Source organism: Scyliorhinus canicula, chromosome 15, assembly GCF_902713615.1.
Source record: "Scyliorhinus canicula chromosome 15, sScyCan1.1, whole genome shotgun sequence".
NCBI lineage: Eukaryota > Metazoa > Chordata > Chondrichthyes > Carcharhiniformes > Scyliorhinidae > Scyliorhinus > Scyliorhinus canicula.
In genome coordinates this window covers 65,671,162-66,113,536 of record NC_052160.1, presented here as the reverse complement: position 1 = coordinate 66,113,536, position 442,375 = coordinate 65,671,162, and the positions used below count along the sequence as shown (strand labels likewise).

General features: G+C 47.4%; 4 protein-coding genes across 13 annotated transcripts; 2 read left to right on the top strand and 2 right to left on the bottom strand.

Annotated features, from left to right (window-relative positions):
• Positions 1 to 3,103: 3,103 nt before the first annotated feature.
• si:dkey-26i13.8 (kinesin-like protein KIF19) lies at positions 3,104 to 246,339 on the bottom strand. 4 transcript variants are annotated; one of them, XM_038820811.1, is made up of 20 exons: positions 245,939 to 246,339; positions 214,458 to 214,538; positions 177,676 to 177,786; positions 171,562 to 171,649; positions 170,142 to 170,278; positions 163,007 to 163,132; positions 142,600 to 142,794; positions 140,719 to 140,871; positions 139,895 to 140,017; positions 137,316 to 137,472; positions 119,010 to 119,184; positions 104,133 to 104,334; positions 92,246 to 92,516; positions 61,447 to 61,568; positions 45,854 to 46,020; positions 39,166 to 39,271; positions 23,598 to 24,125; positions 19,487 to 19,688; positions 17,793 to 17,900; positions 3,104 to 3,697 (listed from the first exon to the last, which is right to left on the bottom strand). In XM_038820811.1, the coding sequence occupies exons 1-20, from the start codon at positions 246,014 to 246,016 to the stop codon at positions 3,558 to 3,560; spliced, it is 3,270 nt and encodes a 1,089-aa protein (XP_038676739.1). In that variant the 5' UTR covers positions 246,017 to 246,339; the 3' UTR covers positions 3,104 to 3,557. The 4 variants fall into 4 exon arrangements, with proteins under 4 accessions (XP_038676739.1, XP_038676740.1, XP_038676742.1 ...); XM_038820812.1 differs by lacking the exon at positions 245,939 to 246,339 and adding an exon at positions 228,918 to 228,979; XM_038820814.1 differs by lacking the exon at positions 245,939 to 246,339 and adding an exon at positions 228,901 to 228,955.
• A 7,406-nt stretch (positions 246,340 to 253,745) lies between these two features.
• Positions 253,746 to 298,344, bottom strand: eif3ba (eukaryotic translation initiation factor 3, subunit Ba). The gene is made up of 19 exons (XM_038819781.1): positions 298,115 to 298,344; positions 288,668 to 288,860; positions 287,404 to 287,523; positions 287,046 to 287,103; positions 285,094 to 285,222; positions 282,303 to 282,460; positions 279,949 to 280,080; positions 278,669 to 278,735; positions 277,717 to 277,763; positions 277,097 to 277,307; positions 275,833 to 275,905; positions 272,437 to 272,559; positions 269,313 to 269,391; positions 268,154 to 268,292; positions 267,282 to 267,407; positions 261,018 to 261,095; positions 257,160 to 257,268; positions 255,703 to 255,821; positions 253,746 to 254,221 (listed from the first exon to the last, which is right to left on the bottom strand). Exons 1-18 carry the CDS (start codon positions 298,230 to 298,232, stop codon positions 255,718 to 255,720), a joined length of 2,064 nt encoding a protein of 687 aa, XP_038675709.1. The 5' UTR covers positions 298,233 to 298,344; the 3' UTR covers positions 253,746 to 254,221; positions 255,703 to 255,717.
• A 192-nt stretch (positions 298,345 to 298,536) lies between these two features.
• Positions 298,537 to 345,780, top strand: brat1 (BRCA1-associated ATM activator 1). 7 transcript variants are annotated; one of them, XM_038819750.1, is made up of 15 exons: positions 298,673 to 298,723; positions 299,570 to 299,626; positions 301,347 to 301,496; positions 303,502 to 303,656; positions 305,222 to 305,369; positions 306,876 to 307,287; positions 310,141 to 310,260; positions 314,249 to 314,343; positions 327,040 to 327,158; positions 327,487 to 327,673; positions 328,667 to 328,740; positions 329,428 to 329,533; positions 334,768 to 334,866; positions 335,328 to 335,503; positions 344,890 to 345,780. In XM_038819750.1, exons 3-15 carry the CDS (start codon positions 301,370 to 301,372, stop codon positions 345,574 to 345,576), a joined length of 2,505 nt encoding a protein of 834 aa, XP_038675678.1. In that variant the 5' UTR covers positions 298,673 to 298,723; positions 299,570 to 299,626; positions 301,347 to 301,369; the 3' UTR covers positions 345,577 to 345,780. The 7 variants fall into 7 exon arrangements, with proteins under 7 accessions (XP_038675677.1, XP_038675678.1, XP_038675679.1 ...); XM_038819751.1 differs by having other exon boundaries at positions 335,325 to 335,503; positions 344,929 to 345,780; XM_038819746.1 differs by having other exon boundaries at positions 335,325 to 335,503.
• A 16,439-nt stretch (positions 345,781 to 362,219) lies between these two features.
• Positions 362,220 to 437,879, top strand: LOC119978265 (probable cytosolic oligopeptidase A). The gene is made up of 8 exons (XM_038819753.1): positions 362,220 to 362,742; positions 368,885 to 369,060; positions 384,416 to 384,552; positions 391,949 to 392,017; positions 399,983 to 400,143; positions 419,379 to 419,504; positions 436,099 to 436,244; positions 437,797 to 437,879. Exons 1-7 carry the CDS (start codon positions 362,660 to 362,662, stop codon positions 436,223 to 436,225), a joined length of 879 nt encoding a protein of 292 aa, XP_038675681.1. The 5' UTR covers positions 362,220 to 362,659; the 3' UTR covers positions 436,226 to 436,244; positions 437,797 to 437,879.
• Positions 437,880 to 442,375: the final 4,496 nt, after the last annotated feature.

The window sequence follows — 442,375 nt, the reverse complement described above, 5'->3', positions numbered from 1 at the left end:
GCTGTGACTGCTAGCTTCCATACACAGAAGCCTTGCTTCATTCATCTTCCTTCAGGGATAAGTGACTCTGAAATGCTCTAACCACAATGTTTATAAACATCAACCATTTCAAAGAGATGATTAACCGCTGTCAATTTCCAGCTTACCACTTCAAAATCACACCAGCGTGAAGGTGGGCGAGTGCCCCACATAAACTGTATGTGTGTGTTTAGTAATTCATACGCCGTAATTGGCTGAGAGTAGAGTAGTCCTGTTTGTGTGTATTTGTCTTTACTTCAATAAATAGCCTTTAATAATTGTTAGCTTAAGATGAGATGTTTATTCTCACTGGGGTTTCACTTATCTTCTCACACCAAAACAAAACTATTGGTGAACCTCCATGAACCGGTTTTCCAAGTTGAGATACTCGCAGGTAACATCAGTGACAAAAGTATTAAAGAGAGGGTTCTGGTGACCCTATATTTGGCCTCAATCCCTGAAGCAGGGAGGAGCAAAGTCAGCCTTGGCTTCCATTTTTGATGGTTATCTGCTGTTGGAAAAGTCACATGTATAGACATTGGGTGAAGGTTTGACAAAGCAGCGCAAAGATATCTTTAGAAACTAAAGGGAGAAAATCTGACAGCCAACAAAGTGAACATTCAGGAAAGCAAAATACCCCAGATGCTGGTAATTTGAAAAATAGCAAAAAACGCGAGAAACATTCAGCAGGTAAGATGGTCTCTGTGCAAAAAGGAAACATCAGTCAGGTTAACATTACAGTCATATAGAAACATAGAAAATAGGGGGAGCAGCCCATTCGGCCCATCAAGCCTGCTTCAACATTCAATCTGATCAAGGGTGATCCTCTATCTCTCACTCTCCCACTACCTCCTATACCGTTTGACGCCTTTAGTACCTAGAAAACAAATATATTCAGCGACTTGTAATCCACAGCGCTCTGTGATAGAGAAACCCACAAATTCATCATCCTCTGAATGAAGAAACTTCTTCTCAACTGAGTCCTTTTTTTATAAATGATTTTCATTGGGGTTTTGAACAAAGTACTTTACTGTTATGTACACAGAATATAGAAGAGAAGGGCACACACAAACATACCAAACAAAAAGTAATCATAAAAAATAAAAATAAAATAAAGTAACTGGTAATATATTATGCACAACTGAGTCCTAAATGGTATACCCCAATAAGGTGAAGCAGGAAAAGGCGGGGTATGACAGATGTGAGGTTAATAATAAAAGTGAGGGGGTACAGGTGGCCAGGAGTTGGGGGACTGTCCATAAGCTTAATTTTACCAGGCTGGTGGAGCAGATGGAAGAGGAATTTAAAAGGTGGGACATGGTGCCGCTATCGTTGGCGGGTAGAGTGCAGTCCGTCAAAATGACGGTTCTCCCGAGGTTCTTGTTCATTTTTCAGTGTTTGCCCATCTTTATCCCTAGGGCCTTTTTTAGAAGGGTTACGAGCAGCATCATGAGCTTTGTTTGGGCACATGGGACCCCGAGGGTGAAGAGGGTCTTCTTGGAGCGGGGTAGAGATGGGGGGGGGCTGGCGTTACCCAATCTCTTGGGGTATTATTGGGCGGCCAATGTGTCGATGGTGCGCAAGTGGGTAATGGAGGGGGAGGGGGGCAGCATGGAAACGGATGGAGAGGGCGTCCTGTGGAGATACAAGCCTGGGGGCCCTGGTAACGGCGCCGTGGCCGCTCCCTCCTACGAGGTATACCACGAGTCCGGTGGTGGTGGCTACCCTCAAGATTTGCGGGCAGTGGAGGCGACATAGGGGAGAAGTGGGGGGCTCGATGGAGGCTCCGTTAAGGGGGAACCATAGGTTCGTCCCCGGGAACATTGATGGGGGATTTCAGGGTTGGTACAGAGCGGGCATCAGACAGCTGAGGGACCTGTTTATTGATGGGAGGTTTGCGAGCCTGGGGGAGTTGGAGGAGAAATTTGGGCTCCCCCCGGGGAACATGTTCAGGTATCTGCAGGTAAAGGCATTTGCTAGGCGGCAGGTGGAGGGATTCCCTTCGCTTCCCGCGAGGGGGGTGAGCGACAGGGTGCTTTTGGGGGTCTGGGTCAGAGAGGGGAAGATATCTGATATCTACAAGGTTATGCAGGAGGCAGAGGAGGCGTCAGTAGAGGAGCTGAAAGCTAAGTGGGAGGGGGAACTGGGGGAACAGATCGAAGACGGGACATGGGCTGATGCCCTGGAGAGGGTTAATTCTTCCTCCTCGTGTGCGCGGCTTAGCCTCATCCAATTCAAGGTGCTGCACCGGGCCCACATGACCGGGACAAGGATGAGTAGGTTCTTTGGGGGTGAAGACAGGTGTGTCAGGTGCTCGGGGAGTCCAGCGAACCATGCCCATATGTTCTGGGCATGCCCGGCGCTGGAGGAGTTCTGGAAGGGGGTGGCGAGGACAGTGTCGAGGGTGGTGGGATCCAGGGTCAAGCCAGGATGGGGACTCGCGATTTTTGGGGTTGGGGTGGAGCCGGGAGTGCAGGAGGCGAAAGAGGCCGGTGTGCTGACCTTTGCATCCCTAGTAGCCCGGCGAAGGATCTTGCTACAATGGAAGGATGCGAGGCCCCCAAGCGTGGAGACCTGGATCAATGACATGGCGGGTTTCATTAAGCTAGAGAAGGTCAAATTCGCCCTGAGAGGGTCGGTACAAGGGTTCTTTAGGCGGTGGCAACCTTTTCTTTCTGGCTCAACGATAGGGTACGGGGACAGTAGCAGCAGCAACCCGGGGGGGGGGGGGAGGGGGGAAATGCTGGCTGTGTTAGTTTTCCAGCCCTGGCATACACTGGCAGCCTTTCTGCATGGCACCACTCCGCAAAATTTCTACACAGCCGTCAGTTATCCTGCCTATCAGGTGATGGAAATGACACTGTAGCGCAATTCACATGTTGATTCTTCAGTCACAAATAAGAGTTTACAGCTCTAGAGAATTGATCTGAGTATTTCCAGCAATTATGGTGAAATATAACATTAATGGCTCTCCGTTTACCACCTGGCACAATGCCGATAAGAAATGCCAAAATTTAAAAGATATAACAGAAATGCTGACAGTTGTTTTATACAGATATTTAATTATGTAATTATTACATTTATGATAAAGAAATTTACAAAATATTCTGTAGGTAGTCATATGATACAATAATGCAGATTCTGAAAGCTGTCAGTGGCGTTTCTTACTCAATGGGCTATAAACTTATTCCAGTTCTTTTATCAAAGTTCCACAGTTCCCAAAGAAATTGCACCTTTATTGGCGTAGAGACAACATTCGCTCCTTGTACAATCCACACTTGTATACGTGTGCATTGGTTGCATTCTTTTTACCTAGCAAGCTACTTGGCAGCCATTATATGACCTGAATTTATTTGCACCATGCATGGTATAGTACAATAACCATTTTATTCATGTACCTCTGCATTTTGGTAATCATTAGAGAAGATCATGAGGATAATGTTCTTTTGAAAAAGGTAATGTTCTTCTCAGGTTTATTCACAATCCTTTTGTCTTATCTCACAGATCAGCCATACTGTCCAAATGCTTCCTACTTGTGGTCATTTCTTGTATTTGCCATCTGCTCGGATGTGTGGATTCGCGCCAGTCATTCTCTGGGTCCTCAAAGCCAAATTATTTCCCTTTTTGAAGTTGCCAACATGTGCTCGGAGCTGCTGCGTGTTGGAGCCGTCGCTCGGACCTGTGTCAGTGATAAGGGAAGAAGGAACTCATTCATATGCATGCTTTTATCCACAGAAGCACTTGTAAAAGGGCTGGTTTAGATCAGTGGGCCAGATAGCTAGTTTGTAATGCAGAACAAGGCCAGCAGCACGGGGGTTCAATTCCTGTACCAGCTTACCCAAACAGGCGCCGGAATGTGGCAACTAGGGGCTTTTCACAGTAACTTCATATTTGTGACAATAAAAGATTCTTAGTATTATAAAAGCTGGAATACCTCAGGGGTAGTCCTTAAAAATGTGTTTGTTTTTGAGTGTGTGAGACATAAAGAAGAAAATACCACAGATAGAATTTTTTATCTGGCCTTTGATGGCCTACTAATCAGGCTTTTAAAAATTTGTTCATGGGATGCGGGTGTTGCTGACCGGTATTTATTGCACATCTTTAATTGCCCTTGAACTGAGTGGCTTGTTCGGCCACTTCAGAGGGCATTTTTAAGAGTCAGCCATATTGCTATGGATCTGGAGTCACATGTAGGCCAAACCAGGTAAGGACAGCAGATTCCCTTCACTAAAGGGCAGGGCTTTCCAAGTACCTTCATTGCAGTGTTAATGTAAGCTTACTTGTCACACTAATAAAGATCATTATTAGTGAACCAGGTGGACTTTTACAACAATCGACAATGGTTGCATGGTCATCATTTAATTCCAGATTTCTATTGAATTAAAATTTCATTATTTGCCCTGTTTGGACTCCAACCCTGAGCAAAGCCCTGGGTGTCTGGATTATTAGTTCAGTAACAATACCACTAAGCCACCACTTCCATCAGGCTGCCATTATTTCCACATTTCTGAGGAGAGGTCATGACACTTTGTTTAAAAAAAATATTAATTCAAGGTACATGGGCTTCGCTGGCTAAGCCAGCATTTGTTGCCCATCTCTAATTGCCCTTGAGAAGGTGGTGCTGAGTGGCCTTCGTGTTAGTGAAGCCTCAGCATCACCCAATACGTTGTTCACTGAAAACCAATGGGCAGTAGGAGGCTTCCTATCAGACGAGGCAACCGCTTCTGTGCTCTACAATCCAGAACCCAGCCTTTACATGATGAGTTGCGAAAAGACTTCACACATGAAACGTGAGGGCTAAAATGAGAGGTCATAATCTTGGAATAAGATGTAGCAAATTTAAAACAGATTTGAGGAAAAACTACTTCTCCCAAAGGGTTCACTACCCCAGAGTGTGGTGGATGCAGGGATAGTGAGTAAATTTAAGAAGGAGTTAGACAGATTTGTAATTGGTAATGGGTTGGAGGGTTATGGAGAATGGGCAGGATGAGGGAGTTGAGGCCAGCATGGGATCAGCCATGATCACATTGAGTGTGTTAGGCTTGGGAGGCTAAATTGCCTACTCGAGCTACTAGGTCATGTGTTCTAGGGAGACGATGATCTGGCTGATTTTGCAATTCAGCTCTTGGTCTGTAACACTGTAGGTAGCAGATGAGGAACATATCAGCCATGATAGAATGGCGGAGTAGACTCGATGGGCTGAATGGTCTATTTCTGCTCCTATATCTTATGAACTTATGAAATTGGTGGCATTGCACAATGGGCAGTATTGTATCAAGCACCTATTATTGAAGTCAATGGAACTGAATATGATGCTACGCCACCCATTTTACTGTTCATGATGAATTTCAGCCTTTATATATTCTTAAAATTTAAACATTGAATGATTTATCAAATATTCGATAATCAGGCCATTTTTATGGAATCTCCCTTCAATATGTTTTTAATCTTTCCAATTCCTTTTTTCCAATTAAGGGGCAATTTAGCATGGCCAATTCACCTACCCTGCCTATCTCTTTGGGTTGTTAGGGTGAAATCCATGCAGACACGGGGAGAATGTGTAAACTCCACACGGATAGCGACCCGGGGCCAGGATCGAACCTGGGTCCTCAGCACCGTGACGCAGCAGTGCTAACCACTGCGCCACCGTTAATCTTTCCAATTGTGAACATGCATTGAATACAAGAGGGTAAATAACAGGATCACGGTAACTTACAGCTGGTGTATTTTTATTAATTCTGTGTTGCCCTTTGCCAATAGCCCTTTTTCACCAAGCTTTATAAATTTAATATTTTCCAGTTTTCCCAGACTGTAGAAGGCTGAGAAATCCTCTGCATTTCAAAACTCCTTGCCACCTTCAATTACTATTCATAAAGTGATACATTAAGCCTCAAGAAAGAGGGCAGACAGGCGACCTGTGCCAATGCCACCCCATATTTGGGTGCTTGTATGAACAGGACTGTTGCTTTCGTTCCAGGAAATGGGCCAATTTCGCTCAGTTAGCTGGATGGCTGGTTTGAGATGCAGAGCAAGGTCAGCACTGTGGGCCCAATTCCTGTACTAGCTGAGGTTATTCATGAAGGCCCTATCTTCTCAACCTGCCCCTTGCCTGAGGTCTGGTGATCCTCAGGTTAAATCACCTCCAGTCAGCCCCCTCCCTCAAAGGGGAAAGCAGCCTATGGTCATCTGGGACTAAGGTGACTTTATTTATTGCCTCGACTCAACCCCTAACCTAGCAGGGGACTCACTCTCAAAGAAATACCTCCAGCCCCACATTTTAGTGCAATGTTAGGCTCTGGAGGTTGCACTAGAAGTCCAGGCCGAGTAGTAAGGCAGGGCAGAGGTTGAGGAGGACGTAGAGGTGGACGCGGGTAAACTCCATGCCCTGGATAGTGAGAGTGGCTATGCAGTACCCCCAGATTGCCATGGAGTGCACTGCACTGTCACCTACTCTACAGACTGGGTTCTCAAAGTGGGAGCTGGGAACTCAATGCCCGGATGAATTCCGAGTCGGGACTCCTGAGCCTCAATTATGTTGCTCAAGCAATGCTATTTTTAAATACTAATACCCCAATCTAACAGAAGGCAAGCTCCCTCGGAGGTGGGAGCTACGTGTCTGACACCAGCAGCAAAGGCAGGCCATAATCGTGTTGGTACCTGCCACTGCATTGCCAAAGAAAGCAGGCAGCTTCTCAAAAGGTAAGCAGAACATAGGGATGAAATAGATGGTGACTGGGTAAAACTGAGCTACTGCACACTCTCTGGAGCAAGATACCCAAGGATCTGATAATTTTAGGCCTTAAAAAATGAATTTTTCCTTTGGCCTGTAGCAAACCAGACAGCTCTACACTATTGTGCACCAGACTGCATGGGCTTATCAATAACAGTCCCGACCTCCCCAGCTTGTTAACACGCACCTAAAGGAGCTCAATGAATTGTTACCTGGAAGCAAGCTGGCTCCCTAATCCCTTGCCAATGGCTCTATGGTAGTCACCACTATTAGGTGATTTGTGGTAAGGCCCTGTACTACAGGTATAAGTAGGCGGAGTATAAATATGCGTGCTCCCTATACAGCAGCCATTTCGCCAGCTGCTGTAGGAGGCCACACATCTTAGTGTATTAAAGCCTCGATTGCATTCAACTCTCATCTTTGTGTAATTGATCGTGCATCAATTTAATACCCTAAAGTTTTCAGAAGATGGACCTCCGCATCAAGCCGGATCGCCTGCAGCTGGATCCGCAATCAGACAACACCAAAAAGGACTTTCAACATTGGCTAGCCAGTTTCGAAGCTTACATCAGGTCTGCACCAGACCCTATTCCGGAAGCTCAGAAGATTCAGATCCTCTACACGTGGTTGAGCTCCAACATCTTTCCGCTTATCCAGGACACGTCGACCTACGACAATGCCATGGCGCTACTGAAAGAAAACTACGCTCAGCGGACTAACACGCTTTACGCCAGACACATCCTCTCCACTCGTAGTCAATTCCCTGGTGAGTCAGTAGAAGATTTCTGGCGTGCTCTAATTCCCCTAGTCAGAGACTGTGACTGTCATGCCATCATGGCCACGGAACACTCGAACTTGCTTATGAGAGACACTTTTGTTACGGGGATAGGGTCAGAGTACATCCGCCAGCGCCTTTTAGAAGGGGCCATACTCGACCTCGCGGCAACCAAAAAGGTAGCACTCTCGCTTATGGTTGCCTCGCACAACATCCAGGTCTACACCCCCGGCCGCGCGGCCCACCCCTCCTACACATCGTGGACTCCGCAGACGGCTGCCCCATCGGGGACCCCACTCAGCCGCGTCTCTCCTCGGTCACGATTGACCAGTCTCGCCCACACAACCTAGCCACCGCCTCGACAAACGTGAAAATCGACGGGCACGAGATCTCCTGTCTGCTGGACTCCGGGAGCACCGAGAGCCTCAATCATCCCGATATGGTAAGGCGTTGCTCCCTCGCGGTACATCCCGCCAATCAGAGAATCTTCCTGGCCTCCGGGTCTCACTCCGTGGCGATCCGGGAAAACTGCACAGCCAATCTCACTGTCCAGGGCGTGGAGTTTACCGGCTTCCGCCTCTACGACCTCCCCAACCTCTGCGCTGCCTTACTACTCGGCCTGGACTTCCAGTGCAACCTCTAGAGCCTAATATTGAAGTTCGGCAGGCTCCTACCACCCCTCACTGTGTGCGGCCTCGCGACCCTAAAGGTTGACCCACCTTCCCTATTTGCAAACTTAACCCCAGATTGCAAACCCGTCGCCACCAGGAGCAGACGGTACAGCGCCCAGGACAGGACCTTCATCAGGTCCGAAGTCCAGCGACTGCTCCGGGAAGGCATCATCGAGGCCAGCAGCAGCCCCTGGAGAGCCCAAGTGGTTGTGGTGAAAACTGGTGAGAAACACAGAATGGTCGTGGACTATGGAGTCTTGATGAGTTACTGCAGTGCATCATGTAGATGGTACATACGGCTGCCACTGCCTGTCGGTAGTGGAGGGATTGAATGCGGAAGGGGTAGTTGTTGGAACCAACAATTCTACGGACACGTGCTTGTAGGATTAGAATAGCGGTTTTAATATACTCACAACAGACGCAGCCGGTTAGCCATTGAACTTACAGTGAACTGGCCGGCTGACTATGTGGCAGTGACATTTATACAGCAGCTTGCGGGGGAGGAGTCCTGGGCAGAGCCAAGGGATAAGCCCCCATAGAACTCGAGCATTCCCAGAGCTACTCCCCCTGGAGGACAGGTAGTGTAACTGCACTTACAATACAGACATGTATGTATAGATCACAATCCGGTGTGAATCACATTCACCACAGTAGCAATCAAGCGGGGCTGCTTTGTCCTGGATGGTGTCAAGCTTCTTGAGTGTTGTTGGAGCTGCACTCATCCAGGTCCATCACACTCCTTTATTGTTTAAAAATTTGGAGTACCCAATTCATTTTTCCAATTGAGGTGCAATTTAGTGTGGCCAGTCAACTTATCCTGCACATCTTTGGGTTGGGGGGCGAAACCCACGCAAACACGGGGAGAATGTGCAAACTCCTCACGGACAGTGACCCAGAGCCGGGATCGAATATGGGACCTCGGCGTAATGAGGCAGCAGTGCTACCCACTGCGCCACCGTGCTGCCCTTTACCATCATGCTCCTGACATGTGCCTTGTAGATAGTAAACCCAAAAGATAAGCCTGAAAGGGCTTGTGAGACTTCTAATCCCTCTATGCTGCACATGCCCCCTCCGCGCTTCCCCCACACACCCCATCCACCACTCCCCCTCCTTCCCCACCCCCCAAATTAGGCTAAATTCCATTTTTAGGTGGAATGCAGATAGGAGCTGGGCAGTACACATCTCCGCACGGATGCCTCTTCTTTGAACCGACAACGTGGGTTTCAGCTCTCGAAACTGATCCTGATCATTCTCTCTCAGCCAAAGATAAAGCACTGTGCTGTTACATAGAGCCACCCCCACAGCCCTGTCTGGGAACAGCAGAAACACACTCATTTGTGGCAGGTTTCATATTCTGCCTGGGCAGCCAATGTTCCATCACAGCAGCTGCTGTGTCACCTCGGCTAAGCAATTGCAAAATACAATTGTTCAAGTGTTCCCGTGACGGAGCAGGCAAGCCGCGGTTAAAATAAACAAATCGAGTCAGGACGTACGGAGCCACAACAATCAAGTTGTGAATTTTGCTTTTATTTCGGAAGTTGTGGCACTTAACAGTCACCGAGCCTGAATAATTTATTTCCATTTAACCTCCAGTTACCCTCTGCTACATTGATCCAAAGTCTACTAGCAGTCAGGTAATAAAAATGAGAACAGTAACCAGGGCTCATCAATAAAACTCCAGCCATTTTGCGGTCTTTCATTTTCTGCACCAGTTCCTCTGCTTCATATTTAATCTGATCAATATTTCAGCTTTAAATCTGTTGCAACCTCAACATTAATCTAACTTTTTGAAGTCAGAAAAGATTCATGGCTGTCAGTTGGCATTTAGCTGCTACACAAATTATTCCGTACCTGTGTCCCTTGAAAATCTCATGAACTATCGGAAGGAAATTGCAATACTCCATTCTTTTTTTAATGAGGTGGCTTGAATGCATATAGGCTAGCAAAATGTTTCTGAGCAAATCCTGACTACATTCTATACATGTGGCACATAAAAGGCTAAACTGAAACTCTCAATGCAGGCTATTTGTGAGTCAGCAACCAGAACTGTCTTAGATTAAGGAATACCTCCTTGGTACATCAGCTAAATATCTAACAAATCTTTGTTTTATCATAATTTCAGAGTACCCAATTCTTTTTTCCTAATTAAGGGGCTATTTAGCGTGGCCAATTCACCTACTCTGCACAAATCTTTGGGCTGTTGGGGGTGAGACCCATGCAGACACGGGGAGAATGGGCACAGTGTTGTTGGAGCTGCACTCATCCAGGTCCATCACACTCCTTTATTGTTTAAAAATTTGGAGTACCCAATTCATTTTTCCAATTGAGGTGCAATTTAGTGTGGCCAGTCAACTTATCCTGCACATCTTTGGGTTGGGGGGGCGAAACCCACGCAAACACGGGGAGAATGTGCAAACTCCTCACGGACAGTGACCCAGAGCTGGGATCGAATATGGGACCTCGGCGTAATGAGGCAGCAGTGCTACCCACTGCGCCACCGTGCTGCCCTTTACCATCATGCTCCTGACGTGTGCCTTGTAGATAGTAAACCCAAAAGATAAGCCTGAAAGGGCTTGTGAGACTTCTAATCCCTCTATGCTGCACATGCCCCCTCCGCGCTTCCCCCACACACCCCATCCACCACTCCCCCTCCTTCCCCACCCCCCAAACACAGACACTGACCCAGAGCCGGCATCGAACCCAGGTCCTCGGCGCCGTGAGGCAGCAGTGCTAACCACTGTCCCACTATGCTGCCCGCAAAGGTCTAATAAATCAGATGTTTACTCCACATATTTAACCAAGTGATATTACCAAAATTCAGCTATCCAGTCCACAATACGTCAAGAGGGTTAAGAGGGTCAAGGGGATCACATTTCCATATTAACTTGTGCCCATTCCGTGGAATGCAGGTAGGTCGGTAGGTGTTATTGCTCCCTACTCATTAGAATGATGAGAAGAGAATTTACACCCCAATTAGGTAGCGGGTCTCACAAAAATTAACGTTAATAAAATAACAGAAGTGACAAGAATAATGACGCTAGGACCAGATGGCTTCCATCCTAGGGTTTTAAAGGAAGTAGGTGGGAACATTGCTGATGCCCTAAATATAATCTTCTAAAGTTCTCGCAATTCGGGAACCATCCTTTCTGGGCAGGGATTCTCCATTGCTGTTCGCAAGGACAGAGAATTTTGGTGTGCCGTTCACTGGCGATGGGATTTTCTACTCCTGTCATTTGTCAATGGGATTTCCCAATGAAGCCATCCCATGCCGCTGTCAGTGGGACCAGAGAATCTCAACGCCATTGAGAGGTTGAGTAGACTGGGACTGTATTCGTTGGAATTTAGAAGGATGAGGGGGGATCTTATTGAAACATTTAAAATTATGAAGGGAATAGATAGGATAGATGCGGGCAGGTTGTTTCCACTGGCGGGTGAAAGCAGAACTAAGGGGCATAGCCTCAAAATAAGGGGAAGTAGATTTAGGACTGAGTTTAGGAGGAACTTCTTCACCCAAAGGGTTGTGAATCTATGGAATTCCTTGCCCAGTGAAGCAGTTGAGGCTCCTTCATTAAATGTTTTTAAGGTAAAGATAGATAGTTTTTTGAAGAAAAAAGGGATTAAGGGTTATGGTGTTCAGGCCGGAAAGTGGAGCTGAGTCCACAAAAGATCAGTCATGATCTCATTGAATGGCGGAGCAGGCTCGAGGGGCCAGATGGCCTACTCCTGCTCCTAGTTCTTATGTTCTTATGTTCTAATTCCGCCCCTGGTTTTAAAAATTACACATGTCACTCCACTAAACAGACATAAGAGAGGAATTACAGGTCAGTTAGCCTAACATATGTTGTGGAAAATTACTAGAGTTTATAAATAAGAACCGGGTTACTGAACACTTCGAATTTTTTCTAATCAGAGAGAGCCAAGCTGGAATTGTAAATATGTAATGACTTAGATGCCTGATCGATTTTTCATTTTTGAATTGCATTTTACTTGTTCATGGGACGTGGACATCACTGTCTGAGCTGGAATTTATTGCCCATCCCTAATTACCCTTGAACTGTGTATCTAGGCCATTTCAGAGGGCATTTGAGAGTCAACCCATTGCTGTGGATCTGGAGTCACATGTAGGCCAGGCCAGGTAAGGATGGCAAATTTCAATGGCCATCATTAGACTCTTAATCCCTGATTTTTACCAAATTAAAATTTCACCATCTGCAATAGTGAGATGTTAACCTGAGTCCTCACAGCATTATCCTGGGCCTCTAGATTTCTAGTTCAGTGACACAAACACTAAGTACCTGCTGCTCCGGTGAAGAGGTGACTGAAGGAATGGACAAATTTACACTATGACAAGGTATTGGGGGATACGGGGCAAAGGCAAGTAAATATCAGCCATGATCTCACTGAATGTTGGAACAGATTCAAAGGCGGAGGGGGAGTTTCCACATCTTTTTCTTCCAAGGATTTCTTGTACAATGCTTTTACTCTCTATAATTATAATTAATCAACAAATTGAGGAAGAAATCAGTTTAATGGGATTGGGGCTGGGTTGAATGAGGACACTGCCCTTTCATTTCTACAAAATGCAGTTAGAATTCTCACTCTATCAGCTCCTCAAAGAGAGGAGGACACTTGCCACAGAGCATAGCCTGTGGCAAGAGTTCTTGCATGAAGAGCTTATTGCACGCTACTGCAAGGTTCCGGCTGGCCAAGAGACTCTCTGCTTCTTACCTCCTACAGTCAAGCATATTGGAAGGATTTACAGGCTGATAATCAACCTTTTGGCCGCATTACAAATGTACCTTCCACAGACAGCAAACCCTGGCGGGACTTGAACCCAGAACCTCTAGTTCAAAGGCAGAGACTCTACCCACTCTGCCACAGGACCTCCCTCACGGCTGAAATTCATTGCACACCGATGTCATGAGTGTCAATCCAAAGCCTGGCCTAAGAGATGTACCCAAAATGATTTGGGCAATCTTAAACCAATTCCTAGTAACATGGGCCTGGGAAACTTCAATTCATTTAACGCTAACTGGTAGTAAACTGGAGGATTCGGTAAGGTCATGGGAAAACAAATGACACACTGTGTTGCAGTTGCTGCTGCTCAGAATTTACCACTGAAGCATTTTGTTACGGCAGAGTATGGAGTGCTTCATTGAGCAGCTGGATATGATCCAACTAACTAGGGAATGCTGACTTGGGTTAGGGAAAGGATTCCATTTCTGGCAGATACCCCCTGGATGAGCCGAAAAACTCACCAATGTTCATTAAAACAAAATATTTGTTATGGGATGCGAGCTTCATTGTCAAGTACAACATTTATTGCCCATCCCGAATTTCCCTTGAGAAGGTGGTGGTAAGCTGCCTCCTCAAACTGGAGCAGTCCACGTGTGGGAACACCCACTGTGCTGTTAGGGAGGGAGTTCCAGGATTTTCACCCAGTGAGAGTGAAGGAATGCAATAAGACCATAGACATAGGAGCAGAATTAGGCCACTGGGCCCATCGAGTCTGGTCCACCATTCAATCATGGCTGATATTTTCTCATCCCCATTCTCCTGCCTTCTCCCCATAACCCCTGATCCTCTTATTAATCAAGAATCTATCTATCTCTGTCTTAAAGACAATCAGTGAATTGGCCTCCACAGCCTTCTGTGGCAAAGAGTTCCACAGATTCACCACCCTCTGGCTGAAGAAATTCCTCCTAATCTCTGTTTTAAAGGATTATCCCTTTAGTCTGAGATGGTTTCCTCTGGTTCTAATTTTTTCCTACAAGTGGAAACATCCTCTCCACTCCACTCTACCCAGGCCTCGCAGTATCCTATAAGTTTCAATAAGATCCCCCCCTCATCCTTCTAAACTCCAATGAGTACAGACCCAGAGTCCTCAACCGCTCCTCACACGACAAGTTCTTCATTCCAGGGATCATTCTTGTGAACCTCCTCTGGACCCTTTCCAAGGCCAGCACATTCTTCCTTAGATACGGAGGCCAAAACTGCTCACAATACTCCAAATGGGGTCTGACCAGAGCCTTATACAGACTCAGAAGTACATCCCTGGTCTTGTATTCTGGCCCTCAAGTCAGGACATTGAGTGGCTTGGAGGGGAACTTGGAGGTGGTGTTTTTCCCATGTATTTGCTGCTCTTGTCCTTCTAAGTGGTAGTGGTCACAGGTTTGGAATGTGCTGTTGAAGGAGCCTTTGGTGAGTTGCTGCAGTGCATCTTGTAGACGGTGCACACTGCTGCTACTGTGCATAGGTGGTGGAGGGAGTGAATGTTTATTGTGGTGAATGGGAAGCCAATCAAGTAGGTTTCTTTGTATTGGATGACATTGAGCGTCTTGAAGGTTTTAGATCAATCATGGCTGATATGAGTCATCCAGGCAAGTGAAGAGTATTCCATCACACTCCTGACTTGTGCCTTGGAGAAAGTGGACAGGATTTAGGGAGTCAGGAGATGGAGTTACTACTTGCAGAATTCCCTGCCTCTGATCTGCTCTTGTTGCCACAGTATTCATATGGTTGGTCCAGTAGAGTTTCAGGATTATTATTGTGTAGCAGGGACCGGTGTACAGCCATTATATGGAAGGTTGGGTTTTGACTTGTGTGCCAGAATATAACGGTTACATATTGTGACACTACAAACACAACCAGAGGAGAGATAATTGAGTAATTGCCCCAGTAAATACACCTAGAGACCAAACTGCTATAAGTGACTGGGATTGATTTTATGTACATAATTTGTAATAGGTAATTATCCTCTACAGCTTATTATACAAGAAAGATAATCCTGTTTTTAAACGGGGTTCTTCTGTAGTTTTTGACCATTATTTCTGTTTGCTGCAGTTTGTGGCGATTCTGTTGTAGTGTCTCAGTTCGCTGACACACTTTCTGTTTGCTGCCGTCCTCCTGCACACCACCAGCTTCTTGTCTGATTCAGCAGTCTCAATACCCACTCCATACCATACATTGCTGCATAGAAACAGAGAACGTTATAGCACAGAATTAGGCCATTCAGCCCATCATGTCTGTGCAGGGTGAAAAGAGTGCTTGTGTTTAATCCCTCTTTACACATCTCGGACCATAACCTTGTAGGTTACAGAATTTCAAGTGTGAACCTAAGAGGTTTTTAAATGCAATGTGGGTTTCCACCTCTACAACCTTTTTCCAGCTCCAGACTCCCACTACCGTCTGGGTCAAAGAACATTGCAGCACAGGAACAGGCCCTTTGGCCCACACACCAAGCATGTGCCGATCCAGATTCCTTATTTAGATCTGTAGCCCTGTATTCCCCGCCTGTTCAGATGTTTAAGACACAACTTAAACGTTGCTGTCGTGCCTGCCTCCACCACCTCTACTGACAATGCGTTCCAGGCACAAACCACTCTCTGCGTGAAAAACTTTCTCCACCCATCTCCCCGAAACTTTCCTCCTTTCACCGTGAACCTGTGCCTCCTTGCAATTCAGTCTTCCAACCTGGGAAAAAGCTTCTGACTATTCACCTGTCTATACCTCTCATAATCTTGTAGACCTCAATCAGGTCTCCTGTCAATCTCTGTCTTTGCAACAAAAACAATCCGAGTTTATTCAACCTCTCCTCATAGCTATCGCCCTGCAGACCAGGCACCATCCTGGTAAACCTTCTTTGCACTCTCTCCAAAGCATCCACGTCCTTTTAGTAGTGTGACGACCAGAACTGCACGTAATATTCCAAATGTGTCTAAACAATTCTTCTCACCTCCCCGCTAACCCACCTAACAATTACTTCAGCTTCAAATCCATTTTCCTGCCTGCTCTCCATACCCCTTAATGTTTGGCCTCACAGGGAGCTCAGGGATATCGGGTGTGGGTGGGAAGATGGAATTAAAGCCCAAGATTAATCATGATTGTGCTGAACGGCAACAGATCAGGCATGACGAGCCGTGTGGTGTACTCCTGCTCCTATTTTTTATATTCTAACTTTAAATCTAAGTCCCCAGGTTATTGACCTCTCTGCTAAAGGGAAATTAATTCTTCCTATCCATTCTATCCAAGTCCCTCATGATTTTATATACCTTAGTTAAATCTCCCCTCAGCATCCCCTGTTCTAGAAAACAACCCAAACCTATCCACTCTTTCCTAATAGCTAAAATTCTCTATTCCTAGCAACAGCCTTGTAAACCTCCTCTGTCCCCTCTCAACCAGAACTACATGAGGTACTCCAGCTATAACCTAACTAGTGTTCAGTACATAACCCCACTGCTCTTATATTACAAACTTTGGCTAATAAAGCAAAATATTCCATATGCCATCTTAATCACCTTTCCTTCCTGACCTGTTCGCCTCAGGGGTCTTGGACATGTACTCCCAGAGTTCCTCTGTTCCTCCACACTTCTCAGTTTCTGTTTATCTTGTATTGCTTTGCAACCCAATTAACTCACACCTCTTCAGACTGAACTCAATTTATCACTTTTCTGCCCACCTAACCAATCCATTGATATCTTCCTGCAGTCTACAGATTTCTTCTTCACTATCAAACTGACAACCATCTTTTGCATCATCTGCAAACTTCTTAATCACCATGTTACAAAGTCTAAATTGTTGATATTCACCATGAGAAGCAAGGGAACTAGCAATGATCTTTGCAGAAGCCCACTGGAAACAGCCTTCCAGTCACAAAAACATCAGTTCACCATTACGTTTTCCTCCCAGCCCCTGATCCATTTCTGGATCCAACCTGCCACGTCTCCTTGCATCCATTTCTGACCAGATTGCCATATCCGACCCAGTCCAAAGGCCTTGCAGAAATCCATGTGGAATACATCAAATGGACTACCTTCATCAACTCTCCTTGCTATGTTCTCAAAACATTCAATCAAATTAGTCAGATACAGCCTATCCTGAATGAGCCCATGCCGACTCACATTGATTAATCTGTACCTTTCTAAATGGTGATTTCTACTATTTGCCAGAATTTCTTCCAATAAGTTTCCCACTACAGAGGTTAGGTTGACAGGCCTTTATTTATTCCGTTTATCCCTTCCTCCCTGTTTAAACAATGCTGCACTCGGCAGTCCGAAAGTCATCCAGAGAGGATTTGAAAGCGATGGTCAGAGCCTCCATTATTTCCTCTCTCGCTTCTTTTAGCAGGCTGGGATACACATCACCCAGGCCTGGTGATTTATCCACTTGCAAGGATCCTAAACAGCTTAATATTTGAGTGGTACAGAACTTGAGCATTGCTGAAAAAAGACCTTTTCATCTTGTATTCATCAGGAAAGACACCTTTGCCAAACCACTTTTGCCTTTCCCCAATTTAAATCTTTTACACGTGATCAACCTTTGTTCCTTTCCATAATGAGGCTAAGATCTAAATGAAATCGGATTGCTACCACCAAAATGTTCCCTAATGATATCTCTTCCACCGGCCCAGCTTCATCTCCTAAAACTAAATGGAGATCTGCCCCTTCTCCTGTTGGGCTTGCTACGTACTAGAATGCAATGGATAGAGAGTATTTAAAAACGGATCATAGGATCATAAACCCACAGATCAATGGGAGAAAGTTGCTCTGTGCTTTGGAAATTCTCCACCTGCCATTGTGTTGATACATTAATATCTGACCTCGAACTCGTTTATGTAAGATCAGCCCCTTGCTCCCGTCTGCGTTTCTCTGGTGAATGGTACTTGGTGTCGTGTTGCCCACTTCTATCTTCTGTAACTGGCTCTCACCTGTGAAGTAGCAAAAATCAGTGGTAGTTTGACTGCAACTTTATAGATGAGAAATGTATCCATATTAACATTTGTATTTTTTTTATCCAATCCATTGTGGAGACAGTCCCTTTTTTAATAAGGACAGAGGGAGTCCACACCGAGTAAGATAAAGAACATAGATTTATTTACAATATGATATATACACTGCCTGGGTTCCTGTTCTGGTCGTACTGGCTGACCTTTTACACAATGGTTAATAGAGTTCCCCCGGCCCTAGCGGTGGAGTTCATACTCTGCATAGATCATGAGGAAGACAATCATTCCCACTCCCAAAGTCCCATGTGGGAGATTGCACCTTTGTTTTAGATTCCTTTAGGCTTCCTACAGGGAATATACCTGCACCGCAGACGGCAAAGTCAGGCTCTCACTTATTGTTGGTAGGACATGCCTTTCATTTTCACAAATGTTCCGCTGTCATGGTCAAGAATGAAGACCATGAAACAGTCGGAAGAGAAAGCCCAAATGTCCATCAAGGTTGGACTTCCAGTGGAGTTTTTAAAATTCATTCATGGAATGTGGGCCAGCATTTACTCCCCATTTCAAGGCCATTTCAGAGGGCACTTCAAAGATAGCCATATTGCTGTAGGTCTGGAATCACGTGTATGCCGAAAGGACATTGAATTAGGGCATTGAATTTCACCATCTGCTGTGGTGGGATTTAAATCTGGCCGTCAGAGCATTTCCCTCGGTCTCCGGATTATTAGGTTCAGTGACAATGTTACAAGGTCACCAATTCCTCCTCATAATGGAGGGGCTGGGAAATGAGCAACAATAGCAAAGCTGGAGCACAGGGAAGGACAATTTTCACAAACAATTTGAAATATTTCTCTCCCTGACTCCATAGGTACCATCCTGCACCTCATTCAAGCCTAGCCTGTGACTAGCTGTAGCCAGATCATCTGTATATCCCTGCTGAGTTGGATTCTGTCCTTAGTGATCATAACCACATGCACATTGCTGGCAGGAATGTCCAGAGAGGCATCAGGAGCAGCAACTGTAGTCACCTTAACCTAAGGATGCTAAGGTTCAGTTCAGCTAAATTAGCCTATATTTAAAAAAAAAAAATTTAGAGTACCCAGTTAGTTTTTTCCAATTAAGGGGCAATTTAGCGTGGCCAATCCATCTACGCTGCACATCTTTGGGTTGTGGGGGCAAAACCCACGCAAACACGGTGAGAATGTGCAAACTCCACATGGACAGTGTCCCAAAGCCGGGATTGAACCTGGGACCTTGGCGCCGTGAGGCAGCTGTGCTAACCACTGGGTCACCGTGCTGCCCTTAAATTAGCCTATATTAAAGATTAAATCTGGGCCAGGTTACCTCACCGTGAACCCAACTTGTCGGCATATTTGAACACTTAAGTATTTTTAAAACAGTCTTTCGTACGATAATCAGAACATTTGGATATTTTTTTAAATCCATGTTTTATAATTGTGAGTCCATTGGCTTCCGGAACTGTTAAGCTGAGTTCAATTTTATAAAGAAATGGAGAACTGTATTATTCATCTTCAACTGGAGGCGGAATGAATCAGAATAATGGTCACCTGAATGATAGCTGAGTGGGAATTTGATCTTCGACGCAGGAGGCACATTAGCACTTGGCAGATTGGCAATCGATGCTGGCATGACCTTTGGCTGCAGATTGAGGTTGGAATTTTGGAAGAGGCGTGGAGCAACAGAGAACCTGTGGTCAGAAATGCTCTTGAGATTATGAGGCCGTGACGGGTTTGGTCTGAGTTTCGGAAGCTGTGGGGGGAAAGAGAGATTTGAATCAAATGATAAAGCAACCAGAAGGATATGAATTAAGAACATAGGAGAAGGCCATTCAGCCCCTCAATTCTTCTCATTGCTGATCTTCTACTTCTATGCCATTTCCCCTCTACTGTTTTACCATATCTTTTGATATCTCTAATATCTATAATTAAAGAAAAACACCGGAGCAATGGCAATGAGGACCTTGGGGTGAAATTAGACATGGCCAGAAATGTAAAACAAGTAATATTGCACTGATTGCAGGAGGCACTGCATTTATTGTCTGATGCATGTACTGCACCAAGTATTCAGTTCTACATACTTGACTGGAAGGAAGTACCAGGTGTTGTTAATGTCTTGTCAAATTATATTGTTGAGGTTTGTTAATGACATTGTTCAGGTTAACAGAAATAGATTATTGGTATTTCAGCACATATAAATAGGGGACAGCTGGGACACTGGGTTGTGAGGGCCGAATGGCCTCCTTCTGCACTGTCTGGGTTCTATGGTAAGCTGAGAGACTGAACAAGTCAATAAATTCTCTCAATAAAGGGGAGCTCTGTGTCTTGGTTTTGGCTTCACCAACTGGCTTGGGTCCTATTAACAGATGTATCCTAGAATGGAGCAACAGACTATACACCCACGTCCAATTTCACTCCCAAGTCCACCAGCAAACTAGAGGTCAATTTTGGGCACGTAGATCTCCTAAATCAAATAATTAATTTGTTTTTATACAATAAGTACAGTGTTTAAAACTGGCAACATTGGGACATTGTCAGTGCTGGATTTTGGATCTTGCCAGTTTTCAGGCCAGGCAGTTCAGTTTGACTAATTCAGGGGGAATCAGGTGCGATCAGTGGTCGCTCGAACCACTCGTGATGTGGGAAAACACATGCGCACAAAACCAATAACCTGTCGATATGCCACCGCATCAATGCAGTACCTAGCTTGACAAAGCAGTAATTTATTTCACTCCCCCAATAACGAGAAAAATTCATGTCTCACAGCTTAAGAAAATATCCAGATTTTGAAAGTCGCTGGTTTTGGGATTTTTTTTTATATAAGGGGCAATTTAGCATGGCCAATCCACCTAACCTGCACGACTTTGGACTGTGGGAGGAAATCTGAGCACCCGGAGAAAACGAACGCAGACACGGGGAGAACGTGCAAACTCCACACAGATGGTTTTTGGATTTGACACACTGTACCTGTCGTCTATAATGTGCTAATTCAAAAAAATTAATTCAAGGGAAATCATAATTTCACCGGACTTGGGAAAAGGGTTTCTCGAGTTGGTATTCATTGTAATTAGAGCTGGCCTAATGCATTTGCATCAGTCGGTTACACTCTTTTAAAGTAGTAAGTATTTTAGAGTATCCAATTATTTGTTTCCAATTAAGTGACAATTTAGCATGGTCAATCCACCTAGCCTGCACGTCTTTGTGTTGTGGGGGTGAGACCCATGCAAACGTGGGGAGGATGTTCAAACTCCGCACGGACAGTGACCTGGGGCAGGGATCGAACCCCGGTCCTCGCCGCCGTGAAGCAGCAGTGCTAACCACTGCGCCACCGTGCCGCCCAGTCGGTTATACTCTTGCCTCATAGTCAACAGCTTCCAGGTTTCAAGCCTCACCCATAGACACAGCACTAAAGGAACGGTGGTGTGATGTCCTCCGAAAGAGATTTGAATGAAGGTGCCAACTGACTTTTTTGCTGGACGTTAAATAGCGCATGATAGTATTTAAGAGAGAGCAGAGGGTTACTAACACAAACAGATTCAAGATTGAATGGCGGTAGGGGAGTTGGGGAGCGGGAGGCGGGATGTTAGATATTTATTTGTTTGGATTATTTACATTCTTGTATGCTTGCTTTTTTATGGTTGTGTTTAATGTATGTAGAAAAATGCCTCAATAAAATATTTTTCAAATAAAAAAGACAAATTATTCAGCATCGTTTGAAAGGCTGCAGGCAATCTATCCTCACAGTACCCTTCAGTAATCTGATGTAGAGAACAAAGATTTTCTGTGAAAAGAGCTATTTCTTAACATCTAACTCACTCCTTATCTATGTGTTTTAAATGTACGCCTCCTCGTTCTCCCATCCGTATCCACCCCAATTGGCTCCTCCAACTGACAAAAAGCAATTCCAACAAAGTGTTCACAGCTGAGTATTTTCAGCATTTTCCACCCTTCTTTCACATCTCCAGGATTTGAAGATTTTTCTTTGAACAGAATTTAATTATTTCCTCACGTTAAAAAACTCAATCGGTCCTCCTTTCGGCCTTCCTTTCACGAATGAAAATGTTTCCAACTCATTTCATCTATCCTTAAAATTAAGAGCCTCAAGATTGGGTGTCATTTTAATCATCTTCCTCTGTACTTTCTGCAGACCCCCTACACTCTACCATGCATGAGGATCAAAGCAGGACATATTACCTCATTGCAACGGTCAAAGCCTTGTATTGTATGAAATTAGTAGCTTTCTAGTCCACTGTTGTAACACTAACACTCTATTTGCTTTCCAAATAGCCTCATCAATCTGCACAAATAGATTATGACCCCAAGTTCCTGCTGTAATTTGGCCTGTTATTTCCCTGACACAACACGTGCATGCATAGAAGGCATCTGCCATGCACAACCCACTCCCCTAAAATATCAACGTCAGCCTATTTAACTGTTCCAAATTCCAAACCCCATGGCATATTTACCTCCAATCTGTAAAATTATGATTTTTTTCACATCTGCTCTCATCCAAATTATTACTGATGATCCACCGTCCCAGGGGTCTGGGAGCATCTACTTGTGACATGAAATGAAAATTGCTTATTGTCACAAGTAGGCTTCAAATGAAGTTACTGTGAAAAGCCCCTAGTCGCCACATTCCGGCGCCTGGTACGGGAATTGAACTGTGCTGCTGGCCTGCCTTGGTCTGCTTTCAAAGCCAGCGATTTAGCCCTGTGCTAAACCAGAAGGAACCTACTCCCATTTATTATGATCCGGGGTCTACAGAGTTACAACCAATTTCCTACTTTCCATAACATATATCCAGCAATCCCACAAGGAAATCTTTCCTAATAGTCATCTGGACAGCACCTTGCTGAAGGTTTTCTGGGGGGGTGCACTGCCTTCATCCACGAACTTGGTCAATCCATTCAAATAAATCAATCCAGCTAGTGAGGTACGAAGCCATTCTGGGATTTTCTCATACATACCAGCCTCTCCACGTGATCATAAATCATATCCCTTCCAGCATCTGTCCTGCTGTCCCTCTATATGATGTCCTCATCAACCAAGGGTTGTTAATATTGACGTATGCCATGTTATCTATGCGGCAAGGCAAAGAGATACTGGTCCCAAGAAGTGCCTCAGGCAGTATTGGTATTGACCCCCCCTCCATTGTTGGCATTATTCTGCACCATACTCTGGCAATCGAAAGTAACAAGCCCCTCTCTATCTGTCCTACATGACACAACAAACCTAGAGACCTTTAATTGTTGGGGTCTGATTTAGTCCCCATAAATATTGAGACCACAAGTCTTTCCTCAAGTTTATTAAATACATAAGCCAACAATATTTATTTTTTTAGTCCTCTTTCCAAGCAAACATTCCCTCCTCAACCAGTACCACCTGAAAGAAAATAATGACTGGTCCATTCATCTCTTGCTGTTTATGGCACAATAGTAGATTAGCTTCTGCACTGTATTACGTAGTAAAAATGCCTGGCTAAATTGTGATTTATTGTATGATGAGCATGAATGTGTTTCAATAAAATGTTCAGTCCTATTATATTTGCATATCTATGGGAGATTTAAATTCACCAGAGATTTGCTGTATAGTAATCATCAAGTTCAAGACAACGATGCCAAAACTTTTATTAAATATTTCTGATGTCTAGCAGCCTTACCCCCTGGGAGTTTACTTCAAATGATCTAGATGGTTTCTTCCTTGCGTTTCTTTCAGTGGAATCTTCCCTTTGTTCTGCCTTTTTCAATCCTTTCATTTTGGTGTAGGACTCACGTGGGGACAGGGGAGGGGAACTGTTAAACTCTTGCTTGTTCCGAAAGGCATTCACTCCCAAATCAGCTGCGAGGTTATCTAAGTTCACTGCAGATTTCATCTCAATGTTTAATGTGTTTTTCTTTGCGTCTGCTTGACCCTGACTCCCCTCATTTTCCTCAACCGAATGAGTGGATGGAATATTCCTTTCCTTTTCCCTCATGGATGCCAATGCCGAGTCTGCCACGTTGGCTCGGGACCGACGCTTTGCCGCGATGACGGAGATGCTCTTTGTGCCCGTGACAATCTCTTGAAGCTTGCCTGGGCTCTGCTGCCGGTTCACAGTGTAGAATTCCGATTTGCTGCTACCGGCTTCAGATGGCGTGTTCGACTGCCGACTACGACTCCGTTCCTTCAGGTTGATCAGACTCTGTTTCTGTCAAGGACAAACAAAACACAGAAGATAAAATTCACTCAGAAGTGACATTTTTACTCACGTTAGACTGGAGGAAATGTTGCTCAATAAGCTGTGAAAGAGGCTCCTAAAACCCCAGGCACTCTTCTGCTTACAGACAAGGAAACATGATTTATATTGATACGTGAAGACGCCCCATCATCAATTATGTGAGCATCTTGTATTAGTGATAGCACCAGATTAAGGATGACACTGCTAATTGCAAACAAAACCAGAATTTATTCAACAAGATTTTAGTAGGAGACTTACCTAAAGCTTATACAATAGAATCTGAGGGGCAGGATCTAGACAGAGAGATTTGTCTGCAACACAAAATATGTTGCCTACCTGATAAAATAATAATGTTCTGGGAAGCCGCTCACAATAAAAACGTACTTTTCGTATAAATTGCTATGAAGGAGGGCGGCACAGTGGTTAGCACTGCTACCTCACCACGTGAAGGACCCTGGTTCGATCCCGCCCAGGGTAACTGTCCGTGTGGAGTTTGCACATTCTCCTCGTGTCTGCGTGGATCTCACCCCCACAACCCAGAAATATGTTCAGGGTAGGTGAATTGGCCACATTAAATTGCCTCTTAATTGGAAAAAAAAGAATTGGGTATTCTAAATTAAAAGAAAATAAATTGCCATGAAGGTGTGCTTAGTGCCAAACAATGATTTTTATTCCATCAGCTTGAAATCTGAATTGAATTTTTACAAACAGACTTTTTTTCAAAACACAGAGACTAAACTGATCTGAATTCAGAGTTGAAGATGACAAACCTCAATCTGCATTACTGTATGTTCCATATTCCAATTCATTGCAGTGGAGTCTGTTTGCAAAACCCATCAAAGACAATGACTTGGGTGGGGTGTGAAGGTCTAATATCTCTGTCTCATTAGCAAGGCATCTACAGCAATCATCTGAGGTATTCAACTGTCGGAGATGGACCTTTAAGATTTATCGCTGAGACAATATAATCCTGGCTAGGTTAGCTTCCAGTAATTCCCCCGCCAGTTGGAGAAGGAAGGTTACATGACAAACCAACCCATTGCATGTTTGAAGCGCATGTTTTTGCAACAGAACCAAGGACAGGCAGCTTAGGGGGGAAACCTCTTTTTTATCCAGCAGAGCTGCTTTGATGACGTTAACCTTAAGGTCAGGAAAATCAAGCAAAGAGTGGCCAGACCTCCCACCATATCAGGGATGTGTCCTGATATTGTGTGAGGAGAAAATCTGGGCTTGGCTTTTCCTGTGTACCATTAATAACTGTTCTGCGATCATTTTTGCTTCTGACAGAAGTTTTCCTGTGCCTGGCCAGAAAACCAACCTTGTGGTCCCTCCAGACTGGATGCCGGATGACCCTGGGATTCAACCCTGGGATTATCTGGTTTTGAAGCAATCATTCTCTGCATTACATGAGTGAATTGATAGGAGGGCAAGATCATTCTTTCCTCTGACAGTCACAAGGTCACATCAGTCTGCTGACTGTGATCATCCAGGGACGCCTGGCTGCAGACTGAGATTTCTTAAAAGAATCCAATTCTCCTGAAGAACAACAAACTTAGTCATCTACACCGTTGAATCGGAAGCATCGAGACCATTGGAGTTAGCCTGAAGCCAACCCTGTCACCAAACTACAGACTGTATATTCTTTTACTTTTCCTAATTAATTCTAATATGACCAATCTGTCCTTCCCCACTCTGAAATCTATATTATTATATGACTAAACTTCGAGCGTGTTGATGACTGAAAGTATGTGAGCGACTAAGAGTATGTGTGTGTGTTACTGAGAGTATGCGCGTGTTGTGTGTGAATGAGTGTGTGCGTGTGTGTGAATGTGTGTGTGTGAGTGAGGATATGTGTGTGTGAATATGTGCCTGTTGTGTGTGAATGAGTGGGTGTGTGAGAATATAAGTATGTGTTAGTGTGTATATATGTATGAGTGAGAGTATTTGTACATGTGCCAGAATGTTTGCGAATGAGTGCGTGTGTGATAGTGTGTCCATGTGTGAGTGGGTTTGTATGAGTGTGAGTGTGTGTGTGAGTGAAAGTGTGTGTGTGGGAGCCATGGGCGGGATTCTCCCCTACCCTGCGGGGCGGCGGGTCCCGGCGGGCTGGAGCGCTGTGAACCACTCCGGTGTCGGGCCGCCCCAAAGTTGCGGACGTTTCCGCATCTTTAGGGGCCAAGCCCTAACCTTGAGGGGCTAGGCCCGCGCCGGAGTGGTTGGTGACCCGCCAGCCGGCGAGAACGGCCTTTGGCGCCACGCCAGCCGGGGCCGAAGGGACTTCGCCGGCCGGCGGAAGTCCGTGCAGGCGCCGGAGCGCCAGCGGCTGCTGACGTCATCCCCGCGCATGCTCAGGAGAGGGGGTCACTGATGCACGATCAATTGCACGAAAGACTCAGATTCATACAACTGTGGCTTTATTAGTCAGATACGTGGCCTCCTACTGCAGCTGGCAAAATGGCTGATCAGGAGGAGGTCACGCATATTTATACGGCTCGTTGTGGGCGGAGCTAGCCGGCAGGGGCTACCGGTGAACCTGTTGTGCAGGTCCTACCGTACATCCCCTAATACAGGTGCACAGTGGTTCACTGAGGAGGCTACAAAGGATATAGATGAATTGAATGGGCAAAGGGGGTGGCACGGTGGCACAGTGGTTAGCACTGCTGCTTCACGGTGCTGAGGACCTGGATTCGATCCCGGCCCTGGGTTACTGTCTGCGTGGAGTTTTCACATTTTCCCCGTGTCTGTGTAGGTCTCACCCCCACAGCCCAAAAAAGTGCAGGGTAGGTGGATTGGCCACGCTAATTTGAAATAATTCCCTTAATTGGAAATTAAGGGAATAATTGGCTAAATCGCTGGCTTTTAAAGCAGACCAAGCAGGCCAGCAGCACGGTTCGATTCCCGTACCAGCCTCCCCGGACAGGCGCCGGAATGTGGCGACTAGGGGCTTTTCACAGTAACTTCATTGAAGCCTACTCGTGACAATAAGCGATTTTCATTTCATTTCAAATAAAAGAATTGGGTACCCTAAATTTATTTTTTAAAAAGTGAGTGGGCAAAGATCTGGCAAATAGAGTATAATGTGGGAAAATGTGAAATGGTCCATTTCAGTAAGAAGGATAAAAGAGAAATATATTATCTAACAGATAAGAGATTGCAGAGACCTGAGATGCAGAGGGACCCAGGTGTCTAAGAGCATGACTCACATAAGGCCAGTATGCTGGTACAGTAAGTAATTAAGAATGCTAATGAAATAAGCAGGGTCGCCATTGTCCCAGATGACCATAGGTTGTTTTCCCCTTTGAGGGGGAGAGTTGACTGGTGGTGATTTAGCCCGAGGATCGCCACACCTCGGGCGAGGAACAAGGTAGAAAAGTAGGGTCTTCATGAATAACCTCAATATTCCCAGTACAGGAATTGAACCCATGCTGCTGGCCGTGCTCTGCATCATGAACCAGCTGTCCAGCCAATTGAGCTAAAGCTAACAGAATATTGTCACTTATTGTGAGGGGAATTAATTACAAAAGTAGTTTTGTAAAACAGTTAAACAGAGCACTAGTGAGACCACATCTAGAGAATTGTGTACAGTATTGATCTCCTTACTTAAGGATGTAAATGCATTGGAAGCAGTTCAGAGAAGGTTTATCAGACTAACACCTGGAATAAGTATGTTATCTTATGAAGAAATGTATTGGACAGACTAGACTTGTGTCTGCTGGAGTTTGGAAGCGTTGAATTGATTAAAACATACGAGATCCTGAGGGGTATTGACAGGTGGATGTGGCGAGGATGTTTCCTCTTGTGGGAGAATCTAGAACTCGGGGTCACTGTCTAAAAATAAGGCGTTGCACATTTAAGAAAGGTGAGAAGAAATATTTTATCTCAGAGGGTTGTGAATCATCAGAACTCTCTTCCACAAAAGGCAGAGCTGGATAAATTCTTGATTAACAAATGGGTGAAAGGTTATGGGGATAGGCTGGAATGTGGAATTGAGATTACAATCAGGAAAGTTATCTCTTATCGAATGGCAGAGCAGGCCAAAGGGCTCCTGGTTCGTAAGCCTATTACTATGTGTTCGACTTCTGAGCTGCTGGTTAACTTGTTTCGATTTTGTTAAAAAACGTTAAACAATCCAGACCATTGCAATCAAATGAGCTGGGATAGGTTGTATCAATTATGTTCCCTTTAAACTTTGCTTTATCCATTCCCCGCTCTGCCTCCCCTTGACCGACACCAAGTCCTACCATTTCTCCATGTCCCGTCCTTGCTCCACCTCTCCCATAACCTATTAATTCTCCAACTTCCCAATGCCCTAGTTTGCCTCGAACCTATCTTTTCCCACCTCCTTCGTGCCCCACCTCCACCTCCCTAATGTCCTGTGTTCCTTCTGCCTCTCCAATATCCTGTGCTGTCTTCGCATCCCCCAAAGCCCAGTGTTGTCCCTCTGTGTCGCCTCTACTTACCTCGTTTATTTTAGGAAGTAAGTGTGATGATCAACAGTCTAATCATTAGACTCTAATGGACCAGCAAAAGGGAAAATTGGAGAGAAAAGCAGAAATAGTAAAAGAGACTAAACCTTTTGTGGTGAATGTATTCACCATAATGCAGGCATGATACCGTAACCTGTGACCTATGATCTGGAAGTGGTGATATGAACTGCATCCAGCGGTGGCGCAATGGGTTAGCCCTGTTGCCTCACAGCGCCGAGGTCCCAGGTTCAATCCCGGTTCTGGGTCACTGTCTGTGTGGGGTTTCCACATTCTCCCCGTGTCTGTGTGGGTTTCACTCCCACAACCCAAAGATGTGCAGGGTAGGCGGATTGGCCATGCTAAATTTTCCATTAATTGGAAAAAAAATGAATTGGGTACTCTAAATTTATTTTTTTTTAAATAAAAAAAAATCTTTTACTACTGACTTTGGCTAGGCATGTTCATGACTAATAAAGCCTACTGTTCACTCGCTCTCTCTGCCTCACTGTGAATTGAAGGTATATCAATTTATTAGTCATAGACAGCACTATGGAAGCCGCTCTAAAGCCAGACAGGCTCCAACTCAACGCCCGCATGTCCGAAGCCAAGGAAATATTCGGACATTGGCTGTGAAGCTTCGAGGCCTACCAAAACTCCTCCACAACGCCTCCCTCAGAGACTCTCAAGCTGTGACTCCTCCACGCTCGGGTGAGCCATTGAATTTCAGTAATGATCAAGAAAGCGGCCATGTACGAGCCGGCGGTCGCAACTCTCAAGGCACACTATGTTAAGCCCGTAAATGAGGTGTTCGCTGGTTAGCATTGCTGCCTACGGCGCTGAGGACCCGGGTTCGAATCCCGGCCCTGGGTCACTGTCCGTGAGGAGTTTGCACATTCTCCCCGTGTCTGCGTGGGTTTCAACCCCACAACCCAAAGATGTGCAGGGTAGGTGGATTGGCTACGCTAAATTGCCCCTTAATTGTAAAAAAATAATTGGGTACACTAAATTTATTTTTTTTTAAATGAAAAAAAATGAGGTGTTCGCCAGACACCTCCTCACTACTCGCCGTCAACGCGCTGGAGAATTTGCTGGACGAGTATCTTGAAACCCTGACTCTACACGCGAGGAACTGCAGCTATTGAGAAGTGACGGCGGCAGAACGCATGAACTCACAGTCCGGGACACCAACGTGGCGGGTGTCCACTCAAATTATATCAGGCAACGCCTGCTGGTAAACGGGACCTCCGTCCTGCGGGACACGGTAAAGCTAGCGACCTCGCTAGACGTTGCCTACCGGAACCTCTGCACGTTCCCCGCGGGTCTGGCGAACCCCTCGTGGACACCCTCATTGTGGCCCCCATTGGACCCGACTAGGTCGCAGGCCTGTGCCGCGCGTCTACCAGCCCAGCCCGGGGAACCGCAGTGCTACTTCTGCGGCCAGTGTCAACACCCCCGGCAGCGCTGCCCAGCCCGCACAGCAATGTGTAGCGATTGCGGGAAAAAGGGGCACTTCGCTAGAGTCTGTCTGTGCCGGCCTAAGGCCCAGAAATCGGAAACGCACCAGGCCCGACCCATGGACTCGCAGCCCCACAGATCCCGCAATGCGGCTGCGTGCCTGCCCGGAACGCTGCCATCAGATGTGTCATCGGCATCGTGCGACCCGTGGAGACTGCCATCTTGGCCGCCGGCCCCGGCACCGACCAACACATGCGACCCATAGGGGCAGCCATCTTGGTCGCCATCTTCGCCCCAGCCCGACACGTGCGACTCATGGGGGCCGCCATCTTGTGACTCCACCAACCACACAGACTACCCGCAGCTGGGCGCAGTCACCCTCGACCTGTCGCAGCCAAAACAGCTGAAGAACTCCATGATGGTCGTCAGGGTCAACAGGCACGAGACCCCTGCCTTTTCGACTCCGGGAGCACAGAGAGTTTTGTCCACCCTGACGCGGTAAGGCGCTGCTCCCTCCACACCTACCCAGCCTCCCAAACAATCTCCCTTGCCTCCGGGTCCCATTCGGTTCAGATCGGGAGGTACTGTATCACCAATCTCACGATGCAGGGTGCAGAGTACGCTCGTTTTAAGCTCTATGGTCCTCCCCCACCTCTGCGCCCTCCTACTGCTCGGATTGGACTTTCAATGTAACCACCGATGTAAGCCTGACCCTACAGTTCAGCGGACCCTTGCCCCAGCTCACGGTGTGCAGCTCACGACCCTCAAGGTCTCCCACCCTTCACTCTTTGAGAATCTCACCCCTGATTGTAAGCCCATCACCACCAGGAGCAGGCGGTACAGTTCACTTGACATGACGTTTATCAAGTCGGAGGTCCAGCGACTGTTGAGTGAAGGGATCATCGAGGCCAGCAACAGCCCTTGGAGAGCGCAAGTGGTGGTCGTCCGGACTGGGGAAAAGAATCGGATGGTTGTGGACGACAGCCAGAAAACTAACCGATTCTCGCAACTCGATGCGTACCCCCTCCCCCGCATAGCGGAGATGGTCAACCAGATCGCGCAGTACCGTGTGTTCTCAACGATCGATCTGAAGTCGGCCTACCACCAGCTCCCAATCCGCCCGGAAGAGCGCCACTACACTGCTTTCGAGGCAGCCGGCCGGCTCTTCCACTTCCTCAGAGTCCCCCTTCGGCATCACTAACGGAGTCTTGGTCCTTCAGAGAACGATGGACCGAATGGTGGACCAGTATGGTTTGCGGGCTACATACCCGTACTTGGACAATGTGACCATCTGCGGCCATGCCCAGAAGGACCATGACGCCAACCTCCAGAGGTTCCTCCAGGCCGCCCAATCCCTCAACCTCACATACAACAAAGAAAAATACCTCTTCCGTTCTACCCGACTAGCCATCCTCGGCTATGTCGTAGAGAACGGAGTCCGAGGGCCCAACCCCGACCGTATCAATGATCAAGTCATTGAATGGATTTATGGCAGAAATAGATAGATTTTAAGACTCTAAAGGTGTCAATGGGTACGGAGAGCACATGGGAATATGGGGTGCGATTCTCCGCAAATGCGGCGAGTCGTAAAGGCTGCCGTGAAACTGGCCGTGTTTCACGGCAGCCTCCGCGCCCCCTCCCGGCACCCGATTCTCCCCCGCGGGCGGGGCTAGCAGCGCGGCCCCGTGAAGCACGGCATCGCGGGCTTAGCGACGGTCGCTAAGCCCGCGCGCCAAGCGTCACGGCGGCTGATGTGCACGATGACGTCAGCCGCGCATGCGCAGGTTGGACGGCTCCAACCCGCGCATGCGCGGATGACGTCATCACACATATGCGTCAAACCCGCGCATGCGTGGGCCGTCATACCCCTCAGCCGCCCCGCGGACTGATCCTGCGGGGCGGCGGAGGAACAAATAGTGCGCGGGTATCGGACCCGCTGCCCGCGATCGGTGCCCACCGATCGCAGGCCCATGCCACCCTTGGCACGGCCGTGCCAATCGGTGCCATGGTTGTCCGGGACGGCACTTTGCGGCCGTTTTCACTAACGGTGAGAGCAGGTGTGTTTGCGTTCGTGAAAACAGCCGTAAAGGCCTGGGAACTCGGCCCATCGGTCTGGGGAGAATCGCTGTTCGCCGTAAAAAACGGCGAGCAGCGATTCGTGTCGTGGGGGGGGGGGGGGGGGGGGGGGGGGGGGGGGGGGGAGAATAGCGGGAGGTCGGGAAAAATGTCGGGAAGGCCCTCCCGCTATTCTCCGACCCGTCGTGGGCAGCGGAGAATCACGCCCATGCTGTTGAAACAGAGGAACAACCATGATCATATTAAACGGGGAGCAGGCTCGAAGGGCCTACTCCTGCTCCTATTATGTCTAAAGCATCATGGTGTTTCAATACCATTTCTGGTTAATAATGCCTGAATTACTTGAGTTGTTTATTAGTTTCACTGCCGAGAAGGTTTATTGGAAAATAAAAGCAGGCTCTTTCTTGCCAAAACTGAACTAACAAACTTCAGTTATGAGGGTAGATTGGAAGATTCGGAACTGTTCTCTTTGGAGAGAAGGCCATGAGGAGATGGTTTAGCACACTGGGCTAAATCGCTGGCTTTTAAAGCAGACCAAGGCAGGCCAGCAGCACGTTCAATTCCCGAACAGGCGCCGGAATGTAGTGACTAGGGGCTTTTCACAGTAACTTCATTGAAGCCTACTTGTGACAATAAGCGATTTTCATTTTCATTTCATTTGATAGAAATGTTCAAAATTATGAGGGAGCGGGACAGAGCGGATAGGGAGAGACTGTTCCTACCCATAAAAGGATCGAGGACAAAAGGGCACAGATGTAAAATGTTTGGCAAAAGAAGCAAATGTGAAGTGCGAAAACACTGTTTTACACAGTGAGTGGTTTGGGTCTGGAATGCACTGCCTGGAAGTGTGGTGGCCGCAGTTTCAATCAAGACCTTCAATGGGGAATTAGATTAGATGACTATTTGAATAGAAACACTGTAAGGTCAAGGATACGGGGAAAAGGCACGGGAATGGCAGTAAGTCACAATGCTCGGGTGGCACGGTGGTGCAGTGGTTAGCACTGCTGCCTCACGCCGCTGAGCACCCAGGTCCGATCCTGGCCCCCGGTCACTGTCCATGTGGAGTTTGCACATAGAACATAGAACAGTACAGCACAGAACAGGCCCTTCGGCCCTCAATGTTGCGCCGAGCCATGATCACCCTACTCAAACCCACGTATCCACCCTATACCCGTAACCCAACAACCCCCCCTTAACCTTACTTTTATTAGGACACTACGGGCAATTTAGCATGGCCAATCCACCTAACCCGCACATCTTTGGACTGTGGGAGGAAACCGGAGCACCCGGAGGAAACCCACGCACACAGGGGGAGAATGTGCAGACTCCACACAGACAGTGACCCAGCCGGTAATCGAACCTGGGACCCTGGAGCTGTGAAGCATTTATGCTAACCACCATGCTACCCTGCTGCCCCATTCTCCACATGTCTGCATGCATCTCACCCCCACAACTCAAAAATGTGCAGGTTAGGTGAATTGGGCCAGGCTAAATTGCCCCTTAATTGGAAAAAAGAATTGGGTACTCTAAATTTACCAAAATGTCACAATGCTCATTTGGTGAGCCAGTGGAGACACGCTGGACCAAAAGGTTCCCCTTTTGTGCTGTAACAATTCTGTGATTACCTCAGTTAGTCTTTGTTGTGTTAAGCTGCTACTGGATGTAGTCTTTACGAAAGGATGCTCCAGACTATGAAATGAGTTCAACGTGTTTATTGAACTATTAACACAGTTCTTAAATGAGTTTGACACTCTGCTAATCTAACTGTAGTAACTCAGTCTAACTATACCAGCTTGCTCTATGCCATGTGCTAGGGTGTGATGCTGCTGCTGATCAACACTGCATTACTCTCTAGGCGTCTGTCTGTGGAAGAGGCAGGGTGTGTGTGTCTTGTCCCTTTTATAGTGTTAATGTCATGCCTTCTTGTGGTGATGCCACCTCTGGGTGTCTTGATTACCCATTGGTTGTGTCCTATTCTGAATTACCATTGGTTGCATGTTTGCATATCATGACAGTCTTCAGCTAATGAGAAGGGGTCATGTGCTAACAACATTGTACACCGATAACATCTACTCGCACATAAGGATGATCTGAAGAAAATCCTTGAATGGGAGTGAAATATTGTGGTATATTTTCTGACCAGCACTGTTCTCAGGCCAACACATGAGGAAAAGATGTCCGCCTCTACACTTCCAAACAATCCTGAACAGATAAACTCATATGGTTTACAATAAATTGGCTTTGGGAATTTATGAGCAAGTTAAATATTTGCATGAGAACAGTGCTTGTTGGAAAACACACCCCTTGATAAATGTTCCTGTTCCTGTACCTGACATATATTTGATTGTCTGTGTGTGCAGTGGGTAAGGATCCTGCAAGGACGCCCAGCTCTATTTATTGTGCATTCATTCAAATGGCTGGAAACGTAGAGGGAAACCTCTGTCATGGGCATGAGATATGCCCCAGCTGATTTCCTTCTATTCACTGTTCCCAGGAGATCCAATAGGTTCGGAAAATCTGCTTCCCCATATCATAAAAAGAAGAAGAACAAGACCAAGACCCAGCATGCACGGTGAGGAACGGAGTGCAGCTTGGAAAGTTAATGGCTCTGTGCCCGCAATTTTCCATGATCATAGAATTTACAGAGCAGAAGGAGGCCATTCGGCCAATCGAGTCTGCACCGGCTTCTGGAAAGAGCACCCTACCCAAGGTTAACACCTCCACCCTATCCCCATAACCCAGTAACCCCAAACAACACTAAGGGCAATTTTGGACACTAAGGGCAATTTATCATGTCCAATCAACCTAACTTGCACATCTTTGGACTGTGGGAGGAAACCGGAGCACCCGGAGGAAACCCACGCACACACGGGGAGGATGTGCAGACTCCGCACAGACAGTGACCCAAGCCGGAATCGAACCTGGGACCCTGGAGCTGTGAAGCGATTGTGCTATCCACAATGCTACTGTGCTGCCCTAATGATGTGTACCTTGTGGATGCCACTCCTGCTCGGTATGTGAGATTGTGGAATGACCCATATAAAAGGATAGAATATTTTCAAGGCTTTAGTCTAATCTTGGTGGATTGTGCAATGAACATTTAAGGGCTTAGAAATTAGGTTAAGAAATTAGGAAACGTTGAAAGATCATTTTTACTAACAGTGCAAATGAACCAGCTGCCGATTGCAAGCCGAATACGCTTTAGCACACCGGGCCATCTGTCTCTTGTTCTTAAGGTTGCTACATCTCGTTGCAATCTCTCCTGGCTACAGTTTAACATTCAACACATTTCTTCCTCTCTTTAACTCTGATGAAGAGTCAAATGAACTCGAAACGCTAACTCTGTTTTCTCTCCCTACAGATGCTGCCAGACCTACTGACCTTCTCCAGCACCGTTTGTTTCTGCCTTATCTCTGTTGTCTGATCTCAGCTGCAGGGAGTTGCAGAGCATTACTATTGGCCTGTGTCACTAGGCCAAAGAGTGGGGAAAATCAAAACAGCTCCTGAACACAATCCAGGGATCCCTGCATGTGCACATCAGTAGAGAAGAGAATCAGATTTGCTTTTGCAATTGTTTGAAAAGCTGCCGATATCTTGTAGAATCATAGAAGCTACAATGCAGAAGGAGGCCATTCAGCCCATCAAGTCTGCATTGGCCCACTAGAAAAAGCACCCTACATAAGCTCACACTTTCACCCTATTCTGGGAACCCAGTAAATCCACCCAACCCTTTTGGACACAATGGGCAATTTAGCATGGGCAATCCACCTCACCTGTACATCTTTGGACCGTGGGAGGAAACCGGAGCACCCGGAGGAAACCCATGCAGACACAGGAAAAAAAGTGCAGGCTCCGCACAGACAGTGACCCAAGCCGGGAATCGAACCTGGGACCCTGGAGCTGTGAAGCAACAGTGCTAACCACTGTGCTACCGTGTCGCCCCTGGTTCTTATATTAGGAAGGTTCCGGAGAGGAAGCTTGTGACAGTGGAACGACAAAGCAGGCAACATTTCACAGATAATTAGGTGCAAAAATGCCAGGGAGGTAATGTTCCCTTAAATCTGTGCTGGTGTGTGGCTGCACAACAACGTGGAGTGTACCACACAGGGAACAAACAGGCTGGACTTAACCAACATTCTCTTTAAGATGCATACATTCACAAATGGGCAGCAATCTTGAAGGAACCTGGAAGTTGAGGGAGATAGAGAACCTCGTGGAGTGGTGCAGCGACACCAATTTCTCCCTCAATGCCAGCAAAACTAAAGAGCTGGTCACTGACTTCAGGAAGCAAAGTACTGTACACACCCCTGTCAGCATCAACGGGGCCGAGGTGGAGATGGTTAGCAGTTTCAAATTCCTAGGGCTGTACATCTCCAAAAATCTGTCCTGGTTCACCCAGCATCGACGCTACGACCAAGAAAGCACAACAACTCCTATACTTCCTCAGGAAACAAAGGAAATTCGGCATGTCCACATTAAACCTTTACAACTTTTACAGATGCACCATAGAAAGCATCCTATCTGGCTGCATCACAGCCTGGTACGGCAACTGCTCGGCCCAGGACCGCAAGAAACTTCATAGAGTCGTGAACACAGCTCAGTCCATCACATGAACCTGCCTCCCATCCATTGACTCCATCTACACCTCCCGCTGCCTGGGGAAAGCGGACAGCATAATCAAAGACCCCTCCCACCTGGCTTACTCACTCTTCCAACTTCTTCCATCGGGCAGGAGACACAGAAGTCTGAGAACACGCAAGAACAGCTTCTTCCCCACTGCCACCAGATTCCTAAATGATCTTCTTATGGACTGACCTCATTAACACTACACCCTGTATGCTTCATCCGTTGCCGGTGCTTATGTAGTTACATTGTATACCTTGTGTTGCCCTATTATGTATTTTCTTTTATTCCCTTTTTTTCCCATGTCCTTAATGATCTGTTGAGCTGCTCGCAGAAAAATATTTTTCACTGTACCTCGGTACACGTGACAATAAACAAATCCAATCCAATCCACAGAAAAAATATACTTGAAGGAGCATTTTTCTGAGATGGCCAAGATAGGCTGTTGGATTCTCTGTTCCTGAGACTACTTGTTGACGGATTTGTGGACTTCCACAACAGCAAAACTGGCGCCGCACCTGGACTGATTCAGCGACTGTTAAGGGACTAGCACCAGCGCCACGTGGAACACAATCAATTCCAATGAAAAACGGTGCGGGATTCGCCGGATCAGTGATTGACATTCGGGCGGCTGACAAGCAACAGCCACATATACACATTACACTCACTGCGCACATTCATCCCAGATAACAAGATGGCACTAGTTGCGCTGGAGTGCACCCATCCCATGATGGGTCGGCTGGGACCAGAGGGCACCTGGTGGGATGCCCCGGGGGGGACACCTATACAACTTGTGGCCCTAAGTTCACAGTGGGCAGAGGACAGTCTGAGGGAGCAGATGATGGTCAGTGGGAAAGTTTGATGGTGGTTAGTTGGGGCAGTGGGGGTGGGTGCTTGGTTCAGATGGTGGTGCTGTCTCAGGAACTTAACACACATTTGAAAACGGTCACAGCCACCAGGCCACCATTGTGAAGGGGGATGCCCCTCAACAGGGCAGCCAGTGGTCACGGGTGTGGCCAGGAAGGTTTTGGGAAGGGGATGGGCAGGTTTAAAGTTAGTCTGGAGTACCAGTGCCGGGGGGCAGCCTCCAGGCCGCTACAATACTGCAGGGGCCACAGAAATGAAATGAAAATCGCTTATTGTCACAAGTAGGCTTCAAATGAAGTCATTGTGAAAAGCCCCTAGTCGCCACATTCCGGTGCCTATTCGGGGAGGCTGGTACGGGAATTGAACCGTGCTGCTGGCCTGCCTTGGTCTGCTTTCAAAGCCAGCGGTATAGCTAAACCAGTCCCTTACAGTCATGTAGACTTAGAGTTTTACAGTACAGAAAAAGGCCCTTCGGCCCCATCGTGTCTGCGCCGGTCATCAAGCACCTATCTATCCTAATCCCATTTTCCAGCACTTGGTCTGTAGCCTAGTATGCTATGGTGTTTCAAGTGCTGATCTAAATGTTTCTTAAATGTTGTGAGGGTTCCTGCCTCAACCACCCTTTCAGGCAGTGAGTTCCCAAATCCCACACCATCTGGATGAAAGGACTTTTCCTCAAATTTTCTCTAAAACTCCTGCCCCTTACCTTATATCCATGCCCTCTGGTTCTTGACCCCTTTACAAAGAGGAAAAGTTCCTTCCTATTTATCCTATCTATGTCCCTCATAATTTTGCACACCTCAATCTGGTGCCCCGGGGGGGGGGTACATTTACGAGCGGTAAAGGAGGGTTGTGGGTAGTTAGGGGATTGTGAATGTCGTCAAGGGGTGGGGTGTAGTCTGGGGATGGTCCAACGTTGGCATTGGGGTTGAAGGGGAGTCAGTAGATTAGTTATCTGAGAGATAAAACTTGTTTTAATCCTACTAGCTTTTCCTGGATAACTATTCTGCTAAGTAAGTTGGAAACATCCAAAGTCTCTGACTTGAAATCAGAGTTTCAGAGGGTTCCAGGCCCGGTGTAATGCCCAACAGAAGTTGAAACGTCCTGAGTAACCCGTGTAGACAGTGCATGGGGACATCCGCAGAGTCTCCCAGCACATCTTTCTTGGGTACCTCTGGGGTATGAGCACCCACAGACTGGAAGATTTGGGACACTATCACGGGTCTTCTGTGGGATCTTGTTGTGCACAAATTGCCTGCACGTTTCCAACATTGCAACAGTGACTGCACTTCAAAAGTATGTCATCGGCTGCAATAATGGTTTGAGATATCCTGTCATGGTAGAAAGCACCAGATAAATGCAAATCCTTCTCATTCAGCACATCCATTTCCAAATTCCCCCAGTTAACATGGTTTCTCTCTCCAAAGCTGCTGCCTGTTAGTCTTTCCAGCATTCTCTGTTTTTATTTCAGGTTTCTAAATTGACAGTATTTTGTTTTTTCCTTCAGGTGGTCTCCTACTAACCTGCAATAACAGTGGTCCAGCGAGACGGATTGGGGGAGGTGTTAGAGTTGGCAGCGGCTTCATGTACCGTGACTGCGCGGTGGCTTTAAACACCTTATTGGTATCACTGTTAAAAAAAAACAAGCATCTAACATGTTCCAATTTTCATCCTAAAACTGAAAATATATACATCGGCACAGCGTAAACTAGATGCATTCTGTCTTTTTACTATTCAATTCAATTCAATTAAGCTTCTTTCATCCAGCCCTGGCTTCACTCATACCCCATTTCATTGAAGAATTGATACGAATGAAAGGAAAAGACATGGGGTGGGATTTTCTACCTCCCAGCTGCATGTTTCCCAGCGGCAGGAGGGACGGCTGCTCGCTGGCGGTGGGATTCTCTGCTCCCTCCGCTGTCAACGGAAATTCCCATCGCTGGGAAACCCACAGGTAGGAATGTGCTGCCGGCAGGATCAGGGAATGCCACCACCAGCGAATGGCCTTAGAATTCTGGCCCTGGTCCAGCTTCCTCGCACCAGAAACTCTCCTGTTCACACAGCAAGGAGGATAATGCAGTGAAGACAAGAGATGTGGTTGCAAACACTTCAAACTTCATAAGAACATAAGAACTAGGAACAGGAGTAGGTCATCTGGCCCCTCGAGCCTGCTCCGCCATTCAATTAGATCATGGCTGATCTTTTGTGGACTCAGCTCCACTTTCCGGCCCGAACACCATAACCCTTAATCCCTTTATTCTTCAAAAAACTATCTATCTTTACCTTAAAAACATGTAATGAAGGAGCCTCAACTGCTTCACTGGGCAAGGAATTCCATAGATTCACAACCCTTTGGGTGAAGAAGTTCCTCCTAAACTCAGTCCTAAATCTACTTCCCCTTATTTTGAGGCTATGTCCCCTAGTTCTGCTGTCACCCGCCAGTGGAAACAACCTGCCCGCATCTATCCTATCTATTCCCTTCATAATTTTAAATGTTTCTATAAGATCCCCTCTCATCCTTCTAAATTACAACGAGTACAGTCCCAGTCTACTCAACCTCTCCTCATAATCCAACCCCTTCAGCTCTGGGATTAACCTAGTGAATCTCCTCTGCAAACCCTCCAGCGCCAGTACGTCCTTTCTCAAGTAAGGAGACCAAAACTGAACACAATACTCCAGGTGTGGCCGCACTAACACCTTATACAATTGCAACATAACCTCCCTAGTCTTAAACTCCATCCCTCTAGCAATGAAGGACAAAATTCCATTTGCCTTCTTAATCACCTGTTGCACTTGTAAACCAACCTTCTGTGACTCATGCACTAGCACACCCAAGTCTCTCTGAACAGCGGCATGCTTTAATATTTTATCGTTTAAATAATAATCCCGTTTGCTGTTATTCCTACCAAAATGGATAACCTCACATTTGTCAACATTGTATTCCATCTGCCAGACCCTAGCCCATTCACTTAACCTATCCAAATCCCTCTGCAGACTTCCAGTATCCTCTGCACTTTTCGCTTTACCACTCATCTTAGTGTCATCCGCAAACTTGGACACATTGCCCTTGGTCCCCAACTCCAAATCATCTGTGTAAATTGTGAACAATTGTGGGCCCAACACGGATCCCTGAGGGACACCACTAGCTACTGATTGCCAACCAGAGAAACACCCATTTATCCCAACTCTTTGCTTTCTATTAATTAACCAATCCTCTATCCATGCTACTACTTTACCCTTAATGCCATGCATCTTTATCTTATGCAGCAACCTTTTGTGTGGCACCTTGTCAAAGGCTTTCTGGAAATCCAGATATACCACATCCATCGGCTCCCCGTTATCTACTGCACTGGTAATGTCCTCAAAAAATTCCACTAAATTAGTTAGGCATGACCTGCCCTTTATGAACCCATGCTGCGTCTGCCCAATGGGACAATTTCTATCCAGATGCCTCGCAATTTCTGACTTTGAGAATAGAGTCATAGAGTCAAACAGTATAGAGGAGGTCCATTGGCCCATTGAATCTGCCCCGACAAAACAACAATAATCTACGCTAGTCCCACTTTCCAATGCTTGGCCTACAGCCTTGAATGTTATCACATTTCAAATGTTCATCCAGGTACATTTTAAAGGTAGTGGGATTTCCTGCCTCTACTACCCTCCCAGGCAGCGTATTCCAGACTCTCACTACCCTCTGGGTGAAAAAGATTTTACTCAAATCCCCTCTAAACCCCCTGCCCTCACCTTAAAATTGTGCCCCTTTGTTATTGGCCCTTCAAATAAGGGGAACAGCTGCTTTCTGTCCACGTTCCCCATACCTCTCAATCATATACACATCAATCAGGGCCCCCTCCGCCCTTCTTTGCTCTAAAGAAAACAACCTGAGTCTATCCAACCTTGCTTTATTGCTCAAATGCTCCACCCCAGAGATCCTGGTGAATCTCCTCTGTATCCGCTCCAGTGCAATCACATCTTTCCAATAGTGAGGCAAACAGAACTGCGCACTATGCTCCAGCTGTGGTCTAACCAAAGTTTTGTATAGGTCCAACGTGACCTTGCTGCTCTTATATTCTACAGCAAGACTGATAAAGGCAAGTATCCCGTCTGCCTTTTTAACTACCCTATTAACCTGTCCTGCCGCCTTCAGGTATCTGAAGGTACCTAAAGATCCCTCTGTTCCTCTGAGCTTCCTAGTGGCCTGCCATTCATTGAGTACTCCCTTGTCTTGTTACTCCTTCCAAAGTGCATCACCTTGCACTTTTCAGGGTTAAATTTCATCTGCCATTAATCTGCCCATCTGACCAACCTCTCTATATCATCCTTCGCAAGGGTATTGGTCTCATTCAGATGCAGACCGTCCCACTTATACATGTCCCACCCGCCCAAGAAACGGTCTTAGTGATCCAGGAATCTAAAACACACCCTCCTCCACAAAGTCTATTCTCTGCTTCCTGTACTCGCTAGCATGTGGCACGTGGGGTAATCCAGGGAATACAACCATTGGGGTCCTGTTTTTTAATCTGCTGCCTATCTCCCTGAGTTCATGATGCAAGACCTCAGGCTGTATTCTTCGCTTCGTGACATCAGAAGCGGCAATCGTGATTGGGTAGAGAATCGTGCAAAATGAATAAAATGCGTTTGCGCCCTGCGCGGATTCTGATGCCAAGCTCCAGCCCCTCGCTGGCGGTTAAATCGGTGTTTGTGCCCGCTGCGTCATATCCACCTAGAACGGCCATTTGCATGGATTTTAATATCATGAACGGTTTGGACACTTCATGCTCTACCCCTCCATGATGCTCCTCCCCTCTTGGTGAAGTCTCACAGGCGCGAGTAGAACTTAGAACATACAGTGTAGAAGGAGGCCATTCAGCCCATCAAATCTGCACCGACCCACTTAAGCCCTCGCTTCCATCTTATCCCTGAAACCCAATAGCCCCTCCGAACCGTTTTGGTCACTAAGGACAATTTATCATGGCCAATCCACCTAACCTGCACGTCTTTGGACTGTGGGAGGAAACCAGAGCGCCAAAGGAAACCCACGCAGACATGGGGAGAACGTGCAGACTCCGGACAGACAGTGACCCAGCGGGGAATCGAACCTGAGTCCCTGGCGCTGTGAAGCCATGGTGCTATCCACTTGTGCTACAGTGTTGCCCAAATAACTGCAAGTATTTTCAAACAAGGCCTGGAAGCCATGGCTGCGGATAGGGAGTGGGAGGCTAAAGAAACTCTGAAAATCATCAAACATTGGCTGGCTGGCTGGCTGGGTGGGAGGGGGGGGGGGGCGCTTCCCGGGCCAAGGACAGTAGTGGGGAACAATTTGGTGCCAGGTCTGTGGACTCGAGGTCTCTCGAGATCGGGGTGGCCTGGCTTAGACCACCATTGCAGCAGTCTGTGGTTTAAACACACCCCTTTGGTGTTACTTCCAGGCCTCTGGGTATTCACTCTGCTGCCTGTGTCCTTTGAATGCTCAGAAGGCATCTGGTCATCTGGGAGCCTGCCCAGGCCGCCCCCCTGGACACCCTCATACCCCAGCTGTACCATCAAGGGGATGGGCGTGGCCAGAATCACCAGGTGTTGGCATTCCTCAGAAGTGCTGCCCCACTGCAGAGGAAGCAGGATAATCAGCAGAGCTTACCCCAACCAGAGGGCACCTGTGCAGTGACCTTAGGAGCCCTCCCAGGGTCTCTGCCCCCGGGACTTCACCAGTGACCCCCATCCCTCAGGATCACAGCTGTCTCCTCCTGGTGAGACATACGCCTGACTCTGCCACCACCTCCCAGTAGGGCAGACTTATGTCTATGTTGCACCCTGGGGAAGAGGGTGCTACTCCTCTCCTCACTGACATGGAGCTGTGGGTCCACCTCGGATTCCTGATCCTGATGGGCAGGTCTGCTGTCAGCCATCTTGGTGGCTGCGGTGAATGTATGGTAAGTGGAGCGCTTAAAACAGCTCCAGCTGTCAGGCTCTTAACGTGCTAGCCACGTAACTCTCAGCTCATGGATACGCCACAGTGTCTGCAGCTGCCAATCGAGCCCTGAAATCCAGAGCTCAAGTTCCTGCAGTTGGGAGCACTTCCTGCACATGTGGTCGTCTAGGCTGCCGGTATGGTCTGTGGCTTCCCACATCTGACAGGTCACACATTACATTCAGCTGACCTGACCTGCCTTGTCTTAAATTTAAACGTTCTTCGTCTTACTTGCTAATTTTTCAAATTACTTAGTCTTAAAAGATACTCCTCTTACCTTAACTTAACTAATTCTCCTTCGACCTACTTGTCCTTCTATTACTTATTATAATTACTTGTCTAATTCTACTTCGACCTACTTATCCTTGTATTATTTTACTTTATTATACCGGCTCTTACTTTTACCTATCCCTAGTGCTTCTCATTTGATTTTATTCAATTAGAACTGACTGCAGAATACTGTTCCCAGGCTGCTTCACTGCGCTACTAACTGAAGGACACTGTTCCCAGAGTGCTTCACTGTGATACTGACTGCAGAATACTGTTCCCAGGCTGCTTCACTGCGCTACTAACTGAAGGACACTGTTCCCAGGCTGCTTCACTGCGCTACTAACTGAAGGACACTGTTCCCAGAGTGCTTCACTGTGATACTGACTGCAGAATACTGTTCCCAGGCTGCTTCACTGCGCTACTAACTGAAGGACACTGTTCCCAGGCTGCTTCACTGCGCTACTGACTGAAGGACACTGTTCCCAGGCTGCTTCACTATGATACTGACTGCGATGACACCCTCCACAGACTGCTTCACTCTGATACTGACTGCGATGACACCCTCCACAGACTGCTTCACTCTGATACTGACTGCAGCACACTATTTTCAATATTTGTTTTATTTTAAAGTGCACAATTATTTTTTTTTCTAATTAAGGGGCAATTTAGCATGGTCAATCCACCTACCCTGCACACCTTTGGGTTGTGGGGGTGAGACCCACACAGACAGGGGGAGGATGTACATGGACAGTGACCCGGAGCCGGGATCAAACACAGGTCTTCGGCGCCGTGAGGCAGCAGTGCTAACCACTGCGCCGCCGTGCCATCCCTCTGTTCCCAATGTTGTGGAAGGTTCCATAAATTCCAGCCTGCCAATGTAAAGACTGCTTTGTTGACCGGTACAGGTGAACAGAGCTTTTTTAAATCTCTCACAACATGGTGCCTGACCTGAATGTTGTAAGGTGCCCTGTCATCTCCTTTTGCTGTCAGCTGATATTCAGCAGTCTAGATGCCTCTAGAACCCCAACTAAGATGACTTTGGTGTCTCTGCCTCACTGTAACATTGCAATTGTTCACTAGGTCCAACGTCCATCGGGGATAATCCTGTAAAGTAAGTGCAACAGGAGTTGTCTGCTATCCTTAACCTGGGAGAATAGAATAACCCTTCAGGATTGGCCTGGCATCTCCAGGAATTGGAATCAATCTCCAGGACACTGCTATGTGCAACCCTGGAGAAAAATCACTGGGGGCATTAAAAAATGTTTTTTTTTTCCTTTGTCTTATTCTTTGAACATTTCTCTTTACAGGAAATAAAAATGAGGAAAAGGCTCTTTGACTGATGGTCAAGTATCATCCAATTGGATAATGAGTCTTTCCACTTGGCGTATGAAGGTCGTGGGTCACAAAAATGGGTGTGTCAGCGAACCAATGGCTGGAAGGTAGAGAAAATCATGTGATGAAACCTCCAGGAATACATTTAATCACAGTTGGCAACCCTAAACAGGAGTAATTGGTTTTGCGCAGCCGTTTTGCTCACTCATTTGGAAATATATGCAGATAAATTATGCAGGAGGCAATCGTGTGTGATCTGGGCTACACCATCTGCAAGCTGGGGGAAGCACACTTCACAGCTTAAATTATTCAGAATGAAATATAAACAGAACAAAGTAGAATGTGGCTTGTGATTTTTAAATCTTAGCAATATTCAGTTCAAAATTCAACAACAATATAAACCGGAATGAAAATGCACTAACCATCCAACAAAGAAAAAAACAATCTGGATGTGCTGAAGGGCCCCTAGTATGGCTCAATTATCTTTTCAAAGATCACAATCAAGTTTCTATTCAAATGAACACAACAGTGAAACTAGTTCCCACCGCCCCATTGTGTGCTGCCTCGCTGTCTGGTTTCTGGTCCTGTCAGTTTGAATGGAGAATATGACAATTATCTTCGAAGAATTCCTGCAATGTTACCTGTCATGATCAGGGAGTATTGGCGGCAGTGAGTCCTTGACCCGGGCATGAAGCAGTTTTCTATTCTCATGAACTGTCCTTGGCCTCATATCTTCCTTGTTCCCTTCCAGCGCCAGCACATAATCTTCGAGGTTCAGCTGACGGGCAACATTCAGAAGATTGCGATCCTGTGGGGATGCACAATAATAGTGTAGAACGTAACTGAGAAAAATGTGCCTGCAATTTTGTAAAACTCCATGTCATTTAGTGCAAGAAGAACATAAATGAGAAAAGCCAGGAAACAATCAGGATCAAACTCTGTGCTAGTGAGTGGGGGTGGGGTTATAGATTCAGGTCAGCCATTCTGTAAACAGAACATGTGGTGAGAGACCTGGGGGGCATAATGAAACTGTTTGCGATCGGGACAAGATCGCCAAGCTTTTCATATGCGTTGCTCCGATCTGTTTGAAAACAAAGGAGACAGAGCTCGGTTTCAAGGCACTGGGTGGCTTTATTCCGCAGTATGGTGAAGGTTGACAGCCTTGATTGGAATCACTCAGCTCCATTGGTACAACAACAACATGGACCAGTGTGGCACCCGTAATGTGAAATAAAATTTCCAAGGTGCTTTACTTCAGTGCAATCTGACAGAAGTCCACACCAAGCAAAAGGAAGAGATATTAAGAGGGCAGCTAAAAGCTTGATCCAACAGTTGTATTTCAGGCGGTGAAGAGGCACGGGAAGGAATTTCCACAGGCTGCGGCCTGCACAGCTGAAGACATGGCTGCGAAGGATGGAGTGAAAGGATTTGGAATGAACAGAGTTGGAAGAATGAAGAGTTCCTAGTTTGCTGTAGGTCTGGAGGAAGATACAGAATTAGGGAGGGTCAAGAAGGGATTTGAACACAGAGTGGCAGGTTTGAGGTACTCGGTAAGTGGGACTTGGTGCGGAATCGGGGACAGGCAGCAGAGTCTTTGATCAGCTAAAATTTATTGAGGATGGAGGAATGGAGACCAGTGAGGGGAGGAATTGAGACCAGTGAGGAGAGAATTGGAATAGTCTAGAGAATGGGAAAGACATGGGTGGAGGCCGCATAGGTTTAAAAGATAGGAATTACAACAGAGGGGATTCAGATTTGCATTTTTAAAATTAATGCATGATGTGGACACCACTGGCAAGGCCAGCATTTATTGCCCATCCCGAATTGTCACTAAGAAGGCGAACCACTACAATCCTTGTTGTGTCGGTACACCCACAGTGATTCTTATTTCACATTTCAATACTAACCAGACACAGCTGAGTGGCTTGTTCGGCTTTTTACTTATTCTTCCATAGGATGCAGGTCAGCATGCAGGCCCATCCCTAATTGTCCTTGAACTGAGTGGCTTGCTCGGCCATTTCAGAGGGGCAGCTAAGAGTTCACCGCACTGATGTGGATCTGGAGTGGCATGTAGGCCGGACTAGATAACAACAGCAGATTTCTTTCCCAAAAGGACATTAGCGAACCAGGTGGGTTTTTACAACAATCAACAGTGGTTTTCTGGTCACCATTCCTGAGACTAGCTTTTCAGTTCCAGATTTTATTCATTTGAATTAAAATTCCACCAGGTGCCAGGGTGGGATTTGAACCCTTGTCCCCAGAGCATTAAACTGGGCGTCTGGATTTCTAGTACAGTGACCTCAACACCACTACCACCTCCCCACTGCTACTTCAGATTGTAGTTCAGAGTCAACCACATTGATATGTAAGTATGGATCTGTGAATCAGATTGTTTTTTGCTTGACAACAGTAACAATAATAATAATAATAATCCAAGCTCAATAGTTTCCAATCCAATAGTTTCATAGCCACTTCCTGAAACTGGCGCTTTATTCAAGATTATGCAAATGGATTAAAATTTCCTTAACCATCAGAATGGGATTTTAAATATACATGTTAATTTTTGCGTGTTTTTTTTCTAATAATTTGTAATTTGTTGGATATAAAATATGAAAACTCAATAAAAAAACATTTCCAAAAAAAAAATGGGATTTTAACTCATGCCTCCAGGTCATATTCAACGTCTCAGAATTACTGGCCTAGTAGCGTTACCAAATGCTACCATAAGACACAGGAGCAGAATTAAACCATTCAGCCTATTGAGTCTGCTCTGCCACTCAATCATGGCTGATATGTTTCTCATGCCATATAACCCCTGATACTCTTCTTAATCAAGAACCAATTTATTTCTATCTTAAAGACATTCAGTGATTTGGCCTCCACAGCCTTATACCGCAATGAGTTCCACAAATTCACCTTCCTCTGGCTGAAGAAATTCCTCCTAATCTCTGTTTTAAAGAATCGTCCCTTCAGTGTGAGGCTGTGTCCTCTGGTTCTAATCTCTTCTACAAGTGGAAACATACTCTCCACAACCACTCTATTCATTCCTCGCAGTATCCTGTAAGTTTCAATAAGATCTCCCCTCACCCTTCTAAACTCCATTGAGTACAGACCCGGACTCAATGTTCCTCGTACGACAAGTTCTTCATTCCGGGGATCATTCTTGTGAACTCGTCTGGACCCTTTCCAAGGCCAGAACATCCTTCCTCTGATACGGGACCCAAAATTGTTCACAATATTCCAAATGGGGTCTGACCAGAGCCTTATACAGTCTCAGCAGTATATCGCTGCTCTTGAATTCTAGCCCTCTCCACATGAATGTTAACATTATATTTGCTTTCCTAACTGCCAACTGAACCTGGATGTTAACCTTAAGAGAAACCACTCCCACAAGATAGACTAGAGAAGAATGTTCTCCTCGGGGAAGAAAAAGTTATGAGGAGATTTTATGAAGGTATCCCAAATCTAGAGGGATTTGGACAGAGCAGACAGAGAAGAAACTGTTCCCATGGGTGGAAGGGTTGAGAATCAAAGGAACTGCTTGAGAGTGAGGTGGAGGCAGATTAAATTGTGGCATTGGGGATAGAATTAGGTAATTATTTGAAGGGACAAATATCGCAGGGGTTCGAGGAAAAGTCAGGGGAGTGGGACTGGCTGAGTTACTCTTGCAGAGTCTTGGCACCAGGCACAGTGAGCTGAATGGCCTCCTGCTGTGCTCTAACTTTGATTTGACTCTATGCTTAGTAACTTGAGGAAACTACCGGTGGTGGAACATGGATTTACCAAATTATGTACAATAGTCTGCCCATGGCAGTAACTCTCTCCCAATCCAGTCCTTGTTGGGACAACCAACAGCTCCGAAGGCCCTGCTTGGTCTGGCTTTTATGTGTGGTCTTTAACGAGCTCCAGCTGGTGGCTCCCACCCCCTACCTGGGAAGTTCATCCTCCACGAGTCCCAGCGGGAGATGGACAATGGTTTCCCCGTGGCCATCTTTTTGGGGGGGGGGGGAGGATTATGACACTGTGATTAAACAGAATAACTGAACTGCATCTTGCATCATCCTACACCTGTCCCATGCAACAGCTCAGGGCAGAGCATCAACTCCCTGCAGTCTCCTTCTTTTCAACCATCTTGTGAGGACCTTGCTGTTTGACTGTCCTTCCTCATGCCTGTGTTCTGCATTAAAAATATCTCTCGCTGGTTAAAAATACTGACCCATCTTTATCCTTCTCTCACAGTCTGCCAGAAATCCGAGCTTTCCAAAACAATGATGTCTTTCCGAATACTCAGACAAGCTAATAAACCACTTATTGTTTAAACTCTGACGAAAATAACTTCCACTTAGCATATTAGTGACTATTCGTCCCGACGTGTATTTTTCAAAATTGTTAAAATATGTATTGTTACTGTAAGGCCAGCACTGCAAGTAGCTTCTTCTAAATCCATTCTGGAATTAAATGGTCAAAATGATCCCGAGACGTTGATGATTCCAATTCCATCTATGTTTTAGGGCACTGTTTCGGTTTATCATCATGTGTATAATCAAAGTAACCTCCCAATTTGGCTCACAAAGTTTTTGTTCCTTTACTGTTCCATTTACTTAAATAAATGGCCTGGGAGGAATGAAGGGGGTGGGGGGAGAGTATTTCTTATCCTCTTATCCTGGAACATTGTTTATCCTCTGTGAAGATTCTCTTTATTCACAATTACTGGGGAAATTATAAACATGCTCGAGAAACAACAGGAAGGAAACCACCTCAAACCTTTGTTGCTCAAAGAATGAGATGGTAAGCATTTCTTTTATTTTGAAATCACTCCAACGGTGCTCATTACTTTTTTAAAAAAAAATATTTTCTCAGCCAATGTGCAGAGTGGACAGGGCAAGCCCTTAATCCATCTCCTTGCTTGGTCCAAAAACCAATTCAAATTGAATCCAATTCACGGTCCCCACAAGAGAGACATACTAGATCCAAGCAGGCAAGAACAGGCTTTGCACCTGATCTCGGGTTTGATCTAACCCTTTGACCTTAGCCAAAAGGCTGGGCTAATTACATAAAATTACATAGACGTTACAGCACAGAAACAAGTCATTTGGTCAGTAATTAGGCTCCCCAAGGCCTTCCTACCAATCTACTTCGTACTAACCTCATCAGGATATCACAAAACATTACAAAGTATTCACAACACAGAAAAAGTTGTTCCATCCAGTAAGTCTTTGTTGACGTATAATCTCCACACATGAACTTCCTTCCGCTCTTCTTTTTTTTTAAATAATTTTTATTCAAATTTTTGCATAATATTAACAACAAAAAGACAGATTTTTTTTTAACAAAGAACAGAAAGAACAGCCCCCCCCCCGCGCGCATACACAGCGGAAGAGATAACACCCATAATTCCCCCAAAACATCTGCCCGTCCCTTCAATAGACAGGACAGAACCCCCCCCCCCCCCCCACCCCCCGCGTATACACAGAAGAGGAAATGAATTAATGCCCGACATTGGCACAGAACAATTATGCCCTTCCCTTTAGTACAAAACAAAAATACATCCCCCCCTCCCTCCCGGGTTGCTGCTGCTGCTGGTCCAGGAAGTCCAGGAATGGCTGCCACCTCCTGAAAAACCCCTGCACTGATCCCCTTAGGGCAAATTTCACCTTCTCTAGCTTGAGAAACCCTGCCATACCCCGTAATGCTCCTGTTAACCTGTCTGAAAAAGGCCTTCGGGATAAGGATGGGGAGGCACTGAAACAGGAACAGAAATCTCGGAAGCACCGTCATCTTGACTGACTGCACTCTACCTGCCAGAGACAGCGGCAACATGTTCCACCTCTTAAACTCCTCCTCCATTTGCTCCACCAGCCTTGTAAGGTTAAGCTTATGCAGGGCCCCCCAGCTCCTGGCCACCTGCACCCCCAAGTATCTGAAGCTCCTCTCCGCCCTTTTCAATGGGAGCCTACCAATCCCCCCTCCTGGTCCCCCTGGTGTACCACAAACAGCTCGCTCTTCCCAAAGTTGACCTTGTACCCCGAAAAGTCCCCAAATTCCCAGAGAATCCTCATCACCTCCAGCATTCCCCCCACCGGGTCCACCACATACAACAATAGGTCATCCGCATAGAGCGACACTAGGTGCTCCTCCCCACCCCGCACCAGCCCCCTCCAGTTCCTCGACTCCCTCAGCGCCATAGCCAGGGGTTCAATTGCCAGCGCAAAAAGTAGGGGGGACAAGGGACACCCCTGCCTCGTCCCTCGGTGTGACCAAAAATACTCCGACCTCCTCCTATTCGTGGCCACGCTCGCCATCGGGGCCTCATATAACAGCCTCACCCAACTGACAAACCCCTCCCCAAACCCGAACCTTTCCAGCACCTCCCACAAGTACCCCCACTCAACCCTATCAAAGGCCTTCTCCGCGTCCAGTGCCACCACTATCTCCGCCTCCCCTTCTACCACCGGCATCATTATAACATTCAAGAGCCTCCCCCTCACAAACCCCGTTTGATCCTCGTGGATAACCTGCGGCACACAGTCCTCTATCCTCATGGCTAAGATCTTTGCCAACAGCTTGGCGTCCACATTCAAGATTGAGATCGGCCTGTACGACCCACACTGCTGGGGATCCTTGTCCCGCTTAAGAATCAGGGGGCAAAGCCTCCCCCTCCCTTGCCTTGTTAAAGGTCTGTGGTGGTATGAATGTGAGCACTGCCATTGGTACAGAGCATGGGTTTCCCATTGGCTCTGGCTGGTCATGTGCCTCTCGTCCGATTGGCTGGGACTAGTCATGTGACTGCTCACCAATTGGTCGAGAGGCAAGTAGACCCCGCCTCCGTGGCGGGGTATAAGTACTCAGAGTTCCCGGCGGTCGGCCTTTCTCTGTAGTCGACCACCGGGCTAACAACTAGCTGATTAAAGCCACAGTTTGGATCTTCATCGTGTCTCGAGTCCAATTGATGGTACATCAATTTAATCAGCTAGAATTTTGGAATGGATCTACGCATCAAGCCTGACTGCCTCCGCACCAGCCCGCATGCTTCAAATGCGCCTGCAATCTTTAAACACTGGCAGGCGTGTTTTAATAGTTACCTGACGACTGCAGCCGGCAAGCCCACCAAGCAGCAGAAACTCCACACCTCCACTCATGCGTGGGCACGGTGCTATATTCAATGATTGAGGACGAAAGTGATTATGATGCGGCCATGGAGATTCTCAAAGGACACTTTCTCCGGCCGGTCAACGAAGTATACGCACGGCATCTCCTGACGACTAGGCAATAGTACCCTGGTGAGTCACTCTACGAGTTTTACAGGCCTTCACAGCTCTAGGGAGAACGTGCGCCTGTCTCCAAGTTTCGGCGACTGAGGACATGGAACTTTTAATTAGACATGCTTACGTTGCTGGCATGCAATCCTCCTCTATCCGCCAACGATTGCTGGAGAAGAACACCCTCAGCCTAGCTGAGGCACGGACTCTTGCAACATCCCTGGAGGTTGCTGACCTAAACGCCTGCGCATAAGCCCCCGGCCGCGCAGCCCCCCTGGACTTCATGGCACGCGCCACTCCCGTCCTCCGTGGACCCCGACCCCCTGCCCAGGCCTGCGCTGCGCTGCAGGTCGCTCCGAAAAACTAACGGGGCCCCGTTGCTATTTCTGTGGCCTCTCAAAGCACCCCTGTCCGCGCTGCCCGGCCCGCTCCACTCTGTGTAAGAGCTGTGGGAAGAAGGGCCACTACGCGGTGGTCTGCCAGACCAAGTCGGTCGCTGCTGTTCTGCGCAGCGACCGTGGATCACCCCCCCCCCCCCCCCCCCGGGCCCCCCTAGGGCCCAGCGCCGCGCACCAACCTCTTCTGCCCGCCTCCCAGCCCCTGCAACCGCCCCACGGTCCTCCCGACCCTCGCTCCCAGCTGCCCCAATCGGCCCGCAGACGCCGCTGACACTGCCCCCAACCGCCACGAGGTTCCCACGGGCGCCGCCATCTTGGGGCCCCGGCTCCACGTGCGGGTCCTGGGCACCGCCATCTTGGGCCAACACGGAAGGCGCTGCCAGCGATTACTCTGCCACCGAGGATGACCTGGAACTCTCACCACGACTTGCTTCCATCACACTCGACCAGTCGCGACCACGCTCTCTCGCCAAGACTACGACAACGATCCAGCTCAACGGACACAAAACGAGATGCCTGCTGGACTCCGAGAGCACGATAAGACGCTGCGCGCTCCCCATCCATCCAGTTAAGCATAAGATTGAATTGGCCTCGGGTTCGCACTCCGTCCAAATCACCAGGTGCTGCATAGCGGACCTCACGGTCCAGGGGAGGGTTTTCAAAAACTTCAAACTCCTCAGCCTCCCCCATCTATGTGCTCCGGCACTCTTGGGACTGGATTTCCAGTGCAACCTGCAGAGCTTGACCTTCCAATTCGGCGGCCCTATTCCACCCCTTACTGTCTGCAGCTTCGCGTCCCTCAAAGTGGACCCCCCTTCCTTGTTTGCTAATCTCACCCCAGATTGTAAACCTGTCGCCACTCGGAGCAGACGATACAGTGCCCAGGACCGAACCTTCATCGGGTCCGAGGTCCAGAGGCTCCTTAAGGAAGGAGTTATCGAGGCCAGCAACAGTCCCTGGAGAGCCCAAGTGCTGGTAGTTCGGACTGGGGAGAAAAACCGGATGGTCATCGATTACAGTCAGATCATCAACAGGTTTACGCAGCTGGACGCGTATCCTCTCCCCCGTATTTCCGACCTGGTTAACAGGATCGCGAAATACAAAGTCTTCTCCACGGTGGACCTTAAGTCCGCCTACCACTAGCTCCCCATCCGCGTGAGTGACTGAAAGTACACTGCGTTTGAGGCAGATGGGCGCCTCTACCACTTCCTCAGGGTTCCATTCGGTGTCACAAATGGAGTCTTGGTCTTCCAACGGGAGATGGACCGAATGGTCGACAAGCACGGTTTACGGGCCACCTTCCCGTATCTCGATAATGTCACCACCTGCGGCCACGACCAGCAGGACCACGACATCAACCTCCAAAAATTCCTCCGAATCGCAAAACTCCTTAAGTTAACTTACAATAAGGATAAGTGCGTGTTTAGCACCGACCGTCTAGCCATCCTTGGCTACGTAGGGGGTAACGGAGTGATAGGCCCCGATCCCGAACGCATGCGCCCCCTGAAGGAACTCCCTCTCCCCAACTCCCTCAAATCCCTCAAACGCTGCCTGGGTTTCTTCTACAATTACGCCCAGTGGGTCCCCAATTACGCCGACAAAGCCCGCCCCCTCATCCATTCCACCTCGTTTCCCCTGTCAATGGAGGCCCGCCAGGCCTTCAGCCGCATCAAAGCGGATATCGCAAAGGCCACGATGCGCGCTATCGACAAGTCCCTCCCATTCCAGGTCGAGAGCGACGCGTCTGACGTAGCTCTGGCGGCCACCCTGAACCAAGCGGGCAGACCTGTGGCCTTCTTCTCACGAACCCTCCACGCTTCCGAAATCCGCCACTCCTCGGTGGAAAAGGAGGCACAGGCCATAGTCGAAGCTGTGCGATATTGGAGGCACTATCTGGCCGGCAGGAGGTTTACCCTCCTCACAGACTAACGATCAGTAGCTTTCATGTTCAATAATGCACAGAGGGGCAAGATCAAGAACGACAAGATCTTGTGGTGGCGGATCGAGTTGTCCACGTACAACTACGATATCTTGTATCGTCCTGAGAAGCTCAACGAGCCTCCCGATGCCCTATCCCACGGTACCTGCGCCAGCGCGCAGATTGACCGCCTCCGCTCCCTCCACACAGACCTCTGCCATCCAGGGGTCACCCGGTTTTAACCATTTTATTAAGACCCGCAACCTGCCCTACTCCGTTGAGGAGATCAGGACCGTCACCAGGGACTGCCACGTCTGCGCCGAGTGCAAACCGCACTTCTACCGCCCCGAACGAGCGCATCTGATCAAGGCATCCCGCTCCTTTGAACGTCTCAGTATAGACTTCAAGGGTCCCCTCCCCTCCAACAACCTTGAGTGTTATCAACGAACACTCTCGCTTCCCTTTCGCCATTCCCTGTCCCGACATGACCACAACAACCGTCATAAAGGCCCTCCTATCCATCTTCACCCTGTTCGGTTACCCCGCGTACATCCACAGCGACCGGGGGTCCTCCTTTATGAGTGACGAACTGTGTCAATTCCTGCTCAGGAGGGGCATAGCCTCTAGCAGGACGACCAGTTATAACCCGCGGGGTAACGGTCAGGTCGAGTGGGAGAATGGCACCATTTGGAAGACCATCCTGCTGGCCCTACGGTCCAGAGATCTCCCTGTTCCCCTGTTGGCAAGAGGTCATCCCCGACGCCCTTCATTCAATCCGGTCTCTCCTCTGTACCACCACTAATCAAACACCTCATGAACGTCTTCTTGTTTTCCCCCGGAAGTCATCCTCAGGATTCCCTCTCCCGACCTGGCTGGCCACCCCTGGGCCCATCTTGCTCCAGAAGCATGTGCGGGTGCACAAGTCCGACCCGTTGGTTGAGCTCCACGCCAACCCGCAGTATGCATACGTGGAGTATCCCGCCGGTCGGCAGGATACGGTCTCGCTCCGGGACCTGGCACCCGCCGGCGTGCGGCCTTCCCCCCTACATCAACACCTCACCCCCAACCCCAATTCCCCCCAGCGCCCCGCGCGCCCCCACGACCCAGCGCACATGCTCCCTCTCCCCCGATTACAGCGTCTCCACCACCGGCCCGGGGTACGGAGACACATCTACAACCGACGCTCCCGGAAGCAAGGACGACCATCGGCCCGACGTCACCGGCTCCAATGCGACGGTCCACCAGAACATCACTAGCACCCGACAGGCTGATCGTGTCCATCTGATGCGACCATGGGACTTTTTTTTGGACTTTGTTGTTATTCTGTTGCACCTTAAGTTAGTAGTAGTAGTATTGTTTTTTTTTGCCACGAGCCAGTGGGCAGCCCACCTTTCTCGATTTTCGCTGCTCATACCACCAGTCCTTGGACCCCCCTCCCCCCTCTCTCTTCCACTTACACACATCCCCCCCCCCCACCTTCTTTCTCCACAAGGGGTGAATGTGGTGGTATGAATGTGAGCACTGCCATTGGTGCAGAGCATAGGTTTCCCATTGGCTCTGGCTGGTCATGTGCCTCTCGTCCGATTGTCTGGGACTAGTCATGTGACTGCGCACCAATTGGTCGAGAGGCAAGTAGACCCCGCCTCCGAGGCGGGGTATACGTACCCAGAGTTCCCGGCGGTCGGCCTTTCTCTGTAGTCGACCACCAGGCTAACAACTAGCTGATTAAAGCCACAGTTTGGATCTTCATCGTGTCTCGAGTCCAATTGATGGTACATCAAGGTCCTAACCAACAGGGGGCCCAACAGGTCTGCATACATCTTATAAAATTCAACCGGGAACCCATCCGGCCCCGGCGCCTTCCCCGACTGCATGTTCCCTATCCCTTTAACCAGCTCCTCAGCTCAACTGGCGCCCCCAGCCCCTCCACTTGTCCCTCCTCCACCCTCGGGAATCTCAGCCGATCCAAAAAGCGCCCCATCCCCCCCTACTCCACCGGGGATTCGGACCGATACAGTTTCTCGTAGAAATCCCTGAAGACACCATTGATGTCTACCCCCCTTCGCACCACATTTCCTCCCCGATCCTTAACTCCACCAATCTCCCTAGCCACATCCCGTTTACGGAGCTGATGTGCCAGCATCCTGCTCGCCTTCTCCCCATATTCATACACCGCACCCTGTGCCTTCCTCCACTGAGCTTCCGCCTTTCTGGTGGTCAACAAGTTAAACTCAGCCTGAAGGCTGCGCCGCTCCCGCAACAATCCCTCCTCCGGGGCCTCCGCATATCTCCTGTCCACCCTCACCATCTCCCCACCAATCTCTCCCTCGCTCTCCGCTCCCTTTTCTCCCGGTACGCTCGAATGGAGATCAACTCCCCCCAAACCACCGCCTTCAGCGCCTCCCAGACCGTCCCCACTCGGACCTCCCCATTGTCATTGGCCTCCAGATACCTCTCGATACATCCTCGGACCCGACCGCCCACCTCCTCGTCCGCCAGCAACCCTAACTCTAAACGCCAAAGCGGGCGCTGGTCCCTCTCCTCCCCCAGCTCGAGGTCCACCCAGTGCGTGGCGTGGTCAGAAATGGCAATCGCCGGATATTCAGCATCTTCCACCCTCGCAATCAGCGCCCTACTCAGAACCAAAAAAATCAATCCGGGCGTAAGCCTTATGCACATGGGAGAAGTATGAAAATTCCCTGGCCTTCGGCCTCGCAAACCTCCATGGGTCCACCCCTCCCATCTGGTCCATAAACCCCCTCAACACCTTAGCCGCCGCAGGCCTCCTACCTCTGAACTGGATCGATCCAGTGGCGGATCCAGCACCATGTTGAAATCCCCCCCCATTATCAGGCCCCCCGCCTCCATATCTGGAATCCGGCCCAACATGCGCCGCATGAAACCTGCATCGTCCCAATTCGGGGCGCATACATTAACCAGCACCACCCTGCTCCCCTTGCAGCTTGCCACTCACCATCACGTACCTCCCGCCACTGTCTGCCACCACATTCAACGCCTCGAAGACACCCTCTTCCCCACCAGGATCGCCACCCCCCGATTTTTTGCATCCAGCCCTGAATGAAACACCTGGCCTACCCATCCCTTCCTCAATCGAACCTGATCCGCAACCTTCAGGTGCGTCTCCTGAAGCATAGCCACATCCGCCTTCAGCCCCTTCAGGTGCGCGAACGCACGGGCCCATTCAACCGGCCCATTTAGTCCCCTCACATTCCAGGTGATCAGCCGGATCAGGGGACCACCTACCCCCCTTCCCTGTTGACTAGCCATCACCCTTCCGTAACCCGCCACGTGCCCGCGCCCCCCGCTCAGCCCGTTCCCCACAGCGGCAAACCCCCATCCCGACCCCCTCTACCTGCTCCAGCTACTTCGCCACTTCAGCAGCAACCCGGTACCCCCCCCCCCCCCCCCCCCCCCCAAACCCCCCCCCCCCCCGCCAAGCTAGGGCCCCCCCCCCCTAGCTGCGTAACCCCTTCTATTGTACTTCCGTAAGCCAGCCAATTCCTGCTGACCCCGGCTGCTCCTGCCACCCCAAGGACACTCCCCATTGCAACACAACCACCCCCCCCCCCCCAGTGATGGTCCCGCCCACCACTCCTCTAGCGCGGGAAAAAAAAGCCCGCGCTTCCCTCCAAACCCCCCCCCCCCCGACCCAAAACGCGGGAAAAGGCAGGCACATGACCCAACAGGACCGCGAACCCCACCCAACCTCCCAACCGGTGAAGGAAAATAAAAATCCAAACACAACAAATGCCCAAGTAAACAGATAACAGTCCCAAAAAGCAAAAAAAAAGCAGAACGGCAAAAAACCAACATCATCCAACAGAACCGATAAAACGAAAGGATACCAAGGAGGACAAAACCTCCGGGCTGTGTACAACGTTCCCCAGCCCCCAGTCTTCAGTTCAAGTCCAGCTTCTCTGCCTGGATAAAAGACCAGGCCTCCTCCGGGGAGTCGAAATATAGCTGGCGGTCTTTATAAGTGACCCACAGGCATGCCGGCTGTAACAGGCCAAACTTGACCACTTTCTTGTGGAGCACTGCCTTCGCCCGGTTAAAACCAGCCCTTCTCTTCGCCACCTCCGCACTCCAGTCCTGGTAGATCCTGATCACCGTATTCTCCCACTTGCTACTCCTCTCCTTCTTCGCCCATCTCAGCACACACTTACGGTCGACGAAGCGGTGAAAACGGACCAGCACCGCCCGAGGCAGCTTATTTGGCCTGGGTTTCCTCAGCAGCACCCGATGGGCACCCTCCAGCTCCAAAGGCCCCTGGAACGACCTCGCACCCACTAGCGTGTTCAGCATCATAGCCACATAGGCCCCCAAATCCGAACCTTCCAGCCCCCCTGGGAGGCCCAGAATCCGCAGGTTCTTCCGACGGGCCCGGTTCTCCATCTCCTCCAGCCTCGCTGACCATTTCTTATAGAGCGCCCCTTGCGACTCCACCTTCACTGCCAGGCCCAGAAGTTCATCCTCCTCTCCGAGGCCTTTTGTTGAAGCTCTTGGATCTCCGCACCCTGAGCCGTCTGGGTCGCCATGAGCTTGTCCAGGGAGGCCTTAAATGGCTCCAGAATCTCTGCCTTCAGCTCCTTAAAGGAGCGCTGAAGCAGCTCCTGCTGCTCCCGTGCCCAGTGCTGCTGCTTCCCCGCCCGCTGCCATCTTGCCTTTCCTGCCTCGCACCTTTTTCTGCTCCAAAGCCGATTTTCTGACCGCTCCACTCCTAGTCCAGGCCATCCACCGGTGGAGAATCTGAGAAGGAGTGTTCCCACATGGGGACAAGTCCAAACAGCACCACTACAGCCCCTTAAAAGAGCCCCAAAGTCCGAAAATAGCAGTAGCCACCAAACGTGCGGCTTAGCTCCGCATCACCGCAACCGGAAGTCCGTCCTCGCTTCTTCAATGGCCTTGGTGAGATCTTTTCACAGTTCTTCCCTCTGCTGCTAGAATTCAGCTTTCATAAAGGCCCTCAAGTCAGCTTGAGGCCTCTAAGCTCACCCTTCCCCCGCCTGCATGCTTGCAGAGGCTTTTGTCTGCTGCTGCTTCAGTCAAATCGTGCACTGTTTCTGAGGGTCTGATAACCAAGAAACATACCATTCCTGGGGGAAAGTACTCCTCTAACATTCACCTACGTCTTCATCGAAATTCCAACCCGTGTTGCTTAAAAAAGGGCTCTTTTATGTAACCTTGGGCAGGAGCTGCCTCTGTGTGACCACTCACTCCATGGTGCACACCGGAAGTCCCCTTCCACTCTTCTTGTTGGACACTCCAGCCACTAACCCAAACATTCACTCCCTCCACCACCGGTACACAGTGTGTACCCTATACAAAATGCACTGGAGTAACTCTCCAAGATTCCTTCAACAGCAACTTCCAAATCTGTGAGTGATCTCTACCACCTCGAAGGTCGGGACCAGCAGATACATGGGAAAACCACCACCTGCAAGTTCCCTTCCAAGCCACACGCCATCCTGACTTAGAAACACATCTCCGTTCCTTCACAGTCGCTGATACAAAATTCTGGAACTCCCTCCCTAACAGCACTGTGGGTGTACCTACAACACACGGACCAAAATGGTTCCAGAAGCTAGCTCGCCATCATGTTCCCAGGGTAAATAGGGATGGGCAATAAATGTTGCCCTAGCCTGGATGAATAATAACAAATCAAATTTCATTAGTTTGTCTTGTTATTCCTTTCTCCCTCATGTATTTTTTGTCTGGGGTTATAGGTTTCATACCCCACCACAACAGTTGGAAGTGAAACCTAGTCTCAGCAATAGTGCCCGTATAACTATCATTGGTTCGTAGAAAACCCCAGCGGGTTCATTATTGTCCTCTCAAGAAGGAAAGCTGCCATCCTTACCTGGTCCAGTAGTGACTCCCAATCCGCAGCAATGTGGCTGACTCTCCCCTGTTCTCTAAAATTACTTAACAAGCCACTGGGTTCAGGACAATTAGGGATAAACAATAAATGCTGGCCTTGTCCGTGATGTCCACATCCCATGAAAGAATAAAAAGCTTTTAGTCATTTCTCCTGATAGCTCCTCATGTGGCGCAGTGTCATATTTTAAAGGCAGTATAGAAATGCAAGTGGGTGTTGAAAATCTATCCAATAGACTCTTAGTTGTTCACCTAGTGTATAATCACCAACATACTATAACTTCGTACAATTAGAATCATAGAATTCCGACAGTGCAGAATCTACACTGACACTCTGAAAGAGAACCCTACCTAGGTCCACTCCTCCGCCCCATCCCCGTTACCTCATAACCCCAGCTGACCCGCACATCTTTGGACAATAAAAGGCAATTTAGCATGGCCAATATACTTAACCTGTACATCTTTGGACTACGGGAGGAAACAGGAGCACCCAGAGGAATCCAATGTAGTCACGGGGAGAAAGTGCAGACTCCACACAGTCGACCAAGGCCGGAATTTAACACAGGTCTTTGGTGCTGTGAGACAGGGTGCTAACCACTGTGCTACCGTGCTGCCCACATGTGCCTCCAATTGATTGTGGAAACATTAAATATTCAGTGGCATTTTTTTTAGGATTTTGGAAACTTTTATTTAATCATTAGGCCCTAAATGGTCAAAGAGAGAATTTGCTGTTGTTACTAACAGAACAGCAGTTATATTACCCTCAGTGTGCTGGAGGTGATGGTATGAAGGGTGATCAGGCTGTCTAGTGTCCCCTCCTCCATCTCTTGCCAATACATGGTGTAAAGACTGTGCAGCTGCTGTGGAATCTGGATGTTGTGATCTGGGAAAAAAACACAGGTGGCATCAGCAGCCATATACAGATAGCAAGCCCGCAAATATAACATCAAGCCTCACCGCAGAATCCACCTCCCCAGAGTGGAAGCAAGTCATCCTCAACGATGAGGGACTGCCCAAGAACAAGAGAAGGTAAATGCAAGATATTCTTTATTTTTATAAAATTGTCTCATCTTCTGTCTCAAACATTTTAATTGACCCGACATCCACAACCTTTTGCTGGGGGTGGGGGTTAGATCAGTTAGATCTTCGCTCAACCCTAACCCTCGAAGGAATACAAACCATGGGCAAATTCTCCCCTACCCGGTGGGGCGGGGGGTCCCGGCGTAGCGGAGTGGCACCAACCTCTCCGGCGTCGGGCCTCCCCAAAGGTGCGGAATTCTCTGCACCTTTACGGGCCAAGCCCTCACATAGGGGCTAGGCCTGCGCCGGAGTGGTTCCCGCTCTGCCGACTGGCGCCAAAACCGGCGCCGGGTCTGGCCGAAAGGCCTTCGCCGGCCAGCGTGAGTCCGCGCATGCACCGGAGCGTCAGCAGCCGCTGACATCACCACCAGCGCATGCGCGGTGGAGGGGGTCTCTTCCGCCTCCGCCATGGTGGAGGCCGTGGCGGCGGTGGAAGAAAAAGAGTGCCCCCACGGCACTGGCCCGTCTGCCGATCAGTGGGCCCCGATCGCGGGCCAGGCCACCATTGGGGCACCCCCGGGGTCCGATCGCCCCACCCCCCCCCCAGGACCCCGGGAGCCCGCTCGCACCGCCAATCCTGCCGCAACCAGAGGTGGTTGAAATCACGTCGGCGGGAGTGGCCTCTCAGCGGTGGGACTTCGGCCTATTGCGGGCTGGGGAATCGCCGCGGGGGGGCTGCCGACCAGCGGGGCGTGATTCCCGACCCCGCCGATTCCCGGGTGGCAGAGAATTCCGACCACGCGGATGCGGGATTTACGCCGACCCCAGGCAATTCCCCGACCCTGCGGGGGGTCGGAGAATTCCGCCCCATGTTTATGTAAACTGTCCTCATAATTCACTTCACATTCCCTTTCTGACATTCATCATCTGTTGTACCTATTCAAACTCAATGACTGACTGGATTTCTTTACATTGCTATCTATTACTGGTTCCAGTTACTGCTGTAACATGTCTCTGATAACGGCCAATAATCAACTCCCGATGTTTTTAAAATAACTGGGCTAATGTATCACACAAAGGAATTTTATATGTGTGTGTAAAGTGATGAACTGACTCTCCCCATGTCTGCATCGGTCTCACCCCCACAACCCAAAGATGTTCAGGGGAGGTGAATTGGCCACACTAAATTGCCCCTCAATTGGGGAAAAAATAATTGGTTACTTTAAATTTATGGGGGGAAAAAAATGTGATGAACTGACAGCCTGACTTCATGGCATGTGTATCAGGTGTCATTGGCTTAAAGCCTCTATTTTAAAGCTTTATTGTATTGTAGCAACCTTTTGCCATTAATACCATTTTCAAAATTGAACAAATATATGAATGTTCATTACTTCATCTTACTGTAATTCTGTGATATTTATGGGAGATTAAAATAGCAAGATTCTCTGTTTCTCCATTAATCTTGTACAAACATTTGGATCAGGAGGCACCAGGCCCATGTGGAATCTAATGCCCCACACCATTGGTGGCTTGGTCACACAGCCAGTGCCATGTGGCAGCAGCTCCAGAATGGTGAAATAGGAAGGTTGTACTTCAGTTATACAGGCATTGGAGAGACCACATGTGGAGTACTGTGCACAGTATTGGTCTCCTTATTGGAAGCAGTTCAGAGAAGGTTTACTGGACTAATACCTGGAATGGGCGGGTTGCCTATTGAGGAAAGGTTGGATAGGCATGGCTTGTATTTGATGGAGTTGAGGAGAGTAAGAAGCAACTTAATTGATAGACAGAAAGTCCCTGAGGAGTCTTGTGGTGAATTATATACCTCGTAATTCACTCTGTATTGCCTTACATGTATTGTGTCCTTGTGGGCTCTGTATACGAGCCGTTGCGCGGCTCTGCCCATAGGGGGAGATGAGGGGTTTGTACTGGGCTCCACTCTTGGCTCCGCCCATGGCCCCTCCCACTAACCGGAAGTATAAAGCTCTGCAGTCGTAAGCCTGCGCTCAGTTCCTCTCGTCGCAGGCAGGCTCAGTTGTAAGACTATTAAAACCACTGTTTACTTCCAATCATGTGTCTTGTGAATTGATGGTCTCATCAAGTCTTGAGAAGGTGTTTTCTTTGGTGGGAGAATCCAAGATTAGGGAGTCACTGTTCAAAAATAAGAGGCGGGATTCTCCAATAATGGGGCTATGTCCCCACGCCGGCTTGAAAAGCGGTACCAACCACTCCGGCGTCAACGGTCCCCGATAATGGGGAATGCTCCCCTTCCTAGGGGGCTAGATTTGCACCGGAGTGGTCCCTACAGCTCCAGCCGGCATGGAACAGCCGGTGCGAGTTGGCATATACGCGGGACGGCCGGCGTGATTCCACGCATGCGCAGGGCTTCCCTTCTCCGCGCTGGCCTCCGGGCAATATGGCGGAGACCTACAGGGGCTCGGCGCAGAGGAACATAGGCCCCTACAGAACCAGCCCGCCCGCCGATCGGTAGGCCCCGATCGCGGGCCAGACCACTGTGGGGGTCCCCCCCGGGGTTAGATCCCTCTTCCCCCCCCCCCCCTCCAGGACAGCCCCCGCAGACACAGCTTCCAGGTCCCGCCGTGTGAAACCTGAGTAACCCATGCCAGCGTGACGCGGCCGAACTCAGTGGCCACTCGGCCTGTTGGAGCCCTGAGAATTGCCGGGGGGGGGGGGGGCGCTTTCAACGGCCCCTGACCGGCACGGCGGGAATCCCTCGGGTGCCCGAGAATCGGGAAATCGGCATCGGGGTGGGATTCCCGCATCCCCCCGGGATTCTCTGACCCAGCGCGGGATCGGAGAATCCCAGCCAAGGGGTCATTCATTTAGGGCAGAGGTTAGGAACATTTTCTCTCGGATGGTGGTGAGTCTGTGGAACTCTCTTCCTCAAATGGGTGGGGAAGCAGAGCTTTTGAAGATTTCTAAGGCAGGGCATGATAGATTCTTGATAAGTCAGGGGTGGAAGGTTATTGGGAGTAGTTTGGAATATGAAATTGAGGTTACAATCAGATCAGCTAGGATCTTATTGAATGGTGGAGCAGGCTCGAGGGGCCTGAGTATGCATAATATTGCATTCCGCGTTCCCAATCCCCAGTCCAACTAGTCCACATCTCCTGTACACATTGACTGCATTTCACTCCTGTCCCTCTTCATCAACATCCTGTTTCAACCTCTAACGTCAGCCAGCTCTGCCATCAACAGTGTCTCAGTTGGTGCCCTTGCCTCTGAATTCAAATCCTACTCCAAGGCCAAAGTGCAAAAATTAAGGCTATTGATCCGGTGCAGTACTGACGCAATACCGCAGACTCGGAGGTGCTGCCTTATGCCCCGTCCACCTGTTTAGATGGATGCAAAACACTCCATGGCACCACTTTGAAGAAGAGCAGGGGAGTTAATCTAGTTTACTGACTAATATTTATCCCTCATCCAACATCACAAAAACAGATTATTTGCTCGTTACCACATTGTGGGTTGTAGGGACTTACTGTGTTCAGATTGGCTGCTGCGTTTCCTGCACAACAACAGTGACTATGGGTGAGATTCTCCAGCCACATTACACTCTCACTCGAGCGAAACAAGGCCGGTGAGTAGTGGGAGAGACCGAAAACGAGAACCGCGCCAGGCGCCAAACAGTTTGCGATGTAACGGGCCTATTCGCGGAGGCGAAATCGGGATCTTGCCGTAGCAAGAAACCAATTATCAGCATTTAAGCCCCATTTCCATACAATTAATGAGAGCAGCCCATCATCCAATGGCCTCCCATCTTTCCTCTGCCTCCCCAGCAAGTGGTCACGTTGGCACCGATTAGTATTCCTTTTTAAAAATGTGAATCTGTGGGGAGCCGAGGAGGTGAGTAGCCATCTTTGCTCACAGGCAAAGAGCCCGGGGGCACTGGGCTTGCCACCCCAGTGCTCGGCGGGGCTGGGGGACCATCGGCTTGGGGTAGAATAGAATAGAATAGAACAGTACAGCACAGAACAGGCCCTTCGGCCCTCGATGTTGTGCCGAGCCATGATCACCCTACTCAAACCCACGTATCCACCCTATACCCGTAACCCAACAACCCCCCCTTAACCTTACTTTATTAGGACACTACGGGCAATTTAGCATGGCGAATCCACCTAACCCGCACATCTTTGGACTGTGGGAGGAAACCGGAGCACCCGGAGGAAACCCACGCACACACGGGGAGGACGTGCAGACTCCACACAGACAGTGACCCAGCCGGGAATCGAACCTGGGACCCTGGAGCTGTGAAGCATTTATGCTAACCACCATGCTACCCTGCTGCCCGTAGGGGACCCTCAGTCGGATTCCCCATCATTGGAGGGTAGAAGGGAGCCACTGGGGGAAAAGCGAGGGGGCAACCGCTCGCGGCACCACCATGCCAACCCCTGGATTGTGTGTCTGCCCCACCGACCACCCATAACCCCCACCGACTGCCAAGGCCTCTGGTTGTGCGCCTGAGACTATTGCTAATAGCGAATTGGTAATCATGGTTTAGTGACCACTTCACACAACCCAAGTGGATTCCCATGTGTGTGTGTGTGTGTGTGTGTGTGTGTGGGTGTGTGTGTGTGTGTGTGTGGGGGGGGGGGGGGGGGCATGTAGCATGTGGGAGTCTTTGCCTAGCATCCAAATCAAACCGCGATGCCTGGACAGTCTGCCTGAACAATGCGGGAAACAACACCACACAAGCAGCAGCCAACATCCGAACACCCAGGGGATGGGACACAGCTCTGGGGACATGTCCACAGCTGGAGGGTGGGTGAGTACCACAGGGAGGGGACCACAGCTCCAGAGTGCCAGGTTCAGTTCCCAGCTTGGGTCACTGCCTGTGTGGAGTCTGTACGTTCTCCCTTTTCTGTGTGGGTTTCCTCCGGGTGCTCTGGTTTCCTCCCACAAGTCCCGAAAGACGTAATCTGGACATTCTGAATTCTCCCTCAGTGTACCCGAACTGGCGCCGAAATGTGGCGACTAGGGGCTTTTCACAGTAACTTCATTGCAGTGTTACTTGTGACAATAAAGATTATTATAGGGCAGCACGGTGGCGCAGTGGGTTAGCCCTGCTGCCTCACGGCGCCGAGATCCCAGGTTTGATCCCGGCTCTGGGTCACTGTCTGTGTGGAGTTTGCACAATCTCCCCGTGTTTGCGTGAGTTTCGCCCCCACAATCCAAAGATATGCAGGCTAGGTGGATTAGTCACACTAAATTGACTAATTGGAAAAAATGAATTGGGCACTCTAAATTTATAAAAAATAAATAAAGATTATTATAAGGTGTGCGTGGGCAGGGCGTTCCGGCTTGGGGGGCGGGGGGGGGGGGGGGGGGGGGCGGCTCAATGGGGTAATTGAGGGTCTTGGGGTGGGAACCACCACTATCTGCCAGTCTAATACCCTCTCCCAATGCCTTACAAATATTGACCTCTAGGGCATGGAGCTTGGACCCAGAACTGGCCCTAGTGGTGCTGCTGGTAGGTCGGGTGGCCAGATGCCGGACATGGCGGCAGCAACAGCAGCGTCTGCAGATGCTCGAGGCGGCGAACCATGTGCCAGACCCGGCCTGACACCCTGAGGACCTGGCTGGCCTCAGATCAGAGGGGGAGCCTCAGGGGGAATCCCGCGACGGCCCAATGTGTACAAAGGTCGTTTGAGGAGATGACGGACAGAGCGTGCTTCAGGAGGCTCTGCCTCAACAAGGAGATGGTGCGACATCTGTGCCTTGACCTCGCGGACTTGACACCACATGAAGGAGGAGTACACCCGCCCCTGGTGGCCATCAAGGTCACTGCAGATCTGAACGTTTGCGCACTGGGATCATTCCAGGGCTCAAGCAGGAATCTATGTGGTATCTCAGAGGCCAAAGCCCACAGGTGAATCCGACAGGTCACAGATGCCCTGCTTGCCTGGGCGGAAAACTACATCAACTTTGACATGGACCAAGCCCAGCAAGATGCCCGGGCAGCGGTTTCTGCGCTATCGTTGGGATGTCCCAGTCCCAGGGGGTAATAGATGCCTTGCATGGCTGTGCATGTGCCGCAAACTGAGCCAGGCCCCCCGACCCCAGAGAATGCCCACCAGGGGCATCGAAAGCCACGGGACATGGTAAGCAGCTGGCTGCCTCACCTCTGCTGTGCATCCTCGCGACACACCTAGACATTGCAGTTGACCTAGGAAGGCAAAGCACATTGAGGATCACTGACGGCACCGGGGAAGGGGGTAGGGGGAGATGCCTGGAGAGATGGGCCAAGGGTTCGGAGGTCGGCCTGCATTGTGGAAGAAAGTGACAGACGCATCATACTGGTTGAGCACAAGGGTGTTTATTGTGTGTAACAATTCCCCACTCTCCCCATGGCCACCCCCCCTCCCCACCCCTACCTCTTCCACCACCCCACCCCCTGCACCCTCATCCTCCCTCACCCCCAGTCACCTCAGGATGCACATCTGAGATGGAGGCATCCAGCTGTTTACCACATCCTGTGGCCTTCGATGTCCCTGGCAGGCGTCCTCTGGGGGCTCTGCCGCCGGAGAGCCCCAGCTCACTTGTAGGCGGCACATGCACAGCCGGGCCGCCCTGCCCTCTGGGCTGGCTGTGAGACGTGGCCTCACCAGAGGGGTACAACTCGGGGGAGCCACTCCATGGGACGGGCCCATTGACTCCTCCTCCTGGCCGATGCCCATAGCCACACCTTGGGGTGGAGGGGCAGCTGGTTCGATCCCCGGCTGCCCCTGCATCATCTGGCTCCACCAGCCCTGGTGGTTCCCCATGGTCTGCACGATCATGTCGACGCACTTGGCGATGCTCCTCTGACTGAGATATGCTCAGCAGGGCCTCGGCAATGACCACCTGCGACTGGGACAAGCTCCGCAGCGCCTCTGCCATTCCCATCTGAAAGTGGGACATGTCCCACAGAACCTCATCAAGGTTAGCCTGGTACTGGATGACATCCCCTCGCGAGGCAAACATTCTGCCTAGATCCTCAGCCATGGCCGTCACCAACTGTGCGATGTCTTGGACACCTTCACTCATGGTGCTGTCGTCGTGCACCAGGCTCTCCACTGCTCTCGCCACCCTAGCAATGCTGACCTTAGTATCACGCATTGCCCGTGACATTCCTGTGCCCGTAGTCTCTGGGACTCCTCCAATCGGCTAAGAATCTACTGGAGAGTCGCTGACATCTCCCTCTGAATGTCCCAGACGCTCCCTAATGTCTCCATCAGCTCTGGGAAAGTGTCTTCCAGAGGCTCAGGCTGGCACCGAGCTGGGTCCTGAAATCCAGCAGATCTCTGCAGGTCCGCCAGCCTCTGCGTTGGTGATCACTTTGTCCTCGGCCATCCCAGTCACTTCCAGGGCTCGCTCCTCAAAGGTGGCGAGAATTCTTATGCCTGGCACTCCCACCACCAGTCTGGGCCGTCTCCATGCAATTGTGGGAGAGCTTTTCCTGAGGAGACACAGAGAGGGCACTATTAGTCTTGGTTTATAGTGGTGGGAGGGGAGATGTGAAGGGAGAGTTGGAAAGGGGGGAGGGGGTTGAAGGGTGAGGGGGTGGGGGGAGGGTCGGGGTCGCATGGAGAGTTGGGGGGGTGGATGCTCGCATGGGGGCAGAAAGGTCTCGGGGTGGGGGGGTTGGCCTTGGTGTTCACTCACTCATGCTGCCTGGTGTAGGTCGTTGACCTTTTTCCGGCACTGAAGGCGAGTCCTCCTGGTCACACTCCCGGCGCTCACAGCCGCCTCCACCTTATTCCAGACAGCACTGGTTGCCCTGTGGCTGACCCTCAAGAACCTCGGGGGAACAGGACATCCCTCCTGGCCTATACTGCGTCTAGGAGCTGGCCAGATCTGCATCCCCGAATCTTGGAGCGGGCCTCCTGGGTGCTGCTGTGGCGAGCTGGCTGGGGTTGGCTGAGCAAGAGCTGTTTAAGTGCTGCTCTACCTTGTTAGTGGGGCGCTGGCGAGCGCAATGGCTGGTTAGGGGCTGGTTTAGCACAGTGGGCTAAATTGCTGGCTTGTAATGCAGAACAAGGCCAGCAGCATGGTTTCAATTCCCGTACCAGCCTCCCCAAACAGGCGGCGGAATGTGGCGACTAGGGGCTTTTCACAGTAACTTAATTGAAGCCTACTTGTGACAATGAGCGATTATTATTATTCTATTATTACTTTGCAGGCAAATCGGCTGGTGAGCCTTCATTGGCAGTGACAAGCCGGTGAAGCCTTGTTAAGTGGACCAATTAATGTTGAATAGCGTTGCTGGCCTCGCTGTGCCCAGCGTCGGGAAGCTTGCGGCAATTCACGCTCGCTACCACACTTAGAAATCCTTCTGGAGAATCGCGCCTATAACTCACTGGCTGTAAAATTCTTTGACACATTCTCGGGTGTGAGAAAAATGCAAGACTTTCCTTTATTTTATTGCCAACCAGTTGAAAATAAAATTTGAGCAATGGCTAATTCATGCAGATTACATGTACGGTCTACAAACTAATGTGTAGATATATATAGGAATATAAATGCAAGTGCAACTGAACATGAAGAGGCACAGCAGTATCAATGTGAAAATGGAGCATCTCCAGGAGTCAATAAATAAGCCTGAATTAATATGGAACATCTCAACAGAAACTGGATAACGTACTCTGCTCCCAGCAGCTCATATGATCCGTGTAGAGATTCTTCCTGTCTCTGTGCTTATCAGGTCAAGGACATCAGGCATGAATCCTGCCAATGCAGTTCTTATTACCATTGATCTAGCTTCCAAACCTAACATTCCTGCAGGGTCACACATGTAAACACTGCATGAGTAGAATAAACACTGATCATCCTTGTCTTTGAGGAGGATGCAGACTGACCACACCGGACTACATGCTTGAAGGAGAATCATAAGGCAACTCCTTTGAGCATTCCTCCTGATCTTTACAGATGCTGACACAATTCTATGTGTAGTTCTGACTATTAAAACAAAGCATCAAAATTCTGTTTCCAATTCCAAATGATAGTACCCTTGAATTACTTAAAGCTGTATTATCGTGTACTAATCTTGGGATCGATTCTTGAGAAACCGGCGGGGCGGGCAACTTTGGCGCGAAGGAGTGTCGTGAACCACTCCAGCATCGAGCCGCCCCCAAGGTGCAGAAACCTCCGCACCTTCAGGGGCTAGGCCGGTGCCGGAGTGGTCTGTGCCGGCCGGCGCGGAAGGGGCTTGGCGCCAGGCCAACCAGCGGCAATGGGCCTCCGCCGGCCGGCGCAAGTTGGCGCATGCGCGGGAGCGCCAGCGTGGGCTGGGTTCATCCCAGCGCATGCGCGCGGGGGGAGGGGTTCATCTCCCCGCCGGCCATCGCGGACCGGTACACCAGCCGACGCGGAGGAATAGAGTGGCCCCACGGCACAGGTCCGCCCGTGGATTGGTGGGCCCCGATCGTGGGCCAGGCCACCATGGGTGTGCCCCCCGGGGCCAGACCCCCCCCCCCCCTCCCTCCGAGGACCCCGGAGGCTGCCTGCAGAGCCAGGTCCCGCCGGTAATTACCAGCTCTAATTTACACCAGCGGGACCAGCCTAAAACAGGCGGCCGCTCGGCCCATCGCAGACCAGGGAATTCAGGCAGACCCGGGCCCATAGCGTCGCGCCGGTCCTCGTCATTCTCCGAGGCGGGTGGCGCGATTCACGTCAGCGGGATTTTTGGGGGGCCAGAGAATTTGGCAGCCGGCGGGGGCAGGAAACCCTAGCAATTCTCCGACCTGGCGGGGGGTCGGAGAATCCTGCCCCTTGTATCTGAGTCAGAAGTTGTTGTAATTTGAATTTACTGTGCCTCAATACTACTCATACACAGTTAATTTATTTTAAGCATATTTCTAAGGAACAATCCTCTCAGTGGCAGTTGGAATTACTGGGTTTGATTTTAACATGGTCAACTCAACGTGAACAAGGTGCTAAATGGCTTCAAAATGGTGTTGATAATCCTAACACCTGATTTACACATTGTAGCCACAATGATTTTTAAGGGCTTACTGTTTGTCTGTTGCAGGCAGTTGGTCCTTTTAATATGGAAATTAGGGCCCTGATAAAATCTAAACTGTTATCTTATTTTGATAGGCAACTGGTTAAACAGCTTCACTAGTCATGATGTGGAGATGCCAGTGTTGGACTGGGGTGGGCACAATAAGAAGTCTTACAACACCAGGTTAAAGTCCAACAGGTTTATTTGGAATCTTTAGCTTTCAGAGTGCAGCTCCTTCATCAGATCAGCTTCATTGTGTGCATGGTTCGACCAACTTTACAGTCGGTATAGACACAGGGGAACAAAAACTGGTGAGATTTCATTTCCATTTTTTTTATACATTCAGAGTACCCGATTCATTTTTACCAGTTAAGGGGCAATTTAGCGTGGCCAGTCCACCTTTCCTGTACATCTTTGGGTTGTGGGGGTGAACGCAAACACAGGGAGAACGGGCGGCACGGTAGCACAGTGGTTAGCAGAGTTGCTTCACAGCTCTAGGGCCCCAGGTTCGATTCCCGGCCTGGGTCACTGTCTGCGTGGGTTTCCTCCGGGTGCTCCGGTTTCCTCCCACAGTCCAAAGATGTGCAGGTTAGGTGAATTGATCATGCTAAATTGCCCTTAGTGTCCAAAAAGGTTGTGTGTGGTTGCGGGGATAGGTTGGAGGTGTAGACTTGGGTAGGTTGCTCTTTCCAGGGGTGGTGTAGACTCGATGGGCTGAATGGCCTCCTTCTGCACTGTAAATTCTATGATTCTATGAATGTGTAAACTCCACACGGACAGTTACCCAGGGCTGGGATTGAACCTGGGACCGTGGCGCCATGAGGCAGCAGTGTTAACCACTGCACCACCATGCAGCCCGAGATTTAGTTTCTTGTTGTGGCTTCCAGATTGTTTCATGTCTGAGATCATCTGTACTTCTTCAGTGCATTCTGGGTGAGAGGCTTTATTGAACTGCTTAATATGTCTGCCTTCAGTGAGGCAGTCTCATGGCACAGTTACATCATAGAATTTACAGTGAAGAAGGAGACCATTCAGCCCATCGAGTCTGCACTAGTCCTTAGACAGGACACTCTACTTAATCCCAAGCCTCCACCATATCCCAGTAACCCAGTAACCCCAGCTACTTGGACACTAAGAGACAATTTAGCATGGCCAATCCACCTAACCTGCACATCTTTGGACTGAGGGAGGAAACTGGAGCACCCGGAGGAAACCCACACAGATATGAGGAGAAAGTGCAAACTCTACATAGACAGTCATCCGAGGCCAGAATTGAACCGGGTCTCTGGAGCTGTGAGGCAACAGTGCTAACCACTGTGTCACCGTGCTGCACCAACTGAAAGACATGACTACAGAGACTTAAATGTGACATGTCGACTGATTACTCTTCAAAACCCAAATACAGCTAGGCTAAGAGGAACAGCGGCTGGCCACAGATCAGCAATGATCACATTAAATGGCGGGACAGGTTTGAGGGCTGTTCCTATGTTCTCAAGGCCCCACAATAAATCTGGGCCTCTTACCGACCCAGAATGTCTCCTTGCATTACGTGTTCAGGGAGGACAGCTCATGTATCCTACTTAACGAGGCCTGCTAGCTTCTATTCATCCAATTCATCCATTTGGGCGGGGGGTTGGGAAGGAGAACTCCACTGGTCTGCATCTGAAAGTTCAAATCTAACCGCCCGTGTCTTCAGCAGAAAATGGCTGTGACAGCAAAAAAAGACCCATTCAAAAGTATTATCCCAGGTGCAAGGTGTTGAAGATCCAGATTGCTAAAGCAATGTATTTCTCAATCTCATCCAAGAGAAAACAGTTCTCTTGAACTTCATGATTCAGATATAAGATGAACACTTTACACACCCTTGTCTTGTTTAGCATTGGGATGGAGTTTGTCTCTTCATTTTGTCATCTCCTCATCAAGCTGTTGAGTTCAGAAACTAAATAGAACATAGAACATAGAACAGTACAGCACAGAACAGGCCCTTCGGCCCTCGATGTTGTGTCGAGCCATGATCACCCTACTCAAACCCACGTATCCACCCTATACCTGTAACCCAACAACCCCCCACCCCTTAACCTTACTTTTTAGGACACTACGGGCAATTTAGCATGGCCAATCCACCTAACCCGCACATCTTTGGACTGTGGGAGGAAACCGGAGCACCCGGAGGAAACCCACGCACACACGGGGAGGACGTGCAGACTCCGCACAGACAGTGACCCAGCTGGGAATCGAACCTGGGGCCCTGGAGCTGTGAAGCATTTATGCTAACCACCATGCTACCGTGCTGCCCATATAGGTTCTGGTTTTCCCTCAGTGACAGATTCAGCAGCAGGAGGGTCTGGTGGAGGAGTGGTAATGTCAACAGAGAATAATGCAGAAGCCCATTGGCCCATACTGGGCCCACCATGGCAGCTAACTGGGATTTAAATTCTGTTGATAAATATGGAATTAAAAAGCTAGTCTCAGTCACAGTGTCGTAAGAACCTATCTGATTCACAATTTAGGGAAGGAAATCTGCCAACCTTACTTGTTCTTTTTAAAAAATTTAGAGTACCCAATTTTTTTTCCAATTAAGGGGCAATTTAGCGTGGCCAATCTGTAGCCATTTAAGATGACCACCTGCAAAGGACCATGGGAATTATGGTCAACCGAGGACTCAGACAGATACACAGCCTATGTGTATTTAAAACACAGGTAACCAGACCTGACCGAATCCCCGCTCATTTACATTTTATTGGCCCATTTTCCCAGGACAATAGAGCTCCAATCAAGCAACTGGTACAGCCACAGACTGATCGGCGCCACTCCCTTGCTCAGAAAGCACAACTTGTAAGGTCAATGACCGCTAAGGACCCGCCCAGCCACCAAGGCACCCACCCCTTTATTGCCCGAAATCGAAGAGAGTGATCAGAGCCCTGTCGAACTATGGGGTCTGTAGCCACCTGGGGTGGCCACGTCCCGATTACAAAATGAACACTTGCAGAGAAGGAAGGGAAAAATGGACAATGCTGAGAAAGCAAGCAGGTGCAAGGTTTGTCTGTGGATTGGAGTTTGCAGCTCCCAGACAAGACCTATACTGCAAAACCATTAGCATACTTCGGGGACAAAAGAGAAACATTTAGATAAACGATACCAAAGCAGACACCCCGGCGCCAGAGGAGACTAGAACAAAGCAGGCCATTGGCCACCTAGGGCCCGCCCAGCAATCAGGGCAGCCACCCCTTTATTGGAGGAAATCAATACCAATGATCAGGATATGGTCCAATTAATTGGGACCAAGTTCAAGGACCGACCAAAAGCGCACAAAGCCCCCAAGAGAGAATCGCTCTTCTTGGCCTTGGCTCTCAGCGACGAGACGCCTGCCAGGCAGCTGCACCAGACAAGTAAGTCCAAAGTCAACGCACGCTACGAGATAGACGTTCCTAGCTACTATTCCATACAAGTGCGATCCCAGCCTCAGAACCGGACAACGGCCATTGTTCCTCTGACTGAGTGGGCGCCTGAAGCTAAGTATAGGCTTTTAATTGTAGTGATAGTTTAGTTGGTAGAGTTTGTGCATGAGTATAATTAACTGTGTGTGCACATAAATGAGTATTGATTTTGAACTTACTAACTGGTGTATCGAATCTTTGGTCAGTATTCGGTTTTGAACCTTGTGGCGGTATCGAAAAGATACCTGGCGACTCTTGAGCAAACGTAATTAGAATTAAGGACAGCGACCATATTAACTGCCATAAACAGAGCCAATTAAGGAGAAAGCATAACGAGCAACAGGTCCAAGGTTAAGAACCGCACCAAAGAGCGCGAAATCCCAGGGGGATAAAAGATAGCACAGCCATGTGTTCTGTCTCTTTTGGATCCAGCCTGTGCCAGCCCAATTGCAGCAGGAACAGCCAGCTAAGTTCAAGACCAACGATCGCTACCTGACGGATGAGCCCAGCAGAGACAAAGCCACTTTCTTCGAAACAGTCAAGTGAAATCCAGATAAAGGCCTTTAGCCATTTGCAGTGTGCCGGTCGCCCTGAAGTTAAGTATAGGTTATTGTAGCTGATAGGTGTAGTTTAACTCGCAGTAGATATTGTGTTTGCATGTAGAGATAACTCTTGCGTTTAGCTCAGTTGGTTGGACAGCTGGTTCGTGATGCAGAGCAAGGCCAACAGCGTGGGTTCAATTCCCGCACTGGCTGAGGTTATCCATGAAGGCCCAGCCTTCTCGATCTTGCCCCTCGCCTGAGGAGTGGTGATCCTCAGGTTATATCTGTTGAACACCACTTGGAGGAAGCACTGAAGGTGGCAAGGTCCCAGAATTTATTCTGGGTGGGGGATTTCAATGTCCATCCCCAAGAGTGGTTCGGTAGCACTAATGCCGACCGGGCTGGCCGAGTCCTAAAGGACATAACTGCTGGACTGGATCTCCAAAGGTGATGAGGGAACCAACAAGAAAGCAAAACATACTTGACCTTATCCTCACCAACCTGCCTGCCGCAAATGCATCTGTCCATGACAGTATTGATAGGAGTGACTACTGCACAGTCCTTGTGGAGATACAGTCCCATCTTCACATTGAGGATACCCTCCATTATGTTGTATGGCACTACCATTGTGCTAAATGGCATAGACTTCAACTATTTACCAATTCAAGGACTGGGCATCTATGAGGTGCTGTGGGCCATCAGGAACAGGTAAATTTCGGGCAGCACGGTGGCGCAGTGGTAGCACTGCAGTCTCACGGTGCCGAGGTCCCAGGTTCGATCCCGGCTCTGGGTCACTGTCCGTGTGGAGTTTGCACATTCTCCCCATGTTTGCATGGGTTTCACCCCCACAACTCAAAGATGTGCAGGGTAGGTGGATTGAACACGCTAATTTGCTGCTTAATTGGAAAAAATGAATTGGGTACTCTAAATTTATATTTAAAAAGGTTTCAGGTACCTAGGAGTCCAGGTGGCTGGGAGCTGGGGGGCCCTGCACAAGCTCAACCTCACAAGGTTGGTGGAGCAGATGGAGGAGGAGTTCAAAAGGTGGGATATGTTACCGCTGTCACTGGCGGGGAGGGTGCAGTCCGCTAAGATGACGGTGCTCCCGAGGTTTTTGTTCCTGTTCCAGTGCCTCCCCATCCTTATCCTGAAGGCCTTTTTTAGGAGGGTCAACAGGAGTATTACGGGATTTGTGTGGGCGCATGGGACTCCGAGGGTGAGAAGAGTGTTCTTGGAACGGGGCAGGGATAGGGAGGGCTGGCGCTGCCCAACCTATGTGGGTACTATTGGGCTGCCAACGCAGCGATGGTGCGTAAGTGGGTAATGGACGGGGAAGGGGCAGCATGGAAGAGGATGGAGGTAGCATCCTGTGTGGGCACGAGCCTGGAGGTGCTGGTAACGGCGCCGTTGCCACTCCCCCCAACGAGGTATACCACGAGCCCGGTGGTGGCGGCTACCCTCAAATTTGGGGGCAATGGAGACCCCGATATGGGGGAATCATCAGTTTGTTCCAGGGAGCATTGATGGCGGGTTTCTGGGCTGGCACAGGGTAGGGGTTAGGAGGTTGAGGAACCTGTTTGTGGAGGGGCGGTTCGCGAGCTTGGGGGAGTTAGAGGGGAAGTTTGGGCTCCCCCCGGGGAACATGTTTCGGTACATGCAGGTTAGGGTGTTTGCCAGGCGGCAGGTGGAGGGGTATTCCTTGTTGCTCCCACGTGGGACAGGGTGCTCTCGGGGGTGTGGGTTGGAGGAGGGAGGATTTCGGACATATACCGGGTAATGCAGGAGGTAGACGAGGCCTCGGTGGAGGAACTAAAGGGTAAATGGGAAGAGGAGCTGGGTGAGGAGATTGAGGAGGGGACGTGGGCGGATGCCCTGGAGAGAGTGAATTCCTCCTCTTCCTGTGCAAGGCTTAGCCTCATACAGTTTAAGGTGCTGCATAGGGCCCACATGACTGGGACGAGGATGAGTAGGTTTTTCGGGTGAGAAGACAGGTGTGCTAGGTGCTCGGGGAGCCCAGCGAACCACGCCCATATGTTTTGGGCATGCCCAGCGCTGGGGGAGTTTTGGAAGGGCGTAGCAAGAACGGTGTCGAGGGTGGTGGGATCCAGGGTCAAGCCAGGCTGGAGACTCGCAATTTTTGGGGTTGCAGTGGTGCCGGGAGTGCAGGAGGCGAAAGAGGCCGGTGTCCTGGCTTTTGCGTCCCTAGTAGCCCGGCGGAGGATTCTTCTTCAGTGGAAGGATGCGAGGCCCCCAAGCGCGGAAGCCTGGATCAATGATATGGCGGGGTTCATCAAACTGGAGAAGGTGAAATTTGCCCTGAGGGGATCAGTACAAGGGTTCTTTAGGCGGTGGCAGCCTTTCCTGGACTTCCTGGTGGAACGGTAGGAAAATAGGCCGGCAGCAGCAGCAACCCCGGGGGGGGGGGGGGGGGGGGGGGGGGGGTGAGATATCAAGCTGGTGAAGCTACAACACAGGACAACTTCTGTGCCAAACAGCAAAAGCAGCAAGTGATAGACAGAGCTAAACTATCCCATAACCAAGGAATCAGATCTAAGCTCTGCAATCCAGTCATAAATGGCAGTGGACAATTAAACAACTCGATGGAGGAGGAGGCTCCACAAATATTCCCATCCTCAATGATGGAGGAGCCCAGCACATCAGCGCAAACAACAAGGCTGAGGCATTCGCAATAATCTTCAACCAGAAGTGCTGAGTGGATGATCCATCTTGGCCTCCTCCAGAGTCCCCCAGCATCACAGATTACCAGTATTCAGCCAATTTAATTCACCCTGTGTGATATCAAGAGAAGGCTGAAGGCACTGGATACTGCAGTGGCTATGGGCCCTGACAATATCCCGTCAATAGTACTGAAGACTTGTGCTGCAGAACTTGCCCTGCTCCTAGATAAGTTGTTCCAGAACAGCTGCAACACTGGTATCTACCCAGCAATGTGGAAAATTGTCCCAGTATGTCCTGTAGCCAAAACACAGGACAAATCAAATCCAGCCAATTACTGCATCGTCAGTCTGCTCAGTCATCAGTAAAATGGTGCAAGAGTTGTCAACAGTGCTATAAAGCAGCATTTACTCATAAAGTATCTACTCACAGACACTCAGTTAGGGTTCCACCAGGATCACTCAGCTGCTGACCTCATTGCAGCCTTAGTCCAAACAGGGACTAAAGAGCTGAACTCAAGGGATGAGGTGAGAGTGACTGCCCTTGACATCAAGGCAGCATTTGTCTGCGTGTGGCATCAAGGAGCCCAAGTAAAACTGGAGTCAATCGGAATGAATGGGAGATTCCTCCACTGTTTGGTGTTATACCTAGCACAAAGGAAGGTGGTTGTAGTTGCTGGAAGTCAACCATCTCAGACACAGGACATAATTGGAGGAGTTCCGCAGGGTAGTGTATTAGACCCAACAATCTTCAGCTGCTTCATTAATGACCTTCCTTCTAACATAAGGTCAAAAGTGGTGATGTTTGCAAATGACTGCACAATGTTCAACACTATTCATGACTCCTCAGATCCTGAAGCATTCATGTCCATATGCAGCAAGCCCTGGAAGTAACCCAGTCTTGGGCTGATAAGTGGCAAGTAACATTAGCGTTACACAAGTGCTAACCAATGGCCATCTCCAACAAGAGAGGATCTAATGATCTCCTCTTGACACTCAATAGCATTACCATCACAGAATTCCCCACTATCAACATCCAGAAACTTAACTGACCTAGCCATATAAATACTGTAGCTGCAAGAGCAGGTCAGAGGCTAGGAATCCTGCAGAGAGTAACTTACTTCCTGACTCCCCAAAGCCTGTCCACAATCTACAAGGTACAAGTCTGTGATGGAACACTCTCCACTTGCCTGGATGTCTGCAGCTCCAACAACCCTCAAGAATCTCTATACCATCCAGGATGTAGCAGCCCGCACAATTGGCATGCCTTCCACCACCTTCAAATTCGCTCCCTCTACCACTAACAGTGTCATCAATGTGTACCATCTACAAGATGCACTGCAGTAACTCGCCAATGCTTCTCCTCCATCATCTTCTGAACCTGTGACCACTAACGTCTGGAAGGACAAGGCAGGAGATTCAGTAAACAGCTCCACTTGCACGTTTCCCTCCAAGCCACTCACCATCCTGACTTGGAAATATATCGCCGTTCCTTCACTGTCACTGGGTCAAAATCCTGGAACTCCTTCCCTCACAGCATTGCGGGTGTACCTACACCAGATGGACTTCAGCGGTTCAAGAAAGCGGCTCACCACCACCTTCTCAAGGGCAATTAGGGATGTGCAATGGTTTAGTCAGCGAGGCCTACGTTCCGTAAAATAGTTTTTATAAAGTCCCTTACCTTGCAATAAATTGCATTTATATAGCGCCTTCAACATAGTGATACATTCACAGCTGCTTCGGGGAAGCGATAGTAAACAAAATTTGACACCGAGCAACATGGAAACATGAGGGCATGTAACCAAATACATGGTGTAAAAGGTAAGATATAACAGAATGTCTTCCAGGACAAAGAGAGGTTTAGGGAGAGTATTCCAGGCCTTCTTTTTAACACTAGCTTTTATTTTTAAATTTAGAGTACCCAATTCCTTTTTTCCAATTAAGGGGCAAGATAGCGTGGCCAAACCACCTACCCTGCACATCTTTGGGTTTGTGGAGGCAACACCCGCGCAGACATGGGGAGAATGTGAAAACTCCACACAGACAGTGACCCGGGGCCGGGATCGAAGCCTGGTCCTCGGTACTGTGAGGCAGCAGTGCTAACAACTGCACCACCGTGTCGTCCAGAGTATGCCAGATCTTTGGGCCTAGACAGCTGAAGGCATGCCTGCCAATGGTGGGGCGATTAGAATCGGTAATGTGTAAGAGAGACCAGAATTGGAGGATAGACCCCTCCCAATTTTTCTGCTGCTGGGTTCAAAATCAAAGTCAATCATTATTACAGACCCTGTCACTTAAGAGGAGGTGTTGGTGTGTACAGAATGCACAGTGCCCAATATATCTGAAAGTCCACCGGCCATATCATCCTTAGGGGAGCTGCTGAATCAGGAAACGGAGCAGATGGGAAATGAAAAGAAATGATCTTACGCAGTGAGTTATAATGTTTAGGAATGCGTAACGATCCCAGTTGATGTTATAACTGGATTGGAAGACCCCAGAATGGAACCCTGTCTCAAAAAGACTCACTTACTTTTTTTTATATAAAACGTGGAGGAACAGAGTCATGTTTTAACACAAAAAAAATTATTAAACATGAAAAAATTGGATTATGATCCAATACCCCTTTACTCCCCCCGCTCCCTTCCAAGCTTAATAATTACACACAGGTTTTAATATTAACACTGGTTACAAAGTACAGGCACGATCTAACGGCCGCACTGCACCCGACTCAGGGCGCGATGCGGCCAGTAAATCTCGTGAGAGGCCTCTTGAGATTTACCCGACTCGCCAAATCTCGTGAGATTTAACGGGATCTCACGAGACATCGTGACCTGGAACTCGCCCACAATTTGGCAGTTTTGCATATTAAAGTGAAAAGCTGGCCTCACTTTAGTATGCACTCACTGGATCTACTCAAGGCATTGGGATCCCTTCGCTTCGGAGACCCGAGGTGAGCACTGGTTTCCACAAATGGGGACAAGGTGGAACGGCGCTTGGGGAAAATCCCAGGGGATCGGGGGTCCCTGGGTGGCTCGGCTCTGAGTCGGGTGATACCCTGGCACTGTTAGGGTGCCAGGCTGGCAGTACCAAGGTGCCCAAGTGGCATTTTGTCCAGGTCAGGGATCGGACCTGGGGGGCGCCTGAGGGTGACCTTATTATGTGGGGTATGGGAAGCTTGATTACCGCCTTTTAAATGAGTTGGGGCATGGGTCGGTCTGAGGGTCACGTTGGGTGGGGGAGGAGGGGTCTCGCATTCAGGGCGCAATTTAAAAATGTAATCTGCTCTGGCTCCCAGGTTCCACTGTTCCATTACGTCTAGGTTCGTTGGAAACTAGGGCAGCACGGTGGTGCAGTGGTTAGCACTGCAGTCTCACGGCGCCGAGGTCCCAAGTTTGATTTCGGCTCTGGGTCACTGTCCGTGTGGAGCTTGCATATTCTCTCAGTGTTTGCGTGGGTTTCGCTCCCACAACACAAAGATGTGCAGGGTAACTGGGTTGGACACGCTAAATTGCCCCTTAATTGGAAAAATTGGATACTCTAAATTTATAAAAACAAAAGAGAAAAAAAAGGCTTGTTCGAAACTTCTCTTCATTTAATTTGCTGGACTTCGGCAGCGGGATTCTCCGACCCCCCGCCGGATCCAAGAATACCTGGGGGCGGCGCGAATCCCGTCCTACCGCCGGCTGCCATATTTTCCGGCGCCGGTTTTCGGGCGGGGATCGCGCCACGCCAGTCGCGCGCGGTCCATTGGCAGCGGCACCCCCGGCAATTCTCCGGGCCGAGCGGCCGTCCATGTTTGGCCAACCCGCCGGCATGGGTTACGCATGGTCCCACATGGTGGGACTTGGCAAGTAAGTCGGCTGGGGCGGTCCGGGGGGGGGGGGGGGGGGGGGGGGGGATCCGAACCTAGGAGGGGGGCCCTCCACGGTGGCCTGGCCTGCGATCGGGGCCTGTACGATCTGCGGGCGGGCCTGTACTGTGGGGGCACTCCTTCCTCTGCACCGGCCCCTGAAGGGCTCTGCTAGGTGGACGGCGGAGGGGTTCGTGCCGCTCCAACCGGTGAGTTCGCGCATGCGCTGAAGGGCCGGCGTGATCTCGTGCATGCGTGGAACCGCCGGCGGCCCCTGTAGGGCTCTGCTATGGCCGGCGCGGAGATGACAATTCCCTACGCATGCAGTTGGAGCGGCGTGAACCCCTCCGATGTCCACCTAGCACCCAGAAAGGCAGAGAATTCCGCACTTTCAGGGGCTGTTGGCACCGGTTCTTCCACCAGCATGGGGTCCTAGCCCCCAAAAGGAGAATCCCGCCCCGGGTTTCTGGCATCTGTTTTCTTAACCAGTTCTCCACAGTATGGGTTTTCTTCTAGCAAGGCTGAGAGAGATGTTCTTTCTCTAGCCTTCTAAAACCAACTGCATCCAGCAGACCTTGGAGGGTTGCCTTTTCTCTCATTATGCATCTCCAACTGCCAATTAATTCAGCTAAAACGAAAACAAAGGAAATCCCTTCACTCTGGAAAGTGACTCCCTGTTGCTAAACAACGACTTGCTCACCTCTAGACTCTTATTTACTCTTCACACTATCTCTAAGCACAATACAATCACGGTTGGAACTTAATAAACCCTCACACATACCTAGATCCAGCAGAATCTGAGTATAGGTTTTACCCTTCCTTCCACAAAAACATTAAGCTAAACACTCCTGAAACTATCCCTTATTTCTAATGTTTACCAGCACAAATATAAATCCCTTAAAACAACCTTTGTTTTAACAAATGCAATACATGAAACAGATTCAATCAGAACTTTTAAAGGACAATTGGATAAACACTTGCAGGGCCATGGGGATAGAGTAGGGGAGTGAGGCCAATTGGGTAGATTTTGTTCAAGGAGCCAGAACAGGCACAGTGAACAGAATGGCCTTCTTCTTGGGTCGGTGAGGGGAGGATCTCGGCAATCTACCAAGTGATGCAGGAGGGGGAGGAGGCCTTGGTGGAAGAGCTGAAAGAGAAGTGGGAGGAGGAGCTGGGAGAGGACGTAGATGAGGGGACGTGGGCGGATGCTTTGGGGAGGGTGAATTCCTCCTCCTCTTGCGCGCAGCTTAGTTTAATCCAACTAAAGGTGCTGCATAGGGCGCATATGACTGGGACGAGGCTGAGCTGGTTCTTTGGGGGAGAGGACAGGTGTGGCAGGTGTTCGGGGAGCCCAGTAAACCACACCCACATGTTCTGGGCGTGTCCTGCGTTGGGGGGCTTTTGGAGGGGGTCGCGGGGATCTTGTCAAGGGTGGTTGGCTCCAGGGTGGAGCCGGGCTGGGGGCTCGCAATTTTCGGGGTAGCATCAGAGCCGGGAGTGCAGCATGCGAAAGAGGCCGGGATTCTGGCCTTTGCGTCCCTGGTAGCCAGGCGCAGGATTCTTTTACAGTGGAGGGATGTGAAGCCCCCAAGCGCGGAATGCTGGATCAACGACATGGCTGGGTTCATCAAACTGGAGAGGGTCAAGTTTGCCCTAAGGGGGTTGGTGCAGGGGTTCTTCCGGCGGTGGCAGCCATTTCTAGACTTCCTGGCGGAGCATTAGGGGGTGGTCAACTTCAGCATCAACCCGGGGTGGGGGGTTACTTGTTCGTTATGGGGGATGGGTGTGTGGTTTCATGGTTTCATGCTTATTATTTTTGTTAATTTATTGCTTTTGTAAGGGTTTTATGCAGCAATTGTCCAAAAACTTTAACTGCCGCTGGACAATTGCGTTGCACTGTGAAGCATCTGACAATGCGATTTAGATCACTAACTTTGGATGGTTCTGCCAGTTTTACATTAATCCCATCACTTACATTTTCCCTGGCTTGTTATGTTCAATAGGACCTTTAAACTCACGCTTTGCGGCAGCTAGTGCTGTAAAAAAAGGTTGTGTGTTTCCCATGACTCCATTTTATTAAAACACTTCACCGCTGGACCCAGGGATCCATTGAGATGCCTGAGTCTTACCCAGCATGAGTCAGGAAATCCAGGCAATGCACTTAAGAATTTTAAGTAAGAATTTTAGGGAAGTGGATATGGAGTGGCAATCCGACGCTGATAGCAAATCTGTGGAAAGTGTGACATGGTTTGGTCCGGACAGCATAAATATTAGCTACAGGAGGGCAGAATGGTGGCACAGTGGTTAGCACTGCCGTCACTGTCCATGTGGAGTTTGCACATTCTCTCCGTGTTTGCGTGAGTTTCACCCCGCAACCCAAAGATGTGCAGGCTAGGTGGATTGGCCACGCTAAAATTGCCCCTTAATTGGAAAAAATTAATTGGGTACTCTAAATATTTTTCTAAAAATTAGCTACAGAATCCCAGCTATATCAAGTCTGTTGTTTGTTAATATTCTTGCAGTCTTGCATTTGGGGGAGTTTTAATTGCTCAGGTAACGAAGAATATCACTGGTAAAATATTTACGAGTGCCTGCTTTCATTACTACAGTTGTCACCTTAATTTCACGCAAGGGAGGTTTAAACATTGTTACAAATCACATCAAGATTTTCAGAACTGCAACAATGGGAAGCATTTTTACAAATAATGACTTAAAAAGTGTAAAATTAAAGGTAATTAGGATCTAGCAAATCAGCACATTCAGAACACCAAAGGGCCAGGCATCAGCAACACTGCAAGGAGCAAAGAGCAAGTACAAGTGTTTATTATATCGCACCTTTCCAAACCCCAGGATATCCAAAAGCAATTTATAGCCAATTTTACTTCTAATAGATACTCAGTGTAGTAATGTAGGAAACACAGCAACTAATGAGCAGTGCAACAAGACCCAACAGACAGCACTGAGATAAAGACCAGAATGCCTGTTTTAGACTGGTTGAGTGAGGAATTTTGGTCAGGTCTTAGAGTTCTCTGCTTTTCTTTGAAATAGTGTCGTTAAATTTTTCACACCCGATTGTGTGGGCAGGCAAGGCCTCAATTTAATGTTTTGTTTGAAAGGCAGCCCCACCCGACAGTGCAGCCCTCCTTCAATGCTGCACGGGAGTATCAGCTACTGTTACTGTTATGTGCAGACATACACAGAATGATATGCAGACAAGCAGCTAATGGACACAGAGAACAGGACATGACCAATAAGCAGGCAGGACACTCAGGGGTGGGATCTGACTATAAAAGACACGAGGCACTCACACGCCGCTTCTTTCCACTGATGAACATCTAGAGAGTCAGTCAAGGGTGTTGTTGCAATCTCACACCTCCACCACATGGCTAAGAGCTAGTCTGGTTCAGTCAGAGTAACCACACTTAAGTTAGCAGAGTCGAACTCACAGAGAACTGTGCTATTAGTTCAATAAACCTGATTGAACTAACTTCAAGGTCTGGAGTATCTTTTTGATCTATGCTGCAGCCAGTTGCAGCCAGCGTACCTAACACGACAGATATGTGCTGAGGTCTCTGGAGTGGGATTTGGCTTAGAGAAAAGAGTGTGACCCACAAGCCACGCTGGTACCTAACAATTGCCCAGTCTGAGGGCCTAAAAAGAAAGGTTTTAAGGAAGTTTTGAAAGAGGCAATTTAAACAAGTAATGATTACTTAAAAAGGCAGCTTCAGGCTTTTGTTAAATTTCAACTTATATTTTACTCTTTTTAACACTAGCACAAAATAATACCCTGCAATATTTCCAGTTTGGAAACTAGGGACGTGATTCTCCGGCCACGTTGCGCTCAAGCGAGAGAACAACCAAACATGACAGGCTGTTGTCAACGGAATTTCCTGGTAACAGTACCCCTCATTGCTGGGAAACCCAGGCGCAGGTGTGAGACTGGAATTTTCCGCTGGCATGAACATGGAGAGTCAACATCCGTTAAATCCCACTCGACAACTACAATTTTGCGGGTAGGGCAGAGAATGGGTGTGTTCGAAGCGACACAGCAGGGAACTAATCATTCACCAAGTCGAAAAAGCAAAACTAGGTGTGTTGGCTTGCGGGCTTCTGTTGTCAAGTACTCAGTGCCTCACTGAGGGGCCTGGCATCATGAAGTGGGAAGGAGCGTCCTACTGACAGCCTTACTGCCGACACCTCTCACCCCACAACCCTCCCCTCCAGCCATCGCTCACCAGTGCAAGAGTCCTTTGACAATCAAAGGCCTGAGATAGGTGTTATACCGGCAGCAGCCACCACCTCCCCAGTGGCCCTGCCAAGCTGCTGAAGGACGGAAATAACCTGTCTCCCAGGTCCATGGTCCCTGGGAAGGCTCAATTAAATGCCTGTTGCCCACTTAATTTGGTGGGCCTTCCTGCAAAGAGCCAATGCGGGGTTCTCTCCGGCTATCCAGCCACTTGACTGCTTGAATTGTACTTTGGGAGCAGAAATATGGAAGACACAGTTATTGATAAGTCAAACAATTTTAATTATGACTGCATAATGTTCTATCACTGCTTTATGTTTCAGGTAAATATTTATATCTACAGTGTTTTCTTTATTGTTAGGCATTCTAACATCATTTTATAATCCAGAACATTCCAAACACCAGAAATGATCCAAGCTTTCCAGCCTGGAGAGGTTACAGGGTATCAAAAAGCTGAAGACTACCAACTCCTCTTTCCATGACTCAAGTAGTTATGGTAACAATAAGCTTGACCAAAGAGATAAGGAGGGTCACAAACCCAAGACCCAGCCCTTGGTCTCTGCTGAGATCTCAGTTAGGGCTGTGATAACACCCTAAGTCAGCCTCAGCATCCCTGAAGAAGTGACTCCACCGCCACCATCGAGGTCTTCCATGCCTGGTGGACATCCCTGTGGACTGGGGTGCCTTATCGATTCTCTTAATCGTGTTTTGATGCCATGTTTTAAGTTTAATTTGTGATTTGCTTTTTGGTTCAGGCAATATAATCCCTTTCATTTGTTTTTCAATGTATTCGATTTATGTATTTTTAAAAATAAATTTACAATACCCAATTTCTTTTTTTTTCCGATTTAGGGGCAATGTAGCATTGTCAGTCCACTTACCCTGCACATCTTTTTTGGGTTGTGGAGGTGAGACCCACGCAGACACGGGGGGAATGTGCAAACTCCACATGGACAGTGACCCGGGGCAGGATCAAACTCGGGTCCTCGGGCTGTGAGGCAGCAGTGCCAACCACAGTGCCACCATGATGCCCTCATTAGATTTATTTTAATGGGTTATTTGATTTGCTCTAAAATAATCCTGAGGAAGTTAGAAAACAATGACCATGCATTGTGGTGTGAATGTACCCACGATGATAATATATATCTACAGCCATACTTGCGCCATGATGTGAACTTAACACAGCAGGAAACAGCCATGCTAGTGAACAAACATAAATTATTACACCATGGGGTGCAATAACATTTATTTGTCCTATTTGGCCAAGTTTTATTGTTGCAAATAGTTTTAACAGGAAGCAGTGTAAGTAATTTTTTCCAGCTCTGTTGTATAGGCAGACTTATTAGTGTTTTATTTCCAAACTGAGATATTCTGAATAGGTAATTATGATTTACAATTGTAACATTTTCACGGAGAAAATGTAGTCATTTATAGACTTTAAGTTCCATGAGCCACACTATTTTCAACATGAGTACACAACGAGAGCCGCTCCCAGGGGGCAAAGGAGTGCTACACATGATAGAAAATTCTAGCAACTCAGTATATCATTGTATTCTGAAGCGTTCCGGACCGCAAATTTCCTGTTTGCCTGCATATAAAATATGTACAAAGGGAGTCAAGGTGTTGGATTAAAAGTGAATGTTTGGTCAAATATATAAGACTTTACACATCTATCTACTAGTCTAACTACTTGTCTGACAGCCCAAGTGGATAGTTTTCATGCGCGAGTCTTTATAATGTGTCTCCTCAGTATATTAGTTCCGTTGCATTCACACCTGATAAGACCCCTCAACCCCTTCCCCCACCCCTCAGGATGCAGTTCCAAAAGAAGTTGCCAGTTGGGATGCCAATTCTGGGTGGATGCATTCCTGGCAGTTTCATTGCATGGCCCCTTGCCTCCACGTGCCCCACCCAGTTGGTCAGCCTTTCTTCTCTTCCCTTAATATTTTCATAACTACTAATTATGTGCCCCGGTGACTTTTTTTTCCATATTTGCAGCGGTTCCCTGGACTTTAGCCTTGAATTGTTGGAGATGCCAGGCCAACCCTGGAGGGTTGGCAACCCTAGTTGCTGGTCAGCAATCAGGGTCAGAGACCTTGTCCAAGTGTTTCCTTCCCAACCCGGATGCTGAGATCACTTGTGATTCCCCAGCCGAGTTAGGCTAACTGAGCACAGGCCAGTGTTAAAGCTGGAACATTACTGCGCTGTATCATTCAGGTAATCACAATGAATTGTCCGAAACACTGGTAATCCAGCAGGCCTGAGGCAAGTTGGCAAAGATAGTCAGGCGCCAGTCAGGCCTAAATTCTTAAATTAGAAAACCAATTTCCGCATGAGTGGCTTGATGGGGGCTCCTCTCTGCAAACCCCCGAGCTATGAATTTGGGTTGCCACCCTGATTTAGATAGGAGCTTATGAGAATGGAGCATTGGCCTCCTGGGTACCAGCGACTTGGAAAGAACAGCCCGTATGCCCACACTTGCTGGGGCTGCCAATCAAACTGAGTTTGCTGGCTCGCTCGTAATTCAGAAACATGCGTCCCGTGTGAGGATGATGGCCACGGTGACAACAGAAGTCACCTGAGAAGTCCCATAACTCCAGAGAGACTAACTGGGGGAGGGAGGGAAGGAGCAACACAAACTAGGGAGGGAGAGGGCAAAAAACAGAAATTCAAGGAGGAATAGAGAGAGAAATTCAATATGAGAGAGAGGGAAACACAACTAGAGGAGGGAGAAAAGCACACACACAAATACCCAAATTTATGTGGAGTCATGGAGATTTCAAAGATCTTTAGAGGACTCAGACATGGAAGTCCTGCCCCTGTTTTGGATAGTCTCATTTTCACTGGCAGTACTGAGTTCAAACAAATCCCATTTTCTCTGTATCAAGGGTCTTAATCCACAATTTGGGAGTCACAGTTTTTTACAGGAAGCGTAAATACTCTTGAAGGATAGATACGGTCTGCAGAACTGTCATGATGTGAACTTATTTAAAATCCCCAGCCCTTTAAAAATGAAAAACAAAACAGACAGTTCATGTCAGTGGGAGCTGCAAACACTCTGTTGTAGCAATTACAATAGCTGTTTGTTGATATTTCCCCAAGAATATAATGACATCTCATGAGGGGCTTCCCATTATAACTGGGATGACGTTGCACAGTACTGAGATGGGCCTTTTAAACAGCCCACCTTGATACATAGCAGCCCCTGAGACTGCCTTTGAACACTTTCCTGGGTCAGCAGCCCCGACTCCAGCCTGCACCCATGCCCCACAATGAAATTCCCGTCTGTCCTGGCACTTTCTCCCAAGGGGTGCGAGTTGAGCTGGGAAATTTCCCAACTCCCACTACCAACCTTGAGGATGAAAATCCAGTCCAAATTCCCTGTTGATTCAGTGGAATTTATTGGGTGATTTTTATTTCCATTGAAATTGAAAAAAACATCAGAGAAGTAGTTTTCTTTTGGACATTACCTATCCTTAAATCGTTCCGTTTATTTGTGGATTTAGAAATTGGGTTATTCAGCTCCCAATATAATAATAAGTCAATTATTGTTTCAGATTTGGTGTTATTGAGGTAGTGAACTCAGATAAATTTGCAAACCATAGCTAAACAAAATAAGTGATAGCCATTCGCTGGTTCATTACTCAGGGCAAAGCCTTGAACAATCAGAGTCGAGCTGTCTGGTTTGAATTTTCAAACAATTAATGAAATGAAAACCGCTTATTGTCACAAGTAGGCTTCAAATGCAGTTACTGTGAAAAGCCCCTAGTCTCCACATTCCGGCACCTGTTCGGGGAGGTTGGTACGGGAATTGAACCCGCACTGCTTGCCTTGTTCTGCTTTACAAGCCAGCTGTTTAGCTCACGGTGCTAAACCAGCCCCTAAATTAACTGACAGTCACCAATAACTGGTGCATTTTCTATGGCAACACCTCTACCAATCAGAGTCCACTTGTCAACCACTCTCTTCCCATACAGTATAACGTTGTTTCGCCTAATACTGGTATTCTTCCGATTATCCAGACGAGTGCAACATGAAAAACATCAACAAAATATTTTTGTCAGCAATGATTAAAAGAATTGGTACGGGTAGAAAAAGAGAGAACCAATTGCTTCCAGTGTGGGAATCCAAAACATCTAGTGATTTCATGAAGTACTTTTTTACACTAAAGGTAGTGGAAATCTGAACTCTGACCCCATCGCACGCACCCCCTCATCACCACCATCAAATATGGCTATTGCGGCCGGCAGGTCCATTTAAATGTCAAAATTGAGATTGATTGATTCTGTTAGGCAAGGGGGTGTTAAGAGATGTGGAACCAAGTGAGGCAAATGGAGATAGGAGTGGAGGGACAGTTTAGCCATGAGCGGTGGAACAGGTTTGAATGGCCCATGTTTCAGAGATTGGAAAGCAATGGGAGGCCCAGCCAACTCCACTTACCTTCTTGTGGCCGAGTGCAAGCACAGCACAAGCTGAGCTTGAGTAAACCCGGCGAACACGGAATCTAATGCTTATGAGATGTTTGTGGGAGTGTCACTAAATGAAACATTGTCCCCCACTTCTGGCTTTGCTTTCTGGATTGTCAAAGTCACCTCAACCCTGTGAGAAGTCACTGCCCGAGAGCACATTCTGCGGTATGCTACTCCTTGTATGCGCAACAAGCTCAAGGATTCTGTACAATTTTCTCCTTTTCTTTTCAGGCTGAGGTCGCTGACAGAGACCCCTCAATTCCTTTCTCAAACCGAAAGGTATTTATCAAACTGGGTGATACAGGGCAGGAGAGTTGTTTTAACTTTTTCTTTTCAACCAAGTATTTTTGAGTAATATATCATTGCCCTCTCCCACCCCACACCCGCAGTAATTTGAGTTTTTCCCTGTGTCTGTCTGTCTTGGTATTTTATAGGCAAAAAGATAGGAGGCAGAGTCTGTTCCCATGCCAGCACTAACGCCCAAACTAGATGGCGGAATATGGCGACTCAGGGCTTGTCACAGTAACTTCATTGCAGTGTTGATGTAAGCCTACTTGTGATAATGAAGATTCTTATTAATATTATATATGGCAGAGACCATCCTGGGCACAATGCTGGAGGGAATGGTGTGTCATGGTCCTAGGAGCAGTTAATGTCACATAAGGGCAGTGATAGCAAGCCGGAGATATAAGGGTCATGTGACTCAAGACTGGACGCCGAGCAGGTCGGGATTTGAACCTATGCCCATCCACCCCAGTGGGCGGCACGTTGGTTAGCACTGCTGCCTCACAGCATCAGGTACAATTCTGGTCTTCGGTGACTGCGGGGAGTTTGCCCATTCTCCCTGTGACTGTGTGGATATCCTCCAGGTGCTCCGGTTTCCTCCCACAGTCCAAATGTGCAGGTTAGGTGGCTGGGCCATGATAAATTGCCCCTTAGCATCTAGAAGCAGTGGTTAGCACTGCTGCCTCAGCGCCAGGGGCCTGGGGTTGATTCCGGTGGGATTGTGGGGATAGGATGGAGGATTGGGCCAGTGTAGGGTAGCGGGCTTTCAGAGGGCCAGATTAAATAGGCCGAATGGCCTCCTTCTGCACTGTAGAGATTGTGTAGGTCAGATTATGGGATTACAGAGATAGGGATGGATGGATATGGGAATGGACATGGGTATAGTGCTCTTTCGAAGGTTCTGTGCAGACTTGATGGGCCGAATGGCCTTGTTCTGCACTGTGCTGATTCTATGATTCACTAAGCTGGATATAAAGATTGCTGTGCATTATAACATTCTGGTTGCCTGACTGATCAGCTGTGTTTACTGTACCATCGATCAGCTGCCGCTGCTGCAGTATAATCTCATCACAGAGGGCTCGGTGTTGCTCGTAATGCTGGATGACAAAGTCTTTCTGCTGCAGGATGTTCTCTTTGTGCAGCAGAGTGGACTGGATCTCTGTATTCTCCACCTCCAACTCGTGAACCTTACAGAGCAAACTCATGATCTCTTGCTGATCCTTGTTATTGAGCCACTTTGGGAGCAGGTCCTCCATCTTTGAGACTTTGGCCTTGGTGTCTCCCAACTTCTGTTCCAACTCGCACTACGGAACAAGAAGAAAAATGAAAACTTTTATTGTCTTGGCTCTGAAATGCCGATGACATCCTCAGTGAATGAGAAAGTGTATACCCTCCTAAAAACACAGGCACATTTCTGGATGGTCCACCACTATTTTTACATGGGATCCTTGGAATAGCTGTGCAGAGCGATATCTCAGAGGACGGGAGAGATGAATTATCACCTTCACTGCCTGGTTGGCAGCCTGACAGAGTGAGTCACCTCTCATGTGGTGAAAACCACTGAGCCAAGGCATCGGGAGGTTCTGATTCAAGTCCCACTCTATTCGGCACTCACAGTGTGTGCCATGCTTCAGGTAAAAAGTTAAACCTGTTCTCCCAGTGGGACTTCAAACATCCCACATTCCATTTGATGATGAGCAGGGGCCTTCCGCTGCCCTGGCCAACAGCTCGCCCTCGAAACACCTCAAACAGGTTTGAAAAACAGAAACACTCAACAGCTCAAGGCAACATACTCTGTGCAGAAAGTGCTGATAACAGAAGCTACCGTTTTTCAGTGTGTTTCCATATCAGAAGAATCCTATCATTCAGAAAACCTGGGTTGATTTAAGCAACAGCAGAAATGGCAATAATAGGATTCTAGCTTTTATATTCGGTTCTAAATTGTTGCTATAGTTAGCAAAAGAATATAACCCTCAGATTCTTTGTGGTGTTGAAAGCAAGATTGTTTTATGAGATTCTGAGTACTGGCTATTCGCTCACATCTGGTGCTGCGGGTAGAATCTGCAATAGCTATTCAGGACAATTTTCCAGCGCTTACACCTGTTCAACTACCAACTTTCCTCACTCACACTGCCAGCTCTCCGCTGTGTCTGCCCCAGGGCTGCATGCAGCCTACGCCTCATGGAAACGTGCACACCTTTCATCCCCTGGGAGAGCTTCTTAATGAGCAGCTGAGTTGCTATTCTCTGCTGTTGCACTCTTTAATGACTGCTGTGCTGTCAGTTCCAGATATAACCTCTACACTGCGTGTCGTGGCTTCATTTCCGGAGACGATTCTGCATCGGAGTGAGTAGGCGGGACTTTTGGGAGTACTGGGATCTGCTGCTGTTGCCCAAACTCCTTATCCTAGGAGTGAGTCGAGTGAATCTTCTCTGAATTGCTTCAAACGCGATATTTTTTGTCCTTATTTGAGAAAGGAAACAAGTAACTGCATTCAAAGCAGTTTAGAAAAGGTTCACTCAACTCATTTCTAGGATGAGGTTGAACAGGTTGGGCCTGCACCCACTGGAGTTTAGACAAATGAGAGGTGATCTTATTGAAAAATCCCCTGAGGGGATCCGATAGGGTGGATACCGGGAGAATGTTTTTTCTTTTGGAAGAGACTATAACCAGGGGTCACAGTTTAAGAATAAGAGGTTTACCGTTTAAAATGGAGATGAGGCGTTTTTTGTTTAAACCCAAAGGGTTGTTGGTCTGTGGAATTCCCTTCCCCCCGGGCGGTGGAAGCTGAGGGTCATTAAATACATTTAAGGCTGAATTGGACAGAGTTCTGACCAACAAGGGAGTCAAGGGTTACCGGGGGGCAGAAAGGAAAGTGGAGTTGAGGCCACAGTCGGATCAGTATGATCCTATTGAATGGTAGAGCAGGCTCAAAAGGCTGAATGGCCTACTTCTGCTCCGAAATCCTATGCTCCTATGACTGTCTCCCCGTATCTGCATGGGTTTCCTTTGGGTGTTCCGGTTTCATAGGATCATAGAATTTACAGTGCAGAAGGATTGGCCATGCTAAATTGTCATTAGTGTGAAAAAGGTGGGGTGGGGTTACTGGGTTACGGGGATTAGGTGGAGGTGTAGGCTTGGGTAGGGTGCTCTTTCTAAGGGCGGTGCTCTTTCCAAGGGCCGGTGCAGACTAGATGGGCCGAATGGCTTCCCTGCACTGTAAATTCTATGAAATATGAAATTGGCCACGCTGAATTGCCTCTCCAAAGAGTCCAAAGATTAAAGTGGAGTTACGGAGTCATGGGGATACGACGGGAGAGTGGGCCTAGCTAGAGTGCTCTATCAGACGGCCAGTGCAGACCTGATGGGCTGAATGGCCTCCTTCTAAACTGTACGGATTCTATGATCTCTGGTACTGTGACCACCATTTCCCATGAGTTGGTAAAGCAGCTGCATACTGACTATGTGGTGGCACATTTCTCTGTAGAGGTGCACTGAGCACCTGATTTGTCACTGTGTTCTTGTCTTGTGGTTTTCACAGAGTCTGGGACCCCTGTGGATCATGCGTTAGACTGAAAAAGAACCAGTCTCAGTATCGCTCTACTCATACCAAGTTAATTACCACCCCATCTCCTGAAGGGTTGAGTCTGAGTGGACTGGAGTGAAACCCAGAGGTCGCTGGGATGGAGGTGACCTCCCAATGTGTTGTCAGTTCCACCAGCTCTCCCACCCACTCCCACACCCACGCACTCTTCCATGTTAAAACTGCTCTCATAAAATTGAACAGCACGGAACGAGACCATTCAGCCCCTGACAACTATGCTGACTCATTGAAAGAAGAAGCCAATTAGTCCCATATTAGTCCCAGTATTTTTTCCATAGCCCTGTAAATGAGCCCTCTTTGTGTGCAACTGACATGTGAACATTGCTACAGAAATAGCTTTCAACGGGTGGCGCAGTGGCTAGCAATGCTGCCTCACGGCGCTGAGGACCCGGGTTCGATCCCGATCCTGAGTCACTATCCGTCTGGGGTTTGCACATCCTCCCCGTGTCTGTGGGGGTCTCACCCCCACAACCCAAAGAAGTGCAGGGTAGGTGAATTGTCCACGCTAAATTGGGTACTTTAAATTTTAGAAAAGAAAAAAAATCGCTTTCGTCACCTTTTTGGGTCCTGTGTCTCAGATCTTAACAACACTCTGCATAAAACATCTTTCCTTATTTCCTCTCTAACCCTTTTCCTTTTCCCAATGTATTAAATAGTTTTTATTTTGCTTTTATTAAATCTGTTCCCGCTACATTGAAACTGTGGTAGTCACCACTGTTGTATTATATACTGCATACGAGGGTATTACGGTAAGGCCCCTGTACTACAGGTATGGGGGTAGATCCCTGCCTGCTGGCTCCGCCCAGTAGGCGGAGTATAAATGTGTGGGCTCACTGAGCTGCAGCCATTTCGGCAGCAGCTGTAGGAGGCCACACATCTCTGTGTAATAAAGCCTCGATTTTATTCTACTCTCGTCTCGTCGTAATTGATAATGCATCAATTTATTACACACAGATTTTAAAATGATGGATCTCCGCATCAAGCCTGATTGCCTGCAGCTGCACCCTCAAGCAAACAACACCAAGTCGGCCTTTGCACATTGGCTAGCTTGCTTCGAGGCATACATAGGATCTGCGACTGACCCTCAGAGGCACAGAAGCTCCAGATCCTCTACATGTGCCTGAGCTCGGAGATCTTCCCCCTCATCCGGGGCACGCCGACATACGCTGAGGCCATGGCACTACTGAAGGAGAACTACACGCAGCAGACAACAGGATCTACGCCAGGCACCTCCTCTCCACGCGGCATCAACTTCCCGGTGAGTCTGTGGAAGATTTCTGGCGTGCCCTCCAAGAGAGACTGCGTCTTGGCCTCTGAACATTCGGACTTGCTACTTAGAGACGCATTTGTTACAGGCATAGAATCGGCCTACATCCGCCTGGGACTCCTCGAAGGGGCTACCCTCGACCTCGCGGCGACCAAGAAACTAGCGCTCTCGCTCACAGTCGCCTCATGCAATATACAGGCGTATGCCCCCGATCGCGCGGCCTACCCCTCCTGGACATTGTGGACCCCGCCAGCGAACACCCTACCATGCACCCTGTCAGCGACCGCCCCCAGCCAACCCCAGGCCTGCAACCACACAACCCTGGGGGACCTAAGTGCTACTTCTGCGGACAGTCAAAGCACCTCCGACAACGCTGCTCGGCATGGAGCGTGCTCTGCAAGGCCATTGCCCCGGCGCCTCCCATGTGCGAACCCCGGGCGTCGCCATCTTTCTCCCCACAGACCACGTGTCGCCCGTGGGCGCCGCCATCTTGCTCCCCTCACAACCGCTGCAGCCCGTGGGCACCGCTATCTTCCTCGCCACCTTGCTCGCCTCACACTTGCGGCCCGTGGGCGCCGCCATCTTGCCAACCCCAGAACACATGCGGCCTGTGGGCGCCGCAATCTTCCCCGCCTCAGAATCCCTGCTCGTCGGATACCCCATCGGGCCGCTCATCGCCTGCAACCGCCGCCGACCAACCACACCTGGCCTCCGTTACGATCGACCAGACACGACTGCACAACCTAGCGACCGCATCGACGCCAGTGAAGATCGACGGGCACAAGGTTTCCTGCCTTCTGGACTCTGGGAACACTGAGAGCTTTATCCACCCCGATACGGCAAGGCGCTACTCCCTCACGGTCCACCCCACTAACCAAAGAATCTCCCTGGTCTCCGGCTCCCACTCCGTGGCGATCCGGGGATACTGCACTGCAACCCTCACCATCCAGGGCGTAGATTTCAGAGGCTTCTATCTCTACATCGTCCCCAACCTCTGCGATGCCCTGCTACTCGGCCTGGACTTCCAGTGCAACCTCCAGAGCCTAACCTTGAAATTTGGCGGGCCCCTACCACCCCTCACTGTATGCGGCCTCACGACCTTGAAGGTCGACCCACCTTCCCTGTTTGCAAACCTCACCCCGGATTGCAAACTCATTGCCACCAGGAGCAGACGGTACAGTGCCCAGGACAGGACCTTCATCAGGTCTGAGGTCCAGTGACTGCTACGGGAAGGTATTATCGAGGCCAGCAACAGCCCCTGGAGAGCCCAAGTGGTAGTGGTAAAAACTGGGGAGAAAAACAGGATGGTCGTTGACTACAGGCAGACCATCAATCGGTACACGCAGCTCGACGCGTGCCCCCTCCCACGCATATCTGATATAGTCAATCAGATTGCACAGTACCGGGTCTTCTCGACAGTAGACCTGAAATCTGCCTACCAGCAGCTCCCCATTCGCAAGGCGGACTGCCAGTACACTGCATTTGAAGCGGACGGCCGCCTTTACCATTTCCTTAGGGTTCCCTTTGGCGTCACTAACAGGGTCTCGGTCTTCAAACGGGAGATGGACCGAATGGTTGACCAGTACGGACTGCGGGCCACTTTCCCTACCTGGACAACGTCACTATCTGTGGCCACGACCAGCAGGATCACAACGCTAACCTTTCCAAATTCCTCCACACCGCCAAACTCCTTAACCTAACCTACAACAAGGGGAAGTGTGTGTTCAGCACGGACCAATTAGCCATCCTCGGCTATGTGGTCCAGAACGGAGTTCGAGGGCCCAACCCCGATCGCATGCGCCCCCTCATGGAACTCCCCTTCCCCCACTGCCCCAAGGCCCCCAAACGATGCCTGGGGTTCTTTTCGTACTGCGCCCAATGGGTCCCAAACTATGTGGACAAGGCCCGCCCACTCATTCAATCCACCGCTTTCCCCCTGACGACCGAGGCTCACCAGGCCTTCAACCGTATCAAGGCTGACATCGCCAAGGCCGTGATGCACGCGGTCAACAAGACGCTCCCCTTTCAAGTCGAGAGCGATGCATCAGACGTCGCTCTGGCCGCCACTCTCAACCAGGCAGGCAGACCCGTGTCATTCTTTTCCCGCACCCTCCATGCCTCCGAAATTCGGCACTCCTCCGTCGAAAAGGAGGCTCGGGCCATCGTAGAAGCTGTGCGACATTGGAGGCATTACCTGGCTGGCAGGAGATTCACTCTCATCACTGACCAACGGTCGGTTGCCTTCATGTTTAACAACACACGGCAGGGAAGATCAAAAACGATAAGATCTTGAGGTGGAGGATCAAGCTCGCCACCTACAATTACGAGATTTTGAATCGCTCCGGTAAGCTCAACGAACCCCCCGATGCCCTATCCCGAGGTACATGTGCCAGCGCACAAGTAGACCGACTCCGCACCCTGCACGACGATCTCTGTCACCCAGGGGTAACCCGCTTTTATCACTTCATAAAGGCCCGCAATTTGCCCCACTCCATCGAGGAAGTCAGGGCTATCACCAGAGACTGCCAGGTCTGTGCGGAGTGCAAACCGCACTTCTACCGGCCAGACTGTGCGCACCTGGTGAAGGCCTCCCACCCCTTTGAGTGCCTCAGCGTGGACTTCAAAGGGCCCCTCCCCTCCACCGACCGCAACACGTACTTCCTCAATGTGGTTGACGAGTACTCGAGATTCCCCTTCGCCATCCCATGCTCCGACATGACGTCTGCCACCGTTATCAAAGCCCTCAACACAACACCATCTTCGCTCTGTTCGGCTTCCCCGCCTACGCCCATAGCGACCGGGGATCCTCATTCATGAGCGATGAGCTGCGCCAGTACTTGCTCAACAGGGGCATTGCCTCTAGCAGGACGACGAGGTACAACCCCCGGGGAAATGGGCAGGTGGAGCTGGAGAATGGGATGGTCTGGAAGGCCGTTCAGCTGGCCCTACTGTCCAGAAATCTCCCGGCCTCCCGCTGGCAGGAGGTCCTCCCCGACGCTCTTCACTCCATTCGGTCGCTCCTGTGTACTGCGACTAACGAAACCCCCCCATGAACATCTCTTTGCCTTCCCTAGGAAGTCCACCCCCGGGGTTTTGCTCCCAACATGACTGGCAGCTCTAGGACCCGGTCTCCTCCGTAAGCAAACGCGGCTACACAAGGCGGACCCGTTGGTTGAGAGGGTACAGCTACTCCACGCGAACCCGCAGTACGCCTACGTAGCGTACCCCAACGGCCGCCAAGACACATTCTCCCTCAGGGACCTGGCGCCAGCTGGGTCCCCACACCCCTCCCCTCTGCCCCAGCACCACCCTCCCTTCCCCCGGCGCATCCCGCCACAGCCCCTGCTCCAGGACGATCCATCCTCCCCTTGGTCCCACCTGGGGATGAAGAGGATGGCGACACGCTCCCGGAGTGACCGCGATCGAGCCGACGCCTGACTCGCCACCAACACTGCGGCGCTCTCAACGATGGATCAAGGAGCCCGATCGTCTAAATTTGTAACCTCCTCTGAAATTTTAATGACAACCTGTATATAAATAGTTGTCCACCACCCCCGCTGGACTCATTTTTAACAGGGGGTGAATGTGGTAGTCCCCACTGTTGTATTGTATTGTATATACTGCACTGCATACGGGTATAACGGTAAGGCCCGTGTACTACAGGTATGGGGGTAGATCCCTGCCTGCTGGCTCTGCCCGGTAGGCGGAGTATAAATGTGTGTGCTCTCCGGACTGAGCTATTTTTGGCAGCACCTGGAGGAGACCACACATCTCTGTGTAATAAAGCCTCGATTACTCTCTACTCTTGTCTCGTCGTAATTGATAGTGCATCAGAAACATAAAAAATAAGAACAGGAGGAGGCCATTTGATCCTTTGAACCTGCACCATTCATTTTGATCATGGCTGATCATCCAGCTCAGTAAACTGTTCCTGCTTCCCCATATCCTTTGATCCATTTCTTCCCAAGTGTTATATGTAACTCCTTCTTGAAAACATATGATGCTTTAGCCCCAAATGCTTTCTGTGGTAGAGAATTCTACAGGCTCACCACTCTCTGGGTGATGAAACTTCTACTTATCTCTGTCCTAAGTGGCCTACCCCATGTCCTCAGACTGTGACCCCTGATTCTTGGCTCCCCCACCATTGGGAACATCCTTCATGCATCTTCCCTGTCAAGTACTGTTAGAATTTTAAAGGTTTCTGTGACAGCCCGCTCATTTTTCTCAACTCCAGTGAATATTATCTGAAACGACTCAATCGCTCCTCATAGATCAGTCCCACCATCCCAGGAATCAGTCTGGTAAACCTTTGCTGCACTCCCTCAATAGCAAGAGAATCCTTCCTCAGATAAGTACACCAAAACTGCACACAATACTCCAGGTGTGGCCTCACCAAGGCCCTGTATAATTGCAGCAAGACAATCCATCATAATTGCAAAACTCTTTATTATGGGCAGTTTTACAGCAGGCAGGAGCGGGAAATGTGGCAAGACATTCAACTTCAGTGGGACAGCAAAATCCTGCCTTGGGAGGGGCTGTAAAATTTCACCCTGTATCTTCCTTGAACCTTGCAGGCATGAAAGAATAATATAAAAACAGAAAAAAAAATTTTTTCATAGAATTTACAGTGCAGAAGGAGGCCAATCAGCCCATCGAGTCTGCACCGGCTCTTGGAAAGAGCACCCTACCCAAGGTCAACACCGCACCCAACACTAAGGGCAATTTTGGACACTAAGGGCAATTTATCATGGCCAATCCACCTAACCTGCACATCTTTGGACTGTGGGAGGAAACCGGAGCACCCGGAGGAAACCCACGCACACACGGGGAGGATGTGCAGACTCCGCACAGACAGTGACCCAAGCCGGAATCGAACCTGTGAAGCCATTGTGCTATCCACAATGCTACCGTGCTGCATAAATGCTGCATAAACTCAGCAGGTCTGGCGGCATATGTGGAGAGAGAAACAGAGCTAATGTTTTGAGTCCAATGTGACTCTTCTTCAAAACAATCCCAGCTTCTCAAAAATCTCCAGAGAACTGAAGTGCCTCATCATTAACATAATGTTGGAAAATTCCCTCCGAGCCCTGTCTGAGGCCTTGGCATCCTTTCTCAACCATAGTGCCCATGAATTGTACATAAGCTGAGGCCTAACCACATGGTTTTAAAGATTTAGCATGACCTCTTTGCTTTGTATTCAATGCTCCTGTTTACAAAGCCAAGTATTTTCTAGACTGTCTCAACTGTCATATCACCTTGTCACCTTCAAATATTTGTCAATATGCGTTCCGGATCCTTCTGCTTTTACATACCCTTGAACTTAGCATCATTTTGGTGATACTGCCTCCCCATGCTATTTCTCCCATCATTTCACACTTATCCACATTTAATTGTGCCTGCCATTTCACCAATCTGTGTACATCCTCCCGAAGCCTACCATACTGTTCACTATTTATTATCTTGCAAACTTTCCTATCATCTGCAAACTTCAAAATTGTACTCTCTATACCCAAGCCCAGATCATTTGGGCTGAACACGAAACAACTCTCTCCAATTAGAAAATGTTCTCTGAACATCATTTTTCACCGTCTACCCTTTCAACAACTGCACATGCCCCAGATATTGCCTTCCCTTTAATGACCATATCATAGAATCTTTACATTGCAGAAGGAGGCCATTTGGCCCATCGAGTCTGCACCCATCTCTGAAAGAGCACCTTACCTCAGCCCACGCCCCCGCCCTATCCCTGTAACTCCATCTAACGTTTTGGACACTAAGGGGCAATTTATCATGGCCAATCCACCTAACTTGCACAACTTTGGACTGTGGGAGATAACCGGAGCATCTGGAGGAAACCCACGCAGACACAGGGAGAACGTGTAAACTCCACACAGATAGTCACCCAAGGCTGGAATCGAACCCGGGTCCATGGCACATTAAGGCAGCAGTGCTAACCATGTGCCACTGTGCACCTGCGTCTCTCTTTTATCCATCTGTTACTTGTTAGTGTTAAGTTCCAGGGTTTAGAGAACCCCAAAGTTTATCATGGAGTTCATCTGACCCTTAACTTTGAATTTATTGTGGTTACGGGGAGCACATGGGCCTGCCTTTCAGGTGTCATTCAACAGAGTGTTACAGCACTTTTAAATTAAAACAATGTTTATTCTTGAAACCAGTTAACACTTTATAAACCCACAGTAAACATCTTAACAACTATCAACACCAATAAATTCCCAAAGAATACAGTACTCCACAGATAACCCTTGATAAATTCCCAAACGACATCCAGAAGACAAAGACCCTTATAACACAGAGATCAGGTTTAAATTCTCTAATGAGAGCAATTATCCCTTTGAAATCATCCAAATGAATACTCTTTAGCTTGTAGAGCGATCCATGCACATCTACTGGCTTTCACTGCAGCTCTTCTCTCTGAAAATGAAACTTAAATACTCACTCTGTAGCAGCCTGCTCAAAAACGAAAGTAAGGGGCAGCACGGTGGCACAGTGGTTAGCATTGCTGCCTACAGCGCTGAGGACCCGGGTTCGAATCCCGGCCCTGGGTCACTGTCCGTGTGGAGTTTGCACATTCTCCCAGTGTCTGCGTGGGTTTCACCCCCACAACCCAAAGATGTGCAGGGTAGGTAGATTGGCCACTCTAAATTGCCCCTCAATTGGAAAAAGTAATTGGGTACTCTAAATTTATTTTTTAAAAAACGAAAGTAAAGTGGACAGACAGCCCAGCTCCACCCACACTGTGACATCACTGATAAAGACCCATTCTTAAAGATCCGTTTCTTAAAGGTACTCTCACATGACATTAGCCACGAGGGGTGCATCCAGGTAAAACCTGGGTTTGGATCAGAAATGGGCAGAGAGATAGAAAACTGAAGCTACTTCCACAAGTAATTTTGGATTAGGAAAAGGACCAAGTAACGTGCTCCAGGGCTGGGTCATTGCAAGGATCATTGCATCTTCTGCTTAACATGAAAAGTGTCCAGTTCAGAGATTTGTACAGCAGAACAGCCACTGTACTTCGGAAGTGTTTCATTGACTGTAAAGGGCTTTGGAGCATCCTGAGGTCAGGAAAGGCACCGAATCAGTGCAAATATTTATTTTCTCTCAATGCCAATTGGTCAAATTGTTAGATGATTTCAAAGCAGGTCAGGGCAGTGGCATTGAAGGAGGAAGCTCAGGAGTGGCTGAATGAAGGCAGCACGGTGGCGCAGTGGTGTGACATGACTGCTGGCAGGATTAGGCTAATTTCCATTCACTGTCCCATACCAGTATCCATTCAAGATCTAAACTAAATAAATATTTTAGCATCTTGCTGACTACTTTTCAAGGTTCAAAAAGCTTAAAGACTAGCGCAGTGTTTCAAATCCCAAACCCTCAAAACAATTGTTGACATATCTATGGCATTAAGTGAACCATTTTCTACATACAATTTCGCAGAACGTGGGTGTAGTAATCCACGGGAGGCAGGAGTTCCGTCACTACACCAATATTTATTTACAATAACGATATCACAGGAGCAGCTACAAACAGTGCTGCTAGCAGTCCAGTCAACTAAAGACTGGCTCACAAAGCCTACACAGGTGATTATATGGACCCCCTCAATGAGCTATAATTGAGGGAGCTCATACTCCAATTGGCCAACCAATAAAGCCAATTGGAGTTCATTACAGTGGGCATTACTATCTAAGCCAGCATTTGTTGCCCACCCCTAATTGTCCTTCATAAGTTGGTGGTGAGCTGCCTTCTTGAACCGCTGCAGTCCACACTTCTTGCGTGACTGGAATAAATAATATGCCTCCTCTGTTAACGATATAAGTAACAGGGGGACCAAATAAACACAGAGGCCGGAGTTTTCCATCCCCGGCCAGACATTGAAATCTCCGTTCACAACGGCGTGGTTGGAAGACCCCGCCTGTGTGTGGAGCTGAAAAATTCCAGGCTGGAATATCTTAGAACACGTGTAAAGTTAAAGCTCGCTTTTCTCATGATTTCAACTTGACCACCTTTGCATGAAGGCTCTCAGTACTTTACCTTGAGAGCTGCAGTTTTCCTCTGCTCGGTTAGAAGCATGCCAAGTTCCTCCCGTGCCACAGAAACCTCCAGTGGTTCCGACATATCCAACTCGTCCGTCATTCCAGATTCCCTCTCTTCGTCATCTTGCTCTTTATCAGTTTTCTCACTCCATTTCTCTTCCCACCATTTCCGGTCACGTTTTGCTTTCTCTCTTTCCCAACTGAAGAGAAAACACAACATTTTCAGCAAAAAGAAAATGATCGGCTTCAAATATCAACAGAAGAAAGGTACATCTGAATGTATGGACATACAAAATTAGGAGGTCACACGGCCCCTCACACCTGCTTCGCCTTCAATATGATCCTGGCTGATTGGACTATAACCTCTCGCCTACCTAGATAACTTGTCACCTCTTTGTTTATCGAGAATCTATTTGGCTCTGCCTTAAAAACAATCAGAGGCTGGGATTCTCCGAAATCCCGGCCAAGTGTTGACGCCGGCGTAAAAACCAGCGCGAGCGACGCCGGCATCAATGGGCCTCCAGGTCGAGGCATTCACCCCTTCCTCGGGGGCTAGAATGGCGCTAGAGTCCTGTGCGCGCCACGGCCGGCGCGGGTCCGCGCATGTGCACCACGGCCGTCTCCACGCCAGCCCGGCCCGGGCAATATGGCAGAGCCCTGCAGGGGTCCGGCACAGAGGAACATTGCCCCCCCCCCGGAATGAGCCCGCCCGCCAATCGGTTGCCCCTGATCACGGGCCTGGCACCGTGGAAGCGCCCCCCCCCCCCCCCCCCCCCCGAATCGGCACCCCCCCCCCCACCAGGACGGCCCCCGCAGCCAGAACCTCGAGGTCCCGCCGGGTAGGACCATACGCAAACGACGGCAGCCGGACTCGGCTGGCACTCGGCCCGTCGATCGCGGGGGGGGCACTTTCAATGCCCCCCAACCGGCGCTGCAGCGACCACGCCGGCGCAATTGACCTGAATTCTCCAGTTGCCAGAGAATCGGCGGCCTGCTGTCGGAGCGTGGCGTGGCGGGATTCACGCCCCCCCCCCCCCCCCCCCCCCCCCCCCCGCCGATTCTCCGACCCGGCATGGGATCGGAGAATCCCGGCCAGAGACTCTGCTACCATTGCCTTTTGAGAAAGAGAGCTCAAAAGACTCATTATCCCCATATAAAGAATCCCTACCATGCAGAAGGAGGCCATTCAGGCCATTGAGTCTGCACAGACTCTCTGAAAGAGCACTCCACCTGGACACCGCCCCTGCCCCCACAACCCCAACTAACCTGTACATCTTTGGACACTAAGGGGCAATTTAGCATTGCCAATTCGCCAAGTTCGATATTCTCCCACAAGAGGAAATATCCCCTTCGGATCCACAGGTACCTCAGAAACAGATCACATTGAAGAGGCAATACGCCACTCACTAAACAGTGCAGCCTGGATGAAAAACAACACCAGCCGAGTACATTTAAAATGAATTCTGGTCCTCTCTGGTGAAAAATGCGACAGAACTCAGCTACTGTCATTTAACTCAAGGTTGTCGCACTTGATGAATATTCAACAGTTTTTGAAACTGTATTCGATCAATCGCTGTCAGCGACCCTTGCCCCATGGGTCTTGTGTCAATGTACATTATGGGAGAGTGGGATGAGTTTTGTGGTGCCTTTGGCCATCTTATTTCTGTTGCTATTTTTGCTGCAATATAATGTAAAATATATACAACTGTTTTGGGAATAAGGTGAGAAAACAGCTCTTTTCTGAGTTCGCCAAAGTCTTTGGGTAGAGAGTCAAAGTTACAGTTTATATTTGCATTAAAACAGTCTTCACAGAAGGTAGGGCAGAATAATTTATCGAGTAATATGATTCTGTCAATGTTGTACATAATGTCTATAATATATTTGTGGTCTCCTGCTATTACCTCCACTGTCGTGCAGTGATTTCATATTCTAGAGGATCTAAAAGATTGCAGTGAGGAATATATTACATATCAGCCAATCTGATGACAATTCAGGCAGCAGGAGTAATTAATAAAGCTGTAACAGGCCTTACGGTCAGATCCAGATTTATGTACTCGGTAAGACCTGAGTGACTCCAAGCCTGTGGCATTTCTCCGAATATCCATCGCACCGTGTTTATATATTAATTATGAAGTGATTCCACAATCTGCTGCTGGTGCTCTGAATTCCCCCGATACATCGCTGGACAGATTTTGAGCACCAGCAACTCCACTGAGTACACAATAAGCAGTGCCTATGCAAGATCACAGAGGAGTAGGCCATTCAGCCTTTTTTTTTTTTTTAATAATTTTTATTGAAATTTTTCGATACAAACATTTACCCCTATTACATTTTAAATTATAACACCACAAGTCCCCCCTGGAAAAACCTCCCCACGCCCTCCCCCGCGCGCACCCCCCCACCCTCCCTCCCCCCCCCCCCCCCCCCCCCCCGCGCTATCAGTCTAGCAACCAAACCGTTTTTCCCTTTCTGCCGATGGCCTCGGGCAGTCATTGCCCGCGGCCCCCCGCTGACGTGCTCCCTTCGTTGCTATCCCCCCCCCCTCCCTTCCCCCCCCCCCCCTTTTCTCCCCGGGTTGCTGCTGTTCCGGCCTCCGGTTCCTATCTCTGATCCAGAAAGTCAAGGAAGGGCTGCCACCGCCGGAAGAACCCCTGTACCGACCCTCTCAGGGCGAATTTGATTCTTTCCAATTGGATGAAGCTTGCCATGTCGTTTAACCAGGTGTTAACGCTTGGTGGCCTTGTGTCCCTCCACTGAATCAAGATCCTTCTCCGAGCTACCAAGGACGCAAAGGCCAATATTCCGGCCTCCCTTGCCTCCTGTACTCCTGGCTCCACCCCAACCCCAAAAATCGCTAGCCCCCACCCTGGTTTGACCCTGGTTCCCACCACTCTCGATACCGTCCCCGCCACCCCCTCCCAGAACTCTTCCAGTGCCGGAGGCCATTCAGCCTTTTGAGCCTGAAATGCCATTCAATTCGATGAGGGCTGCTCCATATCTTTCCCTCCATTTAGCTGCTTGGGTTCCATATCTTCCAATAAATACCCTTGCCCAACAAAAATCTGCCAATCTCAGTTTTCAAACTTTTCAATTGATCTAGCCTCAACAGATTTTCTGGGGAGCTTTTGTGTGAAGAATGCTTCCTGACAACACCTCTGAATATCCTAGCTCTGATCACGTTCCAGTCTTGTTCAAAAGTCAGTTGTGCTTCTGAAGGAACCGTAGACAAAGCGCAACCTCTCCAGATGAAGGTCTGACCATGCCCACAATGGAAAAACACCTTTAAGAAATGGGTGTTTATCAAATAGTTGCATAGATGTCAGTGTGTGGGTGGAGCTGAGCTGTCTGTCTTTCACTTTTGTTTTTGAGTTGGCAGCTGCAGTGTGTTTAGTTTTGTTTTCAGAGGTGGAAAGCTGCACTAAGAGCAAACAGCTGTATAATGATCACTCTCTTTACAAGCTAAGGAATGTCTCCAGATCATTGACGATTCAAAGTAATACCTGTTTCCTGTTTCTGTAGAGCAGGCATTGTCAAACCCGGGGGCGCGACCCACGGGTGGGTCGCTGGCGGGTGTCGGGAGGGTCGCGGAGCCGTCCGTCACGGCGCTCCTGATCGTGCAAACCTGCGTGCAACAGCCGGCTGTTAATAACGCCGGTTGCAAGCAGCCTTACAAATGGCCGCGAACATGTAAAAGAAATTCGACTGCACTGCACATGCGTGTTGAAGTTCCCCTCCAAGTCACGCATGCGCAGTGCGGCCGCATTTTTTAAAAAACGGTCGCAGCATTTTGTTTTACAAGTTCGGGGGGGTTTATTTGATAAAATCTTACAGGAAAAAAATGCAGAACTTTGGACAGATGGAGACTCTATACTTTCCGACACCAGAAGGCATCACCTTCATCTAACAGGTTCCATTGGAGGAGCGGGTACGAGGGCCAAAGGGACCCAAAACCATTTCCTCCATTTTTGTCAGCAGCAAACAAGGTGAGAGAAAATGGTGGGTCGCGCAGGTCGGCCAGTGTGGGTCGCGAAGGTCGGCCGGCGTGGGTCGCGAAGGTCGGCCGGGTTGAGTCCCGAAGGTTGGCCGGTTGGTAAAAATGGGTCCTCGAAAAAAAAGTTTGAAAAACACTGTTGTAAAGCATTTAAACCTGCTGTCTTTATTTTAAAAAGGATTTAACTGATGGATGTTGTTTGGGAAGTTATTAAGGGTTAGCCATAGAATATTGTATTTTGGAAAGTATCAGTGTTTGTAGTTGATAAGATATTTACAGTGTGTTTATAAAATGTTAACCAGATTCATAGAATAAACATTGTTTTGTTTTAAACATACTTTAGCACTCAGTTGCACCACACCTGCAAAGTGGGCCCTTGTGCTCCCCAAAATCAAAATCTATTAAAAGTTGTGGATCAGGTGAACTCCATGATATACTTTGGTGTTCTCTAAACCCTGGCCCATAATACTCTGTCAACTGAAACGTAACCCTTTACAGTGAATCATCTGATACCAGAAACACGGAAATGTTCATTCAGAGGAGGTTCCCACAGAGTCACTGCCATTTGCGAAAATTGCCAAAATTACTAAGTGACGCGCATGTGCAAGGTTCATACGCAGGTGAATGTTTCAAAAGCATATTGATGACATCATTAAAGAAAAATCCAATTAAGGGGCAATTTAGTGTGGCCAATCCACCTACCCTGTACATCTTTGGGTTGTGGGAGTGAGACCCACGCAAACTTGGGGAGAATGTGCAAACTCCACATGGAAAGTGACCTTGGGCCGGGATCGAATCTGGGTCCTCGGTAGAGTGAAGCGATGATTTCAGCACAACTAGATACAGTAGTCCCCCGTTATACCGCGCTCCGCAATACCGCGGTTCGCGATATACCGCGGGGGGGCTTATGGACCCCAACTGTCAGTTGTGTCAATTTCAGCGGCCGGCTCACTTTGATCCGGAGAGGGAAGCTGCTCTCTCACTGAAGCAATCAGCGGCCGCTGAAATTGACACTGCCCACTGCTCTCTCCCTCCAATCCAACTTTTAAGTTTTAATGTTTCTGATTGGAGGGAGAGAGCAGCGGGCAGTGTCAATTTCAGCGGCCGGCTGATTGCTTCAGAGAGCAGCTTCCCTCTCCGCATCAAAGTGAGCCGGCCGCTGAAATTGACACTACCGGCTGCTCTCTCCCTCCAATCAGAAACATTAAAACTTAAAAGTTGGATTGGAGGGAGAGAGCAGCGGGCAGTGTCAATTTCAGCGGCCGGCTGATTGTTTCAGTGAGAGCAGCTTCCCTCTCCGGATCAAAGTGAGCCGGCCGCTGAAATTGACACTGTTTTAATTGGATCCAAGATGGGGGTTTTAAATTTATTTAAAAATCTATGCTAGCGCTTCCCATTGTGAGTCTACGGGGGTCTGACCTCTCCCCCCGCCCCCCGTAGACTCACAATGGGAAGCGCTAGCATAGATTTTTAAATAAATTTAAAACCCCCATCATGGATATCCGCGGCTCGGATACAACGCGGGTGGCTGTCTTGGACCCCAACACCCGCGTTATAAAGGGGGACTACTGTACTAGATATGCTCAAATCATACACATGTGCAGTTGACCATAGCATTAATGGACAGGTTTAGCTGAAAGGAACAAGGTTATATTAATTTTTATTGTGTGGTCATTTAACCTCCACATCCCCAAAAATTGGTGCTTTCGATTGATAGGAAGTTAAAAGGTTAAAGATTTCAATCCCAACTTTTGTGAGGGCCACGAAGAATCCAGCACGAGTTGAAGGATAGAAAGAAATAACATTTATTTACAATAACATACATATATATACAACAGTAGCAGCAGCAGCAACTCCCTTGCTGCTCTCTCTCCTCTAGCCGGTTCCAAACTGGCCAGCTTTATTTATGCGGGGAATCTGCCAATGATTTCTCCTCCCCCCTCATTGGGGAAGCTCATACTCCCAAAGGATTGTGGGATTGTCGTTAGTCCCCAGCCAATGGTAAGCAGGCAGGCTATAACACCAACCCAACCTGTGATTTCTCTCGGAGCACCCAACACCCATCAGTGAAATTCACACCCTCTCACACACTTCCCCACTCACAATCCCTCTCTCATCCTCTACACAGGGCTATCCACCTGACACCTAGCCTGCCAGCCTCTCAAACTGACTTGTGAGACTGGGAAACAGTGCTCAAAAATGGTGATCAGGTCCTGCCATTAAGATTCGGTAAGACCTGAGGGAAATCCATAGAATTATTCGAATGGTACAGCATAGGAGGAGGCCATTCAGCCCATCAAGTTTGCACCTGCTTTATCAAGGAGCTATCCAGTTATTCCCAATCCCCCCATCCCCCCAAATTCCGATAACCTTTTCTCCTCAAATATGTATCCAATTCCCCCCTTTTTTTAAATTTAGAGTACCCAATTATTTGTTTTCCGATTAAGGGGCAATTTAGCGTGGCCAGTCCACCGAACCCGCACATCTTTGGGTTGTGGGGGTGCAAACATGGGGAGAATGTGCAAACTCCACACGGACAGTGACCCAGGGTCGGCATTCAAACCCGGGTCCTCAGTGCCGCAGTCCTATTGCTAACCACTGCGCCACATGCCGCCACCCATTTCCCCTTTTAAAGACAATTGAATCCCAGACCAGACCCGAAGAGTTGCTAGGATACCGGACAGCAACTTCAATATTTTATTTAATTGGTAAGACTGTGAGGAATGGAAACTTTTCTCCAGTAGTAACTCCACAAACAAATAGGAATATGGTAAATTAAAACAAACTATATTATCAACACAGTATTAACTAACTTTAACATAATACAAGAAACAGCTTACAATTACCAGTTAAACAATGCTTAACAATAAAACAAAACACTTTAACTGCTATATTTTCATCTCCAATCAACCAACCAACCGTGGGGCAGCACGGTAGCATAGTGGTTAGCACTATGGCTTCACAGCACCAGGGTCCCAGGTTCGATTCCCGCTTGAGTCACTGTCTGCGCGGAGTCTGCAGGGGTTTCCTCCGGGTGCTCCAGTTTCCTCCCACAGTCCAAAGATGTGCAGGTTAGGTGGATTGGCCATGATAAATTATCCTTAGGTTAGCAGGAGTTATGGGGATAGGGTGGAGGTGTGGGCTTGGGTAGGGTGCTCTTTCCAGGAGCCGGTGCAGAATCTTTTGGATTCCTTTTGTGTTAGCCACTGATCTATTCTCTTACTTCTCTTTATTTCCTTTTCTATGTGTCCAATATACTTTTTCAATTCAGCCTGGTTTTCCTGTGTGATCAAACTGGCAATTATCGTACACCTCCTGTGTATCGCTTCATCCCGCTCTACAACCTGTGTCATCCTGGGAATTCTGGCTTTGGTTGCCCTTCCTTTCCCATTTCTTGGAAACTACCTCGACTTTACCCAAACCATCTCCTCACAGGATTGTTATGGTGCAGGAGGAGGCCATTTGGCCCATCTGGTCTGCACTGCCTCTCCGAATGAGCAACTCATCTAGTTCTATTCTCTCGCCATGAGCCTGCACATTCTTCCTTTTCAGATAACAGTCTAAATCCCCTTTGGAATACTTCAATTGATCCTGCCTACACCAATATCTCAAGCAGTGTATTCCAAACCTGAATCACTTGCTGTATGAAAAGGTTTCTCCTCATATCACTTGCTTCCTTTAATAATCATTTTAAATCAAGGCTCTCTCATTCTCAATCCTTTCACGAGTGGGAACAGTTTCTCCCTGTATGCACTGTTCAGACCCCTCACGATGTTGAACACCTCTATCAAATCTCCTCTCAGCCTTCTTTTCTCCACGAAAAACATGCCTAACCTCTCCAATCCAGAACATTCCCGTGAATCTTTCCTCTCTCCAGTGCCTTCACATCCTTCCTAAAGTGCCCAGAATTGGACGTAATACTCCAGCTGAGGTTGACTTCCACAAATTCAACATAACCTTCTTGCTCTTGTATCTTTCTCTTGTATCCTGTGCCACTATTGATGAAGACCATGTTTCTCAACTGTGCTCCGTTTGCTGGCAATGGGATTCTATCTTCCCGCCATTTGTCAATGGGATTTCCTATTGTAAATCCCCCCTCCCCCCCCACGCCGCCAGGAAACCCGCTGGTGGGGCTACGCTGCCAGTGGGAAAATTTTATTGCAATGACGGGATCATTGAGGCCCAGGATACTCTATACTTTATTAACTCTCTCAATCTGTCCTGCCACCTTCAATTTGCACATATACACCCAGGTCCCTTGGCTCCTCTACCCCTTGAGAATCATACCCCTTTTTTTATATAGGCCAAGTCACTGAGTATCTTTAAGACTGAGAAGGTAGGTTTTTGATTAATAAGGTGATCAGGGGTTACGGGGAGAAGGCAAGAAATTGGGAATGAGAAACATATCAGCCATGATCAAATGGCGGAGCAGACCCGATGGGCCAAATGGCCTAATGCTGCTCCTATATCTTATGGTCTCATGCAAAGGACACCAATTGTTCCATTACTTGTGTTCCCTGACTGCTGAACATTCCCCCACCTCCCCCAGAAATGTTGTCTGACTTGCTCAGTGCTTCCATCATTTCCTAGATTTTATTTATTTTATTGCTTCTGTTTTAAGTTCTATCAAGTAATTGTTTCCAGTTCCAGTACTTTGGATAATGCCATTGGGTTTGTTGAGAAGTCAGAGAGAAGCTAACGGGGCTCTGACTACAATTTTTTATTTTTCCTTAGACATGCACATTGTGACTTCACAAATACTGAAGCAGTCTGTGATCTTTTGCAGCAAGACCTGGTCAACATTTAACCTTGCGCTGAAGTGGCAACTAATCCATAAACCACTCAAGTGTTGGGCAATGACCACCTTGAACAACCGAGAATCTAACCATCTCCCTTTGCCATTCAATTGCATTACCATCGCTAAATTGCCCCACCATCAATATTGTGGGGGTTACTGATTACCAAAAGCTGAACTCGAATAGCCATATAAATACTGTGGCTACAAGAGCAGTTCAGAGGTTAGGAATTCTGCAGAGTGTAACCCACCTCCTGACTCCCCAAAGCCTGCTCGCCATCTAACGAGGTATAAGACAGGAGTGTGATGGAATACTCTCCACTTGCCTTGATGAGTGCAGCTCCAACAACACTCAAGAAACTCAAAATCATCTAGGACAAAGTAGTCCGCATGTTTGGCACCCCTTCCACCATCTTCAACATTCATTCCCTCCTCCACCGATGCACAATGGCAGCCGAGTGTACCATCTACAAGTTGCACTCCAGCAACACATCAAGCCTTCTTCGACAGCATGGTCCAAACCCGTGGCCTCGGCCATTTTGAAGGACAAGGGAAGCAGATACGTGGGAACACCATCACCTGCAAGTTCCCCTCCAAGTCACTCACCATCCTGATTTGGAAATAGATTGCCGTTCCTTCAATGTCGCTGGGTCAAAATCCTGGAACTCTCTCCCTCACAGCACGGTGGGTGGACCTACACCACTTGGACTTCAGCGGTTCAAGGAGGCAGCTCTCCACCACCTTCTCACGGGCAATGAGGGATGGACCACAAATGATAAACTAGCCAGCAATGCCTACATCCCACAAAAGAATAAATTAAAGCCAAGGGGCGTCAAAGTAACATTCCTTTTCATGAAGGAAAAGAAAGTTAAATTGGATAACTGTGAATTAACATCAGTTATGATCAAACTTAATATTAGTGAGAATTTAGAGATGCATAGTTTAAGGATTTATCTAAGGATAGCCAACATGGATTTATTATAAAGAAGTTGGTTTTGACAAATGCAATTGAGTTTTTAGAAAAAAATGACTGATGAGAAAAATAAAGAGAAGACAGTACTGTATATATATCTGGTGATCTTCACAGGGCGGGCAGGAAGACCCACAATGATATGAATGAACAGGGACACCAAGGATTTAAATATAATGTAAGAGAAATTGTGCCAATTGTGAAAGAGCACAGTTCACTCACAGGGCATGTTCCAATGCTCCTTAGATATTGATCCTCTGAACACATGTCAATGTTGCCAGCCACGTGTGAAAGGTCCGTTGGTGAAGATGAGCTGAAGCTTGAACTGGCATTGACTGTCAAGATAGTTAGATTCTGTCTTGTTAGTGATGGTCATTGCCAGGTGCTTGGGTTGTTGGGGTCAGTATGGAGAGGCTGAGCTGGGATGGGGTGAGGGATTGAGGATCGGGTTCTGGGTTAGGGTTTGAGAAGGGGAGTGGATCAGGGATTGGGTTCAGTGCGGGGAATCGGGGCCATTGAGGGGGGGGGGGGGGTGGGAGCAGGAACATGGATTGCAAGGCGTACACCGAAAGATTAACGCCAGATCCAGGTGTAGGTAGAAGACCTCTCTTTCTTGCTTCCTGCCCAATATGGCAGGCGGTGCCACAGGGAAGGGATAATGGTACCGTCGAAGAATTGGAAGAAAACAGAGGTTAAGGACTACGGAGAGAGCAAACTTAGCAAAGAACCAGCACATCTATTGTGAACCTCAAAGCTTACTAAACTGTGAGCTTCTATGATTCTATCAGTGAAGGATTAGTCATCCCCTACCACCCCTGTTTGCAAGCTAAACAAAGTGCTCCTGATATCAGCAGCCCCCACTCTCCAATCTTGAACTCATTTTCACAGATACTTTGTACAACAACCAGAACATTCTAAAACAAGAATTTATGGTTTGTTTCACTGTAATTCATTTTTCCAAGGTCAATTTCAAACAATGTATGTTATCTTACACATATGTATCAGCTCAGCTTGTTACAAAATACAATGGTCGACAATGAAAATACTGAAATCTGCGTATAATACCAATCAAAGCACAGTGTTCTTTGTTAAGTACCGTTGCTGGTTGATTTGAATCTCAGTGTTGAATCAAATCATGGGCAACCTGCTGTATGTTACTTATCTTTTGGAAAAAATGGTTTTCTACTTGGACCTCTGTGGTGATATAACCACTGTAGTGATGTGTACTTGCAGTAGGGGGATGTATGGCTGTACCTGTAATACAGGTTCCTCCGGTAAGCCCCTGCCGGCTAGCTCCGCCCACAGGGAGCTTGTGTATAAATATGCGTGTGAGTCACTCTGACCTTAGTCTACAATTGTAGATGGAGGAGTAGCATCGCACAGCAATAAAGCCTCGATTGTACATGTCTCTCGTTTTTGAGTATAATTGTTAGCGCTACAACCTCAATAACTCACCAACATCCTGTATTTAAACAGTGTCGTGAAGGTTCACTACAACCTCCCCAACTACTGTAGGCATATTGAACTTTTAAAGAAAGACCTGCGTTTTTTTAAGGAAATAAATAAGGACGTTGACCAAAATATGGCTGAGATTGCTGTCCCGAAGCACATTGATGTTATCTGCGAGGGTATCCCAACTTAAAACACCGGTTTGTGGGGGTGTATAATTATGTTTTATTTTGATATGAAGGGACAAGTATAACCCGAGTGAGAATAAACAGCCCAGATGTCGTGTAACAATTATTAAAGACTATTTATTAAGGACTTCCGGCGGCGGCTATGGAGTGGTCGCACACAAGGCAGCTCCGGCTTGAAGGCGTTGGTTTGGGCACTTTATACCCGTTAGTGGGGTAGCTCCGACTGGAAAGTGGTGCAGAAGGTGTAGAGGGAGAGGTTCTTCCCAGGATTGGTATGCCTACTGGCTAACAGACCTGGCAAAAAACAGTTAAAGACCTGGCTGAGGAATTGGAGAGGGCCTATGGCGCAGGAACAATTGGGAAAATGTCAGAGGGGCAATGGTCAGCGCCAGTGGGAAAGTCCCAGGTGGAACAGTTGATGGCCTTCATCAAAGATTAATTTTGACAGCAAACGAAAGAGATGCATAGGGACTGGTCGAAGGTCATCAGGGAGAGTAGCACCTCTGGGAGGGTCAATGGACCCAGTGGAGAAGTGCCTTGAGGCACAAGGGGCGAAGATACAAGGCGGAGATGGTGGTGTCTGACTAGAGCGACCGGATCGTGACCTTGGAGGCGGAGGTGGAGTCCCGGGAGACTCATGTAGTAAGTCACTGAGGGTGAAGATGGAGGAGGAGGAAAACAGGTCCAAGCGGCAGAACCTACAGATTGTGGGGCTGTCAGGGGCATGGAAGGAACGAGCGCTACAAAATATGTGTCAAGGATGTTATCTGGGCTGGTGGAGCAGGGAGTGTTGGACAAGGCCCCAGAGGTGGACATGGCCCCAAAGTTGGACAGGGCCTCAGAGGTGAACAGGGCCCCAGAGGTGGACAGGGCCCCAGAGGTGGACAGGGCCCCAGAGGTGAACAGGGCCCCAGAGGTGAACAGGGCCCCAGAGGTCTTTAAGGTAGAGGCCGAGAGCAGGGGAGCCGGATCCCGCCCATCGGCTGAGGAGGCAGGCTGCATCCAGGGAAATTCTAACGGTGAGAACGGAGAGGGGAGAGGTAGTATCAGAGCCGGGTGAAATAAATGAGGTGTTCCGGGTTACTATGAGAAGTTATATAGAGCAGAGCCAGGTGGAGAGGAAGGGGACATGGGACGGTTTCTGGGCAGATTGGAGTTTCCAAGTTTGGAGGAAGAGAGGAGGCAGGCATTGGAGGAGCCGCTGGGTCTAAGGGAGGTAGGTATTAGGGGAATGAGGTTGGGGAAGGCTTTGAGGCCAAATGGCTTTCCAGCGGAGTTCTATAAGGCGTTTGCAACGGAGGTTGCGCTGCACTTGCTGTGGATGTTTAGTGAGGCACTGGAGAATGGGGAGCTGCCAGAGACAGTGACGCGGGCATCAATTACGCAAATCCCGAAGGGAAGGATCTGCTGGAGTGTGGGTCATATAGACCCATTTTGTTGTTGAATACTGATGTGAAGGTGCTGACTAAGTTGGTGGCGGGAAGGACGGAGGGATGTGTGCCAGGGGTGGTGGCGGACGACCAAACAGGTTTTGTAAAGGGCAGGCAGCTCTCCAGTAATATCAGGAGGCTCTTGAATGTAGTAATGACGGCATCGGTGGGGCGGGTGCCAGCCTTCATGGATGCAGAGAAGGCTTTTGATCGGGTGGAGTGGAGGTACCTATTTGAGATCTTGGGTAGGTTTGGGGTTGGACCGAAGGTTGTGGCGTGGGTGCGAATCACAGAGTTTTGGGCTGCACAGAGGTACAAGAAAGGGGTGTCCACTGTCGCCGTTGTTGTTTGAAAATGAAAAATGAAAATCGCTTATTGTCACGAGTAGGCTTCAATGAAGTTACTGTGAAAAGCCCCTAGTCGCCACATTCCGGCGCCTGTCCGGGGAGGCTGGTACAGCTATTTCGGCTAAAAAAAAAAATAATCAGCCAAGCAACAGCAAGAGTAGCTGAAGAAAGGTAGCAACTCTGCTCTTGAAAAGGACTGTGCATCATGATCAGCATGCACTGTAAAATGAGGAGTTTCGCCGCTGCTGTGGCTTTAACTACCTTCCTGCCAAATAGTTTTCCCATACAGCTCAATGAATGGTTTGACTGCAGTGGATATAATGTACTTTTAATTTACTTTCTGCATTGACAGCCAGAAAGAATTTCCCTTGGGTTTCAAACACAACCAAGCTTTTGGCTGATACTTAAGTTACAGTTATAAATCGTTCACAAAGCCCTAATGTCACTCAGTCGCAAAAAAATAAACTTAAAAGGAAATACACATCATTGTAGACCTGGTGCGAAGCTGGGCGGCATAACTGGAATATTAAAGGCCTTAATAATGATACCCAGGAGAGCAAGACACCAAGAAGCTGCAACAATGGACAATATAAAGGATGCCAACTCCATGCTAGTGGTTTCATCCAGCACCGAACATCGCGTGTGCCCCAAAAGGTGGTATTAGCAGCCTTGGAATCAATACAAGGACCTTTCTTGTCACTGTTCCTCCTTCATCAAAAGATTAAAAAGGCAATGAAGGAAATGAAGGAAACCAGTAAACCCTGTTCAAATCGGACTTATATACCTTCCAAAGATGTGCAGGTTAGGTGGATTGGCCATGCTAAATTGCCCTTAGTGTCCAAAATTGCCCTTAGTGTTGGGTGGGGTTACTGAGTTATGGGGATAAGGTGGAGGTGTTGACCTTGGGTAGGGTGCTCTTTCCAAGAGCCGGTGCAGACTCGATGGGCCGAATGGCCTCCTTCTGCACTGTAAATTCTATGTAATGGAACTCCAGTATTACTGGCACCGGTATTACTGTTTTATATTGGGATGTGAAAATTCAAGGGGCTCTCTCCAAGGTTATGGGGTAACCAGCATGATATATTTCTGATGCAATATGCACATATAAAATGTGCTGAATCATATGAGACAAGCAAGTATATTGTTCACTAATGTCCTGCAAAGTTCAGTGCATTTGCTTTTAATCAACCTTTACAGTCTGTGGTGATATGCATCACTGTAAATACACAAAGGGTTAATGTAAGTACACTACGACTAAGTAAACACTAGAGGGAGCACCAGAGACATCATGGCATGCAGACATACAGATAATGAACACACAGAATAGGGCACGACCAATGGGCAGTCAAGACACCCAGAGGTGACACTATCACAAGGGGGCATTACACAACCCATATAAAAGGACAGGGCACACATGCTCTTGCTCTTTCCACAGGCGACACTCAGAGAGAAGGACAGGGGCAGATCAGAAGCATCACACCCACCGCATGGCTTAGAGCAGACTGGTTATTTAGATTGAGTTACTATAGCAAGATTAGCAGGAGAGTCGAACTCAAGTAGCAGAATTTTTAACTGTTCAATAAACCTATCTCCATGTCTGAACCTTCCTTTATCAGAGCATACATCAAGGAAGCAGCTTATGCTACATGAAGAAGCATAACACAACACAGTCCTTGTGGTATTATTAAGATGCTTTGGAACTCACTCAGCTATGGTTAATAAATGTCTGGAGGTGTCAATGTGAAGTTCCATGTTGGTGTTTTCAAGCTCCACGAGGCTGCGATGGATCTCCATTTGTTGCCGAAAAGCAATCATCAGTTGGTCTTTCAGCCGGTCCATCTCCCCTCGGTTGTACTGCACCGAATGCTGTTGGACCTCAGCTGAAAGTACATTACAAAATGATGACTTGTGAATTGAGTTACCATTTACGAGAAACCTAACTGGACCAGCCACATAAATACTGTGGCTGTAAGTACTGGTCAGAGGCTGGGAATGCTGTGGTGATTAAACCACCTTCTGACTTCTTAAAGCCTGTCCACCGTCTATAGGACACAAGTTAGAACTGATTTGGAATATTCTCCACTTGCCTGGATGATGATAGCTCCAACAACAACTCAAGAAGGCTTGGAATAAAGAAATCTGCTTGATTGGCACCTTAAATATTCACCCCCTCTATCTCTGACACGCCGACAGTATTTACACCATCTACAAAATGCACTGCAGAAACTCACCAGGGTTCCTTTAACGTGCACCTCCCAACCCTCATAGAGCCAGAGAAGAATTATAGCACAGAAGGAGGCAATTCGACCCATCTTGATCATGCCATCCCGAGGACACCCAGGTGCCCTTTCTAATCCCACCTTCCTGCACCCGGTCCATAGCCCTGTAGCTTACAGCAGTTAAGGTGCCGATCCAGATACTTTTAAAAAGAGTTTAGAGTTTCTGACTTCACCACCAACTCGGGCAGTGAATTCCAGACTCCCACTACGCTCTGTGTAAAAAGGTTCTCCCTCATATTCCCACTGCACCTTCTGTCACTTATCTTGAACACCCCGAGAAGGACAAGGGCAGGATGTGCATCAGAACACCACCACCTTCAAGTGGACTTTTTATTTCTGAAATCACTCCAGGGTGACAATTACACAGAATTGCTCTGATCTTACAGCAGAAAATGAGGTTATTTGGTCAGCATTTAGTCTCCTCATGACCTTCCTCCCAACCTATTTCAAGTGACCTTATCAGGATATCACAAAACATTACAAAATATTCACAACAGGGAAACAGGTTGGTCTGCCCAGTAAGTCTTTGTCGGCATTTATTCGCCACATGATTGAGTTTAAGATCGCAAGGTTTTGCTGCAGCTTTATAAAATCCTGGTCAGACCACACTTGGGGTATTGTGACCAGTTCTGGTTGCCTCATTATAGGAAGGATGTGAATGCTTTGGAGAGGAGATTTACCAGGATGCTGCCTGGACTGGAGGGCATGTCTTATGAAGAAAGGTTGAGGGAGCTAGGGCTTTTCTCGCTAGAGCGAAGGAAGGGAGATGACTTGATAGAGGTGTACAAGGTGATGAGAGGCATGGATAGAGTGGATAGCCAGAGACTTTTCCCCAAGGCGGAAATGGCTGTTACAAGGGGGACATAATTTTAAGGTGCTTGTGTGGTGGTATGAATGTGAGCACTGCCATTGGTGCAGAGCATTGGTTTCCCATTGGCTCTGGCTGGTCATGTGCCTCTCGTCCGATTGGCTGGGACTAGTCATGTGACTGCTCACCAATTGGTCGAGAGGCAAGTAGACCCCGCCTCCGAGGCGGGGTATAAGTACCCAGAGTTCCCGGCGGTCAGCCTTTCTCTGTAGTCGACCACCGGGCTAACAACTAGCTGATTAAAGCCACAGTTTGGATCTTCATCGTGTCTCGAGTCCAATTGATGGTACATCAGCTTGGAGGAATGTATAGATTCTTTACACAGAGTGGTGGGTGCGTGGAATGCACTGCCAGCGGAGGTGGTGGAGTCAGAGTCATTAGGGACATTTAAGCGACTCTTAGACAAGCGCATGGACAGCAGTAAATTGAAGGGGTGTTGGTTAGATTGATCTTAGATTAGGATAAATGATCGGCACAACATCGTGGGTCAAAGGGCCTGTACTGTGCTGTACTGTTTATGTCCTATGAACTTCCTCCCACTCCTCTTGATTGGCACCCCATCCGCCAACCTAAACATTCACTCCCTTTACCACCCACGCACAATGTGTACCACCTACAGGATGCACTGCAGCAACTCACCAAGGCCCTTTGACAGCACCTTCCATACGCCTGACCTCTGACACCTCATGGACAAGGCCAGGAGTCGCATGGGAACACCACCATTTTAAAGTTCCCCTCCCAGCTACACACCATCCTGACTTGGAAATATATCGCTGTTCCTTCACTGTCGCTGGGTCAAAATCCTGGAACTCTCTCCCTAAGAGCACTGTGGGTGTACCTACACCACATAGTCTGCAGTGGTTCAAGAAAGCGGCTCACCACCACCTTCTCAAGGGCAATTAGGAATGGGCAATAATCGTTGGCATAGCCAGTGGTGCCAATGCCCCGTGAACGAAAGGGATTTTTAAAAATCAGCTCCCACTTTTTCCAATGAGTTCCTGTTCTGATCTCTACTGAGGTTTCAGCATCAGATAATGAAGCAATTTTCCACATTGCTTGTTGGGCATTTGACACACATTCTCAAGCCAGATATTTAATGGGGCCGGATGCAGAATAACACTCTATTCATTCTATCCCAACAGCATGTCACAATATGTCTATTTTCCACATGGGGCACTAGCAATTCAATGTTAACTTGTGCCCAATAAGTATCAGACTTTACAGGAAATTAATTCTGAATACATGAATTCATGAGTTCTGCCAGTCCAGCTGAGATTTTCCTGTCTCATTGGACTTAAACCCGAGACTCAGGGGTAACAATTAACTGCAAGACACAGGGAAGGAAATGGATTAAAGTGTTGGTCGTAAAATCTTTATTCCTTATGCTTATATGATTTGTCATAACAAAAATCTACTTGTACAACTTCATTAGTGCAATATGCATATAATTTTTAAAAAAAATATCATGCTGCTATTGATGCTTGCCAAACGATTTAGATTGGAAAATCATTGCAGCCTGAATCTAATTTAATTTTAGTCCAATGCTTCTCTGAGCAGCTAACATCTTTGGAACAGGGGAAGGAACATGAGAACATAGGAGCAGGAGTAGGCCATTCAGCCCTTCTGAGCCTGCTCTGTTATTCAATGTGATCATGTCTGATTATACATTTCAATGTCTTTTACCCACACCATCCCCATATCACTTTATGTCATTGGTATTTCAAAATCTGTCAATTTCTACTTTGAGCTTACCCTTTTTTTTAAAATAATTTTTATTGGAATTTTTTACAGAAAATATAACAAAAAGTATAGCAAAAAGCAATAATATGCAACTAACAGCCCCATAACACCCACAATTCCCCCCATACCGTAACATCACATGTATCACATTCCCCCACCCCCCCCCCCCCAAACAAGAGAACTTAACCATAAATTAAAATTAGATAAATCAAATTTAAATAAAATAAGCTAACATAATCAACGTCCCCCCCCCCCCGGATTGCTGCTGCTACTGTCCCAGTACCCTATCGTTGAGCCAGAAAGTTGAGGAAAGGTTGCCACCGCCTAAAGAACCCTTGCACCGATCCTCTCAGGGCAAATTTGACCTTCTCTAGCTTAATGAAGCCCGCCATGTCATTGACCCAGGTCTCCACGCTTGGGGGCCTCGCGTCCTTCCACTGTAGCAAAATCCTTCGCCGGGCTACTAGGGACGCAAAGGCCAGCACACCGGCCTCTTTCGCCTCCTGCACTCCCGGCTCTACCCCAACCCCAAAGATCGCGAGTCCCCATCCTGGCTTGACCCTGGATCCCACCACCCTTGACACCGTCCTCGCCACCCCCTTCCAGAACTCCTCCAATGCCGGGCATGCCCAGAACATATGGGCATGGTTCGCTGGACTCCCCGAGCACCTGGCACACCTATCTTCACCCCCAAAGAACCTACTCATCCTCGTCCCAGTCATGTGGGCCCTATGCAGCACCTTGAATTGGATTACTTTGAGCATACTCAATGACTGAGCTTCCAAAGCCCTCTGGGATAGAGAATTCCAAAGATTCACACTGCTCTGCGTAAAGAAATTCTCCAGCTCTCGGTTCTAGAGTCCCCATCCAGGGCATAACGTACCTACCCTGCCTGTTCCCTTAAGTATTTTGTAGGTTCCCATGAAATTGTCTCTCATTCTTCAAAACTCCAGAGAATACAGTCCCACCATCCCAGGAACAAGTCTGGTGAACCTTTGTTTCCATAGAATAAAGCATAGAATCTCTACAGTGCAGAAGGAGGCCATTCGGCCCATCAAGTCTGCATCCACCCTCCAAAAGCACACCCTACCTAGATCCACTCCTCCTGCCCCATCCCCATAACCCCACCCTGTTTCCGCAACTAAGGGGTAATTTAGCATGACAAATCCCCCCAACCCGCGCATCTTTGGACTGTGGGAGGCAACCAGAGCAACTGGAGAAAACCCACGCAGACACAGGGAGAAGGTGCAAATTCCATACAGGTAGACACCCAAGGCTGAAATCGAACCTGAGATCCTGGTGCTATGAGGTAGCAATGCTAACCACTGTACCACTGTGCTGCCCCAATTCATTCCCTCAATGGGAATTATATCCTTCCTCAGGTAAGAGGACCAAATCTGCAAATAGTACTCCAGGTACAGTCTAACCAAGGTTCAATGCATTAGAAAGACTTCACTACGCCTGGACTCAAATCCAGTCGTGATAAAGGCTAACATTCCATTAGCTTTCCTAATAACTTACTGCACCTGTACGTTAGCCTTCAGTGACTTATTGATAAGAACATTCAGGTCCCTTTGTATATCTTCACTTTCTAATCTCTTACCATTTAAGAAATACCCTGCATATCTATTCCTCCTTCAAAGGGAATAACATTTTTCCACATTATATTCCATTTGCCATGTTCTTACCCACTCACTGGGTGGGATTCTCTGACCCTCGCCGGGTCAGAGAATCGCCGGGGGTCGGCGTGAATCCCACCCACGCCGTCCTCCGAATTCTCCGGCCCTCCAAAAGTCGGCGCGGCGTGAATCGCGCCGCCCGCCTCGGAGAATGGCGGGGACCGGCGCGGCTCAATGGGCCCCGGGGCTGCCCGAATTCTCCGGCCCGCGATGGGCCAAAGTCCCGCTGGTTTTTTGCCGGTCCCGCCGGCGTGGATCAGACTAGGTCCCTTACCAGCAGGACCTGGCGGCGTGGGCAGGCTCCAGGGTCCGGGGGGGGGGGGGGGGGGCGCGGAGCGATCTGGCCCCGGGGCGTGCCCCCACGGTGGCCTGGCCTGTGATCGGGGCCCACCGATCCGCAGGCGGGCCTGTGCCGTGGGGGCACTCTTTTCCTACGCGTCGGCCGTGTCAGCCTCCGCGATGACCGACGCGTAGATGAACCCCCCGCGCATGCGTGGGGATGATGTCAGCAGCTGCTGACACTCCCACGAATGCATGAACTCTCGGCGGCCGGCGGAGTCCCTTCAGCCCCGGCTGGCGTGGCGCCAAGGGCCTTCCACGCCAGCCGGCGGGGCGCAAACCACTCCGGCGCCGGCCTAGCCCCTGAAGGTGCGGAGGATTCTGCACCTTTGGGACGGGCCGACGCCAGAGTGGTTCACGCCACTCCGTCCCGCCGGGACCTCCCGCCCCGCCGGGTATGGGAGAATCCCGCCCACTAAGTCTGTACAAACCCTCCTGTAGACACTTTGCATCTTCTCACAATTCATATTTGTGTCTAGCTTTGTATCATCTGCAAGCTAGGAAATATTACATTTGATCCCCACATCCACATACTGATCCCTGTGGTACCCCATTAGTTAAAGCCTGCCAACATGAGAATGGCCCATTTATTCCTACTCTTTGTGTTTTCTGCCTGTTAACCAATCCTTAATCTATGTCAGTATATTGCCTCCTATCACATGTGTTTTAATTGTGCTTATCAAAGCCTTTTGAAAATCCATGTACCCTGTGTCCACACTCCCGTTTATCAATTCTGTTAGTAACATCCTCGAAAATCTCCAGCAGGTTTGTCAAACATGATTTCCCATTCATAAATCCATGTTGACTATGCCCAATCAGATCCTTATTATCCAAGTGTCCATTTACCACATCCTTTATAACAGATTCTCCACTGCTGATATAAGTTCAATCAGGTTGCTCCTTGTTTTCTCTCTCCCTCCCTTCTTAAATAGTGGGGTGACATTTCAATCTGCAGGAGCCATTCCAGAATCTATAGAATTTTCGAAGACGATCACCAATGCATCCACTATCTCTATAGCTACCTCTTTGAACATTCTGGGATGTAGAATATAAGAACCCGGGGGCTTATAAGAACATAAGAACTGATGGGCTTCTCGTGGTGGCCATGGTGGGATCGGTAACACACGAGGCGGCTCCTGCCTGGAAGTGTTGCTTTTGGACCTTTTTGGCGTTCAATGGGTGATTTTGATGGATAAAGTGTGAGGAGAGTGGAGGATGATCGGAATGGAGTGGAGGGGCTGGTTTAGCACAGTGGGCAAGGCAGAACAAGGCTAGCAGCGCAGGTTCAATTCCCGTACCAGCCTCCCTGAACAGGGACCGGAATGTGGCAACTAGGGGCTTTTCACAGCAACTTAATTGAAGCCTACTTGTGACAATAGGCAATTATTATTATGACGACGGGGAGAAACCTGGTTAAAGCTCTAGCTCAGGAGTTGGAGGATACTTGTGGCAAAGCACCAGTGGGAAAGATGGTGGAGGGGGAAGGGCCACCGGCGACTGCCAGGCTGCTGGTGGAGCAGCTGCTGAGCTTTATTAAAGAAGAATTTCAGCAGCAACGAAAGGAGAGACTGATCGAGCGCGATTCAGGGAGCAGTCACACCTCTTCACGGGACCTTTGATAGGGTGAAGAAGCGCATGGAGACGCAAGGAGCGACAATCCAGAGCTGAGTGACTGACCTGTGCCATTGGAGGCGGAGATGGCGCTCCTGGATGAGGCCTGTAAGGTGCTGTGTATGAGGGTGGATAATCAAGAGATTCAGTCTCAGCGGCAACATTTTCATATCATGGGCCTGGCGGAGGAAGTGGAGGGTACGCGTGCTATGGGAAACGGTGCAAAGATATTGGTGGAGGAGAGGGTTTTCGACAAAGCCCTGGAGGTGGACTGTGCCTAAAGGTCCTTGAGGCAGAAACCAAGGGCTGGGCAGATGCTACAGGGGGTGATTGTGCATATGCACAGGTTTCAGGACACAGAAAAGATTTGAGCTGGGCCAAGGCTAGTCAGGACTGCAGCTGGGAAGGAAATTGGGAAGGAAGATCTACCTGGACATTGGTGGCAACCTGGTCAAGAGGTGGATGGGGTTTCATAAGGCTAAGGCAGCACTCTTTCAGAGCAAGGTTAAGTTTGGGTGCTGTACCCGGCCAAACTTTGGGTAACTTTCAAGGGCCGGGGACATTATTTCTTGACGTCAGACAAGGTGAATGACTTTGTTCAGGAGCATGGCTTGGGGGAAGGCTGAGTAGGTTACTTTTGTATCATCTGTCTCTTTTGAGATATTAGTACCTTGTGACCTTTTGAACATTATTGTGCCTTTTGTATTCTGACTGGTTATATTTCTGTTTATGCTGGTGTTTGAGGGTAACTGATAATTTTGTTCATGGGGCTTCTTTGGTGCTTGTTTTACTGTTATTGGCATTTCTGCACGATGTGCTATAGGTATGGGAATGGAGGGAGGGGGAATGGGGTGGGCCAAAGAGGGGATCGTAGAATCCCTACAGTACAGAATGAAGCCATTTGGCTCACGGAGTCCGCATGGACCCTCTGAAAGAGTACTTCACCCAAGCTCACTCCCATCCTATCCCATTAACCCCTCAGTCTAACCTACACATCTTTCTGGATACCAAGGGGAAATTTAACATGGCCAATCCACCTGACCTGCACATCTTTGGATGGTGGGAGGAAACCGGAATACCTGGAGAAAATCCACCCACACACAGGGAGAAAGTGCAAACTCCACACAGACAGTCACCCAAGGCAGGAATTGAACCCGCGTCCCTGGCGCTGTGCGGCAGCAGTGCTAACCATTGTGCCACCGTGCCTGCCACCTGGAATGTGGCAGCGCAAGCGGAATGCGGGGATGGGTAGGTTGGAAGTCTCAGGTAGGGTCCTTTGCCTGGGCATCCAGGTGGAAGTACTGGAGCCCAGGATGAATAGATCGAGTCCTACATCAATGGCTAGGTCGGCGATGGCGAGGATGTCGGGTGCATCCATGGACCAGATTGGGGGGGGGGGGGGGGGGGGGGGGGGGGGGGGGGGCATGAAGGTTTAGGCACCAGGGAAGAAGGAATATTCCTTCTTCTTGCATGTCCACCTGGTGTACTCATGTATCGATTTTTTTGTTGTGAGTAAGGTGGTTTTGATGGGGTTTGTGGGGCGGAATATGCGGGAATAGTAATTTTGGACCATGCGCCACGCTACTTGGATGTTAGGTTTAGATTGGGGTGGGCACAGAGACTGGGGTGGAGGTTGGATTCAGCACTTTTTGTGGATAAAAAATTCTGTGATGGTGGCATTTGCGATTAAAATCTACATTAAGCTCAATCAAAATGGTGAGGACTGGGGAAATGATTTCTTTTTTTTATATAAATTTAGAGTATCCAATTGTAATTTTCGAATTAAGATGCAATTTAGGATGGCCAATCCACCTAACCTGCACATCCTTGGGTTGTGGGGGCGAGATCCACATAGACACGGGGAGAATGTGTAAATTCCACACAGGCAGTGACCCAGGGCCGGGATCAAAAACCGGGTCCTCAGCGCCATAGGCAGCAGTGCTAACCACTGCACCATCGTGCCGCCCAACTATGGCCTTTAGCAATCTTTAATCCCATTAATTTCTCCAATGCAATCTTCTTACTAATACTAATTTTCTTCAATTCTATATTCTCCCTTGCCCCTTGGATCTCTAAGTCTGGGAGATTTATCTTACCTTCCTCAGTGATGACAGACACAAAATAATCATTTAACTTCTCTGCTATTTCTCTATTGCCCATTATAAATTCTTTTGACTCTGCCTGCAATGGACCCACATTTGTCTTCGCCAAATCTTTCCTTTTTGCATACTTATAGAAACTTTTGCAGTTGTTAAAAATATTTTTTGCTTGTTTACATTCATATTCTATTTTCCCTTTCTTCATCAGTTTCTTAATCCTCCTTTGCTGTATTCTAAAATCCTCCCAATCCTGAGGTTTCTGGAAACTCTATAGGCCTTTTCTTTTCATCTTATGCAATCCTTAAGTTCCCTTGTTAGCAACAGTTGACAGACTTTTCTTTTTGGTTTTTTGCGCCTTGAAGGAGTGTATAATTGCTGTAAACCATGTAATAATTCTTGTACGTTCTACGTACTGCATTTTCCCAATCCACCTCAGCCAATTGCCCCATACACTGTCATAGTTTCCTCTGTTCACATGTAACAACCCTGGCTTCAGAGTGAATGACCTCACTTTGCAACAGAATGAAACATTCCGTCGTATTACAGTCACTCATCCTTAAATCCTTTACAACACGATTATTAATTAGCCCTTTTGTGTTACATAATACTTGATCTAAAATAGCATGTTCTCTCATCAGTTTCTCAACCCACTGCTCTAGAAAACCATCCCTAACACACACCAGAAACTCATCCTCCACAGAATTGACGCTCAATTTACCCAGTGTTAGAATCCTGGATGAGTCCCAAATTTCTGTTTGGATCTCAACAATTTGTTCGGAGATCCAACAATTTGTAATTTGTAAAACTGTGTGGAAAGGATACTTCACGCAGGAGTGATAACACTGACAAATAAGTACGTTTTATGTTAAAACAAACTTTAATTTAAACACAGAATCAATCACATTAGTAACTAATTAACAGCTTTACAGTTAACTGTTCCAACAGTTCTTAAACAAAAGAGAAAAAAACTTTTGCTACCTACATCTGCCATTATATTTTTCAATTAAGCCAACCAAACAGGTTTCAAAGACACTAATAAATAAAGTTAGCAATCAGGTTTACTTAATTTCTCTATGAAGAATCCTCAGAGAGAAAGGTATATATTTGTTGAGGTATATAAGAACATTTTTATAATAATATTAACAATGACATCAACATGGTATAATAAACATTCCCCCCCCCCCATCCCAATCTTCACACACCCCAACTATAAAACAACAATCCGCACCTCCCCCCCTTGGAATACTGCATCTGCTGACATTTTTTATTTTCTCCGAGAAAGTCGACAAATGGCTGCCACCTACGGGTGAACCCTACCATTGACCCTCTTAAGGCGAACTTTATCTTCTCGAGAGTGAGAAACCCAGCCATGTCACTAACCCAGATCTCTCCACTCGGTGGCATTGAGTCCCTCCACATTAACAAGATTCGTCTCTGGGCTTCCAGGTAGGAAAAGGACAAGATGTCAGCCTCTTTCGCCCCCTGAACTCCCGGCTCTTCCGACACTCCAAAGATCGCTACCTCCGGACTTGGCACCAACCGTGTTTTTAGTACCGTGGACATTACCTTAGCGAAACCCTGCCAAAACCCTCCAAGCTTCGGGCATGCCCAAAACATGTGGATAAGATTTGCTGGGCTTCCCGCGCACCTATCCTCTAACCCGAAAAACTTACTCATCCTAGCCGCTGTCATGTGCGCATGGTGGACTACCTTAAATTGTATCAGGCATATGATAAGGAGGTATTAACCCTGCTTAGCGCATCTGCCCATAGACCAGCCTCTATCTCTCCTCCGAGCTCGTCCTCCCACTTGCCCTTAGGCTCCTCCACCGGAGTTTCCTCCACCTCCGAAAACTCCTGATAAATATCTGAAACCTTCCTCTCTCCCACCCAGGTACTGGAGACTACTCTATCCTGTATCCCCGGTGGCGGCAACGGCGGAAAAGCCGGCACTTGTTTCCTCAGGAAGTCTCGCACCTGCAAATACCTAAACCCGTTTCTGCTGGCAATTCAAATTTATCCTCCAAAGCTTTCAAGTTGGGAAAGCTGCCATCTATAAATAGATCCCCCATCCTCCTAATTCCTGCCCTCTGCCATCTCTGGCACCCACCATCTAACCTTCCCGGTACAAACCGATGATTATTATAAATCGGGGTCCAAACCAATGCTCCCTCCATTCTCTTATATCTCCTCCATTGCCCCCAGATTCTCAGAGCCGCCACCACCACCGGATTTGTATCGGGCCGGCGAGAACAGAAGAGGTGCCGTTATCAGTGCTCCCAAACTGGTGTCTTTGAATGACGCCGCCTCCATCCGCTCCCACACAGACCCCTCCCCACTACCCACTTCCTAACCATGGCAATATTAGCCACCGAGTAGTAATTGCAGAAGTTCGGCAGCGCCAACCCACCCTCCCCCCAACTGCGCTCCAGCAACACTTCCTTTGTTTTAATAAACAATATTAATGAGGTATTTTTGGCATTAAAAACAACAACAGTATAAAAACAATGTACAAAGAACAATAGACATAGTGCAATCACCGACTCCCATCCCTAATTGACCCCCTATTCTATGCTACCCTAAACCCCCCAGCCCAGCGCCCCCCCCCACTGACGATTAATTCTCCGCGATGAATGGTTGCCACCTCCGGGCGAACCCTAACAGTGACCCTCTCAAGGCGAACTTAATCTCCTCTCGGCTGAGAAAGCTCACCATGTCAGGTCTCCAATTTCGGGGGCTTTGAGTCTCTCCAAACTAGCAGTATCTGTCCGTCTCCGGACTACCAGGGAAGCAAAGGCCAGAATATCTGCCTCTTTCTCCTCCTGGATTCCCGGGTCTTCCGACACCCCGAAAATCGCCACCTCTGGACTCATTGCTACCCTTGTTTTCAATACTCTGGACATGACGTCCGCAAACTCCTGCCAATATCCTCTAAGTTTTGGACACACCCAGAATATGTGACCATAATTCGCTGGTCCTCCCGCACATTTTACACACCTGTCCTCCACCCCAAAGAATCTACTCACAGCAACACTTCCTTCACTCGTGGGGTTTTACCCGCCCACAAAGCCCGAAATAACCTTATTCACCCGCTTGAAAAAGGCCTTTGGGATGAAGATGGGGAGTCACTCAAAGGCATTTTCACGGTCTGTACCCTCCCCGCCAGTGATAGCGGGAGCATGTCCCATCTCTTAAAGTCCCCTTCCATTTGTTCTACCAACCGGGATAGGTTTAACTTGCGCAGTGCCTCCCACTCCTGGGCCACCTGGATTCCCAAATACCGAAAGCTCTTCCCTACCATTCTAAGCGGCATCTCTCCCAGTCTCGTCTCCTGACCTCTTGCCTGGATCGCAAACATCTTGCTTGTCCCCGTGTTCAATTTATACCCCGAAAAATTGCCGAATTCCCCCAGGATTCACATTACTTCCCCCATCCCCTCCAACGGGTCTGAAATATACAAGAGCAGGTCATCTGCTTAAAGCGAGACCCGGTGCTCCAACCCCCCCCCCCCCCCCCCCCCCCGAACCAGCCCTTTTCAGTTCCTAGAGGCTCTTAACGCCACGGCCAATGGCTCTATGGCCAGAGCAAACAGTACCGGGGAGAGGGGGCACCCCTTGCCTCGTCCCTCGGTGTAGTTTAAAATACCCCGACCTCAGCCAGTTGGTACGCACACTCACTACTGGTGCCTGATAGAGCAACTGCACCCAGTCAATAAATCTCTCACTAAACCCAAGACTTCCCAGCACCTCCCACAGTAATTCCACTCCACCCGATCAAAAGCCTTCTCTGCATCCATCGCTACCACCACCTCCACCTCCACTCCTTCTGAGGGCATCATAATAACATTCAAAAGCCTTTGAACATTGGCCTTGAGTTGCCTGCCCTTTACAAATCCCATCTGGTCTACTATCACCCCCGGGACACAATCCTCTATCCTTGTGGCCAGTATCTTAGCCAGCAGTTTAGCGTCCACTTTCAGTCGAGAAATCGGCCTGTATGACCCATATTGCTCCGGATCCTTCTCCCGTTTCAGGATCAATGAAATCGAGGCCTGCGACATTGTTGGGGGGAGGACTCCCTTCTCTCTTGCTTCATTAAATGTCCTCACAAGCAGTGGGCTCAATATCTCTGAAAACTTCTTGTAGAATTCCACCGGGTAGCTGTCAGGCCCCACCGGCTGCATGCCATCCAGCCCCATGATTATTTCCTCAATCTCAATTGGAGCTCCCAGCCCTTCCACCAGATTCTCATCTACCCTCGGAAACCACAACTGATCCAAAAACTGCCTCATCCCCTCCACCCTAGCTGGGGGTTCCAACTCATATAATTTACTGTAAAAGTCCTTAAACACCTCGTTCACCCACGTTGGGTCCAGGACAGTATTCCCGCCTCTACTCTTTACTTTACCTATCTCCCTGGCCGCTTCCCTTTTCCTGAGCTGGTGCGCCAACATTCTGCTTCCCTTTTCCCCGCACTCATAAATCGCCCCCCTTGCCTTCCTCAACTGTTCCACCGCTTTTCCTGTGGTCAACAACCCAAACTCCGTCCTGTAACCTCCGCTGCTCCCTCAGTAGCCCCGAGTCCGGGGCCTCCGAGTATCTCCTGTCCACCTGGAGTATCTCCTCCACTAACTTGTCCCTCTTAGCTCGTTCCGACTTTTCTCTGTGGGCCCATATCGAGATTAAGTCCCCTCTTACCACTGCCTTCAAAGCTTCCCAAACCGTCGCTGCAGAGACCTCCCCCCATATCATTTGTTTCCAGGTAGTTCTGGATGGACTTGTTAACCCGCCCACATATCGCTTTGTCTGCTAGCATCTGCACATCCAATCTCCACAGCGGGCGTTGCCCTCTCTCCACACTAACCCGTAGATCCACCCAATGTGGGGTATAAACCGACACTGCGATTGCCAAGTACTCAGTATCCACCACCTCCGGTATTAGCGTCCTGCCCAGAACAAAAAAGTCGATGCGGGAGTATACCTTGTGGACATGTGAGAAAAAGGAAAACTCCTTCGCCCTTGGCCGTGCAGACCTCCGTGGGACTACTCCCCCCATCTGTTCCATAAACCCCTTCAATTCCTTTGCCACAGCCGGCCTCCTCCCTGTCCTGGATTTTGAACGGTCCAATTCCGGATCAATGACTGTGTTAAAGTCCCCTCCCATGATCAGGTTATGTGACTCTAAGTCTGGGATCTTACCTAAACCCGCCTCATAAATTCCACATCGTCCCAATTCGGAGCATATATGTTCACGAGTGCCACTCGCACCCCCTCCAGCTTCCCACTCACCATTATGTACCTACCCCCCTTGTCTGACACGATTCTACCTGCCTTGAATGCCACTTGTTTGTTGATCAAGATCGCTACCTCCCTGGTCTTTGAATCTAGCCCTGAGTGGAATACTTGGCTAACCCACCCCTTTCTCAATCTCGTCTGGTCTGTAACCTTTAGGTGTGTCTCTTACCCCATCTGCCTTTTGGCCCCTCAAATGCGCAAGCACATGAGCCCTCTTGACCGGCCCATTCAGCCCTCTGACATTCCATGCAATCAGCCTGGTCAGGGGGCATACCATCCCCCTGCCGATTAGCCATCACCATTTTTAGGCCAGCCTCAAGTTCGCGCCCTCTGCCTGTTGAGCCCCCCCTTGGGCATTCGCTGTTCCCGACCTCCCATTTGCCCCCTAGTAACAGTTCCTCCCCTGTCAGCAAAGCAGCTCCCCCTCTCCCTCCCCCCCTAGCAACAGCACTAGAAACCCAACCCCCCAAGTCAAGCTCCAGCTTAACATCTTCTTGCCCCCCACTGCGCTTCCGAGAGTCAGCTGACCCATGCTGACTTGATAGCGCCTGCGCCTGGCACCAAGCAGTCTGTCTCCCCATTGTTCTCTACCCCTCCCCCCCAACTTGGACAAACATATTAAAAGCTTCACATTCCGCAGTGAACAAACATCAGAAAAAAACCCAGTGAAGAAACAGCCACTTTAGAAAAAAAACACTCAAAAATAGAACCAGCCCCAAAGACCATTCCACCCCCCCCCCCCCCCCCCCCCCCCGAACCAGCTCCCTGCAAGACAAAGTTACCTTCAGCATCCACACAGCCCCTTATTACACATAGCACTACTTATACTTATACAGCCCAGCACAACAAATCGCCAGCACTGTACTCTCCAAGGCTTCAGTGTCTTTTAATTCGCCTCCAGCCTCTTTTCTTTAATAAAAATCAATACTTCGTCTGGCATTTCAAAGTAGAAGTCCTGTTCCTCATGTGTGACCCACAGGCGGGCTGGGTACAGCATCCCAAACTTCACCCCCTTCTTAAAGAGGGCCGTTTTTGCCCGATTAAACCCAGCTCACCTCTTACCCAAATCTGCGCCCAGGTCCTGATAAATGCGCAGCTCACAATTCTCCCACTTGCTGCTCCATCCTTTCTTGGCCCACCGCAGAACGTGTTCTTTGTCCAGGAATCAGTGTAAATGTACCACCATCGCCCTCAGCGGCTGGTTCGCTCGGGGCTTCTTCCCGAGGGCTCTGTGCGCTCTATCCACTTCCAGGGACCGAGGGAGCACCTCAGCCCCCATCAACTTCTCCAACATATCCGCCACATAAGTCCTCACATCCGATCCCCACTGCCTTCAGGGAGGCCGACAATTCTAAGGTTCTGCCTCCTGGATCTATTCTCCAGGTCCTCCAGCTTCTCCTGCATTCTTTCTTGGCGGTCTTTCATCATCTCTACCTTTGTCTCCAGCACGGTTATGTATTCCTCGTGCTTGGACACCTTTTTCTCCACCTCCTGGATCGCTCTCCCGTGGGAATCTTATTCTGCACAACTTGATCAATCGAAGCCTTAATTGGGTCCAGCGTGTCCTTCTTCAGCTTGGCGAAGCAATCTTTAAAAAACTCCACCAGCTGCCCCATCGACCACTGTGCTATCTCCCCGCGGCCCTGCTTCTCCGCCATGCTTTCCCACGTTGCCGGCTCTGCTAAAATCTTCCTTATAGGCCACACGGCCACTTCTGGTCCAATTCTCCATACACTGGAGGGGGATTTCTCCTCACTGTCTCACTCGTCACTGATTTATCTCATAAAATCCAGGAAAAAACAGGGAAGGTCCAAAAGTCCATCACAGGCGGCCTACTCCTCCATGGCCACCACCGGAAGTCGATGGTCACCCTCATTGTTCATATTGGAAATTTCTACTTTATAAGCAATGAATCCTTGGCACAACCTGGGGATTGCAAAAGCAACATACTGCTGATGCTGAAAATATGAAATAAAAACAGAAAATGCTGCAACTGCACAACAAATGGGACAGCATCTGTGGAGAAAGAAACCAAGTTAACATTTCAGGTCAATGATGACCCATCACCAGTTCTGACAAAGGGCCATCGATCCATAATGTACTGTTTCTCTCCACACATGCTGCACAAGTGACTGAAATGCTGCCACAACAGAATAATAATTCATCTTTCGTGGCAATATCATTGAGATTGAGTGAACACACTCGACGGGTGATCCAATAATCTGACTTCTGAGTCGAGCAGCTTTCCTTTACAACTCTGGAGTCTTGCTGATAATTGATCAGCCAGTCTGACTCACTGACGTGTAAGAAATTGCAGTACATTAACCAAATAAAATCTTAAGCAATATATTGAATATTATCATCAAAATCTTACAAAGAATGCTTCCATAGCAACATAGTGGCTGCAAAACACAGACAGGTTTGTTATCTCTACCCAAAGACAGGCCGCTAGCGCAGGCATTACTGCTCAGCTTGGATCTCATAATCCTACACCACCCATCTCAGAAAATGCTAGGAATAGGTTCTCGAGAGGGCAAAATATCACTCCCGTCCTTCATCAGGACCCATAGTTTCGCCATAGTTTCGCCGGGTAGAGCGCCCCAAACCTGATCTGCCGTCGATACAGCACCGCCTTGACCCTGTCGAACCCCGCACACCGTTTTGGCAGTTCAGCTCCAATGTCCTGGCATATTCGGACCTTGTTCCCCTCCCATTCGCAATTCTGCTTCTCCCTGGCCCACTGGAAGATCTTCTCTTTCTCCACAAACTTCTGGAGCTTCACAATCACCGCCTGCAGTGCTCCCCCCCCCCTCCCCCCCCCCCCCCCCCCCCCCCCCAGCTCTTGGCTTCTGCCTCAGAGACCTGTGCGCTCTGTCCACCTCAGAGACCTTGTCTAGCACCCACTCCGCCACCAGCCCCGCCAGCATCCTCGAAACGTACCTCATGGCACTCGGACCTTCCAGTCCTTCAGGCAGGCCAACTGTTCACAGATTCTGCCTCCTCAACCTGTTTTCCTGCTCCTCCACCGTTGCTCTCAATGTCTTGCTAAGGTCTCCTAAGGGCTCTACCTCTGCCTCCAGTGCCAACACTTGATCGCTGCGTTCAGAGATCACCTTCTCAATCTCTCAGATCTGTGACCCCTGAGCCTCCAGACATTTTTCCACCCTCTCCATCGAGCCCTTCAGGGGTGCCACTGCCCCTTCAATGGCGTTCGATCGATCCTCCTGCATCTTCTTCCTCTGCGAGCGGAACTCTTCCTTGTTGAAATTGTTCCATCTGCGGGCCTTCCAGCTTGCACTGACCCTTCTCCCTCCGCCATCTTTCCACTAGCTGCTGCGCCACAGATCTCTTCCAACTCCTTGGCTAGATCTTTCACCTTCTTCTGCCGGGTTTGGTAACTAGCAGACATGCCACTCTCCAGGGGATCTTCTCCGTTTCTTCACTGTCACTGGGTCAAATTCCTGGAAGTCCCTCCCTAACAGCATGGTGGGTGTACCTGCACCACATGAACTGCAGGGGTTCAAGAAGGCAGCTCACCACCACTTTCGCAGGACAATTAGGGATAGGTAATAAATGCTGGCGACACACATATCCAAGTGTTCAATCTTTTCGTTTTCATCAGTCTTAAGCTCTGTGGAGCTTAACAGGGTAAATATAATGCTCAAATACATATTCCCATGAACCTGTGTAGTTTGATTTTACTTTTTCTTAAATATAAATTTAGAAAACCCAATTTTTTTCCCAATTTAGGGGCAATTTAGCATTGCCAATCCACCTACCCTGCACATCTTTTGGGTTGTGAGGGTGAGACCCACGCAGACATGGGGAGAATGTGCATATTCCACACGGACAGTGACCCGGGGCCGGGACTGAACCCGGTTCATCAGCACCGTGAGGCAGTAGTTCTAACCACTGTGCCTCGCTGATTTTGCGGATGTTAACCACATGAACAGCCCTTTTCAAGTCTCTAAATTTGCAACAAACCATAAATAGTTGCCTTCTCTTCGTGGACTGGCTGACTGCATTTTGGGGCCACAATTGGCACAAAGACGACTGCTCCCGCTCAAAGAAAGTGTCTTAACTTCTCACACTTCCCAGCCTACCTTGGATGTCCCTTATGTTGGCCTTTTCAGATTTTCTCCGTTCGGGTCCTTGTTCATCAATCTTCAACTTCAGCCGCTCAATCTCTTTCCTCAGATCGGCTATGATGTTGGTGTACTGCGTAATGTGGTACGAGATATTGAGCAGATTCCGTTTTACCTTGAAAGTGTAATAAATCTCCCATCAGAAACGTGTGAGACATAAATGAACTACAGGTGAGAACAGTGTGGAACAGCATCGCAGGTCGGTCAACATCTGCTAGAGAAGTTGCATTAGCTGGAACACACTGTGCAGCATAAACTGCGTCATTGGGCAGAACAACGTGTCCTAGTTAACATGATAGAAGTGGATAAACATGTAATTTGCTGAATTATATACTGGCTGCCAGCAGTTAACAAATGTTATGTCGCCTCAACATTACCTAATCTTTCCTTTCCAAGATTCTTTTAGCTTGGCTGTGAATGCCAACATTTTGATTTTCTGTTCCGACATCAGATTTCTTTTACCACCAATAAAATGGCAAAGAGGCCTCACTCTGTCTGGGCTAAAGTAAACTGGGTGGTAATCTGTGCTCAATTTCCATTCCTGAAACATGAACACGGAATCTAGCCGTACCCTTTAATCCAGTTCTGAGCGAAAGTTGCGATGCCGTCTTTCTTTGAGTGATAAGATTGTGGGCCTGTCGGCCTACCCAATCAGGTAAATGTTAAAGATCCAATGACACTGTTAGCACTGGGACTGCAGCGCTGAGGACCTGGGTTCGAATCCTGGCCCTGGATCACTGTCCGTGTGGAGTTTGCACATTCTCCCCGTGTCTGCGTGGGTTTCACCCCCACAACCCAAAGATGTGCTGGTTAGGTGGATTGGCCATGCTAAATTACCCCTTAATTGGAAAAGAAAAATAATTGGCTACTCTAAATTTATTTTTTTTAAATATCCCTTGACACTGCAGGTCAGTTCTCCCCAGTGCCAGTAGAACAGTAATCTGGTTCTGATCTCACTGCTGTTTGTGGGGCCTTGCTGTGTGCAAATCAGCTACGGTATTGTCTGCATCCTGTAGCCACCTGGAGTGGCCACGTCCCGATTTCAAAATGGATACTCGCAAAGAGTGCAGGCAAAAATGGACAGCACTAGAAAAACAAGCTGGTGCAAGGTTCCTGTGGATTGGAACTTGCAGAACCCAGACAGAACTGAAACTACAAGCCATTAGCATATTAATGAGCTATCTCCGGGGACAAAAAGAAACATTGAAACAACCGGTACCAGGACAGACTTCCCGGCGCCAGTGGAAGCTAAAACAAAGGCAGGCCAACGGTTACATAGAGTCCGCCCAACGATCAGGGAACGGCCCCGTTATTGGAGAGAATCGATACAAACGATTGGGACATGGTCCAATTAATTGGGACCAAATCCAGGGTCCGCCCAGAAGGGCGCGAAACCCTGGGGGCTATAAAACAGAGTCCCAAGGTCAGTTCGCTCTCTTAGAAGCTCTTGGAAGAACTCTTAGCTTCTCCATCTTCACCTTGGCATTTGGCTCTCAGCGACGAGAGGCCCGCCAAGCACCAGCCAGGTAAGTCTAAGGTCAATGCACGCTACGGGATAGACGCTCCTAGCTACTATTCTATATCAGTTCGAAGCCCGCAGTATCAGAACCGGACAACGGCCATTGTTGCTCTGACTGAGTGGGCCACTCGAAGCTAAGTATAGGCTTTTAGTAGTAGTTGTAGTTTAGCGAGTAGAGTTTATGCATGAGTAATAATTGACTGTGTGTGTAAATAAATGTGTATTGATTTAAAACTTACTAACTGGTGTATCGAGTCATTGATCAGTATTCGGTTTGAACCTTGTGGTGGTATCAGAGATACCTGACGACTCTTGAGCAAAGGTAATTAAAACAGAGCAAATTAAGGGAAAGCATAATGAACAACAGTGTGGAGTTAGTATGTTCTCCCCATGTCTGCGTGGGTTTCTTCCGGGTGCTCCGGTTTCCTCAGGTAAGGTGGATTGGCCATGCTAAATTGCCCCTTAGTGTCTAAAGGTTAGGTGGGGTTCCTGGGATGGGGAGTGTGCTTGGGTGGGTTGCTCTTTCAGAAGGTTGGTGCAGGCTCGGTGGGCCGAATGGTCTCCTTCTGCACTGCGTGGATTCTATGATCTATGATCTTGAGCTGCTTCATCAATGACCGTCCTTCCATTGTAAGGTCAGAAGTAGGGATGTTCGTTGATGATTGCACCAATGTTCAGCACCATTCACAATTCCTCATATACTGATGCAGTCCATGTCCAGGCTTGGGCTGACAATATACAGGCTTGGGCAGACAAGTGGCATGTAACATTTGCGCTGCACAAGTGTCAGGTAATGACCCATCTCCAAAAAGTGGAGGCATTGTTCCTCCAACACAATGCATGCACTAACATCCCACTTCAATAATATTTGAGAATGCTTTATGGTTCAGTTATGTTTCAATATGGACTCCCATCCATGCACCTTCTACTTCCTGCCCTATTCTCTCTCTTCAGGAAAGGGAAGGAAAAGGGACTGCATTTAAATCTCATTCAAATCAAAACACCAACTCATCCATACCCTAGTTTTAATGTTCTTCGCACGGTCAGCATACATCAGCGTGTTCCTTGACTCCTCAAAAGATGCACTGGCGGGGCTGATGTGAGCGATCATAACCGTCCTGCTGTTTCCACCCAATGAATCCTGCAACAAATCAGAGAAAATTAAATGTTCGCTTAAATATCTAGAGTTTAGATCTGAGGCTTGCTGAGGAACCAATTTGAGGATCTGAGGATAAATTTGGAAATGGCATTCCTGGATTGATGGGTTGACAGCAAGGCAGATCAAGCAATCAGACACAGAGGCACGTGTCCTTGTCCACGCTCATCCTGGTTTGCCAGCTGATTAAACTGAAGAGCCATAGTTTGCAAGGCTCTATTTTTGTGGAGGCCAGATTAGCTCAGTTGTCTGAACAGCTGGTTTGTGCTGCAGAGCAAGGCCAACGGCACGGGTTCAATTCCTGTACCGGCTGAGGTTAATCATGAAGGCCCCAACCTTGCCCCTCGCCTGAGGTGTGGTGAACCTCAAGTTAAATTACCACCAATCAGCTCTCCCCCTCAAAGGGGAAAGCAGCCTATGGTCACCTGGGACTATGGTGATTTTACCTTAGACCTTATTTCTATACCAGCAGCTGCATTATGTTACGATGAGAATGAGTGAGGGGAGGGGGTTCCTCTGCCACCAGGAGGCAACATGATACCGCAGAGTATTCTGGAAGGTTTCTCTGGTTGAATTTTCATGGAAGTTTCCGGATCGACTTAGCAACAACACAAAGTATCCCGAGAGAGGTATCTTTTAAATGTTTAAAAACAGCTTGTGGAGCTCAGGTGGAAGCAGAAGCATACCTTTAGCAGCCGGGTCAGTTTGCTGTCTCTGTAGTTGACGTACTGGGATCGATTTGCTCCCTTCTCACTCAGCGCATTGATACAGTTCCCCAGCGCCAACAGTGACCGGTTAATGTGGGCTCCTTCCTTCATCCTTTTGCCTGTGTTCTGAGTCTGTTGGCAGAAAATCAATAACAAGATCTCTCCATATCTTCCCTTTCCATCTCTGTATTTGCATGGGATCCACATGCCCATCCGCCTAGGTGAGTTGGAGACACCATTGTGTTTCTCCATTTTTATCTAATTGTTATGCTCCCCGCAATATGATGTTGCATATCGCTTCTTTTGGGTTGTGAGGGTGAGACCCACGCAGACACGGGGAGAATATCCCCCCCCCCCACCCCCCCAACCCAAATTGTCTCAATGCATAGGATCTCCCTTGGTGCTAATTCCCGTGAACTTGCTCTCAGCCACTTTTCCCAGCATTGAGCCTGTTTAGGTCTCTTGTGACTCTTTCCAGCTTAGATCTTGCCAGATGGTAAGGTAGCACAGTGCTTAGCACTGTTGCTTCACAGCTCCAGGGTTCTAGGTGTCTTGGTGGAGTTTGTACATTCTCCCGTGTCTGCGTGGGTTTCCTCCGGGTGCTCCGGTTTCCTCCCACAATCCAAAGATGTGCAGGTTAGGTGGATTGGCCATGATAAATTGCCCTTGGTGTCCAAAAAGGTTAGGTGGGGTTACTGGGATAGGGTGGAGGTGTGAGCTTAAGCAGGGTGCTCTTCCCAAGGGCCGGTGCAGACTCGATGGGCTGAAAGGCCTCCTTCTGCATTGTAAATTGCAGCACCTCCTGCCTTAGCATGATCCTTAAACATTATTGTTCATTAACTTCGCCCTGCCTAGTGTTGAGTGCTGTAATGCTATACTTAAGGTCCAACTTGATATTACTCAAAATCCCTACACTGCTGTTTTCCCTGCGGTGTTGACTATCTTTTACTCTTTCTCTATTTGTATTTTTTCTTAGTTTATCTCTCCTTGGACGGAGTTGCTTTTTCAGTGCAATTCCCAAATTCCATTCATGAAAAAGATTGGGAAAAAGAGTACCCACAATGGTTTTAATCCAGAGGAATAAGCGAAGCGGAATGTGATGAACGAATCAGTAACATGATAACTTCATCCATTTTATGCGTTGCTCATTCCCTCAAGGTCCTCGTGTGGCTGGTTTTACGGCTCCCCAGCCTCCACCAATATCAGCTCAAGTCCGCCACGAGGCTAGGCGAACAGCAGCCAGGGGTAATTTATCTCTCTCCCCCAAATTTAGTGCAGCAGATATCGGTAAACTGCCTCAGGAGATCAAAACTCTTCCTTCTCGACTCTCCTGCTGCCAACCCCACCACCAATCCCATTTTCGCTGTTAAGTTCGAGAAGGAAAATTTGAAATACTGGGAAGCAGCTAAATAGACAAATGCTAGGGAGACGGTGCATCTTGAATTTGAACAGCAAAGCATTTTTCCAAATTACAGCAAATTCTTTAATGCAAAAATCCTTCCCCTCCAGGGACCATGTCTGAACAGGGCATTAACCACCAAGGACTTTCATTGGATTTGACCCTGCTGATGCTTGGCAAAGTCTTGCGGTGGTTTATGATTGCATTCTGCTGTATGGCTGACCTGGAAACTCTCCCATTCTCACCTTCAGGCATATTGAAAGGATTTATATCCTGATATTCAACCTGTTTGGCCACATGGTGAACACACCTCCCATGGTCCTGGAGTGGGACTCGAACCGGAAACTTCTGTCCCAGAGAGAGGGAAGCACCACAAGACCTCCACTTCTCGAACGTTATTTATAAAAGGACAAACTGAAGTACCCAAAGAAGTTGTGGTCACTGGCGGGATCCACAATTACCTGAGATGCTCTCTCCGATCCAGCAAGGTCAATCAAAAAGAGGCGCCCAACACGTATCTCCTCTGTAATATTTTTCAGTCGACTCTTTTGTTTCACGGTGACCTGCAGCACTGCGTGGGAACGGGATGAGGTCTTGTTGGCAGCTGTTGGCTCTTGCGTTCGTTGTCTGTTTCCTTTAGTCAGCAACTGCACGATCTGAGGATGACATAAGCAGCGATTAACTGCAATCGGGTCAAAACCTTGAGGTAAATATTTTGTCACCTCCTGGGCAGTAATCGGGCAGCGAGCATCTCCTGCCCTTTGATTCCAGCAGGGCGAAAATTGGGGTATATGGATGACTGATGCATTTTGCCAGTTAATACCCAGGCAGAGAAGGTGAAAACGACCCCCACTGTTGCTCAGGGGCAAAATATTTGGCTTGTCAGGATTCACGGCCTAATATCTGGCTGGATTGTGGCCAGCAGAAACAGGGCTTTATACATTAACCAAACCATTGTCCACAGTTAAATTTGGACTCAGAGAAGTAAAAATAATTACAGACAGTTACAATGAAACAACTGGTTAAAGAACAATGCCAGGGTTGTAATTATATAGCACCTATCACATAAAAAGTCCTTCGCAGCAGCATTACTGAATAAATGGCTGGCATAATCAGTCATTTGTACAAGGATAAAATAAATAACTTAGAAAGACTATTGTTCATTTTCTCTATGGATGCTGGTAGATTTGACAAGGTTGCATTTGTTCCTCATTTTTAAATGCCCAGATATGGTTTTAAAATTTATATTTTTATTAAAACTTTCAACATTTTTGCAACAAATAAACATAACCCCAACACAAATCCAGCCCTTCCCCTAACTACCCTCCCCCCCCACCACGACAGCAACCAGGTCCCCAAGGTAAACAAATCCCATCTCTGGTGGAACCCCTCATCTGCCCCTCTCAGAGCAAGTTTCACCTTCTCCAAGTAGAGGAGCTCCATTATATCCCCCAGCCAAGCCGAGGCACTGGGGGGGAAAGAAGCTGACCTCCACCCCAACAGGACCCCCCTGCAAGCCATCAAAAAGGCGAAGGCTAAGACACCACAAACTACTTCACATCCTACATTTCCTCCGGCAGCTCCGACTTATACGAGTCCCTATAAAAGTCTTCAAACGTGTTGTTCACCTGCTCCGGTGCCATTACCAACCCGCCCATCCCATCTCTAATCCACACAATCTCCCTCGCTGCTGCTTGCCGACGGAGCTGGCCCACCAGCAATCAACTGGCCCTCTCTCCACAGACGAGCCCCTTGCTCGCCTCAGCTGCCGAACCGCCCCCCCCGTGGATAGAAGGTCAAACTTTGCCCTCAACCCCTTCCTCCTCACCAAACTTCCCGGTTCTGGGTCCTCTGCATATCTCCCATCTACCTCCAAAATCTCCTCCCCCAACCACTGCTGCTCCTCCCGCGCCTCCCTAACCACCTCTGCTTTGAATGAAATGACCTCACCCCTCACTACCGCCTTCAATGCCTCCCAGGCCACCGATGGCAAAACCTCCCCATTCTGGTTAAACCCCACGCACTCCTCAATCACCGTCCCCATTTTTGTGCAAAAATTCAGATCTGCCATCAAACCTACATCGAGCCTCCAAGCCGGTCTCTGGGGCAGACCCCTTCTCCAAAGCCAAATCCACCCAGTGCGGAGCATGGTCCGATATCACGATCGCCGAATACTCTGCCTTCCTCACCCCAGCTAGCAGTGTCTTCCCCACAACAAAAAAGTCAATCCCTGAGTACACCTTATGCACTGGCGAAAAAAAGAGTATGTAACAACCTCCACGGGTCAACCCTTCCCCTCCCATCTCCTTCAATAACCCAGCCAGCACTTTCGCCGCCCCCCCGCCCCTGATATGCCATCAATGAACACACGACTAGTGGTGAACGTAACTGAGGCTTTAATAGACTAAACAGAAAGCCTCCTGGCCTCTGATCCCCAACTGGATCAGAGGCGGAGACCAGCCGCCTTTATACATGAGCCCGAGGGGAGGAGCCACAGGCGGAGCCAGCAGGGACAATCCCAGGCATGTAACAATACACAGTACAATACAATGCAATACAGTGGTTTACCACATTCACCCCCTGTTAAAAAAAAGAGTCCGGCGGGGGGTGAAGTGGACGGGTTGAGTTATATATCGAGTCTGTCTGGGGCTCTGACTTTCCGCTGCGACTGCCTCAGTCCGACTGTGGTGTGGACACTGGTGTTGGATGAGGTGTCGAGGCCTGCGTGTCCGGGAACGCGGCGTCTTCTGTGTCTCGTAGTAGCTGAGTAGCGGTGGAGGGAGACGGTGTAGGGTCGGGGGTAGTGGTAATGGTCACTGGGGAACCTGCCAAATCCTGAAGGGAGACTCTGTCCTCCCGCCTGTCATGGTGTGCCACGTAGGCATATTGGGGGCTAGCATGGAGGAGAAGGACCTTTTCGACCAGGGAATCAGGCTTATGGCTCCTCGCATGCTTCCGAGGAGATGGGCCCTGGGGAGTCAGCCAGGACGGGAGCGAGACCCCTGAGGTGGACTTCCTGGGGAAAACAAACATCCTCTCATGAGGGGTCACATTGGTGGCGGTGCACAGGAGGGACCGGATGGAGTGGAACGCATCGGGAAGGACCTCCTGCCAGCAGGAGACTGGGAGACTTCTAGACCGTAGGGCCAGGAGGACGGCCTTCCAGACCGTCGCGTTCTCCCTCTCCACCTGCCTGTTCCCACGGGGGTTGTAGCTGGTGGTCCTGCTGGAGGCGATGCCCTTGCTGAGCAGGAACTGATGCAACTCGTCATTCATGAAGGAGTAACCCCGATCGCTATGGATGTAGGTGGGGAACCAGAACAGGGTGAAAAGACTGTGCAGGGCCTTGATGACGGTGGCGGAGCTCATGTCAGAGCATGGGATGGCAAAAGAGAATCTGGAGTATTCGTCAACAATGTTGAGGAAGTGCACGTTACGGTCAGTGGAGGGGAGGGACCCTTTGAAATCGATGCTGAGACGCTCAAAGGGGCGAGAGGCCTTTACTTGGTGCGCCCTGTCTGGCCGATAGAAGTTCAGTTTGCACTCCGCGCAGACCTGGCAGTTCCTGGTCACGGTCCTGACCTCCTCGATGGAGTGAGGCAGGTTGCAGGCCTTGATAAAGTGAAAAAAAGGAGTAACCCCCAGGTGACAGAGGTCATTGTGGAGGGCCCGAAGCCGGTCTACTTGTGCGCTGGCACATGCACCGCGGGATAGGGCAACTGGAGGCTCATTGAGCTTCCCAGGTCGATACAAGATATCGTAATTATAGGTGGAGAGCTCGATCCTCCACCTCAGAATCTGTCGCTCTTGATTTTGCCCCGCTGTGTATTGTTAAACATGAAGGCAACCGACCACTGGTCAGTGAGGAGAGTGAATCGCCTGCCGGCCAGGTAATGCCTCCAATGTCGCACAGCTTCTACAATGGCTTGGGCTTCCTTTTCAACAGAGGTGTGTCGAATTTCGGAGACATGGAGGATACTGGAGAAGAAAGCCATGGGCCTGCCCATCTGGTTGAGGGTAGCGGCCAGCGCAAAGTCCGACGCATCGCTCTCCACCTGGAATGGAATGAACTCATCCACAGAGTGAATTGCGGCTTTGGCAATATCTGCCTTGATGCGGTTGAAGGTCAGTCGGGCCTCAGCCGTCAGGGGATAAATGGCGGATTTAATAAGTGGACGGGCCTTGCCCGCATAATTGGGGACCCACTGGTCATAGTAAGAGAAGAACCCCAGGCATCTCTTCAGGGCCTTGGGGCAGTGGGGGAGGGGGAGTTCCAGGAGGGGGCGCATGCGGTCGCGGTCGGGCCCAAGGACTTTGTTTTCCACAATATAGCCAAGCAGGTTGTGCGGAAAATGCATTTTTCCTTATTGTAGGTGAAGTTCAGGAATTTAGCGGTGTGGAGAAAGTGCCGGAGGTTTTCGTCATGGTCCTGCTGGTCATGGCCGCAGATGGTGACATTATCTAAGTACGGGAACGTGGCCCGCAGCCCGTACTGGTCAACCATTCGGTCCATTTCCTGTTGGATGACCGAGACCCCATTGGTGACTCCGAAGGGGACCCTGAGGAAGTGGTAGAGGTGGCCATCTTGGCGGTCCTTCGGGCGGATAGGGAGCTGGTGGTACGCGGACTTCAAGTCAACTGTGGAGAAGACTCGATACTGCGCAATCTGATTGACCATGTCAGATATGCGGGGAAGGGGATGCGCATCGAGCTGCGTGTACCGGTTGATGGTCTGACTGTAGTTGATGACCATCCGGTGCTTCTCCCCAATCTTGACGACCACTACTTGGGCTCTCCAGGAGCTGTTACTAGCCTCAATGATCCCCTCTCATAGGAGTCGCTGGACCTCCAACCTGATAGAAGTCCTATCCCGAGCACTATATCGTCTGCTCCTCGTAGAAACGGGCTTACAGTCCGGGGTGAGGTTAGCGAAGAACGAGGGTGGGGTGACCTTAAGGGTCGCGAGGCTACAGACGGTGAGGGGGCAGGGGTCTGCCAAACTTTAAATTAAGGCTCTGGAGGTGGCACTGGAAGTCGAGCCCCAGTAATAGGGCAACGCAGAGATGGGGAAGGATGTAGATTTTGAAGTTAGTGTACTCTATGCCTTGTACAGTAAGGGTTGCGACACAGTACCCCCAGATTTCTACTGCATGTGATCCGGAAGCTAGGGCGATTTTCTGGGTCGCGGGTAAGATTGTGAGGGAGCAGCACCTTACCGTATCTGGATGTATGAAGCTGTCTGTGCTCCCGGAGTTGAAAAGGCAGGCCGTCTCGTGCCCGTTGATCCGGACGGTCATCGTAGATTTAGTGAGGTGATGAGGCCGGGGACTGGTCGAGCGTGATGGAGGCCAGCTTCGGAAGGTGATGGGTAGGCCGGTTGGAGGTAGCGGTGGCCAATGTACGATCGGGTGAGCAGGGCTCCCGGGATGCTGCGGAGTGGTCCCAAGATGGCGGCACTTAGGTCACGCGTGGCAGGTGAAGCACAAAATGGCGTTAAATATGGCGGCCCCCATGGGTTGCACGTGGTGGCCGAAATCGAAGATGGTGGCAAAGATGCACCCATTACTATCACTATCACGTACCTGTTCCATTGGTCTGCCACCACCTTCTCCATCTGGAACCTCACTCGTTTGCCCACCAGCATTGCCATCCCCCCCGGGTCATGTCAAAGCCCGGATGAAACTACTGGCTCACCCAGCTCTTCCTCGGCCCCAGCTGGTCCTTTACCCTCTGGGTCTCCTGTAACAGCACCACATCCGCTTTCGAGGCCCTTCAAGTGCGAGAAAACCCACGCTCGCTTCACCAGTCCCCCCAACTCTCGCACATTCCACGTTACCACTCCAACCGCGGGTCTCTCACCCCCCGCCCCCCCCCACCCCTCCTGCCCTTCTATCGTCTTGATCACCCCCCCAGGCCCCGCTTGACTAGCAAGACTCAACCCCAGCCCTAGTCACGTCAGCCCCTACTCCTCCCCTTCCCAGAATCCCCCACCACTTTCTCTTGAAAACACCTCATCCAATATTGTCCCCATACCCCCCACCATTGACACCGCCCAGGCCCATCGAAAGCTGCCCATACAGGTTCCAATGAGGCCCCTCCCCCACCTCGCTCCCGTTCAATAGCCAACATTGCATTTGTTAGCGCAGCTGCCCCCGCCAGAGCACCCTCCCCCACATTGAAAGAACACACCAACTCCAAAGCCCCCACAACCTAAACCCTCCAAACTCCCAACACCCTGCAACACAACAAGCCATCAAACCCAACAAACCACAAATCCCAACCGTCCTCCCCAAACTGACCCAGCCCAAAACCTCTTACATAAAACAGTTAACGATAAACAGCCATAAAGGGAAAGAACAACATGAAGGAAAACCCGACCATAAACGGTCACAGTCCAAACTCAGTGCAGTCCCAGGCTTTCTGCCTTTACAATAGCCTCCGCCTCCATCTCAAAGTAGTAGCCCCTGCCGTTATGTGTAACCCTCAGCTTTGGTGGACCATACCAAACCGTACGTTGCGTTGATACAATGCCACCTTAGCCCGACTGAAGGCCGTCTGACTCCTTGATAACTCCGTCATAAGATCCTTGTATGTACTTACACCGGTTTATGGTCGGGTTTTCCTTTATGTTGTTCTTTCCCTTTATGGCTGTTTATCGTTAACTGTTTTATGTAAGAGGTTTTCGGCTGGGTCAGTTTGGGGAGGACGGTTGGGATTTGTGGTTTGTTCTGAAAATTGTGAAAGCAGATGATCACAGCTCTCAGCGGTTCATTAGTTTTTGGTTTCGGCTGAAGTGCCTGGTGGACCCTGTCCAATTCGTAGTGGGAGGGGTCCTCCCCCTCCCCCATCAACTTTGCAAGCATCTCTACAAAGTACTCTGTAGGCCTCTGGCCCTCTAGCCCCTCAGGCACAGGCATGATCCTCAAGGAGTGACTCTGTGACCTGTTCTCCAGGTATTCTACATTGGCTCTCAGCCCTCTGTTGCTCTCAATACCCAGATAAGAATCTGATGAACTGTATTACAAATGATTGGATTATTAGGACTAGAGTCACATATAAGTCAGACCTTTGCCAGTATTGGAGTAGCAGGTTCCTCCCTGAAAGGCATTCAGGTACCATTTAATTTGACAATCCAACCATTTACATGATCATTGTTTCTGATGAGCATCCAAAAATTAATACATTTATTGAATTCCATTTAACATCTTATCAAAAAGGCTTGTAATATTAGTCCAGGTCATAACCATGGCATGACCCATATCTGCATCATAGAAATACCTCCTCTCCATTCAACATCCTCGGTTGGTCACAACAAAGGTTTCCATTTATTTTTCATGAGGATATGCTTTTTCCAAATCAGAATGTATTTAACTATTTAAGGTCAGCAATAAGAAACCAACCACACAAGGTTTTCTTGAATCACAAAAAGAGTAAATTGAGGGGCAGCATGGTGGCGTAGTGGTTAGCACTGCTGCCTCATGGCGCTGGGGTCCCGGGTTCGATCCCATCTCTGGGTCACTGTCCGTGTGGAGTTTGCACATTCTCCCCGTGTTTGCGTGGGTTTTGCCCCCACAACCCAAAGATGTGCAGGGTAGGTGGATTGGCCTCAATAAATTGCCCCTTAATTGGAAAAAATGAATTGGGTACTCTAAATTTATTTTAAAATTTAATCACCGGTAAACGCAAGAAAAGTAATAAAAACTGAACGTTAAGCATGCAGCCCAAGAGACACAAACACACACACACAGGTGTCGGAAAAAATTGACTTAGACACTGTGGTGAATGTATTATACCAATAGTCCACCAGTGTATTTGTATCTGTGCTGTTGCCCTTGCGGGCTTCTCCTATGGGCCATTGTATGGCATTATCCATAGGGGAACATGTTGGGGCCCCTTGAAGGGAAGTATAAAGAGCAGTCGACCTGTAGGCGGTTCTCAGTATTGGTTCAGCCGTAGCCAGGCACTGCTCTAAGTTGATTAAAGCCACGGTTTACTTCTACTCATGTCTTGAGTGGATTGATGGTCGCATCAGACACTATGAGACCTTCTCTGCTCTTCAGATAGTACTATGAAATCCACCCTGAGCAGACCCTCGATTTAATGTTCAACCCAAAAGACCCTGGTTGAATCATTCCCTCTCACTGATTATAGCAACCCTACTGGGACACCCATTATAGTACATCAGCAAGGATCAGCTAGTTCACCGTCAACCGGGGGGCCTTGACATTGATTTCCGGATCTGTGGTTTGGTCACACTGTGGTGGCATGAAGTGATATGTTAGAGGGTAAAGTGTTTTAACCCTTGTTTTGTTGAATGGTTCGACCAAAAAATGTTGAAGTTCCACCAATATCTGAGCAATCTCCACAACTCAGTGCAGCTCTATGCCTGATGAGCCACGTATTGGTAAGATTACCCAGCTACCCATAGGCTAAATGTTGCTGCTTATTGGTGTAGCAATAGATGATTTTCTAATTCATCAACTTTGACAATGCAAGAAGTTTATTCAGCAGAAAATAACAACCACCAAGCCATTATTCTAAAGCACTACGTCATATTCAATGTGGATTTCCTGTGCACAGAGGCATTTCCACTTTGAGAGAGAAAGAGAGGAGGAAAGAGTTAGAAAGAAAAGAACCTGTATCCTAAACTACCTTGAACTGTTGTGAAGGGAGGTTTATATTTGCAGTAGCATTAAATGTTTGTCCCATGAAACACAGAAGCATAACCCAGCATCTGCTGGTTGCAATAATCATCATCTTTACCAATGCTAAAACCAGCTACAATACCCAACAGTGCTTATCACAAGCAACAGAAACAGAGTTGAAATTAAACAGTGGAATATTAGTGCATGAACAGTTAACGTATTTGTCTGAAAGTCCTCTAGGTATCATTATAGAGTAATTCCAAAATAGCAGATGGTGTAATATCCCATAAACACAGAGGCCTTGGCATTTACTTGGATGGGGGTGTGCAGGATTCAAGACAGGCTGAGCTGCAGCCAGCCAAGGCCATCATAAATCTCAGCCTCACTTAATTATTGTGCCACGGCGCCCTGCCAGAAAGCAGGGATTACTGAGCTCTGAGTTGCTGGGCAGGAGACTGGCTTGGGTGTTCGGAGGCCCTGTGGACCCAAAGGAACAGACCTCAGCACAGCCTCAGTGACGGGCAAGGGGCATTGGCAGCCCAAGAAGAAAGGCCAGAGCTGCCGAAGTCCTTGCATTCCCAATGGGATTCTCAGGAAGGCATTCCTGTTCCTTCTGGGTCAGCAGGGATTCTCACAAAAGTATTTTTTTTCCCGAAGTTACCGTGGCCTCTTCTGGCCAATCAGCACCTTTCGCAACAGTTCGCCTGTCAGGTTCCGCTCAGCGCGAGACTCCTTGACACATTGTTAAAATCACTTCCCATTACGTTCCAGAACTCTTCTATAGCCTATAGCCAAGTTTCAGCAGAGAGTCAAGAAGGCAATCTTTGTATTGGAATATCTGTAGGGCGTCACGGTAGCACAGCGGTTAGCACTGTTGCTTCACAGTTCCAGGGTCCCAGGTTTCATTCCCGGCTTGGGTCACTGTCGGTGCGGAGTCTGCACGTTCTCCCCGTGTCTGCGTGAGTTTAATCTGGGTGCTCCAGTTCCTCCCACAGTCCAAAGATGTGCAGGTTAGGTGGATTGGCCGTGCTAAATTGCCCTTCGTGTCCAAAAGGTTAGGTGGGTTGCTTTGATCCGGGGATAGGGTGGAGGCGTGGGCTTGATTAGGGCTTGAGTAGGGGCCGGTGCACACTCGATGGACCAAATGGCCTCCTTCTGCACTGTAAATTCTATGAGTGGCTATAGGGTGTAGGTTTCAATAAGATGCTAATTGCATCTATACATGGGTCATACAATCCTTGCAAAAGATGCACATTATATGTCAGAAACCATACTCTGAGATTTCTTATCCAACTCAAGAGTTTAAACTTGGGTTTCCCAAACTATTTTCCAACGTGACCCCATTTTAACACCTGAATATTAACATTACTCGGCCAACAAAAATCAATCTGCAATAAAACACATTAGTAATATTCAGTATATAATTATTAAAGATTTTATATTATAGATTAACATATATTCATATATTATAGAAATATGAAAATCTGTGCTTTAAAATTCTTCGTAGAAATATGATTATTTAAAGAACTCATGTAGGCATGCCAACGCATGCTTGCTCACTCACGTATAGACACACATTGACTCGCACATAGTCACATGCACGCGCACATTGTGGTAGTCACCACTGTTGTATATATCACATATGACATGTAATACGGTAAGGTTCCTGTACTACAGGTATGGGGGTAGATCCCTGCCTGCTGGCTCCGCCCAGTAGGCAGAGTATAAATGTGTGTGCTCACCGAGCTGCAGCCATTTCGGCAGCAGCTGCAGGAAGCTACACATCTCTGTTTAATAAAGCCTGGATTACACTCTACTCTTGTCTCGTCGTAATTGATAGTACATCACACACACACACATCAGTCCCTCTTCCCAACCCGCTTTCCCTCTACTCACTCACTCAGCAGTCCTCTTTCCAAACCCTGCACCCCCACTCGCTCACCAGCCCTTTTTCCTTTCCTGTCTTTTGGCCTAGTTTCCAATTCCTGAGATGCAAGTTGCTGTCCTTGGGTAAAGATACAACAGGAACAGGGATACAGTAAAGTTTGAAGCCACCACTCACCTTCCCAGCCTGGTCAGCAGTACCACTTCCTTTTTTCCCCCCTGTGCTCTCAGAGTCAGTCTTTTCTGGCCTCTTAACTGTGCCAAACATCTCGGGCCCACTAAAACTCACGACTAGAAGTGTTCTCTGAAGTTAAATGGCACTTTGGGCTTACCGTCCATACCATGCTGTCTTCTGGAAGTGATGCAGTGCGTCCGTCCAGAGTCGTCTTACCTGACCCTCCGTCTGAGCCTCTACTCTCTACAGTCGCCATTATTGCTCGAAGGAAGGGCAGCCTTGCGGCCACAGGTGTGACCTGAGCGACCCCATAGGGGGCTGCGATGCACAGTTTGGGACGCCGTGCTTAAAGCTGATCAACTTGGGACTACTGTACAACAGAATATACCTCAACTGAGAAACATACTCGTTCTGTTTGAGCTGAATTCGCCAGAATCAGTCAGGAATGAGGCACTAACCATCATAAAAAGAGAAAATCAAGTACATTTGGAATCTCCTGAGGCACAATTTGTATTTCTACAATGATATATATTGGGGGATAACTTTATCCATATCAGTAGGCTCCAAACTGCAGCAATTGCACAAAGGCTCTGTCTCTTAGCATTAACAATTTTTTCCCTGGAAAGAATTATTCCATACAAGCAGTCATTCCAGATTTGCCTTCTCTACTCCAAAGGCCATTTGAATGTTACTCCAAATCCACACAGATGGGGATTGACCTTATCCTCTTCCCATCTTTATTTCAGTACACTTCTCACCTCTTCACTACGGGCGCGATCCTCCCGAAAATGACTCGGTGTCATTTTGGGCGGGATTCACGGGGTGATTTGCGCGGGGTATAGGGCTGCTCAAGATCGCTATTCACCCACTCTTAGTGTACAAAACGAGGCCCACGATAAACTCGCCATGCCTGAGTCCCCAGGCGGCTGATTCCCCTGGGCTCAGCTAACAAGGTCGGGGGGGGGGGGGGGGGGGGGGGGGGGAGGGGGTCTACATTTAAACAGTCCCTCAGCACTGACTCCCAGTCAAACCAGGAGAATGGCAGAGCAGAGAGCTGCTCCTCGATTTGTGGATGCCAAACTAGCCAGGCTTCTGGACACGAAGGCTCGGAGACGGGGCACCCTGTACCCCTGATGTTGGAGGGGACGTGGCAGCAGGGTGAGCAATGCCCCCTGGGAGGCAGTGGCAGCTGCAGTGAGTACCGGCAGGATTCCAGGAGGACCGCTGTCCAACGTAGGAAGAAGATGAACGACTCCCTACGAGCTACAAGGGTAAGTTACCACCCCTCTCCTCCTGGCATCAGTCTCACCTGCTACCCCTCAATTCCCAACTGCCTTCACCCGCCTGCCTTCCTCTCCCCTCCCCTCTCCAATCCACTGGCTGACACATCGCACCCTCCCAAATCCTGCCTCCAAGCTTGTTCCTCAGAACCCCCTGGCACTCATCATCACAACCTCTTCATGTCTCAGCAAGGTGCCCACACATGCCATCTGCTATAGACCCCCCCCCCCCCCGACCCATCAAGCATGCAGCTCACAATTCCCTCACTTTGTCCCCAAAGGAGAAGATAGCCCATAATAAGCGGGAAAAGGCCAAGGCAGGGGGTGGAGTCTGAGAGATCCGAGTCCTTACCCTCTATGAGGAACGGGCCCTGGAGATTGCGGGGTTGCCCGAGGAGAAAGCAGTGACCGACAGCAAATTCAGCCTGTGCCACAGGTGAGGATCCATTGCTCCTCCATCCAGAGGACCTGTCTCAAAAGTGAGCAGTTCACATCAGACAAAATGATCCTTCCCGCTCACAGACCACATGCCAACTGTCTCGCAGGATTACCACCTGATGAGGCCGGGTCACCGGAGTCACTGTCCCCTCCAGACGCTCAATATGCCACCTTGGAGGAGAGTGCCGAGGAGAACACTGACAATGCGTCATAGCTATCACCCGCACTTCCACCATCGCAGAGGCACTCACCTCGGTGGGCGACATTCTTGGACAGGTTTCTTGGTCAATATCTGGTGAGAACCACACAGCTGCTGTTTCACATCAGGTGGAGGCAGGAACATCAGGTGGAGGCAGGAACATCAGGTGGAGGCAGGAACATCAGGTGGAGGCAGGAACATCAGGTGGAGGCAGGAACAACAGGTGGATGCAGGAACATCAGGTGGAGGCAGGAACATCAGGTGGAGGCAGGAACATCAGGTGGAGGCAGGAACATCAGGTGGAGGCAGGAACATCAGGTGGAGGCAGGAACATCAGGTGGAGGCAGGAACATCAGGTGGAGGCAGGCACCCAAAGAAGACAACATCGGAGGTCTTCTGGATTCCAGGACCCAGCTGGCCCCAGCCACATGCCGAGCCTCCGGACAAAGTTCTCCCTGCACTGCTGGAGATAATAAGCCAGAGCCGTGAGATTCAGGAAGGGGTGTCAACGACATTCCTGCGACTGCAAGGCCAATTGGAGGAGTCCCAAAGACTGCAGGCACAGGTTTGGTGCCAACAATGCGTGACACCGAGGCCTACCCTGCTAGGGTTGCGATGGTAGTGGAAAACCTGGAGCACGATATCTGAGCCATGAGTGGTTGTGTCCAAGGCATGGTTCAGTCTGTGACAACAACTGCTAAGGGCCTCGACATCATCTTCCATTCACTGAGGGACAGGTCCCAGATACAGGTGTACATTGCCGAGGCACTCCAGGGCATGGCCCAGTCACTGAGGACCATCACTGAGGGCTTCTGCACCACGATGCAGACAATGGGGAGCCTTCAGGGCTGGCAGTGCCAGATGACTCAGAGGCTTCTGGAACTCACTTCAGCTGCCCTTCCATCCCATGTAGTCCCCCAGAGCCCTAGGGCACCATCAGGGAGGAGGACGTGCAGGTGCTCATCCCAGGACCTTCAAGCAAGGAGGCTCAGGCAGCCTCCAATCCTTCTGCATCCCCCCTCCCGACAACGACGCATCTCAAGGGCAGTGGGCCGAACAGGGTGAAATTGTGACACTGGTAAGCTGGTCGGGGCCATCCAGCCTCAGGCCCGCCAAGGGCACGTAAGGCCATAGGGGCGGGAGGCAGCAGGCTGTCTCCACCTCTGATGTGCATCCTGGAGCCACACCTAGACGTAGCACTAAACCACGGAGGATCAAGACGTTTTCGGAGCACTGTTTGGGCACTGATGAGGTCAGTATTCGTAGTTAGGGGGAATGGATAACCATCACATTAAAATGTTCACCAGTAAAACATGTCACACCTGTAACGTGTAATGCTTCTGTCATTTTCATCTCCATAACAGGGTGGGTTGCTCTTCCCATCACCCCCCCCCCCCTCCAAGAAACAGCACTGGTGTGAGCGTGGGAAACTCACAGTGACAGACATCGTGGAATGCAAATCCCATCACTCACTGCACACAGATGCCCACCACAGTAGTCCAAAATAAGTAGCCCCTGATGCAGACCCCCATCATGGCGATGGGGTGTGAGCGCGCTCTCAGCAGAAAGATTGGAGTCAAACTTAATCAGAACCTAAGGAGCACCACAGCTTTCCTCATAGAAAAATGGTCATCGCCTTCCTGCCTTGAAAAGTAGCCCGCTGACATTGCCAACACAGGCCCATCACTCTGGCACCATGTGGAGTGGGGGGGAAACAGGTTGAAATGGGAGCGGGGAGCTGGGAGATGGGGGAAAGGGCAGTGTGATGCGGTGGGGGGGGGGGGGCAGGTAGAGCTGACGGACACAGCCTTATCTCATGAAAATCTGGAGACTACGAGGGCCTCCCTGCTCCTCTGGGCCAGTCAGATCCTTGCCAGTCTTCCATCCTCCAGATCTTCCTCAGGCTAGTCCTCCAGCCGCTCCTGTTTCTCCTCCTTGTCCAGCATGTCATCCCACTGCTGTGCAAGGTTTTGGCAGGCACAACAGACCACCAACGGGAGACCCTCTGGGGAGTATACTGTAAGGCCCCGCTGGAGGAGTCAAGGCATCGGAACAGCATTTTGAGCAGTGTAGCAATCTAAGATGGTCACCTGCAAAGGACCATGGGAATTGTGGCCAACCCAGGACTCAGACAGATACACAGCCTATGTGTATCTAAAACACAGGTAACCAGACCTGATCGAAACCCTCACTAATTTGCATTTTAATGGCCCATTTTCCCAGGACAATAGAACTCCAATCAAGCAACCGGTACAGCCACAGACTGATCGGCGCCACTCCCTTATTCAAAAGCACAACTGCCAAGGTGACCGCTAAGGACCCGCCCAGCCACCAAGGCACCTGCCCCTTTATTGGCCGAAATCGAAGACAGTGATCAGAGCCCCGTCGAACTATTGGGTCCAAGGTTCAGGATCGCCCCAAAGAGCGGGAAATCCCAGAGGGATAAAAGAGGACACAGCCATGTGTTCTGTCTCTTTTGGATCTGGCCTGTGCCAGCCCAATTGCAGCAGGAACAGCCAGCTAAGTTCAAGACCAACGATTGCTACCTGATGGATGAGCCCAGCAGAGACAGAGCCACTTTCTTCGAACCAGCCAAGTGAAATCCAGATAAAGGCCTTATCCATTTGCACAGTGCCGGTCGCCCTGAAGTGAGGTATAGGATATTGTAGCTGATAGGTGTAGTTTAACTCATAGTAGATATTGTGTTTGCATGTTGAGATAACTTTTGTGTATGTAAATAAAACATCTTTTGAACTAACTAATTGGTTGTGTGGTCATTCGATCGATATAAGGGAAGGCTTGTGGTTCACTAAGATAAATAGAAATAGCCACAGTATTGGCGACGTTGTTGGAACTGAAACAGAGCAGCAGCAGCCCGATGCACGGCTCAATGACAGTACGGCCGGCAGCATGGGTTTCATTATAACAGGTCTCCGCCTCGGGTCTCAGCGCTCTGCACTGAAGTCATCAACCATGACCTCAGCGGGTATCCCTTGTCTCACACGAGCCAACCCTCCATCCTGGGATAGTCCTCAAAGACACTCGGGATTTCCGGGTGCCCCAGGACGTGCTGTCATCAACACTCCCAGGGTAGCGGGGACACACGTGCATGGTTCTGAGGCGGTGGTTGCACACGATCTGAACATTCCGGGATGGAATCTCTTCCTGTTACTATAGGGCAATCCCTGATGCTCCGGTGCTCGCAGGGTGACATGTGAACCATCGATCACCCCCTGGACCTGGGGCATCCCAGCAATGGCAGCAAATCCCGAAACCCGGACATCTTGGTGGGCCAGGCCCAGCTGGAAGGTGATATAGTCTGATGCCCGGGCACACAGAACATTCATCAACTCCAGGATGGACCTGTGGGCGGAAGATTGTGCAATGCCACACAGATGCCCACTCGAGCCCTGGAATGACCCAGTGGCATAAAAGTTCAGGATTGCAGTGAGCTTCATGGCCACCGGGGGCAGGTGAGGACATGGCACAGATGCCACACTGTCTCCCCGTTGAGACGCAGCCTTTAGCGGCACATGGTATCTGCCAGCTCATTGACTGACCAACGACGCCTGTACACCTTGGGCCGTTGCTGGCCTCCTCTTCTGGGTCCCCCCTCAGCCTGGTGGGCGGATGAGTGAGCCTGTGTGGCAGCCCCTGCAGGTGTGATGCAGGCTCTAGCCTGTGTTAGCATTGATAGAGTCGGCGATGTCTGCAGGCCTTGGCTGCGGCAACCAGAGTTGATTCCCCCTCCATGGGATCAACTCCAACATTCTTCTTTGCATCTAGAAGAATTTGGAGGAGAGAGACCGACAATCATTTAGGAATTCCATCTCAGGACCCTCAAATCCCCACAACCCTCTCCCACCCTTACTATGACTGTCCCACCTTTTCTCAAATTGCCATCCAGTGAGCCAATTGTGTTGGCAACCTTCAGTCTGCACACTCACTCCCGTCCAGATCAGGAACGCCTGGACCGCAGTCCTCTGCCAGCAACATTAGGGAGGTTGTGCTCAGCTGTCATCGTCTCCTCCAGACACTTGCCCTTTGGCCGCGAGTGGACCCTCAGTGGTGAACCCCTGCTCTTTAGTGTTTGATTGTTGGCAGATGCCTCTATGGTTCGGACACACCTAGAGCACAGGCACGCTCTTCAGGCATCAAAAGTTGCGGGGCATCCTGTCCAGAAATCATCCTCATAGTGCCTCATCTTTCGAGGAAGCAGTTCAGAGTTCAGGGACCGTGAAGTGTTATCACAACTATTAAGGCTAATCCCTCCTTTGAGATAGCCTTCAGTCATTAAGCTAAAGGATGGTCACAGTCAAAGGGGTGTGAAATGGAATGTAAACATCCAAGTACAAAGGTAGAAACATAGGCAAACTGCAGCATTGAAACGACAGAGCCTATCAGAACCTCACGAGGTGAAATGGACTTTCAGAAGGCAAACTGCAGCAGGGCTCTGTCCTGTGAGAGTTTGGGAGGTCAGACAGGCTGCAGTTCTGGTTGCCCCTGTTATGGGTTTCCACAATATTTAAAGTTAGCTTGAAGGCCACACATAGGCAAATCCCCTTCACCCCCCCCCCTCCCCCGGCCTAGGGTCGACCTCTGACTTCTGCCCCCTCCTGCCCCCCCCCCCCCCCCCCCCCCAACAACCCCAGCCACCTTGAAGGGCCCCATCCCTCCACAGCACTAGGGCATCAGCTATGATGTCCTTGAGCTGCAAGCCGGTAAATGGACAGGGCCATTCACCTCCTCACTCCCCCCTCAGTGTCCATGGTGTCTGGTCCACGCTTTTGCAGAGGAGTACTAAATGACACCCGCATGACTTCTCGCTGGGGAGTGGGGGCGAGTGACTCCTGGGAGGCCACTGCATTCGGCTTTAACCTCGCTAATGAGATTAAAATGAATGTAAATGAGATTTGATCAGCTTCGCGCCCTTTCTGGGTGAGGTTCTGATCATGAAATTAGCAAACGTGACACCACTGTTTAAAAATGGAAGTAGGCAGAAGGTGGGTAATTATAGGCCAGTTAGCTTAACTCCGGTACTGTAGTAGGGAAGATGCTGGAATCTATCATCAGGGAAGAAATAGCGAGGCATCTGGATGGAAATTGTCCCATTGGGCAGACGCAGCATGGGTTCATAAAGGGCAGGTCATGCCTAACCAATTTAGTGGAATTTTTTGAGGACATTACCAGTGTGGTAGATAACGGGGAGCCAATGGATGTGGTATATCTGGATTTCCAGAAAGCTTTTGACAAGGTGCCACACAAAAAGTTGCATAAGATAAAGATGCATGGCATTAAGGGTAAAGTAGTAGCATGGATAGAGGATTGGTTAATTAATAGAAAGCGAAGAGTTGGGATTAATGGGTGTTTCTCTGGTTGGCAATCCGTAGCTAGTGTCCCTCAAGGATCAGTGTTGGGCCCACAATTGTTCACAATTTACATAGATGATTTGGAGTTGGAGACCAAGTTTGCAGACGACACTAAGATGAGTGGTAAAGCAAAAAGTGTAGAGGATACTGGAAGTTTGCAGAGGGATTTGGATAGATTAAGTGAATGGGCTAGGGTCTGGCAGATGGAATACAATGTTGACAAATGTGAGATTATCCATTTTGGCAGAAATAACAGCAAACGGGATTATTATTTAATGGACAAAATATTAAAACATGCTGCTGCTGTGCAGAGAGATCTGGGTGTGCGAGTGCATGAGTCGCAAAAAGCTGGTTTACAGGTGCAACAGGTGATTAAGAAGGCAAATGGAGTTTTGTCCTTCATTGCTGGAGGGATGGAGTTTACGATCAGGATTGGATTGAATTTGTTTATTGTCACGTGTACTGAGGTACAGTGAAAATTATTTTTCTGCGAGCAGCTCAACAGATCATTAAGTACATGGGAGCAAAAGGGAATAAAAGAAAATACATAATAGGCAACACAAGGTATACAAGGTAACATCATAAGCACCGGCATCGGATGAAGCATACAGGGGTGTAGTGTTAATGAGGTCAGTCCATAAGAGGGTCATTTAGGAGTCTGGTGACAGTGGGGAAGAAGCTGTTTTTGAGTCTGCTCATGCGTGTTTTCAGACTTCTGTATCTCCTGCCCGATGGAAGAAGTTGGACGAGTGAGTAAGCCGGGTGGGAGGGATCCTTGATTATGCTGCCCGCTTTCCCCAGGCAGCGGGAGGTGTAGATGGAGTCAATGAATGGGAGGCAGGTTCGTGTGATGGACTGGGCGGTGTTCACGACTCTCTGAGGTTTCTTGCGGTCCTGGGCCGAGTAGTTGCAATACCAGGCTGTGATGCAGCCCGATAGGATGCTTTCTTTGGTGCATCTGTAAAAGTTGGTAAGGGTTAATGTGGACATGCCGAATTTCCTTAGTTTCCTGAGGAAGCATAGGCGCTGTTGTGCTTTCTTGGTGGTAGCGTTGACGTGGGTGGACCAGGACAGTTTTGTGGAGATGTGCACCCCTAGGAATTTGAAACCGCTAACCATCTCCACCTCGGCCCCGTTGATGCTGATAGGGGTGTGTACAGTACTTTGCTTCCTGAAGTCAATGACCAGCTCTTTAGTTTTGCTGGCATTGAGGGAGAAATTGTTGTCGCTACACCACTCCACTAGTCCACTAGGACTAGGGAGGTTATGCTGCAATTGTATAGGGTGTTAGTGAGGCCACACCTGGAGTATTGTGTTCAGTTTTGGTCTCCTTACCTGAGAAAGGACGTACTGGCGCTGGAGGGTGTGCAGAGGAGATTCACTAGGTTAATCCCAGAGCCGAAGGGGTTGGATTACGAGGAGAGATTGAGTAGACTGGGACTGTACTCATTGGAATTTAAAAGGATTGCGGGGGGATCTTACAGAAACATATAAAATTGTGAAGGGAATAGATAGGATAAATACTAAACTGGTTGTTTCCACTGGCGGGTGAAAGCAGAACTAGGGGGCATAGCCTCAAAATAAGGGGAAGTAGATTTAGGACTGAGTTTAGGAGGAACTTCTTCACCCAAAGGGTTGTGAATCTATGGAATTCCTTGCTCAATGAAGCAGTTGAGGCTCCTTCATTGAATGTTTTTAAGATAAAGATAGATAGTTTTTTGAAGAATACAGGGATCAAGGGTTATGGTGTTCGGGCCGGCTGAGTCTACAAACGATCAGCCATAATCTCATTGAATGGTGGAGCAGGCTTGAGGGACCAGCTGGCCTACTCCTGCTCCTAGTTCTTATGTTCTTATGTTCTAATGCTGAGGAATTGACAATTTGTTTGGCGCCTGGTGTGAACCCCGTTTTTGGGTTCTCCCACTATTCGCCGGACTTAACGGGATCGGTGCCGGGTGCAATGTGGTTGGAGAATTGCACCCTACATCTGTTAAGTTGTCAGACTGTTCATCCAATATCCAGTCACCAGCTGAGCAGAAATTTAGGAAGAAATATTTTTATTATAAATACCAAACTCTTTGGCCCCTAGAACACGCTCAGGCCCTGAGCCACTGGCTCCATCCCGATCCCTGGCCACTCTCTCAAGCTGAACCAGACAGCTCAGAGTTTTATTTGACCCCAAGATGACCTTCTGGCCACACTCGTTATGCCATCAACAAAAGCGCCTACCTTCAACCTCTAGCATTGGCCGAATCTTGTCCCATCTCAGCTTATCTGCTTTTGAAAACCTCCTATTACTTCTAGACTTGACTATTTCGACACACTCCTGATTGGACTCCCATTTTCCACCCTGCCGCCCTCACTCCCCACACCACCCCATATACTGAGCTCGTTCAAATCTCTGCTGCCTGTATCCTAACTCACAGTACCTTCAACCCTTCATCCCTCTGCCCGCCCAATTGCAATGGCTCTCAGTCCAGCTTCATCTCCAGTTTAAAATTCTCCTCACTGTTTTCAAATCCCTCCATGGTCTCACTCTTCCCTATGTCTGCAACCTCCGCCAGCCCCATTAACCCAATTCTAGCCTCCTGCGCATCTTGATTTGAATTGCTTGCAGCTATGGCCGCCATGTTTTCAGAGGCCAATGCCCAGGCGCTGTGATTCCTTCCGGAAATCCCACTGCCTCTCCACCCTCCTTCAAAATGCTCCTTCAAACCTGCTTCATTGACCTCATTTATGCTCGATCTGCCTTAATATCACTTTTGTGGTTGAGTGTCAAATGTTGTTTGACAATGCTCATGTGAAGCACTTTGGGCCATTTTTCTTCATTAAAGGCCCTATTAATATGCAAGTTGGTGTTGTTAATTTAGGTCCATACCTCCATAGCATTACAGGTGGAGAATTCCGTGATTCCAGGTATCTGGATCCCACCCTTGGAGTCTTCTCGCAAATCTAGAAATCCTGAGGAAGGGTTCAAGAGATCTCGGATCATCTCATTGTAAATCTGAAATGGAGAAAAATGAGGAAAATGTATTATTTATTCCCAATGTTTCTTCACTTTTTACTAACGAAGCATTCTTAACATCGTATCATTTTTCTCTATCGACATCCCCACAGTATTTTGGGGTAAGAGAATGGATTAAACTTTAAATTTAATTCTCGAGCTCCTCAGATCCCTCAGGACTGAGCCATTGAAAGTCAGAGCTTCTCAGGCTTTGAGCCCCACTCTGTGCTAAGTTAGGTTACAGCTGAAGGTCTGCAGGTTGGCCTCAGTATCACTGGTCTGAGGAACGTGAAATCAGCCTGCTGGTGTGTTATCCAGCAAATGCTTAAAATGGTATGTGTGCAGACATCGAGTAAGGACCAGACCTTTCTCCCCACGCCCCCATATTCTTGCTTAAATAACTTCCCAACGCTCACTGCCTAATTAAAATGTAAAAATAAAAAAGTAAATCATTTAAAATACACTTACAAGGTTTGAAATTAAACATATGTTTGTGAGATTACTGTAATCAGCGAGGCACTAAAAATATACAGAACTGAAAACATTGAACCAAAATGTTCCACTCATGTTTAAAAATGTAACGTTTTTTTTTGGCTTTTATGTCTTGATGATATTTGATTTCTGCTTGTAATGTTATTAACATTCTTCATCAGTTCAACATTTAGACCAAGGGGTTTTGTTTTGGTCAATCCATGACTGGGGCACAATTTGTGCTCAAAAAATGCAATATTATTAAGGAATGTTTCCTTTTGCTAATGTTCCCATTGAACTCCATTTGTACAGCACTATAAATAAAAATCTTCCCTTAACCGGTGACATTAGGTAGCATTTTCTGAACCTAATGAGTACTTTTATTTTTATATAAATTTAGATTACCCAATTATTTTTTCCAATTAAGGGGCAATTTAGCGTGGCCAATCCACCTACTCTGCATATCTTTGGGTTGTGGGGGCGAAACCCACGCAGACACGGGGAGAATGTGCAAACTCCACACGGACAGTGACCCAGAGCCGGGATCGAACCTGGGACCTCAGCGCCGTGAGGCAGCAGTGCTAACCACTGTGCCACCGTGCTGCCCTACTCAATGAGCACTTAACCCACGTTCAGCCATAAATGGGCAGTGTGGTGTTTAGAGAGTGCTCAAATGCTGGAAGTGCTGCTTTTCCAATAAGGGGCGGATTTTTCCGGCCACCAGCCGCATGTTCCTCGTCGGCACACCGTTCACTGGCAGTTGGATTCTCTACTCCCGCCGCTTGTCAACGGGATTTCTCATTGAAGACATTCCATGCAGCCGGGAAACCTGCAGGCAAGGCTGCGCTGCCGGAGAGAGCAGAGAATCCCAATGGCCGGAGAATTCCGGCCAGGATTTTAAACTCGGGCCTGTTCAAGGGAATATAAAAGACCCCATCCATCTGAGAAAGGCAAGGAATTGTTTCATTCACCTTCAACCAACAGCATCAAAATGGTCCTGAGCTTGCTGTGTGCAATGGACAGGTTTACACAGTGGTGACTCCTTCCAGGCCATTTCATTGATGGTGAGGTGCTTGAAGCCCAAGCGGTGATCAAGGCACTATACAACGGCTAGTTCTTTTGTCTTTTGTTTCTGATTAGTGTGTTAATGTTTGGAAGAATAAAGCTATCGGATACCAGACAGGTGCTGATATCATCTGGACATTTAAGACCATAAGCCACTTTCCTCTCCTTCCTCTCATTTCCAATCTACTTTCTAAATGTCTCTCCTGCTTTTCTGAAAGCATTGGCTGATGTTGCGAGTACTGTTCAATGATGCCGTTGTCTCAGCCACTTTGCCAGTATTCTTCATGTGTCATCTCAAACAGTGTGTTATGTCTGGGGGCATTTTCACCCCAAAATATATGTTAATCTTAAAATATAAAAAATTACGTTACGAAAACTGCAATAAAAATCAACTTGTCTCCTTACTCAATGTTCCACTCAATACAAATCTAATGCACACTCCTTGTCAGGCAGAAAGTTGAAGGATTCCACATGGTGCAGAATCCTCCCTTCCTGGGACTAAGTCATGTGGCTGGGGTGAGAACTTGGCCTGTTTCCTGCTGTGTAGGTGATGCACGATCAATAACTCTCAAAGCGAGATTGGAGTACAATTGAAGGCTTTATTGGACTAGATGTTCTTACAGTGGTTCTTATGGTCTTACAGCCTCAACCTGGGTACCGTAATACCCCTAATACCGACTACCACATTCACCTCCTGTTAAATAAAAGAGTCCGGTGGGGGTGGTGGTCTTGCGTTATACAGTGGTAGAGGTTGAGATTATGGTGGTACCCGTCGGTGGTACAGTGTTTTGCCTTGTTACATGTCACAACTATTTACAGTATTTATTTACATGTACATATCAAAATGAAGCAAATAGTCGATCGGGGGCCCTGGTCATCCTCTGTGATCGTCGCAGTTTCGGCGGTGATGCAGGCGTTTCTTCAGTAGCTTCATCACCCCTAGATGGGACCAGTGGGAGAATTGATCCACCTGGGAAGGGGGCGGCCGTGGGGTGCGCCGGTGGGAGGGAGGGTGGGGTAGGTGGGGATCTAGCGGGCGCCAGGTCCCGTAGGGAGATCATATCCTGCCGGCCATCGGGGTACGCCACGTAGGTGTACTGAGGGTTAGCGTGAAGGAGGTAGACCCTCTCGACCAATGGGTCCAACTTTTGCGCCTGCACGTGTTTGCGGAGCAGAATGGGTCCAGGAGCTGCCAGCCAGGTTGGGAGCGAGGACCCGGAGGAGGACTTCCTAGGGAAGACAAGGAGACATTCATGAGGTGTTTCATTTGTCGTGGTACACAGCAATGATCGGATGGAGTGGAGTGCATCGGGGAGGACCTCCTGCCAACGGGAGACTGGGAGCTTTCTGGACCGCAGGGCCAGTAGAACGGTCTTCCAGATCGTTCCGTTCTCCCTCTCTACCTGCCCGTTTCCCCAGCGATTATAACTGGTCGTCCTACTCGAGGCTATGCCATTGCGGAGCAGAAATTGACGCAGTTCGTCGCTCATGAAGAAGGACCCCCTATCGCTGTGTATGTAGGTGGGAAAACCGAACAGTATAAAGATACTGTGGATGGCTTTTATGACTGTGGCTGCGGTCATGTTGGGGCAGGGGATGGCGAATGGGAACCCGGAGTACTCGTCAATCACGTTCAGGAAGTACGTGTTGCGGTCGGTGGATGGGAGGGGCCCTTTGAAGTCCATACTGAGGCGTTCAAAGGGATGGGAAGCCTTTACCAGGTGTGCTTTCTCTGGCCTGTAGAAGTGCAGCTTGCACTCCGCGCAGGTTTGGCAGTTCCTGGTGGCGGTCCTGATATCCTCGATGGAGTAGGGCAGGTTGCAGGTCTTGATAAAATGGAAGAATCGAGTGACCCCCGGGTGGCAGAGGTCCTCATGGAGGGCCCGGAGTCGGTCTACAGGTGCCGCGGGATAGGGCATCAGGAGGCTTGTTTAGCTTCCCAGGACGATCTCATAGTTGTAGGTGGAGAACTCGATCCTCCACCGTAAGATCTTATCGTTCTTTATCTTGCCCCGCTGTGCATTATCGAACATGAAAGCAACCGACCGTTGGTCAGTGAGGAGCGTGAATTTCCTGCCGGCCAGTTAATGCCTCCAGTGCCGCACAGCTTCTACTACGGCCTGGGCCTCCATTTGAACGGAGGAATGATGGATTTCTGAAGCATGAAGGGTGCGTGAAAAGAAGGCCACAGGCCTGCTGGCTTGGTTGAGGGTGGCCACCAGAACTACGTCGGACGCGTCGCTCTCGACTTGGAATGGAAGGGATTCGCCAATTGCGTGCATTGTGGCCTTTGCGATGTCCGCTTTTATGCGGCTGAAGGCCTGGTGGGCCTCTGCCAACAGGGGAAAAACCGTGGATCGGATTAGTGGGCGGGCCTTGTCCGCATAATTGGGGACCCACTGGGCGTTAATATGAAAAAAATCCTAGGCAGCGTTTTAGGGTCTTGGAACAGTGGGGGAGGCTAAACTCCATGAGGGGACGCATGCCTTCGGGATCTGGGCCTATAACTCCATCATGCACCATGTAGCCGAGGATGGCTAGGCGATCGGTGCTGAACACACATTTGTCCTTGTTGTAGGTAAGATTAAGGATTTTTGCGGTATGGAGGAATTTTCGGAGGTTGGTGTCATGATCCTGCTGGTCATGGCCGCAGATGGTGACGTTGTCGAGGTACGGAAGCGTGGCCCGCAAACCGTACCGGTCAACCATTCGGTCCATCTCCCGTTGGAAGACCGAGATTCCATTTGTGACACCGAAGGGAACCCTAAAGAAGTGGTAGAGCCGTCCACCTGCTTTGAATGCTGTGTATTAGCATCGCGAGGGCGGATGGGGAGCTGGTGGTCGGCGGATTTGAGGTTCACCGTGGAAAAGACCTTGTATGGTGAAATCTGATTGACCAAATCGGATATGCGGGGGAGGGGGTACGCGTCAAGCTGCGTGTACCTGTTGATGGTCTGACTATAATCCATGACCATCCTGTGCTTCTCCCCGGTCTTTACAACCACTACTTGGGCTCTCCAGGGGCTGTTGCTAGCCTCGATAATGCCTTCCTTCAGTAACCGCTGGACTTCCGACCTAATGAATGTCCGGTCCTGGGCACTGTACCGTCTGCTCCTGGTGGTGACGGGTTCGCAATCCGGGGTGAGGTTCGCAAAAAGGGAAGGCGGGTCGACCATGAGGGTCGCGAGGCTGCAGACAGTGAGGGGAGTATAGGGCCGCCGAATTTAAAGGTTAAACTTTGGAGGTTATATTGGAAGTCTAACCCAAGGAGCGTGGCAGCGCAGAGGTGAGGAAGGACATAGAGTTGGAAATTTTTTAATTCCCTCCCCTTGACCGTGAGGTTAGCTACGCAGAACCCATTGATCTCTACAGAGTAAGACCCGGAGGCCAGGGAGATTCTTCGGTTAACTGGGTGTATGGGAAGAGAACAGCGCCTTACCGTGTTGGGGTGTATGAAGCTATCTGTGCTCCCGGAGTCGATCAGGCAAGATATTTTGTGTCCATTGATCAGCACGGTTGTTGTCACAGTCGAGAGCGTTCGGGGCCGAGACTGGTCCAGGGTCACCGAGGCGAGTCGTGGTAACAGTTGAAGATCTTCCTCGGGCGGTGTGTGGTCATCCAAATCGGGGTCCTGAGACTCCAGCCAAGATGGCGGCACCCATGGGTTGCACATGGCTGGGGGTGTGCAAGATGGCGGCGCCCACGTGGTCCCTGGGGAACAAGATGGCGGCGCCCGGGGCCCGCATGTGGCTCGGGAAAACGAAGAAAACGCCCGCTGTCTGCACGTGGCCCGTGAAGAGAGTTGTGGTGGCGGCCCCGGTTCGCCCCCAGGGACGACAGCGACCGCCCGGGCCTGGCATACCGCCACGAAATGGCCCTTTTTGCCGCACCCTTTGCAGGTGGAGGAGCGGGCCGGGCAGCATGCCGGGGGTGCTTGAGGCCTAGTGTCTCTCTCTCTAGTAGCCGCTGATGGATTTGGGAGGACAGCATACCTGCAACGAATGTGTCCCGGATTAAAAGTTCTGTGTGGTCGCTGGCTGAAACTTGCGGACAGTCACAATTCCTACCTAGTACCAGAAGTGTGCGGTAGAATTCGTCGGGATTACCCCGGGATTTGTCGCCTTGTCGCTAGCAGATGTCGGGTGTAAACCTGATTTACTGGGCGAATGTAGTGTCCTTTCAACAGGGCCATCGCGGCCTCAAAATCGTCCGCATCCTCGATGAGCGTGTAGATCTCTGGGCTCACCCTCGAGTGGAGAACTTGCAGTTTCTGGTCCTCCGTGGGTGTAGCCGTGGCTGTCCGGAGTTACCCGTTGAAGCACGCCAGCCAGTGTTTGATGCTTGCTGCTGAGTTTGCCGTGTGGGGGCTAAGTTGCAGACATTCCGGCTTGATGCGGAGCTCCATTCTTCAAAATCTAGTCCAATAAATTGATGCACGATCAATAACTCTCGAAGCGAGATTGGAGTACAATTGAAGGCTTTATTGGTTGAGAAGTTTCCCCCAGCAGCACAGGTACAGAATGCAGCAGCTGGGGAGACACAGACTCTTATACTCCGCCTTACTGGGCGGAACCAGCAGGCAGGCTTTACCAATGATCTTGCTGTCTTAGGTACCTTCCACACCAATGGTCTTGCAGCCTCGACCTGGGTACCGTAATACCCCTAATACCGACTACCACAGTAGGCTGTGGGGAAACACACCAAATCTTCTGCCCCAACTTCATTAAGTAATCAACCAGGGGTTCTGTGCCATATTGCATGGCAGGGCAGGCATGATGGACCGTAGTCCACCTAAAAATGAAGGTGCATCTCCAGGAACATGCTGCCCCCCTCCCTCCCCCCAATCCATTGCTGTGGTGTTCTGGGGTCCGGTTTCTAGCAGCCTCCGCCCTGATCTCTGGAGGCAGACCCAGACGTTGGTCGGGTAGGTCCTGGCATCGGCACACCACGTTGTTCCGGGTGCGTTTAAACAAAGGTGCGTTTTCGTGCTGGCGTAGCGGGGAACTGGACATGGGTAGTCAGGCCTTCATCTGCATCCCATTTGTTGGATACAAATTGGTTTCATGACGGCCACCAACGGGTTTCCTCACCCATGGTGGGCACCCGCAGATGATCCCACGGGAATGTCATGCCAACGTAAAACTGAATTCTCTCCCTCCCACCTCCTGCCTGCCACTGAACCCGTTGGCAGGGCCCATGGAAAAGTTTCAGCAATAGTTTCAAGCCCCTCTATGTACCATGGCTGAAAGGAACTGAACAGCAACATTTTCCTATCTTACCTTTGCTGTGACTGCCCTATGCTTTATTGCATCCCTCAGAATGCAGTCCTGGACCTTGGAATGTGGCAGCTTGTGTTATACCCGAGGTGGGTAACCTACTGAGGTAACTGGTTTCTGACTTGGTGACATATAGACATTTAATAACAGCATCAGCAGAGTCCATCATGTTTCTGGATAAATAAATTAGGATTTACCTCCAAGTAAGACATGGAGACGTTATAATCCATGTTTTCACTCGTTGCATCGATTGCCTTGAAGAGATCATTAAGAGTTTGGACATAAATTCCAGGCTTACAGTCCATCCCCAGCATTGTGTAAGTCTTGCCAGCTCCTGTAGGAAATGAAATGCTTGTGGTAAATCTCCATTTCTCAATGGTAATGTATTTGCCTGTGGACCATGCTGGTGGTAAGTTGTTTCCTCAATTAGATTAATACTTGTATCAATTACAGTTTTGAAGGGAATGGCTACAGTAAGTGGAAATATATTCACACTGAACGGAGAGCCACAAAGAGATGGAGTTCCACATATACTGTCCGCCAGGGCTAAACATGTTTTTCTGTATATGGACTTTGCTTCAAGAAAATGGAACGCTGTTCAAGGTGGCAAAATTCTAAAAATGCATTAGTTCCCAATTATATTTACCACTTTTATTGGAGTGCATTTACCAAAGCAACAAATTATTTGGGGGGGGAAGGTATTCACCTCCGTGACTTTGTTACCAAATGCCAACCAAACAATTTGGCTCATGGGTTTGAATAGTAAAGGGGATGAGGCACACACTGAAACTGCACAGGCAAAACATCCTCAAAATAAAGGATTGGCTGATGCGACTGGGATCATCTGAGGCTGACTAGAAGGATTCTGGCGTCAGAATTCAGTCATTGGGTACTTTACCAGCCAGTGACAAGGCCAGATTCCTGGTAAAACAAGTCCACAAACCTGTAGCCAACAGATGATACGAGTTCCCCACAGACCTTTTCGCAGCCCTAGCCAGGGTGCCGTTTAGCACTGGTTTGCACGGTGCCTTGCCAACTGGAAGGGGGGGATGAGGGAGGGTTCTAGGGGCCTCAGGATAGTTTGGGTATGAAGGGGGGAGGGGGTCAATTCAGTATCCTGAAATAGGTGGGGGAATGGCGCCTCTATCCGTGAGGAGCCGTTCCTGCTGGTGGGGTGTGGCGTCGGAGGGGAGAAACTCCCCGAGGTCAATAAAAATGGCAAAGTGCCATTGAATAGCGAGGTGATTCTTGGCGCTGAATCTGCCGATAAACACCCCGCCAAACACGCCCAAAAGTGGGCTTTAACCTTTGTCCGCTGAATCATGCCCATAACCTGCAAGTGCAGTAAACCCTATGGACTGGTTACCTATCAGTCAGTGTAGATGCCTGTTGTGGTGCCCCTACTCTCCTAGTTTAATTTCCTCCACATCCTTTTCTTTATATCACAGGAATAAGGAACTCCATTCTTTAGCCCCACACCCCCAAAATAATACCTTCTATTTATACTGACATTAAATTCTGGAACTATGAGGAGGTTAAATGCTTAGGATGTAAAAACTCCAAAAATCTGTCTCATGCACAGATTGTCTACGTATTTCAATAAGTTGTTCACGCTACCTGTAGGTCCATATGCAAACACTGTAGCATTATATCCAGAAATGACACCGTTAATCAGGTCTTTAGTGGTGGTCATGTACACATCCTCCTAAAAGAACAATAAACTCAATCAAGTAAAGAGTTTTAATGTATATCTGCAGTAATATGAAGATCAGTCTTTTCTGCCCATACGATCTCAATGTTCCTGGGACTTTTTGAGCATGTTTTGACATTGTTCACATACTCATTCGTATTACAGTTAGAATATACCAGCAATAGAGGGGCCCCCTAGAGTCATGGAGTTTTACAGCACAGAGTTTTACAGCTTTCGGCCCATCGTATCTGCACCGGCCATCAAGCACCTCTCTATTCTCATCTCATTTTCCAGCCCTTGGTCCATAGCCTTGTAAGCTATGGTGTTTCACGTGTTTATCTAAATGTTTCTTCAATGTTATGCGATGAATGTAGGAATTTCAGATATATATTATAGATATTTGGTGCAGTATAGCTTAGTAGTGCTTTTAAAGAATCCTGGGTTGAAAGAGTTTGGGAGCCAGGGATGCAATTAAAGCATTGTAAAAAGCGTGGACTAATGGAATGTTGTTTGTAATTGTAAAAAGAAAAAATTGGGTATTCTAAAAAGATGGTGAAATAACCTCCAGTAACAGCACCAATTGGACAATCTAGTTTTTGACCGACAGTTAATAGAGGGTGAAACGCCCTGAAGAAACTCATCACAGGGAGCACAAAGAATTAATTTTTAAATTTTTACTTGTTTTTAAATAAATTTAGAGTACCCAATTCATTTTTTCCATTAAGGGCTAATTTAGCGTGGCCAAGCCACCTACCCTGCACATGTTTGGGTTGTGGGGGCGAAACCCACACAAACACGGGGGGGAATGTGCAAACTCCACACACTAGACAGTGACCCAGAGCCGGGGTCGAACCTGGGACCTCGGCGCCGTGAGGCAGCAGTGCTAACCACTGTGCCACCGTGCTGCCCGGGCACAAAGGATTTCGAGGGTCATGCCCCAAGAGCAGTAACAAATGTCCTTTTAGGCTCCTGACGGTGCAAGATTGTTTGAAGTGAATGGAGGAGTCCGTAATGGTGAAATTTGAATTCAATAAAAATTTGGAATGACACGTCTAAGTCAAAACATTGTCAATTGCTTTCAGAAACCTCTGGTTCACTTTTAAGGAAGGAAATCTGTCGTCCTTACCTACATGTGACTCCAGATCCACAGCAATGTTCTTGACTCTTAAATGGCCCAGAAAACAACTCAGTTCAAAGGGAATAAGGGATGGGTGGGCAATAAATACTGGCCCTGTCAGTGATGCCCACGTCCCCTGAATGAACAAAACAAAGGTGGCAATAGAATGGCAAAAATATAAACAGAGCTTTTATTGGGGTTAGTGAATTCAAGTGTTGTCCTATGGTTAGACTTAGTGTCCCTGTTGACTACATCTGCGGGAAGTGCACCCAACACCAGCTCCTCGAGAACCGCGTTAGGGACCTGGAGATGGAGCTGGATGAACTTCGGATCATTCGGGAGGCGGAGGGGGTTATTGAGAGGAGTTATAGGGAGGTAGTCACACCTCAGGTAAAAGAAGAAGGTAGATGGGTTGCCGTCAGGGGAACGAGAGGGAACCGGCAGGCAGTGCAGGGATCCCCTGTGGTCGTTCCCCTCAATAACAAGTATACCGTTTTGGATACTGTTGGGGGGGAGGGGGGGGGGGAGAGACGGGGGGGGGGGGGAGACTTACCAGGGGTAAGCAATGGGGCACAGGTCTCTCGCACAGAGTCTGTCCCTGTTGCTCGGAAGGGAAGGGAGAAGAGGAACAGAGCACTTGTCATTGGGGACTCCATAGTTAGAGGAACAGACAGGAGGTTCTGTGGGAACGAAAGAGACTCACGGTTGGTGTGTTGCCTCCCAGGTGCCAGGGTTTGTGATGTCTCTGATCGTGTTTTTGGGATCCTTAAGGGGGAGGGGGAGCAGCCCCAAGTCGTGGTCCACATAGGTACCAACGACATAGGTAGGAAGAGAGATGGGGATTTGAGACAGAAATTCAGGGAGCTAGGGTGGAAGCTGAGAGCTAGAACAAACAGAGTTGTTATCTCTGGGTTGTTACCCGTGCCACGTGCTAGCGAAGTGAGAAATAAGGAGAGGAGTTGAACACGTGGCTACAGGGATGGTGCAGGAGGGAGGGTTTTGGTTTCCTGGATAATTGGGGCTCATTCTGGGGTAGGTGGGACCTCTACAAACAGGATGGTCTTCACCTGAACCAGAGGGGTACCAATATCCTGGGGGGGAGATTTACTAGTGCTCTTCGAGGGGGGTTTAAACTAATTCAGCAGGGGGATGGGAACCTAAATTGTAGTCCCAGTGTACAGGATGTTGAGAGTAGTGAGGTCAGGGATAGGGTTAAAAGTTCGAAAGAGGGCACCGGCAAGCAAGACGCTGGTTTGAAGTGTGTCTACTTCAAAGCCAGGAGCATCCGGAATAAGGTGGGTGAGCTTGCAGCATGGGTTGGTACCTGGGATCTCGATGTTGTGGCGATTTCGGAGACATGGGTAGAGCAGGGACAGGAATGGTTGTTGCAGGTTCCAGGATTTAGGTGTTTCTGTAAGAACAGAGAAGATGGTAAAAGAGGGGGGGGGGGGGGGGGCGGGGGGGTGTAGCATTGTTAATCAGGGAAAGTATTACGGCGTCAGAAAGGACGTTTGAGGACTCGTCTACTGAGGTAGTATGGGCCGAGGTTAGGAACAGGAGAGCAGAGGTCACCCTGTTGGGAGTTGTCTATAGACCTCCGAATAGTTCCAGAGATGTAGAGGAAAGGATAGCAAAGATGATTCTCGACAGGAGCGAGAGTAACAGGGTAGTTGTTATGGGAGACTTTAACTTTCCAAATATTGACTGGAAATACTATAGTTCGAGTACTATAGATGGGTCAGTTTTTGTGCAGTGTGTGCAGGAGGGTTTTCTGACACAGTATGTAGATAGGCCAACAAGGGGCGATGCCACATTGGATTTGGTACTGGGTAATGAACCCGGCCAGGTGTTAGATGTAGATGTAGATGAGCACTTTGGTGATAGTGATCACAATTCGGTTATGTTTACTTTAGCGATGAGCAGGGATAGGTATATACCGCAAGGCAAGAATTATAGCTGGGGGAAAGGCAATTATGATGCTATTCGGCAAGATTTAGGATGTATAGGATGGGGAAGGAAACTGCAAGGGATGGGTACAATCGAAATGTGGAGCTTTTTCAAGGAACAGCTACTACGTGTCCTTGATAAGTATGTGCCTGTCAGGCAGGGAGGAAGTTGTCGAGCAAGGGAACCGTGGTTTACTAAGGAAGTTGAAGCACTTGTCAAGAGGAAGAAGAAGGCTTATGTTAGGATGAGACATGAAGGCTCAGTTAGGGCACTTGAGAGTTACAAGTTAGCCAGGAAGGACCTAAAGGGAGAGTTAAGAAGAGCGAGGAGAGGACACGAAAAGTCGTTGGCGAATAGGATCAAGGAAAACCCTAAGGCTTTCTATAGGTATATCAGGAACAAAGGTATGACGAGAGTAAGATTAGGGCCAATCAAGGATAGTAGTGGAAAGTTGTGTGTGGAATCAGAGGAGATAGGGGAAGCGTTAAATGGATATTTTTCGTCAGTGTTTACACTGGAGAAAGACAATGTTGTCGAGGAGAATACTCAGGTACAGTCGACCAGGCTAGATGGGATTGAGGTTCACAAGGAGGAGGTGTTAGCAATTTTGGAAAGTGTAAAAATAGATGAGTCCCCTGGGCAGGATGGGATTTATCCTAGGATTCTCTGGGAAGCCAGGGAGGAGATTGCAGAGCCTTTGTCCTTGATCTTTATGTCGTCTTTTTGCCGGAAGACTGGAGGATAGCAAATGTTGTCCCCTTGTTCAAGAAGGGGAGTAGAGACAACCCTGGTAATTATAGACCTGTGAGCCTTACTTCGGTTGTGGGTAAAATGTTGGAAAAGGTTATAAGAGATAGGGTTTATAATCATCTTGAAAAGAACAAGTTGATTAGCGATACTCAACACGGTTTTGTGAAGGGTAGGTCATGCCTCACAAACCTTATTGAGTTTTTTGAGAAGGTGACCAGACAGGTGGATGAGGGTAAAGCGGTTGATGTGGTGTATATGGATTTCAGTAAGGCGTTTGATAAGGTTCCCCACGGTAGGCTATTGCAGAAAATACGGAAGTATGGGATTGAAGGTGATTTAGTGGTTTGAATCAGTAATTGGCTAGCTGAAAGAAGACAAAGGGTGGTGGTTGATGGCAAATGTTCATCCTGGAGTTCAGTTACTAGTGGTGTACCGCAAGGATCTGTTTTGGGGCCACTGCTGTTTGTCATTTTTATAAATGACCTGGAAGAGGGTGTAGAAGGATGGGTTAGTAAATTTGCAGATGACACGAAGGTCAGTGGAGTTGTGGATAGTGCTGAAGGATGTTATAGGTTACAGAGGGACATAGATAAGCTGCAGAGCTGGGCTGAGAGGTGGCAGATGTAGTTTAATGCGGAAAAGTGTGAGGTGGTTCACTTTGGAAGGAGTAACAGGAATGCAGAGTACTGGGCTAATGGCAAGATTCTTGGTAGTGTAGATGAACAGAGAGATCTTGGCATCCAGGTACATAAATCCCTGAAAGTTGCCAGCCAGGTTAATAGGGCGGTTAAGAAGGCATATGGTGTGCTAGCCTTTATCAGTAGGGGGATTGAGTTTCGGAGCCACGAGGTCATGCTGCAGCTGTACAAAACTCTGGTGCGGCCGCACCTGGAGTACTGCGTGCAGTTCTGGTCACCACATTATAGGAAGGATGTGGAAGCTTTGGAAAGGGTTCAGAGGAGATTTACTAGGATGTTGCCTGGTATGGAGGGAAGGTCTTGCGAGGAAAGGCTCAGGGACTTGAGGTTGTTTATGTTAGAGAGGAGAAGGCTGAGAGGTGACTTAATAGAGACATATAAGGTAGTCAGAGGGTTAGATAGGGTGGACAGTGAGAGTCTTTTTCCTTGGATGTTGATGACCAACACGAGGGGACATAGCTTTAAATTGAGGGGTGGTAGATATAGGACAGATGTCAGAGGCAGTCTCTTTACTCAGAGAGTAGTAGGGGTGTGGAACGCCCTGCCTGCAACAGTGGTAGACTCGCTAAATTTAAGGGCATTTAAATGGTCACTGGATAGACATATGGATGAAAATGGAATAGTGTAGGTCAGATAGGCTTCAGATGGTTTCACGGGTCGGCTCAACATCGAGAGCCGAAGGGCCCGTACTGCGCTGTTATGTTCTATGTTCTAGATTGATCAAGTCTTCTGCCTCTGATATATGTCGGGGTCCACAGAGAAAGACTTTTAAAAGGCGAAAGATTTATATGATCTGAGGAGAAACCAGAGTGTACTCACAGAAAGACTTTTGAGCATTAACCCAGTTCCAATAGCCATCAGACTGCAGCATCAGACTAGCAATGCCAAAACTAATTGGCAGTCATACCATTGAGAGGTCTGAAAGGTGTGAACATTCGAAATATTGCACCAGGGCAGCAGGAGTGTGGATGCGTTGTTGCAGTGTTAAAGAACGTTTACAACATATTGAAATGATGCTACACCTGATAAAGGGTGCAAACTGTCGAACATATCAACATTCTGTGGCACGGATATCCCTTTGGTGTACACAAATTGATTTCAGCACCAAATTACAATCACCTTTACTATGCTCACAAACCTAAGAATAGTAAATGTATAAAAAGTTAATGCAACAAAGGGTAATCTTTTGCAACGGATTTGTGATGTAACAGGGAAAGCTCTATTGCATCAAATCCTTGCTTTTAGAACCATGTCACTTTTTAAAAATAAATTTGGAGTAGCCAATTCTTTTTTTTCCAATTAAGGGGCAATTTAGCGTGGCCAATCCACCTAGCCTGCACACCTTGGGATTGTGGGGGTGAAACCCACGCAGGCACGGGGAGAATGTGCCAACTCCACACGGACAGTGACCCGGGGTTGGGATCGAACCCGGGTCCTCGGCGCCATGATGCAGCAGTGCTAACCACTGTGCCACTCAGAATCACGTCACTTTGTCAACACAAATTGTTTTCTACTAAGTGAGTCTCTACCTGGGTGGAAGTGGGATCAAACACCACATCAAACATAAATGTTCGCTCACGGGACCGATTAGCTCGCAAGATGTCATCTGGATCTTCCGTTGGATCCATCAAAACGACCATCTATGTTACAAAACAAATCCGAAAAAAAGAATAATAAACAGGTAGTCAAGAAGGTCATCAGGTGAACGGAGCTTCAGAAATGCAGCGAAAGATGCAGTGGATTGGGATGAAGAAGAGTTAGATGTAAACAGAAATGTCAAATTGATATGTTAGAAAGGACGGATTGAGGAGCTAGTTTCAATGCACATTTGATGGGCTGAATGGCCTCCTCCTATGGTGGAATTTCTGTGATTCGGTAAAGGGTTGATTTTTTTTTGTGATCATGTGGAGCCTTCCCCAATATCCACTGAGAGGTACAATCATAAGCAGACAATGCATAATTCTACATGTCTATGAAGCAGGGTTGCTGCCAACAAGATTACTTGCTCGGCATCAACCATAGGACGAGTGCAACATTCACAAGGCACAGAATATCAAGGGATGATAAGATTACTAAAGAATTACTAAAAATGCTATGAAAGCTACTACATTCCAAGTGCATTCCTTCAACAATCTGCCGACGTGTGAGACAGGTTTCTGAATTTGTGGTCAATTCTGTGTTAAACATCGCCTGGTGTACCACAGGAGCCCCACTCTGCTTTGGTAATCTCTCCATATTTGGTGCAGGTGAAGGTTGTGAGCTAAGAAGTTTCAGGAATCGCTGGCCTCTTTGTCTCTCAAATGTATCCTTTTAAATTATTTTACTTCAGAAGTGAACCGTTGTACTGAAAAGTACTTTTTTTTTTAAAGATACGGACATTGATTTGGAGGTAGTCAGTTTACTCATGTTCATTTGTTTGAAGCAATGGTTCATGCCCATTTTATTTGAATTTAAGAAAGGCTAGTTTACATATATGAACCCCAATTTTAACTCGAGGCAGGGATCCGGCCTGTGGCAGGAGCCAGAAGGAGCATTCCTGCTCCATTTGACACATAATGAGCCTTTAAAGGTTAAAAGAGTTGGACTTGCCTGTGCTTTCTGTGGGCCAAGACCTTACCTGCATCTAATTTTTGCCGTGGGTTTGAAACCATGTAGCCAGTAGTCAGATCCCACATTAAAATATCTCCTCTGATATTCTGCGATTTTAGAAGAATATAAATATGTTGACCTTCCCACAAGATGATTTAGCATAATCCTGATTTAACTGAAATATTCTTGTCGCCAACACTTACAGTTGGCCCATCAATAAAACACAATTGTACATTAAAAGCTTGATGACACCTTTTAATTTAGCTGTTTGAATCAGTGTTCTGACAGATGTTAAATAGGATTTGATATGCAGTGCTTCTTTTATAATGCATTATCTTCGGTGTCTGAAAGGGTGAAATTTAACATTAACATTTAATCCTTAAGCATTCACTCCCTCAACCAGCAACACACAGTGGCAGGAGTGTCTTGTTGTTGCTTTTTCTCTTCTTGTACCAAGTGTTGTCTATTCCCATAGTGAGCTTTTTCCTGGAACAGCTCACTGGCTCATCACCAGAGCTTATAGCTTGAGGGGCCCCATGCATCGTGGACCAGGAGTCTCTCCCGTTCTTACCGCCTGCCATTGAAAGGATTTCGCAGGTTGCTACTCAACCTGTTTGGCCGCGTTATGAATGCACCTTCCTTGGACATTAAGTCCTGGGGCGTGACTCAAACCCGGAGCTTCTGGCTCAGAGGCAGGGATGTTCCCGTCTGCACCACAAGACCTCCACAAAGCGTGTGCCATGTGCAAAATGCACTGCAGCAACTCACCAAGATTCCTTCAACAGCACCTAGCAAACCCATGACCTCTACCATATAGTAGGACAAGGGCGGCAGATACCTGGTGAACACCACAACCTGCACGTTCTCCTCCAAGCCACACACCATCTTGACTTGGAAATATATTGGCCGTTCCTTAACTGCCATTGTGCCAAAATCCTGGAACTTCCTTTCTAATAGGACTGTGGGTGTACCTACACCAGATGAACTATAGCGGTTCAAGAAGTTCACTCACCACCACCTTCTCAATGGCAAGTGGATATGGGCAACAAATGCAGGCCTAGCCAGTGATGCTCAGATCCTATGAAATAATGAATTAGATTGGTCATGGAGAGAGGCAAAATGCATTAACTGACCGTTATATGACATGCTCAATATTTAATTCTGGAGTTTACAGAACTGAATGTGGGGCGGAATACATTACAGGTGACTGATATGTGCCCTAACTCCTGACCAATTTCTCCACCCAAATCTCTGCAGCCGAGATTACAACCGATCTGGTTGATCAGACTTTTAGTTGTCCCATCTATAATATCCCCTTTTTGGCTTGGTGTTGGTTTCAATCCAGTTGTTATGAGCCCATGGGAACAAACAAACCAAAATTACCAAAGAACAATGAGAAAACCAATGAACATAATTTCACTTTTATAGCTTCTATTTTTACAGTCAAGCCAAAATCAACATGAATAAATCATGTGTTAACAAGCAAAGGGCAGTCACTCTAAACGATAAATTTCACATTTAAGTGGCAGATACAACAAAGTCAGATCTCATGCATTTACTTGGCAGTGCATTCAGTGTACACGGCACAAAGTCCTTCAAAGCTCCGAACATTCTCTGGTAGAATTCTAACACCTTTTCCCCAAGGATTTATCCCCAGCCGACAGCAGCATCCAACCAACCCGACTTCCGTGAACACTGTCTTCACCAAAATGGCACACATCTGCAGAATCTCCTTAACCCTGCTTGTGAGGGTCTTGATGGTGTGGATCCACCAATGCTACCTTCAAGTATCAGAAACAGTTGCAGACACACAGTGGCTGGATTCGCTGCCTCATAGCACCAAGGATCCAGGTTCGATTCTGGTGCCAACGTGGAATTTGCACTTTCTGCTCGTGTCTGCATGGGTTTCTTCTGGGTGTTCCCGTTTCATCCCACAGTCCAAAGATATTCAGGTTAAGTGGATTGGCCATGCTAAATTGCCCCTGAGCGTCCAAGGATGTGCAGGTTAGATGGAGTTACAGAGTTGAGGGATAAGGTGGGAGAGTGGGCTTAAGTGAGGTGCTCTTTTGGAGGGTTGGTGCAGACTCAATGGGTTGAATAGACTCTATCTATACTGTAGGGATTCTATGAAGCTGTGTATTTGCCTATTTCCAGATCCTGGATGCCACCTCCATCGCCTTCTGCCAGCCTGTACTGCACCACTGGGGCCTGAGCTCAAAAGGCTTTGTTTCTTTCACATGGTTTCAACTAGCATCAATTTCCCCAGAAACATGAGGGGCGGAATTCTCTGAAAATGATGCTAGGTCCCCATGCCCGTGAGAAAACAGGCGCGAATCACTCTGGACTTTCCTGCTCTGGCTGCCGATACGGGGTCCTGCATTTCCGGCCACGGGGCCGCACCCGAGGCGGCAGCCCCGCGCAACATGTGGGACCCACACTGCGGACTGACCTCAACAATATAGGCCCCCTCCCCCACAGATCGCAGGCACCCGCTGATCGGTGGCCCCTGATCGCGAGCCTGGCCGTCCTGGAGGCTCCCCTGATAATGGGTCCACCCGTCCCCACCAGAGTGGGCGCGGACTGGGCCTGCAGCCGCTACTCCGAGCTCCCGCCGGGTGGAACCATGAGTGAACCACGCTGGCGGGAACCTGGCCAGCTGCCGGCTGAGAATCGCTGCGGGGGCCTCTTTCTTTTTTTTAATAAATGTTTTTATTCTCCATTTTCACATTTTCCTTCAAAATTTACACCCCACCCACAAACAGTAAACGGTAACAAACACAAAACAATCCCCCCAACAATTATCCCATCCTCCCACCACCCCAAACAACGGCCCACCTGTCAATACATGCATCCAATAATACAAACCCTCCCACGGTGGAAACAAAAGCAAAGGAGAAAAAGAAAAAAGGAGTCCGGGACCGCCCATGGTCACCATAGAGTCCACTCCCCCCCCCCCCCCCCCGCTCCTCTCCCCCCCCCCCCCCCCCCACACACACACTCAACGCCGTCCAACCTCTGAAAGAGTGCCGTAGATGATATCCAAGAGTTGGAACCCTCCCCCCACTCCTCCCCAACTCCTCCCGTCCACTGCCTCTTGTAAAACTCCTTCCCCCAACCTCGGTTCCTTCCCCTCCAACTTTCCACCCCGGCTAGACCACTCAGACCCTGTTCTGCCAGGCTCCGATGGCCGCAGCCCCTCCCCCCACCTCACTCCCATTCACTGGCCGGCTTAGACCGGCCAGCGCGGAGGCCCCCGCCCGGGACCCTTTCCCCCTTGCCCGACCCTAGGAAAGCCCAAAAATCCCCTTTTAGCACACAAACCCCGCATATCCACCTACACCCAAAGGGCCCTCAATTCGAGTGAAAGTCCCATCACTTCCCTTGTCCAAATATATACATCGGCTCCTGTAGCCCATACACCCGCACACAGTGAAACCAACAAAAAAAAAAAGAAAATACAGTCCTGAGGTTACATCAGCACATGGCCATTTCTCAATTCTGCCACATTCCTTCTGTCTTCGCAAACTCCTCCGCTGCCTCCGCCGTTCCAAAATCAACGTCGTTGAGCACGTAAGTCACCCTCAGCTTCACTGGATATACAATACCGCACTGCACCTTGCTAATATACAGTGCCCTCTTCACCCGGTTGAAAGCAGCCGTCTCCCTGCCAGCTGTACCTAAAGTCCTGGTATACACATATACCAGCTCCAGCCCGCTGCACCACCCGCTTCTGCTTGGCCCAGCACAGAACCTTCTCCTTCACACTGTACCTACGGAAGCACAGAGTCCTTGGCGGCTCACTCGCCTTTGGTACAGGCCTCCACGACCGATGAGCCCGATCCAGTTCATATCGGGAGGGATCCTCCCCCTCCCCTAATAGTTCCGCCAGCATCGCAGCAAAATACTCAGTCGGTCTCGGCCCTTCAACTCCTTCGGGCAGCCCCACAATCCTCAAATTCTGTCGACTGGACCTGTTTTCCAGGTCTTCCATTTTTCCTCGCAGATCCTTGTTCAGCTCCAGCACCTTCCGCATCTCCTTCCCCATCGACGTAAGTTGATCACCATGCTGCAATAATGTCTCCTCCACTTCCTTCAGCGCCTCCCCTTGCTCCCGCACCTCCGCCACTGCACTCGCCACCGCCGTCGTCACCGGGGAAATCGCCTCCTCCACCAGAACACTCAAAACCTCCCTCATCTCCTTCCTCATTGTCTCCATGTATTTTGTAAACTGCCTTTTGAATTCCGCAGCCGTTACCTTAGTTATTTCTTCAGCCGTAAGCAATGCGGCCTCCCCTGATGTTCCAGCCTCCATTTTCCTTGGTGACCCCGCGGTGACCTTTCTACTCCCCGACGAACTTTCAGCTGTTTTCACAGCCGTTTTCTTACTGGACCTCAACATATCCCTTCCCTGTACTTTCTCCTGGCCCTCACCGCCTGCGCTGCCCCTAGGACCGGGCGTCAATCCCCGACAATGCCATTCCCGAACGGGAGCCCTCCAACGCGCGGCTGCCTCCCGTCCACTGTCACCGGAAGTGCGGGGGCCTCTTTCAATGGCCCCTGACAGGCGCCGCGCTGACCGCGCGTGCTCACGACTGGCGGCGACTCTCTTGTCCGTGGAAAATCGTGGGAAGGCGTCGGACCCGATCGCAGGTCTGACCCCCCCATTCTCCGCACCCACGCCGAGCTGATTTCGGCGCGGATGCTGGGAGAATCCCGCACGAGGTTTTTGTTTCCATTTATGTTTCATTTTTGTTTTCCTGGACACCTAAATGTTCAGTTTCCCTTTAAGTTAAATGACATTTCCATTCTGTTGTAGTTAGGGTGTGCCTGAAAAAAATGCAAGCTTGAAACTACAATGCCTTGACATAGTAAAGTGCCTAGGTGTATTTTGTATTGTTAAAGATGCTATATAAATGCACATTGTTGTTGTGGAGCATTTGTACCAGTAAATACTAATCACTCTTATCAATAATAAATCTAATTCACAGGATACTGACACATTTTAAAAGAGATGTTGTTGGCCAACCTGAGATTCTTCAGAGTTACATTGAGGTTTGAGACACCTCAAACACAGAAAAGAGGGAGGAACCAATTTTGAAAAGTAATGAAACACATCGCAATGGGATAGATTTGATGCAATCTCGGCACATACATCATTTCTAAACATGATGGGCTGGATTCTCTGAGGAGCACACCACATGTCGTAGGGACATCCTCAGGATTTTACCTGAAGGTCCTCCCCCGATGCTTCGTCCCCGATGGGCCAAGTTGACTTGTGGTCTCAGCGGTCGGGAATCTGGCGTGGCGGCTGTGGAGTGTGTCCAGCGCCGCCAACAGTCGGGTGGAAGCCATGCTGTTGATTGGGAGGGCCTTCGGCGAGGGCTTGAGGGACTGGTGAGGACTGGTCCGGGGGTGGCGAGGGGTTGCCTAGGGGGCACTATCTGGCAGGTCGGGTCCGTGCACGGCCGGCGCCATGGTGTACGCCGTGACCGCTGCAGGTCGTTGCCCTGCACATGCGCGGTCACGGACGCGGCAATTCTTCAGGCATTTCTATCGGGAAAGCTGTGCGTTTTACGCAGCGCAGCCCCTCACCAGTCGGAGGATCGGTGCTGGGGCCGCGCTGATTTTTCCCACGTAAAGCGCCATGGGTTCCTCGGACATAGCCCCAAAATTGGTGAATCAAGCCCCATTATTTTGAATGAAATGTATTGGTTTCCTTTGATACAACATTTAGATGAGGGAATTCCTAAATCATTTGATTTGATTGATGTGTGAAATATTCAAGATTTTCTCTTGACTTGAAAATTATTAAATTGAGGCCTTTAAAAGCCAGAATAAACGTGTCACCACTTTGCTTGAAAAGGTTTGAATTATTCTGTCTTAATGCTGTTGAACAAGAGGTTACTAGAATGCATATGCAAATTAGTTGGTGAAGTACATCATGTTGCGACAGTGACCATCAGTAGTCATGTGCTAGAGACAACGAGGAGGAGATGGAATAGTCTGTACTCATGAAGGACATATCTATTGTGTAACTTATCTTGTATATAATGTTAATAAAACAGTTTGAAGTAACCCTCCTGAGTCAGACTAGAGTGACTCAAGATGGGATAGGCCACATAAACAGTATACGAGACATGGTGGCAGCGGTGGGCTCCAATCTAATGGAAGGATAGGTGCCATCAGCAGAACACTCACGACACAACCTGGAAGCAAAAATGCTGGTCTGAATCTAGAAACTGTAAGAAGGAAACAAAGTGGAAAGCGGTAACTATATCAGTACCAAGCGACAGTTACTGTTGCTGACATAAAATAAGATAGATCATGCAAACAACACACGGAAGAAAACATGCTACTACAATATTAAGGTAACAACGAATATAAACAAAAATTACTGAAAATATATTGGTGAAGTAGCGAATTCCCATTCTCAGCAGATAGTCACCCCCTTTCTCAAGCTGTTGTGATAGCTTCTCATTGCCTTTCTCCCTCAGTTACTTCATTTGACTAAACTCAAAACCAAATGGGAAAGGCGGGGAGAGTGACAAGCCTCAGGAAAAATGGCATTAGGAAAAAAATATTTAAACTATTGTGTTACCTCCACAGTTGATTAATCTCAGGGCAGCATTTATTACAGGATACTTTTTCTGGCTTGTGGTGGTATCCTTGACCAGATGATACAGATTGTAGTTACAATAACCTAGGTATCTTATTAATATTCAATACTTTTATAGCATATTTGGTATTAATATATTAAACATTTTTTGTATTGCTTCCTGCACTGTAATGTATAAATAAATAATCTAATATTTTATTGTCACAAGCAGGCTTACATTAACACTGCATTGAAGTTACTGTGAAAAGCTCCCAGTCGCCACATTCTGGTGCCTGTTCGGGTACACAGAGGGAGAATTCAGAATTCTCAGCTGGTACAGGAATTGAACCCGTGCTGCTGGCTATGATCTGCATCACAAACCCGCTGTCTAGCCCACTGAGCTAAACCAGCTCTTAGTACAGCAGTTATTTGAACTTGTTCTCTGTTTATACTTTTCATTGCCAAGACTGGCTACCTTTCTCTTTGAGGGTTGGACCACAGGGTTGCCAACTATGATGAATGTATTTCTGAAGGTTTCATCACGTGCCTTGCCCCCCATTCCAGCCATTATTCAGCCAACACGTCCATCCTTGTGACGCACGGCCTTCCTACGCCAATTGCCCCCTCCCCCCAACCACCATTTTCAATATTTTTAGAACTTGTAAAGAGAAGTGTTCAAAGAAAACAACCAAACAAAAAATCTTTATAAACAAAGAACAATACAGCACAAGAACAGACCCTTCGGCCCTCCAAGCCTGTACCGGTCATGATACCACCCTTGGCCAAAATCCTCAGCACTTCCTAGTGCCATATCCCTCTATAGCCATCCTATCCATGTATTTGTCAAAACATGCCAATAATTTTTCTCCAGCAGGGTCCTGGAGGCTGCTCTTCAATCTGTGAAGATTCCAGGCCAATCCTGGAGGGTAGGCAACCCTGGAAGCTGCTGTGGCGTGGCAGTTTTTGAAACAGCACCCTAAGGCCTTCTGCAGATTCACGACAGCAGGAGAATATGTTGTCTGTCTGCCCTCTAGCAGAGAAATTATGCATTGAGCCAGGGGTGCCTCACAAGAGAAGACAATACCTTGTAATGAGAAGCTCAACCTCATAATTTAACTCCAGTGGTTCTATAAAACCTTATTATGTGTGGGGCACCAAACAACCACTTAGAGCATTACGTAATAAAAAGTCAAACAAGATGTTGATTAGTCACTGAGGACAGGTTGAACAGTACAATAAAAGTGGAGGCTTTTGTATTTGTACAAAGGTATAACTGCTTCATAAATTACCTTGAAGAAACCTCCCATTTATAATTCATTTCTGTGGAAGATTACTTTCAGCAGTAAATAGTAAATGGAGGGCAAGTTTAAACATGTTTAAAACAGTGTAATTGAATACCCACTAACCAATGATCACAATCACTGACATTCAGTAAAATGCTTTTAATTAGAAGCCAAAGTGCCTCTTGGTTGCATTAAAAGTTATGAGGGACAATGGGTGAATGGAATTGTAATGCATTGACATCTAAAAAGAAACACAAGGCATTCATTAATTTTAACAAATGTGTTTTATTTTTGGCTATAATCACGGACCCCATTGAAATTTAGACTGATTCCAAATCACAAACATTCAAATACGTTTTAAATGACTGAAATCTATTATTCCGATTCGTCAAAACGTGCTTCCAGCATGGAAAGCATGACTTAAACAAATAGTCAAGAACAAAATATTTTCGTATCCAAGGAGATTAGATAAGAGGCTAAAAGCCATAGTACAAATATGTGTGCAGGTCACTGTGACTTAAACTGAATGAAGCTTCATGAAAGAGTGATTGGAGGTACACTTTGAACTATCCATCTAATCGCAAGATACTCTCATAGAACGTTAGAGCACAAAGGGAGACAGTTTCATCTGTCCCAGCTCTCGGAATCACTGATCTCACTTAATTCCATTTTCCTGCTCTTTCCCCTCTATTATTCAAATTCTACTTTTTCAGATTCTTCTTCCCCTGCCTCCTACAAACCATGGTAGATTCCATTTTCACCATTGCTTTTGCTAGGGCACTGACATGCTGAACAGCCCTCATTCAATCCTCTGCGGCCCATATCCTCACTCATACCAAATCCAGTGCTCACTGGCTTATATCAATTTTAAAATGCTCGACCCCCCCCCCTTCCCCCCCCCCCCGCTTCCCCCCCTCCCCCCCGCTTCCCCCCCCTCCCCCCCCCCGCTTCCCCCCCCTTCCCCACCCCCCCCACCCCCCCATCTATTGAGCTCCACCCTTTGACTGCGTTTCTCAATTTTAGACTCCAGCACAACACCAATTTTCATCATGCCTCCATTTTCATGTCTTCAACCCTCTAAACTCTGGAATTCCCTTCCTAAATTCCTCACTCCTCTCTCCCTTAAAACACTCCTTAGGGCAGCACGGTGGTGCAGTGGTTAGCACTGCAGTCTCATGGCGCCGAGGTCCCAGGTTCGACCCCGGCTCTGGGTCACTGTGTAGAGTGTGCACATTCTCCCCGTGTTTGCGTGGGTTTCGCCCCCTCAACCCAAAATGTGCAAGGTAGGTGGATTGAACATGCTAAATTGCCCCTTAATTGGAAAAAATGAATTGGGTACTCTAAAGTAAAAAAAAAAAACTCCTTAAAAAAACCTATCTCTGGGGTAGCATGTGGCGCAGTGGTTAGCACTGGGTCGGCAGTGCTGAGGCCCCGAGTTCAAATCCCGGCCCTGGGTCACTGTCCGTGTGGAGATTGCACATTCTCCCCGTGCCTGTGTGGGTTTCACCCCCACAACCCAAAGATGTGCAGGTTAGGTGGATTAGCCACGCTAAATTGCCCCTTAATTGGGGAAAAAAAAAATTGGGTCCTCAAAATGTATTTTTTTAAAACTACCTCTCTACCTCTTAATGCAATTATGGTGTCAATCTTATGGTCCCAAAGCCTGGGACATTTTATCAGGTTAACGACCATAATACCACAAGATCTGGGCAACATGGTGGCACAGTAGTCAGCACTGCTGCCTCACAGGGATCCAGGTTCAATTCCTGCCTTGGGTGCCTGTGTGGACTTTGCACGTTCTGCCCATCTCTGCATGGGTTTTCCTCAGGTGCTCTGGTTTCCTCCAAAAGATGTAAAATTTAGGTGGATTGGCCATGATAAATTACCCCTTACTGTCCAGGGATGTGCAGGTTAGGTAGGTTACAGAGATAAGATGGCGGAGTGGGCCGAGGTAGGGTGCCCTTTCAAAGGGTTGGTGCAATCTGCACTATAGAGATTCTATACAGGAGCAGAGTTATGCCATTGGGCCCATCGAGTCTACCCCGCCAATTGATCATGGCCGATATACTCCTCATTCACATTCTCCTGCCTCCTCCCCATAACCCCTGATACTTGAGATGCTGTTACCTGCAGGGCTACAAGAGCTGGATGGTGGAATTAGACAGAATTGTTCTTAGAAAAAAAGAACTAGGAGCAGGAAGCAATTTAGCCTCTTGAACCTGCTCCACCATTCAGTACGATCATAGTTGATCCCCTCAACTCCACCGTCCTGCGCGTTCTCTGTAACCCTTCAACGCATTACTAATTAAAAACCTAACTCCTCCTTAAATTTACTCACTGTCCCAGCATCCATGACCCTTTGAAAGTAGTAGTTTCCCCTCAACTCTGTTTTAAATTTGCTACCTCTTATCCTGAGACTATGACCTCTCGTTCTAGAATGCCCCACAAGAGGAAGCATCCGTTCCACGTCTCCTTTATCCATACCTTTTATCATCTTATATACCTTAAGTTTATCTCCCCTCATTCTTCTAAACTCTAGGGAGTATAGGCCTAAACTGCTCAATCTCTTCAAGGTGCAATGGGAGGTCTTGTGGCAGAGTAGATAGGTCCCGACCTCTGGGCCTGGAAACTCCAGGTTCAAGTCCCACCCCAGGACTTGTTGGGCCAAGGAAGCTATGTTGGTTAACTTAAGATGGTTGTTCAATGTACTGACTCCATGATTCAACCCATTGGTCAAATGGGTCTAGTTTCCCAATGGTAGGCATTTCCACTCATGGTTTAAATGATTCCGACTCTTGCAGGAACTTCTGTTTTCTTAATTGCTCCTTCCGTCCCCCTTAGATTCATTTTTTTTTCAATATAAATTCAGAGTACCAAATTATTTTTTTCCAATTAAGGGGCAACTTAGCGTCACAAACTCCACACAGATAGTGATGCAGGGCCGGGTTCGAACCCGGGTCCTCAGCGCCATAGGCAGCAGTGCTGGCCACTGCACCACTAAGCCTCCCTTCCCCTTTAGATTCATGATGACTGTTGGTTGTGATCAAAATTTCTACCTTGTTGCCAATGCCATGGCTCGAGGCATATGCTGGAGGCTCCCGGTAGTCAACAAAAGGGGTTTAATTGATCAAAAGCAAAGGCAGATTGATAACGGGCACAGAACACTATACACAGGTCTGTACCCTACAGCTCCCTGGTCCACACTGCTCAGAGTCCTGCTCATTGGCTGGGGTTTGTGTGCTCCCGCATGATTGGCCTCGAACTAGTCATGTGGTCTGTGGAGCCCCCCCCCTCCCCTTAAAGGGGCCATGCTAGTGGAAGGCATTAACAGTGAGAGATTCCTGATCAGCCATGCAATGGAAAGAAAATTGGAGCCTCGACCATCATTATCCATAGCTCTAGAATACAACATGCATGTAAAAATGTATGTTGCCATAGCAACTCAGATTTTCTGAGTGAACTGTAACACACCACCACCAAATTATTTTGTGCAAATGCTTTACAATACAAATTGCCTATATGCTCTGCCTTTTTTAAGCAGGGTCTATAATCAACAATACTGCGTGGCTGGCAGGCAATCCAAATAACCCAAAGGTGACCTCTATACTAAGTGTGCCGAGAAGTGCTGTGCAGCAGATAAATACTTGCAATTATATTGTGTCTTATCACATCGCTCCAGAAATGCCCTAAAGCATTTCGCACACAATAAATGACTTTGCATTGTAACGTTAATGTACTCTGGACAAGATAACACCATCAAGCCCTTATGTACTCAGTCTATCCTTCAGCCCTTTCCAATCCATACTGCCTTTCCCTATCTCCTGCAGATGGCAAAAAAACCCAGATGTCTATAGACATTTACGAGTTGTCTGTGAAAAATAGTTTGAGTTTGGTTCAGTAAAAGCACTCTCATCGCTAGCTAAGAATGTTGTAGGTATGGGGTCCTATGAGGACAGGGCAGCACGGTAACACAGTGGTTAGCACGGTTGCTTCACAGCGCCAGGGTCCCAGGTTAAATTCCCACCTTGGGTCACTATCTGTGCGGAGTCTGCACGTTCTCCCCATGTCTGTTTGGGTTTCCTCCGGGTGCTCCGGTTTCCTCCCACAGTCCAAATATGTGCAGGTTAGGTGGATTGGCTATGCTAAATTGCCCTTAGTGTCTAAAAAGATAGGTGGGGTTACTCGGTTACGCCGATAGGGTGGAGGTGTGGGGCTCTTTCCAAAGGCCAGTGCAGACCCGATGGGCCAAATGGCCTCCTTCTGTATGTCTACAAATTGCAGCTTCACGTGGCTCTTTGACATACCGTTTACGGTTCCCAAACTTTCCCAGTTGGATCACGTTGACATGAGAAATCGCTTATATAAAAAAATTAAGTCAAGTAAAGAGCCATGTTTTTTATTGTGGAGATAAAAAGCAAATCATTATGCTGCATTTTAAAGTTTCAAATGATTACTTCAACATACTCTTTAAATGAAACACGCTCAGTAAAAATTAACCTCTTCCAATGGAATAGTTACCATGGTTACAGATGCCTTTGTTTGGTTTACCAGTTTTATGGTTGTTGCTATTATTGTTTCTAACAGCTGAAATGATAAATGATTCTGAATGTGCTATTCGAAGCTTCCTTTTATCAGGAAAATTCATAGGCAAAAAAATTCATGCATTTTATATATGCAAGTTATACAAGTTAGCCTTGGGTTATGGGGACAGTCAGGTCAGCCATATTATATTGAATGGGGGTGCAGGTTCGATGGGCTGAATGGCCTATTTTTGCTCCAATCTCTTCTGATCTTCTGCATTCTACCAGAGACACCTGGCAATTTGTTCAGAATTTGGTTTAAAAATGTCGAATTTTCGTCTTGTTGTTCACAAGATGTTTTAATTTTTTTAATAAAAAGGGTTTTTTGGGTAAATAATTTGCCGACCCGGCTCAACGTACTAGGATAACATTTCAGTATCGTATTGAGGGACTGCTCCAATGTGAGATGTACCATTTTTTTGAATAGATGATTTCCCTCAAAATGGACTTTAAGATGCTTTTGAATATCCTGAGGTCATAAAAGAGGTTCCCCATCCACAAAGGGCAAGAAGCTAATTCCAATGACTTTGAATACATTTCAATGTAATTATTCAGCCACTCCATCATATGATCCCCCTCACTGAACATTCAAACCTCTCCGAGATTACAGCTATTTGAAGATGTGATTCAGCCGTAAAAGGTAAGTAGAGCCCCCGCGGGGAGAGGGACATGCTCGGGGCACTGCCCCTTGGGACTGCCAGATTGGGGCATTGTCAACTTGTGCCAAGGGTCAGTGCCATGGTGGGCCCGTCTGACAAGCCACATTGGGGGGAGGGGGGGTTGCTTCCCACGATGTGTGGTGGTGGAGGGGATGCCAAGGCCATTGACCGGGGAACTTGCAGGCATGGGGGGTGGGCAGTAAGGGGGGAAGTGGGGAATGCCTATGATACTTCCACGGTGGGCGGGGATAGTCCCTGATGATTGTGATGAAGGTTGTGGGGGGGGGGGGGGGGGGGGGGGAGGAGAGTAATGTTGATCATCCATTCTGATCGGGTGCCCATTAAAGATGACGTCCCGATCTATGTGGAACCTGCCTTGTCGCTCGATCAGGCCCCACCCCGCCAGAGTGAAGGCGTAAATTTTCCTACTTGTTTTTTTATAACCCAGAGGCCCAAGATCTGGGGCTGGATTCTCCCACGCCGGCGTAAAAACGCTGGCGTTGCACTCCCCAGTTTCCTGAGAAAAATTAAGTTGATTCACTTATCTGCAGGGGGCCAGCGGGGACCCGGGGAGCTTCACGCAGATTTGTGCATGCGCCCGGCGGCGGCCTCCAGCGGTCACCCCGAGCGCCATGGCGGGCTCGCACAATAGAGGCAGCTCAGTAATATAGCCCCCCCACCCCCCCCACCCCATCGGTCGTGCGGCCCTGCATCGGACAGGCCTGATCGGTGCCCCAGCAGCCTATAAGGACCCCCCCCTCCCGGTACCTGATCCCCCCGCCCCCACCAGGGCGGCCGCAGATTGAGTCCGCAGCTGCCACACGCGAATTCCGACCGGCCAGACCATGTTAGTTCCACGCCGGCGGGAACTCGGCCGGTCGGGAGCGGAGAATTGCTGGGTGGGCTTGTGGCAATGGCCCCCAGCCACGCGGCGTAATTCGCGGACTCACGGATATTCGGGGCCCGGAGAATCGCCGGAGCGGCACCGGGCCCGATTCCGTTGGGAAAGTTGATTCTCCGCCCCCGCGCCACACCCTATTTCGGGAGGGGGCTGTGGAGAATCCAGCCCCTGGTCTTTGCAGCTGGAGAGCAACACGTGGGTTTTCAGTCTCAGCCTGACACTTTGAAAATATATGGTAAGATCAAGGGCTATCAGGAAGTCTTCCTTCTTCACCTCCAAGTGCAATCAAGGTCTTTTTTACAATTATCAAAGGCACCCCGACAGGTCATCAAATGATCCCAAACAAATGGACCAGTGGAGGATTAAGGGGGTGTGCCGGTCAATGAGAACAATTAACCTGCAGGATCTGCTGTATGTAATAGGGCTGTGCCTGTTGACAATGCCACGTGTGCGCAGTTTGAGTGTTTTACTCCGTTTTTTAATTGCGAGTGATAGAGTAGGCACTGCCAGGAGCAATAGTGGTGCTGCTCATATCATCACAGTTGTGTTTTTGGCAGCATCCTTCAATTCCTAAGTGAAGATTGGTCTGTACTCACAAAAAAGGGAGTCAGTTTTCCGGGCTGGTGCCCCAGTCGGACACAGGCAGTAAGTATGGTCGGAGTGGGAATCAGGCTTACAGAGGAGGGAGGAGGGGTTGTGGGGGAGGAGCAGTAGCCTGGGTGTGAGCCGGAGGAGAGAGATGGTGTGAGGAGGAGGATGGTGCAGGGGGTACTGGCAGGCTGGGCACAGTAACATCATTGGATTTTTGCACGTGTGCAGTGCGCATGTGGAAATTGGAAGCCATCTTACACAGCCATCTTGCATGGACAAGAGACACAGCAATGTAATATTAAACTGTCATTTGCAGTGGGAAAAGTCACCGGCTGGCATGAAAAGCGGCGCCAACCACTCCGGCGTCAATGGTACCCGATAATGAGGAATGCTCCACTTCCTAGGTGGCTAGGTCGGCGCTGGAGTGATCCCCGCAGCTCCAGCCGCTGTGGAAGGGCCGGCGCGAGTTCGCGCATGCGCGCTATGGCCAGTGTGATTCCGCGCATGCGCACTGCGGCCGGCGTGATTCCGCGCATGCGTGCTGCATGATTCTGCGCATGCGCCAAGTGGCTGCCATGATTCCGCACATGTGCCTGGGTCCCCGTCTCCGGCCCCTACAGGGGCCTGGCGCGGAGAAACATAGGCCCCCACGGAACCAGCCCGCCCGCGGATTAGTAGGCCCTGATCGCAGGCAAGGCCACCGTGGAGGCCCCCCCCCCCCGAGGTCGGATCCCCCCCGCCGCCCCCTCCAGGATGGCCCCCGCAGACACATCTTCTAGGTCCCGCCGTGTAGGACCTGAGTAACCCACGCCGGCGGGACTCAGCTGAATTCCAGCTTTTAATGGCTCCCGACCGGTGCGACGGCAATCCTATGGGCACCTGAGAATTGGCAACGGAGAATAGGTAAGCCGCCGTCAGGTGGCGGGGCGCGATTCCCTCGTCCTGCCGGGGATTCTCCGACCCGGCACGGGGTCGGAGAATCCCGGCCACCATCTTCAAATGACCATTTCTCTTGTGGGAGGAGGTCTTGGCTGGAGAACTCTTCCATCTTTTCTAAGGAGTGTTGTGGGACTCTCAAACAAAATAGGCACGGAAGGCTCGAGAGTGGTTACCCCATGGTACTTGAGGAATATGAACTCCCCCAAGGAGAGGTGGGGGGTGGGGTGGGCAGGCAATCATTAGCAGCACAGCTGTAATAGAGCTGACCGGTGTGATACCGGCTAGAGAGGGAGCCAGTAGTCCTGTGTACATATGTACACAGCATATGTACACAGTGGTCCTGTGTACATATGCTTGGAAATAAAGTTGCTTTCTGCTTGACTCAACAAACACGTGCTGGATTCTTCGTGACCCTCACTAAACTAAGCATGGCACTGATTTTGAGATCTGCCTCACAACAGGATGCACAAGTTGGTCAATCTTGCACCTGCACCAGGTGAATTTCCCCCTATTCTTTCAATAGATAGAAAACAGGCTTTCCCGAGTTATTCTCTGGGAGCAGTGATTTGTACCAAGGACAGCCAATTTGATTTGTACCAAGGATAATCCCTCATCTGCTTCAGTAGGACTGACCTCTGCAATGAAATGGGCCACACGGGCTCTGTAAGGCTTGCTAGTCCCCTTTAATATAATCAGGTATCAAGAGAGTTCTTACACTTGAGTTGCTGCCAAAATATTTCATCATTTAGGCACTTACGCTGTTTATAATTAAAAAAGGATTAATAATACAACATTTTGCAAAAGGGTCACGGAAATGTTTGTAAAATGTTAGTGAACCTGTTGTCATGTAAGAGTAGCTTTAGAAAATGGGTGTTTTGACTTCCGGTTGCTGCTATGCCTGGGTAGGTCGCACGGTCGGCAGCTCCCGCCGATAACGGACTTTTGGGACCTTTAAAGGAGCCCCAGCAGCATTTGTTTGACGATTCTTAGGGTGGGAAGGTAGCAGTGAGGGTCTCCCAGCACTGTATGGAGTGGACCAGGAGCCGAGCGGTCAAAAAAGTGGCTTTAGAGCAGAGAGGAGAACGGGCGCGAACAAGCAAGATGGCGGCGGGCAGGGACCAGGCAGCGTGGGCCCAGTAGTCTCGGGAGCAGGAGTTCTTAAAAAACTGCTTTGCTGACTTGGAGGCGGAGATGCTAGCCCCTATGAAGGCATCGATTGAAAGATTGGTGGAGACCCAGAAGATGCAGGGGACGGCGATTAAGGCGGTGCAGCAGAAGGTCTCTGACAACGAGGACGAGGTTCTAGGCCTGGCGGTTAAAGTAGAAGCGCACGAGGCGCTTCACAAAAAATGGCAGGAGAAGCTGGAGGACCTGGAGAACAGGTCGAGGAGGCAGAACCTGCAGATTCTGGGTCTCCCTGAAGGTGCGGAGGTGTCGGATGCTGGGGTGTATGTGACCACTGTTTTCATGTTATTTGTTCGGGACAGATGCCCCTTTTTGTTTTGCTTTGTTTGTTAAATTCTTAGCTGGATAGAGGGTTAAGTGTTTTTTTTGTTGATATATTGCTTTGTTCTTTTAGCATTATTCTCTTTTTTGTAGTGTTTTGTAAAAATTATTGAAAAATTTGGAATAAAAACATTTTTTAAAAAAGAGTAGAGTAGGAGGGATAAATAGGCGGGTAATGTTGGTGGGTGAGGAGCTCGCATGTGCATTCTAGTCTGGTTGAAATTTTGTTTTTTCGTTGATGTATGCATATTTCTGTAATCTGTAACTGTTTACAATGCCAAAAAATACCTCTCTAAAATTGTTTGTTAAAAAAAAGAAATGGGTGTTTAAGAAATGTACCTTTAAGAAATGGGTGTTTATCAGTGATGTCAGAGTGTGGGTGGAGCTGGGCTGTCTGTCAGCTTTTTACTTTTGTTTTAGGCTGTTTGCTGCAGGGTGTGTTTTAGTTTCGTTTTCAGTGTTGGAGATGAAGCCAGACAAAGCAGGTGTACTGTTGATCTCTCTGCCATGAAATGACTATCTTTAGATCATTTGGTGAATTCAGAATTATAATTGTTCTCAGTAGTGAATGTAAACCTAATGTGCTTCTGTTAAAAGGTGTTTCTTTTGTCTTCTGGATGTTGTTTGGGAAGTTACTTAGTGTTGTATTCTTTGGGGGTTGTATTTGAATTGATGGTTGCCAAGATGTTCACTGTATGTTTTAAAAAGGTTAACTTGAGTTCATAGAATAAACATTGCTTTGCTTTAAAGAATACTTTTCCATTTCTGCTGTACCACACCTGTAGAGTGGGCCGTGTGCTCCCCAAACCACAATCTATTAAAAGTTGTGGGTCAGGTGAACTCCATGATGCACTTTGGGGCTCTCTAAACTCTGGCCCATAACACTGTGAATAATGTACAGCATGGCTGCAAGTCCCAATTAGTTATTTACAGACACTGAGTCATTTTTTATGCTTTCTTTAGGGGAGATGAATAGAAACAGGAGTTAAAAAAATACGGGATTCACGGTCACAATATCAGATTCAATGGCCACTTTGTCTAAGTATAAACTCTCAGCCCTCCATTTAGATGGAAGTTCACAATTGACCCCTAATATCCACAATTCTGGCCAGGTTTCAGAACTGAACAAAAAAAAACCCAACCATAGTTTGGAATGAGAAGGCCGGAATTGAACCCAGGTCCCTGGTGCTGTGAGGCAGCAGTGCTAACCACTGTACCACACTCTCCAGGTTAGGGAGGGGGAACCTTTGGTTGATTTCACAATGCTGTTCAGGCCCAAAGTGATAGTGTTAGATGGGGAAAGAATTGGCCAATCTGAATAACCTAGACTGGGGCTTTCCAGTCCAGTCATGGTAGGTTCCACCGTGGGAGATTCGACAGGCCAACCAAAACGGGGTTGATTTAGCTCAGTTGACTGGACAGTTGGTTCATGATGCAGAGTGAGGTCCATAGCACAGGTTCAATTCCCGTACCAGCTGAGGTTATTCATGATGAAGACCTCACCTTCTCAACCTTGCCCCTTGCCTGAGGTGTGGTGATCCTTGGGTTAAATCACCACCTGTCACCTTTAAGGGGGCGAGTCTATGGCAACTTTATTTTTATGGTAAAAATAAAGACAGGTTTAAACCCAGCCCTCAATGTCCTTTGATATGTTTATATCCTCTGGTAAAGATTGAACTCTCTTGTTCTCATGCTGTCTTGCAGTAGTGCTGTTAAAAGCCTTATATCTCTCCCACGGGCTGCTACTGACTGAAGGAAATATTTCCAAGACTCATGTTGCTAGGACACACTGCAAAGAGGGCTTTTTAGACCTTACTCGAGCGAGGAGCAATTTATTCCTCAAGCATGCGTTCATGGTTGGTGGCATCTGTTTCTTAGCAACAAAACTTGAATTAATAGGTACATCATTCCCTCGAAAAGAATCATATAATCATACAGCATAGAAGAGGCCCTTCGGCCCATCAAACCTGCACCGACAAAAAAAACCTACTCTATTCTACAATAATCCCACTTCCCAGCACTTGGCCCATAGCCTTCAATGTTGAAGTTCACATCCAAGTATTTTTTAAAGGTTGTGAGGTTTCCTGCCTCGACTACCCACCCAGTGAATACATTCCAGACTCCCACCGCCCTCTGGGTGAAAAGTCTTTTCCTCAAATCCCCGCTAAACTTTCTGCCTTTCAAAGTGGGGTAGTGAAAGTCCCCCCCTGCATCCCACATAGACCAACGCGGACATCGAACACAGTGCCGCGCCCCCCTTGCTTCAGGTACCGCCCCCACCATTTCTCGGGAAAAAGCCACGGTCACTGCCTGGGCTGACCGCGCCCCCATGGCGCAGTTCCTTTTAACTGCGACCTCACCCCAGTCCTCAAGGGCCTCCGGCTACGGGCCCACCCATTCCCAAGAAAACGCGAGGAAAAAAAAGAAATAAACCCCACTCATAGAACATAGAACAGTACAGCACAGAACAGGCCCTTCGGCCCTCGATGTTGTGCCGAGCAATGATCACCCTACTCAAACCCACGTATCCACCCTATACCCGTAACCCAACAACCCCCTCTTAACCTTACTTTTATTAGGACACTACGGGCAATTTAGCATGGCCAATCCACCTAACCCGCACATCTTTGGACTGTGGGAGGAAACCGGAGCACCCGGAGGGAACCCACGCACACAGGGGGAGGACGTGCAGACTCCACACAGACAGTGACCCAGCCGGGAATCGAACCTGGGACCCTGGAGCTGTGAAGCATTTATGCTAACCACCATGCTACCCTGCTGCCCCTACTCCCTCACCAACATCCCACATAACATACTGCAAACCATTAATTCAAGTCCAGCTTCTCGTTTTTGATAAAAGTTCACGCCTCATCTGGCATATCAAAATTGTGGTGTCGGTACTAGGATGTGACCCACAGTCTCGCCGGCTGTAAAAGCCCGAACTTCACCCTCTTCCCATGGAGGACCGCCTTAGCCTAGTTGAATCCTGCCTGCTTCTTGGCCAGCTCTGCACTCCAGTCCTGGTAGATACAGATCTCGGTATTCTCCCACCTGCTGCTCCGCTCCTTCTTCGCCCATCACAGGACACACCACCTATCGGTGAAACGGTGAAACCTCACCACCATCGTCCTCGGCAGTTCGTTCGCCCTCGACCTCCTTGCCAGGACTCTTTGCGCTCCGTCCAGCTCCAGGGGCCTCGGGAAGGCCCCCACACCCATCAGCGTGCTCAGCATCGTGGTCACATACGCCCTGGCATCCGACCCCTCCACACCTTTAGGGAGACCCAGAATCCGCAGGTTCTGCCTCCTCGACCTGTTCACGAGGTCCTCCAGCTTCTCCTGCCATTTTTTGTGAAGCGCCTCATGCGTTTCTACTTTAACCGCCAGGCCTAGAATCTCGTCCTCGTTGTCAGAGACCTTCTGCTGCACCTCCTTAATCGCCGTCCCCTGCATCTTCTGGGTCTCCACCAACCTTTCAATCGACGCCTTCATAGGGGCCAGCAGCTCCGCCTCCAAGTCAGCAAAGCAGTTTTTTAAGAACTCCTGCTGCTCCCGAGACCACTGCGCCCACGCTGCCTGGTCCCCGCCTGCTGCCATCTTGTTTTCTCGCGCCCGTTCTCCTCTCTGCTCTAAAGCCACTTTTTTGACAGCTCGGCTCCTGGTCCACTCTATACAGTGCTGGGGGACCCTCACTGCTACCTTCCCACACCGGGAATCGTCGAGCAAATGCCACTGAGGCTCCTTAATAGGGTCCAAAAGTCCGTTATCGGCGGGAGCTGCTGACCTACCCAGGCATAGCCACAAGCGGATGTCCCGATTTCAATCTTGCGGCCCACTGTGATGAAAGAGGGTCACTCATGCAGCCCACACACTAGCCGAGGTTGCCCATACCCTTACTGCATAACTCCTTCCATTCGAACATAGCTAATTCTAATTAACTGACCATCCAAATGAAGGAAGAAAATCACCTTCATGCAACATTTATATGCTATTTCTTTTTCATGTGTAACGTTAGACAAACCAAAATATGGAATTTTAAATGGGTTCCAGTTAGCTACATTCTTAAATCATTCATTTACTTTTCAGAGGAGAGCAAGTGCACAGAAATACTATAAAAAGACAGCTGCCAGTTTCAAAGGAGATTGGCAAACTTTCGTTGCTGGGACTGTCCGTTCATCAGCTATCAGATCAAGTTTGTTTAGTTGATATCTTAGGATCTTTAAATCATTTATATCAGATTTCAATTCTGGAAAAAACAAATTAGAGAACTGATTTTCTAGCCCACTTGCCAAGATTTGACGTGACGGTTAGTCGACAAGCGGCACTGTGGCACAGTGGTTGACATTGCTGCCTCACAGCTCCAGGGACCCAAAGTTCTAATCTGGCCTTGGGTGACTGTCTGTGTGGAGTTTGCACATTCTCCCCGTGCCTGTGTGGGTTTCCTCATGCTGCTCCAGTTTCCTCCCACAGTCCAAAGATGTGCAGGTTAGGTGGATTGATTACGGTAAATTGCCCTTTAGTGTCCAAAAGGTTAGTTGGGGTTATGAAATGAAATTAAATGAAAATCGCTTATTGTCACAAGTAGGCTTCAAATGAAGTTACTGTGAAAAGCCCCTAGTCGCCACATTCCGGCGCCTGTGGGAGGCTGGTACGGGGATGGGGAGTAGGCCTGGGTGGGGTGCTCTTTCGGAGGGTCGGTGCAGACTCGATGGGCCAAATGGCCTCCTTCTGCACTGTAGAGATTCTATATTCTATTAATGAAGAATTGAATCATTCTTCATGGAGAAAATCCAGATGTTTGAGGTCTTCTCTAATCGACCAATTGATTAAGATCATCATTTGCGTGCGAGATGGAAAATGAACTACTTTGACTTGAGACGTCTTAAGATTTAAAGCAAAATTCTGCGGATGCTGGAAATCAGAAATGAAAGCAGAAAATGCTGGAAAAGCTCAACAGGTCTGGCAGCAGCTGTGGAGAAAGAAACAGAGTTAACAACTCTGATTGTTTCAGGACTGAACGTTTTGAAGATGCTGGCAGAGTATTTCCAGAACATCTTTCTTTTTATAAATTTAGAGTACCCAATTCATTTTTCCAATAAGGGGCAATTTAGCGTGGCCAAATCACCTAACCTGCACATCTTTGGGTTGTGGGGGTGAGACCCACGCAAACTCCCCACAGACAGTGACCTACGGCCGGGATCGAACCTGGGATCTCGGCGCCGTGAAGCAGCAATGTGGACGGTAGTATGGTGGTGAGCACAACTGCTTCACAGCCAGGGTCCCAGGTTTGATTCCCGCCTTGGGTCACTGTCTGTGCGGAGTCTGCACAGGTTTCCGTGGGTTTCCTCCGGGTGCTCCGGTTTCCTCCCGCAGTCCAAAGATGTGCAGGTTAGGCGGATTGGCCATGCTAAATTGCCCTTCGTGTCCAAAATTGCCCTTAGTGTTGGGTGGGGTTACTGGGTTACGGAGATAGGGTGGAGGTGTGGGCTTGGATAGGGTGCTCTTTCAAAGAGCCGGTACAGAAGACTCGATAGGCCGAATGGCCTCCTTCTGCACCGTAAATTCTAATTGGTAAAATTGGTAACCGTGCTGCCTCACATTCTTTTTTTTTAATGTCTAATACGTATTTGATCAGTACCCACTGGTTTTCCATGTGCACTGGCTTTGTTTCGCTGTTCGCCGATCAGTTTCCATATTGCGGGAATGGGATGGGCGAATCTCAAGTGTCCACATTATGCTTGTCAAAGACCGTGTTTACAATACCACGAGAAAAAAAGAGATTATGGGGATGATGCACGATCAATCACTACTGAAGCCAGATTGTAGTCCAATTGAAGGCTTTAGTGAACAAGTAGTTACCCCAGCAGCTCCGGTACAGAATGACTGCTGTGGGTGAAACACAGACTCTTATGCTCCACCTGCTGGGTGGAACCAGCAGGCAGGTTCTACAACTCATACTACAGTATAAGGTCCCGGGATACCCCTAATATAACCTACCACATTCACCCCCTGTTTAAAAAAAGAGTCCGGCGGGGGTAGTGGTCTTGCTTGTACAGTGGTAGAGGTTATAGCGGTACCCTTCGGTGCCTTTATATGCAATACACATATTTACAGACAATTATTTACAAGTTCATTTTACAATGAAACTCAGCTGGTCGGGGGCCCTGGTCGTCCTCTGCGATCGTCGCAGTCCCAGCGGTGATGCAGGCGTCGGCTCGTGCATCAATGGCTCGAGGAGCATCTCGTCTTCAGCTTCATCGCATCCGGATGGGGCCAGTGGGAGGATGGGTCCTCCTGGGAAGGGGGCTGCGGTGGTCTGCGCCGGTGAAAAAATGGTTGGGGTTTGTGGGGGTGAGGGTGGGGATCCAGCGGGGGCCAGAAACCGGAGGGAGACCGTGTCTTGTCAGCCACCGGGGTGCGGCACATAGGCGTACTGGGGGTTAGCATGGAGGAGATGTACCCTCTCGACCAGTGGGTCCGACTTGTGGGCCCGCACGTGTTTGCGGAGTAGGACGGGTCCAGCGGCTGCCAGCCATGTTGGGAGCAAGGTCCCCGAGGAGGACTTCCTAGCGAAGGCAAGGAGACGTTCATGAGGTGCTTCGTTGGTAGTAGTGCACAGTAGTGATCGGATGGAGTGAAGTGCATCGGGGAGGACCTCCTGCCAGTGGGAGACTGGGAGATTCTTGTACCATAGGGCCAGTAGCACGGCCTTCCAGACTGTCCTGTTCTCCCTCTCTACCTGTCCGTTATCCCGGGGGTTGTAACTGGACGTCCTGCTTGAGGCAATGCCCTTGTTGAACAGGAATTGACGCAGCTCGTCACTCATGAAGGAGGACCCCCTGTCGCTATGGATGTAGGCGGGGAAACCGAACAGGGTAAAGATGCTGTGGAGGGTTTAATGACGGTGGCAGCTGTCATGTCGGGACAGGGGATGGCAAAAGGGAACCGGGAGTACTCATCAATCACGTTTAAGAAATACGTGTTGCGGTCGGTGGAGGGAAGGGGCCCTTTGAAATCCACGCTGAGGCGTTCAAAGGGAAGCCTTCACCAGGTGCGCTTTCTCTGGCCTGTAGAAATGCGGCTTGCACTCCGTGCAAATTTGGCAGTTTCCGGTTACGGCCTTGACCTCCTCGACGGAGTAGGGCAGTTTGTGGGTTTAAACAAAGTGGAAGAACCGGGTGACCACCGGGTGGCAGAGGTTGTCGTGGAGGGTCTGGAGTCGGTCTATTTGTACACTGGCACAAGTGCCGCGGAACAGGGCATCAGGAGGCTCGTTGAGCTTCCCAGGACGATACAAGATCTCATAATTATAGGTGGAGAGCTCGATCCTCCACCATAAGATCTTATCATTCTTAATTTTGCCCCGCTGTGCATTGTCAAACATGAAGGCTACCAACCGTTGGTCAGTGAGGAGAGTGAATCTCCTGCCGGACAGGTAATGCCTCCAATGCCGCACAGCTTCGACGATGGCTTGGGCCTCCTTCTTGACGGAGGAATGGCGGATTTCTGAGCCGTGGAGGGTGCGTGAAAAGAAGGCCACGGGTCTACCCGCCTGATTGAGGGTGGCAGCCAGAGCTACGTCTGATGCGTCGCTCTCGACCTGAAAGGGGAGGGACTCATCGATTGCGTGCATCGTTGCCCTGGCGATGTCTTCTTTGATGCGACTGAAAGCCTGGTGGGCCTCTGCCGATAGGTGAAAAACCGTGGACTGGATTAGTGGGCGGGCCTTGTTCGCATAATTGGGGACCCATTGAGCGTAATAAGAAAAGAAGCCCAGGCAATGTTTCAGGGCCTTGGGGCAGTGGGGGAGGGTGAACTCCATGAGGGGGCGCATGCGTTCGGGATCCGGGCCTATGACTCCATCATGCACCACGTAGCCGAGGATGGCTAGGCGATCGGTGCTAAACACGCATTTGTTCTTGTTATAGGTTACGTTGGGGCAGCACGGTGGCCTAGTGGTTAGCACAACCGCCTCACGGCGCTGAGGTCCCAGGTTCGATCCCGGCTCTGGGTCACTGTCCGTGTGGAGTTTGCACGTTCTCCCCGTGTCTGCGTGGTTTTCGCCCCCACAACCCAAAAATGTGCAGAGTAGGTGGATTGGCCACGCTAAATTGCCCCTTAATTGGAAAAAATAATTGGCTAATCTAAATTTATTTTTTAAAAAAAGTTATAGGTTAAGTTAAGGATTTTTGAAGTGTGGAGGAATTTGTGGTTGGTGTCGTGGTCCTGCTGGTCGTGGCCGCAGATGCTAACATTGTCGAGGTACGGGAACGTATTGGTCAACCATTCAGTCCATCTCCCATTGGAAGACTGAGACCCCATTTGTGACACCAAATGGAACCCTTAGAAAGTGGTAGAGCCGCCCATCTGCTTCGAATGCAGTGTACTTGCGGTCGTCCGGGCGAATGGGGAGCTGGTGGTTGGCTGATTTAAGGTCTACTGTGGAGAAAACCTTGTATTGCGCTATCTGGTTGACCATTTCAGATATCCGGGGGAGAGTGTACGTGTCGAGCTGCGTGTACCTGTTGATGGTCTGACTATAATCGATGACCATCCTATGCTTCTCCCCGGTCTTTACAACCACCACTTGAGCTCTCCAGGGGCTGTTGCTGGCCTCGATAATGCCTTCCTTTAGTAACTGTTGGACTTCCGACCGAATGAAGGTCCGGTCCTGGGCACTGCACCGTCTGCTCCTGGTGGCGCCGTGTTTGCAATCGGGGGGGAAGGTTTGCAAACAGGGAAGGCGGGTCGACATTGAGGGTTGCAAGGCCGCAGACAGTGAGGGCGGGGGGGGGGGGGGAGAATGGGGCCGCCAAATTTGAACATGAAACTTTGCAGGTTACACTGGAAACCAGTCCCAGGAGTGTGGCAGCGCAGAGATGGGGGAGGACATAGAGTCGGAAGTTATTGAACTCTGGACCGTGAGGTTGGCTATGCAGTACCCCCGGATCTCCACAGAGTGGGACCCAAAGGCCAGGGAGATCTTTTGTTTACTCGGGTGTACAGCGAGGGAGCAGTGTCTTACCATATTGGGATGGATGAAGCTCTCCGTGCTCCCAGAGTCGATCAAGCAGGATGTCTTGTGCCCGTTGAAGAGTACCGACATCGTAGCGGTTGACAGCGTTCGGGGCCGAGACTGATGCAAGTTGTGGCAGAAGCTGAAAGATCTCGCCGGGCGACACACGGCCACCCGAGTCCGGGTCCTGAGACGTCATCCAAGATGACTGCCCCCATGAATCGCACATGGCCGACTGGGAGATCTCATCAGGCGATACATGGCCAGCCGAGTCGGGGTCCTGAGATGTCATCCAAGATGGCTGCCCCATGAATCGCACATGGCCGGCTGGGAGATCTCATCAGGCGATACATGGCCAGCCGAGTCGGGGTCCTGAGATGTCATCCAAGATGGCTGCCCCCATGAATCACACATGGCCTGTGAGGAGAGGAATGGCAGCGGGCCCAGTTTGCCTGTGGAGACAGTGGTGGCCGGCCGGGCCTGGCATACTGCCATGAGGTGCCCCTTCTTCCCGCAGCCCTTGCAGATTGCGGATCAGGACGGGCAGCGTTGCCGGGGGTGTTTGTTTTGCCCGCAAAAATAGCATCGCCCCCCTCCCCGGGGTTTCCTGGATGCCGCACTGCACAAGCTTGAGGGGAATTTAGGGGTGCTTTGGAATCGGCCGCGGGTGGGATCCACCCTATCCATGTGGGTACCACGTGGTCGGGAACGTAGGCCTGGGCGTTGCGGGAGGCTACATCTAGGGAGTGCGCAAGTTTCCATGCCTCTTTAAGCCCTAGCATGTCGTTTTCCAGCAGTCGCTGGCAGATTTTAGAGGACAGCATGCCCACAACAAAAGCATCACGTATTAAGAGTTTGGTGTGGTCAATGGCTGAGACTTGTGGACAGTTACAGTTTCTACCTAACAATTCGCGGTAAAAATTGTTCGGTGATTCCCCTGGGATCTGCCGTCTGGAGCTAAAAGATGTCGAGCGTATACCTGATTCACAGTGCGGACGTAGTGCTCTTTTAACAAAGTCATTGCATCCTCGAAACCGTCCGCGTCTTCGATAAGCGTGTAGATTTCTGGGCTCACCCTTGAGTGGAGGACTTGCATTTTCTGTTCCTCCGTGGGGGTAGTCGGGGCCGTCCTGATGTACCCGTTGAAACATGCCAGCCAATGTTTAAAAGTTGCTGCTGCATTTGCCGTGTGGGTGTTGATTTGTAGACACTCTGGCTTGATGCGGAGAGCAGCCATTCTTCAATTCATTAAATTGATGCACGATCAATCACTACTGAAGCAAGATTGTAGTCCAATTGAAGGCTTTAATGAACAAGCAGCTCCGGTACAGAATGACTGCTGTGGGTGAAACACAGACTCTTATGCTCCGCCTGCTGGGCGGAACCAGCAGGCAGGTTCTACCACTCATACTACAGTATAAGGTACATCCCACCTTGGTACCGCGATATCCCTAATATAGCCTACCACAAGGGAGAAATTTTACCTGGATGAACGTGAGGTACAGTTCAGTGGGAGTTTAGAACCGACAAAATTGTGAGTCTGTCAGGAATTTGGCTCCAATCTGGCGAATTCCCACATCCCATTTCAGTGCTTTAGGTTGCCTCGCACAGCCCCTTGGAGCGAGGCGAGGTGTCAGACTACACGTTAGTCACTCAATTCGAGCAATTCTATTGAAAAGTAACCTAGGTAGATTTGGTACAACTGAATGACAGGTGATTTTGGGATTCTCCTAATTCTCTAACACTAAAGCATTTCCACTCACTAAGTGGTCTCCCATGACATTGTTTGCAGACAGATTAAATCATCTTTCTCTCCCTTCAGCTTATCATAGAATTTACAGTGCCGAAGGAGGCCATTCAGCCCATCGAGTCTGCACCGGCTCTTGGAAAGAGCACCCTACCCAAGGTCAACAACTCCACCCTATCCCCATAACCCAGTAACCCCACCCAACACTAAGGGCAATTTTGGACACTAAGGGCAATTTATCATGGCCAATCCACCTAACCTGCACATCTTTGGACCGTGGGAGGAAACCGGAGCACCCGGAGGAAACCCACGCAAACACGGGGAGGATGTGCAGACTCCGCACAGACAGTGACCCAAGCCGGAATCGAACCTGGGACCCTGGAGCTGTGAAGCGATTGTGCTATCCACAATGCTACCGTGCTGCCACTCACTCTCTAATTCACCCTGTTCATCTTCCTCTCACATTTTCTCGATATCTGTTTGCGACTTTTACTGAATCACTGAGCACGATCCAATCGCCACGCTGTGGCAGAAAAGCAGCTTGCCGCAGCGCACGTGGCCAATAAAAGCCTGGAGAGACTCCGCTCCCAGGATCTACCCGGCTCACAGCGTCTCGCAGGATCCACGTCGATCTCACGAGATATTGCGATGTAAATCCTGCCCATTGTGGGCGGGGTCACTTTTTGGCAAATCTGCATATTAGAGATTGCATGTTGGAATTCATCTCCTTCGCCTTGGGGAACTCGGGCGAGCGCTGTTCAACACTGGTCACCACAAACAGGGACCAGATGGAACGGCATTCATGGGGATCTTCCAGGAGACCCTCAGGGGAATGCCCTCTGGGCTGGGAGGTGCCCTGGCACTGCTGGTGTCACATAGGCACCCTGGCAATGCCACCCTGGCATCCTGGCACTGCCTTATGGATGATAGCCTGGAAATGCCAAGGTGCCAAGCTGGCATTTTTCGCACGGCCGATCGGGCTAGAGAGCCCTGCCTGAATGGAGAGGGGGGGGGGGGGCGCTTTGGGGGCCTCTCGTTACACTGGGGAGTACTGGCGAGCAGAGTTCCCCAGTGTACAAAACGGGACTATGTGCGGCCCAAACACAGGAAGGAACGAGATGCTGGAGGTACCTGTGTGGGTCAATCAGTAAGGAGCAGGGAATAAATATTGGGCAACATCCCATGGACAACTCTCTTTTTGTTCCTTGAATTAGATCTTTTACATCTGTCTGAATGGATAGATGTGATTATAATATAATAATAATCATCTTTATTATTGTCACAAGTAGGCTTACATTAACACTGCAATGAAGTTACTGTGAAAAGCCCCTAGTCACCACATTCCGGCATCTGTTCTGGTACACGGAGGTAGAATTCAGAATGTCCAATTCACCAAAGCACGTCTTTCGGAACTTGTGGGAGTAAATCGGACTATTTGGAGGAAACCCACACAGACACAGGGAGAACGTGCAGGCTCCGCACAGACTGTGACATAAACTGGGAATCGAACTTGGGGCCCTGGAGCTGTGAAGCAACAGAGCTAACCACTGTGCTACCAGATATTTGGCTAAGGAGCTGAGGCTAATGCCACAACGAGGGCAATGGGTTGGTACCCAGTAATCAAATGTCAAGTAATTCTTCATGTCAACCATAAACCTGACCTCAGTTTTCTTAAAAGGTGACTATTCTAGTGAAAAATCAGCAAATAGGCAGCCCAACATTCAGCCGGGAAGGCAAGAGTGGCCAGTTTGCAGGCGGTTCTATATCATTCATCACGATTACTTTAATGATTATTCAACCGTAAAAGTGATTCGAGTGGAATAGAGTGAACAGCATCCGTCTTTTTTCTTGTCCCAAGTGGGAAGGCCAACATGAGATACTAACATTGCCAAACAGGGGACACAGTGGTTATCTACGTGCAGATACTCATTTTTTTGCATTCAAATTACATAAGTGCTGAGAAGTTAAGAGCTCAATCAACAAGGAAAGCAGCCGTCTATGCCGCACAGACACTGAGGAGAAACGTTGTGTTATTCATTAAAACGTCATTCTGCACTTTGCAAACAGGCAGAATATGACCCAACCAAAATAGTTTACATCTTGCTTTATAAATTCTTACATGTCACGTAATTCAAATTTACCCTAATTTTCCATCTGTTGATTGTGACAAATGTAGTTTTGGATGTACTACAGTTATATATTTCATTTTTTTTTCCTCTGGGAATTTGGATGAATAAACCAGGTGAACTCAGTTGTGAACAAATATGTGCTATTTTGGGGTCAAAAATAAAACACACATGTTGAAATTGTGCTGATCATATTAGAATAAACACGGAAAATAGCTAATATGTTAACTCATTTATATCGCACAGTGTGATTTTAACACGAAACGTTAATTTAACAGGCTTAATTATAGGCAGTTAACCAAATATAAACACAACCGTGTATAATGCAAGAGCAATGAATCAAAAACCAGGAATGCTTTCTTTGCAAAGGGATGGAACCTGCAGCCTGCAATGTGGTAAAGAGAATGGCACCATCTCTCAGCATTGTTTGGCATGAAGCCATGTTTGACTCTTTATTGGGTTTAACATGAATCATGGATTTTATACTCCAGGGGGTTGTACATCAGCTTTCATTGAGTCGGGCCCAACCATTAGGAGGCCTAATTAAAATACGATTTATCTAGGCCCAATGGACAGGTTCCAACAATTTACTTGGTGCCAGCCGTATCCGGGAAGTCTCACCACCAGAAACAGTTCCAGAGTGTTCACATGGACTTTTAATCTAGTAAAGCTGTGCTAATGTGGGGTTTGAAGCAAATGTAAGATGGGTGCTCTCTAAATAAGAGGAACTCGTATTTATAGTTTCATATCACAGCCTCAGGATGACTCAACGTGTTTAATTAACAATTCATGATGTTTTGAATTCACTGCAGGGCAGTAGATTTTCATGAATAAGAGTAAAAGAATGAACAACCACGCAATCTGGTTTTGGCTTCTTTCATGGATTGTGAGCATCAATGGAGAGGCCTATCCCGAGGTATCTTTGAGAAGGTAGTGGCGTGCTGCCTTCTTGAACCGCTGCAGTCCAAATGTGCAGACCTCTTCTTCAAATAGTGTCAAAGGCTATTTTTTGTTTACGTCCTCCTGAATGGTTTAATGATCCCATCTGAAGGTGAGCACCTCTGACAATGTAGGAGTCTGAGGACTTGAACCCACAACCTTTTGATTCAAAGTTGAGCCAAGCTGACAGGTGAAACGCATTAAATAAATCTACAGATGTAATGGCAAAGGTTTGGAATTTTTCAGGTTTACTTACATGGCTTGTAATTCAAAAGTAGAATGTAAGGAACAATTACTCCTTCATTTGAGGGGCACCAAACTACTGCGGACACTTGTGCTGAGCTTATTAAAATATATAAAATCCACAACTTTCCCAATTACATAATTAACAAGGATTGAGTGCTTTGTTGGAGGAAGTCACATGGAGTAGAAAGTCCATAGAATCCCTGTAGTGCAGCAGGAAGCCATTTGGCCCATCGTGTCTGCACCTACCCTCTGAAAGAGCACCCCACTAGGCCCACTCCCCTGTCCTATCCCCCATAATCCCACCTAACCTGCGTATCTTTGGACACAAAGGGGCAATTTTAGCATAACCAATCCACCCCAACCTGCACATCTTTGGATTGTGGGAGGAAACCAGAGCACCGAGGGGAAACCTACGCAGACATGGGGAGAGAGTGAAAACTCCACACAAACAGTCATCCAAGGTCGGAATTGAACCCAGGTCTTTGGACTGTGGGAGGAAACCAGAGCACCGAGGGGAAACCGACGCAGACATGGGGAGAGAGTGAACACTCCACACAGTCATCCAAGGTCGGAATTGAACCCGGGTCCTGGCGCTGCGAGGCAGTAGTGCTAACCTCTGTGCCACCCAGGTTGCATTACTAGTTTGTGGTGGGACAATTGATTTGAGTTAGACTATCAGTTACAGGCGACAACTTTTACTGCTGATTTTACACAGGCAAAGATCAACCCAGCAAGTACACTTGCAGAAGGAAATCTCCATTTCGGTTTGTTCAAAGTTAATACAGAGGATTTAGACTAGATTTTAATATTGGGATGCACTGGAAGTGGGACAAGTATGGGAGATTGGGGGGGGGGGGGGGGGGAGGCAGGAAGGGGGGCTGGTCAAGTAGCACATCTGATGGATCCAGTTCACCTATTGAGGGACAGGCACAAGGGTGCATAAGGATGGGATTGAGCGTCAATAGATTTTTTTTTTGAACATGGGAAGTGGACAACACTGTCCATCCCGAATTGCCTTTGAGAAAGTGGTTGGTGAGCTGCCTCCTTGAATGGCTGCAGTACATGTTTGATAGGAAGACCCAAAGTGCTATCAGGGAAGGAGTTCCAGGATTTTGCATTCTTTCAGACTTTGTAGCAGTTTAATATGTTGAGTGGCCTACCAGGCAAGTTCAGAGGGCATTTATGGTTCAACCTCATTGCTTCAACCACAACGGTGGGTAGACAAATAGAGATGTGAGGAGGTGCGCAGAGAGGGTTGGGTGCAACCTATAAGGTAAATTGGTGTGAGGGGTGATGTACTGAAATCAGCCTGAGAAGTCAGAGTAACAAAGTTGGTGTGATGCGCTCATTAAATGTCGGTGAATGCCATTTTCCGCACCTTTCCAAATTTTAGTTATTTACGATAATGTATCCAAAAGGGCGGCACCACCCTCCTGATCCTCTCTGCTCCATCCAACTGCATCTTCTTAATTAAGGGCATCACGGTAGCATTGTGGATAGCACAATTGCTTCACAGCTCCAGGGTCCCAGGTTCGATTCCGACTTGGGTCACTGTCTGTGCGGAGTCTGCACATCCTCCCCGTGTGTGCGTGGGCTTCCTCCGGGTGCTTCGGTTTCCTCCCACAGTCCAAAGATGTGCAGGTTAGGTGGATTGGCCATGCTAAATTGCCCTTAGTGTCCAAAATTGGCCTTAGTGTTGGGTGGGGTTACTGAGTTATGGGAATAGGGTGGAGATGTTGACCTTGGGTAGGGTGCTCTTTCCAAGAGCCGGTGCAGACTCGATGGGCTAAATGGCCTCCTTCTGCACTGTAAATTCTATGAAATTCTATAATTAGCTTCTTCCTCCCATCACTATGGAACATTACACCCTTCTGTGCGCTCACACCATCCTCAAGAAGGACATCCAGGGAGATGTCACTGCCTTTGGCCATTTTCACTCCATTTTCCCACCCAACACAAAATGCCATCAAATTGCATATTAGGGATTTCCCTTGAAATGCTGGAGTTGAAATCACACCTTGTGGGTCATCATAATGCCTGCTTGAGAAAGTCAGAAATAATATGCTAATACGGTATCCGAGTTAAAAAGCCACTGACACCCAAAGTGTTGTCAGGAAGAGAGTTCGAGGATTTTGCATTCGCTTTAGGCTTTGCGACAGTTTGATACATTGAGTGGCTTGCTCGGCCATTGAAGATTCAACCTCATTGCTTCAGCTACAATGGGTGGTTGGGTACTGCACTGAAGTCTGGATTTTCCACACGCCCACTGGACCCCCAGCCGCGATAGCTTCCACCGCCTCCCAAACTTAAACACCAGCTCACTGTCATTCCCCATCCTCCTTCTGCACTAAGCAACCTTCCAGATCTGGAAAAAGGGAGGGGAGCAGAGAGGCAAAGGCAACCAGCTGTCTCTGTACAGCATTGACAGAGTGTCATCCAGGTTCGAAACGTTAGCTCCCTTCTCTCTCCACAGATGCTGTCAGACCTACTGAGATTGTCCAGTATTTTCTGAATGTGTCTCTGTACAGACTTTATCTCATAAAATAGTCATTAATATTGAGACCAGTGTCTCAATGAAAGCTGTAGGAAAATTCAGGACATGGGAAAAAAAAATCAGCCTCTTCAATGAGTTAATGGACAGCGTTGGGCCGCTGAATATGTTTTTAAAAGCTAGAACTCATACACACCATTTATCCTCAGCTTCACCACAGTATCACCTTTGTTAGCAGTTTATTAAGAAATAGCTCAGCCGTATAGGTGCAATGATATACTTATTATACTTCTCGGTATTTGTGATAGAACGGTACTTTTTGCATCTTAACTTTCAATAAAGGTAGCTATATTTGCATAGTGATTAAATGATCTGTGGAAAAAGTTGATAATTTTTACTTAACTTTATTACAATTAATTGCCTAATCTTGAACCATATAGGTCATTTAAATGCAATCACATTTGTTCCAACCATTAGGTCCTGTCCAAGTTACTGTTGAATGAGAAATGCAAGTTCAAAAGTGTGGAGCATTTAGTACTTTAATAATTTTATGTGGAACGCACCAGCCAGTTGGACATTGTCTGCCTTGCATGGAAAGGCTTATACAGTACACCTTTGACCACAAGTCCAGCCGGCAGCTGTGCACACACCGAATACTCGAGGCTCTGTGGGAAAAGTTGGTGGATCCTGTTGCATGGTACAAAGAACAATACAGCACAGAAACAGGCCCTTCGGCCCTCCAAGACTGTACCCGTCATGTTACCACCCTTGGCCAAAACCCTCAGCACTTCCTAGTGCCGTATCCCTCTATACCTATCCTATCCATGTGTTTGTTGAGATGCCTTTTGAACGCCGTTAATGTATCTGCTTCCATATTAACGGCATTCAAAAGGCATCTCGACAACCCCACTCGGAGGATGGGGTTTCCGATCATGTCCGCCCCAAGGTCGGAAATTTCCACCCAAGGTCAATGGACCTTTAAATGGTCTGTCATATTTTCCGTCCTGCCCACGACGATTCCCGCAGCGAGCGGTATCGGAAGATTTACCCGAGGCTCACCCTCTCCACATGCTGCAATTGTGGTGTCTGCGATGGAAAAGAGACCATCACCTACCTCCTCCTTCATAAACGTGTCTTTCCAAAGTAGGTCGGGACAGAGGTACAGTGGCCCATCCCGAGCAGCTCTGTAAAGCAGCTCTGTAAAGTCTTCCCGAAACCTGTTGGCCTTTGAGGGCAATGAGCTGTTGACAGCCAAGAGTTGCAGGCTAGCACTTTCCCAGGTCCAGCACAAAAGCTTGAGGCAGCTGCTGCAAAGACTCAATGAGGAAAGGTCACCGTCCAAGGCTCTCCAACTATAACATACCGAGGGACTGGAAACCACAAAAAGCCCCTTGGGCAGTATGTACCAGAGAATGTTTGACATGATACATGAATGGACATTGTAAATATCACCTGTAATGGAAAGTGTAATGAGGCATCTCATACGGTATTGAAAGAAATTGAGCTGTGTGGCACTTTCTGTAATATCAAATTTGAACGGTTATGTAATATATCTTTCCAAATTGTATGAATGAAATATATTTCTGGAAAAACAATGTAATCTGCTCTCTGCTGGCTTTATTCAACCAACAAACATCTTGATTTTCTTTCTTCCCCTGGATGTAAAACAAAGTTCAAAACCTTTGGGCTGGATTCTCCAGTCCCCCAGCCGCGAGTTCCTCAGCGGTGCACCGTACACTGGTGGCGGCATTCTCTCTTCCTGACGTTTGTTGAAGAGATTTCCCATTGAAGACATCCCACGCCGTCGGGAAACCCATGGGTAGGGGTGCGCTGCTGGTGGGAAAAGACAATCTCAATGGCCGGAGAATTCCGGCCTTTGTGTCTTCAGTTGGGAAAAGGCTCATCCTTTCAAGTTCTCAGTTATTCCACTGGGAGCGTTATACCGAGAGAGAGAATGGGGGTGGGTGGGTTTAACACGTTCAACATTCTAAAGCTTTCTGAAAACTCACAAGTAATGTTGGAATGAGCAGCGTATTGATAATACAAATCGGCTTTATCAAACAGGGTGAGATTCCATGCTCTCAGTAACAGGGAAGCAAATTACCTGATCATCCACTTTGTGCGCAATGATGGAGGCTCCTTCATCAAGTTCCAACTCATTGATGGGGCGGATTCGCAGAGCCACCTGCAAACATTCAAGTAGACCGTACTGTTCACAAATTCATATTGTAGTGAGAACTCTATATAGTGTCCAACTGCAATTCTATATAGTTGCAGGCGAGGTGATTGCCAGGTTCTAGAGATTAGCTCCAGTAACAAATACACAAATCTGGTTTCACTGGGAACAGATATGTGCTGTAATTTTCCAAGTTCTTTGGAGAGGGCTGGGAGGTAGGAAGTCTGAAAAAATGGCACGAGGATGGTGTGCCCAATTCCTTCTTGCTGCCATGCCATTTTGCCAATGGTGGGAAAGCTGCCCAAAGCACAACTATGCCACTGAGGGGGCCAATTAAGGACCACTTCCAGATTGTGCAGTCATTCTATGCATATTGGGAGGGCCAGTGATCCGAGAGGGAGGTCTCCTTTCTGGGCACTCTTTGGCCCACTCAGGAGCCCCCCGGTGGCACTGGTGGCTCTCAAGGCAACAGTGCCCCCTTTCCCCCCCCAATTCCTGCTGCTAAACCCCCAACTCAAAGTGCCAGAACCTTACTGAGTGGCCCCACCATGCCCAGACTATGGCTCATCTGCCTTCAGGCTGCACAGCAATTTATGCACCCTCATCCGCCCAGTGCAAGCCCAGTAATGGCCACCGCTAAGTGGTGGCCCAGCCGAGGCTATTCAGCTCAAGATTGGCTGGCAGCACTTGGGGAAGGCTGCTCTCCTCAATCGACAGCAGTCAATCTATTGGCTGCTGCCACCGCCTCTCCCCCCCACTCTCACCCCCGGTCCCAGCAGTGGGACTCTGCCACTCATGGTTTTCATACTGTAGACTGTGACGAATACAATTATCTAAAAATTAAACAGCTTGGTGTTTTGTGGGACTATATAATGACACCTCTCAAATCTCCTGGACATTGCAATTATAAATCTTACTGAACAATTACGAAATCAAACCAAATATTAAATAAGAGCAAAAAAGTTAGCAAGCACCAACTGGTTGCTGATTATATTCATTTATCAGCACGCTGTTCCTTTTATATCTAATTAACAAAGTGTGGACATATTTACTTTCACAACATTAAGACTAAAACAGTAATAAGAAGGTTATTTGAGGACGCCTTACTCGGGGTTGCGAGTTTCAGTTGTGGGACTTCATGTGACTGAACAGGTTGATTCTCAACCCGCAATTCTTTCAGAACATCTTTGATCCAGAGGGCAGGAATTCCTTCCCTCCTCTGCTGCCGCTTTGCTTCATCAATTAGATATCGGGACTCAAATCGTGATCCAAGTTACATAGAACGGTGCTATGTCTTTTCGTCCGACGTCATTTCGTCCAACGACACTTCGTCCACGTCTTTTTGTCCAACGTCTTTTTGTCCGCCCGTCTTTTGGTCCAACGTCACTTCGTCCAATTATCCAATTACAAATAGTTTAATTTAGTTTTTCAATGTTACTGCTCAAGGATCCTCTCCACCTTTTTCGCCTCTTGAAGTTGAGTTCTGCATTTGTGCTGCTTGATCTCCAGACATTATTAAGATAAGCTGCAGGATATTCACCCATGTATGCTCCAGCGTGATGAGAGCCATTGTATCTGATGGAATATTTGATCATTTCAGACCTGTAATGTCAGAAGCCACTGCCAACCCTAATCACTCGACGAAAATCGAGTTTAAATCTGCTTCTTTCAGAACTGCACTCATTGTCTAAATCCAAATAGACTCCCACTTATATCTGTGTCTGTCGGAATTGTAGAATATCAAATCATCTTGTCCTCTCCCCATGATTCTCTCTCGGGTACAGTTCTGGAAATGTAACTTTTAGGGTATTTCGGGAATTTACCATTTACATCAATTTTAAGTAATTTCGGGAATTTTAAGTAATTAGTAAACTTTTAGATTTTTTAACTGCATTTTTAGATTTTTTAACTTTTTAACTGCATTTTTCAACTTGCATTTTACTTGCATTTTATCAATTACTTGCATTTTAGCAAGTAAATTAACGGAGTTAATTTGTAATTGGATAATTGGACGAAGTGACGTTGGACCAAAAGACGGGCGGACAAAAAGACGTTGGACCAAAAGACGTGGACGAAGTGTCGTTGGACGAAGTGACGTCGGACGAAAAGACGCGACACGACATAGAACATACAGTGCGGAAGGAGGCCATTCAGCCCATCGAGTCTGCACCGACCCACCTAAGCCCTCACTTCCACCCTATCCCCGTAACTCAATAACCCCTTGTATCCTTTTTGGACATAAGGGCAATTTAGCATGGCCAATCCACCTAACCTGCACATCTTTGGACTGTGGGAGGAAACCGGAGCACCCGGAGGGAACCCACGCAGACACGGGGAGAACGTGCAAACTCCGCACAGTGATCCAGTGGGGAATCGAACCTGGGATCCTGGCACTGTGAAGCCACAGTGCTATCCACTTGTGCTCCCGTGCTTCCCACATAAATTTAGGGTCCCCAATTCATTGGGTTTTTTTAAGGAGCAATTTAGCACGGTCAATCCACCTACCCTGCACATCTTTGGGTTGCGGGGGTGAAACCCACGCAAACACGGGGAGAATGTGCAAACTCCACACGGACAGTGACCCAGAGCCGGGATTGAACCTGGGACCTCGGCGCCGTGAGGCAGCAAAGCTAACCACTGCGCCACCGTGCTGCCCAAGTTGATGGACAAGTTGTTGCCATTCTGAATGATTGATAGCTAGCTCCTCCCAATCATTTAAGCAATGCTGCTGTACTTCAGTGTGTTTTTGAAGCGTTTGCTTACTCCTCTCCAGAATGTTGGCTATCGTTGAACGTTGAGGAAACAAGGTCTGGTGGGGGAGGGATAGTCTTTGCTACATTATCCAGTCCATCCAAGTTAAATTTGCTGGAGCTTTACCTGAATATTAATGGAGTTGGTTTCAAGAAAGACATCAGAATTTGTTGAGTGGTCCTCCCCACTGAATCCGGAGAATATGATAAAGACATAGAAACATAGAAAATAGGAGCAGGAGGAAGCCATTTTGTCCTTTGAGCCTGTTATGCCATTCATTATGATTATGGCTGATCATCCAACTCAATAGTGAGATCCCGCCTCCCCATTACCCCTCCCATTGGGAGTCAATGTACATCACATCTACAGCATTGCCCTTATCACCCTCTCTATTACCCCTTCAAAAAACTCCAGCAATGTTAGCTGAACACAATTTTCCCTCCAGAAATCCATGCTGGTTTTCCTTAATTGTCTTGCATTGGTCCATTTTCACAGTAACTTAATTGAAGCCTACTTGTGACAATGAAGTTATTTTCATTTTTCATTTTCATTAGACTACTGATTCATGTCTCAAATTATTGTTTCTAGAAGTTTCACCACCACTGATGTTAAGCTGACTGGCCTATGGTTTCTGGGCTTATCATTACACCCTTTTTTTGAACAAGGTGTAATGCAATTCTCCTGTCCTCTGGCACCATCTCTGAGTGTAAGGAAAATGGAAGAATTATGGTCAGTCCCCCCGCAATTTACAATCTTACTTCCCAAGGTATCCTTAGATGTATCTCGTCTGGTTCTAGTGCCTTATCAACTTTAAGTACAGATACAGACATTGCTGATGGAATTTCTCTAGCATTGTCATGTGTCGCTGATACAGAGTCTTGGCCACATGGCAGTACAGAAATGTGGTGACAATGTCTGCTCCGTATGCTGGGACTTCCGCTGATGCGCCAAGATCTTTCTTTGCCAAACACTATCCTCCGAACAGATCACAATGGTTTCAAGTTTTCCTTTCAGTCTGCCAATTCTGTGGCCATCTTGCTATTGTCCCTTTTATTCCGTGAGCTATAACTTTGTTGGTTGTCAAATACTCACTAATGTATGTAGTTTGTAGAAGACTGAGTTGGTGCAGCCGATCCAGTGTTTAATCTCCTTGTCAATGATGGTCTGTTGGGAGAGGTGCCAAGGAATGGGAAGTGTTCAACATATTCCAGAGTTTCCCCTTCAACATATCTGGGAAATGGAATATCTGGCTGAGCAGGTGCAGGTTGCTACTTGAGATGAGTGTGAAAAAGAGATTGGCAACTAGCAAAACAGGGAATCCCAAAGTCTTCTCTCGGCGTATAAATGGTAAAATGGTGGGAAAAGGAGTAGGGTTGATGGGCGGAAGGGCCTCTTCTGTACTGTATGATTCTAGGGCTGATTAGGAACCAAAAGGGGGATTCACACATGGAGACAGGGGGCGGAGCTGAGGTATTAAGTGAATATTTTGCATCTGCCTTTCCAGAGGCCATGGTGAAAGATGAGGTAATTCAGACACTAGATAAATTAACAATTGAAAAGGAGACGACATTGAATAAGCCAGTTTTGAAAATGGGTTCGCGACCCTGGAGTGGGTTGCAGAATGTTGAAAATGGGTCGCCAAAAATGATCCCCAGCATGTCACTGTTTAGATCCCCCCCTATTCCGGCCCTGGGTCAATGTCCGTGTGGAGTTTCCATTCTCCCGTGTCTGCATGGGTTTCGCCCCCACAACACAAAAGATGTGCAGGGTAGGTGGATTGGCCACACTAAATTGCCCCTTAATTGGAAAAAAGTAATTGGGTACCCTAAATTTATATTTTAAAAAATCCTCCCCTCTCCCTGAGGAGTCTGTATCTGTCAATCTTCGCCTGTCCCTGAGGAGTCTGTACCTGTCAGCCCTCCCCTCCCCCGGGAGAGTCAGTATTTGTCAATCCTCCCCTCCCCCTGAGGAGCTGGATGAACTTCGGATCATTCGGGAGGCAGAGGTGGTCATAGATAGAAGCTTCAGTGAGGTAGTTACGCCAAAGAATAAAGATAGATGGGTGACGGTGAGAGGGGCTGGGGGGAAGCAGTCAGTACAGGGATCCCCTGTGGTAGTTCCCCTTAGTAACAGGTATACCGCTTTGGATACTGTTGGGGGGGGGACTTACCAGGGGTCAGCCATGGGGTACAGGTCTCTCGCACAGAGTCTGTCCCTGTTGCTCAGAAGGGAAGGGGGAGAGGAGAAGAACATTAGTCATTGGAGACTCCATAGTTAGGGGGACAGATAGGAGATTCTGTGGGAACGAGAGACTCGCGGTTGGTGTGTTGCCTCCCAGGTGCCAGGGTCCGCGATGTCTCGGATCGTGTTTTCGGGATCCTTAAGGGGGAGGGGGAGCAGCCCCAAGTCGTGGTCCACATAGGTACCAACGACATAGGTAGGAAAAGGGATAGGGACGTAAGGCAGGAATTCAGGGAGCTAGGGTAGAAACTTAGATCCAGGACAAACAGAGTTATTATTTCTGGGTTGTTACCCGTGCCACGTGCTAGCGAGTCGAGGAATAGGGAGAGAGAGCAGTTGAACACGTGGCTGCAGGGATGGTGCTGGAGGGAGGTTTCAGATTCCTGGACAATTGGGGCTCATTCTGGGGTAGGTGGGACCTCTACAAACGGGATGGTGTACACATGGACCAGAGGGGTACTAATATCCTGGGGAGGAGGTTTGCTAATGCTCTTCGGGAGGGTTTAAACTAGTTCAGCAGGGGATTGGGAAGCTGAATTGTAGCTCCAGTACACAAGAAGTTGAGAGTAGTGAGGTCATGAGTAAGGTTTCAAAGTTGCAGGAGTGTACCGGCAGGAAGGAAGGTGGTTTAAAGTGCATCTACTTCAATGCCAGGAGCATCCGGAATAAGGTGGGTGAGCTTGCGGCATGGGTTGGTACCTGGGACTTCTATGTTGTGGTCATTTCAGAGACATGGATAGAGCAGGGCGAGGAATGGTTGTTGCAGGTGCCGGGGTGTAGATATTTCAGTAAGCTCAGGGAAGGTGGCAAGAGAGGGGGAGGGGTGGTATTGTTAGTCAAGGACAGTATTACGGTGGCTGAGAGGACATTTGATGAGGACTCGAATACTGAGGTAGTATGGGCTGAGTTAAGAAAAAGGAAAGGAGAGGTCACCCTGTTAGGGGTTTTCTATAGGCCTCCGAAAAGTTCCAGAGATGTAGAGGAAAGGATTGCAAAGATGATTCTGGATAGGAGCGAAAGAAACAGGGTAGTTGTTATGGGGGACTTTAACTTTCCAAATATTGACTGGAAACACTATAGTTCGAGTGCTTTAGATGGGTCCGTTTTTGTCCAATGTGTGCAGGAGAGTTTCCTGACGCAGTATGTAGATAGGCCAACGAGAGGCGAGGCCGTATTGGATTTGGTACTGGGTAATGAACCAGGACCGGTGTCAGATTTGGAGGTAGGTGAGCACTTTGGTGATAGTGACCACAATTCAATTACGTTTACTTTAGTGATGGAAAGGGATAGGTATATACCGCAAGGCAAGAGTCATATCTGGGGAAAAGGCAATTATGCGATGAGGCAAGACTTAGGATGCATCGGCTGAAGAGGAAAACTGCAGGGGATGGGCACAATGGAAATGTGGAGCATGTTCAAGGAACAGCTACTGCGTGTCCTTGATAAGTATGTACCTGTTAGGCAGGGAGGAAGTGGTCGAGCGAGGGAACCATGGTTTACTAAAGCAGTTGAAACACTTGTCAAGAGGAAGAAGGAGGCTTATGTAAAGCTGAGACGTGATGGTTCAGTTAGGGCGCTTGAGAGTTGCAAGTTAGCAAGGAAGGCTCTAAAGAGAGAGCTAAGAAGAGCCAGGAGAGGACATGAGAAGTCTTTGGCAGGTAGGATCAAGGATAATCCTAAAGCTTTCTATAGATATGCCAGGAATAAAAGAATGACTGGGGTAAGAGTAGGGCCAGTCAAGGACAGTAGTGGGAAGTTGTGCGTGGAGTCCGAGGAGATAGGAGAGGTGCTAAATGAGTATTTTTCGTCTGTATTCACACAGGAAAAAGACAATGTTGTCTAGGAGAATACTGAGATACAGACTACTAGGCTAGAAGGGCTTGAGGTGCAGAAGGAGGAGGTGTTAGCAATTCTGGAAAGTGTGAAAATAGATAAGTCCCCTGGGCTGGATGGGATTTATCCTAGGATTCTCTGGGAAACTAGGGAGGAGATTGCTGAGCCTTTGGCTTTGATCTTTAAGTCATCTTTGTCTACAGGAATAGTGCCAGAAGACTGGAGGATAGCAAATGTTGTCCCCTTGTTCAAGAAGGGGAGTAGAGATAACCCCGGTAACTATAGACCAGTGAGCCGTACTTCTGTTGTGGGAAAAGTCTTGGAAAGGTTTATAAGAGATAGGATGTATAATCATCTGGAAAGGAATAATTTGATTAGAGATTGTCAACATGGTTTTGTGAAGGGTAGGTCGTGCCTCACAAACCTTATTGAGTTCTTCGAGAAGGTAACCAAACAGGTGGATGAGGGTAAAGCAGTTGATGTGGTGTATATGGATTTCAGTAAAGCGTTTGATAAGGTTACCCACGGTAGGCTATTGCAGAAAATACAGAGGCATGGGATTCAGGGTGATTTAGCAGTTTGGATCAGAAATGGGCTCGCTGATAGAAGACAAAGGGTGGTGGTTGATGGGAAATGTTCAGACTGGTGTCAAGTTACTAGTGGTGTACCACAAGGATCTGTTTTGGGGCCGCTACTGTTTGTCATTTTTATAAATGACCTGGAGGAAGGCGTAGAAGGATAGTGCAGAAGGATGTTACAAGTTACAGAGGGACATAGGTAAGCTGCAGAGCTGGGCTGACAGGTGGAAAATGGGGTTTAATGCAGAAAAGTGTGAGGTGATTCATTTTGGAAGGAATAACAGGAAGACAGAGTACTGGGCTAATGGTAAGATTCTTGGTAGTGTGGACGAGCAGAGAGATCTCGTTGTCCATGTCCATCGATCCCTGAAAGTTGCCACCCAGGTTGAGAGGGTTGTTAAGAAGGCTTACAGTGTGTTAGCTTTTATTGGTAAAGGAATTGAGTTTCGGAGCCATGAGGTCATGTTGCAGTTGTACAAAACTCTGGTGCGGCCACATTTGGAGTACTGAGTGCAGTTCTGGTCGCCGCATTGTAGGAAGGATGTGGAAGCATTGGAAAGGGTACAGAGGAGTTTTACAAGGATGTTGCCTGGTATGGAGGGAAGATCTTACGAGGAAAGGCTAAAGGACTTGAGGCTGTTTTCGTTAGAGAGAAGAAGGTTAAGAGGTGACTTAATTGAGGCATACAAGATGATCAGAGGATTAGATAGGGTGGACATTGAGAGCCTTTATCCTCAGATGGTGATGTCCAGCACGAGGGGACATAGGTTTAAATTGAGGGGAGATAGATATAGGACAGATGTCAGAGGTAGGTTCTTTACTCAGAAAGTAGTAAGGGCGTGGAATGCCCTGCCTGCAACAGTAGTGGACTCGCCAACACTAAACTCATTCATATGGTCATTCGATAGGCATATGGACGATAAGGGAATAGTGTAGATGGGCTTTAGAGGGGTTTCACAGGTCGGCGCAACATCGAGGGCCGAAGGGCCTGTACTGCGCTGTAATGTTCTATGAGTCTATGAGTCTACCCTACACACGCAGTTGAGGTTGCAATGCATGCTTCCCCACTCCCCAGGCCCTAACTGATGAAATACTGCATTGAACAAATTTTTCCTGAGTGTTGTTGCCATTGGCATTACTGCTCCAATTGAAGACATTCTGCCCAACGTTCTGCCTTCCTCATACTCTGTTGTGAAAGCAAAAAGCAGCTAATTGATGAAGGGCAGTAGGCTCAGAGTGTCTCCTCTGTTCTCTTGCTTGTCCCCACCCCATTAAAACACGCAGGGACTAAATCTTCGGAACTTAAACTCACCCAGGATGACTCCGCATTTTGTTGACAATTTTCTCTCTTGCTCTTCAAAATTGTGAGTAGACAAACCAAATGGAATCATGAACTTGGGCTAGCTTGTTGCTCCTCTTCGTATGAGAAAAGATTGGGTTGAATGGGCCTGCATTTGGTGCAATTTAGAAGAATGAGAGCGGATCTAATTGCAACATAAAATTCTGACAAGGCTGGACAGATTGGTGGCAGGGATGTTGTTTCCATTGGCTGAAGGGTCTAGAACAAGTCGTCACAGTCTCAGGATACAGGGTAGGCCTTTTAAGTTTGAGAGGAGAAACCTCTTCACTCAGAGGGTGGTGAACTTGTGGAATTCTCGGCCACAGACGGCTATGGAGGCCAAGTTACTGAATATATTTATGAAGGAAATAGATAGTCTTCTAAAGGTGTCAAGGGATATAGGGTAAGCACAGGAGCACAGTATTGAGATAGAGAATCATCCATGATGATAATGAATGGTTGAGCAGGCTCATTTTCACTCATAGAATTATAGAATTTATAGTGCAGAAGGAGGCCTTTCGGCCCACCGAGTCTGCACCAGCCCTTGGAAAGAGTACTTAATCCCACACCTCCACCCTAGCCCCATAACCCAGTAACACTACCTAACCTTTTGGATGCTAAGGGGTAATTTAGCATGGCCAATCCACCTAATGTGCTCATCTTTGGACTGCGGGAGGGGGCGCACCCGGAGGAAAGCCACACAGACTCAGGGAGAAAGTGCAAACTCCACACAAACAGTCACCCAAAGCTGGAATTGAATCCTGGTCCCTGGAGCTGTGAGGCAGCAGTGCTAACCGATGTGCCACCGTGCCACTCCTATTTGTGACAGGGGTAAATGGCCTACTCCTGTTCCTATTTTCTATGTAAACAGTTGGCAGAGAGAAGAGGTACATCAGTACTGAGTGGATCCCAACCCACTTCCCTAATCCATTCCATTATCCAGTGGAAAGTGTGCAAAACATTTTAATAATGCACAAATCAACAGCCGTTATTATAAATACAATGGCAGTGAATCTTCACCACGGATATGCCAACGTGGGCCTTGTGAACATTTTCCACACTATGAGTCCCTGACCTTGCCCCACCGCTCTGCAGGGAACTGCAAAGCACAGAAAACAAGGCTAAAAGGAAATTTAAAGGGACAGCCATCTCTTGGATGTCTGCTGACAGATTGAGACGAACAAAGAGGCAGGGGTTGCATTTCTGACCAGTTTCCATGGTCATCATGCAGGATATGAGGGGAGCCAAGAGAACAGGGGGGAAAATAGATTGGAAAGAGGAACTCATGCCCTCCATAAAATATGTATGTGTAGAATCCCAGCTAACAAAAAAGTATTGACATGCACCGAGGTATTAGAATGAGAGACTGCTACTATACTCTTCTGTCATGGAATATTTTGGGAGGGGGCAGTTTTAGACATGAGGCCCACAGGACTGCAGTGTTGACTGTCCTGGATGTGTACTTCAACTGAGGTGATTTAGTAACCTAAAATGTGTGATTGAAAGCTGCAGAAAAATTGATTTAATACTACATTGATATTGTAGCCCTCGGCACACAAGCACACCAAGAGTTTAAATCTAGCAAACAAGCCAAATTTTACAGCAACCACTTGCATTATTATAATGTAGCAATATGCTGCAAGAGCATAATTTGACAAAAATTGACACTGAACCAATAAGGCAGACATTTGGACAGCGAATCATTGGTCAAAGTAGGAGGTTTTAAGCTGCTTTTTTGAGGAGAGAGGTGGAGGGACAAAGAGCAAAGAGGGCTCTAGACAAATGAAGGCACACTTTCTAATGGCAGATGAAGGAAATGTGGGAGGAACACAGAATTCTTGGAGGGTTGGAGGAAGTTCCAGGGATAGGGAGAGGTGAGGTGAGGGAGAACTCGGCTGAGTTCACGACGGTCTCGGAGGCCGCTCCTCGCACCCTAATCATCCCCCCCCCCCCCCCCCAGGGGGCTAGGAGCGGCGCTCCGTAACTCTCGGCCGCCGGCGTCAAGGCAGCACGCTGAGAATGATGCGACAGCGGTGCCTAAGTGATGTCAGCCGCGCATGCGCAGGTTGGCCGGCTCCAACCCGCGCATGCACAGCTGACGTCACGATGGCTGACGGCTCCAACCTGCGCATGTGCGGTTGCCGTCTTCCCCTACGCTGCCCCGCAAGACGTGGCAGCTTGATCATGTGGGGCGGTGGAGGGGAATGAGTGCGTCGCTTGGAGACGCCGGCCCGACGATCGGTGGGCACCGATCGCGGGGCAGTCCCCTCCCGAGCACTGCCGTGGTGCTCACTCCCCTCTCAGCTCCCCACAAACCACAAACGAGCATTTGGCGCCCATGTTCACGACGGCAGCGACCAGGGGCGCGATTCTCTGCTCCCAACGCCGGGTGGGAGAATCGCGGGGGGGGCTGGGCGACTCGCGACACGCTCCCCTGGCACCTCCCGCGAGTCTCCCACCCCCCCGCTTGGATGAATCACCGCTCGTCGTTTTTCACGGCGACCGGCGATTCTCCGGCCCGAATGGGCCGAGCGGCCTGACGCTCCCGACCGGTTCACGACGGTGGCAACCACACCTGGTCGCTACCGTCGTGAACATGGGCGCCAAATGCTCGTTTGTGGCTTGTGGGGGGCGGAGAGGGGAGTGAACATCACGGCGTGCTCGGGAGGGGACTGGTCCACGATCGGTGCCGACCGATCGTCGGGCCAGCGTCTCCAAGCGACGCACTCTTTCCCCTCCGCCGCCCCGCAAGATCAAACCGCCACGTCTTGCGGGACAGCGGACGGGAAGACGGCAACCGCGCATGCGCGGGTTGGACCCGGCCAACCTGCGCATGCGCGGCTAACGTCACTTAGGCGCCGCCGTCGTGTCATTCTCGGTGCGCTGCCTTGACGCAAGCGTCAAGGCCCGGCGGCCGAGAGTTACGGAGCGCCGCTCCTAGCCCCCTGGGGGTGGGGTGAATAGGGTGCGAGGAGCGGCCTCCGAAGCCGTCGCGAAACTCGGCCGAGTTAACGACGGCATTCCCGATTCCGCATGGGAGCGGAGAATTCCGCCCCAGGTGTGGTTGCCGCCGTCGTGAACCGGTCGGGAACGTCAGGCCGTTCGGCCCATCCGGGCCGGCGAACCACCGGTCGCCGTGAAAAACGGCGAGTGGCGATTCATCCGAGCGGGGGGTGGGAGAATCGCGAGGGATGCCAGGGGGGCGTGTCGTGAGTCGCCCCATCCCCCCACGATTCTCCTACCCGGCGTGGGGAGCAGAGAATCACGCCCTAGGTATTTTCTAAAACACCTGAGCACCTTGGATGAGCTCAATAAACTGCAGTCAACAGGCTTGTAATATTTAAACACAAGTAACCTTTTATTATATACAGCATTATAATTAAACTGACAAAAATGTAACTATCTAATATCTGATTCCCAACTACCGCCCCCGCCATCTCTCTACACACACCCTCAGACAAACTACACAAACAGAAATGGGTGGTTGAGAAGTAAAATAAATATTAATAAAATAAAAGCACAAAAGATAACTTATGATAACGGGCACGAGTCTCCCAAAAGAATGACTAAGTGTCATTTTGGGCAGCTTTAGCGGGGTGTTTCCCACTGGCTTTTTGGGTGAGATACAGACTTGTATTCACCCACACTTAGGCATTTTGCTCCGCCTCGGGGAGTTTCTCCTAGTCCAGCCCAAAGTTAGAACTTTTTTCTGCAGTGGGGAACTTGCCGGCAAGACCGCTTCCTCAGAGATCGGGGCGCTATTTGAAAGGATGCCCCGAGGGTCCCCCCCCTCACCCGTGGACAATGCGAACTCCCACAGACATGGCCATCACCCTCCCCCCACCCACAAGTGAGCACACCCCGTAATGGGGTCACTTTAGGACCCCCCTTTCAGTGCTCCCTTCAACTCGCCAATCTTTAAGACACCCCCTCATTCCCCTTCACGCCCCCCTTTCATAGGCATTCCCTCCCCCCTTGGGAAGTGCCAGCTTGGCACACAGGCACTGCGAGCCTGGTACACAGGCAGTGCACCTGACACCCTGGCAGTGCCAGGCTTCCTAGTTGGCTTCCTAGAAACATATTTTAGATGACTAGGGCAGCACGGTAGCATGGTGGCTAGCATAAAAGCTTCACAGCTCCAGGGTCCCAGGTTTGATTCCCGGCTGGGTCACTGTCTGTGTGGAGTCTGCACGTCCTCCCCGTGTGTGCGTGGGTTTCCTCCGGGTGCTCCGGTTTCCTCCCACAGTCCAAAGATGTGCGGGTTAGGTGGATTGGCCATGCTAAATTGCCCGTAGTGTCCTAAAAAGTAAGGTTAGAGGGGAGGGGGGGGGGGGGGGGTTGTTGGGTTAAGGGTATAGGGTGGATACGTGGGTTTGAGTGGGGTGATCATTGCTCGGCACAACATCGAGGGCTGAAGGGCCTGTTCTGTGCTGTACTGTTCTATGTTATGACTGGGAATGTTCCTGAGATATACATATGTTATATACATATGTTAATGTATAGTCAAGAAAGTTGATAGGGGCAGACAGCCAATACACATAGGCATAATCAAAGAACAACAAAGGTATAATTATCCAGACCCTGAGAAGGAAAGGAGATAGTTACCATCTAGTAGTCTCAGAAAGTGGACAGGCCAGTTTCCAGCCACCAACCCTAAAGGCCAGGTTTATGGGAAACAAGTTTCTATGTCTCAGAGCCAAGGCAGTGCAGAAAACCTTTATCGCAGCAGTTTAAAAATATCTTCGCTGGTCCAAGAAAAGATGGTTCCCAAATTGGAGTATCATCCCTACATTGTGTGGTAACTATAGTTGGTTATTCAATTTGGATGTTGTTTGGGGAACAGGGGAAGTCTTACAAAGTTCAGGTATCATAGATATATTTTGTGACAAGGTGTATGTTCTATATAAACCATCTGTCTTTAGTAATTTATACATCTTAATTGCGTGAGTGTAAATCATCCTGTTTGTGTGGATTTTTCTTTTCTTTACTCTAACAAATATTCTTTAACAATTGTTACCTGATGACTGGGCTATTTATCCTCACTGGGGTTTCACTTTTCTCCTCACACCAAAACAAAACTATACACCCCCACGAACCAGTGTTTCAAGTTGGGAAACCCTCGCATGAGCGTGCTTCGTGGCACTTGGAAACTCAATTCTGAGTTAAACAGAAGGTTGAGCATTCAGAATGGGGACAAAACAGTACAAGGCAACCTAATAAACAGTTTGGAGTACTTCCTTCCCCTACATTATAGGTATTCAACAATACTGCTGTCAATATTCTCTCACACATTTCAGTACACCATCTGAAGGTTGCTATTTTAAACCAAAACACCTTATCTGACATAAACCATGATTAACCTTTCCCCAAAAGGTACTATCCATACACCAAATAGCACAGGGCTAAATCGCTGGCTTTTAAAGCAGGCCAAGGCAGGCCAGCAGCATGGTTCAATTCCCTTACCAGCCTCCCCGAACAGGCGCCGGAATGTGGCGACTAGGGGCTTTTCACAGTAACTTCATTTAAAGCCTATTTGTGACAATAAGCAATTTTCATTTCAATTTCATTTCAAATAGTTAATTTTGTGTATAATTAAGAACACAAATTGGACTGACTGAACTAGTTTTACCTTCAGCAAAATCCTACCTTTATTTTGTCAGATAGATCCATGTTTGGGTTCTATACTTCTTGCATACTTAAATAATTTTAAAAATAGAATTGGAACTTCAGCACACTGCTTCTAACACTGTGACCCAATCTTGATTATGACATCACGTGATACGTTCAATTTTCTTTCCTTGGGGTGTATAATTTTCAGAGGGGTTGGGTCCATGTGGCTCCCCAACTGAGAAGGTGTACAGAAAGCCTGATGCTAAGACCACCAGCTATGGCACTCTTGTCCTAACTCTAACAAGTGAATAACCCAGTGACACAAGATGACCTAACCTCCATCTTCATTCTTTCCCTGCAGAAAAATAATTGAGACCAGGAACGGAACAGGGTGGGAGTCATGGGAGGGGGAACCAAACATGCCAAATCCCCCATTTTTCTACCATTGGCACAAGATATCAGCTTTGTTCTAAAGCACGGCGCCAACACCCTGGCATTACCAACATCAATTCTAAGCTTTAACCAACCAACTCAGCGCAACACACTTTCACTCCTACATGAACAGTGAGGAGCTGATGATTCAGTTTGACATTTAGTTGCAACACAATACACTTACTTTCTACCTGTTGTGACATTGTTCTTTTTGCTTCATTTAATTTTAAACATCATCTCGCTGATCAGTTTACATAACACATGCATCTGCAACAATTCTACAACGCAACAGCCTAAATATGGAAAGTATTATAGAATTGGGGCCGTGAGGAGTTTGAACTTTGGGAGACTTGTACTTATAGACCATCTTGCACTGCCTCAGGACACCCCAGAGTCCGTCACAGTCTATAAAGGATATTTGCTGTCATATTATATAAACTATAATTGTTTAATTGTGTGTGCATAAGGGTCCACAAACAGCAGTGGCATAATTAAAGTACAGTAAGAAGGCTTACAACACCAAGTTAAAGTCCAACATGTTTGTTTCAAACACTAGCTTTCGGAGCACTGCTCCTTCCTCAGGTGAGGAAGGAGCAGTGCTCCGAAAGCTAGTGTTTGAAACAAACATGTTGGACTTTAACATGGTGTTGTAAGACTTCTTACTATGCTCACCCCAATCATCTCCACATCATAATTAAAGTACATTTTGTTTCTCTTAGTGAGTTCAGGGATAAATATTGTCCAGGGCAAAAGGGGAGAACTCTCCTCCCCCTTTTTTGAAATATTGCCATGGGACCATTACATCCCCCTGAGGGCAGACAGAGTCTCAACATTATGTCTCTTCCAAAATCTCAACGCCCCCAAAAGACTAGAACATCAGCCTGGATTATATACTCAAGTCTCTGGAACAGGACTAAAGCTCACAACGTCAAAGCGCAACAGTGCACCTTACTGATCCATAACTAACACTTCTCACCACGTTTCACTGGGCTACGATCAGTCTCAACAATGTGTCACTAGAAATGCTGCATGTTGGATCACAGTCAAACACAAAAGTGCTAAAGCAGCGCTTACGTAACAGAATTCATTCGCTCCATGTTCAAAATTATCATTTAAGTTTGAATGTTTTAAATTATTGTCAATGATTCAAATTCACCCGTGGAAATCATTTGACATTGATGCTTAACTAAAGGAACTGTGACAAACAAAGCTCCAAAAATGCAATGGAGCTTTTCACTTTGTCCATTGCCAGAAGGAAAACAACAAGTCCTTTCAATTAATGCAACTGTTATAATGGAAAATAAAACTTCTCAAAAAGCCATTGGCCTCCAACTTTGGTCAATAAACCAGTTATCAAATTATAGCCTAAATGTGAGATTTCAAAATTTAACTGCAAAACGAAGCTTAAAATCGAACCCAATGCAGTTGCTGTGAACACAATGCCCCGTAACGGGAACATGGCCTCATAAACTGTTCAGTAAACATCTTTCCTGACACCAGAGGAGCTATGTCATTTCTTTTAAAATGAGTGATTTAATGTTCTGGCTGCAGATGTTTAATATACATTAACATAGACTGCTTTGCCCTTTGAGGTGGAGAGCTGACTGATGGTGATTTAACCTGAGGGTTACCATACTTCAGGCGGGGGCAAGGTTGAGAAGGATGAATAATCTCAGCCGGTACAGGAATTGAACCCACGTTGCTGGCCTCACTCTGCATCAGAAACCAGCTGTCCAACCAACTGAGCTGAACCGACACCCTATGAAACAACTATTAAATAGTGAAAAGCTCAGAACACTGGAGGTCCAAAGAGATTTCAGGGTCCACATCGTTGACGTGTCATAGAACATACAGTACAGAAGGAGGCCATTCGGCCATCGAGTTTGCACCGACCCACTTAAGCCCTGACTTCCACCCTATTCCCCTTACCCAATAACCCCTCCTAACCTTTTTGGACACGAAGGGCAATTTAGCATGGCCAATCCACCTAACCTGCACATCTTTGGACTGTGGGAGGAAACTGGAGCACCCGGAGGAAACCAACGCAGACACGGGGAGAACGTGCAGACTCCACACAGACAGTGACCCAGCGGGGAATCGAACCTGGGACCCTGGCGCTGTGAAGCCACAGTGCTAACCACTATGCTACCGAGCTGCTCAACTCTGCACATTGGGAAGGATATAGTGGCCCTGGAAAGAGTGTGATGCAGATTCACCAGAATGTTACCAGGGCTCCAAAAGTTAGGTTATCAGGTATTTCCTGGAATGATGAGAACGCATGACTTGCAGCTCTCAGGATTTTGAAAGATCTTGATATACTAGATGGAAGGACAGAGTTTGGCATGGTGAAGGAAGTGATCACACCCGCACCCCACGCCGGATGGGAGGATCGCGGGAGGGCCGGGTGAATCACACCACGCCACCCTGGCACCCCCCGCGATTCTCCCACCCCCTGTTGCATTTTGCGACAGGCCGCTCGGAGAATCGCCGCTCGCCGTTTCTCACGGCGCCCGCCGATTCTCTGGCCCGGATGGGCCGAGCGGCCTGCCGAACCCGACCGGTTCACGCCGGTGCCAACCACACCTGGTCGCTGCCGGCATGAACAGCGCGCGAACGCTGTGTGTGGGGCCTGTGGGGGGCGGAGGGAGGATCGAGCACCACACTCAGGAGATGTCTGGCCCGCGATCGGTGCCCACCGATCGTCGGGCCGGCATCTCTAAAAGACGCACTCTTTTCCCTCCGCCGCCCCGCAAGATCAAGCCGCCATGTCTTGTGGGGCAGCGGAGGGGAAGACGGCAACCGCGCATGCGCGGGTTGGAGCCGGCCAACCTGCGCATGCGCGGCTGACGTCACTTAGGCACTGCCGGCCGCGTCATTCCCGGCACGCCGCTTTGACGCAAGTGTCAAGGCTCGGCGCGCGAGATTCATGCGCCGCTGGTCCTAGACGCCCCGGAGGGGGGGGGGGGGGGGGGGGGAGGAAGAGAATGGGGGAGAGAATAGGGGGCGAGGAGCGGCCTCCGACGCCGGAGTGAAACACTCCAAGTTTCACTCCGGCGTCGGCTGTTTGTCTCCCTTTGGGAGAATTGCGCCCCTTATTTCTGGGGGAGTCGAGGACAAGGGGACACGACCTTTACACCAGAGACAGGCAACCTTTACAAAGAGATAGGAACACTTCTTCATGTTAAGAGTGGCAGATGCATGGTACACCCACAAAAAGCAGGCGATGCTAGCTCAGTCGATCATTTTGAACTTGAGATTGACAGTGAGTAAAAGGATATGAAACCAAAGCAGGAAGATGGGGTTACGAAGAAGCCATTGAATGGTGGAACAGGTTTCGGGGGTGAAAAGGCCGATTTGTTTTTTTCTAACTCTCCATTTTATCAGATGAAGGAAATGTCAGTTTTTGTCAGCGATGAAACTTGAATTCTAAAAACATGAGACGTTCGCTTTCTCTAGCTAAAGCAAGACACAGGTTTTGATATTAATTCAGAAGTGGGAAAATTGTGGAGTGGGACGAGGCCTCAAAGCTCAGCAAGACATTTTCCCCACAAGGTCTACTAAATTGAACAGAATGTGATTAGCATTGTTTGTCTCTTTCCCAGCCACAGCTAGCCAGCTATATAGCAGCACGGTAGCATTGTGGATAGCACAATCGCTTCACAGCTCCAGGGTCCCAGGTTCGATTCCGGCTTTGGTCACTGACTGTGCGGAGTTTGCACATCCCCCCCGTGTGTGCGTGGGTTTCCTCCGGGTATTCCGGTTTCCTCACACAGTCCAAAGATGTGCAGGTTAGGTGGATTGGCCATGATAAATTGCCCTTGGTGTCCAAAATTGCCCTTAGTGTTGGGTGGGGTTACTGGGATAGGGTGGAGGTGTTAACCTTGGGTAGGGTGCTCTTTCCAGGAGCCGGTGCAGACTCGATGGGCCAAATGGCCTCCTTCTGCACTGTAAAATCTATATCTAGAGGCAGGCTGGCACAAGTGGTGTTCCATGGGATGGGTAAAATGGCAACTGCCAGAAACCTTTACTCATCGAAGTGCATGGTGTTAGGATTGTGCACCTGAATGAGTGATTTTGATAGCTGTAAGAGAGCCAGTTACTTTAAGAAACAAAAAAGAATGATTAAAACTTCAGTCAGCAATTTCGTACAGGACATTAACTGCTGGGTGAATCAGAATGGCTTTGAGTATTCCAGTACCAGCTCCAAGAGATGAAGGGAAAGTTGAGAATGAGTTGGAAATTCGTCAAGTCTCAATGGCAGAACTATGAAATTTCCACAGTTAAACAAAAAACCTGAATAAGACAAGCAACTCTGGTATCAGTGCTGGGAAGAGTGTGACAAGCTGCTGTATTGCTTCCTATACTTCAGAGGAGCAGAAACGCCAGTCTGGTGAAATGTTTGAGGCTTTGACGATCCACTTTGAACTCTCTACTAATGTAATTTATGAACGCTGTGTCTCCAACACCAAAGGAAGACAGGTAGAATATCGATCAATATTTGACTGCACTAAGACATCTAGCTGAATCCTGAGAGCTTGGACAAGTGAAGAATGATCTGATGAGAGAAAGGATTGTCTTAGGAACTAAAGATCCTCCTGCGAGAGCACATCTGCTCCAAGAAAACTATTGATATGTGCAAGAAACTCTGAGGCGGTTAAATCATCAACCAAGTGATGGGCGAACTGACGAGACTTTGAACGATGCTGAGAGACAGCTCAGACCTTCTAGACACAGACAATGGAGAAAAGGAGGGACCAATTAAGGAAAGGCCAGCAGAAAGATCAAGATGTAAATAATGCGGAGAACAGTACAAAAAGGAAAAAAAAAGACATTTTTACACTGCTTGTGGAAAGGCCAGGTAGAGGGGAGAGGAATCGATACGACCAAGGTGGAGCATGGAGAACTCAGAGACCCACAGCAAGACTGGAGGCCAGACCTCGGGGAAGCGCTGAAACCAGAGGTGAGCTCAGAAACTGGGGGTCAGGGGAGATCGTAGCAGATAAGGCACGACGGAGACAGAGAGGTTGGAAAGGTTAAAGGTTGGCACGGGAGGGGGTGGGTCTGTGTGCCCTATTGCAAAGGTTTGTTGAAACAGGTATACCTGATCCAGCACCTAGTTTCCAGAGGCCTGAGAAACTTAGCCAGCAAGGTTTGAATTTCAAATGGTATTTAAATACAAGGCAATGCAGCCTCATTATAAATTTAAATTGCCAGTTTGCCTCTTTGGTCAGATTGGTTGCCCATCTCTGTTAAAATCAGAAGCGAGCAGATTGGGGCGGATTCAAGATTTTAAACATCCCACCAGACACAAATCTACCAATTTGTGGGGATTAAAATATGCCCCATGATTTTGATGGGAGTCGGTTAGCTCAATTGGCTGGTGCGTGATGCGGAGCGACCCCAATAGCACGGGTACAATTCCTGCACCGTCTGAGGTTATCCATGAAGGCCCCACCTTCTTAACCTTGCCGCTGCCTGAGCTATGATGACCGTCAGGTTAAATCACCACCAGTCAGCTCTCTCTCAAAAGGGTACCGCAGCACGGTGGCAGAGTGATTAGCACTGCCACCTCACGGTGCCCAAGACCTGGGGCTGATCCCAGTCTCGGGTCACTGTCCATGTGGAGTTTGCGCATTCCCCACACATCTGTGGGAGGCTCACCCCCACAACTCAAAGATGTGCACAGTAGGTGAATTGGCCATGCTAAATTGCTCCTTAATTGGAAAAAAAAAGGGAGAGCAGGTAATGATCCTTGGGGGCAATGGCGACTTTATTTTCTTTTTATAGAATCCCCAGAGTGCAGAAGGAGACCATTCAGCCCACTGAGTCTGCACCGACCCATTTCATGGTTTCTATTTCAACTTCTAATCCTGGAAATAATTCCTCAGCACTACAACTCTGTATGACAATGTTTCCCATATTCACTACAAGAACTTACATTTATGTGAACCTTTAACATAATAAAACATCCCAAGGTGCTTTATAGGAGCATTATAAAGTAAAGTAGGATACTGAGACACGAAGACTATATTAGGTAAGTGACCGTAAAACTGGTCAAAGAAGTATTCCTGAGCTTTGGTCCTGAGCAACTGGAGCACAGCCACCAATGGTAGAGCAATTATGATTGGGAGTGCACAAGGTTGCAAAATTATGATCTAAATCTCTTGCATTTAATCACATATCTGTTTACTTTTGTTCTAGATTCCAATACTGTGGTGAATGTAGGGATTTCAGATATGTATTTTATTATGTGTATCTGGTGCAGTATTGGTTAACGGTCTGGGTTAGTGTGTGTATTTATCTACTGCAGTAAGGGTTTTAAAAATCCTGATGTTAAAGATAGCCAGATATTGTGGCTACAGAATGGGCAATTAACGTATCGTAAAAGTCAGATCATTATTCATTCCAACCAAGTATATTGTTCACCTACATAAGACTAATAGAATTTTGTTGATAGAAATAAAGTTCCCTGGGGTTTAGATAATTGATGAGTTGTGGTTAGCCTCAGTAAGATGGTCATAGCCCAATTAGTGGGATAGGGATGATGTAATAAGTGGGAGGAGCTGGGGCTGAAGCAGTCAGATTTTGTGTTTGTTTAGATTTTGCTGTGAATAGAACGGATATAATTCCTGCACCATCTGAGGTTATCCATGGCTTATGCAAAATGCTGGCAAGTTAAACAGTAGTTTGACACAGGCAAGAATCTGCAGGCTGTTTCCTGAAGGATCTCTCTCTCTCTTTCTCTCAAAGCCATTTCTCTAAGTATTCCTGAGTTTGCTAACTGTATTTAAAAGTGGATTTTGTCCTCAGATGGGTTTTGCTTGATTGAGGTAAAAAGATAGCAGTTAGGAGTTGAAGTATTTAATTTTACTGTTAAGCATTGTTTAACAAGTAATTTTAAGCTATTACTTGTATGATGTTAGTTCAACACTCTTGTTAATATAAAAACTAGGTTTAATACACCAGGGCCGAGATTCTCCCAATACCTGGCGGGGCAGGGGGGTCCTGGCGGGATGGAGTGGCGTGAACCACTCCGGCATCGGGCCTCCCCAAAGGTGTGGTTCTCACTCCGCCGGCCGGTGCGAACGGCCTTTGGCTCCCCGCCAGCCGGGGTCGAAAGGCCTTCGCCGGCCGGCGGAAGTCCGCGCATGCGCCGGTGCATCAGCGGCTGCTGACATCATACCAGCGCATGCGCTGGGGAGGGGGGTCTCTTCCGCCCCCGCCACGGTGAAGGTCATGGTTTGGCGGAAGAAAAAGAGTGCCCCCACGGCACAGGCCCACCTGCCGATCGGTGGGCCCCGATCGCGGGCCAGGCCACCATGGGGGCACCAGATCGCCCCGCGCTCCCCCCCCCCAGGACCCCTGAACCCGCCCGCGCCGCCAATCCCTCCAGTACCAGAGGTGGTTTAAACCACGCCGGCGGGAAAGGTCTGTCAGCGGGACTTCGGCCCATCGCGGGCCGGAGAATCGCCGCGGGGGGCACGCCGACTGGAGCGGCGCAATTCCCGCCCCCGCCGAATCTCGGGGGCGGAGAATTCGGGACACGGCGGGGGTGGGATTGACGCCTCAGATCTCTATTTGTGTGTGAAATCACTCTTGGAGTGAACTATCTTTTCCTCCCAGTCGAGGTTTTTGTCAGGTATCCTAGCAACTGTTGGGGTTTGGTCTGGGATCATAATAACTAGAACCAGTCTATATCCCGTAATACTTTTAAACACTACTATATCACTCCATATCTGTTGCATGCTAATTTAAAAAGCTCAACTCATTCAAATTTTTTAGGTTTGTATTTTTTTTAATCAGTCTAATAATTCTGCTTTATTCTCACTAAAATCTCAACATCTTTACCATAATGTCAAGCGCAATACTGCACACAGTTCTCTAACTCAGGATTTCTGAGTCTTTTAGTTTCTAAGGTTCTCACCTTCCCAGTTTATTAAAACCTCCACAACCCTCTGCAATACAAAAAAAGACCATTACTGTAAAAAAAGTAAGGTATACAATTAAACATATTTTTTTTTACTATAAGCAAAATATTGCAGATGCTGGAATCTGAGACAAGAACAAAGGATGCTAGAAAAACTCAGCTGGTCTCCCAGCATCTGTTAGGAGAGAAACAGTGAACATTTTGAGTCCTTTGACTCTTCATCAGAACTGAAGGGAGGGAGAATGTGTCAGAGCTGTAAAGACTGGAACAAAAAGTAGCAACTTTAAGAACAAAAGGGGGGGGAGGGAAGGAGAGGCCCACGCAGACGTGGGGAGAATGTGCAAACTCTACACGTGACCCAGGGCTGGGAGCGAACCCGGGTCCTCGGCGCCGTGAGGCAGCAATGCTAGCCACGGTGCCACCCGCCTGAACAAATTCTTGCTCATCTGGGCAATGTCTTTCTCTTTAGCAATAATCAGTCAAATGGATGCCGATGCAAGATGAGGTTGGGGTGAGAAAAAGCTTTGGCAAAGAATTATATTTTTAAGGAGGATTGAAAAGAGGAACGGGGATGAAGTGGTCCAGAGGTTTAGGGAGCGAATACCAGTATGTTGCCATGGTAGACACCAATGGTGAAGCGAATGGAGCAGAATTCACATTGGGTCAGCCAGAATACAGAAAAGTTTTGACAAGAAAAGTGTGACTAGGCTGAAGGAAGTTACAGACATAGGGAGACAGGAGGTCATGCAAGGGTTTAAACAGCAGGGTGAAGAATTTATACCTGTGTTGAAATGAAAGCCCAAAGACAGCAGTAATGAGTAAACAGGACTTGGTGCAAAATAGAGCAGACAGCAGAAAGTTTGATAACCCCAAGTTAGGTAATCAGCATTTTAAACATAATTAAGCATTTTTTTTATTTGACTGGGCTGTGGACTGGAGATACATCACTGTGCCCTAAAAACACCAGTATCAATACAGACAGTTTAAAAATGAAACGGGGCATTGTCCATGGGGTAGCAGTTCCAGTCTGGCAATGCAAAATAGATGTCCCGGAATCAAAGTACCACAGTTAACATAGGTACGGGGAAAATGTCTTAGAATTGTATGAATAGGACATTTTAATTTCTTAAAAATGTATTTGTTGTTGGCATAGAACTAGATTGGCTGGATTTAGGTCTCTCAGAGAGTTGTGAACTTGTGGAATTCTCTACCACAGAAAGCTGTTGGGGCCAGTTTGTTAGATATATCCAAGGTGGAGCCCTTGAGGCTAAAGGGATCAAGGGGGCTTGGGGAGAAAGCGGGAGTGGGATATTGAATTTGCATGGTCAGCCATGATCATGTTGAATGGTGGTGCAGGCTCGAAGGACCGAATGGCCTACTTCTGCACCTATTTTCTATGTTTCTATGACTGAGGCAGTTTTCAGAGCAGTGGAAAAGTGTGTGGTGGTTTTCTGTTAAGGACACAGTCATTATGTTAGTGGTGACATATTCAGCGCCAGTTAAGCAGTGGCTGTGGTTAAGACACGTGCTTGCAAGAGCAACAAACCTACAACGGAGAGCCTAACTGATGGTTTTTGGCCACTAGTCCTCGCTGGTGCCAAGACTAATTTGTACTTGTGGCAGTAGAAGCCAAACCCCTGTTGCCAAGGCTAAACCGAGCCATCTGCTGGGACGTTCCGAGGACATCCTGGGACAAAGCTCTCTTCAATTTTCAATACCCACTCTGGAGAGGCACCTTGTCTCTTATTGGCATCTCCCTGGAGCATTGCAACTGGGTACGACTATAATCTGTGGCTTGACCACTGTGCCTTTTAACGGCAAAACAGCGCAAGTCTGAAATAAACAATGAATCAAACAAACAAAAGCCATGCGTGTGTAAAACAATGAAAACAATACTGCAGTCAGTTCAAGATTGCAATCTAAATTCTGACTTCAGGCCTCTTACTCAAAACTTAAGAGAAACACCATGTTTAGAACTGCAACCTCAAAATGCAGTTAATGAGATCTTTAAACCCAATGGAACTTGATGCTGATAAAGCAAACCATATTTATTAAATCAGTGAGGAAGTATAAGTCTTGGGACTATTGCGTGTTTCAACTACAACACTCAGTTATAAATGAAATTTAATGCCAACCTGGCAACCATTAGCCAAGTATGCATTCTAGAGTTAAAGGAGGTGCGGTACCTTTGCACATTTAGTATTTTCCAAGCTCGATTTACATGAGGCAAAGTTTTACAAAGCTATATTGCTGCATCCTTCAAAACTGAAACATGCTGTATGGTTTGTGAAAGAATGCACAGAAGCAAGTTTGCATTTATGAAATATATAATTTAAAAATCCACTGGAGGGCTGACAATTAGATGTAAATTTATTGTAATGGAGATCCTGACATTGAATGCCAGGATTCCCGTTATGTCACTGATGAGAATTATGCCACAAATTTATGTCAGTGGGAAACACACATGGGCCTCGCGCAGGATTTTCCGCTCCCATTGCTGATCATGCCCGATGAAAACTGGAGCAGAACCCCCCCCCCCCCCCCCACCACTTCATGTTTTAGGTTGACGAAGAAAGACGCTGCCTGGCTTGCTGAGTATTTCCAGCATTTTCGGTTTTTATTATGTCATATATAAATGCAAATTGGAGGTCTTGTGGCGCAATGGGTAGCAACCCTGCCTCTGAGCCAGAACCTCCGGATGCAAGTCCCACACCAGGACTTCATGGCCAAGGAAGCACCTTCATAACGCACCGTTCATAACGCGGCCAAACCGGTTGAATGTCAACTTGTAAATCCTTCCAACACTCACCAATGGTGAGTGGTAAGAGCAGGATAGATTTCTGGTCAGTTGTGCGACAGAAAGAAAATTGAAGCCTCTACCATCACTATCCATAGCTCCAGACTACAACATGTAAAAGCATACATTGCCACAAAATCTTGGGACCCCTTGGGGGTGGGGGTGGGGAGTTGGTAGTTTGGATCAGATTGGGACCAGCGGCATGGGGTTCGATCCCCATTTCAGCTGGGGTGTATTCAGGACCTATCTCCGTGCTCTACCCATGATGGAGGCTGCGGAGAGGTGACCTGCCTTCAGGCAATGAACCCAAGAAGAAGGAATGCAAATTGTTCCTGCTGTGCACAATCTCACAATAAACCAGACAGTATTTTTCGTTTTTTAAGGATACCTTTATACAATGCATTTTCTGCCTTTATATCTAATCTCTAGCATCTGCAGTATTCTGCACTGGAATTTGTAATTATGTTTGTATCGCCTTTAACATGTAACATTTTCTAATATACCTCATAATAACATAATAAGACGACCAAAGTTGGAGCAATTAAATTCAGTGATGTACAAGAGCCCATAACTGGAGGAGCACAGATATCTTGGAGGGTTGGAGATATGTGGGGAGATTACAGGGATAGTGATAGGTGAGGCCCACAAATGGATTTGAAACCAAGGGCGAGAATTTTAAAACCGACTCGGATCCAATGTAGGTCAGCAAGCATGGAGTGTTGGATAAGCAGGCCTCGGTGCAAATTAGGATATAGAGTTTTGCGTGACCTGAAGTGTCTGTGGAGGGTGGAAGGTGGAAGGCTGGCCAGGAGCACTGTGGAGCAGTCAAGTCTAGAATTGACAAGGGGTGGATCAGGTTTCAGTCGTAGATGGGTGGAGGCAGGGGTGATGTGGAAGTAAGCAGTCTTGATGATTAAGTGATTGCGTTGGCACAAATTTACCTCAGTGCAAAGCAAAACACCCAGGATTGGGAACAGTCTGGTTCAGACTTAACCGTTGCCTGGGAGAGAATGTTGGAGTCATTGGTTATGGAACCTTGTGGTGGGACTGAAGACAATGGCTTCATTCTACCAAATATTTAGTTGCAGGAAATCTTTGTGCATTCAGGATTGGACGTTGAATAAGCAGTGCGACAAATCAGAGGGGGTGTCTTTAAACACGAAAGGCGATGCCTTCTAAATGTGCAGTCTGGGATGTTACTCTGTGGCTACCTGGGCTTTACATTTACAGCTTTAATACACCAGAACTCTTATGGACGTTATAACAGATTAATTATGGTCACATTTCCAAGTTATCCAGGGTCACTGCCTAATTGTGGATGAGTACATCACTACAAACATGTAGTCCCATCGGAAGCACCCGCTGGGGATGGAACCCCCCCCCCCCCCACCAAAGGCGCCCCCCGACCATTCGCCCAGAGTTCCCCCGGCGGCAGCGAAAAGGGGTGAATGGCGCCGACGGGACTCTGTCATATCTGTACAGCTGCTCGGCCCATCCGGACCGGAGAATCGGCGGCCTTGCTGAGTCCAGCGGCCAGCACCGTGCCAAACGCGCCGGCGCAAATGGGGCATCATGGCGCGGTTGCGGTGATTCTCTGGCCCGGCGCAGGGCTCGGAAAATCGCCTCCATTGAATCAGAGCATATCATATTTTATATCATTTTAATAACGATTATTGTTCATTTATTGATCAATAAAGCAAGTCAGGGAAAGCGCACAGACAGCAAGTATAATGCTGACAGAAAAATTGTTCTACACACAAGATTTTTCAATGTATTTTTACGATACTTTCACTGCTAGCAATCGGGGGGAGGGGATGGGACGGCGCAGAACCATGCTTAACTGGAACATGTTTCAATTAAAAACAAGTTGGTTGTGTCTATGAAATGAAAAAAATGAAAATCGCTTATTGTCACGAGTAGGCTTCAATGAAGTTACTGTGAAAAGCCCCTAGTCGCCACATTCCGGCGTCTGTCCGGGGAGGCTGGTACGGGAATCGAACCGCGCTGCTGGCCTGCTTTAAAAGCCAGCTATTTAGCCAAGTGAGCTAAACCATCCCCATGTGAGCTATACCAGCCCCTAGTGAGCCAAACCAGCCATTCATTTCAATGGCACTAAGTTCATCTTTAGGAACATAGGAATTAGGAGGATAGTCGGCCCTTCGAGCCTGTTCTGCCATTCAATGTGGTCATGATTGATCAGATTGTAATCTCTATCCCACATTACCTCCGACTCCCCCACCCCCCATAACCTTTCACCTTTAGGAGTAAACAAGCCAATTTAAATAAAAGATGTTTCAGAAATGTTGTCAATTTTAACCCTTCCGTTCTTCTAATGTTTGAGAATTGAGAGGCAAATATTCGTAGAATTAACCCTTTGAAAAATGTTTGCGATGTGTTGAATTTTTAAAAGCACATAAGACGCAGTAAGTTGACAGGCACTATGTGGCTTTAAAGCACAGCAAAGATACTGAATGAAATGAAAGTTTAAAAAAAAATTTAGTGTACCCAATTAATTTTTTCCAATTAAGGGGCAATTTAGCATCGCCAATCCACCTACCCTGCACATCTTGGGTTGTGGGGGTGAAACCCACACAAACTATTCAGAAATGAATTTGTAAAATACAGTATCAAAGGATCCCATTACATACTATATAATTATAAAGTATCCACAGACTAGTTTTAAACTAAGTCATGTTTTCAACCTGATTGTGGGTTAGTAGAAGCTATCTCGGAGAAACACATCAGCTATAATTACAGCTAATGGCTCCACTGGTGACTTTACTTAAATGCAAATGGAGCAACAATATTGTCTAAAAGTTGCGATTAGGAGTGAAAAGACAAATGCCTGGTCAAAATAAAAACAAGCAATGCTTCCAAAAATGGAGTTAGGCACTGAATTACATTGTGCCAATTGACAGATATAGAAAATCTTATCTTATTTTAAAAAATTCATTGTTTGCATTATGTGGAATGCACTGGCTCGGCCAGAATTTTCTGCCCATCCCTAATTGTCCTTGAGAAGGTGGTGGTGAGCTGCTTTCTTGAACTGCTGCAATCCATGTGGTGTAGGTACACTGACAGTGCTATTATGGAGGGAGTTCCAGAATTTTGACTCAGCAAGTGAAGGAACAGCGAAATATTTCCGAGTCAGGGTGTTGAGTGACTTGGAGGGGAATCTCCAGGTGTTGGTGGGTTCACATGTATCTGCTTCCCTTATCCTTCTAGATGGTAGTGGTCGTAGGTTTGGAAGGTGCGGCCTAAGGAGCCTTGGTGAGTTCTTGCAGTGCATCATGTAGATGGTACGCACTGCTGCTAATGTGCTTCGGTGTTGGGGAGTGAATGCCTGTGGAAAGGGTACCAATCAAGCAGGCTGCTTTGTCCTCGATGGTGTCAAGCTTCTCGAGTGTTGTAGGAGCTGCACTCATCCAGGAAAGTGGGGAGTATTCCATCACACTCCTAACTTGTGCCTTGTAGATGGTGGACAGGCTTTGGGGAGTCAGGTGGTGAGTTACTCACCGCAGGATTCCTAGCCTCTGGCCTGCTCTTGTTGCCACAGTATTTATATGGCTAGTCCAGTTCAGTTTGTGGTCAATGGTAACCCCCAGGATGTTGATAGCAGGGGATTCAGTGATGGTAATGTCATTGAATGTCAAGGGGCAATTGCTTTACTCTCTTAATGGAGATGGCCATTGCCTGGCACTTGTATGGTGCAAATGTTACTTATCTTCTGATCTGACCCAATCAAGATGACCTCCACCAGGGCAGCTGCAGGCACGGAACAACTGATTTTAAGTGTCTCAGTGGCTTTATTCATACGCCTGTTTGGTAATGTACCCTGTTGGTTGCTGAGAGCACAAACAATTGTTGATATACAAAGGTACAAATCAGATTTCCCACAGCTTATTGTATGCTTGAGTAACTCTTGAGAGCTCACAAGAGCATGAACAAGAAAGTATGAGAGTGAAAGCTATTCAGGCGATCAAGACGATTCTTTCCAGGCACAATCCATTCTTTCGCTTCTGTTTTCTTCGACAATTCTCTCTCCTCCTAAAATACAGGCGCAACAATCTCTCTTCGCTACATTGCCTAAACAACCCTTCTTCGTACAAGACCCTGGGGAAGTGTCAACTGGCTATTTGATGAGGGTCCATCATAGCCGAGTCTCACTCTTGCAAAGTTCACATGTGCACTCCCAGCAGAGGTCATTGGATAGTAGCAGCAGGAATGCTGACTTAAAAACAGTTTGTCTAGCCCAGTGGTGCTCAAAGTGTGGTCTGTAGACCACTGTGGAGCTACATGCTTTACGAGGAGAGGACAGTTTAAAATAAGTTATCTCTCATTTAAGAGATGAAGAATTTCTTTCTGAATCTTTGGAACTCTATTCCCCAGAAAGCGGTGGAAACAGAGTCACTGAACATGTTTTAAGGCAGAGGTAAATAGATTCTTCACTAACAAAGGAGTTATCGGGGGTAAGCGGAGTGGAGTGGAGTCGAGGCCACAATCAGATCAGCCATGATCTTAATGAATGGCTGAGCAGACTCAAGGGGCTGAATGGCCTCCTCCTGCTTCCAATTTGCTTGTTCAGGTGCGAGGGTCCTTCAGGTGGTCTGCAAGCTGGTCCAAAATACAAATCACAGACACGCAACACCACATCTGAGGCCATGAGAGAGAACAGGCCAGAATCTCGTCCCCATCACTGCGCCATGTCACACAACCAGACCAACTTCCACATGTGTTGCACAAGTTATCAAAGGTACAAGCGAGTAACAATATTGCTTTATAAGCAAGATTTATGTTACTGATCATTTTGTTTGATTAATTTCGATATAAAGAGGTAAATAGATTCTTCACTAACAAAGGAGTTATCGGGGGTAAGCGGAGTGGAGTGGAGTCGAGGCCACAATCAGATCAGCCATGATCTTAATGAATGGCTGAGCAGACTCAAGGGGCTGAATGGCCTCCTCCTGCTTCCAATTTGCTTGTTCAGGTGCGAGGGTCCTCCAGGTGGTCTGCAAGCTGGTCCAAAATACAAATCTCAGATCATTCTGACGATTTTATAACATATCAGAATGTTTCAAATAGACATCCTCTTGTAGCATTAAAATTTACAATATGAAAATGTCGATGCCTTTGTTTCTGGCATGAATGAATAATTTGCTGGTATTTAAAACATAATGCCCATATACTTATTTCATTTAATAGTGAAAATGCCATATTTTTCACTAGTATAGACGTCATCACAGTCAAACTGGCGAGATATTCTGCCAGGATGAGAGAATTTGAGAACCGCTGTCCCAGCCTCACCCACAGATGCTGTGGCAAAACTACAAGTTCTCTAACGTATTCCAGTTGGGATCAGCTACCTCAGTAGTTGGAGGGCCTCTGAACCTGTGACCTTCATGGTCGACTTACATCCCATCCACTTGATTGTGGAGGCTGGCAAAACCAGTTAAATGTCATGAGAAAAAAAGTGTATGGCAAAGCAAAGATTAAGCAGAGTTACAGGGCACCATTACATCCTAGATTATTTATGTCATTCTTTGTTGGCATGTCATTGCCATGGTCCCAGCAGTTTTGAGAATCATGTTTCTCCTAGCACTCTCTGATCTCTACCTGTACTTAACTCTGCCAACCTCCCATTCCCTTCCTGTCGTGAAGATCATGTTAACCTTGACTCCGAATCCCAAGTTTTGCTTCAGGCTTGTTTAGTTTGGCAAGAATATGTCAACAAGTTGGACCCTGTTAACCTCATGAAGTCTCAGGCTCAGCCTCCAACTTTAAATTGCAGCAGTTTGTCTTGAAGATATGGCGAAGAAATGCTTTAGTGACAAGACTCGACGTGTCACTTTATTCAACCACCCCCCCCCCCCCCCAAAAATCCCCAAGATATTATTCACCCACCGTGAGCTGGTGACAAATCCTCGACTCTCCTGCCAATTCCTTCATGACTGCGAAGATTGCCCCCCCAACAATTTCCATCTGAGATCTCCCATTCCTTGCGCCCAGGGTTTTTTAACTCGCCCTTGTCACCGCTGTAAATGTTCCGGTGAATGCGGAAACGTTTTGCCAAAGTTACATATCAATTGATTGATGTTCAGCGGCAGGATTCCGATTACCAGAAATCCTTTAAGCGACGCTCATTCGTCCCGGACGGCGGCGTCAGCCCCATAAACCGAGCAGCAACTCTTAAAACGCCCATGCAAAACATGTTTCTTTTCAAAGTAAGACCAGAGGCGGCTTCAACCGATCCGAAGCGACATTAAAACTAGGCAAGTCAGGAGCAGTCGAGCCATAGCAATAAAAACCCGGGAAACGGTCAATGAACCACCAATGTTTATAATGAAGGCGGAGCAACGATTTATAGAGTAACTAAGTTGCAGAATACAGAGTGGTAAGATGATGCAGAGCAAAAGGAACTACCAATGAGGTGGCAATTTATGGGGATGTTGAAGGGTAGGGTAGAAATTAGGAGGGCAAAGTTTAGGGCGAAAATCCAAAGGGCAGAAAACAGGAAATATTTCTCTTTCTGTGAAGCCCATAACCTGGGATCACCAATGTAAGATTTTCACTAATAAGTCGAATAGTGGTTCCAGCAACCTATTACCCAGAGTGGTCAGGATTTGGACCTTGCAACTTACTGCATGAAGGAATTGAGGTGAGTGGCATAGAGATGCATTTAAGAAGCTAAGGAAAAGGTCTGTTGACAATTTAAGGCAGGGTGGAAGTTCCTGTGGTACATATAGTATAGACCAGTTGGGCTGAATGGTGTGCTGTAAATGCTACATAATACTATTGGAACGGGGTAGCGCAGTGATTAGCAATGCTGCCTCATAGCGCTGAGGACCCTGGTTCGATCCCGGCTCCGGGTCACTGTCCGTGTTGAATTTGTACATTCTCCCAGCGTCTGCGTGGGTTTCACCCCCACAACCCAAAAAAAGATGTGCAGGGTGGGTGAATTGGCCATGCTAAATTGTCCTTTAATTAGGAAAAAAAGAATTGGGTACTCTAAATTTATTTATAATCTTTTTAAAAATGTTTATTACAGACATGTATCAAAACAGGTTACAACCCATAAACACCCCCGGAAACATACTTCCGAGCAATCAACCAATCTGTCAAAATGTTTCCCCTTTTCACCTCCCCCCCCCCCCCCCCCCCCTCCCCACGACAAACAGCTCCTCAAACATCCCCCACCTTTTCTCGAACCCCTCTGCGGAGCCCCTTAACTCATACTTTATGACTTCATGCAGTTGGAGAAGATACAAGTCACGCAACCAAGCTACTACCCCGGTGACGATGCAGACCACCACCCTAGTAGAATTTGCCACTGTGCAATCAGAGGCGAAAGCCACAACATCAGCTTCCTCCTCTCCTCGAGCTCTGGCTTCTCTGCAACCCCCAAATATCACCACCAAAGGGTCCGGAGCCACCTCCACTACCCTGGCTAAGACCGCGAACACTCCCACCCAGAATCTTCCAAATTTTTCACAACCCCAAAACATCTGCACGTGATTCACTGGCCCCCACCCACACATCTGCTAACGCCGAAAAACCCCCCCACTAATTTTCACCCAAGTCATATGCACCGTGTACCACCTTAAATCAATCACTTGTATCAGGCTCATCCTTGCACAGGAGGTCCCGTTTACACTACAGAGTGCCTCACTCCATACTCCCCAATTGATTTCCCCTCTCCATTTCTCCTTGATCTTCACCACCCTGCCCTCCCCCACCACTTGTACATATCCCCAATTCTTCCCTCCCCTTCCACATCTGGAAGCAGCAATCACTCCAGCAGGGTATGCCACCAACATAGGGAACCCCCTCCAGACCTTTCGCGCAAAGTCCCTAACCTGCAAATACCTGAACTCACTCCCCCTCGGCAGCTCTTTCTTTACGATCTCTAATAGTCCACCATTATAGGATATACAGAATTACGAGGTTGGAGAAGATTATTTAGGCCTTGGAGAGATTGTAGAATCAAGACCCACAAAATTTTGAAAGACAATTTACTTGGCAAAAGCAGAACTAATTGCTCTGTGGCAACATTTGTTACCAAATTATTTCTTGCAGAAACTCAACTTAAATGGTTAACCAAGACTTGCCTTCCACCAATTAACCATAACAATCATATCTCAAGGGCAATTAGGGTGGGGCAATAAATGCTGGTTGAGCCAGCGATGCCCTTGAATGTTTTAAAAATTAGATGCTGCTAAAATGCCTTACAATCCAAAACAGAATTAGCTTCACTGACACATACTCTTCTGAGCCACTGCAGTGACTACTTTAAAAAATTTTTTTAGAGTACATTTTTTTCTAATTAAGAGGCAATTAGCCTGTTCAATCCACCTATCCTGCACATCTTTGGGTTGTGGAAGCGAAACCCACGCAAACTCCACACTAAGTGACCCAGAGCCGGGATCGAACCTGGGACCTCAGCGCCATGAGGCAGCAGGGCTAACCCACTGCGCCACCGTGCTGGCCTTCGTATGTGTAGTTTCCTTCATATCCAATTTCTATGTTTTCCACACCCAGACCAATTAATTAAAGATTAAAACTCGCCTATCTTAACTTGTTCTTTTTTACAAAATCCCTGTGGATGTAACCAAATAGTGATAGTTGAACAAACATGTATCCATGTACCTCTGCGTTCACTATATAACAGCTTGCTCCTCCAGCAAGGACATGAAGGTCTATTCTTGCATCCATTTTTTCACTTTCAACTGACAAGTTTAGTTATTGATTTTTGTTGAGTATTAATCCAGGTAGCATGCAAACAAGGTGAGGAACAAATATAGATGCTACCAGAGGTCACTGTAGCAAGAGGAAAAATCGCTGTAATCATATTGGGACAGCTGAGTGCAGCTACTGGACTGACCGTGGGTAAGACTGAAAAAAATGCCAGAGGCTACAGATAACTAGAGCAGAAGACATATCAGATCAAACCATTATGCAACTGTGAAAACAAATACATAGAACTGTACAGCACAGTACAGGCCCTTCGACCCACGATGTTGCACCCAACTAGTCTGAAACTAAGATCAAATCATTCTAGTGCACTCCATATGCCTATCCAATAACCGCTTGAAAGTTCCTAAAGTGTCCGACTCCACTACCATAGCTGGGGGTGCGTTCCACGCCCCAACCACTCTCTGAGTAAAGAACCTACCTCTGACATCCCTCCTATATCTTCCACCACGAACCTTATAGTTATGCCCCCTTGTAACAGCTACATCCGCCCGAGGAAAAAGTCACTGAACGTCCACTCTATCTATCCCTCTCATCATCTTATACACCTCAATTTTAAGTCACCTCTCATCCTCCTTCGCTCCAATGAGAAAAGCCCTAGCTCTCTCAACCTTCCCTCATAAGACCTACCCTCCAATCCAGGCAAAATCCTGATAAATCCCCTTTGCACCCTTCCACATCCTTCCTATAATGAGGTGACCAGAACTGCACACAATACTCCAAATGTGGTCGAACCAAGGTCTTGTACAGTTGCAGCATCTCACGGTTCTTAAACTCAATCCCCCCCGTTAATAAATGCAAACACACTATAGGCTTTCTTCACGGCTCTATCCACTTGGGTGGCAACTTTCAGAGATCTGTGGACATGAACTCCAAGATCTCTCTGCTCCTTCACATTCTTCAGAACCCTGTAATCCACATTCAAATTTGTCCTACCAAAATGAATCACCTCACACTTATCAGGGTTAAACTCCATTTGCCACTTTTCAGCCCAGCTCTGCATCCTGCCAATGTCTCTTTGCAGCCTACAACAGCCCCCCACATTATCCACTACTCCACCAATCTTGGCGTCATCAGCAAATTTACTAACCCAATCTTCAACTCCATCATCCAAGTCATTGATAAAAATCACAAATAGCAGAGGACCCAGCACTGATCCCTGTGGTACACCGCTGATTTAAAATCTAAAAAAGCAGCAAAACTAATTTACCCTATGTACATGATTCTACAATTGTGGTTATTGTAGTTGAATATATTTGCCAATACTGTATTATTTCAATGACATGTACAAGCCAACACTACCAATTTATTCTGGATATGCTAATGATAATGGTCTCTTCATGGATCACTCCAGGTTAGATTCTCACAAAAATCTTGTGCATTCTTGCTCTATAGAGAACAGGTCATTGTAGCTCAAACATGCTGAGTGTTCCAAAACATCAATCTAATCAAACATACAGCTCAAATTAATATGGTATTACAGGTATTTAACACAGACCTTTTCAGATGCCACACACGGAGTCAGACAGGAAAGTAAGGCCACAATCAGATCAGCCATGATCTTGACTGGGGGAAGCAGGCTCGAGGAGTCAAAATGGTCTCTTCCCCCCCCCCCCCCCCAGCTTCTTCTGCTCTACAAATACTGTAACACACACAATAGCATAGCCAGAAAGTCCACAGCTTCTTCACAATGTTGGGGTTCTGTTCTGTAGCTTAACTAAGTATTCAAGGATGTAAAAGTCTTAAAAAAGGGGGCCTGTGCTAATATCGATGGACTCCCCTGTCCTAACTCAGAAAGCTGCCAGCTCAGCAAAATAAAAAGTGCTATTATAGCAGAAAATGTTTTTATTGGTAAACACACATACCAGCACATTATTCCTGTTACCATGTAAGTCAACAATACAGAAAATGTAAATACAGTATTGGAGACACTGTGTTTGGAGCTCCATAGGCAAAAAAATCTAATACTACAAGTGGATAAATCTGATTTGCACACTTCCCATACTCAAAATATAGAATTTCCTATGAGGGAATGATTTACACCTAACATATTTGGGAATATGCACATACAAGGTTCAAGTAAATAATTTTAATGCACCATGTGCAAGAATGATGTAGGACAAGGGACATTTACTATATTAACAGTAAAATTTGATTGGAAGGCTAGTAAACAAGATGTTCTTCTTCAAAGAGCTTAGCTTCAGCACTGTAGTGGCTCTAAATTTCCTATTTTGGGGGTGTTTCCCTTGCATCAACCCACCACTGAAATGTAATTCACAGAAAATCTAACCAGTCTCCCCCGCTTTGTGCACATCTAGGTGATGTATGCCAGCACTCAGATTTTCCCGTTTTCTATGCAGTGTTACCAAGTCAGAGCAGTCAGGACACTGCTCGCAGTTGAACAATTGGAGATTGCTTTTCCTCAATAATGATCATTAACCCCATGAAATCGGAGAGGTGCACCCACTGCCAGTTTCTCTGCACTCGATTATGGGCAATGTATGCATGTATGTCGACCAAAGCCTTTCAAATACTGGGTTGACACTCCCAAATTCATTTTATTCCATCACCCTTACTAACACTGTAGAAGAGAGACTATCACCCAACTGTCCAGGCTGGATTCATATTCAAGTAAAATAAAATCAGTGTGCCATCATTGCTTCTCACTTTAAACAATCCCACTGCACTATTCAAAAAGCATGGAAGTTCTCGGTTATCCCGCCCAATTTGTAATCCCGCAACCCTCACCTAAAAGCAGATTATCTGGTCATCGTCACATTGCTTTCCACAAATTGGCTGATATATTTCCTACATTACAAGAACAAACTTCATTAGTTTAAAGTACTTTGAAACAAAGAGGTTGTGGAAAGTTCTTTGTGTATTTTGTTCCTTACACTTCTATTCTCAGGTTTTGGGTAAACCAGACTATATTTGAACACAAACGACCTCAAAGAACACAGTTCATATAATTTCAATTACAATCTTTACAAGCTTTTTAAAATTAAAAAATATTTAGCTTTAATCCAAAATACAAATAGTTAGCTGTTTCTCACCATTATGAAACATATGCTACAAATTAACAATAAGATGCTAAACATAATGAAACTTGCCCGGCCAACTAAATACCCTGCTGTCATAGGGTACTGAAGAAAAATACTAAGAGCCAAGTTGGTGCCCTTTTGAAACAACGGAGTAGAATGAAACCTTTTTGAAAGGCACTTACACTTTCTGGAAAATGCACGGGATCAACAGCATAACTGATGATTTATGCTACATGCAACTTATTAGGGATTTTTGCTTTCAATTTGTGTGTTTATAATTCTCAGGTTTTGCATTAGGCTGGATGAGTTCAGATTTAAAACTATCATTTTTAAACAAAATCTCCAAACAAGAAACGCATTCATGTCTGCAGTTCACTGACACCAGGCTGATTCCTGGGACAGCAGGACTGTCATATGAGGAGACACCAAATCGATTAGGATTATATTCATTGGAGTTTAGAAGAGTGAGAGGGGATCTTATAGACACTTCTAAATATCTAACAGGATTACAGGGTAAATTCAGAAAGAATGCTCCCGATGGTGGGGGAGTCCAGAACTAGGGGTCATAGTTTGAGAATAAGAGGTAAACCTTATAGGACTGAGGCGAGGAGAAATTTCTTCAGAGTGGAATTCACTATTACTCAAGGTAGTTGAGGCCAAAACAATGTATGATTTCAAGAAGGAATTAAATATAGCTCTTGGGTCTAAAGGGATGGGGGGGGGGGGGGGGGGGGGGGAAGGGGGCTGTGATCAGGGTATTGAATTTGATGATCAGTCATGATCATAACGAATGGCAGAGCAGGTTCAAAGAGCCAAATGGCCTCCTCCTGCCTCTAAGTTCTATGTATGTTTCTATTTTCCTTTCTCACATCTCATGAGAATTGGATCTCCACAACCTTTTCATTTGCACCTGGCACTGTCTAATGTGGGCTCCTGTCGTTTCCATCATCTCCAGTATACCAATGAAATTGTCAAATTATCCTTCCAAAACGAGACTTTCAACCAAAATAAAAAACCTCAAAGCTCCTGTTCATTTTCAACGGAGGAGAAAAGGTTGAAATTGATGTATTAAAGATTGGAGAAAAATTCAGAACATCCTAGAAGTATCTGTTGCTTCAGAACTATGAATAAATGTGTCCCCTTCCTTCTGCAAACTGTATGAACGCCTGTGCACATAGTTTAGGGTCTGGATTGCTAAGAAGAGAGCATAGGTACAGGGTATGCATTATTCAGAATACATTCTATTTGTACATCAGAAACATGGAAGGTGATCACTCCGATTAGATTTGTGCAAGAGTGGTATCAGGTTATTACACAAAAACAACAAGCAAAATAGATTGCGTTAATATACCATACTGTGTGAAGTTTAAGATTTGGTTAATTAAATTAACTGAAAATAACTCATGTAGCAGGCTACGTTTTAAATTCAAGTCATCTGAAGTCTACAGTACTCACTTGTTATACAAAGTTTAATAGCTCCAAAAGGATTAGCCATTTGAGAGTCAGTCTGAAGGGAAATCAATAATTGGATTTGAGTTACCCAGCCAAGACTACACTGCCTTAGTGAGGTTTTACTGTTCAACTATGACACCCATAATATTGGTCACCGCACAGTAGCAGTTTCCTAGCATCAGTATTATGAATGCAGCATTTTAGGATATTCTGCCGACTGTTTAAATGGATGGGTTTCAACAAAATAGTCAAGATTTTGTGTAATGCAAAGAAAATATTGTGAATGATGCGGTACAGCAGGCTTGTGGAATGCAAAACTACTCTGCCAACAGTCACAGCTCCTGCTCCAATGGTCTTGTCACACCACCATACCAAACCAGAGATGGTGCTCGAAAAATGCACGAAAGTAAACGTTTCCTTTGGGTTAATGAAATATTTAAAACAATAATTAATACACAGGCACAACATCAATGTTACTAATCTTTATTTTATCCCATTAGAAGTCAAATATAACCTGAATGGAGGAGGATACAGTCCACTGTAGTGCTGTAATTGCACACTAAAATATGTATTAACCCTTATTGTATTCTCAATGTTCCTCCATACAAAATGCTGTGTTAATTTACCATGGATGTAAAAATAGCCCATGGCTACAGGAAACTTTGAGTGCCTCATTAATAATATACTTACACAAACCACAGGCAGCATCCACAGTGATTAGTGACAGTAACACAAAATAAACTGCAGAGCTGCTGCTAATTAGGGAAACGTATTCACAATTATTAAAAGTGAAGGCAGTGTCTGTATCACCACTGCAGAACTTATATAGTAAAAGGCACTGTGATGATTTTTGCAAGAGTGGAGCGCATTCAACTTCCAAAATGTAGAGGTCAAGTTCCAAGTGACGAAAGGGAAATCAGCTTCAATTGAAGATATGGTGGCACTGGGGAAAGAAATAGAACAAATGTTTATATATGCACAATTAAAATTTGATTTAAAAATCAATCTACTTGCTAACTGTAGTAATCTGCACATCTATTCTAAATATCAAAATTTAACTCCAAATCCAGGAGTTCAATTTTTTTTAAAGAGGATCTAACACTTGCAGCCAACCTTCAGCCCTACAGAAACAGCATGCATGTAGGCTACAGGTCAATTCTTCTTCCTTCCAATATTACGGTCCAATTCCAACTATGTGGTTTCAAAACTGGGGTGGAGGAATTAAAGCTTGATAATCACTCAAGTTACATTATAGTATTACAATACGTCAAAAATGGCGGAGAGAAAAAGAGAACGGTATGATTGTTAAAGTTCACCAGTCAAGAAACTACTTAAATATGTACTGTTTTGGGGCAGCACGGCAGCGCAGTGGGTTAGCACTGCGGCCTCACGGCGCTGAGGTCCCAGGTTCGATCCTGGCTCTGGGTCACTGTCCGTGTGGAGTTTGCACGTTCTCGCCGTGTTTGCGTGGGTTTCGCCCCCACAACCCAAAAACGTGCAAGCTAGGTGGATTGGCCACTCTAAATTGCCCCTTAATTGGAAAAATGATTGGGTACACTAAATTTATATTTTAAAAAAATGTACTGTTTCTAGAACAGAACATGGACAAACAGAAGTTGCACCAGCTCAGAAATGTGACTTGTATCCATACATAGACGCGCTTTTAGTGGCAGTGCCAATATATTCCACCAAGAATAAATTCCCAACCTTAATGAGCCATTGAACAACGGTAGTCTTGCCTGACACCAGAGACTTCAGCATAAAATCCAGGCTGACACTCCTCTGCAGCTTCGAGGGAGGGCGGCACTGTCGGAGGTACTGCCTTTTGGACAACACATTAAAAAGGTTCCATTTGCCCTCTCAGGGGGACATAAAAGGCCCGTGGTATTATTTTGAAGAAAAAACAAGTGAAGTCTCTGTTTTCCTGCCCAATAATTATTCTTAACCAGCAACTGTAAAAAAACGATCTGCTCATTCTTGCTGTTTCTGGGATCTTGCAAATCAGTTGCTGCGTTTCCGATGTTACAACAATAATTACATTTCAAATAGTACTTCTTCGATTGTAAAACACTTCAGAACATTCAAAATTGTGAAAGGCAGTATATAAATTCAGGTCTTTCTTCTGAAAAATTCATCATTTATATTAACAAAAGAACAACTCTTATTGTAATTTATGCTGGAAATATGTTAGGAAGTAAAATTGTTTTCAATAAGTTATTGAAATGCGCAGGATTAAATTGTGCAATTATTAAGCTTTATTTGAATACTAGTACACAAGTGTTCAAAGACATCATTCAGGCTTTGAAGTGTATTTTGGTCCCAGACAAAATAAAATTATTCTTCAAATTCTGTGCTTAATAAGATCTAATTGGTTCTGGCAATGTGTCTTTTTTGCAGGTAATGTCTGCTGTGGTAATGCCTCACCTGTATGTTATATGACTACTCCTGATCTCCAACAGGGATAATTTCTTCTGTGACAAAAAATTCAACGGTCTCTTCCTCCCAGTCTTCAACGTTACTGTCCAGCTCATCCGTGTCCACACCTGTGAGGTGATGAGCAGGAATTTTCAATGACAAGGTCATGCACTCTCAAAGGATTATGCAATCGAGTTTAGAGGATACTAGATATATTTCTGCATTCCTCCAGAGGTTATTGCTGAGAAATGAACACTTCTGCATTTAGAAACACAGCATGAAGCATTAACCATTCCCAAGTCAAAAATAGTACAGGCGCTTGCCACAAAGTTTCTTCTACTTCGTTCAACCCGTACACATGTCTGACAACCTCATTTTCTAATGAACCAATTTTGCATGTCTGTTCAACCCCAAATTAGACAACAGAATGGAGACAACTGTGGGCTATGGGGAACTAAGTGAAAAGCTGCTCACGCTTAGTCAGAGCAAAGTCATCTTAATCTCATCAATAAAACATTTGGTGGGACTCTGGTCCAAGAGATACAAGTGCTCCATGGCTAAAGCAAGTGCTCCATGGCTAAAGCATGTCCTAATGATTCACTCATGCTCACCCATCTCCAATCTATGACCTTATTTCCACTAAGAGATGCCATTTCACAATATAAAGTAAAGAAAAAAACGAGAATTTGCATCCCAGTAATCTTGCTAGATCAACATAATGAATTGGCATAATCAACATCTTTCTACATAGGGAAGGAACACATTTCTAAGATGTGCACAATTTATTTTACTCTTTAAAAGGATACATGTTTTTCAAGACGGTCATTTTCAAAAAGGACACTACTCCCCTTTTAAGATAGAACACGAAATGGAAAACTAAATTACACAGAGATCACACAACCCCATTGTCACTAAATAGTGTACACAGTAGGAAAGAGAATACTAAGGTCTGTACAGGTAGTTTGACCGTGGGATTCCAAGTATTTCAATGGAGAGTAGGTCGAATTGGTGCATGAGGCGGCCTTATTTTTTCAGTGCCAAAATGCATGTTTAGGTCTATACCTGGGATACAAGTCAATACCCAGCCCCCATCCTACCTTTCAGCTAATAAATACATTTATAGGGCTTTACTCATTTGGAATTGGCCTCAAATTTTCAGCTCAGTGATATATGTTATCGCTGTACTCGCCATATAAATCAGCGCATGGGATCAACTAGGCTGTGTTGGTAGAAAATGTGTGCGGGTTTAAGACACGCCCTCACAGCAGACGGCGCATGACAACTGACTGAACAAAAATGCGTTCTCCTGCACCACCAATGGCAGTTCACATTTTATACTATGCATATAATTAAACTCATGTTTTTGGAAGGATTTGGCAAGCTTCAACGGTCGCTGTGATCTACGGTAGTTCTTGTTCCTTCATGGTTACATTAAGAACAATTAAAATTAAACAATCATTTATCACCTCCTCGGAGTTCTAGACGTTGGGGTTTCTGCTCTGCGTACATCTGACTGGTCTTCTCACGATATTTATGGAATTCTTCCATCATCTTGCGTCGCTTATCTACCAATTCCTTAAAAGATTAATGAAGTCTATTACACACTGTTTAAAAAAAACATTAATTAATACACAAGAAAACAAAATTGTATCGCAATCTTAATGTGAGACCTTCAATTTGTAAACTGTGGCCCCTCGTTCTAGACTCCCACACAAGTGAAACATCCTCTCAGCGTTGACCCTGGCAAGCCCCCTAATGAACTTATATTTTTACTAAGATCACACCTCACTCTTCTAAACTCCAATCGGTATAGGCCCAATCTGTTCAACCCTTTTCTCATAACCTATTCTCCCTTCATCCTTGGAAGCAGTAGAGTGAACCTTCTCTGAAGATTCTATAAGAGCAGAGAGGGTATGATGGAGCTGCATCAAATGCTTGTTAGGTTGCAGCTGGAGTACCGAGTGTGGTCCTCGTCGCCACACTATAGGAAGGGTGTGGAGGAGTTTGCCTGCATTCTTCTCCTTAGAGCAGAGAAGTCGGAGAGGACATGATTGAGATGGACAAAATTATGCCGAACACAGATAAGGTAGATAGGAAGGAAACTTTGCCCTTAGTAGTGTGAGTTAATAAACAGGGGAGAAAGATTTACGGTAAGGGGCAGGAGATTCAGAGGGGATTTAAGGGTAACCTTTTCACCCAGAGGGTAGGGGGAATCTGGAACTCACTGCTTGAAAAGGTGGCAGAGGCGGGAACCCTCAACATTTAAAAAGCATTTAGATGAGCACTTAGAACATACAGTGCAGAAGGAGGCCATTCGGCCCATCAAGTCTGCACCGACCCACTTAAGCGCTTCACTTCCACCCTATCCTCGTAACCCAATAACCCCTCCTAACCTTTTTGAACACCAAGTCCAATTTAGCATGGCCAATCCACCTAACCTGCACGTCTTTGGACTGTGGGAGGAAACTGGGGCACCTGGAGGAAACCCACACAGACACGGGGAGAACGTGCAGACTCTGCACGGACAGTGACCCAGCGGGAATCGAACCTGTGACCTTGACGCTGTGAAGCCACAGTGCTGTCTACTTGCGCTACCGTGCTATCTACTTGTGCTACCGTGCTGCCTAATGACTTAGAACATAGAACAGTACAGCACAGAACAGGCCCTTCGGCCCTCAATGTTGTGCCGAGCCATGATCACCCTACTCAAACCCACGTATCCACCCTATACCCGTAACCCAACAACCCCCCCTTAACCTTACTTTATTAGGACACTACGGGCAATTTAGCATGGCCAATCCACCTAACCTGCACATCTTTGGACTGTGGGAGGAAACCGGAGCACCCGGAGGAAACCCACGCAAACAGGGGGAGGACGTGCAGACTCCACACAGACAGTGACCCAGCCGGGAATCGAACCTGGGACTCTGGAGCTGTGAAGCATTTATGCTAACCACCATGCTACCCTGCTGCCCCTGACTTGAAATGTCATTAGGAAATCCAGTACACATCTAAAGGTTCCCCATTATCCATTTTGCTTGTTACTTCCTCAAAGGGCTCTAATAAATTAGTCAAACATGATTTTGCTTTCATAAGACCATAAGACATAGGAGCAGAATTAGGCCACTTGGCCCATCGAGTCTGCTCCGCCATTCAATCATGGCTGATGTTTTTCTCACCCCCATTCTTCTGTCTTCTCCCCATAACCCCATATTAATCGTAAAACAACATTGACTCTGCCGGAGTGTACTGATTTTCTAATGTCCTGCTATTACCTCCTTAAAATTGATCTAGAGATGAATCAAAGGAGGCATTCATCAAAAGACAATACAAATGCGAATTAATATAAATTTCAAATTTTCCAGTCAAGATGGTGAGGAATTCGCACTTGAACAAAATACCCAGAGCTGAGTTTACAGGAATAGAAGGGGTGCTCATGGTTAAGGTGCTCATTATACATCTTCAAGAAGAATTTGTAGATATTTAATGGCTGGATGAATTGATAGAACCGGTCATACAGTCACTCAAAACCAATATTAGCCATCATTTGCTGAAAGACAATTGACCATTTTTACTCATTCCTAAACAGAGGACAGATTCTTAAAAATCCAATATATTTAGAGAGGGTAATAGATTACACAATTCTTTTTATCAGAAAATATTTTATTGAGGCACTTATAATTTTAACAATTTTCAACATCAAATGTCAACAAAAAAAACAATATAACCAACAAACTCCCCGAGCTCAAACTCCAGCCAACACGGCTTACACAAACAGTGGCACCATCCTCAGCCACCCAATCATTGGTTCTCCTGTCCTTATGCGTTTCTCCGATCCCTCCACGTCCCCCCCTCCTGACAGCTTAATTTTTCTCAAAGAAGTTGCTGAATGGCTGCCACCTCCGAGCAAATCCCTGCAACAAGCCCCTCAAGGCGAATTTCATTTTTTCCAAGTCTGAGAAACCCTGCTATGACGCTAACCCATACCCCCAACTTCGGGGTCTCCAAGTCCCTCCATCCTAGTAGGATCTATCTCTGGGCCACCAGGGAGGCGAAGGCCAGGACGTCAGCCTCTTTCACCCCTGGGCTCCCAGGTCTTCCGACACACCAAAGATCGCCACCTCTGGACTCGGCACCACCCTCGCTTGCAGGACCTCTGACATGACGTCAGCAAACCCCTGCCAGAATCCCCCCGCAGCCTTTCCCAAAACATATGGACATGGTTCGCAAGACCCCTGCATAGCGCCCACACCTAACCTCTATCTCCTCAAAGAACCTGCTCATCCAGCCACAGTCATGTGTGCCCTGTGGACCACTTTAAACTGTATCAGGTTGAGCCTGGCACACGACGAGGATGCATTAACTCTCCTCAGGGCCTCCTTGCATAACCCGGCCTCCAACTCCCCACCCAGCTCTTCTTCCCACTTTCTCGTCACCTCCCCTATCGGGGCTCCCTCCCACTCCATCAGCTCCTTATAGATGTCTGAGACCTTCCCTTCTCCCGTTCTCGACACCACCTTGCAGTACCTGGTGCGGCAAGGTAGAAACCTGCCTCCGCACAAAATCACTCACCTGCAAAGACCGATTCCCCCCAGGTAACTCAAACTCCTCCTCCAGCTCTTCCAAGCTCGGGAAACCCTCATCAATAAAGAGATTCCCAAATCTCTCGATACCTGCCCGCTGCCACCTCCAAACCCCCCCGGTCTGAACCGGTGGTCAGCACATATCGGTGAGATTACACAATTCTTTCTTTTAAAAAATAAATTTAGAGTGCCCAATTCATTTGTCCAATTAAGGGGCAATTTAGCGTGGCCAATCCACCTAACCTGCACATCTTTGGGTTGTGGGGGCGAAACCCACCCAAATACAGGGAGAATGTGCAAACTCCACACAGACAGTGACTCAGAGTCGGGATCGAACCTGGGACCCCGGCGGCGTGAGGCTGTAGTGCGACCCACTGCACCACCGTGCTGCCCAAGATTACACAATTCTTAACCAAATTACTTAATTCCCTTTTGGGTAGAAAGTTGTCGAGAACAGTCAGTGACAATTCTGACAGTTAGAGCTACCTGTTCCTAAAGCATTAATGAGCTCAATATTATAAATGTTGCAACGCCACATTGTAGCTCATGGCATACAATACTCATACAGAATGAAAATCATGAAGCTGGCCAAAGGAAGAGGATGGGGTTAAATAATTATTAGGACACCGGTGACATGAATTTAATTTATTTTCGTGGAAATTATGTCCTGCCAGTACACTATTCCATTTTCACTTTTGGATTTGTGACGTTTGTTTTTAATACAAAAACCTAACCACTTACCTTGGAGGCCTTGGACTGGCTCAAACGATCTTTCTGTTCAAATATTTTTGAGTATTTCTTATAATCTTTTTTGATTTGCTGGGGGAAATTAAAATGTACATGTTAACCAAGGGAGAAGAACATTATGCAAATGTAAATTTTAATTGGCGAGTTTGCTAACAGCTATTCACAAAATTCTCTCTGCCGCCGAAACATTCACTATACAAAAATGATACGTAAAAGTAATAAAACACCTGGAATTTTTATTACGAATATATTTTATCACAATTGGCAAAGAGTGACTATTGAACAGCCACATTTAGATGGGTACAAACTCAATTCCTACCCTATGCTAAATTAATGAGATCACAGTTAGACTGTCTCAATGTTATGGGCTAAAGCACCTACAGCTGATCTCTAACTGAGACAATGTAACAAAAATTGCTGATGGACACCAGTGGGGACGGGATCAAGCTCTGTTATGATGTCCTATTTAACCTGCCAGCACCGATTAGGTGCATGGATGAACAATGAACACTTGGGTCACAATTCCAGAAGGTGACATAGGTCGAATCCCATCCAGGAAAGAATGGGTCTCTTCAGAAAAGGAGTGGGAGAGAATGTTGGCAAATTAATCACCGTACAAAATTACTCCAAACAGCAAACTAAGTGGCACAGAAAGAGTGATCATCTGGTTTTAATTAAAATCTGCAGGCATGTGAAATATAGCCCGATAAGTCTTCAAACTGTGTGTCACAGTAGATAGATTATACCAAATTCAACCTCGATAAAAAGGCAACATGCATGCAAGATTATTTATTTTATGGTATCAACATTCATCAGAGGAGTTTCAAAATATTATTCTTGGGCCTTAATTAAATATGATTTTCAAGCTAGCCATATAAATGTACCATGCAGTAACATAAGGTACACGGAGTGAGCTAATCTATGGATGAATCATCGCTAACCATGATTACATAGGGAAACTTCTAATTATTTTCCCTTCCTCTGATCTGCCAACATTCACTGTCGGTTGTTATTTTATCACTTTTTTCCCATATACGTAACAATAAACATTTAAAAATTGCCCCGGTGATGGCTGGAGTGTGGAAAAAACGTTGAAAACGTTGCTAGGATACTATGAGAGCAAGAAATACATGCATGTCGCAAACCAAGCTCAATTAATTACATTTAAATATGTACTCAAGACAGTGCCTCAACTGATACATGAATAATTACTGGACTTATGGATATTTGGGGCGATTGTTATTGTCAGAATTTACTGCGGTATGCAGGTTTCTGGACCCAACTCGTACAGTGCTATATTATTAAGTAGCTTTGTAGATTTTCTTGGCAAAGATAACTTTCCAGCTCCAAACCAATTAATCTTTCAGGGTCCCCCCCCTGTCCAACCCCAACATTGATACCACTGAAACAGGTCTACTTCAAAAAGCACATCAGCTTGCTAAATAAGCTGGAGCAGGGGGAAATATTTAGATACATGCAGGTTTGAGACTTTGCCAAGAAGGAGATACAGAGCTTCCTGGTGGAGCCGACCTCCACAACAGAGGGACTGGAGAAGGGGGTAGTGTCGGTGGTTTACCGGGCGATTTTGGAGGGGAGGAGGAGAAGGCACCGCTGGAAGGGATCAAAGCAAAGTGGGAGGAAGACTTGAGTGAAGGTATGGAGGAGGTGCTCTGGAGAGTGCATGCCTCCACCTCGTGTGAGGGGTTGGGGTTGATACAGCTAAGGTGGTGTATAAAGCACACCTCACAAAGGCGAGGATGAGTCAAGGGGGTAGAAGAGTGTGTGAACGTTGCGGGGGTGGGAGGCGCAAACCATGTTCATATGTTTTGGTCCTGTCCAAAGCTAGATGTTTACTGGAGGGAGGTTTTTAGGGTAATCTCGAAGGTGGTGCACGTGAATCTTGGCTAGGCCCTCAGAAGGCCATATTCGGTATGTCGGATCAGCAGGGATTGGAACCGGGCGAGGAGGCAGATGTTGCAACCCGACGCCTTGTTGATCGCCAGAAGGTTAGGGACCTGGAGCTTGAGCTGGATGAACTTCGGATCATTCGGGAGGCAGAGGGGGTCATAGATAGGAGCTTCAGGGACGTAGTTACACCAAAGACTGGAGATAGATGGGTAACTGTAAGAGGGACTGGGAAGAAGCAGTCAGTGCAGGGACCCCCTGCGGTCGTTCCCCTGAGTAACAAGTATACCGTTTTGGATACTTGTGCGGGGGACGACTTACCAGGGGTAAGCCATGGGGTATGGGCCTCTGGCACGGAGTCTGTCCCTGTTGCTCAGAAGGGAAGGGGGGGGGGGGAGAGGAGTAGAACATTAGTAATTGGGGACTCAATAGTCAGGGGCACAGATAGGAGATTTTGTGGGAGCGAGAGAGACTCACGTTTGGTATGTTGCCTCCCAGGTGCAAGGGTACGTGATGTCTCAGATCGTGTTTTCCGGGTCCTTAAGGGGGAGGGGGAGCAGCCCCAAGTCGTAGTCCACATTGGCACTAACGACATAGGTAGGAAACGGGACAAGGATGTCAGGCAGGCCTTTAGGGAGCTAGGATGGAAGCTCAGAGCGAGAACAAACAAGAGTTGTTATCTCTGGGTTGTTGCCCGTGCCACGTGATAGTGAGACGAGGAATAGGGAGAGAGAGCAATTAAACACGTGGCTACAGGGATGGTGCAGGCGGGAGGGATTCAGATTTCTGGATAACTGGGGCTTTTTCTGGGGAAGGTGGGACCTCTATAGACAGGATGGTCTACATCTGAACCTGAGGGGCACCAATATCCTGGGGGGGAGATTTGTTAGTGCTCTTTGGGGGGGTTTAAACTAATTCAGCAGGGGCTTGGGAACCTGGATTGTAGTTTTGGGGTACGGGAGATTGAGAGTATAGAGGTCAAGAGCACAGATTTGACTTCGCAGGAGGGTGCCAGTGTTCAGGTAGGTGGTTTGAAGTGTGTCTACTTCAATGCCAGGAGTATACGAAATAAGGTAGGGGAACTGGCAGCATGGGTTGGTACCTGGGACTTCGACGTTGTGGCCATTTCAGAGACATGGATAGAGCAGGGACAGGAATGGTTGTTGCAGGTTCCGGGGTTTAGGTGTTTTAGTAAGCTCAGAGAAGGGGGCAAAAGAGGGGGAGGTGCGGCGCTGCTAGTCAAGGACAGTATTACGGTGGCGGAAAGGATGCTAGATGGGGACTCTTCTTCCGAGGTAGTATGAGCTGAGGTTAGAAACAGGAAAGGAGAGGTCACCCTGTTGGGAGTTTTCTATAGGCCACCTAATAGTTCTAGGGATGTAGAGGAAAGGATGGCGAAGATGATTCTGGAAAAGAGCGAAAGTAACAGGGTAGTTGTTATGGGAGACTTTAACTTTCCAAATATTGACTGGAAAAGATATAGTTCGAGTACATTAGATGGGTCGTTCTTTGTACAATGTGTGCAGGAGGGTTTCCTGACACAATATGTTGACAGGCCAACAAGAGGCGAGGCCACATTGGATTTGGTTTTGGGTAATGAACCAGGCCAGGTGTTAGATCTGGAAGTAGGTGAGCATTTTGGAAACAGTGACCACAATTCGGTGACCTTTACGTTAGTGATGGAAAGGGATAAGTATACCCCGCAGGGCAAGAGTTATAGCTGGGGGAAGGGCAATTATGATGCCATTAGACATGACTTAGGATGTGTAGGTTGGAGAAGTAGGCTGCAAGGGTTGGGCACACTGGATATGTGGAGCTTGTTCAAGGAACAGCTATTGCGTGTTCTTGATAAGTACGTACCAGTCAGGCAGGGAGGAAGGGGTAGAGCGAGGGAACCGTGGTTTACCAAAGAAGTGGAATCTCTTGTTAAGAGGAAGAAGGAGGCCTATGTGAAGATGAGGCGTGAAGTTTCAGTTGGGGCGCTTGATAGTTACAAGGAAGCGAGGAAGGATCTAAAGAGAGAGCTAAGACGAGCAAGGAGGGGACATGAGAAGTCTTTGACAGGTAGGATCAAGGAAAACCCAGAAGCTTTCTATAGGTATGTCAGGAATAAAAGAATGACTAGGGTAAGAGTAGGGCCAGTCAAGGACAGTGGTGGGAAGTTGTGTGTGGAGGCTGAGGAGATAAGCGAGATACTAAATGAATACTTTTCGTCAGTATTCACTCAGGAAAAAGATAATGTTGTGGAGGAGAATGCTGAGACCCAGGCTATTAGAATAGATGGCATTGAGGTGCGTAGGGAAGAAGTGTTGGCAATTCTGGACAAGGTGAAAATAGATAAGTCCCCGGGGCCTGATGGGATTTATCCTAGGATTCTCTGGGAAGCCAGGGAAGAGATTGCTGAGCCTTTGGCTTTGATTTTTATGTCATCATTGGCTACAGGAATAGTGCCAGAGGACTGGAGGGTAGCAAATGTGGTCCCTTTGTTCAAGAAGGGGAGTAATGACAACCCCGGTAACTATAGGCCGGTGAGCCTCACGTCTGTTGTGGGTAAAGTCTTGGAGAGGATTATAAGAGATACGATTTATAATCATCTAGATAGGAATAATATGATTAGGGATAGTCAGCATGATTTTGTGAAGGGTAGGTCATGCCTCACAAACCTTATCGAGTTCTTTGAGAAGGTGATTGAACAGGTAGACGAGGGTAGAGCAGTTGATGTGGTGTATATGGATTTCAGTAAAGCGTTTGATAAGGTTCCCCACCGTTGGCTATTGCAGAAAATACGGAGGCTGGGGATTGAGGGTGATTTAGAGATGTGGATCAGAAATTGGCTAGTTGAAAGAAGACAGAGGGTGGTGGTGGATGGCAAATGTTCAGAATGGAGTTCAGTTACGAGTGGCGTACCACAAGGATCTGTTCTGGGGCCGTTGCTGTTTGTCATTTTTATAAATGACCTAGAGGAGGGCACAGAAGGTTGGGTGAGTAAATTTGCAGATGGCACTAAAGTCGGTGGAGTTGTAGACAGTGTGGAAGGATGTTGCAGGTTACAGAGGGACATAGATAAGCTGCAGAGCTGGGCTGAGAGGTGGCAAATGGAGTTTAATGTAGAGAAGTGTGAGGTGATTCACTTTGGAAAGAATAACAGGAATGCGGAATATTTGGCTAATGGTAAAATTCTTGGCAGTGTGGATGAGCAGAGGGATCTCGGTGTCCATGTACATAGATCCCTGAAAGTTGCCACCCAGGTTGATAGGGTTGTGAAGAAGGCCTATGGTGTGTTGGCCTTTATTGGTAGAGGGATTGAGTTCCGGAGCCATGAGGTCATGTTGCAGCTGTACAAAACTCTGGTACGGCCGCATTTGAAGTATTGCGTACAGTTCTGGTCGCCTCATTATAGGAAGGACGTGGAAGCTTTGGAATGGGTGCAGAGGAGATTTACCAGGATGTTGCCTGGTATGGAGGGAAAATCTTATGAGGAAAGGCTGATGGACTTGAGGTTGTTTTCGTTAGAGAGAAGAAGGTTAAGAGGTGACTTAATAGAGGAATACAAAATGATCAGAGGGTTAGATAGGGTGGACAGTGAGAGCCTTCTCCCGCGGATGGAGGTGGCTAGCACGAGGGGACATAGCTTTAAATTGAGGGGTAATAGATATAGGACAGAGGTCAGAGGTAGGTTTTTTTACACAAAGAGTGGTGAGGCCGTGGAATGCCCTACCTGCAACAGTAGTGAACTCGCCAACATTGAGGGCATTTAAAAGTTTATTGGATAAGCACATGGATGATAATGGCATAGTGTAGGTTAGATGGCCGTTAGTTTTTGACTTCCCATGTCGGTGCAACAGCGTGGGCCGAAGGGCCTGTACTGCGCTGTATTGTTCTATGTTCTAAGGTGGATCCTGTTGGGGTGGAGGTCAACCTCTCCACCTTGTACCCTGGCGTGGGGTCTTGCTGGAATTCTTAATTCGAGAAGGTGAAGTTTGAGCCGAGGGGAAGGATGGAGGGGTTTCTACAATTCATGGGTGCTATTCATGATGCAGTGTCAAGAATGGAGGTCATCGAACATTGGGGGTGGGGGGGGGACAACAACTGTGTATGTTGATGGTGGCTATGGGTGATTCCGGATTCTTTTTTTATTCAATGTTTGTGTTGATGTGTGGATTGTTGTTTGGGGGTTGGTGGGAGGATGGAATTGTTGTTATTGTTAAGGTGATTGACATTGTTTTCGTTACTGTTGGGTGTGAATTGCAAAGAAAATGTGAAAACGGAGAATAAAAACTTTTTTTTAAAAAGCCTGCTAAGAAATATGTCAACTATAGTCAGATTTTGCTCAAATGAGCACTGTTTGCACACCTTAAGCTGATCCTGCGAGAGCAGGGAAACTGTTCTGGGTCTCCACAGCAGTTGGCAGAAACGATCCTTGGTGTTCTTCTGTAAGAGACGCCCCTGGAATGTCCACATCCAGTATGCATTATCCACCTAAGATACATGTCCAAAACATTACAAAAGCATACAGAAACACGTTTGCCCTAGGTCCTGCAGAATATGCATTCTTCACAGTAGCAACTATTTCAGATATATTTTTTAGTCTTCCTGTGAGGACAAGGGAATAAATTACTCCCTTACCTAAGCTGATGCAACTTTCAAGCTGTACACTTTAAGAAATCACACAAGATTCAAGGGGGATCAGCTTGAAAGGCAGCACAGTGGCGCAGTGGATAGCACTGGGACTTCGACGCTGAGGACCTGTGTTTGAATTCCGGCCCTGGTCATTGTGCAAACTCCACACGGACATTCTCCCCGTTTCTGTGTGGGTTTCACCCCCACAACCCAAAGATGTGCAGGATAGGTGGATTGGGCACACTAAATTGCCCCTTAATTGGAAAAAAAATAATAATTGGGTACTCTAAATTTATAAAAGAAAAGGGGGAGGGTGGAAATCAGCTTCTCGTCCCAACCCACAGGGAAGCATTTCTACTTCCACACTGCAGCACTCTTGGGATCTCAATTCCAATGAGCCTATGAGGCGAATGCAGCGAGACGCCACTGCCTGTTTTGCATCACTCCCCAGAAACCAGGATGCACTGTAGAAAAGCCCAGACCTCAATCCTGCAATAAACATAATCCAAAATTTATGACTAGGAATGACTCCGTTCTCTTCATCCCACAGTTTACAAGGGAGATTTGAAATCTTGATATTTATGACACTAGTACATTAACATTACCTTGTGACTCCACCACGATACTGAAGTTACTACATATCGTCCTGTTGGGTCCCATTCAACATCAGAAGCCATATAATGTTCAGCTACATTCATCAGCGTGCAATCTGACGTGTCGTAAAATGCCAAAGCACCGTTCATGCTACAAATTCAGAATATTTTATATTAAAACAAGATTCTGAGCAATATTACAGAATTTGTAAGCTTTCCCCATTCATCCTCACACATTTAAACTATGGATAGAGTGCACTCCTACATTACAAGTGACCACTTTGATAAATATTCCATTGACTGTAAAACACTGATGCCCAGAGGTTGTGAAAGGTGCCATGTAATTGAAATTTCTTATATTTTAAAGAAAATAACATGCCAATTTGGACGCACCATTACTCATTAACATGAGCTTTTAAACATTTGTCATTGTGAACCTCATCAGGCTTTGTAAGCGAACAGTAGACACCAGAATAGAGCATGCTGCTGGCATACACAACTAGTGAATTGCCTTTGGGATTAGGACAACTTCTTCAAACAACTTTCTTCACTGACTGCACCATTCTGTGAGCATAGCTACTACACAATACCAGGTACTTTTCTCGTAGGCAGAAGATCCTTTCGGTTAGAAACTATTCTGAATTACTGTCGTCTTAAATTTTTATTTATTCCACTTGTCAGATCAGCCTCATTAAATCAGTATTTTTACCCTCATGGGTGATTCAGGACAAGTACATTTGCATCACTTCTGACAAAATGTTAAAATGTTTAAAATGTTGATCATTTGCTGTGGTCATCTCATCCAATTACTCCCCTGGAGATATTGTCAATAGAACAGAATCCCTACAGTGCAGGAAGTGGCCATTTGGCCCATTGAGATTGCACCTGTTCACTGAAGGAAGCACTCGGAGTAGGCCCATTCCACCCCCCCCCCCCCCCCCCCCCCATCCCTATAACCCCACCTAACCTGCACATCTTTGGACTGTGGGAGGAATCCGGAGCAAACCCATGCAGACATGGGAGAACTTACAAAATCCACACAGTTACCCAAGGCTGAAATTGAGCCAGGGTCCCTGACACGGTGAGATAGCAGTGCCACCCCACCAGGAACTGCATGCTTGACCGATTGGAAGGCCTCAAACCCCACATTAATCAATCCACCAACACTCACCTCCTTAGACCAGCCAATGCCACAAATTGTCCTTGCGGACTCCAAAAGATGCTATTAGCTTGCTGCTTATCGAACACTTCTGCGCGAAGAAGAAATTACAACGTTAATTTTGGCCACCTCAGACTGAAGAAACAATTAGTTTACTATCTGAACAAGTCTTCCATCCAGTCTTTACCAACAAATACCTGCGGCGATTTAAAAAATACCTACCTGCAATCAGAAACAAAACTGTTGCACAATGCTGCCAGTTAAGAACAAATACCAACAATGCTATTACACTAACACCATAGAAGGTTAGCAGAACCACAGTAGTGTACAGATTTTCAGCAATTGAAACAGCAACCAATCATTGACAGCTTGTATATGTTGATAAATGGCAAACATACACGTTCCTATATGGTTTAAAAAAAAAATTTCTTTTAAAATTTAGAGTACCCATTTATTTTTTTCCAATTAGGGGTAATTTAGCGTGGCCAATCCACCTATCCTGCACATCTTTCGGTTGTGGGGGTCTCGAATGGCAGCCTGTGACTAGTGGTGTGCCTGAGGGGTCAGTGCTGGGACTATAACTGAAGGCACTGTTGCTAAGTTTGCAGATGATATTTTCAGTGTAACTTCATTGCAGTGTTAATGTAAGCCTACTTGTGATAAAGATTATTATATGGGAACTGTAATATAGTGTGGCCTAACCAAGTTTCCATGACATAGAAGCTGAATTAGACCACTAGGCCCATCGAGTCTGCTCCGGCATTCAATCATGGCTGATATTTTCTCATCCCCATTGTCCTGCCTTCTCCCGTAGAGGGCCAGGTAGTATTGATGAAGCAAGGGGGCTGCAGAAGGACTTGGACAAGCTAGGAGAGTGGGCAATGAAGTCGCAAATGAAATACAATGTGGAAAAGTGTGAGGTTATGCACTTTGGAAGGAGGAATTTAGGCATGGACTATTTTCTAAATGGGAAATGCTTCGGAAATCAGAAGCGCAAAGGAACTTGGGAATCCTTGTTCACGATTCTCTTAAGGTTAATGTGCAGGTTCAGTTGGCAGTTAAGAAGGCAAATGCAATGGTAGCATGCTTGTCAAGAGGGCTAGAATACAAGACCAGGGATATACTTCTGAGGCTGTATAAGGCTCTGTTCACGACTCCATTTGGAGTATTGTGAGCAGTTTTGGGCCCCGTATCCAAGGAAGGATGTGCTGGCCTTGGAAAGAGTCCCGAGGAGGTTCACAAGAATGATCCCTGGAATGAAGAGCTTGTCGTATGAGGAACGTTTGAGGACTCTGGGTCTGTACTCGTTGAAGTTTAGAAGGATAAGAGGAATCTTATTGAAACTTAAAAGATACTGCGGGGTCTGGATAGAGTGAACGTGGAGAGGATGTTTCCACTTGTCGGAAAAACTAGAACCAGAGGACACCATCTCAGACTAAAGGGATGATCCCTTAAAACAGAGATGAGGAGGAATTTCTTCAGCTAGAGAGTGGTGAATCTGTGGAACACTTTGCCGCAGAAGGGTGTGGAGGCCAAATCACTGAGTGTCTTTAAGACAGAGATAGATAGGTTCATGAATAATAAAGGGATCAGGGGTTATGGGGAGAAGGCAGGACAATGGGGATGAGAAAATATCAGCCATGATTGAATTCCGGAGCAGACTCGATGGGCCTAATTCTGCTATGTCTTATGGAAACTTGGTTAGGCCACACTACATTACAGTTCCCATATAATAATCTTTATCACAAGTAGGCTTACATTAACACTGCAATGAAGTTACACAGAAAAGCCCCTTGTCGTCACATTCTGGTGCCTGTTCGGATACACAGAGGGAGAATTCAGAATGTCCAAATGTCCAACAGCGTGTCGTTCGGGACTTGTGGGAGGAAATCGGAGCACCCGGAGGAAATCCACGCAGACACGGGGAAAAAGTGCAGACGCCGCACAGACAGCCACTTAAGCCGGGAAGCGAATCTGGGAACCTGGCGCTGTGAAGTCACAGTGCTACCGTGCCACCCTTTATATAAAATGATAGAGGCACTGGAGAAACCACAAAAACACTCACTTGAATTAGAGAAATGGATAATGCTGAATAGGTTTGGTTTTTCTGTTTTGGAAGACAGATAAGATTGAGGAGCTTTCACTGAGATTAGTTTAACATCTTTATGGATTTCAGATGTTTCGTTATCGGCCACTAGTACTTATTAGTGTCGCTATGAATACAAAATTGTCATACTTTATAGTTTGTATTTTTGCAGTAATATCAAAACTTAGGTTAGACTGCTTACTGCTATTAGATGACAGTATGTTTGCGAGAGCTATGATTAAAACAGAGGCCTTCAGTAATTTTTGTTGGGGGAAGTGTTTTGCTAATAGATATTAAAAGCCATTTTACCTGTTATCAGATAGAGAGCTAATGTCATGAAACATTTGAGGCTGACTAAACAAATCAAGGCAAATCTTGTAACAAGTGGCAAAAGAATGCTGTGTGCTTTGAGTGCAACTAATGGGAGAAATGGGTTGCGTCCAGGGGTCTCAGCTGAGCAGAAGGTTTTCAGCTTGGTCCTAAAAAAAGTTTCTCCCTCAGAGGACTCTGTACCAAAAACCTGGTTGCCAACTTTATACACAAGTGGCATTTGAAAATATATGGGTTGCTTAATTGGAATGTAGAAGCAGGTTTCAGAAAGCAAGTTTAAGGTATTGTACCTGTTAACTGGAAAGCTATTCCTGTGTTGCTAATGTGCTTAATTCTGTGTTTCAAATTAAAGTTGGTTTTAATATAAAAACTGTCTACTGGTCAGTGTTATCACTTCTGTGGTACAGTAACATATCTTCACAGTTTTACCTAAAGTTGTGTTCTAACCCGGAATCTTAACCAAAATTGGGGCACTGGTCCGGACCCATAACCGTCACCACATTACAAATCACATTCAGGTTTTATAGCCTTGTGACACTGACGAGCCAGTGACAGAGTTTTATTCTCGAGAAGACCGAGGGGTGACCTGCAAGAGATCTTTTAACATGATGGTAAGTTTGAGAGCGTAGATGCAGAGATGAAGCTTCTTGTTGGGGAGAACAAAACAAGGTGCCACAAACAAAAGATAGTCACCCATAAATCCAATGGGAAATTACTTACTAATGAGTTCAATCTTGCCATTATTCTTCACATGGTAGAAGGATACTGATATTCTGGGTGTCTCTCCATGTAGCACAGCAAATTTACTTCCATTCGGCTCCCAAGCAAAAGCAATAATACCCTCTGACGTACACAAGAAAAATACACATTGGTTAAAAAAATAAAAATCTGCTGACGATTGTTTAATTCTTCAAAACTTAACCAAGAATGCAATTTATTTTTATCTACTTCTAAAAGCTAAGAGCCTTACCCAAAGAATTTGAAAGAAGATTTTGGTCAATGTTCATATTATAGTCTATTTCTGTTAATTCATAAGCATCTCTGCTCTCTCGTTTCAGCCAAATTCAAAATGATCCAAAAACTTGTGCGTGGCGGATCAAACTGATCTTTTTGATTAAGTAACAGAGACGGATGAAGGAAATGCAATAAATTCTGTCTGTATGAATTCTGACAAAACAATTGATTGTTGGGAATTATGTTCTCCGGGGTGTTGTAACCGCTTTTGATACACGTAGGCCATAAAATACATTTTTTTTTAAAAATGAATTCTGACAAAGTACTACATGAAATGGTGGTTAAGAAAATTGTGACTTTTGGAATAGGAGTCATTGTTAGCTTGGATAAATAAAAGATAAAATAAAAATTGTGGACCGAAAACAGCAAGCCATTGTCAATTGTCGTTTTTCAGATGGGGGGGGGGGGGGGGTGGGGGGGGATGATACAGTTGTGTTCTTCAAGGGTCAGTGCTGGAATCACTTCTCAAAATTTTCCTTTATACCAAACGCAGCTGACCGTGAGGAGATTAACAGTCTTTTGCAACAGGACAGACAGACTCGCAGAATGGGCTGACAAGTGGTATATGGAATTAAATAAAGAAGTGTGAAGTGGTGTATTTTGGCAAGGGGATCAGAAGGGGCAATATAGACAATGGCATTTTTTGCAAAGAGCTCAAAGAGACACTGAGGAGGTCCCTATGCACAGATCTTTGCCAGTAGTTAGCAAATTTTATAGGAACTTGTGCTTCATAAATAGAGGTCTTCAGCACAAAAGCAAGGAAGTAATGCGGAGTCCTATAAAGCACTGGTTCAGTCACAAAGAAGAGTATTGTATTCAGTTCTGGTCACCACAAGTTCCTAGAGGTTGAGATGAGCAGATTTACCAGAATGGTTCCAGGGAGGAGGGAGTTTATATACAATGTTGATTTGGAGAAGCTGGGGTTGTTCTCCTTGGAGCAAGGAAGATCGAGGTGAGATTCGATACAATTGAACATGATTATTGCAGGTTTAGGTTGAGACAGTCAATAAAATGTTGTTCTCATTAGCTAATGCCACGAGGATTAGGAGGTACAGGTTTCGGCAGGAGATGCCGGAGGCGAGGTGATGTGAGGAAGAACGTTCTTTTTACACAGGGTGAGATAAAGGCCAATGGCACCATAGAAGCGGAGACAATGACTTCAAAGAGAAACTGGATGGACACTTGAGGGAAATAAACCTACAGGACTATAGGGATGGAGCTGGAGAATGGAACTGATTAGATTGCACTACAGAGAGCCAGCAAGGACTCAATAGGCTGAATGGTTCCTTCTGTGTCAAAATGATTAAGAGTATGCTACATTCACATTTTCAAGATGCTTGAGTTATAGGTTTTAAAAGTTCAATCTCAAATTGTAGACATTACTTTTAACTGTCCTCGTTAACCTTATCAATAAAACAATTAAAGTTTAAGTTTTGTGCAGATGGTTATTCCAATTACACAACTGTACCCGAAAATGATGGTCCTTCTGACTGCCTCATGGAGAATGCAAGTATAGATGAAGTTGTATGCAAAGGCAGAGGTCATCAACATTTACATCTTGCATATCAAAATGGCAAAGACTTACAGCACTTAACTTGGCTATCCTGGAACTAAGGTTCAAGAAATTAAACAGGGCAAAACTCTAATCCACTACTTCTTGCAAATCCCTGATTAATTCAACGATAACAGAAGAATTTTACAATATTTGCAGCCTCGGAAGCAGTGTCATATATTAAGCATTCTGGAGACTAGTGTACTTAGTTAAGACAACGGTTTAAAAATGAGGGGGTTAAACCTGCCACTTACAAGCGACTCAGTCACATGTCGGTGGTAGGGAAACGTTTAGAGACAATAATCTATGAAGAATGAACTGACTCGCTTGGAAAAGTATAAATGTGTTAACAAATGAAAGCCAGCATAGGGTTTTTTGAAGGCAAAACGTGCATTACAAACTTGACTTGAGAAACAAAATGTATTATAAGCTTTCAAAAGACATTTGATGCAGTACCATATTAGACTAATTTATAAAATTAAGAATCACAAAGTGAACTCGTTGTGTGGATGTGCAACTGGCTCAGGAAAGCAAAGCAGGCATGGTGAGCAGTTTTTCAGACTAGACTAAGTATGAGGTGGTAGAGTTGGGACACTGCTCTTTTGATATATTGATATAGTGACTGAGACCTGGGTATTTAAAGCAATAATTTCAACATTTGCATACATGCAACTCAGAGGCACAACAAAGTGGCAAATAGTAACAACCTCCGGGAGGATACAGACTCAAACTGGACAGACACACGCAAGATAACATTTAACAAGAGAGCAGTGTGAAGTGGTGAATTCTGGTAAAATTTTAGAGAGTGTACAGGATCAGAATGATCTGGGGGTTTATTATGTACGTACAGATGTCTCTGGAGATGGCAGAGCAATTTGAGACGGCTATTAAAAAGATACAGGGGTCCCTGGCTTTATAAATCGATGCAAAGAATACAGAAGAAAGTTACACTAAACCTCCATACAACATTGATTAGGTCCCAACTGGAGTATTGTTGCTAAGTCTGGACAGCACACTTTAGGAAGGATGTTGTGGCCTTAATGAAGGTGCAGTGAACATTAAGTAGAATGGCAAAAGCTGTGAAAGACGTCCGTTTTGCTGGGAGGTTGGAGAAGCTTGGGCTGTTTTCCATAGAAAAAATTTGGTAGATAGTTTCTCCTTATGTACTCAGTTTCCAGTTGCATTAGGCAACACAAGAACCTTTTCTTTCATGCACTGGCCTAAAAGATAGTGGAAGCCTCCTTAATAACTTTCAAATACAAACTGGACAAGTACTTTGAAGGATGAAAATTTGTAGGGTTCTGTGAAAAGAGCAGGATAGTTCGATGGATTAAGATTAAGAGACAGCTGAGTCACCTCCTGGGCTGTGTCATTCAACTCATTTTCAAAAAGTGGATTATTGAAACACAAAAATCTCAAATTCCCCTGGAAACTATCCCAAATTGAAACTTTCTACATCACATGAAATTCTACAGAAACGTCTTAACTCGGCTTTTGTTCCAGCTTTAAGAACTTAAGTAAGGCCAATAAATCAATTTGAGACAACCCACCTTTCATTTCCACAACATCCACAGGAACCTGCTTTTCCCTCATTCTGAAGATTTCAAAGTTAGTCACAAGACCCTGTAGAGGAAGAGCTTACTAAACATTACAGAAGCAATTAACTTCAGGTCAGAATGTTCACAAGAACAATTTCTGATAATGTCTGGAGTCGAAGAATTGAAATCATTTAAAAAAAAATAAAAAAATTTTGAGTGCCCAATTCATCCTTTTCAATCAAGGGACAATTTAGTGTGGCCAATCCCTATGGAGGCAAAACACACGCAGAATGTGCAAACTCAACATGGCAGCGACTCAGAGCAGGGATCGAACCTGGGACCTCAGCGCACGAGGCAGCAGCGCCAATCACTGTGCCACCGTGCCGCCGAAGAATTGAAATCATAAATCTCAATGGTGCAAAACATTTACAGAAAAAGAAACTGGCGTACATACATTGAAAACGGATATGTAGGGAGATGCAGCCGATATGAAATGGCAGCATAATTTAATGACATTTTCTCTTTGTGGCCTTTCGAATGGGAAACTAGTATTGTGTGAAAACTTATTAGTGAAATAGTTTCAGAATGAACAATTTTTGAACTAGATACGGAAATTTCTTGTTATAAAAGAACATTTTGATATCACAAAGCAACATCGCAAATCATTGGAAGTTGCTGCAGTGATCAGATACAAATTTATCAGCGACTGGGAGCATCTACTACATTGCAAAATCTTTGCAAAACCAATCAATCTTGAACTGTAGAATACAGAATTTCCTCGACCAGCAAGAAAAGGACAATCACAAGTGCTCTGCGTGTCATCTTTTCCCACTTTGACCTCAACATTTATAGAACATTAGGCCACTGTTGCTTCTCTGAAAGAGTTATACAGCACTGATCTGATTGTTGTACTCTCCCCACATTTCCATCACAAATACATATCTAATTTTCCTTGTAAGTGTATTCTCTACCTTAAACATAACCGTTGGCAAGGCAATCGACTATAATCCGCTATGGAAAGACATTTCCCCAACCTCACACTAACGCGTAACAACAATCTTAAATTGGTCATCCATTGGTCACCAACTCTCTAGCAAATGGCATTTCTAAATTACACAAAATGTTTCAAATTTTAAAAAAAAACTTGTCAGGCCCTTACTCTAGATGTTCTTACAAAAAGAGGGAAAATTGATATAGTATGAAGCTAGTAATGATGTGCAGTTCCTTTCCTGAGCATTTCTCGTTTTCTCAGCCATTATCTATGATGCAAACATACCTGTATACCCTTCAGTGTTCTATCTACTTTCACACACAGGTAATCTCCATTTTTCTGCCAGTGTAATTTACAGTCCACCACATTGAACAGATTGCGCACTCTTATTTCTTGCCGTGTTGGAAACTGCATTAGAGTAACTCTGGCTGGAATATCTTTGTCCTCTGGCACCCAGAATGCAATAACATTATCACCGGGAGACCATGAGAAATCCCTAGTGAAAAAATAGATTATATTAAATATAGCCATACCACAAATTTGAAATTTTCGGTATGCAGAACAATTGTGTGGTACCGAGGGAAGTGGCAGAAGCGGGTGCGGGGCCGAAGTTCGCGGGCAGAATGAGCAGCGAGATGAAGGGTTACCGAGGGTGACAGAGACAGAGAGATAGCTCCCTGTTTGGTGTAACGTACTCTAACAGATAATATTGAAGAGTTACTAGTATCGGTCTGGAAGCAGAACATTCACTATTATATACAAAGAGGTGGCATAGAGAGAACACAGGCAAGAAAAAAAATCTAAACGCAAAACTAAATGTTAAAAAGTGTAATTTTAAAAAAAGTGTAACTACAAGGTTATTAAAACCTGGAAATTTACCATCATCGTACGGTACATGCACTTACTTTATTCCACAAATCTTCAAGCTCTTCTTGTCCAACAGTCCCATTGACTGAAAATAAGAAAATAATTTAATAGCATTAGCTCAACTGTGTAGAAAGATCATCAAGTTTGAAACAACTCCCAAACTTCAAATAACACTATTATTTTCCCCAGCTTTTAAACACAATCTCATTGACAGTCATGTTTATTTTGTTTTCTCCCCTGCCCCCACCAATTTTCTCCCCACGTGCTTAAGCTAGAGTTTCATGGACGCCAGGCAATCTGCAGTTCTTCATCCGAGAGGTCAATCTTCATGAATTTAGACAGCAAATCCTGGCAGTTTTGAGGAAGACCAACAAACAGACCAGAATTGGACCATATTTTTCAAGCTGTGTGGGTTTACCGGGTAAAGCCACCACTGCCACTGTTCCCTTCTTCATGAATGATACATTAAATACAAATCCTGCAGGTCTATCCATCTTTATTTCTCTAAGCAGGTTACCAATATTTCCCATTAGATATCGGCAGAACAAATATCACAGTTGATTTGAGCCAATACCCAAACCATAAACTCACGAACGCTAAAAAAAAAACTATCACACTTGCTAATGTCTGCCGATTTGGGGGAAATTTAAGAAATGGGTCCTCTGGATCTCATTTTCATCTCTAATCCCACCCAAAACTAGTTTTCATATTTCGCTGCTCTCTTGTGTTTTGGTAACTTTTTCCATTTTCCTGCTGAGATTCCAGACCTTTCTGACTTCCACAACTACATTTTTGACCCCTCCGCAGACTCTGCTCACCTAATGCTTTCACAGTTGCTTCCATTCAAACCCCACATATCTGCAGTTGAGAAACTTTTAAAACCTATACGACAATCTGTTCGCTTCATGTTGAATCGTTTTATTTATCTCAGTTACTTCCTGGAAAACTTCCACACAGTTATAGATTCTAGCAGTTCACAAAAATACTTACGGGTGTTTCATAAATACTAAGAGTGTCTTGTGTCATTCGTGCAAAAAACTTCCCATCATGGCTCCATCTATTGAAGAAGAACCATTTAAAATGACATTAATGCTCACTTTCTGGTTAAAGTTTCCACAAACCATTCTTAAATATCAAATAGACCATTAGGGCTGAGCAACATTCTCAAAATCCCACATTTCAAATTTGCTGCAAATAAAATCTGCATTACGTTGGGGAATATTGTACAAATGGCATTGGTCACGGTGAGTCATGATTCAAGCGGCAATGAAGAGCTCGGAAGGAGGTTGTTGGTTCTGTGTAGTAATGGAGTGAAAGGAAAGAGAGGAGAGTGCAACAAAGTAATGTTAAAAGGATGGTCCTCGATGGGTGGGGGCACTAGAAAGTCACTGCCAGATTTGGTAAGATGTTAGTGGAAATGTTCCCGTACCAGCCTCCCTGAACAGACAACGGAATGTGGTGACTAGGGGCTTTTCACAGTATCTTCATTTGAAGCCTACTTGTGACAATAAGCAATTCTCATTTCATTTTGGGTTGTTGGATGTACTTGCATTGAGAAAGGGGCTGGGAGCAATTGGGAGAAAAAATACAATGATCATAAGCTGTTGAGTTGGAGGGCAGCTTAGTGGCAGGTGTGGCGAACGGTGGGTGAGAGGGCAGCAGAAAATAGGTAAACTCTGGGAAGGTAAAGGGAAAGCACTGAAGGAGAAATTCTTCACAAAACATTTAACAAAATAAGTAGTTTCTCCAGCAGTGAACTAGAAACGCTTAATTATTTAAATCGGAATTGATGGGATAGCAGGGGTGTTAATTATATATCAAATGTGTTTAATTATATGCAGGTTAAGGGTATTAATTGGGGTTTCATTTGAGCTTCAAGAGACACTTACTGAAATTGGTGGTGTGATTGAGTTAGGAGTATATGTTTGCAATGCTTCACTTCGTAAATAAACTAAAGACGAGATAAAGACTGGCTTTTCAGATTAGAATCGAGGGATCCAAGCTAGCTAGCTATGAACGTTTAACTCCACATGAAACCGAGGAGATAGCAGCAAATATAGATAGGTCTTGGTTAAGAAAAGACGACAACAATGTTGGAGAAATAGTGTGACAGGAAGTAGCATCAGGGCGAGGACACAGGAGTTGAGCACACAGACCGTAATATGGAAATAACAAATAATTACACCATTTTGCTTTCGTCGATAATTAATTAAACACCTTCTGGCACAATAATGCAAACTCTACGTTTGAACTCTCCAGATCACACTCACTTGAATATAGGCCAATGAGCTGAGCTTTCACAATGAAACCCTCTTTTCTTCTGGCCTGTTAATGCATCCCAAATGATGATGGCTTGAGGATCATCTTTAGTGTCCATTAAAGGACTAAATGACACCATATATCTGTGAAATAATCAAATACAAATTAGTCGTGTTCACACACAGCTCTTCGCCACCCCCTCACAGTTCTATCTCAGAATTGCTTTCACAACATATGAAGTTGGTGTTCACATCAGCAGCACTGAAACTAAACATAACCAGAAGGAAGCTTCATTGGCAGTGAAGTCAAAGATTTAAAAATGAAACATAGTGAAAGGGGAGCAAATGCAGAGGGTAACTGGCTGAAATGGAACTTTCATCTTGGGACGAAGGTTTAAAATCTAGCACAAATGGTGATAAACTGGGCTGTCCACTGATCCTACATGAACTCGAGTTAGACAGCCTCAATCCAGCTCTCATTAAGCACGAGCACGAAACTGACATCAATTTGCCACTCGACTGGAAATCTCATATGCTCCTGGAATGCCTTATTTGGCAAACGTCATATCATATACTCTCTACAGTGCAGAAGGAGTCCTTTCGGCCCATTTAATCTGCACAAACACTTTGAAAGGGCACCCCACCTAGGCCCACTCTCCCACCCTATCCCAATAACCCCACCTCGCCTTTAGACACTATGGGGCAATTTTATCATGGCCGAAGGGTTGTTAAGAAGGCGTATGATGTGTTGACTTTCATTAACAGGGGGACTGAGTTTAAGAGCGGCAAGGTTTTGCTGCAGCTTTATAAAACCCTGGTTAGACCACACTTGGAATATTGTGTCCAGTTCTGGTCGCCTCAATATAGGAAGGAGTGGGTGCGTGGAATGCACTGCCAGCAGAGGTGGTGGAGTCAGAGTCATTAGGGACATTTAGGTTGATCTTAGATTAAGATATGTGGTTGGCACAACACTGTGGGCCGAAGGGCCTGTACCGTGCTGTACTGTTCTATGGTCTAATACACCGAACTGGAACATCTTTGGAGGAAACCAAGCACCCAGAGGAAACCCCAGACACGGGGAGAACGTAAAAGCTCCACACAGACAGTTGCCCAAGATCGGACTTGAACCCAGGTCCTGAGGCTGCAGTGCTAGACCGGGTAGATGAGAAGATAAAGATTATTTTCCAGAACGGGGTACCACATACAGCAGGTATTCGCAGTAAGGCTACATGACGAGTTGCTGGCTTAAAAACCCTTACTCTACTAGGTCCTGTCACTTCTCCTAAATTTCGTATCGCACATTAATATTAAAGTGAAAATTAATTACAAAAATTGCAAAAGCAAAATACTGCAGAAGCTGTAAATCTAAAACAGGCCAAAAAAATGCTCAAAATAGTCAACAGGTACGGCATCAGAGGAACAGATTGTTTCAACAAAATGTTCCCAACTCATATCATTAACTCTGTTTCAACACATTGTACAGATAAATAAAGACTTTGGGCTCAAAAAAAGAAGACATTTTTGCTCGGGGAATACAGTCCAAGCTGTTTGGGTAAATGTAAAATATTTCACACTTCAATATTTTCAGTAGGAAGTCTTACAAAACCAGGTTAAAGTCCAGCAGGTTTGTTTCAAACACTAGCTTTCAGAGCACTGCTCCTTCCTCAGGCGAATGAAGAGGGACAGACCTCTTCATTCACCTGAGGAAGGAGCAGTGCTCCGAAAGTTAGTGTTTGAAACAAACCTGGTGGACTTTAACCTGGTGTTGTAAGACTTCCTACTGTGCTCACCCCAGTCCAACGCCAGCATCTCCACATCATCAATATTTTCAGAACACAATAAAACGAAAATACCTCTTTTTGATGGCAAATGCAGTACCAAGCTGGAGGAAAATATATTATGGGGACTTTCAAATTGAATCCAATTCATGGTCCCTACAAGAGAGACATACGAGATCCAAGCTGACAAGAACAGGCTATTTAAAACCGGATCTTGGACTTGATCCTACACTTTATCTAAGCCAAAAGACCAAGAAGCACAATCTAAATAATGTTCCTGGGTCCAATGATGCACTATAGTCCCTCTGACCGAAGGTTTGGTACGCCGTCCCTTGGAACAGGCAAGCACAGGGATTGACGCCATTGCCTTGACATTCGTAGCAGGATACTCTTAACCATTGGAGCTAACTGGCCACCATGCCAGTCACAGGACAACTTACTGTGGTGGGATTTGAGCCCAGGACCCCACAGCATTGCTCTAGGTTTGTGGTTTACCAGTTAAGTGACTTAGACCACTAGGGCACAAGAGGAACTGATAAAGGGGAATGTCAGGAGTGGGTTAGCCCAGCATCAAATAAAAGTAGATACCTTTCACATGGAGAGAAATCGATAAGCTGGACACCTTGGTGGCTAAAACGCTGGATCTGCTTGAACTTCTCCCCACCCCAAAGAGCAATACCACGCTGATGGAATGTTGCTAAGTACGTGCCTTTGGGGGACCAACGAACATATGTCTCTGTCCAACGCTGTCAACAAAAAGAACAAAACACATTTACAGTCCTAATTTGAGCTTTGTTGAACCTAGCTCTGCAAACAGAACTAAGAAAGGCCATGAAAGACAGTCATTTTCCTCATTTAAGAAACAAGGATAATAAACCCGCTGGCCGCAAAACTGACAATCTTCGCAAACAGCACGTGTACCGAGATATGTAACAGCGCCCCAAGGTCCACAGCTTCCTGTTGCATTCTGCTGACATCCTGATTAAGACCTACGAGAAACACTTTTAGGCATTTTCTAAAAGTATGGTCCAGTGAACAATTTATAGCTAATAGGACAAAATGACTGATCGCCTGTGGATTCACCTCCAGATCATCAGCAATAGCCACCAATATATGGAGAATAAATCATTTGTACATGTATTTCTGTTGACAGATAGGAACTTGAAGGTGAGCCTTAAACCGACACTTTTCTGTTTTGGTCTTGAGGCAATTTTAAATCCAAAAGCTTTGAACAGTTAACAACTCCCAACAAACCAACCGTATATTACAAATTATTTAACCACAACAGCAAAACCTTATTTAGGATATCAATAAACCATAACATTTTCCATAAAAGATGGTTAGGAATTGCTAAACAAAAGTGCATCTGGTTCACCTTCTACCATGCTGGTAGTGGCATGATTGATGTATAATAGATGTTCACTAATCACAATACATATTTATACATAAGTCTAAAACACGCACAAACATTTGTGAGGAAAATCAGTAGGGAGATTTCTGGGAAACTACACTTAACACGTCATTCTCAAATTACTCAAACTGTATCCAGAGTTTTACTGAAAGAAACCTATTTTACTTGCATTTCAATGAATCAATACGAACTGTTTCCACCCAGGGAGCCTCATCATCCAGTACAAAGGACCCCATCCAAAATTACTTTGCTTATTACAGCAAAAGGAAAAGGTAGTCCATCTATTAACTCATTCAGTCAACATTATCTCTTCTCACTCACACTGACCTCTTGCTTCGCACTTTAAGCTAATTTACTCAGGCCATTATTCATTTACGAGTCAAAGTGGTGACTGCTGGCAGGTTACTTCACAATTAGGGGCAGCAGGGTAGCAGGGGCAGCAGGGTAGCATGGTGGTTAGCATAAATGCTTCACAGCTCCAGGGTCCCAGGTTCGATTCCCGGCTGGGTCACTGTCTGTGTGGAGTCTGCACGTCCTCCCCCTGTGTGCGTGGGTTTCCTCCGGGTGCTCCGGTTTCCTCCCACAGTCCAAAGATGTGCGGGTTAGGTGGATTGGCCATGATAAATTGCCCGTAGTGTCCTAAAAAGTAAGGTTAAAGGGGGGGGAGGGTTGTTGGGTTACGGGTATAGGGTGAATACGTGGGTTTGAGTAGGGTGATCATGGCTCGGCACAACATTGAGGGCCGAAGGGCCTGTTCTGTGCTGTACTGTTCTATGTTCTAATTAATTACAACTGAGCCTCAAGCAGCAGTGGTTAGCACTGCCACCAGCAGCACTGAGGACGGGGTTCGATCCTGGCCCCAGGTCACTGTCCATGTGGAGTTGGCACATTCTCCTGTGTCTGCATGGGTTTCACCCGGATGTGCAGGGCAGGTGGTTTGGCCATGATAAATTGCCCCTTAATTGGGAAAAAAATGATTGGATACTCTAAAAAAATGTTTTTTAAATGACCACTTGAGCCTAACCTTCCCCTTGAACAACGCCCAGATATACTCCAGGAGGGGCTAATAGATAGCAATCTGGAGTGCCACCGTTTACCCCTTCATAAGCCAAGTCCGTAGAAAAACAGGCAACCTGACCACCAAAATTAGTCAACTCAGCAAATTCAAATCGAACCTGGGACCTTCGAGTTTTGCTGTATACTGCTTTAATTAAGAATCACTAGAGAATTTGTTTGAATGTCTTTTTTAGCAACCAAATCATTTTATCAAGATTGGTATTCAAACAAAAATACAACATGAACTAACTATCTCAAAGTAAAGGGGTTGGAATTCAAGAATAAAGAAGCCACCCGGAAATTATATAGGGTTTTGGTAAGGCCATACCCGAGGTATTTGTGCAGTTTTGGTCTCCATACACAAGCCTGGGAAACCATACAGTGAAGGTTCACTAAATTGGTTTGTGGATGGTGAGGGTTGTCCTATGACGACAGGCTGAATAAATGGGGTCTATATTCTCTGGAGGTTAGAAGAAAAAGAGGTGATCTCATTCAAACAAACAAGATTCTGATTGGGCTTCATAGGGTAGACATTCAGTTGTAGTTTCCTCTGGAATCCAGAACATGGGGGGAGGGGGGGGGCACAGTTGCAGGATAAGAGGCCAATCATTTTGGACTGTGATGAGTAGAAATTTCTTTACTCAAAAGACCATGAACCTTTATAATTCTCTAACCCAAAGGGTTATGAATGTTCCATTGTTGAACATATTGAAGGTCAAGATAGACAAGTATTTGATTTCTCGGGGAACCCAGGGATATGGGATATCCAATGACAGGAAAGTGGCTCATTGGGCTGAATGGCATATTCTTGCTCCCATCTCCTATGCTCTTAATTGGTTTTTACATGTTTATCCATCCAAGTCTTTTTTTCCAGACAAGTCCAGCCAAGTGTTAAATTTAGATAATACTTACTGCACGTTCTTCAATGACAACAGGTTCCTTTGTGTCATTCCACAAAATAGCTGTTCTATCTCCAGACTCGTAGATGATACTGCATTGATCTCGACAATCTGGATCCTCTAACCAGTATCGAAGATTCCCCTATATCACATACAAAACTGTTATGAACTTGGTATTAACTTTTATCAATTAGATTTTTAAAATGTGTCAATTTTGAAATGGGATGTCCAAAAAGTGAAAATTTCCTCTATTACAGTTTACAGCAGATTGGTATGTAATTTGTCCTCTATTTGCAGTGGTTGGTGTTAGCAAATTTATTTTTAAATAGCAGAGGGAATCATAAAATTCCATCTCTATACCTTATGCGCAGAGTCAATGGCTCCATAATGAAACACGCAAGAAGGAGATGGGACAGTTTCACTTGTGCCACTGCCATGCAATGGCACTTTAAGTACAAGCAGCCTGAAATATTTGGTATGCTTAATTTGGCTGAAGTAGTATTTTGTCAATTTTGTAATTGACATGTGTGAAAGTAGCAAATAGTCAGCATCATTTGGTCCAATATAGGTGGCCATCCAAATAAGTGTTGGGATTTTATATCTGCAGCTAATACATAAAAGCAATTATATATCGCTTTCAGCATGGACTTGTACCAAGTCCCAGTCACACTGTATTGTCTCAAAAGGCCAACAAATTGAACGTTGGGATATAGAAAATGATACGGGCGGCACGGTAGCACAGTGGTTAGCACCGTTGCTTCACAGCACCAGGGTCCCAGGTTCGATTCCCGGCTTGGGTCGCTTGTCTGTGCGGAGTCTGCACGTTCTCCCAGTGTCTATGTGGGGTTCCTCCGGGTGCTCGGGTTTCCTCCCTCAAATCCCAAAAGATGTGTTTGTTTGGTGAATTTTACATTCTGAATTCTCCCTTAGTGTACCTGAACAGGTGCCAGAGTTTGGCGATAAAAGGATTTTCATAATAACTTCATTGCAGTGTTAATATAAGTCTACTTGTGACAATAATAAAAGATTATTATTGTTATTTTTAAAAAATAATTTTTATTCAAATTTTCACCAACATGGAAGAAAATAGAAAAAAACAGTAACCCCCCCTCAAATACAGAAGCAATAAATTAACAAAAATAATAATTAAATAACATGGAAACAAATACACATACCCAGTAAAGAACACCCCCGCCCATCCCATCATCCCCCGGCAATGCTCCGCCAGGAAGTCTAGAAACGGCTGCCACCACCGGAAGAACCCTTGCACCGACCCCCTTAAGGCAAACTTTTTTTTTTGTCAATTATTTTTTTCCAATTAAGGGGCAATTTAGCGTGGCCAATCCACCTACTCTGCACATTTTATTTTTTTTGGGTTGTGGGGGCGAAACCCACGCAGACACGGGGAGAATGTGCAAACTCCACACGGACAGTGACCCAGAGCCGGGATTGAACCTGGGACCTCAGCGCCGTGAGGCGGTTGTGCTAACCACTAGGCCACCGTGCTGCCTTCCCTTAGGGCAAACTTGACCCTCTCCAGTTTGATAAATCCTTCCACTGCAAAAGAATCCTGCGCCGGGCTACCAGAAGCAAATTCTGGCAAAGGCCAGAATACCGGCCTCTTTCGCCTCCTGCACTCCCGGCTCCACTGCCACCCCAAAAATTGCGAGCCCCCAACCCTGGAGCCAACCACCCTTGACAAAGTCTCCGCGACGCCCCTCCAAAAGCCCTCCAGCGCAGGGCACACCCAAAACATGTGGGTGTGGTTTGCCGGCTCCTCGAACACCTGACACACCCGTCTTCTCCCCCAAAGAACCGGCTCAGCATTGTCCCAGTCATGTGCGCCTTATGCAACCTTTAGTTAACTTCAGCCAAAAATATTGTTACGATGAATATGAAAATAAGTAGGTAATAATGGAAACCAGTGTTCATATCAAATTTATTTTGTATTTTACCGTGACTTACAAAATCTTTGAATGGTTGTTTTGGCGGAATTTCCCAATCATCACTGATGGTCATGTACCTGGCAAGAAAATACAAAGTCAATTGAACAAAGTTGTTAGGGACTTGTACAATATTAAATGCTGGTAAGAAATTCTTTTAGCAAATAGCAGGATAAATCTTGGTCTTTTAAAAATTGATCAAGTGATACAGGAAAATTTACTTCAGTGTATTTATCATTTGTCCCTTCATCCCTCCACTTTGTCTCAACCTCTTGCATGCAAATGGATCCCTAAGCCTCAATAGCCCTTGGGATGTGGGATCCAAATCAAATAAGTCAACAGAAATAATGAAGTTGACTTAAACACAGTTTAACACCTACTTATCAAAATCAGTGAAGAGGTTGACACGAAAAGTATGCTGTTTGTCTAACTTGTATCCATCTGCATTTTTCACTGCATCCACAGCACATGCTGGTGAACTGTATTCCAAGAAAATGTACCTAAAAACAAAGTTGTGAACGTTAAGATGTTATCACCAAGTGTATTTATTAAAGTGTGAAATCCTTTAAATATCTGTTTCTTGGTTAGATAACTGCATATTTAAACAAAATATTAAAAGTTAAATTTGCTGGCCAGGCTCAAAACTTTGTTCATTCACAGTTCAGTTTGTGAGTGGAAACTGGTTCCTTTTATTTATTCAAGCGCTGCATTGATGTCAAATCCCCATGGCAAACCATGGCATTATGGTCCACTGCATAAACGTCAAATCCATTTTAATCTGAGCTGCTGTATTAGCATATTTTTCAGGAAGAATTCTATATGCAAGGGGCGACAGGCTAGCGCAGTGATTAGCACTGCTGTCTCAGCGCCAAGGACCCAGGTTTGATCCCAGCCCCCCGTCTGTGTGGTTTTCACATTCTCCCTGTGTTTATGCGGGTCTCAACCCCCACAACCCAAAAATAGGCAAGGTAAGTGACTTGGCCACGCTAAATTGCAAAAAAGAGAGTTAGGTACTTTAAATTTATTTTAAAAAAGAATTCTATATGCTACAAAATCATAATTTCTTGTACTTCCTCAAGACTCCTCATCAGTCCCTCAATTATGATTTTAATTCAATTTTAAAACTCTCGTCATTTGCAAATCCTTCCATAGCCACACTATTCTCTACATTTCACTGATCCAGTTTTACAAACCCCTGGAGATAGCAGCACCCTCCCAATTCTGGCCTCTCGTACATCTCGGATTTCAGCAGCTCCATGACCACACCTTTAATTGCCTACGTCATAACTTCTGGAATCCCCTCGCTAAACATCTCTGCCACTCTTTCCTCCTTAAGATGCTCTTTTGCAAGCAGTTGTTCCTTAAGTGGCTTGGTGTCAAATCTTGTTTGAGAACACTCCTGTGAAGTGCTTTGGGACATTTCAAAGGTGCTATATGAGCATGAATTGTTGTATAATCATACTGTTACAGCAGAAAATGTAATGGTACATTGCAACACAAAGGACGTGTGGAAGATTACCAAATCTAACTCCTTTGGAAAACACTACTATTACATGCAATTTCTTGATAGGTTAGTTATTATTATGTACTTTGAGTCACAACTGAGAAGTTTGCATTACTATCAAATCTTTACTGCAAACATACCCCTTCGTCTTCCCATCTGAATCTGGGTAAAACTCATTTGTGATTTTCCCAAACTTGGAAAAGATTTTCTGGATGACATTTCGGAGTTTCTCTAGTCGATCAGGTCCAACTTGAGGTACATTATCCACGACAATCACAGAGTCTATGCCATCAGCTTCTTGAGGCTGGTCCTTTAAGATATCACCCAGCAGTTCTACAAGGGGGAAAAAAACTTTAAATTAATGTGGTAGCATTTGCTTTTGCTTCCCTCCCTTGCTAGATAAATGCAGTGTGTTCCATTGCATTCTGCAATAGTGGTCAATTATCTTTTGGAACCTGCAAAGTGCCGCTGAATGTTTGACTATGTCAAAGGCACTATAAAAAAATGCAAGTTCAGCATGACACTGGCTATTCCATATTATTTCCTACAAAGCAACCGGCAGACTGACAGTACAGCCAAGATCGCAATGCAAAACATATGCCAATTTAGCCAATGAGAGGAGATACAGGTGCAATAGTAAGCAAACACACTGTACATTACACCACATAAACTGCAAGGTAGGCAGGGAGCAATCTTGGGCTCCAGGTCAAAAATAAAAACGATCCATAATAGAGACTATGGAACATTACTACCGCAGTGTTAAGATAACTGACCAGGCCTTTTCTCCTTATTTGCTGTCAGTGTAATCCCCGGGAGGAAAATGAATTCAAAACTAAAATGTAGCAGAAAAAAAACTCCCCAACTTCCATTCGGTGATCAAAATAATAATCTTTATTATTGTCACAAGTTGGCTTACATTAACACTGCAATGAAGTTACTGTGATAATCCCCTAGTCGCCACATTCCGCCGTTCGGGTACACGGAGGTTGAATTCAGAATGACCAAATTACCTAACAGCACGTCTTTCGAGACTTGTGGAAGGAAACTGGAGCACCCGGAGGAAACCCACACAGACACGGGGAGAACGTGCAGACTCTGCACAGACAGTGACACAAGCCTGGAATCGAACCTGGGACCCTGGTGCTGTGAAGCAACGGTGATAACCACTTTGCTACCGTGTCACCACTACAGGAGATGTCACTGACCATGCTATGTGTACATTTCACTAACAGGCAACAAATTTTCATGGTAACCTTATTGCAGTGTTAATGTCAACCTACTTGTGACAATAAAGATCATTATTATTATAGCAAGGAGAATAACACCTAAAATGTAGCAACTGCCATTGGAATTTAAATATATACAATGCTATTTAGAAAACGTTAAAAAAAAATACATGCTGCGTATGACATTATGCATTTGTGCAAAATCTAGAAAATGCTACATTTTCTGGAAATAGTGAATCGGACAGAAGTATTCTGATATTTGAGTTCCAGAACATTCAGCAACAGATCACAGAACAGCAACACAACTTATGCCCTTAACAAAGGTTAATACTTCTGTTTCAACTTTTGATTTACCCAGTAATCAGGACTTTAGAAGAAATAAGAAATAGATTGTGTCTGCATTTAGATAGGTTGGGAGAATTGGCCCATGCTTTTCAACAAAGATATGAGCAGTTGCACTTGTATACACACAACAGAATGCAGATATAGAGTATGCCATAAGTAGGCGTTGCGCATTAAAGGTGACAAAGGAAACACACTTGGCAGCAATGACCATGCCCAAAAGATTCAAGCAGTGTCTGGAGGCTGCCGCCAGGCATAAAGCATGTTCGTCAGGACAGCAATAATGGCAAGACTTTGGTAAGACCTCACCTTGAGCATGGTGTACAATTTTGGTTTCCCCAACCTTGAGCTCATTGCAGTTTCTCAGAAGGTACAGCGTAAGGCAACAAGAATGAGCCACAACCTAAGAGCTTTGAGCTATGAAAACAACTTTATGCTTTGGGTTTGGATTTACTGCAGATATGCAGTGGGAAAGGTTCACAAAAGAACCAGCGTAATACTTAGATTAAAGAATGTTACTCTGGTAGATTTAAAGAGCCAAACCTCTTTACATTCGAACAGCATAGACTCAGAGGAAAGCTGATTGAGATATAGAATGTAATTAAATGATTGGACTGCACTCCTGATGATTGGTCAGACCAAGTACAATGCGTTTAAACTACTAAAGAATAGAAATAGGCTGCTGTTAGATTTTGAAGCCTTCCGCATACACTTCCAATGATCTGCACGGAAAAAATAAGGAACTGGTTCAAGTCTTGGCTGAGATAGAGATCGCATCTTAAAGACAAATGATTCAATAGTTAACCTAAGTATGATCAAAGTGTTCTCCAGGACTAGTTTCAATCCCCTGATGGGGATGGGGTGAAATATTTCGGATTTTTCCTCCGTTTTTAGTTTTGGGTTTTGCTGTTTTTATTTTTTTTACCTCTCCCAGGAGACTACGTGCCTCGAGTTTTCAACTGTGTCATCATGATGCTTCAAGCATCATGAATGCCGACCAGCTAGTCTTTTCCTTCCCATCACTTTCATGTTCAAAAGACCTGATCAAGGTATTTAAAAGCAAAAATATCAATAACATGCAAATAAACATTGCTTTAAATAACAGGGATAGGTAGAATTGACGGGACAATGATTTCAATGGGGAAAAGCATGGAGTGAGTTGGTCTTCGTAAATGTCATCATTTACGGGAGGATACCAGAGCTGGCAGCACTTCAAGATCTTTGCCATGATGGGTCAGAAATAGACTGGTCTGAGGTCTCCAGGTGTGGGTGTGGGCTGGACCGTGACAGAGAGGCAAGCAGCCAGAGCAATTACCCCCTACATGGGCAGCACGGTAGCACATTGGTTAACACTGTTGCTTCACAGCTCTCGGGTCCCAGTTTCGATTCCCAGTTTGGATCACTGTCTTGTGCGGAGTCTGCACATTCTCCCCGTGTCTGCGGGTTTCCTCTCTGTGCTCTGGTTTCCTCCCAAAGTCCAAAGATGTGCAGGTTGGGTGGATTGGCCATGCTAAATTGCCATTATCCAAAAAGGTTGGTGGGGTTACTGGATTACAGGAATAGGGTGGAGGCAAGTGGGGCGCTCTTTGCAAGGGCCGGTGCAGACTCGATGGGCCAAATGGCTTCCTTCTGCACTGTAAATTCTATGCAAAATGCTGTTCTAAACCTGGGCAACTGGATTGCCATTTAGCCAGGAGCATATGCACAAGGTCTTCCAACTTAACTATTCCTCTCCATACCAGATGACAGAAGATCAGAACGCTGGCAGACGTTAAGGAGCATCCTCTTCAAATTATGAAATACAGGCTGCAACTTCACAGTGTGTAAATATGAAACATGGACTTAAAACTGTATAAATTACCGATGCCACGGAAAGATAAAAATATATTGCTTCGAGATCCAATAGGATGAGAAATATTTTACAGATGTATACAAACAAGTTTTGCGAATTAAAATACATTAGAAACTGATTTTTAAATACTACTATTTTCAAAGATTACTGCCAAATCAAGGAGGGATTTTTCAGTTCATTGGTTTCCCTGAGCCAGTCATACAGGAACACATTAATATGCAAGTACAGCAAGCAATTAGGAAGGCAAATTGTATGTTGGCCTTTATTGCAACAGGATCAGAATACAATAACTAGACAGTCTTGTTGCAATGCTATAGGGAGAGACCACACCTGGAATACTGAGCAGTTTTGATCTCTGTACATAGGATGGATATACATGTATAGGTGACAGTACAGCAACCATTCACTAAATTGGCTTCTAGGACGAATGCAGACCCCAGAGGCTGGGTAAATTGGGCCAATACTTCCTCGAGTTCAGTCTCAGGATAAGGGACCGATCATTTAGGACTGAGACAAGTAGAAATTCCTTCACTCAAAATGTGTGGATACTCCATCGTTGAAATATATTTCATGCCAGGATGAACAGATTTTTCATCTATCCAGGCATCAAGGAATATGGGAAGCGGGCGGGAAAACGGAGTTGAGGTAGATCAACCATGATTGTATCAAATGACAGAGCAGGCTGGAGAGACTGTATGGCTACTCCTGTTCCTATTTCTTAGGCTCTTATTTACAGGTAGTCACTAGTTAATTCTCCTTCTCAAATGGTAGCTTGCATGCCTGTACAGAGGAAACCATCCTCAACTTCGACACTAATGCCACCACTATCCCCTCATATTTTACAACATAGGAATTAGGAGAAGTAAGAAATTCAGCTCTTCAGGCCTGCTCCACTATTCAAACAGATCTCGTCTGATCTCTTCCTGGTCTCAAATCCACCTCCTCACCCGTTGCCCATATCCCTTTAACCCTTTTTTAAAAATCAGAAAGATATCTATCTTCTGCTTGAAACCATTTAATGACTCAGTTTCCAGCACATTGGGCAGCAAGTGCCACAAATTCACCACCCTCTGCGAGAAGTAGTTTCTCCTCATCTCAGTCTAAATCTACCGCCTCTCATCCGTGACCTCTCATTCTAGATTGCCCCAACAAGGGGGAAACATTTGGTCTGTTTACTTTATCAATCTCTTTTAGTATTTTATACACCTCAATCAGATCCCCTCTCATCCTTCTAAACTCCAGCACATATAAGCCCAAACTGTTTAATCTCTCGTCATACGTCAACCTTTGCATCCTCGGAATCAATCTGGCGAACCTCCTCTGAACTGCCGCCATTGCCACCCCATCTTTCCTTAAATAAAGAGACCAAAACTGGACACAATATTCCAGATGTGGTCTCACCAACATCCCACACAATTGCAACAACACTTGTCACTTTTATACCTCAGTCCTTTTGCAATAAATGCTAACATTCCATTTGTCTTTATAATTACGTGCTATACCTGCAAACCGACTTTCTTCACTTCATGGACAAAGACACCCAGATCTCTCTGCCCAGACACATCTTGAATCTGCTTTCCATTTAGATAATAATTTGCCTTTCTATTTTGCTGGCCAATATGGATAACCTCACACTTATCTACATTAAACTCCACCTGCCAAATTTTGACCCAATCTCCTAGCATATCTATATAGTCTATAAAATCTTTATCTTCTCTTCACCGCCTACTTTAGTATCATTCACAAATTTTGTTATGTTACACTGTGTCCCTGCTTGTAGGTCATTTATGACATTTATATGTCAATAATTTCTTAGAACATCTAAGATGATGCTTCATTGCAGTACTGAGGGAGTCCTGCACTGATGAAGGCTATGTCTTTCAAAAATACGCTAAATCAAGGTTCCGTTTGCCCTCACAGGTGGATGTAAAAGATCCAATGGCATTATTACAAAATAAAACTGGGAATTCACCCACTTCCTTGGCCAACATTTATCCATTGACCAATACCATGTCATTATTTATCTAACTAGCTGCGCGTTGGACTTTAGTAGCACAAATTGGCTGCCACATTTGCTCATTAATGACTGTACTTCATTGGTTGCAAAGTGTATTGGGACATCCCAAGATGCTTGAAAAATGTTGTACAAATGCAAATGTTTAATCTTTATTATCTAGCAGCTATTTACAGGATTGTCATAGGTAGGTTTCTGAAAGCAGAATATTGAGCCATATGATATATGCCACATGGGAAAACATCCTACAAAAAGCAGGCACAATGTTATCACGCTTCCAACTGCAACATTATCTGATAAAGCCCTCCAAAAAGAAATTCAAATTGGATACATCAACTCACCATATAAGATTTATTGGCAAGGCTACATCAACATTTTAAGTTTAACAATACTAACACAACGGTGCCAAGGAGGCCCGGCCAACCACGCCCACATGTTCTGGTCTTGCCCCAGACTTGTTGGGTACTGGACAGCCTTCTTTGAGGCAAATTCCAAGTGGCGGAGATGAGTTGGAGCCCGAAAGTGGCTGTCTTCGGGGTATCAGACCAGCCAGATCTCTTCATGGGGAGGAGGGCGGACACCCTTGCCTTTGCCTCCCTGATCACCCGCCGTAGAATCCTGCTCTTTTGGCGATCAGCAGAACCACCTAAAGCTACAGACTGGCTGTCCGACCTATCGGAATTTCTCCAAATGGAGAAAATCAAATTCACCAGCAGTGGGTTGGAAGAGGGCTTCTACAAAAGGGAGCCATTCACCTGACTGTTCCGCGAGCTGATTGTGGCCATCACATAAATAAATAGCCAGTAGCCAGGGAGAAATAGCCAGGACAAGACAGAAAGAGGAAAACGAAGGAGGACCAGGGCAGGGGAGCAAGGTGAGGTAGCAAAACCCAGCAAGAAAGGAAGAATGGGGGGCAACAGTGAAGAAGATGGGGGGGGGGGGGGGGGGGGGGGGTAGAGAGGATTGTACGCTGAGCCAGACGGCGTCAGACTGTAAATAGGGAAACCCAAGAAGAAGCCTGTGGGTACTGTACAATAAATGAAAACGAACGGCAATGTATATAATGTTGAAAATGCCAATAAAAAGATTTTGTTTTTAAAAAATACTAACACATGCACCATATTTATTGGACCATAAGATGCACTTCCTTTCTGGGAAAACGTCACCCATGATTGCCATCACCTGGTGACCTGAATGTTACTGACAAATATTACCTTTTAAAATCCTGGTGTGTCTTATGGTCTGGTAAATATTGTAGGATGATATTGTATAAACGCAAGCAACAGAAACTATTACCTAAATTGGCAATCATTCCCACCTCCTCCAAGGAACTATTCGATGGGGTCCATTTCTGATTGCAGAGATTAGTGTCCAAGGATGGAGCACAGGAGGCCAATGAGAAGATATTGAACAAATTAAGCACGGAGGAAGTGACATTTTGGATGACTAGTGGTGGCAACAAAATACAGGCAAGGATGTCGAAGTAGTCCTTGTGATGTACAAGATGTAGGCTTGAAGCACAGGTTAGGATTAACCAGGCCAGCAAGGAAACAGACTGTTTGATTCAACAGAGATTGAGCAGCTGGAGACAGAGAGGAGAGCATTATTTTTAAGTGGAGTACAAACAGAACAGTATGGATCCTCATAATATTCATTTGGAGACTATCTAGATTCACCTATGAATTGACACTTGGTAAGCCATCTGACAATACAGATGTGGGCATGGACTAGAGTACTGAATATTCCCAACATGCAGTAATGTCAGCATGAGGAAATATGTTAATGAGGCAGAATTTTTAAAAAGGGCCAAAAGTGGGGATGCACAAAAACTATTAATATAGAACATAGAAAGTACAGCGCAGAACAGGCCCTTCGGCCCACAACCTTGTGCTGAACTTTTGCCCTAGATTAAGAACAAATTAATCTACACCCCATCATTCTACCGTAATCCATGTACCTATCCAATAGCCGCTTGAAGGTCCCTGATGTTTCCGACTCAACTACTTCCCCAGGCAGTGCATTCCATGCCCCCACTACTCTCTGGATAAAGAACCAGCCTCTGGCATCCCCCCTATATCTTCCACGATTCACCTTAAATTTAAGTCTAATTGTAATGGTTTGTTCTACCCGGGAAAAAAGTTTCTGACTGTCTACTCTATCTATTCCCCTGATCATTTTATAAACCTCTATCAAGTCTCCCCTCATCCTTCTCCGTTCTAATGAGAAAAGGACTAGCACCCTCAATCTATTGCTGCAGATGTGCTTGCTACATCAGAGAGGAGCCATGGAACGAAGCTACGGCTATAGCTACGGAGGTCAACCAAATAACAGAAGCAGCAACCACAGAAAGATAAAGGAAACAAGGAGGGATAACACACAAATTGCAAAGATAGCACTCATAACTTTTACCAGGGCAGTCTCAGTGACATAGGCTGTCAGATTGAATCGGAAACAAAGTGATTAAAGGGATATGAATAGAGGGTGGGAATTACATTCCATCCTGAGCAACATATGCTTGATGACAGGAGTTGCTAGATTTCCTTTGGACACCACAAAAGATCGTGTCATGTGTTGTCACACAAATATATGCATTTATGCAAAAGAAAAATACTGAAAGCGCTAGAAATCTGAAATAAAAGGCTTACATTTATGAGCATTTTTAATGATCACCAGATATCTCAAAGCACCTCACAACCAATGAAATTAAATAGTCACCATTATAACACAGGAAACACGGCAGCCAACCTGCGTGCAGCAAACTCGCACAAATAACAATGTGATAACAAGCAGTTAATATGTAATAATGTTATGATGTTGATTGAGGGATAAATATTGGCCAGGACAACGGGGGATAACACCCCTGCTCTCCTTTGAAAGAGTGCCAAGGATCTTTTGCACCCACCCGTGTAGGCAGATGGGACCTCAATTTAAAGTCAGGAGGGCATTTGCAATAATGGTACTCCCTCAATACTGCACTTGTGTCAACTTAATTTTTGTCCCCTGGAGTTGGATTGGAACCCAGGATATTATGACTCAAAGGGCAAGGGTGCTACAAACTGTGCCACAGCTGATTCAATCAGATGTTCTGATGAAAAATCAATCTGAAATGTTAACTCTACTTCTCTTTCCACAGATGCTACCCGACCGTCTGAATAATTCCAGCATTTTCATTCATTGTCCCATAGCATAATCATCAGCTGTATGGACCACAACCACAAATATTCACCTCCAATTAATGTTTCTGATCAGGTCATTCATCCTCTTGAACAATTAGTTAGTTCTATATGAAGTACCTGCATTATTAACTAAAACATGAATACACTTTTCGTGTTGCATGATCAAAGACTTACTATAGATTTCAAGTTTTATTTGATTTTCTACTGTTACGACATCTCAAATCAGACATGTCACCTTACAATTCACGAGAAAAAGCACACTAAAACCAAATCAACATTTTCTTCTACCTCAATGAAGCTGTGCATTCATCTCAGTTTAAATGGATCAGATATACCATTGCTCCACCCCCAAAACAGGTTGCAAAAACTCGCATGATATTTAAAGTGATTAAAGACCTTTGCAATTATGTATGCCACATTCATGCAATGACAACGGTGTGTAGTGCTTTCACTGCATTCAAATTGTAATTTGTTTCTCCAGGATATACATTTGTAATAGGACAAGTCAGCTGGGGGTTGGTGATTTGAAATGAATTGAATCATATTTTCAACAAAACTAGTAAAGAAAACCTCGCCTTCCCTCGTTTAAATGGGAAAAAAATATATACAGTATAATTGTCACCCTGATTAAATCATGCATCAGACAGCATTAACTTATATTGCCCTGTGCATGTTATTCTAAAAATATTCAACAGCTTTTCTTGCTTTAGCATAAAATATCTAATCTATAGTAATAATCGTCAGTCTGCATGAACGGTGTGGCCGAGATCAATAAATCCAATTTCAGGCCGGCTTGCCTGCCTGTCTTGTCTGCTCTACCCGGCTCCCTGAAGCCGGCTCCGGGCCCAGGCTGGGCCGCAGGCTCCAATCACTCCCAAACGCACATGGACTCAGTCTCTGATCTGCTGCCGCCGCTTGAACCCTGCCCCGCCAACAGAATAAAACTCGACCCCATCGTTTTATTATCTTCCCTTTACCTTCATCCGAGATGTCCTCCACGAAATCTTCAGGGTCGCTGAAGCCTTCCTCCGGTTCCTCCAACTCTGCCACCTCATCCTCAGCCTCCCGGGCCTCATCGTCACTCGTCTCCTTCATTCTCCTCTCGCTCGGCGGCCGGAAAAAGAAAGAGCGAGCGAGCCGGGCGCGTGCGTCTCCTGGGGAGAGCGTGCGCGGGTCCCGGCGAGGGAGGTGGAGAGAGAGGAAGGGGGAGTGCGCGTGTCCAGGAGAGGGGCGCGTGTCCGGGAGGGGACGTGCGCGCGAACCTGGGACTCTCTGCGCGCCTCCGAACGGGCTGAGGAGAGAGAGCGCGCGAGTCGCAGACCCAGCTGGCTGGCCTCTTCCAAATCATCCAGAGGGGTGATTCGTTCGCTTCAAGCCAGGATTTAGAGTGAAATGATGACTGTTAAACGGTTATCCCTTTCAGAGATAGATCATTAATCTCTGGTATTACATGAGCTGGTTTCTGACAGAATATTGATGCGGTTGTTGAGGGTTTGTGTTGGGGCATTACACCACTCCCCCTTTGGGTGAGCTTTAGTCCAGTCGGGCCGACCCCCAACTACAGGTTGTCGAGTGAGGCAGATCTGGTAGGTTGTGCTCTGTTACTGTTTTCGTTCACACGCTCTCCACTTTAGACAGATTGTTAACCAAAGGTTTGTCATTTTATGGCAGCAGCAGCAGTTGTTGTGGTGGAGCGGGAGGCTGGAGTTTAATCGTCCTCCAGCTCTGACTGGGCACCTCAGGACAGTGTCGTTTTACTTTGCAATGTGTTTTATTGACATGGAATGATCCAGATTGCACAATACAGAAACAGGCTGTTAGGCCCTTCTGGCCTGTGTGTTTATGGCCCGCACCAGCTCCCTCCTTCCTTAACTACAAGCCAGCAGTATATTTTTCTGTAGTCTTGCCTTTAAATCCATTCATGCCAATCGCCTCAAGTATCCTTTGAAGGGAGTTCTATTGTACCCACTCTCCCTATGAGATTTAATAATGGCTCATAGAATTTACAGTGCAGAAGGAGGCCATTCGGCCCATCGTGTCTGCACCGACCCTTGGAAAGAGCAACCTACTTAAACCCACACCTCCACCCTACCCCTGTAACCCCACCTAACCTTTTGGGACACTCGGCAATTTATCATGGCGAATCATCTCTATGGGAGGAAACCCGGAGGAAACCCATCAGACACGGGGAGGACCTGCAGACTCCACACAGACAGTGACCCAAACCAGCAATCAAACCTAGGATCCTGGAGCTGTGGAGCAACAGTGCTAACTACTGTACTACCATGCCGACTGCCTTATATTTATGACAGCCCCTTGAAACCTTACTTTTGATGAAAACTTATCAACCTGAAATGTTAACTCTGTTTCTCCCTCCACAGATGTCACCAAAGCTTCTGAGTATTTCCACCATTTTCTGTTTATATTTCTAGATTTCTGACATCTGCATATTTTGCATATTTTCCTTGATCATCTTGTCAAAGGAAAAGGTAATTTTTCTCTTCTAGTGGGACAGATACATTAGCCGTCAATGTAATATGTTTTCAATTAGATCTTATTATCCACAACCGATTTTCTTAGTTCCGATTTTGTATTTTACAGAATAGTAATTGCATATTTGTCTTATAGAGTCTGCCTTATCAATGTTCAATTTAAAAGTGTAACAAAAACATTTTTGCACACATGGAACAAAGATATTCTGAAACCATCGACTTTTTTGTGTCTATGCATCAAGGCTAAATTTGTTGTCATGATGGTCCATTACAAAACCACTGTTCCACCTGAAAAATGTTGGCAACTTGGATTCCCACCTCACCCCACAGGAATCTTATTCACTGCCTTCATCTGAACCTGTGGATATTAATGCAATTTATCTTCAATTAATTTTCAGTCTCATTCCTCAATCCTATCTGAGGTCTTCTGCAGCTGGGGCCTGCACCCACTATTCCCCTGACTGGGCTACCACTATGTCCTCCTGTTTCTGGCCCTTGTTATCTCCCAAATCTATCTCTCCAAATCTCCTTTTTACTTCTTATTGCTTAGCTGTTCAACTTGGAAAGTATGTGTCCATGCGAAGAACATTTTCTTAACGCCTACTATTGCATTGACAACTGTTTTCATTGTGACTGTGCTTTATATGTACACATTGTTCAAGCTCTGAAATTTAAAAGAAGGACCTAACTTTTCTACTGGAAATTCTAAAGAATACATGCGTTTCTCCCAATTAATTGTCAGTACCATCCTTGATCTCCCTTGAAACAAATTGTCCATAAATGCTTCATATTTGGCTGCAGGGTACATTTGATTCTTGAATGTTCTCTACCAATAGCCCTCACCATTTCACCTATTTTAGTTGCACAATTGAACAATGAATGAATGTTATGATAAACAGAAAATTATACAAATACTCAGAAGGTCTGGCAGCATATGTGAAAAGAGAAGTAGAGTTAACAGTATTTTAGATCAGTGACCCTTTGTCAGAACTGATTCATCGACCTGACATGTTAAATCAATTTCTGTCTCCACAGTTGCTGCCAGATCTGATGAGTATTTCCAGCTCTTTCTGTTTTTATATCAAATTTCCTGCATCCACAGTATTTTACCCTTTTAGCGCCAGGGTCCCAAGTTCAATTCCCGGCTTGGGTCACAGTGCAGAGTCTGCACGTTCTCCCTGTGTCTGCATGGGTTTGCTCCGCGTGCTCTGGTTTCCTCCCACACTTCCCGAAAGACGTGCTTGTTAGGTGAATTGGATGTTCTGAAGTGTACAAGAACAGGCGCCGGGGTGTGGCGACTAGGGGATTGTCACAGTAACCTCATTGCAGTGTTAATGTAAGCCTACCTGTGACAATAATACAGATTATAAAGATTATTAATGAACATAAGTTTTGATCAAAATTATACTTGTTGAGTGTCTGGAATATTTACTTTGATATGTGGCAAAATTGATGCAAAGAAATCACCATAATTATAAAAAAAGTAAATAATTTACAATACAAAAGATGGAAATGTTGATTAAACAGTATTTGGGTAATTGTCTTTGAAGGTGAGCTTTTTAGAAAATGTAACTACTGTATTCTGCAGCGTGATATGCTCAACAGGTACTAGCTAATAATTGTAGCGTATTTAAAGCTGTTAGCAATATTCTAGGGTAGGCATATTGGAAGACTATAAAAAAACACAAGGATTTACATTTTGTTTTCATTTCCCCAGATAATTTCTCATATAGTTGGAGAATGGAAAGCGAGTATGTGGAGCTTTTGCCCCGTGTTTGTGCAGTATTAGGAGACAGTAGGCAGTCAGTTGTTGATGATACCTGTCTGGAGAAGCTGCTTGATTGTTTCCAGGCAATAACAAAAAACGGTAACTGTAATCAGTTTTCTTAAAACACAATTAACTCGACCAACATTGAGTTTGAAAGTAACCTGATTTGCATAATTTTAATACATTTTCTTTCTACATATCAAGGTAAGTTAGCACTGGAAATGGTGCAGTTTGTGCTTTTTAAATAATTGGCATCCATTCTGCTGCAGCAATATTTCTACTCCACTAATGTATCCAAGTCCCCACAACAGCCAACCTATGGATTTCCCAAATGAGGATTCCAAATTATGCTAGACATGTACCTATGAGGAATTGAGTTGGCATTGCAAATGAATGCGAGTTCTGATCATATTGAGTGAAAGGTGGGTGGCACAGTGGTTAGCATTGCTGCCTCAAAGCGTTAAGGACCCGGGTTCGATCCCGGCCCCCGGTCAATGTCTGTGTGTGTGAAGTTTTCACATTCTCCCCATGTCTACGTGGGTCTAACCCCCCACAAACCCAAAGATGTGCAGGATAGGTAGATTGGCCATGCTAAATTGTCCCTTAATTGGGAGGGAAAAAAATTGGATACTCTAAATTTTTTTTTAAATTATTGAGTGAAAGGTGGTTTGGAGTTGTTTGGCCCATACACCTTCAAGTAACATATGATTCTGAATTGAAATCGAGATGTTATTTCCACAGACAAAAATGCTCATCGACCTCTTTGGACTTCTGTTAAGGTGGATCTGTTTGATTTATAGTTTGATCTGGCATTCTCATTCATTTGCCTGGCTGCCCTACTTTTGTTTTTCGCGGGAATATCCTTGGCATAATAAATTGTGCCACTGCTTTACGGATGGCAGACTCCCCTGTTGGCACAACTGATATAAGGTAGAGTCGCTAACACATAAGACTACGTAAGATGGCAGGTGGAGTTTAATCCGGACAAATGTGAGTTAATGCATTTTGGAAGGTCTAATACAGGTAGGGAATGTACAGTGAATAGTAGAACCGTCAAGAGTATTGACAGTCAGAGAGATCTAGGTGTACAGGTCCACAGATCACTGAAGGGGGCAACACAGGTGGAGAAGGTAGTCAAGAAGGCATAGGGCATGCTTGCCTTAATTGGCCGGGGCATTGAGTATAAAAATTGGCAAGTCATGTTGCAGCTGTATAGAACCTTAGTTATGCCACATTTGGAGTATAGTGTTCAATTCTGGTCGCCACACTACCAGAAGGATGTGAAGGATTTAGACAGGGTGCAGAAGAGATTTACCTGGATATTGTCTGGTATGGAGGGCATCAGCTATGACGAGAGATTGAATTTACTCGGTTTGTTCTCACTGGAACGACAGAGGTTGAGGGGCAACCTGATAGAGGTCTACAAAATTATGAGGGGCATAGACAGAATGGATAGAGACTTTTTTCCAGGCTAGAGGGGTCAATTACAAGGGGGCATAGGTTTAGGTGCGAGGGGCAAGGTTTAGAGGAGATATACGAGGCAAGTTTTTACACAGAGGGCAGTGGGTGCCTGGAACTCGCTGCCTGAGGAGGTGGTGGAAGCAGGGATGATAGTGACATTTAAGGGGCATCTTGACAAATACGTGAATAGGTTGGGAATAGAGGGATACGATCCACCTAACCTGGGCAGCATGGTAGCCAGTGGTTAGCACTGCTGCCTCACGTCGCCAGGGACCCGGGTTCAATTCCGGCCTTGGGTGACTGTGTGGAGTTTGCACTTTCTCCCCGTGTCTGTGTGGGTTTCCCCCAAATGTTCCGATTTCTTCCACAGTTCAAAGATGTGCAGATTAAGTGGATTGGCCACTTATGTCTAACGGTTAGGTGGGGTTACGTAATAGGAGGAGCGAGTGGGCCTAGGAAGGGTACTCTTTTGGAGGGTTGATGGGCCAAATGGCCTCCTCCTGCACCATAGGGATTCTATGAATTGGTCTTGGCTAAGGAGTCCCAATGATTAAAATACAGAAGCATTGTAAACTATAGTAATAATATCAGACATTAAATCTATGTAAGATTTTATTGACTTTTTTTTCTGGGCTCCCATCAGAAACTGAATTGTATATTCTTCAGAGGATTCCATGCCTGACACATATAATTGTAAATATACCCAAGCAGAGGGACCTTAACCCGAGCACCCTCTCCTTCATTATGAGGCTGACTGGACTCTTTGCAGCTTCAGAAAACTATTTCCATGAGTTGGAGGTAAGTAAGTAGAAAACAATTAATTAGTTTTTAAGTTATTTTGTTTGATGCTGAATTGCTTGCTTGTGATCATTAATTATGACTGCTAAATTCAGGTAATGTTCCCATAATTAAAATGTTATGGTCAGAAAAAACGTCTTTCTGTACAAAGGGAAAGAAACACCAAGAAAATGGTTAAAATTCAAAACGAAAATGCTGACGATACAGACCAAATTTCTCTAAACTTGAAAAGCGATTTACACCCCAAAATATTGTTCAGTTTAGCAAAGGGTGCAAATCTTAAAAAATTAACCTTTTCACATGCTGCCAGACCCACTGAGTATTTCCAACATTTTCTGTTTTTGTTCTTTAATTTGCTGGACATCTTGAAATGTAATGAACACACATACTCTATGTATGAGTAGCAATCCCTAGCCGTGAACGCATCCAGAACTCAGTTGCCTAACTTACACCAAGTCCTATTCACCGGTCTTCCCTGTACTCACTGACCAACATTGGCTCCCAGTTAGGCAACACCACGTTTTTAAAAATTTCCATCTTTATTTTCAAATCCCTCCATGGCCTTGTCCCTTTCTTGTCAGAGATAGCTGTGGTTTTTTTTTTCAATTCTGGTCTCTTGCACAAATCTGATTTTTAAATGTTCCACCTTTGACGGCAATGTTTCCAGCTGCCAAGACTCAGGAAGTCATGCTGAATGGTGTTCTCCCTGTCGTGACTCGTACTATGTTGGTTTTTGTGGTGATAGGAAGGGAGGATGTTACTTCCAGAAAGTCTACAAGTTATGAATTATTTAGTCAGTTCCATAAGATTTTTTAAAAATTCACTTATGGGATGTGGATGTTATTGTCATTTACTGCCCATCCCTAATTGCCCTTGAGAAGGCGGTGATGAGCTGTCTTCTATAACTGCTGCAGTCCATGAGGTACACCCACAGTGCTGTTAGGGATGGAGTTCCAGGATTTTGACCAGCGACAATGAAGGAATGGCGATATATCTCCATGTCAGGATGGTGAATGACTTGGGGGAACTTCCAAGTAGTGGTGCCCTTGTCCTTTTAGATAGCAGTGGCCCTGGATTTGGAAAGTGCTGTCCAAGGAGCCTTGGTGAGTTCCTGCAGTGCATCTTGTCGATGCTGCCACAGTGTGTCAGTTGTGGAGGGAGTGGATGTTTGTTGATAGGGTGGGCTATCAAATGGGCTGCTTTGTCTTGGATGGTGTCCAGCTTCTTGAGTGTTGTCGGAGCTGCACTCATCCAGGCGAGTGGAGAATATTCGATCACACTCCTGACTTGTACCTTGTAGATGGTGGGCAGGCTTTGAGGAGTCAGGAGATTAGTTACTCGCAGCAGCAGCCAAAGTATTTATTTGACTGTCAGTTCAATTTCTGGTCAATGTTGACAGAGCATCCGATTATAATTCTCTTCGTGGTGATTTTTATTTTTTTAATTTGCGGAAGAAATATTCGAGCTGTCGGGGAGCGGGGAATTGGTCAATTAAGTAATTCATTTTTGATTGTATTTTATTCATCAAAAGTGTTGCTACAATTTCAATAACCTTGTTATTCCAGAATGATGGGATTCTGAGCAGTATGTTTGGGAGTCCAGCAAGCCTTGGGTCAGAAACATGGGAGGAAGCAACTGTAAGATGCGGATGGCTTTTAGGGATCCAAAATATGCTGCAGCATGAAGCTGTGATTCAATTTCTCTGTAAATATGGTAATCACTTAAACTCTCTCCAATCTTATTTTTGTAGGCAAATGTGCGTTCTGCTAAAATATGCACTAAATATGCACACAGTGTCTGTTGTAAATATCTATTGAGACCACTGAAACAATTCGGGTGGATGCATAGCCGATAAAACTAACAGGAAGATATGTGGTATTACTTCCTTGTGCTCTCCCATTTTATATCTGTACAGATTGAGGAGGTTGTTTGTCTCTGGCTATTTCTGCCCACCTTCTGTGCTTGTCACTTAGATTGTAAACTATGACCTATTTTGTCTTGTATCACAGATTTATAATAACTGTCTCTGAATTTTCACAATTTTCATATTTATGCTATTGCCAACATCTTTTTTAAAGTTTGGATCAGGCCGATGTCATGTCCTCTCGTCGGATCGGCTTCAAAAATAGTTCTATAAAACCTGATTTGCTGGTTCTATCGAATTTGGCCCATTTTAAATTGTGGAATTGATTTCACATTGAGTCATAGATGTTTACAGCATGAAAACAGGCCCTTTAGCCCAACTTGTCCATGCCGCCTGGTTTTTACCACTAAGCTAATACCAATTGCCTGCTTTTGGCCCATATTGCTCTATACCCATCTTTCCCATTTAACTGTCTAAATGCTTTTCAAAAGACAAAATTTTACCCACCTCTATTACTGCCTCTGACAGTTCGTTCCAGACAGTCACCACGCTCTGAAAAAATGCCCCCCTGACTCTTTTGTATCTCTCCCCTCTCACCGTAAACCTATGCCCTCTAGTCTTAGACTCTCCTACCTTTGGGAAAAGATGTTGACTATCTACCTTATCTATGCCATTTATTATTTTATAGACCTCTACAAGAATCTGCTTAGGGGTGATCTTAATAATAATAATAATAATAATCGCTTATTGTCATAAGTAGGCTTTTCACAGTAACTTCATTGAAGCCTACTTGTGACAATACGCGATTATTATTATTATTATTATTATTATTAATAAGATCACCCCCAAGCAGATTAACAAAATTTGTGCACGCACAGTAATGTGAAAGTGCCATAATTCAAACTTTATGTCCGACTGTGGGATTTGCCTTGAAAGTTGGAGAATGTCTATTTAGGATGGCAATGGGAAATAGTATTCCTCCACTCTACCAGTATACAACACACTTGGCTATCTACAACCAGGAAAACACAGTACCTTCATTACTTTGAGTTACTGGGCAAACCATTAACTCAGGTTGTTCTTGGGGTCTGCCAGGGCCGTAAAGTTTACGTCGGGTGCTTTCTAGTTTCCAAATTTGGGAATGTCACTAGTAGCTTTATGATTAGGCAAATAGATCACTGAATTTGCTGACCCATTCCATTTACTTTAAGAGTTTTCAATACCAGTGAGATGCAACTCATGTACTTTTAAGGGTAGCATTCTGTTTGAATTTCTACTTTATCAGAAAACTTGCTATATTGTCCTGTTTCTAATTTCAACAAAGAATTACATTTACTTTCTCGTTTTGCCAACAGACTGTATTGACGAGATTATACGGCTTCAGAAGGACCCGAGCATATTTGTGGCCTCGACGGCTAGTCACCTTTTAGCAAATATTTTGTCTTTCTCTTTACAATGTTCTGAACTTGCTTTTTTGGGAAATGGCAGCAAAATCCAGTTAAATGACACAGTTGCCGCTTTGCATTCTGTGGATTGGTCAGATTGTGTCTATGCCATTACTGGGCACATTGAAGATTTCCTGAAGTCGGGTGTCACTTCTAACATCCAGCAAGCCCTGAAACTACTATCCATGGTTTCTGGAACCAACTATCCAGTTGCCATCGTATCATTGTGGCCTAAAATAGAAGAAAGTATAAAATTACTTTTAAAGGGTGACCTGACTGGACTTGGTCAACCCTTAACAAAGCTTTTCTTGAATGTATCCAGGTAAGCGTAGCAGCAAAAATAAATCTGGTGAAGCTGTGATGAGCAGAAATTTGCTTTATTTTCTACCAGAACTTACAATAATTTGTATTTTATATACTGCCTTTAATGTAGTAAAATGTCTAATACATTTCAGAGAAGGGTTATAAATCAAAACTTGACACAGCCACATGAAATATTAGGGAAGATGAACAAAATCATGGTCAAAGAGGTAGGTTTTAAGGAGCATCTAAAAGGTGGAGAAAGAGGTAAAGAGGCATGATGAATGTTTTTCATTCTAGTTGGGTTAGCTTTTAGGTCGAAAACCTTTGGAAGCAAATGTCTTATTCTTGGGGGTAAAACTGCCTCCGGCTCTTGTCTGCTTAAGTGCATTTCCTTGGCAAATTGTCAAGTAACGCCTTCTGTATCCTGACATGATGTTACTTGCGTCACATTTTGTGTGTCCTGTGGGAGGTTACAATTTTTGAGCATAAGAAGTAGTTGAGAGTTAACCATCTTTCAAAAATCACTGGAGTCAGGGAAAGTCCCGGACGATTGGAAGATCGCTGTTGTAACCCCCTTGTTCAAGAAAGGATCAAGACAAAAGATGGAAAATTATAGGCCAATTAGCCTAACCTCGGTTGTTGGTAAAATTCTAGAATCGATCGTTAAGGATGAGATTTCTAATTTCTTGGAAGAGCAGGGTCGGATTAGAACAAGTCAACATGGATTTAGTAAGGGGAGGTCGTGCCTGACGAACCTGTTAGAATTCTTTGAGGAGGTGACAAGTAGGTTAGACCAGGGAAACCCCGTGGATGTGGTCTATCTGGATTTCCAAAAGGCCTTTGATAAGGTGCCACACAGGAGGCTGCTGAGTAAGGTGAGGGCCCATGGTGTTCGAGGTGAGCTACTGGCATGGGTTGAGGATTGGCTGTCTGACAGAAGGCAGAGAGTTGGGATAAAAGGTTCTTTTTCGGAATGGCAGCCGGTGACCAGCGGTGTCCCACAGGGTTCAGTGTTGGGGCCGCAGCTGTTCACCATATATATTAATGATCTGGATGAAGGGACTGGGGGCATTCTAGCGAAGTTTGCTGATGATACGAAGTTAGGTGGTCAGGCAGGTAGTGCTGAGGAAGTGGGGAGGCTGCAGAAGGATCTAGACAGTTTGGGAGAGTGGTGCAGGAAATGGCTGATGCATTTCAACGTGAGAAAATGTGAGGTCTTGCACTTTGGAAAAAAGAATCCAAGCATAGACTACTTTCTAAACGGTGAGAAAATTCATAATGCCAAAGTACAAAGGGATCTGGGAGTGCTAGTCGAGGATTCCCTAAAGGTAAACATGCAGGTTGAATCCGTGATTAAGAAAGCGAATGCTATGTTGTCATTTATCTCAAGAGGGTTGGAATATAAAAGCAGCGATGTGCTACTGAGCCTTTATAAGGCTCTGGTTAGGCCCCATTTGGAGTACTGTGTCCAGTTTTGGGCCCCACATCTCAGGAAGGACATACTGGCACTGGAGCGTGTCCAGCGGAGATTCACACGGATGATCCCTGGAATGGCGGGTCTAGCATATGAGGAACGGCTGGCGTTCCTGGGATTGTATTCATTGGAGTTCAGAAGGTTAAGGGGAGATCTAATAGAAACTTACAAGATAATACATGGCTTAGAAAGGATGGACGCAAAGAAACTGTTTCCGTTAGGCGAGGAGTCGAGGACCCGTGGGCACAGCCTTAGAATTAGAGGGGGTAAATTCAAAACAGAAATGCGGAGACATTTCTTCAGCCAGAGAGTGGTGGGCCTGTGGAATTCATTGCCGCAGAGTGCAGTGGAGGCCGGGACGCTAAATGGCTTCAAGGCAGAGATAGATAAATTCTTGATGTCGCGAGGAATTAAGGGCTATGGGGAGAATGCTGGGAGGTGGAGTTGAAATGCCCATCAGCCATGATTGAATGGCGGAGTGGACTCGATGGGCCGAATGGCCTTACTTCCACTCCTATGTCTTATGGTCTTATGGTCTTAAAAGTGTCTTTGATTGCTGTTCTAAATACAATATTTTCTAAATTTATTTCATATGTCAACCCAAGAGACTATACTATGGGAATGTTTGAGAGTGCCAACTCACTGCTTATTGATGATAACTTAAGAGCAGGAATAGGCATTTTGGTTATCAGTAACATTGGCTCAGTTGGTAGCATTCTCAACTCTGAGTCAGAAGTTTTTGGGTCCAAGTCCCACTCCGGACACTTAGCAGTGTTGTACAGTACTGAGGGAGTGTTGCACTGTCAGAGGTGTTTTTCAAAGAGTTAAACCAAGGCCTTCTCTGCTTTCTCAAATAAACAATCCCATGGCTCTATTTTGAAGAGAAGCAGGGGAGTTATCCTGGCATTTTATTAGTAATTTAACAATTGATGACAGGAGTAGCAGCCTGAGTAAAAGAATGAACAAAGAGGTGAAAATTAGCCACTGACTTTTACAGATATAAACATTGTAACATATAATCCATTGTGAATTTGCCATCATATTTGCAGAATAAAAAATGAGTGGAGTGAAGCTTCACAATCTTCACAGCTGAAACTGCAGCTTAATTGCAATCACATTTATATCCTTGTACCCTGAGGGGATGTTTTATCACACTCAATTGTGTGATGCAGAGGAGGTAGAAAAATGGCTAATCAGACTTTCTACTCATGCCAGTTGGCATTGTGCCTGAATGATACCACAACCCTAATCAGGGATAATGAAACAAATACTGATGGGAACGTAGATAAATATCTATGACACTGTGATTGCTACAAGTATCTTTTGCTGATGTGTGATTTCTTTTTTGTAAGAGCTGTGTATGGAGTGAAAAAGGATTATTTTCATTTTATCCTGCAGAACAGTTCCATGTGACGTCTTGGAGCCTAAGATCTGGGATTTACTAAGTCTCTTATTGAGATTACTGAATCAGGCTGAAGCATTGACGTTAGCTTCAGGGATCCTAAAGCTCAAGAGCTGGTATGGAAGTCTGAGCGTTCACTTCAGTTACAAATAAATGTAGAGTAAATTAGGTATATGCTGTTCAGTGAAAATACCATAATGATGAAAGCTAAATACTGCAGATGCTGAAAATTTGAAATAAAAACAGAAGCTCAGCAAGTCTGGGGAGACAGAGTTAACATTTTCAGTCCGTATGAGTCTTCTTCTGAGTTAAAGAGAGGGAGAAATATGATGTTATACTGTTAGAGAAGGGGGTGGAGCAAAACAGATCAGTGATAGGTGAAAGGACAGACTGCACACAGATGTTTAAGTGTTAATGGCAGTGTTAAAAACTATAGAAGATGCTAATAATGGCATAAATGTAAGATAGCTGAATGTGGTAATAGCAGAACAGATATCAGTGCGACACAAAAACAAAAGTAAAGAACAAGTGACCGCTGGCCCTGTGGGGATGGGTGGATGCACGGGGCCAAAAGACATTTTGAGATTTTTTAAAGGGTCAAGGTGATGGGGAAGTTCACAGTATAAATTTGTTGAACTCCGTGTTGAGTCCAGAAGGCTGTAAAGTGCCCACTCGGAAGATGAGGCGTTGTTCCTTCAGTTTGTGTTGCAGCATGCCAAGCAGGGACATGTGGGCATGAGAGCAAGATGGTGAGTTAAAAATGGCTAGCGACAGGAAGGTCAGGGTCATGCTTGCCGAATAAGCGAAGGTGTCTCGCAAACTGAAAATACCATATGGTTGTACGTTGGCTGCTGCAATATTTAGACCTCATCCTAGTCTTGAGCCCTGTACCCAGCTGAAAACGTACTTGCCTATCTGATGCATTGTCAACTTAATCTTTTTTATTTTCAAAAATGATGCAACTGATATATGCTTTTATATAATTATTTCATTCAAATATTGCACACTGGCAATTCAACACCAATAGTGCACCGCTTTTCAGCTTGTATCTAAAATAGCACCATGCACACAATTCTGGTGTGGGTCTGACCGGACACCATTTTGGTAAAGGCCAAGCAAGAGACTTCCTCCATTCACGTCAAAAGCAGCTGTTTCTCCAATCTTAGATCTGATTCTGCAATTGGACAACATTTGCAAAATAATCCTCAGTATGCTAAGAATAACGCAGGCAAACAATTTAAGATTGTCAGTCAAGCTTGCAATGTGGCGCCTTTGCATATATTGGAAGCTGTTCTTTGCAGACAGAAGGAACATGCATACACCTTACGCCTTGTTTCAGCTAAACAAAATTAGTGACAACCATTCGCTGTTTCATTCCCCAACCAGAGTCAAGCTGTCAGGTTTAAAATTCAAACAGTTCTTAGCATAAACTGGTGCATTCTCCACAGCAGTCTCCACCAATCAGAGTCCACTTGCCAACCAATTAGCACTCCCTTCTCGGTATAAATGCTGTTTCCCTTGACATTAGTATTTCCTTGTGAATTGTGCTGAGTGCAAGAGAAAAAGTTTAAACAAAAACGTTTTGTTTTTCAGCAGTACTTTATAAGATTCAATGGTCAAGTATAAGCTGCATCTGGGAGTTTTGGTGCATTTAGAGTTATGAACACGGTGGGAGTAATAATCTATCGGTGTGATATATGCGGAGTGATGCTAGTGCACTTTGAGTGTCTGCTGCTAGATTATTCCAACAAGGTCCAGGTGTATGATGGAAGTGGGAAATGCAGCTGATCTCAAATCCAAGAAGACCAGACATATTTGGGGAAACAATTTGGAGTTGTTTTTAATAAATAATTAGTGACCTAAACAGGTTCTCTTAATGTTCTTGCCCCAATTTCAAAGAATTATTTTATAATGATACATAATGATAGTTGAAGCTGGTCAATAAATAATTTGCACATTGTAGTTGGTTTGGGGTGGCACATTGGTTAGCACTGCTGCCTCATAGCACCAAGGCCTCTGGTTCGATTCCAACCTCGGGTGACTGTGTGAAGTTTGCACATTCTGTCCGTGTCTGCATGGGTTTCCTGCGGATGCTCCGGTTTCCTCCCATAGTCCAAAGATGTGCAGGTTAGGTGGATTGTTTATGCAAAATTACCCCTAGATGGGATTGTGGGGATAGGGGATTGCGCCTGTATAGGGTGGTGCTCTTTCAGAGGGTCGGTGGAAACTTGAGGGCCCGAATGGCCTTCTGCATTGTAGGGATCTATGATATTGTGTGGTCTCGACTGCCAATAGATTGGGAACTTGAGTTTGAATTATTATTATTAATAATAATTGTGCAGGTTCCTCATTCATAATTGATAGATTTTCTTTTTAAAATTTTTTTATTAAAAATCTTCCATTTTATAGTAAATTTTATAACCAAACCCACATTACCCACAGAAGATATTACACAAAACCAACATAACAAAAACCCAACCAACCATAAACTGATAGATTGATTTCCTTAAGAGTAGTCTTTCATGCACATCTGAGTTTGAATAAGGAAATTGTGATAATTTGTTAATGTATGGACACATTTAATATACCACGCTATACATTGAATTTGTGATGCATGCTATATGCAAAGCTTTAATTGTATTGATAGATATGAAATTCAATTTGTGTTGACCACTTTTCATCAATGTAATTTTTCAGAAATCTCACATCAAGTCTGCATTTAAAGAGAATATAAATTTATTTTGAACAAGAGATTTATGGAAATAATCTTGAGTTTTTAAGATTAATGAGTGATGCAATATGTTTGAACACTGTTCTTCAGGGACCTGAATTTTATTTCAGTTTGGGAGAATAAATTGAGTATTTTCTCTTTATGAAGGCTATTCAAGCATATTGCCAATTTAAATTACCGGAGGCAAACAATTTAAGTTAATTTATTGCGCTCCATATTTATATATTAAAATTATTCTTTTTTAGAAGACTTAATAAATAAAATCAGCTTTATTATCAAGTGGTGGCTGCTTCCACTCCTTGCAGGGATTTATTTCACTAAGGATGGCATTTTTCTTATTTTACAACCAAACCAGAATTTTTATTTTAGCAATCTCAACCAATCCACTGTACCACACCATACTCTCTCTGACACAAGCATGTAGAATCAAAATTTACTATCACTTTACCAGAAACATATATAAATAATGTTCTGAAAGGTAAAGGGAGATATTGAAATTGTGACCATGTTACACTAGTGCTGGGGAACATGGTTATAATAAATGGATGCCACTGTGGATAAAAATGGCATTTGAAGGGGCAAAGACATTGAAAGCGTCCTGACTGAATAAAGATTACACTTTAAATGTGATGATATCTTAAGTGGTCACTGTTGTGTAGTCATGAAAGGTAAGGATTGATTTGAAGGGGCAGCACGGTGGCGCAGAGGATTAGCCCTGCTGCCTCACGGCGCCGAGATGACAGGTTTGATCCCGGCTCTGGGTCACTGTTCTGTGTGGAGTTTGCACATTCTCCCCGTGTTTACGTGGGTTTCGCCCCCACAACCCAAAGATGTGCAAGGTAGGTGGATTGGCCACGCTAAATTGCCCCTTAATTGGAAAAAAAAATGAATTGGTTACTCTAAATTTATTAAAAAAAAGAAGGAAAAAAAAGGATTGATTTGAACACCAATGGATGCAGTCTTATTTAAAATACATTGTTTAGTTCTCCGACCATTCAGTAGGGAATCATCTTCCCCCAAAACAATGCCTTGTTGTAAAGACATCCAATCAGGTAAATATCCCTTCCCATCAGGAAAATAATCCTTACATTGTTTCCAGTCCACCTTTCAGATAATTTGTTGTCAATAGCACAACATTAAATTGAGACATTGCCTCCCCTGAATTGCAATGTTATGGCCATTGTTAGTCTAAAAAGATCTATTCCACTTAGAAGAATGATGTTCTTTTTGGCTAAACACCAAGATTCATGCAGCCTGAGCATATCTATGACATTATTAGATAATTTGGAGTCTTTGTATGCTTGAAGGCAACATGTAATTGGAACCTTTATTTATTGGTTCAGCAATCCCTTTGACTGTATATTTTTTTGTAGTCCGAAGTCACTGAGGATGCAAGCTGCAACAGCATTGTTTCAACCGCTGAATTACATCGGTACTGTGACTTCTGTTCAACCTCAGGAAGATACAGGTATGTTGTGTATATGATTATCCATCAATCTGCCTGTGCAGGAATTGTGAAAAGCCAGCATCTGGGCAGAGGAATGATTTGAGGGAAGGATTATTTCTATATCTGTAAATGTTCCAATGTGCCTCCTGGGCCAAATAGTATTTATGCATTTAAGTACATTCTTTAGTACCAACATTTGAACGGTATAGAAACTGGGGAAAGCAGGAAAATGATTGTTGGCTTTAAATCACAGAGAGGTTGGGATGAAAAGGAAGCTAAATCTATGTGAGTAAAGAGAAGATTTGATGGGGTAGAGCACCAAGGGAGTTGAATGAGCTGTAGTAATCCCTTTCCTCTTGCCCACTACCCAACGCACACAAACAAACTTCTTTTCTTGTTTAGAAAATATTTTATTGAAGCATTTATAATTTTAACATTCTAAACAGAGAGATCCAACTCACTCAAGGACCCTGCAATAACACACAACTCCCCACACCTTAACTACCCATACATTGGATTCCCTGCCCTTATCCATCCCTTCCATGCCTCCCCTCCCCTGCTGACGGTCAATTTTCTTTGAAGAAGTCGAATGGCTGCCACCTCCGAGCGAACCCCTGTAACGAACCCCTTAAGGCGAACTTAATTTTCTCCAGCTTAAGAAACCCTACCATGTCACTGACCCAAACCCCCGACTTTGGAGGCTTCGAGTCCCTCCATCCCAGCAAAATCCGCCTCTGAGCCATCAGGGAGGCAAAGGCCACACAAACACACTTCTTACAGTTTTCTTGTAGTCTTACTTGTAGTTTTATTAATCTTTCCTCTCATTGTAGAAGTATGATATTTTGGGGTCCACGTGCAACAAATATTGGTCATTCTGCTTGCTCCGATTGTAAACAGATTGGTGGCCTTTCTAAGTCTTGAAATTGACCGGGCATCTAATGCAGAAATATTTCATGCTGATTGTCGGTATTGCGTAAATAATCATGATATGCTCAATGTAATTGGAGAGAATTTACAACAGACTACAGTATTCCTGCCTGATGTCATCTGATCAATTGTTTATTGGAACTCCTGATGCGATGGCTCCACAGTTTTCAGAGGCATATGTTCAGAGCAGGGGAGAGTTATGGATGGGAAACCTTGAAGTGCAGGTTTCCTGAATGTTCTTCAGTTTTTATTTGCTGCAGGCTTTCCTGCTCGTTAGGCAACCAGCCTGATTGGCAGTCTGCAGCAGAAGAACACAGTAGAGGAGTATGTATGTCTTGTGATGGGTTGAGCAAGTAATCATGATGGGGGTGAAAATGGTAACTGTGGAATTGTTTGATGGACCAGGATGGTTGTCAAGAGGAGTAGATTGTGGTGATGAAGGGAAAGGTGGTATGTGCAGTAGAATGTGATCATTGAATGAAAGGATGGCCTAAGATGTTTTCAAGCATGGTTGGGGATCAAGATGGAGGGAAAAGGGTTTAAGTCTGAATGGGGGGGCAGGACGTTAGCACAGTCGGTAGCACTGTGGCTTCATAGCGCCAAGTTCCCATGTTCGATTCCCGGCTTGGTCACTGCCTGCACGGAGTCTGCATGTTCTCCCCTTGTCTGCGTGAGTTTCCTCCAGGTACTCCAGTTTCTTCCCACTAGTCCCGAAAGGCATGCTGTTAAGTCATTTGGACATTCTGAATTCTCTGTCTGTGTTCCCGAACAGGCGCCAGAATGTGGCAACTGGGGGCTTTTCACAGTAATGTCATTGCAATGTAAGCCTACTTGTGACAATAAAGATTATTATTATTATAAGATAGTAATCGCAGGTGGGTTTGAGCCTGGTTTGGGGGTCAGGAGATGGTTACCAGGGTTAGAGTGTAGTTGGGGAGGTGGGGGATGGGGAGGGCTAGATTGTCGTCACAGCCTGAGCAAGGGCATGCTGGTTGGTGCAGAAAAGGCCCAAAGGATTCTGCCCTGTTGTTTTTTATCTGCCGGGTTTCCTGAGACCAGGGAAACCTGATTAGCTTTCATTTACTAATATTCCTAATGGGTGCTAATTGGTCACCCACATACATCAAAACCAGAAATGGGTAGGTTCCAGGCAGTTTGTGTTCTGGTTTGAAATATAAAGAATTTTAACTTTCCACCTGGCCCAAACCCACGCATATCTGGGGGTTAAAATTACCCCCAATGTGTATCATTGAAATGGGGAAAATGTATTAAAACCGCAAATATTTCCTCGGAAAAAGAATTCTTTCAAACCTTATTTTGATAAGGAACAGTACATTGTATTTAAAGTCCTCATCTGTTACTTTTTTTTTTGAGGGTGCAGATTTCTTGAACTTTTACCTGAGTTTCTAGGCCTCTTTTAAGAGATTAGAGATTTGGTGAAGAGCCCATGATTGGAACTTGGGCCTGGATTGTTAATCCTGAGTGGGTGTGCAGAGTCGGGGGAATGTTCCAGTTCACCACTCCTGCCTCAGAAAAAAGAGCTCTGAATTGAGGGATCTTTATTCTGGGAGGGGAAGCACAGGTGTATGCTGGAGTTCAGTCCGCCGCTTCCATAAACAGTTTAGAGGCAGAAATCGGCTCCTGAGTGTCAAGAAGGGCTGGATAAAAGGCCTGCTTTGACTCTCTGTGACTTCAATATTAGGCCCTCTAGCTCATGTTCCTTTATGGCCCCCTTCATTCCTCATGCGAACTCAGGCCAGCCCATGTCCCACACAACCAACCTTTTGCCTTTACACCATCCAAGCCAACTCCACCAAAGGCAGACCTCAGGAGCTGAGCTGAAATAAAATAAAGTTCTATCTACTACAGACTTAACTAGATAAAAATACAATCATTGTTAAAAGCCCATTCAATACTTTTAACCAACAATCCGCTGTCGAGTGCCCCAGCAGCCCATAACTCACCCATACCCACCATCACAGCTTCCGAAGTCAGATCGGCCTTCCTGAAAGTGAACTCTCGGAAGGCGACGGGCCCGGACGGGATCCCTGGTCGTGCACTCAGAACCTGCGAGGACCAGCTGGCAGAGGTGTTCACAGACATCTTTAACCTGTCCCTCTTCCATTCCGAAGTCCCCACCTGCTTCAAGAAGACCACCATCATACTGGTGTCAAAGAAGAACCAGGCAACGTGCCTCAATGACTACAGTCCGGTGGCCCTGACTTAAGTCGTAATGAAGTGCTTCGAGAGGTTGATCATGAAGCGCATCACCTCCATACTCCCAGAATGCCTTGATCCACTGCAATTCGCATACCGTCGCAACCGGTCCACAGCAGACGCCATTTCCCTGGCCCTACACTCATCCCTAGAGCATCTCAACAACAAGGACTCCTACATCAGACTCCTATTTATTGACTACAGCTCCGTCACAATCCTAGCCAAGCTCATATCAAAGCTCCAAAACCTAGGACTTGGCTCCCTACTCTGCAACTGGAACCACAGACCACAATCAGTAAGAATGAACAACAACACCACCTCCACGATAGTCCTCAATACCAGGGCCCCGCAAGGCTGCGTACTTAGCCCCCTACTCTACTCTCTGTACACATACGACTGCGTGGCAAAATTTGATTCCAACTCCATCTACAAGTTTGCTGAGGATACGACCATAGTGGGCCGGATCTCGAATAACGACAAGTCAGAATACAGGAGGGAGATTGAGACCCTAGCGGAGTGGTGCAGCGACAACAATCTCCCTCAATGCCAGCAAAACTAAAGAGCTGGTCATTGACTTCAGGAAGCAAAGTACTGTACACATCCCTGTCAGCATCAACGGGGCCGAGGTGGAGATGGTTAGCAGTTTCAAATTCCTAGGGGTACACATCTCCAAAAATCTGTCCTGGCCCACCCACGTCGACGTTACCACCAAGAAAGCACAACAGTGCCTATACTTCCTCAGGAAACTAAGGAAATTCGGCATGTCCACATTAACCCGTACCACATTTTACAGATGCACCATAGAAAGCATCCTATCTGCAACACATCCTGGTATGGCAACTGCTCGGCCCAGGACTGTAAAAAACTTCAGAGCGTGAACACCGCCCAGTCCATAACACAAACCTGCCTTCCATCCATTGACTCCATCTACACCTCCCGCTGCCTGGGGAAAGCGGGCAGCATAATCAAAGACCCCTCCCACCCGGCTTACTCACTTCCAACTTCTTCCATCGGGCAGGAGATACAGAAGTCTGAGAACACGCATGAACAGACTGAAAAACAGCTTCTTCCCCGCTGTTTCCAGACTCCTAAATGACCCTCTTATGGACTGACCTCATTAACACTGCATCCTCTATGCTTCATCCGATGTCGGTGCTTATGTAGTTACATTGTATATCTTGTGTTGCCCTATTATGTATTTTCTTTTATTCCCTTCTCTTCCCATGTACTTAATGATCTGTTGAGCTGCTTGCAGAAAAATACTTTTCACTGTACCTCAGTACACGTGACAATAAACAAATCCAATCCAATCCAATCCAATCCAAATTCCCTCAAGTACATAATCCCATATACAACAAACATTTGTATTCATAACCCCCCATCAAAGCCAGCTAATCCCTTAAAAAACACTTTTGAGTTCTGAATCAAACTGAATTTACACCTCCCCATCCACATTGTGATAATTACAGGTTGTGGAAGCAGCCGGTTGTGAAAATAGTTCAAGATATTAACAGGAAAAGACAGGGTAGATAAAGATAAGCTATTTCCACTGGTTGAAGATTCTGTAACTAAGGGGCATAGACTAAAAATTAGGGCCAGACTGTTCAGGAGAGATGTTAGGAAGCACTTCTTCACGCAAAGGTGGTCGAGGTTTTGAACTCTTGCCCATAAACAGCAGTTGAAGCGAGACAGTTGATAATTTTAAATCTGAGACAGACAAAAAGAGTAAGAGATATGGGCCAAAGGCAGATGTATGGAGATGGCCCACAGATCAGCCATGATCTTAAATGGCGAGACAGGTTCGAGGGGCTGAATGGCCTACTCCTGTTCCTATGTAATGCCGTAATGATGGTCCTTAGTCTTATGTCAACATCTAATCAAACTGCTAGCACTGATTTGTTTTCAACTGGGAGACAGGGGTTTTAAATAAGTTTATTTTTTAATAAACATTTTATTGAGGTATTTTTTGGTGTTATAACAACACAATAAACAATGTACATGAAACTGTAAACATAGTGCAAAAGCCGCCTACCTCCCTTACAGGTTCCACCTTTATTAACCCCCTACTGTAAGCTAAACTATTCCCCCCCCCCCCCCCCCCCCCCCCCCCCCCCCTTCTGCTGCCGATTAATTTTCCGCGAAGAAGTCAATGAACGGTTGCCACCTCCGGGCGAACCATAACCATGTCCCTCTCATGGCGAACTTGATTTTCTCCAAACAGAGAAAGCTAGCCATGCCAGATAGCCAGATCTCCGACTTCGGGGGCTTTGAGTCCCTCCAAGCTAATAGTATCCGTCTCCGGGTTACCAGGGAAGCAAAGGCCAGAACCTCTGCCTCTTTCTCCTCCTGGATTCCCGGGTCTTCCGACACCCCGAAAATCGCAACCTCTGGACTCAGCGCCACCTTGTTTTTAACACCGTGCACATGACATCTGCAAACCTCTGCCAAAATCCCCAATGTCCTGAATCCCCCTTAGCGGTAGGAGCGGGAAGGTTGACACCTGTTTACGTAGGAAGTCCCGCACCTGCAGATACCTGAATTTGTTTCCCCTCGCCAACCCAAACTTCTCCTCCAGCGCCCTCATACTTGGAAAGCTCCCCTCTATAAACATATCCCCCATCCTCTCAATCCCTGCTCTCAGCCATATCCGGAACGCCCCATCCATACTTCCCGGGCAAACCGGTGATTATTACAGATTGGGGACCAGACCGATGCTCCCTCTGCTCCCACATGTCTCCTCCATTGCCCCCAGACTCTCAGGGCCATCACCACCATGGGCTGGTGGAGTACCATGCCAGCGGGAAGGTCAGAGGCGCAGTTACCAACGTACCTAAACTGGTGCCCTTGCATGAAGCCGCCTATTTACGCTCCCATGCCGACCCCACCCCCACCACCCACTTCCTGATCATGGCTATATTTGCCACCCAATAATAGTTACTAAAATTTGGCAGCGGCAGCCTGCCCTCTCCCTGACTCCGCTCAAGCATTACCTTCCTTATCCGCGGAGTCTTGCCCGCCCAAACAAAGTCAGAGATCACTTTGTTGACCCGTTTAAAAAAGGACCGCCGAGTAAAGATGGGGAGACATTGAAACATGACAGGAATCTCGGGAGGACCGTCATCTTCATCGTCTGCACCCTCCCAGCTAATGACAACAGGAGCGCGTCCCATCTCCGAAAATCGTCCTTCATTTGGTCTACTAGCCGGGCCAGGTTTAATTTATGCAGCCGGTCCCATTCCCGAGCCGCTTGAATGCCTAGGTACCTAAAGCTTCCCCCTACTAATCTAAGCGATAGCTTCCCCAATCGCCTCTCCTGTCCCCTCGCCTGAACCGCAACCATCTCACTTTTCCCCATATTTAGCTTATATCCCGAAAACCAGCCAAATTCCCCCAGAATCCTCATGATTTCTTCCATCCCCTCCAATGGGTCCGACACATACAGAAGCAGGTTATCTGCATAGATCGAGACTCTATGCTCCACCCACCCTCCGGACCAGCCCCTTCCACCCCCTTGAGGCTCTCAGAGCAATTTTCAACGGTTCTATAGCTAGCGTGAACAACAGTGGGGAGAGGGGGCTCTCGTCTCGTCCCCCGGTGCAGTCTAAAATAGTCCGATGTTGTCCTTATTCGTCTGTACACTTGCCACAGGAGCCTGATACAGCAACCTGACCCAGTCAATTAAGCCCTGCCCAAATCCGAACCGGACCTCCCACAGATAATCCCATTCTACCCGATCAAAAGCCTTTTCTTCATCCATTGCGATCACAACCTCTACTTCCCTACCTTCCGGGGGCAGCATGATCACATTTAACAACCGTCTTACGTTGGCCGCCAACTGCTTACCTTTAACAAACCCCGTTTGGTCCTCCCCAGTTTGGTATCCACATTCAACAGGGATGTCGGCCTGTAGGACCCACACAGCTCCGGGTTCTTGTCCCGCTTCAGAATCAGCAAAATCGTAGCCTGTGACATCGTCGGGGGCAGTGCCCCTCTTTCCCTTGCCTCATTGAACATCCTCACAACACCGGCCCCAATATCCCAGAGAACCTTTTATAAAACTCCACTGGGTACCCATCCAGCCCCAGGGCTTTACCCGGCTGCATGGCCTTCAGACCCTCCACTATCTCTTCCAACCTGATCGGTGCCCCCAGCCCTTCTACCAGCTCCTCGTCCAGCTTTGGGAAATTCAGCCCGCCCACGAAGTGCCTCATTCCCTCCGGCCCCGTAGGGGGTTCCGACCTATACAGCCGACTGTAGAAACCCCTAAATGCCTTATTTACCCCTACTGAATCTGCAACCAGGCTCCTAACTCCGTCATTTACTTTCCCTATCTCCCTGGCTGCCTCCCTCTTTTTAAGCTGCTGTGAAAGCATTCTGCTGGCCTTCTCTCCATACTCATAGATCGCCTCCTTTGCCTTTCTCAGCTGCTCCACCACTCTCCCTGTGGTTAACAAGACAAACTCTGCCTGTAGCCTCCGCCGTTCCCTTAAAATCCCTGCCTTGGGGGTCTCCGCATACCTCCTATCGATCTGTAGTACCTCCTTTACCAGTTGGCCCGTCTCTGCCCTGTCCATCTTCTCCCTATGGGCCCGTATCGAGATCAGCTCCCCTCTGACCACCGCCTTCAGTGCTTCCCAGACAATCGCCGCTGAAATTTCCCCCGTGTCGTTGACCTGCAGGTAATTCTGAATACATTTCCTCAGCCGCTCGCACACCCCTTCGTCAGCCAAAAGAGCCACATCTAAACCTCAAGTGCGGGCGCTGGTTACTGCCTTTACTAACCTGCAGGTCAACCCAGTGTGGAGCATGGTCTGAGATTGTGATAGCCGAGTGCCCCGTGTCCATCACCACTGCCAGTAAGGCCCCCAAACTCTTTTACTTCCTTTGCCATTGCTGGCATCCTGCCCGTTTCTGAGCTTGACTGGTCCAAGCCAGGGTCAATAACTGTGTTGAAGTCCCCTCCCATGACCAACCTGTGTGCGTCCAGGTTTCCCCAGCATCCTCTTTATAAACTCCACATCATGAACTTCGCATCATTTTGATGATACTGCCTCCCCATGCTATTTCTCCCATCATTTCACATTTATCCACATTTAATTGTGCCTGCCATTTCACCAATCTGTGTACATCCTCCCGAAGCCTACCATACTGTTCACTATTTATTATCTTGCAAACTTTCCTATCATCTGCAAATTTCAAAATTGTACTCTCAATACCCAGGCCCAGATCATTTGGGCTGAACACGAAACAACTCTCTCCAATTAGAAAATGTTCTCTGAACATAATTTTTCACCTTCTACCCTTTCAACAACTGCACGTGCCCCAGATATTGCCTTCCCTTTAATGACCATATCATAGAATCTTTACATTGCAGAAGGAAGCTGTAGTAATCCACGGGAGGCAGGAGTTCCGTCACCACACCAATATTTATTTACAATAACGATATTACAGGAGCAGCTACAAACAGTGCTGCTAGCAGTCCAGGCCAACCTAAGACTGCCTCACAAAGCCTACACAGGTGATTATATGGACCTCCTCAATGACCTATCATTGAGGGAGCTCATACTCCAATTGGCCAACCAATAAAGCCAATTGGAGTTCATTACAGAGGCCATTTGGCCCATCGAGTCTGCACCCATCTCTGAAAGAGCACCTTACCTCAGCCCACGCCCCCGCCCTATCCCTGTAACCCCATCTAACCTTTTGGACACTAAGGGGCAATTTATCATGGCCAATCCACCTAACTTGCACAACTTTGGACTGTGGGAGATAACCAGAGCATCTGGAGGAAACCCACGCAGACACAGGGAGAACGTGTAAACTCCACACAGATAGTCACCCAAGGCTGGAATCGAACCCGGGTCAATGGCACATTAAGGCAGCAGTGCTAACCATGTGCCACTGTGCACCTGCGTCTCTCTTTTATCCATCTGTTACTTGTTAGTGTTAAGTTCCAGGGTTTAGAGAACCCCAAAGTGTATCATGGAGTTCACCTGACCCTTAACTTTGAATTTACTATCGTTATGGCGAGCTCATGGGCCTGCCTTTCAGGTGTCATTCAACAGAGTGTTACAGCACTTTTAAATTAAAACAATGTTTATTCATGAAACCAGTTAACACTTTATAAACCCACAGTAAACATCTTAACAACTATCAACACCAATAAATCCCCAAAGAATACAGTACTTGACAGATAACCCTTGATAAATTCCCAAACAACATCCAGAAGACAAAAGACCCATTTAAACACCGATTGTGGTCGGCGAATACCCACTGTACACCACCACTGCCAGTAAGACCCTGCTCAAAATGAAGAAATCGATCCAGGAGTACACTTTATGCACGTGTGACTAGAAAGAGAACTCCTTCACCCTCAGCTGCCCAAATCTCCATGGATCCACTCACACCCCCCCCCCCCCCCCCCCCCCCAATCAGCTCCATGAACCCTTTTAGTTCCTTTGCCATTGCTGGCACCCTACCCGTTTTTGAGCTTGAGCGGTCCAAGCCAGGGTCAACAACTGTGTTGAAGATGCCCCTCCCATGACCAACCTGTGCGGGTCCAGGTCCGGTATCTTCCCCAGCATCCTCTTTATAAACTCCACATCATCCCAATTTGGCGCATACACATTTACTAATACCACCTGCATCCCCTCCAGTTTCCCACTGACCATAACATACCGACCTCCCGCATCCAAAACTATTCTACCCGCCTCAAACACCACTCGCTTATTGATCAGGATCGTGACCCCCCTAGTCTTTGAATCCAGTCCCGAATGAAAGACCTGATTGATCCAGCCTTTCCTCAACTAATCTGGTCAGTTACTCTAAGGTGCGTCTCCTGCAACATTACCACGTCCGCCTTCAGCGCCCTGAGATGTGCGAACACACGTGCCCTCTTGACCGGCCCATTTAACCCTCGAACATTCCAGGTGATCAGCCGAGGTGGGGACTCATTGCCCACCCCCCTTCGCCGATCAGCCATCTCCTGTTTTGGGCCTGCCTCTAGCCCATGCTCCACGCCTCCACCGGCCCACCCCCAGGCAGCCTCCGCCCCCAACCTCCTCTCTGTCCCTTGGCCCAAGTCCCTCCCTCGTCAGCAGAACATTCCCCCCCCCCCCCCCCCCCCTCCCAGTAACAACACTCTGCAACCCAACCCCTTTGATAAACCTAACATATGCACACACCCCCCCACTGGACTTCCATGAGCTAGCCCGCCCAGCTAGTTTGGTGGCCCCCATCCCTGGCGCTGGATAGTCTCCCACCTATTGTCCCCTCCCCACCGCTCATGCAAACATACTCCAACATCAAACAATCCCCACACAATTGCCCGACAGAAAAACAGCAAAATCTAAACAAACATCCATCCCCCAACAGTGCAAATGAAAACCTTAACTCACTCAGCTCTGCCACTGGTCCCAAATCAATACAGAAGGCTTTACAAACAGCTTCCACAAAATGAAAAACGAGAAACGTTTTTTTAAAGAACAGAGAAACGAAAAAAAAAAATCATAAATTTGCACAAAGTTCAAAAGTTCCCAGTCCACCACCAGTCCTTTCCTTTTCACGAAGTCCAGCGCATCCTCAGGCGACTCAAAATAAAAGTGCTGTGCCTCGTACGTGACCCAGACACGGGCCAGATTGAACAGTCCGAACTTCATCTTTTTCTTAAAAAGGATCGACCTAATCTGGTTGAAGCCTGCTCTTCCCCTGGCCACCTCCGCACTCGGGTCTTGGTAGACCCACAGGATACTATTGTCCCACTTAACAGCTCCGTGCTTGCTTGGCCCACTGTAGAATGCACTCCTTATCGAAGTACTCATGGAATCTCACCACCATTGCCCTCGGGGGGGGGGGGGGGGGGGGGGGGTCTCCCGTCCGTGGCTTCCTCACGAGTGCTCTGTGAGCTCTGTCCACCTCCCAAGGGTCGGGAGAATGCCTCATCCCCCAGCAGCTTCTCACCTTCGGACACCTCCGGGAGCCCAACGGTTCTCAAGTTCTGCCAGCGGAATCTATCCTCTAGGTCCTCCACCTTCTCCAGGAGCTTCTTCTGCTGGTCTCTCAGCATCCCCACCTCCACTGCAGTTTGATGTTCCTCCTGCTCAGCCAGCGCCTTCTCCACCTTCTGGATCGCCCGATCTTGGGCGTCCAATCTAAGCTTCAGCCGCTCAATCGACTCTTTTTGGTTCCACAGTCCGTTTCTGCTTAGCAAAACCTTCCTGAATAACTTGCATCAGCTGCTCCGTTGACCACTGGGTCGACAAGCCAGAGGTCCGGTCCTCCGCCATGCTGTCTCCCGCTGCAGCTTCAGCCCAAGCCTTCTCTGTCTTTCTGCTTCTGCCTTTACAAGCACTTCTAGTCCTTCTCTCCATGCACCAATGTGGGAATTCAGTACACAATTGCCTCTGTCTTCAGTTTTACAGTTCAAGTCCGGTAGAAAATCGGGGGAAAAGGTCCAAATGTCCGACCAGAACGGGAGCCACCAAATGTGCGACTTACTCCTTCATAGCCGCCACCGGAAGTCCGGGGTTTTAAATAAGCTGACCGCCTGACAGCTCCATCGACCTGATCTGCCTTCTACGAGCATTTACACCTACTCTTTAAAAAAAAAAATCATAAATCACACACTGCAGGATTAGACACTCACTTCACCGAAAATGGGGTCTGTTTGAACTCAGCACTGAGTTTAAATGTCCCTGCTGAGCTTGGGTTTCCCCATATGTGAGTCGTACTCTACCTCAGTTGGAAATAGGGGTGGAACTTCCAAATCCGAGGTGTTGGTGTCATTTAGTCCTTAGTCAGTAAGAAAAGATAGACTTGATAAACAATATGTCTTTTGCTTTTTCCTTCTATTTTCTGATCATCCTGCAGGAACTTGGACATATTCTGAATAAGCAATCAATAGTGGCATATAGATTTGGAGAGGAAGATGATACTAATTCAATGGAGAATCCAAAAAGACTGTTTTTTTTTTGGATAAATTTTATGTATTGCAGTCATCCATTGGGAGGTCTTGTGGTGCTGTGGGTAGCATCCCTGTCTCTGGGCAAGAGGCTCCGGGTTCAATTCCCACTTCAGGACTTGATGGTCACAGATGGTGTATTCAGAATGTAGCCATCCAGGTTGATTATCCGCCTGTAAATCTTCCAATATGCCTGATGGTAGGCAGGAAGAGAGGAGAATTTCCTGGTCAGCCATGCTGCTGAAGGCAACCCTGCAGTACTTTACAAACGTAATCATGGACCAGTCCAATGGAAGTCCATGGTCATCAATGCCCTCTTAGGGCTTGGTACCTGGAGGAGGAGGAGTCACCCCATTAAATTGTGCTTATCCAAATGTATTAGTGTCTTAACCACTACTGATTGTAATCCACAATTGCAAACTATGAAACAGTAATTGATTCTCTCAATACAGTACTTGGAACATAGGAACAGGAGTAGGCCATTCAGCTCCTCAAGCCTGACCCAACATTTAATGAGACCATGACTGATCTGTGACCAACTCCATATTTAATATTATGTATTTTAATATTATGTGCATATTAACCCAAAAACTGAAAGTGCATTATATTTACAGTCTTACTGGATGCATCTTCAAACTATAGAGTCGATATTGAGCACCGAGTATCCAGAAAATCCGCATGTGTCAACTTGCTCTGTCAAACACTTTTACATCTTTTGGAGTTGTTACAAATGGTAAGCAGATAAGGATATGTTAGAAATTCTCCTGCTGTCCTCTCAGCTCTGAAATCTGAATTATGAACAAGGAAATAAATAAAAGATGTTATACGAGTGTCAGAAGAAATCTTGCTCTATCTTTGGTTTTATACCTAGAAGCAGTTAAAAAAACAATTGATATTGGTTGTCTTAACCTACAGAAAGTATTCCTTTTCCTCCAGAGAAGTTTTCATGTGTTTGACTCCCAAGAAAGAAAATTTATTGGGGCTAAATATAAATTAATTTTAATCATGCACCCTGTGTGTAAAATAAAGCTAAAAGTGTTAATTTTATTTCTCTTCTTCAGCCTTCTCAGAGAATAGAGTTGCCGTACCAAGCTTTGATTCACTCGGTGCTTACAGTCCTAAAGCTGTGCATTGGAACTGCTATTCCCACCACTTCAGCTGGCGTCAGTATTAGCAGACATCTGATTGGATGCATCAAAGTTCAGAGAGCAGGAATAGATGTTCTTGGTGCAATCCCCCAATGGGCAGGTATGAAATAAAGCAGAAGCGATGATAAAGCATTGAAGTTTTCTGGCCTTTGATGTAAATATATCTGATCATTTTAAGACCGATAGTAGCTCATACTTCTTCCAGAAAGTACCTTCTTGAGCTTAAAATGTGAAACATCCCCTATGAATGAAGGAAAAATGATGCACTTGTCTCTGAGGCATTAATCACTGCCAAACGTCTGTATTCTGAAGCCTTGATAGCAGACTGGTAGCTAAGCATACAAGAAAATGAATAAAAATATTGCAGTGGATTTTTGTTCATTGGTCATATTTACCCTTGAATAAACATCTTCAGTGATTCAAACTTTTGGTAAAACTTACCATAGAACATAGAACAGTACAGCACAGAACAGGCCCTTCGGCCCTCGATGTTGTGCCGAGCAATGATCACCCTACTTAAACCCACATACCCGTAACCCAACAATCCCCCCCATTAACCTTACACTACGGGCAATTTAGCATGGCCAATCCACCTAACCGGCACATCTTTGGACTGTGGGAGGAAACCGGAGCACCCGGAGGAAACCCACGCACACACGGGGAGGACGTGCAGACTCCACACAGACAGTGACCCAGCCGGGAATCGAACCTGGGACCCTGGAGCTGTGAAGCATTGATGCTAACCACCATGCTACCGTGAGGCCCTAGTTCTAGTAGTTCTAGATTACCAATCTAGGATTTTAAATCCAAGGGTAGACCAGGCAATTGAGTAAAGGTTTGTTTCAGAAACTTAATGACTGAAAGTATAGAATTTTTTCAAAAGTTATTGTTTAGAATGGGGTGAGTAAGACTTGTAGAAAATGCAGTTGATGTTTTTCCCTCTTGTCCTCATACATTAACATTAACCTATATTCGCAGCCGGCTGTTCAGCATTGCTGAGCTTTGTGTCTGTATAGTTTTGAATTCTAAAAATTTTTTTACATCAATATAGAGATTGGTTTAATTTTTGTTGAAATTAATATTTTAATTTTAGGGAGGATTGAGGAAGTAAATAGTGCATTGAACCTTCTGCTTGATTATATCAGAAACCCAGATACAGACAGTACTGTGAGTAATATATTTCTCTATTAAAATAAACCTTTTTGTAATGTTTCTGTGTAGTTCTCTATTGTCAATGTATTTGATCTGCAATGGAACAGCAGATCATTTATTGCTGCAGCAATGTGGGCACAACTGAACAGGACTCTTTTTCCTCTTTCTTTGAAAAATATTTTTATTCTCCTTTTTCACATTTTCTCCCTAATTTGCACCCACCAACAATAAACAGTAACGAATATAATGTTAATACCCATATCAATAACAACGATCCCATCGTTGGCGGGGAGGGTACAGACCGTGAAAATGACGATCCTCCCCAGATTTTTGTTTGTCTTCCAGTGCCTCCACATCTTCATCCCTAAGGCCTTTGTCAAGCAGGTAAACAAGAATAGCAATATAGTTCCAAATCCGAATGGCCTCTTTCTGCACTGTAAATTCTATGTAAATCAGGATAATGTGTGATTTGGAGGGGAACTTCCTGATCAGCCAAAACTGTGTGGAAGTTGCAGTGCAGCAGCATCTTGATGTTAAGACTGCATGGGAGAGCTCTTGCCCCAGGCTCATTTTGAAAGATTGCTAAAGAGAGAGAGGTGTTAGAGGTCCAAATCCACTGCTCGAAGTAGACTTTGTACCACTTACACTTGAGTCAAGTCTTGTATGTAAAAACTGATAATTAATCACATTTGTAACATTTAGGTTTTGAAGAAAACCCTGCAGGCTTTATTTCACTGGATGTTACATTGTATTGAAGCTGTAGACTCTCCTGCGCTTGAACCCACTTTGAAAGAGTTTTTAGATGGAGGTAGGAAACCAGTGTCAGCTGTCTGCTATGTCTATATTCTACTCGATATATGTCAAAATCTTCTGTAATCCGACCTAAGCTTGAAGGTGGGTGTAGACAATGTTTTCACCCATTAATATGTTTGTAAAGGGCGGGGGAGAGAAGGGGGAGGGGGGGGGGACCCACAGTCGTATTTCCTTCTAATTCTTTCAGAATAACTGAGAGTAAAACTGGAAAAATATCTGAAGTTAGCAATTTAAATCGCTTTGTCAGATGTTCCCAGCCCACCGCAATTGTCATGGGGTAGTTGGGCCTTCTGGACAATTGCTGGGTTTACGTGGGAACTTCCTAGAGGGGTTCCCCGGTGTATCATTGGGGTACCCGCAAATGAGACGCTGGGTTCAAATTCTCCGACCCCCACGGCGGGTGGGAGAATTGCGGGAGTGCCGGGCAAATCACGCCACGCCGCCCTGGCACCCGCACGCGATTCTCCCATCCCCGCCCCCCCAAAACGGCGTGTCGCGTTTAATGCAATGAGTTTATAAAATGGGACTAAAGATTCTCCTAATGGCTGTGGGTAAATGTGCACTGTGCTTCTGTATAAGCTGTACAGACAGAATGTCCAAGATTTGATTCTTAGTTTGTGTGAATTAACTGATGGTAGCCAAAGCAGCATTTGTGGTGCTAAAATTGACCCCAGTATTACCAAGCTAGGGTTCTTGTCCCTGATATCTATACAGTATTCCCTGCTAGAAAGGGTTTGTTTGGACATTGGATAAGAACAGGGAAAAGCTTGGTGGATATAGATGTTAAATAGCTTGGTGGCACATATGAAGAATGGTTATTTGAATAAGGGTGGCAGGGCTCCTGGGAACTGGTATCCCAACATCTAGTTTCAGGATGGGGAGGAGAAAATTGGTTTAAAAACAGATGATAGAAAATTGACTGATGTTTAAGCATGATACTTAGTGCTAAACATTAAGACCAGGCTTATGTAAGTACACTGCTCTGCTTTTATTATACTTCTGGTCAATTGATTCACTCGCTTTGCAGTTTACACAATACACTCAAGGGCTAGGTTTAAGTGGAGTTCAAAGTACAATTTGAAAAACCTATAAGAAATCAGATTCCTCTTGCTCTCCCTCCAGACTCATGGCAAATTATAATTTGCAGTGTGATACAACTGCATCACCAATGTAATTTGTATTTTGTAAATGCAGGACTTGCCTCAGCAACATCTGCAATGCATCACCTCAAAGCAACATATGAGTGATAAATTGCCATTTTACAAAAATGATTTTCCATCCCAATTTTGCATGTTTAAAAAATATACTTTTATTTTTGGCCCGTCTGTGCAGTTTCAGGACATCTAATTTTATATCAAACATAATTACAATACAGAACTAAGCAAGAAACACGTGTAACGGGTAAATTTATTTCTCTAGAATCTGGCAATCAAGTTTCATAATTTCCTTGCTTTTTTTGGTTTATGGGATGTGGGAATCACTGGCAAGGCCAACACCTATTGCCTATTACTAATTGCCCTTGAGAAGCTGGTGGTGAGGACCTTAACTGCTGCAGTCCATGGAGCATAGGGTTACCAAAAGTGTTGTTAGGGTGGAAGTTGCAGTATATTAACCCAGTAACAGCAAAGGAATGGTGATATATTTCAGAGTCAGGATGGTGTGTGAGGGGAGGGGAACTCGCAGGTGATGGTGGTGTTTCCATGGTCCTGCTGCCCTTGTTACAGAGGGTAACATTCATGAATTTGCAGGTATTATCGAAGGAGATTGGAAAGTTGCTGCACTGCATCATGTAGATGGTATGTACTGCTGCTACTATATGCTGGTGGTGGAGGGAGTGAATGTTTAGGATGGTAAATGAGGTGCCAATCAAACGCGCTGCATTGTCGTGGATGGTGTTGAATCTCTTGAGCGTTGTTGGAGCTGCGCTCATGAGGCAAATAGAGAGTATGCCATCACATTCCTGTCTTGTTTCTTTTAAATGGTGGACAGGCATTGGGGAGTTGGGAGGTAAGTTAGTCACGGCAGAATTGCCAGCCCTGACCTGCTCTTGTAGCTACAGTATTTGTTTAACTGTCCAGTTCAGTTTCTGGTCAATGGTATTGATAGTTGGGGATTCAGCGGTGATAGTGTTGTTGCACATCAAGCGGAGGTGATCAGATTCTCTCTTGTTGGATGTGGTTACTTGTGTGATGCTTATTTAAAGCTTGGTTCCGTTTTTAAAACATTGTCTCAATAACCCATCAGGCTGTGCTTTGAATTTCCAAAATACGATGGGCAATCTACTCTGATTATCCTTTGAAAGTCTTGTTACACAAGATGCACTCAGTATATTGGGCATTATGTTTGTACTTGAGCATTAACCTATCAGCATTATTGAATTTTCATTGAAGATAGTGCCCGGGATTCTCCGAGCCCGCGTTGGGTCGGAGAATCGCTAGGGGGGGGGGGGGGAGAATCCTGCCACGCTGCTCCGACGCCGGGCCTTCACGCCCGCGCAGTCGCTGCGGCGCCAGTCGGGGGCCGCTGAAATAGGCACCCGTGGCGATTCTCTGCGGGCGACGGGCCGAACTCCCGCCGGCGTGGTTCAAACTTGGTACCACCCAGTGGGAGCCCGGACCCGTGGCTGATGTGGACATCCTGGTGGGGGGATCTGACTCCGGGGAGGGCCTCCACGGGGTCCAGGCCCGTGATCGGGGGCTTCCGATCGGCAGGCAGCCGTGATCTGGAGGGGACCCGCTGTTCGGTCGCCGAAATGTTGCTCCACATCGGCGCGGAGACAGCAACCATGCGCATGCACCGGCACGGGGATGGCCGTCACGCGCATGCGCGCACCTGCGCTGGCCATGCAGGGCCGGCTTTCGGCACCGGAGCAGCACACAGCACTTTGGCGCCTTACTAGCTCCCGAAGAACAGGAGAATTGCTGGGGCTGGAGGCCCGTTGACGCCGGCGTCGCTAGCGCCGGTTTTGACGCTGACGTCAACATTTGGCCACAATGGGCGAAATTCTCCGACCCCCAGCAGGGTCGGGGAATCGCCTGGGGGCGCCTAAAATCCTGCCCCCGCTGTGGCAGAGATTCTCCGCTACCCGGGAAGTGGCGGGGGCAGGAATCTCGCCACTCCGATTGGAGAGGCCCCTGCGGCGATTCTCCGGCCCGGATGGGCCGAGGTTCCGCCGCTGGGAGGCCACTCCCGCCGCCGAGGTTTAAACCACCTCTGGAACGGCGGGCTCAGCGGCGCGAGCAGGCCCCCGGGGTCCTGGGGGGGCGGGGGGCGATCGAACCCCGGGGGGTGCCCCCACGGTGGCCTGGCCTGCGATCGGGGCCCCCCCTCAGAGTCCGGGCCAGTGCCCTGGCTGCACTAGTTTCTTCCGCGTCCGCCACGGCCTCCGCCATGGCGGAAGCGGAAGAGAACCCCACATCGCGCATGCGCCGGCAGTGACATCAGCGGCCAGCTGCCGCTGACATCACTGCCGGCGCATGTGTGGACCGGCGAAAGCCTTTCGGTCAGCCCCGCTGCCGGGGGCGCCGGATTTTTGCGCCGGTCGTCTGGTGGCAACCGCTCCAGCGCGGGGCTGGCCTCCAAAGGTGGGGAGAATTCCCCACCTTTGGGGAGGCGCGACCCCTGAGTGGTTGGCGCCACTCCCCTACTCCGGGACCCTCCGTCTCGCCGGGTAGGGGAGAATGCCGCCCAATATCGGAGAATCCCGGCTAGTAGCTTTCCTGTACTAATATTGGATAATCAGAGATCCAGGAAAAATGGCATGGCAGGCAAGAAAGTTTATCCCTTAATTTGCATTCCTGCATTGGGCTTACAACTAATGTTTGCGTAGGCTCACCTCTACCCCATTCCATTTGGAAGCTAGAAATCGCCAGTCAAACAAGTCCACATTCCCTTTTCCTCTCTTTTGTGTCTGGAAAAATGTACTTTTCCTGAGAATCAGGAAAATTGTCCCTGATTTCTTTTAAGTTTACAATAGTTAGTTCCTATTGATATTGGGCTCGCCAGGTACAATGGGCTGGATTCTTCCAAAATGGGACTATGTCCGCACGGCGGCGTAAAAAGGGTGGGGTTTTACTCTAAAAATTCTGATAAATATGTTGAGCTAATTCAATGCCCTGCAGGGGGCTAGTAGGGACCCGGAGTATATCTCGCAGCTTTAGCTGCGGATATAGGACACTGCACGTCCGGTTCGGAGTCCACACATGCGCACAGTTGTGGCCTCCAGCGGCCGCGCCGAGCTCCATTGGGGACTCGGACCGCGGAGCCAAACAGAGAAAGGAGATACCCCCAATTGGCCGGGCGCCCGAGCATCAAACCGCGCGTATCTAACCACGCAGCCACCACGCCAGCATCCTGACCGGCAGTAGGTGGTTAGTTCCACAGTGTCGGGAACTTGGCCGGTCGGGAGCAGAGGTTTGCTGGGCGGGCCTCTGTCAATGGGCCCCCAGCCGCGCGGCGTACACCGCGGTCACGGCAATTTTCGAGGCCCGGAGAATCGCCGGATCGGCTCCGGGCCCGATTACATCGTGAAAGTGGATTTTCTGACCCAGTCCCGGCTGCGATTTCAGAGCAGGACTGAGGAGAACCCAGCCCAAGATTTGCATCATTTAGGCAGCGTTGAGCGTTGTGACTCTAGTTATGCAAAGAATTCATTACTCTAGATCTGCCTACATTACTAAGAATATTTTTGTGTGCTGACAAACTAAAAATATTCCTGTTGCAGTCCTGAATGATACATAGAAGTAGCTAATGCGGTCTTTTTGGAAAAATAAGCATTTCCTCTTGCAAACCTTTCCTGGTTTGCTTCGACTTCAGCGAAATCTAGAAGTTACCACTTTATTAGACAATCTTTTATTTTATTTCTAGTTTTAGCCTTTAAAAGATCACTGAATTTGCCTATACCAAAAATATTGATTACTTAATATGGCCATGGTTAGTTCAAAATACACATGGTTTATGTACATAATATTGTCTAAAGTTGAGAATTCATATGGCATTTGACCTTTTTTGAAAAATGAAGTTAAATATTAACGCAGAGATGAGTATTTTCGGTTTAATTTCTCCCCTTCCACCCCTAGCCTTTTTAATGGAGGTATGGATTTGGTACAGAAATGTTACTGCAGTGTTCAGAACGTTCTACTCGGTTCGATTAAAATTGGTTTGCTTTGTATTGGATACCTATCTGGATGGGTCTGGAGTTAATGCTGATTTCTATTACAATATCCTCAGACTTTTTATCAGTGATGAAGAAGCGACTATTTGATGTTCATTGGGAAATTCGAGACTCTGCGCTTGAGTTCCTTGGTCAACTGTGTTTCCAGTTTAAAGGTATAAGTAATTTCACCAATGGGGCATATTTTTACGGAGGGTAATATAAACTTAAAAATAGTATTTAACCAATGAATGGTAGAACAGTCAGTTTGTATAGCAATCTAATTCTTGCCGATGGTTAACGAACTGATGGCTACTTGCATGACTAAGATGTTCTTTTTGGTGAGATCCTAACAGAACTAAAATATGTCAGCTGATTTCTCATCACATTTTATTGCAACATTTAAGAACAATATGAGATTATCCATCGTGGTGTAGTACACAATTGGTTCACCCAATTTCTCAATTATAAATTTGTTAAAGGTTAATGAAGTATAGCAGAATTACTCGATTTATAGTAAGCCAGAATGGACAAAACAATTGTTCATACTTAAATTACCATTACTAAGCTCTGCTCATTTGTATCAAATTTACTGTAATTGGATTTCATTATTGGCTTGTTTTATTTCTTTCAGAAGTTGAGAGTTTCTGTCGGTCAATTGGTTCCTGCGGAATTCCTCATCTTGTTTTGGAGCTGCTTTCAGATCCTGAAAGTTACGTTCGAGCAAGTGCCATTTCTGCCCTGGGAAAGATGAACTATCTGTCTCCTAACTGGCAAACATTACCAAATGAGAACAGTGTCACAGTGATGAAGGTCAGTCAGTTTTGTTTTAAAGGTATTTTATTCAACCGTAATTTTTGTAAGATGCTGCTCTTGAGAGATCTGAAGGACGTTGCCTCTGCTTCCCCTTCCTGATCTGGTTGGGTTGGGTTACGGGATAGGGTGGGAGCATGGGCCTAGGTAGCGTGCTCTTTCCGAGGGTTAGCACAGACTCGATGGGCCAAGTAGCCTCCTTCTGCACTGCAGGGATTCTATGATCTCACTGAAGTTGGAAGCTAACTACACAATAAATTAAGGGGCGAGCCTCCTTTTTATTCTACCGCATTGTGGATTAGTGTGCTGTACCACCATGCTGTCTTTGAATGAATTTTAAGGTTAACAATCCAGAAATTATTTGCATCATACATAGTATTGTAGAATATATTTCACCTAGACCACAATATTATAGTTAGCTCTAAGATACCAATAGCTCACTTGCTACCAACTGACAAAAGATAGTTAAAGATCTCTCCAGTTATTCGCTAACACCGAGTAATTCGATTAATTCTGAGAATAGTTTTAAATTCTGCTGATAGAACTGTTCACATATGTTGGGAAGTAGATAATAACAGGTATTCTATTCATTACATGGCAGTATTTGAAGCCTAGAATTTTCTTTCGCAGCGACATGTTTGCACAACCATTCTACCACAAATGCAATCCATCTTTATTTGCTGTTTTAACTTGCCACTTTGGGGCTGGGTTTGAATCTTGACTTGTGCCTGAGGCCAAAACATAATTGTTTGCTTGGTATCTTCATCCTCGCTCCTTTTTCTCTCCTGCGTAATGATGGAAGGGATACTGAACAAACAAAGGTGTTCTGCCATTCAACTGCAGAAACTCAGCTCAAAATGTGCTCCTTCGGAAGGACAGTCATGAAGTGATTTAGGATTAGGGACTGGTTTAGCACAGTGGGTTAAACAGCTGGCTTGCAATGCAGAACAAGGCCAGCAGCGCGGGTTCAATTCCCATACCGGCTTCCCCAAAAAGACGGCGGAATGTGGCGTCTAGGGGCTTTTCGCAGTAACTTCATTGAAGCCTACTTGTGACAAGCGATTATTATTATTCTCAACCCCAGCGAATACAATCCTAAACGACAATCTCTCCTCATATAAATCAGTCCCGCCATCCCAGGAATCAGTCTGATAAACCTTTGCTGCACTCCCTCTAGCGCAAGAACATCCTCAGATAAGGAGACCAAAACTGCACACAAGATTCCAGGTGTTACCTCACGAGGCCCTGTATAATTGCAGCAATCATCCCTCCACCTGCACTCTAATGCTGTCACTATGGATACCATTTGCCACCTTTACCACCCATTGCAATTGCATGCTTACCTTCAGTGACTGGTGTACGAGGACACCCAGGTTTCGTTGCACATTCCCCTGTCCCAATTTATGGCCATTCAAAGGGCTCAATTGCCTCAATCTGCTCCTAATTCCTCTGCTCCGAGACTGTACTGATCTCAACCTTTAAAGATAGTGCTACCCCACCTTCTTTTCCTTTTTGCCTATCCTTCCTAAATTTCAAATATCCTTTAACATTCAGGGCGCGATTCTCCCAAAGGGAGACAAAGTGCCGACGCCGGTGTGAAAACCGAAGTGTTTCACTCCGGCGTCGGAGGCCGCTCCTCGCCCCCTATTCTCCCACCCCCAGGGGGCTAGGAGCGGCGGCACGTCAATCTCGCGCGCCAGGCCTTGACGTGTCAAAGCGGCGCTGCCTGAATGACGCGGCCAGCGGCGCCTAAATGACGCGGCCAGCGCCAACCCGCGCATGCGCGGTTGCCGTCTTCCCCTCCGCCGCCCACAAGACATGAGGGATTGATCTTGCGGGGCGGCGGAGGGAAAAGAGTGCATCTTTCAGAGACGCCGGCCCGACGATCGGTGGGCACCCATCGCGGGCCGGACCCCTCCTGAGCACCCCCCTGGTGCTCGATCCTCCCTCCGCCCCCCCACAGGCCCCATATGCAGCGGTCGCGCGCTATCTACACCGGCAGCGACCAGGTGTGGTTGGCGCCAGCATGAACCGGTCGTATTAGGCAGGCCGCTCGGCCCATCTGGGCCGGAGAATCGCCGCCCGACCAGAGCGGCGATTCTCCGAGCGGCCTGTCGCAAAACGTGACACGCTGTTTTGGGAGTGGTGGGAGAATCGCGTGCGGGTGCCAGGGTGGCGTGAATCGCCCGGCACTCCCGTGATTCTCCCACCCGGCGTGTGGGTCGGAGAATCGCGCCCTCAGTTCCCAATCTTGGTCAACCTGCAGCTATGTTTCAACAATGGCAATTATCTCATATCTGTTCACTTCCATTAGTGTCGTCAATTCATCTACCTTGTGAATACTGTGTGAATTCAGATAGAGTGTATTTTTTTTTTACCCAATTCATTTTTTTTCCAATTCAGGGGCAATTTAGCCTGGCCAATCCACCTAACCTGCATATCTTTGGGTTGTGGGTGTGAAACCCACGCCGACATGGGGAGAATGTGCAAACTCTACACAGACAGTGACCTAGGGGCGGGATCAAACTCGGTTCCTCAGCACCGTAGGCAGCAGTGCTAACCACTGCGCCACCGTGCCGCCCTAGATAGAGTGCCTTTCATTCTAGCTTTTTATAATTCTTGCAACCTCTATCCTTCGTTGCTGGTGCAATCTTAAGTTTGTATGCTCTTTCCCTTCCTGCCATAGCCAGATGATCAATTTCTTATTGTTACCTTGTTCTGTTGCCGTCTCCTCTCGCTTTAATTTATCACGTCTTGCCTCCTTGATGCCTCGCCTACTACCCTACTCCCTACTACCCTAGTTATTTATACTACTCGCCAGAACACTGGTTCCAATACAGTGCCAGGGAAGGCCATCCCAACGGAGCAGCTCCCACTGTCCCTATTATTGGTAGCAATGATGTGGACACCTATTATTGGTGTTAGTGCGCCAAGAATCAAACTAATTCTCACAAACCAATTTTTGAGCCACGCGTTTAACTCTATAATCTTATTTGCCCTGCACTAATTTGCTCATGACTCAGATAATAATCCAAAAATGATTACCGTTGAGATCTAATTTGACCCCCAGCTGCTCGTACACTCTAAGCAAAACCTTTTTCCTAGACCTACTTGTGTTTTTGGTACCTACGTGGACCACAATAACTGGTTCCTCTTTCTCCCACTGTAGGTTTCTCTCCAGCCCAGAGCAGATGCTCTGAACGCTGTTACTAGGCAGGCAGCACAGCCAACTGGACTGTCGCACTCGGTTGCAAAGAATTGTGTCTGTCCCCCTGACCATACAGTCCCCTCGTACCATTACATTCCTATTAACTCCGCCCCCACTTGAATTGCTTCCTGTTTCATGGTGACATGGTCAGCTCACCCACCCGAAAATCCTGTTTTCATCCATACAGGCTATAAACCACCTCCTCCACTTCAATTTTCTCGATTCCCATACCTGCTTCACTCAGTCACATCTTCCTGTCCCTGACCACAAACCAAATCAAAAGACTCTGTCCTAAGGGATGTGACTGCCTCCTGGAATAAAGTGTCCAAGTAGTTTTCCTCCTTCCTGATGTGTCTGAAGTTTAACCTCCAGCTCAATGTCTCTGAGCCGAAGTTCCTCCGGCACAGACACTAACTGAAGAGGTGTTTGCCTTGGATCACACAAGTGTCCACAAGCTCCCTTTTCGATAGGCTTCACACATCACCTGCCCTGTCATCTTTACAGTATTTAATTAATTATTTTACGGATCAAATTGTAATTAATACCTGTAGTCCTGCCTTTGCGTATGTTTTTATTATTTCAATAAATGTTCTGGTTGCCCTGATTGAAATACCCTCGTTAAGATAAATAGGAAATACACAAGCCAATCTTATTAACTTTATTAGTAGACCTTTCTACTACTGATAAAACATTGGCACTGCCAGCCTGGCACCGCAGCACCTACACCCTGGCACTGCCAATGTGCCCAAGTGGCAGGGTGGCACTGCCAAGGGTCGGGGCCTGAGGGGGGCCATGCCTCATAAAGGTTTGGGGGGGGGGGGGGTTAAAGGTGGGGATCCTGAAAAGGGGTGTGGGGAGACCTGCAAAGGGGCGGGTGGGTCTTCAGCGACCCCATAGCGGGGTGTCCTCACTTAGGGATGTGTGGGATAATGCCCATGTGTGCGGTGGATGACATTACCCGCAGGTATGGGGGACCCTCAAGCTCACTTAGAAATTGGCTCACCCTTTCAAAACGGCGGCCCAGTTTCTGAGGTGCCGGTCTCGTCGGCAAGTCCAGCTCCCCAGTATTTGAAAAAGTTTCAAGGGTGGGTTTGACCAGGGAGAGATTCCCCAAGGCCCAAAAATATAACTAAGAGAGGCTGAATAGCAGTGTGGATCTCATCCAACAAAATGGTGAAAAACAACCCGCCAGACTCACCTAAAATTTCACAGAAACGGTTTTAGTTCAATCGCGTCCTCCATCTATGCGCTCTTTTAGATGCTGTTGTCTGTCCCCTGGCTCTCCCCTCTCCTGAAACAGGGTAAGTAAGTATTATCAAACAGCAGTAACTATGCTGGACTATGTTGGTGGGGGTTATGGATGCTGACCTATGTGATGGAGATGTTTTGCACAACAATTTAAAAACATAACAATTTGCCTTGCAGCAGATATTCTCCTTGTAGCTGTGTATGCTCTTTAGAGCTTTTAGAAACTGCTACATCAGAGCTTCATTCATTTATTGTTTGCACTGTGCACAGCTTTAAAGGTTCCAGACCAGAGAAATAATGTGAGCATTGCTGACAAAAAAAACCAAAATCTGATGACCACATGAATATTTGGGCCAAGCTATTTTGCTTTAGCTGAATTGGGGTACGTTTTTGGCGTGGCCAGATTTCTTCCCAATATAACAACTTATATTTTTAGAGCATTGTTTGTATAATAAAACATCTGAGTGTTATGAAGCAAAAAAGGACACCAAGCCACATAAGGAGATATTCAGGCAGATGACCAAAACCTTGACCAAATAAGTAGGTTTTAAGGACTGTCTCAAGAGGAAAGAGAGGGAGAGGGGTTTCAGGAAAGATTTCCAGAGCTTTAGGTCTTGGAAATGAAAGGTGCAGGTGTTTTTAGTTGTATGGATATATGGTGGAAGCTCAATTCTGAGTCAGATTTAACGCCAAGGTTTTAGAGATTGGCTAAAGATTTGAATTTCAGATTTAGAATGTTTCCCGTGCCTGATCTTTTTTGAGACATTTAAAATGTAAATGCTGGGCTAATGGTGGAAATGGGAGGGGTGGACCCTTGGAGGTTTCTGCACCCGAGGGAGCGGGAGAACTCGTTTTTCTCAGCGGTCCATAACGTGTACTCACGGATTGACTTTTTCATGCTGGCTGTGGTTAAAGGGTCAGAGTACTCGGCAATTGCAATATCAGAACATGCTCCGCTTTGGGTGGATATGGTACTGGAGAAGGGGATGGTACAGAGACCAGGGTGGAAGTTAGATACGGGACTGTTGGGGGATCGAGGGTTCTGTGACAAAATTGAAAAAGTAATTGAGGAATATGTAGGTTTTAACTGCACGGGTGAGGTGTCAAAGGCGGTTGTCTGGGAGGCTTTAAAGGCAGTGGTGAGGGGTGAGGTGATCTCGTTCAAGGCTAGGCTAGACAAAGAGGAGAGGTTGGAACGTCAGGGGGTAATAATGAGATGCCGGAGGTAGACAGGGGTATGCAGAAGATAGGGACCCAGTGCAGTTGGAAAGGAGGAAGGAACTCCAGGCGAGTTTTGAGCGACTATCTACCAGGAAAGTGGTACACCAATTGAGACGAGCAAGGGGGCAGTTTACAAGCGTGGTGGGAAGTATATTGGTGGGTCAGCTCCGTTGGGAGGCTGTGGCAAGGGAAATTGTCCAGGTGCGGGACAGGGCAGGGAAGTTGGTAGCTCCAGATCAGATTAACAAGGTCTTTAAGGAATTCTATGAGAGATTGTACAGGTAAGAGCCACCTGGGGGAGGCCGGAAGATGCAGGAATTTCTAGATGGGCTGGAGTACCCGAGGTTAGGGGAGGGGGACAGGGCTACATTAGAGGGGGGCGATAATGGAGCAGGAGATAAAAAATGTGGGAGGATTCAGTCGTGGAAGGTGGCAGGGCCGGATGGGTTTCCGGTGGAATATTATAAAAAATTCAAAAATAAGCTGATACCGCTGATGGTGGGGATGTTTGAGGAGGCGATAGGGAAAGGGGTGTTACCACAAACTTTGGGGCAGGCATCAAATTCCCTGTTACTTAAAAGATAACTATCCAACGGCGTGTGGGTCGTATAGATCCATATCACTTTTAAACGTGGACGCAAAGATATTGGCGAAGGTGCTGGCAGGTAGGCTAGCGGAGTGCCTCCCGAAGGTGATAGGTGAAGATCAGACGGGGTTTGTGAGAGAGAGGCAGCTCATTTCGCACATTAGGAGGGTATCTTTTTTTTAAAATAAATTTAGATTACCCAATTATGTTTTCCAATTAAGGGGCAATTTAGCGTGGCCAATCCACCTACTCTGCACATCTTTGGGTTGTGGGGGCGAAACCCACGCAGACACGGGGAGAATGTGCAAACTCCACACGGACAGTGACCCAGAGCCGGGATCGAACCTGGGAGTCAGCGCCGTGAGGCGGTTGTGCTAACCACTAGGCTACCGTTCTGCCCTCATTAGGAGGGTATTGAACGTGGTTATGGTAATGGCAGAGTGGAAGGAAATAGAGGTGGTTGTGGCATTGGACGCCGAGAAAGCGTTTGACCGGATAGAATGGGGGCACTTGATGTCAGTTCTAGAACGGTTTGGAATTGGACCCAGATTTGTGGACTGGGTAATGGTATTATATAAGGAGCCGAGGGCCAGTGTCCGCACAAATAACTTCAGCTCAGAATACTTTCCTCTCCACCGTGGGACTAGGCAGGGATGTCCTATATCCCCCCCTGCAGTTTGCACTCGCGATTGAGCCATTGGCCATCACATTAAGAAGTTCAGGGGTATGGAAAGGGATAGTGCAGGGGTGGATAGAGCACAGGGTGTCCTTATATGCCGATGACTTGTTATTATTCGTCTCGGAACCAAGTGTGTCAATAGGGGGGATACTGGAGCTGCTTCAGGTGTTTGGGTCTTTCACGGGGTACAAACTAAATCTAGACAAGACTGAATATTTTGTGGTGTCTCGGCCAGGGGTAATTGTAATGGCAGTCCCTGCCATTCCGTAAGGCAGGGACTCACTTTAGATACCTGGGGTGCAGGTTGCCTGAGATTGGGGGGGGAGCTCTGTAGGTACAACATTTCTAGTTTGGTGGGGAGGGTGAAAGCTGATCTGGCACGGTGGGATGGCCTCCCTCTGTCATTAGCGGGTCGGGTACAGATGGTTAAAATGAATGTGCTGCCGCGATTCCTGTTTATTTTTCAATGCCTGCCGATTTTCTTGCCAAAGGCATTTTTTAGAGAGATTGAAGGGATGATTACTTCGTTCATATGGGGAGGGAAGGTGGCCAGAATTAAAAAGGTGCTACTACAGAGAGGAAGGCAGGCGGGGGTTTGGGTCTTCTGAACCTGATGTATTATTACTGGGCGGCGAATGTGGAGAAGGTACGGAGCTGGGTCAGAGGGGTTGATTCTCAATGGGTCAGAATGGAGGAGAGTTTGAGTAGCACGTCAGGATTGAAGGCACTAGCGACAGCGCCATTCCCGACGGCCTCGGGGAGTCCGGTAGTAATAGCTTTGTTAAGAATTTGGAGACAGTTTCGCCAGCACTTCGGGCTGGGGGCAGGGTCAAGGGAAATGGCGATTCAGGGGAACCATAGATTTGAGCCAAGGAAGTGGGATGGAAATTTTCGGAGATGGGAGGAGAAAGGAATTAGGACACTAAAAGATTTGTTTCTTGCGGGTCGTTTTGCGAGATCGAAGGAGCTGGGAGCGAATTATGGGCTGGAGCAGTGGGAAATATTTAGATACATGCAGGTTCGAGACTTTGCCAGAAAGGAGATACAGAGCTTCCCAGTAGAGCCGGCTTCCACATTGCTGGAGGAGGTGCTGACGATGGGGGGACTGGAGAAGGGGATAGTATCAGCGGTTTATGGGGCTATTTTGGAGGAGGAGAAGGTGCCGCTAGAAGGGATCAAGGCAAATTGGTAGGAAGAGTTGGGAGAGGGTATGGAGGAGAGGTTCTGATGTGAGGTGTTCCGGAGAGTGAACGCCTCCACCTTGTGTGCGAGATTGGGGCTGAAGGTGGTGTATAGAGCGCATCTTACAAGGGTGAGGATGAGCCGGTTCTTTGAGGGGGTAGAAGATGTGTGTGAACGTTGTGGGGGAGGCCCCGCAAACCACGTTCGTATGTTTTAGTCCCGTCCAAAGCTGGAGGATTACTGGAAGGAGGTGTTTAGGGTAATCTCCAAAGTGGCGCACGTGAAACTGGACCCGGACCCTTGGGAGGCCATATTCGGGCTGTCGGACCAGCAGGGGTTGGAAACGGGCGGGGAGGCAGATGTAGCCTTCGCCTCATTGATCGCCCAAAGGCGGATCCTGTTAGGGTAGAGATCAACCTCTCCATCCTGTGCCCTGGCGTAGCGGGGGGACCTTCTGGAATTCTTAAAGGTCAAATTTGAACTGAGGGGAAGGATGGAGGGGCTCTACAATTCATGGGTGTTATTCATTATGCACTTTCGAGAATTGGATCACATCGAACATTGGGGGGCTGGGAGGGTTGGGGGGAGGGGGACTGTGTGTGTCAATGGTGACTATGGGTGATTCCTGATTCCTTTTTGTCATTTGTTTATGTTAACGTGGGGCCAATGTCTGGGGTTTGGTGGGAGGAAGGGATCGTTGTTATTGATGTGGGGATTGACATTACATTCGTTACTGATTATTGTTTATTGTTGGGTGTAAATTTGGGAGAAAATGTGAAAAAGGAGGAGAATAAAAAATAGTTTTACAAAAAATGTAAATGGCTTTTCTGCTACCGATACCAATGTCAGGTAGGTATATGCAACCCAGGCATCCCGCATTGCCGTGGGAGAAATAATGGGAATGATCTTGCATGATATATTTCAGCCACTTATATTTTATTTCACTATTGCCCCATCACTGTTGATTGGGAATCTAACCCACTCTTTTGGAGAAAATTGTTGGAGCTAATATGTTTTACTTTGGACTGCTGGTCATTGTTGTAATTCATAAAAGAAAAATTAAGGTTGTATTCATGTGTGAATAATTTAATTGTATTATTAGATAAATGCATCCTGGAATATTTTTAAGTTAGCTGTGAAAGTATGCTACTGCTCATTTATACAGATTCCAATGTTGTGTTCATTGTTTGGCACTGGCATTTTTAAGAACTAATTAATGTGAGAGATTTTATTGTTTTCGTATTTTCTATTTTGCCTTCCAGGGCAATATTCTTCCCCATTTATTGGACATTTTGAACCAGGATACTGAGGGTTTTCCCAGGAGGGCTGCAGTTAAAGTGCTCGCAGATTGGCTGAAAAATAGCCACATGCTCAGTTCATGTGAATTGGACAATTTTGTCCCTATTATTTTAAAAATCGGAAGCAACGATTTGGATTGGGAGGTCAAAGTTCATAGCCTGGAACTGGCAGAAGCTTTCATCGATCAGTCAAGTTCCAATTCATTGATAAGTCCATATGCAGTTGTGCTGTCAAATAGCACACATTCTGCACAAGTGAAGGTCCTTCTGCAGACTCTCTGCGATGCAGGTATTTTTACTATCTTATTTCATGCTTTGTGGGACTGCGATAGACCTGTGGCTCAGAAAGCATGCGAGATCCTAATGAAACTAAAAAGGATTGCTCCAGGTGCTGACAGTTCACAAATTCACAACAAACTGAATGGACACAAACCAAACCGGGAAAGTTTTGCTGATTGGCTTTCCTCCAGTAACTTTAATTTGCAAAATGTCAGTAACGTCATGGAGGTTATGATAGCACTAGACTTGGAATTCCAACACCAACAGCTCGTTCGCAGCAGTGATCACATTGAGAGCAGTCTACGATCGCTACTACAAGACATACTGGCAGCAGCTGAAAATTCTGAAGACAGCGGTGCAGACTGTTATTAATATGGTGGTTGTTATCTTGGTCTGCAGTTCATCATCTTCAAGTCAAAATGAACGCTGCCCACAAAATCCTGGTACAAAATAAGCTTCATTATAGTGAAAGTGAAATCCGGGAGATGAACCCGCATATTCAATTTTTGTGAACAAATGTATTTTATTATTTTTGCATTAAAAATTAAATGAACGTCCGTTCCTGACCTTCTCTAACGATTGTGGTATTTTACTTGTCTCCACACAAACTGAAACACCCAAATAAACTATTGTGTTTTGTCTGTACCGGATAGCAGGTAGAATGGGCAGCACGGTGGCGCAGTGGTTAGCATTGCTGCCTCATGGCTCCGAGGTTTGATCCCGTCTTGGGGTCACTATCCGTGTGGAGTTTGCACATTCTCCCTGATTTTAAAATCAGCAACAAAATATTGCGGCAGCTCAATTTGCACAGAATGTAACCAGTGCTTGAAATTCTTCAATCTTTCAGACTGGGTTGGTCCTATCAGATAATTTTCTCTAGTAAAATCGACATAACCCTGCAAAACTCCCCACCTTAACATTTACATGCAGATCTTAAAAGCTCTTAACATTTTTAACTGAAATTGTGGGGTGGATTCCCCAACACCAGGAGCGGAGTTCCTGATGTGGCAGTACATCTGGCAAAAAATGGGCACCGATCCCATTCCGATGCTCCAGTGCCCATGCTGGTGGGAGAGTGCACATGAGTAATTTGAACCATTTGCATCCGATTAACGGGCTGGAGACCCGATTGTCCAACCCTCTCGGCTGGGATTCACACAAGTGTGGATTGGTGCAAGTATTTTAAGTGTGCTCCTGACACACTAGACCTCGTAGTGGACCACGGGGTTAAGTGTATGTAAAGTGTAGTGGTGCCCCCCAGGGTCCATCGGAGGGCCACCTCTTTCCCCCTCCCCTTTACAGCACACATGCAGCCCACCCCAAACTACCATCAGAGACCTTCCCATATCAATGACCCCCCCCTCCCAATCAGACCCCCGTATCAATGACCCCACCCTTCAAAAAAGCAGAGATTCACCCACCGCCCCCAGTCAGTCTTCCCTGCCTAGGAGCTAAATAGCAACCATGCAGAAATGGTGGGAAATCACTGCTTTTTCACTTACCTGTCCCTTACACCTGCTGCCTTAAAGTGTAGAAAGCAGCTGCTCTTCATAGAAAGCCAAAACACATCACAAGGCTTTAAACTCCCTCAGATCCGCAAGACTGCTATTCACTTTTAAAGAGAAATCGCTTTCAGTAGGCTTTAATTGACAAGGTAATAGCTTCCAGGCAGCTTGGTGTATGGATTGTTTAGTTTCATTTCCCTTCCACTTGAATACATCTCAACTAGCCTGCTGTGAAGCTAACACAATGGTGATAAACATCTAGCTATGATTAACAAGTCGCCACCACATCAAAAGCAGTTAAGCGCTTTCTGCTGAGAAAAGAAGAGGAAGTGAAAGCACTTATCTCCTAGATGTTTATAAATATTGTGGTTAGGCCATGGCTTGAATGAAGGGTCGGTTACTTCCCCAAAGGTGCAAGAGAAAGAGGCCGACTCAAGACTTCTGTGCAAGAAAATCATGTGTAGTGAGGAGCATTAGCAGGAAATGATTCAATATGATGGCACTGTTGCTTCACAGCTCCAGGTCAACTGTTCACTGTTCAACGGTTAGCACTGTTGCTTCACAGCTCCAGGTTCGCTTCCCGGCTGGGTCACAGTCTGTGCGGAGTCTATGAGTTTTCTCCGGGTGCTCCAGTTTCCTCACACAGTCCAAAGATGTGCAGGTTAGGTGGATTGGCCATGATAAATTGCCCTTGGTGTCCAAAAATGTTGGGTGGGTTATGGGGATAGGGTGGAGGTGTGGGCTTGAGTGCGGTGCTCTTTCTGGGGGCCAAATGGCCTCCTGCACTGTGAAATCTATGAAAAGGCGAATGAGATTTGGGTGAAACGCAGCATGTGGGGTAAAAAAACTTCAGTGAACATCAAAAGGAACTGTGATAGTGCATACTAAGAAATGTAACCTGACTGGTAAGTCAGAAGGTTGATGGTCTATGTAACGTATATTTGGGTACAAATAGAAGCCAAAAGGTTTAACAGGAGCGTTTACCCTACAAATGATGACCTCTTCAGTTCTATCCCTGATTTGAGAATGATTGATATTTCCCTTTAGTTAAAATTATGGCATCTGCGGTCCACAATAGCATTTTTGGAAGAGAGACGGATTACAGAATAAGCGTACCTGAAAGTTGGTCATGTATATAACTACGTTTGTATTTACCAACATTAGGCATTTGGAATTTAAAATATTATATATTATGCACACTGATGTAGTGCCACAACCTCTTGAAATATATCTAAATGAATCAGCAGTTTTCATTGTCCAGTGGATATTAAAAATGTTGGCTGTTGGGCAATTGAAAGCAGAAGAAAAACTTTACAATAGCAGCTGCTTGGCCTGCACTGGGGTGGGAGTTGATGTGAAGCCTGGAAACCTTAAAGAATGATTCCAAAATGTCCGACTGCTGCAAATCATGATTAAATGAAATATCAAGGAAATCCAGTCATTTGGAATATGTTCTGCTTGATGGATGTTTTTTTTAAAACTATTTCAAATGAAATGAAAATCGCTGTTGTAAATGAAAATGTACTGTTCTAATTCTAATTCTAATTCCGGCGCCTGTTCGGGGAGGCTGTTACAGGAATCGAACCGTGCTGCTGGCCTGCTTCATCTGCTTTCAAAGCCAGCAATTTAGCTCAGTGTGCAAATGAAAGCTGTTTAATAGCAGGGTCAGTTTGGTTAGGTTAATGAAATTAGTGTTTTTTTATGTGTTGATGAGCCTAGTAACATTGTAAGCAGATGTTTACTTAAGGCAAGCTGGTAACAATGGGAGAGTAGGGTTTGTGTAAGATGCCAGAGGTTCAAAGGACGAGAGGAGGTGTGAGCTTTGAAATTACATAATAAAAATGGATTCACAGAATTAAGATAATTAAGTGTGACTTCTGATGAGATTAGTTCATATAAGGGATGATAAAAAGGAAAATGCTATATGAGGAGCAATTTCAACCTACACAAGTTAACTGTTTTGAACCTCAGCCCTCTGTAGGAAAAGTTGTTTAAACTCCCAGAAAGCTGTGCCTGTGCAAAAACCGGCTTGGACAACTTGTTATTCTGGCCTAAGAAGCAACCCCAAAAGATAAGTGGCTAATGTGGTAATTATTACTGGATTTTGGCTATAGTTTTCTAAAAGTCTATAGGATGTTTGGAGAGGATTAGCTTTGAAATTAGGGAAATAAACGGGTTAGGAACTGGGTAAATTGAGGGATACCGAGGGCGATATGGTGACGCAGTAGTTAGCACTGCAGCCTCACGGCACCAAGGTCTCAGGTTCAATCCTGGCCCTGGGTCACTGCCCGTGTGGAGTTTGCACATTCTCCTCATGCCTGCGTGGTCTCACCCCCACAACCCAAAATATGTGCGGAGTAGGTGGATTGGCCCCGTTAAATTGCCCTTTAATTAGAAAAAAAAAATTGGATGCTCTAAAATATAAAGAAATTGAGGGATATTGTGTATAGTCATTGAACTCGTTTAGGTATTTCTAGTTGACTTCCTCGTGTATTTTTTTGTTTAAACCTTTATTTAAAATCACGACAAAGACACCTGGAAAACATTCCCTGGTTTTCAAATCTTTTCTCGCATTATACAAAATTGCAAAATCCAGTTGCGAGCAGGTGTTTCAAGTTTCTCTTCCGGTATATGGAATACCCTGCCATTTACTATCAGCCGTGCTCTTTAACACTACTGAATTTAACTGCAGGGCTATTTTGCAAGTTTTTCTGTGGTGTTCCTGCCCACCAGCAGCCTGATTGACAGACCAGAGCCCCGTCAGATGGGAAGCCCACTTCGCAGGACTAAGCCTATAATTACAGGGAGGTGTGTTGAGGAAGTCGAGAGATCATGGGATGGGTCTGATCTGGAGATGGAGTAAGAGGAGTGTTGGAAAGTAGACAGATCGCTGGAGGTGCAAGCAGTATTTACTGGGTATCTTACTAGGCCTAAAAGAAGCCCCCCAGCTCCTCCCGGCCCACAAACAGTGCTGTAGCATCACTATAATTGAATTCAACACTTTAAACTGCCAAGTGACAGGAAACGCAACCTTCCTTTTTCTTTAGGATTTTTCTGAGTTATGTGGGGTCACCACAATACTGGCTGATTACCTTCATATCAACCATAATTTTTGGCTTTGGCGGGTGGTTTTACAGCCAGATGCCCTTCTTGCTGCCAACCGTCCCTGTTTACCCTGGCTGGGGACCAGCACCGTAAAAGAAGGCTTGCCTACACCATTGTCTGGGTTTTTTTATAGCCAATAAGTCCTGACGAGGAACTTGAACCTAGGGCCTTCTGGCTCATGGGCAGTAAGTCACCGCAGCTGCCCCATGAAATGCAGCCATCTGCAGTTAAAAATAGAGTTACTGATGAAACAAAACCTCACACTCTCATAATATTTAAACTACCAACCCGTTTCCCTGATTCCTGTTGTCCTGCCTCCATTAATATTAGAAGTGGGCAGATTCAGTGCCTGTTCCAAATTTCTGTTGTACTTCAACCTCTCACACTAACCCATCCATTTTTTGAGTTCATCCCTTTGTCTTACTTTTCAATCAACTGCTTCAGCTCAATCTTATTCAGTGCTAGCTCTGATTTGTGACATACACCTCTGTGGGTAACCTTTTCTTAAATGAAAAATGGGTGAATATCTGTTTCCCTCTTGCGACACACCAATGGAGTAATTCTTTTGGGAGATCTCACGTTTCAAAGCTGTATAGTCCCATAATGTTGATGGTGGGTAGTTGGTTATAAGAGAACAGCAGCCTTGCTGTAATTTTTCACCAAGAAGGGAGTTTCATCCTCAAGCCTGGCTGTGTTTCAGCTCTGTAATTCTATCACAACTCTGCTCATGTCCGCCTGTGTTTCAGCATGCTGAATTTGGAGGCTCAAAAAATGTAAGTGCTTTTCATTCTCCCCTCTGGATGGTAGAGAAATTAATTTTCATAGAATGTGCCTGGTTTTAATTAATTTTGCTTGCCTACGTAAAGCAGTCAATGTATTTCAAAAGTAATACATTATGTGAAGCATTTTTGAGACATTTTGGTTTGAGAAGATGTTGTCAAAGTGTGAGTTTTGAAACCCTCCATTTGACTGCTGTGTACAGATGCAAACTGCATTGACAATTAGGTCATAGCCTCAGCAAATATAATGAAATAGCTGTTGCAATGTGCAGAATGACTGCCTGCATGAAATGAAATGAAAATCGCTTATTGTCACAAGTAGGCTTCAAATTAAGTTACTGTGAAAAGCCCCTAGTCGCCACATTCCGGCACCTGTTCAGGGAGGCTGGTACGGGATTGTCTCCATGTGTCAAAACCAAAGGTAATGTGCTGATGCACTTGCCAATAATCCCTGTTGGCTCCAACACAACACTGCAGACTCTCCATTGTCAACTCAATGTGTGAACAAACAACTGAGCTTGTAATGCATTGCCATTAATGGTAGGTGTTGAGGGCATCACTGAAGAACAGGATAGAAGGAGGTATTAAACCTGATCATACCCAAAATGCTGAGTTAACATTAATAACATCAAGCCAGAGGGTTCAGCATTTCAGCTTCATATGGTATTACTCACTCCTCAATGTGTTTTTTGACCCAAGTAATTCCTGAGAGTCAGTGCCCCTACTGATACAACTTAAACAAAAATATTATTGTGCCAAGCTAGTCATGATTCTTTCCAAGTGTTTATTTTTACAAGTGGTTCTGGATATGAGACTAGAATGCTTAAACAAAATATACTTTGGATAACAATAATCTATGCAATTTTTGAATGGCATTTATATGCACACATACACACATATATATATATATATATATATATATCTACATTTATATTGTATGTATGCCTATCAATCATAATACCTCTAGTAGAAATTCAATAGGTTATTGGAGCTGAGCCATTTACCTTTTAGTGGAGACATTTGTAAAACACAGTGCATTAGTGTTAAGAAGCCAAATTAAGATTTATTAACTTGCATTGATCCCAGTTAGCTGCCTGATGAAACTAGAAACTTATACATTTATTCAACATGAAATGGGACATCTGTTTCTTTTCACATTTTAAGTAGACGTTCGTAATGCAACCTGAGATTTTTCTTACTTTTCAATCATGGTTTAAGGTTATTGTTGACCTCTGTGAGGCACTGCAATTGTTCATGTAGTCAGAGAGTCAGAGAGTCATGGAAATGAATTGGGAGCCATGCACCTTTTTCCCAACAAACACATTGTAACAAATTTGTTCTTAATGAGAGCTTGTTGCCAAAGATATTTGGGGGGAAAAAATCCCAAAGATAATTATGCATTTTAAAAATAATTATAGGGATGGATTAATTGCAAAAATCCATTATTTACAAATTCAAAACCTTGACATTTTAATTCTAAATAATATATTTAGTGAATATGTAACTATTTTATTGTAAGTAAATTAAAAAGCAGGCAGAGAAGGTGGAGTATAATATCATGTTGCCAGACTTGATTCACCTCCAAAGTTTGAAATTAAATGAAATGAAAATCGCTTATTGTCACGAGTAGGCTTCAATGAAGTTACTGTGAAAAGCCCCTAGTCGCCACATTCCGGCGCCTGTTCGGGGAGGCTGGTACAGGAATCGAACCGTGCTGCTGGCCTGCTTGGTCTGCTTTCAAAGCCAGCGATTTAGCCCGGTGAGCTAAACCCGCCCCTGATTTTCTGATATCAGCAGTTCTTCCGCATTGAGAGGAACAATAGAGGGCTCCTGGTTAGTTTCAGTCACACACCCTCCCCAACATTACCTTCACTGTTTTCAACTGGGCATTTCTCCTATACCGCCAGTTCTATGACAGCTCTATAAAGCGGTGCAGAAGATGAGGCAGCTAATACTTTTTGCCAGCTGTAGCAACTTTCGAACAACTGAACCACTGAAGCTTGCAAACAAGAACCTCGTGATCCACAATTATGTGAGCATTTGTACTGATGTAATGAAACTTCTGGCCCTTGCGTGCAACATGTTGTCACTTACTAGAAACACCTTGCTTTGGTATATACTACTCCCAACCCCTTATCCTCCACTTGTTTTTTGGTTTACGTTTAAAACCCATCCAACACACACACATTACTTCAAATTCAACCTTCCAACCACCAGTTGCCTACCCTTGACCAACAATACTGAGCTGCTCAACTCACAGTTCACCTCCATCTTTGAAATGAAAATCGCTTATTGTCACGAGTAGGCTTCAATGAAGTTACTGTGAAAAGCTCCTAGTCGCCACATTCCGGCGCCTGTCCGGGGAGGCTGGTACGGGGATCGAACCGTGCTGCTGGCCTGCTTGGTCTGCTTTAAAAGCCAGCGATTTAGCCTTGTGAGCTAAACCAGCCCCTGGCACCCCTTTGGCACCCCTGTTCCCATAAAACATTCACTCTCTGCCACCCTGATCATTCCCCGAACAGGCGCCGGAATGTGGCGGCTAGGGACTTTTCACAGTAACTTCATTTGAAGCCTACTCATGACAATAAGCGATTTTCATTTCATTTAATTTCTCCCAGGTACCAGCCCACGGGCTGGATTCTCCAATTCTGGGGCTCTATCCCCATGCCAGCACAGGCAAACTGGCACAAAACGGCCACCAATTCCCTGTTTTGCTGGGGGCTAGCAGGACAGCAGTGTAGAGCACCCGACTTTAGCTGCTGATACGCCTCAGAGAATTGCCGGGTCTGTGGCCGCACATACGCAAGGCGGCGACTTGCAGCGGCCGCACCGTGCTTCATGGTGCAGGCGCACGCGGATCCCGCCCGCAAAATAGTCCCCCCCCCCTTCGGCCGGCTTGCGCACCCCAGACCGCCGCACCACAGTGCCCCCAGCCCCGAATAATGTCCTGTATGATATGTATATAGTCAGTTGAGTGAAGGGTTAATTATTACATCTCAGTGTAAATCAAACACTAGAGGCCAGTACCACTTCAGGTTAGGTGGATTGGCAATGATAAATTGCCCTTAGTGTCCAAAATTTCCCTTAGTGTTGGGTGGGGTTACTAGATTATGGGGATAGCGTGGTGGTGTTGACCTTGGGTAGGGTGCTCTTTCCAAGAGCCGGTGTAGACTCGATGGGCCGAATGGCCTCCTTCTGCACTGTAAATTCTATGATCTATTTAGATTATTGAGTACTGCCAGGCAGATTCAATATTACTTTATTATTAACTATAGCTCAGTAAAGTGTGCGAACTTCATTTAATTAATAGTAATACAATAAATCAGTTTTGTTTCAATCTAATGATTGGTGGATTCTTTGTCATCAACACAATGGCCCATTCTGGAAGCAAAGACAAAGAACACAACAGATTACCACCAAGGGTAATATAACGCCCCCCTGCCTGTGGATCGCCCACCCCCCTTCCTGTAGCCATCTGAGATGGCCACCTGCAAAGGACCATGGGAATTATGGCCAACCCAGGACTCAGACAGATACAGAGCTTCTGTGTATTTGAAACGCAGGTAGCTAGACCTGATCGAAACCCCCGCTCGTTTGCATTTTAATGGCCCATTCCCGAGAACAATAGGACTCCAATCAAGAAACTGGCACAGCCACAGACTGATCGGCACCACTCCCTTTACTCAAGAGAGTCCAACTGACAAGGTCAATGACCGCTAAGGACCCGCCCAGCCACCAGAGGCACCCGCCCCTTTATTGGCCGAAATTGAGGGCAGTGGTCAGAGCCCCGTCGAACTATTGGGTCCAAGATCAAGGACTGCCCCAAAGAGCGCGAAATCCCAGAGGGATAAAAGGGGACACAGCCATGTGTTCTGCCTCCTTTGAATCCAGCCTGTGCCAGCCCAACTGCAGCATAACGACTAAACAGCCAAGTTCAAGACCAATGATCGCTACATGGGCTGGTTTAGCTCACTGGGCTAAATCGCTGGCTTTGAAAGCAGACCAAGCAGGCCAGCAGCACGGTTTGATTCCCATACCAGCCTCCCCGGACAGGCGCCGGAATGTGGCGACTAGGGGCTTTTCACAGTAACTTCATTGAAGTCTACTCGTGACAATAAGCGATTTTCACTTGACGGATGAACCCAGCAGAGACGGAGCCACTTCTTCAAACCAGCCACGTGAGATCAAGATAAAGGCCTTATCCATCTGTACAGAGCCGATCGCCCTGAAGATAAGTATAGGTTATTGTAGCTGATAGGTGTAGTTTAACTTGTAGTATATTGTGCTTGCATGTCGAAGTAACCCTTGTGTGTAAATTAACCATCTTTGAACTTGAACTGATTAACTGGTTGTGTGGTCATTTGACCGATATACGGGAAAGCCTTGTGGTTCAGTAAGAGAAATAGAAACACCCACAGTATTGGCGATGCTGTTGGGATAGTATTCCATTAAATTGGCAACATTCCCAACTGTAGCAGCGCTGGACTGAGTCCGCAGCCGCCACACTGAGTTCCTGAGAGGATGAGACAACACGTGCCCCGCGCCGTCGGGAATTCGGCCAGTCAGGTGCGGAGCATCGGTGGGCAATGGCCTGAAGCCATCGATACGTGGCGTGGCATACAGAGTACGCCGCTTTGGAGGGGGTGGAACATCGCGAAAGTGGCGCCACCCCCCAATGTCATCAGGAATTTGGATTCTCCGGCCGTTCGCTGAACGCGATTTTGGTGTCGGCAACCGGAGAATCCAGCCCCACATCTTTACTCCGAAAGTTTTCAGTTTATCTGTTCCATGACTGGTTTGGCCAGCAATCATCACCCCTGCTGATCAACATCAAATGCTCCTGGGTTTCATTACCTGTGTGAAAACTATCAATTTACTTCCTCATCCTTAAGAATAAAAGAAACCCCTTTCTCCACTACTAACTTTCTTTTTAAACCACTCTGCCATTCCCTTCTCACCCTCACCTCAAAAACAAATGACAGCAGCTTCTGAACTATTTTGTCACTGGTTAAAACCATTTGCTCAGTTCCTCTGCTGATTCTATCTTTCCCTTGTCCAACTGTGCACTTCTAGTCGACCCCAACCCCACCCATGAACATGTATCTCTTTCTCTCCGTTCTTTCCCTATTCCCCTCATTCCCTCTCTGAACTTAACTTCCATGAGCCCCACTTGATCCCATTTCCACTAAAACATGTCAAATTTGAAATTTGTGTGATTATCTTTTAATCCTGCCATGGCTTTTATTCCTATCTCCATAATGTTCTCCAGCCCTACAACATGCCACCACCCATTCCATTCCTCTGACCTCCTGTCCATCCTCCTCTGCTTTTCAGGGCTCGGGAGAGAGATCATGAGTCCTGCTGCTTGTCCTGTTTTTGGACCTCTTCTACACCCAGACACAAACTCCCACCACCCCTTCCTCTTTAACCCTCTCCCTGTATCATAATGTTTTCCCCTCCCCTTCCCAGATTCACCAATCAATTTGCCAAACAATCACAGAAAGTTCCTAGTACAATTATAAGGTCCATTCTTGGTATCTGGTTACAAATATTGTTTTGATCTACGTGCAGCATAGGTCATTAGTGCTAAGAGCAGCAACAATATAAAGCAGTGATAGTTTATGTGCACCTCATGGCTGATCCCACCGTGATTGTTAAACAAACCAGACAGTACAAAGCTTATCATAACAGCATTGTGCGGTATTGTTAATGTGACAGGAAGATCTCCCATTAGTTATTTATAACGCTGTGCAGACGTTCACACTGATTTTGGAGACTGCCTGAATTAACATGCTCTGTACATTACATCACAATGTGACAGTATATTTATATTTAGGGAAAGATTCAATACTTTCAACACATATGGCACGAAAACCTTTCACACCAAAGCAGCATTTGATCGAATGTGGCATCAAGGAGCCCAAGCAAAACTAGAGTCAATGGGAACCAGGGGGAAACCTGCCACTGGTAGCAGTCATATCTGGCACAAAAGAGGATGGTTGGCGATCAATCATTTCACTTTTAGGACATCACTGCAGGAGTTTCTCAGGATAGCATCCGAGGTCCAACCATCTTCAGCTTATTCATGAATGTCCTTCCAATCACCAGTCAGAAGTGAGGATGCTCTCTGATGACAGCACAATGTTCAGCATCATTCGTGACTCCTCAGATACAGAAGCAGTCCATGTCCAAATGCAGCAAGACCTGGACAATATCCAGACTTGGGCTAACAAGTAGAAGGTAACATTTGCGCCACACAAGTGCCAGGCAATGACCATCTCAAACGAGAGAGAATCTAACCCTTGCCCCTTGGCATTCAATGGCATTATCATCATTGAATACCCCACTATCAACGTCTTTGAGGGGTTAGCATTGACCAGAAATTGAAACGGCTCAGCCATATAAATACTGTGGCTACAAGAGAGGGTAACTCATCTCTTGACTCCCCAAAGTCTGTCCACCACCTACAAGGCACAAGTCAGGAGTGTCATGGAATATTCTCCACTTGTCTAGATGAAGGCAGCTCCAATTACACTCAAGAAGTTTGACATCATCCAGGACAAAACAGTCCACTTGATTGGCTCATCCCTCACAATAACACACTTTTATACTCTCACTTATACATCGAACATGCATCACTGATAATACTTTGGAGCCCTCAACTTAACGCTCTCACCTAACCTCATTAAATACGGTAACACAGGGATGTACTCCACCCTCATCACTGTAAAACTCTGACATACATCAATAGCTTAAATTTATATAGCACATTTAATATGTTAAAACATCCCTAGGTGCCAAACGAAAGTGAACAAAAAGGATTTGGCCACACAGATAGAAGGCCAGATGACCAAAAGTTTGATTATTGATTTGATTTATTATTGTCACATATATTAGTTTTAATAGATCTGCAGCTGTCGCGTTGTACAACATGGCTCCGCCCGCTCCAAAACCCAATCATCAGTGAGTATGGCGTACACCGTTGGGACGGCCTCAGGACGTCACCTGAAGGCCCTCCCTCGATGCTCCGCCCCCGATGGGCCGACTTCCCGACGGCGTGGATCACTTGTGCTCTGAGTTTTCATCAGCCTTGCGTGGCGGCTGCGGTCTCTGTCCAACGCCACCACAGTCTGGGAGGGGAGCCGTTCCGCTGGCGCCGACTTTTTCATTGCAAAACTAGATACTTCCTCTGGACATAGCCTCAAAAACGGAGAATCCAGCCCCATGTTCTCCTACTAGAGCTGAATCGCCACTGATTTGCACTCATGCTGGGAAGAGGAAATCAGAGACGATTCCCTATCACTTGCCACGCAAATTTATGCATTATGGGAATTGCAAGGGATTCCCTCACGAATCTTGCTAATAGGCCGTTGTTTTGAGTCGTGGAGCGTCCGGGCAGTGGTCTCTGTAATGGGGATGTTTCTGGTGGGGGTGTCTGTAATGGGAGGGGGGGGCTCTGGTGGAGTTTCTCTGTAATAGGGAGGGCTCTGGTGGGAGTGGGGTAGGCAGGATTTGCAATGTGGATGGGAGGGTTGCCCTCCAATAGACTTTGGGGGCAACTCCCTTAAAGGTTACTCCCTTGGCCCACCATGAGGTCTACCGCCAGGGCCATACTGGGAAATACCGGCATCAAATCTTGTCCCCGTGAATCCCGGCTTGGAGAATATGGCGCACAGCCCATTGATAGGATGCAAACCGGCCCCTGCTGACACGAGGTGTGAACCTCAATGCTGCCACCAGCGGGGAGATTGGAGCATCGGAATGGGATTTATTACCGGTGCAATTCCACTTTTTGGCCGACGCTGGATTCTCTGCTCTGCTACCGGTAACAGACGGCGGAGAATCCAGGCCATGGTCTTCCATGGAGCTGTTCCATGCAGACCTGCTGCTTACTGAGTTCTGTCCGAGATTGTTCTCTGATTATGTCATTACATACATCAGTCTGTCGGCACTGACGCACTCCCGTCGCACATTAACCCTTGCTCTACCGAGCACTTTACATTATAATGTATGCAGGCACATATCACAATAAAACAAAGTCTTGTCTTGAGAGTTTTTTCACAATCTTAGTCTTCACTCCTGAAGGAACTCTCTTCACTACTCTGTTTCTGGTATTTAAGTCATGTGATAAAGTTTCTTCTCATCCCAACGTTTCAATTCAGCATCTTTTTCATCGACAATTTTATCATATTGGATATTGTGCTTCTTGGTTGGCTTGACCATTTCAGCAGTCTTGTTCTGGCACGTAATCTCACTTTCTTTCTCCGTCTGAATTGCTGATTCTGCACCAATTTCAATGTTTTTACCTCTTCAGTTAGTTTTTCATTGTCAAGCTTCTCTTCTTCAGTCTCTTATTCTCCTGATTCAATTCTTCACTGGACAGTTCTTATTTTCTAGTTGCTTTTTCAAGGACTTCAGCTTATTCTATATTGTCTCATTAATTTACCTTTCTCCTAAACTTCATCTTGCAAATTTTTCCAATTTTTGTTTTCAAGTTTGCTGTCATTCATTTCAACTTGTTGTTTTAATGTCTTCTACAGAATGCATAGAATCCCTAGAAGGAGGCCATGGCCCATCAGGTCTGCTCTGACCCTCTGAAAGAGCACTCTACCTAAGCCCCTGCCCTCTCCCGGTATATCAGCACAATGATCATGGCCAATCCATCTAACCTACACATCTTTGGACTGTGGGAAGAAACCGGAGCACCCAAAGGAAACCTTTGCAGACACAGGAGGAATGTCACGCAAGGTAAGAATTGAGTCCAAGTCCCTGGTGTAGTGAGGCAGCAGGGCTAACCACTCTAGAGCTGTCATTCTTTTTGTTGATTCCTCTTTATGTTTAATAGTTCCTAGTTCTTTTGAAGTCTTTGGTTTCTGTGTTTCTTATGAGGAGAATTCATCATGTTCTTACTGGATGTATACATTTCAAAAATGGTATCTTCATTTCTAGTTGTCTTAACTTCAGCCAAACCCTTTTGGCTTCATTGTTGGTCAGGTCTCTCTGATGAAATGTTGACTCGTTTCCATTCTGCAATTCTCTTGTTGCCAGCCTTCTGGCATCTTTCATTGCCTTCCTTGTGGCGTCTTTCATTGTCCTCCTTCTGGGGTCTTCTTTTGCCCTCTTTTTGGGGTCTTTCATTGCCTCCTTTCTGGGATCTTCATCGCCTACTCTGATTTCTACCATTGCATGTTCCCTGAGGTCTTTGTTGCTCATGGACTTTTTTGAGAGTTGCCCTCTATCTGGGGTCTTCTCTAATTTTCCTGACCATAGCCATTTGTTCCTCCTTGTGATGGCTACCTTAAGCATTGCCTCTTTAAATGTATTACCTCTTGGGCAGCGCAGTAGCACAGTGGGTAGCACTGTTTCTTCACAGCTCAAAGGTTCCGGGTTCGATTCCTGGCTTGGGCCACTGCCTGTGTGGAGTCTGCACATTCTCCCTGTGTCTGCATGGGTTTCCTCCGGGTGCTCCGGTTTCCTCCCACAAGTCCCGAAAGATGTGCTGTTAGGCAATTTGGATATTCTGAATTCTCCCTCTGTGTACCCGACCAGGCACCAGAATGTGACGACTCGGGGCTTTTCACAGTAACTTCATTGCAGTGTTAATGTAAGCCTACTTGTGACAATAAAGATTATTATATTGCCACTTTAAGTCTGTCATCCCATTACTCAGCTGTCAGCTTCCTCTGTGTTTTTCCCGCTCTTTTATAGTTTTAGCACAAACTTGACTGCTTTTTTTTTTACTTTTAAAAATTCTCCTTTTGCTAAAGGAAAGTCCTTTCAGCGTCCTCTGGAATTTTTTTCTTCTGCCCATTTGTAGAGTCCATTTTATTCTTTTTGTTATTTTTTGATGTGCCACTTTTTTGTTTATTTCACTCGCACTTGGAAGACCCGGTACGCTCTTGTGGTCCAATGGGACCATTGTTTTTAAACCTCGTTAACATTTATTTAAAACTCAAGAAGCTCTCTGCCCGATTGAAGGTCACCACTGCAGGGATTACTGCCACAGAACTCCCGCAGGCTCTCTCCCAATCCTGCACATCAGGAGCCAGTCACTTCTTGGTTTTCCCATCCTTCAGGAGACCTCTCTGCAGTTCACTTACCGCATTTTAAAAACATTTAAAGCACTGCTTTATATGTGATCTTTAAAAAAAAACTTCACGCAACTCTTTGTTTTTTTTCTTCGGTTTTTTAACTTAAAGCCACAGCTCTTTTCTCATTCTCTTTTTCTCTGCACGTTTCTTTCTAAACTTTTGACTCTGCCAGCCAATTCAGGTTTCTTCTGCATCTGTCACACAACCTCGCCAATGTACTTGAGCTTCCCAGACCGTCTCCTTGTCTACAATGTGCGTTTCCGCATTTCGCTCACCCTTCCTGTGGATTCTGACCCAGGGGTCTTGCCATGTTCTCTCCGTTGATCGCCCATCTTGAAGAATCAAAAAGATGGTCAGTTACATTACTCAGCAATATGTCACTATTTCAAATGTGTCTATTTGCCCGAGAGAGGCATTCTTGTGAGTATTTGTTTCAGTCTTCCATTAAAACAGGATACTCACAGGTGTTGGGCCAGAGGCAGTGTCAGGATAATTTATCCTCATCGCCAGATGTAAAGACGCACTTTCAGACACTCAGTTAATGAAAGGATTTATGAATAAGATTCAGCAGCCTCTGGGATGCAGCTAGTTCCCTGCATGTTTCCTGCCTAAGAGGCCTCCACTCCCTGGGGTGATTTTCCCACTCTGAGTCCCCATTGGTCCCCCAAGCAAGGTGACTCTTAATCGCTCTATTTCCCTTAAAGGGACAAGTTCTCAAAGGTTTGTAGAGTCGTAGGAGATTGTGGACATTGTGAGGATGGAGGCCATGGAAGGATTTGAAAACAAGATCAAGGTTTTTAAAGTTGTGGTGTTGCATGACCAGGAGCCAGTGAAGGTTAACAAGCACAGTAACACTCTGAGATGACCCTCACTTTTCGCCCACACTGATATATCCCACATCACTCACTGTATTACCGATATACCAAGTATCCCTCACTTTAATATTCTTCTGTATGCCACAGCCTCCTTTCCTGAGATTGTTCTTTATTCTTTCATGGGCAAGGGTATTGCTGGCAAGGCCAACCAAGCCATAGTTTCCTTTTGAACTAATTGACTTACAAGGCCATTTCAGAAGCCAGTTACCCAGTGGGTCTGCAGAGAACAGATTTCCTTTCCTGAAGGCATTAATGAACCAAATGTGTTTTTAATAGTAGCTACAGGGCTTTCATCATTGATGACTAACTTTATGTTCCAAATGTATTCATTGATTTAAATTCCACCAGTGGCTGTACTGAGATTTGAACCTGTGTTCCCAAAGAATTAACCTGGGCCTCGAGACTACTAATCCAGTGGCATTACCACTATGCCACCAGGGCAGATGGTGGCTCAGTGGTTAGCACTGCTGCCTCACAGCTCCAGGGTCCCTGGTTTGATTCCGACCTTGGATGACAGTCTGTGTGGAGTCTGCACTTTCTCCCCGTATCTGCGTGGGTTTCCTCCGGGTGCTTCCTTTTCCTCCCACAGTCCAAAGACGTCCAGGTTCAGGTGGATTTGCCATGCAAAATTGTCCCTTCATGTCCAACGGTCAGGTGAGATTACGGGGGAGTGGTGCTAGGTGGGCTGCTCTTTCAGAGGGTCAGTACAGACCCGATGGGCCGAATGGCCTCTTTCTGTACTGTAAGGATTCTATGAGTCCACGTTCTCTCCAAAGTAGGATACTTAAGTAAGACACTGCTCGGAACTGTGCCCCCAAAGAGAAATAAAAGGTGTGATGTAATAATTGACAATGGAACACCTCGGCTCACATCAAAGAGGCAATCTTTCAAATCTGAGAAGGTTCCAGAACATCACCATCTGTGAACATGGACATTGTTTGTTCATTGTTCCTTTCATTCATAATGAGAAGCTACTGTTGATACCGCATTGATAATGAATATACAAGATGTTTATTACAGGCTTCTTTCTGTAAAAACCTTATAAAAGTTTGATTTGAACCAATAGCAATACAAACCAAATATTAGCCAAGACTAATGGGATGTGTTACATTTCATGCAGCTGCTGTCTCCAAACACTGATGCTACTCCTACTATGCAAATGGATGTTTACATCTTTGGAAAGGTATTCTGTATTGTCTTGTCTTTTATTTTAAGTTAAAAGTTAATAAGAGTTAACAATTAAATAGCTACAGGTCAATCTAGTGTGGACAAAGAAACCTACTGGAAGTGAATAGTGAGCGGAGGTCAACAAAAGAAAATGATCTCATGTGGAATCTTGCCCCATTGACAATGATGTGAGAGAGAATTCCAGACTGATGTCTGAAAAATGCTACCAAGCTATTCCCAATAACATCTCCCTTAATACATAATACTCACAACTGTCCCCACATCCCTTTATCTCTTGTGGTCTCTCCAATTCTATGATCACTGTCAACAACAATGTTACCTCTGCATCCTCCTTCCTCCCCTTCCCCTTTTCCTTGTTTTCCTGAACAGTGTCATTCCGTTACTTCCCTTCACTTTTAATAATAATCTGTATTAGTGTCACAAGTAGGCTTACATTTACACTGCAATCAAGCTACTGTGAAAATCCCCTAGTCGCCACATTCTGGCGCCTGTTCGGGTACACAGAGGGAGAATTCAGAATGTCCAATTCACCTAACAGCACGTCTTTCGGGACCTGTAGGAGGAAACCGGAGCACCTGGAGGAAACCCATGCAGACACGGGGAGAATGACAGACAGTGACCCAAGCCGGGAATCGAACCTGGGACCCTGGCGCTCTGAAGCAACAGTGCTAACCATTGTGCTGCTTTTGAGCTGTTCGGAAAAGTGCAATAGAAGAGCTAGGTGTGATGGCAAACATCCAATGCTTGTGATTGGGAACTTGCTTCTCGCACATATTCTGGCCTTGATGTTGTGGATTTCTGTCTTGATTTATAATTATATTGGCCGTTCCTTCACTGTCGCTGGGTCAAAATCCTGAAACTCCCTCTCTAATAGTACAGTGGATGTAAAGTAACGGCAAATTATTGCAGATGCTGGAATTGGAAACAAAAACAGAATATACTGGGCAATCTCAGCAGGTCTGACAGCATCTGTGGAGAGAGAGAGAATGGGAGAAGGGAGCTAACGTTTTGATTCTGCATGACAAAGAGTATGTGGTTGTCCTCGAATGTGTTGCGCTTGTTAAATGTGGGGCTCCCCCCAACAGAAGGGGGGGAGTTGGAGGTGGTTGTGGAGCTGTATTTGACCGAGTAGAGTGGAGTTATTTGTTTGCTGTGTTGGAGCGGTTTGGATTGGGCCTATGTTTGTGGCGTGGGTCAAATTGTATAAGGAAGCGAAGGCGAGTGTTCGTACAAATGAGATGAACTTGGGATATTTTCAGCTTCATGAAGGAACGAGGCAGGGTTGTCCCATATACCCTCTTTTGTTTGCGTTGGCGATAGAGCCCTCAGTCATTGCGCTGAGGAGCTTGGATAAGTGGAGGGGGATAGGGAGGCCCGGGGGGGGGGGGGGGGGGGGGGGGGGGGGGGGGGGGGGGAGGTGGTGGAGCATAAGGTGTTCCTGTATGCTGACGACCTTTTGTTGTATATTTTTAACCTTGGACCCACAGTGGTGGATATAATGCAGCTGATCAGGCGATTTAGGGCTTTTTTCGGATATACGTTGAATTTGACATTGAGCGAGTGTTTTTTGATTCCCACTCCAGAGGAGGGAGCTGGCATGAGGGATTGCCACTTTGTGTGGCGACTACTCACTTCAGGTATGGTGTAGGTGGGTCCAGCTCCGTAAATTGAATTTTACAAGGCTGTTGGGTAGGGTTCAGGCAGATTTGTTGAGGTGGGACAGCCTCCCCCTATCATTGGCAGGCCGGGTGTAGGCAGTAAAGATGAATATCTTGCGACGGTTTTTATTTTTATTCCAGTGCTTGCCCGTCTTCTTGCAGAAGGCGTTTTTTCTGGGGATTGAACGGTTGATTTTATCATTTGTTTGGGTGGCTAAGGTGCTCAGTGGGCTAGACAGCTGGTTTGTAATGCAGAACAAGGCCAGCAGCGTGGGTTCAATTCCCGTACCAGCTTACCCGGACAGGTGCCGGAATGTGGCGACTGGGGGCTTTCAAAGTAACTTCATACTTGAAACAATAAAAGAGTATTATTATTATTAAGGTGACGAGGATTCAGAAAACGGTGCTTCAGAGAGGACGACATTTGGGGGGGTTTGGTTTTCCGAATCTGATTGTTATTATTGAGCATCAAACGCTGAGAAAGTGCGGGGCTGAAGTAGAGATCCGGAGATGATGTTGGTGAGGTTGGAGGCAGGCTCTTGTGGGGGGTCGGAGTTGCAGGCGCTGGCAACGGTGCCGCTCCCGTTTGCCCCAGAGAAATATTCAGATGATCCGGTGGTTGTGGCCACGCTGAAGAAATGGATAAATTTTTCGGCAGCATTTTAAGTTAGGGGCAGAGTTGAAGCTGATGACGGTTCGAGAGAATCCTGTGTTTGACCGGCCAGACTGGATGCTAGATTTTGGGAATGGGAGGAGTGAGGGGTGATGGAAATGAAGGACCTATTTTTGGGAGGGCGGCTTCGAGTTTGGAGGAGTTGACAGATGTTTGGGTTGGGATGCCGCGGGGGGAAGCACTTAGGTACATGCAGATGCGGGACTTTGCAAGGAAGGTTTCCTGACATTTCCAGTGACACCTCCCTCCTCGTTCGAGGGGGTGTTGTCAGTGATGGGGTTGGAAGGCGGGGTCATCTCGACAATTTATGGGAGGATTTTGGGAGGAGGATACGATGTCGCTGGAGGGGTTAAGGCCAGGTGGGAGGAGATGCTAGGGGTGACATTGGAGGAGGGGTTGTGGTATGAGGTTTTACAGAGGGTGAATGCCTCAACCTCGCAGATGGGAGCGGGGGCAGATGTTTTGGCTTTTGCCTCGCTGGTCCTGGTGGGGTGGAGGTCAGCCTCTCCGCCCTGTGCCTCAGTATGGCTTGGCACCTGATGGAGTTCCTGTAATTGGAGAAGGTTACGTTTACCTTGAGGGAGGCGATGGAGGGATTCAACAAGCGATGGAGTCTGTTACTTAATTTTAAAGAGTTTGTTACCATCAGCTGCTAGGGGGAAGGGGGGGGGGAGATCTTCCTAAGGCAATTGGGGAAGATCAGACGAGATTCGTTAAGGGCCGGCAATTATCGCCCAATGTGTGACGATTGCTAAATGTGGTTCTTTCTCCATCTGATGGGCCTTACTCCAAGGTAATCATCTCGTTACATGACGAAAAGGCATTTGAAAGGGTAGAATAAGGGTATCTTTTTGTGGATTTGGAGAGGTTCAAGTTGGAACCCGAATTTGTATGACGGCTACGCCTATTGTGTAAAGCGCCCATGGCCAGTGTCCACAGCAACACTATGAGCTTGGGGTACTTTCAATTACATAGGGGAATGAGACTGGGATGCCCTATTTCCCCCCTCTTGTTTGCATTGGCGATAAAATCTTTGCCATCGCTTTGAGGGTGTTGGGTAAGTGGAAGGGGATAATTAGGGGAGTGGTGGAGCATAGGATTTCCCTGGATGCTGATGACCTTTTACTTGACACATCTGGTCCCCATTGTGTGTGATATAATGGAACAACTGACGTGCTTTGGCTCTTTTTCCAGACATAATTAAATCTGGAAAAGCGTGAGTGTTTTCTGAATAAACCACCAAGGAGGAGAGCCAATTTGGGGGTGCTTCCATTTTGCATGGCTGGTTCCAGCTATAAATATTTGGGGATCTGAGTGGCTCGAGATTGGGCCCGACTTTGTAAACTGAATTATACTAGCCTGGTAAGTAGAGTCAAGACCAACCTGCAAGGTGGGATAACTTTTTCCTGACCTTAGCGGGCGTATTCGTATATACACAAGGGATTAATGTAAATACACTACAACTAAGTAAACACTAGAGGGAGCACCGGAGATGTCATGATATGCAAACATGCAGCTAATAAACACTTAGAATAGGACACAACCAATGAGCAGTCAAGACACCCAGAGGTAGCACTACCATAAGGGGGCACTTCACAACCCATATAAAAGGATAGGGCACCCATGCTTAGCCTCTTTCCACAGACAGACATCTAGAGATTGATCATCAGGGTTGATCAGAAGCATCACACTCAGCACGTGGCTTAGAGCAGACTGGTTTAGTTAGACTGAGTTACTACATTTAGATTAGCAGGAGAGTCAAACTCATTTAAGAACTGTGTTAATAGTTCAATAAACATATTGGACTCATTACAAAGTCTGGACATTGTTTTGTCAAAGCATGCATCAAGGAAGCAACTTGTGCTACACGAAGAAGCATAACACAACAGGGTCTAGTCGATCAAGGTGAACATTTTGCCACAACTTTTGTTCTTTTTCCAGTGTCTGCCTTCCTAAATCTGTTTTTGGGAGGGTCCAGAAGTTGATATCATCCTTTATTTGGGCGGGCAAGACGTCAAGGATTCATAGGGCAGTCCTTCAAAGGGATAGACAGTCAGGGGGCTTTGTGTTGTCGAACCTGATATTTTAATACTGAGCAGCTAATGCGGAGACGGTGCTGGGTTGGTGTGGTGATCCAGGAGCTGCGTGGATGCAGATAGAATCGAGGTCATATCGGGGGTCTAGTCTGGGACATTAGTGATGGTCTCACTCTTATTCTCACCAACAAAGTATTCGTCAAATCCAGTTGTTTCCACTTTGAAGATATGGAGACAATTTTGGCAGCATTTTGAACTGGGGTCAGTTACAAAGCTGTCCCCCAACTGTGCCAATCATCTGTTTGAGCCGGTGAAATTAAATGCTACGTTCGGGGAGTGGGAAGGGAAGAGGCTGGAGAGAGTAGCCGATTTGTTCCTGAAGGGGCGATTTTCCAGTCTAGAGGAATTGACGGAAAAGTTTGGGCTCTCTGGTTCAAATTCATTCGGATATATCCAATTTTGCAATTTTACGAGAAGAATTTTCCTGACATTCCCTGTGGTGCCGCCAACATCTCTAATGGAAAGGGTCCTTTCTCTCGTGGGGTCAGGAAGGGGGCACTCTGGTATTTATGGACAGATTTTCTTCGAAGGCTCGGTGTCAATGGAGGGGGTTGAGGCTAGGTGGGACGAGAAATTGGGCTCATATTGGATAATGAGGTTTGGTGTGAGGCCCCTGGCAGGATAAACTCCATGTCCACGAATGCGAGGCTTGGTTTGATCCAACTTAAGGTGGTTTTTAGGACGCACCTGACCAAGTTCAGAATGAGTCACTTCTTCGCAGGGGTGGAGAACAAGTGTGTGTTCTGTTCTGGAGGTCCAGCTATTCATGCGCACATGTTCTGGTCTTGTCCTAAACTCATAAGGTTTTGGATCTCCTCCTTTAGCACCATGTTGGCGATTCTGATGATTGAGCTGGAGCCATGTCCTTTAATGGCTATATCCAGGGCGTCCGACTCGCCGCAGCTGCGTATGGGCACGGGGGCTGATATCCTGGCCTTCGCCTCGCTGATTGCCCAGAGGCACTGCCTGTGTGGAGGTCTCCATCCTTCCCAGGGCCTTGATGTGGCTGGGGGATCTGATGAAGTTCTTGTACCTAGAGAAAGTTAAGTACACCGTGAGGCGAGCAATCGAGGGGTTCGAGGGGAGATGGCAGTCTTTTATTATTTATTTAGAGGAATTGCTCACCATTACTTGTTAAGAGGGGGTGGGGGGAGGTGACCAGGGGGTGCAGAATTAGGTTTTGTGAAAGGGGCTGTTTTATGTTTCTGTTCTTATGGTTGATTTATGCTTTTTTTGATATTTTGGATTTTATAAATTGGTAAATGTTAATAAAAATATTTTAAAGAAATAGAATTGTACAAAATCATTTATATACTGCCTCTTCGCAATCATCCATTCACATTTTATGTCAAATTTCATCCTATTTCATTTACCCATCTCACCAAGTCTGTCAGAGTCCACCTGAAATCTGCTACTGTGATCTTTGCCGTTTACTGCCCTTCCAAGATTTGTGTTATTGGCATACTTTTAAATTGTCCTTGCGCACCAAGTCCTCATCATTAATATTTGTCAGAAGGACCAGGGATCCTAATACCTAACATTGTAAACTTCCCTCCAGTTTGAATCAACATCTCTTAATCACTGCTGTCTTTCTCTGTTTAGAAATGAAATGGAAATTGAGATTTCTATACCTATATTATCTGTCTGGACTGCTGCAGATAACACAGTTATAATGCTCTGCTTGTTATTGTAACATTTCCATATTGACAGATGTTCCATAGCAGCAAAGGTACAAAGAAGCAAAGCAAATAATCCTTTACTTGACAATAAAGGACTGCCACGATTCTCTGCTATTACTACAGAACATATAGTGCCTGGGATCAAACAGGTGGTTGAGGAATTTGCTAAGGGACTACAAGAGCTGGAAAGGGACTTGGAAGCATCTGGTAAGCAGTTCTTTTAGGCAATGTGAACAGATTATGTGATTCATATTTAGACTGACAGTCCAGTACAGAACCGAGGGAACGTTGCACTGGGACTGCCAGAGATATCAGCATTCAGGTGAAACATTAAATCAAAGTCACATCTGGCCTCTCAGAGGGACATGAAAGATCCCAAGAAGAAGAGCAGTGGCATTCTCCCCGATACCTTAGCCAATATTTATCTTTCAACCAACAGCATTGAAACAGATGATCTCATGATCTTATTGCTTTGTGGTATCTTACTGCACTCAAACAGTTGGCACAAATTTAAAAAGGGAATGTCAAGCTGGGCAAACCTTTTTGAATTATTTGAAGAAGTCATGGAACGGGTAAACAAAGGTAATGCAGTCGTGTAATGTATTTAGATTTTTAAAATGTCCTCCATAAGGTGCGGCATTGTAGATAATGTAGATACTGTAGATGGTGCATTATAATTAAAATCTAAGCTACAAAACCAAAAAAAATACAGAGTAGGGACTAAAGGTAGTTACTCAGAGTGGCAAAAAAGTGGGACGTGATGTTCCACAATGATCAATGCTGGGACCACTCTTGTTAACTATTTAGATCAACTAGTGGATTAGGCTCAAACAAAACCAGAAAATACTGGACAATCTCAGCAGGTCTGACAGCACCTGTGGAGAGAGAAGGGAGCCAACGTTTCGAGCCTGGATCACTCTTTATCAAAGCTGGATTAGGCTATTGGAAGTAAAATGTGAACATTTTCAGGTGGCACCAGATTTAGTATATTGTTAATACAGCTGAGGCCTGTCAAAAACATAAGAATGTGAGGAACAGTAACATTGGCCATACATCCCTCAAGTCCACCATTCAACAAGATCATGGCTACAGGAAGACCGAATGAGTGTATAATTGGCAAATGAACTTCAATCTGGTTAAGCATGAGAATCACAGAATCACGCAATTGTTACGATGCAGAAGGAGGCCATTTGGCCCATTGTGTCTGCACCGGCTCTCTGAATGAGCATTATGATTTAGTGCCATTCTCCTGCCTTACCCTGCACAATGTTTCTATTCAAATAATCATCTAATGCCCTCTTCAATGCCTCAATTGAACATGCCTCTATCACACTTCCAGGCAATGCATTCTAGACCCAAACCACTTGCGTGAAAAAGTTTTTCTCACATAGCATTTGCTTCTTTAACAAATCACTTTAATTCTGTGTCCTCGCATTCTCAATTATTTTACAAGGGGTTCAGCTTCACCCTACCCACTCTGTCCAGCCCCTCATGATGTTGAACATCTCTATCAAATCTCCTCTTGGCCTTCTCCTCTCCAATGAGAACAGTCCCAACCTCTCCAATCTATCATAACTGAAGTTTCTCATCCCTGGAACCATTTTTGTAAACCTCTTCTGCACTCTCTCCAATGTATTCACATCATTCCTAAAGTGTAGTGCCCAGAACTGTACTCCATAGAACCATAGAAAGCTACTGTCCTGCACAAGTTCAGCATAACCTCCTTGCTCTTGTACTCTCTGCCAGAATACTATATGCTTTATCCGATTTTGATTCTGGCTTGGGTCACTGTCTGTGCGGAGTCTGCATGTTCTCCCCGCGTTTGCGTGGGTTTCCTCCGAGTGCTCCGGTTTCCTTCCACAAGTCCCGAAAGACGTGCTATGAGGTAATTTGGACATTCCGAATTCTCCCCATGTGTACCAGAACAGTTGCTGGAATGTGGCAACTAGGGGCTTTTCACAGTAACTTCATTGCAGTGTTAATGTAAGCCTACTTGTGACAATAAAGATTATTATCATTATAACTGCTCTCTCCACCTGTCTTGCCACCTTTAACAACTTATGCACATATACACCCAGGTCCCTCTGCTCCTGTGTGCCTTTAGAATTGTACCCCTGAATTTATATAGTCTCTCCATGTTCTTCCTATGAAAATGAATCACCTCACACTTCTCCGCATTGAACTTCATCTGGCAGCTGTCTTTCGGTTCCAAAAACTTGTCCATGTCCTTTTGAAATTCTACATTGTCCTTCCCGCAGATTATAATAAATCCAAGTTTTGATTCATCTGTGAACTTTGAAATTGTTCCCTGCACACCAAGATCTAGATCATTAACCTATATCATCAAGAAAAGCAACAATGTCAATACCGACCCCTGTGGAACTTCACTACAAACCTTCCTCCAGCCCCAAAACATCCTTTAACCATTACTCACTTTTTCCTATTACCCAGCCATTTTTTAAATCCACATTGATACTGTCCCTTTTATTCCATGGGTTAGAACTTTTTTCACAAGTCTGTTCTGTGGCACTGTATCAAATTTCTTTTGAAAGTCCATGTACACCATATCAGCTATATTACCCTCATCAACCCTCTCTATTTCCTCTTCGAAAAACTGCAGCAAATTAGTTCAACATGATTTTCTCTTACCAAATCCAGGCTGGCTGTTCCAAATCAGCCCACCTTTTTCCATGTGACTATTAAATCTATCCCAAATAATTGTTTCTCGAAGATTCTCCACCACTGAAGTTAAACTGATGAGTCTGCAATTGCTGTGCTTATCCTCACAAACCATTTTGAAAAAGGGCATAATGCTTGCAACTCTCCAATCCTCTGGCACCTCCCCTGAATTCAGGGAAGATGGAAAGATTATGGCCAGAGCCCCTGCGATTTCCACTCTCACTTCCTTCAATATCCTTAGATGAATCTCATCAGGTCTCAGTGCCTTGTCAACTTTAAGTACTGACCGTTCATCCAACACCTCCTTATCAATTTTGAACTCCTCTCGGGACAGAGTTTCCTCGTCTGTCTCCAAGGGCTGGGTAGCATCTGCTTCCTTCGTAAATACAGATGCAAAGTCTTCATTTAATGCCTCAGCCATGCCTCCAGCCTCCATATGTGAATTCCTTTTTAGGTACATAATTGGCCCTCCTTTCCTTTTACCGCCCTTTTATTGTTTATATGTCTACAGAAGACTTTGGTTGCCAGTCTTTTCTCATAATCCCTCTTCACTTGTTTTATTTGCTTTATCACCTCCCCTCTGAACCTTCTGTGTTCAGCCTGGTTCTCAATTGTATATTTTACCTGACACCTGTCGTGAGCACTATGATGATATGATCTGCATACTCGTCTGCCATTGGGCCAGAACGTCGGCTTACCATTGGCCCTGGTCGGTCATGTGCCTCTTGACCGATTGGCCGAGAGGCTGAGTTAGCCACGCCTCTATTAACGAGGTATAAATGCTCAGACGCTTGACGATCGTCCCTTTCCACTGTAGACGATCGCAGAGCTGTGTTCTAGTTAATTAAAGCCTGACTTTGGTAAATCACTCGCCTCGCGTGCAATCGATGGTACATCAATTTAATTAACTACGACTTTGAAGATGGAGTTCCGCATCAAGCCCGAATGCCTTCGCATCAGCCCGCAAACTCCGAACTCTGCAGAACTTTTCAAACTCTGGCTGACTTGCCTCGAAGGGTTCCTAGAATCTACAACCACCCCCCCCCACCGGGGCACAGAAGCTGCACGTCCTCCACTCCAGTGTGGGTATTGACGCTTACGCAATAATCAAAGAGGAAACGGATTATGATGACGCAATACAAAAGCTAAAAGGACAATTCCTCAAACCGATCAACAGGGTATTCGCCCGACATCTGCTGGCCACCAGAAACCAGGTCCCCGGTGAGTCTCTAGACCAATACGCCCAGGCCCTCTATGCCCTGGGGAGAGGTTGCGCCTGTGTAGCGGTGTCCGCTACAGAGCACATGGAGCTACTCATCAGAGACGCTTACGTGGCTGGGATGCTGTCTCCCGTGATCCGCCAGCGGATGCTGGAAAGAGACGAACTCAGTTTAACTGAGACGCTGACTCTCTCCGCCTCCCTGGAGGTCGCAGATCTAAGCGCTCGCACCTATGACCCTGGCCAGGCCGCCTCCTGGCACGCTTCCCACCAGCCACCCGCCGCTCCCGGCCTCCCTCAGGCTTGTGCCACGGGGCGCCACGATAAATCCGCGGGGCCCCGCTGCTACTTTTGCGGGTACGCTAAACAGCCTCGCTCACGCTGCCCAGCCCGCTCCGCCCTCTGTAAGAGCTGCGGGAAGAAGGGCCACTACTCCACGGTCTGCCTGGCCAAAACGCTGGCTGCAGCGCTTCTGGAAACTGCACAGCACTCTAACCCCCTTCCCCCAGGCCTCTGCGAACGGCCTGTGTGCCGCTCTCTCTCCCCCAGGGCCCCTCCAGCCGCTCCCGACTCGCGCCCCGCCGGCCGACAAGCGCACCTCCCCGGCCCCTCCAGGCCTCTGCCAGCCTGCCCGCACGTTTCTCCCCCCCCCCCCCCCCCCCCTCCCCGCCCCCGGGCCCCGGCGTCCGACCGTCTCGCCTCTCCGGGCCCCCCCGGTCCCTGCCTGCCCGCAGCGCGACTCTGCTCCCCCCGCCCCCGGGCCCCGGCGCCCGACCGGCTCGCCTCTCCAGGCCCTCCCGGTCCCTGCCTGCCCGCAGCGCGACTCTGCTCCCCCCGCCCCCGGCCCCCCGCACCCGGCCTGCGCGCCTTACCTCCTCCCGCAGCTGCTACACCTAACCGGCGTCCTGGAGCCGGCCTGCGCGTCCCCACAGCTGCTACACCCGGCTCGCCTCCTGGAGCCGGCCTGTGCGTCCCCACAGCTGCTACACCCGGCTCGCCTCCTGGAGCCGGCCTGCGCGTCCCCACAGCTGCTACACCCGGCTCGCCTCCTGGAGCCGGCCTGCGCGCCGCCACAGCTGATCAGCTCGCAGCGCCGGCAACGCTACCTCCGCCACCAGCGGTCACGAGGGCTTCCTGGGCGCCGCCATCTTGGGGTGCCGACCCCACGTGCGGGTCCTGGGCGCCGCCATCTTGGGGCCCCGACCCCACGTGCGGATACTGGGCGCCGCCATCTTGGAGAACAGACCTCACATGTGGATCCTGGCCACCGACTTCCAGATCTGCCACGCAAGGTCCCTCCAGCATCGAATCGGACAGCGACGACGGATTTTCTCCACGGTTCGCGGCCATTCACCTCACATATGGATCCTGGCCACCGACTTCCAGATCTGCCACGCAAGGTCCCTCCAGCATTGACTCGGACGGCGACGACGGATTTTCTCCACGGCTCACGGCCGTTCAACTCGACCAGTCTCATCCACGCACGCCTGCCAAAACGACTACGCTGATCCACCTCAACGGCCACGAAACGGACTGCCTGCTGGACTCCGGGAGCACGGAAAGCTTCGTTCACCCTGACACGGTAAGACGCTGCGCGCTCCCTGTCCATCCCGTAACACGCAAAATCGGTTTAGCCTCAGGTTCGCACTCCGTCCACATCACCGGGTGCTGAATCGCGGACCTCACGGTCCAAGGGAAGGTTTTAAAAAATTATAAATTCCTTGTCCTCCCTGACCTTTGCGCACCGGCACTCCGAGGACTGGACTTCCAGTGCAACCTGCAGAGCTTGACCTTTCAATTCGGAGGCCCTATACCCCCCTCACTGTCTGCAGCCTCGCGTCCCTCAAAGTGGACCCTCCCTCCCTGTTTGCTAACCTCACCCCCGATTGCAAACCCGTCGCCACACGGAGCAGACGGTACAGCGCCCAGGACCGATCCTTCATCAGGTCCGAGGTTCAGAGGTTGCTGACGGAAGGGGTCATCGAGGCCAGCAACAGTCCCTGGCGAGCCCAAGTGCTGGTGGTCCGTTCGGGGGAGAAAAACCGGATGGTCATCGATTATAACCAAACCATCAATCGGTTTACGCAACTGGACGCGTATCCTCTTCCCCGTATTTCTACCATGGTAAACGAGATCGCGACATACAAGGTCTTCTCAACTATGGACCTTAAGTCCGCTTACCACCAGCTCCCCATCCGCGCGAGTGACCGACTGTACACCGCGTTCGAGGCTGACGGGCGCCTCTACCACTTCCTTAGGGTTCCGTTTGGTGTCACAAATGGGGTCTCGGTCTTCCAACGGGAGATGGGCCGAATGGTCGACAAGTACGGATTACAGGCTACCTTCCCGTATCTTGATAATGTCACCATCTGCGGCCACGACCAGCAAGACCATGACGCCAACCTCCAGAAATTCCTCCAAACCGCAAAACTCCTTAACCTCACGTACAATAAGGATAAATGCGTGTTCAGCACCGACCGCCTAGCCATCCTCGGCTACGTAGTGCGTAACGGAGTGATAGGCCCCGACCCCGAACGCATGCGCCCCCGATGGAACTCCCTCTCCCCAATACCCCCAAATCCCTCAAACGCTGCCTGGGGTTTTTCGCATACTACACCCAATGGGTTCCCAACTACGCGGACAAGGCCTGTCCCCTCATGCAAACCACGACCTTCCCGCCGTCGACGGAGGCCTGCCAGGCCTTTAGCCGCATCAAAGCGGACATCGCAAAGGCCACGATGCGCGCCATCGATGAGGCCCTCCCCTTCCAGGTCGAGAGCGACGCATCAGAAGTAGCTCTGGCGGCCACACTGAACCAAGCGGGCAGACCCGTGGCCTTCTTCTCCAGAACTCTCCAGGCTTCCGAACTCCGCCACCCCTCTGTGGAAAAGGAAGCCCAGGCCATAGTCGAAGCTGTGCGACATTGGAGGCACTATTTGGCCGGCAGGAGGTTTACCCTCCTCACAGACCAACAGTCAGTAGCCTTCATGTTTGATAATGCACAAAGGGGCAAGATCAAAAATGACAAGATCTTACGGTGGCGGATCGAGTTGTCCACGTACAACTATGATATCTTGTATCGTCCTGGGAAGCTCAATGAGCCTCCTGATGCCCTGTCCCGCGGTACCTGCGCCAGCGCGCAGATAGACCGCCTCCGCTCCCTCCACGCAGACCTCTGCCATCCAGGGGTGACCCGCCTACACCACTTCATTAAGGCCCGCAACCTGCCCTACTCCATCGAGGAAGTCAGGACAGTAACCCGTGACTGCCGCATCTGCGGCGAGTGCAAACCGCACTTCTACCGCCCCGAGCGCGCGCACCTGATCAAAGCATCCCGCCCCTTCGAACGTCTTAGCATTGACTTCAAGGGGCCCCTTCCCTCTAACAACCGCAACATTTACTTCCTGGCGGTTATCGACGAACACTCCCGCTTCCCCTTCGCCATTCCCTGTCCCGACATGACCACATCGACCGTCATTAAGGCCCTACTCTCCATCTTCTCACTGTTCGGCTACCCCGCATACATTCACAGCGATCGGGGGTCCTCATTTATGAGCGACGAGCTGCGTCAATTCCTGCTCGACAGGGGCATCGCCTCTAGCAGGACGACCAGCTATAACCCCCGGGGTAACGGACAGGGCGAGCGGGAGAATGGTACCATCTGGAAGACCATACTACTGGCCCTCCGGTCTAGAAATCTCCCTATTTCCCGATGGCAAGAGGTGCTCCCCGATGCACTGCACTCTATCCGCTCACTCCTCTGTACTGCAACTAATCAGACACCTCATGAGCGTCTTCTTGTTTTCCCCAGGGAGTCGTCCTCCGGATCCCCTCTCCCGACGTGGCTGGTCACCCCTGGGCCCATCTTGCTCCGGAAGCATGTGCGGGTGCACAAGTCCGACCCGTTGGTGGAGCATGTCCAGTTACTCCACGCTAACCCGCAGTACGCGTATGTGGAGTACCCCGACGGTCGGCAGGACACGGTCTCCCTCCGGGGACCTGGCACCCGCCGGCGTGCGCCCCCCCCCCCCCACCCCACCACAGACCCCCCCCTCCCCTTTTTCACCCCAGCACCTCACTCAGCTTTCCCATCCCTCATCCATGGCGTCTCCGCGGCCAGCTCAGGTGACGGAGACTACTCGAAGTCTATCGCTCCCGGACTCCAGGCATCAGCAGGACCATCAGCTGATCCGACGACACCTCCTCCACTACGGCGCTCGGCCAGGACGTCAAGGACCTCCAAAAGACTGATCGAATCCTTCTAGAGTTCTACAGCCCCATGGACTTTCTTTTTGTAAATATCGTTATGTCTGGGCCAGTGGGAAGCCCCCAAATTCAATAAGGGTACGGAGAGAAAATTATTCTCCCCACGGCTACTCATATCATCAGTTCTTCCCCCCCCCCCCCCCACCCTGGGTCTCGTTCACACCCCCCCCCCCCCCCTCCCGCCTTCCTTCTCCGTAAGGGGTGAATGTGATGATATGATCTGCATACTGGTCTGCCATTGGGCCAGAACGTCGGCTTACCATTGGCCCTGGTCGGTCATGTGCCTCTCGACCGATTGGCCGAGAGGCTGAGTTAACCACGCCTCTATTAACGAGGTATAAATGCTCAGACGCCTGACGATCGTCCCTTTCCACTGTAGACGATCGCAGAGCTGTGTTCTAGTTAATTAAAGCCTGACTTTGGTAAATCACTCGCCTCACGTGCAATCGATGGTACATCAAGCACACTTTTTTCTTGTCTCAATTTCTACTCTTTCTTCATCCAGGGAGCTCTGGGATTTGATTTCCCTACCTTTCCATTTTGAGGGAATGTACTTTGCATGTGCCCAAACCATGAGTTCTTTGAAGGTAGCCCATTGTTCAGCTACAGATTTTCCACTGCATTCTTGTGCCATTGAGGTCTATTCTCCTCTGGATTGCCTATGGTCCTTTTTTTATCATCATCCTAAACCTAATTATACAGTGATCACTAGCTACTAAATGTTCCCCATCCATTTCTCAGCCTAATCTGATCCTTCACCCGGAGGTGCGACTCCTGCAGGGCGTCAACCCCAGCCTTCAAGCTCTTCAAGGGCACGAAGATCCAAGACCTCTTCACTGGCCCGTTCAGTCCCCGTACATTCCATTTTACGAACCTTACTGGAAGCTTACGCCTCCACTCCCCTCTATCGTTCGCCATCCTTCCCTTCCAATTATACCTCCTTTGATTTTACTCTTAACCGGGCTCATCAAAGATGGCCCCCTTCTCCATGACCGCTCATTCTCCACCACTGCCATGTCGCAACACCCCAACCCCCATCACACCCTGATCCTCATGAACTCCTTTTGCTGCTGTCGAAATTCTCCTCTAATAAACGGCATCAACTGCTCCACCTGGGGTTTTCCAACTTGCGATAACCCTTCCCCAGTGCCATCTTCACAATTGCTACTGCGCATCAGGTCTCCTCCAATTCCTTCGCAGGTCTTTAACCTTTTTCTGCCGGGTCTGGTAACCAAGAGACATGCCACTCATGGGGGGATCTCCTCCTCCACATCTTCAGCTGCACTTTCCTGTCAAAATGTCTCCACCTTTTGGTAAAACGAGCTCAAACCAACGCCTTTGAGCCGGAGGTACCCAGTGTGTGACTACGCACTCCATGGCCACCTCCGGAAGTCCATTAGGCAGCAGTGCTAACCACTGCACCACCGTGCTGCCCTGGTGTCGAGCTCCTCGAGAGTTGTTGGAGCTGCACTCATCCAGACAAGTGGAGAGTATTCCATTACATTCCTGACATGTGGCTTGGAAAAACATTTTAAACTATCAAAACGGAGGATAGTGTCCATGTTCTGAAGTTGTTTAATTCAATGTTAGGTCCAGAAGGTTGTAAAGTGCCTAATTGGAAGTTTTGTTCCTCCAGTTTGTGTTGGATTTCACTGGAACATTGTAGCAGGTTGAGGACAGAAATGTGGGCACGAGAGCAAGATGGTGAAATGAATGGGCAGCAACATAAAGGTCAGGGTCGTACTTGTGGATTGAGTGATGGTGTTCTGCAAAATGGTTACCCCTCTGTGTTTAGCCTCCCCAATGTAGAACAGGCTGCATTGTGAGCAGTGAATGCAGTTGACTAAATTGTAAGATGTGCAAGTGAATCTCTGCTTCACCTGAAGGGAGTGTTTGGGGCCTTAGACAGTGAGGAGGGAGGTGTTTATACCTCCAGTGATTGCATGGAAAGGTATCAGGGGGGATGATAGAGGAGTGGATCAGGATATCATGGAGGGAATAGTCCCAACGGAATACTGACAGGGGAGGCAAGGGGAAGGTGTGTTTGATGCTGGCATCATGCTGGAGTTGGGGAAATGGTGGACGATGATTCTTTGAATATGTAGGCTGTTGAGGACAAGGGAAACCCTATCGTTGTTCTGGTAGGGAGGGGACAGGGTGAAGGTTAAAGTATAGAAAATGGGTTGGACATAGCTGAGGGTCCTGTTGACACAGTGAGAGAGGGAAACCTTGGTTCAGGAGAAAATAAGACATGTCAGAAGTGGAAAGTAGCATCATCAGAAAAGATACGATGCACGTGGAGAAACTGGGAGAATGGAATGGAGTCCTTGCAGGGAGCGGGGTGTGAGGAAGTGAAGTTGAGGTAACTGTGGGAGTTGGGGGTCCACCAATAAATATTGGTGTTCAATCCATCACCAGAAATGGAGACCGAGGAGTCAAGGAAGGGAAGGGAAGTCTCAAAGACGGACCCCGTGAGGGTGTTAGGTGGGTGGAAACCGGAGCAAAATTTATAAAGTTTTCCAGGTCCAAACGAGAGCCTGAAACAGCACTGATCCAGTCATCAATGTAATGTAAAGAGTTGTGGGAGGGGCTCTGAGTAGGACTGGAACAAGGAATGTTCCACATACCCCACAAAAAGACAGGCATAACGGGGACCTGTGCAGATAGCCTCACCTTTTATTTGGAGGAAGTAGACAAGTTAAAGGAGAAATTGTTCAACGAAAGAACAAGTTTAGCCAGGCAGAGCCTGCCTCTATGTATCAAGGACCACGTTGCACTTTCAGAAATCTAGCTCATTTCTTTAACATGTAATTATATACCAAACCCAAACAGCTATGAATATCAGCCTTATCTGTTGTTTCTTTGTCACCTCAAGTGATTTAGTGGCGTAGGTTTGCTAAGGGTGTTGGATCATCCAGATGCAACACTAAATCAGGATTATGGTGTAAGGGATGACTAATTTATGTGGGAAAAATAAATGATTGTTTTCTAAGTTTCCTGATAAATAGCAGTAACATATCTTGTTTGGATGCTGTGCAACTTATGGCAATTCCTCTGTTTGTCTCTGTGAAGATGACATCAGCTTTAAATATGATGGGGGCGATTTATCAACTGGGTTGCACTTGCTATGGTGCGGGGGGGGGGGGGGTGGTGGCAGATGCCTGGAGAGATGGTCTAAGGGTTCAGAGGTCAGTCCGCACAGTGGAAGAAAGTGACAGAAGCGTCATACTGGTTGTGCTCAAAGGTTTTCGCTGTGTCTTGGAGTCCAACAATACCCCACCCCCTCACACCCAACCCAACCCACCCAACCTTCTCCCCTCCCCTGAGGCTCTCAGTGATGCTCAAAGTGCTTAACCTTCCTAGCTCTACCACTACATCTAGGTGTCTCCCCAGGATGCAATTTTGAGGCAACCAACTGCTTATCTTGTCCTTGTGATGTTCCTTGTATAGTTCTCCAAGATAGCTAAAAGTTGTAGTGTTTATAAAGAACATCAAGCTATGTATTTAAAACAAAGTTAATTTATTTTACACTACTTCAAATGGTTTGCACATTCTACCAAATAATAGCTAACAAAACAACAGTATTAAATCTATGCTGCCTCACGGCGCCGAGGTCCCAGGTTCGATCCTGATTCTGGGTCACTGTCTGTGTGGAGTTTGCATATTCTCCCCGTGTTTGCGTGGGTTTCGCCCCCAAAATCATAAAGAGGTACAGAGTAGGTGGATTAGTCACGCTAAATTGCCCCTTATGTGGAATAAATGAACTGGGTTCTTTATACAAAAAAAAAGTAATCTATAATGTTTTTCTAATACAACTAACACTCTATCTCAACCTCTCACTATCCTTCTCCATAAGCTTCACCCAGAATGCTTAGTGACGCAGCGTTTTATAAGACTACTCTGTGATGCCATCTAGTGTTGAGATACATGAACATCATCTTGTCAACCCTTTACACTCCTTAGATTATACATATCATTACAATCCCGTGGCCTTTGATGCCCCTGGTGGGCATCCTCTCTGGGGCCGGAGGCCCTGGCGCACTTGTCAATGGCACATTCAACCAAGACCCTCAGCCATGGCCGTTGCCGACTGTGATGCCTTGGACACCTTCACTAATGTTGTCGACATCGTACACCAGGCTCTCCACTGCGGTCGTCAGCCTAGCAGCGATGGTCTCGGTGCTAAGCATTGCTGGCGACATCTCCTACACCCGTAACCTCTGGGACTCCTCCAATGGACTTGCTGCAGTTATGCTGACATTTCCCTCTGAATGTCTGGGCCGCATCCTAACGTCTCCCTCAGCTCTGGGTAACCACATACCACAGGCTCAGTGCCAGGCTGGGATCCAGCATGGTCCTGGGATCCAGCAGACCTCCGACTGCTGTCTCACCTGGGGGTTCCTGCCTCCACCTGATGTGCATCAGCAGCTGTGTGGCGCTCACCAGATTGTGCCCCAGAAGCCTGACCACTAACATTTCCCACCGAGGTGTGTGTACCTTTACTAGTGGAGGGTGGGGTTGACAACTGTGATTCATCGATTGTATCTTCCTCCGAAGTGTTCTCTTGGGAGGCAGGAGAGGGGGCTACCCGGGATGGGCCAGCACCGTTGGCAGGAGGACCTGTGAGAGAATGGACATGTTGTCAATGGGAGGGGTCATCAATATGGCAATAACAATTCACATTCGACAGGTCCTCGAGGTGGATCCCGGTGGATCCTCACCACTGCGGATTCTGCCAATCTCCGCATTGGTGACTGCTCTGTTCTCAGCCACCTGTGTCATCTCCAGGGCCCGTTCCTTGAAGGTGGTGAGGATCCGTATGTCCGTCACACCTCCGTCAGTCTGGGCATTCTCCTAATGATTGTGGGAGAGCTTCTCCTGTGGAGACACAGAGAGGGCATTATTAGCCACACGCATGGTTCACAGTGGTGGGAGAGGGGTGTGAAGGAAGGGGTTGAAGGGAGGGTTGTGGGGTGTGGTTGCTCGGGTGGGGGTGGAAAGATCTTGGGGGACGGGGGCGGGGTGGAGGGTGTTGATGTGAATTCAACCATGTTGCTCAGTGTAGTCACCTTCTTACAACACTGGAGGCCAGTCCTCCTGGTCACACTGCCGAGCTCACGCCACCGCCACCTCGTCCAAGGCAGCACTGGCTGCCTTGTGGCTCACCCTCGGAGGACATCCCTTCTGGCCTTCACCACATCGAGGAGTCTACCCAGATGAACATCGCCGAATTTTGGGGCCTGTCTTTTCGGCACCGTGGCTGCGAGTTGAGTGGGGTTGGCTGTGCAAGTGCTGGTTAAGTGCTGCTTGAACTTGTTAGCGGGGGGCTGACAAACAGCACGCAGTCGAGGAACACGCTGCTGGGGAACCGGAGAATCCAACCCCTGTGTCCTCCCATTGGAGATGAATTGTCTTTGATTTGCGCTCACACTGGGGGTGAGAATCCAGAGGCAATTCACTTTCCAGTGCCATGCAAATTTATGCATGGTGGGGATTACGAAGGACTCCGTCGCAAATCCCACTATCGGACTGCCATTTTGGTTAAAATGGCAGCCCGATTGCGAGGTCCGGCAGCTAGGCCCCCTTCCCCGCCCCCGCATTACAATTCTGCCCCCCCCCCCCCCCCCCCCCCCCCTACCCCCCGCCTTACTACGGGATTTTCTGGGCCACGCACTGCCACGCATATGACGAAGATTCCCGACCTCCCCACCATCTTCCCCATTACAGAAACCCCCGCTTAAGAGAGACCCCCAACAGACCCTCCGCCATAAGAGAGACCCCCACCAGCCCTCCCATTGACCCCCTCTTGGAAAACCCCCATTACAGAGACTCCTGCCTAGCCTTTGGGAGCAATAGTTAAAAATAGTTACCCTCTTGATCCACCGTGAGGTCCACAGAGCCAGGACCATGCTTGCAAATATTTGCAGCAATTCACGCCCATGTGAATCCCGGCCCACATAATCCGAGATCCAGGCTGGGAGAATCCGGTGCCCAGTCCGTTAATAGAACACAAATGGGTCTAATTGACGTATTTACATCCTCCCCACGGCACAGGACACAAACCTCAATGCTGCCTCTAACGGGAGACTGGAATATTGGAATGGGATCAGTGCCAGGTGCCAATCCCATTTTTTGGAAGACGCTGGATTCTCCACTGCATTGGGAACTCTGCAACCGGTGGTGGGCGATGGAGAATTCAGTGTATGACTAAGTGTGGGAGAATTGCAGTGGGAAATGAGCCAGAACAGCTGGCGCGATTCGCACTGGTTTTACCCGCTCAAAATGACACTAGTCATTTTTGGGAAAATTCTACCTGATATCTCCCTAAATTTTATCCCCATACATTCGATCACTTAGTTCAATAGATGGTCATAACTCTTTTCTTACACTTTTACCTGTATGTGTGGATCATGGTCTTTGGGGAATCACTCCCTGTTTTCCATCATCCCATCCATAATACCATTAAGTGGTCATTGTCAGGGTTTGTTCAGTAGATTTCACCATAAGGTCCAGAGGCTTGTAAGGTTGAGCATTAAGTTTTCATTGGTGACACATGGCAATATACATATGGACAAAGTATAGCCCAAAAAAGGAGCTATCGTCATGTCGACTGGACTCTCCATACCCAGTCCACTATCGTGTGACACTCTACATAACAATGTGGGCGGTACTGTTTTCCCAGTTCCACCTTGCTATACTGAGCACCCTTATACCACAGTGGTCCTCGATCCATTGTTCAGATGTTATGGTTCCCATGCTGTGGGTGATAGCATAGGCTCCTTCGGGAGATATTGAATTAGCTCACCACTAATAATATTACTGGTCCCCATCTGTAGATCAGGTTAATTTTTGTTGGACACATTTACCATTGTTCTCCCTGGTTAATTATATTATGCACATGTTCACCTTTGCGTGGTCTTCTCAAAATGATTGTATATAACTACTTACTAGATTCGAATGAGATTTCTATGTAAAGTAGTCACGATCTGACAAAGAATGTTGAGTTATACTAAATATGAAAGGACTCCCACACTTAAGGTTGAGGGTGATTTTTTTTCTCTCTCTCAGGACCTTTAATTATTGTCAGTGCTAAGATTTTCAACTTGCATGAATTGGTTTTGATCCTGCCTATAAGTGCCAAAAGGACAATGAGCTATGACAGTCTATCGCTCTGTTCTGTACAGACAATGATGGATGTGTGGGAGTGTGGTAAACAACACCAGCAGTTCCTGCTCTCAGTTTGAGCTCAGGAACCATTCACTGAGTGATAAAGCAATAAACACTTGAGATGAAAAACTACCGTAAATGTGGTCTTAGCTCTCCTATAAAGCAGATTATTGTCAAGTTGAAAATCCTGCAGAAAAAAATTGCTTTTTTTTTGTAACTATGTCATGTTAGGAAATGAAGAGAAAACATGGACATCAGTGTTTGACAGATTGGAAATTCTGCAATTCCCCTTTCACTACAGCTGGATGATTGTGTCTTTCCTGTCTAATGTAAAGAACAGTCCCGAAATACGGAGAGCTTTTCACGAGGTTTGTGTCATCTTTTTTCAGAGAATCAGAGAAAAAACATCACGCTGTACCAGTGCTATCGCTTTCTGGATGAATGAGCTAAATTAAGCTGAATAGCTTTCGTCATCCAGAATTATCTTGTGAGCTTGTGGCCAGAGGGCTGGTTTTACAGGGGCGGGTTTAGCACAGTGGGCTAAACAGCTGACTTGTAATGTAGAACAAGGCCAGCAGTGCGTGTTCAATTCCCTCCCCGAACAGGCGCCGGAATGTGGCGACCGGGGCTTTTCACAGTAACTTCATTGAAGCCTACTTGTGACAATAAATGATTACTATTATTGTTAGAGGAAATAATGTTTCAAATTTGCCATTCCAGGCCCCTTCAAAATTCATATTCTATTTGAGTCCCCGAAATTTTCCTCGCCCGTTATTCATAGGGTCGCCAACCCTTCAGGATTGGGCCTGGAGTCGCCAGGAATTGGAGATAAATCTCCAAGATACCGCTGTGTACAACCATGGAGAAAAATCATTGAGACGTTAAAAACATTCTTTTGGGGTGTAATTTTTTTTGAACATTTCATTTTACTTTGCCATATATAAAAATATTGAAAAGGTGGGGTGGTGGTGGGGGGGGGGGGGGGGGGGGGGGGGGGGAGTTGTAGGGAGGGAAAGGCTGTTTGGCTGAAGTTGAGCATCATCCGATTGGGTAATGAGTCATTTTGATTTCCAATTGGTGTAGGAAGGTCTTGCGCCACAAGCATGGATGTAGCACTATATTCTGTGTGCTTCACCCGATGTCTATGTACTGTATTTACATCATATATTTATCATATGTCCGATTTTGTTTTTTTAATAAACAATTTTATTGAGGTAGTTTTTGGCTTTATAAACAGTTACAGACATCATCAGAAAGGAAGCAAAAAAGGCAAAAATGTGCAAACATCCACGTACTTTCAATACTTCCATCGTAACATATTGCACAAGCCCGCTCCCCTCCCACCGGTACTACCCGCCATATTTTCCCTCCTACTCTACTCTACCCCTCCCCCCACCCCCCTGCTGACGCTCACTCTCCCGCAAAGAAGTCAATAAATGGTTGCCACCTCCGGGTGAACCCCTGCACAGATCCCCTCAAGGCGAACTTAATTTTTTCCATCCCCAGGAAACTTGACATGTCCGCAAGCCACCACTCAGTCTTCGGGGGCTTTGAGTCCCTCCACGCCAATAATATTCGTCGCCGGGCTATCAGGGAAGCAAAGGCCAGCACATCGGCCTCTTTCTCCCCCTGGACGCCCGGGTCTTCCGAAACCCCAAAAATTGCCACCCCTGGACTCATCACCACCCTTGTTTTTAGCACCTGGGACATGACCCCCGCAAATCCCTCCCAGTACCCCCTCAGCTCAGGGCATGCCCAAAACATGTGGTCCTTCCGCGCACCTAGCGCATTTGTCCTCTATCCCGAAAAATTTGCTCATCCGAGCCACCGTCATATGGGCCCGGTGAACGACCTTAAATTGGATCAGCCCGAGCCTAGCACATGTCGCGGTCGAGTTTACCCTACTCAGGGCCTCTGCCCACAGCCCATCCTCCATTTCCCCGCCTATCTCCTCCTCCCATTTAAGTTTCAGTTCCTCTGTCTGGGACCCTTCCTCCCTCATGAGCACCTTATATATACCCGAGACTGCCCTCCCCTTCTTCCCTCCTAGAGACTATTCTGTCGAGGATCCCCATTGGCGGGAGGCGCGGGAAAGATGGGACCTGTCTACGAACAAAGTCCCGCAACTGTAGGTATCTAAAATCATTTCCCCTTGCCAACCCAAATTTCTCCTCCAAGCTCCTCAAACTCGCGAAGCTCCCTTCCAGGAACATATCACCCACCCTTCCCGCCCCTGCTCGCCGCCATACTCGGAACCCCCCATCCATACTGCCGGGGGCAAACCGATGGTTGTCGCAGATTGGCGCCCAGACAGACGCCCCCATCTCCCCCACATGCCTCCTCCACTGGCCCCATATCCGCAGGGTCGCCACCACTACCGGGCTGGTGGTGTACTTGGCCGGCGGCAGCGGTAGAGGAGCCGTGACCAGGGCTTCCAAACTGGAGCCCCTGCACGAAGCCGCCTCCACCCGCTCCCAAATAGACCCCGTACCCACCATCCACTTCCTTATCATAGCGATGTTGGCCGCCCAGTAATAATTGACCAGACTCGGCAAAGCCAGCCCTCCCTCGCTGCAGTTCCTCTCCAACATCGCCTTCTTCACCCGCGGAGACTTTCCCGCCCAGACAAAGCTCATGATCAGCCCGTTAACTCTTTTGAAGAAGGACTGTGGGATAAAGATCGGGAGGCACTGAAAAATAAACAAAAATCGAGGGAGGATTGTCATCTTTACAGTCTGCACCCTCCCTGCCAGCGACAGCGGGAGTGCATCCCATCTCCGAAACTCTCCCTTCATTTGCTCCACCACCCTGGCCAAATTTAACTTATGCAGCCTGCCCCAGTCTCGTGCCACCTGGATTCCCAAATACCGGAAATTTTCCTCAACTAGCCTAAACGGTAGCCCTCTCAATCTGTTCTCCTGGCCCCTTGCCTGGACCACAAACATTTCACTCTTGACCGTATTTAATTTGTATCCTGAGAACTGGCCGAACTCCCTCAGCATTCCCAGTATAGTTCCCATCCCGGCCACTGGGTCCGACACGTACAGGAGCAGGTCGTCTGCATAAAGAGAAACCCTGTGTTCAACCCCGCCCCTCACCATCCCCTTCCAACCCTCTGCGGCTCTCAGCGCAATCGCCAGCGGCTCTATGGCCAGCGCAAACAGCAGCGGGGAGAGCGGGCAGCCCTGCCTGGTCCCTCGGTACAACCTAAAGTACTCCGACACTTCTCTGTTGGTCCTGACGCTGGCCCTCGGGGCCTGATATAATAATTTGATCCAATCCACCAATCCCTCCCCGAACCCAAACCTCCCATAGATAGTCCCACTCCACCCGGTCAAAGGCCTTCTCGGCGTCCATTGCCACCACTACCTCCACTTCTCTGCCCGCCGGGGGCATCATTATTACATTGAGCAATCTCCTCAGATTGGCCGCCAGCTGCCTACCTTTCACGAACCCCGTTTGATCCTCCCCAATCACCTCCGGTACACAGTCCTCCATTCTACCCGCCAGTACCTTTGCCAGGAGCTTGGCGTCTACATTAATCAGGGAGATTGGCCTGTAGGACCCGCACACCTCCGGGTCTTTACCCCGCTTCAATATCAGAGATATGGTGGCTTGTGACATTGTTGGCGGCAGGGTCCCTCTGTCCCTTGCCTCATTGAAAACCCTCACCAAGACTGGGCCCACCAGCTCAGAGAACTTCCTATAAAACTCTACTGGGTATCCATCCGGCCCCGGGGACTTCCCCGACTGCATGGCCTTTAGGCCCCCCAATACCTCCTCTACTCTAATCGGGGCCCCCAGCTCTTCCACTCGCCCCCCCCCCCCAACAGTTGGGAATGTTAACCCGTCCAGAAACCTTTTCATCCCCTCCGGTTCTTCCGGCGGCTCCGAAGTATACAGCTTACGATAGAAGTCCTGGAATACCCTATTCAATTCTGCCGGATCCTCCACTTTGCACCCCCCCTCGTCCCTCACTCTACCTATTTCCCTGGCCGCCTCCCATCTCCTGAGTTGCTGCGCTAACAGTCTGCTGGCCTTTTCCCCATACTCGTACACCACTCCCCTCGCCTTCCTAAGCTGTTCCACGGCCCTGCTCGTGGATAGTGCCCCCAGTTCCGCCTGTAGTCTCTGCCTCTCCCTGAGTAAAACCTCCCCCGGGGACTCCGCGTGCTCTTCATCTATCCGACCCATTTCCCTGACCAATCTATCCATCTCTGCCCGGTCTGCCTTGGCTCTGTGGGCCCCAATTGAAATCAGCTCCCCCCGCACTACTGCCTTTAGCGCCTCCCACACGGTCGCCGCTGAGACCTCCCCAGTGTCATTCACCTGCAGGTAATTTTTTATACATTTCCAAAGCCTCTCGCAGATCCCCTCCTCCGACAGCAGTCCCACATCTAGCCTCCATTGCGGCGTTGATAGCTCGCTCCCCCGAACTGCAGGTCCACCCAATGCGGGGCATGGTCTGAAATGGTAATTGCTGAGTATTCCGTGTTCGTTACCTCCCCCATACAGTCCTTGCTTAGTACAAAGAAATCTATCCTGGAATATACTTTGTGGACGTGCGAGTAAAACGAGTAGCCCCTTCCTGTTGGCTGTCCCTCTCTCCAGGGGTCCACTGCCCCCATTTGCTCCATAAACCCTTTCAGCTCCCTTGCCATTGCTGAGAGTCTACCCGTTCTGGGACACGACCGATCCAAAGTCGGGTCAAGGACCATGTTAAAGTCCCCTCCCATTATTAGCCTGCGAGAATCCAAGTCCGGGATCTTCCCCAGCACTCTTTTAATGAAGTCCACGTCATCCCAGTTCGGGGCATATATATTCACCAGCACCACTCTTCTCCCCTCCAATCTGCCCCGTACCATCAGGTATCTGCCCCCCCTGTCTGCGGATATGCCCTCTGCCTCAAATTGCACGCGCTTGTTGATCATGATTGCCACCCCTCTGGACTTCGAGTCCAAGTCCGAGTGGAAGACCTGGCTAATCCAGCCCTTCCTTAGCCTGGTCTGGTCTGACACTTTCAGATGTGTCTCCTGCAACATAATTACGTCCGCCCTCCGGGCCCGCAAGTGCGCGAACACCCGCGCCCTCTTAACCGGCCCATTCAGTCCCTTAACGTTCCAGGTGATCAGCCTGGTCGGGGGGCACATCCTACCCCCCCCACCCCGCCGGTCAGCCATAGCCTTTCTCGGGCCGGCCCCTGATCCGTGCGTCGCGCCATTCCTGGACCGCCCTTTGGCTGCCTCCACCCTCGACCTCCTTTCCAGTGCCTATTTCAAGTCCCTCTCCCGTCAGCAGAACAACCCCCCCCTCCCCTAACCCCATCCCCCGATACCCCCCACCCCTGCCATCTACTGGCTGTAACTTCCCCCCCCATCTGACTTCCTTGACTAGCCAATCTGCTAGCCCGGTGACTCAACACTCCGGCGCCTTCCTGTCCCATTCCCCTTGTTTCCCCGTCCTCCTCCCCACCCACTGGGGCAAGCCGGCTCCAGTGTCTTCCGCGAGCTGCACAAAAAGCCCAAACAGGAAAAAAAAAGAAAAAAAACCACAGAAAAAAAGAGAAAAGCACATAAATGTCCATGAACAAAGGAAAGAGTCTCAAATGTTCCGCTTGGCCCCTTTGGCCCAGCAAACCGTTGAGCAGCAGTCCAGGCACATTCGGTGTTCCTTCCCACAGAAATCCTCGGGCCCTAACTCGCGTCCTTGGGGCCTCCTTTCGGGACCAGCCCCAGGTCCCTCACAAAATCCATCGCTTCTTCGGGCTCGGAGAGGTGTTGACCCTGGTGCGTGACCCATAGCCGAGCTGGGAACAGCAGACCAAACTTCACGTGCTTCTTGAACAGCACCTCCTTGACATTCTTAAAGGCTGCTCGCCGCCGAGCCACCTCCTGGCTTAGGTCCTGATAAATGCGGAGAACACTGTTGTTCCACGTGCTGCTCCTGGCGCTCTTTGCCCACTGCAGCACCCGCTCCTTGTCCACGAACCTGTGGAACCTAATCACCATCGGGCGGGGGGGTCCGCCCGGCCGCCCCTGCCTTGCCTGCACTCTGTGTGCCCCCTCCAGCTCCAGCGGTCGCGGAAAGGCTTCGGCCCCCATCAGCTGCTTCAGCAAGTCTGCTACAAATGCTGCAGCATCAGCTCCCTCCGCCCCCTCCGGGAGGCCGACCATCCTCAGATTGTTCCTGCGGACTCTATTCTCCAGCTCCTCCACTCTGTCCAGCAGTCTTCTCTGCCGCTCTTTCAGGCCGTCCACTTCTAGCGCTGCAACCATTTGCGCATCCGCCTGCTCCTCCACTGCCTCTCCCAGCTCCTTAACTTTAACATCCTGGGTGTCCAGCCTCTGGTTCAGCTGATCCACCGCTTTCTGGATTGGGTCCAAGCTGTCCCGCTTCAGCGCTTCAAAACTGGACTTCATTACCTGGAGCATGTTATCCAGCGCCAGCTGGATTGCTGAGTCCGGGGTCCGTGTGTCCGCCATCTTAGGTCCCAGGTAATTTTCTTCAGGTCCTTGTCTCTGTCCCTTTTTCTCCTTCTTCTTCTGCCTTCTGGAATCCCGCTGTTCCATATGCCGCAGCCCGCTCCTCAGCGCCTTCGCTGCCGCTTTCCTTCGCCCAGCTCCTTGAATTGTACCTCCTGGGCATCTGAAGTGGGTCCAAGCTGTCCCTCCTCAGCAACTCCAAACTTTTTTTTTCCTTTGTCCTGAAGGGAGGAAGGTCCGTGGGTCCGCCATCTTACCCTTCAGGTCAGCTTCCTCCTTGCCTCCGTCTCTCTCTCTCTCTTTCTTCCTCACCTGCTGGCCTCCCACACTTCCATCTGCTGCAGCCCGCTCTCCTCTTCTGTTCCTGGCAGCCTTTTTGCCGCCCCCGTGGTCCCGTTATCGCGGGGAATCAGCTGTTCAGCCCCGCCGGAGTGAGAGCCCACCGAATGTGCGGCTCACTCGTACATCGCCGCCACCGGAAGTCATGTCCGATTTTTTTAATGTATGGAGCCATCAGCCTGGACTGCTCGCAGAACAATACTTTTCACTGTACCTCGGTACACGTGATAGTAAATCTAAATCTAAATGTGTTGGCCGACCAATGGCTGGAGCGTGGAGGGGAAAGTCATGTGCTGAACCCTCCAGGAATACATTTAATCTCAGTTGGCAAACCCTAGTTATTCATGTCTGATGGGTTGGGCTTGTGGAAGAACTACTGATTCTTCAGGCCCCTCCGACCTCAAATGCTTGAGCAATTGGTTGACTGAATGGCACTGAGGCCCGACTATGAACGTGGGGCCAGTTTCTCGTCTGTGATCTAGGTTAGGGTTGCTTCCCCTGCTGTCGGTTGAAACCGAAAATCTAACTCCCAATTGTTTTGGGTTAAATGGCAATAAAATGTACCAGACTTTACCTTGGGGCAGATGAGATTCCATTTTCTCATCAAATCCGAAGCTTTCAATCTTCCTGCTGTTTGGCCTCAGTTCCACAGTGCGTGGGTGACTCACTAACAGTTCAGTCATGATCTCACTGAAAGGTGGAGTAAGCTCGATGGGCTGAATGGCCTACATCTGCTCCCCCCCCCCCCCCCCCCCCCCCCTATGGTCTAACTGGTCCCAAAAGGATAGATGTGATAATGGCATTAGCAATTCTCCTTTGGCATTCTAAGTACCCCTGTTGCTTCCTTAAAATGTGCAAAGGTTATTTAAGGTATTTAATCTTAAATTCATTGAAGACCAAGAGAATGAGAACTATATTGATCTGCCGGTGCCTTGTGTTACAGGTAGCACCACTGATTGTGAGAGAGAATATACGACTTTCTCAGAGTGTTACGTTGTACAACGCTTACAAGGTGAATAAACACAACATTCCTTTGGATACGAGCTTGGCATAATCCAAACCAAACTGCAGTCAAGAGTTCAACCTCCAGCTGTGGTCACATTTCAAACTTCTTCACTATCACAGTGTAGTTTTATGACTCGAAGTATGCCACTGTGCCAGTGATGACTGGCGCTTGTGGTCTCATTAGTTTTATGTTAACTTAATAACAGGTCATTCCACAATTGTGTGGCATGATGGCTAGTGCTGCTGCCTCACAGCGCCAGGTACCCAGGTTCAATTCTGTCCTTCGTTGACTGTGTGGAGTATGCACGTTCTCCCCGTGTCTGCGTGGGTTTCCTCTGGGTGCTCCGGTTTCCTCCCACAGTCCAAAGATGTGCAGGTTAAAAGAACAAAGAAAAGTACAGCACAGGAAAGGCCCTTCAGCCCTCCAAGCCTGCGCTGACCATGCTGCCTGCCTAACCTAAAACCTTCTGCATTTCTGGGGTCCATATCCCTCTAGTCCCATCCTATTCATATATTTGTCAAGACGCTCTTAAACGTCACTATCATACCTGCTTCCACCACTTCCTCTGGTAGCGAGTTCCAGCCACCCATTACCCTCTGTATACAAAGAACAAAGAAAAGTACTGGACAGGAACAGGCCCTTCCGCCCTCCAAACCTGCGGCGGCCATGCTGCCCATCTAAACTAAAATCTTACCTCGCACATCTCCTCTGAACTTTCCCCCCGCATCTTAAACCTGTGTCCCCCCAGTAATTGACTCTTCCACCCTGGGAATTAGCTTCTGACTGTCCACTCAATTCACGCTCCTCATAGTTTTGTAGACTTCTATCTGGCTGCCCCTCAATGTGTGTCGTTCCAGTGAAAACAAACCGAGTTTATCCAACCTCTCTTCATAGCTATGCCCTCCACACAGGTTAGGTGGATTGGCCATGATAAATTGTTTCTTAGTGTCCAAGGATATGCAGGTTTGGTGGGGTTACGAGGATAGGGAATAGGGGTGGGGGGGGAGGGGTGGCAGGTAGGATGCTCTTTCAGAGGGTGGATGCCGAATGGCTTCCTTCTGCACTGTAGGAATTCTATGAAATAGTAGCTGCCCCACAATTTCTTCTATTATGTTGGAAAGTGCACTCAGTCTTTGAAAGTTGGTGATTGCTGTCAAATGAGTAAAGAAAGTTGCCAGTGAGGTGTGATGATATGATCTGCATACTCGTCTGCCATTGGGCCAGAACGTCGGCTTACCATTGGCCCTGGTCGGTCATGTGCCTCTCGACCGATTGGCCGAGAGGCTGAGTTAACCACGCCTCTATCAACGAGGTATAAATGCTCAGAAGCCTGACGATCGGCCTTTTCCACTGTAGACGATCGCCAGGCTGTGTTCTAGTTAATTAAAGCCTGACATTGGTAAATCACTCGCCTCGCGTGCAATTGATGGTGCATCAATTTAATTAACTACAACTTTGAAGATGGAGTTCCGCATCAAGCCCGAATGCCTCCGCATCAGCCCGCAAACTCTGAACTCTACAGAACTCTTTAAGCTCTGGCTGACTTGCCTCGAAGGGTTCCTGGCATCTACAACCACCCCCCCCACCGGGGCACAGAAGCTGCACGTCCTCCACTCCAGCGTGGGTATTGCCGCTTACTCAATAATCGAAGACGAAACAGACTATGATGAAGCTATACGGAAGCTAAAAGGACAATTCCTCAAACCCATCAACAGGGTATTCGCTCGACATCTGCTGGCCACCAGAAAGCAGGTCCCCGGTGAGTCTCTAGACCAATACGCCCGGGCCCTCTGTGCCCTGGGGAGAGGTTGCGCCTGTGAAGCGGTGTCCGCTACAGAGCACATGGAGCTACTCGTCAGAGACGCTTACGTGGCTGGGATGCTGTCCCCCGTGATCCGCCAGCGGATGCTGGAAAGAGACGAACTCAGTTTAACGGAGACACTGACTCTCTCCGCCTCCCTGGAGGTCGCAGATCAAAGCGCGCGCACCTATGACCCTGGCCAGGCCGCCTCCTGGCACGCTTCCCACCAGCTACCCACCGCTCCCGGCCTCCCTCAGGCTTGTGCCGCGGGGCGCCCCGATAAATCCGCGGGGCCCCGCTGCTACTTTTGTGGGTACGCTAAGCACCCTCGCTCGCGCTGCCCAGCCCGCTCCGCCCTCTGTAAGAGCTGCGGGAAGAAGGGCCACTACTCCACGGTCTGCCAGGCCAAAACGCTGGCTGCAGCGCTTCTGGAAGCTGCACAGCACTCTCCCCCCCTCCCCCAGGCCTCTGCAAACGGCCTGTGTGCCTCCCTCTCTCCCCCAGGGCCGCCCCAGCTGCTACCGACTCGCGCCCCGCCGGCCGACATGCGCACCTCCCCGGCCCCTCCAGGCCTCTGCCTGCCCGCCGCGCACGTTTCTCCCCCCCGCCCCCGGGCCCCGGCGCCCGACCGGCTCGCCTCTCCGGGCCTCCCTGGTCCCTGCCTGCCCGCAGCGGCCCTGCTTCCCTCGCTCCCGGACCCGGCTCCCCCCACCCCCGGGCCCCGGCGCCCGACCGGCTCGCCTCTCCGGGCCCCCCGGTCCCTGCCTGCCCGCAGCGCGACTCGGCTCCCCCCCGCCCCCGGCCCCCCGCACCCGGCCCGCGCGCCTTACCTCCGCCCACAGCTGATGCACCTAGCCGGCGTCCTGGAGCCGGCTTCCGCATCCCCACAGCTGATGCACCTAGCCGGCGTCCTGGAGCCGGCTTCCGCATCCCCACAGCTGATGCACCTAGCCGGCGTCCTGGAGCCGGCTTGTGCATCCCCACAGCTGATGCACCTAGCCGGCGTCCTGGAGCCGGCTTCCGCATCCCCACAGCTGATGCACCTAGCCGGCGTCCTGGAGCCGGCTTGTGCATCCCCGCAGCTGATGCACCTAGCCGGCGTCCTGGAGCCGGCTTCCGCATCCCCACAGCTGATGCACCTAGCCGGCGTCCTGGAGCCGGCTTGTGCATCCCCGCAGCTGATGCCGGTCACTCACCTCTTGGAGCCGGCCTGCGCGCCTCTCCGCTCACAGCGCCGGGAACGCTAGCTCCGCCTCCAGCGGCCACGAGGGCTTCCTGGGCGCCGCCATCTTGGGGTGCCGACCCCACGTGCGGGTCCTGGGCGCCGCCATCTTGGGGCCCCGACCCCACGTGCGGGTCCTGGGCGCCGCCATCTTGGGGAACAGACCTCACCTGGGGATCCTGGCCACCGGCTTCCACATCTGCCACGCAAGGTCCCTCCAGCATGGAATCGGACAGCGACGACGGATTTTCTCCACGGCTCGCGGCCGTTCACCCCACATATGGATCCTGGCCACCGACTTCCACATCTGCCACGCAAGGTCCCTCCAGCATGGATTCGGACAGCGACGACGGATTTTCTCCACGGCTCGCGGCCGTTCAACTCGACCAGTCTCATCCACGCACGCTCGCCAAAACGACTACGCTGATCCACCTCAACGGCCACAAGACGGACTGCCTGCTGGACTCCGGGAGCACGGAAAGCTTCGTTCACCCTGACACGGTAAGACGCTGCGCGCTCCCTGTCCATCCCGTAACACGCAAAATCGGTTTAGCCTCAGGTTCGCACTCCGTCCACATCACCGGGTGCTGCATCGCGGACCTCACGGTCCAAGGGAAGGTTTTTAAAAATTATAAATTCCTTGTCCTCCCTGACCTTTGCGCACCGGCACTCCTAGGACTGGACTTCCAGTGCAACCTGCAGAGCTTGACTTTTCAATTCGGCGGCCCTATACCCCCCCTCACTGTCTGCAGCCTCGCGTCCCTCAAAGTAGACCCTCCCTCCCTGTTTGCTAACCTCACCCCCGATTGCAAACCCGTCGCCACACGGAGCAGACGGTACAGCGCCCAGGACCGATCCTTCATCAGGTCCGAGGTCCAGAGGTTGCTGACGGAAGGGGTCATCGAGGCCAGCAACAGTCCCTGGCGAGCCCAAGTGCTGGTGGTCCGGACGGGGGAGAAAAACCGGATGGTCATCGATTATAGCCAAACCATCAATCGGTTTACGCAACTGGACGCGTATCCTCTCCCCCGTATCTCTACCATGGTAAACGAGATCGCGAGATACAAGGTCTTCTCACTGTGGACCTTAAGTCCGCTTACCACCAGCTCCCCATCCGCGCGAGTGACCGACTGTACACCGCGTTCGAGGCTGACGGGCGCCTCTACCACTTCCTTAGGGTTCCGTTTGGCGTCACGAATGGGGTCTCGGTCTTCCAAAGGGAGATGGACCGAATGGTCGACAAGTACGGATTACAGGCTACCTTCCCGTACCTTGATAATGTCACCATCTGCGGCCACGACCAGCAGGACCATGACGCCAACCTCCAGAAATTCCTCCAAACCGCAAAACTCCTTAACCTCACGTACAATAAGGATAAATGCGTGTTTAGCACCGACCGCCTAGCCATCCTCGGCTACGTAGTGCGTAACGGAGTGATAGGCCCCGACCCCGAACGCATGCGCCCCCTGATGGAACTCCCTCTCCCAAATACCCCCAAATCCCTCAAACGCTGCCTAGGGTTCTTCGCATACTACGCCCAATGGGTTCCCAACTACGCGGACAAGGCCCGTCCCCTCATGCAAACCACGACCTTCCCGCCGTCGACAGAGGCCTGCCAGGCCTTTAGCCGCATCAAAGCGGACATCGCAAAGGCCACGATGCGTGCCATCGACGAGGCCCTCCCCTTCCAGGTCGAGAGCGATGCTTCAGAAGTAGCTCTGGCGGCCACCCTGAACCAAGCGGGCAGACCCGTGGCCTTCTTCTCCAGAACTCTCCAGGCTTCCGAACTCCGCCACCCATCTGTGGAAAAGGAAGCCCAGGCCATAGTCGAAGCCGTGCGACATTGGAGGCACTATTTGGCCGGCAGGAGGTTTACCCTCCTCACAGACCAACGGTCAGTAGCCTTCATGTTTGATAATGCACAAAGGGGCAAGATCAAAAATGACAAGATTTTACGGTGGCGGATCGAGTTGTCCACGTACAACTATGATATCTTGTATCGTCCTGGGAAGCTCAATGAGCCTCCTGATGCCCTGTCCCGCGGTACCTGCGCCAGCACGCAGATAGACCGCCTCCGCTCCCTCCACGCAGACCTCTGCCATCCAGGGGTGACCCGCCTACACCACTTCATTAAGGCCCGCAACCTGCCCTACTCTATCGAGGAAGTCAGGACAGTAACCCGTGACTGCCACATCTGCGCCGAGTGCAAACCGCACTTCTACCGCCCCGAGCGCGCACACCTGATCAAAGCATCCCGCCCCTTTGAACGTCTCAGCATTGACTTCAAGGGGCCCCTTCCCTCTAACAACCGCAACATTTACTTCCTGGCGGTTATCGACGAACACTCCCGCTTCCCCTTCGCCATTCCCTGTCCCGACATGACCACATCGACCGTCATTAAGGCCCTACTCTCCATCTTCTCACTGTTCGGCTACCCCGCGTACATTCACAGCGATCGGGGGGTCCTCATTTATGAGCGACGAGCTGCGTCAATTCCTGCTTGACAGGGGCATCGCCTCTAGCAGGACGACCAGCTATAACCCCCGGGGTAACGGACAGGTCGAGCGGGAGAATGGTACCATCTGGAAGACCATACTACTAGCCCTCCGGTCTAGAAATCTCCCTATTTCCCGATGGCAAGAGGTGCTCCCCGATGCACTGCACTCTATCCGCTCACTCCTCTGTACTGCAACTAATCAGACACCTCATGAGCGTCTTCTTGTTTTCCCCAGGAAGTCGTCCTCTGGATCCCCTCTCCCGACGTGGCTGGTCACCCCCGGACCCATCTTGCTCCGGAAGCATGTGCGGGTGCACAAGTCCGATCCGTTGGTGGAGCATGTCCAGTTACTCCACGCTAACCCGCAGTATGCGTATGTGGAGTACCCCGACGGTCGGCAGGACACGGTCTCCCTCCGGGACCTGGCACCCGCCGGCGTGCAGCCCCCCCCCACCACAGCCCCCCCCCTCCCCTTTTTCACCCCAGCACCCCACTCAGCTTCCCCATCCCTCATCCATGGCGTCTCCACGGCCAGCTCAGGTGACGGAGACTACTCGAGGTCTATCGCTCCCGGACTCCAGGACATCAGCAGGACCATCAGCCGATCCGACGACTCCTCCTCCACTACGGCGCTCGGCCAGGACGTCAAGGACCACCAAACGACTGATCGAATCCATCTAGAGTTCTACGGTCCCATGGACTTCCTTTTGTAAATATTGTTATGTCTGGGCCAGTGGCAAGCCCCCAAATTCGACAAGGGTACGGAGAGAAAATTATTCTCCCGACGGCTACTCATATCATCAGTTCTCCCCCCCCCCCACCCCGGGTCTCGTTCACACCCCCCCCCCCGCCTTCCTTCTCCGTAAGGGGTGAATGTGATGATATGATCTGCATACTCGTCTGCCATTGGGCCAGAACGTCGGCTTACCATTGGCCCTGGTCGGTCATGTGCCTCTCGACCGATTGGCCGAGAGGCTGAGTTAACCACGCCTCTATCAACGAGGTATAAATGCTCAGAAGCCTGACGATCGGCCTTTTCCACTGTAGACGATCGCCAGGCTGTGTTCTAGTTAATTAAAGCCTGACATTGGTAAATCACTCGCCTCGCGTGCAATTGATGGTGCATCATGAGGTTTTAAACTCTCCTCCCCACCACAGCACTTTGCGACAGACTTTGAGGTGGAAAAGAGTGCGCTGTGTTTAAAAAAACCCAAAATGGAGCATCTGCTTCCATCTGAAAACCTGCACGTTGAGATAGTTTTGGAGAATTATTGGGCATTTACCTGGACATTATATTTTTACAATTCTGAGATATGGAAGGCCAATTTTCCCTCAAAATGAACTGACGGCCATTTACATACATGTTCAGGCAAATGTACCTATGTTAACAGTGTTGCTTTTTACTATAAAGCAAAACACACAAAATCCAGTTCTTCTCAGCTTCTATTTGTAATTATGTAACTGTGACAACTAGCCTCCCTGTTCAGTGCATTTAGCAAACAAAACAAATCACTCTAAACCACAATATTCCTGCAGAAACTCATCAAGGGAAATTGTTTCAGCGAATCTTCACAAGGCTATGGGCTGTCTGCAGGGTTCTGAAAAGTGAACTTTTGACGACCCATGCCCTGACTCCGACAAGGAAGTTTCCAATATCAAATGATGTGTACAATGGGCCAGCCAGGTTGGGGTGATTGAGAAAGAAGTATATTAGAAACATTTCTTTCTGGGATTGCAAATGGGTCATTCATTGAATCATATCTAGAACTCCCCCTCATGGCTTGGTGACTAAGTGCACTCCCCGAGTGTCTGAGCCAAGTTAACAAGAAATGTTTCAGACTGGACAGAACCCAGCAGAGGCAGCAGCAGATAATTGATCTCAGCGTGGTTGGCCGAGGGAAGGGGGACAATAATCCAGGAGCTCTGCTCCCGAGAGCTGCCTGGCAACCCTCTGGGAGAAAGTGCGCATATAAAGATGTTGGGTCAGGGCTGGGTTGTTGTAACTCCCACATTTGGACAATTTGTCAAAACCTACTCTCTAGGCTCTACGTGATGCATGGCAGTGGCTGCGATGCCAGAAGGCAACTGGCAGCCCTGCCACTTTAACCTTGCTACCGGCAGAGGGGGAGAGAGTTGGATGGCACGAGCAGAATCCACAAATACAATGCAAATCGCCATATATTTGATCATTTCTTGATTGACAATGGAAATACAAAACAAATGTTACCTTTAATCCCAAGTTCTAGGTAAACGATATGAAGGCAGACCACACAGTACAATTGGTAGTGATTGCGGAGCTCACTGGAGCTAAAAATGTATGGCCCTTTAGTTAAAATAGGTTTGGGTTGGGGATGAGAAGCCCTTTCGCAAGGACAGTGAGAAACTATGACGGAAATTGAGAAGTTGCTACCCCAAGCATCTTTCCCACTGTGCCCCTTTTTGTTTTGGCAGGCCCTGATCTCAGGAAACCAGAAGCTTAACGGTATTCAGCTTCGTATCATAAATTCCTCGCTGCATCTCGCCAGGAACGGTGGCGTTGAACTTGAAGGAGAAGCTAAAATCCGCTTCAATGACATCCAGCTACAGCAAGAAAACCTGACTGAGAAATTCAGGTGTGGAGGAGAAGCAACGAACCATAGAACAAAGGGCCTGTGTACTTTAGGTTAGAAAGAGAAAATGCTGGAAAATCTCAGCAGGCCTGGCAGCATCTAGGGCGAGAAAAGAGCTAATCATAGAATTTTTTTCATAGAATTTACAGTGCAGAAGGAGGCCATTCGGCCCATCGAGTCTGCACCGGCTCCTCGAAAGAGCACCCTACCCAAGATTAACACCTCAACCCTATCCCCATAACCCAGCAACCCCACCCAACACTAAGGGCAATTTTATCACGGCCAATCCACCTAACCTGCACATCTTTGGACTGTGGGAAGAAACTGGAGCACCCGGAGGAAACCCACACACACACTGGGAGGATATGCAGACTCCACACAGACAGTGACCCAAGCCGGAATCGAACCTGGGACCCTGGAACTGTGAAGCGATTGTGCTATCCACAATGCTACTGTGCTGCCCCAAATGTTTCGAGTCCGATGACTCTTTGTCAAAGCTAAAGACAAAGAAAGTGGGAAATATTTATATTGTGGAGTGAGAATGAAAGATGAGTCATAGGTACAGAAACCCAGGGAAACCGGGCACTAATGGCCACAGAAATCAAGGGGAAAGAATGCTAATGGCAGTTCCCAGAGAGAACAAAAGGTGTGAGAGGCCAAACAGCAGAGAAACTAACATCAGAGGGTGAACTGTAGATGTGGGGGGAGGGGAAGGGGGAAGCAAAGAGGGGAAAGGGTAAGGAAAGGTGGATAAGATTGCGGGGGCGGTGGGGTTAAATATATAATCAGAAAGACAAGAAATGGTAAAAGGCAGTTAAAATGAAATGGGATGAAAACAAAGGGGTCGAGGTGGGGTGGAGCTAATCATCTGAAGTTGTGCCTAACTGGAAGATAGAACATAGAACATAGAACAGTACAGCACAGAACAGGCCCTTCGGCCCTCAATGTTGTGCCGAGCCATGATCACCCTACTCAAACCCACGTATCCACCCTATACCCGTAACCCAACAACCCCCCCTTAACCTTACTTTTATTAGGATACTACGGGCAATTTAGCATGGCCAATCCACCTAACCCGCACATCTTTGGACTGTGGGAGGAAACCGGAGCACCCGGAGGAAACCCACGCACACAGGGGGAGGACGTGCAGACTCCACACAGACAGTGACCCAGCCGGGAATCGAACCTGGGACCCTGGAGCTGTGAAGTATTTATGCTAACCACCATGCTACCCTGCTGCGATGTTGATGTTGTTCCTCCAGTTTGCGTTGAGCTTCACTGGAACATTGCCGCAGGCCAAGGGCAGACGTGGAGCAGGGTCTTTTCTTAAGATGGCAAGCAACGGGAAGGTCAGGGTCCTGAATGTGCACAGACCGAAGATGCTCAGCAAAGCGATCACCCAGTCTGCATTTGGTCTCTCCGATACAGAGGAGACCCCATTGGGAACAGCCAATGCAAGAGACCAAATTGGAAGAGATGCAAATGAAATGCTGCTTAACCTGGAATGAGTGTTTTGGACCTGGAATGTTAAGCATGGAAGAGGTAAAGGGGCAGGTGTTACACCTTCTGCGAGTGCATGGGAAGGTGCCATGGGTGATGGGAGAGGTATTGGGTATGGTGGAGGAGTGGACTAGATTGTCTCAGAGGGAACAGTCTCTGCGGAATGCTGACAGAAGGAGTGTGTCCAGTGTTTTATCCAGTGTATTTTAGGTTTCTGTCTAACCCACGCCGCTTGAATTGTTGACCTCCAACTACTAATTATTTTGCACATTTTTGTAGTTTCAGACATTGATTCGCTGTGTTTGGGAATAGAGGATTCAGGAGATTACTTTTTGATAAATGACTTTTAAATTATTATTTTCTCACCGTGAGGATTCTTCCTTCCACTGTCGATTTACTTTCTTTCATTTTTACTGAGGAGGATATCAAAGAGATAACCGATTCTGTGATGCTTTCTAATGCTGATAGCAGGATGCAGTTGCCAGGGCAACGTGGTAATCATAGTAGGAGGATTTTCTATGTTCACTATTTCTAACACATCGCGTTCTGTAAAAATAGGTTTTATGGCTTTTCTGGAAATAGTAGTTGAGAAATTATCATGCCATGCACAAACCAGAGGAGATTTGTACCTATTGTGCCATTCACTTCCTTCCTCCCTCCTTGCTTGTGGTGGCTTCATTCAGCACTTAGTGGTTCAAATGAGAGGTGGCAACCGCTGTTTGCATGTCAGCCAGCAGGCCCCCCCCCCCCCCCCCCCCCCCCCCCCCGGCCCGGCGCTCCCTCCCTTCCCCCCCCCCCAACCCACAGGCCTCAACACTATGAAAGTGGAGTTAAGGCAACAATCAGATCAACCCTGATCTTATTGAATGGTGGAGCTGGCATGAGGGGCTGAATGGCCTCCTCCTGCTTCTGATGCTCACGTTTTCTGGAAGTAGCACAAGTTGAATTTTTGTAGGCTTTTTGACAAGTGGCCCGCTTGGTTTTATGATGTAGAGATGCTGGTGTTGGACTGGGGTGGGCACAGTAAGAAGTCTTACAACACCAGGTTAAAGTCCAACAGGTTTGTTTCAAATCACTAGCTTTCGGAGCACTGCTCCTTCATCAAGTGAATGAAGAGGTAGGTTCCAGAAACATATATATAGACAAAGTCAAAGATGCAAGACAATACTTGGAATGCGAGCAATTACAGGTAATAAGTCTTTACAGAGCCAAAGAGAAGGGTAATCCCAGGTTAAAGAGGTGTGAATTGTCTCAAGCAGGACAGTTGGTAGGATTTCGCAAGCCCAGGCCAGATGGTGGGGGAGGATGTAATGCGACATGAATCCAAGGTCCCGGTTGGTTTTATGAAAGAGAAATCGTGTTTGATAAATTTGAGGATGTATCATGCAGCAAATCTATATTAATTGCTTAGTTGAAGGGACTGACTTGTATTTTAGTCAAATTTGCTGATGATGCTAAGATAGGTCAGTCCCTTCATCTAAGTAATTAATATAGTCAAATTTGCTGACGATGCTAAGATAGGTGGGGAGGATGTAAGTAGGGAGGAGGATACAATGAGCCTGCAAATTGGCATATATTGGTAAATAAGCGGGCAACAAAATGGCAGATGGAGTATAATGTGGGAAAATGTGAGATTTCCCATTTTGGCAGGGAGAATACAAGAGCAGCATATAGGATGTCACGGTGGTGCAGTGGTTGGCAGTGCTGCCTGACGGTACTGAGGACCTGGGTTCAATTCTGGCCCCGGGTCACTGCCTGTGTGGAGTTTGCACATTCCCCCCGTATCTGCATGGGTCTCAGCCCCACAACCCATAGATGTGCAGGATAGATGAATTGGCCATGCTAAATTGTCCCTTAATTGGAAAAAAAGAATTGAGTACTATAAATTTATTTTAAAAAAGAAATGGAGCATATTATTTAAATAGAGCAAAACTAAAGAATGCTACTTTATAGAGGGATCTCGGTGTCCTGGTACAAGAATCACAAAAAGTTAGCATGCAGGTACAGCAAGAAATACAAAATCAGGGATATAAAGCTAATCTCAGTAATTGTGCCATGAAACTAGCATTGATTGTTATAAAAATTAATTTCTTTCACTGATGTCCTTTCGGAAGGAAATGGGCTATTCTTACCTGTAGATTTGTACAGTGTTTCTTTCAATTTGATACTATCCTTAACTTCTCTATTTAGCCAAGGATGATGTATCCTTCTGAAAGAGCCTTTCTTCTTAAAAGTCTGCTACTGCTCTTACTTTTGACCTAGTTGCCAAATTCACATGAGACAACTCTGCCTTTATTCCCTTATAATTACCTTTAGTTAGGTCAAATAGTAGAAAAGAAGGAAAAAGCAACAGTCAATTGTGGGCCAATGTTATGTACCTGTGCCAGCTGCGGAATACACTGCCACCCCTGAATTAACCACTCCCGCTACGTGGATAATGCTCGGTAGAAGTGACAGACCCCCTGGGCATAATCTATTGTCTCCCAAGACAGACGGAAAAAAAAACTTTAAAACACTAATCTTGGGTGAAATTCTCCCCTACCCGGCGGGGCGGGGGGTCCCGGCGTAGCGGAGTGGCACCAACCACTCCGGCGTCGGGCCTCCCCAAAGGTGCGGAATTCTCCGCACCTTTAGGGGCCAAGCCCTCACATTGAGGGGCTAGGCTCGCGCCGGTGCGGTTGGCACCACACCAACTGGGACCAAAACCGGCAACAACGGCCTTTGACGCCCGCCACCTGGCCGAAAGGCCTTCGCCGGTTCGCGCATGCGCCGGTGCGCCAGCTACCGCTGACATCACTACCGGCACATGCGCGCTGGGGGATTCTCTTCTGCCTCCGCCATGGTGGAGGCCGTGGCGGCGGCGGAAGAAAAAGAGTGCCCCCACGGCAATGGCCTGCCCGCCGATCGGTGGGCCCTGATCGCGGGCCTGGCCACCGTGGGGGCACCCCCCCAGGGTCCGATCACCCCGCACCCCCCCAGGACCCCGGGGGCCTGCTCGCGCCACCGATCCCACCGGCACAGAGGCGATTCAAACCACGGCGGCGGGATTGGCCTCTCAGCGGCGGAATTTCGGCCCATCTGGGCCGGAGAATAACGGCAGCACAGAAACCCGTAGCCTCCCGCCGGCCCCCGCCATTCTCCGAGGCGGGTGGCGGGATTGGCGGCACGCTGACTTTTTGCGGGTGGGAGAATTCTGGACATGGCGGGGGCGGGATTTTCGGCAGTCCTAGGCGATTCTCCGACCCTGCTGGGGGTCGGAGAATTTCGCCCCCTAGATCCACATATCTCACTGAAAGTGAAATTCTATCATGATTAATCACAGATAACTATTGATTAATCCTGCCTCATTGCACTTTACCAGGTCTAGAATAGCATACTCTTTGGTTCATGCGAGAACATACCGCTCCAAGAAATTGTCCCGAAAAACTCATTTTCCAGACTCTCTTTACCAATCTGATTTGCACAATCTATGTTAGATTAAACACAGAAAGTACCTTTCTCACACATCCCATCTGTTCCTTCCTGTATACTCTTCCTACTGTGTAACTACTGTTAGGGTCTATAGTCTACTCCTATGAGTGATGTCTTATATTTCCTTAGTTTGCATCTCTACCTAAACTGATTCCACATTTTGCAGTCTTGACTAAGGTCACTACTGTATTAACAATATCCTTCATTAACAGAGCTACTGCACCACACTTTCCTACCTTCCTATCTGTTTGAAATGTCAAATATCCTTCATTATTCAGGTTCTAACCCTGCGCACCTTGCAACTATGTTCCTGTCACAGCTATCAAGTCATACATATTTATTCTTATATATGCTAACAATTCATCCATTCTGTTACAAATGCTCTGCACATTCAGGTATAGAGGTTTTAATATTGTTTTTTTGATCGTTGTTGCAATCATTGCCCTACCTGCTAGTGCCTTGTTAAGTATCTATGCTCTGTCCCTTCGTGCCACGCCCTGCTTATCATTACCCAAATTGTTACCCTACAACTCAGAACACTCACACACACACACACACACACGTTATGAGGGACAGAGAGGAATATCACTTTTAGGCCTCAGTCAGATCAGTCATGATCAGGTTCGATGAGCCAAATGGTCTACTCTTATTTATTATGATCTTATGATTGTAAATCAAAGTCTTCTGGTGGTAGCACATCTAAGGTTAGTCACAGACTTACAGTGTAAAGAGCAGAGGATAGGGACTGTTGGTACTTGATGGTTCTGTGTGAGTTACGCCTCTGATGTGCTGCCTGACTCTGTGGAAGGTCGCTGAAGTGCTCCCACATCTCTCTTGACAGTCAGTGAAATTACATTGATGTCTCCAATAAGACATTAGGCTAAATCACAACAAGAAAGATGGCCAACCAGCAAAGTTCTTTTTAATTTACAACTGTTAACTTAGGTACAGAACTGTGGCATGGCTTAAGTTGGAAACAGGTTATGTAGTCGTTTTAGAGTGAACATATTTGGATGGCATTTCTGGTAGATGACATTTATACTCTGTCATATTGTTGCATGCATCTACAGCTTTGCCAACCTATAACCACAGAGGTTTTGCGATTATGCATGCTGGCAGATGGTACCAATCCAACAATTAAATGACAGCGTGCTATTAGAGTGAAATGCATTAATGCAATTGTATCATATTTCTCTGCTAACAGAATTGTTATGGGCCAGGGTTTAGAAAACCCCAAAGTGTATCATGGAGTTCACCTGACCCACAACTTTTAATAGATTGTGTCATGGGGAGCACACGGCCCACTCTACAGGTGTGATACAGCAGAAATGGAGAAGTATTTTTTAAAGCAAAACAATGTTTATTCTATGAACTCAAGTTAACCTTTTTAAAACATACAGTGAACATCTTAGCAACCATCAGTTCAAATACAACCCCAAAGACTACAACACTAAGTAATCCGTGATAACTTCCCAAACAACATCCAAAAGGCAAAAGAAACACCTTTTAGCAGAAGCACATCAGGTTTACATTCACTACTGAGAACATTTATAATTCTGAGTTCACCAAATGATCAAGAGATAGTCTTTTCATGGCAGAGAGATCAACAGTACACCTGCTTTGGCTGGCTTCAGCTCCAGCACTGAAAACGAAACCAAAAAAACACAGACACACCCAAGCTTTTCTTAAAATGAAACTAAAAAGCAGGGCCAGAGCTCAGCTCCATCCACACTCTGACATCACTGCTAAACGCCCATTTCTTAAAGGTACTCTCACATGATACTTCCCCCCCAAGGAAAAAAAATAAACCATCAACTTCAAGATGGTTTCATTTTTCACCTTTTCACTATCCTTTAAGAAATGCATACAGTAAATATACTTTTTTGATTAAAAAAAACAACACACGCAAACAGGTATAATAATAGTCCATTTTATTTCCTTCGTCTTCCACCAACTGAAATCTCTGACAGTCTCTTTGAACAAGAAGGTCCTTGCACGATCCGTCCATTTTACTACGGCTCGGCATTTCTCTTTAAAGTCAGATACAGAGTCCCTTGTAATTCTCCAACACAGGAGCATTGGTTATCACAGCTTTCAGGCAACTTTAAATGCTTAGCCACTGCCATAATTACCTCATCTTTTTGCATTTTGTCAGGTAATGTTAACTGCAATGTTTTGCCAAATCTAACAGTCTGCTTTTAGTCTCTATCGGTAAGGTACTTTGTGTGACCATCTCCACCCTCAAAAACCTCAGAGCCTCTGAAAGAGCCATTGTCCACAATGCACTCCCGACTTAAACTAGAATACCACACCTCAAAAGCAACCACAATATGTTCACCCCTCACTGTCTTTAAGTTCACTAAGCCAATCCAATAGATAGACTTTTATCCCCCTTGAGCTCCCAATTTGTTATGGGCCAAGGTTTAGAGAACCGCAAAGTGTATCATGGAGTTCACCTGACCCACAAGTTTTAATAGATTGTGGTATGGGGAGCACACGGCCCACTCTACAGGTGTGGTACAGCAGAAATGGAAAAGTCTTTTTTTAAAGCAAAACAATGTTTATTCTATGAACTCAAGTTAACCTTTTTAAAACATACAGTGAACATCTTACCAATCATCAATTCAAATACAACTCCCAAAGAATACAACACTAAGTATTCCTTAACAACTTCCCAAACAACACCCAGAAGACAAAAGAAACACCTTTAGGCAGAAGCACATCAGGTTTACATTCACTACTGAGAACATTTATAATTCTGAATTCACCAAATGATCAAGAGATAGTCTTTTCTTGGCAGAGAGAACAGCAGTACACCTGCTTTGTCTGGCTTCAGCTCCAACACTGAAAACAAAACCAAAAAAACACAGACACACCCAAGCTTTTCTCAAAGTGAAACTAAAAAGCAGAGCCAGAGCTCAGCTTTACCCACACTCTGACATCACTGATAAACACTCATTTCTTAAAGGTACTCTCACATGACAGAATACAAATGCTGCCCTGTTTACAACAAATGACTGTACATTCTTAGTAAAATAGCGAGCACAGGAATTTTGTATGCTTGTTATTATCGCAGATCACAATTTAACTCTAACAGTAAAACAGCATGATCCTGAGCTTCCTGTCACTTGTCATTTTAGTTCTCCACCTTGCTCATACTCTGACCTTCCTGTCCTTGATCTGCTGCAGTATTCCAATAAAGCTCGATGCAATCTCAAGGAACAGCATTTCATCTTCATAGACCTAACAGCCTTCTGGATGCAACATGGGTGGCGCGATAGCACAGTGGTTAGCACTGTCGCTTAACGGTGCTAGGATCCCAGGTTCGATTCCTGGTTTGGGTCACTGTCTGTGAGGAGTGTGCACATTCTTCCTGTGTCTGCGTGGGTTTCCTCCAGGTGCTCTGGTTTCCTCCCGCAAGTCCCGAAAGACGTGCTGTTAGGTAATTTGGACATTCTGAATTCTCCCTCTAAGTACCCGAACAGGCGCTGGAGTGTGGCGACTAGGGGCTCTTCACAGTAACTTCATTGCAGTATTAATGTAAGCCTACTTATGACAATAAAGATTGTCACTGGATCAGCAATCCACAGACCCAGGTCAATGCTCTGGGGCCCAGGTTCGAATCCCACCATGGCAGATGGTGAAATTTAAATTCAATAAAAATCTGCAATTAAAAGTTTTTAAGACCATGAAATGATTGTCGTAAAAACCCACCTAGTTTACTAACATTCTTTAGGGAAGGAAATATGCTGCCCTTACCTAGTCTTGCCTACATACAACTCCAGACACCCACAGCAGTGTGGTTAATGCTTAAAATACCATTCAGTTCAAGGGCAACTAGGGAAAGGTAATAAATGCTGGTCCAGCCAGCGACGCCCACAACTCCTGAAGGAGTAAAACAAATGCTACGATCATAACCTCCATCTTGTTGTATGTGAATTTTCTCTTGTTTTCTTGCTGGCTTGCTTGTTGCATTCAGATGGCTGTAGTCTAGCCATTCAGACCAATTTGGACTCATCCTTTGTTTATTATACCCATTACCACTCTCTTTGCCCACTGCATTCCTGTAATATTTTATTTTGTCCTCCACCCTAAACCTTCCTCCTTGTCCCCACCCCTTCTACTGGTTTAGAAGCTCTTACATTTCTATCTTGCCTCTGTTGTAGAACATAGAACATAGAACAGTTCAGCACAGAACAGGCCCTTCGGCCCTCAATGTTGTGCCGAGCCATGATCACCCTACTCAAACCCACGTATCCACCCTATACCCGTAACCCAACAACCCCCCCCCTTAACCTTACTTTTATTAGCACACTACGGGCAATTTAGCATGGCCAATCCACCTAACCCGCACATCTTTGGACTGTGGGGGGAAACCGGAGCACCCGGAGGAAACCCACGCACACAGGGGGAGGACGTGCAGACTCCACACAGACAGTGACCCAGCCGGGAATCGAACCTGGGACCCTGGAGCTGTGAAGCATTTATGCTAACCACCATGCTACCCTGCTTCCCTGTTGTGATAGAAGGTTGTGGAACTGAAACGTTTGGTGGGATTCTCCGGGCCCCTGGCTACGTGTTTCTCAGTGGCGCGCCGTTCGCTGGTGGCGGGATTCTCTATCCCCGCCGCTTGTCAATGGAATTTCCCATTGAAGGTACCCGACGCCGCTGGGAAACCCATGGATGGGTGTGCGCTACGGCAGGAACAAGGAATCCAAATGGCCAGTGAATTCCAGCCGTTAACTCTTTTTCTTTCTCTCCACAGATAGGTCTCACCTGCTATGTATTTCCAGCATTTTCTTGATTTTATATTCAATGTAATAGTATCTGTGTTATGGGAGAAGAGATGTTGGCACATCCAACTGTAGGTCAGACAAAGAGCAACTTTAAACAAAATATGCTTCAAATCTAGTTCTAAGGTCTATCCATCTGCTATCATGATTAACCTGCAATGCACCACCATAGTTGTGCGTTCATCAATACAGTCACTATATATATATATAGTCACATAATCAGATGCCTTTATTCACTACTTCTGTCAAAATATAAGTACATTCTGAAACAGAAGACATCTTCAGAAATATAGTCCTGATGTCACTGACAGTGATGAGAGGAACTCTTATCTCTTTGTGGTTTCTATGGCAACCCAACCTAATATTGAATCCGGAAGAACGACTCAATAAAGTCTCTCAAAAGAGTCTATTAGCTCAAGTTGTGCCTTGTGGGTCTGGTTAGAAAATGAGCAGGGCAGTAGGAGACAAGGAGTAGGGATAATCAGCACGTATTCTTAAGAAAGTGTTGGGAAACCTGCCGCCCCACGGCCGCATGGCGGCCAGCAGGTTCTGAGTGCGGCCCATGAAACATTTTGTTGACCGCTGTCCACACGCAGAGTTGCCACATTCTGCTGGTTTCTGTCTGCGTAGTTTTTTCCGACGCATATGACTAAAGCGAAGCAAGAGCACGTGAATGAGGTGTGTGCTGATTGCTCACATTGACTGTCAGAGCCGTGTGCACCCTCTGCGTCCAATCAAAACGGAAATATTTGTTTTGATTTTACAATTTAGAGTTGATGACAGTTCTATTAGTATATAGATGAATGATTAGCCATTTTACATAACTAATTATGAAATATTTAGCACGCATGAAATGTATTCAATCATATTCATGGGGTCATGGATAGTGAACAAGCCCAATTTCAATCTTGCGGCTCACTGAGATGGAAGGCTTACTCACTCGCCCAGTTTGTCCATCACTGTTCCAGTGGGCAGAGTGTGGCCAATGGTGTCCTACAAGGATATGTGCCGGGGCCTAACCTGTTCACCGTATTTACTAATCGCTTAAACGATGGGATAGAACTAGTGGGGTGCCACAGGGTTCGGTCCTCAGGCACCAACTATTCACAATCTATATTAATGACTTGGATGCAGGATAGAAGCTACTATAGCCAATTTGCAGATGACACTAAAATAGGTGGGATAGTAGGTCGGAATGAGGAAAATAAGACATTTAAAAATGGTTGTCAATTGGGTAGGTGAGTGGACCAAAATTTGGCAGATGGAGTTTAACTTGGATCAGTGCGAGGGTATCCATTTTGGTCAGAAAAATGGAAAAGCAACTTATTAACTAAATGGAGAGAATCCTCAGAGTGTTTTGGTGCAGAGGGTTATGGGTTTTCTCGTGCATGAATTGCAGAAAACTAGTATGCAGGTAATCAAGAAGGCAAATGCAATGTCAGCCTTTATAGCTAAAGGAATAGAGTATGAAAGTAGGGAAGTGTACAAGGCATTGGTGAGACCGCACCTAGAGCACTGTGTCCAGTTTAGGTTTCCTTATTTGATGAGGGATGTAGTTGCATCAGAGGCATTTCAGAGGGGGTTCACTAGATTGATTCCAGAGTTGAGGGCTTTGTCTTATGAAGAGAGATTGAGCAATTAGGTCTATATTCTTTCAAGTTTAGAAGAATGAGAGGAGATCTAATTGAGGTATATAAGATGATTAAAGGTATTGACAAAGTAAATGTTGAGTGGCTGCTTCCTTTTGTGGGGCAATCTAGAATAAGAGGTCATAGTTTTAGATTAAGGGGTAGCAAATTTAAATCAGAGCTGAGGAGAAATTATTTCTCTCAAAGGGTCCTGTTTCTATTAAATTCATTACCCCAGAGTGAGCTGGATGTTGAGACGTTGAGTAAATTTAAGGAGGAGATGGACATATTTTTAATTAGTAATGGGTTGAAAGATGATGGAGAATGGGCGGGAAAGTGGAGCTGAGGCCAAGAGATTGACCATAATCGTATTGAACGGCAGAGTGAGCTTGAGTGGCGAATTGCCTGCTCCTGCTCTTAGTTCTTATGTTCTTATGAAAGCCACATATCCAATTTGCTTAAGACTCGTTGACACAAAGATAGGCAGTATTGCAAGCAGTGTAACTGGAAGCGTAAAATGACAAAGAATGCCATTAGATTAAGAGAATGGACAAAACTGCGGCAAATATAAGATCCTTCGGACCTAAAAAGGATAGAACAGAGTATTTTCTAAATGGTGAAAGACTTAAAACAATGAAGGCCCGAGGAGATTTGAGGGTCCAGATACAAAGATCATTAAAATATCACGACATGTACAGAAAACAATCAAAAGGTTTCATGTAATGCTGACTCAAGGGCCAAAATAGAAGTCATGCTTCAATATACAAAACTCAGATTAGTCCACACCTGAAGTGTTGTGAACAATTCTGGACACCAAAGCATATAGCTATAGAAGGATATATTGGCCTTGGAGAGAGTGCAGTGTAGATTTAAGAATATAAGAAATAGGAGCAGGAGTAAACCTTTTGGTCCTTTGAGCCTTGTCCATCATTCAATAAGGTTAAGAATGATTTGAACACATAAAAACATTACAGAAAATGTATGGTAAAACAGGATTTCCAGAATTATAAACTGGACTCCAAATAGTAATTGCAATGAGAAATTGCGCAAAGTAGTGTTCCAGTCCCTGGTTTGGATGAAACGTCACAGAACTAAAACACACCAACACTACCTGACCAGCTGAGACTTTTCTGTTTCATTTCAGGTTTCCTACATCTGCAGTATTTTGCTTTTGTACACCTTAGAATTTAAAAGGTTAAGGGATGATTTGATCAAAGTTTTTTATTAGATGAACACAGAGGGTAAAATGAGCAAGAACTGTTGGTTCTAGAACTAAGGGGCATGCGAGCCGAAACGTTCGAGCCATATTTTTCCGGATTGAGTAAATATCTCTACAGGCGAAGGGTGGTAGAAAATTGGAACTCTTTACGACAAAAAGTATTTGTCAATTCTAAATCTGAGATTGATGAGATTTTTTGTTAACCAAAGGTATTGAGTGATATGGGCAAAGACCATATATGGACTTCAGTCACAGATTAGCCACAAATTCATGTAACAAACTTCCGGTTGTGACCATGGAGTGAGTGGCCACATACAGGGCTGCTCTTGCTTAAAGTCACAGAAAAGGGCTCTTTTCACGCAGATCCGGGTGGAATTTTGATGAAAAGACGTAGGTGAATGTGAGAGGAGTAGTTTACCCCTGGAATGGTATGTCTTCTGATCGCCAGAACCCGGCAGAAAGCAGTGAGAGGTTTGGCTGGAAAGTTGAAACAGTCTAGTGCTTCCAGCAAGCAGGCGGGGGAGGGGCAAGCTGTAAGGCCCCAGATACAGGAACTGATGACTTTTATCAAGGAGGAATTCCATAAACAGAGGAACGAAATGCACGAGGATCATGCAAAGGCCATTGCAGAAGCTGTGGCACCCCTGAAGAGTACTTTAGAGCGGATGGAGAGGTGTTTGGAGGTGCAGGGGTCACAGATTTGGGAGATCGAAGGAGTGATCTCGGACCACAGCGATCGTGTGGTGGCTCTGGAGGCGGAGGTGGGGCTCCTAGGAGACCTTTGTAAAACGCTGAGGGCAAAGGTTGAGGAGCAGGAGAATACCTCGAGAAGACAGAACCTGCGAATAGTGGGCTTGCTTGAAGGAGTGGAAGGTGTGAGAGCCACGAGGTACTTCTCGAGGATGCTGGCGGGACTGGTGGCAGAAGGGGTGCTAGATAGGGCACCTGAAGTGGACCGAGCGCATAGGTCTCTGAGGCAAAAGCCTAGAGCTGGGGAGCCGCCACAGGCGGTGATCGTGAGACTCCATAAATTTGTGGAGAAAGGGAAAATTCCACGGCGGGACAGGGAGAAGCGTAGCTGCAACTGGGAGGGAAATAACATGGGATTTATCAGGACATCGGAGCCGAGTTGGCAAAACGGCGGTCAGGTTTCAACAAGGCCAAGACGGTGCTGTACCGGCGGAAGATCAGGTTTGGGGTGCTCTACCCGGCGAAATTATGGGTGACATCCGGAGGCCGGGAGTATTATTTCGAGACCCCAGAAGTGGCCAAAGACTTCATTAAGGAGCATAAACTGGGGGAGAACTGAGCGGACAATGCTTGGGAACCGAGGTGCTTGCACTATGTAATGGTCGGGAGCATGTTTGAAGTGGGTGGAGGGATTGGGGGATTTTCGCCTTTTTTGTGTGTGGGGGGTTTCTGTTCAACGTTGAGATTGGAAGGAGTTGTAGGGGGGAAACGTTTATGTGGAGATGGATATTCCCATCCCCCCTCCTGTTTTATGGGACTGTGTTGAACATCTGTTTGTTTGCTTTTGGAGAAGGCTACCTGGAATTCAGGAGAAGTCTTTGTTTGGATGGGGGAGGGTAAGGCCAGCAGGATGCCTTCTTATTTGAGCTGAGGAGTGGGGGAGGTCATTAGGATGTGCCTTTAGGCAGGGGTAGCCACTTTAGCAGGTTGTGCTGGTGAACGGAAATGAGGTGGTGGAGGAGAAGGCCAAGAGGGGTGGCTGGGAGGAGGGGGGGAAAGGGGAAGTGGGGGGGGGAAAGGGGAAAAGGGAGGGGGTTCTGCGATGCCGCAGGAGGTGAGAGATGACATGGTCAAGGGCGAAGAAAGGGGCCATCTGGGATGGGCTAGGTACAGAGTGGAACTAAAGGGGCAGGAGTTAAGTGTGGAAGATGATGGACGGTTGAGGGGATTGGAGGCGCAAGTCTCCGGTAAGGTTGGTAACATGGAACGTCCAGGGAATGAATGGGTCGGTTAAAAGGTCGCGTGTGTTCGCTCACCTCAGGAGCTTGAAAGCGGGGTTGGACTTTTTCCAGGAGACACATCTCTGTGTGAAGAACTAGGTTAGGTTAAGGAAGGGGTGGGTTGGGCAGGTTTTTCACTCGGGGTTTGATTCAAAATTGAGGGGTGTGGTGATTTTAATGAGCAAAAAAATGGGATTTGTGTGTGCGAAGGAGGTGAGGAATCCAGGTGGGAGATATGTGATTATGAGTGGGGTATTGGAAGGGGCACCAGTAATGCTGGAAAATGTGTATGCGCAAATTGGGATGATGGGGATTTTATGAGGGGGGGGGTGCTGGCAGCAATCCCGGATTTGGCCACGCACCAGTTGATCATTGGAGGAGATTTTAACTGTGTCCTGGAGCCGAGGGTGGATAGATCGAGCCCCAGGTCAATGGGTAGGGTACGAATGGCATGGGAGCTGGGGGGGGGGGGGGGTTTATTGAGAGGATGGGTATGGTGGATCCATGGCGCTTTCAGAACCCAGAGGGTATATGAGGATTGAATACTTTGTAGTGAGTCGGGAGACTTTGGTTGGGGTGGAGGGGGCAGAGTATGCGGGTGTAGTTTCTCGGACCATGCACCCCACTGGCTGGATATTCGGTTCAGTACGGGACGAGAGCAGAGGCCGGGGTGGATGTTTGACTTGGGGTTGTTGGCGGATGGAGGTTTGTGTGAAAAGATGCGGTTGGCGATTAGGGATTTTGTGGAGTTCCATCAGAATGGGGAGCTGCCGGCGGGCATTTTTTGGGAAGCACTGAAGGATGTGGTCCAGGGAGAAATTATCTCATTTACGGTTCATTTAAATAAGGAAAGGAGGGCAGAACATGACCGTCTAGCGAGCGAGATAGTGGAGGTGGACAGGGAATAATTGAGGGTGCCCACCGTGGAGGGATTGGCGAGGAGGTAAAAGTTGCAGGGGCAATTTGATAGGTTGACAACGGGGAGGGTGATAGGGCAACTGTGTAGGGCAAGAGGGGTGCAGTACAAGTATGGGTAGAAGGCGAGCTGCATGCTGGCGCACCAGCTGCGGAGGCAGGCTGCGTCCAGGGAAATATTGAAGATCCGGACTGCGGATGTGATGTCAGAGCCAGGGAAGATAAATGAGGCATTTAGAGAGTATTACCAGAGACGTTATGAGGCAGACCCAGGAGGAGAGGAGGGGGACATGGGGCAGTTTCTGGACGAGCTGGAATTCCCCAGGTGGAGGAAGCAAAGAGGCAGGCATTGGAGGAGCCCCTGGGGCTGAGGGAGGTGCTGGAAAGTATCAGGGGCATGAAGTCAGGGAAGGCCCCTGTGCCGGATGGGTATCCGGCAGAAATTTATAAGGAATTTATAAGGAATTTATAAGAAATTTATAAGGACCTGGCACCACATCTGTTGGGGGCGTTTAATGAAGCACTGGAGAAGGGGGAGTTACCGGAAACGATGAAGCAGGCGGTAATCACACTAATCCCAAAAAAAGAAAAGGATCAAGTGGAATGTGGGTCGTATTGACCCATATCACTATTGAACACAGTGTGAAAGTATTGGCTAAGTTGTTGGCGGGGAGGATGGAGGATTGTGTCCCGGGGGTGGTTGCAGAAGATCAAACAGACTTCGTGAAGGGCAGGCAGCTCGCGAGTAATATAAGACGGCTGTTGAACGTGGTGATGAATCCATCGAGAGCTCTGGTACCGGAGGTAGTGGTGTCCATGGACGCGGAGAAAGCATTTGATTGGGTGGAGTGGCGATACTTGTTCGAAGCTTTGTGGGAAGGTCTGGGTTTGGGCCAAGATTTGTGGCATGGGTGCGGTTGCTGTATGTAGCGCCAAGAGCGAGGGTGAGGACGAATGATATGAGCTTACGAAGCTTTGACTTACACAGGGGTACAAGGCAGGGGTGCCCGCTGTCGCCGCTGCTGTTTGCGCTGGCCATAGAGCCAATTGGCGATGGCTCTCAGGGGGTCGGCAGAGTGGCAGGGGATAATGTGGAGACAGAGGGAGCATCGGGTGTCGTTCTATGCCGATGACCTCTTGCTGTATGTTTCGGATCCGTTGGAGAGTATGGGAAGGATTATGGGCTTGTTGGGGAGGTTTGGAGGGTTCTCGGGATACAAGCTAAATGTAGGGAAAAACGAGGTATTCCCAGTGAATGAGCTGGCACAGCGGGCTATTTTAGGGGGATTGCCATTTACGGTAGCGAGGGATAGGTTTAGGTACTTGGGGATTCAGGTAGCGAGGGAATGGACGGGGCTCCATAAGTGGAACTTAACAAAGCTGGTGGAGGAGGCCAGGGAGGATCTTAAGAGGCGGGATACACTGCACGTAACGTTGGCGGGGAGGGTCCATGTGGTGAAAATGAATATTCTGCCGAGGTTCTTGTTCATCTTTCAGGCTCTCCCGATCTTTATACCAAAGGCATTTTTTGGGAAAGTGGACTCAATCATCTCTGACTTTGTATGGGTGGGGAAGGTGCCGAGAGTGAGGAGGACCCTGCTACAGAGGCAGAGGCAGCACGGGTGGTTGGCATTGCCAAACTTGCTTCATTATTATTGGGCGGCGAATGTGGACAAGGTGCGGCGGTGGTGGGAAGGAGAAGGGGTAGCATGGGTTAGGATGGAGGAGGAATCTTGTAAGGCAGGGGTGGGCAAACTACGGCCCGCGGGCCGCATGCGGCCCGTCAAAGGTTTTTATGCGGCCCGCCAATGAGGTGCCCGGAATCATAACCGCCATTTTTGAAAAGCCGCCGGGGAAAAGCCGCTGAAGTAAATGCGCTTATTCAATAAGCGCATTTACTTCAGCGACTTTTCCCCAGCGGCTTTTCAAAAATGCCGGTTATGATTCCGGGCACCTCATTGGCGGGCCGCATAAAAACGCGCGTAGTGGGGTGGATGAGTGGGGCTGTCTCATTGGTCGGTTTAGTTGGGTGTGCGACCAATAGGAGTCCAGGTTACAAACAATAAGCCTTATTATTGTTTGTAACCTGGACTCCTATTGGTCGCACACCCAACTAAACCGACCAATAAGGCAGCCCCACTCATCCACCCCACTACGCGCGTTTTTATCGTTGACTCGGCTAGGCTGTGCTTCTGTCAGTGTTAAGGATCAGCACAAGCAACTTGACACCTGATTTCAACAAACTGGTAAATGACTGCAGTCAGATGCATCATTCTCATTGACATTGTTCTGTTACTTACTGAGTTACTTTGTTTTTCAAATAAATGTGCTTTTTTTTCTTTAAAGACCTTTTATTTTGGCTATTTAAAATATTAATTATTTTACTTAATATACTATGCGGCCCTTTAAAATTGTGAATTTCTGAATGTGGCACTTGCACGGAAAAGTTTGCCCACCCCTGTTGTAAGGGGTCTAGTTTGAGGGCAATGGTGACGGCAGCATTGCCAATGACTCCGAGTAGGTATTCAGGGAGCCCAGTTGTGCAGTCCACGTTGAAGATAGGGACGCAGCTGAGGAGGCATTTTAGGGTGGAAGGGATGTCGGTGCCAATGTCGCTGTGCGAGAATCATGGGTTTGAGCTGAGGGGGATGGATAGAGTATACAGGAGGTGGAGGGAAGTGGGGCTGGTCAAGGTGAGGGATTTGTATTTGGAGGAAGGGTTCGCCAGTCTGGAGGAGCTCAGGGGGAGGGTAGAGCTGCTGAGGGGTAGTGAGTTCAGGTATCTACAGGTTAGGGACTTTGCACAAAAGGTCTGGAAGGGGTTCCCTAGATTGCTGGGATACACCCTGCTGGAGCGACTGCTGCTTCCAGATGTGGAAGGGGAGGGAAGAATTGGGGAAATATGTAAGTGGCTGGGGGGAGCAGGGAGGCCACGGGTGGTGAAGATCAAGGAGAAATGGGAAGCGGAGTTGGAAATGGAGATCAATTGGGGAATATGGAGTGAGGCACTGCTAAGAGTAAACGGGACCTCTTGTGCAAGGATGAGTCTGATACAGTTTAAGGTGATGACTCGGGCGAGAATGAGTGGGTTCTTTCAGATGAGTGTGAGAGGTGTGGGCGGGGGGCCAGTGAATCATGCGCGCACATGTTTTGGGGTTGTGAAAATTTGGGAAGATTCTGGGCGGGAGTGTTCGCGGTCTTAGCCAGGATAATGGAGGAGGAGGTGGCCCCGGACCCTTTGGTGGCGATATTTGGGGTTTCAGAGAAGCCGGAGCTCATGGAGAGGAGGAAGGCCGATTTCATGGCCTTCTTCGCCTCTCTGATTGCACGGCGACGAATTTTGCTGGAGTGGCGGTCGGCATCGCCACCTGGGGTAGCAGCATGGTTGGGTGACCTGTACAACTTCCTGCGGACAGAGAAGATAAAGTATGAGTTAAGGGGCTCAGCAGGGGAGTTTGAGAATAGGTGGGGGGATGTTTGTGACAGTGTTTGAGCTGTTCGTCGCAGGGGGGCGGGGTGGGTGATGGGGAGGAGGAGTGAAAAAGGAGGGAAATTTGTACAAACTATAGTTGATTGTTGGGAAGAATGTTTCCCGGGGTGATTATTTGCTGTAACTACTTTGATACAAGTTTGAATCAAATGCGTTTTTAAAAAAACAATTTCATTGGGACAGGCTTGAGGCCTATGCCTGCTGTTCTTTTATATTTAAAATGAATTGTTTCTCCTCTTTCATTATTATCAGTACCAATGTGATCGAGTCTACAAATGCTTACTCACTGCTTTTGACAAACAAGGCTGACATTCAAGAACTTCCCGAAGCGACTCGCAAACTCCTCGCCTCTAATGCAGTGGCTGGAACAAACCAAAGGTACGTCACAAAATCAAATCAAGCATGCGGCCTTGTTTGGATGCAGCAAAAGCTTGGTCCTGGATTTAAATTTAAGACAACACTGTGGAAATGTAGCATTTTTGAAGACTAATAATGAAAATGATTCCTGTAAAGTGGTTCAAAATCAGAAGCACCCGATATTTACACATCATCTTTTCTTCAGCAGATAGCAATGGTATTGCCATTATTAAATGGAGGTGGTCATTACTAGTCTGGTGGAGAGGGAGAAAGCAGATCTGGCAAGGTGGGATGGTCTCCCTCTGACGCTAGCAGGCCAAGTACAGGCGACACAGGGAATTACAATGAACGTGTGCTGCGATTCTTGTTTATTTTTCAGTGCCTGCCGACCTTCCTGCCAACGCCATTTTTCAAGAAGGTCGAAAAGATGATTACCTCGTTTATATAGAGTGAGGGGGGGGGGGAAGGTGGCTAAGATTAGGACGGTGCTGTTGCAGAGAGCACGGCAGTCTGGGAGATTGGGTCTTACGAATTTACTATATTATTACTGGGTGGCGGGCGCGGAGAAGGTGAGGGGCTGGGTTAGAGGGAGGGAACTCCCAATGGGTTAGAATGAAGTTTGTGTAAGGGGTCGGGGCTGAGGGTGTTGGCTCCAGCGCCACTCCCAATCGTCCTGGGGAAATATTGAGGGAGTCCGGTAGTTGTGGTGACGTTGAAAATCTGGAGGAAGTTGCGCCAGCGCTTTAGGCTGGGGGCAGGGTCAAGGGAATTGCCAATTCAGGGGAATCACAGATTTGAGTCAGGGAAGTTGGATGGGAATTTTCAGAGAAGGGAGTCAGGACATTAATGGACTTGTTTCTAGGGGGCCGGTTTGCAGGATTGAAGGTGCTGGGGGTGAACAATGGGTTGCGGCAAGGGGAAATGTTTAGGTATATGCATGTCTGAGATTTTGCTAAGAAGGAGATGCAGAGCTTTCCGGTGGCGCCAGCCTCCACACTGTTGGAGGAGGTGCTGACGACAGGGGGAATGGAGAAAGGGGGTGGTGTCGGCAATTTATGGGGCGATTCTGGGAGAAGAATAGTCACCACTGGAGGGGATTAAGACAAAGTGAGAGGAGGAGTTCTGGTGTGAGGTGCTCCGGAGCGTAAATGCCTCAACTTCGTGAGCGAGGTTGGGTTTGATACAGCTGAAGGTGGTGTATAGGGCGCACCTGACAAAAGTGAGGTTGAGCCGACTCTTTGAAGGGGTAGAGGGTGTTTGTGAGCATTGTGGGGGGCGGGCCCGCAAACTACATTCATATGTTTTGGCCCTGTCCAAAGCTGGAGGGTATTGGAGGGAGGTGTTCAGGGTAATTTTGGAGGTGGTACATGTGAGGCTTCAGCAGGGTCCTCTGGAGGATATTGGATTGGCCGAGGTTGGAAGCGGGTGTGGAGGCAGATGTTTTAGCCTTTGCCCTGCTGATCGCCCGAAGGCGGATCTTGTTGGGTGGAAGTAGTTTCTCCACCCTGTGCCCTGGTATGGCGCGGGGGGGGGGGGATCTATTGGAGTTTTTAACACTCGAGATGGTGAAGTTTGAATTGAGGGGAAGGATGGAAGGCTTCTATAATTCATGTTGTATGTTGTTGGTGACTATATATTGGTGGATGGTGTTTTCTGAATCCTTTTCTTTGATGTTTGTATTTAAAATGTTGAGGGGTGTTTGGGGGCTGGTAGGAGGGAGGAATTGTTGGCCAGGGGATTGACATTATATTTGTAACCGTTGATTGTTTGTTGGTGGGTGGGTGTAAATTTGGATGAAAATGTGAAAAAGGGAGGAGAATAAAAATACTTATTTAAAAAAAGGGAGGTGGTGGCGTAGTGGTTGAAGAATCTTGCTTCAGATGCCATGATGTAGGATTCATTATCTTGAGTATGCTAGCAACAAGTTTTTGTTGCTCTCTTTGAATCTCTCTTTCTCCAGAAAAGCTGCCTTGCTGCACAGAGACCTGAATGGGTCTACAGTAAAAACCATTGCAGACTGGAAACAAAACCTCAAAACTGAGAGCCTCAATTGATGAAAGGTGTGCTGGAAACAACCATCTGAAACAAAGACTCTATTATTTTGCTTATTATTTTCACCCCTCTCTTCCCTTCTGTGATTCATTCAGGGCTTTGTAGATTCAGCTTTTGTGGGGAGAGATAAAGAAGAGAGAGAGAGCAGGTCCTTTCCTCGGAGTGGCCAGGTCTCCAACTGTACTCCCTGGGGTCTCTGAAAATCATCCCACTAGCGTAGCCTCTAATTGCCGCCTGTTACCAGGAAGAATACGGCCTTTTGTCCAATTCATTGGCCACCAGCCAATCAAACTGAGTCCCACCAATCTCTCAGATGTCGAAACGTCTGAGTTCTGCTGTCCAAAGCTAGCAGAGTGTTCTCGTTTGTAACTTTTGAATTTCTCACTTCCCCTCCATGATGCATGCCCATTAAGCATTCATGGATCAAAATGATAACAGCAAAAATAAGGAAAGGGGGAAAAAAGGGAATCAACAGGACGAGCCCTTACAATAACTATACACATATGTAAAGTAGAGTGTTCAGGTATAGAACTGACTCCATCTTAGGTCTTTACACATCTCAATCCATCTCTAGACCGACCCTGGCCCTGGTTCATGTGCCTTCTTACATCACTGTGTGGGCGGTGCTGTATTCAGTCCCACATTAACCCTGTATGTGCCAGAGCCTACTACAACAGTGGTAATGTCACGAGACTAGTAATCCAGAGGCCCAGGTTAATGCTCTGGGATGCAGGTTCAAATCCCACCACAGTAGCTATAGATTTAAAATGAAACAGTTAATTGAGTTCAATCAACAAAAGTTTGTAATCTCAGTAATGGTGACCGTGAAACTATCATTGATTGTTGTAAATATTGATCATGTTCATGAATGTGGAATCTGGTCCAGCCTCTCTGTGACTCCAGGTCCCCAGCAATGCTACTGACTCTTAACTGCCCTGTGAAATGGCCAAGCAAACCGTTCAGTTGTGCCAAACCACTGCGGGAAAATTGAAGCAGATAGACCCCAACAGTTCAGGAAAATGGTTCACTATCGCCTTCTCAATGGCAGTTAGAAATAGGCAACAAATAATGACCTTGCATGCAATGCTCACATCCCATGAAAGCATTGATGCACAATCAATGACTACTAAAGCGAGGTTGTAGTACAACTGAAGGCTTTAATAAGCTAGATGTTTCCCCCCAGCAGCTCAGGTACAGAAAGGAAGCTGCTGGGGCGGCACGGGCTCTTATACCCCGCCTTGCAGGGCGGAGCTACCATACAGGCTCGACCAATAGAAAACATACATTATCTACCAATGGTGTTCCAGCATTACTAGGTACCGTAATACCGCTACACAGACTACCACATTCACCCCCTATTAAAAAAAGAGTCCGGCGGGGGTGGTGGCTTGGTATTACAACATGGTAACGTGGTAGCAGTTATGGTATGGAGGTACCGTAATGCCTCCATACAGCGTTTTACCTTATTATCGTAACTATTTACAATTTTACAGTTAACTATATACACGTTAAAATGAAGCAATCAGTCGATTGGGGCCCTGGTCGTCCTCTGTGATCGTCGAAGTTTCGGTGGTGACGCCAGTGGAGGTTCAGGCGTCTGTGACTCCGGGAGCGTGGTTTCGATCTCTGTGGCAGCTTCAACACCCATAGGTGGCGCTGGTGGGGAAGCTGATTGACCTGGGAAGGGAGCGTCTGCAGGGTACGTCGGTGGGCGGGGGGGGCCTAGACGGGCCGGTGGAAGAACTGATCCTCCTAGGAAGTAGGCAGCTGTGAGGTGCACTGGTGGGATGGTGGGTGGGACTGGTGGCGGGGGTGTGCGTGGGGATCCAGCGGGCACCAGGTCTTGTAGTGAGACCATGATTTGTTGGCCGTCGAGGCGTGGAGAAGGTGGACCCTCTCGACCAACGGGTCTGACTTGTGCGCCCGCATGTCTTTTCGGAGAAGGATGGGTCCGGGGGCTGCCAGCCAGATCGGGAGCGAGGTCCCAGTGGAGGACTTCCTGGGGAAAACAAGGAGACGTTCGTGAGGTATTTGGTTGGTCATGGTGCAGAGCAGTGACCGGATGGAGTGGAGGGCATCCGGGAGGACTTCCTGCCAGTGGGAGACTGGGAGATTTCTGGATCGTAGGGCCAGTAGGACGGTCTTCCAGACCGTTCCGTTCTCCCTCTCTACCTGTCCGTTACCCCACGGGTTGTAACTGGTCGTCCTGCTCGAGGCAATGCCCTTGCTGAGCAGAAATTGGCGCAGTTCATCGCTCATAAAGGAGGACCCCCTATCACTATGTATGGAAGCGGGGAACCCGAACAGTGTAAAGATGCTATGAAGGGCTTTGATGACAGTGGTTGCAGTCATGTCGGGGCAGGGGATGGCAAATGGAAATCGGGAGTACTCGTCAATCACGTTCAGGAAGTACGTGTTCTGGTCGGTGGAAGGGAGGGGACCTTTGAAGTCCATGCTGAGGCGTTCAAAGGGACGGGAAGTCTTTATCAGGTGCGCTTTCTCTGGCGGTAGAAGTGCGGTTTGCACTCGGCACAGATTTGGCAATTCCTGGTGGCTGTCCTGACCTCCTCGATGGAGTAGGGCAGGTTGCGGATCTTGATAAAATGGAAGAAGCGAGTGACCCCCGGGTAGCAGAGCTCCTCGTAGAGGGCTCGGAGGCGGTCCACTTGTGCGTTGACACATGTGACGCGGGACAGGGCATGAGGAGGCTTGTTTAGCTTCCCTCCCGGGACGATACAAGATCTCGTAGTTATAGGTGGAGAGTTCAATCCTCCACCGCAAGATCTTATCGATTTTTATCTTGCCCCGCTGTGCATTATCGAACATGAAGGCGACCGACCATTGGTCAGTGAGGAGAGTGAATCTCCTGCCGGCCACGTAATGCCTCCAATGTCGCACAGCTTCTACTATGGCTTGGGCCTCCTTTTCGACTGTGGAGTGGCGGATTTCGGAAGCATGGAGGGTACGTGAGAAGATGGCGTGCATCGTGGCCTTTGCAATATCTGCTTTGATGCGGCTAAAGGCCTGGTGGGTCTTTATCGACAGGGGAAAAGCTGTGTATTGGATCAGAGGCTGGGCCTTGTCTGCATAGTTGGGGACCCACTGGGCGTAGTAAGAAAAAAAACCTAGGCAGCGCTTCAGGGCCTTGGAGCAGTGAGGGAGGGGAAACTCCATAAGGGGGCGCATGCGTTCAGGGTCGGGGCCTATAACTCCATTTCGCACTACGTAGCCGAGGATGGCTAGGCGGTTGGTGCTAAACACGCATTTATCCTTGTTATACGGAAGGTTAAGGATTTTTGCGGTCTGGAGGAATTTTCGGAGGTTGGTGTCGTGGTCCTGCTGGTCGTGGCCGCAGATGGTGACATTATCGAGAAACGGGAATGTTGCCTGTAAACCGTATCGGTCAACCATTCAGTCCATCTCTCGCTGGAAGACCGAGACCCCATTAGTGACACACAAAGGAACCCTTAAAAAGTGGTAGAGCCGCCCATCTGCCTCGAAGGCAGTGTACTTGCGGTCACTCGTGCGGATGGGGAGCTGGTGGTAGGCGGACTTAAAGTCCACCGTGGACAAGATCTTGTATTGCGCGATCCTGTTGACCAGGTCGGATATGCAGGGGAGAGGGTACGCGTCCAGCTGCGTAAACCTGTTGATGGTCTGACTGCAGTCTATGACCATCCTATTCTTCTCCCCGGTCTTTACCACCACTACTTGAGCTCTTCAGGGACTGTTGCTAGCCTCGATGACCCTTCCCTCAGTAGTCGTTGGACCTCTGACCTAATAAAGATCCGGTCCTGGACACTGTATCGTCTGCTCCTGGTGGCGACGGGTTTGCAATCCGGGGTGAGGTTTGCAAACAGGGAGGGGGGGTCGACCTTGAGGGTCGCGAGGCTGAAGACAGTGAGAGGGGGTATAGGGCCGCCGAATTTGAAAGTTAGACTTTGGAGGGTGCACTGGAAGTCTAACCCTAGGAGTGTGGCTGCGCAGAGGTTGGGAATGACTTAGAGCTGGTAATTTTTGAACTCCCTTCTCTGGACCGTGAGATTTGCTACACAGAACCCCTTTATCTCTACTGAGTGGGAACCGGAGGCCAGGGAGATGTTTTGATTAACAGGATGGACGGGGAGAGAACAGCACCTTACCGTGTCGGGGTGTATGAAGCTCTCCGTGCTCCCAGAGTCGATTAAGCAGGATGTCTCGTGTCCGTTGATTAGCACCGTTGTTGTAGCAGTTGAGAGTGTTCAAGGCCGAGACTGGTCCAGGGTCACCGAGGCGAAACGTGGCAGCAGCTGGGTGGTCTCATCGGGCAGTGTGTGGTCATCTGCACTGAGGTCCTGGGAATCCATCCAAGATGGCGGCGCCCACTGGTTGCAAGTGGCTGTGGGTACACAAAATGGCGGCACCCATCCATCGCATGTGGCGTCCACCCAGGGGCCACACGTGGCCATGGAGGAGGAAGATGGCAGCGTTCGCTGGCCGCACGGGGCCCGTGGTGAGGGTCCGCATTCGCTTCTGGGGACCGCAGCGACCACAGAGGCCTGGCATACCGCCACGAAGTGGCCCTTTTTGTCGCACCCTTTACAGGTGGATGAACGGGCTGGTCAGCGCTGTTGGAGGTGTTTAGCTTGCCTGCAAAAATAGCAGCGGGGCCCCCCCGAGGTTGCTGGGCCATCTTGCAGCGCAGGCTTGTGGGGGAGTGTGGGGCATTGCCTTGGAGTTGGCTGCAGAGGGATTCCACGCTGCCCAGGGGCTGCTGCGCGGTCGGGGGCATAGGGGCGGGCGTTTTGGGAGGCCACATCCAGGGAGCCAGCAAAGGGCCCGTGCCTCCTTGAGGCCTAGAGTTTCTTTCTCCAGCAAACTCTGGCGGATTTGAGAGGACAGCATACCCGCAACGAAAGTGTCCCGAATCAACAGTTCAGTGTGGTCGTTTGCTGAAGCTTGCGAGCAGCTGCAGTTTCTGCCCAACACTAGGAGCGCACGGTAGAATTCTTCTAGTGACTCACCAAGAATTTGTCGCCTCATTGCTAGTAGATGTCGGGCGTAGACGTGATTCACAGGGCGAATGTAATGTCCTTTCAGCAACTCAATTGCGGCATCGAAGTCCACCGCGTCCTCGATGAGGGTGTAGACTTCTGGGCTCACCCTCGAGTGCAGGATCTGCAGTTTCTGTTCTCTTGTGGGTGTGTTTTCTGCCGTTCTGAGGTAGCCTTTGAAGCACACTAGCCAGTGCTTGAAAGTCGCCGCCGAGTTTACTGCGTGGGGGCTGAGTTGCAGACACTCCGGCTTGATTCGGAGCTCCATTCTTTAAATCTAGCTTATTAAATTGATGCACAATCAATGACTACTAAAGTGAGGTTGTAGTCCAACTGAAGGCTTTAATAAGCTAGATGTTTCCTCCCAGCAGCTCCGGTACAGAAAGGAAGCTGCTGGGGTGGCACGGGCTCTTATACCCGGCCTTGCAGGGCGGAGCTACCATACAGGCTCGATCAATAGAAAACATACATTATCTACCAATGGTGTTCCAGCATTACTAGGTACCGTAATACCTCTACACAGACTACCACAAGCATTTTAAAAAATCAGTTGTAAAAATAATGTCACTCTGCTTTCAAGATTTCTCAGATAATAATTTAAATCTTTGCACATTAAACCATCCAAACTTCCTGCACAATTCAGATTTTCATTAATTGTGTCACTTTCGAAGCGGTGGCCCATTCAATGAAACAACATTGCTCCATTGGGAATAAGGAACCACTGAGAAATTTGAAGGCTCAATTCTGTTCCTTGCTTTTATTTTTTAATTATAAAATGCATTTAAATATTTAACGCTATTTCTGTTCTGAGATGGTCCTTCTATCTTGAGCTGTAGGTGTGGAGCTTGGTTCTTAGACAGGCTGTGTGTAGACAAACTCTGGTATCTGCTTCACACTTGTTTATTAGTACTACATCTAAACAGGTTACAGAGTAGGTGTGTAGGTCCTAGGCATGGCCTTAAAACGTCTCTCGAGTCTAACAAGAGACTGACATACCAGTGGTACATCATCTCTGCCATACATTAGCATAACACACTTGTTAACACTTTATACTACTCTCCCTACGAATACTATCCTATTTTTTAACAACAACTTGAAACTATGTATTTAACTATTTACAGTGTATTTCTGTAACTTCCTTTTTACTATTGATTCTATCAAATTTTAGCTCTTCCCCTCCGGCAATCATAGTTGGGGCATTCAATCTCTTTCAGTATTCTCAGCACTTAGCGAAGACGTTTTGATATCATGAAGATTTTCTTCTGCATCCTGTAGAACATCATCACCTGCAGAATAGGGTAGTCCTTAAGCAGCATTGCAGGGAAGTAGAGTGTGGGTTGCAGGATTACTGAACTTCAAGGGCAACAAAGAGTTTCCAACAAAAGGCTGATCCAAAAGAAAATACTGGAGGGCGGTGACCTTTGGACCCTCTGGGACTAGAAGAGAAGAACTCAGGACAGTATCTGAGGGGGTTTCCTCCGGGTGCTCTGGTTTCCGCCCACAGTCCAAAGATATGCAGATTAGGTGGATTGACCATGATAAATTGTCCCTTAGTATCCAAAGGTGTACAGGCTAGGTGGGGGTCACAGGGATAGGGAGGGGAAGTGGGCCTAGGTAGGGTGCTCTTTCAGAGGGTCAGAGCAGACTCGATGGGCCAAATGGCCTCCTTCTCCTCTGTAGGAATTCTATGGTTCTAATAAACTTGCTGCTCACTCGAAGAACACAGGAAAAGACCTTCAGAAGAGGAATGTCCTTCAACTCCAGGGAGGACTACCACAGCCGTACCCTCCACTGCTGTACTAAAGACTGAAAAGGTGTTGAAGATCCAAGATTTCAATGAACCTAGATGGCAAAGGAAAAATGACCCAATTCCTGTAAGAGTATTGGGAAAAGAAGAAGAGATGATTTCCTAATTATATTCCGGGAGGACAGTCTGTAGGCTTCTCTCTGTGCGAGGTTGCTCCACTCTGGGCAATGGGAGAATTGCTGTGGATGTGGAGGCAAGACATCTGGGGCGAAATTCTCCGCGGACCGACGTGACGCCCATTTCCGGCGTCAAAAAGCGGTGCAGATGACTCCGGCGTCGGGGCCTTCTTTTAAGCCGTTAATCTCCGTTCCCGAAAGGGCCAGCAGCGGACGGACGCGATACGCGTTAGTTTCACCCGCTGCGGAAGTGGCGAGTCCCGGCGTTTGTGTGGTGGGGAGAGAGAGACCCGGCGTTTGGGAGGGGGGGGGAGGAGTAGAGAGAGACCCGGCATTTGGGGGGGGGGGGAGGAGTAGAGAGAGACCCGGCGTTTGGGGGGGGGGGGGGGGGGGAAGGAGCCCATTCGGCCCATTGAGTCTGCAACAACCCATTTAAGCCCTCACTTCCACCCTATCCTCGTAACCCAATAACCCCTCCTAACCTTTTAGGACACTAAGGGCAATTTATCATGGCCAATCCACCTAACTTGCACATCTTTGGACTGTGGGAGGAAACCGGAGCACCCGGAGGAAACCCACTCAGACACGGGGAGAACGTGAAGACTCTGCACAGACAGTGACCCAGCAGGGAATCGAACCTGGGACTGTGAAGCCACAGTGCTATCCACTTGTGCTACCATGATGTTCCAACGTGACCCATGTGGACAACAGGAGATAGACTGGGCATTATATCCATAGGGTCAGTGAAATTAAGATCTGAATGGTTCTCAGCCACTAAAATCACAGCTGACTCCTCATAAAGGACAACGAAAACTTCATATGGTGTATCCTGTAGGACCTCAACTTTCAAGAGATCACACATCACCACAAGGAACGGTGACTCTCTGAAAGAAAGGAACTTGCTGCTGATTGTATAATCTACTTTAGCCACTGAAGGCTGAAGTTCCACTGTTCTAAATAAAAGGTTGAAGATCATTGCACAAAAGACAAAGAATCTTTCAAATGGGAGGCATCATCTGTTTTTTTTCTGGGAGTCCGTGAAGTATGCTAACATCGCAAATCAATCGGTATGTGCTTTGATTGTCAAGGAGAATCAATGGTCTGTCACCCCTTGTACCAAGAAGAACAATAATCTTGTCTTTAATTGGAAGGTCAATGCCATCTGGACCTTGTAACTTAATGTCTGATGGATGGAGGGTCTTTGGCTGAAGCCAGTCGAGATCATCTGCTAATATGTTAACAGCAGCGCCAGAATCGAAGCACTGAACCTGAACTGTAACTGACCAATAGTCTAGACTAAGGCCATCAACCTCCCCAGGAACTCTGTAATTTCATCTTATTCTTATTCAGGGGCAGCAGGGTAGCATGGTGGTTAGCATAAATGCTTCACAGCTCCAGGGTCCCAGGTTCGATTCCCGGCTGGGTCACTGTCTGTGTGGAGTCTGCACGTCCTCCCCGTGTGTGCGTGGGTTTCCTCCGGGTGCTCCGGTTTCCTCCCACAGTCCAAAGATGTGCGGGTTAGGTGGATTGGCCATGCTAAATTGCCCGTAGTGTCCTAATAAATGTAAGGTTAAGGGGGGGGGGGTTGTTGGGTTACGGGTATAGGATGGATATGTGGGTTTGAGTAGGGTGATCATGGCTCGGCACAACATTGAGGGCCGAAGGGCCTGTTCTGTGCTGTACTGTTCTATGTTCTATGTTCTATGTTCTTGACTTCAATTTCTTGGAGCAAATGTGTTTCATAAATACTTTCTTGTCCTTTGCCTCAAATAAAATTGTTGGATTTGCAGACGTGCTTGACAAGTCCTCTTTTGGGGCTTTCAGGGGCTGTTTAGCACAGGGCTAAATTGCTGGCTTTGAAAGTAGACCAAGCAGGCCAGCAGCATGGTTTGATTCCCGTAACAGCCTCCCCGAAGAGGCGCCGGAATGTGGCGACTAGGGGATTTTCACAGTAACTTCATTTGAAGCCTACTCGTGACAATAAGAATTTCATTTCATTTTTCATTTCATTTTTGCCATACAGGAAGCATTCTGGCATTGAGGCAGAGTTTTCAAGCCACAGTGTAAACGCGTTCATTCAATTCTTCCCATTGAGCTAAAGTAGGCATCAAAGGCCTTAAGAATAGTTTCAAAATCCAAGATGGACTCCTGTATCTCCTGCCTTTTTCTAAGTTCCCTTAGCTCTCTCTATTGCATGTTGCTTTCGCTTTTTGGCATGCAAGTTGCCCTGTGTTGTGGGTTCACCAAGTTGACAAATCCTTCTTAGGTACGGCTGGTGTGCTCCTAGCATAGCCTCCTGCGTTCTTCATTGAACCAGGGTTGATCACCCAGTGTGATGGTAATGGTACAGTGGGGGATATGCCGGGCCATGAAGTTACAGATTGTGGTCGAGTACAATTCTGCTGCTGCTGATGGCCCATAGCACCTCACGGTGCGCGGTTTTGAATTGCAAGATCTGTTCAAAGTCCATCGCTGTGGGAATGTGAAGTCCATCACATTTACACAACATGATGCAGAGTATCCTCATTGGGAAGACGGGACTTTGTCTCCATGTGGTCTTTATAGTGCTCACTCCTACCAATATTGTCATGGACTCTTTAGCTTCACCTGCGTCAGATAGATTGGCGGGGACAAGGGTCAAATAGGTTTTCTGGCAGAACGGTGGCACAATGGTTGGCACTGCTGCCTCATGGCACTGAGAACTCAGGTTCGATCTTGACCCCGGGTCACTCCGTGTGGAGTTTGCACATTCTCCCCATGTCTGCATGGGTCTCACCCCCACAACCCAAAAGATGTGCAGGGTAGGTTGATGGGCCACGATAAATTGCCCCTTAATTGGTGTGGTAGTCACCACTGTTGTATTGTTGTATTGTATATATCGTATATAAAGTGCATTACGGTAAGGCCCCTGTACTACTGGTGCAGGGGTAGATCCCTGCCTGCTGGCTCCGCCCAGTAGGCGGAGTATAAATTTGTGTGCTCACCGAGCTGCAGCCATTTCAGCAGCAGCTGCAGGAGGCAACACATCTCTGCGTAATAAAGCCTCGATTACTCTCTACTCTCATCTCGTTGTAATTGATAGTGCATCAATTTATTATGCAGAGAATTTATTACGACGGATCGCCGCATCAAGTCTGATCGCCTACAGCTGCACCCTCAAGCAGACAACGCCAAGTCGGCCCTTCACACATTGACCAGCTTTCTTCGAGGCATACATCGGATCTGCGACTGAACCACCCTCAGAGGCACAGAAGCTCCAGATCCTTTACACATGGCTGAGCTCCGATATCTTTCCCCTCATCCGTGACGCGCGGACATACGCTGAGGCCATGGCGCTACTGAAGGAGAAGTACACTCAGCAGACCAACAAAAATCTACACCAGGCACCTCCTGTCCACGCAGCATCAACTCCTCGGTGTGTCTGTGGAAGATTTCTGGCGTGCCCTGAACGCCCCGGCGAGGGACTGCGATTGCCAGGCCGTTTCAGCCGTTGAACATTCTGAACTTCTAATCCGAGACGCGTTCATTACGGGCAAAGGGTCAGCTTACGTCTGCCAGCGTCTCTTAGAAGGGGCTACCCTCGACCTCACGGCGACCAAGTAGCTAGCGATCTCACTCACAGTCACCTCCCGCAATGTACAGGCGTTTGTCCCCGACTGCTCGGCCCACCCCTCCTGGGCATCGTGGACCCCACCAGCGAACACCCCATCGTGGACCCCACCAGCGACCGCCCCCAGCCAACCCCAGGCCTGTGCCACCCGGCAGCCAACCAACCCCGGCAGACCCAAGTGCTACTTCTGTGGACAGACAAAACACCCCCGGCCGCGCTGCCCAGCGCGGAGCGTGCTCTCCAAGGCATTCGTGAAGAAAGGACATTTCGCTGCTGTGTGCCAGGCCCGCTCCATCGCTGCTATTGTCCCTGCACCCCCATGTGCGACCCGTGGGTGTCGCCATCTTCCTTGCCTCAGACCACGTGTGGCCCGTGGGCGTCGCCATCTTGCCTCCCTCAGGACCCCTGCTCGTCGGGCACCTCATCTGGCCAATCGTCGCCTGCAACCGCCGCCGACCAGCCTGGGGCTGATCAACACCAGCCGCGTCTCCCTTCCATCATGATCGACCAGTCCCGACCGCACAACCTCGCGACCGCACAACCTCGCGACCGCGTCGACGATAGTCAAGGTCGATGGGCACGAGACATCATGCCTTCTGGACTCCGGGAGCACTGTGAGCTTCATCCACCCCGATACGGTAAGGCGCTGCTCCCTCACGGTACACCCCATTAACCAGAGAATCTCCCTGGCCTCCGGATCCCACTCCGTGGTGATCTGGGGGTATTGCACTGCCACCCTCACCATCCACGGCGTAGAGTTCAGCGGCTTCCGGCTCTACGTCCTCCCCAATCTCTGCGCTGCATTATTACTCGGCCTGGACTTCCAGTGGAACCTCCAGAGCCTAACCCTCAAATTTGGCGGATTCCTACCACCCCTTACTGTATGCGGCCTCACGACCCTTAAGGTCGCCCCGCCTCCTCTGTTTGCGAATCTCACCCCGGATTGCAAACCCGTCGCCACCAGGAGCAGATGGTACAGCGCCCAGGATAGGATCTTAATCAGGTCTGAGGTCCAGCGGCTGCTACCTGAAGGTATTATCGAGGCCAGCACCAGCTGGAGAGCTCAAGTGGTGGTTGTAAAAACTGGGGAGAGAAACAGGAAAGTCGTTGACTACAGTCAGACCATCAATCGGTACACGCAGCTTGCGCGTACCCCCTCCCACGCATATCTGATATGGTCAATCAGATTGCACAGTACCGGGTCTTCTCCACAGTGGACCTGAAATCTGCCTACCACAAGCTCCCCATTCCCCAGCGGACTGCCAGTACACTGCATTTGAAGCGACGGCCACCATTACCACTTCCTTAGGGTTCCCTTCGGCGTCACTAACGGTGTCTCGGTCTTCCAAAGGGAGATGGACCGAATGGTTGACCGGTACGACTGCGGGCCACCCTCCCGTACCTGGATAACGTCACCATCTGCGGCCACGACCAGCTGGACCATGACGCTACCTTTCCAAATTCCTCCACACCGCAAAACTCCTCAACCTAACCTACAACAAGGAGACGTGTGTGTTCAGCACTAACCAATTAGCCATCCTCGGCTATGTGGTTCAGAATGGGGGCCTAGTGCCCGACCCCGATCGCATGCGCCCCCTCATGGAACTCCCCTTCCCCATTGCCCCAAGGCCTCAAAGATGCCTGGGGTTCTTCTAATACTATACCCAGTGGGTCCCGAACTATGTGAACAAGGCCCGCCCACTCATTCACTCCACCGTTTTCCCCCTGACGGCCGAGGCTCACCAGGCCTTCAACCATATCAAGGCTGACATCGCCAAGGCCGCGATGCACGCAGTCGATGCATCAGACGTCGCTCTGGCCGCCACCCTCAACCAGACGGCAGGCCCGTGGCATTCTTTTCACGCACCCTCCATGCCTCCGAAATTCAGCACTCCTCCATCGAGAAGGAGGCCCAGACCATAGTAGAAGCTGTGCGGCATTGGAGGTATGACCTGGCCAGCAGGAGATTCACTCTCCTCACTGGCCAACGGTCGGCCTTCATGATCAATAACACACAGCGGGGCAAGATCAAAGATGATAAGATCTTGAGGTGGAGGATCGAGCTCTCCACCTACAATTATGAGATTTTGTATCGCCCCGGTAAGCTCAAAGAGCCCCCCCGATGCCCTATCCCGAGGTATATGTGCCAGCACACAAGTGGACCAACTCCGGACTCTGCACGACGACCTCTGCCACCCAGGGGTCACCCGTTTTTTTCACTTCATAAAGGCCCGCAACCTGCCCTGCTCCATCGAGGAAGTCAGGGCGATCACCAGATACTGCTGTATGGAGTGTAAACCACACTTCTACCGGCCAGACCGAGCGCACCTGATGAAGACCTCAGCGATGACTTCAAAGGGCCCCTCCCCTCCACCGACCGAAACACGTACTTCCTTAATGTGGTTGCCGAATACTCAAGGTTCCCCTTCACCGTCCCATGCCCCGATATGACGTCTGCCACCATCATCAAAGCCCTCAACATCATCTTCGCCCTGTTCGGTTTCCCCTCTTACGTCAACAGCGACCGGGGATCCTCATTTATGAGCGATGAGCTGCGCCAGTACCTGCTCAGCAGGGACATTGCCTCGAGTAGGACGACCAGTTACAACCCCCGGGTAAACGGGCAGGTGGAGCGGGAGAATGGGACGGTCTGGAAGGCCGTCCAACTGGCCCTACAGTCCAGACATCTCCCGGCTTCCAGGAGGTTCTCCCCGACGCCCTTCACTCCATTCAGTCGCTCGTTTGTACTGTGACTAATGAAACTCCCCATGAACGTCTCTTTGCCTTCCCCAGGAAGTCCACCTCCGGGGTTTCGCTCCCAACGTGGCTGGCAGCTCCAAGACCTATTCTCCTCCATAAGTACGTGCGGCTCCACATGGCGGACCCGTTGGTTGAGAGGGTACAGCTACTTCACGTGAACCCACAGTACGCCTACGTGGCGTACCCCGATGGCCGCCAAGACACAGTGTCCCTCAGGGACCTGGCACCACCTCGGTCCCCCCCCCCCCCCCCCCCCCCCATCTGCCCTGACACCACCCCGCCTCCCCCACAGCCCCAGCACCAGGACGATCCATCCTCCCCTTAGTCCCACCCGGGGATGAAGATGAGGGCGACACGCCCCCGGAGTCACCCACGCCCGAACCGACGCCTGCATCACCACCGGACTGCGGCGCTTGCAATGACAGATCAAGGCGCCCGATCGTCTGAATTTGTTAACTTTTTCTAAATACCTGGATGTAAATAGCCTTCCACCACCTCCGCTGGACACTTTTTAATAGGGGGTGAATGTGGTAGTCACCACTGCTGCATTGTATATATCGTATATAAGGTGTATTACGGTAAGGCCCGTGCACTACAGGTATGGGGGTAGATCCCTGCCTGCTGGCTCCGCCCAGTAGGCGGAGTATAAATGTGTGGGCTCTCCGAGCTGCAGCCATTTCGGCAGCAGCTGCGGGAGGCTACACATCTCTGTGTAATAAAGCCTCGATTACTCTCTACTCTCGTCTCGTCGTAATTGATAGTGCATCAATTGGTAAACTTAAAAAACAAGGGGCTGGATTCTTCGTTTCAGGAGCTAAGTGCCAGCACCAGTGGAGCATGTGTGGTCTTTTACAACCAGTAAATCTTGGTGATGGACATTGAAGTCTCTCAGATAGAATACATTCTGTGGCCTGAGCTTCATCCAAGTTCAACTTCGAGGAGTACTGATTCAGCAGCTGAGGAATGGGGTGGAGGGAGGGTTAGTGAATGGGCAGCCAGTAATCAGCGGGAGGTTTCCTTGCCCATGTTTGGCCTGAATTAATGATTTTGTGGGTAGGTCCATCCAGATTAATTCTTTTTTGTCACCCTTGTGGAAGCATGTTACAACTGAGTGTGGGCACATGTAGGCCAGATCACGTAAAGATGACAGATTTCCGAAGGGCAGCATTTGAATCAGATGGGTTCTTCCAACAATTGACAACAGTCATTCTGACTGAGACTAGCTTTTTCATTCCAGATTTATTATCGGTGGGATTCAAACCCAGGGCATGAGGCTGGATTTCTGGGGTTACTGGTCCAGTGACATTACCATCACGCCACTTCCTCCCCCTATTGCCATCCAAGTTTCTGCCATTTCCTATTGAAGCTGATTTTTTAATTCAGGTATTTGCCGTGCTACTTCTGAAGTTTATTCCAGATATTTAATCCCTACAAACAGTAGAATATAGTTCTAATAAATTGACCTGAAATGTTGAGTTTCCTCTCCACAGATTCTTCCTGACCTGCTGAGGATTTCCACTATTTTCTGTCTGTATTTCTGATATCCAGCATCCGCAGTATTTTGCTTTTTTTTACGTTGAATAGCAGAGCTTTCTTCCTCTGGAATCAAGGAGTGAAGTTGGTTAGTTGATTATCTTGTTTCAGCAAACTAATGAGACCATCTTACATATAGATGGGGTTGTTTAGCTCACTGGGCTAAATCGCTGGCTTTGAAAGCAGACCAAGACAAGCCAGCAGCATGGTTCGATTCCCGTAACAGCCTCCCCGAACAGGCGCCAGAATGTGGCGACTAGGGGCTTTTCACAGTAACTTCATTTGAAGCCTACTCGTGACAATAAGCGATTTTCATTTCATTTCATTTGAAGAATGTAATCCTGGTTTGTGCATAAAGCTCGACCTTCAGCTGCCTGGGCCTAAGCTCTGCAATTCCCTCCATAACCCTCCGTTCATCACCTCATTTAAGCCTCATCCTAACATCTGCACCTTTGATCAAACACTTGGGCATCTGCCCTTTACCTCTTTATGTGGATTGGGTAAGAGTTTGTTTGATCACACTCCTGATAGTCTCGGGATATTTGCCTACATCAAAGGCACGTCATATATATGCAAGTTGTTCTAAAATAGATCCATGGCAGCATTAAAATGGCAGACTGAATTTTATGGTCCTGTTGCGGAGGGGGTGGGATTGGAAAATGCGACGAGCCATTTGAAAGTCCATTGACTTCGGTGGGAGTGGAAAATGTGTCCTGTGGAAAATTCCACCTGATATCTATAGGACGATAATTACTTAAAAAACTCAAACAACATTGCTGAACAGCTTTGGTATTCGGTGTGGATTTGATCATCTATTTGAGTCTATCCTTTATAAAAAGGATATAGAGGCACTGGAGAGGGCTCAGAAAAGATTTATACAAGGATGACACGGGAAATGTGTGTCATCAGGCAATTATACATTATATACATCACATGTTTCCTCATGTGGGGTAGAGCATGACGAGAAGAGATCAATGTAGGATAGTCACTAAGAAATCCAGTAGGAATTGAGAAGAAACGTCTTCACCCAGAGAGTCATGAGAATGTGGAACCCGCTCCTGCAGGGAGTGGTTGAAGTGAATAGTGCAGATGCATTTGGGGAGAAGTTAGACAAGTATATGAGGGAGAAAGAATAAAGAGTTAATGATAGATTTACATGAGAAAAGATGGGACGAGGCGTGAGGGGAGCATAAAGATCAGCATTGGGCCGAATCCCCTATTTCTGAGTCCAATATTCCATGAAAAGCAATATGTAAGATAGTTCATTATTACTGCAAGATTGTGGACGTTGTTACATTTATTTGTTTCCAACATTAGGAATGTTATAAAAGCAAGAAGAACATGAATGTTATAAAAGTTATATGGTTATCAATTAAAAATCTCTCCATTTTGTTTGTGGCAGGCCAGATCCAAAGAATGGTCCCTGGAAACTGGGGTTAGATATCCCGAGTTTTGAACCATTAATGCTGTACAGTACAAATAGACCGTTAAAAGAACAGCTGTACAAAGCCTTTGTTTCCAGAGCGTCAGAAGGGCCATTCAATAATGGTGCATTGATCGATGAGATTAGACAATTAAGGTAATTTGTAATATTCCAGGTAAAAGATTGTTACTGCTCAAGTATAAAAATAGTTTTTCGGTGCTTTTCTGGAAAGAGGAACATTTTCCCCCTTCCGGAAACAGAATCCTGAACCTTTAAATCCTACACAACAGCTGTTCCAAATTCTCATGATTCACTTATTTTACTACCACAAAGAAAAAACTTAGCTCAAGCATTTCCTCCTTGAGTTATCTTGAGTGAAATCAGCAATAGGTTTGTAAAGAAACCAGACTGTGCAATTTGTGCACCTGTATCGTTATTACTAATGACTCATTAACTCTCCATGGGTGGTTGTAACTTAGCTGAAAAAAGGTTGAAAATTATAATTTTATAGAGCCAAAGTTTTCTGTAGCGGAACACGCCCAATGGTACAGAGGAATGTTCTGCTGTCCAACTGCTCAGAACAGTTCATGCCCAGAATGTTTTTGAACGTTCAAGCTGTTAACATGGCACAACAAAGAAAACTGGACATCTGGAACCTGAGGATGAAAGATAGAGTATCTCCTGGCTCCAGGACGAGAGAATAAACACAGGGGGACTTAAGAAGGAGGGTGAATTAGAGGAGGTGAATTCAATGTGAAGGCAGGTAAAGAAAGAACCAAAAAGATGGAAAGAAAGACTGGATCAAGAGTCCAAGAAAAAAAGCGGAAAGGGACAATAAGATGAAAAATGTAATTTGCCAATTTTAAAATCTACCCAAAAATTCAAAATCAGAAGGCATGCAACCCCAAACTTGCTAATTTTCAATATTGGAGGGATTGATTGGAAGCTTTTTGCACTTCTTGTGCCGTTAAACAGGGACTTATGCTTGTAATGACATGAGTTATCTTTCTGTAGTGAGTTCAGTGGGCTATAATTGGGGAATGACAGCATGCTTCTAAAAAAAACAGGGAAACTAACCCGGGAGCAGGGTAACTGACAAATATGTATGGTTAGTCATACAGTATTTAACCATGGAACCATTCCTCATTGGTCCATCATATCTGACAAAGGGTGAAATTTGGTGAATTTTCTCTTGGATTTTTTGTCCTTCCTTTCTATTTAATTTTTTAAATCATGTGACCTACCACCCACTCTCTCTCAATTGGTTGACCAACATAGCCTTTTGCACCAACTGGAAAACAAATTGACTCCCAATTGGATGATACCAGATTATCAGCTGAACACTTTTTAAATATAAATTTAGAGTACCCAATTCATTCTTTTCCAATTAAGGGCCAATTTAGCGTGTCCAATCCACCTACCTTGCACATATTTGGGTTGTGGGGGTGAAACCCACGCAAACATAGGGAGAATGTGCAAACTCCGCACAGACAGTGATCCAGAGGCAGAATCGAACCTGGGACCTCGGCGCCGTGAGGCAGCAGGGCTAACCCACTGCACCACCGTGCTAGCTGAACACTCTTTTCCCCCGTATCTCCAATATTTTTCAAAACTATTAAGCAAAGATGTCCAAAGAAAACAGCATTTTTCCCTTGATAAAACACACCCCGTGTGATGTTTCTCTGCTTTATCGCATCAGTTCCCAGGAGATTAATATTTGATACCAGGATAACCGGGGCCTCACGGTAGCATGGTGGTTAGCATCAATGCTTCACAGCTCCAGGGTCCCAGGTTCGATTCCCGGCTGGGTCACTGTCTGTGTGGAGTCTGCACGTCCTCCCCGTGTGTGCGTGGGTTTCCTCCGGGTGCTCCGGTTTCCTCCCACAGTCCAAAGATGTGCGGGTTAGGTGGATTGGCCATGCTAAATTGCCCGTAGTGTAAAGGTTAATGGGGGGATTGTTGGGTTAGGGGTATGTGGGTTTAAGTGGGGTGATCATTGCTCGGCACAACATCGAGGGCCGAAGGGCCTGTTCTGTGCTGTACTGTTCTATGTCTATGTCTATGTCTAATTCTGCAAGCTTGGCAACATTATCTATCAGCAAGCTGCCCCTCCATGCCTCAAGGCTCATCTGATATTCAGTAACGAGGTCTAAGTCTCAAAATGATTTGAGGGCCACACATGTTTCTTGGCCTCAATAGCTCCTCCAATCGATTCAGTGCCAGAGGTGAGAAACTACCCCATTATTTACTCTGAGTATGACCTTATTTATTTTCGGCTATTTTTATAGGCTTGAGTTTGCCAGGATCCTTGGCTACAAGAACTATGCAGAATTCGCCATCAGTAAAAACATGGCAGGAAGTGTGCAGAGGGTGTGGAGTTTTATTAATACCCTCCGTGCCAGAAGTTATCCAGGTAAGACGAGGAAATACAATGTCACAAACTCTATTGGAACTGGGGTGAGTGACTGATAGAGTGATTGAGTGATTTGGGATTAATGTGTTCATTTTCAAAAGCTGCAAAAATAAACCCTAATTGTCACTGACTGAAAAAGCTCTCTGCTGACTGTCGGGCCTTTACCTGACTCAACTCTCGAATTCCTGCCATAAATCTCTCCACCTGCCTATAGCCCTCTCTGATCATTAAAGATGGGCGTGATTCTCCCAGCCCTGCGCCGGTCCGGAGAATCGGGACAACCGGGCCACACCGCCCCGACACTGGCATGCGATTTTCCGAGGTGCGGAGAATTGACGCCATTTGCGCCAGCGCATTTGGGCTGCTGTACATGGCCGGGCCGCCGATTCTCCGGTCTGGATGGGCCGAGCGACCGCACGGAAATAGCAGATTCCGCCGGCCCCGTCCACACCTGTCGGAGTCAGGGGCGCGGCCTGTGGGGGGAGGGGGGGGCGGAGCCTCTGATGGGGTCTGGCCTGCAATTGGAGCCCACCAATCGGCGAGCCAGCCTCTCCCCCCCCGCCTACTTTGTTGCGTGTCCGGCCCCAGAACTTCTGCGCCATGTTGCGTCGGGGCCGGAGTGTTCAGTAAAGCCACCGCGCACGCACGGGTTGGCACGTCGCCACTGTGCATGCGTGGGTTGGCGGCGCCCCCAGTGCGCACCAGGAAGTGAGGCTGGAGATCGTTAACCGCTCCAGCGCCGTGCTGGTACCCTGTGGGGGCCAGAATCGCAAGTGCCCGCACCCGTTTTGCGCCATCGTGAAACGCGACAGCATTCACGACGGCGCGGACACTCTGTCCCGCGATTTCGAGAATCGCGCCCGGTGTTTCTCAAAATCTATTTCTTTGAAGGATTTAGTTACCTGTCTCAGTGTCAAAGTTTGTCTGATAATGCTCCTTTGAGGCACCTTAGGACACCACACTATTCAAACACTGTTAATCTTAAGCGGCATCCTTTTATATTAGGAATTTGTTTAGACAAAGATTGACAATGCAGCCAGAAGCATTTTGTTGGGAAACATCCCCGCGACACCACGATGCAGGCCACCAGCCGTGTATCAAAAGTATTTAGGGGACGATTTAAATTGTCAAGGGGCTGGTGAGCAGTGTGTGTGTTTGTGTGTGTGGGGTTGGCTAATCAATCCATGTGGCGAGAGGCCCAGCCCCCTTTTGTGGGCGGTGCCCTCAGTAACATACCGCCAGTGACAAGGCATCATGCGGCTGATCCCTTGCTCTGGGCCGGCTCAATATTGGATGTCCTGGGCGGCTGACCCAGCAAGCAGGAAGTTCGGTCTGATAGGGGAAGGGAGTCAATTGTGGAACCGCAGGAAGGCAGCTGGGGCCCCATATGATAAAATAATTCCAATCGTTATAAATTTGGGGCCGCTTCTTCATTTCTCTGAGCAGAGTATCCATCGGTCCACCCAGTAGGCCCTCAAAATTGCATTGGGATCTTTCTTGGTCATAGGACATAGGAATCTTGCATAGGTTCATAAGGCTCCTGAAAGATCAAGTGCTTAGACCACCCAGAGGAATAATGAAAAAAAGGCAGGAATAGGGCAGCAAGTCAACCAACTTGATTTTCACACTGCTCCTGGATGGACAGAAGGATAAAATTCTTCCTTTTCAGCCTGATTTTAACTCACTAGAAACAGTTAAAATTGGGCCCAAAAATTGAGTTTAAATGTGAAGAAACTTGCATTGAATATCATTCATTTTTTGAATTACTTAAGGGGGAAATTTTATTATTGTAGCCACTTCTATTGAAAATAATATCAAGACAAAAGTATCAATGTTTGAAACCTGGTTGACATAGAATTGAACTGAAGGTATATAGAACATGTGGGCAGCACAATAGCATAGTGGTTAGCACAATTGCTTCTCAGCTCCGGGGTCCCAGGTTCGATTCCCAGCTTGGGTCACTGTCTGTGCGGAGTCTACACGTTCTCCCCGTGTCTGCGTGGGTTTCCTCCGGGTGCTCCGGTTTCCTCCCACAGTCCAAAGATGTGCAGGTTAGGTGGATTGGCCATGATAAATTGTCCTTAGTGTCCAAAATTGCCCTCAGTGTTGGGTGGGGTTACTGGGTTATGGGGATAGGGTGGAGGT

Excerpts from the sequence above, each read along its gene's own strand:
- eif3ba (XM_038819781.1), bottom strand. The coding sequence starts at position 298,232 with ATGAAGGAGACGAGTGACGATGAGGCCCGGGAGGCTGAGGATGAGGTG. Across the intron at positions 272,560-275,832 it reads GGATGTTGTGGAAATGAAAG|AGGGTATTATTGCTTTTGCT; the intron begins GTGGGTTGTCTC and ends TGTGTACGTCAG. Across the intron at positions 255,822-257,159 it reads ACGTCTAGAACTCCGAGGAG|GTGTGGACACGGATGAGCTG; the intron begins GTGATAAATGAT and ends ATCACCTCACAG.
- si:dkey-26i13.8 (XM_038820811.1), bottom strand. The coding sequence starts at position 246,016 with ATGGAAATTGTTGGGGGGGCAATCTTCGCAGTCATGAAGGAATTGGCA. Across the intron at positions 140,018-140,718 it reads AACTGACCCGGCTGCTAAAG|GATTCATTGGGTGGAAACAG; the intron begins GTATGCTTCTGC and ends GATTTGTTGCAG. Across the intron at positions 61,569-92,245 it reads GCAGCGGCAGCTGATCGATG|ATCACAACATCCAGATTCCA; the intron begins GTACAGTAAACA and ends TTTTTTTCCCAG.
- brat1 (XM_038819749.1), top strand. The coding sequence starts at position 301,370 with ATGGAAAGCGAGTATGTGGAGCTTTTGCCCCGTGTTTGTGCAGTATTA. Across the intron at positions 314,344-327,039 it reads TCAACCTCAGGAAGATACAG|TCTTACTGGATGCATCTTCA; the intron begins GTATGTTGTGTA and ends TTATATTTACAG. Across the intron at positions 334,867-335,324 it reads ACTGTGTTTCCAGTTTAAAG|AAGTTGAGAGTTTCTGTCGG; the intron begins GTATAAGTAATT and ends TATTTCTTTCAG.
- LOC119978265 (XM_038819753.1), top strand. The coding sequence starts at position 362,660 with ATGTGTTACATTTCATGCAGCTGCTGTCTCCAAACACTGATGCTACTC. Across the intron at positions 369,061-384,415 it reads AAGGGACTTGGAAGCATCTG|GAAATGAAGAGAAAACATGG; the intron begins GTAAGCAGTTCT and ends ATGTCATGTTAG. Across the intron at positions 400,144-419,378 it reads AACCTGACTGAGAAATTCAG|TACCAATGTGATCGAGTCTA; the intron begins GTGTGGAGGAGA and ends CATTATTATCAG.